The sequence below is a fragment of the Prinia subflava genome, chromosome 19 (genome assembly GCF_021018805.1).
Source record: "Prinia subflava isolate CZ2003 ecotype Zambia chromosome 19, Cam_Psub_1.2, whole genome shotgun sequence".
Classification (NCBI taxonomy): domain Eukaryota; kingdom Metazoa; phylum Chordata; class Aves; order Passeriformes; family Cisticolidae; genus Prinia; species Prinia subflava.
In genome coordinates this window covers 10,367,764-10,863,102 of record NC_086265.1, presented here as the reverse complement: position 1 = coordinate 10,863,102, position 495,339 = coordinate 10,367,764, and the positions used below count along the sequence as shown (strand labels likewise).

Below are 495,339 nucleotides of genomic sequence, written 5' to 3'. Positions count from 1 at the left end.
ATTATGCAAAGGAGCTGCATAATCAGCATCCCAACTCTCACAAGTGTTTTGAACACTCATGTTCCAGAAATGCTTTAGGGAAAACAATATCTCAGCTGCACAGAGTACAGGAGAGAAATGAGCAGGAGCTGAGCTGCTGATGCCCCTTCCACTGAAATAATTCTCCACTTTTCCAGGAGACCCCATGAAAGCCTGGTTGCCCTACTTGATTTTCTCAAAGCCAATGTAATTCCTCTTGAACCATAGACAGCCTCGGCCTCTGTGGGTATGTTTTGATTGCCCTACAGCAATAAACAGCAACAAATATATTACTATTTATTGTATCTGGCAGTTTCATTTGATTAAAGAAATCTAAGTGAAGAGAGGAAAAGACCATAATCTACTAATGTCATAGCCTAATATAAATGTTCAATTTGCTCCACAGGTCCCAGGGGCTCTTCAGTTAAAAGTTTGTAAAGTGTTTGGTTGAAAAATTAAATAGGGACAAAATCTTAACAATAGTGTACAAAATATAGATGAAGCTTCTTGAAAATGAGAGAAAACAGAAAATGTTGGAGAGAATCTGGGGAAATATTCTTTAAGGAATCTCTGGTTAGGATAAAAGTAAAAAATTTGCCTGCAAACAAATCCCTACTAGGGGGAAGGAAAAGCTAACAAATCAACAAAACACCCCCAACCAACAACAAAACAGATTATAACAGATTACTGTTGGAAAAAGAAGGGAGAGAAATGGCAATAATGAAGAGTGTGAAAAATATACTGACATCTGAAAACAAAAAATATCAATAAATTACCTGGTACATGTCTGCACATGTACCTCCCCCAAAATAAGTGTGATGCAATCTTCAATAAACTTTAAATGTTATTTTGCAGAAAGAAGAACATTTCTGAGAGGATTTATAGTTCATGGACCTCAGATATTGATCGTTTTCTCCATTGGATCTGTGTTATTTCTATTGAGGTGAGGATTTCCCCAGGTGTACCAGAGCATCAGGGCACGGTGAGAGATGATGACCCATTGGCGGGTGTGGATGTTCCCGGGATTTTGGCTGAGGCACAAGGTGGTTGCTTACAATTTTAGATGGATGTTTACTGACAGCAGAACATCAAAAACTCCTGAATGAACTCCATCAAAACACTTTACAGGTGCAGTGAGATCTATTTCCTCATGTTGTGATGTAAGGAGCTACACCGAGACAGACAAACTGATAATTAATATAATAATCTCTTTATGGGAAGGAAAGGCTTCAAAGTGTCCCCAGCTCTTGCAGAGGCAGCTCAGCTGTGGCACAGGAGCCCTGCAGCAGGCAGCTCGCTGATGTTCCAAAGCTCACGTTTAAACCGAGCCCTGCAGGTGCTCACAGCAGCGCAGCAGCCCAGGCCCATCAGCATTCCCAGAGCTGCAGGCACCTGTCCCTTTGTTGCCGGAGCACAGGGGCTGATTACGCCTAAGAATGCACCACTGAGGCACAAAGAGGGGAAGATTTAGGATCAGTGGCTTCAAAAGCCTTATCTCTGCTGTTATCTGAGAGCCCGCCTGACCGGCTGGGCCGGTATCCCCCAGACCGCTACAGAGCAGGGCAGGGAGGGACAGTGGGCCCAGTTGTGGATGTTCTCCACCAGAAGAAATGTTCTCCAGGGAGAAAACCTCCTGGAGCAGCTCTGTGCATTCCTGCCATCCCAGGATTACCATCAAGCAATGAAAAATTCAGCACTGTATCCTTTTTATTTTCTCTTCAGTGGTGCCGGGCTCTTGCTCCAAGATTTGCTACAAAATTATAATTTCTACCCAAACCAGTCATTACAGCAATATTTTAACCCATCCAATCCATGGCACAATCTACAGCTACAGCCTAGAATCACATTAACTATCATACACCAAACTACTCAGCTCAACAGTGTTAAATGGAAACAATGACACAGCCACGTATTGGATAATTATACCAATACCAAAGGAACAGAGAGAAATCCCTGCAATGCTTTTCCCTTTTCCCTTGCTCCCCATCCCCTCCAAAAAAACCCTCGTAAAAGTCATCCTGGTTTTATGGAGACTCCACAACTCCAGTTTACTTCTTTAAAGGCAGAGAAGGTTGCTATTAGCAATTAGGAGTGGGAAATCACTAAGAGCCTAATAAAGAACAGTTCTAGCAGCAAAACATAACAACTTCACCTATTTTTCAAGTAATCCTGCTGAAAGGAAAAGCTCCTTGGGCTTGGATAGCTCTGTTTAGCTGCCAGGGAGCCCAGGGCCCAGCAGGACCTGTGCTGGATGCACAGGACAGGTCAGAACTCCACCCAGTCTGTGCAGCAGCTGCGTTTGCTCTGTTCCCCGGACCCACAGGAATAATCCCTGCTTTTCCCCCATACACTGGCACAGCCCACTAAATCCACGTGTGGATCTATCAGAAACAAGGGCCGTGGAACAAAGCTTGTGGCAGCCTTGCTCCCAGCCCAGGGTGGGAGGTGAGCAGGGAGGGAGCTGGGCAGGACGATCAGCGCTGATGACAGGTTCTCTGTGCTGAGAGCACACAGAGCTGTGAAAAGCTGTGTACTTTCACAACCCCGAGGTGTGGGACTGGGGTGATTCAGATGCAGTTTCCTTGTGTAGTACACTATGTTTAAGAAGGGTGTGTAAAATTTGGAACAGATTTTTCAGCATCAATTAAGAAGTTTCATCTCATCAGGACATTGCTTATTGGAAACTGCGCTGAGGGCTGTAAGACTGACCTGAGCAGATCAGGGAGGACTGAAGCCACCCCAGGCAAGAATGGAGCTTCCAACACCATCCAGAGGGATCACGTGCACAGGGAATCCATCCCTCTGGGGTACAGGCTCACCCTCTGCTCTGAGAGAGCTGTCCCCGAAGTGCAAAAATCTCTTTAACTCCTCAAATGTCGGTGGTTCTCCCTTAAGCTCATGCAAAAGAAGAGTAAATGTTTAGGGAACATCATGCAAAGATCACAGATCGAATGGGAGATGCACATTCCAGAACACCCTGGGTGTAGCCCAGAGGGACAGTTAAGAGTTTGAGCTTCCATTTGTGCTCATAGATAAAATTTGATTTCAATACTTTAGAGAACAAGCAAATCTCACATTAATTTAAAAAAATAATTTGATGACAACACCAGTGAGGCCCTTTCAGTTGTCAGAGGAATAGCATGAGTGTTTGCTGAAAAATAGTAACTTATATCTGTAACTTGTTGGAATTTTTTCTACATCCTGAAACATTTATTTTTACAATATATTGCCACGTTGACAAATTTGAGGAAATTTCCCATGTATGAGTACTAGGAGTTTCTATAAGAAAGCTGAGTATCCAAATAGGAAACACATAAAAAGCTACTTTTACATGTTCACAGATTAGAAATTACCTCACTTAACTGAAATAGTACTTCAATTGTACTTTCTCCAAGGAGATCACAAGGGGTAGAAAATAATAATCATTGTTGTACAATCACAGGACACCCAAGTGATTTAGAGTGGCTATTATTTTACTACTTGTTAATGATTCCTTAAGAGTCCAGAACAACTGGCAGCAAGAGAAAGGAGACTCATTTTACCATGTGAGACTTTTCATCACCATCAGATGCTTCAGTGAATCCAAAAGGCCCCAGACCATGTCAGAGCCAAGGTGACCTCTGTGAGCAGATCACTGTTAAATAACATCCACCAAGACAAACTGCTTCAACACTTTGGGGACAGGAGGGGACACCTTCCCTGCCAGAGGTACGAGCAGTAAAGGTAATTCCTACAGCTGCACAAAGGAAGCCTGCTACCAATATCTGTGCATCCATGACAATGGGCCAAGAAATTCCCACGTGGCTGGGGTCACCTCCCAGATTGTGGGGCAGATTTTAGGTCCCAAAGTGCCTGATTGCAGTGCAGGCCCAGGTTTCAAGGCTTCCCTCTCACTGCTTAGTCCCTGCTCCATGCTGGCTGCTGCTCTGCCAAATAAGCACTGGAGTCCCCACCAATAACAGAAATAAGCACTGGAGTCCCCACCAATAACAGAAATAAGCACTGGAGTCCCCACCAATAACTCTCCCAGTCTCAGGATGGTTTTTGCCACAGCTACTGCGGCACTTTTTTTGCCACTGTGGGAGGTCAAAAATGGTACAGTGTCCAGGCACTCATGAAGATCAAGTGTCCTTGCAGGAGCTCAGTGCATTTCCTGACACTGAACTTGGAAAAAAGCTCCTATCAAAGAACAAACTTCTCCACAAACTCCTGCGTTATACAATTGTCCCGATTTCCTGCTTTGCAGAGGAAAACACACGGATATCAGGACACAGAGCATCTGAGGACATCCTTCTGCACACTGTGCTAACAGCAAGCACACACTGCAGTGCAATGTCTGTGCAGAGCACAGCGAGCAGCCAGGACAGGGAGCCCTGCTGTGCTCCTGTGTCCCACCCCAGGCTTTTTGTCACCAGGGTGATCCTGCTAACCTGGGCACAGCTCAGGGAAGGGTCACTGAGAGGGAAGTGCCTGCAGCACGTGGGATATGAGGAGAGGCTGAGGGTCTGAGTGTGTCTAGCCTCAAGATGAGAAGGTTTGGGAGGGGATTTCTGTCATAATCAAACTTTTAAAGGCTAATTACACGTAAGATAAAGACACTTCTTAGAGGTAACAGTGCAAGGGCGAGAAGCAATGGTCACAGACTGGGGCAGGAGAAATCACGAGTGGATACAGAAGAGAAAAAATTCAGTCTAAGTGCTCAAGTCCTGAAACAGGTGGTCTAGAAAGACAGAAATGTCTGTAATAGAGGTTTTCAAAACCTCCTCAAACAAGGAAGGCCCTGAGCAATTGATGCAGGTTTGAAGGTAGCCTTGCCCTTCATGTTCTCTGGAGGCCCACTTCAGACTAAATTATGTTATCTGGAGATCCCTGACACATTTCCTTTCCTTTAAGTCTACCCTACTGTACAAGGCTGTTTGACAAGCTCATCTCTGCTCTCAGGTCTGCAATCACAGGCTCACAAATCAGAGATTGGACACACACTCACAGTTGACATAGTCAGTAGTGTCATATACTCATTTTTTTACTAATCACTCACTGCCAAATCCTTGGGGCTGCTATCAGGCAAAGTCCCATCAGACCCTGGAGAACGCAGAGTGCCCCAGAGCCACACTCCATTGTGACTAATCTGGGCAGAAACTGCGTGTGAGCTGAACTGAAACCACAGCGGGGCTGTGGGGGCAAAGTCTGGCAGCTCCTAATCTCCATTTGTTCAGCCCATGCACAGATCTCTCCAGAGCTGCAGGACAGGTGCCCAAATAACTTCTGGGCAAAGCTGGCAATGGACTTCATCAAGTGACTGTAACTGATTTATTACACTAAATTGTTGATGGGTGACTTGCAGACACATCCCAGTGATTCATGAGCCTTACCCCATTACAGTAAATTCAGCACTTTTTTCAGACAGCAATGTTAGTTCTGCTCTCAAATACAGAAATGATGGCTCAAAGTTGGTGGAATGGCTGAGAATAAAGTGCAGGAATGACTCTGAGTTCACTCTGGCTTCTTGATCCCAAAGCTGAACACACATGAGTGCAAGGTGGCAGCCTTGGTGGATCCTTTGGGATCCTGACTGTGCTCCTGGACAGCACTTGGGAGTGGCAAGTAACAGCTTAGACCAGGTAAAAATTGAGCTACATGCACTTTACTCCTCTTTTTTTGCTAGAAATATTTCCTGGAACACAAGTACAGTGGAATTTTGGCACAGAACACCTGTGTAGCTGCAGCAGAGTCTTTACACAAGAGATTTCTAAGTGCTTTGCAGTATTAGGATGAAAAAAAATGAATGAATCCAATTTAATTCCTAAAAAGAGAAGGATGAAAAGGAAAAATACAGCTTCTAGATTTTAAGAACAAATTGAGAAGGACCAAAACAAGCAAAATATTTAAAAATGCTATCTATAAGCACAATTCAGGTTAAACCCATTCTGAGATAGTTCATTATAGCAGAATACACATCCTAAATCCAGAGAAGTAAAAATTAAAATTACTACAATATTAAATCTGAAACCAATACAAAACACTTCACTTTTCCTTTCCCACTCCTAATTTTTATTTTCATATTCTGAATAGACCTGTTGGAAAATGCAGGCCTGATCTTTCCCTGCTTAGCAAAGACTCGTCCTTGATGTGATGGATAAAGGGATACACAGGTGCTCAGTGAACACAAGGGAGGGAAACATACCCAGTCCTGCACTCTCCTCCCTCTGGCTGTACTTGGAGCTCAGTGAATTGCAATTCCTCATTTCCCTCCTCATTCCCAGTTATGTCACATCCATTAGCTGGAGACTGCAAGGCTGTTCCATGGAGGTTTCATGGCACTAATGGGGAAAGTAGATGTTAATAGCTAAAATTTTGTTTTTATGAATTATGTTCCTAGGGCTTAATGGCTTATGTTTCCTTGGCAACAAACACATTATGTGCTTTTTAATAAGGTTTGTACATGAGCTTTGTACAGGACCATGCCAGAGATCTCTGCTGATAAGGTTTCTAAAACATTATGAATTCGGAAGAGTGGATCTACCCTTTGACAAAGCAAGGACCACACTGGCACAAGAGCAAGAGCCTTCCCTAATCTTTATAAAGGTGCTCCAATTGCAGGTTCCTGCTTTCATTACTCAAGTCCTTATTCATGCAAAGACCATCTTCACTTTTTTACATCAGCAAATTTCATCAACTCCTTGGTTATCCACTTAAATATTCTACAATAAAAAAATGAAGGAAAAAAAAAAGGGGGAAAAAAAAAGCAGAATGATATACCAGGAATTAAATTTGTCCAGTAAAGCTGCACTGGGGTTTATCCTGAAGAAACCTGGGAGAAAAAACAAGCTATTTATTTTATTTCATGTTTTTCTACAGAACAACTTGTTACAGGAGATAGGCTGCAGTCTGTTACAGAACTTTAACGTGCTCTGTGATCCACAAGAGCGTATCCCACACCCACAGAAAGGAAATCCTAAACTGCACAAACTGTGCTGGTGAAAAACCAGACTTGTGGTGAATTTGCCCAGGCACAGCCAACTCCTGTGGCTGAAGTCAGCAGAGATCCTCACTGTGCCCCTCTAGAGCATTTAACATTTAACTCCTAACACTTCATTGCACTACAAATATAAAAGCTCCATGTACAGTCTGGAAAGGTTTAGTGACAGGAGATGAGACCTTTTTTGGTAACATAAAGTAACACACTCAACACCATGTAAATCTTGGCTGGCTCCAACCTTCCCAACCCTTTGAAAACAAAGGTAAAAGGGATGGAACATTGAACCTCTAACACAAAGTAGCAGGTAATTAGCTCATCTGTATTCCTAGATTGTCATTCACATAGTAGCTAAAGCAAGTAGTAAAGAGTACAGACATGTGATCCATAAGCACCTGAAAACATTTACTAACCAGTAATCCATGCAGTGCTCAGAGTTAAGGGAGGCTGACATCCACTGGCATCAGGACCAGAAACAAGAGGAAAGTTACAATCAGTGCTCATCTGTTTGGCTTATTTATTAAAGCAATCAGAAACTAAGGAAGAAACAATTCCAAACATGGAAAAAGAGTGTTCTATTGTTGCATCTGAACCAAGAAACACAACAAAAGGATTATTAAACACGTGGAAACAAGATCGAATAGATAGGGAGGAAAAAAGAAGGTGGAAGGAACACCAAAATTCACAATGTAACAATTAGTATGAGAGACATCCTGCAAATCAGACTAACAGAATTGATATTAATAGATAAGGTGTGCACTGAACCAGTACAGGTGGCACAGGGAGGGAAAGAAGACAGCAGAACTGTTACACCAGGCAAGCTGCTGTAGGCAGAGAGCCCTGGCTTGTTTCTCTCCCACTGGGCTTGGTCAGTGTGATCAGGACTCCTCAACTGCTTCTGCACCAGGCTGAGCATCACTGACCATTCAGAATGTTAAAACAAAACTGCTCCCCCAGATGGAATAGAATGAGATTGAAAACCAGCCTTGACACCACAGAGCAGAGCATCCCCAGCCTGTGCCAGCCCTGCCAGAGCTCCAGAGGCACTTGGAGAACACGCTCAGGCACGGGGTGGAATTCTTGGGGTGTCCTGTGCAGGGCCAGGACTTTGAATCAATGATCCTTATGGGTCCATTCCAGCTCAGGATGTTCTAGAATCACAAAAGTGTAGAGAAGACAACACCTAGGAATCTTGCAGACAGGTCCAGCAGCCACAGTTTCACCTGTGAGTGTTGCTGACATCATTTAACCACTGGGAACAAATCACTGTTCCCAGCTGAACAAAGCATCCAAGGCACAGCAGCTTTGTGCTTCAGGACAGAATTGCTCCCTGCCCCATCAATGACACAAAGGATGAGGCAGTCACGAACCACCAGCTGCAATGCCATTCTCCAGGAACTGAAAAGAAAATTGATTTCCATGACTCAACTGCTCAAATCAATACTCACCCTCCCCTGCCTCCTGTGCACACAGACACTTTTCTGCCTTTAAAATAAACAAGATTATCTCCAAAGTTAAGGAGCATTTCTGTGCTTAATGTGGTATAAATACCTTTTTCAGGGGAAAACATTTTCTGCCTATTACTTTATCCAATGAAAAATTTGTCACCAGTTCTTGTGAATCTGTTCACTGACAACCAGGCTGTGACAATTTTGCTTTCATGCTCTTCACCTGCTGGAACTGGTTCTGAAACTTTGTGGCAATTTATGATTTGAATCATGTTCATCAACACAACATCCCAACATCTCTGTGTTTGCAGTCCTACATGAAGCACACAGAAAACACCATTTCCCTGAGGTACGGCACTGTCCAAATTTATGACATCAGGAAAGAGGCAATTAAGGCCACTCTAAATAGAGTCTTAATGAAAAATAAGAATTGACAATTGGCTAAGTACTAAATTATTAATAACTTCTTGAGTTTGAAGCAGCAAGAGCAAATGCATCTATTAACAAGGAGAGTAAGAAGCTTCATCTCAGTTCACAGGTAGTAAAAAGAAATCCAAGCCCCCTGAGCAGAGGTGCAGGTGTGAGTTAGAGCCTGCTGAGGTATGTGAGCAATAAAGATACTGACAGCCAAAATGCTCCGAGGATGAAAGCACAGACATCAGCACTGGAATGTGCTCCTGCATGGGCACCAAGGGAAGAGCTCTGCTTCTGCCTTTATTGGCATGTATGACATGCTGGGTGGACAGCCTGCCTTTGTTTGGGGGGTCTTTTTGTGGGTTTTTATTGCGTGTTTTTTGTTTTTGGGTTTTTTTTTGTTTTGTTTTGGTTTTTGTTTTGGTTTTGATTTTGTTTTTTGGGGTTTTTAGTGTTTGTTTGTTTGGTTGGTTTTTTTGTGGTTTTTTGTGTTTTGTTTTTTTTTTTTTTTTATCCAATGAAATCCTCTTTATTAAATCACTACCAGTGGTAGCTTCAGATATTGTTGCTCCTCCACATGAAGCAGCAACACAAGGAAAACAGTAACTGCCTAAAGTTTTTCTTCTGGGTTCCATGTGATTTTTCAAACTGCACATCCAGTTCAATTAATCCTACTCAAAGACAGCTTCTGCTGGCTGCTAAAGTAAACAGTAGCTATTTGTCCACACAAATGATGGATTTGGGACCTAGACTGTAGTGTTCCCACCTTCACAAATTCATCTCCCACATTCTCAGCACTCAGAGCAGAATATTTGCTGCCTAGAAGCACTGAGCTGTTTATTTTCAAAAAAGCACAAACCCATATATATGGGATCAGCTTACTTACAAAACATCAAGTGTCATCAGTGAAAGACATCTTGAATTATTTTTCCTTAGCAGCAGAAGAACAACAAAACCAAATCGAAAGTCTGTATTTCCTACCACTCTCATCATTTTAAATACTTTAAGTCCCTAAAATCCATCCCTTTTTTGGTGTTTGACCCTGGTTCCAAGTCCTTCCCTTAAAGCAAAGTGCACCTGGTGGTCCTTGCACAGGCAAGTCCAACATCCAAATGTCACCTGCCCTGTGGAGCCCAAAGATCCCGAGGGATGGAGCTGAAGTGTTCCAGGGCTTGGCCATGCCAAACTTTCACGTGCAAAACAGATGATTTTTATCAAGTGAAATGATGATCCCAAAGGGCACAGAATTGCAGAGATTGCAGGGAGGCAGGGGCAAGGTGCTCTGACTTTATTGTTTATTGTCCTTTTTATTGTTTATTGAATAATATTTAAATAAATATATTGAAATAAATATTAATAGATATAAATATTTAAATAAATATAAATAAACATGCTGCAGTATGTAATCTTCATATAGGATTATACTATAGACAAGAACCTACATCTTTTTTATTAATTCCTCTAAAATTATCCTGAACTAGCGCATCTAATCTAATATATAAGCTTATAAATTTTATATATACTTTATAATTTACTTTATATCTAATTTTATCTTTATAAAATTACAGTTCTTATCTAATGTAAGACTGTTGTATTTCTTTGTAATGCTACTGAATCAAGTCCAAAGGTGTTCTGACATCATTACTTTTAACAACACTGTCATAAACAACAAGTAACACAGAACAGATTTGTTCTCCACAAATTTTATGGTTTGGGGTGGGGTTTTCTTATTTGCACACAACCTAATAAGAATAAAAAGATAATGCAAAGATAGAGTAACCATCTCATGCTGTTCTTTCAATAAATCAATGGATTTGCAGGAAAAAAAGGAGAAAATAACTCATTAAGGAGAGAAAGGTGGGCTGGGAAGTGTCTGTTAGCTGGGCCGCAGGGTCTCCAGACACAAGTTTTGTTCAAAGTTCTCAAAGTTTGCTTGAGAAAAGCAAAACCAGTTAACTCCACAATTCAAAGATACACTTTGGGAGCACAGATCCTGATGTTGTGTGGCAGGGTAAATAACCCTGAGTGAACTTTCCAGCCCCAGCACTAAAATCCATCAATGGGTATCTGCCCCCGCCCTGCTTGGCCATGAGGGACAGCCCCCAGCCCCTGCAGTCTCACTGAAAGCACCAGCGTGGGGCACAAGTCACAAAATCACCCACTGGGAAGATGTTTGCAGAATCTTTAACTTAGATTACTACAGTGTAAGTTATGATCTTTTAGAATGAAACATAAGAGCACTGATTCCAGGCAGGCAGAGTTACATCTTTTAGATGCAAAGCTATAGAGCACCTAAGTGGTTTGTGTCAGCTGCTTAAAATCCCAGAGGGACTGGTTTTGTTATGGTAACTACTGATCACTAAATCCTTGGGGTTTATGAGCAAGGTTTTATTTCTCTGAGCACAGTACAGAGTGAACACTGTGCAAACAAACTTCTCCAGCAGATGGAAGCATTAGTCAGCAAAAGCTGAGCTCTCTCAGGACTGTGTGTCCTGCAGCACCACAAACCAGCCCCACTGCTGCTCACAGAACTTCACCACGTACAAACCCCAGGGGCTTCACACTAGTGGAAAATAAATCCATAATTCTGTACCACTGGAGATCTCCAGTATTGCTACAGCACAGCATACAATTATTATTTAAATATTTACAGAAACCTGTCATTGGTGAAAGTCCAGAGACAGGAAAAGCTGGAATATGAATCATAAACATGTGGATTTCAGGTAAAATTTACCAAAACCCCATAAGCTCTACCAACCTTTTCCCACACCTCCCTGACAGTTAAACAAACACAGTCTAGTTTCTTGTTTGCTTTCTCATATTTTACCAGTAAATGTCATCCAAACATAAATGTTTAAAATGTACTTAAATACAATAACCTCAAATTGCCAGGTAGAGTGTTGAAATAAAACAAAGCCAAGTTCAGGGGTCATTCTGAAGCTCGGTTAACAGAAAAAGTAACACAAGTGGTCATTAACAGTAGGATCAAATATCCCTTCAATCACAGATTCAGCAGCACGCCAGAGTAGTGAGTGCAAGGCTGTTCCAGTCCATTACAGCCCAGGAAAGGCCATGATTACTGACACACATTTTACAGTGATGCAATTCCCTTGGCTCACCATGAACAGAACAGCCTGATTTGCAAACCCCACCACTGCATGTTGATTAACTAAACTGCTTTCAAACTAGAATTTAAGGATTTACACACAGATCTGAAGCATAAGTGACTATTGATGTCTCACCTGATTGTTGGGAACACCTGAGCTCTGACTGGCTGCTGCTGTGCCCCTCTGAGCTGTTTTGTTCCTTGCCACCAGATCAAAATGACATTAAATGATTTCAGGTATGAAGCACAATTTTCTTTTGCAGTTGCTCTGGCACAAAGGCTGAGATTGCTTTGTTCAGTATGCTGAACAAATAAACAGTCAATCAAACAGTATTTGTAAAGCATAAGGAGGGGAATACAGAATAAACAAACATCAAAACCCCCCAACCTCTATCCCCTTGCTTCTCCCCATACCCAAGTGGAAATTCTGTTTCCTGCTCAATGATGTTATGTTCCCTCTCCTGGATTTTCCTCCTGGTTCTGCCAGAGCTGGGCTGTTACCCCCATCCCAGCCTCCTCCCAACCTTTCAGGGGCTCTGGATTTCAGTCAATAGTTCAGGTGCCCCTCAATTCCTCAGTTACCTGCCCTGACACCAGCACTCTCCACAGGTTCTTTGCCTGCATCCCTGTTTGCAGCTCCACAGTAATTGTAAGGTTTCAGGGTTTCAGCCTGAAGATGACTGCACACAGTGGGGCCAAAGAATGCTCATTCCATGACTTCAGTGGGAAGTTTGTCACCAGTTTCTAGTGAACTGCAGAGCATCTGCAGGGGGACTGAGAGCAGAGACTTTATCTGAGATGTGGAGGCAGTCACACTCACACATGCATGACCTGACCAATATGCCCTAGACATGTCATTCACTCAAATTGCAGAAAGCCTGGAAAAGCTATTTTCATTAAAAGTTATTTATTAATCCATAGAGCAATTGCATGTAAGTTTATGTATATACACAAATGATGCCAGAGGTACAGATCTGCACATCACAAACAGTGCTAACCACTGTTTACATCCCCTCACATGAATCACACACACTCACTAAACGTGTTCTTGCATACCTTTCTCATCTCTAATAGCTGCCTCCCACCTTTTATTTAACCTCTGCTTCATCTTTCACATAGGTCATTTCTGGGAACTGCTGGAATTATTAAAACAAGACAGGTACACATCAGCAGTGATGAAATAGGAATTGGGAAAGGTAGGAACAAGTGGAAAACAAGTTACAGGCACGCACAGAGCCTGGTGCAGATGCAGCAAGCTCAGGCTGTGACATTTACTGTTACTGCTCCTCTGATGTCTGCTGGGATAAACACTGGGCTGGGCTATTTCTCCCAGAAACCAAGGGAACCAGAGAGGAAAAATCAAAGAGCAATGGAAACTGCAGCCCTATCTTATGCAGAACCACAGGACAAGACAGCTTTTCTCCATTTTATTGTGGTTTGATGTTCACAGTAACAGTCAAGAGTAGAAACAGGTGGGCAAGATCCCAGAGACCAATGGAGACAGCCCAGGACACAAAGCAACGGGGCCTTTGAGTCACAGGCAGCCCTCCCTGGAACATAAAAATATAAATAAAAGTCTCTTCTCTGTTGCAGTTTATGGGAACATTTCCTGGCACCCGTCAGATGACAAACCCTTTTTCCCAGTCCCCTCAGCCAACTCAGCAGCCATGGCAACTGCCTCCAGTGCAGTGACATCACAGGGTTCCCAGGCAACTGGTCCCAGTGCAGTGATGTCATGTGGTCACCATGGCAATGCTCCGTGGGGCCAGGAAGGAAGGATTTCCAGTGGGAAGATAGGTCAGAAAGGACAAAAGAGGGCTCAGGGAAGAGCAGGATAAAAGATAATTGAGGTAAAAAATATGAACTTTGTGACAAGGACATATGCAAGGAAAAGGAATGGATGGACAGATTGAAGGACAGACAGAAGGCAAAAAAGGAGAAACTTTAAGTCCTTTGAACTAAGATTTGTTTTTAAAAAATTTTAATTCTACAATCTCTAATACGTTATTTAGGTCAGAGATTCTGAAGCAAGTCATGCATGGTCACAGGAAGTTTAGGCATGGTTCAAACACTGATTTACTGGAGGGACTTCTGACAATGCAGAAGAAACTGTCAGAAATCTCCAGAGAGACACTGAGGGAAATCACACTACATGGAATATTCAGGTACATTTTCTATTTCCATTCTCTGACTGATTAGCCAGGGCTCTGTCACAGCAGTGCCAATAACCAGGTGTTGCTGCCACACCTGTACAGGGCTTGAGGAGAAGATTCCTCTGCCCTCTTCCTTCTATTCTTTGTACTCAAAGTCATAATAATAAGAACCTGGCCAGCTGATATATGAAAATGTGTTTTCCTTTTACTGGAAGCTCCTTCAGACCCTCACCAAGATGGAAGAGTGTCCCTTCCTTTAAATTTTCTAGATTTTCTTCCAATTCTGTTATACTCCCAAATGTTTGAATTTACTGAGTACAAATACCCTTTCTGCATTCAGTGCTGTTTTAGTTCTGGCCAGTCTCAGCCAGCAGACAATGTTACTGCCAGCTTTATGTTAAATGGCTATAAAACCCCTGGGAAAAAGCTTCTTGGCAATAAAGAGCCAGCATTATTGATACACAGTGTTTTATCGGTGTACACAGCCTTGAGTGCAAGACAAAGTAACAAAAGCTCTGCCTTCTGAGGAGGGCCTGCAGGCTAACAGCTCAGGGCAATGCTCCTGAGGAAGCTTTCAGCTCTATCCCACAGGATTTTTCTATGCAGCATCCAGTAAAGCATCCTCACACAGTCTCTCTACAGTAAAACCTCAGTATCATTTATTCAGCACAATAATTGCCCTCCACCACTCTTTTCAGATGGAGTTAATGCAGAGTCAGATGTAGGGACTGTGATGGTAACGCTGCAGCTCAGCAATGCAGGGTTGCAACTGTGACATCTACCAAAAGTGATTTGTTCCTTACAGTTGAAGATGAGCCCCAGCTGGTCTGTTCAGACCCAAACTTCAAATGAGGTGAAGCTCAGACACCCAATTTGAGCATGGCTGTAGGGGAGGTGTTTGCCTCAGACTAACCCACAGGACCTGGCAGCAGTGCCCACCAGCCCAGCTCAGCACAGCTCAGCACAAAGGAAAGAGCACATTCCTGTAGGAAGGGCTTTGTACAGTTTCTCACAAGGAAACATTTTTGTATCTCAAGACCTCCTGCAGATTGTTGCTGTTACTCAGACGGCAACAATGCATTTAAAATGCCAAGCACTGTGCAAGTCTCTGCAAAGGCAGGCATTAGGGCTCCTCAAGTCTGACTCCTTCAGAGCAGCCCACTCTAAATCTCCAAGGGGTCTCATTGCAAAAGCCTGCAGTCATCAGGCTGGAAATGTTCCAGGTGCTTCATCACACACAGCAGTGAGAACTGAGAGAGGGAAGAAAAATTCTCAGAGATAAGCAGCACGAGGAAGGATGTGGTGGCCGAGGGAGAGAAACAGGAAAAGGGGAGGAGGAGGAGAGGAAAGGGAGAATAAATATCTCACCCTGCTGATGAGCAGAAACACAAACACCAGAGACAGACACAAAGAAGGGCAGCAGCATTTCCCCCAAGTTATTCTTCTGTCCCTACACACTTCCTCCCTAAATGAAAAGATATTCACGGAGCTCCAGCTGCACATCTCACACAAAAATCAGGCTCAGCTGGGCATTCCCATACAATCAACAGGCCTCACAAACCACTTACATCTTCATGAAGTTATTGGAATTATTTCTGCAGGGGAGTGGAAGGAAAGCTCAGCAGGGTCAGCACAAAATGAAGGAAAATAACTGCTAGAGAAGAAAACAAGTGGGAAATAGTGGTGAGGACTGTTTTGGTTGTGTGTTGGGGTTTTTTCAGGCTGAGCTGTGAGACTGAAATATCTGCATTAAGCTATGCAGACATTTAAAAACTAGGAATTTTTAAGAAATTGGCAAAATACAAGATAATGTCCTTTTGTTTAACTTCTGATAAATCCCTTTGATGAACAATGATATATGCCAACATTAAGTAAAACAAAATGCTGAGAATTTACTTAAAAGGGAGAAAAAGGAAAATATAGAGTAATACTAATGGCCAAGCAAAACAAAATCTGTTATAAACTGTGTTGCCTTGAGTAATAAAGATTAATATGCACAAATATCTAATTCACTCCTAGAGCAAGTGCCATGTTTTACAAGTGCACATACAAGTTCTGGGTTATTTAAAAATAAGACAAATTCTGCTCTGATTGATACAAGACAACAAAGATCACACATAATAGAAGAAATGGTTACAGGCAGCTCATCAATACAGACAAAGTATTATAGTGAGGAATAACAGTAAAACTTTGCAGCAGCTGTCCCAGAAGCTGCTAAAAGCTTCAGCTCTCAGCCTAGTTGGTCCTAAAAAAGTAATTGATTTAAAAAAACAAAAGCTGAAATAACAGAGAGAAAAATAAGACTTGTTTCTAATGAGTATGAGATAAACTATAAGGTCAGAAAATACAATTATCATGAGGAATCAGAACATAGGTTGAAAAAAATATCTCCTAGGCATTCCTGACTTTGTGTCAGCCCATCCACTTGCTAATTAGCACCAAGACATTATTGTGATTGCACTAGGATAGCAGCATGAATAATTCATTACACCTTACCCAGAGATCTGGCACTTTACTGGTTCTTAATCAGCTCCTAATCCAAGGATTCCACATAATCTTTATGGCAGAATTAACAACGCACATACACACATAATGTGTTTAGTAAAAAATTAAAGCAGTTGTTTTAAACACAACTAACATTGGGCTAATGAGCTCAGCTAAATCTGGGCTTCACTAACCTAAAATCAGTTAATTCTGTCCCCTGTAACCCAGGCTGGTGGCAAATCTTAGAGTGGGGAAGTGTCAGCTGTGGAAATCCAGAAATGACTCAGCAGTGGCACCAAAGCCTGCTCATCTCTGAGCAACCACCACCGATAGCAGCGACAGGAAAAGCCTGAGCTTCCCCATCCTTCCCTCCCATCTTACAGCCCAGAGGGCCTGAACAGGACTTGTTTCAGAAGAGGCAAAAAGCAGTCCCTAAGAGGACTGAGGTGGCACAAGAGAACAGAGATGTTCCTGCCCTTTCAGGACCTGCTGGAATCTCGCTCACCCCTGGGATGCAGAGCCAGCAAACGCCTGGGGACCGGGGCCACTCCCTGCCCAGGGCAGCCCGGCCTCTGCTCCCTGCCGGGGCTCCGGGCTGCAGCTCCAGGGTGGCTCTGCCTGCCAGGGGACAGGACAGTGCCACCACAGACGGTGCCACCACAGACCGTGCCCACACCTGCACCCCTCTGGGACGTGCTCTGAGGCCCCACACCCCGGGCAGCTGAGTCACCGGAGTAACCGGGCTGTACCTCAGAAACAAATATCACCCACGATTTGGCTCTTTGCTGAGTCAAAACAAGGAAAAAAGCACAAGTTTCTCTTTGCAGAGAGAACACAATCCATTTTACTCGGCAGGGAAACCAGTTAATCACTGCCATCCATCTGCTTCTCTGCCCTCTGCAGAGTCAGATGTTCTCTGGGGCTGTGAGGGCACAACAAGGGACACAAACAGGAAAATGCTGCTCCTGCCATCCCCTACGGCTCCTGCCTCCTTCCAGTTGTGCCTTACGTGCTTGGGACAGGAATCAATGCTTTCCTGCATCCCTGCTCCTTCAGGGGCCTCTGCTGGAGAAATCCCTGAATAAAGGACACTCCTCAGGTGTTCAAACAAGGAGGCAGCTCCCTAAACGCCACAAACTTTATATACAATTACCGCAAATATAATTGGCTTAGTTTTCTAATAATATATATATTTATTATAATTTATCAATAAATATTATATTTAATATTTAGAACTGGCAAAACATCGCTGAAAGTCATATGGACAGTATTTTGATGTTTCTTCTCTTAGACATGTTGTTAAACCCCTTAATTCTTCAGAGATGGAAGAGTTCCACTACCATTAGATTGAATCCTAAAGTGGAATCGATCACATTATCGAATTATGTGAAAATAGCTCATACTAATTTAAGTCTATTACTGTATATAAGTGATTTAACGATTACCTCCATTAAAAAAAAAAAACAACACATATTCACTCCTGAAGTGCTCACAGTGCTTTGCCTTGGTGCATTTTGGGGTTTACAAAAACCCAATTGAATTAAAATAATTCATCTGGCTGAAATGTTTGAGTTGGGGCAGACAAAGCTGGTTCACAATCATTTGTTAAAATCATTTAGACTAAAATATATGACAAGTAACACTGAAGATTCAGAAAAAAGAAATGTGTATACTTGAACTGTATATATATAAAATAAAAATAAAAAACCTATATTACTGCATTTATAGTTATTCATATTAGATCACAATTGGCATATAGGAAAGTCATAATAAACACTGTTATTTCGAACAGATGGCTCAATTTCTATTGCCAATTAAAAATTTACCTGGCCTGACCTCAGTGTTCAGAAAACATCTTCATTTATCTCAAAAATCATTAAGGCTCAGACACTAAACCATCTGCATCTATGGAACTTCAAGTACTGCAGGCTTGTTCAGAACAAGATCTAAACATCCTCTGTCAATTATTTGTATAATCAACTTCAGAGTCTTCAAAATCTGCCTTTGATTTCAAGGAGCTGCTTCAATGAACTTAAGATCTATCTAAATAGGTTTCTCGTGTTGTTGAAGTGATTTAGCCAATTTTTCCTCATCAATTATGTCAAATTAATTCAAATATGTGGTGTGGACAGAATTTTAAAAAACCAAGGATCTAAAGAACTGGAATATTTTTCCTTTTTTCTCTCTGCCCTTAAACTCAGACTGGTTTATTGAAAGATTTCCAGTTGGTCCCATGCTGAAGACAAAACAGATGATGTTTTATAATGTATAACAACATCAGTTTTCACCTTTCTAACTTCCATTATCATGAAGTCATTCTCTTACATGACTTAAAATTCAGCCAGTCTTTTCATTTACCTCAGCCTGAGGTGTACTCACATGATTTTTTTCTAGATCATTCTAAGGCAGCCTATTGCAGCTGCTGGAAGAGGCCCTGGGAGCAGATTAGGGAATACCCTCGTGCTCCTTTGGAAACAGCTTGGGCTCTGGAATTCAGTCCATCCAGCCTCCAGGTGCAGAGCACAGGGGTGAGTGTTAAGGATGGAAAACCACAGCCTGAAGCTCCAGGCAGGGGAAGGGAAAGGCAATGTGGAAAATCTGTTTTCAAACCCATGTGAGACCCGAGCAGTAACAGAGTGAGTGAATGGTTACCGACCAGAGGAGCTGTGTCCTTTGGTGTGTGTCATCCATGGACAGGCAGAGCCAGCCCTGTTTGTGCTTCCCCAGAACCTGCACACTCTCAGTGCCACTGCTGGGGTTAAAGAGCAGCCCCAGCACACACCTCAGTGTCCCACAGCACCGGCACACTCTGCTCCAGGGGGTTCAGGAGGGGTGGCTGTGCCTGTACTCTGAGATGAACACAACCACTTCCATGAAACTTGAGTGTATTTGAGCAGAACTGGACACAGACTGAAAGAATCTCTGTCCCTACAAAGAACACACAGTTAATTTAAGGGCTGACTACACCACAACTTTCCAGTTCCTTTAAGATCACAGCAAATGCTGCTTTACTGTTAGCAGCTGTCAGGTTGTTAACAATTCGAGGATGTGCACAGGCCTTGGTAATACTTTATCAACACCCTCAGAGTGACTGAACCTTTCAACAAAGATTGCTGGTGAGAGACATGAAAAGTGTGGTTCTGGGTAAGGGTAATGCTCAGATGGACCCTAACAAAACCCTCACTGTGTCAAGAGCAGCAAAGAACTTTTTATATCTTCAAGTACACAGAAAGAAGCACCCCTGGGGGCAGGGGAGAAAGTCACTCAGCTTTGAGTCTTTCCATTGGAATTACCCCTGCTTCAAAAAATGTTGTGAACCTCAACTAAGCACCTTTGGTGAATATATCTGGTGTTTTCAAAAAATAAATTTGGTATAGCCTAAGATTTTATTTATTTTACAGAGTGATAGGCAGAAAACATGACTTGGGAAATCATGACTTATGAGAAATATCAGTTCCAAAATACCTGAATCCTATGGTCTACTGAAAAATATTGGAATAAACATGTGCTATTCATCAGCTTTGATTTCCTCCAGATCACAGTAAGGAATACAAAAAAGCATTTAGCAATCCCAGGGCCCAGGAAATGAAAAAGCTGCTGAAGTGGAAACAAGAATATGGATTGCACTGGAGCATTTTTTTTTTGTTTGCTCCATAGAAAACTCTCTACTAACTCCTACCAAAACACAACCACAAAAACAGGCTCTGCATGTCACTGGTTCATCCACAGACAGCTGGAAAACATGGGAGAAGTACCTGCTCTCCTCCTGGGAATTAATTCACTGCTACACAGCACCATTCTGCAGAATCTCTTTGGTCTCCAGGTGCACCAGGGCAGTGCCAGCCCTCAGCTGCCAGTCCAGAGGTGCCACACTTGCTGACTCACCTGCAAACTGCACAATGCTCGTGGGTTTGTGACAAAGGCTCTGCACAGGACAGTCAGTAAAAGGAGAAAGGCCTCCCTGGCTTCTTAATTAGGAATAATTGAAAGGCAACAAAGACAGGTGCTTCTATCAATAGGGAAATAAACATACCAACTGCCAATATCATTATTAACAATCCAGTGTGTTTCAATGTAAAAAGGCAATCTTATGGCCAAGTTTTACCTTGGTTCCACAGGGGCACTAGGAAGATGTGTATTTTCACCTGTATTTTCACCTTTTTCAGATGTTGCATTACTCTTTCAATTGTTGTCAATTGTACTGATATAATAAAGCTAGAATGATCTCTAAGATGACAAAATACGTAAATGCACGCAAATCTGGCATTAAAACTTCCAGAATTCTGGAGACTTTCAAACAACCAGTGCACTGCTTTAAAAAATATGAGCAGTTGCTGTGGGCAATTCTGACCAGTAATAATTATTTCTGTCATTAAAGACTATCAGTTCTGATAAATGAGAACTTACATGACCTTTGAGCTAGCTCAGGTGCCACTGGCAGTCTGGATACAGCTAACTTTTCCTGCTTCTGGGACACACCATGACAGAACTGTGTACAGCACCAAGAAACGTACACTAACTGTTGGAAGAAAACAAAAATAAGTGTTAAGTTTGTGGACTGGACTTAAGTGAGCTAAACAGAGAAAGGCAGTCTTTAGCAACAAATACTGCTTCTGTCTGAAGCAGGTAAATATGAAATAGCTACTGGGATATTGACAGGTAAAGCTGATTTGGTGCTCAGCACTTCAGAGAAAGAGCTCAGAAGTTGCAGTGGGCAAACACAGGTCTGTGCATTGATATGGTGAGTTATGTGCTTTGCTGTTCAGCAACTGTTGTACTGAGCAAACAACTAAATAAACCACCCTTAACAGAGATGACCCCACTGTGGGTGCTTTTGGGGTTTGTGGGTTTGGGTTTTTCTTCTCTCAGCACACTGTTGTGCTTTTGTGTTGTTTAGCACGTGTCAACTTCTCATTAAACGTTTGGTTAAATATGTTCTAACCCATTAGTGATGTGTTAGATAACTGTATCTCTGCTCCAAACAAAAGACAGGACAGCTCAGGTAGAGATAACATCCCTGAAGCAGCATTTTATTTTATTCACTTAATTCCAAAACATTTAATTTAGAAGTCTGGCTTCCCAGTCATCCATCTTAGCATGGGCAAATATTGACATAGAGTTGTCAGAATACACAGACAACTAAACAGCCAAAGAGTTTACAAAAAATAAAATTCATGATTCTTCAAAACAACTGCAAAAGGTTACAAGTATCAAAACTCTTAGGTAGATGCACTGCATTTAAAGAAACTGTGCACATAAGTTAGAGGCAAAAAACCCAAATTTCTACTGAAACCTCACATTTCAAACAGTTTATTGTAAACTGATGAACAGAGTTGTCATTTCACATCAGCTTAACTGTTTTCATTGACTGAAAAAAATTTGGGGTGGCTAATTTACTTTGCATGCACAAAATGTACTGCTTAACAGAACTGTCAGCTCATTTCAAACGGAAAAATTTAACTGGAATCTAGTTATCCTCAATCACTTTCCGTTACTCTTTCCCATATTTTCCAATCATCAGGCAAACTAAAAATGCCTCCTTCTGCACTGCTCAAGTGCAACTAAGATAAATAGGGCCAATCAACCAATCAATCCATCAAAGCCCACCAAGACTCATCTGAAACTGCTTCTTGATAAGTGGACAGCAGATCTGAACAGCTGTACAATACAGATATGCTTAGCACTAGATATTTAGTGTGACTGTGGCAAGGAAATATTGGTGATGATGGGGATGGACAAGTGGATGAAAGAGGGGTCAGAGGAAAGCTCATTAATTATTGCCCTCTCCTGCTTCTTCATCCTGCTGATCGCTCGTCCACAGAGTGAGGTTATCTCGGAGTAACTGCATGATGAGAGTGGAGTCCTTGTAGGAATCCTCATTTAGTGTGTCCAGCTCTGCTATGGCATCATCAAAGGCTTGTTTGGCTAAAAGGCAGGCCTGCTCAGGGGCATTCTGGATTTCGTAGTAGAACACGGAGAAATTGAGTGCCAGCCCAAGCCTAATGGGGTGAGTGGGCTGCATGTGCTCTTTGCTGATCTCAAAAGCCTCTTTATAGGCAGCTTCTGAGGCTTCCACGACACTGTTCTTCTTCTCTCCAGCAGCAACTTCTGCCAGATAGCGGTAGTAATCCCCCTTCATTTTCAGGTAAAAGACCTTGCTCTCATACTGGAAGTCATTGCAGTTCTTGATCAAGTATTTATCTAGGAGAGCCAAAACATCATTGCAGACTGTCTCGAGCTCCTTTTCTATCTTCTCCCTATAGGCTTTAACCTTCTCCAGCTTCTTCTCGTTCCCATCTGCCATGGTCTTCTGCTCTATGCTGCTGATGACGCGCCAGGAGGATCGTCTGGCTCCGACCACATTCTTGTAGGCTACAGACAGCAGGTTCCTGTCCTCATTTGAGAGGGGCTCATTCAGCTCAGTCACCTGCAAAGACAGACAGAGAGCAAATTTAAAGGGTCTGCCTTAAGAAGAGTGTGCAAACCTCCTTCAGTACTTTGATCAGGAAGTCCAAGATTCAAAATTTCTTCCAGAACCCAAAATTCCTTCTAGACAGGATTAACTCTGTAACATTGAAAGTTTAAAACTGTTCTGCAGCCAGGACTTAAAAAGAGAGAAATCCCCACAGCTCTGATGTAATAGAAGGGGTATTTAGAAGCCACTGCTTTTAAAGAATATTCACTGAATAAAAGTGAGTCAGGCTTGTGTAATGGAGAAGCAATCACAGAGGAAGGCTCAGGTTTTTTAGGAAGTCTGCTATAATTAGACAGACTACACATTTAGTGATGAATTTAAATGTATCTAGAACACCAGATTTTGAATGTGGAACACAGCACCGACACTGGGAGCTGGTGCAATTCTCACATTTCTTCCTCTGCTGCTTGCTTCCATTCGACAGCAGAGATGCAGCCATTAAGCTCTGCACAGCACCAATGGAATTCCAGTGGAATACAAAAGTTACCCTGATTTCTGCTAACTGGCTGCAAACAAATCCCAGGGCTAGCATGTGAAAGAAACTGCACACAAATAGGACAGATCAGGAATAAAGCCATGATCAACTTTAAACTGCTACTTCAAAAAGCTGAGATAGAAGGATAATACTTCTAGTACTGTATATTTAGGCCTATTTCACTTGATGTTTTAATTTAGGCTGTCAGACTCATGGTCACTTGAAAATGTTCTATTTTTTTAAATTTATATGCAGGAAATCATACGCAAAGAAATTAGGATGAAAAATGTAACTCCTCCATCTTAAGCATATTGCTTTAAAAGTAGTCACTAGAATTCTAAGGATACGTACTTTGGTGTGAAAATAAACTCATCTTTGCTCAGACGCTGTTAAAATCATTAACTATTTCTGTTAAAAAATGTGCACATTTACACAGCCTGACAGACATCAGTGTTCACAACCTAATACTTACATACTACAAACAATCAAGTCACAAATATTTACACTATTCTGAGACTGCTGGTGTAGGCAGTGAACCTTCTAAGAAATGTGCTTGTGTCCAGATCAAAAAATAATATTTATGTGAATTATAACTCTTACAGTAAGAGAGAGCTTAGTTTCAAATTTAGGTTTTGTTCTTAAAATATACTAGATCAATAATTTTATCTCCAAAATTACTTTCCCACAGTTCAGGAACCTGAACTCCCCAAAGACACTGCTCTGCTTGTCCTAACAGAATTAGAAGCAACCTGCAGAGGATGAAATGCACAGGAGTCAACTTTAATGACATCTTCAGAATCTTCATCACAGCTCCCAATTAATATTTTCCTCAACAATCTCCACCACAGCCCACCTAAGTCTTCTCTAGAATAAAGATATTAATGATTCTTTCACTGTCTAGTGACCAAACTGGGAGCAGATAGAAGAAATCCTGACTTTAACCCTGGAATTCCTAATCCACATGCTGATGAGCAGTACTCCATCAGCTCAGAAACTGCTCCTGTGTGTGACCCCACACAGGCCATACCCCAAGCTGAGCTCCTTCCAAAGGCAATGTCCCACCAGGGAGAGCAGATCCATGGCCTGCCCCAGGTCAGTGGCCTGTGACTATGCAGGTTATGTCAGCTGGAGCACATCGCTCAGCCAGAGCCAGCTCTGAGCCAGCTGCTGCAAAAATGACTGTACCCGAGCCAGTATAAAGTCAGGCTAAATTATCAAAACTTGCCTGATACGAAGTTGTGCAGTCCATAATTTTGGAACAACTAGAAACCAGACTGATGAATTTAAACCAGATCAATTTCTTGTATCGTGTGATTTCGGAGCTCTATACCAAGAACTGGAAGTTCTAAGCTACATTTACCCCAGAGAACTGCATGAAGAAGTCATCTCCCAGCAGGGGAGGGCACTGCTTCCATTGAAGAACTCATTCCCCTCTCCTACACCAACACACTTCATTAACCCCAAACCAGACACTCAGGGATAGGCACTAAAAATATAGGACATCACAAATTTTTTAAAGTCTATTTATATATACAGATAAAGCCTACACAAACAAACTAGAACCTCAAGCTACTTTGTTTCAAAAACTTTATTTCAAGACTTAAATTTATTTCACTGTGTAGTATTTCTCCCATGACTAATTTTAAAATTCTGTATCTCACATCACCTACGTTACCAACTTTAAAAAGTAAATTATTTTTTACCACCATGTAGCTATATTGGAAAAGCATCATAAATCAAGAGGTCCTAAGCACTGCCTATTAGGATTAATATTGCCCCAAAAATGAAGGGCTTATATAGCTACAACTTTTCATTTCTGGAATTCTCTAAACCAAAAGGTACTCATTGCTGTAATCTCAGGAGGCTGAGGTGTTTGTTACATCAGCTGAGAACCTTTCACACTTACACCCAAGGCATCTTCCTCCAGTGTGTTGAGAAACAATTCTGTACCTACCGTGTAAACTCTGTTTGAAATAGCTGAAATCCTGGAGCAGCATTGAATGCAATGGGAATGCCATGCCCCGAGGAATAATGCCATTTACATATGATAGTATTTTCTAGTAAAATAACTTTAATAGTTACAAATTAATGGGTTTAGTTTACTAACCCCATTGATTTGTAACAGCAACTATTTCATTTTCCTCTCCTGTTTACACATTACAAGCAAAAATACTGGAATTCTTCCATGAAAAATAAGTTTACATCAACAAAAATTTGCATTGAGCAGTAAATTCCTTGTTTAAGCTACAATTGCTACTCGGTCTGGCTTTTTTCTTTCTAGAAGGAATTGATGGGGATAAAAAATAAACGCTTCCCCAGCTTTACGCTGACAGATGAAATGGTAGCCTTGTCACACTTCTTCTCCAGTGGCAGAGTCAAAAATCAGGCAAATACACTTTCACTAAAACAAGTATTTGTTACTTTATGTTTCTGAAGTAACTACCACGCTGTTGGCTATATTCTATAATAAAGGGTAGTAATATATAAAACTGAAATTGTTCAGATTTCAGTTTACACAGAAAGCACGCTACTTTCATATAGCACCTTTAAAAAGTATCAGATGTGTTACATTCAGAGATTAAAAAAATTAAAATAAACTTTTCAAATTAAGATATCCTGGAGAATAGATTTCTGAGTTAGAATACTGATTTCCTTCCTTTGGAGGAAATCTAAATTCTCTGGATTGCAAGATTACTTCAGTATTAACCCATATGGATAAAAAGCTCTCTTAATTATCTCTCAGTTATTTGCAATCACTGAAACAGAAGTATGAGAGCTGTGAGGACAGACAGCCCTCAGAGCATTCCACAGATTATGCTCAGACCTACAGAACCAACCTCAACACTAAAGAGCATTCTGGAAATTGCCCTGTTGGAGTGAACACCGGTGAAAGACAAGGAATCAACAGATGCTACATTACAGATATGCAACAGTGTACAAACAGCTCAATAGAAGGGAACTGTTGCTTTTAAATTCAGATTGCTTTTTGTGTAAGTCTAAGACTCCACTCACTCACGGAGTGTTCTGGAGCTCCCAATTACAAACACTCATGATCACACAACTTACTTGTGAGCAGAAGTGGCATTACAGATGAGAATACCACGGCTCCAGGTGAATGAAAATTTGCACAGTAATTTGTACAGTTTGAAGACAACTGGACATACACTTTAGTTGTAAGTACTTTATTTACACACTTCCTAAAGCACAGCAACTGTGTCCTCATGGTTTCACATGTGCCCAGAGACCAGACATACACTGCAGTTCTTGGAGAAATATAAAGCTTTCTACTAGCAACAGCTAGAAATTGTCTTCTCGAGCAGTACATTTTAGTGGGTTCTCTATTTCATCTTTTAAAATGACCAAGTGAAAGAAGAGCTGTTACTACTACATCATATGTATCAAGAACTCTGGAGATAGAATTATAAATACACCTTATTTTAAAGTCTTGTGGCTCTGGTATTGAGATACTCAGAAGCATCACTGGTTTAGAACTGGTCGTAATTATTTATTACAACATAATAGCAAAACTGAACAAGAGCAGCAGAATTAGTACCTTTTTACTGCTCTCATTTAAGGGAGGTGACATTCTTCCAACAAAAATGTGGACTCTATTTGAAGCTGCTCTTTTTGAAACTAAAATCATCTTGTGCCTTCAAACAGCAGCACTCTCAAGAGAAACAGTTCCTCTTGGGGCCTTTGATGTTCACAGAGGACAGATCAGCAAGAACAAACCAATTGTAATCTGATATGGAAAGACACTGCTAAGCATGCAATGGCATTAACATTACCCATAACATTCGGATCGTGTGAATGCTTTGTTTTCAAAAAACGGACTAGACATAATTGGTTTGATCATTCTACAATTTTATTATGTATCAGTACAGGTAGATCAGTACAAATAATTTTCATTGCTTGGTTCTGAAAGGAGCAGAATTGCAAATGTAACATTGTTTAAACACATTTCAGTATTCAACAGGGTACAGAATGCACTGAGAAACTGTTACCCTACAAAGAGGAGGCAAAAAGGCGATGTTAAAGCTCGGGAAATGCTCCTGGCACAGGGGGCAGCTTTCACACCTGGACGCATTTACTGTCTTTGAGTCAGCGATGTTAGCGAGTGAGGCCTCGGTTCGTGTCTTTTACGGCGAGGCAAAGGAAACGTCTGGAAGAGGAAGGGGCTCCCCTCGCTGTGCCCCAGCCCCCGCCGCAGCGCCCATCCCAAGGACCAGCGCCCCCAGCCGCCGGCGGATGCCCAGAGGGGAGATGCACCCCAAGGTGAATCCCGCCACCCCATGGGGCTGGAGGGGAGCTGGGCGAGGACGGGCAGCAGAGAGGGAAGGCACAGCGTTCCCGCCGCCAGGAGAGGCGGGCGGCGTTCAAATGGCCGCACTGCGAGCCCGATTGGCGCGGTGGGGAGACGGAGAGGAGGGCACCGGGACAGCCACACCCCCGGGGCAGGGACAGCCGGGGAGCGGGAGGGCTGCGAGACAAGACAGCCCTCACGGGGGAACGGAGGGGGACGGAAACAGATCCTGAAAGGGGGTGCTAGGTCCGGTTTGGACCGGCTACTCTTTGTCTCATGTCTGCCACAGGCAGGTAGTACTGGGCACCGCCCCGCACGGCGGCGAGTGTCCCGGCGGGACGGTCTGGCTCCTGCTCCCGCCCTCCTTTCTTCGCCGCGACGGGTGGGAGCCGGCGGCTCGCATCCTCCCCGGACCCAACCCCGCCTCGGACCAGCCCGCACTTCCTTTCCCTCCCTCCCCCGCCACTACTCCCCTACACACTCCTCCCCGAGCACCCCTCACGGCCGCCACGCTACCGGCCCCACTCACCGACTTCATGGCCGAGGCCATGTCATCGTATCTCTCCGCCTGCTCGGCCAGGCGGGCTCTCTGCAGCAGCTGCTCTCGGTCCCCCATGGCCGCTTCCGTGGTGCCTGCCGGGCTGGGCTCTGCGCGCCCCTGAGGGAGAGCGGAAGGCGGGCGGGGACGTGCGGCTGGCCGCGCACGGGTGGCGGGAGCAGGAACCGTAAGCGGAGCCGCCCGCTGGGCTGTGCCGGGTTGTGCCGGGCTGGGCTGTGCCGGGCTGTGCCGGGTTGTGCCGGGCTGGGCTGTGCCGCGCTGCGCTGGCCGCCGCTCCCTCGCCCGCCGGCCGCGCTCCCGGACCGACCGCGGCGTGTGCGGCTCGGAGCCTCGCGCTGCTGCCGCCGCCCGCGCCTGCGCGCCGGGAAGGCAACGAGGGGGCGGAGCCGCGGTGCTGCAGGGGAGGGGAGGGGGCGCCGCTCCCCCGCGCTCTATTTCTAGGTGACGTCACTTGCTATAAATAGCCCTCGCGGGGCGCCGGCCGCGGGCCGCGCATGCGCGCTGGGAGTGCTGCATTTTCCTGCTGCAAAGGTGGAGGTGGGCGGGGGGCGCGGGCACTGCGGGACGGGACGGGACGGGACGGGACGGGACGGGACGGGACGGGACGGGACGGGACGGGACGGGACGGGACGGGACGGGACGGGACGGGACGGGACGGGACGGGACGGAGCCTTGGACACCGCCCCCGCCCGGCCCCGGCGGGGCACTGGCGGCCCACGGCTGTCTGCCCGCGCTCCGCGTTCACGTGTGCGGCCCTGCCCGGCCCCACGGGTGCTTTGTGCGGCCGCAGCCTGCCGGCGTTGTCCTGCACTGGTGGCACGGTTGTGCCTCTTTCGGGGAAATAAGTGTATCTCGTATCCCGGCTGCCTTGAAACAGCCCGAGTTGTGGAGGTGGTACCACGGACCAATTTTACTACCTTGCCTAAGAGATGCAGATAAATTCAATTTTACTACATACTTTAGTGTGTAATAGTCAAGCTCCTCGTTCACAAATTCACAGACCACCATTCCTATATTAAAATCATCTCAAGGTAAGAACCTTGCACAAACAACAAACTGTGGGTGTCCACAGAAACGCTGGGAGCCACATTATTCATCTCTTACAATAAATAATAGATTAACTTTTTTTTATTCAGCCCCGGCCAGCATTTAAACGTCCCTGCAGCACCGCTGAAGGTATGGGGAGCTGCTGGAGCTGAGTGAAAGGTTTGCTCACCAGCAGACAGTTCAGCACCAGAGCACCTGTGGCAAGTGAAGCTGCCCTCACCCCCACAGACAAGGAAAGTCCACTGGCACACCCTGGAAGCAGGGACAAGGCTGCTCTCACCCCTCCCCATGAGCTCCCACTACTCTCGGTACTCCTGCACTACTTCAAATGAGTCAATCCAGTCCCTTGTGTCAGACAAAAGTTTTTAGCTTTAACTCTGATGCTGCTGGCTTTTGTACATTAAAACCTAATGCCATTTAAAATAAATGCTGTGGTTTTAAAAGGGATTAGATGAATATTGCGGTCTTATTAAAGGACATAAATAAATATGACAAATAAGAATAAGCTATAGTTACATGTAATAAGGCATGAAAAATAAAAATTACACCCAGCAAGTTATAAAGTGATTGCCAGAACATTCTGGAAACAGCCCTTTGCAGTAGTGTGAAGCACATACACCACTGTGAACACATCCCAGCAGAGCAGTTTTTCCTACTCAGATTTTGTTTTCATTGTTTCTAAGAGAAGGCAGTGACATCTAAAACCTTAACAGAATGGATCCCAAGTATCAGTTTAATTTATTATCATAATTCTTTTGAAACTTGTATTGATTTTACCTTAGAATAAATGTTTAGGTGCAGACAGCAAGGATGTGATTTTGAAAACATATGATTCCATGTAAAAATACAGATTTTAATGTATCTGACCCTTAGGCAAGGTGAGAGATGTGCCAATTCTCCTTGCCCAGTGCACTTCACTTGGGAACCTTTGCAGTTGTAATAATTTCTCAGCAGAGATTAGTCAGTTTGCAAAGCATTCCAACAGCTCTGAAAATATGTAGGGTTTACCAGAAGCTTTCTAGTCTTGTACAGCAGCTTCAGACTCCCCAGGGAAACGGATTACAAAGTATTTTTAAAACAAGTTATTCACCCACTGAACCAATCTGCATTAATCTGCCAAATATATGTGGATATATCTACACATGCACAAAACATTCTCATTAAATGCTTTGGTTTCCTTAATTGAGGCTTCTGTAAAACAGCCATTTCTCATTCTAAAGCATCTCAGAAATTCGTAACCTTGAATCCACGAGGTCATGTGTAACCTCACTGCTCTAAAACCAGATATACATCTAAATTCAACGGTTGTGAGAAAAAGTGCTAAAATAAGGCAACCTTGTGTGCAGCACTTCCCCAGTCTGACTGTAATCTAAAGAAAGGGAAGAGATTGCATTTCACATCCAAGGTCTGGGGGAGAGTACCTATATTCTCTGTGCATACACTGCCTTGTGCTCGGGATCTTCACCCGCAATAGCGGCTCCACAGAGGTACAAATAAATAGAAATTAGAGCTCACACATTGAGTTTTATAATCTACTACAATATTTACGAGTCACAATGTCTTAAAAATGGAAAGGGAATGGAAAAATCAGCAGGCCTTTGATTGGAGTGCTGAATGGGGTGCAAACAGTTCTGGCTGTGGTTCCCCTGCTGAGCTCGGATGCGAGGCATCACTCCGTGATTCCCACCAAAGCTCAGGAACACTGCTTTCGTGAGGCAGGACCGAGAATTGTTCACAAAGTGACCACACCCAGCAAGAATTTGTAGATGGAGAAATTTATGGCAGTGAAAATTGCACTATGACCTAAGGCAGTGGCTGTGCTCCACAGGCATATCTGATTATTGGACAGCACCCACGTTCCATAAATAGCTTCCTGCTGAAATGTCATCCCAGTTCAGTGCTCGCTCACACAGGAGCACTGGGGACACCACAGCAGCCTCAGAGGGTGTCTCCCCAGTGCTGCAGGGCCACTGCTGAAGAGGCAACATCACAAGGAAACCACCGTGTGCCATTCCCAGGCTTTCCCCAGGGTGGAAAACCTCCTCTTTTGTTCTCCTGGAAGCACTGAGCGAGCACACACATTTTGTGACGCTTTCCGAGACCCATGGAACTACAGCAGTGCTGCCACAAAGTCCCTGCCACTAACATCCTCCTGATCCCTGGAGAAAATGATCTTCCCTCTCCTTCCTGCAGCAAGGAGATGTTTTATTTAGGGAACTGCTAAATGATGAAAGTCTTGGGGACAAGATACTGAAAAACAGAGAGAGAGAAAAAACACCCACTGGTGGGGGAGGTTAACCAGCTTCCACATCACAGCAAATGAAGTAGAGACAACTGTGGAAGGGAAAGAGAGATGGAGTTTGTTAACATCTGATCTTGGAATATACTTGTGACTGGCCCCTACCTGGGGCATGATGCTCAGATAGTGCTGTAAGTCCTAAGCCTCTGGAAGAATCTGTCCTATCTGTAATTTTTATTGTTAGAATTGTAGCAGCACATTCCCCCAGTTAAGTGAGATAAGTGTGCATCAGGAGGATGGGTGGTGTAACCAACGACAAGATCAGAGCACGAGATAGCAGTGGGTGTAGCTGTGGTGTGATGATTCTCTCCCAAACCACAAGGGACTGTAATTTCAGTGACATATTTCTAGCCAAACCATACACCACAGTTTAACAAGCCTCTAGGCTGTCACAGTGTGTGAAAATAGTCTACTCTTTGTCATATTTCAATTTCATATTAATCTTGAATCACTCTCACAGAACCTCCCTCATAACTCAAGGGTAAATCCTAGAATGAAGAAAGATGAGAGTGCCTGAGTGCTGCTCAGCAGCAGCAACAGGGTTCATGCCATGCATTGTGCTGAAGTACACTCTGTAACTATTAACCTACATGGGAAGGACTTTAAAACAGAAGGGAATGATTTGTACAAAATCTGTGGAGCTCTTTCTCCCTCATGGGAAAAGGTAGGTCTGTACCCCACAGCCTATTTGGGATCACTGCAGTTTATTTAATAGCATTCAGCATTCACACACAGCAGCCTTCTGCATGCTCAAAATCCTGTGCACACACACAAGCTGATAAACCCTCAGAACTCTCTGGCAAAATGTGCTATCTTCCAGCACCTGCTCATTTCAGAGTCCAGTGAGGAAGCAGCACTGTGTCTGAATAAAAGATGATGGCAGTTTTTCCGTGCCAGAATGATTCAGGGATATGCACGGGGGGCTGCCAAGCATGCTCAGTCGTGGGGGTTCCTCTAAGTGCCGAGAACACAGCAGCTAATTGGAAGCAGCTTTAACTCCTCAGGAGCTACTTCAGACTACGGTGTTTGCTAGTCCTGCCCAGATAGAAAAATGCAGTTTTGCTCTTTATGTAATGAGGGGCGAGTAACCAGGATTGACAGGCTTCAACAGGAAAACATGAACAAGCCTGCTTAGCAGCAGCTGCCACCAGAGCACCATTTTGAAAAGAGGCTCTACAGGTAAGAGGAAAAAGAAACAACTTGTGTTAAGAAAATACTGGGGAAAACCCCAAAATGAATACAACATAACTCAATCCTACCATTTCTGGAACCTCTCCGAAAGACACCTCATGCTGAGCATACACAATTAAGGACTCAGCATCAACAGGCACATTTAAAACATAAGACCAGATCTGTCTTAACAAATGAATTTTTACTGCCCTTCAACCTTTACCAAAGTGGATTAGTTTGACTTAGAACTGGATTAAATCCCACTGAAAATGATTGATCTGAAACAATGACCTTTCACTGTAGAACATAACATGAAAGACTTTGGGGATAAGACTAACGAAGTGCAGAGATAAAACAAAATGCCTTTGCCAACATTTTCAAAAGTGGCCTCTTATTCTGGGTGCCCTACTTGACTCACTGCGTAAAGTGCTCGTTTCCTCTAAAAATTAGGCCCCAAGAAAGGTGAGCCAAGCATCCAGAATGAGAAACTGCCTGAAAATACTGCCTCGAAGCTGTGTCTCCAGCATTTGTCCTGAGTGGGTGTTGGATGCACCGGTGACAGCAAGCAGGACAAGCTGCTGCTCACACGCTCCATCCCCTGTAGCAATGGCACGGATTAGTTCAGGGAGGTTCTCATGGCAGCTGCTGTGCAGGATCTCTGCACAGCCATTTCCACAGCACAATTCCAGGGCAGAACCATGCTCAGCCTCTGCCTTGCCAGGCTCAGGGCTGTCTGCTGAACTGCCAAGAGAAAAGCCACCTCTAGCAGCACTGCTGGAATACGTGGATGCTGCCTATTGGGAAAGTGTCCTCTCACCTCAGGGAGAGCCAAATAACAGAACTTCTGACAGTGCTCCTAGATTTCATCCCCTTTCTGTGACCAATCAACACATACAGGCACTGTACTCTGGGCCCTTCTATGCATTTTAGGATAAAAATAACTTTGGGTTTTTTTCTATCTAGGACAAGCTCCTTCCTTTGCTAGGCCATGCCATGTGGAGGAGGAGAATGACAACAGCAGGTACAGCACATTCAGCTCAGGGCAGGTCAGCCACGTGCTCAGCGTGCTTCCAAGTACAGCTCCAAGGAAGAACAACATAAACACATCCAGAGCTTGCTCCAGATGGTAGGACAGGGAAAGCAGAACACGATGGGGACGTGAATCACATCTAGGAAACCAGGACGAGATAAGACACAAAGTGAACAAATTGCTACCCCAAAGTGAATACAATGGAAAGAACCCCACTAGGTTCTCCTGGAAAGGCTAACTCCAGCCAGCAGCACAGGCAGAGAAGGTCAAAAGCACTGCTAGCATTCAGCAGAGATTCACCTGTTCTGTTCCTCTACTGCATAGCACCCCATTTGTTCTGGCTCATGGGTAGGGAAGCAGCAGCCCAGCCCCAAATCCTGCTCAGCCCCTGTAACCCAGCATGGCCAAGCCCTGGGAGATCAACTGTAGGCACCACTTGCAAATTCCTGTCCAAATGCAATTAGCTCCTCAAAAGTGCTTTGTGCAGGTTCAACATCCAGGTGACAAGGGGCAATAGTGGGCCAAAATACACTGTACTTCAACCACTTCACTTTACATCTCTTAAAGGGAAATACTTTTAATTTGCTTGATTTTACATATCAAACTTTGAATTGTCTAACGTAAGTTTACAGAAAAGTAGCAAGTTATTTCACCTGGGAAATGACCTAGAAAATTCAATTGTCCTCCAGAGAACAACTGTACCAAATTCAGAAATGAAATTCATTAAATATAAGTGAAAAGGCTTTAATTCTGCATTAGCTGAAAATCCTTTTTCAGATTTAAGTCTGAAAAAGATACTTGTTGTTCTAACACTCCTGAGGAATTCTGCTGAATTGAGGCTCTTCTTTTTAACTAAAAACTCAAAACAACTGTGTTCTTGAACTATTTAAAAAACTTACAAGGTCTTAGGACACTGGTGCTGTTAAAGTTGTAGAACAAAGGTCACTTAGAAGCCAAGCCAAAATACCTGCATTCCATAGCATGGGCTGCTTTCTTAGAAAAGAACCTATATAGGATGACAGCTATCTAAAATTTCTATACAGCAATGTTGATCTAATCTTATCTCCCCTGACAGGAAACAGAACTAAGTATTTGAAAGGAACTGAAAATACATCTTATTGTAAGAGAGGCGTCATTCCTCTTTACTCCAATACATCTTCAACAGCAGGGAAGTGTAACCTCCCTGGCTTTCATCCACATGTATCATGTACTACTGGCTGCCTAAATCACAGTCACTGTAGTGACATGTCATATCAGCAGGGATGAAAACTAAAGTACCTTATTTGGGATCTCAGACAGCAGCCCAGCAAGATCCACTGGGAATTTTGCTATGGGGCTGCTGCCTGTGCATGGAGCCGCGTCGCTGGCTGGCTCCTGCCCGTGTCCCGTAGAAACGACGGTGACAGCGCCCAGAGAACGGGTTTCAGCAGGCGCGGCCGTGGCGGCGGCCCCTGCGCATCCCCCGCCCCTCAGGGCTCCCGCCGCTCCCTCAGCCTCAGCCCCTCACGCTCCGCTGTTGCTATGGCTCGGCGGGAGGCGGCAGCCAATCAGCGCGCGGCAGGATATATCTGTCGCGGTTGCTAGCGGCCGCGGGCCAATGGGGAGGCGGCGCGGGCGGCAGCGGACCAATGGGGAGGCGGCGCGGGCGGCAGCGGACCAATGGGGAGGCGGCGCGGGCGGCAGCGGACCAATGGGGAGGCGGCGCGGGCGGCGGGAACAGCCCCGCGCGGAGGAGAGCGGGCGGGCGGGCGGTGGCCGGGGCTGCGAGGGCAGGGCGGGCTGCGAGGGCAGGGCGGGCTGCGAGGGCAGGGCGGGCTGCGAGGGCAGGGCGGGCTGCGAGGGCAGGGCGGGCTGCGAGGGCAGGGCGGGCTGCGAGGGCAGGGCGGGCTGCGAGGGCAGGGCGGGCTGCGAGGGCAGGGCGGGCTGCGAGGGCAGGGCGGGCTGCGAGGGCAGGGCGGGCTGCGCCCTCACGGTGTTCGTGTGTCTTTGCTCCCTGTACAAATGCCCGGATTCACTCACGGCCCCGCTGGTGACGGCAATAAACGATAACGTGTGTGACCCTTCCAAGCACGGCTGTTCCAAACACGCACAAGAAAGGGGCATTCCGAGCGAGATCCACCAAAACAACGGAGGCTTCAGGCTCTCAGCACCCACAAGTGTTCCCAGGGCAGCTGGTCCTGTGTTTTAATACATAATTGCCATGTGAAAATTACAACTTCACACTCTTACCTTGAAAAAAAAAAGGAACCCTGGAGAAACAGTAAGCGAAAATCTTTATTTGAAAACTTTGTAACAAAAGGTAAGGGCGGCATCTTCTCCCTGTATCTCGGGGCTGCGGGTTTGCAAAGGTGACACATTTTGCAAAACAGATTTCATAAAAAACAGTAGCACTTCAGGAAAATACCCAAATTCCCACCCTATAACTTGCAGGGTTAGTTTTAAACCTGCATGAAGGGCTTGCCTTGCTACTTCTTGTATTAAACACCACAAAAAGAGGCATGCCCTAGCACCAGAAGTCTGCTGTGCTCCAGTTGGTGTCACCTGTGGCACTACAGAGTATGGAACGCTCCAGAAGTTACATCCTGCAGTGCAACAGGAAAGCAGGGATAAGGAGTAGCAGTATTTTACCAGCACTCAGCTGAGATGTATTTTCCAAGCCTGAGAAAAGGTTATCCGATATCCACTGCAAGGCAATGTAACCACATTTTACTCCTTTGAGCACAGGAGCTTCATTTTACCTTCATGATGCAACCAAGGACTCAGAGTTGGCCAGTGCTGATTAGATCTATGCTACTGCCACAGAACCAGTGCCTTGATAATTTTAACATTTCCAGTGCAGCTTCAGACCACTCCAGGAAAAACCTACAGTCCACAGTACATCTTTGCTTTCTTCTATCCTTTGCAAAATTCTTAATAAACTGTAACTAAACCAAACTTTGTAACCATTGGAAACACCTGCATCCTCCTCCCTCACTCTAATCATCTCCCTGTCAGATTCCTCTTCCATTATATATATATATATATATATATATATATAGGAAGCAATGGGGTATTTCCTGGAGAAGTGCAGAGGCATGGGGTGTATCTGCAGGCAGGTCACATGTGTCCACTGGCATAAAATTCATAGAGCAGGTACGCTGCCTTGTACAGGTCGTTGGTTAGTGAGTCAACATCTGGATCCTCCGGGACCTGAAAGACACGGAAAAGAACCAAAGCCTCACTGGATAAGATTTTAACACAGTTGCTTGTGGTGGAAGAGCTCCTTTTGGCAGCCAGCAGCGCGAGGTGTGCCATGGGAAGGAATGTCACTAGTCAGGGCTGTGTGCATGAAGTGACAATGGCCTTCTTCCCCTCCAAGCTCAGGCAGAGTAATCCATCAGGGGGTGTAGGAGTGATGAGCACAATCCATGCACAATCCAGCTCCCAGGAATTCAGAGCAGAGTGATTCCCTTCGCTTTGCCCTAGGTTTTGGCTCCTATAAAAGCCAGTAACTGGCAGAGGGTAAAGCAGGAAGCAAATAATTAATAATTAAGGAATTGTCCTGAACAAGGGAGGTTTGCTCAGGGAGAGAAGGAAATATCTCCAAAATGAATTAACTTTTTGTTTGTTTGCTTGCTTTCATTTTACTCTCATTTTGGTTCTGATGGGATGCATGACCTACAAAAAACAATTTGAGTCATGTGGACAAAAGAAAGTTTTCATCTCCACCTCTGTGGTTCAGACATAGGAACCAAATATCTGCATATTCTTGCCACAAGCCCAGAGTAAGTTGATTCAGCAAGACATAAAGTGCCCAGGAAGTCTGTAGAATGCTGTAAAATCATTTACCCATTCAAGCTCTTCCTTTTCCTAGAGCATACACTAAAATATGCAAAAATTTGTTTTCTGAATTCCTGAACTGAGTAATTATTACAAAGATTTCAAGACTGACATCTACAAGCATCACTCAGTATCTTGCTCCCCAGCCCACAGTGTCATGTTCCTTCACCACTGCAAAATCAGTGCAAGGATGCAGAGCAGCAAGATGAAAACTAGCTAGAAATGGCCTGCTCTGGCAATCTTAGAACAGGCTCATTCATTATTAATGCCCAACGCTTTCCTTCTCGTCTGCCTTACATTATGGCTGGTAAAAAGGCCACTTGCCAAGATACAGATCTTTATATTGATGCTTTCAGAGGCTCAGAAGAGGTTCTGTTACTGCCCTCTGAGCTGCAGCCACTTCTCATAATGAGGGCAGCAGATATGGGTCCTGCTTTTTTAAATCTCCTTTGAAAAGGCTTTCCCCAGCAGCTCACACTGCAAGGGAAACAGCAATGGATGCTGACTGACCGTTAGACCAACACATGCAAAGCCAAAAAATACATCTATGTACAGCTTACACAGGGCTTTCTTGGGTCCTATTTTTGGGTAACAATTTAGAGATGTGCTCCCATCCCCTTGAAAGCACAAGATTTCTAACTTGTGTTCTCTACTGCCTCGAAGTCCCCATCAGAAGGCAGCACACAGAGTGCACCCACAGCATGGAACTACCTTCTTTATCCTGGCCAATAATCACACTGCTCTGTACACTGCCATCTCAGAAGGGTGCAAAATCCCTTTTCCTCAACAATAACACAGACTTGCAAATAAAAATTGCAATTCATTGAAATTAAACATTTTAAGAGGTCTGAGAGAACAGAGTCAAACTGTGCAAAATACCTTAGAGGGGAGGACCTCAAGCAGCTATCTTCATGTGATTGTTCTATAGGTGAGCCTCCATTGCTGACAATTTAAATGACTTTGGATCTGCACAGGATCTTTTGGCCATTTCAATGACACTTTTAGTAAAATTAGGGTCTGATTAGCAATTCAAGCAGGAAAAAGATCAACAAAACCACCTTTCCTTCTACTGTCTGCTGGATGTTACCCAGGGAATTAGATCAAACACGTTTCATACTAAATCTGATATGAGATTTCACATCTCCTCTGAGAGAGCTGCAGGTGATTGTGCATACAGAGCTCCTTTCTCTGAACTTTAGGTGTGTTCTTACCTGGCTTGGTCCCAAGGCTTGGCTTTCTTCCACACAGGGTACAGAAACAGGTGGGCACTGAGGCTTGCCAAACACAGTCTCAGAGGAACTGGAAAAAATATTATATACGAGTGCATTTGTATTTATGCTCTATCTGCCACGTACTGTAATGTTTTGCAGCAGGACAAGAAGGGTGGTTGGCAAGACTATTTATTTGATGGAGTTCTGTTAAATTGTCTACACACCTGTCCCATTTCTCAAAATTCTCATGGCCTGAAAATACAGGTTCTGCAGTGGGAAGAGTGCCCTGACCAGGAGCAGTATACAGGGAATCACATCTCAATTTGCAACTTCTCTTCTGCCCCAAAACATTCTCCATAAACAAGGAGGTGTCTACCAAAATGTCTGGCTCCTGGAATGTGTTTTAAAAGCAGAGAGTCAAAGTATGTGGCCTTAGACAAAGACACAACATTGGCTACGCTTCTGCTACAGCTTTCCAAGGCCAGCACTGGAGTCTGGGGACACCGCTCAAAACAGACCAGTCTGTGGGCACTGGGTCAAGTAGCAGACACCAGGTACTCAAGAATGGGATGTTCTCTCCCATCATCACCAACTCAAAAGTCTCTCCAATGCAACAACACTGCCCGTACCACCACCAGGAGGGGCCCAGACAAGAGGTAGAGCATAGGAAAAAAGTGTCCATGCAGGCCCACTAGTAGAGTACAGGAAAAAAGTAGAACCAACAGGGTGTCAAGTTGCCCTTCCTCGGAATGCTCCCCAGGTTCCAGCAGCCAGCCTGGGGACTCCTCTGCTGGAGGCTGCACTCAGAGAGTCACATTTGCTAATGACAAACGGGCTCAACTCCCTCTCCCACCCTCTCAAGAATTTGTCTCATGCTTTTTCACAGCCCACTTACACCGACATGCACAGTGCCCTTAGCAACGAGTTCTGCAATTCAGTTATGCAACATGCCAAAAAGTGGCCTCTGTTGGTGGGCTTGGGACCTGCTGCCTGCTGGTGTCAGGATGCTGGGGTGTCCAGAGGGGAGAGCCTAACAGCAGGGGGATTCCCAGCACTCTGAACTGGAATCCCAGAAATGCAGGCAGAAGCTCTAAGCTGCCATGAACCTCTCAGCACTGACATTTTCTAAATCAATATACTGGCTCTTAAATGCAGAATGCCTTGCTCCATGGAGCTCAGTGTGCTTTTCTTTCTGAAATGGATGGCACGAGATTTCCACTCTGCAAGAGCCATTAGCTGGGCTACATTCCACCTGTCCTGACTTGCAGAGTGAAGAGGATACACCACCACTGTCTGTACAAGGGAGCATCTGGTTGGTGTCCCACAGGGACCCGCAGTCCGCTCGCCGGATCAAACCCTCCTCCCAGGCAGCAGAAGCAGATGGAGACAGTCAGCTTCCAGCCTGGTTCCTTCTCACACTCCCACCTCACAGCCCTGTGGATCAGAAGAGGTTTGGACACAGCCCAAGTGTGTAGGAGTGGCTGTAAAAAGCCCATGAAAGAAATCAACAGGAATTGCTCTGATAAGCTTTGAGGCCATGTCCTTTCCAGGTGAGCATCTTTAAAAATGAGACAAGCAGGTTAAGGGTCCTTTGGCTGAGTTGCAGCTCTCAGGAAGAGAGTCTGTCCCAGAGCTCAGGAAGCAAGGACAGCACAGCACTAAGTCCACTCCAGATAGGTGATCTTGGCTAAATAATTTCCTTCTCTTTGTGTTCCCTCTAAAACCAGGATAAGGTCATTGCCCTGTCCTCCCAGGACAGCAACACACATTTGTTTTACAGTTTGATCTGTTGCCCCCACGAGTGCCCAGAGGAGTGATGCTCATTGCACCATGACTGCTCAAGAGGACTCTGGGAACAATATTCCTCCCTAATTCCTGACTCTGTTAGAGGGCTCTGCCTTAGAACACAGGAGGTCTTCACTGACTGAGCAGTGATCTTACCCAAGACTACCCACACGAGCTCTCCTGGCTCCCTAGAGAGAAACTGCAAAATGAAATTGCTGAAATTGCAGCCTAAGCCTCCCTCACTTGTGAAAAAAGATTGATGTTCCATAGCATTCATGGAATTTTGAGGAGGTCAGGGTTTTGGGGGGAGCTGGGCCAGGCCAATACACAGGGTTTACAAATCAAGTTCACATAACTATGTCCTCACCAAAAGGTGCCAACAAAGCAGCAAGTCCTGCCCCTCATAGGAATATGATAAAGGGTGTGTGGATGCCTGGCACACTGACATACCCAACAAGGAGACATTCACCATAGATTTCTTCTGCTGGCAGAACATATTTTAAAAATAAACATGAGCTCACTCCAGAGTCAGAACATGCAATTTTAAATCCAGCCAAAATATTGCCAGCAAGCCTTGCTGATCTTTCATGATCTTTAGCCACTGTTTAAAACCATGAATCCTGAAACACAGCCTGAGGTTTACAATGCCTGATCTGGGCTCTCCACAGCAATTCAGAGCAAGGAGTCTGACATGAATGTGAACGAGGCACCAGGCCAAGTGGGAAACAGGGGTAAAAGGCAGAAATGTTTTCAGCAGGGAACTGGGGCCAAAGCCTCACCAATCTTTATCTCTAGTGAATCACTGCATTTACTTGTTGTTTAACAACCCACAAAGCCTTCTGTGCCTGTGCCTCCTCATTTTTGAAGTGAAAATAAAACTTTTTCTACCTGCTTTTTTGACATACTGACAGTGTCATGCTGGTCAGTGTCAAAGCAGAAGGGTTATAAAATAGGGCTGCTCCTGCTCTGTCTTGCAGATCAGTAAATTAAAGGAAGCCCATAATGTCTGGCAGTGTTTACTTTTATGTAACATTATCAAAGTTGTATAACATATGGAAAACGGCATGAATTTTTTGTTGTTTTGCATTCTCTGAATTCATCTCAATTCCCAGAGAAAATCTGAAACCTTTGTTATAGGTGGAAAACATAGAGAACAGTGCCTGTCTCTGCCTTCCAATTTGGAAAGCTTGCACTATGGAATAATCTTGTCGTGAGGTTGTGAAGCTACAAAAACTATTTTAGGAGTAAGTACAGGCCCTACCAACCCAGCCCACAGAACCAGCAGAACCAGCCCTCACTGGATCAGTACAGGTCATGCTTTTCTGACAAAATCAAGCAAATAGTTCAGAAACTGAACCTGCCTAAAAACCAGGGGGTCATTATCTTTTCTGATTAGGCTGGTTCCAAATTTCCTTTGTGCCACACACAAATGTACATTTAGAGAACATTACCCATGCACAGATATAAATACTGGCAAAGAAAATGGACACAAGGAGAAGCAGTCTCTGGGAATGAGGTGTGTCACTATTTCTGCAACTCTCTTCAAAAGTATATCAAGACATGGCTGGACTCACCATAATTTTTATTCCTGCCTTTAGGCAGCCTGTGCTTTCCCTCCCTTTACCTGTGGGGAATAGATTCCAGAGTCCCTAGCTGTTGTCCTCTAAGGATTGAGCTTTCATCCTGTATATCTGACTGCTGAATGATTCTTTCTGAACTGGCTTCAACACAGCTACCTTGAGGGACTGTGCTCAAGGGAGCTCTGATACCTGCTGAGATAAATGCTCATGTTAAACAGAAATACAGATACAGAGAGCATGGCCCCAACCCCTGACCCAGCTATTCCTTCTCTCCCTGCTCCACATTCACCCTGGGTGAAGCTCTGGGTGAATGGCTCTTCCTGCTCTACAGTCCCATGGCAAAAGCAAGTGGACATCACTTCTGCATCCTATCGAGCCCATTCTGAAGAACAGGGAGAAGAAAAGAGATAGTGGGAATGCTGAACAAGACTGGACAGGAAGAAGACAAAAAGGAAGTGAGAAAAAATAGCAAGAAGGAGAAAGGAAAGTGAGAACACATGCTTGAAGACAAGCACCAAGTCACAGTTAAAAAGTTCCCAGACTTTTCTCAGGCAATATCTTAAATATGACAGGCATTAAAAACTCAGAAGCTCACAAAAGGACAAGGTAAGCAGACAACACCTGGAGGGACTCTCTCAATGGAAAAACTAAAAGGAATCCACCACTCTCTTATGGAAGTGGTTACAGTTTAAGGAAAAGAGTAGGTAAGAATGTCTGTTTCGACACCTTAAACCAACAGATTTTCTCACTGAAATACCAGGGAAGTAGAACTCCAAAGCTCAAAATAAGCCCTGCTCTCCTTAATCAGGACACTTATGTGAGCATGAGTGTTTACAACAATGGGAAGGGAAGCTTGGAAAATCCCAAGGTCAACAATCTGGGTGCAGTTTTACTAATCTTCTATACCTGGGGTCCACATGGAGCCAGGGTCTCCTCTGGTGCTGTAAGGGGCCTGCCTCAAGGGCAGACAATAAATCACAGAGGGAAGGGACTCGTAAGAGCACGGGGCAAAGCTCCCCTGCCCGGGGCTGGCAGCAGCCCTGCTCACTGCTTCTCCAGGCAGCAGCACAGGAGGGCCAAAGCAGGTTCCTGGTTCCATCACAGCCTCAGTGCCAGCAGGTACAGGTTGTTCAGCGCTGTGAGTGGTGAACAAAGCCGTGCTTGTTCCAGCTTCACACTGCTCAGGGCTCTGCATACAGCTGCAATGATGGAGAAAATGAATCAGCCAGACATTGCTTTGCCAAAAGGGCAGCCCCAGCTAAACCCCTGAATCCTGCCCTCCACGGGAGATGAGGTGCTCTGCCTCGCATGGAACACTTCCATCAGTGGTGGCAAGGCTCCTCAGTGATGTCCCACGGAACCAACAGGCAGTCAGTTAAACAACATTTAAATGTTGCTTCATTTCTGAACTGTCACTGTGAGGATGGCATACATCACCTGCATTCCAGCATCTTCAAACACGTTCCTCCAGGAGGCTTATGCAGAGCTGCAGCTGACTGCTCCCCTCCTGCCTCACAGGGCATGAGGGTTGTCTCCATCTGCTCAGGGCTGATGCCCACACGAGATCCATCTGAAAGGTGCAGGCCAGGCAGTTGAAACAACCCTAATGACTACTCCAAAAGGCAACAAAACAAGTCCAATCTGCCAAATACAGCAAGACCCCTCTGTTCTTTGTGACTGAAGTGTGGTTAAGTGTCTGTGGAAGGACAAGGAAATAGTGGATTTTCCTGGAGTACAGTGCCCTGATTCCAGAATCTGAGAGCTAAAACCTGCTGCTTCCCCTGTATTTGCTTTTATTTGGTGCCTCCTTAAAGCCAGGCATCTCTTTTCACCTGTCATTGCCCAGGCCTTAGCAGTGTGTGCTCCTCTGGAGTGACAGCCTGGAGCCAAACAATGAGGCACTCCACTGAAGCAGAGTCCTCCAGCATCCACTTGATCCATCAGCACATAATGCTGTTCTGAAGAAGCAATATCCTTCCCTTCCTGAGGGAATTTAAAATTGATTTTCACCTCTCTGGACCACATCCTGAACCCATTAGGAAGAGACAAACCTGCAGTTTGTGGAGTGTGGGATCCTTTATCCTGTGGCTCATTTGTGTGGGAAGCCAAAGCCCTCTCAGGACATGGATTGTTGAGCTCTTTCACACGAGGACGGGATTTTCGACGTCGCCGATAATTTGCAAACCAGTTATAGACCTGAGTTGGCTGCAGGTTCATGTCCCGAGCCAATCCCTCCTGCAAACCCAGGCGCAGGGAGAAGTCAAAAGAAAAAAAATCACATGCAAATAAACAGGAATTTCCCTTCAGTCCCAAAAACAGGCGAGCAAAAGGCCTTCCAAAGCCAGAGATATTTATTCATTGGATCTGCGACAGGCCTAGTGGATCCGATCGAGGAGATCATTTTATAAACTCAGAGTTGAGAGAAAACACAAATTCCACCCTGCACTCCCAGACAATCTGTTTGCTAAGGAAGCCACTGCTATTCTGTACTGCTCACCAGATAATGCCCTTACCAAAGCATGCTCTTCCCACACAATGACACCCTCACAGAGGCAGACATTGAAGCCTAAAGCCCTCACCTGGCACGGTAGTGATCAACAGTGCTTATTCATTTAATTCACACCTCTCTTCCATTACAAATCTGTCCCTGTCCAAAGAAGGTAGATCCATGCATACACCAACACAGCCTATTGTATTATCACATCAAATTATCAGCATTTGAAAAGTCAGCACAAAATATGTTCTGGTGAACAAAGTGTAATTTTATATAGGCTGCTACTCAGTTAAGTCAGAACTATTTATCATTGTAACAGAGTTCTGCTGAGTGATGGCTGCTTGGCTGCCTGTGCTCAATCACTACAAAACTGGTGTAGTGTTAAAAACCCAGTAAGGAATTTATTGTCCCTCCACTTTTTGTCCTCAGCAAGAGAAATTAATATGAACCTGATGATTTTTTAAAGAAATCTTTAGGGAAAGATCAAATATGAGGAATCCCAGCCCCAATGAGCCTTCTGAAAACAAGGATTTAGAAATTAAACCAGTTATAGACTCCTGATTGCAGTGTCCTGCTTTCCTGTGACAGACTTGACTGGAAGTACCCCTAGCAAATCCCTACCCGCTGTTTCTTGTTTGGATTTGCTGTCACCTCTGCAGCAAACCTGTGCAGGCACTGGCGTACTTGTTCCGAATAGTTTCGAGTCTTCAAACCTTCAGGACAAAGGGAAATAGGTGGAGGATTCCTGTACAAAGGAGAAAATGGGATTAAAAAGGACCCAAAAGGAATAATTCACATTCATGGGAATTTTCTCACATTGCCACAAGTGGTCAAAATACCAAGAAAAACCAAGCTCCAAGAAGTAGCATCTTGAAGTGTAAAACCAGTCTCTGCATCTGAAAACTAAACACACACACAAAAAAAATCTCGGTTTCCCCAGGGTGCAGTACCTCTTCCTGCAACGGAATTTCTGCAGTGGTGTCAGACAATCTTTCTGCTGCTTCTCCATAACCCTCCGGTAGTGAATCTCATGCCAAAGTTGCACCAGCTCTTCCTTCTCTTCTGCCTCGCAATACTAAAACAAAACTGTGCGTAAGCAAACCTTTCCAGAGAGTCACTCAGACCGTGTACAAAGGAGAAAACCCTCAACAGAAATTTACTCAGAGATTCCTACTGGTTTGACAGAGCTAGCAGCATTGTCTGAGCATATGGCTCGCTGTACCTTCTCTCATGGACACAGGGAGTTGCCTAATTCCTTCTTTTCCCCTAGTGAAAAGGTCTACATTACCAGATCTAGAGGCCAAAAATCCTCACCTTGAGTGGCATCATCCAGCCTTCCTCATGTATCCCCACCCTGCCCAGCCCTCTAATCTTGGGCTTCCCAACACTATCATGTCCTGAGCCCTAAGATTGTGAAAAACTCCAAGAACCACCACAGTAGAACAAAAATCCTGCTACAACCAACCTCAATCTCCCAGTTACCTTCTCCCCCTTGGCTGATCAACTCTCAGTGCCTGTGGCAAAGGCTTTGTGCTGTGTTTCAGGTCAGCAATGCACACCTACCACCTTCCACTGCCTTAGACAAGCTGGAAGTGCTCCATCTGCTGCAGTTCAGGCACTTCTGCCCTAACAGCTCTAACTACTGTTTTTCTAATGTGGCTTTTTGTTTCCATGAAGAACTGAAGAACACATCCCTACCTCCAGGAGTCTGCAGGCTGCATCATGCTGCCTTTTATGGATATGAACAGACACACAGGCCCGGACAACGTGGATGTTAGTGAGAAAATATTTCTTGTTCTTGCATCCCATCATGGCTTCAACCAGCTTCTCCAGGCTAGGAGACGAGCTCTGGAGCTGCTGGCAAAGCTGTCCTGCTAGATTCAACAGCTTGGTGGGTGGGCAATGCTCATTTTCATTCTTCTTTAACATGGCCATGAACTGCTTCATCATCATGTCCTGTTGGAAGCCTTTTCTATGCAATACACAAAGTTGTGGTTAGATAAAAACTCTTTATCTCCTATTTTTAGCTTCTATGGTATGCCTTTTTTTTTTTTTTTTTTTTTTTTTTTTTTTTTTTTTAAGGAAAGAAATTCACTGTGCTGTTAAAAGCATCCTAAGGACCTCAAAATGCTTAAAATAAAACTAGGCCTAAAACAGCCCTGAAAAGCTAAAGACATACCAGGTTTGCAGCTGAGAAAACTGAGCTCAGAAAAACACATTAAACTTTCCCCAAAACTCGGAGCCTAACTCTCGGGTTTACATCCACTGCTTACAGGTTAAAACTACCAAAACATTAAGTCCAGACACATTCAGGTGAAATTTGGTGAAAATTCTCCAAAGGGCACATGACAGGCCCGGTGTAAGGCCCGGGTCCGGGCTGTTTCTCACCCGTTTTCCTGGGAAAGGGGCGGCGGCGCGACTCCCCGCGAGTTCACCCCGCTACCCTGGGACAGCTCCAGCGCCGGGGAAAAGCTGAGAAAGAGCTGCGAGGGCAGGAGCAGGGACACGGGCCCGGTGCTCACCGTGGGCCCGCTCGGTGTCCGAGCGCCTGCCGGCCCCGAGGGCGCTGCGGTGTCGGGCCGGGGCCAAGGCGGGCTGCAGGCACCGCCCCAGCCCCACCCCGCAGCTTCGAGCGAGCGCTGCCGCATGCTCGGCTGCGGCCGCAGCGCGGCAGGGACGCGGAACGGCACAGGCAGAGGCAGCGAGGCCTTCCGCAGGAGCCAGCGGGGTTAACTCGCTCACGGGGACCGGGGAAGCACCGGTAATTCTCACACTCTTACAGCGTCTGAAGGAAGAGGCACGCAGCTCAAACCCACCTTCTATAGGTGGGTGCCGTCTAAAAACGGATGAATCATCCTGACTCAGTTTAGGGGATAAGAAATTGAAGCAGCTACGATTTGCCTCGAATCAGATCTGACCACCACCGTGAAGGTGTCAGTCCTCGCCGACTGCAGTTTGTGGAGCACACAATGTAACAATGAGAAAAACCCCCGGCTGGGTGCCGGCTGTGACCCACCCTGAATGTGCCCTTCAATAACCAGCGCAGCCAAGGCCCTGCAGAGGCAAAGGTTGCGCACTTGCGTGCAGGCAGCTTCCTCCTGCAGCATGCAGACACTTTGTAAAAACCTGCCCACAACCCTGAGCACAATTTGTGTTTGGTGGCCCTTGATTTCCCCTTAGGCTTTGGTGCTGGCCTTGCAAGACAGTAATTGGCTTCCTGCTCTTGCTGTGATCCAGACATGAAGACAGAAAATCCTGCATGATTAAAGATAAAGCCCCAGCACTGAACTCTGAGCTGAACATAGCAGCAGTATTTTCTTTTGGTTGTGGTTTTCTTTTACTCACCAATTCTGTATTGCTGTCTGTGGAGTTACAACAAAACATGAGATCACTTCATTTTCTGCATTTTACTTATTTACATGTATGAAAATTTAACAAGCATCTCTCACATCTTATCTTACATATTCACACCATCAGGTACACGTTGGAAGGGGAAGGGGCAGGCTGCTGCCAGGCACAGCAGATGCCAACCGATCATTAGCAGTGACGGGGAGCTGATACCACCACACTGTGCTGAATCCAACTGCCCCTGAAAACCATTTGCACTGCCCCTCCTTCACCTCTGCTCTAACTGAAGTTTTGGCAACCAAGCACTGTGACTACTTGAAACCAAGCTGAGGTCAGGTGATAGATACCGGCAAGCCAAGAGCTCAAACTCTGTTTTTTCCAAGCACTTAATCAAATTCTGTTGAATATCAACAGCAACATTGCTCAGGTCCTCTTGGAGCCTCAACATGAATCCAACAGAGAGACTCTTCACTTCTACTTCCCTGCCACAAGGTAAAGCTTCCAGCTGTCTCCCTAAGAGATAAAACCCTCTTCAGGGAGCACTGGCGTGCATCTTGTCCAGACAGTCAGTCCAGAACATGACAAGCCGGCTGTCCTTGTTCCAGCAGAAGTCTGTGAAGTCTTTCAGCAACCTGTCAGCGAACTTCTCGTCGCCGGTGGCGCTGGAGCGCCAGGTTTTGGTCAGCATGGTGTTGTAGGCCCAGTTGTAGCCGATGCGCTCCTCACAGAACATGTTCTGCGTGCTGGAGCTGGTGGAGTTGCGGCGGCGCCGCTGCTGCCCGCTGGAAAACTTGCGCTTGGAATAGGGCAGCTGCAAAAACACCGTCCCTGCAGGAAACAGGCAGCACGTCAGTCTGAGGCAGACACGAGGCCCTGCTGCGGGCAGCTGACTCGTTAAATCCTGAAACGAAACTGGCCTCAAATGGAAAACTTCATTTAACTGCCTTTTAGCAAGAGAAAATGGGATTTTACCCACTTTTGCCTCTTGGCTCTTAGGTGCTACTTCTTCCTGTATGTTACAACACCAGGAGGGACTGCACTTTGTCTGCCTTTCTCTTACAAGCACAGAACAAAGCAAAGATGTAGGCTCTGATCCATCTTGCTAACTTCCCATCAATTTCCATTCTCTCCTGTAATTTTCCAAACACTGCCTTCCTGTCATTGTTCTCACATCTCAGCAAGTGGACCCGAAATGCTTGATCCATCTCCCACACAGTGTGTATGGGCAGAGATGCATCTACAACAGACCTTGCACAGAAGAGAACAGAGCACTGACTTGTCCCAACACCTTTCCCTCCTTCCCGCTTCTGGGTACACATTTATTTACACTGACCTTGGAATAAGCCTTGCCTTATTTTTTAAAATTTCCTCATCTTCTGGAAAGAAAAGTTTCACAGCCACTGTAAAGCAGCATTTCAAATCAACACCATTTATTAGCAGCAACACTTTGTGCTTTTCATACTGCCTCCTCCGGTTTTCTGGTTTGTGTTGTCTGACACACCTACTTGTCTGGTTTGGGACAGAACTGACACAAAACATCACTGACACAGAACACAAACCACACCTAAAATGGTTCTTGTATTAGTAATAACCTCCTCCTTGCCACAGAGCCTCCCCAATATCGCTCACCTGTGACATGGATATACTGGGGCTTGTTTTCTGCTGGGAAGTTGAATGCAGAGGCTGAATATTTATCTTGTACAAATCCAAATCTGAAGAAATAGAAACAAGGGGAATTAAAAAACCAAAAAAATAAAAAGAACCACTCCAGGTAGGATTCCTCAGCCAAAGCCAAAGCCAAATCCTTCCACTATCCCTTTCTCTCAGCCTGAAGGCAAAAGGAAAAGGGATGAAGAGAGCTGAGCCTCTCCAAATATTCTCTGCCTCTACCAGTCACTGTGAAAGCCTCTCACCCCACACTGCTCCCTGTCCTGACTGGAGCTGGAAACAAGAGCTGCAGCTCCAAGCAGTCTCTGACAAAATGGGGCAGCTGCACACGAGGGAGGGAAGAGCCATAGTCAAGACAGATGTTCCCTGGGCATGTTTCAAGCTGCAACATTATTCTTTTTGTGATGTGCAATGTTCCATGCAGAACTTCAAGCAGCTTACCTGGCAGTTCTCTGCTGCTTGTGGGATACTTGTTTTTCTGCTTTCTAAACTAATGAAAGCTGATTTCCAAGCTAAAGTCCATTACAAAAGGCAGCCCTCTCTGTCATGAAAAAAGCCCTGGCAGCAACACCATGAAAGAAACTGGCAGCTCAGTCACACAAAGGGACAAGGCTAGATAGCATCCAAAGCTTCCAATTCCTTCTTAAATTGGGCCCAACCTCCTCTGTACAGCTCCCACCCCAGTCTCCTGCCTATTGTCAATCACCAGGTGTCATCCAGTTCAACACTGTGCTAAATACACAAGAAGGAAATAACTGTCCCTTCTCAGGAAGAATCTATTTACATTTTTTCTGCTTCTAACTTAGAACAGGCACTTTCCAAAGGCAAGGCCCTCCCTGGGGGAGAGGCTGGCTCCTAAGGAGGGGCAGGGTGAGACAGCACACAGCTGCCCTTGCACCCACAGCACCCCTCGGGCACGGAGGCTGTGTTTAACATCTGCAGGCAGACTGCAGAGAGGCACAGCACAGCACCCAAGGGACTCAGGAGTGCTCAGCACTGGCCTCCATCCCACACTATCCAGGGAGACAGGAACTGTTTGGGCATCCCAGGGCACTGCAGACAAACCTGTGTGCTATTGCTTCCTGCAGCAGATGCATTCGGTCCCAGTACGTTTCTGGTTCAAAGCCTGAAACAAACAAAAAGGTAACAATTATCTAGTAAAGCTACTTTATTCCCTTCTTTTCAAGACATCAGTTTTCCTCAGGAGGCCTCTGTACACTCTTTTTTTTCCCCCTAGCCATTTCTTTCAGTCATATTTTTTGTCAGTTGTCTCATAGAGATGTGTCTTGTACACTCCAGTAGCAGACTCATCCCTGAATTTATTATTTGTGTCTCCTGAGATGAAGGAGAGGAACATAAAGGGAGGGTGTGGGAGGGGGCAAGGATGAAGAGTGGGCAGCTGTGTATCACAAGAGTGCTCTGAAAATATTTAATTCAGTCAGTTTGGCTATGGTGACCTCACAGCATATGGATTTGTCACACTCATTGTACACAGAGTCACATACATTGCACGCTGAGTCAGAGGTTAATGAAAATATCATATTTACTATTTTAAAACAGAGCCTTTTGCTAATTGTCCCTTCTCATTATGCAATTTTGCCTTTCTCTGCACGGGGACAGTTCTCTGATGGTGGAGTTCCACCTGAGGTTTACCACAAGAGTCTCACTGGAAAGGGCGAGGTCACACTGCAGAAAAGGAGAGCGCAGTTGCTGGTGCTTAATCTCATGTGCAAACACTGTAACCATTAAAGTAACCATAGCAACAACAAAAGAAGGCTGGCAGCGGTGAGAGCCACTTAGGGAGGGGGAGAATAAACAAACGCAGGATACAAATGCAGAGCGGCTGTGGGTCTGCCTGCAAAACAGGCACAAGAGCTGTCACACAGACAGCAGCCAGGAACGGGCTCTGTAAGGGTGTGCACGCCTGGGGAGAGAACCCCTCCTGTGTGTTCCTGCTGCTCAGAACGGGCTCTGTAAGGGTGTGCACGCCTGGGGAGAGCACAGCACCCCTCCTGTGTGTTCCTGCTGCTCAGAACGGGCTCTGTAAGGGTGTGCACGCCTGGGGAGAGCACAGCACCCCTCCTGTGTGTTCCTGGAGCCAGGAACGGGCTCTGTAAGGGTGTGCACGCCTGGGGAGAGCACAGCACCCCTCCTGTGTGTTCCTGCTGCTCAGAACGGGCTCTGTAAGGGTGTGCACGCCTGGGGAGAGCACAGCACCCCTCCTGTGTGTTCCTGCTGCCACACTCAGCCTGCCAGCACAGCTTCCTCCAGCACAGCTTCCCGAGGGGCTGCTGACCTGTGAAACAGCTCCTTCAGCCACACAAGGCTGCCTGGTAAAGGAGCTTCTCTACATCAGCTATGTGCCCACAGTGACCTGTTTGCACAAAGCACCCTGAGGCGTCAAACGAAGTGCATTTCTTACCATCAAACAAATGCTCACTGCCCTCCTTCAGCAAGCAGCTCACGTTGAGGGGGATGAAGAGCTGAGCTCGCAGCGGGTCCCCGTACAGGTAACTGGGCAGAGCAAAGGGGCCCTCCAGGACTGGCACCAGCAGGAACCCACAGGACGTGGCCTTCCGGTGCCAGCCCTGAACCTGAGGAGAAATTCAAACACTGAATCAGGGCACACACGCCAGCTGACAAAGGGCACTTATGTGCAAAAGAGCAACTCATTTCCCAGGAATAGATCAGACACGCTCAGTTCTCCCCAGGCCCGGCTCGCCCTGCGTGGCAGGCACACCGACGTCCTTGCAAGCAAAGCAGGACAAGCACAAGACATCATCAGGCTTTCCTTTTTCAGAAGTGCCCCATCAATCAGAAAGCACTTTAAATTGGACATTTTTCAGGAACTGATTCAGCCTACTTATCACCAGTGGCTAAATACTTCTGCTTTACTGGAACAGTGCAATTGATTTTAAATAAAAGCAAAACCAACTACCTAGTGCTGTCTGGCTGGGGTAAAACCTGATGTTAAATAATTCAAGTTTTACAGAAGCTACGTTAGGGAAACCAAAAAAATCTAAAAATGAAATCTAAAAATTTAATCCAAAAATTAAAAAGTGACATGTTTCCAATTCAAAATGTTTTCAGTAAGTTAAAAAACCCCTACAACATTCCAGAACACATTGCCTGGAAAAGCCCTGTTATGAAAGCAATTCCACTGAGATTTAAAGTTTTAAGGTTTGGGGATAGAAGGAATGTAATGTGAAACAGATTTTTTTCCAAAGACCTGGCTCAGGGCTTAAAATTTGCCTAAGGGGGACTTAAATTTATCACCTTGACCTGTGCTGATCTCTGCATACTGTGCATAAAACCCACTAAAAGCAGAACACACTCCTGCAGACAGAATGACTATAGATGGTGTGATAAATGCTGACCAGATGCAGCAACACTAACAATCACCAGGAATATTACTTATGGAAATAAAGGCAGATGCAAGCCACTGTCCCTCTGCCTAAGAGAGACATTCCTCATACAATGTCCCCTGTTGTCCAAGGGATGCAGAGGCCACACAGGCATTTCAGGATCTCACCATCTCGAAGAGAACAGCTGCAGTCACTGCCATCCAGTGTAACTTGATTTCAAAGGCGGCGCTGAGGGAGAAGTTGCCATGGTAGTAACAACTGCACCACTCCAGGCGGTCGGTGCGGTTGTTCACGTCCACGTCCAGCGTCACCGTGCGCTGCTCGGGCACCGTGGCGGCTGCGCAGCCGCGGCACACGGGCGTGCAGAGACAAGGGGGCACACAGGATGAAGGGAACACAAGAACCAAGATAAGTAGTTTGAAATTAATTTGTGTTCCCATTCCTCCCCAGGTGTTTTTGGGCAAGCAGAATAGTCCCAGAATGCCGCTCATCCAGATCATAAAAGACAAAAATCCTGAAGTATTTCTCATGTCAGGGGTATGTGCCACAGAATCACCACCCCAAGCAGTCAAAAGACATTTCAGCTGCAATAAGGAGAGAGAACCAAGAATCCAGCAGTCAATCAACAGGCAACTGGTGTCATAACTAAGCATGGCTAGACAACACCAGCTCCTTCATGCCCAAAACATTCCAAATATTTCTATATGCCTCCACCAGAAATCACAACAGGATGCTGTTCCATGGGGCAGGAGCATTCCAGGACTTTCCCCAGCTACAGGAGATTAGAAGTTAAACTTGTTTCTTTAATCCCCTATCAATATCCCACATTACCGCATTGTTGAAAGTGCACATCCATCACTTTCTGTAAAAGCACAAACAGTCAGCCAAGACATGCAGCAGCATTCTGACCACTGCAATAGCTCCTGGAGCTTTGCAGCAAGGGCTGGGATCGTGCCCCAGGTGCAGCTCCCTTTGTGCCCCACGCCCCAGCATCCTAGAGAAGAACCCCTCAGGTATCAGGCAGGAGAGGGGGAGAAGCACAGCAGTGGAAGTGACCTGGCCAGTGTCACACAGAGGGCAAGGCTGGGACAGAACCCAGATCTCCTGACCTGGAGACCAGAGTCCTGCCATGAAACACTGCATCACTCTCAACTTTTCTTTACACAAATACGTAATTTAACATTTCTGTAACATTAAAAATTGACAGAAAACAATGGGCTGCAAGGCTTCTATGGGGAAACTTCAGCCCTTCTCATTGCTGCATGCATGAGGGATGGGTTTTGTTATCTCTTGCTGAATTAGATGTGCACCCCTTTATAGGGTCAGCTTTTAAATTATCTTATAATTTGATGGCTTGATGGTATTTTAAAAAAAATTTTGAAATCCTTCCTGAAGGTAGATGGAAAGTTCCCACCTTCACTTCTAGTGCAAGTTACCTGGGAGGCACTTTCAAGGTTGTAAGGAAATCCTTTACATTGCTATTACTGCAGCGTAGAACATGAAGAATAAAAACACAACAAAAATGAAAGAACATCACCCAGTTTTGTTTCACAAATAAGACCCATTTTTGGTTTTGGGAAACGTGTCGTTTGCAATTTCTGAGTTAATCTGGTACTGTCAGACCAACACTGTGAGAGTTTCTTTTTCTGGCTCCTTTGGATATTGTGAATACAAAACTTATGGTCAGGAGGTTATGGTGCCCAATTTGTAACAAAGTGTGTTGGAAAACAACATCCTGGAAGCTGTGAAGCCAAAGCAGCTCAGTCAGGCAGGTGTTGGTCAGTGATAACACCACAGCCAGTGTGCCCAAACCAGCACACTGTGAAGAATGAGCTCCCTGCTCCCTTAGACTGCTGCTTTTCCCAGAGAGTTCAGACTTCCTGCCAGGGCTGGACTGTCTCTCTCTGCCCTGTCTGCAGCTACAGCTCACAGGCAAAGCCAGAGGAACCCAGTCCAACGAGGTGAGCTAATCAAAAATACATTCAACACTGATGAGAAATGTCCACGTGTCTGAATTCAGAAGCTTCTGATTAAAACCAGCTCATTTTAATAGAATATACTCTGGCTTCCATAGGTCAGACTTTAAGAGGACTCACCTGCTTCCCAATTGTCTTCTACTATTGAGTATTTAAGTAATGATTTACTAAGCAAATCGGAGAGGAGCAGGCAGGTTATTCTCCAGTCACAGACTCCACTACATACATGACTACAGGTGCTAGTGCATGCATTGCTATAAATCAAAGGGACAAGATTAGCTGTACCACAGGTCAGACTTCCACTGGGGAGGGAAAGGGGACAGCCACTGGGCAAGTGACTGGGAAATTGGGAGGGATAAAGATTTGAGAGATACATGGAGCTTGTTCCAGAGCTCCCAATGCTTGCATGCAATTTTATGTCACAGCCTGACATTTAGGGAAGGTGGGGAGGGGAAGAAATAAAAACCACAACCTAATCAAGACCAAGAGAGGAACAAATGAAGTCACGTGGACCAGGGGTCATCTGGGTTTAGTAAAGCTCTTTACCTCAGATGAACTGCTGAAGTTTTTTTTGAATACTGTTTAGAAGAGAAACAGCACAGAAGCACCATTTAAACCAGTTCTTTTATAAGAAAAAACTTCCACACTCAATTTTTCTACAAGCAACTATAATTCCTGGAAAATCTAGACTGCATGAGAGCAATCTAAAGGCATTTATCACTCATTTCAAGGGCTACAAACTAGTTAAATAGTAAAATGGACATAATGCCAATGAAAGGAAAAGGAGAGCTACACAGGTGTGTGATAGCACATGCTGCAGGAACACCCTCCTTTCCTGGCTGGTGTCAAATGAAAGGGGAGGGGGACACTGAGGCACACTTTACTCATCCCCATGGCTGCAGGCCTGCTGAGTCTCAGTCTCAGCTCACAGCAGAGCACAGACAGCAATGTGAACTGGTTTTCTCAGGCTAAACAGTGAGTAAGGGATCAAACCATGAACAGGAGCTGGCCCCAGTGCCTGCAGCCTCCACAATACTTTGATGCCAGCCTGCATTCAGGCTTCAGCTCTGGCCAGGCGCTGAGCTAATGAGGTTGGATACCAGCCAAGGCAACAGATTTATCGTGTGACAGGGAAAATAACCTGCATATGTTGACTTCAGGGAATTAACCATTAGTTCAGACTTCCTATCCTTAATGCTTTCCCATTTCTGGTGCTGCTCCTCTTCAAACAAGGCTCTCAGAAATACTCAAGGATTACTGTGACTTCAGGTTTAAGAGATACTACACCAGCAGTAAGGTATTTCTCTTCAGAAGGTAAAATTTACACAACAGGAGAACAGCTATTTTTTTCTTTTTATCCTTAATTGCTAGCCCTTTAACAGATGCATCTAAATAAACCTGAAGTTGCAGTTCCACAGCAATGATTTTTCTCTTAAATAAGGAAAGAAGAACAAAAGCAAGTGACTCAGGCTGGCCTGGATATGCAACACGAAGCTGACAAAGCAGCAGGGTCAGTCAGCAGCCAGGGTGTTTCATGGGCTGCTAGAGGCAGGCACTGTTACTCTCCACACATCAGAGAACTTTAGACACTAACGGGGTCCTGCCCAGCAGCAAGATCTTCCTACTGCTTCCACAGCACAGGGATCATCTGCAGCTGGGCTTCACAGACTCAGTAATGCCACGAGTCTGGTTCAGATTAGCTGAAAAGCCTCCAGCACATCACAGACAACTGCTAACACATCTGGACCTCACTGTGGCTTTTGCCCCCAGGAAGCAATTAGACACATAATTTAAAGAACATTTTGGCTGCTTTGCTGTTCTCACAGCTTATCCCTCCATACTCCTTACAGGTTGTGAAGAATCTCTCTGGATTTGCAAGGAGACAAAATATCTTCCTCCCTGAATTCCAGTGGTTCAGGAAGAAGGGATATTTTAAGAAACACTTTTTCTTGTTTTCCAATACAAGTTTCCTGCCCAGCCAATGAAACACACCTCCAGCAATGAGAACGACATGCACGACACTGCAAGGCCAGCATGAAATTTGCAGCTTTGCTGCTGGTCCACGTGAGATCATCCCCTTGGCCGGCTGCTCTTCCCCTTTCAAAGGATCCCCTGAGCTTCCCCAGCTGTCACCTGTGCTGTGCATCTACCTAAGAGTGCAGCTGCCTGGCTCCGTCCTCCGAAACTGCGGCTAAAGGAACTGTGCCTACTTGCATAGGAGGCGGGGCGGCTGGGCAGCCAGGGCAGCAGGAAGGCCGGGATCTCCGAGTGCAGCAGCTCTTCTGCCACAAAGGCCACCTCGAACCACTTCCTCTGGAAGGCCGAGAAGTCGTCCATGGCAGCCGTGTGCCACATGGCAGGCTGCTGCAGCCCCACTGCACAGGGGAGGGCAACGGGTTAGAAACAGGGGGACAGCACTCACAAAAGCAGCTCTTGATGAAAAACAGCATAAAAATTACTTGATGTTTTCTGCTATTCTTGTTTTTTTTCATTAACTAAAAAGTCTGAATTTCTCAGACTCGCTTGAGATCTGTGGTTTTGGTTGCTCCCAAAATGATTCCTGCGGCAGCACCCCTAAGAATCAGGAACAGCCTAGTGGTTATGCAAAGGGATAGTGGGGAAAGTCTTGTAATAACAGTGCTGACCTCGGTCTGGTTCTTTGTCCACAACAATCTTGTAAAAATAAAAGCCATAAATGAAGGTTCGTAAAGCTTCTCCAGATGCATGGACAATAAGCTGCTCTTCTAGCATTTTCTGAACAAGAAAAAGAAAGAACAGAGCAAACATGATAAAAAAGAAATCACACTTCCAGTTACATAAAAAGGTTGCTAGAGAACATTAGGAAGTAATTTTCTTTTCCTTGACATCTTTTTGTCCAGATATGTGCCTAACAAGAATACCAGCAAAGTTATCTCTTGATATTCAGTAAATGTAGCAATTTCTTATCTCCCTGAGAAATTACATTTGACCTTTCCACTGATGTCTGTCTTCCTCCCATACCCTGCTCTGGTTTTATAGATGGATTTATAGAAGGTTAGAGTTTGGAAACATTCTAAGTTCTCTGTTAATTGATATGGGATCTCAGCAGAGGAATGAACTCCAGAACATTTCCAACCTTCTGCCCCTGACACAGTTCAATACAGAAAAATCCCTTGATGAATACAAGCAGTGTTCCTGCATAAAGCGTGTCTGCTTCAGCATCTGTAACAGAAAGGTCATATGCTGGTTTTATCACAACTTTATTAACTAATTATCAGAAAGGAAAACCAAATCACAGCCTAGAGCCTCAATTCCAACACAACGCAGAGCACTTGGCAAGAACCACTGGAGGTTATAAACAGAACCATCATCATGTAAGTAGAAAAGAAATTTATTACTACTGAAGAATGTTGCTGTTTTGTGATGGGGAATCCAAAAAATGTCATCATTACCTCATATTCTGTTGAGCACTGCTTTCAATACTCATCCATAAGAAGATTTTAACAAGGAACAGAAATTCTTGTTATGCTTTGCTCTAAAACTTTACTTTCTTCCCAGAGTGAAGCATTTCTGCCCCTCCACACAATCCTGGGAGTTTCCTTACCTGCATGATGTCGATGGCCATGGCCTGGGTGTGCACCCCCTCCACGTTGTTCACCAGCCAGTGCACAACCTCTGCACTGATGAAGCAGTAGGGGGAGAGGCCCTTCTGCTCAGACAGCAGCTGGATCCCTGTGCTGAAGCACAGCAAGGCACAGTTAACACAGCCTGGCTGAGAGCTCTTATAAGCAACAAAGACAAAAATCACTGTGGGGGAAAGAGAAAAAGGGGGAGGAAGGCTGGAATACAGGACAAGAAATGTACAGGGCCCCTGGAGTGATGTCTCATTGGCTCTTGGTAACAAGATGAACAGCTGACATTGACAGCACTTCAGTGACTTACTGGGAATTCTTCATTTGACAAGGTTCTGGGACTCTAATAATTGAGGTCTTTGCTCGTATCTCAATTTCTATAAAATTCCTTATTAGAGTCTGGAACTGAATAACAAAAGGAAGTTTAAAACTCTCCAACAGCTGACATGGGGCTCTCCTTTGAGTGACTCCACTTCTCATGTCCTCTTGTTAAACATCTCATCAGATGTTAAGCACATTTATATTAAAAACTTACGTGGGGTGTTTCATGGCTTCAAGAATCTCTACCAAAGTGGAGGAGGAAGTCAGAGCACTTGCTGAACACTGCTGAGAGCTGGGCAGTAAACAGAAGCACATTCAGAAATCAAGAAGGCTGCCAGATTTGTTTAAATATGTACATTTAAGAAAACTGCCCTCTCTTCTCAACAATGACTTTGTCACATTTATTTCCTTTTTCATCTCAAGAAGGACAACTAAAAGCACCAGATGAGTATTTCCCCCCTGAGGTCACCAGGACATTGCTATATGGATAAAATGCACAGTATGTCACATCCAGCTGTACTCAGCAGCAATTGAGAGCAAACATTTTGAAGCTGGCTAATTTTCTTTTTACTATAATATACAACCACAGGAAACAGGTGCTAATGAAGTTTATTTTCAACATTGCTTCCTCCCCAGTGTCTTGCCTCCAGGTTAGAACCTCTTGGATTTCATCAACCTACTCGATCCAAGGCCCCCCCCCTCCTTGCCAAAACAGACAGAAGATGTTAATTCAAAGCCTGGTTTCCTACTAGCAGATTTCAGAAATGGAATGTCTTCATTTCTTGAAGAATGAAGCCCTTCTTGTGGGTGGAGAAATCAGGCCCTGTGTTCATTTAATTCTGGAAAACTGGGTTGCAGGGCTTATTTTACTACCACTCTGTGTGCACGTGGCAATGCTGCAGTAAGGTCTTGTGACAAGTGCCTGCCCGTGCTGCCAGGCACAGCACAGCCTGTTCCCAGGCTCCCGTGGCAGGGCCCATTCCCTGACAGCAGGAAGGGGCTGGAACGGAGCAGCCCTGCAGCACAGCCCTGCTGTGTGTCCTACCTGCCCTCTGCAGCAGCAGCTGTGCTGTATCCCGGCTCTGCGGCGCTCTGGGCGCTCCCCAGGGCCTGGGCGCTGCCCCTGTCAGGGCCCTGCCCCGTGGGCAGCAGGGTGCTGCTGTCTGAGGCTGCAGGAACCGACTGATCAATGGACACCTGGAGGAGCAAACACAGCAACACCCCCTGAAATCCATCACGGCATCCATTCCCCATCGTCTCCCCTCCCCACAGCATCCCTGCCCCAGCCCAGGTTAGTCAACAGCAAGCAAGACTCTAAGGAGGCACAAGCATATGCAGAGGGGATAAATACAGTCTTATTTTGTCATCACTACAGAGCTCCTGACAAACAACAAATTCAGACCCAAATAAAAGGTGAGGATCACCAACCCAGTAACGACTGCACTGAGAGAACTACTGGTGAACCAGTCCAAACCTGACATTTTCAACCTGAGGGAATAACTAAGATTATAAGCACACAATAGACAGAACAGGACACTTTATCACTATGGAAAGGTAGTCAGTATTTAGCAAATACAGTTTCCAGTCTAACTCTCAAAAATAAGCAAATGTATCACACAAATTCAAGTTTCATAATGCCCCAAAAAAATCAGCTCCTCTACTTCCCTCCCTTCTCAGGGCAGTGTGAGAAGGCTGGTTGACACCCACCCACACCTATGTCGCCAAGACAACAGGAACACATTCCTCCTGCAGGAACACTCACACTATTCCAATGGTAGACTGAATAGTTCACGAAATTAACATAAAATCATTTCAGAAAGAGCATGCATGCTGAAGGATTTGGCTAAGTACAGGCTGTAATTGCCATCTGTCAGTAACACGTATGGTTTAGTAAAGGCACATTACATAAAGCTGGAGAGGTGGGGGAGAGAACACGAACAGCAGAGTAACTCTAACTCAGGCTGGTGTAAACATGGGGGCTGCTCTGCCGTGATGAATCCACAGCACACACACAGAGCTAAAAATCCCAAAGCTGCTAGCTTGACTTCGGTCTGACAGCCAAGAGTCCTTTATTTATGCCATTTCTCACATCCCAAAAATCTCTAATGGCAGCTGTCCCTTTTTGGGCAGCCAGAACCAGCAGATGCTCCAGGGTCAACTTTACAGTGCCCACAGGCAGCAAAAGCCTTTCTCCCTCCTCAGGGCTCCCTTCCAGCAGCAGCATTTCCTGTGGCCACACTGTTACTGCTAATTCCTAACTGGGGTTAAGTGCACAAATGACTTCTGTCACAAGGACTCTTTTAAAGCAAGATGACACTGTATATTTTCAGCCTCAGTTGTTCCAGAATCCAAGGACACAATTTGACTTGGCTATCTCCAGAGTAACCTGTCACTCAAACACCACAGAGGAAATTTAGCCAAGAACCAGACAAGTGAGCTGTTGCCATTTTGTTCAGCGAGGGAAGATGGAAAACAAGCACTTACTGAAAAACAAAAAGAGCAGCTTTAATGGTTGACAAGACACTACTGCAAAGGACAGCGAGACAGGGCACATGAACAGCCAAAACACAGCACAAACATTCAGTGGTGGAAAAAAATGGTTGCATCTGCCACTTTGTCCTGCCCATGCTGTACATCTCACTCTCAATGAGTATCTGGAAACTAGCAGGGGTTCCCAGTGTGGCAAGATCAGGACACCAGTGCTGTCCATCAGCTCAGTATAAAAGCCAGAGATGACAACGAGCCATTCCAAACTAACCTGGGAGTAGAAGGCTGAAGCTGTGCGTGGGCTGCGAACAAAGTCCATAAAGAAGGCCCCATCCTGAAGGTATCAGAGCAGGGAGGCCCATTAATGGCAACAGCAACAGGAACAAGGAGTTGAAGAAAAGCAAATACAAGGTTGTGCAAGTATGAAGTGACCACAGAGAGAAAGTATGAGGAGAATGCAAACCCCAGACCCAGAAGGTCAGATGCAGCAGAATGCACAGCATCAGGAATTACACACACATCCTTACTTTCTCTCTCTGTAACAAGACATTGCTCTTCCTGGGCACAGATGCTTTCCCAAAATTTTTAAACCCACACTGATCAGAATGCAATTGAACCTGCAGCCTTCCCTCCATACTTCAAAGGAGAAAGTCTTGGGCTCTGAAGTATGGGGGCTTCCATCCCAAATACAAAACTGAAATACAGAGACCACAGGTATAGTGACAAATATCCAGAGAAGAACAGATTTTTTTTCTAATCTGTTGGACATTCAAACAATAAAGAGGGAGAGGCAAAGGAGCTCTTTTCAGGAAGCGTCCTCTTCCTCTTAAATGCGGGTCTGGTATGGTGCAAAGGAAAGGGAAGAAAATCTCATCACAAAGATCCTTCCAGCACTGTGTTTAATACTTCATGCAAAATTAAACAGACACTGCCTGTGCTATGTTCCTGCCTACTTACAAACCCCGGTGAATTTATCCCCAGCTGCTATTCAAAGACATGTCAAGATTCTCTTATCACAAAAGACAATGCAGTGGAACTCATCTAGATTTTCATTGCCTATTTGCAATTCTTTATTCTGTTCCCTCGGCAAAATATTTTTGTCTAGCCTGCAGTTAAGATGATGCTTACCTTGGTACATGCATATAAAACATTTTCTGGAAAGAATCAATGCCAGGGTTACATGACTGGCAGTTTACATAGTGCAGAAGCAGAGCCAAGAGCCCTGGATCCATAAGGGCAAAGACTTCCCAAACAGATCATGGGTCAGGTGAACTCACTGGGTTAAAACCACACTTCAGCCCAGGAACTGGCTGAAGTGCCTTGTCAATTCTACTCTGAAACAAAGCAAAGTGAAGCCAGTGGCTCAGTTTTGGTCTGGAATAGCTTGAGCACTGAGGAGCATCCTAGAAAAGCCCTTGCTCCCTTGGCTGCTGGCAGAGCTGTGACAATTTGTCAGTTCTGTGGCAAGCCAGCCCTCCCTGTGCTGAGGAGCCCTGCAGGGGCTGTGACACCAGGCACACGCTGCTGAATGCTGCCTGCCCACTGGCATCCTTCCAACAGGCATGAGCCATCAATTAGGAGATTCCAACTGCTTATCTCCCAGTGCCTGTGTGTAAATATTTACAGGAGTGCTTACTGCTGCAGCATGAAAGGCCTTCAGTTGATAACACACTCTTCTAGAGTCTCCAGTCTGCCTTCCAGAGAGGCTTTTGAACATTACTTCTAACATTACTCACGATGGCATTTTCTGGTAGCACAGGGTCTGCTCATTTGGCCCCAGCACACTCCTGTGCCACTGCTAGGGAAGCCCACTCTGCCTTTCCCCCCTCTGCCATGCAGAACAATTGGACACAACATTCTTACATGGAATTTTCACCAGCTCTACTGGTAGAAAGGGACATTTCAGATTTCTGTACTTAAAGAGAGAAGCTGACATTTCAAAATGGTAGAGGAGAGGCATGCAAAGCCTGAATTACCATGTGGAAGGTTGCACACATGCCTCAAGTCAGTCTGAGCAGCTGCTGTTTCCAGGCCTGGCACATCCTGCTCCAGACTCATCTGTGCTCTCCAAACACTGATACTATGATTGAGTGTCTAGTACTGAGATGATCACAGTTACTCTTCCACTTCAGCTTTCAATATCTAGGTCTCCAGGACAACACAATACCTGTTCCTGCTGGTGGCACTAAACAGTGGATGTAGAAACATTAGATGCTTAGAGAAAAATGCTGAGAGAAGTGGTGGGTAGTGGTGAACCCGAGAGCTTTTTCTCTGCAATACTTGAACTGTTGAAAGCAAAGACAGGTCATATTTAAGTCCTCTACCTTTATTCAGTTCCTTGTTACTTCTGTTGAAAGACCTCCATGTCAGAACACAGAACAATAATCAAATATTTCTGGTTGGACTTGGAGGCAGAGTTCCTGCTCTCCTGGGTCTCAGAACAGTTGACAGAAAGGCTGAGGGACAGCACATCTTTTCTTTAAGTGTCTCAAGAGAGCTCCAGGAAGATCACTTTCTCCAGCCTGGAGTCCAGCCAGTGAAGGAATGACATCTAAATCACTTCTCAGGAACACACCTCCTCCTCTAAACAGAGGCAAGAGCCTCAAGCTCCTGCTGTTCAAATCCCACTCAGTGTTCACACAGTCACAATCTAGAGCAGGATTTTGCTCTCCAAGACAGCCTGCACACAGATGCACACAGCACTGTGCTGCTACACCCAACAGGCAAGGCACAACTGAGATGAAATGTGCTACCAGCACAGGAAATGCTCTAATCAGCAAACAGCACTTAGAGCAGCAAAATGCTGAGATGGCATCCCAGGGATTCCATATCACTGTCACACTTACAGAACTGAATTCCTCTGCCCTTGCACACAAAGGCAGTACAGCAGCAGCCCGTACTGGATTAGAGAGTAAGATGTGGTATGATGCAGCCAAGTGCTCAGAGAAATAATCTTTGATTATTGGAGGAACTCTTGTGTAGAAACAGCAGCTCAAGGAGTGCTCACCTTGCGAGGGCTGTCCATGTAGGTGGGTGTGATGGCAATGCTCCCACTCTCCGGAGGCTGGCCAGAGCTCTTCCCAGAAAGCATGGCTGACTGCTGCTCCCCCAGCGTCCTGAGAAAAGGAAGGGATACAGAGTTTATTCAAACATACTTTGTGTCAGCTTCCCCCAAAGGCAATTGTTGCAGAGGGGTACTGCTGTATTTTCAGAGATTTGCTTTCCCACACACCGAGGCACAGATCCAACATTCTGTAAGTACCTTTTACCCCCACAAACAACATGGACCCTTGAACTCAGTTTTATTATGCATGTGTAACACTAATTTAGCATTAAAAATATGAATCTCTTATGTATTTAACACAGCATGAGGCAAAGTTCCCCAAATGCAACACGCAGGAAGGATGTTCTAGGCCCTTCACACAGCCTGCAGAGACTCACTTCTGACTGGCTTCCATCTGCAGCAGAGCTGAGAGTGCTGAGGTTCCTTTCTTCCCAATGGGAGGCCCAGACTGCTCCAGAGAGTGAGTGGGAATTGGGCCAGCAATCTGCAAGCCTTTCATGGCAGACCCTTTCTAACAAAGGAAAAATGGAAGCACAGACTTAGTCAAGCTAGGCTTAACGAGTAAGCAAGAACACACTACCTCATGTCAGCAGGGCTTTATTAAGCACACTTCAAAAAGGGAGTCAAAGCACTGGTACACAATAAATGGAATAGCCTAGTGTCTTGTGTGGACATTATTCTGAAAATAAAATGTTTGCTATTCTGGAAAAGGTGGATTTGCTTCAAAATAAACTACTCCATTTACTGTGAGAATGGGAACAGGATTTAATACACATTAGCCAGTTTCTCTTCAGCCTCTTGAAACTACTGTTCACCAAAAAATTCACTCACATGTTTCTTTTTTCCCAATCTGCAGCACAGAACCACCCGGGTTAACCCAGAAGTGACCAGCTAACTACCTCAGCCCCCTCTGATGAAGTGTCTGCATCACCAGGCAGGGTGGTGAGCCCAGGCCAAGCCCACCTGCAGCACAGAGCAGAGCACACCTGCAAAGAGGAGGCACCAGGCTCGTGGCCACGGTACAGAACAGAGCAGTGCCAGGCCAAGAGAGTGCACAAGAGCCTGTGGCATGTACCTGAGCAAGGACTGTCCTGAGCCTGGCTCCAGGCACAGCAGCACGGGATGCTCACCCCAGGGAAACTTCCCTCACGCTGCTCCCAAGCCCCACAGTGTGGGAGCTGACACAGCACAGGGTCAGCCCCACGGTGTGTGAGCAAACACAGCACAGGGTCAGCCCCACGGTGTGTGAGCAAACACAGCACATGGGTCAGCCCCACGGTGTGTGAGCTAACACAGCACAGGGTCAGCCCCACGGTGTGTCAGCCCCACGGTGTGTGAGCAAACACAGCACACGGGTCAGCCCCACGGTGTGCAAACACAGCACATGGGTCAGCCCCACGGTGTGTGAGCTAACACAGCACAGGGTCAGCCCCACGGTGTGTGAGCAAACACAGCACAGGGTCAGCCCCACGGTGTGTGAGCAAACACAGCACAGGGTCAGCCCCACGGTGTGTGAGCAAACACAGCACAGGGTCAGCCCCACGGTGTGTGAGCAAACACAGCACAGGGTCAGCCCCACGGTGTGTGAGCAAACACAGCACACGGGTCAGCCCCACGGTGTGTGAGCTAACACAGCACAGGGTCAGCCCCACGGTGTGTGTGCAAACACAGCACAGGGTCAGCCCCACGGTGTGTGAGCTAACACAGCACAGGGTCAGCCCCACGGTGTGTGTGCAAACACAGCACAGGGTCAGCCCCACGGTGTGCAGACACAGCACAGGGTCAGCCCCACGGTGTGTGAGCAAACACAGCACAGGGTCAGCCCCACGGTGTGTGAGCAAACACAGCACACGGGTCAGCCCCACGGTGTGCAAACACAGCACAGGGTCAGCCCCACGGTGTGTGAGCAAACACAGCACACGGGTCAGCCCCACGGTGTGCAAACACAGCACAGGGTCAGCCCCACGGTGTGTGAGCAAACACAGCACAGGGTCAGCCCCACGGTGTGCAAACACAGCACAGGGTCAGCCCCACGGTGTGTGAGCAAACACAGCACAGGGTCAGCCCCACGGTGTGTGAGCAAACACAGCACACGGGTCAGCCCCACGGTGTGCAAACACAGCACAGGGTCAGCCCCACGGTGTGTGAGCAAACACAGCACAGGGTCAGCCCCACGGTGTGTGAGCAAACACAGCACAGGGTCAGCCCCACGGTGTGTGAGCAAACACAGCACAGGGTCAGCCCCACGGTGTGTGAGCTAACACAGCACAGGGTCAGCCCCACGGTGTGCAAACACAGCACAGGGTCAGCCCCACGGTGTGCAAACACAGCACAGGGTCAGCCCCACGGTGTGCAGACACAGCACAGGGTCAGCCCCACGGTGTGTGAGCTAACACAGCACAGGGTCAGCCCCACGGTGTGTGAGCAAACACAGCACAGGGTCAGCCCCACGGTGTGTGAGCTAACACAGCACAGGGTCAGCCCCACGGTGTGCAAACACAGCACAGGGTCAGCCCCACGGTGTGTGAGCAAACACAGCACAGGGTCAGCCCCACGGTGTGCAGGCTGGCACAGCACACGGGTCAGCCCCACGGCGTGCAGACACAGCACACGGGTCAGCAGCGTCCCCCGGGATGGATTCAGGGACACCACGCCCGCCCTGCCGGGATGGGCTCATTGCGGCCCAGGCCCCACCCAGCTCGGCGGGCCGGGCACTCACGCGGATCATTCGGTCGGAGCGGTGGCGGCGGCGGATGCGGTTCAAGCCCTCCACGAAGCGGATGAAGCCGTCGAGGAGCTGCCACTCCTCCTCGTCCGAGCGCGGCCGGTCGCCGTACACGTCGCAGTGCGCCTCCCCCTCCATGATGCGCTTGGTGGCGCTGATGCAGGCGGGCAGCAGCAGGAACCGCGTCCTCCAGAACTTCAGCGACTCGATGAGGCTGCAGCGATGGGGAAGGCACGACAGAGGTCAGCAGCTCCCTGGGAAGGGGTTTGCAAAATCTGAAGTATAAATCTACCTGCTGCTCATTTCATTGAGTGCAGCGACCACCTCGCTGCTGTCCCTGGGACAGAACGAGCACACGTGCAAAGCAATGCTCAGCCATTTGAGTATCACCGACAACAAGGTAATTGTCACCCAGAGATATGCTTGTTTTTCTGTAAAGATAGGCCCCAAAAGCTTCTTCTCTAAAAATATGCAAGCAAAAGGAATTTTCAAGGTGCACATTAGCGTAGGAGGTATTTTGACTGAGACCTGAAAAGAAAAGATGATAAAGACTGGTTGTGTGGAGAGAAGATATCAAAAAAGCTACTGATACCAGTGGAGATATTCCACATTTCTGGTAAGCATTTACTCCACAGCTTAGGAGTAGGACTGCAGTCAAGCCCAGCACTCAAGCAAACCAGCAACAGCTTCAAATAAAAGGAAGTTTTGAGTCAGATCCAGAAATCAGTAAGAAGCCAAGAAAAGCATCTGTGTGGCACAAAATGCCATCTTATTTCTTTGCATTTGTAGCAAAGGAAAAAAGAAGTCCATGCTGAATTTTGAGATCAAGGGTCTGTATCAAAGGTCAGATAATGCAGCAGCAACACAGAGCAAGGTTCCCACAGGGCAGCAGCTGCTGGGAGCTAACAGTGAAAGCAGGACAGATACTGTCCCTGGAGTACTGAGCACTCCTGGGTTGAACTTGATGACGAAATTTTAGGTCAGAAAGGAAAAGAGGCAATTAGGACACAGAACAGTCTGGATGGAAAACGAGCTCTCACCTGAAATCCTCTGAGCCAGCAGAGCAGATATACTGATCCAAGTAATTCCACTTGTACTCTTCTAGTCTCTCATGGGAAAATTCTACCCAGCAAGAGACAAATTCAGAGTCAGAGTGCGAGGGGCACAGGCTGTAGGTGTAGTTTATCTGAGCAGATTCATATGGATACCTACAAGATCAAATACAAGCATTAATCTCAGTATTATTGATACAGGTACTTCTCTTTCTTCTAAAAAGAAAGAGGGTGTCTTTCCAGCAAGCACAGAGCTGGAGAAGAATGTTCATCTGAACACTGACAGCAAACTGCTCAAGCAGAGAGATACTCACTTGGGCAGGTAGCGAGTCACAGTAATTATTTTGTCTTTTAGGGTGACTTTGTGGAAAGTACGGCCCATGCTCAGCCAGTACTGGTCCTCTTCCTCAGGCCTGTTTCTTGACACAAGACCTATTTGTGAAAAGCAAAGCCCTTTCAGCTTACTGCAGTACTCAGAACTTTATCAACAAACTGTGCCTATGGAAAGAGACTCCAGAACTGGAGTCCAGAAGTGACCTTCTGAACTCAGCACAAGCTAAAATCCATCTTTCAGGCCACATTTTTAGAGAGCAGTTGCACAAGGAGTCTTTTGCTCTTACAGTAGAGATTTGCTGATAACACAAGCAAAGAAGAGCACTTGGGATTCACACCCCACCCATTCAGAACTTCCCTGGGCAGAACCACCAAAGAACAGCCAACATAAAGTGCTGAGCAACTGGTGGATGTGCCTAACTGGAGGTTCCTGGGACTGACAGAAGGGAAGAGCAAGGCCTGGCTTGCCAAGGCAGCTCACTCACCTCTGCTGTAGAGGGGACTGCTGCTGAGCGGGGGCGGCACGGCCGGGGCCGGCTTCTGCGGCTTGGGCTGCACAATGATCTGATAGCCCTGCATGAGGCGCTGGCAAATGAACTCCTCAAACACCTGCTGGGCCGTCATCTGCACGCCCTCCTCATCCCTCCTGCACACAAGGGTTAAGCAGGCCACAGTAAGGGAGCTGACCACACACCTCTTAGCTGTGCTCTGGGCCCTGCAGCCCCGTGCCTGGGAACACCTGCCTGTGGGAGCAGGGGGAACAGGGCACCTTCTGACACAGAGCAGTCAGAACCGTCTGGCAATATTTACTGCTGTCTTTGAAAGTAACAAATCTGCCTACAGCAGCTGTGAAACAATAAACTCCCCAAAGATGACTTTTGAGCACTTTGCAGGCAGCCTCAGTGCAGTTTGTACATGTTCAGGAGAGCTCAGAATGCAAGGGCAGCAATGCTCCAGCCTCTCCCACAGTGGGAAGAGGAGCGCAGGGAGGGATCAGAGGACACATTCATCTCAGTGCAACTCCTGCTCTGAACTTTGCCTTCCTACTGACATTTCTTCCAGGTGTTTCTTCATTAATCCTATTACTTCCTATGTATTTCAATCACCCTGACTGATACTTCTGGTTTGTTCCCATAAAGCAGCAACACAAGCAGGTCTTTTGCTGTCTTACAAGTTATGGAAAGACTGAAAAAAGTTTAAGATAATGAGACTGCTTCAGTAAAAAAAAAAAAAAACAACCAAAACCAACTAACTCTATTAAAGAATAGTTACCAGAGACCTCCAAGACAAGCAGAGAGGTTCTATTTGTCCAACGAACACTATTTTCCAATAAGATTCTTTAAACTAAACATCCTTTAGAGTGAGGATAAGCATCTTAAATATTGTGTTGATATGTATTTGCTCATTTAGTGTTTCCAAAACACTTGCTAGAAAGTAGATTAACAGAGATGGTATCTTGAGGTTGAATATTTTGATCAAAACAACAGAAAAGAGATATAAAAATTGTATCCAATTTCTAACATAAAATCTACAGAGCACACCATACTATCAGGTGGGAACATCAGAAAAGGCCCAAAGCTATCACTGGAAAGAAAAAGATAAATGTAAGTGTTCTGCTGCTGTTAGCAATCCCTCATTGACTGTAGAGAGTGCAGTGCTCCTCCTCCATCCCCTGCTCCTCAAGCACAGGGCTGTGGGGAGGAGGAGCTGGCCAAACCTGTCGATGTCAGCCTCGGGCAGCAGGTCGTAGCAGCCCTCGGTGTAGTCGTTCTGCAGGCTCTGGCGGTCGGGGAAGTAATCGGTGGTGAGGGGGAGGCAGGCCGGGGTGGTGAGGGATTTCCAGTCCACTCCCACCGTGCAACAGAAGCCTGGCACTATGGGGGGAGCAGACAGCGTCAGAACTGCCGCGGCGTCACGGGGCACACGGGGCACCCATGAGAAACAGGGCAGGACGAGGGAGGGCGTGAGGAGGAGGGTTAACAAGAATGAGAGACCAGGAACAGTCGGCGTGAAGTCAACAGGGACACAAAGGGGAGTGGAATGGGAAGGGAAAAAGAAAATAGGATGGGAAGAAGGGAGGGAGAGAAAGAGACAGAGTTTGTTAAACAATGCAGTGCACATGCTGATTCAATCCCATCATGCAAAAGGCATTCAAAGTTAATGCATTTAATTTCCTCTTGATTGAAAGCTAGAGCTGACATAGCCACTGCTCTTCCAAAATTACAGCAAGTCAGGTGCAGTTACTGATTATTAATAAACAGATCAACATTCCAAGTCTGAATAAGAAAATCAGACCAGTTTTGCATCCTAGATAACTGCAGAAGGAGCTGGAGAGGAGGAGAGAAAGAATGACAGACCAGCCTCTTTCTGGAATAGTACAACAGCAGAAAAGGAAGTATTTCCACAGTTATAAAAACAGAAGATCTATCCAGAGGGGTGGGAAGACCAGAAAAATAGTAACTTGGAAAGCAATTTTTTCCCACACCCTTTCCTAGAGTTATGCTGCAGTTTTGAGATTACAGGGATGTAAAACTAGACATTACAAAGATAAAGCTAACTAGATTATACCAAACCATCAGCTCACCACTGCATTACATTCTGACTCAATTCCAACAATCTGTATGATCTACTGATACTTAACTTCCTGTCACAGAGATTCTACGGACAAATTTATTTTACTATAAAAGCATTATCACCAATGGAAGGAACACTGCTCAAGAAAGTAATACAGGACAGACTGCTACAAAGAAAATGCTTTCTTAAGCAGTGACACTCTTGTTTCTCTAGGAAGTCAAGTCAGGTATTTCCCAGTAAATGGCACCAAATCAGAAAATGACTGCACTAATTCCACTTCAACAAGCTGGTACCAAATAAGCTTTTCATACTGAGAGGCAGATATGAGTTCAGCAGCTTTAGCTTTCTGCATAATAGTGCCTGGTAAGGAAATAATTTCAGCTGTAATACAGCAGATTCACATGTTCTTAAGAACTGCAATCACAGTGAGACACTACAGGCAGAGTCTGCAAATTACTGCAGGCCAAAATAAACCACTGCCAAAAGCCAAGGAGGCTCCTCAGTTTCTTGCCTACCACCTCCTGATGCCTCTAAATATGTACATGCCCTTTCCCTCCCCATCTTCCCACCTATGCAAACTCTCCTCCAAACCTTTCTCCTGCTTACTTGGATCTGGAGAATTAGAGACAGCATCTTCCAAGGAATCCTTGTTCTGAGTTTTGAGGTTCACCCCTACAAGAAAGAGATGTGTTTTATTTTAAGCAATGATGCACTTCTCTCAAATTTCAAATAAAAATAAATCAGAAGTGTGATGTTTTAAGATACAGACTTTCTCTGCATGGAAAATCTCAGGGTTCTGCACAGCAGAAAAAAACACTAAGACAATTAATGAGGAAAAAATACATCTTGGATCAAACTTGAACATCTCACTAGAAGTGCTCAGTAGCTGAAACCCAAACAAAACTGTTCTCCCCAAAATGGTGAAACATCTTGAAAAGTAGATGCTATAAGCTCCTATAAACAGCTGGTGTGGCACATGAGAGAAAAAGAGTTGCTAAGGAGACAAGAAAACCTCTTGCCTTCAAACCATTTATCAAAATAAAAATTTCAGTAAGCCTCCAAGCACTTAAAAGGAACTGTTGTCTAAAATCAGCTTAGGTAGATTTACCCAGGAAATTGGTATCAACACCCCTGTGAGAGACAGGGCGGGCGTCTGCTGCCCCTGTGAGAGACAGGGCGGGCGTCTGCTCCGTGGTGATGGCAGTAACCCGCAGGGGAGCTGGCTGTGGCTGGCATTCACCTTCCACCAGCTCCTCCTGCCATCTGCCATCCACGCCGGGAACTGCAGCAGGATTTACTGTCTGAGCTAGCACCTCCATCTGCGGGGCAACAGCGACCACGTCCCCAGCCCCGAGGGAAACACACGGGATTGTTTTTCACCCTGAGGCCCGTGATGCACCAAACCACGCTGCAGGCAGCAGAGGAGAGCCAGACTCACTAAGAAAAAGCATTTTTGGAAATTCAAAACCACCACAAAACAGCTTCATTTCATAGGTGACTCAAACTCTCAGTCCAATCACTGAGTACCCAGTGTGGCCCCTATAGAGAGGGGAGGGTCTCCAGACACAAAGAAATTGTGTAAAACACAAGCATGTTCATTGCCAGGACACGCTCTGCATTTCCACTGTGCAAACTGCATCCAGCTGAAAGGCAGTTCAGCAACTGCAGAAACAAACACAGCCTATCTGGAAGCCAGAAAATACTAAAAATGTAAAGCAAGAAAATTAAATGTAATCACATGAAATTCACAGAAGGAAACAACAGAAGATAATTTTTAATGGGACTATGTGAATACAAGATGAGGCACAAGAAAATTAAGTCTGCTAACTTCTTTATGGCTCTGCAAAGCATAAGGGAAAACAAAATTGTCTCAATCCAATGTAATTCCAAAGGGCAAATGTATTCTTAAAAAAAATCTTTAAATTGGTTTTCAGAAAAGAACATAAGTCTTGAATGCTGTAGCCCAAAAGTTCAACTTTTTTCCATGTGCCTAGCTAAAATGCACATCCACAAAAACAGAGGGTAGGTCACAAAAAAAACAGACAACACAGCAGAATGGTTAACATGGCATGTTGTCCCATTTACAGGGCTGAAAAGAAATGCTGAGAATTTCCACTGATTCAGGTGTCTGGGTAAGTTAAGGAAGATGGAGGTAATCTTCAAGTGAAAGTACAGACACGTCTCCTCTCTAAAGGATAACAGCTTAAGGTAAACCCACCAAGAAAAACAAGAAGGCTTCTGAACAGCAGTGCATATTTAGTTCTTTTTTGTGTCTGAACATCACTGCTTTGTTATTATGGAACTCAGTTACTGCCTGAGAGCTTATTATCAGTAAACAATGGGCACCTTTCTACAATAAACTTTATGAGACACATTAAACAAAGCCCAAACTAAAACCAGCAAAGGCACCCGGAGAGCTGCCATGCACCGGGCAGTCCCGGTGCGTGTTGACAGCTCTGTTTGCCCACTCCCGGTGCCCCGCAGTGCCCGCCCCCAGCCCCGCCCGTGCCCCTACCTGCGCCGGGGCCGGCCCCCAGCCCGTTCCCGAACTCCTCCGCCCCGCCGAAGCTCAGGAAGGAGCCGCTGTCCCCCGGCTGCCGAGAGCTGCCGTGTCTGCAGAGAAACACAGCAGCCTGTTGTGTACAGCCCTCCTCACTCCTGCCGTGCCCTGCTTTCAGCAAAGGTAACAACAACAACCCCTCAGCCCCTGTGCCGCGGCCGAGCCCAGGCTGGAGCCAGGCTCTTCCCTCCCTGCTGGAAGGGCACAAGGGCAGCACAGAGGCGGCTGTGACAGCATTCCATGTGTCCATGCTGTTTGTTCTTTGCCTCCAGCAATAACCAAAGCACTGCCTTTGCAGGACAGCAAAGAACCAGCTGCTCTCGTCCCCTCAGGAGACAAATAAAGCTCAGCTGGTTATCTCCAGATCTCATTTCATGGTCTACAAACCCCACATCCAAGCCTGAGCAAATGGCTCACCTGCCTGTTGCCTCGTGGTAAGCCAGCTCCAGCAGCTCTGCAGAGGAATGTGTCAAATCCTGCTGCCCACTGCCCTGCATTTCTGCCATGTTCTGGCGGGTCTGATGATGGATCTGGATAGCTTCTCCCGAGGGACCTACACAGATACAGTTGGATCATTGTCTGCACTGATTCCTCTGTTGCTTGTACCCTTCTTTTGTCAACAGCACAGGCAATGAGAGCTAATGGACATCAAGAAAGCATGTTCACAAAATCTTCAAAGCCCTGAACCTCTGCCATCTCCCCTGAAGCAAGTGAAGCAAAATATTTTTAAAAACATTTTGGAGAGCCCACTTACAAGGTATTACACAATTATGCAAACAATTCAGCATCGGAAAATCAACCCAAATGGTAGTTACAATTCCCTTCAACAGGGAATCTTGTACCCGTTGCTGCTCATTTGCAAACAGAGGTGTTTCAAAAAGAGGATTGCTCAGGCCTGCACACTCCTTTGTGTACAAGTAGAGGTGTTCCAAAAAGAGGATTGCTCAGGCCTGCACACTCCTTTGTGTACAAGTAGAGGCGTTTCAAAAAGAGGATTGTTCAGGCCTGCACACTGCTCTCTGTACAAGTAGAGGTGTTTCAAAAAGAGGATTGCTCAGGCCTGCACACTCCTTTGTGTACAAGTAGAGGTGTTTCAAAAAGAGGATTGCTCAGGCCTGCACACTGCTCTCTGTACAAGTAGAGGTGTTTCCCAAATGAGGATTGCTCAGGCCTGCACACTGCTTTGTGTACAAGTAGAGGTGTTTCAAAAAGAGGATTTCTCACCTCTGTGTAGAAACGAGCGCAGTGTGCAGACCCTTTAACCCCCAGAGCTGTCAGTGCCCTCCTGCCGTGCTGATCCTGTCCAAGGGCACTCACCCACGGGGAAGGTGTGCATCCAGCGGCGCCGGTTCGACGTCAGCTTCATGGGCATGCGGCTGGGCGCGAAGGGGTTGATGAGGGCGCGCTGCGGCGCGAACCCGCCCGGCCGCACGTGCAGCAGAGACTCCGCGCTGCCCACGTGGAACCGGCCCGGCGCGCTCGAGTCGCGCTGCTGCGACTCCAGAGGGTGCTCCAGGAAATCTGCAGGACACAGGCAAGGCAGCGTCAGGGCCTGCAGGGGCCCAGCGCGAGAGAATGAACTGCTCGGGGATACAGAGGCTGCCCAGGGTAAGGGGAAGAAGGAGAGCTAAGAAATAAGCAGGCAGGGGAGCTGAGAGCAATTCCTATCCAGCCCGAAAGTTACAATAACCCAGTAAACAGAGAACAGTAAACAAGTACCAGTTACTTGTTAGAGTAAACAAGAACCCAGACAAGGAAAAGCATTACTCCATCTGCCACTACAGCACTGCTGTAAACTGTAAACTTCTACACTAAATGAATCCATAAAGAAACCACTTGCTAGGCTAATTATGAAGAATTACTCAGACCTTTGAGAATTCTTGAGAAATCAAAAGACTGATATAACAGAAACTTCAGGATGAGTACCAAAGACACAGCAGAAGCCACAGCTGAGCCCTGTACACGTGCCTTTTCTGTGGCACTCAGATATGAGCACTGAAATCTGGGATTTCAGATGACATGGGACATGATCTCCACAAGATACCAGTTAGCTGTCACTATTCAGTACAGAACAGAAGTGCAGTTAATCAGAAATAGAAGAGAAAAATATACTTAGGTAGGTAGGTAGCAATTACGTTGCCCAACAAGTGGAAATCCCAAAGAGAAGGAAGGGTCTCATTTATCATTCTATATTGTCAAATACAACATCTGAAAAACTTCAATTTCTTTGATTCTTCCCTCCCTGCCAGTCCTAATCCACACACATCCTCATCCTGCTGAACACCTTCAGCTGGGTCACACAGCTATCCTTCAAACTAAAGGAACAACAGAAATACCAAGGAAAGAAAAGAGTTGTATGAACTGACAGAAGAGGAAAACATGAATGGCAGATGTGCTGTTAAGTACATTGTGTGAGAGCAGCCCCAAACCATAACTGCAATTCCTGTGACAGGATAAATATGGTACAGTGTCATACAGCACAGCATGAAAAAACCATGAAGAGCCTTCAGGGACAGGATTTTACAGAAGATGAAGCAGTTGCAGGAGGAATACAATTTGACTAGAAATAAGCTGGGTTTGTGGAAGATGGTGTATACTGCCTGAGAACAAAATTAAACTGGAAAGGAAGAAAAGCACTGCTAACACACCGAGACAGTTCAGCAGTACATTGTCAAAAGGAAGGATCTAGAAAGTGAGTCTTAATGACAACAAATCCCCACAGAGAGATGTTATAAGCAGGATCCCCCAGGGCCCACTGCTAAGGCCAATTCTCATTTGACAGATTATAGGTGACCTGGATAATACAAGTTCCTTGTGTATGTCCACACTTGCAGGCAGGCACAGGAGAATAGGCAAGTACTAAAGAAGGCAATAGGCAAGGGAAAAGAACAAATCAGTGTCAGGACACTCCTATTTAGGACAAGCCATTAAAAAAAAGCAATGGAATTGGACAAGGATGACAAAGGGAGAATGCACACCCAGCTGCAGCTATGGAAAAGCTGTACCACGAGTGCCAATACAAGCACCATCTCCACTGTGCTGGCCTGGCAGTGCCTAAAACAAACTTCCCCCTGTGGAGTCCCTGCAACCCTTGACTCAACACCCAGGGTTTGGCCTCGGCAGGACAGACTTTAAATCTCCGCCCAGCCCTAGAGAAAGAACTCCCCAGTGGTGCTCTGTCCATGACAGTTTGCCCTGGTCCACCCCTCCCAATGCCCCTGTCCCTCATTTCTCCTTTCCCCTGTGTCTCCATTGGTGGTGGATCCCAGGGACCAGCCCTGGTTTCCCTATGGGTCACTGCCCTTACCTGCCCTTTGTACCACCCCTGTCTCAAGGTCACCGCCTGCTGAAGCTCATACTTAAACCCAAGCCTGGCACACGTTCAGCCCTTTTTGGCTCTGGATTTCCCTTTGGCAGGTGGAAATAAACCTGGCTGGAACTGATCTAGTGCAAGGGCCTTCTTGCCTTTCCTGCTGAGCTGCCACGTGTCATGTGTGGATGTGTGAGCTTGACTAATCCTCCTCAACTTCACCAAGTGACCTTTCCACGGGAGATGCTTATTGGGGTTTAGGCTTCAGCTCCACTCCTCTCTTTAGGAGTGGATGCACGATGCACCATCCCCTTCTGTCCCCACGTGGCCCAGGCTGACCTCTGGTGCTGGTGTAGCCCAAGGAGCTGCTGACTTCGCACTGGTGCAGGTGAGGCCGGGGGATCATGAGGATGTTGGAGATCTTGCCCAGGGAGCTGTCGTCGGAGGCCTGGCTCCGCACCTCCTCGGGCGGCAGCGCGCGGCTCTGCAGGGACGGGCTGCACGACACGTCGTACGAGCTGGAGCTCTTCCTCGTGCGGCTCTCCCGCTCCCTCACCGACCTGCGCACAGCAGAGAGACATTCACCCCCTGTACCAGGGGCTGACACAGGCCCAGTCATGCCAAACACTCAGTGCTCAGCAGGTGAACTCAACAAGAGCATTCCAGGGAAGCCATCACTGTCTTTTTTGACTGCTTGGGTAATTTAGACTTCTGTGCATCACACAGTGCTGCAGCCATGAGGCCTGAGAAGCCTCTCTGGCAGTCAGTTGCCTAAAGACAAAGAAATGCCCAGTCATGGTGACTGGACCACATAACCCCTCTCCTGCCCTCAGACGCTCTCTTATCTCCCTGTAAGACAATAGGTCACATTTACCCCGACTCACACCATTGGACCATTTCTCAAAACCTTGGTACCCTATAAAAACCCCACTTTTCCCCAGCTCAGTGGAAGAGCTGTCCCTGAAACCCTTCGCAGAGGATGCCAATAAAGACTCATCTGTGGAGCCTCATCCAGCGCTTCTCCTCTCTCTCCCTGCGTCTGATGAGGCACTTAGCAAGCTATAAGCTGAAATCACTGAGAGCTGAACCTGCAAAGAGCTGAAATCACTTAGAGCTGAGCTTGCTAAGTATTGCCTGTGCCTGGGAGCTTTGCCTGAAGTACTTGGACAGGAGGTACTTAGCAGTACTCTCTATCCAGGGATACTGGACTGATATTGAGGCCCCAGGAAGGATAAAACACAGCACAATAAGAACACTGCAGTGCCTCCAGCACAAGGGCTGGGAAAGGGCCTGCTCACCCTCTACAGTCCTACAGACACCACACCAGCCTGGGTAGGGATGTGGCCTAGGAGATACCAGACCCCAGCCTACAGTGCCAGGAACATGCAGCTATAGGGAAACTACTTGGAATTATGAACTATTTAAATTGTGCTGGCATCTTTCAGCATTGGTGCCTACAGGCTGCTCAAATTAACAAGTGAGTCCACATTGTCTGAGTTAGGCAAACTGAAAGAAGCAAAGTAAAAAGTGTACTTCAAAACAAGCTTGTCCCCATATTCCTGCAAAAGCAGTGGAATTTATATTTGTTCAATGAATTTGGCCAGGACCTGAGAATAACCAGCCTTTCTCCTCAGACAAAAGGACATGGAATAGCTGAGAGAACCTGCACCCAGCTCTTCTGCTTGTTCTCTCAGACAGGCATAATTTTAGAGAGGGTTCCTCACCAATCTGTTCACCAGTTACTAAGCAGTGCATCAAACAATCAACTCTGTGCAAGTCTAATACGCAAATACTTTCTTAGTCCCCTTGCAAAATCTGCTAGGAAGACTATTCCATTCTAGCAGACTATTCTGCTAGGAAGCTTTATTCCACTTCAAACAAAATTAAAGATTTAAGGAAAAAATATATTTATGCCTTTTCCTAGACCCCACCTACTATCTTAGAAGTAAAACACCAGACAACCAGTCACAAAGATCAGGTACAGGTGAAGCTTTTTGTTCAGCTGTGAGCACGTGGAGATCAATTCTCCTTGTCTTTCTCCAAGTGTTTCATGTCCAAGCACACACAGCGTGGCTGCTCCAGAGGCAGGCACTCCCAGGCTCTCACCTGAAGGTGCTGCAGCGCTGGGCTCTGGACGGGCCCGGCAGCCGGAACACCTGGGCATCGTAGCCATCATAATCCACCTGGATGGGCAAGGCATTCTCAGCATCCTTTGGAGCTCCTAATGCTGAAACAGAAATCAGACAGCACTGGAACCTCTTCCAAGAACCTTCAACATCTGCAAGTCACAGTATCCACCTCTCACCCCTAAGGAAAGCATCTACTCCAAAAGAAATCGCAAAGTGTTATGACAACAGCAGCTACAGCAGCTCAATTATCAAAGCTGGTGCCTCTGAATCAGGCTGGCTGATTTTGTCTTTCCCCCATACATACTAAACACTAAATGAATAATTGCCAGGAAGCCAACTGCACGTTAGCATCCCTAGTATCAAACAGGGGTTTGATGGTTTTCTGTAACAATTGTCCCCTCCTTGTGCTGAAGTGTCATTGTCTGACTGCAGCTGTTTGTTAGTCTGGGAGTCAGTGGGACAGATCATTCCAGAACAGAATTACTCACAGGCATCACGACTATTTTTTGCTTTCTCCGTCAGTGGCTGGAGGGTCCAACAAAGGAAGTGTGAAGTGACCAAAAAACAAGAAAGAAAAAAAAAAAAAAGAGAGCAACAGAAAAGACAGAGGGAAGGGAATCAGTCATCTGTTCTATCAAACATCCCCAGTGTGACCAAGCAGACAAAGTTCAGCTTGCTGACTCAGTGAGGCAGCCAGACAACTTCAGAAATATTAAATACTGATACTTGGTCACAAACCTGTGTGAAAAGCACAATGCTCAACACCTTTCTTCCTCTCCATAGAGTTCTTTGTTACAGAATGAAACTAATTTTTGTGGTGGTTAAAACATTTCTCACCCAATTTTATGTAGAAAGGAAAGACCTACAAAACTAGTCCCTCATTCACAATCCCTACAACAAACCTTGCAGCTTTTCTTTCACAGTCTTTTAACATAGAAACTTAGTTCCAGCTGCTGGAATACTTGTGATGCTTGACTGAGAAGAGGGATCTGACAAATTATTAGGAAAATAAAAATCAGAAAGATTCCCACCTTCCTTCCTGCCAGCTTGATGCGTGGAGTGAAGCTGTTACACAGGAGTTGACTTTTGGATGTGTAGAAACTGAAAGAAAAAGAAGTGTGGCTTTAAGAACTCCACACAGTTGGTTTGCTACAAAGTAAACAGACCAGGAACCTGAGTCACCTATTGGATACAGAAAAGGGATACCTTTCTGTGCATAAAAAAAAGGATGGAAAACACTGAGGGGATGGTTGAGACAAGCTACTCTTTGCCCAAATACAGGGCTTTGACATTTGTACAGCCTCAGCCTAGACACTTCTTAATACGCTTAACATCTGCATTGTCCAGTTCATTTTCTCTTTCTACAGAAAGACATCCACTTTCACTGTGCCATTTACTCAACTCATTCTGATTTACACAACTGCAGTGATTCACACCAGCTGTTTGAAAACCCTGTCATTTCTGTTAGGTTGCATTAATGCCCAGAGTTCTGCAAGAGTAATGTAGTATTTCTTTTGCTTCACATGGAAAGCAGAGGAGATAAACAGTGAAAGAAGAAAGAATTCAAGAGATTACGAAGAGTGTAGCAAAGCAGAAGTTTTTAGCAAAAGCGGATAGAATTCACCTACCTATGATTTATCCAGTGTGGGATATTGTAGTCATCACCCATTCGTGAGTCACCGGGGCCACAGCGATTATGGAGCTGTAAGAGTAATTCAGAAGCAGCTGACAGCCAGTCCCAAACCCCACAGCCAGTCCCAAACCCCACGGCCAGTCCCAAACCCCACGGCCAGTCCCAAACCCCACGGCCAGTCCCAAACCCCACGGCCCGGCCCCCCAAACCCCACGGCCCGGCCCCCCAAACCCCACGGCCCGGCTGTCCCAAACCCCACGGCCCGGCCCCCCAAACCCCACGGCCCGGCTGTCCCAAACCCCACGGCCCGGCTGTCCCAAACCCCACGGCCCGGCTGTCCCAAACCCCACGGCCCGGCTGTCCCAAACCCCACGGCCCGGCTGTCCCAAACCCCACGGCCCGGCTGTCCCAAACCCCACGGCCCAGTCCCAAATGAGCAATGTTTGTAGCAGGAGCAGAGAGAAGGGAAAGCAGCCTTACCTTAAAGAGTGGTACAGCATGCAAGGGCTGCTCTCCCATGCACACCAAATCCACACCTATCCCTGTGAGCAGACAACAGTAGAGTTCAGCTGCCAACCAAGCAGGACTGATATGCTAAGACAAAATAGACCATCAGTTTGAAAACCCAGTATGTATTTACATCATATTATAAAAGGCAATAATACTGAAAATGGTAGTTAATGGTCCCATGGTATGGTTACAAACCAACAATACCTGTGGGGATATAACTATTTTTCTACACTAATGCAACTCGTGCAAGGTTATTCCTTAAGAGAAAGGTCTGCACAGGCAGGTGAAGCTCTCTATCACAAACAAAAGAAACTAATTGCCTGTAAGTACTCTACAAATCTGCTCATGTCAGTATGAAGTGCAGACAGAGTCTTGCAGCTGTGAGCCCTCCTCCCAGAGCACAGGCTCACAGTAGACACTTTTTCCCGGCCAGAGCAGTGGGGTGTTTCCCGCAGCCGTGCGTGCCCCCGGGGCAGCGCCTTTACCGTTGTCGATCATGCGCTGCTTGGTGAGGATCATGAGCAGCCGATCCACCTCGAACACGCCCACGCCGGGGGTGATCACCACCGACATCTGCCCCGTGCGGTCAAAGTTGCGGTTGATGTAATGCTTGTCAAACACTGCCACAGAGAATGCATGGATGCATGGAGATGGAGAATGCAGCCCAGGGTCCTGCAAAACACCCTGGAGCTTCTCCTCAGAGCAAGGCAGGTGACTGCTGGAACCCTGGGCACTGAGAATTTTAGACCTTCTGTGCTGCCAGGCACTGACCCTCAAGCAAACACTGCATTGACCTGAGGCTGTGGAGGAGGCTTCCAAAATTGAATAATAGAACTGGGATTGTGGGTGTGTAGTTTGAATAGAAGTGTGTGATATCACAGGGTGGAAAATTAAGATTTAAGATTTTAGAATATAGTAATATATATATATAAAGCAAGATGGAGGTTTTAGGACAGAGGACAGTCCTTTTTCACCTTCTTCATGGGTCTGGGTGGTATTTTGTAATTGGACAGAAAAGTCCGCATTGCGGGCCACGGGTGGTTGGTTATTGGGTTAAAAGTAAAAATAATTTAGGTGTCATTTCTCAACTGGACAGTTTATCCTTAAGAGGCCTTACAGAGACAGAGATGGGGCTCCATTTTTAGTTTAGTTTGAAGTGCTGTAGAACTCACAGTCTGTGAGACTGTAATATAGATAAGAATTAATAAAGAGTCTAAACAAGAAATACTGTCTCACGCACTTAATCCCAACCCTGGCAAAAAGAAGCTAAAATGCAACCTAATATTCCCCTTCTCTTCAGAGCATTAAGGAAAAAGTAACAGAAGTCCATAGTCATTTACTGGCAGCTGCTTTAATGGTTCTTCCCCTGTATATTTTTACCCATTGCTTGTAACTTACCATTGAATGAAAGATTTATTGCCTCCAGGTAGTTCCCTTGTGCTGAGGTAGAATTGTAACCTGGAGGAAAGCCCTCTGGAAAAGTATTCAGAAGGGAAGAAAAAATCATCATTCCCATATACTAGCTTTATATAGTAAAAAACCCACAGAAAAATACATCTGTACTAAATACTATTAGTTCAAAAATTACAGGCAAAATTGATGTTATTAAGTTCCACAGAAAGGCCAAGGCATTGCCCAGCCAGGAGAGCACTAAGCAGCAAAACACCAGACTCCAACTGAAAGTGGGTAGTTTACTGACAAACCACAAAATAACAAAAAAAGAGAGCAAAGGCTAAAAGCAGGGAAAGGAGGATTCTTGTACCTGCTTGCTCGAGCCGTACCAGCACAGGATACTGGATGAAAAGCTTTTTAATGGTCACAAGCAGGGAGGTCCACTCTTCCCGCCTCTCATTCTGAACTACAACCCTAGAAAAAACACAGCCTGAGGAGGCGCAGGAAAGGAAGCCATGAGGGGAAGTGAGGAGGGATGAGCAGACTACAAAGAAATGCAGAAAAGGGAGCATCAGGTTGCATATAGACTGTGGGACAAGAGGTGAAAGAACTGGGAGGAAAACATACTTGTAAAAATCTTCATAAAATCTTCCCTCATGGTCCTGCCGAATTGATGCACGATGTGTCTCAGGAAACTCATCTGAAATGGAAGAAGCACAAATTACCTCATGCTCTTGGATAGAAATAACTCATCTTTTCCAGCAAGAAGCTGTTATTTCCATTAAAAATAAACAAACAAAAAACCCCCCAAAAGCCCCCAGCATGCAAACAAAAACCCAAAATACTTTGAGAAACAGCAGACCTCCTATACAATATAAAACCTGCTTTTAAACCAATATGACAGCTTGAGTATGATGAGGAAAATTTGAAACATTCTTCTATGTAAGGTTTTCACTGCAGTACTTTCATAACAATGTACTATTGTACATTATTATGTACATAACATAACATATCTACCGTGCTTGATAGAGAATACTTTGAACACGGCAACTAAGAAAAGAGAAAAAGTCCCTGTCAGCCTGTGACCAACTTTTAAGGGACAAGACAGGTTTAAAAATGGAAACATGAAAATAGAGAATTTGCATACCTATAGATTTTGCTTCATAAAATGTTCTTGAAAATAGAACCACTGTCACTTCATGGCTGCAATTCTTCTCCTGTCCAGGAAGATCAAACGCAAAAAGAAAACCTTACAAGTCACATTTGGTAGAAAGTTGTGTATATACACATAGAGTAACAGCCTCTCTTCCCTCACACCTAGAAACAAAGGTAACTAACAAAACCTAGACTGTTTCATTAATGGGTCTGCATTAGTGCTCCATCTGCCCCTCTGAAACAACAAAATGGAAATGGTCTGTGCTGCAGATTCTGTGCTGCTTGGATAGATCACATTTACCAGGAGCACTCTGCATTAGTCTCTAGAAAATCTCCTCTCTGTAGTTGCCAAGATTTTTGTTAACAAAACACACTTGAACAGTTTGTTTATACCCACAGAAATTTGATATTCTGACGTGTTACTGTTCAGAGAGATGCCTCTAACAATTCCAGAAAAATAAAAAGTTAAAACTGAACTCAACCAACTATTTACCTTCCATTTTGTGAAGAGGTCAGCAAGGAAACCATTCACAGCTTTCTCAAAGTATAGATCCCCTGCAAAATAAAAATCTCCCAAGCATCAGATGACAATAGATACTTCAACTATGGGGCATATCTAACCCTAAAATTCTAGGACAATTATATTTATTAAGATTTGAGCAGCTGTGTGCATCCTAAAGGGCAATATCATTTAGATAAGATGATAAAAAGATTAAAAAGCAAGACTGCTTTATGATAAAAAGATTAAAAGCATCATTTCCTCAGAGGATGTAAACATGACTGTGACTACCAGAAGGATCTGAACTTTAATTCATTTTCCAACACATTTGCAGCATGCTGGGAAAGCATCTGTACTGTCTTTTAGGCATAGAATGCACAACTGATCCTCTGCTCTGATCTGAATAGCTGCCCAGCTCCATATGCCTAAACACATGGTCCAAGGAAGTGGCAAGAGGTTTGCTAAAGAATTAAGCCAGAAAAAAAAACAAACCAGGATGACACAGAGAAATGACTCATTCTTAATGCCTAAAGTTGTAATATTTCCAGCTGAAGTTACCAGCTTCAACCTGGACTACGGCAGGCTTCACTTCCTCAGTGAGCCACTCAAGAGAAATGTAAAACATCAAGGTTCTCTTTGCACGGGATTTCCACCCATTTGTGGCTTCAGGATTCACAGACTTGCACCTGCCCTCAGCACCCAACACATTCATACCCACAGAAAACCTTCCCAGTGCTCCCAGGGATTCTGTGACTGAGGTAACAGAACCCAGGCCCTACAGGGACAGCAAAAGGATGGCACAGCCAGGGACAGAAACGGGTGGCACTGCAAGGAAGGGTCCAAGGAAACACCACAGCACAGCCTGGAGCACTGCTCAGGCCAAAGGAAGGGTATTTAATTTGCTGGTAGTGGCAGTGCTGTAGTAGGGGCAGAAAGGACAGCACCACTCACAGGCAGGTCAGCTACGTACGTACCATAAATATCAAAATCCCACATTTCACAGCTCATCTGGATAAAAATGTAAACCATGGCAGAAGTGGAGCGGAACACCACCTGCAAAGGAATGCAAGACCTTATTTCAAACCAAGTACATCCATTAGAAGGTACAAATGAAGAGGTTAACTCCACAGCAACTTATACAACTGTGGTCCTTGCATCACAGGGAATGTCCCCTCTAACCAGCTGGCACTTCCCCTCTAAAAAGTCATTCCTAGTGCTGCCAGCACAGCAGAGCTGAAGTTTAGTTATGATTCATTGTCCTGAACTTATTGCCACTCTTCACCTTACAACACAACCACTTCCAATGATCCATACTAATCTGCAGGCATAATAGAATTGTAAAAATCCTGGCAAGGACAGGAAGGAAAAAACTGCTTTCCCCTGCTTCCTGAACTCTTACCCGGGTGTCCTCACTGATGTATCCACAAGTGACCTTCTCACTCTTTACCCACAGTTCACCTGCCTGGGCCCTGGAAGAAAAGAAATGCAGAATATTTAAATATGAAGATTAGAGAATCAGTATTTGAGCAAGCAAGAGATGTACCAAAATCTGCACTCAAGGATGACTTATTTGGTAAAAACGTGATGTTTAACCCAAAAGATGTCAAACAGCCATTTCCCTCTGCATCTACATACTTCCTTGTCCCTGTGTCACCCCAAAAGCAACTGAAGTAATCCCCTCTGAATTATTAACACATCTTGGGCAGGGGGGTAAATATTCTAAGAGATAAAAAGAAAACTATTTGGCCTTCATCAGAGGCCATGAGTGTAGCTGGCTACCCTACTATTAGTTTCTTTTACCCCAAATCAGACAGAAGCCTTCCCCTACCCCACGGTGCACACAGATGAGAACAATGAAACATGAAGGATTTTTCAGAGAAAAGTCTCCAGTTGGCTACTTGAAACTCATGAAGCTAAAACAATAAATAACAGTAAGCCCTCACAGGAGGCACTGACCTGATACCTGCAAATTCGACTTTTTGGGTGATATATGCACATGTGCTGACCTAGGAAAGAAGAGTTACACATGTCAGAAGAAGAGCAGGCTCAGAGTGAGAAGAGCAATGTACATAAAAGCCACTCGCACTCAAATGTGATTTTTCCAACAACAGAAAAGCACTTTCAACACAGATAACTCTAACTGGGATCATTTGCCTAATTCACTGCACTTAGAGGAGCCAAAGACTGCACTTCAGAGATGCAGGCAGAAGATATTCTAATAGCTGCTTATTAAGTGATACTCTCAGAGAGGGACACTTCAGCATACTTCTACTTGAAAAACACTTGGATTCAATTCCTTCCAAATGCAGTAAGTCATTAAAATTCAGAATATAAGCAAAAAACCTCTCAACAGCATTTTCAGTGCTCAAGGCAGTAATCAACATTATAGCAGTGGAGAAGGAAGTTGTGGGATTTGTTTTTCTACAGCACATTTACATCCATTTCTCCAACTCTGATGTGCCACTCACAGCACAAGATCCTCAGGAGCTGCTGGCACTGTCTTTGTTTCTCTGCATTTTGTAAAGCTCCTCTTTTCTTTCACAGTAAGCAAGATCTGTTCATCACCTGCACCCAGGGCAGCAGGGCCTTACCAGGCTCTTCTTCAGCCGCCACATGTCCCCACGGCCGATGTACTGATCTTTAAATGTCAGCTCCACCAAGTCCAGGGTCACCTCCTGGCAAATGGACCAAAAACACTGCTCAGTTTACTGCTTGTTTTTGGGCAGGGCCCACCAATCTGTTCATTTAATAATCAAATGTCACAAGAGCATTCAAAAGCAACTCAATATCCCTAAAACTCCAAGATAAAGGGGAAGCCCATACAAATAAGTTGTGCATGTACCTCAGCTACTGTGAGCTACAAAACAATGTGACCAGAAAAAACCCAGGGACTAAATCTGTACTACAAGTCTCAATGCAGATTGGAAGCTGAAATAAAATAAATTACTGCCACTGTTCATGACATTGAGGAAGCTTAATTTCCTACAGGTTTTTGTCTTGTGCAGAATGTAAGCTCTGACAGCAGCTCTTTGAATAGTTGGGACATTTACAGGAAATGCCTCTCTGTAAGAGGCTCTGTGGTATCAAGTAATGCAAATCCAGGCCATGACTCTTCTTTTGACTAGAGCACTCTCTGCTTTTCTTTACTGTGCCTGGTTCTCATGAATTTCTGAAATTTAAAAATACATGAAATGTCTACATTTCTACCAAGCACTGTTGAAGCAGGATCATGGAGTTCAAAAGGAGAGCAGAGATGGTAGGGAGAGAAGAGACACATAACAAACCAACAAATAATTCAAAAGTCTAAGGCTCATTCTCCTAGGGAAGAAAACTAAACATCTTTCAATAAAAAACAAATGCCTTTTCCCCCAGAAGGAAAGTCAGAGGGCTCTGACAGGAGTCAAGGGATGGAATGGATGGACACAAGAGGCAGCACACACACCTTTGGGTCAACAACGTTGACGTGGACATCCTGGTAGGGCCGCAGGCGGAACACTTGGGCCACGGTCTGATCCACACTTATCGTTTCTGCCGCAGGAACCAGAAAGGACAGCAGAGAACTGAGCACCCCAGCAGGTTCTGAGTGCTTTACAGGCACAGAACCAACAGGGAGACTGGCACGAAACACAAACTTCAGGCTAAAAAGCCAAGTTTGGTTAAACCACACTCACATTACTCAAACAAAAGCAGATTTAGAACTAACTGCCCATTTTCTGTTAAATTCTTATCCTTCCCTTGCCAAACAGACAAAGCATTGATTTTCTTAAGAATTTATTTTCGTATGAAATTAAAATACACACATTAGCTAACCACATGTAAAGCCCAGTCATGTCACCCTTCCTGTGATTTTACTGTGCATACATCTAGAGTTTTACCTTTCTGCAAATCTTCCTTAAGTGACTTCACTTGTAGAAGCAGGGGACTAGCATGGAGAAGAAAAAAAAGGTAGAAAAGGTGAGATACCAACAGTGTCTCTGGTAAATCACACATATTCAAAACAATCTTGTAACATGGACAGGCTAAGCTAAAGAGAAACATTGATATTTTCCAGAAAGCTTCATACACCATCGTCTCCACCTGTCTCTCTTTCTCATGCCTTGCACTCTTCGTAATTATAAGGTACTCTTGAGGTAAAGATGATGCTAAAAATGGGAAATGAGGTCACACAAGAACAACTCAGATCCTCACACAAGTGTACTGCTGCTTTTCAGATCCTGAAAAGGATGCAGGATGAACAGGTTCATACAACAAGGCCACAGAACTTTAATTGTGCCTAGGATACAGTGCAGGATAGGAGAATGATCCTTAGGTAAGAGCAGATCTAGGAAGAGGATAAAGATATTGTCTATTCTATATGCAGGTGCTACTTGGCCGATGGAAGATCAGCAAACTAACACCATACACAAAGAATTCCATAAATTTTAAGGAAGCACTCTCACTAAAGTTAACCTCTTTCCCTTAGGCAGAAAAAACATCATGGCAGCATCCTGAAGCAAAGCTATGTCAGCCCTAAGAGCCTCCCACTCTAGAAACCACTGCCCATGGACAGATCCTTCCAGTGCTCCAAGCTCACTGATCTCTGCAGAGAGAACTCACCTGTATTCATCATTGGGATGTGCGATTTCCACAACATCTCCCAGCTTGATCTGAAGAAACACTTTGGGATTCACCACCAGTTCATCATCTGCAAGACAGCAATGAATGAGGGCAGTGAACAGACACATACTAAACACAGACACCTGCATGTTTGCTCAGCATGTATAAATACACAAACCAAGGCAAACACAGCAGCAAAAGGCTTTCTGCTCACCACATGCCAGGCTCCTACCCAGCCACTTCAGATCAGCCACTCTGCAGGCACAAACAACTCAAAGAACAAAACTTTCACAAAAGAAGTGTTCAGCAAAAGACTGTGTCTCATTTAGGCACATCTAAACCAGAATCATCTTCTGTAGTTTTCATACAACAAACACCAGCAGGGAAGTAGATATCTACAGAATCTCAACAAAATTTATCAACATGCTGTAAGTCTAGAATCCAATCAGTGGCACTGTTATTAGTGCTCAGAAACACATCTGTGTGCAGTCATAAGTCACTGACATATATATCACTCATTAGGGTGATTAAAACACCAGATTAAGAAAAAAGTATTGCAACAAAAGGGAAAGAAATAAAAATAAAGCTATTTTATTTTTAAATACAATCTTGGTCTCTTCCAAATGAACAAATGTTCATTTATTTTGCTGTATCCTGTTATTAGAAAGAGCTTTCCAAACTCTGGCTGGCAATACTGCTTTTTACATCAAAGTTCCATCTTCAATCTTTTGTTAAAACAATCAATAAAACAATTGCTTTCAATTGTGTGAGTGCTGGTCTCACTGTTACCAGCTAGGAGATACTGACCACTGCCTCCAAACCCCTTCTTATGTATGACGAGCTTGTACACCTTGTTGGTTCTCATCTTGACCTCCAGCTCCTCTCAGATGCTTCGAGTCAAGACGTTTAAAGGCATCTTTCACATCTACCACAGAAATGAAAGCAAACACAGATCTCTTGTCAATGCAAAACGATTGTCCCGGCCGATCGCAGCGCGGCAGAGCTGCGCCCAGCAGAGCAGAGTGCGGGGCAGCTACAGGTGCAGGCACAAAGAGACGGGGACCTAGGGGTTGCTTTTTAAATAGATTAAAGGGGTGGGCTTGCAGATGTGCTTGGCACAAAGTCAATTACCGAGCTACAGAGTCGTGGTGGGAATAAAAAAACCGCATACCCAGAATTTGTTAAAACAAACTCTGTAATTTGGAACTGGTGCGGGTCCGGAAAGAAGCGCCGCGTGGTGCTGCGAGCCGGCAGAGCCGCACCGGGACTCCACAGAGAGCAGGGCCGGAGCGGAGAGCAAACAAACCCAAGCATTACGGTCCGCTGCCGAACACAGTCATTGAGCAGCTACGGAACCGCCGCGTCCATTGGGCCGCCCGCTTACAGGGGAAGAGAAGCCCACGGAGACACCCGAGTTCCTGCACGGAGCAGCGGCCAGGGGCGGTCTGGCACACGGGCCCGCCAGGGTCCTTACCCGCACGGGGGCAGCAGCGCAGAGCGAGCAGCACGGCGGCTCAGGCCAGAGCCCGGGGGGAAGGACACCGGGGCGAACGGCGCAGTCCGGGCGCGAAGGGAGCTCGGACGCTGCGTGCCGCTCCCTGCCGCCGCGGGCCGGGCCAGCCCCAGGGCAGCGCGGCCGGGGCCGGCCGTGCCGCAGCCGAGCCGAGCACAGCGCAGCCCCGCTGGCGGAGCGTCCGAGCGCGGCGCCAGGACCCGCCGGTGCGTGTCCCGCGGGAACCGGCGGCACTTCCGCGTCCGGGGCCGCGCGCCACGTGACACCCGCGCCGCCACCGTGGGAAGGACACGCCCACCGCGGGGGCGGGGCCGGGGAAGCGCTGCCCGGTGAGGGGGCGTGGCCGGGCGGGGCGGGGCGGGCGCTGCCGGAGGCGGAGCCACAGCCACGGCTGGCGGGTCGGCGCGCGCCGCCCCCGGATGCGGAAGTGATGCGCGCGGGGCGGGGCGCGGCGCGGCGGGCGCGCGCAGCGGGGCCGGCGGCCGCCGCCGCTCAGGTAACGGCACCGGGCGGGGCGGGGCGGGGCGCGGGGGGTCCCGGCGCGGATCCGCCTCTTGTGCCCGCCGCCGGCGGCTGGGGGTCGCAGCGGGGCCGAGCGGCCGGCGGGGCCCTGCCCAGCCCGGGCGCGGGGTAGACTCCGGCGGTTGTGTAATTACCGAGAGCGGCGATCTCCGGGGCGCTGCCGTGCGGGGCCGGCCGGTGCGGGGGCTGCTGCCGCGGAGAAGGAGCGGGGCTCGGGACCGAGTCTGTCGGCGCTGCTGCGGCACTTGGAACAAAGGGTGGCCCTGGTCCCGCCGCGATGCTCGGGACGGTGATGCTCTCCCGGGCACCGGTGGCTCGCGTGTTTCACCTGTCTCTGTACGGGCTGCTCTCGCTCAGCGGCAGCGATCAGCGCCCGCCTGGTCAGCCCGTGCTCTGGTAAACCCAGTAAGCGGTGCTCCGGTAAGGCCTGGCTCAGCCCGGTCTGTCCGTGAGCCCGCAGGAGCGGTTTGACGGCGGCGCTTTCCCGGTGCCGGCAGAACGGAGCCGGGCCAGCCGGAGCTCCCGTCCCGGGCTCCCGGAGCAGCTCCGGAGAGGAGCGGCCGGGGCTGTGTCCTGGCACCCTCTGTACCGTGTCAGGGGCTCGCAGGAGAGCGGCTGAGAGGCGCGGTGCGCTGGCACATGGCTGAGAAAGTGTTCGTGTGGGGCCGAGAGTGAGAAGAAAAGTTGGAGCTCTTTTCCAAAGACTGGAAACACATGAAAATCCCAGGAAATCAAACGATGCTTTAGTTTTAGTGAAGGAGGAGGATGTCTGATACAAGCCCCAGTGATTTCCTTATAACCTCTTCTCAGATGTGGTTCAATCTGCACGGAGATGTTTGAATGTGAAAATGAAGCTCGGGAATATCTATTTGGCTTTACTCTTATTTGTTCATGAAGCATTTCCTTAGATACTCAAACGTTTCTCAGCACCTTTCTTAAAGACGTATTTGGAAGTCTCTTTCTTAAACATATATGCTTGAATCTTGAGGAATTAAGCTTTTCCTTTTAATCTAATCCAGGAGTTGGACTTCAGTGATCATTGAGGGTCCCTTTCAGCTCAGGGTTTTCTGTGGTTAATCCAACGTACGTTGATTTAACACTGCTTTTATTTTTAGGATAAACTGAAAAGCTCAGGCATCTGATCTTCAGCAGGCCTGATGCTCTCCTCTGGAGTGGAGGCTGTCCCTGATTGCTCTGTGTGTGCTGCAGTGGAGGAGCCGTGCCCCGGGCTGGCAGGGAGCGTCCCCGCAGGACTCATGGCAGTGCCGGGGCCCAGCCCTGGCCTGGGTGCTCAGTCCGATGGGCCCGTGCTGGCACACAGGGATGCGCCGTGGGCTGCTGCCAGGGGAAACTTCTGCCAGGAGCCAGGGGGTTTGGGTGATACCCTCCAGGTGATACCTCACGGGCCAGCAGAATCCCTTCCTGAAGAATTACTGCAGGCTGGAGACCTTGCAGAAGAGGAAAAAAGCAGAAAAAGACACTTTAGGAAACTAGACTGTTCTAGTGATGGATATCAGAAAGAAGATGAAGAGGCACAAGGTGCTGAGGACCGTCGTGCTGAGCGTTATCCTTCAGCTCTGGAGGAAAGTTGGTTGGAACAAGTAAGTGAATGCAGAAACGCATCCCTGCGTGATAATTTGAATTTAGGGTTAGAGCCACTAGGCAGTGGTTTGGCAATGGGTTCCTGGTTCTTTCTTGTCTCCTCTGGTATAGAATCATAAAGTGGTTTTGGTGGGAAGAGGACCTTGAAGGTCATGCTGTTCCAACCCCTGCCGTGGGCAGGGACACCTTCCACTAGAGCAGGGTGCTCAGAGCCCTGCCCAGCCTGGCCGTGGACACATCCAGGGGCTGTGTGTGTGTCAGTGTCTGGATTATTGTGGGTCCAGTGAAGAATCAGACTATAGTTCAGTAGACCAGCAGTATTTTAAAATACCAATGTTTTCACTTGCTTAAATACTGTTGGAATGGTGTAAGGCAGATACGTAACAGAACAAGATGCCTAACTAAGTGTTTTACCTTAATTTTTGGGTGTTGCATAATACAAAAATAATTTGTGTGTTTAATTCTAATTTTTGATATCTGTTTATCTGAAATTTTAAAAAAATGATTTATCACTTTTGTGAAATTAAAATTATTAAATTCTTTATAGTCATTCAGTTTTCCAAGATGAGGTTTCACATATTTCTAAATGCAGGTAGTTGAGCTGTGGGATCATGGTTTGGTGGTTTTGCTGACAGACTTAGATGATCTGTTCCTGGGTTTGTGGTTTTGAGCCAAGGAATAGCAGAAGGGAAGTTGTAATAGAGACAGAAAATGCACACATCTTCCCAGAAGTCTAGTGGTAGTGGTTTGGGGGTGTGAACTAGACTTGGAAACTGGATGACTCTTCTCATTCCAGTCTCTAACAATTTGCATTTTAAGCTGTATACTTACATTTTGACTGCCACAAGTCTTCATTGCTGCTGAATCCAGGTGTTTTAGGGATTCATCTTTAGTGCTTGTGTGAAGCAAAGCCTCTGACCAAGGCTGATACGTCTGGGGGCTTCTTAGGGAATTTCTTGTTCTGAACTAACCCAGCTGAGCAGATGCAGTCCCTGAGACATGGCACACTTCAGAAAATCTAACCATTTCCACTGCTATTTCTGTCTTGTTTCAGGAGGACCCTCACTTCAACAAGCAAGGGGCAAACTCTTTGAGAACCTGTTGCACTGAAATTGCAGGATCTCTGAGGAACACAGGTAGTTATTTCAGCTGTACCTCTCTATCCAGCCCCTGCTTCTCTCCCAGTTATTTACTCTTGATTTAAAATGGATGAGTGATTGTGGGATGGCTCATTTATTTTGTTTTATGGTAGAAAGTATTACCCTGTGTAACAACAAGAATCTCAAAACTTAATGCTTTACTTTCTCCTGGCAGGGTATGTACTTGCCTGAAGACCTTTTCTGTAGAGGATGTATTTTAGTTATTTGTTTCCAAAGCAGAAGAGGTTAATAGCAGATGTTTTGCAGTTCCTTTTGTTTCAAAGATGGAGCGTATGACAGCAGTTATAGCATATATATATAGAAAGGAATTATTCATTCATTTTTGAGTGTTCTAAAAAATAAAATTAAAAGTGCAGAATCCAAAGAAAAAGGACAGCTAATGTAATTATTAATTTCATTATGATCCTCCATAATCTTCTAGCTCCAAGTACTTTGGTCACTTTTCCTGCATATAGTAGTCATTTTCTATTTCCCTGCCTGCTGTCTTTACCTAAACCTGTGTTTACCTGATGAATCTAGTCAGTCATCTAGTCTTGGTGCTTACTAGAAAATAGGGAAAAGATCTGCAGAAGTCTGAGTACATATGTTCCCTGTGAAGTTTTGGATATGAAGATATTACACAGCAACCGTATTTTTTTTTAATTAGCACCTTCTTTGTGATTTTACAGAAAAAGTTTATGAATAATTCAAATTGCTTGGTCAGATTTGATATGTGTTTTTTTCCTGTGGATGAGTTACTGACAGACATGTCTTCAAGGAAGAAGAAATGGAAATGGCCACACAATGCACAGCCATAATTCTAGGCTGGAGCAGATCAAGTCCCAGCCTGTGTTGAATTTTGATGTTACAAATAAGCATTATTTTAATGTTGGCTGTGGCTTCCTATGTTTTGAGTTACAGGACCTACATTCACCTAGCTTGATATTAGAGAAATCTGAAATACACAGGACTGGGAATGTCTGTGCTGAAAAGGATTGTCTTTGTTGGCTTTGTGGTGGAGTAGCTTTTTCCTCTGAAGACTTGTATTAAAATTGTTAGCATCAATTCTCACCTTCAAGAATATTTTGGTAACCAACACTGCATGGAGTTGTGTTGTGTACAACAACAAAAGGTACTTAATAAGCTGAATGCCTTCTAAATTTAGCATATGGTTCTGATTTGCTTAATTTTTTTTCTTATGCAGAAGAAAACCAAGCAAATGTTCAGGTGACAGCTGAAACTCTGCCAAAGCTCACTGAAGAACTACAAGGTATGAAGGCTGATGGGACTAGGATATTTAGTAAAGCAGGATACAGGAATGACAGAGTGAGTAAAGGTCTTCCAGCCGAGAGCAGTCAATGCCCAGATGTAGACACAGTTATGGGCAGAGCTGGGGTTTCAGAAACCAGCATCTTAGGGTTCCTAGAGCCTCTAAAAGTCATGGACACTGAAGCAGCTACAGATCATCCACAAGGAACAAGTGACTATAGTGGGTCAAAAGCCCATGCTGCCATGCCATTGAGAACAGGGGGGAATGGTGTATCTGTTTTGGAGATCAGAGAAGAAACGTTACCCAGACAAAATCCTCTTAATGAATTCAGTACGTCATTTGCTAATTGCCAGAGTTGTCAGCAGGATGAAGAAAATGATGCTTTTGACTTCTTTAAGGGTTCTGTACCTGAACAAAATGGACCTCATGATTTGTTCTCAGCAGAAAGCTGTAGAACATTCTCCTCACAAAGTTCTGAAGTTTTATGTCCAGTTCTGAAAAGTGTCTGTTATCTGGACTTTGGAAATATGCCACTAGAAAGCAGTTCTGCAGTTCATGGAATTGTCAATAAAACCCCCCAGAAGTACCTTCCCCAAAACATCAAACATCACACTCCTTATGATCATGGAACTGGGTTTTTAGAAAACCAGACCTCCACATCTGTACCTGTAGAGCAGATCTCAGTGGTAAGGAACAAAGGATTATCTAGTGCAAAAACTGATCCTAGGGAATCAAGTGCTACTGTAGGAAAACCATACAGCTCTGAATCTGAAGAGGCTGCTGAAGTCTGGAGGAAAATTGCTGTGGGAGATAACACTGACATTTGTAGCTGGCCTGAACCTCAAGATGCTGCTAATTCTGAGCATTGTCATTCTCCAGTTTTTAGTTCTGTTGCTTCATCCGCTGAGGAGTTCTCAAAAGAAAAATTTAAAATGTTCCCATCAGAAGGTGATAAGTTGAAAAAGGACCAGTGGCAATTCTCTGTCAGTGACCCATGCAAGAATGATACAAAAGCAAATCGTTTGTGGGTGGAAACGAGTGAAACTGGGCAGACAGGGATATGCTTTCATGGGACTGCCAGTGAAATTCCTCCTCTCAGTAACCACAGCTGTCTTGATCTTAGTACCAAGCTGGAAAAAGACTCACCCAAGGCACAACTGCTTGAAAAGGAATCTGAGAGCAATACAACATCAAAAGAGCTAGCTGGTGGTTTAGTTGGAGCTGCAGAATCTGACAGTGACAGCTTATCCACTGGGAACAAAGCAAATTTGTTTTATACACTAAATGTAACTCTACCTCCTGTTTCACAAAAGTCAAGAGAATCTCATTATAATGAGTGTCTTTCTTGTACTGCTAATAAAGTTTCATGCAGGGACGAGGCTTGGGGTAATCTGTCTAGAAAAGCATTAGTTGGTGCTTCTGGAACAACAGTGAAACAAGTTGCTGAAGTTTTGCTTCATAAAGACAAATTCAAGTCTTCTGTAAATTCCATGACTCTTGATAAACCTAACACAACAAGCAGAACATCCCAAATGAACATAAAATCTTCTGCAGGAAATATGGAGAGAGTGGTCACTGGTTTGGAAAATGAACATTGTCACACATGGATTTGTAATAATCAGAGTATAAAAAGCCAGTGTACAGCTGCCAGTGCTTCCTGTATTTTATCAGGGAGAACACGTGTGGATGAAGCTTTCCTGAACAGTCATTCTTTTGGTGTTGAAGTGGATAAGATTGAAGAAAATGATAATTTGGAAGGAGAGTCTTCATCAGGATACAACAGTAAAGAGGCAATCGTCTCTCCAGAACCACACTCCCCTTTGGCACGTGGATCTCTTCTTTGTGAAAATGACTGGAGCAACAGAGCTATAGCTCTGCATGGGATAAATGACATTCCCACAGGAAAAAACACGTTTTGCTCAGCATATACTGCAGAGGAGTCTATTGCTACCTTGGCAAGAGATGAGATTTCAAATAAGAATATGGAAGTTGTGGAACAATTTGATCTTTGTAAAGTAAGAGGCAGTGAAATTGTTTGTGACAGAGATGAGGCAAAAGAACAGATTGGCATGTGTGCTTCCCAGGCAGATGAATGTGATAAAACAAGAGCTGTGGATTTCCCAAATGCTCCTGAAGGCAATCAGAGAAATAAGACCAGTGAACAGCTATCAGTCGGATATTTTAACCAAAACACCTGTGCTCATAATTTTGGATTTTACAACTCTCTGTTAGGCCCATGGAAGAGAGAACTGGACACATGTGAGCAGGAGGAAATGCCATTGCTCCCAGCTGCTCGCTGTGAGTGTAGCACTTCGGCCTGTGATCCACACCCAGCACCTGACAACGTGAATGCTCCAACACAACGTGCTGGCCCAGCAGAAGAGACCCTTTGTGCAGGGGGAAATCAGTGTCATCCATGTCAGAGTGAGTCTGATGTCCCAGTGCTGGGCAGTGAGCAGCATTTAGAAAGTTTAACCAACCAAGCAAACGCTGGCTTACAAACCATGGGCGGTTCTGTGGGAAGTGACAAAACTGGTCCTGATCACAGGGAAGAGGTTGTGCTAAAAACAGGTGGGGACCTGCCTCTGTTAGACCATAAATACGCCAGAGAAGCCAGGTCTGAAGGAGCTCTGCAGGAGAAAGTCATGGATTTGGACTCTTTAATTGGAGTGAAAAATGAAGAGCCTTCAGGATACATGGACTCCATCAGTGATCTAATTGAAGAGAAGACAATCAGACTACAAGAACATGAGAAGAGATGTGAAAGAAACAATAAAGGAACTCTTGAAGAAAACTTTTCTGATGGCAGACCACATTGCTCACAGCAGGCTCGTTTTGTCAAATGTGCAAAAGAGAAAGCAGAGCTGGTGTTTGCAGGAAACAAAATGCAGCAGTCTTTGCCTAAGATGAAGTGGTTGGTGGAGAACCAGGAAAATACAATTAGTGCTCAATTTCTGCCCATTTCATCAATTCATGGGAGTCTTTCATACAAGCCAGAAAATAGGAATGTGCTTTCAGATACAGACAACAGAGAAAGTCTGAGTATAAATCCTATCTTAAATAACTCTTGCCTACAGTTAACTTTTGAGCCTGGTAAAGAAACTGATGCTCACAGGGGCATTGGTCCATCTCATTTTGGAAAGTTTGACATCCCAGAACCTTGTGTTGAGACTCAGGCAGATTCAGAAACTGTGTCAGCTCTGAACTCTCACATCTCGCTGCCTGACAAAGAAAGGCTGTGCATGTCACCTGTGCGTACACAAAGAGATAATTGTGATTCATCTTCAGCTGAAGTTTTTAGCAAAGATACTTCAATGACAAAAATTCTTTCTGTAACAATTTCTGTTAAGAAAAAATGCAGCAATGTTGAGGTTCCATCTTCAGGGAGTGAAGCAGCAGCTGGCTCTCTGTATGGTGCCAAAAGCTCAAGAGTTTGTGCCCACAGCAAAGAAAGTGTGAAAGGTGAGGGGCTTTGCACACCAGCTATGAAAAACGTGGACATGAGCTCACCAAAAAGTCCTCCTGGTGAAGAGATGTTAAAGGATGCAGATAAGCCAGAAAATATAAATGTGCTTTCAGATACAGAAAACAGAAAAAGTCTAATTCCTATCTTAAATGACTCTTGCCCGCTATTAACTTTTGAGCCTGGTAAAGAAATTGATAATCAAAGGGGTATTTGTGCATCCCATTCTGAAAAGTTTGATGTCCAAGAAACTTCTAATAAGATTCAAATGGATTCAAAAGCAATGTCAGCTCTAAACTCTCACATCTCTCTGCCTGAGAAAGAAAAGCTATGTATGTCACCTGAGAATACACAAAGAGATATTTCATCTTCAGACAAAAAGTTTAACAATGATACTTCAATGACAAAAATTCTTTCTGTAACAATTTCCGTTAAGAAAAAATGCAGCAATGTTGAGGTTCCATCTTCAGGGAGTGAAGCAGCAGCTGGCTCTCTGTATGGTGCCAAGAGCTCAAGAGTTTGTGCCCACAGCAAAGAAAGTGTGAAAGGTGAGGGGCTTTGCACACCAGCTGTGAGAGACTTGGACATGGGCTCACCAAAAAGTCCTCCTGGTGGAGAGAAATTTAAGAATATCTGTGTAGAAGAGAAGATAGGCAAAGTGGTAGCCCCTAGAGGAAGGTTGCCCAAAGATGGCCCATGGGCCTTGTTGGAAGATTCTAAAGAGTCTGGTAGCAAAATAGTCCCCCTCAGGACTGAGAATTACGGAAACATTTTGGAAGAAATCCCAAGATCCAAACGAAATAATCTTTCAAAAGAAAGACAAAATGATACAAAGCTCCCAAACTTGGCAGGTGTCAGTGCCGAAACTGTGCATGATTGTGAGGCTGGAGCTGTATCTGCCACAGAGGCTGCCCCAGGAGGGCAGGATGATACAACGCCCACATTTTCTCCACCTCTGAGCACACTATCAGGCAGCTGCAAAGAGCCATCCCCAAACTGTGCGGTTTGCAGTGAAGCGTGTGTGCCTCACAAATTAAATGCACAGAGCAAAGATAATGTACAGGAGGTAACAGAAGACCAGGACAAAGTACCAACTCATGCAGTTTGCCAGGAAAATGGGGCTTTAGGGTCAGAGAGACTTGATCAAATACAGGAACTTCAAATACTTAAACAAAAGAAGTATGGAAAGATGGAGGTACATCAGTTGGGCAAGGCACAACAAGAGCAGAAGTTGGAACATCAGGAGAAAGCAAAAATCATCCTGCAACCAAATACGTTGCACAGTTCTGGACTCCAGTGCAGCTTTTCAGCCGACTCGATGACATCTGGAAATACGAAGTTTGGAGCTGCTTCAGAGGAGATTTTTGCTGTAAGAGGCAGTGAAAGTAAACTATGTAGCACTTTACAAGAAGTTAAAAGGCCAAAGATTACCACAGATTTTATTAGTTCACAGTTTTTGAAGACTCAGGATTCAGAAATGGAAAACCTGAACCTTAATTTAGGGTATGATGGGATCCCTGGTGCCTTTGGAACTACAAATAAACGAAGAGGAACTACAAATAAACTGAGAGGACCTCTTCCAGTAAAAATACAACCTGGAAGGACATGCAAAAAGATTCCCACATTGTGTCAGCTAAAAACGGTAAGAAAAATAAAAAAAATTAAAACTTCACTTTTCTCTGAGATTCCCCTGGAAATATTCCCTAAACAGGAAAACACGCTTCCGGAATCGTTGTACTTTCCATGTAAACCACTGACAGTGGAAACGGAAACAGCCATGAGATTCGTGCATATGCCAAGGCAGAGGGCCAAGAGGTGCAGTTTGTTGAACAGCTTGAAATTTAGAAAATGTACCAAAGAACCAGCATTGTTGAGCAAGTTGTCTGCAATGGCCAGCAAGCTCCTGGCCCCTGCCAAAAGCAGCCGTAACTTGGAACCTCTGCCATATTCTTCTGAAATTCTTCCAGTGGGTGACAGGCACAGCCAATGTAGATCTAAAAATCTCTTGGAAGCCTTTTCTTGCATTAACAGGAACGTACACTCACGCTGGGCTGACAGCTGGTGCACCAAGATGTTCAGCTTTCAGCCTTTGGCACTTTATCCTGTACAAACTACCAAAATACTTTCTTCGGACTTAAGCCACACGCCTCCAACCTCCTGCTTGGACACCTCGGTTTTCCCAATTTCTTTTCACATAAAATTGGACTCCAGTCCTGTGACAGACCTCAGAGGGATTACATCCCAGCAATCTGTACACCACAGCCCAGTTTTCAGAGAAACTCCAGCACCAGCTTCAAAGTGGACTTTGTCTTTCCTCCTGTCTCAGAGCTGTTCAGATACAACAGCTTTCAAGGAAGATTCCAGTGTAAATAATGAGCTTCATTCCTCTCACTCCACAACAACCCCCAGGACTGCTGCTGTTCACCCTGGCCCTGGAAGAAACGCTGTAGCTGGAAGAAGAGGAGGTTGTTCCACGCTTGGCCTTCACACAGTGTTAGCACTTTCTTCCCCTGGATGTTACAGGATTTGGACAAGAAGAAGAAGCTTAACCAGTCACATTCCTACCATCCAGAGACTGTTCATCTCGCAGCTGGCACAGGGTCTGAAAGGGGACAGGTACCCGAGGTGTGTGTCCGGCGAGCTCGTCTCCTCACTGCCATACTCGCTGGGCAGGGTGTTGTCCATATGGAGCCAGCACGGTCCTTCTGCCCGTCCTTCCGAAATCACTCCTCTCCATTCCACCCACTGCAGGTGGCAGCCAAGTGTGGGCATCGAGAACAGGTAAAACCCATCAACTTATTTCTGAGGTTCAATGTGTGCAGGGTATGTACTTGCTCCTTTTTGGGAGGGAGAGGGTAATGGCAGCGTGCACTGGAGGGTCAGTTGCTCCTGTTCCAGATCTACACATTCTGCCCCAGGAATGGCTCAACGTGGAAGATCCTTTATTACAGAACAGTCTGTTAGCTGCATTTAAATATATTTGCCTTCACTTCTTTAATACTATCCTGTTTTGGCAGAATGGCTAACTCTATTTTCTTCTCCCTTGCAAAATATACACACCATGCACCAGAGTATATAATGCAAAAGGTGAGCTACTTCATTAGGTCTATTCAGAGTGACTGCAGAGGAACTGGATTTCTGAGGTAGGAAAGTTTTTTTCAGAGGTCTGAGCCACAAATACCCCTTGGAACCACTGTGAAATGCTCAATATCAGGTTAGGAAGAACTGTAAAGGGCGGGGGGTGTCATTCAGTAACATTTTTAATTGTCCTCCATGACCATTCTATGCTAATTGAAACCTCTTTATGCATGCTATGGCTTTTCATATGTGACATTGGCACAAGCAAATGTAGCTCTAGTGAACATTGGTAACGAATTTTTCTCTGTGTGTCAATCTTGTTGTGAGTGGGAAGAGGACTGAAATCTGCTTTGTATATTTAATTTTACTTTGCTATGAGCATTTAAGAGCATTTTGCTAATAAAAAGAATGAAAGAAATTCCTAGCTCTGTTACAGGATTTTTGCATGCCCCTGAGCAAAGATTTTGCCCTTTATCCCTCAGTAACACAGACCAGTTCAGTCCCTGATTTCATCACCTTGCAAGTCCTGGACAGAGAGCTCATGAGCACTGTAGCAAAGTCTATTTAATTAATTGTTATGATTAGTGTGGCAGTCTGCAGAGAACTGTTGAATTTAGCCTGTGTCACAGACTGACACAAGTGTAACCAAAAATGTTGCCAGATAACCAGTGCTGCACTTTGCTTTGTAAAAATGGGTAACATATCTAAAAGTTTATCACTTGTTAGTATAAATTCTAATGTCTGCCAAAGGTGTGAGTGAGCTTATGGAAGCACTGCTCCATTCTGGAGCTGTCTGCACTAAAAGAATTAAGTTGAATAATGGCACAGAGACAATTGCAGCACATTCTATGGGACTTGCTTCCATTTTCATTCCATGCTCTGAAAGTGATCATACCAGTAAAGTACGGTTTGAGCACTAAACTTAAAAATAATACATTGTCAAAAACAAAACATCTTTTTAAAACTTAGTTGTGTGTATGAGGTGAATTCAGTGTTTTGTGTTGCTGAGGCTATCCTTGGACTGGGAGATCAGGACTTGGGGGTTTTCCCACGTTCTTAAGTCTGCAGGCTCCCCAGCAGCTTGGGACAGAATATCCAGATAGCTGATGTGTAAGAGGATTTCATTCCTGATGGAAAGAGTAATTAGAAAACTAAAGCATAGTGTGCTTTGCTATGAGTGATCTTTTTCCCAAAGGGAGAGTATTTAAATCAAGCCTTTTCACTTGAAGTGAAAAATAATCCAGAGTTAAAATATCCTAAAATTCAATTTGGTTTTTTTTCTCTAAAATACCTTACAACTGTGTATATGAAGCAGACGTAAATCTGTCCCACTCAGGTGTTTGGTATATAAATATAAGAGGTATGTTTGGTGCAGTATAAAAGCATTTTCAGCTCCCACTATGACAGAAATCTTTGCCTGTTTTAAAATAATTAAAAATCAGAAAAATCAAAAAGCTCCCTGCAGGCCATTTTCATCTAGAAAAGATTTGTTCTCTTTTAAATATTCACTCACAATTAGTGTTCTTAATAACCAGGAGAACAAGGAACTAAAGTAGTTGCCCTGCCTAACTCCTACTGTCCCTTCCATTGTCAATAATAGAAGCATTCTTTTAGTGAAGTTTTTTTCTAATTAATGCTTATGTGAATTCAAAATTCCTACAGATATTTCCTTCTGTTCTTGTAATTTTGTATTATGATTGCATAAACAATAAGCTCTGTCTCTAACAGAGAGGGCTGTGCTGCACTATTGATACAGGTTCCAGTAACACTGGAATAGTGAGTGGAATGGGTAAACAAAATGTCACAGTTCTGACATAAGTGATAGACACAAAAAGTGGGTCTTTCTGACCTCTTTATGTGCAGTTGGTGCTTCCAGCATGGCTGGAAGGTTTTCATTTCCTTTGGAGAATTCCAGTCTGGCTGGACTTTAGAACACTGCTTCAGAACAGTGAAGTGCATTTCACTGCTGGTTTGAGAGAGCAGCAAATACAAGATTTGCTCTCAAATGTAATAAAAGCTGTCCCAAGTGATTTCTTGCTATTAACAGTATGGGCACAAAAGTAAAGCTTGATATCAAAGGACATGGAGCTGCTGTGCTGCCTTTTATGCCACAGAATTCTGGTAATTACCAACCCTTATGGAAAGGCCTTTGGTTGTTCCAATCCAGTAAGGGTATTGGAGGCTGTGGGAGTTTGAGGCAACAGAGAGTTAATTTAATGGACGTACTTCCTCTCACCTGTTACTGTTGCCATTATGCACTATTTTCTTTAGTAACCAAATCCTTCAAGGTTTTTGGTTACTTTGATTATAAAAACTTGGGGTTTTGAATAAGGAATATAGACTTTCATAGAAAGAATTACAATTTTCAGACTTTAATAATTATGTAGAAATAGTTACGACTTTCAGTATTACTGTCTCACTTTCTGTGCCTTTCCTTTTCTCATTACTACCATTTTTAAATGAAAGTAGGACAGTTTCCCTAACAATGAAATATAGTGGCCTAAACAGCACACGTGGCTTTCTTTTGAATCATTTTAGTCTTTCATTCTCATTCCTGATATGAGCATCTTGTCTTACAGTCCAGTTTATACTGATAATTTTCCCTCATCTTTTTATAGCGTAGAGCTAATTTCTGCCTGTTTTGTTTTGTTTTTCATTGCTCTTTTGCCCAGCTGTGCCATGTTACCACACTTACCTGTGCAGAGCATGGGAGCGCTGCAGAGCGCAGGCCACGCGATGCGGTGAGTCTCGGGGTGTTGATGTTTGTTGTATTTCTCTGGGGAATGGTTTCTCCCTCCCCAGAGACCTCTGGAGTCTGTAACAATGTAGTTTAACCCTTCCTCCCCTTTCTGACCTTGTTGGCTGAGTTCCAACTATCTCTCCTTAGCAGGAGACTAGATAAGGCTCTGTTCTTCCTCATTCATCCTCTTTCCCCCCTGGAAACCATCTAGAATAAATGTCTTGGACTACATCTGGGGGTTAGAGCCTCTTTTGGAATCCTTTGCCCTCTCCCTGAAATATTCCTCCAAAGCCCTCTAGGATCTGAGCTAGCCTAGGAACTCTGGGGGGCTGCAGGGGGGAGTATTTCAGTTGGCACCCATTGCAGGTTTTTTTGAAACATTAGAAACCCACCCAGAAGCTGGGGACTTTATTTTGGGGTCTCAAAAGCTCTTTGGGATGTTCAACTACCCTGTCACTTATCAGCTGCTTTCTGTGGCTATAAGTATTTGGGGAAGGGTCCGTAGCTTATTCTGAGCAGTGGGACCATAACCTTCCTCAGAAAGTCATTGCTTGTGTCATTTTGGCTTTCAGCTTTTGGCAGTTCACTCCCAGAACAGCTTTCTGATTAAGAAGGGGGTGAGGTAAGCTGACAGGTGATGTAAAGTAGAAGAGTGGAGGGGCAGTTACGCAAACACCACATAAATCATTGCACAGAACATTTGTGTTACTTTAAACCACGTTGTGCCTCACTTCCTATGAAATCAGTATGTGAAACTACAGAAGTTTGATTCCTTACTTGGATAGAAATTTCTCTCCTTACTTGGATATAAGTCCTTTCTGCCTGAGCAACTGGACAACAGGTGCTTTAACTTCTTTCTGTTCCTTCTAAGTGTAGGGATGGCAGGTATCAAAGCTGTATTTTAAGTTTATCTGTAAACAAAAAGTATGATTAATAGTTGTGTCAAAGAAATTTGCTGGCAGAAAAGGAGGATTGACCCCTTTCTATCAGTAGTTAAATAAAGCTGTATACTGTTTAGCTGTATGGAAAGGAAAAGAGTGTGTTTAAAATGACCTGTTCAAATACTCTGGCAGTTTAGTTGGTGTCGGTATCAATGCAGGCTGCAGCAGGTTTGGGCTGTATGTGTGTACCAGAGTTCATTCACCACGGCAATTTCTGTGAACTGTATTGGCTTTTTGTGCCCATAATTGCAATTTAGGACTGTCTCCTGAGAGCATGGGATGCTGTTGCATTATCAGTTGGGTATCAATCTACATGTGTTCCCTTCTTCCTCTGTTACAGTCTGGAAACTTCATTCCCTTTCCCGTTACCAAAGCCTCATGCACTTCCAGAGCCATTGCCATCTCCCCCCAGGCTTTCAGCGTCTGAGCTCCAGATCCCTGCCCTTGATGAAGCAGATGCTTCTGTTCCAGCCTGTCTGAGATCCCAAGATGACACAGAACTGAAAAAAGTGAGTTCATTTTGTATTTTAGATTTCTCAGACTTTGGATTCTCCAGAAGCTGAAGCTGCTGCTGCTGGATATTATCAAATAACTGTTAAACACAAGGAGAGAAAACGGGCTGCAGGTCCTACTCTGTGCTGCTGCTTGCTTTGATTCAAGCAGAAAGAAGGTGGCAAACCAGAGAGGAATGTTTAGAATGTATAGATGCAGAATAAAAGCAAATTCTGTTGACTACTGTGGCTTTAATTTCCTTGATTTTAAATTTCTTTTCCTTCTTTCTTTCTTAAGACTGAGCCAGAAGAGAGGCCAAAGAAAGTCTCACAGATCCGAATCAGGAAAACTGTTCCTAAGCCAGACCCTAACCTTACTCCAATGGGACTACCCAAACCAAAAAGGTGAGCAGAACCTCTGAAATGGACTCAAAGCATATGAGTGTAATCATTTCAATAAATGTTTCTCTTACCACCACTGTTGAGTAGCCCCAGTTGAGTGACATCTGATGTTTATTTCCTTTACAAGAAATGATTGACACAGCTCTGGATCAAAACTACTGACTGGAGTATAGGCAAAATGTGAAAAAGCAAGCTGCAATGCAATCATTTTGCTTAAGAAGAAAGAAGTTTTTATTGATCATTATAAAGTGAAAATCAGTCCACCTGCAGTGCACAGTGAGATGAAGTGATCTGTTAGGAAGTTCTGGTGATGCAAATTGTGTTGGAGTTTTTCACAGGTCATTGTTTGGGTATGATCTTAAGAAAGCATTAGTTCAGTGGAAGTGTGGGGAATCACTGCCAGATGTTGATGAAGTTTTCCAGTCACTCATCTAGAGTGACTCTAGTCATGCTGCTCAGATTAGTTGTGCTTCATCTGGTATGAATTCTGTCCTAAACACAGTTACCACCTTTGACAAAGGAATGTGTTCCTTCAGAGATCAGCTTGGTAATTGTCAATAACTAAAATCAGTCTCGAGATGAAATATTAATCTGTTAAACTGTAAGACATTTTCTCAGCTGTCACAAAAAAGTGAAGGGGATTTCCCCTTTTGAGCATCATTCTTTCAAAGCATCACAGAATGCTGGAAGGAGTGTTGACCTCTGCAGAAAGGGCAAGTCTTGACACTGACCTTATAAAAACACTGTATGAAATTATGTACTTAATGAGCTCATTTTTCATTCCTCCTTGTTCCCAATTAGTTAAAGCATAAGTAGTAGCATTTAGGCACAGAATGCAAACAGTACTTGTTTCTTGTAAATCTGCTTGCTGTGAAGAGAGGTTGTTTTGAGATTCTTCCTTCTAGATTGATTTCTCATTACTTTTTCAGGCTTAAGAAGAAAGAATTTAGTTTAGAAGAAATTTACACAAACAAGAACTACAAGTCTCCTCCTCCTGCCAGGTTGGTTCTGCTTCCTAATAAGAAAACTTAAGATAAATGTAAATTCACTGGGGGGGGAGAGAGAGGAGATGAAAGGTGTATGAAAGCTAAGAAGGAGATATATTCCTAAGAATGGTCTAGTTTAAACTGCTAGAGGAAGTTAATTTGAAAATAATGTCTTTTACTGTTTGGATGAGAAAAAGTGAAATAGAATATGAACTAAGAATTTGCAGCTGGTGAAGTATAGACTTGTGTATTTTTTCATCCATCCATTCATTCCAGGCTCCATCAAAGAACAGTACTTGGCAAAATTCAAAGGGAATTACATGTTCTTTTAAATGCTAACAATAACGGGTTGTCATCAAATGTTCAAACCTATTTATTCTGTAAAATCAAGAGTCTATAATTGTGCTTTTGAAGAGAAATACAAAGAGACTTTACTCAAATGCCTGTTCAGCAATAACTCAGCTGGCAGTGATGTGCATGGTAGGAGGTGTGAGGTGTGGATAACATCACAAGAGGTGTGGAGGGGCTGGAAAAGTGTCAGAGTTGGAAGTGTGTTTACCTGGGTTCTGAAATCCCCCAGGCTCCCTGTCAGTGCAAGGTGGCTGCTGCTAAAGTATTTCATGAGTTCTGTTCTTGCTTTTACCAGGAGCTTGGAAACAATCTTTGAGGAACCCAAGGAGAAAAACGGACACTTGATCTCTGTCAGCCAGCAAAAGAGAAAGCGGATTCTGGAGTTCCAGGACTTCACTCTTCCCCGTAAAAGGAAGACACGAGGCAAAATCAAAGCAGTGGGGAGTTTCACCCGAGCAAAAAGAGCTGCACTGCAGAGTGCAGAGTTAGATGTTCTTCTGAGTCAGAAGCTCATGGATCTCGAAGCCTTTTTTGCAGAGGAGGTTGAGCAGGAGCAGGCCTCCAGCATCTGAGGGAGCCACTTAGCTGGAAATGGTCCAGTCAGCTTCTTTGGAATTTTCTTCTTGGGGGAATTCTACTGACTTCTTCATCCCTTACTCTGCCACTCTGTTCTAACATCTGATAATCAGTTTTTGGCTGTGAACCTCTTTAAGGTGCTATTTTTTTTTGTTTTTAAATGCTGTTGGAGGGATTCTTTTAAGTCCCTGTTTGAGCGTAACACAGCCACATGAAATTTACCCTTCCTTTCTCAACCTCTGGAAATTACTGCTTATATTTAATTAATTATGTTTAAATATCTTTTGGGGGTAAAGTAGGAGTGTCAAGGAGGGAGTAGTGCACCTTCAGTGATGCTAGAACTCTGCACTCCAGATCATTTGCACATTTTAGTCTGCTGTTGTTACTGTAATGGCTATTTTTAACAAGCTGACAAAAGAGATAAGATGTTTGATAAAGAAAAATTCTAGCAAACACATTCTTGATATACCACTAACCTTTTGATAATTACATGTAGCTGTCTAGGTTTGCATTCAATTGTTTCTTCCTTCTGTTAACTTAGAAGGTTCCTTCTAAGTTTCTTTGCCCTTTCTGGCTCCAGGCAGCAGAAGCCCCACATAATTAGACTTTAAATAACTTGCACTTTGTATATATTTCTTTTAACATGATTCAACTCAAAAAAAGTAATGTTTTAAGGAAAAATGGTGCCCAGTAGTATTTTTTCCAAAAAAATAGTAGCAGATATTTGTACTTACTTGGCTGATGCCAACCTCTTCCCCATAGGAAAAGGTAATTGGTCCATGAGGGTGTTAAGCTGCAGGATACATGGGCAGAGATTTTTATTTAACTGAGCTGAGCTGCTGCATGCAGGGAACACCAGCAAAATCTCAATACTAGTTTTAAAGTTATTTTAATTCCATTAATACTAACTTGATTTTAATGTCAACAAGAAGGGGTTTTTTACCATTTTAGCTTTACAATTCCTGTAGCTCCTCATTAGATATTCTCTGTGCAGCACAGTTGTATCATAGGCAGTGATGTACAAAGAGCCTCTGAGTATGTGATTGTTTTCCTCATGTAAGGCCATATGGAATCATCTGATGCAGCACTGGGCAATTTCTCAGCTCTACCTTTGGAAGGGAGTTCCCTTCTGCCATAACTTCTGTTAAACTTAACTTGAAGCATAATTCCAATGCTAGCTGCAGTTCAGGTAATTTCTGTCCCTTAGTGCCTAGAGAAGTCATTCAGGCAAAGCTGTCGTTGCTGGAATGCTCAAATTTAATTAGTCTGTTCTTTCCTTCACTTGTCACTTGAACTTGCACTTTCTTATTTATCTACCCATATAATAGAGTTTCTATTTACCTTCAAATTGAGCAAATATCTAGTGGGTGGGTATTTTTTATAAAGTCCCAATAAATGCAGGACTGCAAATACCATCATTTTCTTCTGTTGCTCTACCACTTCTGTTACTGACCAAACAGAAAACTCAATGTTAACAAGCAATCTGTTGAATTTCAGAGCTTTGAGAGTAGAGAAATGGAAGAGGATTATTACACTGTGTGTGCCTGAGTCTTGAAAGAAATCTGATTTGGGTTTGTTTTGCTTCCAGCTTATGTGCTGGGATTTCTAAAAGTTTGTATTCTTGTTTTGAAGGCTAATTATCTTTAATCAGGAAGACTGAAGAAAAGAGAGGAGTGCACATTTAGAGTAGTAGTGTTTGGAGTTTGAGGGTAAAATAACAAAGCAAACTTTAAACATATTGACATAGTATTTTTCTGGTTAACCTATTGGGCTGTTGTAGAACATTCTAATTGATCTTCTTTATTTTTGTAAAAAGAAATCCCTAAAAAACAAATGTCAACTGCCTCCTAAAAAATGTTTGAAAGTTTCCCTATGCTGGCTTGCTAGCCCAATTACTGACTAGTTGGAAGCAGTAGCAAGAGTGAGAGATATATTTTTATGAATTTATGCTATAGAATGTGATTGTTACAGAGCATTCATTCACCTTCTATTAATATGGGAGGCTTCCAGTGCTGTGACACAATTAAGCTGTAACCTTACTGGGGCTTTCAAGGAAATAAAGATTGGGGTTGGGGGGAAGAGACTTGGGTCCAGGAAAAGTTCAGACCTCTAATGTGATTCAAAACATGAAATGTGTTGAGACTTTTCCTTTGGGTTATATTGGGTTTTGTTTTGTTTAGGGTGGGTTTTTTTTTATTTTCTTCCCTGCTTTCTCTTGTTTCTGATTGCATTGAAATAAGATTTCTGAACTTTTTTTCTACAAGCTACAGCGGAGAGAGCAAAGAAAACACTCAAATTCTCTTTGGTTTACAGTAATTGGAGGAGTTACAAAATGATGTTGCAGTTGTCTAGCTTCTCCCAGACCTTAGTTTGTGGAAACCCAAACACAGCATTATTCTCTTGGTTTAGTGTTTGTATGATGATATAAGCTAGTGGAGACCAAGCATCTTTTCCCCCCTCCAGCATACAGGTGTCAGTCCTGTTTGTGCACTTTTTTGTTTTTTCCTTTCCCACCTCTGTTGCTGTTTACAGCACTCATGGAACAGCCATTGTTCCTTGTGGCTGCTGCTTGTACACTGGGAGTGATGGCTGGGCAAAGCTGGGCATTTGCCATTCTGAGCTGCTTCTGTCACAGATAATTGAAAGGAAAAACTGTAGAGAATTCATCTTTTGGGGTCCTGAATACATCCCTAGCAGGAGGATATGTATACTTGCCCCTTTTCATTCAGCAAACCCACTCCACTGAGGATGTTTTTGTATCACCATAAAAAAATACATCACAGACTGATGACTAGAACAGCTTGAGAAGGATTGCAAAGCTTTGGCCATGTCCTGTCTCTTAGTAGTAAGTTATGCAGAGCCAGGCAGCTCTTTGCTAAATTTGCTGATTGTTAGAGATAGAAAGATCACTTTAAAAAGAAAAAAAAAAAAGAAGAAGAAAATTGTTTTCATCATGCTATGACTGGAGCAGCTCAGGCTCTTTAATGTATGGTACAGCATTTGCGTGGCTGGCTTTGAGTTCTGGTACTTGCTGGACATGATTTCCTGCAAGCAGTTCTCATTCTTGTACTTTATTTCAGGTGGGCCTTTGGTATATTATGTTCCAGGTGCTTTTCTAGAATATGGATTGTAACTGTGGATTAAAAGTCTGTATGATGCTATCAAGTTAACAAATAGCTCAATGAGATTTGTACACTTGTGCCATTAGCCTCCATCATGCTCTTGGCATTTTGTTTCTGTTCGATATTGTGTGAATCTAAAATTTTACTGTTTCTTTTGTGTGTGTTTTTAATTTATGGAAATAAATTTTTCTGAGAACCTTTCAGGTTTTTAAGGCCTTTAGGCTTGTATGGGTAAATATGCATGATAAAATGTCTTACATGACGGGGGGAAAGGTCAAGTCTCCAAAGAGATCAGCACTGTTTAGTAACAGGGTGTACTGTTAGTGAGGCACTGAGCAGCAGTTCTGCTGTTCCTTCATCCCAGCCTGGGAGATTTTAGGCGTGATCTCAGCTCAGAGCACTGAGGCAGCGTCCCTCTCTTCAGATAGCAGCATAACAGGAGCACAGAAAGCACAGACAGTCCCTGCTCAGCTCAGAGCTCAAGGTTCATGTACCACAGGCTGTGCAAGGCAGCCCCCTGAGGTATGAATCAAAGCTGGAGCACGGGATCAACAAGGCCTAGTAAACATTTGTAATGTCTGTGTCAGAAAACAACATCCCTGCCCTTCCAACCCATAAAAGCTTGTGTATAACCCAGATTTTTAATTTATCCCTGATCAGCTGCACGCTGCTCTTGGCAAAGCTGGGCTGCCAGATGCATTTCTTCACCGTGTTCTCAGAACTCCTCCCAGGTGCAGTGTCACACAGGCCCACAGATGGCAGGGAGGCTTCAGGAATGAAAGGCAGGAACACCTGAGAGGCCTAAAAAGGAGGCCTAAACAAGCATCCTGCTCTTTCCCTGCTCCTTCGGGGCTGCAGCTGGCTGGCTGCAACAGCAGATTGAGGATTGGGCTCTGTCATTATACTGGGACAATACATGATACAGGTTATTTCTGTTCAAAAGGCTTCATATCATGTTCAGCCAGCTTCTGCTTGTAAAACTTGTGGTGTTTAATTGATAGATAATATTTTGACATTTCAATGAATCTTAAATTTAAAGTGTCAATATAAAGTAATGGTTGGAGGTCTTGACAAAGAGGAATATCCATTGCTGCAAGCATCCAGTTCTGCTGGCCATTAAATGTCTTAATACATGTATTTGTGAGAAAAAATGTTGATTTACTAGTAAAAATCATTGGTTAAAGAGGAAATATGTATGTGCATTCAGCAGGGACTATCTAGCTACAACCAAAATCACAGATATAGGAAGACAATGGTGCAACTACCCAAATGTCAGTTGATTGGGGGTTTTGCATGGAAACTTTATAAGACAAACAAGGCAAAAATGCTTCCAACTAACCTGTGCCACTCATACCAGGCTGTGTTTTAGTCCATGGTTCTGGCCCTGCCCTTTCCACGATGCTGATCCTAGTTCTGTGCTGTTGGTTGTGCTGTTCCCCTGCTGCCATGCTCCAAAAAAGAAAGGGGTGACGTATGAGTAGTATTACATCCTCAGACACATAAAGTCTGCTGGAAAAAAGCAAGACAAGAAGGTGTTCAGCATACATTCCTAGAGATGACTGTTTCCTTGCTGATTGCTTTGGATTGGTTGGACTTGCACGTTTTCCTTGTTCTCAGCAATGCTGCTGATGTGATGTGCCCTGCAAAGCCTCTGTAGGAGCTGTCAGTTGGATGAGGATGCACAGATATCCTGTTTGCAGAAGTCCAAGATGCCTACAAACCAGTAAAAGATATATATTTAAAGATGCTATAATCTTCAAAAGTAGTAAGTTCTTCAGATACTATTCATTAAAACAGCAGAATAGAGGTCAAATTCCCCTTTTGAATTGCAGTTACCAGTTTAGTCTCACACAGGACTCCTTAGGGATTTGTTACTAACAGGATTAAGTAGAACATACTTCTCCATGCAGTCTAAATAAAAGGACCAGAGCTGTGCACAGAAGGCTGCCTGCTGCATTTCTAACTCAGAATTAAGAACCTGACTTTACCTGCAGGTGTGCAATTAAACACCGATTCTGCTAGCTGAACAAAAGACTCTCCAAGGATCTCCTCATAGCTCAGGTGACTTGCATGAACAAGGTACTGAGTAGTGTCTTTGAAAAGCAGATCACTTTCACCATACTTCCACGACTGAAAGAGCTGGAATTCAGAATCCAATTTGCTTCCCAGAGATTCCTGAACAGAAAAGGAATAAAAGTTTCACAGCTTGGGTCATTAATAGTAATTTTATCAAGCACTGTTCTTATCAGTACAAGAAGATGCACTTTTGCAGTGCCTTATTCCTCAGCAAAAGTACAGCCTCTGTGGAATGGGAACTGGTGCCAAAATACCCCTTAAGAGTACCCAAATAATTATTTTCTCAATCTCCTAGGCACATTTTTAATTCTTTTGTATTGGATCTGAAGGCACTAGTATATAAAGCTTTCATCTTGAAAAGGTTTTCAGCAGCTCTACATAACAAATGCCAAGCTTTTCCCTGTTCCCTGTCATACCTGAGACTGCAGCAGGAAGTCAGAGATTTTAGTGACAGTGACTGGTCGGGTCATGACTGTGCTGGGGGGAATGGGCCCCAGGTGGCAGCCGGGCCACTCTGTGACTGCGGCGCGTGTTCCGTCCGGGCACAGCAGTTCAAAGTCAAGGGGGCTGTAACCTTTTGCCCAACCAGAGCTGCCCAGATCTGGAAAGAAAAATAAAAGTGAAGGGCAATCCTTTTGAGAAGCAGAAGAGAGGGTGAATCTCAAATATAATGTTAAAGTTGAGAGGGAGAAGTTAGTCAATGTGTTCAAAACAAACAGAGCGTGCTGTGTGGTCATTTGTTAGGAATGCATAAGGACCAGGGCAGTGTTTTCACTGAGGTCAGTGAACTTAGGCTGCACCTATCAACTAAACCAGAATAATATCACGGCATATGAACAGCACATCATGTCTCATCTGCATCTGTAACCAGATCCCTTTCTGGAAACAAAGCAATTCAGCCTGCACTCCCTTTGCTTCCCCAAACAAACTCCTAATTGCTGCAGGAATTCCTGTGGGTTTCCAGCCCCTTATACCTTCATTTGATTTTAGAGAGATTCCTCTCTTAGAAAAGTCACTTCTCTTACTGAAATTGCCTAAAATATAATTTTATTTTGCTTAATGAGGATTCCTTTTCTCCTTGACTCTTATTTTGGTTTGTCTTTTAAAGCTTTGAGCTTTCCAGAAATTTAGTGCAGTTTCCAAGGATGGTTATCCCAACACACATCTTTGCACTGGGTGATGCTTTTTCTTTCCTCTCTTACAGCATCTGAATGTTGGGCTTTACTGGAACACCTACATGCAGAATGCTTCTGGCAACCTCCCATTTACAAACACTACTTCATGGACCTAGATGAAACCTGTAAAGGCTGATCCTCACCAGTGATGGTTGCCCTGTGGGAAGTAACGGACATTAATGAAAATTCTCAAAGGAAAAGAGAATATCTGCATCTCACCCTCTATGTTCTGGAGCAGGTTAGAGTGTTCCAGGAAAGCTACATCTCCAAAGCTTCTCCCACTGGGATTGCCAACCAGGCACCTAGTGCAAGAAAAGGACAAGTGATCCAAGACAGCACTATGCAGTGACTGACATTTGGACAGTCATCTGAAGCTCAGATAGGAGTAGCTGGAAGTATCCCTCCCATCTCTAATCCCTTGGAATATGTTGGTGATGTCAGCATAGAGATTTGCTGAGACAATCCTTTTCACCCCTTACAGCAGCTCCCAAGTCAAAGCTGCTGCTCAATGTGCACCTTCACCCATGCCTAGGCAGGAAAGGGAATGGAATTCAACTCAATGCATTATGTATATTTCATAGAAGTGTTTTCACCTTTCATAGTCTTCTCTGTCTGTGTCTTCAACTATTTTTTTTATATCTCCACTCTATTTAATTATCTCCTGTATGCTACACTGCTTCTTACCACATCACCTCTGCTCTCTGATCTTTCATCCCTTCCCTTTAATTAGTCAGTACCAGTGCTCTAAGCCTTACATGTTTGGTAGCATTGCCTTAGTCTGGAAATGGTTTCGTGACCATTTTAAATCATCAGTCAGCTGAACATCCCATAGCAACTGCAACCAAAACAAAATACACACTAGCAAAAGTTTATACAGCCAGATGCTTACCAAATTGGAAAAAAACCCTTAAAAAATCAGCAAAACAATAAGGCAGTTCTGGCTGTTGCTGTGCATTTCTGACTCTCACAGAAAGCTCACCTGAGAGCTCCCATATTGCCATAGTAACGTTCATTGTGGCTTGCAGCACATCTGCTGGACACACGAGCTCCCTCCACCTCACCATCTCCAATGCACACCTTGCACAGGTTCCCATCTGCTCCTGGCATGCAGCCCTTCCAGAAGTAATTCTGATAAGCTGAGTGAAGAAAACTGAGATGAGATTAAGGCAAGGTGTTCCCAAGCCTCTTCACATATGGGAAAAGACAGGAAAGGAATTGCATCCTAACAACCAGCAGGAAGAGGGCTAAATAGTGTGACACATAGTCAAATATGAGGAAAAGCTGCTTTGACACCCTCTGAAACTGTAGTCATCAGTTGCTGGTTGGATCCTCATGGCCCCATCTCTATTTTACTCCCAAATTTAGAGCTTCAGACTTTGATGCTCTAGTTCAGAGAACCCAGAGCAGCCCTTACCAGAGGCAATATCACAGCTCTCAGTGTCATTCTGCCGAGCTCCCACCGTGTGCCTGGACAGCAGCAACCATCCTGCAGGGCTGTACAGGTGACTGTGGCAGGATCGCCTTCCCCTAAGGTTATGGATGTGAATCTGTTTGGCACTTTTCTTAGCTAGGGCAACAGCATAAACTGGTGGTAGTGCTGTGAAACAATGACAACAACCAGTTATACCAAGGCAATTAAATATTCCAGAAGGGTCCAGCCCCCCTTCCTTCCCTCAGCTTGTCACAGTACCTTCAGTTACAGTACAGGACCTACACTCTTTGCTCAGCCACAAATCTCTAGTCCTTGCACAAAAAATTCTATTCTAAACCAACATGCAAACATTCCTACATAAACCCTAGAGCAGTCCCAGGAAAATCTAGACCTTATGCCCTCTCAAAGTTTCTGTTACCTTTGTGCTTAGGATGAATTAGTTTCCCTGTTTCCTCCATGGTCTCAGCTGGTGGGGCACAATCTCCCCCTGGAAGGAGAGATAAACATTAAGGATCTTGCAACTGCTGTCTCTCCTTTTACATGGCAGCATTCCTTCAAAACCCTTGTAATTCTCTTCATCCTTTATCTCTTTAACAGAAGGGATAAAATAGACCAAGTGCTAGAGCCAGTTAGTGGAAGAGCTGGGAAGAGTATTTGAACATTTATACTGACTCCTGCTTCCATCATAAAACATCATAAATTGTGGAAATTTAACTATATTCTTAACAGTACTTTTTTTATTCCCTGTCTTCTTGATAAGGTCACATGAGAACTCACCATAGCATTCTGCAGCCACAGGCACCAGTCCACATCTCCCTGCAATGTACACGTGTGTTGCGTCCAGGGTGACTGCATCAGCCTCACTGCTCTGCCAGCAGCATTAGAGAAAATAACAAAACCAGGATTTGCATGGATTGTGTATCCAAGCAGCAGGACTTCTCCACTGGCTGCAAATTCCCCTGCATAAATTCCCTCTCACTCCCAGCTATTCCTCAAGCTAGATTCCCTCTCTTTAGTTCAGACAAGACATACACACCCTGAGCAGAAGGAGTGTCCTACCTTGATCATTTCGATGCATTTGGTCATGGAAGTTGCTTGGACACAGACTAGCGGGTCAGATTTGATGTTCAGCGCCCACTCCTCACATTTGCGAAGCTCAGCATCGCTGATGCAGCACCAGCGCACAACGCTGTTGTCCAGGGAGCTCCCTGAAATGCAGGCAGATCTGTCACCAGGGCACCAATCTGTTACATGGTAAGGGGGTGTTCAGGTAAATGCATTTATGCCTGGAGGCAGGAATAATGTGGAAGGAGAACTTTCTCTTCCCTTTCCTTAGCTACAGTCCTCTGGAATGGTTCTCACCTTCGTGGCCGAGTCCCTTAAGGAGAGCTACATAATCCAGACCAAGGACATAGGCAATCTCCAGCTGCTCCTCCAGAAGCTGCAGGTGCTGAGTGGCATCTCGGAACAGCAGGTTCCTTCCCCCAAAGGGTGCTGAACTGAAGAGTTCAAATCTGGCTCTTTCCTTTCCTTTACGCCCAAAGAGGCGCTAGGACAAGAACAACACCTTTAAATTGTAACAAATCTGCTCATTCTTCCAGCAACAGGCAGCCTTAGCCTTCCTTCCCTTTGTATCAGTGGTCAAGATATCAAATACTATTTATAGGTTGAGAAAAAGAGATGAAGAAAAGTGAGCCCTGCCTGAAGTTATGAGTCTCCCCCAGCTACATAAAAATGATTCAAGTTCTACAGCAGGATGAACATCATTAGTCATTTTCCAGTTTGTGTGATATGGCATCTTGCCCTTCTTTACTGATTTATTCCCAGCCTCCTACAGAAGAATACTTCAGAAAAAAGCAAAACCTTACACAAGCCAATGCAAGATCCTTCCCCAGAACAAACAATTTTTAGCACTTTATTCACCGCAGCTATAAATTTCTCAAGAAAAAAAAAGGCAACCTGAGTCCAAATCGACAAACAAAGATGGAAGAAAAAATTGTGTCTGGACAGAGACAGCTTATAATATTCACTCACTTGGATCATGCTAAGAAATTTGTTGGTGACCCTCTGGAAGTTGTTGCGGGTGACGACGCCGCGGCCGGGCCCCTTGCCCAGGTGACAGGCGCTGTACTCAGCCAGTTCTGCTGTGGAGCCATCGGCACACAAGAGCTCAAACTCCTGCTGCTCTGACTCTGAAACAAGGAGACACCCATGGACCTGGGCCCACAACGTGGAGCAGGCACAGAGATGGAATAGAAAACGCTTCTCAGTGGAGGCTGATAAAGGTTGTGCAGGCAGCACAGTGTACCAAGCACACTTGGGAAAATTGTCTTTGGAAAGTACTTGTAACAAAGAGAGGGACCTCAGCCAGAGCTGCTCCAAAATACACTTTAAGCTGTACCCCTGCAAATATGTTTATTTGAAAATACTCACCTGCAAACACTACTGCTAACCACCTCTGGTACAGAGCTCAACTGAGTTTAAAAGTACAGGCAGTTGTACAGGAACTTCACAGTTATGCAGTTCAATATGCTGAATTTTAAAAGGAATCTTGTAACTCAGGCAAAGCAAACACTGACAGCTGTGTCAGAGACACATCTAATGAAATCACCTGCCTGCTCCCATTCTAGCAATCTCCTGTGAGCAAGCACTGCTCACTCACACTTTCCTGTTCTGTTTCTTTCTGAGTTATGTGGAGAGCCAAGAAGTACCCCTGAACTGCTTGCAGGGATTGAATTTTCCCTGGAAATGACAAAAATACAAGCATATCCCTCAAACACCTGTGCAGGAAAGAGCACAGCCAGACATCATGTTTAAGATTACCTGTGGCACTCATAATTCCTAGATGATCTAAAAAGGCAACATCTGCCACTCCTTCCTTCAAGCACCTGCAGGAAGACAAAAGCCATCCTATGAACATTTCACCTGGCTTTCCAACCTTGTAAGTTCTTTTTCCCCCAAAAGTGAGTTCACCCCAGTGTGGCAGAGCTCACCTGAAGGCTCCCTCAGAGTCGTAGAAGGGTTCATTACTGCTCGTCTCACAGAAGTGGTTCCTGTCTCTGACGTAGGATTTTTGTCCCTGGCACAGAGCACACAATCGGGGAGCAGCAACACCAACCCCAGGGATGCAGCTTGCATTGAAATACTCACTAATTGCTGCAGATGTAGGGGAAAAAAACAAAACAAAAAGAAAGAAAAAAGTCAAATGGGAGAAAAATCAGAAGAGGAAAAGGGGCCAAACCTATCACAGCCATACTAGTTCATCCTATGTGCTGGCATTTACCTTTGCTGTGGCCAGAGGCAGCCCTACGGCTCCTATCACCCACCTTGGCTCAGAGGCTGTGTCTCATCCCAGGAAAGATAATTTCTTGCAAGGAGAAAGCCAAGTGGAATATTCCAGCCTGACGTCCACCTGGCTCCATTGTGACAGCTGCGCACACCTCGCAGGCTCTGGATATCCAGAGTTCCTCGTCTGGCAATGGCCACAGCAAACACACAATTTCCTGCAGGAGCACAAAGTGTGTAACAGAAAAAAGAAATCTCAATTCTCAGCTTCCATCTCTGAAGAGGAGCTGAACTACTTCACTACTTCAGTACTGAACTACTACTACAGCTAAAGAAGAGTTTATCTTAGGCCTATTCAATGCAGGCACTCGTGCCAGGAACTTTACCATATACTGGCTACATGGCACCTTGTCAAACAAACAATGCAAGTTTGTCAGTACTACAGGCAGAAAGGCTACTGGAAACAAAGCACCACTGGTATTTTATTCATCATCATTAAGGATTTTAGGAACAATTGTTAGCCACCTCCATATATAAAGTTAATAAAAACATATTGACTTTTTTTTTCAAGAAATCTCGAGCCATTCCTTAGCCAAATCAGAAGTACAGTTTATTCCTCAGCTTTATCAGCCTACCTTGATCATAGATCTCCTTGGCCACCACTGCCAAACCATACAGCTTCACAGCAGAGTAAACATCTCCAGCATCCAGGGAGGCAGCATCTGCTTTATTTGCCTTTAAAACAACAGCAAAACCCTCAAAACAAGTGTGTTTACAAGGAAACAAACAGAAGCTTCAAGACCACAGTTTATGCCTGAACAAATTTTAATTTATTAGTTTGCTTTTGTCTACTTATTTCCAAGCAGCTTTCTCTATTTCTTGGAGATTGCAAAGACTTTAGCTGGGGTAAAACAGTACATCTGGTAGAATGCTCAGAGGATTTAATTCTTGCCTCTCAAGTGACTGTGTACTTTTTCACATAAGCAGCTCAATTATTTCAGTATCATTTTATTTTCCCATAGTTTCTGTTTACCAGTTACTTTTCCAAGAGGACCTGGACACAAAATCAGTTTTTAAAGTCTCTGTGAACTCACCCTGATTTTATCAATGCAGTCATATGTATTGTGGGCTCTGATGCAAGAGACCCTGCTAAAGGAACTGGCAGCAGTGAGGGGCAGCACAGCCGTAAGCGCTTTGGAGAGCTCAGCACACTTCCTTTGTTCCAGGTCAGAAAGGGTGCACCATCGGAATTTCTTCCCTGCAGGGTCAGAAAAGAAGTCAAGATTTGGAGGATTTAATGAAAAAGCCCCTCAGTTTAACACCTTATGGAAGAGAGAGGTTATTCTATTTTATTTATCTTCCCAATAGCTTGATTGTGCTCACACAGCCCCACATACCCACACACTGAGAGGCACCCAAGAGATGTGCCCACGTGTGGCCAAGGTCACTTTTGGGCACGAGGACAACATTTGATGCTGAATCTTTAATTTGTGTCTTTGCTTCCTTTCGACTGAAAGCAACCAAATCATTTTGGGCAGATTTTTCAAGAATCAGCAATTATTATGGCAAGATCTTTTGCCACAGAATCTTCAATGCTTCAACCTTAGTGAATTTTAGGTAATGCTGGCACCCAAAATTAGGAGGAAACAAAGACAAGGATGTGTTTATGGCTGTGGCCTGTTTTCCTGTTGGGATAGCAGGAGAAGGAATGGCACTTACAGTGTAGGATAACCATCTTCCTGTTTCCAGAGTGCAGTTTTTCTCCTAACAGGTCAGCTGGGATGTGACTTTATCAGAGCAGAGACCTTCTAATCTTGATGTCGACATGCATTCCCCGGTATTTATCAGTTTTACTGCTGTCCTTGGTTATCAATACAGGGCCATTCTTTTAACCTTTGCTCTGCTGCTTCCTCTGGTGCTTTGACACACCAAAAGGATGCAATTAAGGGTGGAGGTGAAGGTGAAACTTCCTTTTTCAGAAGGACTTGGAGGTTTGGTGAGTTTAAACCAACTACAAAGTTATATCTTAAAGGAATCTAGGCATGCCAACAAAATTTCCTCTTTTGTTGGAATTATTCCATCTTGTATTATTCCTCTGATATCCATTCTACTCTGAAATATATCATCATATGCACCTCCAGGAAGATACTAGACATTTAAGGAGGAAAAAAGTGATTGCTGTACACAAAAATAGCATGCAGTTATGTAACTTGAAAGACTCTTAAGCCATGTAATGAAAACCAGGACTGAAAGCACAGAAAATGCCACAATATCTCCAACACTGTCATTTCCAGATGTTTAAACATTTGACTCTCTGGAGAACTATTAATACTAGCAACGTGCACAATGAAATCATTGCAGTTTTTATTTCTTTGAGCATAGCATCAGCCATTAGTCCTCCCCTCGTTTCGACGTTAATTCAGCACAATTCCAAGCAGAAGCTGTGGTGGTTTTAGAGGGCAGCAGCTCGAGGTCCACTGCTTCATTCTGACATGGCTAACGATCCCCAGAGCTCAACATTCAAAGGAAACAAACCCTCACTGAATTGCTGAGGAAGTTGTGCATCAAGCTGCTTCAAAACTAACAGGGTCACCATCTGCCAATGATCAAACAGAAAAAATACAGGCGCAGCTCTGACTGCAACTTCTTTCTTTGCACAGAGGAAAACAAAACCAAAGCAAAGTTTGAGTGGCACCCACCCAGAAGCAACCCTTCTCTCTCCCTCTCTGCATCAGCCTTACCTGAAGCCAGCAAACAGAAGATGATTAGCACAATTAAAATCACTGTCTTCATCATTACAGCAGCTCAGCAAGGACCTTCTCTCTATCCTGACGCTCTGCCTTCTCATACCAGGCATTCCACAGTGATGAACAAAGCTTCTGCAAGATAACAAGGGGGGTTTAGACATCAACAAGGATAAACCAAATTAAAGAAAATAAACAGTCAGAGGATGGTATATCCTTGTATGCAAAGGAGATGGAAAATATCCATGCATTTTCTGCTCCACTTTGATCAGACACAGAAAGAAATGTATGCCTCTGCTTCAAAAATAAATAGTACTTCTGCTGTTTCAAAAGGCACCCAAATGCTTTTGGGAGATGGGCAAGACTTGCAAAACTAACATACAAAAAATATCTAAAGCTAAGGGAATTATCCAAACTATTGACCATATCTCTCCACAGAATACCAAAGGGTCCTTCTTACCTTATTTTTTTTCTCCTGATAATGACTTATCCACTGAGTAATTTTAAACAAAAAGTAACCCTATGCCTCTCTCAGAATTCAGAACAGAGCTGGGACACTGTTGACTGTATCGATCCTCTTCATTCCATTCCAACCCAGCAATCTCATCCAAACTGCCTTATTCCCCTATTTTCTAATGCTTAACCTGAAGTGTTATTATCTCTTAATTACTCCACAGCAGCTATTATCATTCATTCTATGGCAGGGAAAAAAATATTTATTTATATATTATATATAAGCAGAAGTGCCTGTTGATGTATAAAATTTTGTTAATATGGTTTCACCTTTCCTGTTCAGGGAAAGAATTAGCTGTTCCAAGAGTTCTGGAGGAATAGAGTCTTTATCCTACTTGTGTTTTCCTTCTTCATCTTACTGATTTCCCTGGTGTTTTGTCTATTTCATGTATTTTGCAGATACTTTTCCCAGATTTCTTTTGTTGCCTTAGGTACCATCATTCCCCACTTGCTTCTTTCACATTCATGTATTGCTCATCTCTTGAGTTTCACAAGTTCCCTCTCTAGGTCTGCAACATTTGCTGAGGTGTTGTTTCCCCCTGATCTGATCACAGGAGTTACACAGGATGGTTTGGGCTGGAAGGGACCTTAAAGCTCACCCTGTTCCACCCCCTGCCAAGGGCAGGGATGCCTTCCACTAAATTGGGTTGCTCCAAGGCCCATCCAGCCTGAGGCATTTCTCATTTCTTCCTGCACTCCCTGAACAGATGTTCCAAGCCCCAAGAGCTCCATTCTCCTATTTGTTGGAGAAGCTGTGGCATTAATCCCCTCTGACCTGGCTCAGCTGCACAGGCCTAGCACAGCTCAGGACCCTTAGGGAAGCAAGTTTTATCCATCAGAGAGGGCAGTCTATATAATCTTACCAGATGATAAAAAACCCCCAAAATATAAGAACAAGACACATGATAAGAGTAATTTTGAAATAGTTATGTGTCCACATATCTACTTTTAATTACAAGAAGAAAGATTAGATTGGGACAGATTATTAACCAGTTTAGCCTTGTGACAATTATTTTACACTATAAACAAGTGTGTTACATTTACATCTTAACCTCTGAATCACTTCTCAGTCACTTCTGAGGAAACTTGTCTGTCAAGCCCACATTGAAGCTAATGGTTCTTGCAAGGCTTGTACCAAAGCACCTAACAGCATCAAATCCCACCTTCCTGCCAATCCTACCATTGTGTACAGGATACGTAAATCCCAACAATTGAGTCAGCTAATAATATTACTGTTTCATGAGGGCTGTATCTGGATTTCCCCTCAAGTTTTACATATTTAACAATGAAAGGCTTTCCTGTACAAGTCTAAGATACTTGTACAGATATTACTGCCTATAGTGATATGTAAAAAAGGCAGAATGACATGAAGGTGTTGTAGACTTCATTAAGGCCTGGTCAGGAAAATAAACAAACATAAATCAGGAATTTAAATTAATCAGCTTGCCTGAGGACCACATCCTAAAGCATTGAGGATGTGGAAACACAGTACCAGGACTCTTGAATTCTTTTCCTACTGATTCACTGTATGAAACTACCCCTCTGTCAGAAAAAGATAATTAGCAACTTCCCAGCACTTGTTCATCTAAGGATGAATCTAAGAGAGTGGAAAACCAAATAACCTCTATAAAATTCACTCTGGGCAGCAGGCAGCCAGGCAACATCCAGGCAAGGGACATCAGAGGAGGAATAGATGTTACCTGCCAGACATTTCACTTGAAGGAACAACACTGTGTCTGTTCCATGTCGTGTGTCCTCTCCCCAAAATCCCTGCCCTGATATTCCTGGTGCTCCCATACCTGGGGCAAATAGCTTACCTGTCTGTCAATGGCAGCGCTGAAAAGCAGCTGAACTGCACCTGCCTCACCCTGAAGTCCCCAGCAGCAGCCCCCTCCTCCCGCTGGGCACAGCCCACAGCCCCCTCGTGGAGCAGCTTCCTCCCCATAACACAAAGCCCAGGAACCACCACCCTGTCCTCACTCTACATCCCCCGGGAAATGTCCCCTCATCCCGTCCCCTCAGGGCCGGCCCTATCCCCACTCCACATCGTCTCAGCGAGGGCCCCTTTCAAACCCCCCGCGCCGAGAGAACAGTCCTCCCCACAGACGAACCCCGCTTTTGAAGAACAGCCTCGCACCCGTATCCCCATCCCGGGTCCCCAATTAGAAATGAACCCCTCCCTACGCCGCGTTCCGTCAGGGAGCTCAGGGAACCTCGCCCCTCACACGCGCCGTGCCCGGGCCCGCCCGCTCCCCTCACGGCCCCGCCCCGCCCCCCGCGCTGCTCCCGCCCCGCGCGCGGGACGCGCCACAGGACGCGGCGGCGGCGGGGGAAGATGGCGGCGGCCGCGGCGCGGAGCAGGTACGGGCACGGTGGGACCGGGGCTATCACTGTCACTGCCATTGTCACTGTCACTGTCACTGTCCGGCCTCTGCAGCCCTGTCTGACAGCCGGCACCACGCGGAGGAGGAGGAGCCGGGCCGGGGGCCGCAGCCGCCCCCTTCTCCCTTCTCTCCCCCCTGGTTCGCTGACGTTTCCCTGCCGGGGTAGGGTGAGTGCGGTTGTCTCTGCAGCCTTGGCCCTGCCCTTGGCATGCGTGAGGAGCCTTGCCCTCCTTCTCCAAGCTAGAAAGGAAGATAAGGGGCTTACGTATTTTAAGAACGAGAAGCGTGTGGCCTTGTATGGTTGTGACTCGGTTTTGCAGTGTGTAGCTGTCAGCGTGTAAATACCGAATAGAAATCGGCAGATGGGGGCAGCTGCAGCCCCTCGGGTTGTGCAGTCCTGGGGAGATGGCTGTGAGGAGAAGCACCTGGCCGGGCACTGATACTCCTCTGCAGGAGATATCCTCTTACAGGTTGTGCTTTTCATAGCAACCAAACAGCTTAAGGAGTGCTGTTTCTCGGCCACAGTTCTCTGTTCTTGGATAGAACACACAGTCCTCTTATTCCCCCCTCCCTCTCAAAACCTGGAGAAAACACCTTGTGCACAGAGCGTTCTGTTACCTCTGGCCTCAGTGCTGGCAGCAGAGTGGTGTTCTCGTCCAGAAGGCACAGAGGGGCTGAAGGTAACATGGAATTCCTTGGCAGGTCCTTCTCCATCAGCCTCCAGTCGGGTGGGAGAGGCAGAAGGTCAATGCTCCCGCACGCATTTGTACCCATCAAGGTCAGGCTGGCAGGAGCAGGGAAGGTGACACTGTTTAGTTTTGTCATCTTTGCCTGTTTTTAGGCAGATTTCAGAGTAAGGTGCAGACTGATTTTTCCAGTGTGGAACACCAAAAACAGTTTTGGTAAGATCCTAGGGTTAGGTGTCCTTCCACTGTCTGAGGAAGTACCGAGTCTCAGGTGCCCTGCCCTGCCTCAGTAGCATGAGCAGCTCTTGTGAAGCCAACACAACTCGTTGTGTTCTGACTGTCTACGTTTGTGTAGACTATTATGTAGGAAGGCCAATAAATGTCTCAAATACTAATGCTTTAGGCTGCAGTTAAGTTTTAATAATTTTTCCATTACTTTTTACGATTTGAAAACTCTTCTGGTAAATATAAGTCTAATGCTAATATGATTAGCTCTTTATTTTTTGAATTCCTTAGAAGTAGCCAGGCTCCTAGCTTACTGATGAGCAAGTGCTCCTTTTATCCCAAGTGTTTTAATATGTTGTAAAACAGGCCTTGTAAGTCCACAAATTGGTGTAGATCTGGTTTATGACCCAAGAGCATCAGGTGACCTCGTTGTTCATGACAAATTACAACGTGTTGCCCTGTAGAACATACAGGTTCTGCAGCAGTGGGGACACTTTTTCTGTCTTGCTGAGGAAATGACATCCTGGGAGATGATGCAGCAGTGGGGCACGTTCAGCACGTGGTTACAGGAATCTGGGGCTTGGGGAGGGTCTGTCCTGTCATATTTGGGTTAATACAGGGATTTTAATAGAGACCATGAAGCTGAAGGGCAGACTGAGATATTCTGACTCTGTTGCTGTGGGGATAAGATAAAACTTGAGCTGTTGGTCCTTGGCTAATGTTAAAGCATAGTTACCAAGTGTATGTTGGCATGATGCGACTTCTACACAAGGAATCTGCTGTTTGTGGGTTCTTCTTTGAAATATAGGCATCATGTCTATATGTAACTGAGTAGACACCTGAAATTAAGTCTTTAAATTCTTAATAATCACTTCCTGAGATTGAATGGCCCCAAATGATGCAATAGCTTGTAAGCTGCTGAAGTAATTGTGTGTGTCCTTGGCATATCTGATGAAGAGCAGATGAGAGGCCAGAGGGCAGATGAAGACATCCCAGCTGTGGCATTGCCTCCTGGGAGGGGCAGGTTGCACAAAGATCTGGTTCTTCCTTAGGGCCTGAGCCTGTTGGGGTGAGAACACTGTCCCTCTCCTCCCTGTGATCCTCTCTGACAGCAGCACGTTGCCAGGCCACTTGTTCAAACCTGCTTATTTACAGACTTTGAACAGTTCTTGTACAACTGGATACCTTCTTGTCAGATTTATTATGAACATGAAATTAAATATTAAATACACAAAAAGCCCTATTTGAACCTGTTCTCTGCATTGGCCAGTTCCAAATCTATTTTATGTATTTTCAGAGGGGCAGAACCACTCTCACTGCAGTTCACCAGTGAGCTCAGTGGTAAGGTAAATTCTAAAGAGGAGCTGCTGTGCCTGGCAGCCTTTTTACTTTTTCAGCTGCACTTTGTGGTGTAATAAATGCCATCACTTCTTCACAGAATCCAAAAGTTCTCAATGTACTCCTCCTCCTTTCCACCAGGATGGTGAGGTAAAAGTGCCATGAACCACATCCTAAGTGTCTCTCTAGACAGTTGTTCTGGTAGGAGGTTCTTAAATGACACAGTTGTAGCAGCCCAGTGGAGATGGAATAATCCCAAATACTAAACAATAATTATAAAATTTACCACTCCATTTCCATTTTAGAGCTCCAAACAGGCCAAGATACAGTACATGCTGACAACATAAATAGTTGCCTGTAAAGTGCTATTGGCAAGACCAACATCTACAATACCCAGGAAAGTGTCACTGCAACAACAGCCCAAGAGGAACATGCCAAGATTTGTTAAGAAAAAGAAAATATAAAGATGCATCATTAAATAAATACCTGCAGGAGCAGTTGGATTGTCAGGTTTTTGATGATTTTTTTTTAAGAAAGGAGTAGACCACAAGGGACTAGGCTCAGTGGAAATTTTATGATGATTTGAGTAGGCTTCTCCCTCCACTAGTTAAATCTTAGATTGTCACTGCACTGAACTGCTGACATTCTCATTACTGGACACTTGTACTTAAGCAGCCACTTCTTGTTGTATTTGCAGCTTGCTGTGCAGTTGTAAGTTGCTGGTGCATAAGAACCTGTGTGTTAGAGCTGGAGTCCTGTGGAAGCAGCCTCCTTCAAGGACATTTTTCAGTGGTAAGTAAAGGGTTTTATCTACAGGTGGGTTTAAATTCAGGGTCCCTCAAAGGCAAATTGTGGTCTCATATTGGGGAAGAGGAATTTCTTGAAATGAAAAGAGTGGGAGTCCGGCATCAAAGACCAATTCATGGCATTTCTTTAGACACAAGCTTGCAAATTATATTTTCCACATAGTAAAAAAAGTGTATTTACCTTTTTCATAAGATTCATTATGAGCTGTTGTTTGTTGCTTTCAAGCTTTACAAAGCATCTGAAACCTTTTCTAGTGAAGATGATTCCTGTATAGCAAATTAAAACCCATCAGCCATAGGTTTATTTTTCTTAATTTCTGCACTATAGTTTTCTCAGCAGTCTAGGGTTCAAATATTATTTTTTTAAAAACACAGTATAATTTACCAGAAAGATTCATGTTCGGACAGTGTTTTTACATTTTAAAAAACTCAAATTAACTTGATGAGCAATAATTTGTGTACTTTCACACCTACTGAAGTGACTGACTGGGAAGGGCAATATCAAACTTATGCATATTAAGAATATTCAAATGTATTACCTGCTTTGTAGTGCTGCTCTCATCAGGTGTTCACCTTGAAAAGTCTGAGAGATTCAGATTTCAGCAGTTTAACAGCCCTATGAAAAAGAAGAGGTATAAATATCTTCCTATATTTCAGTCTGTACTTACAATTTGAATAGATCAGGAAATCAGAGTAGGTTTACATGAAATGTTTAGGACTTGGTTAAAATGGTACTTGCACTTGATATTTCTGTAGCTGGGTAATGCTGTGAAGATCAAATCTTACTGTTTGTTTTTAAGGAATATTTGTGAACTTGTAGCATGTGCATTGTCACGTATTAGTATCACAAATAACAGTATTCAATTTTTGTTTCCTTGCCAGCTGAGCTGTTGGTCCTATTTTTTAAAACCATTTCTTTGGGTTAAGTGGCCTGTCTAAATGCTTTGTCTGGCATATCATTTATGGATATTTCATTATTGAAAAATATACTTACACAGATGAATAGAAACAGCAGCTCTTTGTTGTCTGTAAATCAAAGTCATTATAGAAAAAAATCTTGGAATCCGAGACATAATGCAAAGTTGTTGATCACAAGGAAGAAAAGGTCATTTTAGTCAAAATTAGCTTTGAGTTTTGACTGAATTCGGCTTTTTAGCCTGACATTTTCTAATTCATTGATATTTCAGATTCTGATTTGGATTTAAATCTAGATGATTTGCACATGATGTCATTAGAAAGGAAAGCTAACTCTTCTCTAATTTTATCTCTAGCCCTTTAAGTGTTTGTATCATGTCCTAGAAAAAATTCTTGATTTGGTCAGAGTGATGAAGCAGCATTTATGTTACTGCATCAACTGGAGCACTGCTGCCATTATTCAGTTTCCTTTCTCCTCCTGAGTTTTCCAGCATTTCTGAGGGAGTGTGTCTTTTTCACAAAGAGGTCTTTTCCTTCTCTAGTGCCAGAGAAGGAAACTGTTACTAATTTCTTATTCTCTTTTGCTGAATATACTCAGTGTTTAAGAGAATTCTGGAAGAGATTGGCTTTATTTGTGAGGGCTTCAGATTTAGGGTGGTATCTAAAAATGTTATTAGTATATTGACAGTCGTGCATCTTTCTCCTCTTGCCCTGGACTTGTTTCTGGTGGCTCTTGAGCCAAGGTCTGAGCTCTCCACACAGTCTCATGCTGCTTTCCAGGGAGCAGCAGTGGCATCATTAGAGAACACCATGTTCAGCTGAATTCTAAGCAGTGCCAGCTGCCTAAACCTGGATCTGTTGCCAGAATCTTGTCTTAGATTCTTGTCTTAGAATTTGTAAAATTGTGTGAATTGCACTTGTGTCTGAAAGGTGTGGAATTTTATTTTGTCAGGGCAAAAAAGCTTAACAGTGGCATGTTGGATGCTTTTGCAGTGATAAAGTTTTGGAGACCAGTTATGAAACAGAAGTGCTGGTTCATTAACGCTGGAGAGGGGAAAAGTCAACTCTTCATTTATCAACAAATAAAGTTGTGTTTGTGGCTTGTGGAACACCACATGGTGTGGTCAGTTCTACAGGAAATGTTCACACAGTTGTAATCAATGCTCCTGAAGCAGAAAGTGCTTCCCTCTGGATCCAAACCAGGAAGAGCTGTTCCTGCTGAGGGGTTTTGGTTTGGGTATTTGTGAAACTCAGCTGAAATAGCTGAGCAGCTTTGCTAACTTGTGACCAAAGATGTGGTGGAAGTGAGTTAAAGGCTTTAGGGCTGAAGAGTATCATTGGTCTGTGTACAGACATTTCTGTTGAAACAGTGATGCAAAGTTGAAGGGTTGTAGAGTCTTTGTAAATTTAAATAAGTATTTTTAAACATTCAGCTGTTCTAAATATCCCTCTCCTTCACTGAGCATTGTTCTCTAGGAAAGAATCATTTTTAGAATCTAGCTGTAACTGTAGTTGCTGCCTTGTTTGTTTATTGAGTTTGGTTTTCTCCCTCAGAAAAGAAAAACTTTTTTTTTAAGGAGGAACAAAGCTCCTTGGTTTTGTTTTATGATGCATTTAGGATATATTGTTTAAGCAATGTTTTAAATTACAAGTGTAGGAGAGAAATTATACAGAAATATTATTTTGATAAAACAAAATATGGACAAGCATTACTTTTATTTGGCATCTTTTTGCAGCATAGTGGCTGAATGCTTCTAATCAGAAGCATTAGAAGTAATTTAGAACTAAAGCTCTCCTGATTTCAAAGCAATTGTGCTTTGTCTCTGTGTGTGCCTAGAAAGAGTTGGTGTTGACTGAATTCTTTTGGTTGCTAATGCATCCTTTCATAGTCAAACCCTAAGAAGCCTGACTTTGGTGGAGCAAAGTAAAGCTCATCGGGTTTGATTCTGTCACATCCAATTAATGATTGCTGTGGCAATGACAGCAGCCAGTATCAAGAATTGGTTCTGGGCATTTTCTGTCAGTGACTCCCTGCTCATTGCTCAGAACCTCTGCCTGACTGGCAGCAGACAGGAGCAGCACGCTCTGGTGCTGACCTAGCCCTGGAAGATGTGTTTTCTCTGAAGATTTTGGGAGGGAAATACTCTGTGCCTGCCCCATGCGTGGGCTGTTGCCTGGTGACCTGTCCTTGTGTCTCACAGTGACTGCAAGGCTGCACTTCAGCAGGAGGAGTTTGGTAGTTCCTCAGTAAAGGACAGGTGTAATACTGCACATCTCTGTGTTTCACATGGTGACTTGTATTACAGCAGAAATGGGCCTCTTTTCCTCTTACCAAGCCTACTCTAAAACAGGTCAACATTTCCTTCCCTCTTCTAGTTAGCTGTGCAATCTGGGGATTCCCTAACTGTGCTGAAAGCTTTAATGACTGAGAAGCACAAAGCTTCACACTAGTACAGATTGTTCCCCAGCAAATTCCACATAGTACCAAGGTTCTCACAGCTGGAAGGTATGATAGTGCTGTCAGACACTAATTTTATGTATTTCTCCACGGGGCTTTAGGGAGCACAGTTTATACATCTACTGGGGAGAAGAATGTTGGAAGCATGTGGGGTGGCAAGGACAGGGATGAGGTTAAAATCACAGATGACCAGTTAGTGTTGCTCAGCTGAATTACAGAAACTTGGTAAACTGCAATAACTGGAGTACTCAGCAGCATCCGTACATACCTTCTGTGTCAGATTTATTTTCTAGTCACATTTTCATCACCCAAGCTCATATCCCTGACTGCCCAGAATTGCTGTCTCTTTCCTGTGTCGCTGTTCTGTTTCCTGAAGTCTGGGATGTTTCTGTTGCAGACAGGAGGAAGCTTCACACTGCTCCGGTGAGGCAAATCTTCCGCCTGCGGCCCTTCCATGTCCTGGTGGCTACAGGTGGAGGATATGCAGGATACAGAAAATATGAGGATTACAAGTTGGAACAGCTGGAGAAGAGGGGCATAGAGGTGCCTGTGAGACTTGCAAGTGAATGGGAGGTAAGAAACTTGGGGCAGTTTTACTTCTGCCACAACTGATGCAAAGCTCCTTGGCTTCCATTTCAACAGAGGAATCTTTAATTTGCCTCGACTGACAACATGTTCCTGACAGCTGATGGAACTAAAGTTTGTGTCACTTCAGTAACTCACTTTGGCTGAAGCCATGATCCACTAGGAACTGCCAGCATCTCCTCCATCTTTTAGTGTGGCTGACACCACATGTGCTTTACGAGAAAGCTGAGATGGAATTAATGCCTGCTTAATAAAAATCTACCTGTTTCTGGTATGAATATACAGCAACACCTTTTTTTCATAGGTGACACTTAGGTCTGTAATTCTTCTTGAACCTGAGGGATTTTTGCCTTTTCCTTTTGGATTCCAAGGAGTTGAGAAATTACTGTGGAATTGCAGGGTGTGTGTATCGGAGTCACAGGTCAAATACCCCTTGCAGCATTGAAGTAAGAAACACTTCATGACTTCCTATAACTGCTGTATTGTCTTTGAAGTGTTAAATATATTGTACAACTCCATGTTGGACAGTTTAAATACGTGTGGTATTCTTCCAAACAGCCCGCTGAGTGCCTGCTTCAGTGCCACTTCTGAAGGCAAGGAGTTAAGGATTGGAGGATTTGAGGTTGTGTGGGAGATGCTGCAGTGTGACCTTTGGCACTGCTGGTTTCTTTACATTCCTCAGCACACTGCCAGTGTGAGTGCTTTGGCCACATGCCTGTGGGGTCTGGGCTGGAATCCCTAAATTCATTTTCAGTACTGACCCAAACCAGATATGATCCAGACAGTCCAGATGCTAACAGCTTAGCCTATGATAGCTCCTGAGGAATCTATCTGTATATCTGTCTCCTGTATATTCTTTTCCTGCTGAAGTTTGTTTCAAATGGGTTCTCATTAAAAAAGAACTGGTAAGTGTCCTCAGAGTATTTATTTAACAAGACAATGTCAATTCAATTTTGATGCTTGAAAACAAATACTCTTTTGTTATTGTTCATACTTCTTGGTATGAAATTGGATAATTCTCTTATTGCATTTGCCTTCTTTCATTACACTGATACGTGGGTTTGTTATTATTTGGTGAAGCTAGGAGTATTGCTTTTGATGGAACAGCTTTAAAGGATTTGGTTTTTGCAGTGGGGAAACACAAAAAGAATTTCAAACTGATAAGCAGGGCCCCAAATGCAGCACACCCTAGTAGGAGATACTCAACAAGATGTCCCAGTCCTTCCTGATGTGTTTTAAGTTCTGTTGAATGCTTCTGTGGGAGGGAAAGGAAGCTCAATAGTTATGAGGAAAAAGAGAAACTGCGGTCAGACATTGCAAGAAATATTTCAAACAATGAAGGATTCAAGAAATATAAGAGCTGCATTGTTCCTTTTTATTGCAAAGTGAAATGGGGTTTTTGCTGACCTATCATTTTCCATTGTTCTGGTTTTTTTGCATCACTGGACTCTTGCTTGGGAGTGTGGAAAGGGGAGTGTTGTCTTGTTTTTAGGGCAGAATAAGCCTTTGCATAGGCAAAGAGAGACCAAGTATGATTGAATGAGCTTTGAATACTTGGAAAGAGTAACACAGAACAAGAAACTGGTGCACACACCCTCCCTGCCGAGCCTGCTGCTCTGAAGTGCTGATTCCACAGTGGCAGCCTCATGTTCCTGTGGGAATGTGGACAATCTTCCTCCTGCCAGCTCTGGGTGTAAGGCAGATTCCCCTTCTTCTGAGCAGAAAATAGACATTAACTGGGTAATCCTCACCCTGTTGAGCTGGCAGGGAGGCTCTCCCTGTAGCAGAGCTGGGATCCTCATTGAGGTGTGCATCATTTCTCACTGAATTACAGAGTCAATATGCTTCTGTGTTGTTTTGTTTTGCTTGAGCTTCATAAAAGAATGGGGGGGAAATGAATCTGGTGTAAGTCAAGTGTCCCTTGAATTTCTCCACAGGGAAAGACAGAACTATTGTTTCTGTAGCACAGGCCTTTTCTTTGTGTGGTTTTCTTGGATGCATTCTGTTGCTAATAGCTTGAGCTGATCAAGGCCTCAGTGTCTCCTGCTGGGAATACCAGTGGGGATCAGCTTTCATTTAATTAGATGAGGTAAAGCAGAGGGCTTGGATGGAGACAGGTAGATGTTTATCAGAGGGATGGAGGCTGATTGTTCCAAATCTTTGCTGTCACAGAACATTTCCTGGCTGGGATCTGCATGCAAGGCATGCCATTCATATGCTAACTAAGGCATTTTGCTTCTTCCTACCTGGGCGCCAGGGCGCTGTTGATACAGGATCACAGAATTCCTGTGAGAAACCTTGGCCAGAGGGCGGTTCGGAGGAACGGAGTGGCCGGATGAACCAGAGTTTAGAGAGCGGAGCTTCTAGGTGTCCTTTGCTCCTGTAGTTTGTTCTGTTCTGTGTGAGGAAAAAGCAGTGTTTGTTGGAGTGACGTGTGCCAGGAAAGCACAGTAAACGTCTCTGGAAGTGAGCTGCAGCTTGTTGTCACGGGCCAGTTTTTAAAAACAATTTAATTCACCGGGAAAGTGCTTGAGCATAGGTTTAGGATCTGGATTCTCAGAGGTAAGAACAACACAGCCTTTCCTACTGGTGTCAGGAAGTGCTTTTATTTATGTAACAGAGGATACTGGAGCTCCTATGGCAGCACAATACAGAAGGTGCTTTTCTTGGCCCAGAGGAGACATTTAGTATTATGGTAAGAGGTGTGTTTCAAGTTCAGGAAAGAGCTAATAATGGAAGAATATCTGATTTTTTTTAAAATCCAACTTTGGAAGAAATATAATCTCCAGTTGGTCTCTTGTTCCTCATACTTGCTCCCAGATTCTGATGCTTGGAGTTTTATTGGAGCATATGTGCAATTATTTTTAAAAAATCCTCATAAAGCAGTCCAGAGTTCACAAGAAAGACGGCCAGAAAATGTTAAAACCAGTGACTTTTCAACAGCATCAAATTGTGTAAAGGGTGCGATGGTGTAAATGTTTTTCTCAGTTGTCCTGGAAAATTGAACCGAGTAAAATCAGTTTCAGGTTGTGGGGGTTTTTAAAATCTAAACAGTGGGAAGGCTTTTTGACTAGATGAGTCTGTTCTGTCTTGTGCAACTTCCTGAGCATCTCGCTGGGCTTATGGAGCACTTTATCTGAGCGTTTGGGGAGCAGTTTGTGAGACTGGAGCACACTTCGCTGCTTTGGCTGCCAGTGCCTGTGTGGGGTCGTGTTCTGCACCAGGACCCGCGATGGGGAGCGGTCTCAGGGATCTGTGCAATGCACAGAACCCGCACCGCTGCCTTGCTCCCCACAATCTCTTCCCCGTTGTCGGGACCAGCGGCCCTTTGGGAAGCTGAGCGCTGATCCCCAGGCGTGCCCCTTACCCCGCGGGGCCGTGGCCGCGTTCCGAGCCCTCGGGTCTGTGTTCTCTGCGTTAGTGCTGCCCTGGCCCCTCCTCCGAGGGGCCGGGGCCGTGCGGGAAGGAGCCGCCGAGCAGCGCCAGTGGCTGGAGGCGAGGCGGGGCCCGCGCCGCTTCCTTAAGGCCGGGCCGGGCGGCAGCGGCGGGGCAGCGAGGGGAGCGCGGGCCGGGCCCGCCGGGACTGCGGGCAGGGACGGGAGGTGGGTGCGGAGCGGCCGGGCCGGGGGTGGGGGGTGCCGCCATCCGCTCCCCGGCCGGCCCCAGAAGGGGCCCGGGGCGGGGTGGCCGCGGGGCGGGGCGGGGGGTTCGCAGTGCGCTGAACTTTGTTCACGTGTCTGAAAATGCTTTGGAAGGAAGGGTCGGTGTCGTAGTGCGGCGATTGAAGGCCGAAAGCCGGGACGAAGGAAACTTCTCTGGGCATCAGGTAAGGGCTGCTGGACCGCAGGGCAGATGTGCGAGGGCTGGCGGCCAAGGGGTGATTCACTGTGCCTTGCTGGAAATTTCAGGTGATGTTCCAAAGTCGACTCATGAGTAATCTCTGAGTAGCTTTAAGCGGAATGAGGCTGCTGGACCAGCCTTATCGGAGTCCAGAGTCCTGCGGGAGGGCAGGGGGCCGAGGAGCCGCCGGAGCCTTTGCACAGCTTCCGCTGCGTGGGAAGGATGTAACGGGGCTGGTGCTTCCTTTAGAGAGCCTTTGTGGAGCTGAGAGTTTGCTTTACCGAGATCTAAAGCTAAAATAATGGGGCGACAGTAGAAGATAGTAGAAACACACTGAAGAGTGTTGTTTTAAATCATTTGTTGGAAATGGCTACTACAAAGTATTATTAAAAGGGTGGCATCAGATTTCGTGTTACTTTGTGTAATAAATAAAGCTTTATCTCCTTGCTTCACAGAATATCTTTGAGGCAGAATATCTTTTTGCACAGAATTCAGAACCCAGTCCTCCAGTTAGGCTATCCTAAAATATTACTTTTGTAACTGAAACAGCACTGTAAAGTTAGGGGAAAACAATAAACAGTTTTTTTTCTTAATACACGAAGAGAAAATGTATCGAAATGTTTTTTCAGATGGGAAGTAAAGAATTTCAGACAGTAAGGGTGGATGCGGCCGAGCACGGTACGTTTCGTTCGGCAGCGCCGGTCAGTGCGGAGAGCGGTCCCGCTGGGAAAGTCCCGGTGCAGCCGGGCCGAAGGCGGTCCCGGCAGTCCCGTGGCCTGGCACAGCTCAGCAGGCTCTCAGCTTTTCTGTTGTCCTCTCGGAGTTCCGGAGCTCCCGCCCGGGTGTGGAGGATCCCGAGCTTGTCCTGCCGGGCCGCCCGCGGAGAAGGCTGGGTGGGAGCAGGGGTGGCGTGTCTGGGACCAAACAGTCACTGCCGGGGAAGGGACGGAGCTTTAACAGCGCTCACTGAGTGCCTCCCCCTGAGCCCAAGACCGCAGCTTTTGCTGGCACTTGAGCACAGCACTGGGATGCGTTCGGTGCATTTTTCAAACAGGAGTTCTGTAACCAAATAGAGAAATTTGACCAGAGGGCTTTGAGCACTGACCAGCACATTCCGAGCCTAACGATTCATGTTTATGGTTTAAAACCGAGGCTGCAGCTTTGATTCAGCTGCATATTGGTCTTTCTTGCCACTGCCTTGCTGGGTCGTTTTTTAAAACTCGAGAGAAGGACTTGAGGAGTTCACTATTGGACAAGTAATTAAAAGAGGTCACTGGATTTGATGCTTATTTGAGCTGACAGAGTAGAAGGGTGTTGCATGACTGGCAGATTAGCAGTCCTCTATGAGATAATAATTCTCTGTGGGTTCATACCTGCTGCTAACTGCTGCCTTATTTGCCCAGCGTGGATTCTGAGCGAGTTCAGACAGGTGAGGGGGTTTGGTAATGGTGTGCAACCTACAAAACAAAAATTTTAAAGATCTTTGTCTAAGCTGATGATGAGAGGCTGTGGGCACTGCCTGCATCCCAAGAGGTCCAGCAGTTGAGATGCCATTATATGAGTTCCTCTGTCATGAGCTGTTTGATGAGCAGTTCTTGTTCCTTTCCCCATGAAAAGCAGGTAAATTCAGGGTGGATTTTTCATTTCAGCCTTCTTACACTGTAAGAACATTACTTCTGGGGCAGCCACAGCAGGGAGGGCAGCTGGCCAGGCATGTCAGCATCTCAGCAGGACTCAGGTATTGGCATCCTGGTGAATGTAATGAGGGGAATAGAACAGACCTCTAGAGAAAGTTCTTATTGCCTGCATGCAGGTTTTTTAAGAAGTGAAGAAAAAGAGCTTGTAGCAACCATAATTTTCCCTTCCTGGAGAGGAACCTCTCTTGCCGCACATTTTTTGTTTTGGACTGAAGGGTGGTACTACCCAGGGCATCAGGCTGTAGAACATTTCAGTGTCTGGGATTTTTTAGGGAGCAGCTCAGCTGTTCAGCTGGGTACATGCTTCCATAGAATCATGGTTGCTCAGTCAGAGAACATCGTTATTCCTTTCAAGTGTTTTGAGGGATAAAATTAAATTTTACTGGAAGAGCTAGTGGGTTACCTCCCTTATCCTGAGGGAAGAGCACTGAAGCAGATGTGGTAAGTCTGTGTTTGCTCTGTCTCTCTGCAGGGGTGAAGGTTACACAGGAGGAGGTGGGAAGGGGAGCAGAGTTCCACCCTGGCTGCAGGAGCTGCCGGGCTGGGAGCTGTGCTGCTCCTGCCCAGCTCCACCAGTGCCAAACCAACTCTCCCCACAGTTCTGTGAACACACGTGTTGAGTGTGAAAAACAATTTTGTCTTGGTCTGATGGAGTTTCTTTTGAAACCATGTTGTCAATTCAGCTTGTTGCTGTTTAAAATTAAGTATTTACTGGTGGTAATTTCTAATGCTCCTGGTGAATTGAGAAGTAGCTCCCCTGTGCTCCTTGTTGCATTTCTTTGAATTTTGATAGGATTTTGACTAACTGCTTTCAGCATCTTCCTATACAGATGGCATCATTTTTGTTGTGTAGGAGTTTCCTGTGCCAGCCAGAGAAAGACTAAATGATATTTTAAATAGGGAAACAAAAAGAGTTGGCACAAGGCTCACGGAGGAAGGAGTATGTTTTGAGTGTTTTCACTGATCTTAAATTTGCCTTTTTCCAATTAGCTGGGGTTTTTTTAAATATGCAGTTGTTAAAATTCAGCTTAAACAACATGCATGCAGGTCTTAGAACTTCCTGACACACAGAATACCATATAGAAGCTTTCTTCTTGAGAAAAATACTCTAATGCAGGCTCTCCAGAGATGTTTCTAGGGAGTATCTGTAATATTTGGAGTTGAAGGCCCATCAAAATACACAATTACTGCGTGAATATTCTCCTTTTGTGGCCTGACTGTGCTGCCATTAGCTAGTTAATTCTGGCTTTCCCTGCTGGTCCTCCCACTCCTCCTGCCTTATCCCCATTACAGTACAAGCCTTTCCCACAATCAGAACAACAGTTCTCTTTTTGATCTACTCTGTTAGCCACACAGTTTTCATGGTGCTTAGGCAGCTTTGGAAACAAGGAGGGGGTTTTTGTTTGTTTTCAAGCCAGATTTAGCAGAAAGCAGAAGTGAAATGGAGCCACTAGAGAGTCAGCCCTGAAGACAGTCAGTATTTGGTTTAATCTTGAGGTGAGATGTAGCTGTCTGACTTCCACTTTTTGAACCAGGACTCCCTTGACACTCCAAACCCAGTCACAGGAGATTGAGAAAATCTATGTTTGAGGTGTGTTCTATAGGGTTAGACGGAATTTTCTCTGTATATTTAGAATGATTAGATAGAAACACTGCAGCCTTTGGTCCTTAAAAATCAAACCAGCTTCCTTTAGTCCTGTTTTGTATTTTAGTTCCACTGGACATAAAAACTGTGATAGTACTGAAGGTCACATAATAGACACATAACACTTCTTTTATACCCAGTTCTCAAGCTGGCCCTAAAACTGGCTTATTTTGTATGTATCCTGTTATTTGTAGAAGAATGTCCATTACCTGTTCCTTTCAGTGAGTGTTTTGAGATGGAAGGAGACCTCTGCAGAGGTATGTTTATGTCTGGGAAGGGTTGTAAAATAGGACATTCCTTTCCGTTCTGTTTTGTTCTGTACAAGCTGGACACTAAGAGCAGGAAAGGATTTTTGGTGCCCAACAGTCCAGGACTCCAGCAGCAGCTGCTGCAGTGCAGAATTGAAGCTGGGAGTTATCTCCTCCTCCTCCTCCTCCTCTCCGCCCCGCTCCTCCTCCCAGCCTGGCAGTCAGGCTGGGATGAGCTGTGCAAGGCCAGCTGGCTGCTCCTCTCACTAGAGCATCGCTGCCCCGCAGCCTGGGACACACTGCAGGGTGTTTTTGGGGCGTTGGGTTTCAATGGCCACCCGGACTAGCAAGAAGCAAGGACTGCTCATATGGACAGCTCATTTTTATCGTGTGCAGAGTCGGCTTTGTAGTGGGATGTTGAAATATGACACAATGCCTGTTTGTTTGCAATAGCTGCAACCCTCGTAGCAGAGATTCAAGTGGGAAACAGAGAGGGAATCCAGAGACAAACCAGCGAGGGATTTAGGAACTGTGACGCCGTGTCCTCTCTCCTATGCCGGAGCAAGCAAAGGAAAGAGAGGTAGAGGAGAAAAGACTGAGCCTTGCAACAGCCGTCACCCTGACGATGTGTCAGTCAAACACCCTGCAGGGACCAGAGCTGCACACAGGGAAATGGTGAGATGCTACAAAGCTTTATCTAACCCTCCACCCTCTTGCTACAACCTCCGCAAAGTTAAAATTCATGTCCGGAGGCTGCGTTCAGGGAACGGCGGCAGCAGCAGCTGTGCCGGGGACCAGCACCCACAGCTGGAGAGCCCAGGCCCGGCTGGCTCTGCCCGTGGGACACCAAGTAGGAGAACTCGTTTCAGGTACTGTTGAGAATTTTGTGCTTTGCAGGAATGGTGACTGAAGCGGGAGGGAGGCTGGGAGGGTTTCTGGGCAGAAGGAGCGGGAGCCATCTGCGAAGCTTTTGTTTGGCTTAATTACTGTAAAGCTCCTTATACGCTGCATTGGCAGAGAAGGGCATGCTGTCCATGGCAAGGGGAATGGGAAAGCTTTCATTCCTTTCCCTTCCACTCTATCACTAGGAGAATGGAGAAAGGAGTTGAGGGGCCGCTCTGAAACCAGGCCAAGGCAGTGAGAAGCCCGAGGGCTCCGAAGCGATGCAGCTCTGCAGGGATTGGTCCAGGAGCGACTGCAGTGAAGGGGGGGAGAGCAGCAGGAGGGGGAGAACGGGACCCAACCCGCTCCTGGCCTGCCAGCCCTCGCAGGCTGCTGGGTGGCAGGGATAGGAGGGAGAATGTGAAGTGTCCCTTCCTATTCCCATGTCGGTCCCACCTCCTGCTGAGAAGCCTGCATTAACTCTGCTATGACAGCACTTTTGCTCAGGGTTCTTCTTCCCTGTTGCATTAGGATGCACAGATCACTCTCTGTTTATTTACTAGTTCTTCAGGGGAAAGGAGTTGTGTTCACTGCAGGAAAAACATCACTGAGCCAAAGGCACCATCTTGCATCCCGAAGTGGCGACAGTTATACCCGTCTGCCTGGTATTTTAATTCTGATCCAAGTTTTGAAAAGAATGAATTGGCAAGAAAATTCCTTTTAAATTCTCAGCTTCTTTCCATCTTGGAAAGACACACACAATATTTTGTAGTTCCTCTTTCGTGTCACAGAATCCCTTGAGTGAATGAGTTGTTGGGAGCAGCCAGATCGTGCCACTTGAGTTTGTGTGCGCACGTCGCCGTGTCCTGGTTACAGAACAGTCTCCTAGCCAGGAGTTGGGTCAGTCATTTGAATAGTTTGCCCTCAGGTAGACAGATTTCCATTTGATAATGTGACTTTGGAAATGCCAGTGGTTTTTTCTGAGTTTTGCATCAGGGTTTTGCATCCAGACCTCCTGCAAGGGTCTGAACTGAGGTCCTTGATGTCTGTCCTCAGCTAAGAAGCTGAGTAGCTTTTCCCTGTGAGAGTTAGAAGATCAGCTTCTCCCCATGGCCATTTGTGCAAAATGAGATCCCTCTCAGTCAGGACATCCATGTACCAAAAAAACTCAGAGATGCAGCTGGTTATGAGGCAGGGGAGTTGATTATTGGGCTATGGAGACTAGATTGTTGCGCACCAGGGGAAATATTGGCTTTGTCCACATGTTCCCTATACAGAACCAGGATCCTCAGTGAAGGTTTTAAGACCTGGAAACTGGTCTCACCTTTAATTTTTGAGGGTGTCCTTCATAAAACATGACCTGTGAGGGTGAACACCATTATTTGGACAGAGAACTGTTGTTTTTTAGATAAACTGTTCTTCTATTTTGGGAAGGGGAAGAACTGATCAAAATAAAGGAGTAAAGACTTGTAGTATCAACGATTAAGAAATGTTTAGCAGTAACAGCTCTCCCAGCTGCCGGAAGCTGGTGGCTCTGCAGCTGAGATGCGTGACCCTCTGATGTTGTGTGTGTAATCTTTCAGGTTGCAATTCCCCCAGCTGGCCCTGCGGCGAAGGTTGGGCCAGCTGAGCTGTATGTCTAGGCCTGCTCTGAAACTCCGTTCTTGGCCTCTGACTATTCTCTATTACCTTCTGCCTTTCGGTGCTCTTAAGCCCCTGACCAGAGTGGGATGGAGGCCCATGAGCAGGGTAAGTGTGAGCAGTGTCGCGCGCCGCGGCGGGAGCTGTGTCCTGCAGCTGTGTCCTGCAGCTGTGTCCTGCAGCTGTGTCCTGCAGCTGTGTCCTGCAGCAGCGGGGGGACAGGACATGCAGGACAGCCTGGTGCTCACTGCTGTGAGAGCAGAGGTGCAATCCGTGCTTCTGTTTAGTTTAGTTTGTGGTGTGTTGATTCATTGCCTCACAGACAGGTGGCTTTTTCAGAAGCAGAGAATTTGTTTGTTCTCTAAGAGTCAGGGGAAGTCTACAGAAGCTTCTAAAGGAATTCAGTCACCTCACAGTGTCAGGGCTGGGACAAGGAAGGCCAGACCTCTTGGCAGGTTCCTTTTCCTGGTCCCATTGAAATGGTCTCTTGTTTTTCGTTATTTTTGCACCAAGAGGGTTTGTTCCTCGAGTTCATTGAGCATTTGTAGTCCAGCATGTCCAAATGATATGCAAATCTCTGCTCTGACACTCTTGACAGCAGGGTGTGGGATGCCTTGCACATAGTCATTCTCCCCACAAATCATGCAATTTCAGAATCCAACAACCAAGTAAGTATTTTGATTGCAAACAGGAACAAAATTGCCATTCTTAAGCCTATTTCATTGAACATCTGTTCTGTTTGATCCCATCGACTTGAAAATCAGGCTCCTTTGAAGAGAAGGAGCTGCTAGGAAATACCACGTTGGACAATTTGTGTGATTTTATAGTTGCACGTACATTTTATGTGTTGGTGGAAAACAGCAAAGTTAATTTTTATAAATTAATACAATATAGGGCATGTCAAATAAAATGGCAAGATTTTTTTCTTCAGTACTTCAGCTTAAATAATGTAAAGAATAGGTTTGTTCATTTAGAAAGTTTTTATCTGAAGTAAGATTAGCTTGGTACTTCCTTTCTGAAATATCCCTGTATGTGCACAGGATGGTGATTTGTAAGTGAAATCTTAATCTGCTGTATTTGATATGATGGGGCCAGTGCGTACTTCTATTTGTGTTTATGGCTGTGTGTTGCAAGACTTAATCATGAAGGGTATGACTGAGAACAAATGATGGCTCTCACTAAGAAAAAACCCAAGTTTTAGCTGCAAGTTGAATGTAGCTGTTCAAAAACATGGCCCAGTCAGCAGATCAGCACTTCCTCTGCAGAACTGGTGTCAGAGTGTTCAGTTCCCTTGGTCCATATTCCCCAGCTCCCCACAGTTACATCACAGCCATGTGAGCTTCCTGGCTGACAGCGAGAACCACAAGCCCCAGAGGAGCTGTCTGCTGGAATTATCAACAGAAGGATGTGGTCATCTGTGCACTTCCATCAACAGCAGATACCTCTTGCCAGCTTTGTTTCATTTGTTCTCCTCGCTAAAACTTGGGCTTTAATGCAAGTCCAAAGGTGTATTTCTACAGAAATAAAGGCACTTTATATTCTTGCAATTAGCAAATCCCACTGTTGTGAGAGAAGGAGTAAGGCTGGTTTAGTTTATGTCTGTGTAGCTGCATCCAGTGGGTACATTGCTTGGATGGATCTTGTGTCATTAGAGTGTACAACACACAGTTCTGGCTGTGGAAACACCCTCAGTAGTAGCTGCATCTGAGGAGCATGTCATCCAACACTGAGAGATTATTTTCTAGTCAATTTTGCATTTGGTTATTCACAAAAATTTATACATTGGTAATGTTAAACTTTTCTGATTAGTGTTCTACTAGAATGTGTCCCATGTCTCTTTTTCTGCAAGCCTCACATTGGGCAGTTTCCAGTAACTTCAGTGTGGAGCTTCAGCCTGCAAGGGAGTGGAAATTCTGGCTTCACCTTAAAGTTGTATTAAATTTCATCCTCTCTCTTGTCTACTCTCACCATAATGGAGGGAATGAGGATGAAGTGCAATGTAAATCTTTTGCTGCCTTAAAGGCTACTTGTAACCCATGAATTCAAGGGAGGGGTTTGCAGGAACAGTTTGATCCTTCCTGTGTTACGGGAGGGAGAAGTAAGAAAGCCACCAGTGGGGAGAGCACTGACCTGCTGCAATTCTCCCTTCAGGTTGCCCTGTACAAGTCGGTCCCGACGCGGCTGCTGTCGCGCGCCTGGGGCCGCCTGAACCAGGTGGAGCTGCCCACGTGGCTGCGGAAGCCCGTGTACAGCCTGTACATCTGGACCTTCGGGGTGAACATGAAGGAGGCGGCTGTGGAGGATCTGCACCACTACAGGAACCTCAGCGAGTTCTTCCGCAGGAAGCTGAAGCCGCAGGCGCGGCCGGTCTGCTGCGTGCACAGCGTGGTGAGTGAGCTTCACCCAGCACCGCCGGCTCCCCTCAGCCCCCAGGGGAATGGCACTGCTTCAGGAGGAATTCAGGAACTGATAACTGCTTCCATTTCTTCTCTTGGCTGTAGATTAGTCCCTCTGATGGAAAGATCCTTAATTTTGGTCAAGTAAAAAATTGTGAAGTGGAGCAAGTAAAAGGGGTTACTTATTCCCTGGAATCTTTCTTGGGACCTCGCATCTCCACAGAGGAAATGCACTTCAGTCAGGGTGAGTTCTGTGTCAGTTCTGTGTTTATTCTGCTGTGTCCTTTCAGTGTTCTCAGAGATCATGAGACTAAGAGAGATGGAAAAAAGTAAAATTTTCTGGCATTGTCAGGAACAGAAGCAGGTCTGATTTTTGGTTCACTCTTTGTTGGTAACCATGTCAGTGTTCCAGTTCTTTCTCACCAGTGGCTTTATACGTGCCTGCCTCATTGTGATTACCTGAACTGAGTTGTTTGGCTCCTACACTTGATTCCAAGATCTGTTGCTATACCACGGCTGCAGCACTCCTGCTGTCACACTGAAACGGGCCCAAGCACTGGCTAGCAAAAACTGGATAAGCTACTCCTCAACAAGATCCATGCTCAAGCACTGCCCCTCTATCAACTTAGAGGACTCTTCACAAATTCTGTTCTTAAAGGGTAGCTTTAATAAAAATCCTGTTGTACTGGATTTCAGTTTCTGCTCTTTTGCTTAGTGAATGGCAAACTCCAAAAGGAAAATTTTCACTATGATTTGAACAATCCAGGATCTAATTTTCTTGTAAAGGGAAAGGAACACTTGGAAATAATGGATTCCTGGGTGAAATGTGTGTAACGTGTGTTTTGTAGTCTCACCAATCCACGTGGGCTGCATTCAATCCTTCTCTATTGCACTGGCTCTAACAGAGGCTGACTGGCTGTGGAGGAATATCTTTAACCCCTTCCTTTCCCTGCTTTCTCTGCAGCCCCACCTGGTAACTCTTTTCAGCAACAACTTGTCACAAAAGAGGGGAACGAGCTGTACCACTGTGTAATTTACCTTGCACCAGGGGATTACCACTGCTTCCACTCACCCACGGACTGGACGGTGTCACACCGGCGGCATTTCCCAGGTGGGCTCCTGTTCCTAGGAAACAACTGCAGAGCAGCCGTGGAGGGAAGCACTGCTGTGGCCACTGCAGAATGAGACACAGCAGTGCACAAGTTGTACAGATAATGGTAGAAAAGTGTTTTGTCTTAAATAGTAATGAGTTTTGCAGCTGTGTAGTTTACTAGAGCAAATCACATATAAATAGTGAAAACATTAATATTGTATTCAAACTGTTTGAGCTCTTTGAAGTATCCCTTGATGCATGCTGACATGTTCCCAAACACTGTTTATGCAGTTTGCACCTGAAATACAGATAGTTCTGCAGATCACACGAACAGTAGCCTAAAGTATGGTGTCTGCTAGTGCTTGGCAAAGAAAATGCAACTGAACAGGTACACTGCTGGAGCTAGGATCGGATGTTTTTGTAGATAAAAATATTTTCCTTCTTGGTAGCTAGCAAAAACCAAAGTATTTTGATTTGGTTTCAAACACCATGAGAGAGAGAATTGGCCCACCACACATCCTTGTGTGACCCCTTTGTTCTCAGCACAGACTCCTCTTTCATTTGCTCTGCCTGGCACTTGCCTCTCTTCCTACAAATAACTGACAGAGTTGTTTACTGGGTCAGCTCCAGTTACACTGAAAACACCATCTGAATGGCCTTACAATATTTCTACAAACCAGACAACCTAACCTGAGTATTTGCTGACTCCTTCAGGCTCTCTGATGTCTGTCAATCCCGGAGTTGCTCGCTGGATCAAGGAGCTGTTCTGCCACAATGAACGGGTTGTCCTTACAGGTGACTGGAAACATGGCTTTTTCTCATTAACAGCTGTAGGAGCAACAAACGTGGGCTCCATCCGCATCTACTTTGACCAGGTGAGCAGGATCACAGCAAGCACCTTTCTGGTGTTAATGGTTGAGGTTGGTGCAGCATAACAAAATAATAATAAAAAAATTATTACCCTGAAATTAGGATGTTTCACTGTACTGATATTCTAAGACTTATTTAAATAGTATTGTCTCCAATATAGACAATTTTTTAAATATTCCTGTTGCACCTTTGAGCTCTGAGTTCCTGCATGGAAAATGCCCGAGTATGTACAGACCACAGCTGTGGTGATGAATGAATACAGAGCACTGAAATCCTCCAGTAAATCCTTCTCTTCTTCCTCCTCTGTACAGGACTTGCACACGAACAGTCCGAGTTACTCGAAAGGTTCCTACAATGACTTCAGCTTCATATCCAACAACAACAAGGAAGGAATCCCCATGAGGAAAGGGGAACATTTAGGGGAATTTAACTTAGGCTCTACGATCGTATTAATCTTTGAGGCACCCAAGGACTTCAAATTCAACCTCAAAGCTGGACAGAAAATCCGCTTTGGAGAAGCACTGGGCTCTCTATAGAACTGTCTCAGTGTGAAGATTTTCTATAAAAAGGGACTCTTTTCCCACCACTGAGTGTTTCACTTATCAAGTTTGTATCACTCAGCAGGACCTGGGTGAGGAGAAAAAAAGATGTTACTGCTGTGTTAAACTTGAAAGTATTTGTTCTACATTTACCTGCTGCTGAATGTAGAAACTGAATTGAATGATCATGGATGTATCAGGTACAGCTGCCTTTAAAGATGTTGCCCATGGTGGTTTCTGTGCCTGTAGTCTTACATGTTCTCCCCTGAATGTGCCACAGGATAATTATGTTCTTAGAGCCTTTAAGTCCCTTTTAAGCCTTCCTAGGCAGGTGCAGTGGGAAAGGGTGGAGGTAGGGATTATCTGTATTTAAAGGGACACTGAGAGGCTGAGTCAGACCTTGTACCTTGTATCTACAGTATCTGTTTTTCAGACCTTGAGTAAAGAATTTATTCTCATATTTATTTTATTCTAAGAAACTCTGCCTAAATTCTTAGATAAAAGCAGTCTCTGAATGCACAGAGGGCCAAACAGTGAAATTTGCTGGGGTGGTTTCATGGCCCAAACAAAGCAAAATCTACAAGTCAGTCAATATAATGAGTGACACTCCAGTTTTGTACTGTTGGACAACTTTAGTTCTTTTGTCTGCCATTGTCCCTTTAAAAATGGGGTTTGTGCTGTATTTTACACCAGTGACACTGGTTTAAAACAGTGAAAACAATGTCTACATTCCAGACAACAGAACTTGTCATCTTGCAATTCTCTTTTTCTTTTTTAAGGCAGACAAAGCTCTGTGTCCTCTTCCTAGTCCATGGTTTTATTTTGCTATTCCAGGCCTTAAAAGTTTTTATCTTTATGAGAGACAGTTAACTTCACCTCTTGGATTAAGGAGTTGGAAGACACAGGGCATATTTTTTTGGATGATGTGATGGCACCTAAAGTATGTTTTTACTTTCTGCTATGTATCTTGTTACTTTGTCATAAATTCTTGAATAATTAGTTCCTCTGTTACAGGACAGCTTCAGCTCTTCAGGACCAATTTTTATTGCACAGAGTGAAATGCCCTATGCACTGACTGTGTTTAAAATATTTATGGCTTTTAAGGAAATCCTCTGTTGCTTCCCAGATGCCAATCTGGCCCTCTCTTGCCTGGCAACAACTTCATCTTATTCAAAATACAAAACAAAAAACACACACAGGCTCTGACTTCTGCCCTCATACTTAATGCTAGGAAGGTGCTGGGGGCTGAAATCTTTGTGCTGATGCTTAATCCACTGTAAAATTTTAGACACTCTTTGTGACTTCACATCAAGAAGAGTTAAAATCTTAACACCTTGGATCTACTGCATGTGGCACCGACAAAAAGCACTGCCAAAGTGAAGAGGAATTGAGTTTTAAAGCAATGTATCAATTGTTTTTTGAGAATAAACTTCAAGTTTCAAGTCCCAGCACTCAAACACGTAGAACTATTTTGCTGTCCAGAGCTTGTTGGAGTGGACACGCTTCTGAAACCTGCCTTTGTGCTTTCTGAAAGATTTCTCATACTCCTTCCTTGCTTGAGCTACACTTTCTGCTGCTTCAAGGAGATGACAGGCTTTGACCAGCTCTGATCTCCTAAAGAAACCCTTCTTTGTATGCACTGCAGAAAATAGAATATAATTTTGTTGTACAAATGTCCAGTTTGCCAAGTCCTGTATGCTTAGCTTGTCATCAGGAAGGAAGGGACGAGAAATTGCCTCTAAGTGCTGTAGCCCAGGCATGAGTCAGATGAGGGTGGCTGTTTGGGTGACAAGCAGGAGAAAATTCATTTGGCTCCAGGAGTCAGTCTTTCCTCACTTTACACAGGGAGGAATTTGAAAGCTTGAAGTGGCTCTCAGCCACCTATCCTGTTAAACTTCTTGGCATTAGCAAGTTTACTCCTGCAGCAGCATAGTACCAGATACAAGTCTTTTGAAACCTTTGAGAGTGAGAAAAGGGTAAGGCAAATATCAGCCCCAAGAGGATAAAGTTAGGGTGAGCTTTTTGATTAAACATCAATATCATGTTAACAAGAGAAAGCAAATTTGTTCCAGTGGATGAGAGAAAAAGACAACTGAATCTTTTTCCTCTTTCCCACTGGAGCCTATGACATCTAGACAGAGCCAAAGGAAGTTAAAGCTTTAATTTCTTCCTACTCAGCAGCATCATCCACAGTATCTGAAGGTAACTATTCGTCTGGTGATGGAGCATGGGTTGCTTGATGTTTGCTTTATTAGAAATCTCAGAAGGAAGAGAGGATTCAGCATGCAAGTGGCTGTTCTTATGAGGGTTCCAATACTGTGCAGAGCGAGCTAATAAACCAACACTGCTTGTGATGCAGGGGCCAGCAATGCACCCCAGGATGAAAACAAAGTTCCTCGAGGGTACTGATAATGCTGTGAATTTCTCCTGCATGGAGAATCCATTTAATTCAACTGTATCAGTAGCACGGTATTTTTGTATGTCAAAGTGTATGACTTACTGACATGAACTCATTTAATTGCAAACATTTTGAAATAAAGAGTCTTATCTGTGTTGCTTATCTTTGTGGCATGACAGGTAACCGAAACTGGGTATTGCAAAGTGCAGCATGAGGTAGATGTAGCTCCAGTTTGGTTTTGATCAGCTAGAGCAACAATAAAAAAAAACAGAATTCTTTTAACTTAGTTTATCAAATATAAATGCCATACATAGAACTAAGTGAAAGGATACATCTCTTCCATCATCCCCTGCTGTGAAAGGGGCAGACAGTCCTACCCCAAGCTCAGCAGTTGGTGGAGGCACTAGAGATCCAGGGCAAGCTGGATATCTCGCAGGCGGGCCAGCAGCGCCTGCACGTGGTGTCTCTCAGCCAGCTGTGCTCTGGTGAGAGTGCTGATCCTCACCTGCAGCTGGAAGGGAACACAAGGGCATCAGCATAAACAGAACTTCATACAGTGAGACAGTATTTACTCTTTACAGCAAGAGCTGCTCCAGCAGCTTTTGTATTCTCTCACGTGGGGGCCAGATTGTGTCACTGAGGAACAGCCCAGAACTGGCTGCAGTACCAGTACCCACACCTGGCTGGGGGAGCCTGGGGCCTGAAGGCAGTGCAGGCCCAGTCTGCACACAGGGAACTGGCTTGAGAAATTGCAGAAAAAACTTAGAGATTGAGTCTATGAAAGCTTGATCCATAGCTTAGAAATAGCCTCAGAAAGGTCTCCTGCAGCAGGAATTACATTTCTGAACAAACAGGGAGATGCATCTACACAGCCTGTTCTGCTCCTCAGCCTGCTTCTGACTACTAATATCCCTTCTCTTGGCATTTTACTAACAGCTTACTACACAATTCCTCACAGCTATCATCAACCTTTAGGCAAGTGCATGGCACAGTGGCTTCAATTTAAATGCTGTGTACACACCTGACCCAGTTCCTGCTGAACTCCTTGCACACCATCTTGGGCTCCTGGCTGTGTGCTCATTTCCAGCCACTGCTGCAGAATCTGAGCCTGCTGCTGACAGCACCTGATAAAATGGATTAGGAGGATTCTTATCCCAGTGAAGAGCTCAACAGTCTAAGCCAACTTAGACTTGCAATTGATACTTGCAATAAGACCATTTTTTTGTCTCAAACCAGTCAATGGTTAAAATCTTTTTTAAAAGGTAAAAGAAAAAAAACAACCCAAAAGATGCTGGAAAACAGAGGAATCTGAAAACTGTTGTCTCTCCCTCCTGCGTGTAGTCCCTGACTTCTTCCTTTCCTGACAGTTAAATCACCCCCAACCCCCATTTCTTTTGAACATTTCTGTTTTCTTGTCCTAGTAGAGCAGTTATCAAATACCAGCCATATTTATTTTTTAACTGAAAACTGGAAAAGCTCAGTCCTCACTTCTCTTGATAAAATAACTAAAAGCTAAATTTCAACTGCTCTGCCCAATTAATTTGTACTGTCTTCAGATTACAGCCAGTGATACCTCTGACATGCTTCTGCAAGAGCTGCCAGAGGTATAATTAAATCACTTGGCTGACTACAGAAGTAGTTCTGCACATACACTCCTTCACCTTGAGTGAACTCAAAAGGGGAAAATAAAAACCTCTGGAACTTTTCTGTCTCATTCACAGTTCTACTGTGAACAGACTGATTATTTCCAGGGTAGATACCAGAAAAAGTACAACAGAGTGGACAACACAAAGAAAAGCTGGCTAAAAGGGCATTACTTGAGTTCCTGCTTCCTGCTGTAGTAGTACTGCATCTGCTGCTGGATATGTTGGAGTTCAACTTCCACCTTTCTCTCCAACATCATTTCTTCTCTGGAACTGTGCTCCCTCTTTTTCCCTTCAGCTGAATGGAAGATACAAGGCACAAGCAATGGAGGTAGAACAGAACTCTTTCTTCTTATCAAAGAAACAGGAAATATTTTTAATGTCAGGAAAAAATGGAACCCCCATGAGTCCTTTTCATGTTTTGTTACCCTGTGACATGTATCAGTGCACCCCAAAGGGTCAGGTACAGTGACAGGGCAGGGGTTCTGACAGCAGTATGAGCTCCTGAAGACTCAGTCTGAACACACAAAAGATATGAAATGTTCTGGTGGATGGTTTAGGACTACAGATTCTGTTTTGGCCTGTTCAGGATTTAGTCTTTCACGTTTAGTGTAGAAGTAATGAAGTACAGTAGTCCTGTAGAGCACATTCCATGCTCTGATGTCATAAAAAACCCCACAATGAGAGGTGCTTAGACACCATCTGTCCCATTTACAGCCATAGTGCAAGTACAGGGAAACCCCAGAGAGCTCTACTGGGTGAACTTCCCTCCTGAAGCAAGTTCTGCAGTACACATGAACAGCCCAGCACACTCTTGCTAAAAGAAGCTGGCCTCAAGCAGTCCCCATCCTTCAGTGCCTAGGGCAGGGCTTCAGCCCCCAGACTCAGCAGAATCCATACAACAACTGCATTTACATCCCAGAAAGGAATACTGACCCCCTTCACCTCCTGATGCTGCCACACAGGACTGCCCTGTCTCCCACACATTTTGTGGCAGTGACCTGCAGTCTCATACAGGTTAGAGGAGGATGAGCAACTGCTACAGTTTAGATCTGAGGATGTACCTGCAGTCTGGTGACTCCCTCTTCCCACCAGGTCTTCAGGTGACAGCAAATGTGGCTGCAAATTTGTTTGCAACTTCTCCTGCACAGAATTCTGCTGAGACTCTTGGGAATGGGCTCCTCTGTGACCATTCACAGGCTGACTTCCTCTCTAGAAGGTCAGAATGATATTTGTGTTTTCCTCAAAGGGTTTTCTTAAGTAAGCCCTACAAGCAGGATGTGCCTGACCTACTTAGCCCTACTCCCACTCAGACAAGTCCTGTAGGTGCTGAGCCCCTCTCATAAAATCCCACAGAAGAAGCAGAGCTTAGAAGATGGGCTCTTTGATTTCTCACATGGAGATATTTCACCAAGATTAAAACTTCCTGTTCTGTGTGGAACAAGTTCAAAATACAAGCACCTATTAAGAGGTTAAGTGAATTTCATTTTTTGAAGCTCTCAGACACACCCACTGCTCCTAAGCTGAGTCTCTCTTAAATCCCTACAACCTGGACAGCAAACTGTAGCTGCTCTGAGCTCTGAAGAGGCAGCACCCTCACATCACTTGCTAGGAAAAGATCTGCCCAGGAAGACCAGGAAAAATGCATGAAATACAGAATAACACGTGGAGTAAACAGTTCTTGGGCATTCAGAGGCAGTTCACTTGGTCAGCTTTAAAGATGACAGCTAGAACAAGTGAAAAACAGCTCAAGATCCAGGTGGGCAGTTCAGAAGCACATGAAAACACAGCAGTAAGCAATGGGCCTGCTGACAGCAGCCCAGTACACACACTGATTGTTCCTTCAGCAATACACTCACCTCCTCTGAGCCAGCTTTCATTTGGGACATGAAAGACACAGGAGGCCACAGCTCTGGCCCCTGCCCAGCATGGTGCATGTCCTGTGTCCACAGGGGGAGAGAAGCACAGGGGAGAGAGGGATGGGCATGAGCAGCATTGCCCATCTGGGACAGACATTTACAGGTACTTTCTTCCCCGTGAGGTGTCAGCATTAAGTTCCCAGTCTGTGCAGGACATTTATTCACAGATGTTTGCTGAAAGGGCACCTCTGACCTGTCCAGGAAGAAGGATAAGGTCACTGTACACTGCAACCTGTTGGTCTTTTCCTTTGCAGTCAGTGCAAAAAAGGGGAGACTCTTGTCATTCCCTTGCATACAGCTCTCCAAGTAGCTGCTCTACTATGCCCACTGTAAGTCACACACCATCTTTTCTTTACTTTTAAAATTAGATTTTCTACCTAGTAAAAGGAGGTCCCAGCAGTTCCTTGCTTTCTAGAGATTCCAGAGGGAAGTCAGGCTTCTGTGATGGTAACCTGGCTTGATGAATGGCATTTCTGAAAAGAAAAACAGAACAAAGAACGCCCCAGATTTACAATTATCATCAACTGGCATCAGCTGGCATTGCAGCTATAGAAAATAGTTTCATCATTCATTCCTGCTCTGCAACATCCTCGTTGCATGCAATAATGATTCTTAAAAATTAAATTTCAACCTGTATTAATGTGAGAATCTAGTTCACCATGTGAATGGTTGTGTCAACACAAAAAGTGGTGGAAGTGACACAACTGAACAGGGCAGAAACTCTTCTTTTGGCAGCACACACTTGCTTAAAGCAATGTGAAGTTACAATCCCATTTCCCTGTAGAATTCCTGTCCTGCACTGAGACCTTCATAGACAATTCCTCCTTGCAACTGCTCCATGATCAATAGAAAAATTTTAAGGAATAGCTTCCCCAAGGAAAAGAAAGGGGCGAGAAATCCCATCAAAGGTCTCTCTTGTAAATATTTCTCTGTTCCTATGACAAATGGTCAATGCTCCACAAACTCAGTTGTATCTTGAGAAAGACAAAGTGCAAGGTCTATGGCTGAGCTGGTTCTACCTATCACTGGCAAGTACAGTCACAAAAACCCTCTCTGTGTGTGGGCTGATGTTTGCATTACACAGCAGCTCTTGTACAACTCTGTACCAGCAGCCACATAATGCAAGTCAGAGCTAGGTCAGGAACCAAGTCATCAGTGAGAAAACACAAAAATGAGACACGCATGGACAGATTACATATATGCAAAGTTACTTATGTGCCAGAGAAAGGGGGAGGGACTCAAATTTACACTCACAGGCCACGGAGAACTGAGCCCCCCTCAGCAGGGTGAAGTGGTAGATGTCTGCATTTTAAAGGCCATGGCTCTTCCTCTGATGAGACTCCTCTTGTCTCAGGACTAACATCAGGCCTTTTAAATGTCACTTGCTTCTTCAGAGGTGGCAAAAAAGAAAAAGGCTTATTTAATTTCAGGGAGAGAGCCTTCTGTTTCCACAGCATGGCACAACAATACACTGACTGGTGAAGACTGCAGGCTGCCTGCCAGCACAAAGAATAGCAGAGCTTCTGATGGCTGAGAACAGAAACACCACATCACCTATAGAGAAGGAACCAAGATTTGTGGTGCCCTCAAAGCCACATCAGCTCTCTAAACTAAATCAAGAGGTCCACTATGGTAACATTTGGGCGAGGAGAATTAACCGGGTAGTTCTGCACCAAGGCAAGCTGCACATTAGCAAATGAACAACCGGTATCCTGAAACCCTGGAAAAAAGCTGGGAATGCTGCCCAGAAGCAGGAAGAGAGCAGTCAGTACAGGCATCCTTTTCACACACAGGGCTGGGCTGATACTCAAAGGCAGAAGTGACACAAGCCCAGATATGAAGGTACAAGCAGGGCTAAAGCTAAGACAGGATCAGATGCAGCCTCTAATGCTTCATTCTAGCACAGAATTTAGAGACCTGACCCACATGCAAAAGTTTCAATCACGAGTATTGTCTGTGGCAGGAATTGGCCAATTTTAAAGTAATTTCATTAAGAAAAGCTCCCAGTGAGTCTGAAGTCCTCTAGTCCCAGTTGAATGAAATGCTTTGAACCAGAGACAGAAGCGTACGTAGGATCTAAATAGTTGGGATGTGGAGCTCCAAAATACACACATGCACATACACACAAGCACACATCTCACACACAGGGCAGAGACCAGAGCAGCCCAGTTCTGGATATGTATCTGAGCAATCACTCTTTCACCTCTAGCTGGTGCTGGGTATGGAGCTGTCCCTGCAGCTCTTTGATGCCAGCAGTGTTTCTCAAGGCATGGGTTACACCTTCTCTCAAAGGAGCTGTGTGGTGAATTCCTGTCCCTTCTTCAATGCCCTCTTTCTTCTCCTGCTGCCCCTTGGCAAACCCGAGCCAAGCATCAAATACCTACAACAGGAACAATGACAGCTGTGAGTATCATACAGGCAGGTCCCAGGCCAGGGACTCCCCCTGCAGACAGCAACACTCTCCCTTCCACTGCATAGGAACAGGCAGAGCTACAGCAACAGCAAGACACTGCCACAATGACAAAGGGACAGAGTCAGCTGAGGCCAGATGGGGAAAAATGTGCATATTTTTTCATCAGCTAAGAAATTTTAGGGGTTTTTCCAGCATTCCAAAATAACAACATTTCCCCAAGGAGGAAAGGAAACAGACATTCAGTGTGCACTCTGCTGACTGCAGTCAAATCTGCACAGGATGTGCACATCTGCACACTCACTTGCCTGCCCCTGCCCTGCACAGCCCTTACCTTTCTCTGCAGTGACAGTGACCAGTGCCACAGTGCTTGCACTGTCTTCCGCTTTTCCCATTGCTGCTGCAACAGCTGTTAGGGGAAAAATGCACAGCAGCCAGGTTAGGAGCTCCATACACAACACCAGCAACACCAGCCAATGCACCAAGCTAGGAGCAGAAAAAACCACTCAGTTTGCCCAGTCTATGGCAAAGGGTCTCTTGTGCTAGCTGAACCACAAAATCCTGAAAATGTTTTAACAGTTGTCTTGGTCCTTGTATAAACGGAACATGAAGGAGAAGGGAGAATGACTAGCAAGGAGCTAGGTGTCTACCCAGGAGAAAATTCCTTACCCGAGTTTTCCAGCAAGAGAAGGATGCAGAGCAAAGTCTATGAGTCATTAGTTCATCTCCCCTTCTCTGCAGCAGCTGCAAGGCAACCAAAACTGTGAGTCACTTGCAGACAAACCCCATTTATCTGAGCCAAATGCTATTAGAACAGCTAGCAAACAGCCTTTATCACCTCCCTTTGCTCTGTTGAGGCCACCCTCAATACCCCAGTGCCCTACAGTGTAACCCCATGTGCAGACATCTATGGGCCCAGCAAGGATTTCATTCACAGTAAGCTCAGGTTGGCTTGTTAAGCCTGTTATTTCTATCAGTTTCTTCAGGCAGGCACAGCACGCTCCTTCCTCCTCAGTACACAAAGCTGTCATGCTCCTCCTTAGCCCAGGCTGCCGTTCCCCTCACCAGGGAACAGAGATTATTCCTCCAAACCTGTCACTTCCCACAGACTGGCAAGGTTACTGATCCTTCTCACCTTTTTCCCAAGGCACTGCTGATGATAACTTTTCCATTTCTCCAGGTATTTCTGGAGCAGGTGCTGCTGGTGGTGCTGTGCTGCCCTGTGGTGCTGAGCCCTCAGCATCACAGACTCCCTCATTAATTCCTTCCAGTGAAGAAACAGGCTCTGCAACTGCACTGTTAGGGGGAGATAAATTAACTCATGTACAAAAAGGAGATTATTCATCTCAGAGTATGAAGTGATCAGCTATTCCTCCCAACTGTTTCAGCAATACCTGAACAACACTCAGCACTGACAGTAATCAGTATAGGAAGAAGAACTGTGAACACTTCATGTAACAGACAGGGAACTGTGACTTGTAAAATCTTCCCTGCTGCCACTGACATTCTTTATAACCTTTAGGAAAGCCCTCTGTGCCTCAGAGTTCTCATGTCAAGAGCACATCACCATGAAACGCTTGCAGAGTCTGAGGGTCTTTCAGTATGAATGACTAGAGAAAGACTGAAGCAGTAATTGATGAGACTGCTTTCACTGCCCTCAAAACAGATGTCTGAGGTTCTCAAAACTAGTAATGGAAAATTCCTTTGAGGAAGGAAGTGTTACCATCCGTTATACAGTACAAAGAACAAACAGAGAAACAAAAGTGACACAAGCAGCATTCAGCAGATCACTGAATTCACTCTCCATTCTGTGGGGACACCCCTTGTAAGCCAACAGACCATCCAGTCACTTCACACAACACACTGCCCTTGGCTCATTCACAGGCAACGAGGACTTTAGGGAGTTCAACATCTACACCAGCTCACCTAAATCCAAATGTTTTCTGGCCTCTGCCACAGCTGTCACCTTCAGATGGCGGTGACACGCTCGTAGCCAGGCAGTGTCTCTCCACTGCAGCAGCACCTGAGGATACAAGGCAAACAGGAGATGGGACACAGACTGGCACTGCCATGGAAGGGGACACAATGTACCCCCCATTGCTGGTAACATAACCATTTCCAACTCATTTCTCACAAAAGGCTCAGCAGACAGTAAGAATTTCCTACAAATTAAATACAGAAGTATTTCAGAGGGCCCCCTTGGCATTTTTCAAGGCATTCTTCTCTTTCATCCATCTCCCCCCACCCCACCTCACCAATACTACTATGCTATATCATGCTCCTAGAGCTCCCTCCTTTCTAAGGAATGAGAAGAAGAGAAAAAGCCATGAGCCCACAGAGACAAGTTTCAGAGACACCTGTAAAAACAAGATGAGACTTTGCAAATCTCTCTTAGTAGTAGCTCTTAGATTTAAGTTTTTGGTCCTTCTACTTGTATTACCTGACCCCTGTCTGAAATACACCTGTTCTGAGACCTTGGCACCTGCTGTACAGACCCTACCTTTGACAGGACTGCTCTCCTGTAGTGCTCATCTGCCTGAGTAGCTGCCCTAGATTCATGTATAAGAGCAAGGGCATTTTGTCTCCACGTACACAGCACCTGTCTGAAGGCAAAAATACACACAAAAGTTAAAAACAAACCCATTACAAATGATGCTCACTAGTTCATTTGGCACTTTCCTACTCACAAGGGAACCAAAACCAGCTGCACCTATAAACTCAGCCACGCAAATCAACTTCTGCCCCTTCAGGTCTCTGTTGAAGAGAAGGCAGTGCAAAACAGACCCCTCTCTGAAATCCAGCACCTTCAGCAGAGCCAGTCAGGCTCTGCAAGCGACTCAAGCATTAAAACAAATAAGATAATTAAAACTAAAGTAACTACAGCCAATGCAATGTGGTGATATCTATAATCACTCTCCCCACTGCAATGCAAGAAAGGCTCTGCATCTTCCAGGCCGCTTTGATACCACAATAGACAGGGACTGATGCACTTTGCTGTCTGATGACTCTTGCAGGACTAAACAGAGATTTAAAAAATATTCAAGCAAAACAGACAGCAAACAGGAAAAGGCTGATTTCTTTTAACTAGATGACCTGCATGCAAAGCAACAGCAATGCATAGCAGAGTCAACTCCCAGCACAGAACATTCAAAAAGTTACCAAGGTGGTAGTGAAAGAAAGTAATGACTGCAGTGCAGTCCCTTCTCTCGTGCTGCCTTGGAAGAGGCTCACCGCAGCAGCAGCAGAGTGTGCTGTTTCTCCTTCTCAGCCACTTGGTACAGAATGCATTGTATGTTCTGTTGGTAAACCTGAAAAAAAATAGTATTGAGAGGTAAATTTACCTCAACTCTTAATACCTGTGGGGAGAGGAAACATCTAGGAACTCTTACTAAATCATAAGTAGCACAGGCAGTAAAGTATAGGGAAAAAACACAGCCACTGAAATCAAATTTTGTCACAGCTGCTTTGCTGTGACAAGCAGTCACTACACAATAGTTAATGCTAGTTGTGATAGACCATTCACCAGTGCTACAAGATTACCCTGGGTCTTCTGCTCCAAAAAGCAATGCTAGAGCTCATACAGCCCTAAACACAAGAGCCTCCATTCTACCTTGCACACGTGGTGCCTCCAGTGGATCAGTGGGGGAGCCCTACAGCTCTCACTGAACACTACAGCACATTCAGACAGCTGCCTCAAAAGGGCTGCTCCATCCTACCTTCCAAGCTGCCAAGGTCTTGCCCAGCAACACACGTTGATAGTGCAGGTCTGCCTGCACCAGCTTCCTCCACTTCTCACGCTGATGTCCCACGTACTACAAGGAGGAAATGGAAAAACCCAATAGAGACGTACACATGAAAGTGGGGAAAACAAGTAATGGCAGAGAGAGGAGGGAAAAGGATCAGTTCCAGTCTATGGACAAACATCAGTCCTTCACCTTGCTGCAACAGCTTTTCACTCAAATTGGTGCTGCACTCTGCTATGTCCCCAAAAGGCCTAGTTAAGGTGCTTTTTTTCCTGCCCTTTGTAGGAATCCTCTTGAAGACTGATGTAAACCACTCAAGTTAACAGGTCTGCAGCAAGATAGCAAGTCCAACTATAAAATTCCTCATAAATTCCCAAGACATGCTGCAAGGCACATCTGGTACCTCATACCATGGTAAGGACAAGGTCCACCATGAAAGTACTCTGTGACAGTGTTTGCTACAATCTGCAACACAAACATAGGCCATACACAAAGGCCTGGCTGCAAACCTCTAACTCAGGTTTTGAGAAGGACACACCCAGCACTGGGAAGGGACAATTTCATCACTCTAACTCTGATTACATTCCCAGGTACATCTAAACCATATTCCTATTCTCATCGTACCTAGATACATGAACAAAAAATTCCCTCTCCTCCCTACACAGTTCTTGTTCCACCCACACTAAACTGGTTTTATCCACATGAAAAGGGAGGAGAGCTTAGGAATGACTGGTGTTTAACACAAAAAATTTAACTTCCAGCCATATGGGTACAAGCAATTCAAACATAACAGAAAGACTTCAAGCTCTTCCCCATCTGTTAACTCTCTCACCTCTCTCCACTTGTTCCAAGTCTGCTGCAGACACTTTGAACAGTGAAATCTTAAAGCTTCTGTCTCCTTGAGCCTCCTATAAGAAAAATAATTATTTGTCCTACAATGCAATCCATGTTACTGGACAATTCTAGCACAGACTTGAATCCACATTTGTTATTTTCATTAATTCATTTACTGAAAGACAACTTAGTAGACTCCAAAGCACAAAAAAGGAGTGAGCACCATTGTGAATTAAACGCTGTTAGTCCAAAGTAGGCTGCCACAGGGCCAAGCCAAATCATTCTCTGAAAAAAATCCTTACTGTGTTTCTCTCTCCTGAGTCTTGTGTTTCCACAGACAGAAGGCCTTCAGCAGCAGCTGGCTCCTGTAGTGATGCCCTGCGCTGGCCAAGCCCTGCTGCTCCTCCACGCGTGCAGCTGCTCTGCGGTGCCAGCAGCGCCAGGAGCGGCGCAGGAGCCGCCTCTCGAAATGAAGGACGGCCTGGAACGGACAGAGGGCACATTGAGTGAACAGCACAGGCAGTGCAAACAGCAAACTACCCCTAAAGATGGCATGCACAGAGCTGTGCAGTGTTTTTCCTCTGAGGTTGGACAGCAATGGACACACCACCAAAGCCCCTCTGAGCTGAGGGTATGTAACTCTGAAAGTACCTGTGTGCATTACCAAAAACCAGCAGGCCAAGGAGAAGAAAAACACAAGTGATAAAAAGCATGGGAAGGACTCCTAGGAACTGATAAGTTCCAGAAGCCAGTCCTGTTGAATGTACAAGAAGTGATAATCTCCCACCACTGAGGGTGAGCCATATCTGCACAAAGACACCCACACGTGCTACTGTCAACTTGGGATTGTGTAAGAGACCCCATAGAGGCCACAGTGGCAGCTACAAGTAAATACTCCAGGGCTATATACATAAATATACATACATACACCCCCTTAGAAAGTGAAGGGCCCTGTAAAGAACTTTATGGACACCTACCTAGGGCAGCTAACTTCTCAGTACAACCCTGCTTTTCTTAAATAGGCTGGGGTTGGCCATTTAGTATTAGTGTGAGAAAGAGCACACACACATTTACAGGGTGAGGGAACAAGTGAATGAACTATGTGAATGGCAATCCTCTAATAATAACTTGATTATATTATTATCAAACTGCTTTACTTAAAACAAGTGATCAGTAATATTGGTTGTAATCTGTTTCCCCTGACTTGATCCCTCACCAGGGAAAAGGGAATTTACAACAACCAAGTCCATCTCATGCTAGCTCATATTCACAGACAGTGACTATGCAATCATCCCCTCTATTTCCTAAGCAAGGTGCAAGAGTTACACTCACCCTCTTCTCTCCCATTCGATATTCTTGCAGCTTGCAGGCCTTCAGCAGCCATGTGTCAAACACCCGCCTCATCAACACCCTCCTGGCAAGCAAAAAGGGAAATGTCAGCAGAGAATTCCTTCAGAAAACATATTGATCTTATAAATGTCAGCTGACTAAATGAACCTCAGAGCTAGGCTTAACCAATCTCCCTCCCACATTCCACAGAGAAGCACGAGATGTAAATTGTTCATTACTCACAGAAAATGTCAAGAGCAATTGCCATCAAGTCATGCCCCCAAAGGTATTACCACACGTGAGAAGAGAACCAAAGGCCCACAGATTCCACATTTGTACAAGCTTGTATTAATATTTCTCTGCATACCTATAACGAGCATGAGCCACTGATGTTAAGGCCTGCTGCTGTTCTTCCTCCTTCTCTTCCAAACGGGACTTCCAATGGTTCCAGTACCTCTGCAGCACCTGAAATAAAACAAGAAAGACACAAACCCCCCCCAAAGATATCAAGGGAGGAGAAAAATGCAAAGAAAGAAATTATTAAAGTCCTAATGAAACTGCATACTGTAATGGTTGTCTCCTGCACTTCTTCATCTATGAAAACTTTATAGCCTCCTACAAGTTTTTCTGGTAGAAGGAAAAATCCACCATAAACATGGAAATGAAAAACTAAAAATATCTAAGAGTGGCAGTTGACTCACACAGATCTTCTGTGGCTATCAGTATTTAAGAACAAAGCCACTGCTGTAATAAAAAAGTACTTTGTAGTGACAGAGGAAGTCAATAGGGCAGCTCAGGACAAACTGATACAAGAACCAAAGTCACACTCACTGTGACTCGATGCTGGCGGGATGACAGATTTGCTCTCATGCGCTGAAGACGCGTGTCCAGGACATTCTGCTGAAGCCCCTTAAGGCCAAGTTCCTGTGACAACAAGAAATAAACACAACTTTGATTTGTAATCCAAATCAGGTAATTTAGAACTGATCTACAGGCCTAGAATCCCTTGAATGGGGGCACAACATGGTAAACAGCATGATGAGAGCATCCTACTTCAAATCACTAATCATCCTGCTCTTTTAATTACTAATGTTTTCACTTCATGATCCAAACCAGTTTATTGGTATTCTTTTAATGACCAGTACTGAGCCAACCTTGAAAATAGTTCAGTTCCAAAAAGCTGGAGGCTTGCTTGTGCCCACCTTTCAGACAGCCTTCAGGGATTTATTTTTTCTTTTAAAAACCCCTAAAACTTAAACAAAACCCCAAAACAACTACTCAACTACTTGCACATGCAGCAAGCTGTCTTTGGTCTCATGTGAAAAGCAGCATGTACACTTTACTGCAGAGAAGAAAAAACAATTTTTGTAGCAAGCAGCATAAGAAAAAAAAAATCAAGGGGAAAAGGCAACTTCATGGTGGAATAGCCAGGGAGCAGGTAACCCAACATCCTCAAGATGAACCTACTTCACCATTTCCCTATTGGAAGAAGATCAGCACAGTTCCCCCATTTGGATTCAACTGACAGATTCCAGAATAATTTAAATTTAGAAACCTGGTGTATCTCCCCCGTAACACCCACACAGCAGTGTCAGAGTTACAGGAACACTGCACAGCCCTCCCACCCGGCACACAGCAGTGCTCTTACCAACAGCTGACACTTGTAGTGCTTTTCAGCCAGCTCACACTGCTGAGCCTCTTCCACACACAGCACATCTGTCACTGAGTTAAAGCAGCTTTTACACAGAAACAACCTTCTCCCACAGAGGGGCGCTACATCTTCACCTAAATTTCCTTTGAATGTCCAGCACTGTTATCTGCAGAAGTTTTGACTACAGTCAAACTTTTAGATTTTGCTGGCTTATCACAATATGTTTCTGATTCCCTCTTAAGTAACAACCATAAATTATCTTCTGCAGGCTCTAATAGACTCTTATACAGCTGCTAATATACTGTAATTACAACAGTTTAATTAATGTATGGCATTACACACACCTATCCAATGACAACACGTTTGCATTGTCACACCACTGCACAACATTCCTGCGTATTAACTGGAACCTCCCCCTGCAGGAATGCCTCTAACTTGTCTCTGCTAGGGACTAAGCACAGATTGGATACAATGCTTCCAGTGGGCAAAGACTCTCCACAAGGCAATCCTTGCAGCTTGTTTCTCCAGGTCCCTCTGGTGATCCTGCATCCTCCTCCTGCACTCCCATGACTGCTGCCAGTCGGAGAAGCGCCTCCGGAGCGTCCTGCTGCGGTGAAACTCCTGGGCCAGCTCTGCAACAAACACAAATCACTCAGGGCTTGTTCTGTCCTAGGCCCGTTTGTATCAGATGAGATCCTGGCACCTGAGCTCGCAAGTGACATGAGCTCCAACACTGGAAAATGGTTACAGGAATTCACATTAACGCTCAACTACAGACCATATTCCTCCTACTGATCACAAAGGCAGTTTTAAAGCAGTAACCCACTGTACTGACTTAAGAGAGGGAAGTTAGGACACTGTATTTATTACTTGTTCAACATACTCAAGCTTGCTTACATCTCAGCATGCTCCTGTTAATAGTTCCTACACCTCCAAGCTAGATTCTTTTCCACTGCCAGCAATCAAAAAGCAATTCATACAAATATCTGAACTCATTCCAATTCAAGGGAAGAAACAAAAGAACTGGTGTAATAACCTTTACCATGCTATAGGAGTTGGGATTTGACTGATCATCAAGAAAATCCACAGACTAATTGATCGAAGTCTTGAATGCATCCTTCTCACAGATATCTCAGTTAAAACAGAATAGACAATCTGCAAGTTTTCATCAAGGGAATTGTAAAGCATTTTCTTTTAAACCCCATGGAAAGCAGGATCTTCCTGACAGTTCAGCATATGAGCTGAGCTAGCCAGGCCTGTCACAGTGAACAGCCTGAGCTGCATCTCATCACTTGGTGGGCAGAGACATTGCAGTGTCTCCTAAAACAGAAAAAACCATCACCGTGCCCTCAGCAAAGGGGCTGAGCCCTGTCCTGTCCTAACTCACCCTTTTCACTCACCATTCTGGCGTTTCTTCACTCTGTGGAGGTTCAGGTATCCCAGCCATGCTCCCACACATCTCCTCAATTCCCAGTGCTGGTGGTGAGTTACTGCCCTGGTGTCCTTCTGCTTCTCATTCTGGGTGTACAAATACAGCTCTCGCCACTGCAACCAGGCCTGAAGGAACAATTCAGGGGTAGGGACAGTAAGGGGAAAAAACAGACAGGATTAGGGAAGTAGAACAAAGAGGAGGAGAGGAAGAACACACATGCAGTAAGAAATTCCATGTTAGTTCTAGAGGTGGAAGCCATGAGCAATGAGGTTCCCCCCAAAAATGGGGAAAAAAGCCCAATAAAACCCAAACAAACACCAAAGGAATGTCAGCACAGAAAGAGTCAAAGATTTTTTCACTTTTTAAAGTATTTTCACACTTTTTCCCATTAAAAAGACCAATATAATACTTTTCTTTTGCCAATAGGCTTTCTTTCATATCAAAGGGAATCCCTTTCTTTCATATTAAAGGGTATTTTCATATTAAAGGGAATCACATCATGAGATGCTATAAGACTTCCCAAGTCACAAGTTTCTTTCCTTAGCAGAATACTGCCCTACAAGAGGCCATGTTGCATCTTACAATGCAGGTCAAATTAAATACCATCCCTTCTCTGATAAACCATCTGGACAACACTCTCAGTCATCTGATTTAATTTTAGATAGTCCTGCAAGAAGAAGGAAGTTGGGCTTGAGGCACCTTAAAATCTGACAGGTTTGGTGCTGTGACCACTTCCCTGGGGAGCCTGTTTCAGGAACTGACCACCCTCTCAGGAAGATCCTTTCTCTAGTGTCCAATCTGAACTTGCCCTGACATAGGTTTGTTCCATTTCCCATGTCCTGATATTCCACCATAAGTACTGCAATTTGCAAAGTAAATGAGTACAAGGTCTAATTTTTATTCACCTGTAACATTTTCACATGTGAGCAACTTGAACATTAGAAATGGCAGTAGCTGAAGCTCCTGAGACTTACTCGAAATTGCAGGCTCTGGGCCCAATGCTGCAGAGCCAAAATATTCATTTTATGTTCAGAGCATTTCTGGTACTGTTGTCTTCTCCACACTGCCCATGAAATGCTGCCAAAATAATGTTACAGACAAATTCAAACACAGTGCCTCAATTTGGTGCAAGAAATCACTTTCATCTCCCTGGAAAAGGGTACAAACAACAATCTTTTCAAAGAACCCCTGAATGGCTTGGGTTGGAAGGGACCATAAAGATCCCTTCTTGTTCCAACCCCCTGCCATGGGCAGAGACACTTTCCACTATCCCACATTGCTCCAAGTCCCATCCCACCTGACCTTGAACACTTCCAGGGATGGGGCATCAACATCATCTCTGAGTAATCTCCAGTTTTCAGGGCCTCACCACCCTCAGAGTAAAGAATTTCTTCAATTAAATAATACTCAATACTAATACTCAATTTAAATCTACCCTCTTTCAACTTAAAGCCATTCCCCCTTGTCCTCTCACTTGCATGCCTTTGCAAAAGTCACTCTCCAGCCTTCCTGTAGGCTCCCATTAGGTATAGGCTGCCATGTCTCTTAAATTCAGTCTATGGGTGTGCCAGAAGAACTCAGCCATCCCAGAAAGCAAAAGAACTCTTAAAAAAAAATCAAACACTGGACAAAGTCACTGCAGGAAAAGATAACATTACACAGATCAAAGACATGGCCTTATGGTGAGTGCCTCTCTGTCTGGTTGTGCTCCATCCTTACCGCAAACAGCTTCTTTCCCTGAATGCCAGTGCCACAGACTGCAGCCCGTGTTTTGTCCTTTGAACACCAACATAAACCAGCCAGCGCTGCCAGGTCCTGAGCAGAGTCTGCTTCTTTGCTGTGCACAACAGAAAAACAGAAGCATCTTAAGCTCACACAGGAATCTGGCACACCTCAGCCGCTCCAGCACAGATCGCCCCCGACTCCTGCGCCCTCAGCCCGCAGGGACACCTTGTGGAAAAGCCTGGAACGGCAGCGACCCTGCCTCTGCTCGAGGGTGACACGGGAGAAGCGTCAGAACCGCTGACAGCGCCGGCCGTGCCACCTGCTCACGGCAGCGGGAACTGTCAGTGGCCGAGAATCCCTTTGTCTTCAGCGCTTACAGGGGACACAGCTGTAGGACAATAGCCAGCGTAACGACTGCACTGGGGAGAACTAGAGCATTTTCTTTGGTTTGTTTAAAAAAAAAAATTTAAAAAGTTCATCAGGTTCATCAGTTGTGTTTCGAGAGTTAACCTCTACTACAAGCAGAGAAATCAACCAGAAACAAGTCAACATTATTTAGCACACTGGTCATGCAGCTAAAAACAGAAGTGGTGTCACAAATTCCAGTTTGCCACTCAGTGCAGCACACTGCACACCCTCCTCACAGCAGGCTGGCTTGTCAGAACAGACACTGTTAAAGCAGAGTTATCAGAAAAAAGCTGGCATTGATTCTAGGCCACTTCACACTTACACATAAAAAAATCCTAGACTTTTCTTTTTTAGGATTTCCTTGTGAATCAAGCATTAAACTGCCTTGAATCAGGTCACCTTTTTCTATTTTCAACCAAGTAACACACAGCTTCTGCTGTAAATACTCTGGCCTCACTCAGTAAGAAAGGAAGTCTGGATAGCCTGTCAGTTTGTGTCCAAAGGTGCCAATCTCTAGGACATTCTGAGGCCACACTCATGTGCAAAGCGAGCAGTGAACTTATTTTGCAAATCAGCACAGAACAAAACCTCAGCATCATCTTTAAACAAGGGTCAACCTCCCTTCAGTAAAATATATCCCCTAAACCCAAGAAAGTTGCTACCAGTACGGACAGCTCCAGGTCAAATCCCTTGCAGAGCACAGAACTTACACAATAAGATAAAGGGCACTGCAAAAGTTTGGGCTGCTTTCTATTGCAAGACACAAGCTGGAAGGAACAGTCAATAGACAGAAAATAAGTGCAGTTAAAAGCACAGGGAATTACTATCTAATGTCTACAGCAACAGCTGATAGAGAATCCCAGCAAAACATTTGATCAAAAAACATCTACTTGAAAACATACTGTGATCAAGTAAAACAAGAAACGAACAAGAAACCAACCAAAAATCAAGCCACCCCCACTGAAACAAAACCAGTGCAGCCCAGAGCAGATGGAGAGGCCCTTAAGCTTCTTCACTGGCATCCCTAAATAACTCTATAGCTACACCCCTCTAACAGAAGCCCCCTGCCATCTGCTGCTGCAAGCACTGCACTGCCATGGGCTGGGGAGCTCAGGGTGCACACAGGCACAGGGACAGACTCTGGTACAGAATTCCCCTGGAAACTCCCATCCCAGTATGTCCCCAAACACTGTGATCCCCATCACTTCCCTTACCATGAGACTCTGCAACATGGTACTTGTTCCTCTTTCCTCGCTCTTGGCATACGTAGGCTCTCCAAGCCTTGAATATCAAATTAAGGAGTAAATGCCTGAAAAATGAAAGAAATGGCATTCAGTGAAATATAAAAATAAGCAATGAAAACATTGCTTTTAGCCTAGATGTCCCATGGATGGAACTGGCTCACTGGTATTAAAAACTCCTTCAGAAAATTGCTCATACACACCCCAATGGGAAGTCATTTCACTGACCTGTAATGGTTGTCTGCTCTGAGGCTGAGCTTCTCTTCTCTGCAAACTGTCCACTGCTCCTTCCACTCTCCAAAAGCTTTTTGAAGAACCTTCTGATCATAAAAACATCTAAACAGTTGAAAGATTTGGACAGGAGAAAAGTCATACACATTTCCAGAGCGACCACAAATCAGTTTTAACAAAGATTACAACACCTCTTCTCCAGGCTTGCCTGATTAGCCTAACAATATTTAATTGCATTTAAAACACTACTCTACTGTGACACTCTATTCCAAGAATCCATGAAGTACTGCAAGAAGGAATTACTGACTGTAGATACTTCACATAAAGAGAAGGAATAAAAGAGATGTTGTTAATTTGTCAAATATCAGAGTACCAGCTGACTTGAGACCTATTCACATCTTTTATCCCCAGTTCTGTTTTGCTCTAACAACCAGAACAGTAGATAACAATACATGTATTTTCCTTTCTAATTTTGTTCTTTGCTATTTTAACACAAACTATTTTATATATAGAAATAAATACAAAAGTTACATCACATTTTATAATGCTTTGATGTTTTTATCATGTAATAACAGCAGAATTAGGCCCAGAATACCTAGAGATCTCTCAGTGAAACATATCAATCCTCTCACAAGTTGCAATTTACAGCAACCTACCCCAAGCCAAGCTGCTAAATCATTCCAAGCACTCATGCATAAAAGGAAAAAAAGAAAAAAGAAATAAGAAATGAGCGATATATTTTTTTACTAGGTGCATTAACAGTATTGCACATGCATTAACAGGTATTAGAAATTAAAGCCATTGAGAACTGGGGACTTTTAAATCTAGAAAGGCAATTCATTATTGCTTGTGCTCCCTGCTGGTCTTTATAAAATCTATTTCCCCTAGAAAATAAATTCCTCATTGTGCTGAATTGATAGACAGCCAAAGTAGTGCCAAATCAGCAGATCAAGAGGAACAGTGAGGTTCACAGGACAACTTCCATTTACCCACACAGGCAGAAACAGAACATATTTGATACAGAAAAATGGAGGACCTGATCTTATTCCAAATACAATCTTCCCACTGGGAACTGCTTCTGGTCCCAAGGGTGTGCTCAAGCAAGAATGAACATGCAAATTAATGCAAAACTAGAAATTACTGTCAAAGCGTGGGGGTTCAGTAGCTCACAGAACACTGAGAGCAGAAAGGAATTATCTGCCACAGGTACTTCCAGGTCAGACAGATGCCAAACATAAACAGATAGACATTAAGAACAACACTGCAAACAGTAATGTTAACTGAATTTCACATTAAAGCTGGACTCAATGATCCATGTGGGTCCTTTCCAACTCAGAATAGTCTGTGAAATCTCTATCATCACAACTTTGGGAAATAGTTAAATTTAAAGCAGGTATCCCAATCATATCTCATCATTTATATGCACATACTGTCCAACTTTATCAAAACACAATTTCTATAAATTTGTTCAATAGAAGTTTAACCACAATTATTAAAAACAAACAAAAAAGCAAGAGCAAGAAAGGTACCCAAAGAAAATCTTCAAGTGATCTTAAAATACATCCAAGGCTGCCAGTACACTCTTAGCCCAATGGTTTACTACTGAGCCATAAAAAGAAAAACAAAACACCAAACAAAAAAACCCCAACAACAACAACAAAAAAACCCATCTCTGAGTTCTGTCATTTTATTTACCTGGCTTTGGAAGGGAGGACTTGTCCAAATGTCATTTTTGCCCACAGATAGAAAAATTTCTTTGCTAGATATCTGGAATACAAGGAAAGGTAGGAAAGGTTTGTTGTCTTTGTCCTCCTTCTCTGCAAATTCCCAGACAGTAGTGAAAACAGGAATTTTTATTGTAGTTTCAGTAATAAAAGTAAGAGTCTAGTTTTCAGAGATCAATGCATATATGAACTATTTAGACCCTGAAATTAGTACCTATAACAGAGCAATCCATAAAGCACAAAGAGGCCAAAGCATCATTACAAAGCTTGAATTGGGATGTTTTGGGTATTCTTAATTCTACCCAGCATTCCTAATTCTTTAGGAATTCTGGATAGCCCAAATGCCATGCAAGCAGCCCTTGTCCACCAGTGCCACTGCCGAGCAGGGGGGGCTGCCTGGGGCCCTTTCTGAGGCTTCAGGAACACCCAGGTCCCCCCAGGTCAACCACTGAGTCCAGAACACTGGAACCAATCTAACCTCTGGCCCTTCCTGAAGCCAGATCTTCCCTCTTCCACCTCCCCTCAGCAGTTCCACATCTCCACAAGTTTCTCCCAGCACCAGCTCAGCTCACTGATGCCTCAGTGTGGCACTGCCACCCTTCCCCTCTCCTTTCCCAAGGGATCTCAGAGTTAATTGGCACACGGAGGGCTCCAATGAGCACCAAAGGTTCACAAGGTAATTAGTTAAAGCACACAGCCAGGAAGGGGGGCCTGCCTCTTTCAGCAGGTCTGAGCTGCTCCAGCAGCTCCAGCAGCTCAGCAAATGATGGGCTCCTAATCTCCACACAATTACATCCCACCTTTGTCTTTGTTTGTTCTTTCAACAAACAAAAGACGCAAAAAAAACCCCACTAAAGGACGGCAAAATAGCCATTTTTAAATTTGCCTTTGAAAATAAAAAATAGTGAACTCTGACTGTCGATCCTCATCCTCAGGTTACCACAAGGCATCTTCAGAACTCTCTGAACTAAAACTTCTGTAACCTGCACTGGTCCTACTAAACCCAGACATTTTTAGGTCTGATCCCCTGCTCCATTTAGTGAAAAATATGTTTTGTACTGATCACCTGCTCTGGAAACTTTTTAATGTTCTTCTTTGACTCTGGGTATTCCCGTCTTGGCCTGGCTTGTCATGACCTGTGTCCTGAAATTCATCTCTTGCAGGTTGTCCAGCTGCATGATCTTGATGCTCAGCTGGTTGCTGGATTTCATGCATCATCAGGGATTTTGAACTTTAAAGGAAAGGAGAAATATGTTGTGGAAAACTGTATTACCTGCAAAGAAGTGGCATTATTTCAATGGCTTGGTCTGTAACAAAGGGATCTAATCAAATACAGAATACGACACTACAAAATGCTAAAACGTTTATTGTTTCCTTATCAGGTGTGTTTCAGTGTCTGGAATATTAAACTTTCTCCAACACAGCCAGGAAGACACACTTCAGTGCAATCATGTCACAGACAACTCTTTTCTCCTTAAAGATGAAATGAAAAATCACTCAAATGCATTTGTGTGCACACAGGGTGCCTTAACAGAGAGCTCTGACTGTGGTGTTCTGCCTTTTACACTCAAACATATCAAGGTATTCTGTCTACTGCTGATAAATTCTCTTGAGCACTACTGGACTGAAGTGAGAACTTTCCATTTTAACATAAAATGCTCCTTACAAGCTCTTTCTTAGTTTTGTTCATATTTTAATGCATTTCTCCTTAAAAAAAGACCCTGAAAATCTCTTCCTGTTTTTACATATTTATCATTAAAAAACAAAATTAGACATATTTTTCCATCACACAGTTTACTTTCTAGTGTAGTTCTAATCTGAAAAATAACAAGTGTGTTTTTATGAATTCTAAATTTTTTTTCTTGGTAATTTTCTGAAAACAAGGATTAAAAAAAAAGGCTGTGCAGATAAAACTTGCTGCACCAGTTCCATTGAAGCCTCTTTCCCAAAACAAATGCTGCCACCACCCTGAAAATTTGCACATTAGAACCACAAACACATTCTTGAGCTTCAGAAGAGGCAACAGAAGAGGATAATCTGAAATCTCACCCGAATAATTTCCTGAACTGAGCTAGGGAAAACACGGCTGCAGCCAGGAAAAAAAAAGTTGTTTTCACAAAGTCACTGGAACAATGCAAGTTTTGAAAATTCAGCTGAATAATCACTATTAACAACAAATCACTGGGAGGAAATACAGTATTTTTGGCTTGTTCCAGCAAGCTGCAAAGAGTTTAAAAAACAACTTAATGGAAGAAAACAAGACCTGTATTTTGTGTGAGAAATTCTTTTTCTATAAAATATTGTCTCAATGTTTTCTGAAAGAGGTAGGCCCTGTCCAGCAGACAAAAGGATTCTGTTCACATCAGGATGTAAGTTAGGAAACCCTATGCACTTTTGAAGAGGAATTTCAGGCAGTTTAAAATTGATGAAAAACAGTTTTCAGCATAAGTTCTTGTACACACCATTTAGACCCAACTCCCCTTGAAACAATTTCATCTGCCCCAACGGTAAACCTGGTCTGACCAGATGCAATGACAACCTTACACAAAGGAGATGAAAAAATCAAACTTGAGAAAAACATGCAGAAGTTTTGTATTAAACTCTAAGGTGTGTGAATATCTAATAATTTTCCACCATACCTACTTTTAAACCAATTATTTCTATATTTGAAACATTGTTATGTGCTGCACATATTTAATGATGACAGCCTACTTTCCCCAAAATTTATGGCAAGTGACCATGATAAATAAGAGTCAAAAAAGAATCACTTCTCCCTGGTAAAGCTAGAAAACAAAAGCATGGGAAGAATAACAGAACTAACATGGAGTAAATCTGTGGTTGGGCCAACAACTGTGTCCAAGTACCTTATTTCCTGTCTAATATCTCAAGCTCAAATACATCAGTTTTATATGTAAATGTTATGATAATGTAAGCCCACATAAAGTTGTTTTTCATGATTAGTTTGGAGGTGGGGTGTTCCTTGTTTTTGACTTTGCTTTTAAGAGGAACATTTAACAAAGTCCCATAGAGACTAATAAACCCTTCTCTGAGAATAACTCAACTTTCTTCTGTCACATGGAAATCCTAAGCTGTCATAAATATAAAATAAATTACAGCTGAGGTCTTTAACATAGTAGCTTCTTATTACTGCTTTCCTGCTCCTACATTTCTCCCCTTCACTGTGGTTCCAAGCCTGAAGCAGAAATGCACTCTCTGCTGTGCAATTTGTTTATTAACTTTGGATAAATAATAAGTTGGTGCCTGTTACTTGTGATGAATCCATCACATGGATTGATGCTAAATGCAATCTGTATAATAAAAATGACATGACTTCCACTCAGATGACTGCGCTCAAACTGCATAATGCAGTTCCAGATGTTTAGCATGAAAAGCATCTGTGTGTCTCACTTAGCAACACTGTGCTGGCTTAATCTAAGGTTAATAAAGTTATAACCATTTCAATCCTAAGGCAGCAATTCTGCTCACCTAAAAATGTGCGAGAAAAGTGCTGTAAAAAGTAAACTATTCCAAGTTATATACCCCTACTTAAATTAAATAACCAAGGGCAACAGGATCAGCAGCCGACTCCTTTTAACCCCTTTGGGTTTTTTTAATAGTGTTCCTCTCCTCCACAAGCACTTAGAAATGAAGAAAACAATGAGCTCCACCTAGCTCCAGAGAGAACTTCTCTATGCATGGAACCCGCGACTTGCAAAGGTCCCGGGAAGAGTGACCCTGTGAAAACACCTGGGATTACAGCCAGCCACCTCCTTCTAAGTGTGAGATCCAAAGCGGATTTTTCTATAAACACTGGCTAGGGTGTGATGGGGAGGGAAAAAAAAAAAATCAAAACAAATAAACAAACAAACAAAAAACGCCAACACCGAAAAACCAAACAACGAAACCACACAAGCTTAAAAAACACACACACACACACACACAAAAAAAAAACCCCAAAAACAAAAAAACCACCAAACACACCAAGCCAAACCAAACGAAACAGGAACACCCAAAACCCTACAAGATTTTTCTGGAGTTTTACTGCACGAGATTCCTTTCAGCAGGCAACTATACCCTGAATGCTTGTTGTGCTTATGGACGAACACTGGAGACCCACACGGCGCTGCTCCACAACCCCGCCGTGAGGGACCGCGGCAGCCGCCCCCGCCCCGCTGAGGGCGCCACAGATCCCGGCACCGACGGGCACACAAGACGGACGGGCAGCAGCGGGGAAATCCACCGCAAAGGGGAGAGAAGTGGAGAGCGAAAGCAGCAGCGCCTGAGGCTGCCCCGGCATGAGGGGCCGGCGCTTCCCGCCCCCGCCCGGCCCCTGCGCAGGCCCCGGGGCGCCCCCGTGCGGCGGGGCGGGCGGACAGCGCCCCCGTGCGGCGGGGCGGGCGGACAGCGCCCCCGTGCGGCGGGGCGGGCGGACAGCGCCCCCGTGCGGCGGGGCGGGCGGACGGCGCCCCCGTGCGGCGGGGCGGGCGGACGGCGCCCCCGTGCGGCGGGGCGGGCGGACGGCGCCCCCGTGCGGCGGGGCGGGCCCCAGCGCTGTCCCGGCCCCCGGTGTGACCGGGACTTACCGGCCACAGGCACGGACACACCCGCGCAGGGAAAGGCGCTGAACGGCCGTGGCAGGGAGCTGTTGCTGCATTTGGGAAAAAAAACTGTGTTCTGCCACTTCTGTGCCACTGGACATTTCTGCTCGGAGCATCTCGTAACAGGCACCTGTGGCAGATGTGGCTTTGGGAGACAAAACACCTGTTCTAGCTCCCAACAGCGATGTGCACAAAGGTGACAGCGAAACACAACAGTTCGGGGCTTCTCAAAGCCTACAGCATCAGTAATAACCACTCCGCTCCAGGCTGGCAGCCCGCTGGTTGCTATGGAGTCTCCCTGTGTATTTGTTTGCTTCAAGCACTTTTGGCTTCAAGAGACCTGGCAATAGTGACAGTGCTGTCTTTTTAATAATGCAGCACTTCGTCACTAAAAAAAAGTCAGAAATGTTTATTTCTCGTATATTTCCCTCATTCTACAGGTATCCAGATTTTAATACTGGTATTCAACTTCATTAGAGATCAGGGAAGAGAACACTTTATTCACTTTATTCTGACCCTACACGGAATTCGTTGTTCCTACACAGACCTCTCTGCCCAAGGTGTCTGTGGCCCCGCTGGGTGTCTGTGGCAGAGTGGATGGAAGTCCTGGGGACAGAGCCGTGGGATCTCGCTCAGTAAATTCCTCACACTGATGAAAACGATGTCTGCTCCTTATTAGCAAAAACTGAAACTTTCCCGGTGCCTCCGAATAAGCTGCTGCGCTCCCTGCACCAACCTAGCCCTGCTGTCCCACGGGAATGCGGGACTCGGGACTGACGGGAGCCCGCGGTGGGCTGAGAACACGGGGCCCTGCGCTGGCACTGCCGGGCCGCGCACGGCGGGCCGCCAAGGCGCGCTCCGGCCGCCCCGAGCCCGCCAGCGACCACGGCCAACGCGCGGCGCGGGGGCAGCGCCCGCCGGGCGCGCTCTCAGCCGCGATCGCCCTGCCGCTTCCCGCCCTTCTCTCACCCCGCGCTCCCCCTGAGGCGAGACGGGGACGGGGACACGGGGACCGTCCCGGGAGAGCGGCGGGCCGATCCCGCTGCCGCCCCGCACATGGCGCGCACCGCATCCCGCCGGCGGCCGCCTCCCCCGCAGGGCTGCCCTCCCAGACTGCCTGCAGGCCCTCGCCGAGCCCCGCGCCTCTCCTCACCCACCGCGCCGCTCGCAAGGTGAGACGCCGGGTCCGCGGGCGGGGGACGGCGGGGACACCGGGCGGGAGCGCGGCCCCGCCGCCGCGGGCGCCTCCCGCCGCCGGTTCGCGGTCAGGCAAGGGCGGGGGAGCCCCCGGCGCGCGCGCCCGACGCGCCTGCGCGCGGGGCGTTAAATGGGTGCGGAGCGGGCGGCGCGAGGCCCCGGCTACGGCGGCTGAGCGGAGGCGGCGCCGGGCGGAGCGGGAGCGGCGGCGGCGCGCGGGGCGGCCGGGGCTGGGGGGGCGGCGGTGGCGGCGGCGCCGGCCCGGGGCGCGTGCGGCCCCTCGGCGGGGGCGGGCGGGGGAGAAGTGGAGGCCGGTGGCCGGAGCAGGAAACGCCGCGGGCGGCGGTGAGGCCTGGAGCGGAGCGGAGCGGCGCGGGACACCCGCCGGTGAGTGCGGCCGGGCGGGGATCCGCTGAGTCACCTGCCCCGCTGCCGCCGTTCCCCCCGCGGCTCCGGCGCCTCGGGACGGCGCCCGGGCCGCGCTGCCCCCGCGCCGCGGGCGAGCGGCGCCCGGCCCCTCAGGGCCCGCGGGTGTGGGGTCCCGGCGGCCGCGCGCCCCGGCCGTGCCGCAGAGCCGCCCCCGGGGCCGGGGCCGCCGGGCGCGGGGCCGGCCGGCCGCGCTGCCCCAGCGCTGCCCCAGCGGCTCCGAGCCCTGTGCCAGAGCCGCCCGGCTGGGCCGGGGGAAGCGGCAGGGCTGGGGGGGACGGGCGCTGCTGGGGAACGCGGCTCTACTTTGCTATGCCTGAGTGCTAAAGTGACTCAGGCACTAGGAAAGAAAATGCACCCTCTAGAAAGGTACGTCCTGAAATCTGACGGGTTGGTTTTGTTTTAATTAGCTCCGCGGTCAAAGGCTTTGAAGTAACCATGGATAAAAGAGGAGGTGCAACAGAAACTGAAAATGGCGATGCATTTCTGGAGCTGAACAGAATCACAACTAAATACCCACATCGTTACACAAAGGTCAGCTCGCTCTCCTTTGGTCTCTGAGTTGTGCGTGGAACTCTGTCACGGGAGTACAGTGGGAGGTGGAGGCTCCTGTGAGGGAATGACTGAGGTGAAAGCTGAAAAGCCTTTGCTTGGATTAGGATTTGCTAGGTGGTATCAAATGAGCGGCTTGTTGAATATGATGCAGTTGTGCAATCTGGTTCTCGATATATACTTTTCTTTCCCACCACCTTATTTTAATATCTGAGCACCCCACAGCGTGTGCTGGGAGATTATTGTAGAGATTGAAGTATGTTGTTCTACCAGCTTTCTCAAGCACTTTGTAGTTCTGCTTTCAGCAGTGTTCTTTTAAGAAGTTGACCAGAATGTTTCTTTGCAGTAGATGCCCTTTCCTAGGAAGGTGTAGCACACTAGATCTTATCAGGACCTCTCACATGTTTACACTGGATCCTTTTGTAGCCTTAGAGTTGCTCATATTTGATTGCTGGAAGCTCAAAAAGTTGTGACTCCAATCAATGCTTAGTGTTAAAACGTTAATACAGGTGCTTCTGTGTAACTGTGATGCCTAAATATCTGTATGAGTGGAAGAAGAAGAGCCAAATAACTTGCAAATAAAAAAGGAAGATTGTTCCTAAGTGAGTTTGATATGCTGTGGGATTTAGGATTCAAATTTTGTTTGGGGTTTTGGTATCACTGTGAAAAATGCCTCTGGAAATAGTCTGTAATGGTGGTTGATTTTCCCATGGCTGCAAGCTGTGGGAACAGGTGGTCATTGCTTTGTGGAAAGCTGTTAAGATACTTTGCAGCAAATGGCCTGAAGTGTGGAACAGGGTGAGATAGTTTACTGTTGCTGATTGTGTTATCTTTCTTGAGGAATTCGGAGCTGTTGGCTTTTTAGTAGGTTGTTTTTTAAAGAAAAAAAATTATCATTGTGGCTCTGTTCTGTTGAGATAGTAAAGCTCTGGCTTATTTTAAGTACACATCAACAATAAACCACGTACTTCAGAATTGGCAAAACTTCCTGGGAATAGTACAGCTTTCTAAATCTCTCTAACTTTTTAGAGAAGTTGTGCCCTTAACTTTTAAGGATGCAAAGTATGCTGTTATTCAGACCTAGTTAGTCAGTTAACTACTAAGTCAAAGAGAGGAGCTGTTTTTAAAGCTCCCCTGCTGAAAAAGTCGCCTCTATTCTCTTTCAGTCTTGCTTAACTCTTCTTGTGTAATAACTGAATGCAGCTTCAATATCTGCTCTGCTTTTTAGGGCAATGCTCAGCCCATGCTGGTGGTGGCTGTTTATTGAAACCAAAGCATTTGTAGCTTCAGTTTTGCTAATTCAGTGCCTATAGTTTCTGACCAGGATAAAGTTGCAGAACTCGTGCCAGAAGGTGCCTAGTCTTGTTTATCAGTTGGTTTCCAAGGAGCCTAAATCAAGAAATACCAGAAGTCAGTCTGTGTTAAAATACTTTGCATCATATGGTTTCTCTACATGTTACAGCTCAAGTATTTTGAGATGGTGAGGTAATCAACATTGTAGGGCATTTTCATGTGTTCCAGTTTCCTGCCAATTAGGGATTGAGGGAACACTGTTTTGGGGTATGTGGTGCTGATTTGGAAAGGGGAGTAATTTCCTTTCATGGCTTATATTCATTTATTACCAGTAGGAAAACATCTGGCTCATACTATGGGTAGCTCTAAGCTTTTTGCTTAAAACTGTTTGAGAACAGCTATGCACACTTTTCCCCCCAACCTGCTTAGAATGTGTGTGAATTAAACATAAAACCCCTCCCATGGAAGTGCCAGCATTTATCTCCTCTGTTACAGGAGAGCTGTACAGTTTAAGCTGTGTCTTTTCTAGTTCTTGGGAATCTGCTCCTCCAAGGGTGCACAGCTAATGAATGAAAGGCAAGAAACAATTCAAATTTTCCTCACTTGAGTGGAAGAATTGTGATAGGATGTGAATGAGAGCCTGTAGACTCCCTCTCGTGGCCAGCAAAACAACCCATTCCCCATCTAGTGATGGACAGAGCTGTTAATACTTGCAGTATCTGCATCAGGCTCTGACAGTATTACAGCACTGATGTTCCTCACAGATTGAGGTTTATTTTGGGGAGCTGTGGGCAGGGAGGCCAGGCTCCCTTTAATGGAGCTCTTTTTGCTGAGGTCTAATCCAGGGTGATGCTTGGGGTGGGGAGGATGTTAGGGTTTTGTCTGGCTACCAAATTGCTGTCTAGAACAAATGTCAAACTCAGTTAATGAACTGATTTTAATCACGTGGGAAAAGTGATGTAAAAGTTCTGTAGGATATTGTGTTTTCAGGGGTGGGGAAAGGGTGAAGAGATTCCTCTCAGTTTGGCTGATGTGTGGTGTCTGCTGTGAGGATTTCTTTGTCCTTCCAGCTGCCCACTGCTCTGTGCACAGTTGTGAATCAGTTTGGTGCAGTTGGGAGTGAGTCAGGTTGGAGAAAGGAGCTCTTGGGAGAATGAGTGAATGTAACTAGAAATGTGCATCTTCACTGCAGCAGAGTTAATGCTGATTTAAAGCACTGATGGTGACCACACACTAATAATGCCTTCTGAACGTGGCAAACTTCAGTGAGACTGCACTGGTTGCCAGTCAAGGGACTGCTGAGGGTGTGCAGTGGGCTGTTCAAAGCTGGTAGAAAGTGGGAAGACCAGTTAGCATTCAGCATTGATATGGTGTTGAGTGGAATGGTAATTGCATAATACATATTATGATATCTTGGAGCTAGTGGTGGTCAGAAATGGCAAGCTTGTCTAGAATTTCCAGATCTACACCAGTAACTGGAGTTGTGCTAATGCTTTTTTTTACCTGCTGAATCTTATATAGCATTGCCCACAGCAGTTTTGATTCCTTCTTGAGAACACCAGCTCTGGTGTCTGTGATAGCTGTGTTGTTTATAAGCTGAACTGTCCAGGAAAGTGAACACGTAAACATTTGTGGTGTGAACAGCCTGGGAGTGCTCACGAGGACTGAACCTGGCCTAGTGAGGCTCAGTGCTTGGAATAAGTGTTTGGTCAGTGGCTACCAGTAGAACAACTGAAATATAAACACTCAGTGCTGTATTTCACAGGATATGAAACAACATATTGGGAAACCTGGGCTGTCAAATTAAAACACTCAATTGAACAGGCAGTCTGGAATAGATGGTTTGAGTCACTTAAATCTTGTCTGGGTGTGAATCTCATGTCTTGATTTTTAAATTTCTTTTTCTAGGAGGAACTGCTGGATATTAAAGAGCGTCCCTACTCTAAGAAAAGACCTTCTTGTCTTTCTGAAAAATATGACAGGTATTTTCCTGATTATGCAAAGGCTACATACATTTCTTTCAAAATAAAAGTTTGAATTGCAAAAAACACTTAGCTAAGAAGTGCTCTTATGTTGATGGGAGGTATAGGTGCTACAAAGTTCAGACTGCTACAGAGTCCAGTTTTCAGAAGTACTGATCTACTAGGAAAGGCTCAATGCTCTGGCCAGGGATTTTGTTCTTTGAACAGAGATTTTTCTACTAGATCTCATAACTTCACACAACATAGGTCTTACAGACTTGCAGGAAAAAGAACCAAGAACACAGACGGGTGTGTAGTGCAGACTGGGTCAGGCTGTAAGGAGCTGCCTTGCTCAGTGGGTTACTCTCCCATGTTGTCACTGTACCTCAATAAAAAATGGAAGTGAGTGTTCTCAGCTGGTGTTTGTAAGTTTATTAAGCAGCAGGTTCTTTACTAGTCAGATGAATTGATGGTACAAGTGTGAGATTGAGGTAAAATTACCCAAATGCTTAAGAGCAGCACCATATGATCTACTTGAACTTTTTTCAATGTACCAGGCTAGATTCACTAATAACTAATCTTTTAAAATCTGATACTGGGTATTATACTTCCTTGCCGTTACAGAAGAGATCCAAATACTGTGTGTGAAATACGAAAGATAATTCACTTGTACAGGTTGCTACCCAGTGAATTCTAGGTTTCCAGCAGCAGCATTATGGGGTATTTATTAGACTACAAGGTAACAAACAATCCTGCAATTTTATTTTCCTAGTGATGGTGTTTGGGATCCAGAGAAGTGGCATGCATCTTTATATCCAACTTCAGGAAGAACTTCACCAGTGGAAAGCTTTAAGAAAGATTTGGATTCAGATCGGACTTCTCTTATGCGTAGGATAGTAGGTGAGTGTGTTCTACAGCACACTGCTCAAAACTGAACCTGGGCTGTTGGGAAACACAGAAGAGACTGAACAAAGTCTCTGAAAATTGTTGGACTGCATAGGATAAGCATCAAAGAAATCTTGATTGCTCCAACTAGACTACAGTGGGTTGTCTGGTGACTGTTATCTAAGAACAAACGTGGGCAAGAGTCAGTTATATCCTCCTATTCTTGCCATGTAACAGTAAATACATATGTAAAATGCAAGTGCTGGGACAATTTCCCTGCAACTCAAGGCTGGGTACTCAGGAGGTCTATAGTGGGAAAGCAGGTACTTCCTGGGAGACCACTGTAGTTCCTCAATACCCAGCTGTAAATTCTTTCTTTGCACTTGCTGTGGTCTCAGCTAGATGAGCTTCACAGAAATTAATCACAGGCATTTTCCTTTGAAAGCCCTGGGACAGCAACAAGGCTGTGCAGCAGAAGGCTGCTGTACAGACAGCTCACTTGTCTTTACTAATACGTGAAATTCAGTGTTTTTGGTGTGGCCCTTGACTTGCAGACCCAAGAGAGCGGGTGAAGGAGGACGACCTGGACGTGGTGCTGAGCCCGCAGCGGCGCAGCTTTGGGGGCGGCTGCCACGTGACGGCGTCGGTGAGCTCGCGGCGCGCCGGCAGCCCCCTGGAGAAGGACGGCGACGGCGTGCGCGTCATCGGCGGCCGCAGGATCGGCAGCGGCAGGATCATCTCCGCCAGGAACTTCGACAAGGACCACCGCGGCGGGGACTCCCGGGACACCCGCGACCGCGACAGGGACTACAAGGACAAGCGCTTCAGGGTTTGTGCCTGCTCTTCCTGGTGGCACTTTAGACTGGGGGGTTTGCACAGCTGGCACTGAGGGCACCGGGGCAGGGGAGCTGCAAGCGGCAGTGAAGTGTTCTGTGCAAGCAGGCCCTTCACTCTTAGGGTGTGAAGGATGAGCGCTTGGTGCTTCAGAACTTTGTTACATTCCTTCAGAGAGCTCCACAGGCACGCACGTAATACAGTTTATCAGACAAATGCTGCCTGTGGCTGACTTTAACTCACAAGAGATTCAAAACTCTAATAGTTCCTTTGTAGTTCTTGACCTAGCAGTTGTCAGCAAGCATTGTCTTTAACCTCAGCAAATGGGAGCTTTCCACGCTTTCAGCTTTTTTTAATACCTTTTTTTTTAAAAAAAAAAAAAAAGAGGAACCGCTAACAGTTAGGCTGCAAGACTGAGTTTATAGAAGCACTTGCAGATCAATAGCTTTTGGTGTAATGAAGCAGAAATTCAGCTGTGAAGTTTAAAGTTTAAAAGCTTACAGAGCATACAGGGAGGTTGTATACACATTTAAAAATACCCAGAGCTGGTGTGGAAGGTGGAGGTCAAGTAAGAATCTTTAGCATTTCATTAATGCTAATGTTTTTAATGTCTCCCTTCAGAGGGAATTTGGTGACAGCAAACGTGTCTTTGGGGAGCGAAGAAGGAATGATTCCTACACTGAAGAGGAACCTGAGTGGTTCTCTGCTGGGCCTACGAGTCAGTCTGAAACCATTGAGCTCACAGGATTTGATGATAAAATTTTGGAGGAAGATCACAAAGGGAGAAAACGCACGAGGCGACGCACAGCCTCTCTGAAAGAAGGTAAGGGCAAGGCTCACAAAAGCTCTGCTTCTCTGCTGGTGGAGTGGATTGCTGGGTGTAGAGGTGACTGTTACAGAGCCAGACAAGTGTAAATGAAAACCTTTATCTTCAACTTGCATAGCTTTTGGTCATCCTGAAGCACAAGATGTAAAGCCTATCATGATATTTGTAATCTGAAAGATCAATTAGGTGATAAATTACTTCCTCCCCCCTCCCCAAAGAGATGCAGGATTGAGAGGCTGGGTAAAAACCTTTTATGGATGTTCAATGACACCAGAAGTTGATAGGTTATTCTAAAGGTCTTGTCCATGTCTGTATCCTGTGGGTGCTGGAGCCTCTGTTTAAATTAAGCTAATGCTCTGAAGTACTTGAAATATTTTTTTCCTTATGATAATACTAACATTGGGAACACTGATCTGGCATACAGCTGCCAGTAACATAGCTTTAAACTGAATTAGGAGACTTGAATTTGTGTGTAGTCATTGGATTGTTACAAAAAAGTTGCAGTGTGGCAAGAGAGAAGATGACACTTTAATGCTAGAGATTGTGCAGGTGGACAACATAAGAGGATTGTGGTGCAGTTCCAAGCACAGGAGTTTGCAGCCATGTCACAACTTGTCTGCAGTGCCCTGTGCAAGCTTGCTCAGAAGTTGTTAAAGTGAGAAGTGCCTTGCTCCTGATGAGGGAGAAGCAGTATTTGTCATATACTGACTGTTCAGAGCCCATGTCAAGAAGGCAGGAGCTGCCAAAGGATTCTTGATGGGAAAACAGCAGCAGCTGTTGACTTCCTGCAGCAGCTGTCTGTGCTTGGTGTGGCACAACAGCCCAGGCTGACCAGGAACTGAACATTGAAACATTGAACTGTTTGCGCACAGTTCAGTGGCAATTCTTATTGTTTTGAGCTGGACAGTCTTAGCAGACGAGAAGCTCTGTGCTAGGAGTTGTGGTGGGTGCTGTTTTCTCTTGCAGGAGCCAGCACAGTGTCACTGATGAGGTGTCAGCTGGGGGCTGGGTGCCTTTGGGCCTGTGCTTCTAATCCCTGGGCAAGTGCATTGGCTGTCAGGCACTGTTCCACAGGAAATGGTCAAATTCAGTGATTCAGCAGTCACTTGGTTTTCTTTTTAAGGCATAGAATGCAATGGTGGAGTGGCAGAAGAGGATGAAGTGCAAACTGTCCTTGCCAACGAAACTCCAGCAGATCAAGAAGTTCCTAGAGAAGCTGTTTTACAAGAACCAGCTCCAGGAGAATTTGACTTCAATGAGTTCTTTAACTTGGATAAAAGTGTTCCTGGCCTGGCTTCAGTGAGTTCTCTGGGTTTTGAGACTGGGTGTATTCATGAGAAGCGTTTTTGCTGCAGCTGCATTCTGTGAAAGCTACGAGTTTTTGCTTTGTGGAAGTTCCTTTATGAAGTGTGTGAGTTTCAGATGAATTTGTAGAGATTTTGCTTTGGAGTGTTAGGATGTTTCTGCCTAAGTTTTATCCCTGAGTCTGGCTCCATCTCCAAAGTAAGTGTTTTAGGCAAACTAGCTGACTATTTTTGTCTTTTTTTTTTTTTTTTTTGGTTACTACTTGAAGGCTCAAAATTGACATTCTGAATGGATCTTCTTTGGAATTAGTAAAGATGTGTTCAGAGAAGATTCACTGTACAAATTTAGTCTAGCTGAAGACAACCTTTTCCAAGTCTAGGAATTGCAGCAAACATTTTTTTTTTTTTTTGAGCCTGGAGACACTGGTGGTAATGTGCTTGAAAGGATGTATGTCTGAAAGGATTTGAATCTTTATTACTTTAACCTTTAAGAGGTTAATTTATTTTTTAGAACAATTACTCCTATGTTGGATAAACACAGCCTACCAGTTCAGTCAAAATTTAAAAATTATGTTCTAACTGCAAACAACATGGTTTAGAAACATTAAGGTTTGAACAACAATGGACTTCTGATCTAATCTTTAGTGTGGACAAGCTGCTTGCATTAGAAAAGAGTCATCATATGGTGCCAGAAATTTGACAGATACATAGAGGAGAGTTCCTTCTCCCTATAAAAGTTGTAAATGGTTTCTTTAGACTTGATAATCTGATTTTCAGCATATGTGCAAGATGATGACTCCTTTCAAAAGCAGGGAGTTCCCAAGTGAAAATAACTGCTGGTGAAAAAGATGGGCAGATGTTATGACTTATTCTAAAAGTGAGTTGCTTTGTGCTGGTGATGTGTCTGTGACAAGTGTTATCATAGGTTTGTACATTTCTTGTCTTAATTTTCTTCTAATATGTTAGTCAAACAATCAAAACCAAATGGAGCATTACAATTTTTTTGCTCTGTTGTAAATAGTGTTGAGTGCTCTGTGTTCCAGAAAAAAACAATTTCTCTGGGAAGAAGCTGTTCTTCCTTTTGTCTAAAGGAAAAGATGCTGCCTGGAACTGCACCTGTGCTTGTTGAGCCAGGCTTTAACTGGTACTGTCTTGCAGGATAGAAGCTTTAGTTCAAGTTGTATTTTTATAATGCACTGGTTTTTAAATACTTGGGGTCCTTTTGACACTTCCACTTTAAAATGGTGTCGTTAATGGTCTTTGGGTGTTCTGATTGTGCTTTTCCAGTTACAGTTTTACTGTGAGTAAATATTTGGTGTCAGTTAGAGGTGTACACTGGGTTATGTTAACTGACTGCAGGAGAAAAGCAGATCAAAGCAGAGAAACTCTGGGAGCAGCACCTTGTCTGTAGCAGAAGAATCTTGCTTGCACAGTAAAGCTTCTCAGATGTTGCTGATCTTGCTTATGTTAAGGTTTTCTCTTTTTTTCCCTCCCTTAGATGATAGAGGACGTGCTGGGGGAAGGTTCAGTGTCTGCCAGCAGGTTCAGCAGGTGGTTTTCCAACCCCAGTCGCTCTGGAAGTCGGTCAAGCAGCTTGAGGTCTACCCCTCACGAGGAGCTGGAGAGGCTAGCAGGTAAGGCTGCAGGACACTGCAGGGCCAGGCAGCCTCCCTCCACATCCTTTCTTACTCACTCAATAAGAAGATGGCAGATGAGGCTTTAGGACAGTGAATTCTCCCACAGTTTAAGCACTTGGCATTCTTTTGGAAGCTCTTAGAGTAAGAGCTCTAAGTTCTTTTTAAATAAATGTTCTTGTCAGTGCTTCCTGATGACTTTCCAGCTGATCCTGGGCAAGGGGTGTGAGGCATAACTTTGCAGTGGCATGTTGAAGTGAAGTTGAAGTTGGTTGCCAGTGTGTGTTCACCTTGAGCCTTTGGGTTGTAAACTGATGTCGCAGTGCTCCTGGTTTTGCTGTTTCAGGTCTAGAGCAAGCCATTTTGTCCCCTGGCCAGAACTCTGGAAACTACTTTGCTCCCATTCCATTGGAAGACCACTCTGAAAACAAAGTGGACATCCTAGAAATGCTCCAGAAAGCCAAAGTGGACTTAAAACCTCTTCTCTCAAGTCTTTCAGCCAACAAGGAAAAGCTTAGAGAGAGCAGTAAGTGCCTCTTCAGCTATTGTCAAGTTCTTGTGATGCAGTATCTCCCAGCAAGAGGCTTGGTGTTCTGGAAACCTCAACTGCCAAATCCAGGAGTAGGCAGTGTTATTTACTTACAGTACTGAAAACTCAGGATTCAGCAGCGCTCAGTTGTGTCAATATCATCACTGACTCTTTTCATCCTAATCACAGGATGACATCAGGACTTTAGCAGACTGCTTTAGTGGCCAGAAACAATTATGAGATGATTCAAGTCTTGGTCTGAGTTTCCAGCTTTGTGTGTGTGACATTTGCATAAGTTTTGTCGTACTGGTGACTGGTAATGTCAGCTCTGAAACTGTCATTTAAACTCTGGCTTTACCAAAAACTCACAGTGTGAGTCATCCTGGACAGTGTCTGTAATGGATCACATTGATCCATTAAATGTCAGTGTCTAAGAAGTTGAACAGTGGCTTAGCAATGTCATTTTTTAATTTTTCTTTAAAGGGTGCCTCCAGCGTAGGGATTTGCATGTCTGGGCCCTTAGCATGCATGGAGTGTACAAAATGCATGTGTTCTGTGAAATCTTGAGGGCTGATTCCAAACTGGTTTCTCTTTGGCAAGCAGCATGTATTGCCATGTAAACTGGACTGAAGAAAAAGTGATGCCCCTCTGATTAGTGTGAAGCAGCTAGGAAGGAAAGCATCTAAGCACTGCAAATATTCTTAAACATCCAGTCTGGGAATAGGGAGTGTTGGCTAAAATGTGGAGAACTTCTTTAATTTCACTTTAAAAAGACTTGTAGTTCTATTTCTGTTCTGCTTAGTCTGACTTTCCTACTAAAAACTTTTTCAACTTTGATCCTGACAAACCAAGGATGAAGGAACAAAACCCTGTGGGAAAGCTTCCATTCCATCAAAAGTAGCTGATGTGGGGCTCTGCATTCCCAAAAAATGCTGTACAGTTCTTCAAATGTTGTGGAGTTTTCGGGTATTCCTCTCCACCAACATCATTTACTCATGTTCATGCTGCATGTCTGCATCATTGTTTCTTTTCTCCACCTTCTTGCCCAAATGTCCAGTAAATCTTATTTCTGTGGGCCAACATCTGCAACCCATGGCATGCTTCTGTCTCTTCTTCCTTTTCTTTTAAGGTGTCAAGCCTTGTGATGTGTGTTAGCTGGTCCATACAACGTGTTTAGCCTTGATGTCAGGCACCAGTAGGTGCTTATATATTTGTGTGTGTATATATATGCATATACAGGAAAAAAGTACTGCTCAGAGCACTGTACCTCATGCTGCTCATGTCAGTGAAATCTTTCTGTAAGAGGCTTTAATTTCCAAGCAAAAAAACCTACTTCAAACTTTATACACGCTGAGCTTAAGTGTGTAACTGAGTCTCTAAAGTATCTAGATTTCCAGGTATGTATTCTTTCTACTTATGGTAGCTTCAGAAATTTGACATGGCTTGCACTGTGACTGTAAAACCATCTGGTCTCCTGGAGTATAAAATAAATGAAACTTTCTTAATTGAAAAAGAAACAACTCAATTGTCACATGAATGTTCTCTGTTAAATGCAGGCAGAGTTATAAATTGTGGTAACAACACTTCGTGCAGGATAAATAAGAGACAGTGAGAATTAAACAGGTTCTTGTGGAGTCTAAATGGCAGTAGCTGTGCGTGTCAGTTCTCTGAATTTAGATATATTGGAATGTCAGCCTAAACACAGGCCAGGCATGGTTTGGCAGCTAGTATCAATATCAAAAAATAAGTTTTTGGCTGTTTCTAGTTTTCAAACACCTTCTATTCAACACCTGTACAAGAATTGTTAGCTCACTTGAGATCAGAACTGTGGTTTACCAGTATTTCTCCTGTGTTTCTCAGCACATTCAGGAGTTGTACTTTCAGTGGAGGAAGTTGAAGCTGGGCTAAAAGGTCTGAAAGTGGATCAGGAGGGGAAAATTGCCACTCCCTTTATGGCTGAGCAGATGGAAGAAGCCCTGAATGTCAGTGGCTCCAGGCAGATGAAGAAGGACGGGGATATGACTGCGTTTAACAAACTGGTCAGCAGCATGAAGGCGAGTGGGACTCTGCCCTCACAGCCCAAAGTCAATGTAAGTAGCAGCTGGGGGCTCTGGGGTTAGCAGGGGGTAGCAGCCAGCCCTTACCTGAAGCCCAGATGTTTTTAGTGACCTTTGTTTAGAAGAGGTCTATAAAATCTATTATTTTACACCTAACTTTGGACATCACTTGTACTAAGATGAAACCCAAGTGAATGCTTGTTAGCTGGAAGATTAATATTAAACAGCAGGCAATAGTAAGGTTTGGACTGCAAGGGATTGTAGGATGAAATTTCATCCTGCCACTAACTGCCTAAACATTGCACTTGACCCAAAAGTGTCAGTAAATATTTCTGGCACCAGAAGATACTTCTAACAACTGAGTAGGTCTGAAGCATGTGTTTTCCTGCCAAACTATGCCCAAGGACTTTTAGGCTCATCCCACTTCACTAAAAGATAGTGAAGAATGCAAATTTGCCCTGTGAAGAATTTGCAGATTGATCTGAGACTTAAATCAAGACTTTTGCTTCTGGGTGTCTCTCTACATTCATGTGCAGTTTTGATGCACAGAAGAATATCTTAAATCATTTCTTTAACATAGAAACACTTTTCAGTTTGTGCATATTTTAAGTTAACCACTGGCTAAGTGTTCCATCTCCACTTTACACAATTACATAAATTCATATATTTGACCCAAACTTGAATGAGGCCCAGTGAATTCCCCTGTATGCAATCTAGCACAGGGCATTTTTCTTAGGGGAGATTTGTGAGCCAGCTCAGCCCTTAACTTTGCTGAAATCTTATTTGGCTGATGCATAAACTACTGTTCTAACAGAAAAGATGAAATTATTTCTGTCACTGAGACAAATGTAGATAGTCTTTTAATGAGCCTGTTTGTATCTGTCTAATTTACAGTGTTTTCATTTTCTTAGCAGAGCCTTGAAAGCCATTTAATGTCACCTCCAGAGATGTCAGGCCAGCCTCTATCAAAGAATATTCTGCAGGTATTCTTACTGGGGGGAGGAATGTACTGAAAGCATATCCCCAATGGGAAAACAAAGATTATTTGAAAAAAAGGCATTTATGTCAATTATGGGTTCAGTAATCAGACAAGATACTATAGAGAAGAAAGAGCTAGGGACTAGATCAGTTTACCTAAAAATTTCTTATGTTATTTCCTGCAATTACAGCTTGAAAATGGAAAGTTTGCTGAGTGCCTGATCCTGGGCAAACCAGGAGTGGTGTATCTGTGGCACAAATCCTCTTTGTCTCTAAATTGCTATAAACAGGGCAGCCTGGAGTGTAGGAAAATGAGCTGGTTTGTGTAAATTGATCATATTTTGAATGTTTTCTTATTTCTAGGAGCTTCTTGGCCCCCCCATCACCAGACCTGCCTCGTCCAATGTCCTGAGTGGCCTGATGGGCGGTTTGGAGCCCGCAGCCTCCCTGCTGACACAGCGAGCCCCATCTCCCCCCATCCCGCCCGTGTTCCCAGCGCGAGCTGCCTCTGCCGATTACCTGCGCCACAGGATATCCTCCCCCCTCGGTGAGACCCCTTCCAGAGTGGGCTTTTATTACTTGAGGTGTTCTGAAGACTCTTTTACAGAGCTATAAAAACTTCCTGGCACTTGGTGGGCAACTAGGACAGTGTCTGCCTTTTGAGTGCAAAGTGCCCTTTTGCTTACCAGTGTCTGATGATAAATTCATCACCCAGACCTCACAGTGAGCTCTGGTGTGGAATAATGTGCTCAGCTGCCGTGTTAAAATAACTTTCAAGGACTTCTTGGCCATTTATATTACAAAACACTGCCAGAAGCCTCCTTTGTAGCTCTCCAGCTCTGTGACAAGGAAGAGATGTTAGCTCTATGTGGATGTAGGGATGAGCTGAGGGTCTTCACAAGGAATCCTTAATTCATGTAGCATTATTTTACTTTGAGATATTTATTCTATGTATTGAAAGAAACTGTTAGTACTTTTAATGACAACTGTTCAATATTCTTTAGGTTTTGGACAAGGTTCTCAGCAATTGCTTGGTGATCCGTTTCCAGGTGTAAGGAAGCCCATGAGCCCAGTTGCTGCACAGGTTAGATGATGCACTTTTTGCTTAATGTATTTGCATCTCTTGGTGTTCTGTGGTCTAGAACTAACTTGTGGGAACACTCAGCTGCTGCATCCAGATGCTTGTGGTTCGTTAAGTTGACTCTGAGTCTGATACAAAGTCTAATTTAGTACATCCTCAAAAACCTCATTGCAATTTGGTCCATCTTGGAGTACCTCAAGTACAATGTGTTTTGAAGCTTCTATTGCCTGTTAATGAAACAGGCTGCTGGTGGGCAGATGTTGAAGACATTAGTAGCTGTAGCAGTTAATTTTCAGTATCTTAAAAAACCCCAACCAAATACAGGCTTTGACTTGTGTATTTTATGTGCAACTCTGCCTCAGATGAGTCCCCTGGAGCTCCAGCAAGCCGCATTAGAGGGACTGGCACTCCCACATGACTTGGCCATACACGCAGCAAATTTCTATCAGCATGGCTTTGGCAAACCACAAATGGACAAAAGCAGAGATGGCTACAGAAACAGGTGAGCACCTGAGTGGAAAACTGAAGGGGTGTGCTGTTAACTGATGATTAATGTGAATATTGTCTTTCAGTAGACACTGGCACTGGTCAGGATTGCACTGGTTCTTGGCAAAGCTGCCTTTGGTTCTGTGCCAAGGGCAGAGCCTCTCCTGACTCCTGTCCCTTCACAGGCAGCAGCGAGTGACAAAATCCCCTGCCCCAGGACACAGAGGGAGCGCATCTTCTCCAGCCCCTGCAGCGTCCATCACCAGCATGGTCAGTACCTGCTGTTGTAGGGAGAGCCGTGGGGGTGTGTGCAGGAACCAGATTAGAGCAGTGGGAGGGATGGCAGAAAGGGAGCCCATCAGTTCATGTTCCTGTTGTAGCTGTGGCCACGAGCTACAGGAGTGAGTTTGAGTTTCCTTCATGCTCAACTGAATGTCTTCACCTTGGAAAAGAGCCTTTTCTGACCACTGTCTTATCTAAAACTGAAGAAATACCTTGTTAAATAATTAATGTTACCTTGACCTCATCTTCTGAAACCAAATGGAGTGATTATAAAAACTCAAGCCATCATATTTTGGTGCTTAAATTTTCAGAAGACAGGTGCTGAAAGCCATGAGATGCTTCAGAGAACAGTGGTGTTTGGGTATGAAATGTTTGACCTAAGTGAAATAATACCTAGGAGCTTCAGGGTCACTTTGAAAATGAGTAAAATCTCAAAGCCCAGCTGTTGGCTCTCTGCCTTCAGTGCTGTGTAGAATGCAGTTTGGATCTAAATTTTCCAGTTAATCAGTCAGGTACTTGCAGCTCAGGCCTGACACAAACTATCACCTGCCAAATGAAACAAGTAAGACAGGTTTGTATTCCAAGGGAGTGACTTCCTCGGGTGCTGTGGAACTCTGAATGGGGAAAACCCAAGTGAGGCAAAAGTTCTCCTGCAGAACAGCAGCCCTGAGTTAATGCAGATGGAGCAGCTCTATAGGAATATCTGTGGAGCTGCTCTTCACAACCAGTAACAAATAACAGAGGCTATAACTTGCACTACAGCTCAGCTATTTTGTTTCAAGCATGTTAAGGTACATTTAACTGAGAACAGCTGTAGATTTTGATGCTGGACCTTCAAAAAAGCTAGAGAAAAATGCTTAAACTATAGAATAAAGCTATGAAATGAGGTGAAATAAAATCATGGGCACACAGCAGCTCACTCAAAAGAGCTTTAAATTGAAAGGAAGTGCTGGAATTGGTGTCCACCCACAACTGAGATATTGTGGTGTGGATGATGAGCACTGGGTGAGGCATTGTTCTTACTGTGTTCTCTGCAGCTGTCTCCTTCCTTCACACCTACCTCGGTCATTCGCAAGATGTATGAGAGCAAGGAGAAAAGCAAAGAGGATCCAGTTTCTGGGAAGATGAAAATCAGTGATGTTAAAGATGAAAATCAGAGACCAAATGAAGGTATTGTAATGGCTTTTAATATACCACAAATGAAAGAGATTTGGAATAGACTCAGATTGTCTTAGCACATAATACACCCAGGCTACCTTTAGGCATTCCTGATCTGTGGAGTTGAGGAGGGTGTAGAAGTGAGGGAGCCTGTGGGAGGAGGGGATACACTTCCAAATGCACTCTTCTAGTAGTGCTGGGCTTAATCTCTATTTCATATCAATTTCTGAACAACACTAGGAGGCCTGGACCATAACTGCTTGCAACTGTTCTTGATGAACAAGCACAGTGACCATAATGCTTCCATAGCTCTCTACACCAGTAACTGAAAACCTGGAGTTGTTTTGAGACAACTGAACAGTCAAAGCTGACACCAGTTAAGCTCTTAAGTGTAGCAGACCAGGGAAGCATTTTGTCACCCAAAGTGATGTAAGAGGCTATTAAAAGGAAATGCTGAGCACCAGTTGCCTCCCCAGGCAGACTGCCATGGCCATGGCACTGTGCTTCAGCGCTGGGAGCTGCAGAGGCAGCTTGCAGTTCATGGTAGCAGTCCAGCTGAAATACCCCCACTGCAGCAGCTGATGCCAAGGTGTTTGAGGCCTTGTCTAACTCTTCTGGATGGTCTGTGGACGTAGCTTCTGGAGGTGCTTTAGTGGTCCAAATCTTGCTAAGCAGATGTCAGACATAGAAGGCTGCTGTTAATCCCCAAACACAGCTAAACTGGAAAACCACCTTCAGCCAGACTTCTGGCACAACTCCAACCTAAAATCTTGTCTAGGGAGGATCTCTCGTGCCTCCTGTGACCTTTGGCACTGACTCATCCATGCTGCTAGTTCAAAATTCCTAAGAAAAAGGAACAGTAAGAATTAAAAGTGGAGTTACTGCTGATTCTGATCTAATTTAAGTTTCCTGTAAAAATATTTCTGTGGAACATATTCCTTCTTATTACTCTTTTGAAATAATTTGACCAGAAGCATCCAGAAAAAAGATGCTTACTGTTAAATATATATGACTACAGTTCAGCTAGTTCTGGAATCTAACTATCAAATCCAATCATTAAGCTTTAATTTTCATTAGGTGCAATCTCTAGCTGTGGACTGTAATAGCTGTATTCAATTCTAGCTACAGATAACCTACTGTCTAGTTCTGTGGAGAATGCAGATCAAGGAACTTTGCCCACCTTAGGTACCAAACTACCTGCACTGCAACGCTCTGCATGTTCCACACCTCTTACCCAAGCAAATCGTTGCACCAAAGAGCAAGACTACAGGCCCAAATCAGCTGGTAGGAAGACTCCTACAATGGCCTCCCCAGTAGCAGGAGGCCCTTTTCTTCGTCCTGTTCATCAAGTACCCCTTGTTCCCCATGTCCCACTCGTACGACCTGCTCATCAACTGCACCCAGGACTGGTCCAGAGAATGATGGCACAGGGGGTCCATCCGCAGCACCTTCCTCTGCTGCAAGCAGGTGAGCCAGGCTTCCCTTCCTGTTCATGCATGTTCTTTTTGAGACTGACTTTGTGTTGGGAACAGTGCAAACTGGTACTACTGGTAGTCTTTATTATATCACAACTGACCTTTAAAATCAGACAATAAATTCCAACCCGTCTAAATACCAATGTTTTGTTTTGCATTAAGTTCCTTATGCTTATCAGGTAAGAAGTTTTCTTGCTCCTGTTCAACAGGTATGCTTCCTCCTGGAGTGGACCTGTCTCACTTGCAGGGAATATCTGCTCCCATCCTTGGCCAGCCTTTTTATCCACTACCAACAGCAAGCCATCACATCCTCAATCCACGCTCGGGGACGCCTCTGCAGCTCGCCATGATGCAGCAGCAGCTACAGCGATCAGGTAGGCTAAAACAGGCAGCAGGAGGGTGAGCCCTGAAGGCTTCTTCCTGGGGCACTGAGTACACTGTGCTAGCAGGAAATGACTGCTTTAATTTAGTCATCATCACTAACCTTGTGTGGGTCTCCAGTGGCTTGGGCCACTGCAGGCTGTGACACCAGAGCCAAGTCCAAGTGGAGCGTTTGGTTGCAGAACATGTGTTGCTACTGACAGATGTGACTCTTGCAGCATGTGTGCAAGCTCTCAGCCTTCCTGGGCCACAGGCCACCCTCCTTCTCCAGGGAAATGCCATTTGATCCTGGTCTTCCCTTCAAACCTGTGGGATCCTGTGTCTGGAACTGGCAGTGCCAGGCCATTTATGGGAGTGCTAATGAAAATAAACACGTGGTGCCTGGACTTCCTGGGGCTCATAGAATGAATAAAAGCCACCTTCAGCTCACATGCCTTATCAGGTGATAGCTCGAGGGCAAATCTGTGCTGGGTATTACTCCACCTCTAACAGCTTTACATTTCACAGGCTCTGGAGCACAGGGATCCCCTGCTGGTGCACAAACAACCCCTCAGAATGTGCTGCCTCGGACTGGATTATCTCACGGGCACGCACAGCTTGACCATCGCCCCAGCCAGAGGAGTGGCTCTCCCATTGGCCTTGCAAAGTGGTTTGGGTCAGATGTGTTGCAGCAGCCTCTTCCATCCATGCCATCCAAAGTCATCAGTGTAGATGAACTGGAATACCGGCAGTGAACAGCGACCACTGGGTGGAACATTTGTGATTCTTTAGACTGGATGAAAATGTCCATAGTCAGGACTTCACCTCTGTTTGGTTTTTTGGGGCTTTTATTTTTAGCACTCTGTGCAAAATTTCCTTTTGAGAGACTAAAGCACATGGCACCTGTCCTGGTCTCATGTCTGCATCAAGACTAAAGGATCCATTATGGCTTGGATAGTGAAGCCTGAAGAAATTTAGATGCACGACAAAGCCAGTTTAATCCTGGAAGTGTCTATTTTTTTTTTGTTTGTTTTTGTAAGATATGTGAATGAAGTGCTGATATTCTCTAGTGTAGAGGTAGCAGCTGTGGATTCCTTCTGCAGAGAACTACATGTATAGACCCTTCTGTACAGACTTGTGTATAAACAATCTTTTGTACATACACACCTAGAATAGCCTTTTTGAATCTATACAGCTGTACATAAGAGTAGCTGATAACAGTTGAGCTTTAGTTGTGCCTATGGTTTGGACCTTTCTCCATTGTACGTGTGGGACTTTCTTTAAGATTAAAGTTGCATATCCTAAGTGTGAGTGAACAGGATGAAGTTGCTTTGCCTTTTCTTGCTGCTCATCTCCTCTAGGTCTCCCTCTCACGTTTTTCTGTCACGTACTGTGCACTCAGTGTAGCTAAAGTGTCAAAGTACAAGCCCACATCTTGCTGTCTATGTAACAAAGGTCTGATTCCCTGTGACTCTTGCCACCAAATGAGAGAAGTGTTTAGTCTTCAAAAGCCTTGAGGATGGGACCTGGTGCAGTCATGATAAAGCCAGATCTTCAGTCTGTAGGTACCCTACTGGTTGTTGCTCTTTCAAGAAGGGCTGGTGCTGGTCCTTGTTTAGCTGCAGTATTTTCCTATTTTAATCTTTCAAGCCAGTTACTAAAGGTCATCAAAATGGAGCCTTGGAATCCTCACCCTTCAACTCCTCAGTCAGAGCTGTGGATATTCTGTGCTGCCTTCAGTGCTGTTCATAGAAGGGAGTCCTGAGAACTGTCCTCAATCTAGGTGCATCTGGTGATGCCATTACTGTGAAATTTGCCTTTGGAGTCTTGTTCTGTGGCTTGAAAGGGGGAGGATGGGGTAGTTTTGTGATCTTACTGTGTATATTTGGTTTTAAAATGCTATGTTCCTTTTAAGCCTGTTTCACTTCCCTGAACAGTTAAGTGTTCTCCTCCATCCTTCTGCATGGTTCCTCACTTCACTCCCTCACTTGTGTTGAGTCTAGTACTGCTGTCATGTCCTCTACCTAGCTTAGGCCATTGTGCTCTTTTAAGAGGTGAAAGGAAAACCAGAACTCTCACAGACTTGCTCTTTCTGAGGTCTCACTGAAAGCAAAACCAGCAGCAGGAAAAAAAAAATCACTTGTATTTGTAACCCTTGCCAGCGTGCTGTGGTGGGTTTGTTTCAGTGCAGCAGAGACAGTGTTGGATGGAAATTGCAAGCTGAAATCTCCAGCGTGGAAGCTGTTGGAGGTCACCCATATTCTAGTGGTTGTTCCCAAAACAATCCCTGTAAAACATGCAATCACCAGCTTGTCCTTGTAAGATTGTTTTCATACTTTTTTAACTTGACACTTTCCCAGTAACATTCTGTAAATAAAGTTGATTCTACCAGCTCTCTGTATCCATTGCTCTTGTACTAAATTGTGTCAGAATGTGGATGAATTTTAGCACTGTTTGTGTGGGTAAGATGGAACCAGGATCTGAGTTGGGATGCAGAAAACTTCAATTAGTCCCAAGGTGGGGAGGATCAGTCTGCTTTGAAAAGAGCAACAGCCCTCACTAGCGACCCAGAATGGAATTGCTGCATTTAAATGCCACGGTGAAATGTGGAGTTGAGGTTCAGTGCATTAGAAGCTGTAAAACTAACCAGCTCTAAACTAAGTGTGAATGTGAGGAACAGCAGTGAAACCAATCTGAGTAAGAGCCTCCTCTTCTGCCCTTCCCCTGCAGCTCATAAAGCACACGGGCAGCAGTTCACTCACTAATGCAGGGATCTAGAACAAGTACAGGTGGAAATGCCTGGAGTAGAATCAAGGCTTGGATGTTTCCCTACCAGGCTGAATAGCAGCCACTGCTGCAAGGATTTAGTGCCTGAGTGGGTGTCTCTGATCACTTTGTCTTCTTGCATGTGTAATAATAAAGGAGGGAGAGTGGTTTTCGTGCATCTAAACACCCCTGTAATTAAACATCCCTACTTCCTTTTTGTAGGAGAGCAAATGCCAGAGGCTGATGCACTTGATAAGTGCTCTTGACATGAGCTAAAAGCTTCTTTATTCATCTCTGTTAAGCAACTGAACCACTCTAAGAGCAGTGTGCTTCTCTTGGGCACCTGACTTCCCTACCTAGGCAGGAAATGCCTTTAAAAAAACTTAAAAGCCTTCAGTCACACAGACAGAAGCAGCTAACTCTCTTCCACTAGTCTAAACAACTGAAATAGCAACTGCTCCCGAGCAGAACTGCCCAGCTTTTCCACAACTGCAGCACTACTAATAGCCTGGAGGTATTCCAAGAGAACACTTTCAGATAAAGGCAGCTGGAACTCTGTCCTCCAGCATTGTTTCATAAGATAGGGCTCTCCAGCCTCTGCTTTTCATGTTTTGTTCTTAGAACAAAATAATTCCTGATGTGTGCACTTTTTGCTAATTTGGAAAGACCTGTCCATGCAGCAGAACCTTATCCCTGCAATCAAAGCTCCTTGTAAGATTTTGCCCTTGTGGAAGTACAGAACCAGAGTTTTTCATCCTGAAGTTCTGCTGGAACGAGCCCCTGCAGTGTAAGCTGGCCAGAAACATCACCTTTACCATGCAGCAAGGTACTAGAATAAAATATTTCTAAATCAGAACTGGAGGGAGGGGGTGTCACTTACAATTAATGACAAATTTCAGGCACAGCAACAAACCGTGTAAGAATAACTTTATTTCTTCACAATCTGAATAACATCTTCATCTTCAAGAGTATGGTCTTTACCAACTTTTTGAGGGTTGTGTTTAACAGATGAACCCCAGACCAGTGCACTGAAAGAAGAAAAATCACATTTAAAAGGCTTAGAAGTATGATATGCAAGCAGAACAGCAGCTATTTCTGTCACAAAGCTAATAGAGAAAGCAATGCTTCAGAGCTATTTTTATCCCCCTACAAGTACCTGGCTGAGTGGTTGGTGTGCAGCAGGGTTAGAAGCAGAACAAAGCCCAAAGTTGTCCTGAGCACCCAAGTGCATGGGACAGTGGCTTACAGGGCTCTAACTAGAGCTACTTTTAAATAGCAAAATAAATTTTTCTCCACAGAGGACATTTATGTAGGAAAGAGCATGAGAATATCAAATACAGCAACTGCAGTACTAAGTTTGATTATCATAGGAAGATTTATTCAATTTAAAATAAAAAAGGTCCTGGTATTCCCTTCTAATTTAGAAGAGGATGAAAAATATACCTGAAGGCAAGTTATTTTTTACTCTATATATTTTTTACAATAATACTTACTATTTAAAGTCTTTTATGAGATTTTTGTGGATCTTCATGCAAAAATCCTCCACTGTGGTCTTGCAGTAAGGCAGTACCACAGGAGAGGTGTAGTCTGGGAGCTGCCCTTTGGGCTTGGTGTAGCTGTAACACAGATGGAACCATCAGTCAATACCAAAACTTTATTTTTCAAGCCCATCAGGGTATTTCATCAGTGATTTGTCCCCCCCAGTGGGCCAAGTCCCACTGCTCCAGTGTGACAATGGATACAAATGTTTGGTGGACCTAAGCTGAAAATGCCTCTGGGCAGCCAGTGGCTGCAGTGGGACCTCACTGTAACTGCAAAGGTTTCTCACTTGTGAGCTTTCTGAAGGGGCTTTAAAAAAAAGCCAGATGACAACAGTTGTTGGAAAAGAACATCTTCAGTATTATGGTTCCAACTTGCCTTTTTTTTCTGTGAAAACCTCAACCCATATTAGAAAAAGCACCCGATGTCTACAGCATATTTAGACCACAGATACAAGTGATTGTGAAATGCCTTTTCACAATATATTCTATATTATTACAAGAAGATATAAATTTAAAATAGAACAAGTACTATACTGTGAGTATTAGTGAATTCATTTATGAATTCATCCAAAAATGCCTGAGAATTATGAGGTAAACCTGGAGTAACTTGTAGTAAAAATATCTGAAATTCTAGATGAGGAACTAAGTTCTGTCAAGAGAGCTGCATCCATGACAGACTGAAAAGATGATTACACTGGAATCACAGAGTTTCCACAACGTTTGACAAGAGTTCCATGTTTTCAGGAATTTTTTAAGATGTGCTTTGGTCTTGGTTTCACAAGGTTCTCATTTAATTCCCCTACAAATTCCAAACAGCATTTTTGGCTATCACACAACAGCTAAATTAATAGAAACACCAGTTAATGGAAAAGCATTATGAAATATTCCTCATCCATTCCTGTGATCTTTTTCAGTCTCAGCCACACACTTAACTCCACAGAAAGCACCAATTTCGACTCACATTCGGACTAGTTTCAAGTAGTCCCAGATTTTCTCCAGCAGATCATCAAAGTTCCAGCGATGATGAGCAGATATGGGTACACAGTGGGGTACTTTGTAAATGATATCTAGTTCTTCAATGGAAATTTGGTCAATTTTATTTAGGACATAAATGCACGGGATGTAAACCCTGCAAAGAGAAAGAAATTGTCAGAGCACGCTGACAGCAGCATGCTGCGAAGAAAAAAATGTTTTAAAAAGCTGATCCCTGTGTTGATGGCACACTGCTGGCTCAGCTCTGTGGGAAGCAAAGCCAAGACAACTGTTCTGTGTGGCACAGGCAGCAGTACCTGTTCCCCTCCACCACGTCGATGAGGTCGTCGGCGGTGGCGTCGCTGCGCAGGGTGACGTCGGCGTTGTGGATTTTGTACTCTGCCAGGATGCTCTTCACTGTCTCGGTATCCAGCTCGCTCTGGGGACACTGAACACACACACACAGCTCAGGAGTGGCAGAGCCAGCAGGCAAAGCAGGCATTGCAATTAACAGTGCTGTCACCTAGCAACCACCGCATGCACATTACGAGAAAGAAGAGCTGCCTTTAAGTTACTGGATGTGACTGATTTCACCAGAGCTGGTCTGAGGAGAGGGAAAAACAGACCTAAATCCTAACAGCTTTGTTTATATTAATGCCACTGAGAGCTGCAATCAGACATTGCAGAAGCAGCGTTTCCCTTCAGTTTGGGACCAGATGTAACACAAACCCAGGTATCCTCTAGTTCAGAGCCCAGACAAGCACACTTTGGGTACTTAGAGCACAGAGTTCTAACTTTTGGTATCTCTGTATTTCTTTGCTTTTAAAGATTCAGGTCAAAGGGTTGCAAGGCCTAAAACTCTGAGCAATCCTCTCCAGAAGAAGACTGTAGCCACCAAGTAGGAGGCAGTTTTTGCACACTCCCCTTTGAATCTCAAACTTGTTATGTGTGGAAAGCAACCGAGGCTCTGTTCTGAGGGCAAAGCAGTGGTCAGGCTCTAGGAGAGGTGTGGATGGCCCCTGAGGAAAGTAACTGACTGCAGCACAGTGCAGCAGTCCAGCTCCTACAGAAGTCATGGTCCCACACATGCCATCAACTACAAATGCCTCTTTCTTCAAGCAATTTGTTAATTTTGGTTAAAGAAAACTTCCAACTTACTGTAGCTGTAAGGTTAATGCCGCCTTTATCCTTTTTTTTAAAGCCTATATTGGGGGGCTTACTATTCAGACGAATTCCAAATCCCTCCAGTTCATTCTCAATGATTTTCTTGTGGCCAAGGGGTTTCAGCACATCCAGAACAATCAGAATAAGATTACAGGTTCGAGCAACTGAGAATCAGAAAAACAAAGTCACCTCTCAAAAAGCATGCTCACACAACCTGAGACAAAACAACCACAGTAAGGCTGGGTGGACTGACAACACTATGGAACCCCTGAGGGGGAGCATAGTGGTTATTTTTAAATGCCAGTGTAGGACTGACGTTTATGGTGCTGGCCAAGCATCACTGATAAGACCTTCACATGCTGTAAGAGTGAGAGAGGCTGGAATAAACCTTCCTGTCTCCATTGAGACACCTAACTGAGGACAATTAACTGGCTGAGGAAATGAAAACAGCAGCCTTGTTTAGGATGGGATCACATCTGCCTGCAAAATTGGCAATGTGCTTTCACTGAAGTGTCAGTGCAGGGCAGAAACCCAGCAAGTGCACAAAGCCAGAACTGAAAACAACAATAAGAAAGCAGCTACTGCTTCTCAGCAGGCAGCTCAAGTCCAGCACACAATGCAGCTTTTTAGAGACATCAGAAACAGTGATTCCACCCTTCATTCTCTGTCCTGTGTTCAATGAACCAGTGACAGGCTGCTCTCTGCAGCTCTAACATACTCACCTGCAATGACCTGCCGGCCTCTGCCTTTACCATCTTTGGCACCTTCAATAATTCCTGGCAGATCAAGCAGCTATTTGTTCACAGGAAGGAAAGTATCACATGAGAAAAGTATTCTTCATTAAATCAATCCTACTTTTACCCTTCTAAACCACCTGACTCCACTGCAAATCTGAAGAGAGTGTGACAAGACTGTTTCCCATTTGGTTGTTGTATATTGCATTATCCCATGAGCCCTGTTGTACAGTGGAACAGGTCACAGGGAATGATCAGAATTACCACAGGAACTTCTTCCCAGAGCAAAGCGAAAAGCAGGGAAAAATCCACACCTCGTGGAAATATTTCCAAGGTATTCTCAAGCACTTCCACACATCCCTTCTAACCTAATGTCATGCCAGACTGCTCAGCCCTAAGAGCACCTGCACAGCCCATCCCAGCCCCACAGACACAGGATCTCACCTGGATCTTGGCTCCTTTGTACCTAATGACCCCAGGCACAGTGGTCAGTGTGGTGAATTCATAGGCTGCCACCTCAGAGTACACCCCAGCAAGATTACTCAGAAGAGTAGATTTTCCCACTGATGGAAAACCCACAAACCCGATGCGGGCATCACCTGTCTTTGCAACATCAAAACCTGCAAATAAGGAGTAGAAATATTGGTCTAATGATTGACATTTTCTATCTTCTAATGTTCTGGACAGCAGACACACTATTATTTTTAATACTGCCTGAACAAAAGCCAAGTAAGCTTTCCTAGAGGAGGAATGAGAGTGGGAAATTGCTTGTTCACGATCTTTATTGTCTTGGATCACTTTGTAACATTTCAGGACATGTACCTGTCTAACAAAGTCTTGGCTGCAAAGCTTCACAGTGGACTGTATTGGACTTGAGTGTAAGTGGAACATTTCCTTTAAGCACTGCAGCTTAGGCAATTCACCTTTTATATACAAAAACAGATGGCTGCTGTAAAGGTGCTTCTTCGTGTAGAAACCTTAAGATTTCTGCAAAGATTGTATCAGCCAAAATACAAAAGCATTTGCATCTACACTTCAAGAAGGGCTCCACCCCACAGCCCTAGGAAAGGCCACAGATCATGATTAGAGGTCCTGTACCGGGTAGCACGAGAGACAGCGAGGACGGAACAGGCTGCTCAGAGGAGCTGTGGCTGCCCCATCCCCGCAAGTGTTCAAGGCCAGGTTAAACAGAGCTCCGAGCAACCTGATCTAGTGGAAGGTGTCCTCGCCATGACAGCGGTATAGAACGAAACTATCTTAAAGGTCCTTTCCAACCCACACCCTTCTGTGATTCTATGACTGTTTAGCAGATAATATGACAGATTTGTGCGGTCAAGAGCCTCCCAGTCAGATCGACTTCCGTCACGCCTCCCGCACCTCGCCAGCTCCTGCACAGACCACGCACCTTCCCCGGGGCCGCCGCCGCCGCCTCCCTTGGGGGTGATGAGCTCCCGGCGCAGCTTGGCCAGACGGGCCTTCAGCAGCCCCAGGTGGTGGGCGGTGGCCTTGTTCTTCTGCGTCCGGGCCATCTGCAAGGGCACAGGACCGAGGGCTCACACCGGGCCGGCTCTGCCGCCCTCGGCCCCGGCGCGACGTGTGGGGACAGGGCCCCGCCACCCCTCCACGGCGCGGCCCAGCGGCCGTGCCCCTCCCCGGCCCGAGCCCCGCGTCCGCCCCGTTCAGTGCTCCGCGCCCGGCCCGTCCCGCGGGAGGCGGAGGGCGGCGGTGCGGTACCTCCGCCTCAATCTCGGCGATCTTGGCCAGGGTGCCGCTCATGGTGGCGCCGGCCCCGGCCCGCCCGGCCGCCCCTCAGCGCCGCCGCTCCTCCCGCACCGCTCGGGGCCGCGCACGCGCGTGCCCAGCTCTCGCGAGAGGCGCCGGGCGGGAAGGGCGCGCGGCGCGCGCCGCCGGCTTCGCGCGCTGCCCTGAGGGGGAGGCGGCGCAGCGCCCCCTGGGCCGTGCGCAGAGCGCGCGCCGCCTCACAGAAAGAGCGGGCAGCGCCGTGAGGGGCGAGTGAGAGGGAGAGATGCCCGAGTGTGAGATCCGTGTGTATGGGTGATCTGTGTGTATGTGAGAGACCTGTGTGCCTGTGAGATACGTGTGTGTGTGAGGTCCGTGTGTATGTGAGAGACCCGTGTGCCTGTGAGAGACCCGTGTGTGTATGAGGTCCGTGTGTATGTGAGAGACCCGTGTGCCTGTGAGATCCGTGTGTGTGGGTGATCCGTGTGCCTGTGAGAGACCCGTGTGTGTGTGAGGTCCGTGTTTGTGAGGGATCCGTGTATGTGAGAGATCGTGTGCCTGTGAGATCCATGTGTATGTAGGAGATAGCAGTGTATGTGAGATCCGTGTGTATGTGTGAGATCCGTGTACATGTGATGCGTGTGGCAGATCCATGTGTGTGATGTCTGTGTGAGATCCGTGTGTATGTGTGAGATCCGTGTACATGTGATGCGTGTGGCAGATCCATGTGTGTGATGTCTGTGTGAGATCCGTGTGTCCGCGCCCCGTGTCCGTGTGATGTGTGCGAGGCAGAGCGCGGCTGCGGCGGCTGCGGGGCTGTGGGAGCCAGCATGAGCCGGCTGTGCGAGAGCCCTGACGGGGGCCGGGGCCGGTGCTGGCGGGGCTGCGGCGCCGAGAGAGCGCGGCGTGAGGCGGCTCGGCCGTGCGAGAGGACGCTGCGAGCGGAGCTGTGCGCTGAGGCGGCGGCCCCGCAGGTGTGAGGAGCCGGGGGTCTCGCTGCCCGCGAGGGGAGATGGCGTGTGCCCTTCCCGGGGGTTAAACCGGACCAGCCTGTCCGCGGTCCCTCCCGCAGCCCGCTCTGCTCCTCGCCAGGTGTGTATTTGTGGCGCTCGGTGTTCGCGGCGCTGCCGCACTGCCCGCGGCGGAGCCTGCCCGAGCTGCTGCTTTGTCAAACCGGGACTTCATGCTGGAGCTTTCTCACGGCGCCCTTCAGCTGAGCCCTGCCCGTACCACTGTGCCCCAGGGACATCTGTAACTCTGCACTGAATGCAGGCTAATTAAATAGAGAAAGGATTTTTTTTAAGGGCCCTTCTTAACTTTAAATTTTAAAACTCCTGTTTCAAAAGAAGCCAAACAATCGGATTTCAAATTAAAAGCGTTTTTATTATAAGGAAGTACAATTTAATCATTGTTCAGGATTTTGGTTTCCAAGTTTGTTTCCACGTCATATTTTGTCTGAATTCGAATATTTATAGAAACCTTTTTGTCCATGTTCAGTATCCTTTCCAGGAGGGCTCTTCTACCTCAGTTTATTGCAAAGCCTGTTTTTATAGGGTGTATCTAAATGTAAAACTTAAAAAAAAAAAAAAAAAAAAAAAAAAAAAAGGCCAAAAATACACTCTCCTGGGCCCGTAGTGTGAGCACATACAGGCACACCTACCACATCTTCAGACAGAATTCTGAGTGTATTACAGCTGACAAAATTCACTAACCTTTCAACAGTTTGGGTGATAGAATAGTTATGGGATCATTACATCTTTAACTTACAGAGTAAAGGAGAAAAGAGTGCTAATGCAATGGAAACCACACTGCTATTTGTGGTCTCTGCCTCTGCATTTCCCTTTTTGTCTCATTTTAATCAAAAAAGCAGCCTTTATTGTCATAAACTGTTTATGGTAGGAACTAGCACTAATATAAGCTTATACACAGCTTGCTAAAATAGAATCTCAAATAAAATGGAATTACTATTCCTGGTAATGTTATTTCAGCTAAGCTAGGGTAAATATAAATGCACCTATCCACTGTATATTTGTTCATGGTTTTCTAATTATTCCTTGTGAACAATATCCTTTTCCAACATGGGACAGCGATTTGACCGTGGTATAAATTTTTTCCTACTTACTTCAGGTGGAGTTGGACTTGTTTATGCCTCAACTGAATTCAGCCATACAATCAGTCCACATTTGTGGTTCTTTTTAGTAAAAGGAAAAACACTGAGAAAAATAACAGATTCTGAATGCTCAGTTAGGGTTTAAGACCTCCCCTCTTTTGTGCAGTAGATCATGGCTAACTTCAGAACTTGCTAGTTGTTCTTACAAACTCACTCCAGATCTCATAAATAAACTGAGTCTTACTTAAAATTATTTTTCAGACTGAGGGCTGAATAAGCAAAGATGTCAATAAAATACATGGTGTGAAAATTTAGTCACTGGCTGGTTTTTGTGTTCCTGGTTTATGTTTCCACACTGTTAACACACAGCTGCTCAGTAAGCTCTGAAATTCTTTTTTGCTCAGAAAGTTACTCAAACAAAGGCTATAAGGAATTTAGGCACCTTAAAACTTCTTTCATTGTCGAGTATTGTCCTTAATTACCTGAAGGGAGAAAGAATTTAATTAATAGAGATAATTAGTCTGATTTTTGGTAGCCAAATTAACACTTTCTAATTGGTCAGGATTACGTTAGGATTAGTTAAGGTTTTAAGCAGTTTATATTAGTTTATAACAGCACCATCTTTTAAGCTTCAGAAAGGCTTGTTCAACAGAGCTTGTTTCCAGGTTGTGAACAGAGTAACGTTACTTTTATTTATTGTGAGTACTGCTGTGAATTTTTTAATATAAGGGTGTTTTATGTGATATGGTGCTTAGAGAACAGGGTGGTTCTGACCATGGGAAATAAGGTGCAACAGCTGGAAAAATGCCTGAAGGCTGGGTGAGTGGGAATGGATAAATTATGTCCCCTGAGGACTGCAGTAAAAACTAGAAAATAGAGTGCAAATGATAAAAATTTATTGAAGAAAAAAAGAAGTCAGTCAGAGAAGGGTAAAATCAAGGCAAATATTAATAGAAAATTGGATATAATGTCAGGAGAGAAAAAAAACCCCAGTAGAATCAGAGAGAAAATGAAAGGAGATGCAAGAGACTGAGATCTGCTCAAAAGGTTAATTGAGCTTTATAGTGGGCACTGAGGGAAGATGGAGTATGTGAATTGCCATCTTTTTTATTAACATGTATATGTGTGTTTTTTTAAATTGCAATCATTCCATTTAGGAAATGTAGAGGAAGTGTGACAGGGAATACTTCCAAAGGCTGTGACTTACACAATAGTCAGTCTCTCCTGGGACCAATTGCCTGTGAAGGCAGATGACACAGAAGGAAGGTTCAGCTCTGAAGTAAAACCCACAAATGATTAAGTAGTGGTGTGAATGACTAACTGATAAACTGGAAGTCCATCACTTCAGCACTTCCCTAATAATATTCTTAATGAGATAAGGAAAGCAATATGCTAAAGGGTATTCAGCAAATGGATAAAGACTGCATGTGATGTAAAGACTGTCTCATTAAACACTTAGGGGACAGGACACTGTGGAATCAGTGACTGGGGAAAACCAGGTGTTTGTTTCACCAATCTGCAATGGCAGGAATGTGACTGAAATGGTGCATACCTTATCAGCAAGATCTGAACAATGGAGGGCTGTAGGAAAATGTGCTTCAGAAATTCATCTTCTACACCCTCCAGTCCTGCTGACCCTGGTTTTGAGCAAGTCTTTTCCTTTACTTGTGCCTCAGTTTTATTTTTGCACAGCAGGAATGTGCAGTTGCCGCAGAATGATTGAAACTTTAATGTTTCCGTAGCGTTACCCTGCAAGTATAACTGTAGCTCAGTTCCACAGGAGAGCTTAGGAGTGAATGCATTTAGGTTTTATGTCAAACTACCAATTTTAAATAAGCTTCTTCATTATGGGTCAAATTCTGAAATTCTTTCTAAAACAACTAGTGTTTTAGCTTGAGTAAGAGTTTTACTTACATGAGATGGTGAGATGCAAACAGGATATTGAGGAGAGCAAGTCCTTTGGATAACCATGTAAAATTTATGTACAATACATGGTAAATACTGTGATGAAATTATTGTGATAACTTGTGTATCCTTCATTAAAATCACATTAAGTACCTTGTTAAAAATAAGCAGTGTGTGCTCACCTAGTCAGGTTTGAGGGGTTTCCCCCCTCTTTTATATTCTAATAAATAACTCAAATACTTGTGCATATCAAGTTTATTCACAGTGCACTGAGAAGGTCATTTTAGCTTAAGAGCCACTCTGGTAGTTGTGGTTTTGGTAATTCACCTCATGCCAGAAGCTGCAGACAGCACTGGCAACCAGCTGATGCTGTGTGTCTGTGGGCTTGCTGCAGACTGCATTTGTACATTAGTGGTGGGATTTCTGCAGGATTTCAGAAAGTGGGCAGAAGGTGACAAGGAGGAAATGAAATCACGATTTCAGGTGAAGCAAGGATCTTGAAATTTCATATCCTCTCAGAAACCATCACCAGCCCAGTGAAAAATAATCTGTATCAAATGGTAACAGTGATCTGAGAACTTATGATTTTAAGAATTACGGGTATGGGACTGTAACCAAGCTGCCAAAGTTCCTCATGAAAAAAGGGTAACTGCAACTTAAGGCATAAGGAGAATTGGTTCATTTTAAGGTGGTTTTCCCCTGTTTTTTTGGTTTGGTTTGGGGTTTTTTTTTAGTTTGGTTTGGGTTTTTTTTTAATTATTTTTACAGTTTTGCAAATATACCCTATGAATTGTACTTTCATTTGAGAATTGGCTAATAATTAACCCTATTATTGTCTTTCAGGGAAGAACTGCTCATGCTGAAGAGGAGACAAAACTATAATGAGCTATAAAGAGTTGACTGAGGGCCAGCTTCATGCCTGTTTGGAGGAAAGAGATTTTGAAAACCCTTTATCAAAAGGTAAGATTTTTTAAATCCATAGTTCTGAATCTTCAGTGGAAGCATAATACTGATTGCCTGAGGTGAAGTGACTCTGAGAGTTGATGCAATTCATATCTTAATTAACTCCTGAGCCAATAGACAGACAGTTGTGTCTCTTTTGAATGTTGTAAAATGTACAGATGTAGCCGTTTCTAGTTGTCTTCTAGGATTAACTTTTTTTTATGCCAGTTTATTTGTTATCTAGGGAAGAGTTTTCCTGGGGACAGTACAGTAATTTAACTGTTAATCTCTAAATACCAAACCTTTGTTGCTTGCATTGGATATTTAGAATTGTATTGTAATGTATGTTTTAGGAGAAAAAGTTGTCTGTCAGGTTTGCTTAGGTAGGCATGAATGCCTAATTCCCTGGGAGTCAAAGAGATGGAATCCTGGGCTGTATTTCCAGGTTGCACAGACCCCTAATGTGGCAATCTTGTTTTGAATGGGTCAGGTTGCTTTGGTTCCAGGCAGTCTAGAATAAGTTAAACTGGGCAGACTGAAGAAATGAGGGAAAAAAAGGGAGATTAAGTATCAAAGTTGGCTTCCAAGATTGTGTAAAGTTAATATAACAACTAAAAGTTGTACAGTTAACATCAGCTCCCCACACTTTGTCATGGACTGCCATGCAACACGCAGAGTACACAGCACATAAGTACTATGAGGAGAGTGATCAAAAAGAGGAAAAACAAACAGTGCTGTTTTCTCTTTTTAAAGTAAGTCTGTACTTTCCACAGCATCATATACCATCCTGTTGCTGTCAGTTTTGTGAGGGTGCTGGGTATTTTTAAGAGTTTTCATCTGCTTCTAGAGGAGAAAGCTGACAAATCACTAAACCCACGTCTGGGTTAGAGAGGAAACTGCTGTCTCCAAGTCTGAGAATCCTTGCTGCTAGGGTTGGCATTCTCATGGGACGATTCCCAATAATAAACTGAGCAAGCTTTAAAAACTAAATTTAAGTAATAATCAACCTAATAAGTAATGAATGCTGAATTAATTGCTTGTTATATCAGTAGCAGTTAATTAAAATGCCAGTAAAAGCTCAGAAAAAGTGACAGCTACTCACTGAAATTGCAAGTGTGCCATGAACAGCGAAATGCTGTGTATTTCTGTGGAACACACATACAAAGGAAATGGTTCATATGACTGATTAGCTGGCACAAGTGCTATGCACAAATGTCTCTGCTAATATTATAATCCATGTGAAATTGTGACTAACCTTCTTAAAGAGTATAATAATGGGACTATTCTGAAAAGTTTCAGTAGCCTCAAGACCTACACAGATTCGGGAGTTGAAAGTGTTGAACAAATAGGTATGACTCAACTCTAATTAACATATACCCAAATATGTTTGAACAGATTCGACTGTAACAGTCTTTTGTTACCTCCTATATTTGCACACCAATTTAAGGTCTGCACTTCTGAGTAAGGCCAGTAGCAATTGATCTGCAGTGAAGCGAGCAATGTACAATGTGGAGTCCCAAATGGTACACACATGTTTGGAGAAAAGGAGGATTATTAATACTATTGAAATACCAATCAAAGTGCTTCAGCAGGCACCAGGCAGCTGCAAAACATTTAGGGACACCTCAGGAATTCCCTTGAGCAGAAATGAGACAGGAAATAGTGAGAAGCTGAATAAAGTAGCTGAGGAAAATGCCTTTATTTAAAAGAGGGATGGATTCAAAAGAAGTTCAGCACATTCCAGTGCAGAAGATGTCAAAGAAAATAGATTAGGAATAATCTGAAAAGGAGAGGAAATACTGGATACAGAAAACGTAAATTTTAAAATTGAAATTTAAAACTTTCTTTCACATTAGCTGGAACTTAGTCTTCAAAAAGTAACTTGCTAGTTGTGATGGTAATTGAGTTCAAAGGTAATAATTCCTGTCTGCTTACACAGTTATGTATGGAGAAATGCTATTTAGTCATCACATTAAATTTAGGGAACTTCACCTTACAAGTGTGTTCACAGTGATGAACCAAATTTTTGCTCCTCAGTGCATTTAGTACCTGTTCATTTTCAGAAGAAATCTGGGAATGTTATAACAAATGCTGTTGAGAGGCTACTTCGATAGTCTCATATTCTGAGACGGTAAGTTTGGAACCAGAAAACGTTCTAAGCAGCAGCCCTTTAAATGTGTTGGTGGAGCTATAGGGTGAGGTGCGCCAGTGTAGAAAGGCTGTAAGCACCAAGAGAAGAGCTGCAGCCACCGCCAAGGCAGAGCGCTGAGGAGCCAAGGCAAAGGGCTGTGCCTGTGCCCGTGTAATAATCCGGGACCGCAAGGTGCTGGCAGTCACCTTGAACAAGCATCCAGCAACTGCTCGGAGTGGGAGCTCCCGGTGAGCTGACCTGGCATCCTCGTGGCAAGTGTGAGCGGGTCACTTGCCAAGAAACAGCCATGCTTTGGAGTTGTTTTAGCTTTTACCCGGAGAAGCAGGCACGGTGTGTTGGATGGTGCCTTTTAAACAGGAGGGCTGGAAGCTGAAACCAGAACATTCCGTGGCAACTGGAGAAAGTTCTGAGGAAAGTGCTGTGAGAGAGGCAGGACCCCCCTCCCCCTGCCTAGAGGAGAGACAAAGAACAGGCGAGGAGGGAACTGAAATAGGAAGCAGGAACCATGTCAGGAGGCTGGGGGCTAAAAGAAAGCAAATTAATAAACCAATGGGGGAAAGGCACACAACTGTCCAAAGCCACTAGCAAAGATAAGCAAATTCCAGATTCTTTAACTGCTCCGTGTGTGTGTGCTTGCAGCCTGGCTATTGAGTTAAACGTAATCATTTTCCTCACTGTAGCAAGTACAACTTGTGTGTCTGTGGCACACAGACTTAAGAGAATACGAGCACTGTGTTATCTATATAATAGGGTGTATTTAAGCTGTGTTTGTCAGCATTGCTACCACTCCACGTCGAATTTCTCAAGTATATGTTCATATCAGGGTGTGTGCACACATAATGCAGTAATAAAAAGTTACTGGTAATATTCTGACTGCAATAGGGACGAACAATTCCTATCAAAAGCAGGAGAAATCTGGTGTACAGGCTGAGGGTACTGTGTGGCCCTAAGTGTTAATGTAGTATTTTGGAAGTTAGAAGCTTGGTGCGCTCATTTGCACATCAGTACCCAGAATGCTTTTTCAGTTCCACCACTATTTAATTCAAGTGCTGGGTTTGAGCTTTTGGAAGGCTCTGTAGTTTGTGATGCCCTCACATGTGCCAAGTTCAGTATTTTCCACAGAATAGTTTAAGTGACGATATTAGATCGTGAATAGGTGGTCCAAGCATTCTTAATTAGGCTTGACATTACAAATGCAAAAAAGTGTCCTTGAACACTTTTTTCCAAGCGTTGTCTTTAACAAAACAAAGAACTCTGTTTGGGGAATGTGTGTGTGTGTGTGTGATGTGTGTGGGGGAGATGTTTCTTCAAAAGTAGAGAAAAATTCTTGTCTGAGACAGAAAGCAGATTTCAGCTGCAAATGAGTAACGATAATGATGATGTTGAAATAGCAGCTCTTCATAGAGAGACCTCGAGCACAGAGGGAAGATTCAGCACTAGGACAGTCCAGGCAACCCCGCGCAGCGAATTCGGCAGTTCATTCCGGAGCGTTTAACCTGGGCCCGGGGAAGGGCAACTCGCGGGAGCGGGAGCCTCGCCGCGCCGGGGCGTGGGGCGCTCCGGGGGCCGTGGGAACCCCGGTGCGCGGGAGGGGCTCCGCGGGCAGCGGCTTCCCCAACATGGACGCGCTCGGGGCTGCGAGGTGCCCGTGCCTCCCGCAGCCCCCGGCCCGCGGGTACCGTTCCACCCGACCGCTCCCGAGGGAAGGGCATTTTCGCACTGCAAGAATTCTCGCTGTACCCCTTCCCTCCCCCACAATGCCGGCGCCTCGCTCTCCTAGCGCGGCTGAGAGTTGATCGCGTACGGGGGGTGGGGGTGAGAAATGCAATGAAAGACCGGGGGGAGGCCGGTCCGCGCTGCAGCCCCTGGCCCCTCTGGGATCGGCTCTCCTCAGGCGAGCCGAGGAGGTGGGGGCCGCTCTGCGCCTCTGCAGCTCCGGGAGGGTTTGCATTGGACGATTCGCGCCTGGGGAGGGGGGAAGGTTGCCTGCAGCCCCCCCCGCCGGCCCCTCCTCCTCTCTCCATCGGGAGGGGGGCCTGGGGGGCGAGCTGCAGCCCGGATATTTGGGGGAGGGGGCGAGCGCAGCCCCACCACCCCCGTGAGCCGCGGGCGGGGGCCTCACTGCCGGCTCGGCATTGGAGGATCGGTGCTGGGGAAGGGGGAGACTGCAGCCCCCAGCCCCCGCGGGCGGGCGGGGTGGGGGCCGGCCTGCTGGCTCTGGCTGCTCTTGCATTGGCGGATGCGGGGAGGGAGGGGGGCAGGAAGCGGGGGGGCAGGGGGGGAGCCCGAGTGGCTGGAGGGGGGGGTCTCTGCGAATAGGGTGGGGGTCTTCTCGTCTAAAGAAGAGAGGAAAGTTTGCGGCGCCGGTGGTGAGGGTGCGTCGAAGCGGGCGGGGCCCGGACCGGGGCCGGCGGCGGCGGCGCTCGGTCGGGGAGCAGCAGCCGGGGGGCCCCCGCTGGATTTTTGTAGGGGGGGTGGTATCGCCCCCTCCTTCTCCTCCCCCCAGGGGTGAAAGTGCAAGAGGAAGTGCAGCCGCTGCCATCTTTCCTCCGCTCCAAACACACAGGGACGGACGGAGCCGGCAGCCCGGAGCCGCCGCCGGACCCCCGTCCCTCCGGCTGCCGCCGCCGCCGCGCCGCGCGCGCCCCTTCCCGCGGCGGCCCCGCGGCCGCAGCGCCTCGTGGCGGCCGGGCCCGGGCGGGGCTCGCGCGGCCGCGCGCGCGCCTCGGCCGCCCGAGCCTTTTGTCTCGCCCCCCCCGCGCCGCGCGAGCCCCTCGCGCCGTGCAGGGAGCGCCGCGCGCGCGCCGCCGCCGGCCCGGGCAGGGGCGGGGAACGAGCAGGAGGAGGCGGCGCGCGCCGCCGGGCGGCCCGAGAGCGCGCGCGCCCCCTGCGGGCGCCGGCGGGGCGGCGCAGCCCCCATGGAGCGGGTGAGCGAGGCCGCCGCCTGCGGCCCCTCGTCGGGCTGCTACACCTACCAGGTGAGCCGGCACAGCGCCGACGTGCTGCACAGCCTCAACCAGCAGCGCAAGAACGGCGGCCGCTTCTGCGACGTGCTCCTACGCGTGGGCGACGAGAGCTTCCCGGCGCACCGCGCCGTGCTGGCCGCTTGCAGCGAGTACTTCGAGTCGGTGTTCAGCGCGCAGCTCGGCGACGGGGCAGGTGGCGGCGGCGGCGGCGCGGAGGGGAGCGCGGCGGAGGCGGCGGCCGGCGGGGCTGCGGCGGCGGCCGGCGGCGCCCCCGGGGGCGGGCGGGAGCTGGAGATGCACACCATCAGCTCCAAGGTGTTCGGAGACATCCTGGACTTCGCCTATACGTCGCGCATCGTGGTCCGGCTGGAGAGCTTCCCGGAGCTCATGACGGCCGCCAAGTTCCTGCTGATGCGCTCCGTGATCGACATCTGCCAGGAGGTCATCAAGCAGTCCAACGTGCAGCTCCTCGTTCCCCCCGCACGCCCTGACATTATGCTGTTCCGTCCGGGGGCTGCTGACCTCGGCTTCCCTCTTGACATGACCAACGGTGCCAGTTTGGCACCCAATGGCAATGGCATTGCTGGCATGCCTGAAGACGAGGCCACGCGGGCTGCGCTCACCGCTGCGCAGTCCTCCCTGCCTGTCCTGCAGGGTGTGGACCGCCTGCCCATGGTGGCAGGACCTCTGTCCCCACCACTGCTGGCCTCACCCTTCCAGAATGTTGCTGCTAGTGCCCCCACTTTAAGCACCAAGAGGGGCAGAGGGCGTCCCCGTAAAGCCAATCTCTTGGACTCCATGATGTTTGGTAGCCCGGGGGGCCTGCGAGAGGCTGGTATCCTGCCTTGTGGTCTCTGTGGGAAAGTGTTCACGGATGCTAATCGTCTTCGGCAGCACGAGGCTCAGCATGGGGTGACGAGCTTGCAGCTGGGCTACATAGACATCCCACCCCCACGACTGGGTGAAAATGGTGTTCCTGGTCAGGACGACCCCGATGCACCTCGAAAAAGAAGCAGGACGAGAAAACAGGTGGCCTGTGAGATCTGTGGCAAGATTTTTCGGGATGTGTACCACCTGAATCGGCACAAGCTGTCACACTCTGGCGAAAAGCCTTACTCTTGTCCGGTGTGTGGCTTGCGGTTCAAGCGAAAAGACAGGATGTCCTATCATGTTCGATCGCATGATGGCTCTGTGGGAAAGCCCTACATCTGCCAGAGCTGTGGAAAAGGCTTTTCCAGGTAAGAGAGTGCTTGAATGGACCTTTGACACAAACAGAGACCTAGGAAGTTGATTTTCCTAGCCCTTGGAAATGTCCTTAGGATAGTTTGACTGTTCCACTTTAGAATGCTTCAAGGAATGAAACTTCCATCATTTCCTCTGGGATGCTATTCTGCAGTCTCTTGGAAGGGTTTAAAAGTAATTAAGACATTGAGCTGGGAGTCAGCTGGCTTCTGGCTAACGTTCCCAGCTTTGTCCCAGAGCTGGCTGTATGCGTGTCCTTGGGCAAATCAGTTAGTGTCTCCCTCAAATGACTCTTCTGTGAAATGGGTATTGAAGTAATTACCTGCCTCACACAAGTGTCTTGAGATCGCTGATGTGTAGGTAGTTTGAAGGTGCTGTTGAAGTGCAAAATAATACATCTCAAGATTATTCTTTTTCTCGTATCCATTTTAAATTTTCTTTTTCTTAACTTCCCTTCATTTCTCTTAGTTCGTAATGTTTTTTATCACCCAAATGTGAAGGAAGAGGTGAGATTTCAAAGGCTGCAGCATCAAGTATCTTTTAATACATGATCTTTGTGTCCTTTGGGTTTACATCCTTCTGAAGGGGATCCTGTTTCTGCCCTGCAACATACGTAAGATCTGTGCATTTAATGTTGCTGATTTTTTGTTGTCGCTGTTTGTGGGAGCTAATTTAATAAGTAGTTTGGTACACGTAGTTGTGTTAGTGGTATCTTATAGTCTGAGTTAATGAATTTGAAACTTTTTTGGAAGTTTGCCGCTCGCTTTGAGTGTAGAAGTAGTGGGGGGAGGGGGATGCAAACACTCTGCTATTTCTGTACCAGCAGTCGGTTTTCTACAGCAGTTGATTTGCTCTAACATGAGGGCAGGAATCGAGATCTGAAAACAAATCAAAAGGCCACCAGGCTGTGTAAATTGTGGAATTGTGCCCCTGCTCTTTTTGATATAGGGACTTTCTGTCATTGAAATAAATTATGAAAATGTGGCCCCACCTCCCGTTTTTCTTTTAAATCGGCAGTAATTAGAGATGCATCTTCATAAAGACTGCAGGTTCAGTGATGGAAGGTCACAACATGAAAATTTCATCTGTGGCTAGAAGTGAAAGTCCTTTTTTTATTATAGCGCTACCTGGGATCGTGTGCCAAGTTTTACTGGTTTTACTGACAGTTGAAGTATGTATGAAAGGTTTTTGTCGTTAAGGAGAAGTGAGAAATACATGTTGAGTTCCTATTTTCCCCAGTAAGTTAATGTGAACAGGCGGGAATGCTGTTAGAAAAGTTCTCAACAAAACCGTTTGCGTATCTGCAAAACCGAAGTATGAATGAAAACTCTCAGAATGAGACTTTGAAGTTTCAGTATTCGCTCTTAGGAGCAGCCAGAGGAAGCTGGAAGCGTGCTGTCTGATTTTGGTGTCCTTTCCCGCATTCAGTAGCGCAGCACGGGAGGTTTCTGGGCTTGAGGTACCCAGAAGGACCCCAACCAGTCTGTCCGGTTACACCGCTCCAGCCCCGCGCTGCAGCAGCGGGTTTGAGAGCCTCACTGCAAAGCCCAGCCTATTTTCTGTCTGCAGTGTGTGAATTCCATCCCGTGCCCTCTCATTGGTGCGGCTGGGAAGTTGGGGGAGGAGAGGGTGGAGAACTTGTTTCCAAGCAGTTTTGGTCTCATACAATGAAAAGCTTTCTTCCCACTAGGAGAAACTCCCACCAGGACAATCTGCAGCTCTTCAGCCCTTTCTTCTTCCAAGCAGGCTTTGCTGGTTGTGAAGAATGGTTTAACTTTATACAGTAATAATTTGCTCTTCCATTGCACCTTCTAGATGGAATGTTCAGAGCATTTTATTTGTATTAATGCAGTCTCCCTACCAAGTTGTAAATTAGGAGTATTTTTTCATCTTGCAGGTGTAAAATGTGTCACAGGAACAGAGTTTAGATAGTCTTTTTTGCAAGAGGTGCTTAAAGTTTGCTTTTTACATCTGTGTTTAGGACATAAACCAAAAGGGTCTGATTTTCAAATATTCAGCAACTAAATCAAAGTGTCCTGATTGTTAAGGTCTAAATAAGATTTTGGATGGGGACATGCAGGCTTGAAAATCAGAACTGTATTTCCTGTTTCCTCTGATCATTCAGTCATTATTTCTTCCTGAGGAATTGCTTTTTAGCAAGTTGGAGAGGGTACAAAACAAGGTAGAGTCCCAGTTGTTGGCCATCTGGTTCTTGGAAAGCTAAAAATCACTACATTTGTCATAGATACAGCACTGAGATATTTTTTCTTTTTTCTTTTTTTTTTTTCTTGTTAAAATTGTAACTCTGTTTTTAGTATTTGGTTTAAGTGTGCTTATGTGTATTTTCCTTTAAGGCCAGACCACTTGAATGGACACATCAAACAGGTGCATACCTCAGAGAGACCTCACAAGTGTCAGGTAGGAGCCAGACTCATGTGGGCAATCTATGGCATTGCATTTATGTGTGCAGACGATTTTGAAGTACCAGTAGAAATACCATGTGTGTGATTTGGGATAAATGTTTGTACAGAACAGCGTTCTGCAGTGACATCTGCTTTCCATCCCTCCCATCCCCCCTCACCTCATTTACAGCTTTGGTCCTCCTGCCTCCCCACCCTCTACCAGGCGTTCTTCCCTGCTGTGCTGTGCCAGCCTCACCCCGGATCTCTCACCCTGGGCTTGCAGTCAGTGTCACTGATGATTCCCTCCCTTGTTTTTAATTGCAGTTGTTGCCATCAGGAGGCTCCAATGCTGACTTCAATTTTTTAAATAACTTCAATAAAAAATCAGTAAATTGTAATTATCATAACTTGTCAAGAAACTATTTTTTTAAATTACATAGCCTTCAGAACATTGCACTGAGCAAAATTGGAAGCTTTTTTTATCTCAGGGAGAATATAAATAATGGCATCACAATATCCTTTGTTGTACAATGTCATAATGCTGTATGTAATTTTTGACAGTTAATAAGGTTTGAAAGGTCAAATGAAGGAAGATATTTTGTAATCTATTTATAGAGAGTTTTAAAAGGTGCCTGGAAGTATCAATTAAAACAAAGTCCTGAATCAGCTTCCACCATCACATACTGCCATTAGAGGGGTGTTAGGCAAACCTTTAAAACAGTTGTTGGGCTAACAATCTCCATGCTTGGCTTCTGAAGAAATAGTTAATATTTATTTAAAGAAGCTGGAGCAAGATTCTTTTTTTTTCTTTTGAAGACAATGAAAGTTAGAGGGTTTTTTTCTTCTAAAATATTTACCACATTTTATGAACCTAGACAATCCTACATGATTGCTGCCTCCTGATCTGCATTGTTGCACATTTTGACACACCTATATTTCCTTCAAATTGTGAGAGTTTTGAAACATTTTGAAATTTTGAGAATCCTGAGAAGTTTTCGAGACAGCTGGAGCCATCTAAAGGTTTCTGTTGCCATCCATATGATCTGTGAAAGCCCAGCACATTTGAAAATCAGGCCATAGAGCTGTCACACTGATTTCACTCTGTCCTATATAAAGCCTTAGACTGGCTTGAGCTTCTTGAGATGATTTATGGGTTATAGATTTATACAAACTGGAAAATTCCACTCATGAGAAGAATTCACAATGTGGGGACAGCCAGAGGCCTGTGGATGAACTGATGATGGATGTTTATGTCCCAGCATGAACAGACACTCATCAGTCTTTTGCTGGTTGATACCAAGATTGCTGGATAAACACTGCTACAAATAACATGGACAGCTATCAATTGTCCTTTGCCTGCTGATGACTGATAATTCTTGTATAGTTTAACATTGATTTAAGAATATTAAATATCAACTCTGTGTGATTCAGAGGATACACTGAGAGCTCAGAGGCAGAGAAACATGGAAGCTAAGATGGCACAGCCAAGCTCAGCTCCTTTTCCATGCACACATGTATTTTGTCATAGCAGTTTCCAAGAACAGTCTTTCTTCCTGTGTGTTGTCTAAAGTGCTGTAATACTGTATGCACTGTTCATTTCAGTTAAAAGGTACAGCCTATAGGTTATAATCACAGGACAGGGTTGAGATTGTCCTTCAGGCTTGGGTAGTTCTTGATTTTTGATTGCTTAGCCCTGCAAAGTTAACTTTTCATGAATCTTAAGGCACAGAAAATTTGTTAATGACTTGTTGTGTGTCTTTGCAGAAAATACTTTGTAATATCAGATTTAGAAAGTCTTCTTCAATATGCACAGATCTGCTATACAATGTAGGAACCACAGAAGGGATGCAGTCACTGAAAACTTGTTTCAAATATGAAAATTGATGTATAAATTGATAAAGTTCTCCCTGTGATTATCTCATAACCAATTATGGGTCTGTTCCATTATATGTATCTAACACAGGATCTGGCCACCAAGAAGGAAAATATTAATGTTGTTTTCCCATTTTCCATTCTCTTTTTCTATTGATTTTGTTTGGCAAATTAGGTCCCCCTGAGAGAAGGCTGAACAGCATTGAGCATCCTTTTTGAATCTTCAGTTCCTGTTGAAAATTCCTGTTATTGTCATGCTTTGTTTATATTTACTGGAAAAGAGAATTACTCTGTCAGTAAACAGAAGAGCACTCCAAAATCCTCTATTGTAATGGTATTTTTGGAATTTGTGCTCTGTTAGGATTTAAGCAAAGTGGCCATTTACCTGAGCTCTTAGGTATCTTTGCAAACTGGTGATATGTAATGTTTTGTTGGTGTGGCATCACAGTACACTTTGAAGTACGAAAACAGAAGTGGGAAGGTGTCAACCCAACTTCAGAATAAATGAAAGAAATGAGAAACAGGACATTTTTAAGCTGAACCCCCCTGCAAGAGCTGTAGTTTTCAGTGCTCAGTTTGTAATCCTGCACTCATCCCCCTGAAATAATGGCTGTGCTCCACAGATTATTTCCCAAATATCCTAACTTCCAGCCCCTCTAGCACCTGATGCCAAAGTCTTGACTGCAGCTTTTGCATTCCTGTTAAGATAGACTCACATTAGGGAAGGTCTCCACAGAGACAAAGCCGCTGAGAAGTCAGATCAAGACTGCCTTGGTGTCCAGGCAAATGGCACTCTGGATCTTTGTCCTTGGATTGTTGCACTGGTGAATTTAACTTTTCCCCAGTCTGACAGTTGAGTTTTGGCTGTAGGAGAAGGAGTGAGTCCATTTTATGGCCAGAATGGGGCAGCTCAGTCACTGACCCCACGGGATGGGGTGAAGCTGTTGGCTGTGTGAAAGTCAGGCTGCAGTTTGGGAGCAAACAGTGATCTGAGAATCTGTGGATGTGAAAGAACAAGGGGAGGAAACAGAAGAACCAACAAGATAGGTTGTTCTTCTGGCAAATTAAATAAAAAAGAAAAATGCAGTTTAAATTAAAGCACAGCTTAATTGGCACCCCAAGTCCAGTGCGTATCCCATTGATTTCAATGCAGAATGAGTTTCTTCCTGTCCTAATTTCTCTTACTTCCTGCCTATTAGCAGGAAAATGGCAGCCACCATGGAATAAGCTCAGAGACATCCACATCCATAGAAAAGTTGAAACTTCAAGAGGTATTTCTTCAACAATGTTTTTTAAACTTTATATATTCCTTTTGATCTATTTATATACCTGTGCAATGTTTGATAGGAAAGCACTGAAGAGTTTTCTTCTATGATTAACAATTAATGATAAATACTTAGCACTCATTTAGCACTTCACATCTTTCATAAGATAAAACTTTTTTCTCTATACCTTTTATAAATATTAACTATTTGAATATTAACTTTGGGGTTTTCTTTAACCCTAGTCCTGTCTCCCGTTGTTATGATTCAGCTAAACTGGTTCTTGCTTTCTCCATTGGACCTAATCATTGTTTTTAAGCTTCATTGCAGATATATTTACTATATAGCTTATCCAAAGGTGAACTTTACACAACTCAGAAGCCACAGCGAGAAATCAAACACATAAATTATTATATTGCTTTTCCCTAAGCTTTCAACTTGCTAAATTCACTGTGGGATAGATTTGGATTTATTCTGGCATCGCTGTATTTATGTGATTTGTCTCTGGTCTGCTTCTCATCGCTAATGCACTCCCAGTGCTCGGGCATGGACCTTCCTGCGGCTCCACAGCTTTAGAGTTATTGATGATGGATCTCTTGGCTGTCATTGTTGATAGTCTGGTCATAGATCTTTAGTTGATACCCAACAGATTGATTAGTATCAGTGCTGCAATCCTGCCTTAAGAGAGTGCTTACCTCTAAGAACGCTTTAGTCAGTGAAAGCTGCACCCGTTTTGCTCAGCGCTGTGTACTGAGATTACAAATGAAGAGAAATCATTCATGTTCAAGAATTTGCCTCTTAAACCTCAATACTTGTAATTTATAAATCTTTGTCTGGTGGGCCTAGTTAAACTGTGTATGTCGCAGAAATCCAGATAATTTTACATTTGCCTTTTTAATTTCATTAAGTCCTGATCCTCTGAGGTGTTAAGTCTTGTACTTGCTGTGGAGCAGCCTGAGCTCCATGGGAGTTTTCCACACTTAAACATCTCACAGGATCAAATGAGTGTAAAGCCTGTTGAAATGGATAGGTGCTTTTCCGCTGCCTTCAATGATTTTTGGATTAAGCTCTTGATTAACTGAATTTTGTGTAATTACGTTATCCTCTTCTGTATTATCAATTTCACTTACTTGAATTATAATTTTGAAATTTGACTAAGATTGTTACTTTAGAAAGTCATATGTGTTGAAACAGTGGTTTAATTACACACTGATATTTAAAAATACAGATTATACCCAATTCCCAAGACATTGAACAGCCTCATAGTATTTCTCTGGGGATGCTGGTTATAGCTTATAAAACTGTTATTTTATATGAAGTTGGTGCAAACAAAACACTGTAAACTCCTGAATGTCACTGCTCTGGCTTGGTCTGATCATTCTGATGTGTGTTTGCTTTTGTTTCTGCTCTTGCTCTAGTGAAATGGTTTAGACTGTAATACCTTGTGCAGAATATAGCTGGTGATTTATTTCCCTTCACACATTAGAGACAGAGCAAGCCTTTAAGAACTGACAGGCTGTGGGTTATAAAAGTGGGAGGGAACCTTCACTTATACAGATTTCAGTTGGAAAGTGGCCAATAGAATCAGTATTATCTTATGCCAAATCAAGCTGGTTTTGTGGTAGTAAGTGGAATATGCACCTTGACCAGGGGTAAGTTAAAACAGATTACAATGTCATGCAGTTATTTTGATACCTGCTCAGTTTTGAGGCTTTGCTTTTGTGGTTTGTCTGCACTGCTGCTGTGGATGCCAGGATGACTCTTCTGCTGTCTCTGGTCAGATTGTCATCCCAGATAATTCTCTGATCCTTTGTTGGTATGTCTTCACACTCCAAAGAATTCTGTGTACTGAAGTTAGATTTATCTCATCAAAGGGTAGAATTTAGGAGAATGATGGAGAGGATATTTGAGTGCGTTAAAGTGATTGTAATGGCTCAGTGAAATGGCAGAACTTACTGTAAATGGAGCAAAGTGGTTTCTGCTGTTTCTTCTGTTAAATATTATTTAAAATTTCAGTATCTTCATCCTCAGAAAGGAGCTAAAGCCATACAAGTCTGTCTTGGTGTAAGTTTTACTGCCTGTAGTGTGTCAGAGCTGTTTTCTTGCTGCTTTAATTCTTTTGAGTAGTAACACTACATCTTGTGCAATGTGTTGGTGTTCTGAATTTTTTATCTGGGGGAAAATGGCTTGTGCCTCATGTCATTTTTTATGTGTGCACAGTATCTAAGGTATTTACTCTAAAGAATACTAAAGGCATTCAGCAATATGCGTGCTGCTGGCAGAGTTGCTGACTGACGTGGTTCTCGTTGTGCCTGCAGACCTGTAACGCGTCCTTTGCCACTCGCGACCGGCTGCGCTCACACCTGGCCTGCCACGAGGACAAGGTTCCGTGCCAGGTGTGTGGGAAGTACCTGCGAGCAGCCTACATGGCAGATCACCTCAAGAAACACAGCGAGGGACCAAGCAACTTCTGCACTATCTGCAACCGAGGTAAGGAGGAAACTTTATTTATTCCAGTGGGATGGGGCAGCACTGGAGGGGAGCTGTAAGGCTGCGTGACTCTCTGCAACAGGAGGAGGTTGTGCCCTATTTGTGTGCATACTCTGCTTTTCCTACTGGATACTTAACCCTGAAACCAATGGAGTATAGGTGTGGCCTTTTCACATGGCAGATACTCAGTTTAAATGTGAAGCAGATTTTGTTTTTTGAATAGTCAGATCCCTATACAATAACCATGATAAGTTGCCTTGCTGCTGTTCAACATACATCTATTTTTTTTTCTATACCTGATTAGACTTGAGCCCTTGCAGTCAGTTTGGAAAAAGAATGTTTTTGCATCTGTGAAAAACACATCAAGTTGAAAATCATACACTGAACATAAAATCTACATTATATTACTAAATCTTACTTAACCTCCTGGTGCAATAGAGTCAAGCTGCTTCTCCCTCCTAACACAAGAAATTGCTTTGTGCTAATGTACATTTCTAAAACATACTTTGTAAAGAGCACTAGAAATGTGTTTTACCTTTATTTGTACAAATATGGCTTTTTACAGTTGGAAGGGACCCATAAAGATCACCGACTCCAACTCCCTGCTTCATGCAGCACCATGTAAAACTAAACCATGACAGCTTGTAAAGCTTTTCCATCTCTTTGTGGTACTCTTCAATTGGAGAGAATCGGTAATTTAGGCTTTGTGGGATGTAAGGCAAGCTGGAAAAATTATTTTGACTTACTGGTGTATTTTTTTTGAGGGAATGCCTTTTGGCTCACACAGGTGTACATAGCTGGTAGGTGTCAGAAGAGGTTGCTGCTCTGTTTGGGGATCTTGTTTTGTCTGATGAGTCTTTTTTCCTGTTCTGTTTGCTAGTTTAAGAGAGGTGAAATCTTGAGAAGATAAAGCTCTGCTGTGTTTAATGTTCAGACTCTACAGGGAGCTTTTGGAGTTGATGAATAATGAGACATTAAATTGCAAGGGAGGTGTTTCCACTAGTTGAACAATCTGTAAATTCTGAAAGTGATGTTATCAGTGTGAGTGGAAAAGGATCTGGGTTGAAAGTCTTCAGCTTTTGAAGCTCCAGGTAGATGGTGTGAAATGAAGCTTGCCCCCCTTTTCATCTGAAGGCCTGGCTTCTGAAAAACTGCTGAAGTTTATCTCGTTTCTTTTTGTGACATCCAATACTGTTTGAGATCCAGGTGCTATCCTGCTCTCCTTCCGTTGAACGTGGTGCTGAACAGAAGCTCAGATGGGTTGGGAGGAATTGTCTTATTTCCATGATCTGTAAGCTTGAATTTCAGCTTAACTGCCACTGGATGTCACTGCAGCTCTTTGGAAATGAGGCCAGTGTGACAAAGAGCCAGCATTCAAACAATAAAATGACTAAGTGGTTTATTCACATTTCACAAGTCTAAATGTACAGTGGCAATTTAAATAAAATACATCTCTGTAGAAGGATAGGCAACCTGTTGTACAGCAAACTTTAAGCAACTACTTTCTTCTTACTGCTTGTGTATTTCATGGGAGTTGTCAGAATTATCTGCTGTGAATTTCAGTTTACATCAGGATTTTAAAAATGTAATAATGGATAATGCCAAATTTCATAGGAAGTGTTAAAATTCATAGGAAGGGGAAGCTACAGACTGGATTTGCCAAACAGTTGCGTTGTAAACTCATTGTTTTATGCAGTAAATTTTAATTATAGATTTATGATCAATAACAGCAGAATTTTTAATCCCAGGTGTTCTAGAATCAAAGTTTAATGTTCATTGTTTTAAGTAGTTATTTTTCAAATTGTAGAGCCTGGCAAGATGAGGTCTAATGGAAAATTTCTGGATTAGAAGTATCTGTTTGATGGGCATTGGTGCAGTCAGAAGCCACACAGTAACCTGATCACTGCTGTGCTATGGCTGAGGTGCTTGTGCAGTGGGATTTTGTTTATTCCTCCTTTGGCTAATGTGCTGATGTATTTTTTAATTGAAACTTAGCTGGTTCTGGATATAGTAATTGTCAGCCTCTGGTTATAGTAACTGTCAACCAAGAATGCTCTACAAGCTCAAGCTGCTTGTGGAAAGAATTTTGGATGTTGGCCACTTAAAAAAAATGGACGAGAAGGTGACTCTTTACACAGGTCAACATTGCCAGAGTTAATGACAGAGCTTAGACTCCCTCAGTTTATCCACTGGACTGAAAGCATCTCTGTGGAACTTCATGAAGTGTCTCATGTTGTCTTAAAGGTTTAATGGGTTTAGGAGATGAGAATGGAGCTCAGTACCTGGCAGAAAGTAGCACCCTGTGGTTTGCCTTTTTCTGTGGCTTCATTTGTTGATCATACTTGGTTCTTTCATAATATGGCAGTGTAATTTTAAAAAACTACCAGCTGTGATTTGATGTTTTTTCCAGGTTGTTTTCTTACTCAAGGGCTTCATGCTTAGCGTAATCATGGAAGCAATTAAATCTTGTTAAATCAGGCAAACAGGGAAATGGTTTGGGGGGGTTTCAAGTTGGTTCTTTTTTTCCCCCTGGCATTTTGAGGTTTGTTTTTCTTCTTTCTTGGTTTGGTGTTTTGTTGGGTTTTGGTTTTTTCTTAAATAATGTGTCTAAAATGTGCTTTAAAAAACTAATCCTCAAGCCTCACTTTTAAGACAAATTCTCTTTACTCAGTTTAAATAAAGAAGATATGCTCCTGTTGCATTGTTACACAATCTTCTATTACCATCCTTAGGAATTTATTTGCTTGTGTGGGCCTTTCCAAAGAATTCAAGAGATTAATGGCTTTGGCAGGTCTAGAGCTGGTACTTAGTAATAACACCTGCAACTCAAAAGTTTGGGTTTCTGTTTGGTTTTGTGTATGTACACATTGTTTGTTTCACATAATCAAATTAGTTAGGAGAAGAGTAAATATTCCAATCACAAATGAGAATTTATTTTTGTAATTCTGAGTTTTTAAAAATTTTAAAAATTCCAAGCTCTCATACATTTCACAGTGAACAGAGTCCATTAAAGCAAGACACATTCTCCTCATGTTCCAGCTAAATCAAATTACAGTTTTTGAACAAGGAGCATCCTGCAATTATTTCTATAGTTTATCTCCTTATAGATCTTACCTAAGAGATCAAGGGATAGGTCCCATTTGTGTAAAGGAGATAATTTCCTCTCTATACAAGGTTTTAATATTGGTTCTTCTGGTATGAAGAAATAACCTCCCCTGCAAAGTAGAGAAATGTGTATGAGTAAAGCAATAAATACATTCCTTCTCTGGAAAATACTGCCACTTTATCCTCTGGATTAGTCTGACTTTGCTCTGAAAGAGACTTTTAAGAGTGAAGATTTATGGTCTATGAACCCCCATCTTCCTAGGACAGGCATTCGTAATTAAAGTCTGGTGGAGATAAAAAGGACAATGCTAAGTGCTTCAGGAAGAAATTAGGATGAAAACAACCCCAAAAAAGTCTCCCTTTAAAAAGTTTCCCATGGAGCAGTTGGCATTCTTCTGGTTTTGCTGGAAGTTGATGACTCACATGTTCATCTGCCAAGTGCATAAAGGGGAGCTAACACACTTTGCAGCAGTTTTCATTCTATAAAACAATGTACTCTACAAATAGAACTGCAGAGTTCAGAAAAAATATTGTGTGCAGAGATTACAAGTTCAGATTTTCCTGTGTCCATTGTGGTGTAGAAAAACACTGAATACCTGCATGTAGTCCTTTTTAATGGTTGGCAGTGAGATTTTAATGCATTGCTGCATCAGAGGTTGATCTCAGCATGCATGTGGTTATTAGCCACATGTGTGAAATAAGGAAAGTACCTCATAGGTGGAAGTGTCACCATTATATCTGTGCACTGTGCCCTTTCTCTACCAGTCAAAGACAGGTTCTTTCAGGTCTACAGTGAATTTTTGGTATTTGTAAGAATTTTCAGTGCAGCATTTTGTGTCCGAGGGTAGGTCTTGCATTATTTCGGAGGATAATACCCTTACTTTAATTCCCCTGATGACTTGGCCTTGGTGATTCCACTCCATTGTATTTTGAGAGCTGTATGTTCTTGGTTTCTTCAGCTGTGATGTATCTACTTTTCTGTGCTTTTATCTTCAGCTCAGGGGTCCACAGTAACTACCTCTTGTTCATTCTCAGCAGCCTGCCCCTTTTCCCTTCAGCAGCTTGCTGTGGAGTTCTTGCTTTGCAGGTCCTGTGTATATAATTCTTAATAACCCCTGGACAAAAGTCAGGGTAGAGGGATATTCTGTGTGCTAGGCACATTCATTATTAAATTTACTGAAACTAACAGCTGCAGTCAGAAAATCCACCCCAGAGAGGTGTGTAGTGTTTGGTTTGCAGCCTTCCTAATATTATAGATCATCAAATGTAAAAGCAGTTATAGCACTACAAAAATGGCTTTATGGTAGAATATCTACTCATACTATAAGCAAAGTATTGTTATGAAAGTTCTCTTGCAACCACTTGTGCAGTAAATGGTTTAAAAAAATCTAGGGCTTGGGTTTTCTCTCTCCAGACAGGGAAGCTGCAACTCTGGGTCTGTGATGGTGAACCTTGTGTTGTGTTCTTAGTTGTTAGTGAAAATGTTTCTAACATGAAAGTGCCATAATACTCTGTTCAAAAGATAACAGAAAATTTATCTGGTTGGTAATGGTAGCTTTACCTCTCTAGGAAGTCTTTAAAACTCTGTCCTCCTTGTGCCTCGTATGTGGTCCAAAATGTCCTAGTAGTAATTGCAAATCTTACTGAGGTTGAATTTAAAAACATTCCAAAGGATATGTGAGATAATTTATTGCATTAAAGAGAAACAACATATTTGTGAGACTTAAAAAAAAATTAAAAAGCAAATGCACAAATGTAAAAATCTGGTTTGTTCAGAAGTCAATTGTTTGATATATATGTTTCTATTTTCAATGTTTGGCACTTACAGATCAGAGCTAATAAAAATACTGAAGTTTATTTTTAGTACTTTTTGTTAACTGTAGACAAAATATGAGTTCTAGTATATATTTTTAAACTCAGGATGAGCTGATTGCAGGAAATATTTTTCAAAAATTACCATAGAGCAAAACTATGCCTTAAAAAGTCAATAGTTTCAGCTTTCTGCCTTGTAGAAGTCACTGTAAGTGCTAGAAACCCAAGGGGAAAACGCATAAAAACCAACAAGGGTTGTGACTAGATAGCATTCCTTCAGATCTTAGCAACATAAAATCAACCAATTGGAACTATCTTCCAAAGTATTATCAGATGGCAAAAGCTTTTTTCATTAAAATAAATAGCACAAAAATGGTGAAGAGACACAGGTGCCTTTTTGTAGGATGTCTCTTCTGCCTTTTTTTCCAGAAAGTTTCATGTCACCTGCTAGGTTTGCTTACACAGAATTTGTTTTTTAAGGAGGCTGTTCTCTCTTTGTGACTAACAAAAAGCAAGCTCAGTCTGATGAAAAGTGTGCATTGCATTTCTGCCTGATGATGACAGGACTCCTACGTGAGCGTGTCAGAGGGAACTGGAGGAACAGCAACTTTGCAATAGGGAGCAGGAGCAAGAGAAATATTAAAGGAACAGGGAAGGCAGATGTGTGTCTTTGCTGGTGGCAGGATCTCATCTCCTTTTATCTTGTTTAGGTTTCTCCTCTGCCTCCTACTTAAAGGTCCATGTTAAAACCCACCACGGTGTTCCCCTTCCCCAGGTCTCCAGGCACCAGGAGTCCATCCCGAATGGGGGAGCAGCGTTCCACTGCGTCAGGACCTATGGCATCAAAGGCAAGAGACTCGCTGCTCTGCACCTTGCTGCTCTGTGCAGAGCTCTGTGTTGTGGGGTGTTGGGCTGGGCACCAGAAAGGGGAGGGAGGAAGGACAGGGAAAATCCTGGAGAGAGGCTTAGGGAGATCAGAGAAATTCCAGAGCATTACGTAGGATGTGACCCCTGTCAATTCCTGCTATGGCATTGGATAGCTGCTTCACCAAGGCTAGGGCAAGGAAACGGACACAGAAGAGTATGGGAGGTTTTCGCAGGATCTTCGATTTGGAGAATTGCAAAAGCCATGTCAGTTCATCTTGACCCTCTTCCTTGGAGCAGTCAGCATCTGAATTTTGCCTGAGGGAAAGTTTGTTAGTCCCACTCCACTTGAATCTCGCGTCAGTCAAACCCCATTTCTGGTTTTGATAGGAGCCATACTGTACATGCAGCCAGCTGTCTGTAGCTATACCTACACTTCCAAATGCAGTTGTTGGGGAGGAGAGGTGAAGGGTGATAGTACTGGTGCTTTCTAGTTGGTTTTGACATTCATTTAACTTGGGCAGGGGGAGAAAAAGATGTTGCTGTAAGCATAGCTGAGGAGTATTTAACTTCTGAGTAAGTAAAGCAGTGTGTTTACCTGCATAGAATAGGTTTCTGCTTCTTGGTTTGAGCTGTCAGTATTCCTGGTGAAAGTGAAACATCAGAAAACTCTTCAAAGCCACGGGTTTTCTTTTTCTTTTTTTTTTTTTTTTTCCTTGCCCAGGAGAACACAGAAGGCTGGGTTAAACAAAGTCTGTGCCAGCAGAAAGCTCGAGTTGTGTAATTTTTCTGTTGAAGTCTTGATAGAGTTACTACAGAAGCCCTTTAGTTTTGGGTGGTGTGCTGACTTAACAAGAGGTTTATTCCAGCTCAGTGGTGTATTGATTTCATGCATATCCTGTTAGGTTTGTAATGCTGAGTCCAGAGCAAATCTGTCTTTTGGGTTGTGCCAAGTGGTGCTTTGGTCTCTTAGGGTTCATAGTAGGTACAGCCTATTTGTATTCAGAGACTCCTTTCTCATGCTCATTCACATGCACTGAGCAAAAAAGTGTGGACAAACTTCCTTGGCATAATGCCAGAGGAGAATGGGGAAGACTCCAAACATACCAAGGGCTTTGCCAGGACATATATCCAAAGAACTTAAATAACAGCCCTAACCTCTCTGCTGTTCCACACTGCAGTATTTAAAGATAGAACTATTTTAGGTTGTGAAGTTACCTTCTAATAGTGTTGCAATTGTGAAAAAGAGTTCCTTGGGACTAAATGGAATTGCACTTCTTAAATTGCAGTAGCTCACTGCTGTTTTGCTGAGTGTTTCCAGGTTTCATCACATCTTGCTGCAGCCTGTTGTACTTCATGGAGTTTCTAGGCTCTCCCCAAAGTATCAACAGCATTTCAGAAGTGTCAAGTGAATTGCACAGTTGAAAACTCATCATTAGGTTCATCCTTTTGCAGTGTCTGAGATGTAAACATTGTGAGACATCCTTGGGATTCAAGAAGTGTTATATAAACCAGAGACCCATTATGGTTGCATTCACTATCATGACAAAACCCTAATGAAACCCCAGCTGTTGCTGTGATGGCAGCCTGGTGGTTTGGAAAGGGGACCTATGCTCAAGGGATTTAGAATATGAGGGATTGGATGTTAAGTGTGTATCATCCTGTTGTGACAGGCATTAATGTGATCAGGTGTTAACCAGTCTAATTTATTTTTATGCGTGTTAAATACCTTCCTTTGGGAGCTAAGATTCTGAACATTTCTCTCTTTTCTTTTTCCCGTAGAAGGCCAGAAATGTTCACATTCGGACCCGATTGAGAGTTCTGATTCATATGGAGACCTCTCTGACACCAGTGACCTCAAGACTCCTGAGAAACAGAGCACCAACGGGTCCTTCTCGTGTGACCTGGCAGGCAGCAAAACCAAAATGGAGACGGAAGGAGAGAAGAAGTACCCGTGCCCTGAGTGTGGCAGCTTTTTCAGATCGAAGTCTTATCTGAACAAACACATACAGAAAGTTCACGTCAGGGCCCTTGGTGGCCCGCTGGGGGACCTGGGTCCTGCTCTGGGATCCCCCTTCTCACCCCAACAGAACATGTCTCTTCTGGAGTCATTTGGGTTTCAGATCGTCCAGTCAGCGTTTGCATCGTCCTTAGTGGATCCAGAGGTCGACCAGCAACCAATGGGGCCAGAGGGGAAATGAGATCAGTTGGATCTTAACAAAGCAAAGCAGCAGTCTGGCTATAATGATAAGATGCTGTGAATGAAAGAGGAAATAATGAAATTTGGTTCTATAGCTGAGAATTTTTTATTCATTTTAGCTTCCCTCTTTGTCCCATGCCCTACCCCACCTTTAAACCTTCACTGGGGAGAGGGAGAAAATGCTTCTTTAGCTGATGAAATTACAGAAGATGGTGGCCTTGAATAGGAGACATGACCCAAAACAAATGGAGCTTTAGAGGCTGCTGCTGGTGTTTTCTTTGTGTTCTTCGAGAGTAATCAAGTTACCAGCACTGGTCTGAGAATGAGACAGTCCTAGTGACCGAGGCACCTGGGGAGCTGCAGCTACAGGGAGCTGTGATTTTGTCTCTCTCTATTCCCCTGCCCTCCTTAAACTCCCCCAGAAAAACAGTAAGTTTAAAAACCAGACCCATCATTGAATATAATGTTAAGTACAATGCCCCATGGTTCCTAGCAGGTTACAATGCAGTTGTCCTTTTAAAACCAGAAACATTTAAAGAAGGTGAGAGAATTTGAACCCCTTCTGCCTTTGTGAGGCTGTGAGTGCTGCAGCAGGACTGAACTGCTGAGAAAAATCACCTTTCAGAACAGGTTGTTTTTATTACTTTTGACCATTAAACTTGCTGTCAGGTTTTTAATTCTTTATTATTATTATTATTTTAGGACCTGTTGTAGTGAATTGCTACTGAAAAGCCAGTCTAAGGCGATACAGAGAGCACTCGTAAAGCAGCAGTCACATTAGGGTTAGTATTAATTTTTTTTTAGATGTACCATAATTAATAACTTGGCTAGTTGGTTGTTTTAAGTCTATGAAAGAAATAGTTTTTATGAAAAAAGAAAAAGAAAAAAAAAAAAAAAAGGAAGGAAAAATACCATTACAGTCTGGTTGACTGGTGCTCATTTTTCATGTGGGGACCTAGGGGATGAACACAATCAGCTATCGGGTTACCATTATGTACCACGGACTTGTTTAGTGTGAATAAACCCAGGGGTTCACAGAGTGATTTTGGTTTAATTGGATTGGACTCTATTAAAGAAGTTAGTATGTTACTTTGCATCCCCTCGTTTTGTCTGATTTTTGAGCAATTGAGCCACCTGTCCAAAAGGTGTGCAAATGAGAGCCAGTAACTAATATGTGAGTCCCACTCTGCACTGTGCTGTATTCTCAGTGAGCTGGGCTTTCTGGCCACAGCCGTGCTCTCCTGATCTGTCTCTAGTCAGGTTTGCAAAAGCCACTGTTACTCCTTTCTTTTCCAAATGAAAAGGGTTTCTAGTATAAGAGGTAGGAATTGCAAACATATCTTTGAAAAAGAATTGGTTACAAAATGCAAAGAAGCTGCATTCCAGGCTGTTGGACATTCCATTTAATCTGAAAATACCACTTGTGCAGAAACAATGTCCTTTCTTGACCTTCCCTTTCCTTCCATGTAACTAGTCACAGTTTTATGTACCAAACCCAGGTATAAATGTTGTTTAACACAGGGTTAGGAGTTAGGAATACTCTGAGTTTTAATTATGGTTCTGCTGTTGATGCTCAAGGTCACATAGAACAGTTTCCTGAATTTATTCCTTAATTTCATACCTGTGGAGAATCTTCTCTACATCACAATTGCTGAGAGGGTTATTGAGCAAAGGTTTAGCAGTGATTTGGTCAAGTGCTTTGTGTACTGAACGTTTCTAAAGGCCACTGTGAAGAGCCCATGTCCTGCACCAAACTGGCATCCCATGAAACAATGTCTGTCTCCATCATTAATAGAGTGCTGGAGCAGGACAGCCCCCCTTGGAGCAAGTTCTCAATTGCTGCAGATCTGTGTAAACATGCACAGAGACACAAACTGTTGTACCACAGCCTGCATTGCCCACGTGCTTCTAATCCAAACCCTAGCTGATGCCTAGCTGATATTCCCATCTGGTTTTATGTTAGAGAGTCCTTTGTAAGTATGGATTTTGGAATTACATTCTAAATTCTACAGAGTTAGAAGACCCAGATTCCCTCTTGTAAGAAGCTACTTTTTGTACTTGCTCTCGACTATTATAAATCAAGGATGAATAATCAATGGCTTTCTCTTTATAGCACCAGCACTTTCTAAATTGAGAGCATGTTGCAGTGGACTTGATGTTTTGCTATTAATCTGTGTTGGGAGACTGAAGGACATGTTCTTCTCCAGTCATCTCCTCCCAGAATCCTGGAATAGGTATGAGTCTCATTCAAAGGAAAAACCAGTGAAACAAACAGACCCCACCACTAAAGCTTCATGGAATTGCTCTTGTACTGGTAAGATTAGCAGACAGGTAAAACCAGAACATCTTAGAAAAGTGACAAAACATTTTAAAATACCTTACAAGTCTAGTGCTGAGACAACCTTGTAAGCTGCCAAGCAAAACAGGAGAGAGGAGGCTTTCCAGTCAGCATAACAATTTGTTTGGATTAGGAAATGCAGCTGCAGTCACTAATTTACTAATAGCTCATAATTAATGCATAAGGGAAATTTCTGTTGAACTGAGGCTGTATGCTGAAAGACAGATTTTTTTGTCCCCAGTGTTCCTATATGCACTCAAAGAAGGTGCAATAGTCATAAAATTCAACTCCAAAAGCTAAGTCCAGAGTATAGAATACTTTCACGCTACATTTATCTCCCCTGACTTTAGTGTTACAAGTGGGTTGAATTTTGGCTGTATCTATCAGAATTTAATTTTGAATTCTACAGAATTTGACCTAGTGAAACAAAAGAAAAGCCTTTATCTGAAAACGAAGCCTTCTAAAACACTGTATTCTGCTTGTCAAAGAAAATGCTTACTAAGTTGTTGTGAATACATTGAATAAAAACTACTTACTTCTCAGTCTAGTGGGCAGGGAAACAATTAGGCAGGAGGTTAACAATCCTGAAATGACAGTTCTAGATGATCCTAGTGTAAATGGGAGAGATTAGTACCGACAGAGGAGGCTGCTGCAGGCTAGTACCAGTAGGAAGTGGGGCAGATCTCTAGCTGTGGTGTGTTTTCAGTGCTTTTTGCTTCTTTGGGGGCATACTGTTCCATTCTGGACAGTAATTTAATCTACACTCAAATTCTTTCTATTCTGTACTTTGGGAAATGCCTGTTTCTCATAGAACATGAGACAGATCCAAACAGAAAACTCAGCCTCACAAGTTCAGAGTTCAAAGGGAAGTATGCCCTGAGCTACAGCTTGTTGCCATTAATTTTGTTTTTAATTGGCGTATAAGTGAATAGATGATAGTTCTGATTTTGGGCCACCCTCCCTTCCTTGCCTTCCCTTTTGCAGGGACTGCAAGCCAATGTCTGAGTTGGTGCATGTATCAAGAAGGAAACTTCAGTTCATGCAAATTTATATAATCAGACTTGTATTTGTTTGTATTATAGGAGTCCCATAACCTCTCATCAGAGGCTCAGAGCCTTGTGTATTAGGTATGATGAAAATATCCTCAGTAATTCATAATCTAAATATTAAACACAGACAGGAAAGAATAGATGCTTATAAGACAGTGAGTGAAAGATAAAGGACTAAAACCCACTTGCATGCATTCTTAAGTGTTGTGTTAAATGTGGGGGTACAAACTTCTCAGGCTTCTTTTGTTGCCTGAATTTATGAATGCTAATCCAGAACAAATGCAAGGTAAAGCAATTTGATGTGAATTTATTCCATAGTGAGTCAAATTAAGTGACGTGACCTTGCATTTGTCATGTCTTAAATGTGTGCAAACAATGTGGCTCACCTGACACATGGCAATGTGCATGTGAGTTCTCAGTCCTGAGTGATTTGCCCATGATGATATGGGAAATTGATAGCAGAACCAGAAATTGAACACAGATTTTTCCTTCTCTCAATCCAGTGCCTTAATTATGGTAGGGCAAAGTATTATATGTTGGGGGGGATGATTTTTTTGTTTTTAAAGCCTAGAAATATTAAGATGGTGTGGAGTTGGTCTTCCTACCAATCTTTCGAATAATTGTAAATGCCCAGTCACAATTTTAGACCTGTTTGAGTGCCAGTGACTTAGGGAATATTTGTTATTTCCCATGTATTCCCTGAAATTATTGTTCCTCCCTCAACTGCTGTCAGCAGTAAGGAATGACTTGAATAGAAGAGCTGTGTAACTGAATGTCTATAACTCAACTAATTGAATTGCTAGTATGAAAGCTAACCTAGATTTTGTAGGCTCTGTTGTAACTTTAGTGTCTTGTTTTCTCACTAAATCTTTGTTCCTAGAATTCAGTATCTAAACTTACGTCTTGAGTCGGGAGTGGGGTACCACTTTCAGCTTTAATTTTTTTTAAGGTGCTTGCTTGAGGAAGTAGATGCCAAAGTAAACTTCAAAGGAACTCCAGACTTCAGTGTTGGAAGAATGAATGGAGAGCAAGAGCTCTCCTTGGGTTTCATGAGAGATAAATGGACAAAGTAAAAAACAGCCACCAAAATTCTAAGTAATGAAGCAGGAAAGGCTTTTCTTTACCACCCACAAAAATAATAAAATATTTTCACTTGTCACCATGGCAGAAAGTCTGAGAGCAAGTGCCAAACAACACAATGGAATGTGCTGGCTTTTTCAACATTATGATTAATACCTTAACAGCATTGTCAATACCTGAATGTCAATTAAGCCAGCTTAGTACTGCTCACCTTTTTCTTGGGCACAATACCTGAGTTTTATTTGAACAGAGCAGAAGCTCACAGTGAATCTGTGAGCTTAGGCTCTCAGTTTCACCCTGAGAGACAAAACAAATGAGCAAAGAGGGGGGGAAAAACCCACTAGGAAAACTTAAAAAGGAAAACAGATTCTGGAAGGCTCCAGTGTCCAGAGCCACGTTTTTTATCCTGAACATCCTTTTCAAAACAAGATCCTTCAGCAGTTGTGAATGAGCCCTTGGGAACAGATTTGGCCTCCAGCCTGATGTGCTGCAGCTCGCTGTGCCTGTGAGAAGGCAGCATGTTCCAGAGCACAGAGCCTGGGACCCAGAGGGAGGGACAGGCAGTGCCCTGGGCTGAGCCACAGCACCAGCACTGGCACAGTGTCTGCTGCCTTGACCCTACCCTCCACACATCCTGTGCCCTGTGGTGCCTGCTGGGATGTGTGCAGCTCAGCAATGTTGGCTGCAAAACAAAGCAGGGAGCTCTTTGGCTGAAAAGAAAAAAAAGAAAGCAGCACTTAAAGGAGTGCTATGACATAACTGAGTGATGCAGCCCAGGAGCAGGAGCCGTGGCTGTGAGGGGCTGTGGTGATGGCTGGAATGGTTATGGCAAGTCAGTGAGAAACCACAGCTGTGCACTCTGTGGTGGCGAGTAGTGGTGGCCTGTTTGCCAAGAATTAACCCCCTGTGTCATCTCTAGCCTCTTCCTGTGTTGTGTTCCTGTCTGTAAGATGAGGTGATGATAACCTTTGGGTAAAAATGTGCCTATATTTAATGGACATGCCAAATTGTGCTGCACAGTGAACTCTGGCACAACAGTTTGGCCTCACTGACTTCAGGTGTAATGCAAAGTTAAACATTTGGCCACATTTTTCCTGAAAGGTGTAATATTTAAATTTATTTAAAGACTGCCTGGCACGATTGATCTGCTCTCAGGGTTTATGTGAATTAAGCTTTTCCTGGGTGGCCTCCATACTTGTACTGCGATTTTGGAGACCTGGAAGTGCTCTGAGCCGAGATCTGCTGAAGGAAGGAGGTAACTGGAGTCTCACTGATGCTCCAGTGACTCCCTCTCAGCTCCTGTGTTCCATGTGGACCATGGAGTCACTTCATGCAGCCACTGGCAGCCATAAATGCTCTTGAGCATCCTGCAGTCACATAGTGACCTCGGGTAAGTGATTCTAGAATAAATCAGTCTCATGCTTGCTAACACTTTTTTGGCTGCTGTGTCTACAAACTGGTGCCTTCTCCAGGCAAATTTTACATGCCCTCTGCAAAGTTGTCAGACTGACTGCTGGCTCTTAAGGAATCAACCAAGCCTTGCTCTTGGGCTCAGAATTTTTCTTCGGTACTGTTGTAATCTGAAATTTTGCTGCAATTAGTGCAAATACCAGAGTAAGAGAGAAAATAAAAGGCTGTTCTTAGATGTCTTGTAGAGTGAACAACTGAAACATGAGTGTGGGATGAGCCAGGAAAACTGGTATTTTTCCCTGGCTGCACGCCATACGGAAGAGACAGTGCCTTGGAAGGGAAGGAGCAGAAAAGTTTGCCATTGGCTCTGATGAATCCCAATCCTGCTTCTACTGAAGTTGCTGGGAATCCTCCCATTGTCTTCAGTGGAGCAAGAAAGGATCTTAGGTGAGGATGGATGACTCTTTCCCTACTTGAATGAAGTCTCTTGCCTATTTATGGGCCTGCTTCTATTGAAACCGAGCCTGTTTTAGCCTTTTTGGGTTCTTAGGGACCTGTTTGTATAAAGCAACTTACCTACCTATCTTTTTTTTTTCTATTGTGTGTATTTTTTGTATGTTCTGTTGGAAGGTGAAGCCTCTGTAGAAGGGGATACAAAACCTGATTTTTAAATAGTAATAAACCAAAAGAGAATTAAACTCTGCAGGCTGCATGCATTCATTTCCTGGAGATGGAGAGTAGAGACCATGAGTGCACAGAGAGATGGCCTGGACTTCTCATATCTCAAAATCTTCCCCTTTTCAGGGACAGTTCTGCCTTTGCACATTTCCACAGCTCCATGTGAGAGTTGGTAGTGTGGTGGGCAGGTTGTAACACTGTATCAGGACAGCCTTATTTCAACTAGGAAATCCTTTCTCTGGCACTGTGTGGTGAGATCTCTTGGTTTAGCATAAGTGGGTGGAGTAACAACTATCTGTGAAATTTGGTATTGTCCTCACTGAATGGCAGTGAAATAAAACTGAGGTCATATAAATAGTTTTGCTTCTGGCCTGCCTACCTCAGGTGCTGGGATGTTGGTCAAATGCACAGTGTTTTAACTCCAAACCCTTATATACTAAAGAAATAAGTAGAAGTATTAAGTGAAACTTTATTAAGCCTTTGTTTCTTCTTGGCTTTTTACCTCCTCATGGTGTTACCAGTTGGAGCCATAACTTTCTAAAAGAATAGCAAACTCGACCAAAATAACAACAAAGGTTTGTCCTCTTCTGTAAACATAAATAAAGGAGTGTTGTCTCTACTTTTGTAAATAGGTGTAAAAAAGTCCACGTGCCTATGTCAGTCGTGAAAAAGGCTATCTCTGCACGTTTATGGCATGTGTGTGACCCAGAGAAAATACAGATTTGCCTTTCTACACAGGAAAGAAAGGGCAGCTTCCCAAAATTAACAACTCCTCCACAGCCTTCAGACAAACACCTGTGGAGAGAAGTCTTTTGCAGTACCTGTGTGCCAGGAGTTTTATCTGCCTTCAGGTCAGCTGAGAAATAAAACCCAGAGGTGTGAGCTCTGCATTGTAAATGTCCCTGAATCCTGCACTTTATGAGAAAACAGCAGTAGCTCCACTGCAAGGTTTGGTCTCTGCTTCTCTGCTCACATGTTGAATTACAGAGACCCATTACAGAATGAGTCTCTGCTTCTGCTCTTACACTGTTGATTCCAGTCCTAGTCCTAAAGCCCCAAAGAGAGAAGAAAGTACGTTTGGCTTTTTTATATGTTCAAGTTTATAACCTTACAGCCTTTTTGATGGCGTGAGATAGAGGTCACATGAGTGGTTGTGCTATTTAGAGTAGGAGTTTTGCATATTTAAGTGCAACTTTAACCTCATGTTTTTCACAATGAAATCTAGCTATTACTGTGGTAATATTCCATTATTATTGAAGTTTAAACAGCAGAGTTTGGGGCTTCCACTTCTGTTTGGCTGCAAAACTGGCTTCCATGGTGAGTGGAAGAGTGGTAGAAGGATATTTAATCCCATCCAATTCACTGGAGGTTAATTTGAACAGATATCAGAACAGAAATCTTTATTCCTTTTGATGGAAATCTCCAGATTTTTTGATGCTGCCTTTTCACATTCCTCATGTGCAAATAATAAACAATTATTTTTAGATAGGCATTTTCTAACAAGAACAAATTGGGTTATCAGACTGCTTAGCTTGCCAGGTACTGCTGGGCTCAACTGTGGTTTGAGAAACAAAAAAGTTACAAAAGTACTTTTATACCTTAAAAAACAACCAAACAACACATTCTCCTGTTTTAATGAATTCCTGCATTAATGCTTATTTGTACTTTTATCTAAGTCAGCACTAGACATGTAGAACTTGAGAACATATGCATACCCGGCTCCAGGATTCCTTCCCCTACACAACCATTTCATAAGGTAGGTATTGGATGTCTGAAGCTTTCAAAGCTCTTTGCAGACATATAATCATTTCTGCCTCTGTGACATAAGTAATATTTACATGGGAAACCAAGGCAGAAGCTTCCCTAAGGTCAGGCAAAGATCAGTTAAAGAATGGAGAGTAAGGCTCCTGTTCTTGGCTCAGACTTATGTGTTCCCTGGGTTAGATCACAGTATGTTTCAAAATAGCTTCCCTTCCCCCACCGTTAGAAATATGTGCTCTGGTTTTTGTCAGTAGCAGCCTGCATCTGTAGCAAAAAAACAAACAAACAACCCAACAACAACCAATGCAACTGGAGACCAAAACATCTTCAGACAGCTGTACCCAATTCCTGACAATATTGCTGTGGTTTTATGGATCCTGCTACGAGACACACCCACCCGCTGGATAGCAGGTAAAGCAATCTGTGATCCAGATCCGAGATTGGAATGCTGCAGCCAGGGGAAGAGCTGGGGGATGATCCGTGGGGACCTTCACCACTGCTGCGGTGGCACAGTGTGAACTGTCAGCACTTGGGCTCTTCAAAACTGCTGAGAAAACTGGAAAGGCATTGAGCAGTTCTTGACAAAAAGACAAAAAACCCAATGCTGTTAGAGAGGACTCCGTGAAATTTCTTAAATCACTGACTGCCGAGAGTAGTTAGTGGTAATCTCTTAATGTTGGAGAAGTGTAGCTGCAGTGCTTCTCCCTCAGTAAACAATAGGACCCAGATTGCCCTCCGGAGGCCTCTGGCTTTTTATTACAGCCCACACACAAAACTCATCTGAGAAAGCACTCTGAGCTAGTGGAGCAAACTCTGAACCAGTCTGAACCAGTTCAAATATCGCATATGGTTGTTTTGCTTCTGCAGACTTCCTTGTTAGTCCGTGGAGGCTGTGGCTGGCATTTACTTAGCAATAGCTCATGCTGTCAGACTGAAGGGGGAGGAGAAAGCCTCTCCTTGAGCATGTCAGCAGCGCGATGCAACAGTGCCAGCAGCTACTCCTGTCGCTCCACACTGACTCCTTTGTAGTCACTGCCTCTGTCCTGATTTTTGGTTACGCTCGGCTCAGTTTCATAAAGTCAATATCTGATCCTTTTGTTGCAGCCCTGATGTTCTTTTACTACGTTCAAATTGTGCCTAGGTTAGAAATGAGACACGTTTGTTTCCAGCTCCCACATCACTGCTCACAGAACGATTTTTACAGGTGGGACCCACAGTTGTTTTCATGATAAAGAGAGAGGCAAGAAATAAAACCCCTGCTTTTGTTGGAGTTGCAAGTACTGAAGTACTTCGTAGTGTTTAGTAACATTTGATGCTTGCAGCTTCTTAAGCTTAAACACAAACTGCTCTAATACTCTGTTCATGGTGAGGTCTCAGAATTGTACTGTTGTTATTCTCAAGCATTGCCATTTATAAAAGAAGCAGAAAATTGAGAAAAACGAGTTTTGGGGAAAACTGGAACAATTATTTTGCTTACCTAAGAAGAAGAAAGGGGAGGTTATGGGAACATGACTTATGTCCTGTTACAAGGAGGGCAATGGTCAACTTTTTCCATTTTAAGCAATCCATGTTAATTTGGCTAGGAAGGATTACTCAGATTAGAAAACTCATTTTGTTTACTCCCCTCAGTGTCTTATTTAGTAAGATTAAATAATAAAGCATGTTAGTTCTTGCATAGAAGGTTAGATGAACTTCTGCCTGGCAAGATCTGAACACGTTTGGCTGTGGCCAGAGAAGGGTGGGTTTGATGGCTTCTTGCAGAGTCATTCCAGAGCTGTAGATTTGGGGCTGCCTCCCTTGGCACAGAGTGCTGTGCTGTATGTTAGATTCTTTCTTTTTTCTCTTTTCTTTTTTTTTTTTTAATAAATGTCTCAAAACACTTTGAATTTTTCTACAGGTGAAAAAGTAGAACAAACAAACAAGAAAGAGCAGCTGACAGACAGGAGAGAGAGAGAGAAAGCAGACATTGTTTATTCTGGAACCTGTATAAAGAAAGGTACCAGCTCACAGCTGAAACTGGTTCACACTGAGTTTAGGAGGATGCTTGATGTCCCTCATTCCTAAAAATAGAGTATATATTCTCCTGTAAAACATGGGGATGTGTTGTGATACATGTATGTGTATATACCTACAGACACCTATGTGTAAACTACGTGAGGAAGTAGCTGCAAAGCTATCAACTTACTTAGAGTTTGGGTAGTTTAAAATCAAGTCCTAGGAAATAATGTCATGTTTAATATCTCTAAAAATGTAACAAGAAGAGCAAACCCATTCCCAAGCAGTGGAAAGAGCAATTGAATCTGCCTCTGACAGCTGCCACCTGGCATCCTATTAAACTTAACTCTGTGAAACTGCCAGGCATAAATCTTCCCTCATCCTGAAGAAAGCTAGAGATGAAAGAAAAAATTATGCTTAGAAGTCAGTTGTGGAAAAGACTTTGATCTTTACCATTAATGTGAAGGTTTTTGCATTTCTCCCAAATTCCCCATTGTCCTTCTGTGGACTAGAAACTCAAATTGTTTGCTGGAACTTGGCTGAGTGTAATGAGAAGTGCAAATTTATCTTGTTACATGGTAGGAAAGAGAGCTAGGAAAGTCTGAGATTTGTTTCCACAGAGATTACTGCAATTCTTAGATCAGTATGTACAGAAGGAGGTGCTTTCTGTGCTAGGTGGCATGGAAGCATTAGTTAGTCTAATGAAATGAGCAAAAAGAAGTTAATAGTGCAGGTTGGCAGCCCATCTGCAAAGTTTTGGACAGGCAGTGCCTCTGGATGCATGTGTGGCCCTGCAGTTTCTGCTGAATGGAATTTGTCCCATAAAATCTGTGATGAAGAGCTATTACAAACAGGCAGCTTGATTGAATAGCCCTTATTAAAAATTCTTGCTGACTCCAGTTCGCCTTGCCTTTACAGAGAGTAACTGGAGAGCATCAGGAATGCAGTAACAGGGTGTCTGTGCAGACAATGAGCATGATGGCACAAAGGCTGCATCTTAGCTGGTGATGTCAGTCAGGACTGGCACATACAGCTGGTTTTTGGTTTCCTGTTTTGATTTTTTGCAGCCATTTTTTAAAAATCTGACATTACTAAACTAAATTTTCTGTAGTGGTAAATCATGTTGTTAAAGCGTGAGTCACACAGATAATGTGCTAAGACCTGTGGTTTCATACTGGGTGGTAGTGCTGCTTAATTGACCTGTTTCCTCATTACCCATCTATCACGCTGGGACATCTATGTTTTTGTGGCTCCATTGTGGACTGGATGCAGCAGGTAAAGGGCTTAAAGTGTTCATGACCTGGTGAAAAAGGGGTAAAAGTTGGGTTGGATCCGAACCTTGAGCGGGTTTGTTACACAATTACCTGTAGCCCGACAGAGAGCACTGCCAGGGTGGAAACATCTGGGAGTGGAAGGGAAAGACCACTGCTCCAGCCAGCACTGCCTTGAAAAGTGATTTATCAAACACTGAAGCAGCTTCCTGGCATAGAAATACTTCTGATGTGTTTAATGGTTTCCACGTGATTTCAAAGAACTCGAAAAGTAGGGAACCTCCCTGTCCTATTCTAAGAAGGAAGGTTTGATTGTACCTCATAGAACAGAAAGGAAGGGAAGGTGCAAAGAAGTGAGGCTGGCAGGTTGGCCAAGGTCAGGAAGAACTCTGTGGGAAAGCCAGAAATAGCACCTTGTGCTGCAGGCCTGTGCTTTGGCTACAGACCCATCAGCTGGCCCAGGCTGCCTTTGCAAGCTCATTGTCCAACAGGACCAGCTATTCAGTGGCTTGTTTTTCACTGGTGTAAAACAGAAACAGAGCAGAGGACTCCAGATGCTTGTGCACAGGCACTGGCACTGCACTGTCTGAATCCCTTGGCATGTTCAGAAACAGAAGTGTCTAGTATAAGCTGTGTGAAATACCTGCAGAGAGGCTTTATCACAGTGGCTGGATGCCTGCAGTAGAACTACTCTAAACCACCTTCATGCTGTTTACCATGATTTTTCTATAAGCAGGCACAGCTCGTAGAGTAAGTACATGGAGTAAATGAAAAGTAATGGATTAGCAGAGGCGAGAATGTAAACCCCTTTAAGGTGGAGGTGCACAGCCTCTGTGGCAGTGTGTATCCCCCATAACGTCTATTTAGGGCTAAGGGAATCCAAAGTGAGAATAAGGACAGCAGCGTTTAGTCCTTCATGATAATTCTCTAGGGGAGGGAGCAGTTTTAGGTCTCTGAAGAAAAACACTTTTCCTGCCACAGGCAGTGGTTCAAGCATAGTTCCGTGTGGAAAGTCTCCTGTTCTGGTCTAAGACTTTTGCTGCGACTGTAGTAGGCAAGCGCAGGGACGCGGAGTTCCTCTCGAGCCAAACAGCCCCGCGGCACCGAGCACCCATCGCCGTGCTGGGTCCCGGGGCAGGGACCCTCTGCGGCAGCAGGTTCCCGGCTGCCCGAGCCCTGCCCCGCGGCAGCCGCCCCTTCCCCTCCCGGGGGCGGGCGGCAGCAGCAGCAGCGGCAGCGTTAGGACCCGGCGGCGGCCGCGGGGCGGGGGGGGAAGCGCAGCCCGGCGGTTGTTTACCGGGGAGGGGAGTGCCGGGGCAGGTCTCGCCGCGGCGCCGAGCGGAGCCGAGCTGCGCGGCCGGGCTGGCGGCGGCTCCTCGCCCTCCGCTCCGAGGATGCTGCGCGCCGTGCTGCTGCTGGGCTCGCTGCTGCTGGGGGCCGCCCGCGGCGCCGAGGGTGAGTGCCGGCCCGGCTTTGTGGGGGACAAAGGCCGGTCTCGGGAGGGGGAGCACCCCCGCGGGGAAGGCGGGGGCCGTGCCGGAGAGCGGCCCGGAGCGGCGGGGGTGCCCGGGCCGCTGGCAAGGCTCGTCTCGTCTCCCCGCAGAGTGCCTCCGCGGCAACGGCGCGTCCTACCGCGGCAGCCGGCAAGTGGCCTCCGGCGGCGCCCCGTGCCTCAACTGGCTGACGGTGCCAGCGCTCCCGGCAGGTGGGTCCGGGCCCGGGGGCGCGGCGGGGTCTCTCGGGGGAGCGGAGGGTGCCGCGGCCGCGCTGACGGCCCCCTGCTCTCTAGCAGTCGATGAGGACCACAACAGCTGCAGGAACCCGGACGGCGACGCCGCGCCCTGGTGCTACATCCAAGGCGCTACCGGGATCCCCGAGCGGCGATCCTGCGACATCGCCCAGTGCTCAGGTAAGGGTGGCCGCCGCTGGCTCCCCTCTTTTCCTGCCCTCCCTGGCCTGCCCCCTGCCGCGGGGAGCTGGGTTTTTCACCAGGGTGGGGGCCCCCTGCGCACAAACAACCCCGGGCTACGCCAGCACCTCCCTCGGAAACACCGCGTACCCAGGGCTCCCCTCCAGCCCCCGCCCGTGTGTGCACATCTGCCTCACAGCTACGCTGTGCTCCGCCCCTGGAAAATGGCTTTTCCATTAGTGCCAGAAAAGGCCCGTGAAAAGCCCCCACTCCCCCATAATTCACTTACCACTATAAGCGCTCTCTAGCTGCGTTGCAAAAGGCTGAGGTCTGGACATCTAGGAACTGCTGAGGTGTGGGTAGACTGTTGCTGTGGGACATACTGCAGCTGACTAAAGAAGCTTCCTGCTAAAGGATTGCCAGTGGGAATTTGAGCACGAGGTGCAGGGGAAGGATGTGGAAAAAATGAGAACTAGAAGGGAGGACAGTAAGAAATGGAAACAAACACTGGATTCCTCCTGTATATTCACAGTGAGAAACAGTTTGCCAAAAGAACTGTAGCTGAAGCCTGTTTTAGGGAGAGGAGGTGTCAGTATTGACTGACACCAAGTAACCACTTGGGGTTTTTTGAACTGTTTACTACTTTCTGAGCCCTGCAAGATTTACTCACACCACTGTCCCTTGAGACTGCTATCCTTGTATGTAAATACTTTTCCCACGCGCATACACCCTCCCCTGTTTTTCACTTTGCTCTTTTTTTGCCTGCTTTTCCCTCAAGATTAAGCAACAAAAAAAATGTTCTGCTGCCAAGATCCTTACCCAAAGCAGTCTTGCATCTTTAGGATCAGAAGAGTTGCCTGACCTTTCAGCCATTTGCATGTTTAATAGGTTTCATATTTTTGTGTGTCAGAGTGGGCACCTTTTCATGGCCCAACAGTTCCATTTCGTTCAGTTGCCTGGGCTGACCCTACATGAAGTTACTGTGCAGGACCCCTGATTTCCTGTCTCTGACTCCCATCTGTACTTCCATTTCACGTTGCACTGAGGACTCAAAATGGCTGCAGGTAGAAAATCCACATGGAGTTATTGCCTGCTGTGGGGGGAGATGCAGGTGGATTGAGTTTTCCACTGTGGATGCAAACTGTGAATAGTGTTTCCAAAAAGGAGGGGGGTTTGTGTAGAACAGGTAATAGATACCTACTTTACACTGTCACAGCTTTTACAGTGCTACAGCTTCCACTTAAACGATGCCATGGAAGATGGAGCTACCTTGAAAATCTTTCAATGCTGTTGATGAAAAAGAGCATTGAAAAAACCATGGCTGGGAAGGAACCTGTATCCTTGGGTGCCTTTTCTGGGTCTTGGCTGAGGAGGAACTTGTCCTTAGTCAGTGGCTGTGCTGCCTGAGGGCTGCTCTGACTTACCCTCTCCAGTGGTGTCCCAGCTTGTCAGAGTTTGGTACACCACTACAAAGAGGGGCTAGGGAAGAATATTCCCAGGTTGTTTTCACACTAGGTGGAGTCTCCTGTCAAACTTTCCTGTGTCAGGAAGATTGAGGCAGAAGAGAGATAAATAGGCTCCTGGGAGATTCGGGATGGAGATTCTCATAATCTTGTTCACGTCTGTTCAGCATGATTGAAGCTGCAGCCTGTATATCGATCTATACACTAAATGAAGTCATTGTGCATCCTCTGGACTCATGCCCTGAACCTGGGCTTCATTCTGCTCTCTGACTCCTCTCATCTGTGGTGGTGCCTTGGACTCTTAGTTAAATACATTCATGTCAGAGGAAAGTGAGGGGAGGAGCACATTTCTTGTCTACTTTGGTAGGACTTCTGGCAATGACTTAAGGGGGAACGTGTGTTTTTCAGTGTGCTTTGAAGGCAGTTCAGTGATACCAGCCTAGAGTGGTCCCATTCTCAAGGCACTTGTTGTTTTGAAGTACTCAGAAGTGCTTGGTATGTTGTATATATATATTTTTTTTTTCTCCTCTCAACAGATGCTACAGCTACCACAGCCCCAGTCCCCACAGCAGAAGCTGGTACTGCCCAGGAGGATGAGCAGGTGTTTGAACCAGCCGATACCCTGCCCTCGCGGAGCGAGGCAGCCGCAGTGCAGCCCGTCATTGGCATCAGCCAGAGAGTGCAGATGAACTCCAAAGAGAAGAAGGACTTGGGGACACTAGGTACAACCCCAGGATCATTGATGGGTCCATTCCTGGAATTCTGACAGGACAGACCTGTTTTGATACTCTGAAAGCAACACTATAGCTGGGTCTGCTGCCTCTAATTTTGGCTCTTTTCTTCCTCTTTTCACAGGTTATGTGCTGGGGCTGATCATGATGGTGATAATCATTGCCATCGGGGCTGGCATTGTCCTGGGATACATCTATAAGAGGTGAGTGGCTGTTCTTTGTTCAAAAACTGGTGTATATAGAGCAGGAATGTGGTCTGAGCACCTGCAGACCCAACCAGATCCCAAGGAAATGGGACACAAGCATATGTTTGGTTATGGCACATGGAGCAAGTTTGCTTGTCACACTGAGGAAAGTACTACTGAAGAGTTCATTCTGTTCTTCTCCATTTCCCCCTATATTATAATGTTCTATCTCACTTAAAGTTTCAAATTGCCCTCTTTAATATTTGGGTGTTTTGTGTGTGCATGTGCACCTTGATGTGGCTTTTTCAGATGTATCCAGGGGGGCTGGATTTTGTCAGAACTGGAAAGAGCAGATTCCAGGTGCCCTCACAGGAAGTTTCTTTTGATCAGAAAAAGAACAATCATTGTGTATTCTTTAGCAGGCCACCTGTTCCCCTGATTTCTCTACTCTATCTTTAGAGGAAAAACAATTGGCAATTTTTTTCCTATTCATGCATTGTATCCTATGAAGCGGTTAGGTGGCACTTCTTCTTTGGTCAAAGTTCATTTTAGCAAAGCTCCTGTATACTTTAAGGTTTTGATTTCAGTTACTATTTTTTCAGCCACTTCACTGTGTTGGACAGAGACGTTTCTGTAGCTCGGCAGTGTTTGAGGGTAGTGGCAGTGGCAAGCTGCTTAGTTGTAAGAGAGAGGGCAGGATTAGCAAATAGCAGTGATTGTCCCTGCAGCAAGCAAGGCCCAGGCTCCCTCCTCTGGGAGGGTTTGTTCTACGTTTTGGCTGTTTGACAACAGTCTGACACAACCAAGCAGAAGGAGCCCTTTCCCAAGCTGGGACATGTCCTTATGTAAGTGTTTAGAATCAACGCTGACAGAAAAAAAGCAGAGGGAGGAGTGTTACATAAGGGGCAAAACACAGAGCGCTGCTTGTCGAGGAATCTGATTTGAGGTGTCACTTCAGAGAATGCTGTCTTGTGTGCTGGCAGGAACGGCAGCCACTGCTGCACGCTTGTAGGCAGCTTTGAAAAGCAGCCAAAATGCTGACAGGAAACCCCAGCAGCTCTGCCTGCCTGAGATCACGAGCCTGAGGAGGAGCGAGTGGTGCCTGTCCCACCTCTCTCCTGTCCTCAGTGGGAAGAAGCAATAGACCAGTGCTGGGCTTTGTGTCCAAATGCAGCTTTGCTTCTCCAGTCACAGAGGGCTGACAGCAGGGCTGTAGTGCAGCTTTACTGTCTCCCTCATTGCCTTGATCTCGAAATTGCATGTGCAAGCTGGCAGGTTTGGGTAGTAGGTGTGGTGAGAAACCTCTCATGGGTTTAGTAGTTTTTGGTATACATAGCTCTTCTGGAGACAACATGCTATTAATGCCAAATCCATTTTTAAAGCAAGGCAGTTCTTCCCCAGCACAAATTACAGAGGTATTCCTTCCCTTAGCAACAGGCTGGAGACTGAGGTAGGTTTGAGGAGCTGGTTGTGGCATTAAGCTGTCAGAGCTGCAGTGGCAGAAAGCAGGGCCAGCTCTGAAGCCAGCTTAAATACTTTCTGGACAGCTTAATTTGCTGCAACACAAGGCAGAAGCTGTCACCACCTCCAGTATTTGTTTCAGATGAAGCAGGTTACAGAAGCTCTTTTCCAGAGCACTGGCCTCTGCACTGTCTCACTTCTCCCCTGGGCCTGCACAAGGCAGTGTTGTGGGGCTGTAAAGGATAAGGAAACATATGGCAGCTCTGTGGTTTGAGGGAGGGGCCTGGCCTTACAGTCATTTAGCAGCAGCAATGTCAGGGAATAAGCCAGTTTGAGGGAGGGACAGACTTCACTTGGCTGCTTGTTTTTTCAGAGATGCTCAGCTGTGGTCCTCTGCTTACAGTGGGGAATATTTCTGGCCCTTTGTATGCAGCAGAAACCTCTGTTTATCTTAAAGAGCAGAGTCCCTTCTTCTCTGCTCTGTCAGCTTTACTGAGACTCTCCCTGCAAGCAGCAGCACTCACCCCGTGTATATGTTTCGGTTTTTGTTTTAATGCAGGGGGAAAGACCTGAAGGAGAAGCACGAACAGAAGGTTTACGAGCGTGAAATGCAGCGCATCACGCTGCCGCTGTCCGCGTTCACCAACCCCACGTGCGAGCTGGTGGATGAGAACACCATTGTGGTGCACACCAACCAGACACCCGTGGAGGACACGCAGGACGGCAGCGGCCCCCTCATGGGGCAGGCGGGCACTCCTGGTGCCTGAGCAGCTCAGGCAGGAGCGCTCCAGGCTCAGCAAAGCCTCCAGCTTCCCACTGTGAGTGCAGGGGTCGCGTGTGTTCATTTCTATTTTGTTTTCTGTTTGATGAACGCCGGATGAAGGTGATGCAGAGGAACAGAACAATGGGCTATTCATCATCTGTTTGGGGGGCACCACTCAGCGCATGACCAGATGGAGACTGGTGTGGTGGACCCTGCTGCCTCCTCCCACCTATCTCCATGGTGTGCCAAGGAGCTGGGGGGGACGATGGGCCAGGCTTACAACTGGTCACAGATTCCATAGCCTGGAATGTGGTCGTGGCTTCCTCTTTTTCTGTTCTTTTCCTATTTAACGGTGTGCACTGTTACTTAAGTTTCAGCCTGGAACCTCAGGAGAGAACAGTACTGCAGGGACTGAGGGGAGCTTCATGTCAGATTTAGCTAGCTAATTACACTCTGATTGTAGTTCCTGCCTTTTTGCTTTAGTGGCTGAGAGCTGGAAGCACTGCTTCCAGAATCCTGCTACTGGATCAGGTTCTTTTCCAAGAAAGAGCTTATTTGAGGGATGTCTTTGGCCAGAAGCAGTATGTTTTGTCCCAGTGCTCTCCTCAAGCTCTTGACAAATCCAGGTCTTCCAGGGCTGAGGCCACTTCTCCATTCTCCTGTGGTGCTACATGCACAGCCACAGTTGTAGGTGTCCAGGGGGTCTGTCTGTGCCTCTTGCTCACTTACACAGATCAGGAAAGCAAGTACGAGTGGTAGATAGTTGTGAAGAAAACAAACTGCCCTTCAGTTACTTACAGCAGGTTAAACACTTGAGGAGAGATAAGATCCTCTTTTGAACTCCCTTGGCTTCCTACAGAGCCAGTGCTGTGGGACTGTGGGCCAGAGTGGCCAAGGCTGTGGAGGTCACCCTGATCACACCGCAGCAGTCCTGGCTCTAAGGGCAGAACAGGGCAGCTGTTTTGTAAGATACTGAAGTTCTGGCATGGCTCCTGGCCCAGCCTCTGTCACACTCAGCTTGTGCAGCAGACTACTTACTTACAGAGCCTGGTCCTATTAGAGAGATTTTGTAACAACTTTTATTAGCTTTTGGGGGTTTGGAAGGGATGGTTGCTGCAGTGTCTCCCTAATGGCATCAAGGCAAGGCCAGTTCAGGGAAACATCTGTCCCCGCTTCAGGGGATTCAAGCCATTCAAGTAAGTTTTCTAGCCATCTGCTTTATAGCTGTGGGCCTAACAGGGAGCAGCACTTGGCAGCAGGGGTTTTAGTGTTAATGTTTGATTCAGAAAAGGGAAATATTTTATTTTTAAATGCCTTTTGAATACCATTTCTTTGTAAAATGTTTTAAATACCTCATTATGAGAAGGCAGAGACTGTGCTACCTTGTATTAAAGCTTAAAAGAAAAACGCTCTGTAGACCTGTGTGGACTGTGGCTCATCTGTGCATTCCTCCTGCCAGAGCAGCATCCTTTGCCTTGTTTCAGACTGAACTGAGGAGAAGGGAAGATGCCACTTGAGTTTGCCAGGCCCAAAGGTAAATCCCTACAAGCAGTGCCTGCATTCCCAGCACTGCCAAGGGGTGTGGAGCTTGTCTCCCTGCTGCCAGCAGCAGCTCTTGGGCTGGGACTGTTCCTGGAAAGCAGCGGTGGGTGACTCAGCAGGCTGGCCCATGGGAACTCCACACTCTTGGGTACAGCCCCTTCCTGCACTGACCTGGGTCAGTCCTGCCTTGGTGCTGCTCAGAGCAGCTCCAGCCCTTGGGAAGTGCAATGGAGACAGAGCACAGCAGGTTACAGGAGGTACAAACAGAGCCAGCTTTTTTGTTCAGTTGTTGTCTTAACAAATGTCCCCTGAATTACATATTTCAGAATGTTTCCAAGAGCAGGCTGTATTTTTATCCCTGGATTAGAAAAGGAAAATGGAGAGAGGCTCCTAACCACCCTCAAAAACCAACCAAGGAATGAACAGAACTTAACTTGTTCCCTTTCCCTCACTCCAGGTAAATAGCCCTACAGAGCACTGCACTGAGATTCTGCAGTTCTGTGAATGTGGCAGAGTCCACTGACTCAAAAAAGAGTGTTCTAAATGGCACCTCATCTGGGCAGTTCTGATGTTGCCATTTTGTGACTACAACAGAAACCTGAGAAAGTTACAGCTTCCGGCTTTATTTAACACAGAGACCACAAAATCTTGTTCTCAATAGCATTGTAGTTACTGCTTTTTAATTTAGCTAGAACGTGGAGCTGTGCAAATCACAGTTCATAAACCCCACCCACACATCACCCAGGACTCTCCCTTCAGGGGTCCCCTCACAAACCAGCCTGGGAGGGGGAATGAAAGGGCAAATCCTGTTACCAATCCTGGATCCACTGGACCGAGTTTAGAGAGGCTCCTGCCTAACTCACAGCACAGGGAGGCCCCAGTGTTTCTAAAACACCACTACACAGACTAAAAACACCCCCCTTGCACACCTGATGTCAGGTGATGGCTGGTCCCATGTTATTTTATGTAATACTTTGAACTCATGGGTAGGGGAAGGAAATAAAGTAACAGCAAAGACTAACACCCATTCCCCTCCATTCAATGTTGAAAGGAGGAGGAGGGAAAAAGGAAAAATCCAGTTAAACCATGATGTTTGTGAGACTTACAAGCAGAACTTGATCCAGTTTTTGTTCAGTTCTGCCAAGCACGTGAGCTACTGCAGCAGTAGCTTTCTTCTTTCCTTCTCCCACCAAGGGAGGAAGAAGAGAAGTACTGGAAGAAAATACACCCCTACCCACCTCCCAATGATTCCAAGCCCTTTTTTTCCCTCCTCAGAGCAGGGAATGATCCTGAGGAAAATTTCTGTTTGGAGAATCAGCTCAGGTGCTGCACCAGCAGCTGCAAGAAGGACCTTCAAAGGGAGCAACTTGCACAATCCGCAGGAAAGGATGAGGTAGTGACAACTGAATTATTAGTTCTTCAGCTGCCACTGCAAGGAGGATGGGACATTCTCCAGCAGTTTTCTATTTATGTCAAGTCCCTCCTTTAATTAACCTTGGGCAAGTCCCCTTTTGCCGTTGTCCATGCCCAAGGTCTGGGCCCCTTCAAACCTTTGGCTTTTTGACAAGCACCTTCTGCCACCATTTCTGTCACCTCACATCCACAGGCCAGGAGCTCAAGCACTCAGGAATGTCCACACCCAGTGCCTAGTGCAGAACTACACATTCAGGTTCAAATACTTTCACCTAGGTTAAGGTTTTGGGCAGGCAAACTGACTGCAGGCGCAGGGTCTGAAAATGCTCCAGTGGCTCATTTGCAGCCTGCCTCATTTGCCATCAGGAGGGGCAAGCAGAGCTCAGTCTTAGTGTTACTAGGCAGGCTTTTGGAGGTATTCAGAGACAGAGAAGGAATAAAAGCCCACAAAACCAAAACAACAATTCATATGTGTTTCCCCAGAGACAAGGTATTTCAGGAGAGCTGCCCAGTTCCTGGGGCTTTTTACTCCTTTCTCTGATGCGTGTCAGAGGCCAAAATCTCAGTGGGTTGTTCTGGGAAACACATGCAAATACATACATGTGCTGTCCTGGTGGGACATGTTGCTGGATGTCCAATTTCCCCACCATTCTGGGCAGGGCAGTCAGTGGGAGAAGCTGTTCCAGAAGTGTTGGTCCTTACCGAGGAGAGTCTCCTACAGCAATTCCCTCCCTGGCAGACAGGCCAGGTTGGCTTCACAGCTTGCAGCCAAGTTCTAAGGCACCACAGTAAAGAAGCCTGAAAAGGCCAGAGAAATATTTCTCAAGCCAGAAAAATAGTGTTCAGCGGCTCTCCTAGGTGCAGCTGGCAGGAAACAATCCTTTTTGCTTCTGAAACACGCCAGAAATCCACAGTGAATCAGGATACCCAAGAGCAGGGAGGCTGGGTGGGGAGAGAGAGGCAGCGCAGCAGCTGCACAGCGTGGTGCCCCTTAATGCCCTGGAGGTGGCTGAAGTGCATCTCCCTCCCTGACGCTCATCCCAGCTCCAATGGAAGTGATGCAGGCAGCAGGACGAGCAGACTAGGTTGTGTTTTCAGGTAGCTTGTCACGGTTCAGTCCATACTGCACACTCACATTGTGGTCCAGCTCCTCCAGCTCAGATGGAAGGGGGATGGCAAGTTCTCCCAGGTACAGAGAGAGAGCTTCAAAGGAATCTTCCAGCTTGGAAAATGGAGGCCTAGAAGCAGCAGTGAGGAAATGTCAGTAGGAAAGAGCAAGTAGAACAGCATCTGGAAAGGCTGAGCTAGTTGTCCATCCAGGTCCCTGTACCATGTACAGAATGGTGAACAAGGCCATGATTTCCTCCCCATTCAGCTTCCAAGACTGCAAAGCCCTCATCTGTCTGGGCTACCCATTTTTATAGCCACTGAGTGACCGGGGAGGGCTGGCTCTTTGGAACCTACTTGGCAGCAACACTGTTCTGAAGCTACACGTTTCGTAAGTGAAATCAAATGAGGTATTTACCTTACTGTCAAAGTCTGCCCCTACTCTTTGTACCTGAGAAATCCTGAACAATCATTTCTCCTTTACTCTCCCTGTCTTGGAATTGTTTCAGAAATCTCCACCATACAGCAATCTCTCTCCAACTGAGAGTTTGAAGTCTCCCACTCATGGAGGCCTTTGAGCACTCCCATAGAAGACTGGAGCTGCCTCCTGTGCAGAGCAGTGCTTCCACTATGGGAACATAGACATATCCAGACCCCAAACCTACCTGCTCTCTGGTTCCAGTCTGCAGCAAATAGCAGCCAGAGGGAAAAAGGCTGGAGGGCAATCAGCAGGAACAAACTTCTCCCAGAACAGCTTGACATTAAGGCCAAAATCCAGTGTGCGTGGGAGACAGTCCGGGTCAGCATAAACCTGGCCTATGATCTAGGGAAAAATGAGAGAAGCACCTGAGTACTGCAACAGTTCCAGAGTGTTAACAAACAGGAAACTTCTGCATCAGGTGGGGGCTCCTTCAAACTCTTATGGTGGAAAGGAAACAACAGAAACCCTGCTCTTCCTTTCCAGTGAAGCCACTACCTCTGGCACTAGGTACAGACAAATTTCAATGGAAATTTTTCAAGACCTGGCAATGTGTCCATGGCTGTGGAGGAAGTCCCAGATGCCTTCTCCTTCTGCCCAGGGTCTCTCTGCCAGAAGACACAGCATGATGTGCCCCTCTCAGGGAGTTCCACAGTGTCGTGCAGCTGGGGATGATGCAGCCCCTCCTGATTGCAGGTAACCAAGGCCACCTGCATCACCATCCCATCCCCTCTCTAACCATCTTACCACGCCAGCAGCAAAGCCCCCGGTACAGAGCCTGTCCTAAACAATGCTGGGAAGCCAACAGCAACTCTAACTCTGAGGTGTTGTGTCAGGGACAGATTCAACCCTCACCACAGCCAGAGGGCTGGGACAGACAGGAACAGCCATAACTGACACCCAGGAGGCTGCGAGTAAAGGAGAGCCAGGAAAGAGCTGGGTGCACAGGGGAGCCCTGCCCCAGAACTGCCCCAGAACTGCCCCAGTGCTCACCACCTCCAGCACAAGCGTAGGAGGGAAGGAGCCCACAGCACAGAGCTGTGGGGTGATCTGGACTCACAAGGTCAACACAAACTTTCACATGGACACAGCATTAGGTTTAAAGCCTCATCGGGTATCACAGAAGGGGTGTTATTTATAACCACCCAGGCTTTTCTATGCCAATAGCTCAGCATGACAGCCACATCCTGTAACTACACAGAAACGCCCATTATGTGTTTTGGCAGGTTTATTTCCTTATCTGTTTGAGTGTTTAATTTTAATTTTTTTTAGCATCATTGTTTTGGTGACAAGGAGAATGTTCATATGCTACTACCCTTTTATTTGTCTTTTTTTCTAGATGAAACAATTGTTTTAATCCCACATACAGATTTTTCAAGTTTCTAAATCTATCACTCACAACCACAACATTGTCTCAGAGGAGGGCCCAATGTAAACAGAGCTCCAGATGAGGCCACAAAGATTTATGCACAGACATTTTCTTTGTCCCCTTCATCCAAACACTGGAAACGAAACTGTGCTGGCATCCCCTGGTGTTCTTGCAACTGCTGTGTTACACATAACACCCTGCCTTTCATCTGTATTTCTACTGTTATACACACCTTTTAAACTGAAAATACCTTGCAGATTTCAAGAGCTGCTTTTTGTTCTGCAGATAGAAAAGCCTGATATAACAGTCAGACTCTGCATTGGCTCAGAAATAAACTGAGCCAACAGACTTCAGGGTGCAAGCTTCATTAATCGACCTGCAAAGAGGTTTGTGTTTCCACTTCTTTGAAGTGAAGTGCCATCCCCAGTGGAGGACCTGAATTTGCTAAGACTATGCAGCTGATTGTTCTTTTAATGAGGCAGAAAACGAAAAAAGCATCATAGTTCTAGGGAATACATCTACTTTCAAATGGATACCAGGCTCAGTCAGAACCTGATGACTTTTTTACAGTTTCTCTCAGTTCAGGAAGGAACCAGGACTGGAAAACTACAAGACAGTTACCCTCCATGAGGAAACAGAGGCAGGGTAAGCTTGTTCTCCCAGTCTGATTCACTAATAATGTGCTGCTAGTCACAGGCTGCACACTCAGATGCAGAGATCTGGGTGATACCACGTGTGCACAGAGATGGGGACAAAGTCCATTACAGATGCCATGCAATGTCCTTGTCTTACCTCGCAGAGAACAATCCCAAATGAGAAAATGTCCACCATCTCGTCGTAGCTCTGTCCTGTAGGAAACATGAGACATTCAGCTCTGTAAAGAGAGAGTTACCCATCCAGCTATTTCAGGAGCTGCCAGTACAAAGCTTAACTGAGGCTATTCCCTGGAGGGCCCTAAAACAGGAGGCAAAGCAAGGCTTAAACCTGAGCAGGATCAGCCACCCCAAGATCTGTATATACCAACTGCATTACACTGCTTCTCTCTTCTACTGGGGAATTACAGGGCAGCTCTGTATCAGGTCTGAGCAAATGCTAAGGATGACTATGGAAAGCTTCTGCCCATCTCCATTGATTGCTGTTCTCGTGCATCTCTACAGTGCACGGAGCCAGTGCTCAGCTTCCCCAGCAGCCAGCGAGTCCCTGCTGCAGTGACTGCAGAGATAATAAATTACACACCGGCAGCACTTTGATCCTGGGAAAGCTGGCGGGCTCCAGCATGCCATGCTCTGCTTACAGACACGCCCCTCCCAAGCCAGGAGCTGGTAAACAGCCTTGCTTTCAGAGCTGATGTGAGACTGTGCTTTTGCTGTTCTCTTGACAAATGCCAGGACTGAGACAAACTCTGAGAAGCAGCCTCAGACTCCTTTAGGGCTAGAAGCCTTGAGGAGAGGCAAACAGAACAGTACATGAGAAAGCAACATGGAGAACTGAGCTAGGGGAGAGGAGCCCAGTCCTCCCTTCCCCAGCAGACTGTGCTGGTCAGTGCTGATATCCCAGCCAGCCAAACTGCCCAAGCTGGTCAGAGAGATCTGCTCGTTAGGAGGGAATTGTATTCACTCTGTCACCTTCACCTCAACTCCTGCAGGGGCAGCTTTTTTTCTAAGGGTCACAGCTCAACCTTAATGCAACTGAGGGCTGCATGTCAAAACCCAGATTTTCCTGCACTTGGATAACTCCCACTTGAATCCTGAGGCTTCAGCAAACCTGGCAGCAGATGCCCTCTCCCGAGATCTATGCAACAGCACATACAAACCTCATCCCAGTGTGTAAAGATTCCCTGTTTCGAGGGACAATTCCAAAGCATAAGGCTAAACAGAAATTGATCTTGGGTTCTATTTTATCTCAGGGCTCTTTTGTCTTCCCTTTTATTTGGATTGTAGCAAGTTTACTTCTGTTGCCCTCCTGAAGAACCCTGTTGTCAAGCCAGAAACATTACCTGGGCTGGTCCAAGGCTTACCAGGTCAGGTACTGCGGGACTGCAGCTATGGCCTCTGTGTGTGTAAAAAAGCTTCCACATCAGCAGTCTAAAACCACAGGCTCTAAGAAGTTTGGTTGCTACTGGGGTGCAGAAACTTTCAGTAATCCTGTAATTTCTGTACCTTGTCACAGGCTGTCTCCTTGCCTGCCCCCTGCTGCTGGTCTCTTACCATTCAGCATCTCTGGGGCCATCCAGTACGGGTTCCCCACCACGGTGTAGCGCTTCTTCCTGTCGCTCTTGCGCAGTGTTCGCTTCTTGGCAGACGGCTTCTCCAGAGTGGGCTTCTTCCTTTCCTCCACAATCAGCCGGGACAGACCAAAGTCAGCCACCACCACTGTCTTATCCTGCACAGGGCAATTAGTACAAGCCACTGATTACTCTCAGCCCCTTTTAGGAGCAAAGAGGCTGCAATTCCTGTTCACTACCGACTACAGTCCAAGGGCAACTATCCAGGTTTGCTGCAGCCACATGAGCATAGCAAGATGTCCAGAGAGGTGTAAGATACCCAATTCATGATACCAACTCATCCCTTCCTCCCTTCTTTGGTGGTCGCTAGCAATTATCCCATCAATTTGACTACACTTGCCAGGAGAAACCTGGACCTTTCCTTTGAGATATTCCTCTTTCACCTGGTCAGGAATTAACTTGAACCTTCATCCTGGGTTGTCTGAAGCCAAGTGAAAAAGGGCAGGCTTGAGGGAATGAAACTGCACAAAAATCTTGTAACTCAGCATTTAAAAAAAGAGAGAACACACATGTGCACACACCTACACACTTGTCTGAATTCTGAGTGCCATTAAAAAGTCATCAAGTGGTTAAAAGAACAGCAACAACTGCAGAGAACATCTCATAGCTGAGATAAAGAACAGAGCTGTACTAACTCTCAGAAAGTGACTCTTACAGGAGCTGCTACCAGAGGAAGGGTGGTGAGAGAACAGAACACAGAAACAGTGAAAGCTACATCAGTCTGGAAAATCCCGTGTCAGAATAAAGCTCCTTTGCCTGGGGCACAAAGACTCTCTGAAATCAGTTCCATCCTGACAAAAGAGGGAACATCATGTGGAGAAAACTAAGGGAGAAAGATGCCAAAGAGAGGAGCACCATGCTGTGGGAACTGAGGTGTAACTCACCAGCTTGATCAGGCAATTGTGTGAATTCAGGTCTCTGTGAATGATGCACATGGAGTGCAAGTAAGCCTGGAACAGAAGGAGAAAAGCTGGTGTTAGGGGTTCCCAGCTGAGCATTTACACACTCAACAACCCAATTCCAGTAGTCAGGCAACGTCCACAGCCACTCATAACCACCCTCCTGAAGCCACCAAGCCTGACCCCAGAGTTTCTCTGTTATGAAGCGACAGTCCAACTCACCATTCCAGAGGCAATCCCTTTGGCAAAGCTGACCTTCTGCTGCCAGGGGAATGGGTCCTGAAACACAAATCCACAATGGTCAGGGACCATCTGTCAGGGACTGGTGACAGCAGTTCCTTCACAACAGGGACTTTTACAGCCGTCAGGGACACACGATACAGAAAAAAGAGGCTTCTTGCCTCAAGCTCACCCACAGCTACAAAGCAGCTTTACTACACAGCTCCAAAGAAGAAGACGACTAAAAACGAGCACATAAGGCTGGTATAACCATCAGCACAGTCAGGCTCACTGAGTACAGGTGCCCCAGGTGCCCACACTCACTGCATTGCGGAGGAAGTCCTTCAGCGTGCCCCCCTCAATGTACTCGGTGAGGAGATTCAGCTTCTTGTCCTTGTACAGCACACCAATGAACTTCAGCACATTGGGGTGGTCCAGGCTGCGCATCACCTTCACCTGCAAACACCCCAAAAAGTGAATGGAACAAGTCCTGACAGATCCATTCTGCGGTCAAAAGCATTCCAGTGCTCAAAGTCCTGTTCAGGGATCCCAGAGAATACTCAAACCCCAGCCTTAAGGCAGTCAATTAACTGTTGTCTCTTCATTCTCATGCTGTGCAATTAATCTGATCTTAGTCTTTAAGGAGAGCACATCTGAGTTTGGCTAACTTTTCAGGGTGAGAAACACTCCAGGACAGCTATTGGGTCTGTGCTGTGTGTGTCAGGACCACAACAGCAGTGTCAGGTGTTTAAGGAGCTGCCTTTAAGCTAAATCTGACTTTGAAAAACATGGTAGGCAGCCTCCAAGAAAATAGTTTTGCTTAAATACCGCATGAGTCTTAAATATCTTACAGATATTGGCCCTCATCCTTTGTACTTATGCAAAAGGCTCAAGGGATAAATCCTTTATGTACTGCATAGCTCAATTTGCCTCTGACTGAAGCTGCTCTTATCACTGAAAAATTAATGAGCTGGAGCTGAAGCAATGCCTATTGCCCAGTGTGAGTCACACTTCACTGCAGCAAACATTCAGCTCATGTCAGCTTTTCCCCGTGCAATGTCTCCCTCCTCAGCACCTTCATTCCTGCCAGGCTGCTGGCAGGATCTCTGTCTCTGGAGAAGATGGGGAGTTCCACCACACTACTGGCTTGGAAGCTTTTGGAAATCCCATTCCTACCTCTGTCAGGAAAGTCTTCTGTGTTTCCTCATCACAACGAATCAGCTCCTTCATCACCATCACCTTTCCTGTTGCTTTGTGAGTCACCTGGTGGAAACAAAACCCACAACTACAGGCAAGGTTCAAGAATACACAGCTCCAATGCTCCTGTGACTTCTGAGAAAGAGTAACATTCCCCCCTCCCTCCAGAGAACAGAGATTGAAGGAAATTCAGAGCCCAGGGATCTGCCAAAAACCACGTGAAACTTCTGCTTTTGGAATTCACTGAAGATGCTGTATGTGAAACACAAACTACCTAAAGCTGACAGAGGATCATGCCAAGACTCAGAGCTGAAGGCTCCAGTTTGGGTAGCACAGGGCTGAGTGTGCACACAGGCTGCCAAAGCCTCCACACTGGTGCACGCCTCAAAATTCCCTTATGGAACACGTTTGTCCAGCGGAATGCTCACATTTTGTACACAGGCTTTACTAACTACACTCTGCATTAGCAAAGGGATTGATGTTCACCTGCATCAGAAACCAAACCACCTAAAACTGCATTATAAATACTTTGGTTTTATGGGTGATCTGAATCTCATCCACATACAAGTGAAACTGGAGTGCACAGGCAGTTCAGTTAAGGCAGGAACTAGTTAATTTTACCTTGCTCCTTTGGAGCAGTGTGTCTCAACCTGCAAGGAATGTCCTAGAACAGTGGAAAACACAAAGCAAACCATCGTAATAAAAAGGTAATAAATTTCCTGGCTCGTGACATGGAAAGCATTTCCAGTTCCTCAAGAACTGTTTGCCTGTCTCCAAGCAGTTCCTGGCATTTTGCTGTATTTTGGAGGTTTTTTGTAACCAGCTCAGGCTTGCTTGCATGGGGTGCAGGAGTGAGCAGAAAGGGTCCAAATTCCTATGATCACATTTTCCTGGAAATCCTCTTGTCTTTGTTTGCTTAACTTGGACAGTTCTGGCTCCCTAAGAACTCCAGGGAACTAAGCAACCACCTTGCCTCTCTGATCAGAAGAGAATTACATGACCAGATACAGTACTTGCTGCATCCTACCCAGTCAATCTGAAGCCTAAGAAAAATTTTTTTTTTTAAAGGTAGGAGGCAAAAAAGTCCCTTAGAAAACCTCTAGAACCAAAATCCAGAACACATAACCCAGCTATAGTATTTAGGAAGCTTATGAGTTCTTGCAAACACTGTGACACACTAGTTCTGTTGGGAGCCATGGACATAACAAAGCTGACATAGGTGGAATGTGAGTGCATGGAATAACACAACAGAAGCAAGAGTACAATATTTTTCTGCTCCCATCTGAAATCAAGCATCCATACACAAGTAATGAGCCAGGGAACACTGCATGTTTCAGCCAGGGATATGAAAGCCAGGAACATCTAATATCCAATGATGGAGGGAAGAGAAGAGACAAAGGCAAGGCTAAGTGGAATTCTTAAGCTGACATACCAGCAAAACTGAAACAAATGTCACAGGAAACTCCATGGGGGCAAATTTAACTCCCAGAGCATGCACCAGAACAGGACAGCCATGGGGTAATTTGAGCAGAAAAGAGATGCCTTTGTGCCAGTAACTGCTGGGACACAGATGACAAAAGCATGCGACAGAGCAAAGGTTCCACTTACCTGCACCTGTTATTTCTCTATGAGCAAGGAGAAGAGAAATATGCTCATTAGTACGGATCAAGCATTGGGTTTGTAGTGCTGGCTCGTCACCTCCAGTGGAAGCATGAGATGAACATGATGGCTGGACACCTCAAGTTTACACCAGTGTAAGGGGAGAAGTCCCATCCTATGGTGAGTGCAGTCTAGTATTGAGGAGCTCACAGAACCTTAACAAGGCAGAGGAAGTTGTCCCTGATGCTGGCAGGAATGTTGGCATAGGAACTGCTGGAGTACCTTCAGTCAAGATCAGAGAGCTTAAATGCACGAGAGCTGCTCCTGATTGAGATCAGAACTGTGAGAGTCATGCAAGACCTGACCACTGCCCCCACACTGACAAGCCATTCAGGCTGTGCCAGGGCTTCAGACACGGTCACTACATCAGCCTAGCAAACCCCTGAACATGCCCCACTAAGGATGGGTAAGAAATTCTGGCGAGCTGAATGCACCTCATCATAAGAAAGATGCTTGTAAGAGGAAGTGTAGCCTGTTCCCTGTTCTCCCCACCTCACCCAGGAGGCTGCTGGGACAGGCACCCTGGAGTGCTAAATCTGACTCAGGAGATGAACAGGTATGGCCAAGGCTGATCAAAGGGGACAAAGTCAAAACCATCTGCAATCAGAGACACTCATGGTCAAGGAATGAAACAGAAATGGATCTCAGAGCAAACCAGGGAAGATCCAAGACTGACCACTATGGCCAAGGCAAAACCACAGAGATTGTGGTGAAGGATGCCAAGACAGACAGACATTGCTGTACTCAGAGTAATCCATGAATGTCTGAGGACCTCGCTCACCTTGATCGCTTGTCCAAAAAATCCTTTTCCCAGCACCTCGCCATGAATCAGGTCACAGGGCCGGAAGATCTGCTGGGAGCAGCTGGAGGAGGAGCGCAGGGATTCAGAACGACTGATGTCACGGCTCAGAAGGAGCGGCTCCTTCGGAGAGCTGGGGCCAGGAGACTTAGAAATGCTGTTACTTCGCCTGGAAAACAAGGATGACAGCAAGATCAGGGAAGATGCTGGGTAACCTTTGGTCCAGCATATTCCCATCATTCACTGCTAAGGGACCAGTTTCTAATGTGCTCCAGTGCTTTTACTGCCTCCAAAGCCAGATGCTCGGGAGAGAATCTAGATACAATCTTGCGATCTACAATAAAAAGCAGTGAAATTAAGATAACTCCAATTTAAACTCTCCTCAAAATAAAGGCATTTTCACAGAAAGAACACAAGACAATTTAAGCTATCTGGAAGTACCTAACTAGAATTAAGTGTAGGACAGCTATATTATTAATAAACATGTTAAGAGGCAATTATCCCCTGTTATGCTATAGCATATTAACTACTAAAACATCTTACCACTGCATTACAAAGGAGAATCATGGCAATCCATTTTAATTGCCTCATTTGAACATATCATTTCACTGTTTTCAATTTCACAATAAGCCAGAATATTATTTACAAGCAAACTCAGAAAGAATAAAAAGTATGTAACAAAATTCCACAGGAAGAGATCATACTTAAATTCAAGTCCACTTTTTAGTACAAAACCTTAACACTAAGTGAAAGTTAAAAAATAATCTTTGTTAATTACATGGACATGCACTGTGAAAACTCCTAATGAATCCAGAGCAGCTTCCAAACCAGAACTGCATAACAACAACAACAACAACCTCTCCTGCACTGGCAGTCTGAGGTGGAGCTCTGAGAACAGGGGGAGAAAGCTGTGAAGACACATCACTTGCTATCTCTAAACAAAGTACTGGTAAAAGACTAAATGAGCAACTGAGTGCTCCACTCTTAGAAACACTTTTTCCCAAGTCCCAGGTCTCAGCCAGATTCTCTTTAAGGACATGTTCTTCCCCAGTCATCTAAGGCTGGTAAAAACCTGACCTTTACATTTTCTGGCTCTGAAACTTAGTAGCTTTTCTCTGTTAACAGCAGAGCCCCTTATTTTTATTAAGGACTGTTTGTCATCCTGAAAGGGAATGGAGAGAGAGTATACATCAACAGCAGAATCCAAAGCTCTGCATGACTTCTCCAGTGGTTTACACCATGGCTTACATCAGAGATAAGCCCTGTCCCCACAGTCACTGCGATCACAAGGCCTAAGCTGCCCAGGCAGGGAGCACAGGGCAAAGGCAGGACAGGTCAGAGGCAGTGCTCCCACGGCGTTACCTGAGCGAGCGCCGTCGGAGCGTTCCCTCCAGGTTCTCCTTGATGTCCAGGGGAGACAGGGAGCGTGGGGACATGGGTGACTTCATGTGGGAGGGAAGACGGGAGTCCAGGCGGAGCCTGTCCAAGCGCTGCGACACAGGGTCGTGCTCTATCAGCAGCTGCAGGGTCTGGCTGGTCTTGCGAATCAATTCCTCCACCTGAAATCAAAGCAAAGGGCAGGATGGCAGCAGGCAGGAGCAATGCAAACGACAGGAGACAGAGGAGATGCAGGCAATGCCCCTCAGGAACCAGAGGAGAGTTCAGTGAGATCACTCCATAGTTGTGGTTTAGTTGTGTGCACCACAACTGTCTACCAGGCTGGTAACACAGGAGTTCCTTGTGCTATCCAGTACTTCCTTCTGGTCAGCTACAAGTGATCTATATAAAAAAGATGTGGACAGGCTGGTGAGGGTCCAGAGAGGGCCCACAAAGATGACTGAAGTGCTGTGAAGCTGTCATGTGAGGAAAGGCTGAGATAACTGTCTGTGTTCAGCCTTGAGAAGAGAAGGTTTAGGGGAGACCTTATCACCATGTTCCAGTATTTAAAGAGTGGCTACAAAGAGGGAGACTCCCTTTTTACAAGGAGTTACATGGAAAATACAAGGGGTAACAGGTACAAATTCATCCTGGAAAGATTCCAGCTAGACACAAAGACAGTTTTTTACAAAAAACAATCAGCCCTTGGAATAATTTCCCCAGCAAAGTGGTGGATTCCTCAACACTGGACACATTTATATTTCAGCTGGACATAGTGCTCTAGATAGTGCTTTTGCCAAGAAAGATTGGACCAGATGATCCTTGAGGTGCTTTCCAGTCTGGTATTTTATGACTCTATTAAATACTTTTTCTGAGAAGTGTTCAGAAACTACACAAGTTTCCACCTTGAACAGTGCTGTAAAAAACAGCTTTGCAAAAGCTACATGGAGATTTATCAGAGAGATGCCTTGTGCTCCTCGTGCTCTGTTCAGCACCAACAGTAAATAAAACCTTTGGGAAGAGAGGGTAATGGTGCTCCCCATTCACTCTTGCAGCATCACCAGATATCTGTAGAAAGCATCTACTTGGAATTACAGACAGTAAACAGGCTTTTTGCAATGGGAAATGTCCCCAGGATCAGCTGGGCCCTTGTGTATTAGCAGTGCCTCTAAAAGGGTCAGAACTGTGCACTTCACCAGCAGTACAAGGGAAAGTCCTCACAGCCTCTCTGTCCTCTGTCACAGCCCTAGACTTTCCTTATTACCTCCCTGCACATTTGAATGCCAAAAAATCAGGACTGAATCCTGATTGCATTTCCATCTGTTACATTTTCCTCTCCAGCTGGAAGGCAAAGCTTGCCTTCATGTTTATTCCTCCTGTCAGCACGAATACTAGTGGTATACACACACTGTATGTAGGGTGGGAGAACAGTGTCAGGAAAGAGAAAAGATGTAGGAAGGAGAGGAGAAGGAAGCTTCAGAATAGAACTCTACCCACCTCCTCCACCTGTAGTGTACGAATGGGAGCTCCATTGATCTCCAGGATACGATCTGCAGGGTGGATGGCGTTTCGGACATCTGGGCTGATGTGCATCCTGTTAACTCTAAATATGGGAATTACAGTCTGTATGTGAAGTCAAGTTAGCCAAAATTATCAAAAATATGCTCAAAATATTGGTATTTTGAAATAAAACAATGCTAATCTACCAACACGGGGAGCTACCGTTAGACCAAGTGCTTGGGTCTGAGCTGGTTTGGAGAGAGCTCTTCATATCATCAGTAGTAAAATTTTAGTCCAAATGTTTTGTGCTCACTGAGGGAAACAGCACTGAGAGATATAATTATCAGTTAAGGTTGTCACAAGACTGAAATGAAGACCAAACACAAATGACTATTAGCCAACCTACATCCCTGTAATGCCAAGATTCCCCGAGGACAACAGTGCTGAAGGATTTTTACCAGCTCCCTCCGCACCGACATGTACATTGCACAAAATGTGGTCATACTCACTCTTTCACCTGGACACCAGTGGCATAGCTGGAGCAGCCACCTTCAACAGACACAGAGAACCCCCTCTTGCCATCCGTGGCTGCTGGCATGGAGATGAGGGTCAGCGTGTAAGGCAGCTGCTCACGCAGAGACTCAGTGGAGTGTTTTTCTATCATCGGTGTCAGCACAATCTGGTTATGGCATTTTCCACTGGAAGAAGCGAAGAGAGCCATTATAGCAATGTCCCATCCCTCCCTGCCAAACTCACACATCTGAGTTCTCTCACTGACCACAGGCAATAGTCGTGGTGTTTACACCACTCCTTCCTCCCTCCCTCAGAGCAGCTTCCTGGCATTCCTCAGAGCAGCGTTGGGCTGAGCCGCTCTGAGCCAGCTGCACAGGCTCACACTCAGCAGGAAGCTGCTCTGTGCCAAGTGCAGCTCCTCTTACCAGTAGAGAGTGGAATGCTGCACCAGCGCATAGGTGTCCCCATCTTCGATGATCACTTTGCAGCTCATACAAGCAAAGCACTCGGGGTGATACTTGTATTCGCCAGCCACCTACAGACAGAAAAGGGAGTAGCTTAGGAGGGCCAAAACCCATCAGCAGATGCAGCTCCTGCTTTCCTCTCCAATTAACGCGTTCATTCACATCTCCAAGGCAAGCGGGCAGTTTTTTACTGGAGAGTTATATCAGTCCAGTCTGTCTTTCCTGAACCCCATCCACGGCACCTTGTTTGCAGAACTCCAAAACAAACACATCAACACTCTAAGCAAAGCTCATGTCCCAGGAACCACTGCTATAGTTGGCAGCTGCTCAACTATCAAAAATAGTTGATAGTCTGCTGCAGACTAGTAAACAAGGTATTAAACCTTCCTGTTCAGTTGCTCTTGGCAAGATAACTAATGTTACGCCTGAATTAATAAAGCTGAAAGGGCTCTTTTTTTTGGCAGACAGGCAGTGTACAAATTCAGATATTTAACCAGCCAGCTGACAAAAAGAAAGTGTGAACTGAGACAAAAAATACCTTTAAAGAATATTTTTATTAATTGGTCTATTTTTCTATTTTCCTTATGAGAACTTCCTTTAGTGACATTATTATGCAAAGACTTTTGCAGGCAATGAGAAATTGTCTGCACATTTCTCAGTGTTTCCTTTTGAGTTAGCAATCATGTTACTAGGAGTGCCATCCTGCTTTTTATTTAGGTTCTAGAAAAATAATGGGTGTGTTTCAGTCTTGGCAGTTTTCAAGTTTAAATATTTGCAAGGTTGTGGCAGGAGGGGAACGTTTGGATGAGCCCATATTGTGCAGGAAGAGTTCAATGCATCAAAGCAGAGTTGGGGCTAACACTGCTTCAAGACACCATCAGCCTGAAAAAGCACTCTGGCCACAACCCAGGTGGGACTTGGAAGGCAACCTTCCCACAGGCAGAACCTGCTGCTATCCTGAGCCCAGAGCTTTGACTGCACAGCGCAGTGGAAAATCACCCCTGCAGACACTGAGGCACTGTGCTACAGGAACGGAACAGTGAATCACCCTTCTGCTTCCCAGGTCTGTACTTTTCAGCACCTGATTTGTTCATACACTTCAGATCCTCACATCTCCCTCCTTTAGCAGCTACCAGCATTCAAAATTATTTTTTATCTGGAATCTGCACACACAAGCTTCATTTCTAATTTCTGATCAGAGATTAGAGTAACAAGGAGATTATAACCCTCAGTTTATTCCGTTATCTGAATAACCAAGATATCTCCCAACTAAGTTTGAGGAGATGGAGGCAGGCACATCCTGCCTCCAGGCAGGAGTCCTTCAAAGTCCTTACCATCACAGGCCCAGTCATCAGCAGAGAGCAGCCATGGCAAGATTCCCCAAACTTCCCCCAGTAGTCTTTGTGACAGTACAGCTTCCCATCTTTCTCATAGTACCAGTTAGTGAGGGGATCCTGGCATTCAGAGCACCTTGAAGGAAACAAAGGAACAAAGTTCCAGTTGGCAACAAGTCACAAACCAATGGTCCTTTCCTGCATGGAGAACACAGACATTCAGCAGCAGCTCCCCACCAGGCAGGTCTGCCAGTTATGGATGTACTAAACTCTTCCACTTCCCAGTGCTCTCTGATCTGAAAATTAGCCCCAAACCCAAGGTTTGTAAGGAGAGATGGATTCAACCAGGAGAAAGAAAAAGAAGCTTCCAAAGTTTAAAATAATCCCGCACATTGAAACACGTGAGTAGATTTATAAATTTTACTCTGTAAATTTTGCTCCTCTGCTTTTTCCTTCTTTCTGGATGCAAATTTGCAGCTGCAGAGCTGCCCACACAGCGAGAGCTCTGCTCTGTTTCTCTAGCACCACCCTTGTGCCAGGGCACCTGCCGCCTCAGCCACTTTAGGAAGTGGGACAGAGAGGCAGGATCCACTTCCCTTTGAAATGCAAAGCCAATTTTGCACCAACCTTTTTGGAGAGCTTTTCTTTTGTTCTGTACAAGGCCTCTCCCAAAAGGTAAACTGCAGCACTGTGCATTTGAGGGAGTTTTCACAGCCGTTCATCCCCTGAGCTCTATATACTTGCTGCATCCACCAATTAACTGTGATGAAAGTCCACCTCTCCCAGCCAGATTGTTCTCCCTTCTGCTGATCACAGTGCATGAGAAAATAAACACAAGCAACCCACCAAAAAACCCCTAAATAAAACTAATTCTCTGATTTCATTAAGAGAATCCCCAAATCCTTCACCTATCTGTCAGCCTCTATTTCAAGAAGAAACCATTATTAATCGTCTAGCTACATCCTTTCGAGAAACAAACCTCCTCCTTAAAAAAAAAATCAAGAGAAAAAACGCAGCAATTCTACTGCAGATACCTTCTCAGCAAATCACAGGCAGAACCCAGGCTTGCTGAACACAAAATAATCCTGCCTCTGCAAGATGCACTGGGCAAGGGAGTTTAACTTCAGCAGCACAGAGGTGTGACTTACTGGAAAGATAAGGCACAGACAGGAGTTGCATCACTAAGGATTATTCCATTAGCCCTGGGCAGCATGTTCTCACACTTTAAAAGGAAAATACGTCTGGCACTGGCCATTTCTGAGTGCAGAATCCAAAGCAGGTTAGTCACCAATAACTGGGTCAAAGAAACGCCTTGAGGATCAATGCTGTCATTGGTACAATGTTTTCTCAAATCTGAAAAGACTTTCTTCTGTCCCCTACCCCAATGCCTGTCCCAGCTGCTGCACTGGGGGAACCACTGCAGTGGGGTGGGGTTTAGGTGGGTGTCCCTCCAGGCAGCTGGTCTCCCCCAGCACCCACTGTGCTGGAGTCTGCTGGTGGCACTGGAGGAGCACTTTTTGCATGCTCCCAGGGCTAAGATAAGAGCCACAGCTGACTTCACCTCTCACGAGCTTCCTGAAAGCTTATTTGTGCCAAAGACATTCCTTGTAAACTCCAGCAGCTTGTAATGAGTGTGATGATATATGAGGCTGGTCGTGCTCCAAGAGCATGGAGAGAGTTATTTGCTCCATCTCAAGAGACTGCAAAGCAACAAGGTAAAGCTGCTTGTAAGCAGCCTTTGGCTTTAGGGGAAAACACACCTCGTGGAGTATTCAGTGCTGTACCCTCCCCTCAGGAGTGCTCCTTAAAATGTATTTGGCTTCTACAGTGTTTGTTCTCCCAGCTGAGGAGCATCAAGTCCTGTCCCCCCTCCAAGTGATGGGAAAGAACTCCAGCACATGCAACAGGCCCTGCCAATTTTGTGTGAAGCAGCAGGAACAGTAATTTAAGATTGCTGTACATGGTACATACATCACTAGAGCCCCAGCCTGGGGGCACTGTCATGGCTACACCCTGCTCCTGGTATGCAAGAGCCCCAGAGGGCACCCCAGTGCATTCTGCCTTCAACCACTGGCCTTTGGCTCCCATTTGCAGTAAATACCCCGTGCTGAATGAGCAAATAGGTGAGTGGGAGGGGAAAAAAGAGCAAGTGGAGACTAACAGCAAAGATTTCTATCACTTTGTGGCAGGAACATCTGGCTCAGCACGGGCAAATTGGATCTCTGAGACTTATCCAACTCCTCCATGCATGCCTGTACCAGTGTGTGTGCTCCAGGAGTGATTACATCTTCAAACAGGGAGCTGTGACCAGACCTGCACTTGGGATGCAGACAGCAATGCTGCAGACTGCTTCATCAGGATTTCAGGAGCTGACTTTCTATGTTCTCTCCACACAGGTAGGTCACTTACTTGTTTTTAAGCACATCACCTTCCCCTCCTCACTCCTCTTCAATTTCACCTTCAACTCCTTCCTTTTTCTTCCTAAGCAATTGTAAAATTTCTGCAAAAGCAATACAAACTGCAATTCTGTTTAGGTGGGCTCCACAGGATCATGTGCATTTGTCTTCCCTTTAGCCTTCCTCTAGTACCAAATGGTTTGATTCAACCTTATAGCACTTAACTAAGTTTGCTTCCATCCGGAAATATGCACTGGTATCTAATTTGGAACACACCCGTAGCAAAATGAAGGTGAGGAGGTGGAGCCAGCAAGCAGTCAGTTCTCTGCTATGTAATTAAACAAATCTGGGCAGGACAAGTTTGCAGCTTAAGGCTCAGAACCCCACCCTGGGCAATGAGGCAACAGGAGCAGAGCAAGGAGCCCTGCTGGATGCTGGAATGGGTCTAACTGGCTGCTCTGTTAATCCCTGCCAGGAACAGGACACTGCAGCCCAAGCAGCACCTTTGTCACTTACCATGAATTCTGTAACCTTGAAAAGGCTTAGATTTGGCAGGCAGGTGTGGGAACTGGCTGACAGCACACAGGTATGGCTTCGATGCCTTCACCAATTGATAAAAGCATCACATGATTGTTCCACAAGGCTCTCATTGAAGAGCTATGTCAGAATTTTATCCCAGAAGATACAAGAGTTGCCATTTCTTCCTCTCCCGCCTCATTGGAGCTGTGCCCTTGCACAAAGGTTCACATCAGCTGAGACAGGGATACAATTACTGCTACAAGTATTAAGGAAGCTAACTTTTGCCAGTCACCACAACCAAAAGAAAGGAGTATGCCAAGCTCCTCTATCTTACATAGATTAGAAACCACTAATCTTCTCTGAGATTATTTGCTCCTTATTACAGAGTAGCAAACCATGGTAATCAAGTTTCATGGAGGACTGGTAATGGCCACACCTGACGTGTTTCCTCTTGCTGCCCAGCCACCATTTTCAGAGCTGCAGAACCCTGCTCTGACTATACAGACCAGATATTATAATTCTTCACTTCTCAGCTTTGGCTATAAATTAATCTGCCTCCCACAGCATCCTCCAGCAACTGCAGGCAGCATCTGGGTGCAGAGTTCAGCCCTGATGCTCTCCAGCACAGCAAGTGCAGATAGAGATCACAAATCACTGCTCCCTGGACTCTTGGTTTTGTGGGGGGTGGAAGAGGATCAGGTCACAACAGGTAACCAGCTGATTTCAGTTGAAAAGCTGCACTGGTGCCTGGTGGCATCTCTTTTATACCTAAATGAAAGCCAATACCTTCATGGAAGCAAAGACTTTCCTGGCACAGAAGAGACAGATCCCTTCAAGAAGGGCTCATTAACAAAATGCCCCCCTCACACACAGTCAGGCCAGATCAGTTAACGCTGGACAGGCTGGGGAGAGCCGTGGTTCAATTCTGCAGGCAGGGCAGGGGGAGGACAATCACACAGACACAGAGCTGCAGAACAAAGCATTACTCCAGCCTGGGGCTCACCCAAAGGCTTACTCACCCGGGCTGAGCAGCAGCGTGTGCACCGGCTACGTAAGAGACACCAGACAAGGAAGAACAGACGCTGGAAAACAGACCACTAGAAAGACAGAATGCCTAAGCTCTTACTATGCAAAACCAATTCCACACACACAGGAGAAGGTGTATCTATGGCTTAGCATAATAACCTACACATATTACAAATAATGAGTGTCTGATCACTTTCCTTCTTCTGAAAGCAGCTGCTGTTTCAGAAAGCTGCCTAAAGAAGCTTAGCAAGCATGCAGCAGTATCTACTCCTATCCTACACTGCTCTACCAACAGGCTCCTTCCGCCCAAAGCAGTAAAAAGTGTTTGCAGAACAGGATCAATAACAAGCAAACCCGAGCAGAGGGGACAGGAGGGAGACAATGAAAGTGCAAGCTGTGCCTTTCCCCATCCATCCACCTCATCAGCACACTGGTGTCAATCACCAGCCTGGCAGTGCTCAGCCCCACTGGCTGTTCTCACTGTGGAGATGCAAAGCCATCAAAGCATTGTTCTGGAACTATCGCCCTTCTCGATTCTCATGTGTTCAATTGGACCAAAACCAAGTAAAAGTTGAATTAACCAAAATATCACAGAAGAATTCTTTCCATGTAAGGGAAGTGTGCTGCTCATGCCTAGTTACCTGCAAAGTGCCTGATTTCCTAAACAGGATTATGTGCTGCCTCGCTGCAGATTACATCACCTTCCTGAACTCCCACAGCAGCACCTCACCTCACCCAGTCACAAGGAGCTTTGGAAGAGAAGCAGCAGCAGCCACATTAATCTCATTCCTCTGCTGGTGAGCAAAGCACAGGGGCACAGGGTACAGTGGCACATCGAGTGCTCTCTGGAAGGGAGCCTGCCTGGCTGTGCACACACTGGAGCTGTTCCCCTCAAACCAGGGAGCTGGGAAGGGACTGGCAATAGGGATCTTCGCTGTCACCTCCTCAAAGCAATATGGGAGCCCATTCTGAGGCCAGCTGTTTCTGGTACACGAGCACAGGACCTCATTCTTCCAGCCTCACACACTGACTGCCTGGGATGGCATCACAGGGGGGAACCACACTCTGCAGGCCCACTGCTAATCTGTGCAAGACTTACCGAAAGGGATCCTTGGGAGCAAAGTAAGCTGGAGCAGACAGGTAACTTCCCATCTTCAACACTGGATAAACCGGATCAGCCACAAACTTGTCCGACTGCCTCTGAACAGCTCTGTTCTGCCAACATGGCAGCAGCTAGTGCTCATTTACTCTTGCGCTGATTCAGATACTTCACCTCCCTTTGAAGCTGCCCAGGGAATGCCAGGTCTCTCGGTTGCTCATTCCTTTTCAGATTTTTCCTGGCTCCCATTGCTACAACCTTCTCCTGCGCGCAGCAGCAGCACCTCGGGAAGGACAGGATCGCTGCTAGCCGGGCTAGTGGGACATGCTGCTGCAGTAGTTCTGCGAGCTCTGCTGCCGGCTAAGCACTGGCGAGTTTTCCCTCCTCTGGTTCCACCCAAGGGTGGGAGGGGAGGAGGAGCCATGGCAGGCGGACAGCGGCGGCTCCAGAGCCTCAACAGGCTCTGCTCCTTCCCAGGGGTGGAGCTCTGACCAAAGAGGGGCTCGTATTTAGTGCTGAAAGAGAGTAGCTTTGGCCAAAGGATACAAGCACAAACACGTGAAACTTGTCTTTGCAGCAGCCGCACGTTCTAATGGAGGAATCAAAGAGAGCAACGAGCCACATCTCCAAGTATACAAAATTAACTATATACATTCCTAAACCCTTCACAGTGAGTGGGGTTATCCTGCCTTCACAGCATCTACAATCTGTTCACCCTGCTGCAGGAGGTAACTCACGGTGTGCTTCATCCAAGGAAAAACTGCTTTCTTTCCAATACTGTTTTAAGAGATCATTACAATCCTTTAACTGAATCATCATCTCCTGAATGGAAGCTGAGAGGTATAAACCAGCACAGAGCACTCTCTCCAGCTTACAGCACGTGCAGTTGTATCACTGTGCTTGTCTGAAGCCAAGCATGATCTCTAGTGACCTAATCAGCTAAAGCTGCTCGCAAAACACTCAAAAATGCAACAAACATATGCTGCTGCACCAAGCCCGCCCATTTTTGTACAGTCAGCAAAGCCTGGCATGCCTGAACACAGCCTGAAAACCATGCTCTGTTCCAGAGGCAAGAGCACTCCAATGTGCATTTCCTGGAGATGCTCGTCCCAGCTGGCACACGGCTCCAGGGACGCTTGGGGCTGGAACAAGGCAGTCTTGGCTGCAGATTTGACAGCTGCTGCTCGCTCTTGAAGTATGCAGAAACCCGGCAGCTTTTTGTGCTCTTGTTTTCTCCTCTCTCAAACTTTTTTTTTAAATTTAACTTTTAATAAGAAGCCACCTTTCTGAAGGGAAAAAAATATCTCAATTTTCCCCACTCAGTGTAGTCGGTACGCTTGGCTGTAAAAGTGCAGTGAAGCCTAGTGCTGCAGAGCCCGCTGTGCTTGTCAGCTCCAGCACGGGTCTAATTCCTTCTGACATTTCACACAGCCCTACTGGAAGCAGCAACACGGTGAGTCTGTGTCTAGGAATGCGCCCTGGTCTCCCACACTCTCTGTATGCTGCGTGCTGAAAGGGGCAGCGCTCGCCATCCCGCGCCTCCCTGGCTCTCAGCACCTCCCCAGCGCACACACCCCAGCCCCGCCCGCCCCTAGCACCTCACACAAAAGCCTCTCCCCACAACTCTGCTGCCATGGGCTCAGCGCCCTCCGAGGGGCATTCCACGGGACCTCAGAAATCCCAGCTCTTCAGACAAAACCTTTGAAGATCTGATCCACAGATGTGATAAGCAGCCAGCACTCTGTGAATGAAGCCAGCAGATAAAGCAGAACTTCAAAGTAATAAAAACCCCCCAGACAGCTAAGCAACTAGGAAAGGATTTTCAGACTTCCTTAAAACCAAAGGACACATAGTCAAATGTCTATTTAAAGAGGAAACTTCTTATCAAAATGATTTTACTTCTGCAGCAAGACCCAGCAGCAGCAGCCAATAAGTTACTTTGGCTACACAGAAATGTCTTGTTACTTCTTGCTTTTTCTGTTGTCTCTATGACCTATTTGAGAACACAATGTCTCTGATAAAAGGGCTCTGGAAAAGGTGTTAATGTGTTCATACATTCTAGATCTGAATTCCTGCCAGAATGACTGTACTTCAAAAATGCTGATAACAGGTATGGGGGGGGGGAGGGAGGGGACCTTTTGTAATTTTATTGATACCATCTCTGGGGGCCAAAATGCACGGGAGTAAATTTCTTCTTCACCAAGTCAGACATCAGCAACTTCTCTCTTGCAACTGCTGTCAGCATTTCCACTACAAACAGGTAGTCATCCCGGGGGGAGCTTTCTTCCTCATAATGGTTTAGAACTGCGCAGTAACTTTTGCCAGAAAGGAAAGGAACACATGGAAACCTTGACAACGGTTTACATTATATTTATCCCTGACTCTCAGCTATTAGAGATTTATCCCCACAGCAATGAATCACACAGCTGCTGTGATATTCCAGCGATGAATATCATATATTCATTGGGCAGCCTCTCCACACTCTCTGCCACACATCCCGTGCTGCTCAGGAGCACATCTGCAGACAGATGTATTGCTCAGCACATCCGCCAGCCTAAGATACACAAACCTCTCCTGGCACAGACAGACACCTCGATATGTGTGGGACTGAGGGAAGAAGATTCTGCTTGATGCCTGGAGAGTTTGCAGCAAGCCTTTCTTCAGCATGGGCGCAGCTTGGAGGCATTCCAAATACTTCAGTGCAATTGCAACACCTCATTGTATTTCCAAGGCACTTAACGCGTAACACGTGCTTTGCTGCTGTTGAAAGAGGAGAGTCAGCTCCTGAAACCAATACAGCCAGCTCCTGAAACCAGCACCGCCTGGACCTGCACGTAGCTCCCAGAGCTCCTGAACGAGGATCCTGAGCAAACTAAAGCGAACAGTGACGTGAAGCTCAGCTCCACCACCGCATCTCACCTCTAAGCAGCAGCACAGCTTCAGAACATCCCCGCGATGCTCTCAGTACCTCACATCCCCAAGCACATTAGGAAGGAGAGTTTTTATCCCCCCCACGCTCGCCTGATGGCTGCAGCCCTCCTGAATTGTGCGGGCTGAGAGGCAAAGCAAGGAAATTCAACCCACTGACACTTCATAGGCTATTCAGGGTTTGGGAAGCAGCGGCCTCTGCTCTGTAAATGCAGCAGAAGTGGCAGCGAGACTGGCACCTCACCACGGCATCCTCACTCCTCCTTAACGTGCTGCTTCGGTTTGTGAAATCCGGGAACTCCTCTTGGAAAGATCCCGCCTCACTCCGGTGAAAGCCTACCACATCCTGGGCTGTGTGAGTAATTCTAATTACCGTGATATAACAGTGCTCGATAGCAGTGCCCTAAAGGACAAGCTGCCAGTTTAACCAAAAGAAAGTTTGGACTGGAATGCCCCATTCCTCCTTAAATATAAAGGCTGGTCATCGATGCCCTGTAGCTGATAGATCCCCCTGAGGAATGCGGCCACCTGCAAAGTGCTTCATTGTTCCTTTGAATGTGTAAACTCCTGGGTCAGAGTGATCTGTGTGTCAACAGGCAACTATTTCTCCCTGAATCTGATAGTGAGCTCCTGAATTTCAATGTGAAGAAGACACCACCAAAGGAACGTTCCCAGGAGTCTGCAGGATTAGTGAGGAGTTCTCACCTCTGAGGCCCCTATCATTAAATTCTGTAACTGCCAGAAACTGGAGAAGAGAGGGAAGAGGAGATTTTAATCTTCCTGCTTCTACCTTAATTCAGCTGCCTTTTATTACTACTGCTCTCTCTCCCGCTCTCAAACTCAGCTGCTGTGTGTATAAACCTGCCCTGTGCTCACAGGTGAAAAGCTAAAGGAAAATTCAAAGCACCAAACATCCCACAATTTAAATTCCTCCTAACACATATCTTCATTTGTCCACATTTGTGCTTCAAATCGTGTTCAAGCATTTGTCTTTTGGGGAGGGAGCTGCTTTTGAAAAATGAAGGCCTGTGCCAAAGAGATTGAACCAACAGCAGTGATCTAAAGTCTAGAAAATACAGTCTGGAGAAAAAGCTGAGTCCATTAAGTGCAGGGCTTCTGCCTTGTTCGAGGGACTGATGGGAGACACAATCTGCCTTCTGACAGGGGAAGGTTATGTGGGTAACACAAGCAGGGAAAAAGCTTGTATTTCATAAAAATAGCTAGAAGAAATGGATTTAAATTGCAACATGGGATTTCTGAAGATAGTGGACAGAAGGTTCTAACCCTGAGCATAATGAAGTGCAAGTAGACAGTCTGGGAGACCAAAATCCTACATCACTGGAGATTGTTTGATGACCAACTTCTTGATCATCCCTAAGCCACAAAAATTACTTGCTTCAAATGTAAGGTGATAGTAGATTCACTAAAAATAGAAAACAGATTTACAAAAATACCCTCAGAAATCATGTCATTTATCCTGCACCCCCAGACCAGGTTTAATTATATATAGTCTTCATACAAGTTTGCCTGGCTTGCTTTCCCCTGTCCCTAAATGTAAAAAGAATCAAAGTGATTTACTAAGTTTTGCTGAGAAAAAAAAAATTCTGTAACACACAAAATATGGCATTCAGTACAGAAAAATCACACCTTTGTAAGACAATCAAGTCACTAGAGCTGGGAAATCAATAGTGTTCCTCTTTCTGTTCAGTAGGCTGGAGCTTAGGGCACCCCCTTGATCCATGGATACCAGTGCTCTTCAAACTCCTGATGATTTTTAAGCTTTTAATTAACTGGTTTGGGTATAAACTAAATGGTATATTTTAAATCTTTCACTGTAAAATCACCAGTAATCCATCACCTTCTGCTACTTTTGAAGATACACTGTGCACATTTTTTATGGCTTTGGCTTTTGGCTGAGATTTCTGCAGCAGCCAGTGTTGCTTGGCTACTTAAATTAGGTTTATTTTATAGACCGCAGTACTAGACATGCTCTGTTATTTCATGGTTAGGAAGGAACTGAGCCTCAGCTGTCTTCCTTCCTAAAAAATGCCCAAGTACCCAACTACAGGAAGGATTCCTGCCACCATTCCCAATGATTTTCTTCCTATTTTATCCATTTTCCACCTGGATGTAGTCTACAGGCTTGATCTGAAGTCGTGTTTTTAAAATAATCAGAACTGCATTTTTAACAAATATTATGTCCTTAAGATAAAGCCATACAGCTGTGTCTGGGTCTTCTCATTCCACCCTACTCCAAATACACAACAACCCTACAGAAAGTGGAGACGGTCTTTAATTTCATTTGTCATTAAGTGCAGAAAAACAAAAACAACACAAAACACCAAAAATAAACACTGCTAATAATACTTTATTCAAAAGTATAATTCAAGGCATTACCTTCTACTTTGCAATATGGAAAATGTTGGACTGAAAACAATAAAACCAGCAAGCTCTTGGTCAAAAAAAGCTTTTCCAATAATCACCTGGGGTAAAAGTGATGCAGACCTAGGAAAAAGGCACCTTTTCACTTCTGCCTTTCCCTTTCTTGATGTAATGTCTGAAGTTCTGTGCAATGCAATTTCCAAATCCAGTCAGACTGTGAAAAGCAATGACCTTTGACAGCGAGTGCTGTCCCAACAGAACTCAGAGGCACAAAAGCACATTCAGAGCTAATTCTCAACAGAGACTGTGACAGAAGCATCTCAAACTTCCTCAGCCAGACCCAACCCATCAGATTCAAGCCTAAGGAACAGGCTGGCCAAAGAACAGCTCAAAACATCCAAGATCTGCAAACAGGGATTTGATTTTCCCTCAAGCCACAGCAGAGAAAATGCAGGTTTCAGACAAAAGCTCCTGTACATGCACTCTGAGGGAGGAGGGAAGCGACAAAAACTTAAATCCTCAGAGACGCTCATGTACGTCAGCTCCTGCCAGCGCCAAGCCTGACCAAGAATAAACAGAGCTAACGAGCCTGGAGCAGTGCCAACAGCATTAGAGAAATGATGTGCCAGGCCAGGGAGTCAGCTAATCCGCAGGAAGACTGTAAAAAACACTCCACAAGAGCTGCCGGAACTCACAGCTACCAGCTGCCAAAGCCTCCTACCCTTAGAGGCTTTCTCAAGTTTGTCTTTGGGATATCGGGCACAAGACTGCTGCTCAGCATGGTTTAGGGACAGCAGAAGAAAAGGAGGAACACAGGGGGAACTGGAAACTTGTTTTCATCTACAGTCCTACCCTGGAACTAGGAAAAAGGGGAGGGCAGCTTCCTCTCCTGCAGGTTCCAGCTGCTCACTGAGCACAGCAGCCTCGGTGGGTGCTTGAGCTCGCCAAAAGCACAGAGCACAAGAAGTGCATCAGCAGATGCAAGCAGGGACTACACAGCTCAGAGAAAGGCTGGTGTCATCACCTGTATAAAACAAACCAGCCCAGAACCAACAACCAAACTTCCATTATACAATATAACCTACGAAAACAAATCCTCTGTAAAGTATCCTAAAGGCAGGATCTGCCTCCAGCTCAGCTGTTCCTCACATCAATATCCCCAACAGCAAGAAGCTCCAAGACATCTGGAATTCAAGACCCACAAGAGAAATACATTCAATGGGAAGAGGGACGGATTTCCCAGCACACAGGGCTTGGAGTTTGGCTACTGGCACAATCTAGGGAAGCCCAACAACAGGATACTAGTCCTTCGGGGAGAAGAGAAAATCAGATTTAAGAGAAGCTACTTCATTATAGCTAAACATGAACACTAAAACCAACAGAAAGACAAAATACTGGGATTTGTCACAATATCAATGTGTAATTGTGGTTATTAATGTGTCACTGTAACAGCATTTTCCGAGTCAACTGAGCTTGCATTGCTTTGGCAGCATGAGATGCTTTATTTTTTTTAAATACACCAATAACCACAATCGTCACTTCAACAAAATTGGGGTATTTTGCTGGGGTTTTCTGTTCTTTAAACGAGGACAATAGATGCTTATTTTGGCACAGAAAACATTCCTCCAAAACCACACTTTGGCTTCCTTTTCTCCTATGATCTTTAACATTATCCAAAACATTAGCCTCCCCATATTCAAGGTAACATAGAAGCCAGCAGAAGCTACAGGTACTCGACCCCTCTCAAAGATACAGACCCCTTCAGAAATGTGATTCTGGAGCATGAAAACTGGACAGAGTATTCATGGAACACCAAAAAGAGGCATTACTCCTACCACCAGGAAAAAGCATGGCAGACATCCCTTTCTGTCCTTGCTGACAGCAACGTTATCTAACAGATTTCATAAGTTTGTCTGTCTTAAGAGTCTGAGAAGGAGAGAAAGCAAAAGGCAAGATCTCTCTCTTCCCTCCTCTCTATCAGCACCCTGATAACACCCTTGCACCTACCACACATGGAAAAAGCAAGAGGCTGTGCAAATTGCCTGGGCACCACTATGGAATGCTGCAGAAGACAAACACACAGCCCATGGCTTCTGCCCCCAGCAGTAAATCAGAGCTTTTATTTGCACGTTATCTGTATCCCGCTTGCGTCAGCGCAGCCTCGCTCTGCCAGGCAGCCTCAGCTGCTGCTGGGCTGGATGAGTCCCTCAGGTACGGCCACACACAGCAGCTCGCAGCAGGGCAGGCACACAGAGCACTGCAGGAACTCCCAGCTCGTGCTGGTGCTTCCACCAGGTCCCAGCAGAGCAAGAACAGCAGGAGGGTGTGAAGGCTGCAGCGTTACCTACCGGAAGCAGGAGATGTGCCAGGCCTCATTGACAGTCTTGTGCAGGCGCTGCCCCGCAGCGATGCTGTCCCCGCAGCCCAGACACCGCCAGACCTCTTCACCTGCCCGCAGCAAGGGGACAAACAGCAACGGGTTACACCAGAGGAAACACACACTGGAACACCCCTCATAAAGAACAACCTTCAGTCGAGCAACTGACAGGAAAGCCTTCCCACATGGATCACTGCAGGCAGTCTATAACCCCCCAGTGGGAGCTCCCAAATCAAACTCTCATATCTTGTGTATTTTTTTTTCTCCAGACGTGACATCTGCTCCTTCACATTCTGCAGAAGAAAATAATGTGACTTTTCACATAAAACAGCTCAGCTGCAGCTCCGTCAGAACAGATATTTCAGGAAGGCAGCGCTGGTCTAGTACAACAATTCCAACAGTGCTAGGCCAGGAAGCCACGCTGCTGCTTCCCCCACACCACTGACTCAGCACATAACGTTTGCTCTCATTTGTATAATTAACTGGATTTCCCAGAACTGAAAGAAAGGAAAGGCAAACTTTATTCAGTAGAGAACAACTAGACTACCAGGAAGGAATTACACTCTTGAATGAATATTCCCATAGAGACTGTACAGCCAACATCAGACTACTGTAAGACACTGGAAGGGGGAGTGATGCTACTGGCCTATTGCCCTTTCAGAAAATACTTATAATAGCTAAAATAGAGCTATAATAGCTTTTGCTAGAACTGCCAGAAAGCCCCAGAGAGAGCTGGTTACTTAGATGCAAGCAAGCTAGGAAAACAGAATGAATGCCTGTGCACAAAGAACATTTGGCACACAAATAAATGCTATCCAAAATCCCAAGGGCAGTGCAGGCATATTAAAGAGTCGAGAATCTTAGTTCAGCACAGGACGGCACAAGAAATGTGTCACAGAGCTGAACAGATCTCAAACCTGTTTCTTCCCACTACCAAGAGTTTGCTTGTAGCAAGGCTGCATTAAAGAAAAAGGTGCTTTTAGACGAGGAAAACCACAAACCACAGACTTCCCTTTTCCAAAGAACGGTACAGCTTGGTAGTTTGGTTAGGCAAGTAGATACCACTGTTAAGTTCCTTGAAGCTACACAAAACAGAAGCCATCAGCCTTCCATGCACCTTTACCCCACTGTGTAGGTCAACAACAACGTTTAAAATTAACCAAGGTGAAGATCTTGCACTTTTGACATGAACAGCTATTTCAGGAAAAAACACATTTGCTGCTCAGCTACAAGCACCACTATCACCAGCACTATCCAGAGGGGTCTCCATTCAGACTGTAAGGCTCAAAGGGTTCCTTCAAGCGTGATAATTGGTGTAGGCTGCTACTTCTGTTCCCAAGTGTGCACCAGCTCCCCACCTGGAGCACCCTGTGCCCTCCTGCTAATCCAGAACGCCAAGAACTCCACCTGAGCTCAGACCTGCACTGCAGAGTAAAGGTTGGGAGAACCTTGGAAAAACCTGACCCTACCCGTGTTGTCCTATAAAGCAAATGGCTTTTCAGCACACCACACGGGCTTGGGAATAAAGAGCAAAGCTGCGTGTGCCTGTGCCCCCATTCACAGGCAGCCAGAGCTCTCCTCTCCAAGCAGGGCCAGCCCTGGCAGTCAGCTGAACTTCTGAAACAGCTGCAGGCCAAAACCACCTGCAAAGCAAACGTTCTGCAGCTCCATCCCCTCCCATTCGGTGTCACCAGCACAACACACACGTGTCAGAATGGTCTGTGGATCCGATTAAAGACATTTGAAGAGCAGTGACTACACCACAGCTGACTAAAAGCAACAAATTACTCCCTGACCATCTTACAGAATCTGTCCCATCCGCTTCAGAACCCCACAAAGCAGTCACCTACTCTCAGCTGTGGTGCTACATCTGTTTAAGTGTGCCCAGGAAGGCTGATTAGCTCCCGAACGGAAAAGAGCAGTCCCCAATCCAACAGAAATCGCTTCAGTATGCAGGAGAAACGACGGAAATGAACAAAACAGAGCAGGAAACAGTGCGAAGGAAACGCAAAGGGACATAATCCATGTAACAGGTCTGCCGAGTGCCCCGGGACAGGAGGAACGTGTCAGAGGCGGCCGGCGAGGAGCCCCGGCCGAGCCTCGGGGGCACCGCGGGACCTCGGGCGGAACAGCAGGGCCGGGGGGCGGCACGGGCAGGCCCCGCGGGCACCTGCGCCGCAGCACCGCGCCTCGGGCCGGGCCGCGCTCCCACGGGCCTCCCGCGGATCTCCCTGCACCGCGGCTGCGGACACCGCCGGGACCCCCGCGCCGCGCGTGCGGGACCCAACCGGCGGTGCCGCCCGCCCCAGGCCAGCCCCAGAACGCTCCCCAGCCACGGGCTGACGGCCGGCCGGGACGCGGGCTCAGGAGGCAGCGGCCCCGTCGAGCCCCGCAGGGGCCGCCCCGCGACACCGGCGATGCACCGGCGGCTGCATAACGGGAGCCGCGGCCTCGCGAACGCGCGCTCGTCCCGCATCAGCGGCGGGCGGCTCCTCCCGCGGGGCGCGGCCGGCCCGGCCCGGCCCGAGCTCACCTGGCAGCGCCTCCATCCCGCACCGCGCCTGACGCCAGCGGCCGCCGCCGCACCTGGGCCCGCCTCCCCGCGGCGCCGCGCCCCGCCCCCCGCCCCGGGCCAATCAGCGCGGCCCGCTCCGCGCCCCGGCCAATCGCCGCGCTGCCCCGCCCCGACCACCCCGCCCTTTCCGCGCCGGCGGCCAATGGCAGCGCCCCCCGCCCGCAGCCCCGCCCCGCCCGCGCTGAGGAGGGCGCGGCCTCGCCGCTCCCGGCCCCGAGGCAGCGCAAAGGAACGGCGGCGCACTCCGCTCAATGTAAAACCATTTTTTAATTCTAAATCACTTTCACAACAGTGAAAATTAGTGAGGAGGAACGGTAACGCACTCACCGAGCCGTCCGGGCCGTGTGCGCTCGGGTTACGGGGCAGGGGTACATACAAAAGCACACCAGGGAAAGGGGGAACCAAGCGTTAACACTTTTAGACTATTTCATCCTTGAATTGCCGGAAAATAAGAGCTCTCAGTCATGTTTCTGCAGCCTTCTCTAAATCCATTATCTCTCACACTCCTAGATGGAAATCCCCCCGAGCCACTGAAATTCTCGTTTTTAAAATGTATTACTTAAATATATTTCAGTACCTCTTTGATCTTTTGCAGTCACTTCTCTATCCTCTTCAAGGGATAAAGGCTTCAAAGGGCTACGCTTCTCCTCCCTGCATCCCTCCCTCCTCTCAGCATCGAGTTCCTCCGCACAAAAGGAGAAGGATCCATCCCCTTCCCATCAGCAGGTGGTGCTGGGTGCGCAGGAGGGGAATTCAAAGCTCCGACACTGCAGGACAACCAAACCAAACCCACCCAGCCTCTCCTGAGAAGGGCCGCAGTCACCAATTGTGCACTTGAGAAGAACCCTGTGCCAAAGTTCAGCTTCTCACAAGTGTCGAACAACAAAAGCTGAAGCACCACCTCAACTACACACAGCTGAGCAATATATTCTGTCAGATTATCATCGAGTCAGGTACGAATCTGACGTGACAAACACTGCAGAAGCTTTGCAACATTCTACTTGCCAGACGGGATTCTGGAGGTAGGCAAGTTAAACTTCAGTCATCCTCTGCCTTGACACGAAAAGGGAAGAGTTTATAATTACATAAATAAACTTCTATAACAATTAATCAAAGGTGTCCTGCCCAGGAAACTCTTCCATATGCTAAAAAAACCCAAGTATTGAAACAAAGTTTCTATTAATTGATTTGTCAGTTTTCTGTCTACTGCCAGGGAAGTCACAACATTCATCTTGCAGGAAATCATTACGACTATGAGTGACCTGAATCAAAAAAATCTAAAAACATTTAAGAGAAAAAAAAATGGAATTGCCTAGTCAGAGAAATATGAACTGTTCATCTTGCTAGGGACTCTCTCATACCTGTTTTGAAGGAATCTACACAAATACATCAGGAGTACTCTTTAAAGCTGAATACCCAACGGGATTCCAAAGCGGCTGCAGAGCGCTCACCTTCTGAAATATCCCCTCAGCACATTAATGGTTGTGGTCTCCTCCAGCACTTCGAATTAAAATCTTTGGTAGATACTGCAGAGACTCTCGCGCTGTGGCTGTTCTGCTGTGGCACAGGAGAAAGTCTGTGTGCACCTGCAGGGAGAAGATCTTCCAAATGTTCCCTACTCAGGATGTGCTGGCAAAGGCAGGATCTCACATCTCCTCCTGTGTCATTTTACAGTATGACAACTTCTACCTCAAAACTCAAGTAAAGATGCCTTTTGTTCCTCTCCCCCAACAAGCTGATCTCAGACCTGTAATAGGATTTTCTCTGGAGTACATGACCTTGTGTAGAAAGTCTCAGAGCCTTAGGGAAGATAAATGTCGCTGCAGGGACGAGGCTGTGAGGGGATTATCCGTGAGCCGGGGAAGACAACACTGTTTGTCAGTGAGCAACTGGGCTGGGTCCGGCAGCCCCACCTGCCTCCACAGCCAGAGAACCTTCCAGTGTCTGCCTCCAGCACGCTCAGGCTTTAAAAAATTGCAGCATAGATTTGTATCCCTTCTTCTAACAGCCACCAGAACCATCAGGAAGGGTTTTCCACCACGTCGGGAAATAACAGACGGAAAAGGACCCAGTCCCCAGAGCTGGTTCTGTTTGCATCACAGCTGTGCCCCAGTCTCAGCAGGGCTGCAGATGATTCCCTGGAGAAGGTCGGATGTTGATGGAGACATTAAATGACATCTGCAGCTCTGGCAGATCCATCGTGGTTGCAAAGCAGGAGATACTGGTCACACTGGAGAAGTTTCCTTACCTGCCCAGTCTACCTTGGGATAACTGTCCCACAGACCTGGTGTCACTGATTGGCACAGGATTTCAAAGCAGCACTCCCTGTCAGAGTGCAGCTCAATGCTAGGCCCATGGTTTGTGGCAGGAACCTGTTGTACAAGATATCTGAGCTGAAATACACTTTTAAACCAATGTTTTAATTCCCAACTCTGGTGCAAAATGTGAGATTCCTCATTGTGCTGTAGTACCACCAATTCCTGAAGCCCATAGTTAGCTATGGAACCAGACACCAAGAGGTTTAAAATGGGATGGGGATGCAGTTTGTAACTGTTTCAGTGGCCTTGTTGGTCATGAATATATAGAATAATGGAAAAGACTTATGCAATCAACAGCCAGAACATTATCACCAGTGCCACAAACAGGAAGAGGCGGGAAAGGAACTGCTCATCCACATATTGAGGAGTCCCTGGAACAGCTGGAAAACAGGAAGTAAAAAAAAAAAAAAAAAAAACAGTTCAGCTCCTTCCTCTTCTCTGGGATTGTGTATATTCTGAATATAGCATGTTCATACATTTCAAAATATGCAAAGAATCTGCTTGGTGAGAAAGTTGCTATTTTCTACTCCCAGCCTGGCTGGCTGCATGGGAGGATCAGAAGGAAGACAAGCATCACATCCCTGAAGCAGAACTTCATAGTTCAGTCCCACCCCCAACAGATTTCCAGGGGACACTGAACTACAGTTAACAGGGAAGATAATTTGACCCAAGGACAGCACAGGACCATGGCAACGCTGGCTGTGTATCATGTGAAGAATGAGTTTGTTCCTCATAATTCCTGTGCCATACAATACGATGGAAGATTTGTCAAGCATAACCTGTCACAAAATAAGTTCATAATTCCCTGGGCAGTAGGTGTTCTTGTTCAAAACAGATTCAGTTTGTCTACAGTGAAGATGGGGAGGAGGTTTTCTAGGGATTACTTAATTGTTAGAGAGCAAGGTCACCCCTTGGAGTAACCCAACAGTTTTTTGTTAATCAAAAATGTGAAGTAGCTTCACTGGAAAGTTATTTCTTTCCAGATGACCATTCCAGAAATAAATTTCTGAAAAATGAACCATCTTTTCATTCATTTTTTTGTGGTACGGAGCACCAGTTTTATTTTTTCCTTTTTGCCTTTCAGGAAATGGTCCTTTCCTGCTGTTTTTAAAATCTGGGTCTCCTTCATACACCTCTAGTGACTCCTTTTTATTATTATTAGAAAGTCTATTCCAATTTGTCTCATTTTTCAGGAGGAGTCTGCTGAGATCTGAATTAAAGGAGAGTAGTCTCCAGTGCCACTGTTTCTCTGCAGTCACAGGTCTCCTGGAAGGGCCTTCAGCAAATTATATGGAAGTGACAAACTTGCTTCTTTTATAAGTCTGTGTACAAAACATATCAGCCACAGACCACATTCTCTACTGCGTGTTTTTGCCCTCATTTCATGTTTCTATTGACAACACTGGTTACTGTTCAGAATATTTTGTCATGCAGCAGGTTATTTAAGAGTTTGTAAAGTGTCTGTTTGTGACAGGACAGGAGCAGGATCGTGGTACCTGGAGGAGGTCGCCCATCGTTTATGTTGAAGGCTGTTGCAAATATCCCAAAGGGAAACGCCCCAATTCCAAAGGACATCTGGAAGCCACCGTCGCCAAACCCAAAGCCCTGGAACCCCTGCAGAGAACAAAGAACAGGAGACAAAAAAGGTACCAGTCATTTAGAGCCTATTTCAGAGTATTTTGTGGAAGTGCAGACATTCCCTCTCCCTGGCTTTCCTGTGGCTTAAGGAGGGCCACACTGTCAATCTCTTCAGTCTGACACACTTTTGTAGATATCCCTTAACTCTCCCGGGTTTAAAATGTTTCAGACAGCAGCAAATTTGCCAAGCAACCCAAAGGTTTGAGAAAATGAAAACTAGCAACTGCAGCTCTTGCTTGAGGGCCACAAATCAGGACAGTGTTTCTCAATTGTAACCTTTCTCAACTTAAAGCAGTAAGGATCTGGCAATGTATCAAAATCAAAAGAACAAATTCTATTTAGAATGTCTTAACAATCTATCATGTGTTAACAGCTGTTAGCCATATAAGAAAGGTACTTAAGAAAACAATCTAAATTGATTTTTGTGATACATGTGCATCATTGAAACACTCAGTGAAATGATTCATTGCCAGTGGGATGCATAGAGCACTTGCAGGAAAAGTACAAAAAAATTTACCAAGGGACTCAAATTAAGGTGGTAAAATCATCTGGGGCAGGAATGCAAGACAAGGAAAGGAGGAAAAAAGGAAGTTACAATGCACTAAACTGACCCCGTGGGATCCAGACTAAAATACCACATCAAGTGAAAAGAGAAGTGTTCTGAACTGAGATGAATCCTGCTCTGCAGAAGCACTGTGCTGTTTGAGAACCATGTGTGAATCCAGGGGCTTGTGTCACGCCTAACAACTGTGGAGAGCCCACAGCTCTATAATGCAGAGATCTGTCCTCTCACCTCAGGACTGAAACGGGGACACCAGTTCTGAAAGACCCTCAACAATCGCCACCAACAATGGGAGGACAAAGATGATTCTACTCATATAATAAAAGCCAAGCATTTGTTGACTGAACCTTGATTTGAGGAGTTGATCTTTTGACCGTACCCTTCTCAAGCATTTTGCCACTAACTCTGAGGACAGTAAAGTTCTCTGTGGCAGGTACAGGATCTGAAGAGAACAGGGAAGCAGCACCTCTACTGCCCTGCTTTCATGCCATCCCTCTGATTTACAGCAGCACCAGCTGAAGGGTTCAGCTAAGGCACAGGAGCTGATTTAATAAGGCAGCAATGCCCTAGTGAAAGAGAACCCAGCTCCCAATACATTCAATACAGAAATGCACCTTAATCACACCCTGCAGAGTTATTTGCTTGGAGCATGAGGGAGACAATGCTCTCCAAGGACCCTGGGCTGAGTTACATGGAAATGTGCCATTGTGTCATCAGGTCATGCTCACTGCCACCGTGCTGAAGAACACTGTGGTCTGTCCAACCACCCACTCCCAGGTCTGCCCCATCTGCTGTTTATATTCACCCTTTGTAATCTCCTCAACAAATCCACAGATCCCTCTTCAAATTAACAGGTATCCAATAGATATTGACTCTCTCTTGTGTGCAGTAACATCCCATCGAAACCAGAGAAGCAGGTGTCAGTGTCAAAAATCTAAATTCATACGTGGATTACACGTTTTGATACAAATACACTTGCACAAAGAATTTTCAAAGCAAAGTGTTCCTTGTATTTAAACATGGAGAACAATAAAGCATGAAAAGCTTTTCCAGTGATACCACACTGGGCTGGATGCATGAAGCATGATCCAAGTTGAGCTGTTCTTTGGGAAGCTAAAGGGTGCCATGGGAATGGAGCTCTCTGCCACATCACAGCTATCAAAGGTTCATGAACAACCAACTGGGGAAGAGCAGGATGTGTAAGCTGCAGGATCCTCATGCATTTATGTCCTCCAGGATGAATAAATACCACTATCAATAAGAACAACTAAACCACTCAAGCTTGTTTGTTTGATCACTTACCCCTCTGTTCTCTGGTTCGGGTCTCTGTCCTTGGGGTCGAGGTGGAGTTTTCTCTCTGCAAGAAGTTGTGAAATTAGCTCAAGTGCAGGGACGTGTGACAACAGTATCTGCAGTAGCCTGGCTAACAATGCAGAACCACCACAAAACTCAGTCTCCTGGGGCCATCCAGCAGAGCTGGAGCAGTGTGTGAGAGAGCCAACCACGCAGCTTTGGACCTCCAGCAGCACATCACTGAATTGATGCTGCACTTCTGAATAACAAACACCCATTGCAAAGGCTGAAAACTGAGGACATGAACATTTAATAGAAGCTTCTCTGGTCAGATAACAATCATTGCAACCTGTCACTTGTAACTGATAATTAACACTTGACTCAAGTTAAAATGAATTGCCAGTTGAACAAGAAATGTGTGCAAACCCAGGCCCTGAAAAAGCCACAAATATTTGGCAGAAATATCAGATATCTTTTGACAAAGCATTTAAAATTGTAAATCCAGTACTTTAACAGTTTAATCTTAAGACCCTAAACTGAAGTTTCATCTTTAATTTTCAAATGAAAATAGTTCCCTTTAGGTTTCTTACCTGGGGTCCTGTTGCCCAGTGCTACCTCTTCCATACAGAGGAATAACTTTATCTCGGCTGATTCCTGCTTTGCACACGGGACACACTTGTCTGTTTGGCCTGGTCTCTAGCCACTGAAAGAAAGGAAATTATAAGAAAACTACTAAAATACCACAAAAACAACTATGCAAACCTCCTTTGCAGCCAGGCAGAAAGACTTCAGCAATTTCTCACAAAGGTCTGGAGCTGTAAGTGCCAAGTACTCCCCAAAGTGGAGCTGGCACTTTGGCTGCTGTTCTGGTGGGAACAACTTGCTGCTGTGTGCATATTCAGATCTGTGCTGGAGTAACACAAGAAATATAAAGAGTACCAGCAGTCCTGCACAGGCCAAGGGCTAGTGCAGATAGCCTTCCTGCCATCCATATCTTCTATAATGGTACTGTAATGTAAAACACTCTGCATGCAAAGAGAAGTACACTCAGCCCTTAAACCTGCAAACTAAACCCTGCAAGCTCCATACAGTAATTGTACCAAAACTGGAATTATGCAGGCTTTAAGAAACTCAAAGTGGAGGCAAGCAGAACAGAATCTAAGCTTTCTTGTTGCTCAAAGAGCAGATTGCAAGGTGTTGCACATGAAACTGCAAGAGCAGGTTGTGATTGCCCTGGAGAGAAATGCACATTTGAAAAGAGGGGGATACTCCAGAGAACCGAGGGCTTTATTGAGCAACTGGAGCTGATGAAAGACAAAGTAAAAGAAAACCTGTCTTACCTGGTGTAAACAAGGCCAACTGTGAGCATTCCCAGGACAATTTGTTCACAGAGCAGAAAAAGAGAGGAAAATGGAATTAGTTACTGAACTCAATATGACAAATGTGCAGCGTGCAGGGATAGTGCAGCTTGGTGACAACAGAACCCTGGAATCCAGCTGGGCCAGTTCTGCAGCCTCCCATTAAAATCATTTTTGCAAGCACAGCCCAAGACTGATCTCCACTGGTTTTTTTCAGGTTACACAATCTAAATTCCTAATGTGGTTCTGTGCATCTCCCATTCCCAGGTCCTCATCCATACCAAAGGCCCAGACAGAGGCTGCATTAATCTTAGGGTTTATTGTACAAATTTTCTCTTCTGATACCATGAAAAGATATCCTAGAGCCACGATGCAAATGAGCAAGATGTCACTAATGAGACTTTAGGGTCTTAGAAGTCTGAGCTGAAACATCAGCCACGTTCACAGAATCATGGAGTAACTCAGGCTGGGTGATACCTCAGATAGCCTCTAGTCCAACCTGATGCTCAGAGCAGGGTCAGCTATTGAGATCACACTCAGTTGCTCAGGGCAAAGAAATTCCCATTATACAGATTAAATTGCTATGGCAAATTGAAAAAAGGTCAAAGACAAGCAAGCCAGAAGATAAAACTGCTAAACAGCCATCTGCTTTCACAATGGTCTCAATAACACCATTCAGACAAGATACCTGGTATTTTTAAGGTTCTGTTCTTCCAAATCCTTTTGTGCAATAAATTAATCTTATTTTATCTTAACACACCCTAAGCCAGTCATTTTCCATCTCCCCAAATAAATATTTGGATTTTCAGATGTTATGTATATTTACACAGGAGAAAAGCATTTTCAGGCCTCTTTTTATTAAAGATTTAGCCCACTGTGTAAAATAAACTCCAACCCCCTCACATTTGGCCATGTCAATCCTTCACTTCTTACCATTCAAGAAAGGGTACACTCAAACCAGGTTACCCACATAAGAAATGCTGCACATGTATTATATCTGTGCTATACATTATTTCCAAGTCAAATTAAAGAACTGAAAAGTTCCTAACACAAATGTAATATCATGGGAAAAGAGAAATAGCCCATATGTAAAAAGCTTATTGCCTGTTTTTTTCTTTTTTTTATGGTTTAAAAAGAAAAAAAGAGCAAGCTTGTAGGAGAAACTACAATTTGGCCTCCAGAACCTAGATTCACATCCAGGTTTAGGTATGCAGAGGTTAGAAAGGAATTTAGGTCTAAAGAACATACCTGTGGTAGGCCAGACAGCACAAATAAAATAACACATATAAGCAAACAGTGTCAATGAGCACTGAACTGTGTGGGGCTGCCTGTTTGTTTGCTTTTACACAATAATCCAGTACAGGGAGTTTAAGACAAATCCACGCCTTGGAACACAAGCAAAGAAAATCAGCTGTGGAGCAAACCCAAGCTTCTAAACCAAACCCACAGTTCCTCTGGAATTACAATCAGGTTTTTATGGGATCAGAGAGGGTGTTCTGGCTGATGTGGGGCTGCACTTACCAGAAGAGGTGCCCACACAAGCTGATAACTGCATCCTTGGCAGTGTCTAAGCAGATGTTGCACTCAAAAGTGTTGTCCTGATTAACGCTGTCCCCAGAACCATTGCTGCTGCTGCTGCCACTGGTCCCTCCAGTACTGGAGTTCTTTGTTGATGCAGAAGCTGTGGGTCCTTTGCTTGCCATCCTCAAGATCTACCCAGACAAAGTCAAGAAAATTTTCCTCTTGGAATCCTGGCTCAGAGAAAGGAAAACAAACAAACAAACCTAAACAACTTATTGGCATTATAAACATTGCATTCTGGCCTCATTCCAAACTGGTAGTGATTTATCTAAGAAGCTCTCGAATCCTGTTGTTGATGGTTTTAGTTTAGTGTAGCCAAGAGGGATCTTTTTTTAGAAACTAAGCTCCTTTCCAGTCCCACAGTATGACCTGGCTGATGTGTGACCTGTATTTTACTGTTACTGAGAAGCATCCACAGCCAAAACAACCCCCCTGTACTTTCTTATAAAGCCTTTTCCTGCAAGAATGAGCTCACCCACATGCTCTTCCAAAACTCAGCACAACTTACAACTGAGAATGCAGCCTGAAGCAGAATTTAATCATGAAGTAATTACCAGTTTGAACAGACTGACAATGCAGAGTTTTAACTTCAATGTTCATTAGTTTGGAATATTAATGACAATAATGGCAAAGGTGGCTTAGGACTTAAATTGTCTCCTGAGCAGTGTACTGCTGCTATCACAGCAGCGTTGATATGACTATCAAACATTCCTGCTACTTTCAAACTATCAAACATTTCTAATCTAGTAATAAGGTAGTAATGCAGAATTATTAGAAATTTTACTTTAATGTGCTTGGATTTTACTTCAATGCTTCTGCCTCTCATTACCATAATCGTATTTACCAAAGAATAGCATTTATTTTATTTCAGTAGCAACAACGTCTACAGTGTAATTCCTTGATATGTAAATTCCTAAAGTACCTAAAACTTTGATACTCAGCACAAGGCATTTACATTTCTAGAAACACTTTTACCAGAACAAGACTTTTAATCCAAGAACTAAGAGACTTTCAGTAGCTATAGAAATAACGAAAATGTTTAAAATATCCCACTGTGCTTTTCATGAAACTCTCTGTTGATGCTGCAGGAACAGGAATACTTAGATAGAGCTGTGAGAAACAAACAGGTGGTTATCTGAATTTTTGCAAGTGTACAAACAGTGAAGCGTTTTCAAAGGGCAACCTGAATTTTTCAGAAGGTAATTTCTTTGCAAACTTACCCCCCAGGCACTAAAGGCTTTCCTTAGCGTTGCCTCTTTGTAGCAGAGCTGCAGCAGAGGTGCAGGGCACCAAACTAAAGCCTCAGGATCTCCAGCTGTTATTGGCAACAGCTTTTTTCCTACAACACAATCCCACTGCAGTCAGGAAAGTATCACACTGAGCCTTGTGAAGTATTGCAGCAGAGACTCAGTTACAGCAGGTGAAATCTATTCCTGCAGAGCTTTTTCTCTCTATTACATCATTTTGCACAGTGTCCCAGAAGGGCAGATTTGTATTCACAGATGCTGCACTTCAACATACGCTGCCTTCAGCAGTGCTGGCTCTCAGCATTTCACACCACAACTCCATTTACACTCTGTTCATTGCACAAAATTAAAATCCGTGTTAGATCAAGGCAGATGGAAGTGCTGCCAACCCACAAACTGTACGCCAAAGACACTTGGATTTTTCACACATCCTTACAACCAGAATCTTCAGCCTGTCTTGCTCAGTAGTTTAAGTGAAAACTTATCAACTTGGACCTGTATATATTAATATAAAAACTGAGAAAACCTCCTTAAAACTAAGGAGTTCAACACACTGTACAAAATACAGCATCCCTTTCTGGAACGGTCACAAGAAACATCTCAACATATAACACGAGGAAAGGATGTGTACAAGGGGCAAATAAAAAATCCTGAGTCCCTAATACCAATGTGGGAAAAAAGTTCCTTTTTCTGAATTTAATTGTCTATTAACACAATGAATCTGGAGACTTGTCAAAAAGATAAAATCTGTATCTCCACAAAAACTTACTGAAAAAAAAACCCTCAGTTTTTGGTAGCTACAACAAATACATAAAATGTTATGAAGAAGGATGACAAAGAAATCCAGAGAAATATCAGTTATTAAATAGAATAAAGATGGCTGAGACAGGAGACAGATTAAAATGACATCATGTAACAGGCACTGAATCTTCTTTCCTAGAAGAGGGTCATTCCCTAATCTCTACTGGGGATCCTCTCCTAAGTATTTGTTCATTGGCTGATGGAGCCCAGTGACCTCTTAGGATATAACCAATTTAAAATACCAAAACACAACACTAAAATAATAAAAGCCTTCTCAAACATTTGCTCTTGACCCTGAACTATTGTATAACATAACTGGCTCTGTAACAAGTGCTGCTGGGCTCTGTACATCTGCACATATACAAAGAAGCAAACATGGAACAGCTTCCAGTGGCTAAATTTACATTTGATAATCATATATTGTGTAGCTTGTGAGGGTACTCTGAATCCTAAAGTAAGAATTCAGCTGCAAATGGAACTTGTTCTGAGTGCAGAATGAGCTCCAAATTGAACAGTCACTCAAACTACTTAAACTTTGAGACAAAACTCTCCAGGGGAAAAAACCCAACAAACCATAAGCAAATCACAAACTAAAAAAATCAACAACTAACACAACAGGCCAAACCAACTCCATTTTCATTTTGCCTTAGGCTTTGGGAGGAAGACTACGAGGACACTGGGGTTAAGTAAACATAATTGAGAGATGCCAGTTAAGGTTTGCTGTATCCTTGTCCTTCAGATCAGATCTCCAAATCAACCCTAGAGGCATGATGAACAGCAAACAAAACAAGGGAAAGGATGTGAAAATCAGCTGATACCTAACTGCAAGCATTCAGAGATCTTGTCTTTTTCTTACTTCTTTGCTCTATACACATTTACAGGACAGCAGTATCTTTGTTTCATAAAAGCCATCTAGATTAGCAGTTTCTTTCCTTCAAACCACGATCCCTATGTTATATCCCAACAGGTTGTTCTGAAAGTGACTCCAGGAATCCAGACTGGCAGCAGATGAAGGGTTAAGGAACAAGGAGCAGGCTTCCTAAACAAATACAGAAGTGTGGTGGAGCGTGAAGACACGGAATGTACATGAGAGGGTGAAACTGCAACTGGCCTGGGACCTGAGCATGTCCTGACAGCCAGGAGCACACGACATCCACGACAGGAGGAAATGCAGGGTTCTGGGAATGTCCATGCATCTGCTGTGAGTACTGGCTATAGATCTCACTAACAGACAGTAAGAAAGAAATTTTCCTCTAATATTTTAAAAACTTTAAATCTACTGTGAGCAACTGCACACCAGGAAAGCACGGGCTGAGTGGCTGTCAAAGATCACGATTCTGAACTCAGCAAATGACAATGACTGCATTGCCAAAGTACACTGGCCCAACCCTCAAAACACTTTTAGGAAAAACACTCAAAGACAGGCTAGAGGAGTCTAGCCTGTACTTTTCAACATAAGTTAAAGTACACCAAAAAAAATCTGCTGCAAACAGCAGGTGAACATTAATTCAGCCTGGGAAAGGCAGAGAGGGAATATAAGTTAGAAGGTAATTTCACCTATACAGAACAGTCCTGGACTACATGCTCACAGCATGATATTAGGATGTCTCAAGTATTTAATTTTTTTCATGAACAATGAGAAAAAGTTCTGGTGAGGGTATAGAAGTCTGGCTAGTTTATTAACAAAACCCAAAGTTTGTTCCTCTTTGCCACAACAATGGAAAAAAATGAGCAGTACTGTTGGATGCCAATTCCACTGGAAAGACCCTTTTCCATATTTCTTTCCTAATGAATCTTATTTTAGCTAAGAGTAGTGAAATTTAAATAATCCAGATCTAGTTTGTTTATGAAACAAGTTCTGATTTAGTTCCTTAATCTTTTGCAGTTTAAATCAAAAAGAAGACCTGTCAGTGTATTTTGTTATCACTAAGATGTCATTTTCTGACATCTAAAAATTTTTATAAAAGGAATATTAACATTAGAAAATCAATTTCAATTTAAAACTACAACTAAGAGTTTATAGAAATATGCCCACTCATAAATTTAAGAACAATTTGATAGTTAACATATTACAATTGCCTGGGCTTCAAGTACAACAACCAGGTAACCTCAGCTGAAAACTGCTGACAGGGCCTAGAAGAAAGTGCACTGACTTCTTGACAGTCATTTCAGATATTCTTAACAAACACATGACTGTCCTGCTGTTAATCATTAAATACATATTTATCACTCACTACCTTTTTACTCTTTTCTGTCCCCCAAACACGTTACATTTTAACTCCTTGGAACCATTTCTCGAGTTCATCTTTCCACCTCCTGTAACCTGTACACACTGAGCACCTCTTTTTAGTATCACCACAAAGTGGTCCCAAAACACGAATCCATGTGATCGTTTGCTCTTGCAAAACCAGCTTTTTGCCTTCCAGGCCAGCGTGCCCTTGCCTGGCCTCATTTCATTAATTGGGATTCTGCAATGCACATCTGTGTTACAGCCAGCGCTGCCAGGGCTGCTTCGGGAACACGGAGGGATCCGTGTACCCTGTAAATGCAAACAGGAAAAACCCCTGGGTGATTAAAGGAGTTGCTTTTTTATCCGCTCCGTAAAGGTTTGATTAGACTCCAAGAAAAATCTTTCAACAAAGATTTTATCCTCTTACCTCACAAAGTCCAAAGGAAAAAAAAAAAGAAAGAAATATAAGCAGTTGGGTAATGCTGCCCCAGCGTTTTCCTGGTCTGCAGTGCCGTGTGAGACAGACGCACCCGGCTAACCCAGGTTAGCAGCAAAACGTAAAAATATCAAATACAACACTTACTATATACAACAGACGTGATGTAAGAAGTACCAAGCGAATGTTAATATACGAGCAATTCTCAAAATATAAGTAATGCCTTGTACCAGCAGCCGGCGCCTCGCGACATACCCAGAGCCCTCTATCGCGACAGAGATAGGCGGGTCCGGCCCCGCACAGCGCAACACCGGGCACCGGCGGCCCCGGGACGGCGCTTTCGGAGAAAAACCCCGGGCGGCAGCGCCGGGCCGCGGGCCGGGGCTCGGGGGACAGCGCCGGGCCTGCCGGGGCACCGCGGCCGCGGCTCCGGAGGCACCGGGCGAGGCCGGGGGTCCCGCAGCGTCCCCGCCCCGCTCGCCTGGAGCAGGCGCAGGCGGCTCCGGCCTCCCAGCGCCCGGCCCGGCTCCCCCCACGACCCCCGCCCGGCCCGGCCCGGCCCGGCCCGGCCCTGCTCACCGGCGGGTGCGGGCTCCTCGCAGCGCCCGAGCCGCTCCGTCACCTGACCCCCGGAAGCGCGGCCCGCGGAAAGGCCGGGCCCGCCCCGCCGGGCGCCGCGGCTCCGCCAACCGGGCCGGCGCCTGAGGGGGCCGCGGGCAGCGACACCCGCCCGCCGCGGCCCCTCCCCGGCCCGGGCCCCCGCACACCCCGCTCGTTACCTCGGCTCCTCGGGGAGAACGGCCCGGGCTGCTCCGCCCGCGCCCGGCCCCGCCGCCACCCCCGGTGCTGCGGCCGTGGGCGGCTGAGCCGCGGGGCCGCGATCAAACGGCGGCCGCCGGGGACGGCGAGAAACTCGTACCGAGCGCTGGGCCCGAGCAGGAAGGGAGGAAAGGGAAGGACGGAAAAGGAAGGAAGGACGGAAGGGGAAGGAAGGAAGTTCGAGGAAACAAATTGTTGACTTACGAGTGTAGAGTGCTAGAGTCTGAGCTGAGAAACACCGCCAGGATGGAAACAGAGAGCTTGATAAAGGGATTTAGAGCTTTAAGGTGTTCATACAGTTGTGAGAAACCAAAGAAGCAGAGGGACCAAAGAAAGGGAGAGGACGTGACCTGCCCGAGAAGGCACTTCTGGAGGGTTTGTCCCAGCTCTGAGGGCACCCCACCAGTCCTGAGGACTCCAAGGTACAAAACAGCCCAAAATTTCTTGTTCTTTTCTCAGTGGGGAATGGGTCAATCCTAAACCAAGGTCTTCCACTAAAAAGGAGAGTTTTATGAGGAAATAGTGAAGAAATGAAGGGAAGCTGGTGCCAAGGGAGCCCATTGGAAGGAGCCCAAGGATATTGTGAGCAGCCTGTCTGCTGCCGGGTGGCCTGAGACTGCACAGCTCTACGGTGAAGGCTGGAAGGTGCAAGCCAGGAAGTGTCCAGCAGGATAAAAACAGACACACGGAGTATTCCTGCTGCTTTCAGCAGCACGTAGGCTTGGCAAAACCCACAGCAAAATGGTTATCCAGAAGCCCATCTGGAATCACCAAACAGGTTGTTGTACCACACCAGAAAATTTCAGCTTGGGATGAAAATGTAGTACGTAACGGGATAGTGCTGATGGCGTGAAGAACACACCAAGCATTACTACCTGCACAAGCAGTGAAAATCTAACAAAGCAGCTCTCTTGTTCTCAACCAGCCAGCAAAGCAGCAGGGATGGGCACAGCTTCTACAGTCAAGCAAAAATTTGTCCTGTCAGTGTAGTAAGTGATTAGGAAGTTACCAGGGCCCCGAAGACACGAACCGTGTCCTCCAGAAGCCGATTAAGACAAGGCTGGGTTAATGAAATTCAGCTATGTGGAGGCCATGTCGGACTACAGCTCCCGGCATGCACCGCGGCCGGACTACAGCTCCCGGCGTGCGCCGCGGCCGGACTACAGCTCCCGGCATGCGCCGCGGCCGCACCACAGCGCCCAGCGTGTCCCGCGCGTGCAAGATGGCGGCGCCCAGGGGCGGCTCGGACTCGGACAGCGGCGGCGAAGCGGCCGCGCGGTTCCGGGAGGCCGCCTGGGACTGCACCGCGCAGGCCGCGGCGGCGGCGCGGGCGGAGCCGCGCGGCGGTGAGGGCGGCAGACAGGCTGGGCTCTCTTTCCCCGCTGCGGCGTGCCCTCCCCTCTCTTCCCCGCCCGGCGCTCCGGTCCGGCCCCTCGGCAGCTCCTCCTGACCCGCGGGCATTCCGCTCTGCCGCGGTGCCGGTGTCAGAACTGAAGGGGGCTCTGCCTGGCCACGTCCGGCCTCCAGCAGGGCCCACAGCCCCTTCCCGACAGTCCTGGCCCGAGGGAAGTTTCCCTTTCCCCTCATAACGCTTCTGCCCCGAAGGTGGGCCAGGGCTGTCTCTCAGGCATTATTCTTTGTGCTCTGACATGTGCCTGGCAGGGGTTAAAGAGGTCCTGGCCGCAGGTCTCTAAATGTGCCTTTGCTACTTTCTTTTCAGGGGGCTTTAGAAAGGATCGGTTGCCGCCTAAAGATCAGCCAAGCCTGAGGTATTTTTGCTGCTGGTATCAAACTTAATGTTTCCCTGATGAAAAAATTAATTTGTAATAATTATGCTGCTTTTGCTTTGTACCTTGTGGTACTTCACACTGAAAGGGCCAGTTCTGTTTGGGGAATTAGCCCAACCATAATCTGAAATGATGCTTGAATCTGAACAGACTAGTAGGTGTTTAAGGGTTTGGATGAGCCATGTGTTATTGGCCTCGAAAGAGATAATCCTTGTTCTTCTTTCAAATGGGCGTGAGACAATCGGCCGCGAGGAGGGCGACAATGAGCTCCAGACCACGCCAGAGTTCAGAGCACACGTTGCAAAGAAGCTGGGAGCCATGCTGGACAGGTACTGCTGTGCAGGGCTGCAAACCTTTGTTCTGTGGGTCAGTTACATAGATGTGTTTGTGTGCTAAACCCAGGAAATCTGACATCTGCTCTCCTTCATCCCCGTATTAAGCACAAGCTTCCAGTGTTCTGTGACCTAACCTTGCTGATGTGCTGTGCCCATCTGGTCCAAACTCTCTGGCAGCACTGCTTGTCTCCATTTGCCTCTGTGGTGAACATCTTGTGGGGAGAAAAGAGAATTTGGGGGCCTTAGCACTTCCATCACGTAAAGGCTGGCAGGAGAATCTTTGATTTGTTCTTACAACCTAAACCAGTACCTGATTCTGGGTTGTGCTGGCAGAATGCCTGGTACTGGGCTGCCACTCTGTCTGTTCTGCAAGCATGGCCCTGGAGAAATGCAATTCCTGCTGCTCAGAGCTGGCTTTACAAATGCTGCTTTTAAACCATTCTTGTGGCTTTCATTGTTGAGTGGACAAGGCCTGATCTGCTCTGGAAACGGAGCTGAGGCAGCCTCACTAACAAAAGAAGGATCCATGCAACATCTCCCTCTAGTCTTGTTTCCCAGAAATACCCAAGTTTAGCTCAGTTTGCATGAACCTGTCTGAGATCTGACTGGGGTTTTGTGTTTAGTTTCATCACTGTCCTGAAGGACTCATCAGGACCATCGCAGACCTTGGGGGCACAGCCTGACTCTGAAGATGATGAAGATGATGGTGAGTTCCAGTCTCAGCCTCTGTGGCAGTTTTGTGACTGTTCACTGCTGCCTGGTGGGGTGGATCCTGTCCATCACCAGCTCTACATCCAACTGTCTAATAAACATTTGCACTGAAAGAATTTCTGTTGGTGTCTGTGAGGGCTGCTCCTTTTCAGCTCCGACCTCTGTGCCCCAAGTGCTCCCACACAGTCCCAAATGATTGCTGTCAGGTACTGTGGAAATACAGAAACAGCACTGAGGCATCCAGGGGAATGGCAGCTGATTGCTTCTGATTGCTCTGTTTTATATCCTGCCTAACCCCCCCTTTCCATACTCCAGGTTTTCGCCTCTTTTCCTCCTCTGTCCCTGGAGACTGTGGGAAGCCAGAGCCTTGCCCTGCAGCGAGGAGGAGGCCGGTTAGCTCCAGGTGAGGCTGGCACTGCTCTGCTCCTCAGGTACTGTTGTATCCCACACTTCAGAGGCAGCTGGGACTCCCACAAGGGAACAGGAAGCTGAAGAGCTTGAGGAATGGGTATTATGACTCTTATATTTGACTAGACCAGAATATTGTTTCTTTTTTAGTGCTGGGGGACTAGAAATGTTTGTGGGAGATTTTCTTTCCCCTCCTAGGGTGTGTAAAGAACATGTTGACCTTCAGACTGGTTAAATGCAAACTGTAGGTGTAGGAGTCCCAGAGCCACTGGGATCGTGTGTTCTCATCTCAGATTTCTCTGCTGTCCAAGTTTTGGGTGAATTCAAGGCAAAAGTACAACACAATGTCCTTCCCTCTTTCCAGTGACACAGACAGTGACCAAGAGTGGCAAAGGTGCCAGGAGGCTGCCATGTCAGCTGCGGATATTCTGAAGCAAAGTGCTTTTCCTGCATTGTCCCAGGGTTCCAGCCAGGATCAGACTCAGGGTTATGGAGAGCCCAAGCAGAAAAAAAAGAAGAAGAAGAAGAAAATTAGGAGTGAGAACAATATTCAGGAGAAAATAATAGACTCAGCAGAGTGTGACCAGATCTGCAAAGATTTGCCTCGGCTGGTGTCTGCAAATGGCCAGCAGGAGAGACAGAACAGCAATCACAGAGAGAACTCTGTGCTGCCAGGAGCTGTGAAGAAGAAAAAGAAGAAGAAAAAAGAATGATGATTTTGCTCTGCAAACGGCAGGTGGTTGTGATGGATGAAGGAAACTGAAAGAAAACCTAACAACAAGATTTGCTGCAGATGAGGGAAAATTAATTGGCAAAGCCTCTGTTCAAAAAGCTCAGTGGCCTGAGAGACTAATTAAGTGACTTCCTGTGCTGCTGGCGTCCCTGAGGAAGGGAACATTGTTCTCCTCACACAGCAGTTGTCTGTGCTGCTGCTTGTGCAGGCCAGTCTGAAAGGATTAAATACCGTGCCAGCCTTGCATGGCAGAGGGATGTGATTATAGCTGCATTCCTCCTGGTCTGTTCCTTCACATCGTGAAACCTTTCTGGAGAAAGTACATGATGAATTGAATTTGGTTTACATGGCAACAGGTGATCAGCTGCTTTTTCTCTTTGTCTTTTTGTAGACTACTGAGAACAGCTCCAACCTGTGGGAGACTCATTTATCAAAAGCATCCTGTCAGAAATCAGGGCCCCTTGTTTTCTCCCTGCGATCATCATCACAATCTGTTGTTGAAACCTGCTGTGTTCCTAATCCCTCTGCAATCTGCACCTCTCCAGGGCCTCTGCACATAAACAGTGTGTGGTGGGCTGATTTCAGGGTTGGTGTAAATGCATCCTGCTCTTCCAGTTGTGTCCACTGAATTTTTTTTCATGTATAGGGGTTTTTTTTAATGGCGTCTGTTGTTATTAAATTTTACTACACTCTTGGACCTACTTAATTTGATAGGTTTTGTACAACTGTGGCTTTCTTGGTGTATTCAGATTCTCCCCAGCAGAGACAGAGGTGGTTCAGGATGGCTCTTTGGTTGCAGGGTGATCAATGCTACAAAATTGCTGCAGGAAGGACTTAACCCTAATTTAAAAACCACCTTTCAGTCCTTGTTTGGGGAGGTTAATGACTTTTGTCTCTCTGAAATACTGTGAGGTTTGATAGTTTTCAGTATGACTCTGTCTGCTTATTCTTCACTTTCAGTCTTTCAGGAAATTAACTGTTACTCATAAATACTTCTGTTTTTAAGATTCCTGGGTCTCAGTAAATCCAATTTATTGGCCCAATTCAGAAGATCAGAAAGCCAGATTAGAGAAACCAGAAGAGTGAAGTGTAGTTCTTTGAGCATGGGAAATTACTGTAAGATTCTTACTGGTTTTTAGTCAAGAAAACAACAGCTGACATCCAAAAATAGAAAAGCTAAGTAGAAACTTGGCTTGTAATCTAACAGAATGTGCCAGCAGAAGTTACTTGTCTTATGTGCAGTTAAAACTTCAGTGTACTGGATTTTAAACCTGGGCTTTCAAATGCATGGTGGCCTAGATGTTTCCTTTTGCTTTGTTTTGGGTTTATTTTTATGCTAACTGGAAAATAGATATATTTGCAACTGATGCACATGGAAAATTAGGAAACAATTCTAGGATAAAATTCCTCAGACAATCTAGTTACTGAAATTGTTGGTGGTAGCTAAAGGAAGCTCTTATCAATGAAACTTTTCACGGACATCTGCAATTTTGACATTCCCAGATACGATAACTGAGGAGTTCACTGCTGGGCTTTTCAATCCTCCCTTCCAGTCCCAAGGTTTTTCATGGATTTCACAGTTGAAAGAGCAGCTCAGTTTCAGTCACAGACAAATCCCTGTTTGTTGGGGCTGTTTTCACGTCTGGCTAATGACGCATCAGTGATGTGGATGTTGAGAGTAAACAGAGAGGAATAATTAGAAGAGGAAGGACATAAGTGGATCTTTGGGACTCAAACCCCTCACTTGGTGCAAGCAAGACTCTCAGAGCCCAGGGTAGTTATTTGCATACCAAGAACTACAAATCAAACCTACATGGAAGCTGAGAATGAGCCATGTTCTGTAAAATGAATCCAGGCTGAGTGTTTCTAGAGAAAACTGAAGGAACCTTTACTCTCTATGGAGCATGGGAACCTCCCAGGTGCTGGGCAGTGTCAGGGGCCACTGGGGAGTGCCCTCCTGCAAATCATTCAGCAAGTCAGACAAGATGAGAATCCACAGGCTTAATGCAGAGAACTGGAATCTCCGTGCAGCTGTTAAACTTTAATTTCTGCATTTAAAACAAAGCAGAGCTATATCAAAAACAACCAAGCCATTTCCATTAGGATAGCATGATTTTGGAGCAGGTCATTTTTAACTGAGAATGTTTGGTATTTTTTTAGTTAATGATGGATTTGTAGCTTGTCAGTGATCCCATACTGACAGGTTTGTGCCGAGCCATTCCCAAATCTGTTTCTTGGTTATTCTCCTTGCAAAGTCAGGAACTTCCAAGGTGCTGTTATTTCTCATAGTTCCTGTTGGTGCTTCCTTGCAGCAAAGGAGAGTGTTTAAAGGTGGTGTCCCTTCTTTGGCAGCTCAGCTTTGCTCTTTCCCACATGATTTAGTCTGGTGTTGGCAGGTTTGTACAGTCCCAGCCTGATGAGAGCTGAGCTGAATGAAGGTCCCATCCACGTCCTGGCACTGTTGGGATTCCTTCTTGGGCAGCCACAAAAGGATATCTGGTCATTCTGCTCCTAGGGCTCAGCTTTGCTGGTTTTTTTGGGGGACAGTGGATTTTAGCAGTGCCAGCATCATCTTTCCATGTTTTCTGTCTCGAGCCTGAGACGTTTTCTCTCCTGGAGGCAGCTGAGTAGGGTTTGTGTGAGGCTGTGGTGGCTCCTGGCTGGAGCTGCACCTGGCAGTCCCTCAGGAGCTGCCTGTGGTGGTTACTGGGTGGAAGATGCCATCTGTGTGGAGATGAAGGTCTCGATGACGTTGTGAGAGGATGGCAGCAGCTGGCTGTGGCTGCTGGTGGAGTCGGAGCTTTGGTACAGCACCAGGCTGCTGGAGGACACTGCCAAAGGCACAGGCACAAGTCAGCTCAGACCCTCATCAGTCCTCTGTGCATGTGCACCCCCCATTCCCTGCATGGCTGTGCTCTCCTGCCTTAGGGGCATAACTGCTTTTGTCTTTTTGCTCTCTGTGTTTTGTGTGCTGCTGAATACCTGGCTTGGGTCCACAGCCCATGAAAACATTGAGGGCAGCAATCTCCAGAGTGTTCAGTTCTAAGAATTCTGGTTGATGTCCTAGTTCTCCTCTTAGAACTGGGAAGACCCAATTGGAGTCTTCATGAGGGAGTCTTGGGCTTCTCAGCCCTGTAAACTGCCCACAGGACTGGGTACTCATTGACACTGATTTTGTTGATATTTTTCAAGGTATTTTCCTTTCTAGATTTTGAAGGGGCCATTTCCACAATCTGGCATTACACAGACTCTGCTCGGAATCTTTTCCTTGTATTGACTTTTCAAATCCCCCAGGACACTGGCAGAGCCAATTTAGGGAATTGTGAGCCCCAATTACCAGTTTCTAACTGGATTTTGCAATGTTGACAAGAAAAACTAGGCAATACATGGCTTAAGAGCCACAGTAGTGGCTGCTGATCTTACCAGCAGGGCTGGAGGTGAGGCGTGGGGCTGGCTGAAGGTGCTGGATGGTCGTGTCTTGGTTCTGTAGATGGATTGTTGGTGCCTGTGACACTGGTGTGTGCATCCCAGACTCGGTGTGAGTCTCTGAGTCAGGTGTGAATGCCTGGAGAAAAGAGAGTTAATAGTGCCTGGCTTCTATGTCCCTTCTAACAGCTGGGAGAGAAGCACTGAGCAGGGGCAGTTTCTGGGGAGGTGAAATCCTCCTGGATGATGCAGTGAAGAACTTGCTCTAGTGCCTCCAGTACTGCAGCTGCTACCAGCAGGGCCAGGAAACAAGAAAGACACACCCCAAAACTCTTTGGCATGCAAGGAGCTGCCTGCAGAGTGGAGCAGCTCTCAGGAGGGGGAACAAAGGCTAAATAAAGGCTGTTACCTGTTTAGTTGGTGTCAGGTTGGTCAGGGCGCTGAGGTTGGCTGTGTCTGTTATCACCATGGTTTGTGGTAAGAGGCCTGTGTGTGTGTATTGAGTCACTTCAGATTTGGGGCCATAGAGAGCTGTACATGAAAGAAAACAACGTCATGTGGGTGCTGGAGCTTTGGCTGAGTTCTCCTCGTGCACTGGGACCTGCTGTCTGTCTCCAAAATGCTGGGAGTGGAGGGACAGGGAGAGAAATTCAGTAGAAAGCTAATTTCATAATTAGAGCGACAATAACAGAGGAGGAAAACAGAGTGCTGTAAGCCCAATGACCCAGCAAATGCTCCAGAAGAGTATCTTTATTTTTGTTTATTTTAACAATTGAGTTCACGTTCTTACCGTGAGGGTTCTGTATCTGAGCCATGGTAGCCATGAAGGGGCTCTGGTTGATGTGGCTCTGGACTTGCTGCATGAGGGGCTGCTGGTAGGATGGGTGCAGCTGCTGGGAGAACTGGACAGGCTGCAGGGTGGTGAGGCTGCTCCCCATGCTGTTTATTACAGGAACACTCTGGGGCTGGGTTGAGGCCAGGCCTGGAAAACAAGAACTGATGCCAGTGGTGTCCCACAGTGCAGGAGGAGTGGCTGCTCTGCAATGGGGGCATCTCAAACAGCCCTGTGGCAGCCTGTCACTGCAGGCTGATCTCAGAGCCTGCTTTTCAGGTGTTCCCTTGGTTGTTTGTGATTAAGATTAGATTTCATGCCTGTGAGAGAGAAGTGGAAATGTCCAAAAACTGCATAAGCCCACCTCTGGTTTCCAGTGTTTGTTCCTGTCTGCATCCTTGTGTACCACTATAGCCCCTTTTCCAGTTTAGTAATCACCAGGGAAGCCTTGCTCAAAAATAAACTCAGAGCATCACCTCAGTGCCCAGTTAATTTACTCTCTTTATTTTATGAAGCTGTTGGCAATGGAGACAACTAGGCTGTAGCTGTCCAGCCATGTGGAATGAAGTTTCAACTCTTTTTGCTAGGGCTGCCAAATTAAGAAATTTGGATCGGTGAGGGAGGTAGAGGGTTTCACACATTACTGCCCATTTCCCACAACTGTCCAGACCCTGTTTCTGTAAATCAGCAGGTCTCTTCAGCACTCCAGTTTGGTTTTTTTTTTTTGTTTGCACAGAATTCAGATCTATATCATAATCTTGGGAAGAAATGGAAATTAGTTCACAGCTGTCACCATGAAACGAAACAAGGCCTCTTTCTTCTTGGGAAGAAAGTGTAAGAGAAGAGGATACATTTTATTTTCCTTTCTCTAATGAGATGCACTTTGGCAGTAGACTAGTCTTGGAATGAAAAGAAATCTCATAAAAGTCCAGAAAAGCTGTCAAAGTGAAAAATATAAAAAAATAGTAATTACTGCTGTGGATTCCAAAGGCATATGCTGCTCTTTGCAGGAAGTGGAACATGATGTTTTGTCTTTCAAGCATTATGAACATGCTTCAATTTTCATCATTTTAAGGAAGCATTATATTTATATTTGGAAAGATGAAGAGCAGCAAACCAAAACATTGGCATAGGAATAGACTGTAAAAGTCCCTTACTCTTAAAACGTGGGGTTTGTGTGTAACTTAATTCTAACGTGAATGGGGAACATCTGTCCTTAGTCCCAGTGGTACTTGCCAGCAGTGCTGCTGACCTTTGGTGACAATTTCCCCAGGTTTGTATCGCTGCCAGCTCAGTGATAAGGCTTTGAAAGTGGGGCAGGTGACTGTGACAGCGAGAGGCAGCTGCTGGCCCCACTCACCGATCACCAGCGTGGAGGCTCCGGGGTTGGGGAAGGCGGGCGCCAGGGACGGGCTCTCGCCGGCGCCGATGGCCATCACCCCCGGCAGCGAGGCCATGATCAGGTTCTGGGTCTGCTGGCTCAGCGTGTGTGGGCTCTGCTCCAGGCTGTGCAGGGCAGTCAGGGTGCTGACAGGAGGGAGGGTTCCTCCGGAGGCTGATACCTGTGGAAAGGAGAACCCTGAATGTGCCGCCTGCAGCACAGAGTCCCAAAGCTGTCGTAAACTCCTTTCCTCCTGCTCTTCCCCCTTGCTCACTGGAAAGGCTCCACATACCCTTGTCTGCAGTTCCTGTGTGCTCATCGATTAACTAGCACAGCTCAGCTGTTGGCACACTAAGAGTAAATCCCTGCTGGTTTAGTTCCTTTAGTTTAGATCCTCTCTGGAAGGGACATTTAAGAAATCATAAGAATGAGATTAGGCCCACTGCATTCTCTATAGGGAAAGATCATCTTCTGTCTCATAGCTGAGGGCAGGAGGTGAAGCCCAGAGAAATTAAGAGGCTCAGGTAACTTTACACAGTAATTCTAGTAGCAGAGATCAACATGGAATCCAGGAGTTCTCTGTCCTTTAGAGACCTGTAGTCATAGTGCTGTGGAAGAGCAAAAAGCATTCTAATGATTTGGCTGATAGAGAAAATTAAATGCCTTATATTATATTTCTTATCTCTCCCCTCAGACAAAAAGTTGTAAGGAATCTTTAGTAGGAATAAGTACCAAGAAGTTAAACAGTGGAACAAACCACCTTGATATCAGTTTTAGAAGACAGACATAGAAGATTTTCGGGACCTCGTGAAAAAAATATTTTCTTCAGCAAGAGACCAGAAAGCCAGCAAAGTGAGTGACTGATGAGATTTAAATCATATGTTTATTTTTAGCAACCTTAACTTTGCCTCTGGCCAGCCTGTGCTAATGCAGGCTTCTGCTGACTGTTGGAACATGTGCAGACTGAAAATGATCAGTCATGTAGTTCTGATGCTTCTTTGTTAATGATGTGGGAAAAGGTCTGGTCAGATCTCAGCAGGATATTGTCTTTGAGGAGGCAGTCTGGTTATCCAGTACATGTCTGCATCCAGGCTGTTGGGCTTCACTTTTACAGGGAAGATAGATGGAAGTGTGGGTCTGTGTTCTGATAATCCCACTGGTCTGATCAACTCTCTTGAGTTGGTAGAGTCCAAATAAAAGTTAGACATGAGATAAGACTCTCTCTGTGGAAAGGAGGGGAGAATAGGGTTCCCAGGGAAGAAGGAAATCTGGTCATAGTTTGAGTGCTGTGTTTCCAGAACAGACTGTTTTAATTGCTGATAAGGAAATGTCTTCTTGTTTCGTGCTCTATACCTGCCCTCACCACAGTCTAGAGGGCACATGTATCTCAGGACTATTGATCTTACATGGCCAGTGCAAAGTGACTCTAATATAACATATATTGTTACATAACATGTTATGTAACAATGTTACATATGACTATGTGACATAAAGTGGATTTAAGAACACTCTAGGAAAAATACCTGTGAATAGTTCATATTATGGCCACAGGCAGATGGCTTGACATCTTCCAGTCCGCAGAACTGGAGTATCCATCACTTACCAGCTTGGTGTCTGTGCTCAGCAGGTTCTGGCTGGGCTCCAGCCCAGGGGGAGAAACCTGGTGCAGGATGGTTTGGGTGGTCACCATGGAGCTGTTCCCGTGGTGGTTGCTGCTGGAGGACTCTGCCTCGCTGGCTGGCTGCTGGTTGTACCTCACCCCTGTGTCACAACAGGAGGGAAACTGGTTGTCACACGTGAGAAACAGAAACTTAGGCAGGCACTAAATTCAGTTTCCTTTGCAGGCACTTGCCACCAGGTATTTGGGCAGATACCTAATGGTCAGTAGGGAACCAGAGGAACAGGCTCTCACACCCTGCCCTGACTTTCCCCTGAATTTGGTGTAACTGCCCCTCAAACACCGGCTGTGAGTGCTGCAGGGAGCAGGGGACACCCCTCTGGATGGGGCTGCAGAGAGGAGTCTGGGTGAGATCATCTCCTCCCAGAGCAAGAGCAACCCCAGCTCTGCCCTGTGAAGCTGAAAAAGCTGTGCCCTTCCTGGATGGAGAATACCCTTTTCCTCATGCCTAAAAACTCTGTCAGGGTTTGATGGGGCTGGCATTGAAAGGAGTAAGGGGCACACATGACTGAAAGGGCATGGAGCTGACTTCTGGCAGGCAGTGATGGCTTCTGGAACAGGAAATTTGGTGTTGATGCCTGCAGCTGGGAGGCCTCACAGTGAGTGAGTTACTGAATTTTACCTCCTCTGACATTCTAGCCACTCTCCTCACCCAGAAACATGTTCTCTTTGTCACCTTTGCTCTTCCCTTGTAGCAAATCTGCTTTCTCTGTCTGTAGATTCATTTCCTGAAGGGCTGGACTTGGGAGACAGTTTGGGTGGCTGAGTTTGGGGAGGTTCACCCCTTTTTCAGATCTCCCCTTGGTTGTTTCTTACCGTGAACTTTGCTGGGTGAGAGAGCAGGTGGTGGCTGGAGGGAGGAGGAGCTGTGGGGAGTTAGAGGAGGGGCAGAGGTGGGCTGGGGCCCGCTGAAGGTGTCCATGGCCAGCTTGTGCCGGAAAGCCTCCTCCTTCCTGCGGTTGGCAAACCAGTTGTAAACTCTGACCTCTGTCACCAGGTTTGAGCCCAGTCCCTGGGCCTGGGATGGGGAAACACCTCTCTGAATACACTCTGCCCTGTTGGGAAAAGCACAAGAAGAGCCTTGCTGAGCTGGGCTCAGTCAGAGACACAAAGTGCGTGCACAGCCCCAAGGTGGCTGCGGTCTGGCACACTGTGTGGAAGGTCCTGCAAGAGCTGAGGCATTCCTTGTGCTCTGTGGACAAGGATTGAGCAGTTGTGGCATTTCATTCAAGCGTGGCTGGTGTCAGTGGTGCCACTCAGTGCTGTACCTCTGGCCTGCCTCCCAGTGGCACAGCAAACACCCAGAATGCAGAGGACCCTGCTGTGCCCCTCTTCCTCAAAGACACACACCCACCCTTACCTGTTGCACTCTTCCACCAGTGCCTCCCTCTCTTCTTTGCTGGGGTTTTTCTGCCTCTCGTAGGCTTGGAAGAGGATCTGTTGTGAGGCCGGACCCCACTTGAAGCGGTTTCTTCTTCCCTTCTTGGTGGGCAGGTCATCTCCCATGGGCTCATCTGTCAGTATACCCTGGCCAGCATGTGTGAATTCTGCAAGCACATGGGCAAGGGAACATTTCCTTGAGAGCCATAAGGAGTAAGGAGGAGCCAGGGGGAGCAGAAGCCTTTGTGAAAGTGGGACAGGAGAGCAGTTGTTGCTGTACTTACGCTGGGCCACCTCTCGCTGCTTCCGGACGTACCAGGTGTACAGGGCTGCCCGTTTTTGGGTCTTCATGGGAGTGCCCTTGTTGAGGTGTTGGGAGAGGTGGGATTGGTTCAGACCAGTGGTGTCCACCACCTCACGCTGAGGGATGTTGTGCTGCTGGAGGTAGGACTTCACCATCTTTGCTACTCGCCAGGGATCCTCTCTGGAAGGAACAGAAAACATTTCTCAGGGGAGAGAGATCAAACTCCTGCTCTCAGCAGAGCTGGGTTTAAGGGAGTGCAGTAGTAGCTCCTGAGGGGCACTTGTCAGTCATCACCATCACATTTGGTGAGGCCAGAGGGCTCACTGTCTGCAGGGGACAAAGCTGTTCCCAGTGTGCTACCTGGCTCAGTTTTGAATCTGCGTGCAGGGTAAAACTGCCTGACATTGGAAATAAAGTGTGAAATATGTAACACTGGCTTCCTTTGAACTGCTGTCTGTACACACTTAGGTCTGTCCTTAGGAGGAGACTTTGCTTACCAGGGGAGCTTCCCAATACACAGGGATAACCTCTCTCTTCCCTTCCCCTACATAACTTTTCTTCCCTATCCCCTTGTCATTAAAGCAGATGGGGCAGATGTACTGTACTGAGTTTTCCAAGACAGATTGATTGTGATACTAGACTGAACTTGACTCATGCCCTGGTTCTGGTCCAGGCTGGGTTGCCTTGCAATGATTCAGTAAATGGAAACAGGCTGTCATTATACTGTGACATGACAGCTCTGTATGCATATGTATATGACAAATCATCCAGAATTATGTTCTCACACATCTGCTATGTGTTGCTTAAACACATAGGTTCACACCTAGATCTACTCAGAGCTTCTAAATGCAATACAGAACCACAGGCAAACCTCTAATTCCTCCAACTGCTGCCCTCCTTTGGGTAACAGCTGAGGGAATAGAACTATTTCGGACCTGCTCACAAAATTTGAGGAGCAGTTTGGGATTTTATAATTAATGTTATCCTCTGGGTTTTATGATCTCCAGTTAGAATATCCATTAAGGTTCTTGAGGAAAATAGAGAAAACATGACTGTGACTTTATGTGTGTTGATTTCACCACAGCTGAAAATCACAGTAGAAATAAAGATGTGAAACCCATCAGTCTAAATCCAAACAGTGCCAGAGCACCTCTGCAGAAGCTCCTGGCTCACTTTGAACAAGAGCATCCTTCTGTGGGAAATGTCTGGAGGAAATGGCTTGCAGTGCTATAGGAAGACACTGGTGTGATATTCAACACCAGCATCAAAGGAGCAGTGGGGAGAAAAAAAGGTACCTGGGATGGTGCAGAAACTGTCACAAGAGCACACATGTCTGAGCAGCAGTCAGCAACTGTGTGGTTCATGGCTCTGTTGACTCAGGAGATTGCTGGAGGCTGCACAGTGATAAGGAGGACAAAGTCCACACCTGTTCCCTCAGTACAAACACCCTTATCTCTGTTCCCTGCAGCCCCTCTCCCCAGGGCTGTGCAGTCCAAGGAACAAGCTCACAGCAGTTAAAGTGTGACACAAACGGTGTCAGTTACAGCTTTTTGAAGAACCTGCTCAAAATAGAACATTTGTTTCTCTTTTACATTGGAGCGCTTGCCGTAGAGGCTTCTTTATTTTTAGCATCTTCCCTTAACTATCTTTGTCTTCCAAAACCCTCAAATTGAGCTGAATTTAAGAAAGCTTTTATTTCCTCATGTTTGGGGGGTTTTGGGTTGGTTTTTGTTTTCCTCCTGCTGCCTAAACCAGTCTCCTGCCTTTGTACTTGTGATAGTCTGGCCAGCACCTGCACCCTGCCTTCATTGTCCAAGTCCCTGTAGAGAGGAGAAAAGACTCTGACTGGGAAGCTGGCCTCTTTGATTTGAGTTCTGGCTCACAAAGGAAGAGGAAAGACTGTGTTGCCACTGATGGAAGCCTCTGTTATGTGTTAGTTCCTTTCTGCACCCCAGTCGAGTCAGTTTTGTCTCTCCTGTTGAGATCCTCACTTTGTGGCAGGAACAAACCAGTAAGTTCTGTGAGTCTCTTCTCACAGTGGTTAAAGACTTGTGGCTTTTGTCTTTTGACACAGCAGGGAGCTTTGTGATGCAAAATAGTGCAGAGAATCTTAGTACAGTGTGACTTCCTAGGCCAGCTGTATGAAATCCTGGCTACTCTACATTGTCAAAGGCCAGTCTGCAAAACCAATGGAGCAGGTCCTTTGGGCCCAAGGCTACACCACAGTCCAAGGATGAGAGCCTGGCCAGCTGAACCCTTGCTCAAATACACAGTTCCACCTGCAGAGCCTCCATCACAGGCTAAGACATCAGAAGTTGAAACCTTTTCTCTTTGACGGGCTTCAAGACTATCACTGGCTGTCAGAGGGGAGGATTTAGCTCTAAACTGAGTTCTCCTGCCTGTTGTTACAGTCAAATCTCAATCGTTTCAGTGAGTCAGAACTGCACAAATGGGTCTGCCTTGCTCAAGCTCTCCTTCCCTTTCTCCAAGATTGTTTCCTGCCTTTTAGTTTTCCTTTCTCCTCAGATGCAAACTGTCTCCCCAAGGTCTTGTTCTCCATGGTCTAATCTAGTTGCTCTCACACAGGTACCTTTCACTTCCTTTTTCTGAAGTCTTGCTCTCCTGCTCTTAGTTGCTTATTGTCATGTGAGCATAGCCCTTCTCCATTGCTCATCCCCACCACAGGGGCCAGGGTCCTCTCCCCATGTCAGCTTCCCATTTTCTTAGTTCTGAGGTCGCTTTTTAAGGGCGTTTTCACCTCCCTTTTGTTACCTGAACAATAAGTAACCCAGGTAGTTAGTTATAAACTCAAAGGGAACAAGAGGCTGGTTGATAATTTATAGCAACATCTCAAATTTAAATGGAAAGTAAATATCAAGTTGTTAGCATTAAAGAAAACCCATTCCAGAGAGCTGGAGATGTAACATTCAGGGGACCTTCTCCCTCCTTCACTCTTCCTGACTTTTTATTTTTTCTTTGCTCTTTTCGTTCTTCTATTGCTCGTTCTCTCTCTCTCTCTCCTTTTTTCCTGTTCTGATTCTCAGGTGGGAGAAGCCTTCATTTCCCTGAGGTAGGTTCTGAATTGCTGCTTGGGACCAGACCCTGCTCCAGCAGAGGTTCAGAGCTGTGGAGTGCTCAGGACCATCCCCAGCCCTTTCCTCTGGAGCTGCTCCTCAAGCCCAGCCTGGGCCGGGCTGGGCAGAGGGAAGGTAAGACCATCCACCCTGGCCATGCTCCTTTCTGTTGAACTTGGCCTGGTTTGCCTCATCTTGGTTTATATGTGGAAATGAAAGGGGTGTGGCAGCTTCATCTCCAGATTCCCCAGCTAGAGCTGTTCTAAGCAGGGGGGAAGACTGGACCTTTGTCATTATATAGCTTTGTTTTCTTTTTTCCTTCTGGAAAACATGCTTTTATCCCTGCCTCCAGGGGAAATCTGTTGCTTATCTCAATTTCTCTCTTTCCTAATGGAATTTCACCCCTTGCCCTACAGGTGGATTGCTGCTATACCTCTCTCCATTTGCTTTACCTGCAGTAGGATCCCTTCCCCCAAGGATATCTTCCTTCTTGCTTTATATTCTGGGAATATCTGGGAGTTTCTCCACACAGCTCTACCTCCCTACTGAGTCACTTATTTCTTATCACAGATGCAATTTGTTTGCTGTGTGGATTGATATGGAAAGAATGTTTTTATTCGAACTGTAAATCTATGGGAGATCAGTGAGACATATGAAAGGACAAAATGAAATTATGTTAATCCCCCACTAGAGAAACCTTTATCTGAAGTGCTTTTAGCATGTTTTCTCTGTAGGGACAAAATCTAATCAACACCCATGGATGCACCCAGTCCTGTGGATGAATCTCCTCTGTTCTACTCAGCTTTGACCTGAAACCTTTGAGTTTTTCAAACTGGTTTCAACTTCAGTGGTCCTGTGAAGACATAGTTGGTCTCTTGGTGCTGTCATTTTTTTCTCTTTCCTGATCCTGCTTTACAAAGCAATGGCTTTATAAGCAATGGCTGCAGTTGCCACAAAGACTTTTCTGTATCAGCTGCCCAGAAGTCAATCTCTCTGTTAAAGTTTGGCCTGCAGACCAGGAATTGTTAATAATGCCTGAAGAAGCTTCTGTCTAAAGAGAGAATTGCCTCCATCTGGTTTCTGCATTTGAAACCCTTTTGCAGATGCTGAAATAGTTTTGCAAGCATCAATATTTTGCTGGGAATCCCTGGGCATGGGGATTCTTGCCCACCTTTATTTTATCTATTGCTGGAAGTAATTTCTACCATAGACTGTTCTGCCCTGCTTTACAATACTTATAATACTATTTTAATGACATTACTTTTAGGCATCTATTAATGGAAAGGTTTGATCTTAAAACCAAAAAAGGTTTATTAGTAAATAACTTCTTAGGGTATTATCAACCCCTGATACTGGTTCAGATGCTTTGAATAGATTTTTAGACACACTGTTGATTTGATGAGAAATTTGAAACATTCAATGTCAATGCAGGCTTCCTATCATTTTCATTTTAACTTGATTCATTTAAATCTGTTATAGATCTCCATAAGTGTTCTTGTAATTTTTTTCTGAAACTGAGGCTTCTGGTGTCTTTATACTTCCTCAACAGCAGAATTGAATTGCTCTGTCCTGTAGTGGGGGAGACTGATGACAGAGATCTCTGATGTTTCAGAGTAAAGCCTTTGTAATTAAGAGCTAGTGTGAGGCTTAGGAGATCCCTGTCCTTGCCCAGTCTCCCCTGTGCTGTCTCAGGGGTTTAGGTAGGTCCTAGAATTTGTCTGTGCCTCAGTTTCCATTTGTGAAATGGAACTGCTGCTCAGTGGACTCCCTGTTCATCAGAAAGCGTTAATGTCACAGCTTTGGAGGAGAGGTGAGACTTGTGGTGAGGCTGGTGAGCACAGGGAAGGCTGGCAGCAAGATCCTAGAAGGGCAGGGAGGAGCAGAAAGCAGAAATGGTGCTGAAGTGAGGGTGACAGGAAGGAATTCCCTCCACCCGTGTGTCTGTTCTTAGATCACAGCGGGTGTCACTGCAGTCCTGCTTCACCCACTCCTTAGGGAAAAAGGGACAAAGCCAGGGAGATCTTCCTCAACTTCCATGGCTTCCTTTCTGGAGAGATACTTGATAAACCATCAAAAGTTAATGATCAAAAAGCTTATCAGGGTCTTTTCATCTATAAATTTATAAGACAAAAGAGAAATAATAAAGCCATTGGATAATTAGTAACTAGCCAGGGCCCGCCCGGTGCCACTGGGCTCAAACTGCCCCAAGACCTGCACGCAGACTCAGGAGGATGAGAAGGAGACAAGGATGGGGGGAAGAAAAAGAGTGGGAGGCAGAGAATCAGCCAAGGAGACAACAAAATGGGAGGAATAGCACAGAAACAATAGTGAGGAGAGAAGGGAAACAGGTAAAAAGAATCTGAAAGATGTAAAGGAAGTAGAGAAAACGTAGAGATGTGGAAGAGCTGGAAGTTGGGAAGAAATGAGACATACTGGGCCAGGAGGAGACTGAATTACTGGGGATGTTTTCCCCACCCAGGTAAGAGATGATCCAGTGAATTTTCCTCTCTTGGGTTCTGCAGAATCATCAACTCCCAGTGTGCCAGGGAGCTTTCTTTTAAGTATTTACAGTGAATGCTAACTGTTGTCATGCTCTTTGCTTAGCTCTGGCCTTTTGTGGAGGGATTTGATGTTTGCTTCTGCTGCTGTATTTTCTGTTGATTTCCTTTGCATGTGAAAGAGAGTGATCAGAAAGCCTAAGAAATTCTCTAGCTGGATTTTTAGTGAAGATTTTAGGTGCAGGATGTTGCTGCCCCTCTGTCTTCTATCAGCTTGTCATTTCAAAATAACCCCAAAATAAGCAAGAGTCTGTTGTGATAGATGGTAGGATGGGCCTGATCCTTGCTTGGACAAACCTCTTGGGTCTCCCTTGGGGATTGTATCCCAGTAAGAATCCCAAATGGGAGACTGAGTGAATGTTTCTCTGAGTCTATTGTGAGGCTTATTGGTTCAGGGAACTTTCCCTGTCTTTTGATCTCAAAAATCCTTGTATGCAAAGGCAAAGGCAGCAAACCCTGTAATCGTTGCTGCATATGTACTTTGTAACTGTGACAGGCAGTGGATGGTAGGAGCACAGTGTTTTGTCCAGTTTTTAACTTCTGCATGTATTTGGTGTGTGATTTTTACAAGAAGAATCCCCACTGAAGTCAGGGAACTTCACACTCAGAAGAAAGACAAGGACAAGGTTTCTTGATTTGGCTTTGGCCAGTAATCTATAGCAAACCCCAGTCAAATTAACAATATAATTCTCCTTAAATACAGCAGGGAAATGTTACAACTTCACTGTATCATTCATATAAATATAGCACCAGCTCAGTGATCAGTTTGGGTTTTTTCTTTCCTGATGACTGAAATTGTGAATTGTATTAAAAATTTTAATCCTAAACCTTAACATTCAGTCAGAGAGATGAGAGTTGTACAGGCCTTGGACTATCCTGAAGCCTGATGCTATAAGCATGTCAAATATGTAATCAGGCTCCATAGCTTCCTTAATGCATTTTAGGCAAGATAAAAGGAAAATCTGAGCATTTATAAAGCGTTTGGGGGCTGCTAGTCCTGGCATGGATGAAGATTGTCTCTGTGCAGCTAGATCAATTGTGAATACTAGAGACACTGAGGAGAAGGGGAAAGGAAAAGAGTTAGAGTGCAAGAAAGCAAAGAGGAGCAGTAAATCTGTCCTTACTGTAAGAGTCTTTCCACCACAGCCTTCTGGTGAGCAGCCTCCTCAGGGCTCAAGTTTTCCAGCTCCTTCATTATTGGAGGGGTAAATTCCTCTCCGTCATCGGAGGTTTCATCTTCTGATGCCCTGGCCTCCCCGATGCCGTTGGGGAGGTTGGGGATGTCGGGACAGGGCTCCCCTTTCTCAGTCTGGAGGGCATTGATGGCGCGCTGGCTCTCGCTCTGGAGCCCGTAGGGTTCCGCTTCGCTCAGTGCCTTGATCAAGGTCTCCTTGCTCAGCCCCGACTCCAGCAGCGCTTCCAGCAGCTCCACTTGCAGATGAGTCAGCTTCGAGACCATGGTCTTCAGCCTGGTGTCTCTTGGGTTTGAATTCCAGGTTATCCTGCTTCCAGCCTCCCTACACCATGTTCCTGAGGTAACGCGCCCGACTGTCAGGAGAGTGGGCACAGCACGGCCTCCCGCCTTTACACCCCCCAAAAAAAACAAAATACAAAATTGAGCCACTTCAGACCCCCCACGACTGTCCTGAGCCAGTGCTGATAAAGGGACCCTTGGCTATCTGTTTACATTGGAGCAAATGTAAATTCTCCAAGGTTCATATTTATCTGTGTGCTTTAGCAAGTTACTGAACTTTGGACTTCAGCACTGCCGCAGCAGTTCACAAAGTGCAGAGGGAGAGAAAGCAGGGGGAGGGGGAAAGGGAGGGAAGCAGGAGACAGAAGGAGAAGAAAATGAAGGGATAAAAAATCTGCAGCATGGAAAAGTGAGTATGGGAAAAAACTAGGAAGATGGGGATGGAGAAGCATGGCTTAGTTCTGGCCCCATTATTTTTGGAGAAGGAAGGAGGTGGAGTACCCAAAAGGAAGAGCTGTGCTTGGTTGCCCATGGCTCAGGACAAGGTGCTGCTGTTGGAATATCACAGAACCTGCTGGGAGCTCTGGCAGTGGTGAGGTACAGCCAGTGTCCTGCCCTGCCAAGGGCTTTGGGCTGAGAGAGAGCCACACTGGCAGCTGCACTGGCCTTTGTGCCACCCCCAGCAGAAAGAGGTGACCACTGGCTTCTTGTGAACATTCCCAAGCCTCGCAGGGTGTTCTGAAGCTTCAGCTGGTTCTGTGGCAGAGCATCAAGACTTAAGTACATTTTCAGTTCTGGCTTTGGCTTGCTGGGTATCTTGATGTGCAAATACTGGTAGTACCTCCATTTTACCTTGCCATGTTTATTGCTCAACTATGAGCAGGAGCAGTGTTCCCACGTAATCTGGGGGATCTCAGGGCTTGCCCCTCTGAGCTTGTGATTCACATATTTGATAAAGAATAGCCCCGGGTGCTGTGTCATGTTCAAAATCCCTGCTCTATCATCAACTGCCCTGCTGCTTCTGATGAGTGCTCTGGGCAAGGTTGTGGTTCCCCTTTTTCACCTGCCTCCATCCCGTGATACCAGCCCTGCTCTGAGGTTCTGCTCCCACCTCTTGGGTGATTTCCTAAAACACAGTCCCTGGCTTGGCTGGAATCGCTTAAAACGGTTCTCCAGGACCCTTAATGACTAAATTGTCTTTTCTGGTCTGAAATAATGTGAATGAATCTACTTTGAGTGGCTAAATCAGGGAGTAGCCTGATGTGCACATGTGGACTCGATGCAGGAGTGTCTCGTGCGAGTGATGCCTTGGAGGATGTAACGTTGTTGTCTCAGTGGAAGCTTGCCAGGGGCAGCTGCCTGTGCCCATAGACTCCCATCAAGCCTGAGCTAAACAGAGCCTGGTGGGGCTGTCCCCAGACTGGGCAGTGTCCCAAGACAATGCTGCACAGGACCTTGTCCCCTGTTTTCCCTCGTGGGCACTGCTGGCCAAGCTCTCCAGGCTCCTGACCAGCTGCAGGACAGAGTTCCTGCAGAGGGACCCTCCTCCCTGCAAGCACCTCTGTTAACTCTTGCCTTTTATTTCAGATCTGACCTGCGCCCAGAGCTCCACGGCCCCTCCCTGCAGGGCATTAACAAAGCTCTGATGGATCCGGACCACTTTGTGTGGCTAAAAAGGAGTAAGAATTCCGAGTCCATGTAAAAACATTTACTGTAAGACAATTTCATGTGAACATTAATGTAAAAAGACAACTTCAGCTTCTAAAGATTTTTGGGGGTTATACTCTTAATAAAGAGTTGTGCTGGTTTTGCACCCATCACAGGAGTATTTAAAGAATGGTGAGCATTTTTTGGCATTGTACTGACAGTGTGTTGATACAATTTCCATGCATTTCATTTGTTATTACAGTTTTCCTTTATTCCCACCCCTCAGGTAGACATGACAACATTACTGGCTGATAACAGTAATTTTCAATTGTAATTACAGTATCCAACCATGACATACAGTTTCTGCATGATATATCCTTATAATTCAAGGATTTTGCAAACACACAACAGATTGTGGAGCTCTTGCAATATGTGACAGAGGAGATGCTGTCATTCTGTGTTACTTATTTCTGCCTGTCCTTGGCATGGTGATCTCTTTTACATAAACCAAGGTGGAAAATGTTACCACTGTTCTTGTTAAAAAGATTGTCCATATTCTGTTGGTATATAAACCTATTGAATGTTTCAGGGGCAATTGGGACACAGATCATTGAGTTTAAACAAAGAACAGGATATTTGTCAATGGAAGCTGTAAAGAGAAGAAAGAGTAGCAACAAATTATGCCTATATTATGTGGTTTTGAGGATTCCTTATGCACCCAGAAGTCCTGATGCTGCTGCTTCTGCTTGCCTTGAAGACCTTCAGCTGTAGAAGCTTTTTTTTAAACCAATGAACTTTGAAGTCTATAAAACCAGAAATGCACATCTGTTTGTATGATGGGACCTCCCGGAATGCTACAACTGGATGCCATGTGGAGAACACTTAGCTGAACAAGAAAACATTTCAGATACTGAGGAGGAGGTAAATATTCTTTATCACTTTATTCTGAAGGGCTTTTTCCCTTGGTCTATTAGAATTGTCCATTTTAAACTATAGGAGCCTGGACAATTTGCAAAAAACCAAATAAACTTACCCACTTTCATCTTTCCATTCACTGGAACCTGCCAGGCTGTGCCAGTGAATGGCTCAGCCCCACTGAGTATTTCAGATTGCTCAGTGCAGGAAAACCAGTGAGCTTTTCAGTGTTTCTTAAGTGTTAAAAATAGCTAATGGTCAGGCTGAAAGGGATTCCTGTTGTGAATTAGCCAGCATCCCTATTTTGTAGCCTGGCACTAAGGACTGCAATATCATATTTCTCAGATTATTACAAGTGCAGTTGTGAGGTGATGAGAGAATAGCAGAGGTCGAGGGTGGAAGCTAGATTATAGTTCTATTGGAGGAAGAGCTCAGAGTGCCATTATCAAACAGTGTTCTCCTGTAGCTGAATTATACTCAGGGATTGTGCCTTGAGGAGGAATATTTAAAATAAGGGGACTTGAGTTTCCTATACCTATTTTTATCTATTACCAGTGCTTACTATATGTTGATTTGCTTAATTGTAACCATTTCCCAGGCCATGACTTGATCCTCAAGTCACTCTGATTAATATAATCTTGGTCATTGTAACAGGGGAAACTTTAAGTTTGAACACACCAAGAGATACCTGCTTGTTTTTCTCATGTTTGTGGTGCTTGGTTTTGTATTAACTGTTCTGAAGTTAATCTCTTCTCCCCTGTATCTAATAAAGTGAGTGAATTAATTAACACTGAAAACACTGCATGAAAGTATGAATGGGTACACAATAGGAGCATTAATCTTATTTTACATGTACTGGTCTCTATTCTGCTTATTGCACTAGGGCAGACCCACAGTAAGAGCCCTGTGAACAGCAGGACTGTGGAAGGCAGAATGGACTCCCAAAGCCTGACTCCTGTATCAACACCATTTTTACCTCTGATGTTTTCATTTACTGAATTATATCTATTCTGAAGTGTACATGACGGAAAATGCAGTAATTTGCTGGTACAAAGCCAATGTAATGTGGCTTCAAGCAGCATACAGAGAAGGAAAAAAGCCTAAGTATATTTATGATAGAAGTGCTATTAGAGGGAGCCCATAGAGTCCCCTGAATGGGGTGGTAAAATTGCCATTGGCAAATGAAACACAGAGAAATGGTTCTTTTAATAATTCTTTACCATTTTACTGTTCCTCCTGCTGCGACTGCTAAATGCTTTACTGGCCTGAATGACATTAACATAATCTCCTCCTTGAAATGTGAGAGCTATTATGGTAATGTTCACCCTTATTTCTATTATTGAGGGGGAAAAAGCTATATGAGTACCAAAACTGATTATTATTTGTGCATTGGGAGCTTAGTCCCAAGAGGCACACAGGAGTGTGAAAAATCTGAGATAATTGTCATTTACACATTGTTTTCATAGGGTTGGATTTCAGCTATTTGTGCAAACCCCGAGTATCTCAGTGGGGGAGGATTTGCTAGAATACATGGTTTTAATGTTTCCCATACATACCCATTTAGGTTTTAATGTAGTAGTCTTTGGTGTAAATATGAGATTATAATTGAAAAATGTGATTTTACTGAGAAGGAAACTGGGTTTTTTCATCAGTGGGCTGGGCTGGATGCAGAGCTTGGAGCTGTGGTGTGGTAAATCCATGGGGCTGAGTGGGTTTGAATTTCAGACTTTCTCTACACATTCCTCTACCTGTATGTGGAGACAGGAACGTGTCCTCCTTCGCAGTCACCTGTCATTTTCTCCCTCCACTTATTCCTTGTTTCTGCCATCAGGCTGAGGTGAGGGTGGAGATCAGGAGCAGCTCTGGAGCAGGGTTATGAAGGAGTTTCCCACTAGGTGGTAGTGAAGAGAATCGTGTCACACATGGTCAGTGCACATTTTAATTAGGTTTATAAAGGGGAAGCCCACAAGGATCTTACAAGCAAATAGCCTAGTGTAGCTCCCAGCTGTACAGTCAGCTGTACAAATCTCTTGATTTTTGGGGTTTTTTCCTTCCTTTTCTGCTCATCTCCATGCTATTTGTTCCTTCCTAAACAAAGCAGGGTTGACAACAATACCTGTCATGTCCTTTCCTGAAGGGTGAAGTGTCTACATGGAGCTCCTCTGGTTCTTTCCACCTCCATTACAGCAGAATCAAGACATGGTTAGCTAAATGTCATCTGCTGACATTTAAACAACTTGGAGGTGAGGACTCTTTGTAGCCAGTACTTTAATCTGATTTTTCTCTACCACACTTGCCTCTGGGAGCTGCCCTTCCAAATATAAAAATAATTTTTAAAATGGTTTTGTTTGCTGCTAGTGCTGAAATACCTTGACAGGTCTGAGTAAAGCATCAGTCTACATCAAAGGTTCCAGGCAGAACAGGTATTTTGGGAGGACTTTGTAATGTCAGAGTAAACTGTCACTGAAATTCAGACTAAAGCTCTCTTGTAGGTCCAAAGAAAGCCTGAAGACAAAAGATATGCTGAGAAAATTGTCTGAGGAATGCAAGCAGTGCTCCAGTTTGCACTGAGAGCAGATGCTGGGTCTGCAAGGAGGAATAAATTTCTCCTGTGAATTCATCCCACTGCTATCCTGTAATGATAGAGCAAGCTTGCAAAATCATTTAATAGTCTAGTCACAAAGCCTGAGATGCTGGAAAGAAATTATACTTTAATTGCTCATCAGCTATAAATCATTTGTGCCAAATTAATGTGCTGGAAATTTTGCAAGACTGAGAAACTGGAAGCTATTTCAATATGAACACAAAGCGGGGATATTGTTTCACAGATACCAATATCAGTTTTACATCCTTATTCTCAGAAAAAAAAATAGGAAGGGTTCTTTAGTATCTAGACAAGGCTGAAGCCTGATTTATCTTTCCCTGCATTGACTTGAAAGGACTGAGAGGTTATTTTTTTCTTCTTACATTTACTCTGTTATAGTCAATGGAACGGGTAGCACAAACAGGCATTCCAGGCACTCAGGTTTGCACCACAGTACAGAGAGGATTCCAAATTATTTGTTCATTATCTAAGCATTTCTGCAGGCCTTTCTGCTGTGCTGAGGAGAACAAAAGCAGAGAACTTACCCATGGTGCAAATCCTACCCAGAGCCTGGTGTTTTTTAGACAGGGGACATGTGTTTGTGGGAACACCAGAGTTTCCCCCCAAGTGACTGACAGGGCTGTGGACCCCACAGCTCCAGCTCTGAGCGTGACTCCTCCCTGCTCACATCCACCAAAGCTCTGATCTGCTGAGATGGGCACAGGGACTGGGCACGGGGGCAGAGATCAAACAGGGGAGGAAGCTTTTCCAGGTAGCCCAGCCTGAACTGGATGAAAGTTGAGTGTTCCTCACCCTCTCATCCTGCCAGCACACCCAGCTGCCACGAGTGACCGCAGCAGGATGCCATGACCCAGTCAGGCACGGTACTTGGAGCATTTCCACCTCCTGCCTGATAAATCCGATTCCCAAACAGATGTCAGTGAGTGGGTAAAGTGCTGATTATGTGGGGAGCTCTAAGGTCATTCCTGCCCACAAGGCCAAAGGGCTGGGAAGATCAGAGAGGATTTGAACGCTGAAGTGACACAACCCAAATCACTCGTTTTGAAAGCATAAAGATACAGGGGGAAAACCTTCAGAGTCCAGCACCATCTCAATAAAAGCCTCGTTTAACTGGAGCACAGGAATCCCAGGTTTCCCTCCACCAAGACCAGGTAAACCTGGGTTGCATATGCAGCATCTTCCTGCTGCACCTCCCCAAAACTTCGGTGCAACACTTCAGTTTCCTCTGTATTGACTGAGGAGCCAAGCTAGCAGGGGAGAAGTGATCTGCCAGGATCACACAGCAACTGGGGACACAACAAAGACAAACACACACGTTCCTTACTTGTTATCCTCTGTCATGACCGCACACCAGCCTAAGGTTTTTCCATTTAAGAGAATAAATGACATGGACAACATGAGAATAATTTATTCAATCCTCTAATAGAAACAAGCTAAAGTGGGCTCCAAATTTCAGAGGCATCTGGCATCTCTGTAGGTACAATGAGAATGTCCCAATGACCCATTATTTTTTGGAAGATTTTAAGAAAATTTTGTTGAGGCATAGAATTTCTTCATACTTGTTTTTCACAAGCCCCAGGCATTTGTTCTTCTATTTAATGCAGTTACATCACCTCTAACTGTGTGTTCAAACGGGCTGTTCTCCCCCCACGCTGAAAGGGACAATGGGTGGGAATGCACAGCTGGACTGGAACAATTGATCCGAGCTCTGCAATGCCCCTCTTGCACAAAATTGCTGCGAGTGAACTCCCAGGAGGGAAGGGTCACTCACGTGGGCAAACCCAGCCAAAAGCACCGGCTCTGCATCTGGCACAAACGCAGTGAAGGGCTGAGGGTTTGGCAGCAGAAACCAGGAGGAGAGAGAGACGAGACCAATATCCATGCAAGTTTCTCTGTTTGAGACTCGCACAGGTTTAATACCAGGCTAGCGATAAAATAAAGCACATAATTTTTATTTAGTCAAAGTATCCAGAATGTTATTTTCCTTACTTAAAAAAAAAAAATTGAGCATTCGATCCTATTGATTTTACTTGGTTTCAAAGATCACAAATTCAAAAACATAGCAATCTCCAGAAACACCTGTGCCTTTGCTGAATGAACACCGCAGTTAGGAATTATTTTACCGGAACGGTGCATTTTCAACCCAGCCCTCGTTCAGAGGAACGCGCCCACGGCGGCAGCGCGAACTCCTGGGCAGTCACGGACTGCGCGGGCAACCAGCGCCGGGGTACCCCGAGCACCGGGGCAGCACCGAGCCGGGGCAGCCGCGCCCGCCCCGCCCGGCACCGCGCCCGACCGGGGGAGCTGCCCCGCTCCCGGCAGGCTGCGGGGAAGGAAACACCGCCTCGGGATTCCCCTCGGGATTCACCTCGGGAGTGGCGGCTCCTCGCAGGAAGCCCCCAAATCCACCCGCAGCTCGCGCTGCTTTTCTGCCGGAGGAACCTCCGTCCGTCCGCCTCTCTCCGGCCCCGGGAGCGGCGCGGCTGCAGCGCGGTGTCCGCAGCGAACCCGCCCGCCCGCGCGGCTGCTCCCGCGCAGCGGCGCGGCCGGGCCCGACAAACAGCTCCGCCCGCCCGCCGCCTCCCCGCGCCCCACAGCGCCTGCGCGCGCCCGGCGGCGGCGGCACGTGAAGCTGTTGTGGGCACGTGACCCCGCGCGCCGCTCTGGCCCCGCCCCTTGGCGCGGCTCCGCCCCCGCCGTGCGCGAGCGCGGGCACGCGGCGCGGCCTGGCCCGGCCGCCCGGTGCCACCGCCTCCCGCCCCCGCCCCGCCCCGCGCCGCCGTCGCCGCCGCCGCCGCCGCCCCGCCGGCCATGAGGCCCCGCCGGCGCCCTAGCGCGGCCCCGCGTCGCGGCTGCTGAGCCTCCGCCCGCCCCGCCGGCACCATCGCCCTTCCCGCCCGCGCGGGGACCCCCCCTCGGCTCCCCTCCTTCCTCACAGCCGCCGCCATGTTGGGCCGGGAGCCGCAGCGGGGCCGCCACTGAGCCCCGGAGCCTGCGAGGAGGAGGCGGAGGAGGAGGCGGAGGAGGAGCCCGGGCCCGGCCGCCCCGCAGAGCCCAGCGCCGGCCGCCCAGCCGCAGCCATGGCGGAGCAGACCTACTCCTGGTGAGCCGCGGGGCCGAGGCCGCGGCGGGGTCGGACCCGGCCGGGCCGAGCCGAGCGCGGCCCCACGCGGGGACGATGTCCCGGGCGGGGGGGACCGGCGGTGGGGGCTGCGGCGGGGCCGGGGCACCGAGGAGCTGCTGGCGGAGGGGCTGCGGGCTGAGGGTTCAGCGCGCAGAGGAGGAGGGATTAGGGGGAAGGGAGGAGGGACGGGGCGGCCGGGCTGTGCGGATCCCCCCGCCGGCAGCCGGGCAGCAGGAGAGGATCGCCGGCAGCCTTGGCGTGGCTGTCAGCCCCTGTCCCGGCGGGCTCCGTGTGAGCCGATCTCCGCACGGCCGGCGCTGCCATCCGCCGGGCCTGGAGAGGCACGGGAGCTCGTTCACGGCTGTGAGGCTGCAGGTCACCTCTGCTTAAAGGGAGATTTATGCCAGCGCAGGCTGGTAAGTCGGTGGCATGTGTGTGTGTTTTCACCTAGCGACAATAGGCTTGGTCTGTGTACAGGAAATAGAACGACGAGGAAGAGACCAGTTCCCGTGGAAAGACATGAAGTATAGCAAATGAGAGGGCATTTTTTTTTCTGTGTCCTGACACTGTCTCGGGCCTAGTTGGCAGTGAATCAAAGAGAGAAGGTGCAGTTTCTTCCTATAAATCTGGGGGGTTTGTACTATTGTGGATCACAGCCAAAATAGCTCAAATAATTTAGCTGCACATCATCTCTATTGACCTGACCACTGCAACAATTTATTGTGGTAATCTCACTGCATTTTACATCCAATGATGTCATCCAGAGTTGTTTCTTAGATTTTTTTGAAAAAAGTTACTTGTTTTGAAATAAGTCCCTTATTTAAAAAGGAGTTAAATCTTAGTTTTTGACCTTGTATGTGCTGAATGTGGAGAAGGGATTGAATATGCAACAAACATCCCTATTCTGAATGGTCCCATTACTTTCCAGAACTTGGAACCCAGTGGGGATTTCTGTTCTGCCACATGTTGAGACTTTGGCCAGCCCCTTCTTCCCTCTCCTGTCTCTTCTCTTTCAAGAACCAGTATTTGTATCAGTCTTCTTCTTTTTAGATTTTCTTATTTTGTTTCACCAGCTCATTTCAGGCAGTGGTTTGGTCTGCTTTAAAACAGCAGAGAAAAGACAACTCTGTTGACTTAAAAGATTGTTTATTTATTGACACAGTAAATGAATATTGGTACAGATTTAGGCAGTTTAATGTAGTTCAGTTAAATGTGTCTTAGTGTGTTTTAATTGCAGAATGAAATTATAAATTCATAAACTCTGGGATTTGTCACCTACTGGAAAGAAGTAAATGAAACAAAATGTCAGTTATATGTTATTTTGATCTTAACTCATTTGCTTTTTTGAATGAGTGTTTTTGCCATGGTAATAGTCTAAAGGGAGGCTTTTTTACCGAGGCTAGGAGAAGGATTAGCTCTTCTGTAGGCTGCATATTTGAGGGGAATGAAATTGTGATTTAAGGTGTTCACTGTGTGCTGGATGGATCTGAAGAGTGGAAGTTCTTTCTTACAGTACTGAGGTTGTAGCAGAATGAGGACACGATGCTTATGTCTTAAAACGCTATAATTTTATGTCTGTATTCTCTGTGGTGTCCTCATGGATCTGAGGTTGCTGTCACTTTGCATTTTCACCTGTAATCGGCCATGCCTGGGAGCTGTGGGAGCAGTGGACAGAGCAAAAATCCAATTTCAGTCATGCTCTCTTCTTCTCTGTGGATATTTCATTACCCGTCTAACAACAGTCTTGCCCCGGTTTATTTACACTTATGGTAATGCAGCTCAGCATAAAATGGGCCGGTGGTTTAGCACTTTTAGGGAAGATGTGCGTTTTGCCACCTGAGGAGAGTGGTGCTCATGTGCAGCAGAGCCGTGCCCCGGAGCTGCTGCCGGAGCTCGGTTTGGGAGCTGGCCGATCCCGTCCTGTCCATTTGGTCCTTTCTCTGTGTCCCAAAGGCAGCTTTGCAAGGAGAGCTGTGTGCTGTGCTGCAGTGTCCAGCTTATTTCAGATCTGAAAACACAGAATGTGGCATTAACAAAAGTCCTCTCACACCCCTGTCTGCACGGCTGTAAATTGGTTCCTGGTGCAGCAGCACTTCCCTTTTGTCCAGGTGCGTAAGGCTCGGTTACATCTTTTTGTCCCTAACTGTGAGCACGTGCTGTTGAACCACTGTAGCTTCATAAGGTATGATCAAGGCTTACTGTGGGTTTGATCTTTTGAAAAAAAACACCAAAAAACCAACGCCTCAGTTGTGTTAAAAATACTTTGAAAAAAGGTACTTGGCAGCTGTGATTGGTGGACATGAGCACTGGCAAACATGAAAAATAGGGCTTATTTCAGCAACTCATAGTCTTGTTAACGAGGTTGTTTTCAAGAGATGAGAACTAATTCTCATATTGCTGTATTAATTGTTTTGTAAGTATGAATCTGAGATTTTGTGGTAGGTTTATGTATTTCTGTTAATTTCCAAGTGAACTGAATGCAATTATCTTCTTTTATTAAGATACTATAAGAAGGAGAGACTTCTGCTTTTTCCCCATCTCTGTCATAGTTTTAAATACATGAGTTATCTTTGGACGCTGTTTTTGTAAGGTATTTCTTCTGACAACTTCTTTTTTTTCTTCAGTAATGCCCACACCTGTAACCATATGTTTTATTTAACTCTTCTTTAGTGTCTTAAGTCATCTTGCCAAGCCAGTATTTCAGATAGAGGTGTCTTATCCTGAAAGGAGGCTCTGCTGAGAATTTTGCTGGTGGAAAAGTATACTGTCTTCATGGAAAAACTAATTTTAATATGAAATGTGGGATAAGTCCCAGATGGAAGTACTCTTTCAAAGAATATGGACCTTTTAAAAAGAAAGGGTGTTTGAATCAAATGCTTGTCAGTAGTGAGGAGAGAAACTCTTTGTCAAGTTCCTGCAATAATAGAAGGAAAGGAGAGTGGTGTATGATACTGCTGCATGGCAAGGTTGTTCATGATTTTGTAGATTAAATAAGAGCTAAAATTAGTTTTCTGCAAGTGGAATTGAATGGGAGAGGAAAGAGGTTGTTGAATACCCATTTTCCCCTTGCTTCCTGTCCGTGCTCCAGCGAGGAAATGGAACTGGGTAGTGACAAAAGTTTCTGCTACATCAGAGGAGGGAATAAGTATGGGCCGAGCAGTATATATGTGTGTGTGTGTAAGAGATTAGTAAATACCAAAAAAATTATCTTCAGGCACCCAGCTCTTGGAACTGTGACAGCAGATGGGTATGGAAGCAGCAGGACCTAGATCATTACTTTGTGAGATACTTGGTCTGTCCTTAGTTTCTAGCATTTTGTGGTGAATTTTTTGTGCTGCAGCCTATTGAGAAGGCCCAGCACCATTCCTATCTTGTTTATCTTCAGTTAGTAGGTGTTCAGTGTTTTTCAAGGCCTGATGTAACACCCCCTCCCTTTTTACTGCTGGCCAGTCTGGCAATAGAGATTGCTTTGTTCTTTTTTTGCCCTTTGAATGCACAAAAGATTTTCACAGCTTCCTTCATTTGTGAAGAGTGAAGAAGGGAATTCTACACCAAAATCCAATGTATTTTTAATATTTCCTTTCCAAGACTGTTGTATAAGTAATGTGGATTGCCATGCGTGCGTTCCCTCTCAGGGTGGTGGTTGGGAGACAGACTGGGAGAGCAAGCTAAGAACAAAAAAGAAGGCACCGTGTTGAGTCACTAATCTTGAAAACAACTGAACTCCCTCTTAAATGTTATAATCAGTGGGATGATTCTTGTATTAGCCATCAAATGTTTCATGAGTGAAATGGTGATATATTTAGAAGCTTCTCTTCGTAATGCAAAGGGTGTGGAAATTAAATCTAATGATGTGTCAGAGTAATCAAACTACTGGGTTTTGGAATAAGTGTAAGTGCACAGTGCTGTCTTTGCTCCTGGGAGAATTCAAATTGGTTGGTGTTAGAAGTCTTTCTAGATTCAGAGGTCTGAGAATTTGCTTTGATTGCAATTTAGCATTTAACATGCTGCTGCCATGAATTAAAATGCACTTTCTTCCAGAAGACTCAGGTGGTGCTTTCAAGTCTTAGCTGGCTGGATTAAATGTGTATGTGGGAGGGCAGGGAGTAAGAGGAGCTGCAGCTTGTTGACAGAATGTGTCAAGTGCTAGTAAAATAATTTTTTGCATTCAAGATTTTTTACTTGTTTGCTCAGTTTAGGTTGGGAGACCTTAACTGACTAATTAAGGTGTTCTGAGGATGGGAGGCAGTTTAGAACGTAAAACAAGTAATTCACCTGAATTTTTAAAGCGTTGCACTTGATAGGCAATAGATTGCAAAGCACATAGATGAAATTCTGCTCTGCTGCTGTCAAAAATCTGTCATGAAACCCTGGCATGCAAACCAGGAGTTTGGCCCTTAATCCTACATTTTTCAGGAACTGAAATTACCGGCCACATTCCATTTTAAGGATTGTTGGGAGCCTCCTGAGAACAAGGATATCATTGTATGAATGTGCGTGAGTATCTGGCATGAGAAAAGTGAGTTCAACCTCAGTAAATTTGAGAATATCAGGTTTAGAGTTCATATGTTTGTCTTTCAGGACCAGTCTCACTTCACTTGTTTGTTACTCTCTCTGGAGCTTTGCTATCTCAGGCTGTGTATCATGTAGACAGGGCACTGTCTACAGACAGCTCTGGGCTGAAAGACAAATAAAGCACAGAGCACAGCATTAGTAGAAGTTCACAGTTACTCAAATGTGTGTGTGTGTAGTGACTGATTAGCACAAGGAAAAAAATCCTCCCGTCAGTGATTGCTAATTGTTAGGCTGTATTTACTAATATAGTAATGATTCTTTAAGAAAAAAATTTAAAGTGAAGAACATAAATCAATATTCTCTTGGTGCTGGTGTGCAGTGCCTCTTTTAGTTAAGATTTCTGTCACCTATTTTAATTAAGATTTCTGTCCGTGCTGTATTTAACCTTTTCAGGCTACCATGGTAATAAATGTTAATGGTTCCTTTAGTTTTACCCAATGAGTGGAGATCTTGGCTAGGATGCAGGAGATCAGTTCCATCCCCCAGGGTTTCTGGCCTTGCATCTCTCACCTTCTAGGGGAGTGTTCTCATCACCAAACTATGTGTTATTCAGAGGCTGAGCTTTGTGTGTCCACTTCAATCTGTTTCACTCCTATAGGATACTGTAAATATTTGCTGGGCTGGAGGCAGGCATGCCTGGGATTGGCAGGGACCTGGATTCTACTTCCTGCCTGGATAAAAACCTGCTTTGGAAGACTGAAGGGTCTGTAGTCTGTGGGGGTAGTTCAGGCTGCTTTTCTAGGGAGGAAAGGTTGAATTTCCATGAACAGAGGATGACCTGAATGTGATTTCCTGTGTCACAGGTGAATGCTTAGGTGTGTGGATCCACCAACATCAATACTTGTTCTCATGGTTTGTGTGAGGTTTGATGGACCTGAGAGCATCTCCTTCTGCTGAAGCATAGGATCCAATAAATTGCTTATTTTGTGCACTTTGGGATTTTGGTATGAGTTAAACAGACTGATGCTCTTGGAATTTGAGGAATTTTTTGGGAAACACCAGACAAATTAATTGAGGATATTGAGTTCTTTTGAGATAAGTTGTGTTTTGGTGAATACCACAGTTTTTAATACTAGATTCAGTTGCTGAAAACTCAGTCATTTGTCACTGAAACACAATGCCAAAAATAGGTGCTTAGGAAAACTTCCTACAAAAAGTACTTTGAAGAATGTGTCATGCTTTTTAAAATGCAGTGATTTTTATTTCCTGAAATTTGGAAGAAGTGCAAAGCAGACTCTGGTCTTTTCCAGTATCTCAGCTATTTTATTTCATTATTTTGATAATGTGATGTGTCAACGTCTGTGGCATAGGTGCCATTGTCTTTATTGCCTTTGACATTTATGATGACTGTAAGCATTGTAATACACTCTAAAAGCAAATAATTGGCACAAGTTGTTGAGTCAAAACAATCGAATTTGATTCTGGAGACATAGGAGGAAAGCTGCCACAAAGAACCAAGGTTGAAATTTGTAGAAGGAAGCTGTGCACGTTTCCTTTCTGGTGCTGCCTTGCTTTAGTGTCTGCACGGCTGGACAGGGTCCAGGCAGACCGACTCGAGAGGTGATGATTTAATAAGATTAATGGAGCATATGTGTCGCTGCAACACTTGCAGATCCCCTTTCTCTTTAATTCTTCCAAGGATGCTTATGTTGATGATCTCTTCTTGTAAATCTTCCGCTGTCTGTGCCTGAAATGCTCTGATCTGCCAGCCCAGCGTTCTCCCCTCGTGCTTCCCGAGAGCAGCTCAGCTCTCACGATACATTAAGTGTCTCTCTGTCCACTAGAACCACCATGATGACATTATCCCAGAGCTCATTAATTGTGTAGCTGTGTTGCTGTCATCTTCATTATTAGCTTCTGTTGAGTATTTCTTTTTAGGGCCAGACCTGTGCCTGAGGTCTCAGATTCCCTTGGATAGCCTCCGTGTCTGTGTGTCACTTTAAGTGGTATGGTATAGACAGGGCTGTCAGAAAGTCACAATGTTCTGCTGGCTTTTTGGAGGGATACTTTGTAACTGATAACTAACCAAGTAAACACTGTTAATATAGCAACAGGGATTCAAAAGAATAAATGTATGAAATAAGGCTGAAGGGACTTTTTTTTCCAGGATATCAGAAAGCAGGTTCTTTCAAACCATCACAGCCAGTGTCATAAAGTAGGGGAGAAAGCACTGAAGATAATTCTGTACTGTACGGTGTTATGTTTAAGATTCCTCCTTTATTACTGAGGTTGGCAATGTAGAAGTTGGAGGGATAAAATCATATCTCAGAGTTTGTATATTGGTAGTGTTTTCCCTGACCAGTGGAATCTGAAGGGAAAATTACACCGTTTGACTCTCATTTTTTTCCTACTGTGACTCCAGGTTTGGATGTTCTTCCTATGCTTCCTGTAGCTAGTTCATGGACTTTTGACCCAAAAAGTTATTTTCCCATGCAGGTGGGTATGTAGCTAAAGACTGTGAAAGGATTCTCTTCCATTTCTGTGCCATAACCTTGTTCCTGCAGGCGCCTCCACAGCGAAGGTTGTGTGGGGAAGCAGGAGCAGACCCAGAGGCTTCCAGCCTCTGTTCATACACAGTCTTTAACTTTAGCCATGAGTTTGCAAGCTTACCTTACCTATTCAAGAAATAGGTTCAAATCTAGATTATTCTTCAGTTTATCTGAAAGGAAGAAATAGCTCTGTGCAGCGTTAACTCCTGACTGTTAAAGCTAAGCATCCTTCAGTCCTCTTAGTTGTGCTCAGTGCTTCTCTGCCTCCTGATTTTGGAAGTCCAAATTTCCTTCTTCCTTGCTATGGACTCTGCTGTTTTTTGGACAGAAGTATCTTTAAAAGGTCCTTTTGTTCATCTGATAAGTAGTGAGCATGTAACTTCCAGTAAATTTGCAATGATACATAATTATAAGTATATTTCAAAGTATATCAGAAGTTTAGAGATCAGCAGAAATGTTAAGCATTGATAGTGTTTCACTGAATCACAGAAGTCTGGGAGCTCTGCTTACACCATTTTCTCATGACACTGGTACTGCAAATAGGAGCTTTGTGTTAGAATAGCACAAACTTGCACATGTGGATTCATGGTGCAGTGTGCTTTGAGGTGGTACAAAAAAAACCAAGTGGTCTCCGCAGGTCAATTTGGTGCACGTTTCTCTGCAGCACAGACAGTTTTGCAGAAGGGTTCTTTACATGGGATAAGATAGTAGCAAGTGTATATCCTCAGGATTTATTTTGATTTCAGTCATCACTGGAATAATAAGCCCAGCTTATTATTCCAGTAATCAGCCAGTCTCAACTGACTCCAGTTGAGATAGCACATCTTGGACAAGGACCAGCATTACAGAGTGTTTGAGCTCTGCGGTAGCGCAATTAGGAGGACAGACGTGAGCACAGCAGCTGAATTATGGCTCCACTCAGTCTTAGTTCTGGTGTCTGTGGCTCCTGGCCATCTGACATCCCTTCTCTGGTCATATAGATAGCACAGGCTTAAAACTTGATTTGAATTTATCTGGAAACTTTAGTAGTGGGTAGAAATTCAGCAGTGAATTCTGAGTAATTATTGTAGGTAGTATCAGCCAGCTGTTGGTACAGATCCATTGGATGTGTAAGACCAAACCTCAAGGGTGAGTTATTATACAAAGAAATGTTTTTACTTGTGTCACTTTCAGGTTACAGCTGTGATTTATCTCACCATCATCTCTGTCAGACCCATTTGGCGAGATAAAATAGGTGTAGTGTGACTTAGACTTATTTAGTCAAAGGGAAGTCCCTTCTCCAGGTCACTGTTAGCTAAAGGTGAGGTAGGTGAAATAGCAGGAGGCGAAGGAGCAAACAGAGCTGGCTTATTTGGATTTCTGTAGCCTGTGTTGCAGACTGCTGAGGTGAGGTGTGTCTGTCTTGCTTTCTAGGTTTGGTGGCGTAAGGTCATTGTGGTCATTTTTAGAAGTTCAGATTGATGGGCTGTGTGCTGGAGGAAAGATTATCTGCTCCCTGAACTCTCCTTGAAGTGGCTGATCCTGTACCTTCCCTTGGATAGCTGCTCTGAGAAGTTACCACAAAGGGCTAAAAGCTCTCATGGGGAATATTATGATCTCTGCAGGGTTTTGAAGATGACGAGTAGAATCTAATTAAGCTTTATGTTGAAAATAGTTTCAAGAGTGCTTTTTTTCCTCAAGAAAAAAAAAACTTTAAAGCGAAATAGTGAAGAGCTGAACTTTTTTTCCTTTAATTTTCTGCTAAGATGACTACTTCTAAAGCAGATGCAGCTGTAAGCAGTTACAGATGGTGCAGAACAGAAAGAACCTCTTTATCATATTTAAGTGCCTGAGAAGAACCCCAATGTTAGTATTCCAGCTAGTTATCTTTCTCTTTAGTTTTTATATTTTTGCAGATAAAAAAAGCACACTACCTTAAAGCTGAATCAAAAGATGTGAAGAGTCTGCCACAAACCAAAAATATTTCTCTGCAGGGGGCTTTACTGGAAAAAGTTTCATAAGATTTCCAAAGCACTCTCTTTAAAGAATGTTCCTACTTTTTTTTTTTTGGTCCCAAGAAAAGCTTCTTTGCTGTTTGGGGAAGAGTGTGTTGAAAACAGTCTCTGTCTGTTCTGCTACCTGTTTTTCACACCTGGAACTGGCTCAGCTGCCCTAACCCTGGCACTGGGGTGTGTGAATGTTCTGTGCTTCTGTGTGCAGGTTGTGAGGCAGCAGTCGAGCTCAGGACAGCTCAAGATCCTTTTATTTTTGAGTTTACTTCTCAGTAGGAGATGGCAAAAGCAGGGTGCCCATTTTGATGGTCAGTATTTTGTATTTTCATGCCAGCTGAATCCCCTGGTGACTCGGTGCCGTTGTGAATAGCCATGTTCATTTCAGAGTCTCACCAGCCATCATCTGACAACATGAATTTGTCTTAATACAGGGCCAGCATGATGAAAGCTGCTTAAATCTGGCTAGACAGACTGGCTACTCTATAGCTTTGACTGACACAGGAGTGTACTTTCACCACTGTCGCTGAAGAGTCCTAGTTGGGTGCTGATGGTATTAACTCATTCTTTTATGGAATGTTGATAAAATAATATTTCATTCTACCCAGGCACATGGTGATAAAGTGTGTAATCCTGTGCTGTGTGGGTAAAGCAACTCATCAGTGGCACTCAGCTGCTCTTTCTGACAAGGTCATATTGGTCAATTTGACTTTGGTTCTGGCTTGTTCATTGTAAGGCGTGATTGCTAAATGCTTTGATTAAACTGTTAGTTGTTAGTTTTACTTTTTTATCTGACTTCTGAACACATTGCTAAAAAGAGTTTGGATTTCTAAGCACGTAATCGATAAATACCAGTTTAAATGTCAGAGGTGTGGTTTTGGTTTGGCTTTTTAAGTCAACAGTAGAGTCAATATAGGTGAGAAAACATCCTGTTTTCTGATTTCTGTGATAAAAACAACCAACCTCTTTCATACTAGAGAGCCCCCTATGTCTTGATAACTTAAAAAAGATTATTAGTATCATGGTATTCTGCATGTTTGTAACTTAAGTACAAGAATTGGTGTGGAAATGAAGCCTCCAAATAAGACTCTTCTTTTTAGTATTGAGATGGGAGGATGTGTTTTGTCTAGGAAGCAATGTAGTGTTCAGATCAATATCCTCCATACCTAAGGTGACTCTGTAGTGTCTTTGTACACCAAGTCTTGGGTGAGTGTTCTTCCATCAGTCAGGCCAGCTGCATTTTTGAGCCTGTGTAATCTACAAAGTGATGATTCCCCATTTACAGAAGATGCAGACCCTGGGGTCTTTGCTGTGGAATCTTCCTGGGACCTGTTCTAGCCCAGTAGTGCCAGCACATATGTATATGTTAACCTTTTGTCACATTCATTGCCAAAACCACCTCTGTGTCACAGATAAACCAGCTGTATGCTTCTAGTACAAGTATTCTTGCTCTTTCTTGCTCTGAACCACTGTTTTTCTTCAGTTGTTGCATTTGCTTTATGAGGAAGCAGTGACTTAGGAAGGAGATGGGATTTGCAGCACATTCTGTTGTCAGGGTTCTGCTCTACATGACCAACTCTGTCACTTGCAAAAGAAACGTTATGAATGTGAGTAAATCTTCTATTAGTCCTTCACTACAGTGAGTATCATACTCCTGATAGTTAGAACAAGGTTAGATGGGAAGAATTTCTCTGCTGCTGGTATGTCAAGAGTGACCAAGTCCAGCTCTCGGCACAGACTCTGTACTGCTCTGGGGCAGGTTGGTCTCCTGGAGAGCAGCTTTTATTAGAGCCCTGGGATGCCTGTGCAAGATGAGGAGCAGAGCTAGAGTGAGAGCCTGGGGATCAAGGATGGAGCTGGTAAAGAAGTTAAGCAGGAATTTGCACAGACTGTCTTTAGGTAGTATTGTGAGAGCAAGTTAGGCCACTCAAGTATCATCTGTGTGTCTTGAGTGAAACTGTACACAACAGAGAGGATCAACTTAATATCTGGTTTTGGTTTCTGGGTGAGCAGAAGTAATCAAGTATGGCATCAAGTAGTGGTGTTCCTCTGTGTGCTTGTTAGGAAACCTGCTGTACTTTCTGTGTGTGTTCTTTGTGTTGCTTCAAATGGAGATACATACTTTGATCTGAATTTTTTTGGTTTAGTCTGTTACCCGCCTCTCTGCACCCATAAGAAGTCAGATTACCGATTTTGTAAGATTTGTTGTGATAAATATTGAAGTAGTCCTTTTGCACAGTGTGTTGTTCCCTGTCCAGGCGAAGCTGCCGTAACTATGACATGTTTGTCTTGCACAGCGTTACAGCAAGATTTCCAAGGTGAAGAGGTTCACGAGGTGCTCAGAGGTGTCACAGCCTGTCCTGTCTCTGTGCTGGGTTGCTGGTGCTGCTCAGCGGGGCGGTGGCAGCTCGTGGTGCAGGGACGGAGCAGCGGGCTCAGTTCACACCTTGGCAGGTGTCAGACGGGCTGAGCTGGGCTGTGCAAGCCTGTGCTGGTCTGGCCGGGCTGAGGGGCCCTCTGAGCACAGCACTGCTGCCAGGCTCTTGGAGAGCAGTGCAGGCCAGCAAGACTTGCCCTGTGTATCCTGAGAGTCCTCCCTTTCTGCCACATAATAATCTGTTTTCTTTTGTCCTTTTTTGACTGCTTGCTGGCACCATGACAACCATAATATTCTGTGTATGATGGAACCTTGGCAGTAAATATGCCCGGGATGATGTGCCTGCCTCAGCTGCACTTCAGATGAACTTAGCCCTGGATCTGCAGCACATTCTGACTCTTGGGTAATGTGGCTGCTAGAGGACCAAGAGAAGGGTGGAGTTGGGCAATTAGTTGTGTAGAGTTTTTATCTTGAACAACCTTATTCAGAAAAATGCCACTTCTGGGCTTGGATGGCTGTCAGTGGCTGGGATGAGGCTGAATTGCATTAATAGAAGACAGGCTGTATTTTCTTATGTTAAAGACTCAATTATCTGGAACCTGGTTCAAATATCTTACTGCTTACTGTCTTCTGGAAGACACTAATACAGTTCCCTTTCATTAGGGTGAAGTGTGAAAATTTGTTATCCCTTGTTGCTAATAGTAGCCTTTATTTTGCTGTTTGTAGTTCATCTATTGGAAGTTTTTTGTAATGGAGTTTTTCAGTGCTGTTAGGAAGCTGGCTGCTGAATGTCCCATGTCTTGGTACTGCATAGGAAATGGATAGCTTTGGAGGAGCAGGATTCTAGAACTCCAGGACAATCTATTTATAGTGTCTATATGACTGATTTGGAAAGGCTGCAGTGCTATAGTCTTTCCAAATTTGTTGAAGTGAGATCACAGAATCTCCTGACCCCTCTGGACACTGAATAATGCCCTGAATCCGCCAAAGAGATCCAACTTATCCTTAATTTCTGTGACTGTTAATTCTTTTGCTGACAGTTTGTACGGAGAGAGGAAGAAAGGAAATAATTTAAAAATAGTTGTAGGAATGATGTGAATTCATGGATCTTGGCTAGTGTGGCACTTTTATCAGGGGAGTGATGTCCTGTAGTTGTTCTGTGCAAGTACTGCAAAATGAAACAAGAATTTGGACTTTCTTATAGTTGTAGACACCTGAGGACAGTAACTCTGCAAAATGGCCAGCTAATAGAAATTCATAGTGCTCTTGTTTTGGAAACAAGAGTTGCTTTGAGTAGTAGATGTTTTGTAACTAAAAGTGTCTTGGGTATGTATGTTGAGATATTTTTAGTAATCAATGCTGAGTGGCTGTTTTCTTGATGATGGGGAATTTTTAGCATGTTGTAACTAGGCCTTTTTTTTGCTTTTTAAAAACATCTTACTAAAGGATATGCCACCCACCCATTTCTGATGCAAGGCAAGTGGGCTAAGACCAAATGGTGATAAAAATCCCTCACAAATCTAATGCCATTTGCAATTTTCTTCACAGAAGTAATCTTCTTTCAAGTTGCTTTGTAAGATTTAAATGTATCAAAAGTTGCTTTTGATTTTGCAATTAGGGAATTGACCAAACTTTTTTGGGTTCCATTCTTTCCAAGGGGAAAGGTCCCATGCATGTGAAGGTGTGCGGGGTAAGGCTGAGGGAAGGTGGTGTGTTTTGGGTGCTGTGTGGTAGTGGTGTGGTTCTGCATTCCTCTTGAGGTGCTGCTCTGGTTTAGATCAGTGACAGACCCTCCTTGCCCCAAGCCAAACTTTCCCTGCTGAAAGGTAGGAAAGCTCTCTTAAAGCGGGAAATGTGAAGAGAACGGCTACAAACCTCTTCTCTCAACTGCCTTGTTGGATTTAAGATGTGTGTTGTTGTTTTCGTGACACTAAGAGAGAATTGAAGTCCGTGATACCAGCAGAGTTTAGTGACAGGGTAATGAGTTACCTGCTTTGCTTATTAACAGTTGGATTCTGTACCAGGTGTCATTTCCACACTGAGGCACACTCCATACGGTCAGAATGGAAATCAGGAGCTGGTGTGTGTTTCTGTTTGGTGGAATGGCTTCTATACTTCGGGACATTTGCTTGGGCTGGGGACATTTTGTTGTGTTTCTTTCTTTAGCAATTAATATTGTTTAATCACTTGAAAGAAAATAATTGCTACTGAATGGCTTATGCTATGGCATCACAAGTCTGTAATCAACTGCTGTTTCACCACAATTTGCCTGTGACAATTGTCTGAACTTTGTTAGGAACTAACACGGGTGTGCTTGGACTTTTCCAGGCTTAGTTACATTTCTCATAACTCGGCATGAGAAGCATCACAGCATTCATGTACCTGTATTGTGTTTTGTAAAGAAATTTTTCACTTGTGCAATAGTCTGGCTTTGGATGCGGTAGAGATGCTTATATTTTTATTTCTTTTCCTAATAATGTCTCAGGAGGTGCATCTCCAGCCAGTGTCTTGTTTGAACTTTCAGGGAAATTATCATTCTGTGCTTTGAATATCTCCCTATTACCATGGCAAATAATTCATGCTGCTAATTAAGACAGTTAGAATTGCACAGAAAAATGGGCAGGGAAGGAATACAGCTTACTTATACTCACAATTTATCTGTCTTATAAATTTATAGAGCAGTCACTGCCAAGATGGCTCACGGTTTACCAGATACATGACCCTCTGATTCATGGTGTCTGTCCCCTGAAGGGAGGAAGGAAGAGCCAGACCTGTTCTGTCTGGGGCACACGGAGGCACAGGACTGGGGGCAGCACCGTGCCCCAGCCAGGTTTGTGTTCCACAGGAGAGAAACGCATGGAGAGAAACCCTTGTGCTCAGTACTGGGCGTGAAACTGGGAAGGAACTGAGCTCCCTGAAGAGCTGATGACTGGCAGTTTCATGCTGAGCACAGTTTCTTGCACAGGTCTTGCAAACCCAAAGGAGACTCTTTTGTAACTGTGGAATGAAAGGGAAGCCACTGCACAATCTGGCGAGTGAGCAATAAATCCAGCAGACTATTTTGGTGTTGGTTGGAGTTCAGAGAGAAATTAGGAGACCTAATTAAGGTATGTGTTGAAACTAGGGAAGTATCAATGCTGAAGAAAGCTGCTGGCAGTGTCTTTGTTGTCCACATGTAATAGTGGAGACTAAAACAAATAATTCTGTGCTATGTTGTGACTGTGTATTGTAAGCTAGATACTATTTCTGCTTTTTTTTTCTTTTCCTGTTGTTATAGGTAAGATGAATTAAATTCCATCTTGCCTGAAGTTTGGTGGGTAATTTGTATACTTTCTTCTCTCTTCAAAAACAGTTATTACTAAATCTTATTTGATAGAAGAAGATTAAAATCATCAGCCTTACCAATAGCATTGTGGTAGTTCATACCGCACCTTGTCTGGAACTGGGCTGTACTGCCATTGCACACTTACTGCAGAAAATCAAATGCCTAATATTGAAAAATAATGTTTTTCTATTCTTAGTAAAAAATAATGCTTTCCTTTGTAAAGACCTGTGTGATTAGATGTTTATCCTCTGTTCCCAGGAGAGCAGACATTGTGGTTCATCTTTTCTGTTTTGTGAAACAAGATTTCATATAGCTGACTACATCTCTGGAATCTATGTCATTCTCCCCCTAAAATGAACTGAAAGCAAATTGGCTTTCTAAAACATGAAAGAAGCCTAGAGCAAACTCTTCGTCATCACATTCCTGGTCAAATCCAGCATTTGCCTTCCACAGAGTTTCTAATATTTAGTAATGTCTGTGGTTTCCCATGGGGTTGCTTAGGTGAACATAATAAGTGAGAGCTGTTGAAAGAGAAAAGAATGAAGACTTCATCATGAGCTGAATTGAGCAAAAACTCTAGGGGATTGCATGCATGTTTTGCATGTAGTTTTTTAAAAACATACTACTTTTAATCCCAGTGGTTCTTTCCTTTGCAATTAGTTATTAATCAGGGACAGAAAATACCGACTATTATACAAAACTTACATAGATTAATTGAATTCTTACTGAATTATATACCAGAAATACATCAGAAGGTATGGGGTGATTATTCACATCAACCAAATTTCAAACTTCAGCTCTAGGATTGCATAAATACCTGAAGGAGAGAGCATAGGACACTGGTCAGCCCTGGGTGGACGCGTGTCCTTCCTCCTCCACCGGCTGCGCAGGGCGCTGCTCTGGGGAGTGAAGGGCTCCAGGAGCCCCAGGAAGAGGGACTTGAATAACCTGTGTCCATTTGACTGAGCAGCACCAATTTATAGATGGGAACTCCAAAAAAGGGAAACTGTTCCCGTCTCCCTGCTGAGGTGCCAGCAAGTCCTGCTTGCTGACTGAGAACTTAGCTCTGACTTGCAGGAGAGCAACCTCAACGTTTCCTGCAGCATTACTGATAAATGCCAGCCCTTGCCTTAAGAGGTGTGTGGTTCTGTGTGTGTTTAGTATTTTTAGAACTGGTTTGGGGTTGAAAATGTCTTTTCCAAGAGATATATTGTTATATGTAAAAGTAATTTTGGGAGAGATAGAGAAAAATATTTGGACAAACCAGTGTTTAGTCTTGAGTAAAAGTTGACTTTGAAGTAAAGTTTTTTTCATTTTTTCATCTACAAATCATATTTGTCACCTCTTGGTCACATTTTTCTCTCTTTCTCTTATTAAAATGTTGCCCAATTTTTTTCATTTTACATAATTATTTGCCTTTCCTTGCATTTCAAATGCTTTGATTTAGAACTGTCTTAAAATACAGACAAAAAAACAGGCAGGGAAAATGTCTGAAAATTTGGGCTGTTGTGATTGTTGCTGTGCTTAATCCTCTGCAACACAAGTTACAGTTATTCATGCGTAAAATCTTAACTCAAAAAGTCTCCCCAGTGCCAAACAGTGATGAGATAGTGTTTTAAAAACAGCTTAAAATGAATGTTACCTACATCCTCGTAGTACTTAACTTCTTATGCAAAAGTAGTTTTCAAATAAAACGCTAAGGATGATTAAGGGATATTTTTAAATTTTTCATTTTACTTTATTCACTCTGCACAATCAAATCTGAATAATGTTATGAAAGTGAAATAGCATTTTAATACTATTTTGGTCTCAAAATAGCATATTGTTTTTAGGTATGGGAATCAATACATGTGACAAACTCACTGTGAATTGTGTCTAAATTTAGTAGGTGTCTTCAACAATCAACCAAAAATTCTAATGTTCAGATCAGCTTTGTCATCTTGCTACTACATTTTCCTGAGTTTAACTTTTGCTGGAGTGAATTTGTGTTCTAGTTCTGATGTGAGTGCTTTTGCCTGAAGGGTGCTCTGGAATGACGACTGTTCCAAGGGTGAACTTGGTTATTTTTAGGAAGGTTAAACATCTGGATGTTCACTACAGAACCTTTTCCAAGAAAGCATTTTGTTTCTGAGCAAGAAATATCAGCAGAAATGTAGATGCAGCACATCAGAGCGTGATCTCTGTCTTCCCAGGGCACTTGGGTATTTTCAGACTGGCCTGTTGCTTAAAGTACCTCTGGGATTACGGAAGGATATCGGGGGGATTTAGCTCTGCAGTATTTTTGTAGGTGGCTTTGAGACTTTGGAGTTCAGAGCAGGGATGAAACCAAGCAGAGGTGCCAAATTAGGAGTGGTTATGGGGGACATAAGTGTTATATGAGAAATGTTTCTAATACTCAAGGTGTTTGCATTCTGGCTGAAAAAAAATTGATTGAGATCAGTTGCTTGGACAAAATCGTTCTCTGTCAGCGTTAAATCCAGTTTTCTGGATTCAGAAATTTTAAAAATGGTGCAATATAGGATTTGGAGTAGAAAATGTAATTGTATGTAATGATTTTAAGTCTTTCCCATATATGTTGTAAGTGTATGGGAAAAAACCTTTAAGCTAAGTTGTGAAAGTTAAATGAATTAAAACTGAAGTAACTTCAAAAAGAGGCTGACTTCTCTTTTAGATGAGCTGTCTTACACCCTGGATTGTACAGAATACTGCTTTTAAAATGTATCCTGGCTGCCTAGTTAGGACCTTGACTAGCTAGATCAAAAGTCTTATGAAAATATGCTAATATGCTAATGTGTTATTAAAGTGTTGATTACTGAAACATTGCATTTCCAGCTCAGGGCTGTTTTTCTCCCATAGCAGTTTCCAGGTACTGCTTAGAGAACTGTGATATCCCCTTTTCATTTTCTCAGTACATTTTGAGCGTCTTTAGCTCTGTATTCTCTTTTTTTCCTTAAGCAGGAAAACTTCAGATTTTCAAAGGTTAGTTACTATTCCAGTTTTCTAATACTGTTGATAAAATGATAAATCTACTTCTGGTAGGAGGCAATTTTTAAAACTAATTGATATATAGGTGTTTTATGTACCCCTTGAGGATATCAAAGCTCTTGTGTGTACGTGTTCTCTCCAGCCGTGTATTTGCTGGTGTGAGGAGGGATTGCTCCTCCCCACAAATACAGTTTGATTTCACATGTTTGCATGTTGAGAGTGGGACACTGTTGCTAGTTAAAAAGACTGTTTTGTTTATTTGAAGTGCTTAAATCTGGTCACTCGATTTGTGTTTTGTTGCTCACTACATACATTACATGAAAATGTAAACTGAAACAGATGGTGAAGGATCAGCATTCATGCTTCCAGCATGTAAAATTTCCTGGAAAGCTGAGTCTTCTGCTACGGCCTCAGCAGTGTTCAAAACCACATCGTGTTTGTTTTATAGTAGCTCCTGGATGCCAGGCATATATTAAGTTGTTCTGAGCCTGCTGCTGCATGGACATCCCTATTGAGCCCAGCAGTTCTGTGTTTTTCCTAAAAGAATTGAGCTGTTAATTCCCTAATCCTTGGGGAAGTTATTTTGAGTTAATGTCTAAATTGGACACCATTGTTTCTGTGAGTTCAGGATTCATACTAAAGTGTCTGTTCACACTTTCCAAGGCAATTCTGTTAAAGATGGGAAGAGCAGAAATTAACCTGGCTTGCATTTATGTGTTTTCTTTTCTATCCATGTGGTTGGAAGTGTCATGATTTTTACTAACTCCTGAAAAATCTGATGCAGCTACTCCTGTCAGGGCTGGACTGATGTTTTGTCTGGGTTCAGTTTATGCTGGGAAAGATGTAATCGGACTCTGCTGTGACATTTAATGAATATTGAAGGAAAAACTTCTTTTTAGAAGTGGATCTCTGCTCTGCTGTGTTGCAATTTCTCTTGCCTCAAGCACACATTAAAGGAGTACAGCTTGAATTAATGAAATGCATATTTAGAATCACTGGTGCAAATTAGTGGATGACCTGAAACGAACAGAACTTACTTTCCTGTGTAATGTTATCTCGATGCCTTTACCTAGGAATTTGCTTTTTAAAAGGCAAACATTTTATCCAGTAATAGTAGTCTCTTGGTTTTGTTTGGGATTTCCAGTAGCTTTCAAACCTGGTTATCCCTGAGCTTGCAGAATATTACAGACTCACTGTGTGTTGTCTGATCTGGGGTGTACATTTCAGTTCTGTGTTTGCAGAAGGAGAATGATACATAATAAAATGACAATATCTCTCTGATAAAACTAGTTCAGTTTTCAAGTGGGAGTAATTTGTTGCTGGTCAAACTGAGATTTCATTTGGTCCCATACATGAAGACTCCTGGACTTCAGTTTGTCCAAAAGCTTTATGTGGTGCAATATTGAAGACATGACAGCTGCTGTTAAGAAAATTTGCTGTTAATAAGCATTTCAGAGTTTGGAGGCTCAGCTCAGCATGTGAGATGCCTCTAATAATCTCTGAACATTACCATTTAATTAAACCTCTACTGTTTAGAATAAGTGAGTACAAAAGAGCAGTAGGACATGTTCTCCTTCTTTTTCTAGTTTCTCAAGGCTGAAAAGAGCATACTGGGTAAGACATTTGGAACTGGTCCACTTGGTTTTTGTGTTCTTTGGGTTTTGGTGTTCCCTCCTCCAAAAAAACACAGTGGGTGAAACTTTGAAGAACTGCCACTTTTTGTGTTGTCACTAGTGTTCCTGTGACTATGGAGATGTTAATTGGAAAAAGAAATTGGATTTGAGGGGGAAATTGGATCAGGTTACAGTTTGGTGTTGGGAAAGAGTGTAAGTTCCACTATTGTGAGTAACACAATTTTAGGTCGTTTTAATCTCATAGTTCTCCCACTTGGTGTTTCCTTTTGCCTGTCAGCCAGCTTCTCCCCTTACTGTGTATTTTTCTAGACTAAATAAACTCAGGTTCTATCTCTCCCAGTCATCTTAGAAACTCTTCTCTGCCCTCATCCCAGGCTAATAACTCTGCTCACACTGAAATTAAATTCATACCTGAGCCTGCCTTCCCTCTGAGCAACCCTCTCTCCCTCCTGTGCTGGATAGATTGTGTGCTCTTATACCACATGACTCAAAAAATGAAAATTAAGAGAACACCTCAGGAAAAAAAAGCATCTATCCAAATACTGGCATTAGTAGGCTCAATAGTATGGAGAAATCATAATGCTCATAATAAAACCTTAATTGACTTCTGTAGTAAATCATATGCAGTTTTAACAAGTTAATTGCATTAGAGTCTGTTTATGTGCACTTAGTGCCATGCTAACAATTGAAGCTGAAGTTCTGTTTCCTGCTTCATGATGCCCTGAGTCACCCAGCCCTTGGCACAGATACCTTGCATTGGTTGGCTGTGTTTGTGTCTAGTGTCTCATCTTGGTGCTTTGTGCTCAGAAATTTTCTTCCTCTAATAAACACACATTTTCTTGTTTGGGTTGTGCTGAGTAAAATAGTGATTTCTTCCCACTGATGAAGAGAGTTTGTGGAGTGTGTCCTGTGCTTGTAGGTGTGAGTTGCATCAGAACAGGAGGAAATTCCCAGTTTTTAACTTAATTTCCCCTTTGTACCACCTCGGTTGTAACTGAACTAAGCATGGGAATCGTGGTGTGTGCAAATACTCCTTTGTGCATTCTCTCTGGGTGGGATCCATTCAGTAGTGAAAAGCTGCTCTTTGACATACTGGTAATGTAGATCTTAATTTATTTCCTGTTTAACGGAGTTTAGTATTTATAAAGAAGTTGCCTTGCATTTGCTTTTCGAAAAGGGGATTATGTTGCTTTTTTATTTTAGAATTATATTTCTGGTTTTGTGAATAGCAGTGCATTATTCTTAAAAAATGAAGTACTGAACCTATGAAATATCATGAAATATTCAAGCTTTTTGTGCTGCTCCAAGGAAGGTTTGGTTTTTTGCTTTTGTTGTTGTTTTGTTGTTTTTTCTTATTTTAACTCCTTGCTTTTCACTTGCATAGCAAAGTCATAGAGGTGTTTCAGTCAGTGCTTCTGCTTCAAGGAAGAATGAAATCGTACCTTACATTATCTGGATTCATTGCTGGTAGTTCCTTGACCTACTTGAAGCTCATTTTTGCCCCACCAGCACTTTTTTCTTGTATTATCAGGAATAATGATAATACTTTCTGCTTATATCAGTGTACCTTTTGATCATGTTTGTATGTTTGGAAAATAGACTGGTTCGGCTTAGTTTGACTTCTGTGCCCGTGTCTGCCAGAGCAACCTGACCCTCTTACAGAGCTTTGGGGCTATCACAGACGCAAGTAACTTCTTGTAGTTCTTGACATGTGCAAGTATAGAGCTGAAGTCTTCCTGTCCTTCCTATCCCACTTGTCTAAATTTAGGAAAATTAAACTCTGAGTGTCAAAGTTTGAAAATACTCAATAGTAAGGCTATGTCCAATTTTATGAGCTTATTTTCATGTCCTCTGACTGTTTGAGAGAGAAGGTTGGATTTGGTTCTGTTTGTTTATTTTCCTTTAGTGAAAACATAATTTACTGTGTGTGTAGACAGTGTTACAGAACACACTGTCAGAGTCGTACATGAATTGTTTGGCAATAACTTGCAAAGTAAATATGAATCTCATAATTGTGAGGCAGAGATGAGATATTTGCTCACCACTGATCTTCCAGATCCAGATGGAGCAGCAGTGAGGACTGGGACAAATATTTAACTCCAAATTACAGAAACTCCCACGTTTTATCAGCTCACAGCTTTGGGTCCTCTGAGATCTGTTGGCTGATTGTGGAACTTGTGGTGTGGCAGCTGCACTAACAGTGTTGAGTCACGAGAGAAGTTGCTCGTCAGCTCTGGCACTGTGGTGCTGCTAACCCGCCCCAGCAGGTGCTGTGTGAGAGCAGCAGCCCCTGTGAGCCCTGAGCTGTGCCCGGGCTGGGCTGGCACTGCTGGGTCACACACACCTCCTGTGCCCCTTGATGGGCTTGGACAGGGGCTGGGGATTCCTCTGTGGAGAGGCTGGGACTCGTCCTTCGGGGCAAATGGCTTTTACTGGAGACTGGGAGTAGGGAGCATCCTCCTGGTTTATATGATTATAGTCATTCTAATGAACTTTTCTGTTATGTATAAAAAGACTTACAGAGATCAAAACATACATGGGAGCCTAGGGTGAAGATTCCGGGGAAGTTTTTAGTTTTTTAGTAATTAGAGTAAGTGCCATAAAATGAAACCCAGCACTGAGCAGCCTTCTGTGCAATGCAGTGATTGGAAACTCCAAGTTGCCTATATAACTGGGATATAAATTGATACCTTTATAACCCAAAGAGGTCTTAGCCATCAGAATTGCAGAAAACCTTCCAGTGCCAAGGATAACCACTGACATTTCCACATGGCCCTTTCGAAACACGATGTTACTCGGATCATGATGAGGCTGTCTAGCACAAAACTGTAGGCAGCTTGCACAGTGGTACTTTGTAGACTTCAATTACAGTAACCACACCCTTGATTTGCTTTTTGCTGATGTAAAAAGGGCTATTTTTTGAAAATTCATAGTTGAAAGTGGTAATTTAGATAGAAGAGCTGTTTCAGCAAGTTTTTGGGGTAGGCTAAATATTGGACTGACCTTTGCAGAGTTCACTGGTCTGTTGGAATCTGAAAATTTACATAAAGAAATATACTTGTGGCTCTGGCAAGAGGGGATTGTGTGTAACAGATCTTGATTTGACCTCCTCTCTTCTCCCTCCCTCCAGTCCTCCTCCTGATTATTTGTGGAAGGTGGAAGCAGTTTTCTAGATGAGGAGAGTCTCCCTGTGTGGTCAGTTCTTTCTTAAGGCTAATCTGCAACTCTTGCTTTGTCAGATGTCTCATACGTATGTTTATGTCTACTGTCATAGTGACATATTTACACCTTGTTCTAATATTTGCTGATTTTAATTCTTCCTCAAAAACATTGCATTCATACTTTGTTTGGCAATTTTTGTGGTACTACTGCAAAATTTGAATCTACCCTTTGCAGTAAACTGAAGTCTTCTGTAAAGCAATAAACTATGAAGACAGTTAAAGACAATACAGTTTCTTTAGTTAGTTCAGCAAATGTTTTTGGTTTTTTTTCCTCAATTTTTTTCTCCTCAAACATCTTCTAAACGAACTGATAGTTTGGCCCTTGCAAATGCAGCGTGGCTGCTTCTTGCACCTCACTCAATACCCCATTTGTTGTTGATGCTGGGGTTTATTGTTAGTGAATGGCCAGTGCCTCGAGGTGTTGTGCTGTGGTGGGGCTGTGCTGCTGGAGCAAGGTTGTCTGCAGTTTACTAGTGAAACACAAATCTAGAGCGACTAAAATAGCACAAAATATTATAAAATGTTATCATATATTGCAGCAACTACAGTGCTTGTCATCTGCTTTGAAAATTAATGCTTACGTCTGCATGGAAGGTTTGTTACAGGAAGATAGGAAGGTTAGTTTTATTTAATTTACATTAGCTCCAGCAAAGCTTGGATTACAGGTGTGTGTATTACAATGTGCTTAGTGAGATCTAACTGTAGGATGTTTCCAAAAGGATTTTTTACCCACCTTGCCCATGGCCACATCTTGACTCCTTTCCTCTTTACATCACACCTGCTGATGGTGCAGCTGCTGGCCTGAATGAAAACTTCACAAAAACAGGGCTGCAATGATTTTTCCACTTCCTTCTTCTCCTATTCAAGAATAAGTTTTAGTATCCAAACCCAAGCTAATTGTATTTGGGCACGTATTTGAGAAGGCAGGTTTTGTTGGCAAAGCTCTTACTGCCACTGAAGTCAGAGGTGAGCAAACTGAAGTGGATACAATTTGCAGTGGAGCCTGTTAGACTTTTCTTGCTTCAAGCTTTCAATTTTCAAACCAACATAGGCAAATCCTATCATAGGCTGGAGTCCTTCAGATTTAATTGTCAAGAAGGGATAAAAGTAACAATAGTTTTAGGAAATAGACCCAGGGCTGTGCCTTGGCTCAGCAGTTTGCTGGGGCTGGTCTGCAGCAGGATGCCAGTGTTGTAGAAGTTATCTGATCTGATACAACTCAATTATAAAACAAACATGACACAATTAAAATAAGAAATCAAGTAAAACATTTGCTACTAACAAGCTCTGTATCTTGATATCAAATGTGTTTTTCCACATATTCTTCAGTTGAACTCATTGAAATGATACTTGTTCTTCAGGGGAGGTCCCCTATTGCAGGTATCATTGTATAGATGTTCTTTTCACATTTTCAAAAACCTGGTGATACAATTTCAAAATCTTGCACCTGGAAAGGATTCCTTGGCTGGTGATCACATATATTTGGCAGCAAAAGCATGCCCTGCTTTTCATGGCTGCTTGTTTTTTCTTTCTTGGAGAAAGAAAGAGAAAGTAAGGAGGGAAGGTTCCCAGATCTTTTTTCATTTGTCGTGTTTAGAGCAAAGCTCTCGACCCAATCTAAATCAATCAACCAACCCTCCTCAATAACAAAAGGAACATCAAAAAAGTATTGTGTGTTTGTATAGGTGAGAAATAAAAATTATGTATCCAGGCTCCCATTCCAGTATGAAATACAAAAGGCAGTGTTTTCTGTGACAGCAATGTCAAAGACAATCAGTATGATTTTTGGATATTTATTTTGGTTCAGACTACTTCATTCTCAGATGTGTGTGTCCAGTACAACTTATTTGAAGCTGTACTGGTTAGTTTTTCTCAATTAACCACTGATTGCAAAGTTTGCTCCCAAATATCCTGTTTACTGCAGTTCCACTGGAGCTCTGGGGACATCAGGAGCTGAAAATACTTTGGAGGTGTGTGGGCACTGTCCCGTGTTGATTTGCAGTGAGGCTCCTTTGAACGAGGGCAGCACTCTTGTGCTTCCATGCAGGGACTGCAAGTTGTGCTCCCATTCCTGCGAGGAAACGAGTGCTCCAAGCTGAATGTGAAATCTGGAAGTCTTCCAGTGGCTGTAATTCCTAAGCACTGTGAAACATGTAATTCTTTGTTCTGTTGGCAAACAGTTGGCAAACCAAAGGAGTAGCTCGGAGAATGTTTTTAACAGAAAATGGTTTTTTTCAAGGCTGTGTCTCCCAGTGCCTTACTGGATACTTCAGTTTCCTCTCAAAGTGAGCTCAGAGGAGCGTTTGCTCTTAGCAATTTAGTTGGGAGCTTAGAATTTGGTTTTGCAGAGATAATTTAGGAAAACATCTTTCTGGAAAGGATAGAAGAGGTAATTGGGATTTAAAATTGTATGGGTAGAAATATATATATATATGTATGGTATTTAATAGTGTGAAAATGTTCTGAGACCTCTGCCTGGTAAACAGCAGAATTGTTCTCTGGTTACAAGTTGAAATGCCTGCCTGAGCCCTAACAGAGTCTGTGTAGGAAAGTCTGGTTTTAGTGGGACGTTTTTTATTGCTGATTTCTCTTTTTTGTTTTGTTTTGTTTCGCTTTAAACTTGTTTTAGGTTTATTTTCTGACATAACCCGTGTTTCCATGAATTAATCATACTTAGCATACCTTATCCGCACGTGACAATGAGATGAAATTGTAAACTTTAGAAAACAAGCTATTCCTTTAATGTAAGTGCAGCCATAGCAATTTGCTTGCCTTTCCCATGAATCACACTGAAGAATGGAATAGTGTTGAGATATGTTTACAGCTGTGGGTGCCATGACTTTGCGCTTAAAATTATACCTTTAACTGTTACACTCAGATTTAACTTTGGTTTGGCAGCAAGCCTAATGGAGGCTCTTAAATATGTATATATCTTAGACACGTAAGGCAGCTGAAAGAGGCTTTTTAGTCATACCCTTGACCTGGAATCCAGTAAAGGAAAAAAGTAGTATTGGTTTTACCTATGGAGTGAGTCCACCCCCAGCCAAAATGAGTATTTGTGCAATTAACTCTAATTGATCTTCAGGTCCATGGCAGTGCTCTTCTTTCATGTGCCCTAGGACTGTGCTCTGGAGTCCTTGAGTTTGATTTGTGCTCTTAATAAATAATTTTACAGTGGCAGCTCACAAATGCCAGGTACTGGAGCATCAGAAGTGAATTGCTCTTAGCAATAAATTGTCCTAATCACTGAGTTACCGCACATTCTTTTTAAGGAATAAAATAGTAGAATATTTTGAAAGCTTACAAAACAGATAAATTCAGGAAAATATTTTCCTCATGAGTGGCACATTCTTGCATGATCCAAAAAAGCCACAGGCATTGGGTCAGTGCAGAAGTGTAAAGGTGAATGTTTTCTGTGTGAAGTTAATAGCTCTAAAAACCTGGAGGAGCAGAGGAAGTGCAGAAATAGTCTTCAACTTGCCTTGAGTTTACCAACTGCTATTTCTTGACTTTCTGTTTTTCTGTTGCTAAGACAATCACTGATGGAATAAACAGACTAAAAAAGCTTTGAAATATATGAAACCCTTGGAGGGAGGGGAGTGGAAACTTTCTCCATCCTTGATTTTGACATTGAACACCAGATATGCAGCAGAAGTTGATTGTTTGAATTTGCTTTGGTGGGTTTTTTTGTGATTTGGTGGGGTTTTTTTCTATTTCCCTTTGAAAGAGTTGCCCATCAGCTGAGATGGGACCCTCACACTGAATGTGTGCCCTCAGCAAGTTCTGGAAACGAATGATGAGTACAGAGCAGGGAGGGAGAGGGAGATGCTCTGTCGTCATTCCTCCGATGCTGGTACCTGCCTGTGAGGAATTTTCTTTCAGAGAGAATTGGGATGCCTGTTTTGTTGGGCATGGATTGTTGTCTCTTACCTTGTGAGGAGATGGTGGACATTTGATTATAAGGGTGGTATTTGAAATGCAGGTGAAGAGTACCATATTGATTGGGTAAATAGTCATGGATTTAATGTGGGCTGAAGAATATTTGAAGTTTTATGTGGTCACTTCTCAAACTGCCACATCTTTCAGAAACTGAAATATGTGAGTGGATTCATGTATGGATTCATTTTACCTCAGACTGGCCAGTATGAAAAGCTCTCCATAAATTTTGAAAAGGACTTTTGTGTTGGAGAAAAATTGTGGACTAGAATTGTAATCACAAAGGTTTATATTTCATGTCAGGCAAGTCCCTTAATTTCACCAGTTAGTATTTTAAACAACAGGTGAGGTAAACATCTGTCATGACTGATTGTCTCTCCCCAGAATAAGATCAGTGAATTAAATTATCTCCTTACATTCCCAGTGTGAATTTGTGATTCTGTGATGTCTGCAAATTGTAGATTTGGTCCCATTAGACAAAGCAAAAACTCTTCTATTTTAATCCATCCATGCACAAGCCTATCTAGTATGCTCACCATCCTTTTATAGTCTTGTTTTCCTTAATCTTGTGAACTCTTGGATGTTTTGATCACTGATAAAGAAAAATACATGATGAAATGCAATCTCTCTTCATGTGAACTTTAGTGAACTTAGTTCATCTGCTGCACTTTCCAAGTCATTGTGATTTATTTGTTGCTCTGTTGTTTGCATTCTTGTATAGGTGCAGTAAATATGCAGGGAAGGTTTGTCTTGCTGCTGTTACAGCAGCTTTTGTATGAGAATGATGCATGTCCAAGGCCTTTGGCGTGCATTGCTATGGAAACTTCAGGGCACGGGCTTCTCATTCCCCCTTGGCAGAATTCTCCACAATAATTTCTCTTGTACCTGGAAGCTGGGAGTGATATTCGCTACTGAAACATCAATGGGCTGAATTTTTATGATCGTACATTTAGTAGGCATCCTGTGCAAACAGAAAGGTGTTTTATTCCAAATACATAAAACTTCCCTGATAGCTTGAGAAATAATTTTGGCATACTTGAGCTAATGCTGCCACTGAGAAGTCTTTTCTTTTTGATTGTTATGTCCAGAGATGGGCCAGATCAGGAGTCTGAATCACTTGAGAAGCTTTCCTGTTTGTTCTTTATTATTGTTCAGGCGGGCAGGTTCCTCAGGCTGGCTTTGTGTGTGATTTTGCAGATGGTTATGCAGATGAAGAACAGGTGATTGGAAAAGGTGAGAACTTGCTTTTGTAAAGGCTGCCTTGGCTTGTGGTCGTTTCAGATTGCCCGTGCCAGGTCGGTTGTGTAGAGGGCAGTGCTCTGCACTGTATCTGCAGACACCTTTGGCTCCTGGTTTGGGTCTTCACTGAACAAAGCGAGTTGCAGATTCTTGCTGCCCACCACAGAGGCACAGAGAATCACCTGGCTTTGCCCATGGGCTCTCCTTCTGCAGGTCTGGAAGGACTGTTATCCCAAAACTGTGATCTTCTGGTGATAAGGAAGAGCTGAAACATGAAAACCAGTGCTTATACTGACTGGGTGATTTTCTTGAGTGGAAATGCAAAAGAAAGAAAACCAAAAAGTCCATAATAGGAAAACAGTAGGCAGATGGCATTCACCTTGTAGGGTGAATATTTACAAAGACAGGTGAGCTTGGACCTGGAGGGACAGGGGGAAGAGCTTGACCTGCAGCTGCTGATCCATAGAAAAGAGCTTGCAAGTGTCTCCAGTGTGGCACCATCACTGTTGTTGTGGCAGCTTTCATTATCTGGTTGCCCTCTTCCCTAGCTGGGCATGAAGTGGGTCTCTGTTCCCTTGGGAATACAGAAGTTATTCATTTATTCCCAGAAGAGGGGAGAGTGCTGCTTGGAGCCCCAGCTCTGGGTGGTGTGGTGTCCTTTGCCTGTTGCTGTTGGGAGTGGTGTGTGTCACAGGGCATCCCTGGAATTGTTCTGTAGGTAAAGGTCCGTGGGGCAGGCGGTGCCAGGCTGGAGGGCTCAGGCTCGCTGCTGGGATTGTTGTGTGGACAATGCCCTCAGTGTGCGCCTGCGGGGCGGACACACAGAGCATGTCATGGAACAGTGCTCGCTGTGTCTCTGCCTTGGCGTGCCTCAGCAGGCTCTGTGTTGTGAGCCCATGAAGCTGCCAGAAATAGATGCCTAATGGCAGAGAATTTATCAAAATTGATCTCAGCCATGTGACGATGCAGGTTCAGAGTGAGATCTCAGGTTGTAGAGGAAGCGATTGGGAAGTCACCTCTCAGTAGCTGGCTGAGAAAATGGTCCTAAGGCACCAGTGTGCTTGGTTTTATTAAGTACTAGGCTGTAATAATTAGTTACTTGTTACTTAGCTAAGTAAGAATCTGGTAGCTTTATTAAAAACAAATCTTAAACCAGCTTCCTTACACGGATGCTGAATTTCAGGTGTGGCAGTGCAAGAATCCTGAAAATGTACTTCCTTGGGAAAACCAATGTTGTCTTTGTATTTTGAGCAGTGTTCTGCACATGTGCTAGAGTTTGGAAATGAGTTGGGAGTTGTTCTGGTAACATGGCACAGGTGAACTGCACTGAAGTCAGTCTTCAGTGGAGCCTTTAGCATGGCTAAAGTATTAATTTTCATCCAGTATTGATTTTCAGATTGAGGATGGAGAATAATATTTTCTTTGTAGATTGTGATGTTGTAAGTACTGAGAATTGCATCTAAAATTAGTATTTAAGTCAAAGGACAGCTGTGCACAAGCTTGTTACAGGCATTTTCCGTGCATAAGTTTCCATTACCTATTCCAAGATTGAACAGTTCTACAGAAATACCTTGTTAGAAGGAAGGTGGTTTCATTTTTATGTGTGCAGTGGAAGGCTGGTTAAATGTGACTGCAACTTCTGAAAACTCTCATTGGTGTGGGTTTTGGTCTTGGCTGATGCCATTTGAGAAGAACATGGCAGTGATGCTTTTTGGCTGTGAGAATATATGAAGTTGCATACTTGAAATATGCCAATAGGAGAATCCCATTGTGTGCTTGTGGAATCTGCTGGACTTGTAGAAGGTTATTTAAATTTCAGTTAGTTACACATTGGTTTGCAAGACACTGTCATTTAGAATAATATTAAAAACTTGGAAGTAATCTTACTTTTTGATTCTTTCATGTGACAGTCATTTGCTTATTACCTCTAACCTAGATTAATGTGTTAGGAAGGATTTGTTTTGGATGAAGGATTTTTAGTCTCTTAAGCAACTGTCCATCCAGTCAGTGGTTAGGATTTTAGGAAACAGTTCTGGTTTCAGGTCTTGTGCAATACCTTAAATAATGTAGAGAAATTCAATGTTTAAAAGATGCGAAGTTTTATTACAGTGAGATTCCCCTTGGCATTGTAAAATTGTTTTTCAAGTTTGCTTGTGGGTTACTCGTGTTGGAAACTTTGGATGGAATCTGGACATGCCCGAGCTGCTCTCTTGGTTCAGGGTGTCACACTCTGGGTGTTTTGCCTTGTTCTTTTTCCAGCTGCCTCAGGAAGAAGGAAAGTGTGACTGTATCTCCCTGGCGGTGTTTGCTGGAATATCAGTGAATATGAATTTCCCCAGACCGTTATCCTGGTAGCAACATGGAGCTTTTAGGTTGTCCTGTTACAGAATCTCTATGGGGAGCAGTCAGGAAACATCACTGGTCTGTGATGAATTTCTGATTATTCTGTTGCACCTCTCTTGTGCAGGGTGGAAGGAGTTCAGTTCTCATGTCTGCCTTGCACAGGATCAGCAGGTGCTGTCCTGAGCACCAGTGCAGCCTCTCAGCAGGGCTGCCATGTGCTGGGGCATTGTTTAACGTGGCTTTGCATTTCTTCACTTTCTTTCATCCAACCACAGGGCTCTCAGTTTTAATACAAAACTTATGGATTGTGCATAGGGCTGATCCATGGTCCATGCATCATCTCTATTTTATCTGTTTTATGAATCTTTTTAACATTTACAGCATTGTTTTGACTAATGCTTAAAATTATGACAAAATGGCATTTTAATTATCATAGCCTCCAGTGTTGTCACTGAATGAAGAATTATGTAGAAAACATTGTTCATCTCAAACGTATTTGCCAACTTGTGAAGATAAAATTTTATGAACATAAGTTAATAAAATTCAGTGCATAATCCTGGCCATGTTTAATCCATTCTGAAATTCCATTCCTTTTGTTTTTCTCATAGATGTGGAGTTGCTGAGTGTTCTTCTAACAGCCGAGTTCCACTATTTATTCTCAAATTCAAACAATGCAAAGCTTTCCCTTCCCTTTGTGCAAGGGAATGTTTCCCCCTGAGATCAGAGTTAGGAGCAGGACATAAACCCAGTGTGATTGTCCTCAGGCTGTTCCCTTTGGTGCCAGTTTAGCTGTAACCATGGCGTGAAAATAACGTGCTGTGAACTATATTGTGTAAAACCTGAACACTGAGGTTGTAAGTGCTGAGATATTATGTTTTATGTATTTGTAATTCACTATATTGATCTTCATGGATCCCTTTTAGGCCTCTATTCTACAGCCTGGTGACTAAAAGAACACATACAAAAAGAAATTTATACTTAAAGTTTAAAATTGTCTTTATGTGTTGGCCAACATTATGAGCAAGTAAGATACCTGTTTTTCACTTTTAGTGTGGAGATATGTGCAAGTTATTCATGGTAATTAACCAAAGTAGTTTCTAATTTCTTGAAAGCTTATTGCACAAGTATATAATTTCATCTAAAAGAGGCAGTCTGTCAGTGATGTTTAATATTGAATTTCTGTAGTAGAAGATTCGCATTTGTGTTTATATATTAAAAGAAAATATTTTAAATTGTGTGTCTAGTGGTTTGGTAATTATCTCTAAATTGCTTTTGAATTGGGAATGGGATGAGTGTTTCTTTAACTGTCTCATATCTTCAGTTTTTATTTGCTCAGTGATACTTAATTTGGAACAATCATGTAATTCAATTAACTTTGTTCCATATCCATAGTCTTGCTGAAATTAGGCTTTTTGGTTGGTTTCAGAAATATTCGGTTATGTCTTTTGTAGGATAGAACTAATGCAGTTAACATTGAGTATTATTCCTGTTATTTTCAGCACAGGTTATGGAAAACCTGTTGGGAGTTGCAGAGTGACCCCCAGAGCCTCTCTGTGCCCCCACCAGCCCAGTGCCTCTGGTGCATTAATGTTGATATTTCCATGCTTTAAACACAGTGTGCTACGTTAGGAAATCAGTCAGATAAAGCTGAAATGTCCATCAGTAATCCTGCACTGAGTGATCTGCAAGGTGGAATAGGGAGGTGATCTGGTGTGGTTTAATAAATGCACGTTGCTGCTCGTTGTGGGGTTTGGGCTTTGGTTTTGGGGGGTTTCTTTTGTTTGTTTGGGGTTTTTCCCCCCAGCTAAGTGAGCCTTAGCTGCCTTATTGCCACTTTGAAGTGTTACGGAGAACAGGTTGCTGTTACTGATGTGCAGGTTTTGCAGTACCTGCAATTGAAGACATTTTAATGAGTTTGAGGAAAAAAACCTTGAATCTGGTGAGTTCAGAATAAATTACCACAAGGCTTTTGAATTGTCCTTTGGTGGTTGTACAGATTTTACATGGTGCAGCCTTGAATATAGTAAGTTAATTCACAAGCTACAGGTTATGTGTTCTAGATGAGACAAGAGCTTCAGAGGGAGCTGCTGTGATTTGTCATCCAGTTCTCTATTTGTATTAAAATAAGAAAAAGAATTAGCAAATGACACTGGAGAAATGGACACTCAAAATGACAAACCTGCCTTCTTTTTCCTAATTCCAGGGCATATTCCCTTGTGGATTCCAGTCAAGTGTCTACCTTCCTGATTTCTATTCTTCTCATAGTCTATGGCAGTTTCAGGTAAGATTTTTTTTTTAAGGTTCTGCAGAGTTTTTATTTTTCAAGTAAAAGTATTGCAAGTGACTGAATACAGTTTATGCCTTTTTGTTTCATTGTATCTTTGTCAGACATAGGCAACCTAAAAAATTGTTTGCTTCTGAGAAGAAAATGGAAAAGTAAGAAATAATAATAATCTTCTGAAATATGTAATTGTTTGTCATGGTACAAGCACTTAGAAGATAACTTAAAATTCAGTCCTTGAGGACAGCTCTGTAAAATCATGTTTTAGAGAGTAGAAAAGGATTGTTGAGACAGATAGAAGGTGATGTTCTCACTGGCAGGATTTCCTGTACATTAGCCAGTGGCTGAGAATGCTCAGCTGTGATTTCAGACCTGTCCTGTTGATCCCCCGGCCCCACTGCTGCCTGCTCCAGTGTCAGGAGCAGCTTCACAGGGAGGTGGGAAACACTGGCAGTGTGCAATTCCAGCAAAGCACCTGAGAGCTGCTGCAGGAGGAGTTTGAGTCTTCAGAACCCAAATTTGCCTCATTTTAGGAGGCTTGGGTATAGTTCAGAGAAAACACAGTTATCATTTTAAACTTGCATGCTGTATTATAGTTTGTTTTACTGTAGTGGCACCTAAGGAATGAGGCTCACACTGACATATTAAAACAATATAACCACAATATGAAAGTGTTATTTTTTTAAAACTTAAATACAGCATTTTTTTCCTTCTGCTTCATGAAGAACATTGCTTCATTTCACAGCTCTGTGATAAAAGGCCTTATAGTCCTACAGAGTCTCTGAACTGCTGTGAGTATTCCTGAAATAGATGATAGCTGTGCTCATCCACATGATGTAAGCTGCAGCTGTTTTAGCATAAGAGGTTTAATATCACTACTGTAAGTTAATAAAGTCATGTAATGAAAGAGCCAATTTTTTTGCAAGAGCTGTGTATTGCTGTTAGCAAGCTTTAGGTAACAGCACTGCTGGTGAAATTAAAATAGAAAGCTTTGGGAAAACAAAATCTACAGATGATCAGAATAAAAAAGTAATCAGAGGTTGTATTTGTTTAGTTTTTTCTTCAAGTTTTGAGTCAGATTAGCATACAGTTGAGGGACTAATTAAAATTTTAACTATTTGAATTTATGCAATTGTGTAAAAAGGAACTATGCATCTAGCTGCAAGAAGCCATAGCATTTATTAAAATTCAATTATGAAAATGTAGTGCAGTATAAAACAGCAGGAGTGTGTGAACTTAAATTGCTTGGAGTCTTTCTTGGAACTCCTTGCCCTTCAAAACATTCCCCTGCTGTTTGCCATCCTATTCCTATTGGTACCTACACATACTCTTAGCATTTTGTCCTATAGTTTAAATTTAAAACTACTCTCCTAGCAAGGACTGCCAGCTCCAGAGCAGTCTGACTCTGGATGGAGCAGTGGGATGGTGATGGATATAAATCCATTGAGGAAATGTCCTGGTTTAAGTCTTTTGCCTTTGCGTGTATCCTGAAGACCCCACAAGGTGAGTTACAGACAAAAATAGGGTCCCAGAGTTTTAAAATTAATTTCCTAGTGATTCTCCTATGTGTAGTTACTTTAGCAAGTGTGTGAGCTGAAGCCCACAGTTATGCTGGGGACTTGGACAAACTCTGATTGTCTTTGATCGTGAGCAAGGTCAGAAGCAGATTTTTACAGAAAATTGTGCAGTGATGTTAACAAAGTGGTCTGAAATACAATTAAGTTATTTAAGAAATTGAAGTGTGGTAGTAAGGTACAAAATTATATTCATCTGGGAATTCTTAAAGTAGTAAAATGAAAACTGGCAAAGTGGATGAATTTTCTTAGAAAACTGATGTTCTGGAAAGACCAAAGTTACGGCTTAGGGTGCTCATTCTCCCCTGTCAGCAGTGGTGTGTTCATCTGGATTTGAGTGCTCTCACATCCAGTCTCCTGCAGAGCTGTTGTAAGACAAAAAGATAATAGCGCTCCATAGTTAACCTGTGTGTTGCACAAGGTGGGTTTGGTTTCTGGTTTTCAGGTGAGAAGATGCAGGTAGAGTTATTGTAGTGTTCCTGGCCAGTGGCTGAAGCAGAAGTGCAGTAATAGCATCAGAAAGAATTGGGTGGGTGAGTTATTAGGATAAAATCCACGTGTGTGGTGGATCTAATCTAAGACAGGCGGCGTCAGGGGAACAAAGGAAAGCCTTGGTCCACTGTCCTTATTAATAGAAGTAGCATTTGTCCAAAACAAATAAAAAAATCCCCAACCCCCAACATGCTCAGAAGAATGTCTAATAAATCGTGGGTAAAGTCCAGAACCAGAGCAAAGTGCAGCAGTGGAGCTGAGTTCCCCTTCTCTGACTGGGCAGGAACCAGAATTTCCTGCCCACGTTTGGGCCGGGTCAGGAGTTCCAGCTTCCAGCCCTTCTCAAGCTTCTCGTGTACATTCTGAGTGCTCTCAGTCCTTGAACTTGACATACTTTTGTTATTAGCTGCCAAAGAGGCAAGTCTAATCCTTTAAACCATTATGAGCTGTAAACTGGAGCATGCAAGTAGATGTGTTAGTAGTGGATTTTTAAAGAGGTGAGCTCAGCTTGGAACAGGTTGTCTCTGAGAGCAAGACAGCCACTTGTTCTTGTCCAAATGCTTCTGTGCGACTTAAATGTTGGGGTTACTTTGCAGGTAACAGCTAAATCTTTTTCTATCCTATCACATCCCCACACATGGGCTCTCAGCTTATGTAAAGCCAGATTTAACCCAGAATCTATGTGTTCAAATACCTGCTTTTGAGCCAAACCAAGAAGTGTGGGTTGACCCTGGGGCTTCTTTCTCTAGGCTTTGGGTATCCAAAGTGTGGCTGTGAGTAGGAAATAGCTCACATGGTGAACCCAGAGTGCCACAGTGAACCCAGAGTGATCGTGGTGTGCTGAGGGTTGGCTTTCCAGCCTGGCATTCCCATGCTCCCAGAGCTCTCAGATGGGTGACTGTCCTCAGAGCAGGAAGGAACTTCTCAGTAAATTGCATCTATCTGTAGATAGATCCTTGTGTTCCTGTTCTCTGCCTTGTTTGATAAGAGCATCTCCTGCAGGGTGTCCCTGAGGCATTTCTGCAGTGGAGTGATGCATTGCTGAATCTGAGCTTTGCAGGCAGGGCCCTGCCAGCAGCTCACTCCCTCCTTTGGCCTCAGCGTGACCCTCCCGAGGGGCTCCCTGCAGGAGGGCGACTCCTGGAAATGCAACCAGCAGGAGCTCTGAGGACCCACACAGGAAACAATGGAGAGTTCAGTGCCCCAGGGGAGATGCTGACTCAACAGTCCCTTTGGGAGCCCAGGAGAAACTTGAACAAAACAGCAAATGTTTCCCAGCTTGCTGTTTCTCTGCAGCCCAGTAGTTTTGAGTTTATCTTGTTTTACAGTATGATTTTTAACTTTCTTGAGAGGTGTTTTAGTGATCCCTTCTCAATTTTTTTATTATGTTAGTGATGATTTGTAGCAGAGGGAAGAGCCAAATCATAAAACAGTTGGAGATTATTCAGAGGTTGGCTTGGAAGAGCAGCTGTGTTGTTAAGTGAAAGTAATTTCCTAATTCATGCTTACTTTGAAGGCAGGGATATTTATAGGTAATAATAATTGCTGACACTATGGCAATGAAAAGAGAGGGGCTGAGGTTGTTTATGAGCTGTACATCTAATAGGTTTTATTTCCAGTTTTCTCTGCTGATAGCAATTCCTTAAGTTATGAGTTGCCCAGTGCCACTGGGAGAATGATGGTGTGAGGTTCTTGCTAAACTCTGCTAATTCAGAGGGGAACAAAACACTGCACTGCAAAAAGAATTATCTTGTTTGCCTGAATCTTGGACCAAGTCCTGGAGGGCTGTCAGCCTCCTCCTAGATTTTTATTGCTTGAGAGGAAAATTATACAGCTACAACGCATAATGGGGAAAAAGGGAGTGTGAGTGAAGGATGGAGGCACTCCAAACAAAGGGCAGAGCAAAGAGATCTTTAGAAGAACAAGCTAAGAACAACAGATTAATTTGTTAGAATTTTAGTGTTCTCCATTGCCTCTTTGTATTTTCCATAACTCTTTAGCTGATGGTCCATGATCTGTGTGAAGGCACTGTGGGTCTGAGGTGGAAGTTTCCTCGTGTTTTGCCTGGGACCAAAGGCTGTTTTAATCTCCTAACACTGTTGGGGAGCACTTGCTTAATAGAAACAAAGGAAACAAACCAGTTCTGTGCTGGAAGAGCCTTTTTATTGGTTTTGTTTTATGGAGTTGCTCAACCCCTCTGTGTTTAATACACCGTGTGTGTTTTGATCCTGTAGACCTGAGTGTGCCCAGCTCCAGGTCCTGGGGCTGCAGCACGGCCTTGCTCACCTGTGCACTGCAGTAGATGCTCAATGCACTGCAACAAAATACCTGTGACACCCTAGAGTAGTTTAGAAGATGGTGGTGTATTTATTACTGGTCTGATAAATGAATAGAATTTGTTTACTTTGTGTAACTCAGTTAAACTAAACTTGAAAAGAAGTTTAATGCCTATTGACCTGGAAGTTTTACTGGAATACTTGGATGCTGCTGTAAGCTTAAGGCAGGAGTGTACAGTGGGAGATGCACAGTGCTTCTGGTGGTTCTCTGTAGCTCGTTTGAATAAATCAATATGCAGCTAGATCATGGGTGCCATACATGGATCAGAGTGAGAAAGTGTCATGGTAAACTTGGTTGGTGGTATTTTTGTTAAAGAGCATGTCAAATTTAACAACAGAAATTATTGCTGGTCAAAACAGACCTTAAGTGAAATTCCCCCTTTTCAGAAAGTTGTGCCAAATGTGTTAGAATAGAATTTGGATGTTGTATCGAAATGAAGGACTGTGGCAAAAGGGGTAGAATACTAAATTGGAACTTTTAAAAGTGTTTATATCAACATGAAAAGATGAATCAATAACAGCTGAGATGGGTACTCAGGGGAGTGTTGTCAGCTCCTATGGATTAATAAAAGTGTATCAATTTTTACTATTTATTTAGAGCTTCCTCTAGTCATCTGTTCTGTGTGCATGTCTGGTTATTTTCTAGGCTTTGCTGAATTTTTTTCAGTGAAGTAAAAGACCTTACATTAAGCAGACACTTAAAAGCTAGTTCGGGTCATTCATAACAACATTTTGAGGAAGGAAATATTATTGTCTTAAAAATGAAACCTGATAGTCAAATTTGAAGGAACAGGAACAAAAATGAGAACTTGGAAAGAGTTCAAATTCACAAGAGAATTGAAATGTTTATTGTGCTTCCATCATGTTCTACGCTTCCCAGAAATCAGGTAACAACAAACAGCAGCACAGACATTTAACACTCCCCAGTGTAGACACTGTGGTGACTGATCTCCCTGTCACAGTCTGGGATGTGGGGCCTCATTTGGAACTAAGCTCTTCACTTATTTTAATTTCCCACTGTTTGGTGTTGTTTCTAATAACCAGCATTACAGGGCTTTTCCAGGGGAAGGGTGCTGTGGCAGTGGGAGTGAGACTGCAGCTGAGGAGCCAGAACAGGAGCTTGGAACTCACCTGTCACATTTGCCTTGTTCCCTGCAGGTCTCTGAACATGGACTTTGAGAATCAAGACAAAGAGAAAGACAACAGCAGCACCGCTGGGTCTTTCAATGGCAACAGCACCAATAACAGTAAGGGTCAGCTTTCCTCCTTGCCCTTTTGCTTCACCTCATGCTGCACCCCTGCCTCCCCTGTGTGTGTGAGAGCTGCTGCACTGCAGTCGCTGATCCAGGCTGTGCCTGGCCCTCCCCACCTCGCTGGGCTCTGACACTGCTGCCCACGTCTGGGTACGGCCACGCAAGCTGAACTTAACACATCAGCATAACCTTGCCATCGTGCATAAAAATTGCATGTGGCACAATTTGTCAGGTTTGACTGGAAATGGAAACAGCTTCACTTCTAAAAAAGCCACCCCACAGCTAGGAGAAGGGAGTGTAATTCCTTTTTGTCTGGAGCTCATTGCTATGGTGTGTTGGCCAGTCTGTAAGCAGGGAGAGATTGGGGGTGTGCTGACAAGGAGGATTCACCTTATCAGGAGGGAACCTGCAGCAGAGAGTTCACATGGCTCTGGGCAGCTCATTTATAATGCAGGACCAAATCTGTGTCTGCACACTGTCTATTCAGAGTGGGATTAACGTGTCAGCTCCGGTGTGGTGATTGTCCCTTCTGGAATCTATAAATAGATTCCAGGCAGCCTGGCCATCTGACATGCACGGTTCTGCAGGTAAAAATAAGGAACTGATCAGTTAGAGGGGAACACAGTGTGCTCAGTGTGTTGTAACTTCATACTTGAGTTTAAATTAAGGCAATTTATATTGCCATATTTTGAGAAAAGGTTCTAGAATAAACCTAGAAATAATTTCCCAGAGTATAGAAGGCAGGAGTGAGAAGCTCTGTGCATGAAAGCCTGAATGCTCAGCTTGTTGTGTTTAAAGTGAGAAGTATAGCTTTAAAATGATAAATGAAATAACATATGTTGTATGTGTCTGTTGCTGGTTTTGTCTTTTTTAATGTCGACTCTTTGAATTTAAGCAGTTGTCAGAGCGCTGCTTCTGTTGGCAGCACAGAGCAAGGAGGTTGCTGTGCTTGGTGATACAGCAATGAGCACTGGGGCTTTTGGCATCTGGGAAGGAAGAGAAGACAGTCTGGGGCTGGGGAATAAGCACATTAAGGGGATTAGCTGTCAAAATGATCAGAAATGAAATGAACAACTCTGACATTTAATGCTGCAGGCACTAATTCCCAGATTCCAAGGTGGTGTGGAGAGTGTCATTTCTGGGTTTCTGTTTTGTTGGGTTTTTCCCTTGGGAAGCTGAAGGGTATGTGAATAAATGTGAATAAATCTCAGAGCAGGAGGAATCAGATCTAAGTCACAGATCAGAACTTCTGTGTCTTCACACTGTCATCACAGGACTATCTGCATTGCACTTTACCTGAATGTACCAGACCTCAGCAATGTAGAAATCCCAAGTGACTGAGTTCTTCTGCTTTTTGTTTTTAAAATTTATTGTGCTAGTTATGTTTAAGAGAAATAGATCACAACATGAACTAGTAAATAACATGAGCATGTGCAAGTATCATGACTTCCATGCTTTTTCTTCAGCTTTTTGCTTATGAAAATGGTTATGAATATTTATAACAGGTATTAAGTTCTAGTGAGTGTATTTTGTGTGTGTTTGAGGTTTCTAAACATAATCAGATACATTGGTAACTTGAGTTGTACAGGTACCCTGTTATTTATATGACTTGCCACTCTTGACAGGAAAAAATAAAATAAGACACATTCCCACCCAGAAACACAGACACACAATCTGTGTGTGTATTCACTTACCTGGGTTGTGAGACCCAGGTAAAGCTTCATCCTTCAAATCCTGGGATTGGTAAAACCCTCTTCATACAGCAGTGTTTAATTGTTTTGGGATAGCACAGTTGATGTCAAGCTGGTTTTACATCTCTTCTAGGTCTTAGTCTTGTGTTATTTTCCATTGGTCACTTACCAAGTGACTGCTTCAGATATTCCCTATTGTTACTTCAGTGCGCCACAAGTAGAAATGTGTCTTGTATTTTTAATTGGGTTGTTCCTTACGGCTTCTTCCCCCCCAGGGATCAAATGTAAATATAGCTACAGAGACTGGTTGAGTCTTGGAATTTGTGGGGTTAGGTGGGGCTTCTCAGTTTTGCTGGTATTTCTGAAAATTCAGAAATACAGTGAAAGTCATCCTATCCCATGATTAAATCCCTGGTAGTCACACTGCATGGGTGAGGTGAGGGAAATACTAAGAATAAAATAATTCAGTATCTCTGCCCTGTTTTAAATTACAGCTATCTATGAAATGCGAGCCTGAATTCATGTTGGTTTTTAGCAAAAAGGCAATTACAGTGCATTTCACTGACCTGGTGGTTTCATAAACAGGTAAATGACTTTGGGTATTTTTTGAAAACTGCCCTTTATTGTTAGGCTTGATATTATCTCATTATTGCAGCCTGTGATGAAATTTAAGAGCTTGGTGGCCTTCACCCAAGTGGAATTTGAAGCTGTGGCACTCTTTGCATGAGCTGGGTCAGCCTAACACTGGTCAGGCTTTTCACCTTGTGTTCAGAGATTGAGCAAACCTTACATATGCTCTGTTCAACACATTTCTGTGTCTCGGTGTAAAGTGATTCCAATCCCTAAATAATGTTAATTTTCATACCTTGTCATTCGTTCTGTCTGTGGCAGAGATCAAGCTGAGGGTTCAGTTCAGAGCGGGGCTGCTGCAGGGCACGCGCAGCCGGAGCTGTGCCGGGCTGGCAGGGCACCGAGAGGGAACAGAGCCCTGCCTGTGCCAGGCCCGTGTCCCTGGGTGCCACCAGGCACGAGCTCAGTGTCCCCTCTCTCCTGCAGGTATTCAAACCATCGATTCCACCCAGGCGTTGTTCCTGCCCATCGGAGCGTCCGTGTCTCTCCTCGTTATGTTCTTCTTCTTCGACTCAGTTCAAGTTGTCTTTACAATATGCACAGCAGGTGACTAAGTTTTCTTCTCTTTATAAGGCTTGGAATAGAACAGAAAGTGTTGATACAATTAAATATTGTTGGTAAGAATTATAATACACATCACAGGACATTAAGAAAAGAATCATCAGTTGTATTTCACAGTTGTATTTTCATGTCTGTGTAGCTATAAATAAAGTGACAAGTATTATTTGAGAAGTATTTTCCACTTAGAGATGTGCTCAACCTACTGAACTATAAATTGCCAGAGGTCTAAACATGCCCAGATGTGTTGTTTTGCATGAAGTTCACTTGTTTATAAACCAGTGCTCAGAACTGTACATGATATTTCATAATTCAAGTACTTCATGGGAAATGACTTTGGGGATCCTGTCCAGAGACTTCCTTCCTACTTTAATTTTTTGGTTTTGCTTTCATGCAGTTTTTCTGTTTCTGATCTCAACATTTGAATATTAGGCTTTTGCACTGCTTGAATTTAGAACAAAATTGAAGCTTAACTGCAAATAAATTGCAGATCCTCCAGTTCTGTTTAGCATTTACATTTTGTCTTCTAAATAAATGCCAGGGCATTGCTTTCTGGAAAATTTTGGCCTATTGGTCTTTTTGCAATTCTTCAAGAGACCAGCTGCTGTTGAGAGTAGTGAGATTCTTCCTACTGCTCCAGATACACAGCAGCTTCTAAAAATTGTACTCAGTCCACATACCGAGTCTGTGAAGATTTTTAACCTCCTAAATACTTCTTATCCTCTCCTACTTCACCACAGGCTTTGCCCTTATGGTTTAACTCCTGAGCTGTCCCAGCCTCCTTAAAGAGGGCTGATGTTGATGAGTGAAATCTAAATCTGTAGTCTTGAGACTCCTGTCTAATTCTACTTCCTGTAGAGGCCTGTTGAATTCTGCTTTTGTAACTTTGACCTATGACATAAACATTCTTTCCTATTTAAAAATACTTCAGATAGATTCTAGTGCATGCTAGGTATCAGGGAAATATATACACACAAATATATAATATATTACAAGGAAAGATTTATGATGAAAGTGTAATTTTAAATTGTTGGGGTTATTGGTCCATTTATTTTTAAAATAACCTTGGGATGTGTAACTTTATTTGTAACACTTCTGTGTGTAACTAGAGGATCCTGTGTCCCTTGGGGCTTGTTGCAGTTCTCAGGGGATGGGGGTCAGTGCTCTTGGGTATCTTTGTTCTTGAGCCTGGTTTTATGGCATATTTGTGCTTTTCCTTGGGCATCCGAGGCTGTCACCAAGCCCAGAACTCTGAAGTGCAAAGGTTCCTCAGAGGCTGTAGGGCAGGACGGGGACCCTGCTGGAGATGCCAGCCCGGGGCTGTGGAACGTGGTGCCTCTGTCCCTTGAGGGGACAGACCAAGCCCAGGTCGTGCTGCTGTAGCTAGAAGGGGCTGATGTGGGGGACTGCCAAATTCCAGCTGATGTCTGGTTTCTTAAACCGCTCTCAAATCTTCCTCCCGCAGAGCTTTGCCTGTCAGGGAAGAGTCAGGAGCAGGCGTAGGTGCAGCAAGCAGCCAAGGCCAGGAGCCCGTGCTCGGCGGAGGGCACAGCCCCAGAGCTGGCATTGCCTGCAGGCAGGAGTTCAGCCGGGGATTCCCGGCTGAGCATCGGGATTGGGCTTGGGGCTGGAAGCTGGAACAGTCAGAGAGGGAGCAGCTCCTGGTGGGCTCTGGGGTCACTGCAGTTGGGACAGGGGCAGGAGGGGAGGGGAGGAAGGGAGGAGAGATTGCAAGGGCAAAGAGGGCTGAGCCTGTGCTGGTGGAGGCAGGGCAGGGAGCAGGGGCAGGCAGGACTCAGGGCTGCAGGGGCACAGGCTCTCTGGGCAGTGTTCTTTGCCAAGCACCTCCTAAGAGGTTCTCAGTTCAGTGTGTGCAGAGTTGCCACACTGTTCCTTCTTTTCCTACCGCTTCTGGTTTTCTTCCCCCTGTGAAATACTGATAGAACTGTGAGTTTCCGTGATGCTGTTTGTGTGCAGACACTTCTTAAATTTTCTTTTTAGCTCATTTGAGTTCTCCTTTTGTTTTGTTATGTTTCAAACCTTCCTCCCACCAGAAGGAAAGACGGAGTTTGACCAAACAAATTTTCCTCCAGTTGGCTTAAAGTGTGTTAAACTATTAAAGAATGTTCAATTCTTTCCCGTCATCTTCATTTGAGAAGAGAAGAAAAATCTCCTTCAAAAACCAGCAACAAAAATTTTAAAAGGAATAGAGGACAGCACAAAGATCTGAACTGCAGCATGCAGAAAGTTCCAAGTGACTTCCATTTTCACTGCAGTCTGTTCTTGCTGCAGTTTTGGCTGTGTGCTGCTGACATGTCTGTGTCCCCACGCCCTCACGCTCCAGCCTTTTAAACAGTCCTTTAAAAAAACTGGGAGGAAAAATGATTATAACTACCAGCAGTTACCAAACATTTTCACAAATATGTGGGTGGGATAAGTATGCTGCTTGAAAAAGAAAATGTTTATGGAAATAGTCTGGTGGGATATTTATGTATTTTTATCATTCTGTTTTTAAAAACTTTAGGTACTTTATATTTTTAAAAAGTGAGGTTGCCAGCTACTGGCTATAAGTTATTTGAAGTTATACTGTGTTTTTGTAATGAATAAAGAGTTTTCAGTGAGATGAGGGAAAAATTACTATCCAAGTTAAAAAGTGGAAAGAAACATTTATTATGCTGAGTTAGTCTGTGTTGTGTCTTGAAAAATTGTAAGAAAATCTCACAACCAGTTTGTAGTAGATTTTTTTTACTCAGAATATGTGAAAACTGTTTTTCTTGCTGACATGATCATGAATAGATTTAAGACTTTTTTTTAAGGTTTGGGGATGGGGCGTTGCATTCCTTTGAGAGCTTTCATTTTATTTCAATCTGAAGGCTCACTGTTGTGCAGAAAACCTCAGAGCTTTGAGCTGCTCATGCTGGAATAATGCTGAGCATATGATAATAAGACATTGTTGCAAAAGCTTTTTCAAATTGGAGAAGCCTATTTGTGTACTGTAGAAATTAGGTCTGAATGTCCTAATATTACCTTTTCTTCTTTCCATAGTCCTTGCTACAATAGCTTTTGCTTTCCTTCTGCTCCCGATGTGCCAGTACTTAACACGGCCTTGCTCACCTCAAAACAAGTAAGGACTTGAGCAATCCTTTGCTCTCTTCTTGTGTTTTGTATTTCTTTCTTTTAATGAGAGTTCTTTAATAAGCATTAACCTCGGGGCCGATGTTTGTGCACATTTTCTGTGCCAACATTATGTTTCCACTTTGAAAGTAGGAAGCACAATTTCTGCAAGTCACTCACACTTGCCAGCCTGGGAAATGCAATAATACCATTACAGGGACTAGATTTCCCAACAGTGATTTTTAATAAGTTTGGCTTGTTTTGGCTGAGATTGTAGAGTTTGGGATTTGGCACTGGATTTTAATGTTTGTTAACATTGGACTCTGGATTTTAATGCTGGCTCTTTTGAAGACTGTAGTTAAACCAGTGGAAATTACAGTTGTTAATGTCATGTTTTGAAACTAATTTTATTTTTAACCTTGTGATTGGAGTTCACATTGCTAAAAGCACTATCTTAGGTGGTGCTAGGAATGGTGGCGATTTCAAAAGAGGTGCCAAGATTTAGAGGGTTTTTTCCATCTCTGCAGTTCATGCTTTACACACAGCATTTGAATGTGAGGAAAGCATTTATTTTGTTGCTGTTTTGGTACCTATTTGTGGCAAAGGAACTTCAGTTGTTCTTGGCATCTTTCATCAGCAGTTGAGCCTCGTTCCAGCAGTGTCCATTTTCTGTTCTTTAAATGGAAACATAAAGTCTTCCAGCTGATGTTTGTGTGTTGTTCTAGGATTTCCTTTGGCTGCTGCGGGCGGTTCACTGCTGCTGAGTTGCTCTCATTTTCTCTGTCTGTGATGCTTGTCCTTATCTGGGTCCTCACTGGCCACTGGCTCCTAATGGATGGTGAGTATGTGAATTAAGGGGTTTTGCTGCTGGTTTGTGCCTGTTCTGACACATCATTGCCTGGTGACGATGGGTGAAATTTGCTAATATTAATGGCTTGGCTGCTGAGCTGTGTGGCAGACTCCCTGAAGAGCCCCTGCCAGGAACATGCCAGGGGAGTGCTTGGAACACCTGTTTTTCTGGTTTGTAAAAGCTTCCAGGGAAGTGCCAGAACACTCATGAAAGATACTCTGCAACTGTGTGGTGTAGGGTAGAAGGCCAGATTGAGTTAAAGATGTGTGGAGACAGTGGTTGGTTGTGATTCATAGCTTGAGCCTAAAAATCTGGTTAATTTTTGCCGTGCATCTTGTTGTTCACTGGTTCTGATGCTGACATAATTTGTTGTGAGGCAGCTCCAGTAGCTGGTTGTTTTTGGTCTCTGCCCTGCTTACCTTGTGTGGTGAGATGGGCAAAACTGGCAGTCAGCCAGCTGGCTTGAGGATGTGATTTATTGGGCTTTTTCGTGGTGGCTGACCTGAATTCGCAGCTTACTGTTCCAAAAAAGAGCCGTCGTCCTTCCCTCCTGCCTTGCAGATCTCTTGTGCTAGCTCTGGCATTCATTTAATCACGTGGTAAACTGATCCAGCTCACTAGAATGGCAGCATACTTGGGTTTTGCCAGCATATTTTCCTGCTGCTGCAGTGAGATGAATTGGATAATTGTGTAGTCAGGTATGTGCTAAATTTGGCAGAAGGAAAGTGCAGCGTGATGGGATCTGAGGGGATGGAGAGGGCAAAGGCATGGAAGGGTAGCCAGGAGCAGGACCTCTGCCTCTCAGCAGTGACAGGCAGCTAAGTTGGCTTAGGACGTGGTGTAATGGCACCCTGAGGTTGTGATTGCTGGAGGTGAAATTGCTGCAACATCACCTACCCTTGAATTGTTTGTTACAACAGAAAACATTCATCCCATCAGCTCCCAGCTCCTCCTAAACGAGGCTTTAGCAGGAGCACATCCTTAGCACTGAAACCTCTCATGGCACCATCATTCTTTATTCTGTATATTGGCACTGCGCTTCATTCATGGTTTGAACTGCTTTAAAAGTCCCACCTGTTGTATGGAAGGGAAATACCTTTTAAAATACCAGATGGTAAATGAAAAAATGCAGACGTGGTCTGTTTTGTGATAAGCAGAGTAGCTCACCATGAAATCAAGGGTGACACTTGATCTGCAGTTGCTGCAAAGCTAAAAGGAATGTCAAGTGTGGATTTTGGCAGAATCTGAGGAGTTGTCTACACTTAAGTATCAGTAGAAGCATTTAGTTAAAAATAGGGTTTTTTGTGAGTGCTTCAGTCTGATACGGTGGACTTTGCAGTAATTCATCTACAGAGCTCTGAGCTGCTGGTGCAGAGTGGTGTCTGGCTTTTGTTTCTCCTGGAGGCTTTTCATGATTTACTGAATTGTGTTGCTGCTGTCTCACTTTGATTTATTTTATGTAGTTTATTAAGGGAGCTTGAACTGTATAGGTGATCCTCCTGTCATTTGCTCAGATCCAATTAAATCAGTGTTTGCCAGTGACACTAAACAGGGAGCAGCTTTTATCGGCCTTTGTCAGGGAAACAGAGCGGAGCTTTAGTCCTGGTCCTGTTCTGCTGCGTGTGGGATCCCCTCACCGCCTCCTCTGAGCCCGGCGGGCAGCGCGGGCAGCGCCGCTCGCTCGGGCATCCCAGCGGAGCGCGGAGCGCTCCTGTCCTTGGGCCCGGCCCGGACCATCCCGTGTTCGGCGTCGGCAGAGAACGAACCAGAGGCTGTGAACGTGCCCGGGCGGGGCGGGGCTGGAGGAGGAGTGGGGTGGCTGCTCCTGCCGAGCGCGGCGTGTTCCGTCGGGGCTGTGCAGCTGATTCTGGCAGTGCCGAAGAGCTTTGCTGCTCGAGAGCTGAGGAGAACACGGGAAACGCTTCTCGGGAATTGCCAGTCCTTACGAAATCGAGGTGTGGCGGCTCCTGCTGGAGCAGCTCTCAGTGCCCAAATCCTACCCTGCCCTTGGCTGAAGTGCTTCTAAAGCAGGGACGTGTTACAGGGCACACTGAGCCCGTGTAGGCTCCAGGGGGTTGTTCTGGCATGTCATGATGCACCTTTATTGAAATGTTTATTTCTCAGAGGAGATTGTTGGATGACAGAATCACCGAGGATGGTCACTGTACCCTGGTAGAGCCTGGTTAAAATGAAAGCTTTCCTAAATGGTGGACAGAGCTGGAATGCTGTAGATGTGTGGAATATCGATAGCTACAGAGTGAACTGCATGGTCACGGATATGCCAGGAGCTGCTGCAGCAACTGGGCCTGTGTTCATATTCCCTTCTTTTAAAACACACTTTGATCAGATCAGAGCTTCACCTGGTGGCCTGTAGGGGAAGTTAAAGCCTCCCCAGCTTACACAGCACTTTGTAAACCAGAGCCTGCACCAGCAGCATCTCGGAGCTTTCACCTGCTCTGGGTGCAGGAGAGCTGGAAAGCTGCCACAGAGTCTAAGCACATATGCAAGAATATTCTTAATCTTCAGAATATCCCCGTTCCATACGGAGTGCGTTTGCAGGGACTCTGGAGTTAATTTGTTCTGTTAATTGATGGCTAACTCCTCCAGTGCTTTCTTATTCAGCCTTGTTAACTTCCAAACCAGAGCTGCAGGTTGTGTGGCTGCTCTGCCTCTCTTCCTGTCTTTGTCTCATCTTTGGCTACTTTCTCTAAATGATTTGAAGTATATTTCAGTGAAGGTCTGCCATATATAGTTTGTCAACACTATGCATGAGCTTGGATAGGAAAGCTGGCCTCCATTTAGGGAAGTCCATGGCCTGCACTTTGGCTCATATTACTTGTACTTGCTCTCAGGCATTCCTGCTTGTTTTATAAATTTACCAGTGTTTCTTAAAGCATTTGCACAACTGGGTAATTATTAGCATGTGTATTTCACTGTCAGCTGAAGGATTTTTTCCATCTTCTTTCTACCCAGTATTTGATTAGTTTGATGTCTTGTGCATGTGCCTGTGTTCATTTCAGTCAGAGAGAAATGGAGTGTGTGAACAATAGATAAAACTCATTCTGGTTACAGTATTTCCATTTCTCACTAATTATAACCTGGAAATCCTCTCCTAAATATAGACTTACTTATTATTAACACAGGCTTTAGAGAAACCTCTTTGATTTAAAACAGTCTGTTCCCTTGTATTTGCTCTTCTGCCAAGGAAGTCTGTAACTCAGGGCTATACTGAATTACTGAATGCAGTTCTTTATCCTGCTGCTTTGCTGTGTCAAATTCTTTAAACCTCAATAATTTGCTCACATTTGTAGCTAGTTACAGTTTGGCAGCATGACTTAGGGTACATTTTTATGTCAGTGCTTTGTTAGAAGTGGCTGCTGTGGCGCTTGGGGTTGTGCTGAAGCTGCCAGTCCTCAGGAGACAGGGTGGGCTTGGCAGAGCTGATTGTGCCCCTGGGCACTGCAGGAGCCCCGCTGGCAGCAGCCCTGGTACCTTTACCCCTTGAATGTGTCTGGATGTGTTCCCTGGGGAGTGGAAGGATCTCCCCAGCTTTCAGGTGAGGTGTGGGTGGAAGGTGCCTCACAGCCCTGTGATCACAGCCTGAGGATGCAGAGCCTGGTTTGCCCACTTGGGCTGAGCCCAGCTGTCACACTGGTGGCATGTGCGTAATGAATTGGCTTCCCCTGCACTTCCAGTTGGCAAAAATGGGATTGTAACTTCTTACAAATTCTGTGTCATGTTAGACAAAGACATTTTGTTGACAAATGTCTGCATGACTGACTGTACTCTGATCCCAGCAGGGCTCCATTATTCCTTGCTAATAGACTAATATCATAGATGAAAGCTGATTTGCTTTTTAAGTATTTTTAAAATTTGGTTTATTGTAAGCATTTCTTTGGGAATTTACTTGTAACCAGTAGAAATACATTCAGTTGTCAATTGAGTATCCTTGGTAGATGAGGCTGGGCTCAAAGAAGCAGGCAATGACACAGATGTGAAGGCTGGATTTTTGTTTTAAATCTTACCTTTCTACCCTGACAAAATTCCCCTTGGTACAGAGTGAAAATCTGAGCTGTGTCATGTTGTTCATCTCATTGATCTGGCTGAAAACTCACCATTAGGAGGGATTAGGAAAAAACTTACCCATATTTTTTTCCCCTAAACTTTAACATACATTTTGGTTATTGGGAAATCCCTGGATATCTAAATGATGATGTTTCATAGTATTCAGGCAGTCTTGCACAGTCTTGCCCAAGCAGAAGTTTGGTTTGAGTGGGTTTTTGTCAGACCAAGTTCTAACAAGTCATGTAACCCTGCCCTTTCTGAACTAAGAGTCAAGGATCTTATTTATTTTATGCACTTCTTAAATAAAACAACAGAGGAAAAGCAGAGGTTTGTGTTTGGGGCACAGAGAGTTCAGGGTTGTTTTGTTGCTTCTGTTTTAAACTGGGTGGTCAGGGTTGTACAGGGAGATGCTCTAGGACAGAGGACATGGAACCGTTCTGTTGTGGTGGGTGGTGGAAGGTGAGTGGAACAGGCGGTTGTGCCTGTTCCAGAGGGATCTCTGCTCCCATGGGGATGTGTTTGCAGTTGCCTACTGAATGCATTTTGACTGCTTAACCCTGGTAAGAAGAATGTCACTGTCTGGAAGTGATAGACTGTCATCCAGTGCATGCAGAGCTGCACAGGTGCAAACAGAAGCTTCTCTGGGGTCCTGGAGGGGGGAGATGCTGGCTCGGGATTGGTGTTTCTCTGTTTGTTTTGCTGTTTTTAATGAACTAATGATGTCTTGCATTTTGTAGCTCTGGCTATGGGCCTGTGTGTTGCAATGATAGCCTTTGTTCGGCTGCCGAGCCTGAAGGTTTCCTGCTTGCTGCTCTCGGGGTTACTAATTTATGATGTCTTTTGGGTAAGTGTTTGGTTTGGTTTTGCTAAAACGTTTTTATGCTTTGGATTTGTAATCGGCCTTGGGCCAGTTTTATATGAATTCTGCTGGTATGCAGTTGAGGAAATCTGGCAAAGCCAGAAGATGGGCTCCACCACTCCATTCTGAGGTGCTGAATTCTACAACAGGATACAGAATTATTTCCTTACTAATTACTTGAAATAAAGCAGAAATAAGATTAGAATATTTTGACTTTTGCATATTATTAAAGGAAAGGAATTTGGACCTCAGATTTTGAAAGCTGGCTGAAGATGAGAAGAAGCATTTCCCACACACGTACAGCTGTGTCCACACTGGCACAGAGCACACAGGCTGGCTTCTGATTAGCAGTGAAATCTGCACAACAGGAATGCAAATGGACTCACAGCCAGACAGTCCATAAAATCTGAGGGCACTTCTACCAGAAAGCTGACAGAATGTGTTCTGAAATAGCAAGAGGGGTTTGGTTTACCTTTGCATAACACCGAGCACTGATCCAGGGCAGCACCCACTGACATCTCTGGCAGCCAGAGATTCCAGTGGGATGGGCTGTAGCATAAAAGTCTGTTGGAGACAAGGGCTGCCTCATTCCATTTGTGAGTGAGCACCATGCTCGCCTCTGCTCTGCTCTGCAGCTTTCTTCTATTTTCAGGGTGCTGTTACCTGCATTTGTCATCCCACACTATCTGCTTGTTGTCCAGACAGATCCTTTGCCAAAGGATCTCAAGATATTAATCAATATCTTGATATGAGAAAGTATATTCCAGTTATTCTTGAGGATTAATATATGAAAAGCTCTATTTGAATTTTTGAAATACATTTTGCCTTTTATCATCATATATGCAGAGTATGTATAAGGAAAATATCCTTGCTTTTCTTGAATAGCAAAGCAGAAATACATTTGGCTGGAGTTGCTGTGTAATTGCAGTTTGTAACTTGTGATTACCTTGTTCTGTAGGTCTTTTTTTCTGCCTACATCTTTAACAGCAATGTTATGGTGAAAGTGGCCACACAGCCAGCTGATAATCCCCTGGATGTGTTATCCCGGAAACTTCACCTGGGACCAAATGTAGGCAGAGACGTTCCCCGTCTGTCACTGCCTGGCAAACTTGTATTCCCAAGGTAAAAGCTTCTTTTACTGCAGTGCATGAGTGCATTTTCCTTCCCTGTACTTAGCAGTACTAATTCTGTTGGAAAACCCCTGTTGAGTCATTCCCTCTTCATGCTGAAGGGGAATATAATGGGCAGTGAGGACTGGACACTTTGCTCATTCACAGTGGAAAGACCCTGACTCAAGTAAAGGTGCCCTGTTCAGAGCAGAATCCATTTCTCAGCATTTGTGAGAGTTCTGCAGCCTGATGATTGCTCACATGTAAAAGCAAAGGATCTGAGGTTTGTTATAACATCAGAATAGTCTGGAGTAGTGCGTAATTGCAGATGATTGGGAAGGGGTTGGAACCTGACCTGAGCAAAGATGGTTTAGCAGTGCTGAAGGGAGATTATTCCACATGTCCCTGCTCCAGGGGTTCCTTGGTGGCTCAGATCTGTCAGCAGGCACGCCCTGGGCCTGGTGGGGCAGTGAGCTCAGCAGCAGCCATCAGGCAGTGAGGTTTGTTGGGGTGTTACTCTGTTCTTGTTTCTTTAAATGTTGGGATGCTGAAATTACAGACATTAGAAGTTGATTGTCTGCAGCAATAAAACCAAAATTGTTTGCTTTGTCAACTTCGTGATAACTTAATTTGCCTTCATTTTCATGAAAAATATCTTGGATTAAATATAATGGATGATGTTAGTTTTCAATCTTTTACGCAGTTGGCTCTTTTCTGGGAATCTGGCAAGACTGTAGTTTTCTGTTTTGTCTGAATGTCCAAACTGGGTGTACTGCCGTGTTTTAGATCTGCATGCACGGGGATGAAGATGCATTTCAGTGGTGATCAACAGTCAGACCAAAGGGCCAGTTGGTCCCTCCCATCAGTGCTGAGGAGGGACAGCACTGAAATACTGCGTAAAGGGATCTGTTTCATTGAGTGATCTAGGGGCTGAAGCAGCTTCAACACTACTGAGAGAAGGAAACTGGTTTGGAGCAATGTCATCCCTGCCCAAATGGGTTTGTGTAAAGCTGGGGTGGTGAAGAAATCACTGAGGAAAACCTCATTAGCCAGCACTGGGTTCTGCTATGTGCAGGTTTGCTGGTAGAAAGAGGGGCTGTGCTAAAAGAAGCTCAAACCCACAGTGGTGGAGTCTAGAACTCATCACCTTTTGTTTTGGCCATGAACCCAATTCCAGTTGCTCTTCAGTTCCACAGGCAGCCACTTCTCCATGCTGGGGATTGGAGACATTGTGATGCCAGGGCTTCTGCTCTGCTTTGTGCTGCGTTACGATAACTACAAGAAACAAGCCAACAGTGATTCCTGCAGTGCCCCAGGACCAGGGAACATCTCTGGGCGGATGCAGAAGGTCTCTTACTTTCACTGCACACTTATTGGCTATTTTGTAGGTGAGTAATTAGTTCAACATTAAGAGCTGCCTGAGTGAGCAGATGTGGGATTATTGTAGTAGGTTTAAAAGATGATGAAAGCAAGTGTAAAGAGGCTTTGAGAGGATGCTTGGTTGTGTTCTTTTTAATCCTCCTCTCTTTATGCTCATTGGCATGGTCTAGGGAGAAAAGCCTTTCTTTAGTCTTCAAGGTTTTTTTTGTAGTTGTTGTATTTTATTTAGAGGATGAAAGAGAATATCAGTGTGTTTTTGTTAGCACTTGCACTTTGCTTCACTGGCTTAAAAAGTGTTGGAGCTCATACCTGAGTGATGGGAAAAATACGGAAGTTTCCAGATGAATTATGCTGTGGCACAGTACGTAGCAAATTTAAGCAATTCACCCAGGCAATTCCTGCACTTTTGTATTCTGATCCTGACATAGTAGTACATACAGAAAATCATCAACAGTTACAACTGGAATGCTGTTTGTAATTTGCTGTAGCCAGCCCTTTACTGCCTAATATAAAATAGGCTTTTCCCTCCAGTCAGGGCACACGTGTGCCTGTCCTGACCTCCTGGGCCCTTGTGAGGCTGAAGAGGAAAGATCATTTCCTACCAACAGCCTTCCTTCTCCCACACCTCCATTCTCCCCCTGCATTCCCCTCTGGCAAGTGTCCAGGGCACAGCCCTGCTCCGAGCCCTGGCTGCTCCGGCCAGGGCCACAGACCAGCAGTCTCAAAGCAGCATTTCAGTGCACTGCAGCCAGCCTCCTCCTCCACCTTTTGTTGCATTTTGTCTGAATCATTCTTGGCTTAGTCTGAGATTCAAAACTGAACCAAGTGGCTCACCATGGCCTAACACTAAAATAGAATCATTTTTCACTGTTTTGTTTCAACTGCAATCAGGGAAAGCAAAGCACAGAGAAGTAACTTGACCTCACCTGTCTCTCAGAATGGGGGTGAAGGATGCCTCAGTGGATGAAATGCTGAGAACATCCAGCTGCAACCTGAAGATATTTATAGTGACTTTTTTCTCTTACAGGTTTATTAACTGCAACAGTAGCTTCTCGTATTCACCGGGCAGCCCAGCCTGCCCTGCTCTATTTGGTACCGTTCACTTTATTGCCACTCCTCACCATGGCCTATTTAAAGGTAAGAGGGGAGGACCCGTGGGCAGGGCAGGAGCTGTGGCCAGCTGGCAGCAGGGCCGGTGTCCTTGCACTGGGCAGCAGCTCCAGGGGGGGATGTGAGTCCCTGGCAGCCTGAACAGAGCAGCCACTGCTGGCGGGTCAGAATTCATTTCAGAGGACTGAGCAAAGGAGAGATGAGTTCCTGAAATAGAAGATCATTAATGCTCAGAAAGTAACAGTAATTCTAAACTAAACAAATTCTGAAATATTAAATTCTGTTTTAACTGAATAAGTGACTTTGTCCTTGTCCAGTTGGTCATGAAATACCATGGGCACAAAGTTTGAGCGGTGATTGCAGGCAGAACCTTGCTTGCCTCTTCCCAGTCACCTGTTCTGAACAAAGTTGTCAAATTTACCTTTCCTGTTCCAGGGCTGTTGTTGAGGCACACATCTAGCACTCTGCGGAGCAGAACGTAAGAAAGGGCACGATTTTCAACCTGAATAATTATTCCCTTCCTATCAGAAACCTATTTTGGGTATATCTGCTCTAAAAGTAAGACATGCTGGCCTGACAGGGAAAGGATTTATTTTTACTGTCTTTATAGTAATTTGCAAAGCAGGTGAAGACTAGATTTGCTCTAAGACGCGTTTGCAATTCTGTGTGCATTTTACAATGTGAATTCTAAGCAGAGCTGAGTTTCTGAGGGCTCGGTCCTTGTGCTGTCTCCTGCCTAGGGCGATCTACGTCGCATGTGGTCTGAGCCTTTCCACTCCAAGTCCAGCAGCTCCCGTTTCCTGGAGGTATGATGGAGCGGACAGGACGTGACCTGAACTTCTGCCTTGGTCCTTTTCACTTTAACTTGTGGCTTTGTTGTCACCTAAAGCTGGAGTGGCTGGTACTTGGGAAGGTACCAGTGATGGGACGTGTATGAAAGGACTTTGTATTAACAGAGGGGAAGAATCAAAAGCTAAAATCACAGAGCTCCGTGTGACTCCGTATCTCCCTGCAGATGTGGAATTGGGGACCCTTTGTGCAACTGCAGCCACTTTCCTCTTTTCCTCACTCGGATGGATTAGTACCAGACTATTACCTTTGTGAGAGAGGAAGAGACAGACTTGAAACTAAAAACGGCTTGAAGTCGTTCAAAAACTTGTGAACACTAAACGCAAAAACAGTTCAGCAAACTGAGGCTTCTTCAGAGAACACCTCGTGGACACTGGGACCAGTTTCCTGCGGGACTTCGGTTTTGACAAGAACTGAGACAGAAGGTCTTCTGTCACAATATTGGGGTTTTTTGATTTATTAAATATTTCCTGTGGTGTGAGGTTACTTATTAAATCCACAGACATTGAGTGACTTCTTGCAGTATACATACAAAAATTTGTTGTAACAAGTTACATTTCCACCCAGATGTCATATTGCAGTGAAAAAGGGCACGATTTTTATACATATATATATACACACATATAGATATATATATGAATAAATAAAAAGGAAAACCTGCTAAGATCATGCTGTGTAGCAGACAGGGGCTTGCTGTAATTTTTAGCATGTAGCGCAGTTACTCTGGCTTTATGTATATGGATCTACAATGAGCTGCTGTTTTCCCCCCCTCCTACAACTGAACCTGCAGTTTAAAACCAAGTGTAGTATTTGTACTGGTTGTACCATGGACTTCGGGGGATACTTGATTTGATCAATGTAGCAAACTAGGGAAGAAAAAAGTTCAAACCCAGCCCTGTGTGTGTGAGGGGGGAGGAGGTCGGGGGTGTCTTTTTTCTTTTTTTTCTCCTTTTTTGATTTTTTTTTTACAAACAGCTCCCTTGCAGGTTTTTAGTAGTTCCTTCTTGACCAGTGCATGTATTATAGCAGCAAATGTCTTTGTGCTTTCTGATCATAGTAATGTATCACTTGTAAATACATTTTTTCTATTTTCTATTTTTTTGTATTTTTTGCATTTTGTTTCATTAGTGTGCTGTATTTTTCCATGCCCCTGCCCCTCAAAGAAAAAAAAAGAAAAAAGAAACTGTCCTTTACTGTTGTGACTGGTTGGAGTTTGTGTGTTGACTGCTTTGTACCTGTAGCCTGTTAAAATGTGGATTTTATTCTTTCTTTTTTAAAACCAGCTGTTCCAGTTGTTATTTTATTGACCGAAAGGCTTCCCTGAGGTAACTAAACTCTTTTCCTTCCAAGCACTGTGCCAAGCAGGGTCTGGGGAGCTCTCCTGGGGGCTCACAGCTCTTTGCTGGGTGACAGCTGCTGGGAAGTGTTAGTGCCAGGGGAGGAGTATTGGAGACTGGCTGAGCACTGAGGTGACTTTGGGACTGGTTTCATTCCAGGTAAGGGAGGGCTTGGTCAAACACCTGAAGCTCTCAGCACTGCTGGGTGCTACAAGAGCATATTGGACATGGTAGGAAATTTTGTCCAGCCACATGTGTGCACTGTCATTAATGTCATTAATTAACGCCTTCCTCTGTTCTCAGGCAGGTCTGGCATGGGTGGCAGAGGGGCTGATGACCTCTGAGCTGGCTGGGATGCACTTCCAAGACAGCTGGAACGTCCCAGGAAAAACAGTAAGACACAGCTCAGCCCTTGTGGTGGGGCAAGGGCACTGAGATTTAGCAAATGTGGGTGGGAGTGGCGGGGGGGGGGCGTTGGGACTTTCTCTCACGCACATCCTCAGTTCTTTTCTTTCCTTAGCTAAAAGCATTCCCTCTACCACGTGCCTGCAGTGCTCATCCTCAGATAACTGTCACTTTATAATGAAATCAATAGGTTTTCATTGAGAATCTGCTTTTTCTGTTTGTGCTAGGTCCCAGACTTACTTGGGACAGTAAAAAGGCATCAGTTTTGAGTTATACCTCAAATACAAAGTGAATAAAATATTGAGGTGGGTATCAATAAAAAAGACTTTTCTGGTGGCTTTTGTTTTGCTGAGAGGCTCCAAGCAGTGGAGCAACAACTTCAGCTCCACCTTGCTCCAGCCTTTGCACCTACCTGACAATTGTGCACAGCTCAGATTCCATCAGCTTCACAGCAGTTCTCTACTTTGGAACGATTCCTTTGGAATTCCTCTGGAATTAAAATTTTTAATTTTAACAGGTCTTTCTCTGTTTTGCAGTGGCATTTTTAGGCCATACCTGCTAAGTGTCCTTGTGAACTATTTCTACACTTAGAGAAGCATTCTGGAGAAAGTTCTGGAAGTGCAAATTGATAAATACTTAATGAAAATCAACCTAGCTTTCCCAAAAAAGCCTGGCCTTCCTTGCTAAGCTGTCTTGCCCGCCTGCACTCTGTGCCCTTCTCTAGCACCAGGAGATGTGAGTGAGGCAGTCCTGAGCCCTCTGTCTGCCCCTCAGGCTGTGCTGGGGCACAGGTGAGCACCCACTGCACTGGAAGGGGTTTGCTGCCCCTTCAGCTGGCAGGAAAAGGATTCTGGTGCTTGGCAGAGGCTCACTCAGGTTTAACTGTCCTGAGAGAAAGTGCTTTCCCAGCACCTGAAGCTGCACAGCTTTGTCCCACAGCTCTCCCTCCACAAACCATTCAGGGGAATTAGAACTGGGTCCTACCTGGCTACTCAGCTGTGGGCCCTCCCTGCACAGAGACACCTTGGGTCCTTTTCTTTCCACTCTCATGTGTCTCCTCTGCTTGAGGATCAGGCTGTGCAGGTGCTCCGAGTCCTCTGTGTGGGACCTGGAGTCCTGTCCCAGTTGGGTCTGGTACTGTTGCTGATGCCTTCCTGATTTTAAAACTCCTTCATAAACTAGACACGAAGTCCTGCAGTGAGATTGCCCAACCACATGCCCCTTCCTCTGGACAGTTGTCAAAAATAAATATTTTAATAATTGACTAACGTAAACCCTCTTGCAAAAGGTAAAATGCTGGCAAAGAAGTGCCAGATTAGGATGTGCTGATAGCTCAGTTGTCAGAACATGGACCAGAACTGTAATGTACGAATGTGCTGACAGGTCTGGTTCTCTGCTGCATCTTTGAGAACAGTCCTCTTAGAAATGGTACTGTTTGTATGCTGACATTTCCCTGAGGTCACACTTCATCTTGCAAACATGATGAGCTCCAAAATTTGAATTTGAAATTATTTTTTCATTCAACTTACAGCACTTTCACTTTCTCTAATCATTATTCCATGTTTTCATTCCATTACTCTTCCAGGCACTTTGGTTTTTTTTACTTCGGATCTCTTTCAAATATAGTATTTCCCATCTTTTCCAAATTCCCAACAAAACCTGAATGTGTGGCTGTTGCCAGGTCTATGTTCATAGTGAAGGCTCTCAGGCAAAACAAAGATCTAATTTAAAATCAGAATAAATTTGTCCTTTTTTCAGAACAGCTCCTCCTCACCCTTTAGTCTGTTGGGAACTCACAAGGAAGAGCCTGAGCTACATGATATAAAAGCTATCAGGTCTAAGGTGGGGCAGGAAGTAACTCCTAGTTACTGTAACTAAGTTTCTAAGAAAGGATTCTAGTTCAGGCTCCACCTGTCCATGCCTCAAACCAGTTTCATGTACTCTTACAGCACTGTGGGGCAAAAACCACATCGTGAGAAGTGTTGCTTTTGTTCTTGAAAAGTGACTTACCTCCTTCCCCATTTGTTTCTAATTTATGTATAACCTCATTTTTCCATCTCCGCCCCAACCTTGCAGTGTTGGCTGAGTTTGTCAATTGACAGAGCATTGTGGCTTCACGTGTGAACAGACCCTTTTCTCCAGGGAGAGCCTGGCCCTGCCCACACCTGCGTTTGTGCTGAGGGCGGCTTGGTAAGAGCTTCACATTTAATGCTGCAGAACTCGTTTGTGTTTTGCCCTTTCAGCAGTTCCCTGCAACAGCCCTGAGGAGCAGACACAGAACACACAAAGTTCTCTCATCCAGCAGCAGCGAGGAGTAAGCTTGAAGTGTCTTGCTGTGGGAAGAGCCATTGCTTTGCTCTGGGAGCTCTGGGCCTTTGTGTGTAACCACGCTGTGTAACCCCAGAGCAGTGCAGTGTCACAGGGACTGAGCTCTCTCTGAACCTATTGCAGCAGGGGAAATCATGCAGAAAGCTTTTGTTTGAAAGCTTTTGCCTCCTTTGTTTTATTTTCCTACCTCAAGGTTGTAGATTCTCTCTCCTCTGTCAGCTGAGGTGGTCACAGCCACCACGGGCGGTAACAGGGCTGGTTGGATTTGGCACTGGAGAGGAGCTGCAGCAATTAGAGCTGGTAATGAGGAGAGGGGCAGTGAGCAAGCACTGACAGCACAGCAGATCTAAGAGAAGCACCTGGATGAGAGGGGAAATGGGCTGGGCAGAATTGTGACTGACTGTGCTGGCTCCCTGGGGATTCAGCTGGAGCACAGCAGAACAGAACTCTGCACTGCTGAAGTCCTCAGTCCCTGCAGCTCCCGTTGTACCTCAGTGGCTGCAAGGAGAATTTAGTGTAAAATAGAATCGCACATCTTCAGGTGCCACCATAGAAGTCAGCCTGCAGCAAAGTGGTGACACAGGCTGAAATCAAGCTTCATCCACAGAACCCCTCCATGATTTACAACACATTCAGAATCACTGGAATGGTTTCCCAGTAGGAATGCTCCTGTTGAATGCACTGCCTGCCAAGGTCTGTCAATCCTTATGCACAGGACAACAACAAGGAGAAACTCTGGGGCACTTGGGGCCCTTGCCCCAACACGCTGTTGCTCTCCAGCACCCCAGAGGGATGACTGACATCACTGAACTGGTCTCACTGGTGCATGCAGGCCCTGCTGGTTTCTGCTTCTGTGTCTCATGACTGGAAGAAATTACTCTAAATTATTTCACATCTGCATTAAAAAAAAAAGGTGAGGGAGTGGTGGTCCTTTAAAATCAGGTTTTATTTGTCTTCTCTGCTCTCTTGTGTAACAGAGTCCTGCTCTTCTTCTCTGCACACAAGTCTAAATAAAAGGCACCACAGGAAAATAACCACTTCCCTCTAGTGTACTTGTTTGGACAAGGAGGCGGACCAGACCATACAGGCTGAAGTCTTAATCCTCTCCCTCTTCTCCTGAGTTTAGAGCTTTTCCTTTGGCTGTTGACACTTCTACAGTTAACGTCTTACCAATGATCACAGATTGGGGATGTGCTGCTGCTGAGGTTTGCGTGTCATCTCTTCATTTCCTCGTTGCCCAAAACATGTAGAGATTAAAAGCTTATTACTGCCCTATCAGGCACTTCTTTTCCCGCTGATATATGTTGCAGAAGTAGATTTGGGAGCAGAGGGGTTTTTTGGTGTTGGTTTTGATTTCTTTGTTGTTTTTTTTTTTAGTCCTAAACATTGCAGCTTTGCTGTTCTCTGCTTCTATCCCTACATCCCAGGACAACCGAGTGAGCAGGTGCTGGCCTCTGCTGGCCCACATTGAGGGATTCTTTCTGATCTGTTTTCACATTACGCAGACAGCAACCACAGTTTGTGCTCAGAGCCCTCTCTGTGTGGGCTGTCCCTGCATGTCCTCCTGCTGGAAGTGAGAAGGGCCCTGCTGCAGGGGTTACCTCAGCCCTGGCTGTCCCTTTAGGAGCTCACACACCTGAACTGCACTTAAGTCTGATCTGCAGAGCACAGGGGCCGTGGCTCTCAGCACCCCTAGCTCTGGCGCTGCTTATCCAGTGCCATGTAGTGACAAATTTAGCAAAACTGGCAGTGGCTGGCAAGTGCTGTCATTGTGCCACTACCAAAATACTGTTTCCAACAGGCCAGTTCAGGAAAAGCCCCAGGCTGTCCTATGAGCACAGGCTGCCTCTTCCCTCTGCACTCACAGCCATCATTTACAAACCTCAGTCCAGCCTCTGTGCGCCAAACTTTGTCCAAAGGAGAATCAGCACATTTTAACTAGAGGGTCAGTTACTCATTGGTGATGAAACCTCCATCAATAGGCTCATTCAAGAGGGTCAAACTCCATCACTGTGCACCATTCCAAGGCACTTGGGGCAGGGTGCTGCTCCAGCAGCTCCCTCAGCCTCGGTAGGCCTTCAGCAGCTGCCCTGCGATCACCAGCCTCTGGATCTCACTGGTCCCCTCGTAGATCTCGGTGATCCGCGCGTCGCGGTAGTGCCGCTCCGCCGGCATCTCTGTCACGTAGCCCATCCCACCCAGGATCTGGATAGCCTGAAACAAAGGCAGCAGCTTGGAGAGGAACTGGGGTCAAGAAATCTGTTTTCTTAGCTCACGTGTGCACACAGCCATTTAAGAGGAATTGAGCCCACTGCAAGCATAACAGAGGGTGGCACACCTGGGGATGACTGCAGCTCATTTGTGATCATAGGAATACACAGGACTGATCTGCCTAAGAGCGATATGGATATTCCAGATGGGCACCTAATTGCTTCAGAGGTATCTGCTAGTGATCCATATTCTGAGATGCTTTTATTAAAGATGGGACACTAAACAGAGGAACAGAGGATCTCATCCACGTGCAGTGGTGATGACTCTTGGCCCCATGCTCTCTCCCACATTGCTGCTCCTTCTGAAAGCTGCCACTGCTCTAGACAGCAGCAGATAAGGCCATTTTAATGATACAGCTTCCACAGGCCAGTATAAACCTCTGCCATCTTTCTACTTCCCCACAACCTGTGAAGATGGTTGTGCTAATGAGCTTCAGCCATAGGGTTGGTTGATTGCTTGGTTGGTGTGTTTCAAATATAAATTAGTGAATTCCATCCCCCCTTCCCAAAGCATTTGCGAGACATCTGAAGTCCCTTCCCACATGCTGTATGTCAGAGTTGTCAATTGACAGTTACCTGATGAGCGATGGATGTCGCAGCTTCTGATGCAGCCAGCTTGGCCATTGCCGCTTCCTTTGGGGAAGGAAAACATCACTGAGGGTGCAGCTGCCACAAAAAGGAGTCCCTCACCTGCACCAGGAGCTGGAACGCTCACAGAGCAGCTGTGCAGAGAGACAGGCCTGACGAGGACGGCAGCTGAGAGCAGCCACCCCTCTCCCCTCAGCTACAGCTGGTGCCGCCCAGGACCTGCTGGGGAATACCCAGCAGTGCTGGCTGGGCAGGCACTGAGCACAGTGGTGCTCTGTCGAGTGGGGTTCCCTGGCCTCGAGCCTGTGTCCTGTGCTGTGGCTGCTGGACAAAAGCAGGGCTGGAAATACCTTTGTGAAGGGCTTTCCATTGTCCTTCAGCATAGCAGCTCTCCAGGTCAGCAGGCGCGCACCCTCCAAGGCCACAGCCATGTCTGCCAGCTTGAACTGCAACAACAAACACTGCCTGTGGTCCAGGGCCTCTGCCTGCACAAGGGGACAGCTGAACTCTCCCACCCCTGGGGCCATTCAAGGAAAAGGAGCCTCTGTCTCAACCATTAGTTTTAAGAGCATTTGAAAACAGAATTATCACACTGTTTATCCCCGACAGTACAAAGTGCACTGTGTGCCTGACACTGTGCCCAAGAGCACACACGGGGCTTTCCACCAGCCCCAGCCCCCTGTGGAGCTGCCCTGTGTGCCCAGCTCGTACCTGCACTGCCTGGAGCTTTGTGATGGGTGACCCAAAGGCCATTCTCTTCTCAGCATAATCCACAGCACAGTCCAGGGCTGCCTGTGCTATTCCAAGTGCCTGTGAGGCAATACCAATCCTTCCTCCATCCAGAGTTTGCTGGAAAAGACACCAAATATGTGTAAGTCATACTTGATCAAGAATAGCACATGCACATTTCTGGTGTTGCTGGAAAGCTGCTGAAGGCTTAGAATCCTCTAGCCAGAGACCTCCTTGATCCAGAATGTTCCCAGTTATGCAGGAGTGGAGAGCTGTAACAGGAACTGCCACTGCAGAGAGAAGGCCAGAGTTCAACAATAGAAGGAGAAAGGAGAGGGACTGCTTGTTAGCAGGGAGAAAAGGAGAGGGTGCAAAACAAGGGAAACAGCACATCAAGGATCTGCTCTGGAAGGGGCTGGGAAGAACTCTTCAGGCAGACCCAACTCACTCTGCAGCTGATTTTACTTTCAAAATCTGGTCAGTTTTCCTTTTTTACCCTCATTGTTAGGACACACATGTGAAAGCATTTTTCAAACTGATTAGTGACCCCAGTCAATTAGCTGACTTCACTCTAACACCTACTCTGCCCCTCTGTGCACAGGAAGAAACTGCAGCACAGGGACAAAAGGCTTCATCTTCTGAACCCTAGGCTGAAGGTCTTTAAAAAATCATGTCAGTCTGGACCTAATGGAATGGGCTCTGCTCCCGGGAGCTCAGCCTAAATGTTAGGCCAACAAAGGGTGTTTTGCGCCTCCAGAGAGAGCCACGAGTACTCTCAAAGGACTTCACTGCAGAAAACAAAGCTGTTCCCAGCTGCCTTGCTCCTCCTCAGAAATCACATGCACACCACAACTCAGCTGTCATTCACCTCCAGAAGTTGTCATGCGCCTCCAGGACAACTTTTCTCTGCCACTGTATTCACATGGGGAAATACCATGTTTTCCCTTTATCTATGGGTACAACTGGAGGAACAGAGGATTGGGAAAGAAGAAAAATTAAAATACACTGCCCCTGTTGACACAGCAGCTCAGTGCCATCAGCATTGCTCCAGCTGAGAACTGCCACAATGAAAGTGCTGTCAAAGATCTGTGTAAATTAAACATTCATCAAGCTCTGGGAATGATTCCTCCCATGTTGGCAAGAAGGGTCAACAGCTTAACATGACACAGAACAGCTTATGCAAGCAGTCCTCACTGAAGTGACTGCCTCTGGAAATGGTTTATCAAACTAAGCTTGGGACTATGGCTGAACACCCACAGCTGCTCCCCATCCCTCTCTCACCATGGCGATTTTGAAGCCCATTCCTGGCTGCCCCAGGAGGTTGGCCTTGGGTATCCGGCAGTCCTCAAATATCAGGTTGGCAGTGGAAGAGGCTCGGATTCCCAGTTTGTCTTCTTTCTTCCCCAGTGACAGCCCAGGTGTTGGCATGGGAACCAGGAATGCACTAATGCCCTGCAACAAGACCCAAACTCTTAGGAATGGTGTTTTCTTACCTTCCCACTTCCTTGGCTGTCAACAGGCTCCCTCCATTTTACATAAAAGCCACATGTATAGATAAGCAAGAGGAGGGAGGGGAGAGCTGAGACAGAACAAAACCAGCACACATCAGCCCCTCTTCTCAATGCCTGCACAGCTCTAAAAACAGAGTCCCAGCTGTGCTTCTCCCCAACTCCTTCACTCCCACCCCTTTTCCCTGACTGATACAAACTATCGAACCTTGTGCTTCAGGGATTTATCGGTAGTAGCAAACACCACTGTGGCCGAGGCATCCCAGGCATTGGTGATCCAGGCCTTGGTGCCGTTCAGAACCCACTCGTCCCCATCCAGGCGTGCCACGGTGGAGGCTGCCCCTGCATCGCTGCCGTTTCCTGAGCAAAGCAGCAGCAATCAAACCTCAGGTGATTCGGGACACACTGGGGGCAAACCCACCTCCCACCTGCACCCCATCAGCTCATGGTACCTCTTGGACTGTGGCCACTGTCACCACTGTCCCTCCCACAGGACAGGGAAAGGCCCACGTGTGCTCTACTCACACAGGGAAGGAGTATTTTCAGCAGGGACCACAGGATGGCAGTTCATCCTTTGGGTACAGAGACTTCACCCACACAGAACTGCTATAAACCACCCTTCCACAAACTGTTCCAGTTTCAAAGACCAAAAGTCCATCCCAAACCTGACCAAGGAAAGAAGCTACATCACAAGGAAAGAAGCTTTGCAACAGGGACGGTAACAGTCACATCACCTGGTTCACTGAGGGCAAAACATCCAATTTTCTCTCCACTGGTGAAAGGAGCGATCCACTGGTGCTTCTGCTCTTCAGAGCCAAACTTGAGTATTGGCCCTAAATACAGGGACTTTAAGAATTTAGTGTTGTTAGTGCCTCTTGAAGGTACAACCAATCGAGTACTCCCTACTGTGCTCTCCAACACACCAGAACCCTCCAGAGGAACAGCTCCACTTCTCCCAAACAGCCCCTGCCACGCCCACCCGCACCTCAGGCCCGCCCTCGCTCACGTTGTTGACGCTGACGATGACGCCGGTGGAAGCGCAGCCCCTGCTGATCTCCTCCACAGCGATGGAATAGGCCAGGTAGTCGAGGCCTGCTCCTTTGTACTTCTCTGGCACGTCCATCGCCAGGAGCCCCAGGCCACCCATCTTCTTCACCTGCAGGCGGGGAGTGGACAGGTCACGGCCCCTGCACCACCGTGTGCCAGCAAACACAGACACGTGGAGACAAGAGGCGTCAGGAGAGGGCTGCACCCAGAGGAAAAGATCCACCCAACTCCTGGTGAAATGGGAATCTGAACTGGTAAGTGTCCCCAGATCCCAGTGACTTCAGCAGGAGCTGCACACAGTCACTGTTGTTCAGGCTCTTGCTTGTTTAAGGAGCTCTCTCCAGTACCGGGAAGGGAGGAGCCTTCTGAAGGTGCCACAGGGAGACAGAACTCCACAGCATTTCCTTAGCCTCCCACCAAAGCTCTACCCTTGCATGTCCCCTGTCAATGGAAACAGGAAATCTAGCTGATAAAAATCATCAGAACTTTACCTTTGAGTCTGCTGAGGCTTCAGCCTAGGACTGCACAAGGGAAGAATTTTACAGAATGAATGACTACAGAAAACAGTGGTGCAAGGTGATTTTTTCATTCCCAGTATAGCCAGATCTTACTTCTCAGAGAATTTTTTTGTTAGTTACATTGCAATCTACCCCAAGTTCCCCAGATAAACCCCTTGCTTTGCAACCATAAGCCTCTGCTTGCTTTTAGAGGAACCGGGGAGAATTTTAAATACATAATTTCCCTCCTATGTGGGCAGCCAAAACACCAATCCTCCACATTAAATCCAGAAGATGAACAAGACAGCCACTGATTCTAGGTATGTTGCTTCATCTTATTAAACACTTGTTTGCATTTCGAATTTTCCCATATACATTCAAGTCAAAAGACTCAGAACCAAATGTAAAATTCTCAGATGAGAACAGTAAAGTTATTTTCTTCCTTAGGGTAAGTGCAACTTTCCTGGCTACCATCTTTATACCTTACTAGAAAGAGGAATGTGCCTCTTTCTTACTAGAAAGAAGAACTCTTATGCCTCTGACAGTGTTGCCTGGCTATTGTAACGGGATCTATTTTGCTGGAACTTTGTATTTCACTGCTTAACATACACACTGGTGTGTCTTTCCACAAGAGAAATCACTGATTTGGCTGGAATTTCAATTTATTCACAGCCCCAGATGATGAGCAGCATGTACCTCCTCATCATTTTTCCCACCATCTGAAATGCATTCACATCATCTATGCTTCCTCACCATAAACCATTATGTGCAGTCTTTAGAAGTATTTAATTTTATAAATCAATTTTATAATTTGTATTTCGGGTTCACACGTAAGTCAGTAAGAGAACTAAAAACTCAGTGGTACTAAAGCCAGATACGGAGAAACACAAGTAAAGGTGAGGAGCTCGAAATGTCCTGTGGGAATTACAATATCCATATTCAGAGCAAGGAGTTGGGCCAAAGTTCAATTTTCTGTTAGACCGGAGCTGGATGTACATTTTTGTCTCGGCCCGAGTGGTCCTGCCCCAGAGCAGCAGGACGGGGGTCCGTGCCTGTGCCATCCCAACCCTCGCACCCACCTGCTCGGCCGGGAAGCGGTGCTCCCTGTCCAGCTGCGCTGCCAGCGGCATCAGCTCCTTCTCCGCGAAGTCCCGGACCGTCTGCCGCAGCATCTGGTGTGTCTCGGGCAGCTCCGCGCTCTGGTACACGGTGTGCAGCCGGCGGCACCGCAGGGCCAGCGCTGGAAGCGGGGAGGGGCTCAGCGCCGCCGCTGCCCTTCACAGCGGCCCAGGGGTGGGAGCCGGCCCGTGAGGGGCTCGGAGCGCCCCCGCCCCGGGACACCTTCCCCGGCCCCGCGGCCCGGCTGAAGGGCGGCGCCACTCCCGCGCCTCAGGGCGCTCGCCTCAGGCCGGCCCCGAAGGGCACTGGGACGCCGCCTCCCGCGCAGGCCACGACCCCTTCCCGCCCCTCCCGCGTGCCCCGCAGCCCCCCCGAGCAGCCGCCGCGGAGCGAAGCCGGTCCCGCCGCCCTCACCCCTGGGGGCTCCGCCGCAGCGGGACGCGGCCGCCGCCATCGCCGCCGCCGCCATCGCTCCTCCTGAGGGAGCGCGGCGCGCACGCGCCGCCCCCTGGCGGCCCCGCCCCGCCCCTGCAGGGCCCGTGCTGCGAGAGAGGAACGGAGAGGTTCGGAGAGGGTCGGAGAGAGGTTCGGAGAGGTTCGGAGAGAGGTTCGGAGAGGGTCGGAGAGGTTCGGAGAGGGTCGGAGAGAGGTTCGGAGAGGTTCGGAGAGAGGTTCGGAGAGGGTCGGAGAGAGGTTCGGAGAGGGTCGGAGAGAGGTTCGGAGAGGGTCGGAGAGGGTCGGAGAGAGGTTCGGAGAGGTTCGGAGAGGAACGGAGAAGGGCGGAGGAGAGGAACGGAGAGGAAGGTCCTTTATTCCTACTGCTGGTGACAAAACCACGGGGGTACAAACACAGCGGCACCGCGGCGACACCCCGGCCACCGGGACAGCCCCGCGGCACTGCCACGGCCACGGGAGCAGGGTCCGAAGGGGACGGCACAGAGGAGTCCGTGTGCCAGCAACCCCAAGGCCACACTGTGAGAGATATAAATACATGTCCTGTAACAGCACTGGGATCCAGGCAGGCAGAGAGGGCGTTTGCTGGTGTTCATTTTCCTGCTGCTGCAGAGGAAGAGGTGCTCACTCCGCCAGGCTGCCACCACTCAGCCTCGTCCCCGGCAAGGACACGAGATTGGCAGTGTTTATGTCCGAGGGTCACACCCAACAGCGAGCCAGGCTCGGGGGTAGCACAAAGCAGCTCCATGTCACAGGACAGCAGGGCAGAAGACTGGGAAACAGCTGAAGACGATGTGATGAAACACAGAGCTGAGAAGAGTTGCTACATTTGGACCTTACTGCTTCACCACCACCTTCCTCCTTCATTTCTGATTACTAAACACTTGTTTTATTCTTCCCGAACCCTCAGATAATGGAACAAGCATCCCCAAGCACCAGAGAAGAGGCTGCTGCTTCTCTGCAACAAGAGACATTGAAAATCCTCAAGTACACACACAAAGGAAGACATTTCCTACCAAAAACAGGACAAGGACAGAAGTACCCAGTCCATACAACGAGAGATGACCTTCCTTCACAAGGTGCAGTATGAATTCCACACTCAAGGTATGAAAATAGAACTCCAGGAAGTTTGCTGGCATGGATCCAAAGCCTTTGCCTCAAAAATGGGGAAAAGAGGCCCTGGTACTAAGAGAACAAATACTGGAAAAAACATACTATGAGATTGTGGGTTTGGTCCCTTTCTTTTTGAAGTTTTGAGCAGAAACTCAAATATGGTCCCAACTTTTTTCTTTATCCAACTCAGCACACAACCTGAGAGAAGCAGTCTTTGATACCTTTTCCCTTGCTCAAACTCCAGCTGACACTGAAAGCATCTCCTGTGCCTGCAGCACCAAGCTAGGACTGACCATCCACCTGCCAAGGATGTGATCCCGGTGGAATTTCTGCCAAGCTCACTGGCATGAGTAGCTTTGACCCATCATTAAAACACCGGAGCACACGCTCCAGAAGGAAACTGCTCTGCTAAACCATGTTTACCAAAGACATCATCCCTGCCACAAAGAAAAGAGGCTTTATAGAAAGTACCTAAGAGAAAATGAATCCTAGGGAAGCTACTAAAGTAGGGACAGGAGTTTGGAAATCCCTGTTTCCAATTTTCTGGATTACAATAAAGTTTTTCAGTGCCGGGTTGCCCTCTTGTAGGGACTTTCTTTTTCCTGCAGCATGCTTTTAGGGCAAAGACCTTCTGATTTGGCAAAGCAAACCAACTCAGCAAAAACCGCAGGGTGCTCCTGCTGCCCGCGAGTCTCCCGGTTTTCCTCCAGTTCTCCCTTTTATTGCTGAATAAAACACATTCACCAGTGTGACAGCAACCGCCTCAGTGCCGTTTCCTCGTCTCCTGATGGCCAAGGACAGGAATTCCCGTTTCCTACCGGGACCCAGCACGGGCAGCGCGCTCCCGCCGCCAGCAGCCGCTAGATGGCGCGCGCCCCGTGCGCGCCCCCACGGCCCGTGCGCGCCCCCGCCGGGGCCCGCCCGCCTCTGAGGAGCCTTACAGGGACAAGAGTGACAGATGGGACTCGTCACACCCGTAAGGAAAGCGAGAGGTTGCTTCATGTAGAAAGTGTGATAAAAGTAACGTTTAAAGGCACCTGGGTTTACACCATATACAAAATTCAGCTCAATCTGCTAAAATTTGCCAAGGGAATAACTAGTAGGCTCTTCAGACGCTATTTCAGAACACTTCAGGATGAAAAGCACACTTGCAGGCAGCTCTGCCTTGTGGTGAGTAACTGAGAGCAAAGCAAATGCTTCCCACCTCAGAGGCACAGCATGAGGGCTGCTGAAGGTGTTCACTGCAAGAGGCATCTCGAGCTCCACCTCAACAGCAGCTTTAACTAATCCTGGAGATCCTAAACGAGATTGCATTAGTGCCTGTGGAGATGCTGGAGGGGATCGATGGTGGCAGAACTGTTCATCTTTCCATCAGGCAGACCTCGCCCCTCCACATTCCCAAGACATTTGTTGTGGTTGTTCATGATTAATGCTCCACCCAGAGCAGGTCATTTGTTGTGGTTAATCATAATTAAATATCTTCCTAAGAGCTGGAGATTCTTTCATGGCTGCTACCCCACACACTTTCACTGCTTACTCTGATGCCAGCTGGTGTTCCACGCCAAAGTTGCTTTCACTAATCTGGAAGCAAAGGCAGTGGTTTCCTACTGCTGTCTATGCATTAACAGGCTCTAGGCTCTGATGTCCACCCCACTCAATCCTGCTAAAGCACAAACTACGCTGAATCCCTCTTCACACAACAGGTAAACATCCAAGAGTTAGGTTTAAGTGTCTCAAGAACAAATGGAACTCCTATTAGGGAAGGTCTCCAGTCTAGACACAACCTAACTCCCCTAACCAGAGACAGAAAAAGTACCAGTCTCGAGAGCCAGCAAATCTGGCAAAAAAGGGTTTTGATAGCTGAGATTTTGCACAGTTGGGAGCTGGGCCCCAGCACAGCTACTGGCAAGACACAGGTCCTCCTCTCCCCACTGCTGATGCTATCTCCCACTGCCAGATCGCAAACACAGCTGTGGAACCAACCTTGGCAGCTGACTTCCTAAACCATAAATAAGCAGCTGAGCCAGCAGAGCAGTGATGGGAACAATGAAAGAGAGAACCACGCACATTCTCACTTTCCAAGGATCCCACTCCGTAACACTGAGTGATCTGACCTGGGAGGCTTTTAGCTACTAATATCTCCACTGTAACAAAGAAAATGAGCTGGTGCTGCTCACAGCAACTCTGACAGACCAGTCAGGTTTACAAGTATAGACTGAAGCCTCGGAAGCTCTGCTTCCTACTCATTTTTCAAGTGATTTTCCACATTCTCCTTTTTTCCCTAAGCCCCACTAGAGTGACACCTCCACCCCAGTCAGGCTGACAATGTGCTGTCCACCTAAAAAGCAATACATTCTGTAGCAAGGCTCAAAATTCCTACAAAGTAAAGAAGGGGAAATGGTAAATATAGTGAGATTAACTTCAGCTCTAAGGTTGATCTCTGCGCTCCAAAATTCAACAGTTAGCTCACAAAAGCTCAAACACAAATGCTATCAGAGCGATAGCCCCCTTTTTCCCCTATATCCTATCTCTAGTGAAATCTCTGCAAAACAGAGATTAAATGTTCTTAGGGGCAGCTTAGGCCCCCAGAGGCAGATGGAATATTCCTGCACTGCTTAGAAGCTGAATTAGTCTCTTTCCCACTGAAGAATATTGGGATGCACCCTAAAAAACAAACAATGTCAGCCATGCCACAAACAAAACCACTGCCACTGAAGAGATGACCTAACCAACTGAACAAAAGATCTGCTCTTCAAGCATAACTGGCTACTTGAAGGGGTTAAGATTTTCCTGCTAAGAAATAGTTTAACACAAACAATCTGACCTGTTGAAAAAGGATATTGACCCAAGAGGTGAAACATCAGAAACACTAAAGGTGCAACCTAACTAGAAAGACCAAGAGCAAGAATCATCTAAGAGTGCCTCTGATCACTGACCTAACCAAGGTTATCAGAAGATAGCCAGGAACAGAGAAGGAGAGGCAGGATACACTGAGTGTCAGATAGAGAGGTGTTGCAGGGAGATTTCCTTTCAGGAGCCGTCCTTTGCTTCATGTTCTCAGCCTCATGCGCAGAGGAAAAGTTTGGCAAGGAGCCTTGGTGCACGAGACAGCAACTCCAGTCCACTCCTGCACATCTGGAATGGTTAAGGGCATCACAGCATCCAGCAGACACAATGACTACTGTCCTCCATTGTAGGCATAGTCGGCCTTGTTGTGCATAATCAACTTGTTGTCCACAAAGTAAAAGCTGTCCGAGCGTGTCTCATACGGGTTCTCAACCATCAGGCGGACTGTGAAAGAGAAAGCTCCATTACATTCAACAGCCAGCCACAGTCAGCTTTAAAAGGACTCTGCCACTCCACTGGATTTACCAGGCTGATGCTCTGCCCTTCCCAAGGAAGAGAAGCAAACTGCTCTGCTGAACACACTTCAATGGCTGCAGCCTGCCCTTTCCTTTCTTCCTATTCACAGGACAAAGGCTGTCAAAAGCAAACAGAGGGGGGAATCGAGTAACCTCACTCAAAATAACCTTAGAAACTGCCACAGCCATGAATGGAGCCAAGCAGCCATCCCGTCGATAAGCAGGAGCTCATTTGTGGCACTCCCCACACGAACACAGGCGGGATGAAAACCCCAAACCTACCCCACAGGCAGGCAGCCCCAGAAGGGCCCTGTGCCTCTGCTCTATCCACCCCCTGAGGTAAAATATACCCTGTGCAATCTTGTATTTACAGAGATCTTAGCAGGCTTAAAAACAGACCTCAGGGAGAGCCAGTTCTGTTCCAAAGCAGGAGGCTCTAGCCCTAACAAGCAAGTGCAGAAAACAGATGGGTAGCTATAAAAAACCCCCTTTATTCGGTGTTTTGTTTTCTTCTCAGCTACACTACGAGGCATCAGGCACGTCAGCCCTGTGACTCTGATCAGTTCTTGCAGCCTGTGACTTAGCAAAGGTTGTTTTAGGCTTTCACTTTCAAAGGAAAGTGACTCTGCAGCACAAATCTCTAATTCAGACAAGATTACACACTGCTAAACTGGGAACCTGTATTTGTTTGTTTCTGTCCCCTCAATCCCAGTCACAACTTCTTCAACAAGTAGAGGGAGAGAATGAGCAGATGCACACACAAACAAAACACCATTCAGTGTGGAAAAGGAGGTACTTACTAAGGTCTTCTGAAAGCTGAGGGAATTCATAAATGTGTTCACATGTGTTCCTGCTGCTGGGGATGCAGAAGCCAAAATCAAAATCAAAGTTCTTCAGCAAGCGATCTCGGAAGTAATGTCTCTCAATCATTCGGAAGTTTGACACTGGCTTTTCTCCCACTGTGAATTCCACTCTGTATGGAAGAATCAGGAAAGAAACTGCTGTTGGGAAGAACAGAGCCTTGGGCATGAGGCTACAGAGGCATTCTATACAGAGAGTTTGACATTTGTAGTCTAAGACAGGCTCTCCTGAGTCTCCAACCCGGTTTTGTTATAAACTGTCAAGTAACACTTTGTAAACATCCAATTCTCCCTTCTTTCCACAAACTCATACTCACGTTGCACCAACAGTCCGAAGGCGCAGGAATGCTGGGGTGAACTGGTACCGAACAAAGCGACCTGCACTCGCGTCCAGCTCACTGCTGTCATCCTCATCCTCCTCACTGTGCTCTGCAAAACGCACCAGCCGGGAGTTACTCTGCTCGTAGTGTACACCTGAGATGATACTGGCTACTGGGTGTATCAGGACAAGCTGCCTACTGCTTAGGTACTGAATGTAAACTCATTTAATAATTGGTCTGAGACTTATAGCGGCACCAAGTAAAAGAGAAAGGACTTGCCATGACAGCTGGCCCAGCCTTGGTGGCTCCAGAACTAGAGCCACCCCTCCCTCAATCTCACAGGATATCCCCCCTCACAATTGCCAGTGCAAATGAATTACTCTCTATTACAACCAGCCCAAAAAAAGGAAGATTGCCAGTCAGTAGTTCTCTCCCATCCAACAACAATCACATTTTTATCACAAGTTTCTCAGCAGAGATAAACTCAGCCCTATGTTTAAAGGAGAGGAATTTAGTCCTCAGGACATCTACCAAAGGACCCTTCTGCTCAGTTTGCATGGGTCGTGCGTGGCAACCTCTCAGCTCTTTGAGTCTCTCTATCCTTGCAAAGTCTGCATGCTGTACCTGAAGCAGATGGCTTAGCAATTTCAAATAGTACTGTTCCAGTTTCAAGGTCCCGGATCTTAAACCTGGTGAAGTCAATGTTGTAAATGTTGTCCTCAGGTTTGCATAAATAATCTAAAAGAGAGAGAAAAAAGATATATAGTAACATTTCAAAGCACCAGTGACCACTTACCAAATCAATTTCCTTTTTGTTAGCCCCAGCCCGATAAGATATGTACTGCTCGTTGTTTTGCAGAAGCTTCATGAAAGCGGGACAAAATTAAGGATGTGAGAAACAAAGGCATGGTAGGTGCCAGGTAGCAGAGCACGAAAGGGATGCGATAGGGACAGAAAAGCAGAGATCAGCAGCCCAGAGGAAAAACAAAAAAAGAAAAAGCCTCAAACAAATCAAAACCCACAAACAACACAAAAGCCCTCAAACTTTCTGGAAGTTGTCCGGGAGCTGCGGGCGGGCGCACCCCGAGCCGCCGCGTTCTCCGCCGGCAGCGCCGGGCCGGGCCCCGCCGCTCCCCACGCCAAAGGCCCGGCCCGGCCGGCAGAGCCCCCGCCACCCCCGGGACCGGCCCGCACTCACTCTCCGTCACCCGGCACAGCCCCAGGACGTGCTCGGGCCGGACGGTCTCCAGCGCCAGCAACTCAGACTCGGTCCAGGGCTGCCGTGGCGGCGCTTCGGCCGATCCGCGGCGGCCCCGCAGGCGGCTGAGCGGCCCCGCGGAGCCCGGCGGCAGCTTCTTGTCCGGCCCCGGCGCCGCCGCCGCCGCCCGCGCCCTGGAGCCGCTCATGGCCGATGCCAAGATGGCCGCCGCCCGCCTCGGTAGCTATGGGAGCGCGGGGCGGGGCGGGGGGCCGTTGCCTGGCAACGCCGCGCCCGAAGCTCAGCAGAGCCCGCCCCGGTCGCGCCCGGATGGGTGACCCGAGACCCCTCACGGGCACCGCCGGCGCGGCAGCCGCTGCCTCCAGCCGGGGACGCAGCGGGACAGGCCGCTGGGAAAGCTGAGTTACCGCAGGGAAAACAACACCGGGATCCAACAGAACCGGCCGCACTCCCGCTGCCCCCGGCCGGCTGCCAGCCCGCGCCCCGCTCCCGCCGCACCGCCCGGGGAGCCGGGGGTCCCCCCTCGCTGGCCACCCGGGCTCCCGGTTCCGAAGGCACGGGCTGAACCGCAGCGCAGGCGGTGACACGGAGAGCAGGTATTCCCCGACAGCCCGGCTCTGTTCAGGGGACGGTGGCAAGCGCTTTTCGGAGAGCGTCAGCAAGAGGATGCCATGGAGGGCTGACCCCGCTCCTGCCCGGGGCACACCCCGGGGAGCGGGACAGCGCCAGCGCCGTGTGGCCCCGGTCACTCAGTTCCGTGACCGCACACCGGGGGTGGCAGTGGCAGACATCGCACGAGTGTCCCCAGCCTGATGGGAGGAACTGGGGAGGTCCCACTCGGAGGGACCCACAGGAGCAACACACGGAGGAAAGAATGTGTTTCTTCCCAAAGAGGGGCAGCCCTCCAGCCCGCAGCGGGCACGCAAGAGCTGCCAAGAGTCACCTCCAGCCCTCTGGGGAACTCGGGCAAGAACAACAAACATCTGCACCCTCTTTTCCGACTCTAGCCAGCACTGAACAAGCTCATCATGACCGGAAGCAGATTTTGAGCAGTGGTTTGTGACGCTTGCTGTGGCTTGTGAGCTGCACGCTCCTGCTACTGCCAGCCAGATGTTACTCCAAAAAAACCTGCCCGCACCAGAGCTCCTAAATCCTCCTCGCTGCGTGGGCTTGGCGCCTCCATCCTGTGCCCGAAGGAAGGACAGACCCAGGCCTTCTGGAAAAGCACCTTCTCTGCATGGGACCAGGGTCCCTTGTCCCCAGGAGCAGGCACCCAGAGGACAAGGCTGCTGCTTTCTCTCTGCTCCAGCTCCAGCCCCATCCGCCTCTGACACGGTCTCAAGCTGAAAGCGGGGCGCTTACAAAGCCCCAGAAGGCAGATTACATCTCCCTGGTGCTCCGGCTCTGAGCAGGAAGCAACAAGCACATCAGCACTTTCAAGAGGATGTTGTACCGTTCGATTTGCACTTAATCGCTCAAAACAATGGGCAAGAGATCAGCAGGGCCGTACTGGAGGCAGCAGTACGGTGTTACCTGGCAGGTAGCCAGGGTCAGCCTCCCTGGCGTGGGTGGAAATCAGAGGGGGCTCTTCTGCCCCCACCACCAGAAAACAGGGACCATATCATCCAAGTGACAATATAATTCTGTTTATTTTCCTTTAGCACACTGCTGGTTAAACTGCCAGACAGTAGATTTCAGAACATTCTCTTTAACCAAACATCCTGGGAAAATTAAAAAATAAAACTGCTACCGTGTACCAAAAATAAAATAACCCACCCCCACGCCCATCTCCCCCAAACTAGTCCCTGCAAAGCCGATGCAATCAGAAATAGGTATCTGTGCTTCTCACCTAGGGCCCAAGCTTGCTGCAAAACAAACTAAAATTGTCACTGCAAGTTGTTATAACACAAAGCAATGGACAGTAAAATTAAAAATCCTCCTCAAAACCCTTTGTACTGGTGACACGTACAGATGGAGATTTCTCCCCACACTGCTTCAGCCTTTACAGACAACTTAGATTTGGAGCTTTACATAGTTTGTGATGTGTCCTTAATGCCAGTGGCACCGGTCACTTCCACATCCACAGCCAGGCACTGTGGAGCAGTGGGACCGTGTGCCAACAGTGACTGCTCCCCCAACAGGAACCAACCACCAGCACCTCTCACAGTCCTGGCTGCTGCCTCCTGCATGGAGCACAGATCCTGCCTCTGCTCCCACAGGCTCCAGGGCTGCTTTACCAACCCAGCTGCTTCTCAAGTGGGAAAGCCCTGAACGCACAAAGCCCCCGAGGAAACCACAAAAAATTGAAGCTCCCACTTGCCAGCCAGTTTCCAGCCACTGCTTTGCTCCAGAACACCAGCTCAGGAACTGCCACAGTGTGACAGAACAGCCATGGTAGCACAGGAGAGCAAATCCCCATTACGTGTGACTGGGAACAACTCCAGGGCAGAGATCTTGCATTGCCTGGATTCACACTCTTCCCAGCTAGACTGGTTCAAGCTGTACTTTGCCCCTTGCCTTCAAATCTCCATCACACAAACTCTTTAGCAGAAACCTTTGATGTTTGCAGAAGATTATTCACATTTTCTAATCCGCCAGCACAGTTTCAAGGAGGGTGGAAAGCACTTGTTCTGTTGATTTTTTTTTTTTTTAAATAAAGCACTTTTTGAGAAAAAAAATCAAAACCTATCAATAACCTGCAGTACCATCCCACCAATCAGACTGGGGATAGCATCGTCACATCCCTCCCCACCCTCATCTTCCCCTCAGTCTCCAAAAATAGTATTTAATATACAGCAATAAACTCTGAGCAAGCCAGAGTCCCGGAAGACATGGACCTGCTTTCACCTCTCCCATCCTCCCCAGCACCTTTCAATGCTACAATACTCCTGGGTCAAATCCATTTGGATCCAAGGTGAATGCATGTGCCCCAGACCCGCTGGGCAGCACGAAGCAGGGTGCAGCACAGGAGGCCCGTCCGTGTGATCACGTTTGAGCCTGCACAGCCCCAGCCTGTGTTTGTGCCGTTGAGAACACTTGTGTGAGCCTATCTGGGACCAGCCGGTGGAGACAGACTGGTGGAACCAGGCCGACGTTAAAATAGCATCCTTGAATTGTATTAGGCTTTGGCGTTTGTTGTGGAGATGCAGAAGTGCCAGTAGGTAAATTAGCTCAGTGCTGGCCCAGTTCCCATTTCCCTTGGATTCTCAGCAAGGATATTTCCCTCCCCACCATACGTGCAAGAAGCAGACGGATCTCTGCCACATTTGAGCACTAAACAGAGCCTGAAACACTTGGTACTTCACAGCTGCTCAGAGTCTGTCTCACATCAAGGGCTGAAGCTGCTCTCATGGCCCTCTCTCCTGCTGTTTTCTATCAGCAACAGGCTTGTTCAGCCCAGAGTTCCTGTAGCAAGACACTTCCCTGGCTGCTGCAATCCTGTTCCAACTTAAAGGCCAAGGGACAAGGCACAGGTCCCTGCTCTGTTGAGACCTAAGCAGCACAGGGCAAGCCCTCAGTGAGTAAACGGGGGGTGCAGGACCCCCCAAGCCCCACTCTTCAGCCAGGAGCTGTAAGTGCCACACAACTACCAGGACCCAGCGTGACTCACTCAGCTCCCAATGGCACAGACGCCCAGGCACCAGACTGTCTGGAATTTCTCCATCCTGCCTTCAGGAGATTGCTGGGGGAGACCAGACCTGAAGGAGTTCTTCCAGTTCTTCTATCCCCTGCTAGACTTTTCTTCCATTGACTATAAGGGCTGAAAATAAAGATACTTGCTCACAGTTTTCTACTTCAGCTGTGACCTCTTCTGTGACCTCCAGAGCTGGCATCCAGGGACAGGGAGGCAGTCCCCATCTGATCTCAAGGGCAGGGAATGCCTGTCCTTTGAAGAAAAAGGAAAAACTCAGAAGCTCCTTAAAAAAAAAAAGAAGCTCCTTCAAATAGACTTTTATTCAAAGCCTGAGGCAAAGGCACCAAAAAGAGAAGGGAATTCATTTGGCTTTCTGTTCACTGCCACCTAGGACACTCAAAAGGGTCAAAGATGTTTAGTCACACACAGAGAAGTCTTCAATAGCCTGGCTTAAAGGAGGGGCTGATGAGACAATTAAAATAAGCTTTGAAACCACTATGCTGAGGCTGGATCCAGGCCTGAAACATCACAGACAGTGACTTTCCCTTTATTAAGTGGAAGCTTTATTAAAATTGCCGTATCTGCCCCTCTCTGAACAACATGAATCAAGCCAGGGTGTGTTCTGACCCAGCTCCCCACACTGCTGCCCTCCATCTGCCTGCTGCTGGCAGAGGAATCAGCACAAACAGGCTCGTCTCTGACCTGTCTCAGCTAAACAATGTCTTGGATATTCCCTCAAACACCCATTCTTGGAGAGCTACAGCCAGCTCAAACTTCCACTTTCCCTGGTCAGGACCAGGTACCACATTACAGCCCTGAGTCTGGCTTGTAGATACTACACAGAGATGGCCAGGGGAGCTGAGTACTCCATTCCCAGCAAGGTGCTGACTGCCATCCCTCACCATCCTCAGTGCTCCACATGCTTTGTTTGAAGGCTCCTTCCACAGCAAACCAGTCAGGAGGGGATGGACCAGGAAGGAAACTGCTCATAGGACTGTAACAGGTTCAGGAACTCACCAGAAATCAGTTTTGTAGTGAGAAAGATGCATAAAACCAGAGTCAAAATAACTAAATTGAAGTCATGAAGGATGAACTATTTATCCTCCCTATTTTTGTTCACATAAGACAAATTCACTTGAACGGAGCAACTGGAACAAACTAGATCACACCCTGTACAGCTCTGCCTTGGGGCAGCTGATGGCACTAAATGGGTGCCCTGGCTACCAGGAAAGGCCAGGATAAACTATCCTAGAAGAGTTGTCTCCAGCTCCTGCACATCTAAACACACACCCGTTCTCCCACAGGAGGCAAGGTGCTGAGATTACTGGGTGAGATACAAGAAGCCAAATGATTCGTTGCTTCAAGGATGCTCAAATAAAATGCACCCTAAAAGGCCTGGAGGAGAGCAGCTCCTTAGAGAGACGCCTGCTTTCAACTCCAGGTTCTTTGCTTAACAAACCAGCACAGTTCATGGTTCTCAAAACTGATAAAGATCTAAATGTCGCCTTGATCCAGTTAGAGCAATCCCAAAAATGCTGGAGAATCCCTGCAGGCACTGTCACTGAACATATCAGAGCTCAAATTTTATAATAGTTTTATAAGTATTAGGATTTTAACAGTAGCTAGAAGTTGAAGCAGACAACTTCAAGCTTACCACCTTTCGTCCTAAGGCTTGTTCTTCAGGATCTGCTCTCTCTAAAGCCTGTATTCTCCTTTAACTGGGGCAGGGACTCTTCCTTCTCTCTCAAACTACTCCTTGTGCAGTTGGAGAGGAAATAATTACAGTCCTGCTTGTTTGTCAGCTCACAGGTACAGAATTGGGGTCAGGCCTGTAGCAGTGATGCGATCAGAAAAGCAAGGTTCAGTGGCACTGCTGCAGAGAGCAGCGTTTTGTCACCTTCCCCAGCTTCCACTCTGGAGCCCCTGAGCTGACAGCTCCTATCACAGCTTGAGGGTTAAGAGGAAGCGAAGGCTTCAGCTGTCTGGGCCCAGCAGAACAGAAAAGGCTCCTCCAGTTCCCTTGCCAGAAACTCGGTAATCCTGCAGACCCTGCTCAGCTCAGAGAAAGGCTGAGCCACTGCAGGGAATCAAACCCAGGAACAACTACTGGGGAAATGCAGGCCCAGAGAGGCAGAGCAGCACAGAGGTCACCACTCAGCACCACTGCTCTGGGGAAAGACAGAACACTTCTGAGGACAGCAGAGAGAGCATGAGGTAAAGCGCTCTGTGAGCCCAGAGCTCAGCAGCAACAAAGCTGATTGGCAAAAACCCAACCCTGCCTGGGACAGGCCCTGCTCCAGCACAGAACATCTCCCTCCTGGTACACCTGAAATGCTCAACAGGTTGGAGGCCAAGACTGTGGGAAAGCGGTTCCTCAAGGCCTGCAACTCTGGACCAGAAGGTGCAGCAGTGGCTTCTGCTCTGTTCAGCCTCTGCCAGGCAGGCACAGGCTCTGCATGTGGAAACAGAAGCCTCTAGCAGAAATACCCCTGGGGGAAGCAGGTGACCTTGTCTCCAGTGCATGGCTCACTTCCAGATCTCTGGATGGCAACGAACCACCTTGCTCTGCAGGACTGAAATGTTTGACATCTGCCCCTTCACTACAGGGCCTGGATATGCAAAAGGTCAAACTTACTGCAAACACTGACCACCTCCACTTCTCACAGCCAGGGCTGGTCCCTATCGAGGGAATGAGAGTCCACAGGGAGCATCCAGCAGGTTGCTCTGCTCTGTCCTACAGCACATGTTGTTTAGTCATGGAGAAGGGAGCTCACCATAAGGAAGGTTAAGGAACAAGTCCTGAACCTCCTCTCTAGTTCACCTGATTCTCAGCTTCTTCCAAAGAAGAGGTCACTTGCTAGGAAAGGCAAAACAAGGAGCTGGGCTTAAAACAAAACCTTTGAAAATAAAAGGATATTAAAGGAAACAAAAGCCATAATCAATACAGAAAACATTGCATCTGATCAGACGCTAACAACATCAGCCTCTTGCAGGCTACAGCAGAATCCCTCTGCGATGGAACAAACACTGCAATTGTCAGACTAGGAAAGTCTCTCCCAACTGGTGCAGCAAATCAGGCCAGATAAATCCCTCTGCTCCTGGCACAGCTTGCAGTCTGAGGAGGGGACTGTCTCCACGGAGGCTGGTCTGGAGCCTTGCTATCTTCACACAGGCGAGTACCATACATCATGGTGCACACGTTCAGGGAGATGCTGAGCCAGGCTCTGTCCTCTGCAGTTGCTTGACAGCCAACAGCACCACAACACTTCCACGCTCCTGGACAAAGTGTGTACCCCAGCCTTGTTTAAAGAACTGCTTTCCTGCTTAAGGAACTGTATTCCACCCAGAAAAGGCAGAGGTCCTACAGCACATGGCTTTCTCTCAGTGTGGGACATGGCCCAGGACTCGTAGCATCAGCTTTCAGTGGCTCAATACACACCCAGCCAGGACTCAGTTCACTCTTGGATGCCCCAGGGAGAATCACAGGCTGCACATGGTGCGAAGGGAAAGGCGAGGGCCTTGCTGCTGGTAGGGGGAAGGTAAGCTCCCTCTTACCTGGACCTGCTATTCATTGCTATTCATTCCAAATGAATCACCTCTTTTTTTTTTTTCCTTTAAATTATGAACAATATGGAGAAATTGAAAGCAACCATATTTGGTCCAACTCCTCCCCTCTCAGCCCCTGGGCTGATGCACTGTGGGGCTTGCTCTCACAATCGGCAGAGGCAGAAGAGGGTAGGAATGAAGACACCAAAGGCCACCAATATGGGAAACATGAGGCTGCTGTTGTCCGAGGCATAGGGGTTTGGTGTGCGTGGGCCTGACTGAACCCGGTTCTTATTTGCCTGTTTTTTGACACTGGAGCCATCATCGTAGTCATCTTCATCATCATCTTCCTCTTTTTTCTCCAGACCTGGGTGTGGCTGCAGCTTTGGAACATCTGTTGAACAAGACAAAAGGTTGCAAGCAGGCAGGATGTAAACTGGGAGATCACTCGAGACACTTCCTTCCTCTCTCCCTGATCCAACATGAACATCAGCAAGAGGGCACCTGAGACCCCATCAAAACCACAACCAGAACACCCCAGAAGAGAGGAATATCTTCTACCTCCTCTAGAGGATCACACCAGTATTTCTTTTTTTTTGCAAGGTAAGAGCATCCAAGGATCCAGCCTGCAGAAAAACTACATCCTTCCACACCATCAGCCTGTCACATGGAGAAGTTAATGCACAAAAGCACACTTAGAGCACACATTCAGATACTGCAGCTGCTCAGTAAGATCTAGTCAAGAACAAGCACCTGCTGCCTGCAGGACCAGCAGATACAGGTGCAAACAGGAACGGGAACAACCCTTTCCATAATCCATAATCAACCCTTTCCTACCCCCCATCACTGCCCCCCTCAAAGCAAGAGCTGTGAGAGCAGCACGGCCAAGCCTCATTCAATTCCACCCCTCTGAGCCTGGGGCCTGAGCTGCAGGTGCCACCTACCCACAAGGTCCTTACCAATCTTCAGCAGCACCAAACCATCCCATAGTAAAGCAAATTTGTGTTTTGGTCAGAGAGGGATCCTAAACTCTCCTAGTTCAGGAGCTAGAGGGGCTTCAATTCCAGCTCACTTATAAAGAGGGTGATGAAAGAATGAGGACCTTTCCAGCACTCCCCAGAGCTATCCAGAGGAACTGGTATCTGGGAAAAAGCACTGCCTTGTCCTCAAGCTGACAAGGCAAAACAAAGCTCCAGGTAAGAAATACTTCAGCACTAGCTAAAATAACTGTAAATTATTTGTCTGCAGGGTTGCTGCTGACATCCAAGGCCAGAGGGTATTTATCTGTAGCTATAAGCTGAGAGTGACCAGACATGTTCCTTTCTCCTCTACCCCATATACAGGAAATTCCAAAACAAATTGATTTTTCTTGTTCCAAAATGACATAAGCTTTGTGACTTAGAGGAGAATGAGGACAGTACACACCTACTTCACTCAGCAACTGCACTCTGTGGGAACTCAGCGAAAAAAGAAACAATTTTGGCAGATGTGGTTCAGCAAGAGCTATGATCTCATAGTCTGAGAAGCAACAGGCTGCTCTCCAAGGGGGAAGAGCCTTCTGGCTCAGAAACTGTGCTTACCTTCCACTGTTCCTTGCAGGATGTACAGGGCACAGATTTTCGGATTGTCATAGTAGCCCTAGAAAAAGCAAAGGCAGCAGTCAGTGCTGCAGCTCCGAGACAAGGAGTGGTGTCCCCACCCACAACACCTCACTCCTCCAGCACACAGCTGCACCACATGACTGGGAAGAAGGGAAAAGGGAAGATCAAGGCTCTGCCCTGAGAAGCTTATTACCTTTACAAACTCAATGTGGAGCTTTCCTGTGAATGTTGAAACCTCTCCCTGGACGCTCAGTTTTCCCTTTTTGATACTCATGGGGATGATCTCATCGTGAGCTGTGCTGTGTCCAACTCTGTCAAAAATGTCCAAGTCTTTCACCACCACGTGGCCATTCAAGCGAACATCAAACACCTTCAGGGTGGAAGAAATGACAGAGAGTCAGAACAGATTCAGGCACGTGACAGTTGAAATGGGAACACAACAGGAAAGGTCTCTGCTTTCCATGCACGCAGGACCAGAAAGCATTTTAACATGTCCTGGCTCACTCCTTTGGGGAGGATTCAGAGCCCAAAAGCAGCTAGGTAAAGACACCAAAGCATTAACAATGCTTTCAAATACCCCAAAATCTGCTTTCTCTTTTTAAAACAGCCCCTACAGCTGCTGTTCAGACTCGAGGACAGCACAATTTTATTCTGGTTTATTCATGCTTCTCTTTCCCAACTTTTTTCCTACCTGAAGACCTGCTCTTACCACCCTGGGGTGGCTGACACACCACACCCTAGGGAATGAAGCCATTTCTAACTAACAGCTTGCAGCAGAGGACAGAAGAGGAAACAAGCTGGTGAAGAACACGGTTTGAAGGAGGTAAAATGGTTCAGCTGCTAACCACATCTGTGAATTCAGAGTGAAAGTCCTCCTCAGGGCTGTAATGACTCAAGCTTCATGCAGCACCTGGGGAATCCCAGCAGAACCACATGAAGGAAGAGGAACCAAAGATGCCTCAGCCCTTCAGTTTAATCTGAGGCTGCTTTTTGCATCCGTTCTGTAAGCCAGCCCCACCAGTTCTGCTCCCTGAAATACTTCTCTGGCAGGAAGGCAGCACAGTGCTTAAAGAGATCAGTCCTAAAGAAGCTGATGGAATCAGAGGAAAGCCATACTAAAACACAGACCACTCCCACCCCAATTTATTACAGGACTTTGAGTTCTGCTTGCTTCTGTTTCCACTTCTGTAAAGGAGGGATTTCAAAAGTGGTCAAGGATTAGTCTTCTCTAAAAAGCAAAAAGCAGTTGAATTTAACTGCTTTTGAATTCCAGTTAAATTCCACTCCGCTTTCAGCCTGAGCCAGTATCAAGCCTTATTACATTTGTAAAAATTGTTTTGAGTAGGCTATTTAACCCAGACCACCTCCCTGCTTCAATCTATGCAATACTTGCTCCAGCATAACTATGCTGTCAAGTCAGAAGCAAGTGCTCAAGAAAACAAAAAACTTCTCAAAGCCAGCACAGACTGAACCGGTCATAAAACTGTAGTTATGTTAGTTGCTAGTTATGTTTAGTTGCACATGTTTGTTTGAATACTTTGAAATTCAGTGTTCCAGTACAATTGTATAGCTGGAATGTGGAAGAGAGATCTAAAGGTTCAGAGCCTGGGAGAGGCTGGGACATAAGTTAACAATTAGTGCCTGACTCCTTCCTCCAGCATGCGGAGCAGCAGAGGCAGCCCCAGCACACACAGTCTTAACCAGGAACTCACATCAGAGACACACAGGGAGCTATCGCTTACCTTCTGCTGAGACTGTGCAAAATAGACCTCTGCAAACTTCAACACCAGCACATAGTCACCCTCCTCTTTGATGGGGACCTCATAGCCAAAGGTTTCCTCATTGTAACGCTCAGTCTGGTACAGAATCTGGTCCTCCGCGTTGGACCGCAGGATTGGCAGTTTCATACCATAGTCAGAAGCTGGGTTTGAGCACAGAAGAGTGAGAGGGTTACATTGTGAGGAGGAAACACTTTACATATTCTTGAAGCACTTAACTCAGTAAGTGGTGTTAGCACTTAAACCCATCACACTCATCCCCTGCTTGTTCTGACCAGGTGGCGGCACTACCAGAGCAGAAGCACTAGAGCTAAAGCCCCAAAATCCAAGAAATGTACAAAAACACATCTGGAGAGCTGCTGCAGTCTAAGACACAGTAAGCTCACTTGCACCATTTCAGAAAAAAGCGCCTGTTCCAAAAACATTATACAAAGGCAAAGGACTTGGCCATTGGCTCTTGCTTTAAAGAGTGAAAACACCTAGAATATTTTTACAATATTTTCAAATTTCAAACTCCAAGTACAAAACTAAAACAGTTAGCACAGGACTGACTTGACTCATTGACACAACAGATTTGACGTTAGCAGTGGACAGCATTGGGTTTTAGAGACTCATCCCCTCAACTAAGAACCTGGAGAATGGCAGAAGGGTGAAAAACATTAGGCATTTCACAAAGCCCTTTCTTCTCACCACAGCCCCACAATACCTGTCAGCATGAAGATGGGCTGAAGGAAGCAAAAAAGATAGACAAGCATTTCAAGAGCACCAGCAGCTCCATCAGGTGGTATTCTCAGTGCCACCCAGCTGTAATGAGTGCTGTCTGCAGGCATCTGAAGAGCCCCCAAGTAGAGCCCAAACAGAACAACTGACAAAATAAGAGAAATCACAAAATTTGCCTCTTTTCAGTGTTTCACCACCTCTACAGCAGCTCCCAAAAACTTTAACCCCACTTGATATGCCACTGCATCAGGGTTGCTGTATAAATGCAGACTGATGCAACACCTCCAGAGCTGCACATCAAACAATTCCCCAGCGAAGCAGGGCCAGGAGGGAAGACTGTGGACACCATCTGTCCACTGGCACTTCAGACAGAAGTTGATCCAGACGAAGTTCTCCGCTGATACTTACCTCTCCCACCCCCATTTCCATGGGAACAGACACTGCATTGGCCAAGACAAAGTGAGAACGACTAACCCAGCACACATTGCCAAAGACAGAGCCAATGCAAACGAGCGAGAGGAAATTAATGCCAGGTCTTAGTCTCCTGTTTCACACAGAGCTGCTCAGGCAGTCGTCCATTTCTCTTTACCACTTGAACTTGGGCATAAAGACTGAAGACTCTAACCACCAGAAATACAGAGGGTGAAAAGTTGAACCTGTCTGCCCGCACAGGTATTTCTGGGCAGCTACAGGTTACAGTGACAGCAAACCATGGACTGCACAGAAGTCGGCTCCTGTTAAAGGAAAGCCTGCACTGGAAGAACGTCCTTTAATATCCAAGAAGGTAACTGGAGAGGAAGACCTGTCACCTGCAGGTCAGAGCTCTGTTGACAGAGCTGTGGAAGCAAGATGGATTTTAGAGCACGCTGGAAGCACTGGAGCACTTTTAGGTGCTCCCTGGAAGCAAGCAGTACACACCAAACTGTAACTCAACCACGTTTGGCACCTGCCTATTCTGTAATTGGCATCAGCACAATCAGTCCTCTAGGACACAGAAGCTGAACAGAGGCTTGGAAGAAAAAAAAAAAAAGTTTTAAATTGCCCAGAGGCAGTACAGCCCAGAATTACTATCCCTAGGTCATCTCCTCCCAGTCAGCCATACATTTCTGCTATAGCCCTTGCATGTCTATCAACGCAGAGAGGAGCCCAGAGTAAACGAACAAGAACAATGGTGCAATAAAAAGCCATTGAGGGAAAGGCAGCTGAGAGCTCAAAGGGGTAAAGTCTCCACTGTGCCTGGCACCACTGGCTGAGGCAGGATTACTTTAACAGCCTGCTGCTCAGAGGAAACACCACGGGCTTTCCACAAAGGAAGTGCATGTCACAGTGTGCTTGAAAAAGACCCTTTTTTCTCCTCAACTCAAAAATAAAGAGTTCAAGTCCACAAGGACATTCACGTCACACATGTGAGAGGTCTATGAAGGGAAGCTGACCTACAGCGATCAGGGCACCCTGTGCAACTGTAGCAGCAGCTTCCATGGGTATGAAAAACTGTATTAGAATTTAAATGTGACCTCATCCAGTGTGCCCAATAGGCTCTCCATGTGGGATGGCACTCATGCAGGGTAAGCAATAGCAGTTCCAGCTGTATAGCACAGGAAAATCCTCACCATCCTACATGGAAACAGCAAAGGTTAGACTCAAAAGGCAACAGAGAGCTCATCTTCTCCACAGTCCACCACTCACCTGTAACTGACAGCAGAGCAGCTCAGCACAGCTAGCTTTTCAATATATTAGTGAATCGACTAAGTTTTGGTACATCAATTATCAGAAACATGCACAATTCAACTGTGGTGGTCTTGGAGGAAGTGGGAAAAGGTAACCCAAGTACAATTAGTTCTCCATCCTGTCCTAAATAGCAGGCTGAAGATTTTACTGACTTGGTAGTTAGAGCAGCCGATGATTTCCCATCTGCCTCTACTTCTGCTCGCGTCCCTGCCCTTGAACACCCAGCCATGACTGGGGCATGGGGCAGACCAGGCGGCTGCACCCTCCCCCTGCCGGGCCCAGCGCCGGGGCTCCAGCGAGCAGCCTGTGCTCCTCGCTGTCGGAACCAGAATGCTGCAAGCATCAGCCCACATCGTGCGCGACCCAGATCTGGCTGCAGAGGGCTGGAAAAGCTTGTTCCCACTGCATCGAGCACGCTGCGCACTGGGCTGCGAACTGGCGGATCGTGCCGTGGAACACGGGCTCTTCAGTGGAAAACGGGAGAGAAAAAGCGACCGGCGGGCGCACGCGGCAGGACTGGCAGCCTGACCGCTCCCGCCGCCTTTCCAGCCCAAATCCCACTGCAACCCTCGCGGAGCCACTTCCCCTCCGGCATTACACAACCCCGCAGGCCGAAGACAGGAACACCATCCCGCAGGGGTCATCCCGCCGCCTCTGGGGCCCCGGGCCCGCACCGCCACGGGGACGGGTGATGCGGCCCCGGCTGGGCCCGGCGGGAGGAGCGCGGGAGGACCCCGGCCACGGTTCCGCTGGCGCTGCCTTCGGGCCACGACCGTCCCCGGGCGGCTGGGGGAGAGGAGCCCCGCCGTCCTGCGGGGACAGCCACGGACCCGCCGGGGCTACAGCGGGCAGGACGGCGGCGGGGACGCGCGGGTCCCGGACCCCGCCGGCACAGCGGGGTCTCGCAGCCCCAGCGGAGCGGAGCCGAGCGGGACTCCGCGGGCTGTCCCGCCGAAACCCCCGGCCGCGGCGCGTCCCCCGCCCTCACCTCGGCCCACGCGGCCCTCGAGCGGGTCCTTGCGGAAGTGGATGCCGTTCACGTCCACATGGGCATCGCCGCCCGCGTTGACGGCCCAGACGACGCTGTCGGCGATGCCGCCCGCCGCGCCCCGCAGCAGCAGCGGCAGCAGCAGCACGGGCGGCAGCAGCGGCGCCCCGCGCGCACCAGCGCCCACCATGTCGCGCTCCCGGCGCCGCGCCCGCCCCTTCCTGCCGCCGACAGGGGGCGGCTTACCCCGCTGCCGGGGCGGGACGAGCGCCGGCCAATCAGCGCACCGGAACGGGAATATTAATTACCTGCCCATCTGCCATTAGACGGCCGCGGGGCTTTATTTGCATATTCATAAGGCGGCGGGCCAATGAGCGGCGGCGGTGGGCGGGCTGGGCTGAGCGGCGCGGGGACAGCGCGGGAGCGGCGCGGGGAGCCGGGTCCCCGCGGGCTGGGATGCTCGGGGCCGGTACCGCCCGCGCAGGGAGAGGAGCGGCTGTGCAACCGGCTCCCCCAGGAAGGAGCGGCGGGGACGGACGAGGCTCCCCCGCGTCGTGCCGGGAGCAGGGACAGCCTGGCGAACTGGCCTGAGCGCCGGCTGCTGGTGGGCAGAGCCCGCCCCTCGGCGCCGCCAATCGCGGGGCTCCAGCGCGGCGGAACGCGGAGCGCGGCGTGGCGGCGGCGGGAAGCTCAGGCAGAGGGTTGCCGGGGCAACGGGCGGCGCTGCGGCAGCGCGGACCGGAGCGGACCCAGTGCGCTCGGGGAAGGGGCTGGAAGCGGAGCTGGGGCAGGGGGAGCTCCGTCGCCGTCAGGGGCGGCTCCTCGCCACGTCCCGGTAGCTCCGTGCCCGCTGTGCTCTGAACAGCAGCTCCCAAGCCTGGCTCGCCGCCTTGGCAGAGCACACTGGTTCTCCCCTGCCATGGAGTAAGGGAATAGGCAGCTGCCGCCCGCCCGTAAGGAGAGAAGCGGCCGGTGGCGTGCAAGCACCTTGCACCACGATAATCTGCCTAAGAAGCAAAGCGGCCAATGAAGGGGAAGGCGAGGAGGTGACCGTGACACTGCCAGCAGGCTGATCCCTGGCTTGCACTTTATAGGAGAATGTAAAATCGTGGGTTTGTTTTCTGGAGGACTTTGGCAAGGTCTTGGGTGGCTGGAGTGAGATATGCCAGGTGGAGGTCGAATGAAACTCACTCCCTACACAAAGGAGGAACAAATAACTTAATGTTTGCCCTTCTGTCTGATCAGGGTATTCCATGAGGCATCAGATACCGGCCAGGCCTCTGGGCTGTGCTCCTGGCACCGGCTGCATTAGAGTGGCTGCTTCTAAGTGCCAGTGATGTTTTATTAATTCGAGTCTTTTGCAAAGCATTTGCTTTTATAAATAAAGACTTGGTGCTGCAGACTGAGAATTAAATGCATTTGTTGCTTTTGCAATGCACCTGTGGGCCTCTTAAGCAGACACAGTCTTGGAGGAATGAACTGTTTGGCAGAATGTGCACCCATCCCCTGCTCCCCAGTCTGCTCTGCCCAGGCTGGAGTGGACCCCAAAGCATGTTCCTGCTGCTGTGGTATCAGTTCTTGGGCTCATGGTATAACTGGGCCAGGACAGATGTGGCACTGCTGCCAGGAAGGGGTTCCTAAACTACAGGATGCCTCAGGAAACCACATTCAGATTAGTAGCATGAAATGTGTATGGCTTAGCACCTCTCCAGATTCAGCCACCTCACGCTGATTCCTGGCAAATCATCTCAGCGTTACAGACCCCAGTCCTGGCAGCATCTGATCAAATCCAGGCTAATCTCCTGTATCCCTGCTGTGTTTGTGACCTCTTGGGTGTCCCCCAAGTTCTGTTACCAAAGGAGTGCAAGCAGCCGTGGCCAGAACAATGCTGTCCAGTTAGTAAGGCCAAGGGAGGCCTCATTAGAGCTCATTTGTGCTGATTACAAATGACCCTCCCTAATCCTACACTTTAAACTGTGATGTGCGGGTCAGGAACACAATTCGAAGCACATATAAACACTTCAACTGTTACCAGCTGTCCCCAGGTTGAGTATTTTCTAAAAACTAGCTTGAGTGATCATTTCCCAAGAATCATCACAAAGCAAGAGGGATTAACTGAGCAGCAGTGAGCAGGGACAGTGGCTGTGCTCATCTGGGGGCAAGAGGAGTCCTTGCCCTGGCTCACAGGCTGGTCACAGCTCCTGGCAGAGGATGGCCGATGCTGTTTGGCCTGTATCTCTGGTGTCCTACACTGCTGCCCCAAATCAATACTTGCCGTCACAGCAGCTACTTGATGCCAGTTTGTGCCCCAGATGTCAAAGGCTCCATCCTGTTACTAATCCACTGAGCCATCAGTCAGTCCCTTGAGGCAGGCTGGATTTACACCAGTAACCTACAATGAAAGCTCAGGGTCACTTTCTCAATCCCGTGATCTCTCCCTGTCCCCTGGCAGCTGTGCCAAAATGAAGGTCTTGAATCAGTCCTGCCTGGTCTACCTACCACCCTGATTGTTCACGAGCAATGAGGGGCACATGTTCTGGGTATTAGCCATTTCCTGCTGGAAAATGGGATCAGGATTTGGGATGTCCAAAAAGAGCAGCAAAGATGTGTGGGTCAGAAGGAGGCCTCATGGCTAACGAGATATCTAAGAAATCAGTGTGAGCCAGCCCCACTGCCCCACAGCCCTCCCAAATGGCACTGGGCTACAAGGCTCAAGTGCCCACAAGGGACCAGCTGTGCCCTGCCACGTAGAGCACTTTGGAAGCCTCACTGGTACCAAATTGGAGATGAGAGCAAAAGGATTATCTCTGGAATTAGATTATTTAGATTGGATCTTTAATCTCTGCCCCTGTCTACACAAGAAAATAGTAAAACTGCCTGGGATTATTTGGGGTTTGTTGTGAAAGTAAAATCAGGCTAGCAGCAGGAGCTCAAGAGCTTCTGCTGGAAGGAAAAAAAAAAAGAAGGCTTTCGAGACCTGCCCTGTCTGACCTGTTCACTGTATCATGGTGAGACCGGGCAGAAAAGAGCTACAGATGATTTGGCAGACTCAGCTTTCTTCAGAAGTAGCTTTAGTTCCAGGACTGCCTCTGTAATGACACAAAGGTGTCCTGCAGCCAGCCTTTGCCCAGCACTCCTGGGATGCCAGGCACAGCTCTGGCACACTACAAACACAGGGACCTGCTTAAGCGAAAACGGCCGTAGTTTGCAGGGAAGACACCCAGCCACCGTGATGCTGCACTGTGGATCAGTCCAGCTTCTAGACATGTGGTAACCATTTTAAATACAGACTGCCCTGCCATCTGATGCTGGAGGCACAAGATGCGACGGCTCAGGGCAGGGTCTGGGAAGGGGCAGGCAGAGGCAGCCACCATGCTTGTGGCCTCTGACTGTGCACTGGGCTCCTGCAGGCTGGCTGTGGCACAGGGCATATGCCCCAAGCCATCCCCAGTGCCCACAGGCAGGCACAGCCCTCTGCAGCACACAGGCAGCAGCACAGAGGTCCTGCTCCACATGCACAGGCAGCTCCTTCCTCAACAGGCTCCACTGTAAGTGAAGCACAGTTGTGTACCAGCACTCCCTTTGGCAGAGCCTGCACACGGCTCCCCCTCCCCAGTATTACCCTAAACACATTTATAACGTACCAGGACTCTGGACTCTGTTCAGTTTATCACCCTCATCTCCAATATCACCTTCAACAATACAGCTGCTCAGCCAGTGAATGTGGAGATCTGTAAATACCCATTTTCCAATTTCTTGGCTCACACCCTCATTTCCAAGGTGGGACCAGCTCCATAGATAAACACATGCAGTTTGCATACACCCACTTGCATACAAACTCTTCTACTGCTGCACTCCCAGGTACCTATTTGCACTTCTGGCTTTTATGTGCACACACACAAACCCTTCCTAGTGCACACATCTGTGCAAACACAAGTAAACATGCACACACACAAATATAAGGAGAAACATGGTTTTTCCGTCACTGGAACATCAGCCATCACTACAGCTATGCTGGTTGGCACAGCAACAGGAAAGCAGAAGAGAAATTCCTCCTTTGGACATGGATTTGTGGACCCCAAGAATCTGAAAGAGAACTTCAGAAGTGAAAGATTTGAGATGCAGGAAGCAGAAGGATATTGGTCCTCGACCTCCCAGTTTGAGTAAAGAGGTGACCAAGAGGAAAATAGCTCCCAGTCACACCAAGAAACACACAGTGATGATGGTGCCCTTTGAAGCCAAGCAGAAATTAATCCTGGCAACTTGTGACTGAACCTTTGCATAGAGAAAGGAGACAACTGTAGGTCTGATAGAGTAAGGGAAGGGCGTTGTAGGTTGGGAGCATCTTGGGGAAAGGAGGATAAGATGTGATGTGTCTGGAAGCAGCTGGTAGGGCCTGGAGGCTGCTGTCGTCACTGCTGCAGATATGTGCAGCATTTCTGAGTGTGCAGAGGTTGGAGAGCAGGACACTGCCACACAAAGAGGCTCCTAGCCAATCCCCAGCACCAGTGGAGTTACACTCAGCTCCCACCATACACGTGCTCACAGTTGTGTTTAAAATTATCTGAAAAGGGTGAGGTTGGCTATTGCTGCCTATCCCCTTCCCACCCAGCTCTGCTCTGGGCCCTTTCTCCCATTTCTCCTTCCCACGATACTGCAGGGGCTCTCACCTGTGCCCGTGCCAGTGCAGGGGATGCAGAGAGGGGGACCCTTCACACTGCCCTCACTGTGAGGCACCTGCAGGCCTTGGCCATGGGCACAGTGGGAGGGAGGGCAGAGTCCTGACACAGACTCAATGGCCAGCAGTGATTCCCTTTCCATGGCAAGGGCTTGTCTCTGGATCCCGGTGCAGACACTGGGTGTGCATCTGCCCAAGCCCTTCTCCCCCAGCCCGGCCACCACCTCTCACAGGGACATCCAGGCTCCACATCATTTCAACGTGCATATTTATCACTTTCCCCCCGCAAGACATATATTTGAATTTACTCTTGGTAAACATAACCACAGGAGATGCAAATAAATGTTGGGGAAGCATAAATAACTTCACACAGATAGACACACACTGAGACGGCAAACACAGACACAGTTCACCAAGGGAAATCAAGAAGTGCAGAGCACGCCCTGAGGCTGCCACCAGTCCCAATGGCTTTGCTCTCATCCACCAAGCCAAGAGAATTTCTCCTGCTTTTGCCTTGCAGCAGCTGGTGGGAGAATAAAGCTGGGGAGGAGGAGTCTAAAGTTGCAAATATCCCATGAAAGCATCATGGCAAGTCCTGGCTCTGCAGTTTCCTGCAATCATCTTCAAGGAATGGTTCCAGTTGTAGGAAGTTGCAAGTCTTTCACAGTGTGAAAGGGTGGAGGGGCATGGGGACCACCATGAGGGAGGAGCAGCAGGTCATCTTGCAATGTCCTAATTGCAGCCAGCCGATAAACCTTCATGTAGGAACATCGGGGCTAGATGCTCCATCTAGGTCCTCTTCTGCCCTCTCTAAGGTGCTGATTCTTCTTTAGCTGAGAATAATCTTCAACGGGACATCATGCGAACAAACTCTGCAACCAACAACACAAGACAGCCCTGAAACAGAAGCCACCCATGGTCCTCAACTCAGCTCTCATTCACTGCAGACAGCAAGCAGCCAGGGTGAGAGTGGGAGTCCCCAGGCTGCCAGCAAAGCCTGTGCACTCCGAGACTGGCCCTGAGAGCTCACACAACACAGGCTTTAATCCTTGCATTAGATATGGTGATAAGATCTCTCTAGCAGATCAATTCATTGCCTTGGACTCCTTCCCAGCCTCCCTAGTCTTCTTTGCACAAGCAACTCTTTGTGCAACACTACAGCAAGCATTGTCTCCCTTCACTGCAACTTCAGGGAACTTTGATTTACAGTTTTGGGAACACGGTATGATTTCTTGGTAAACTTGCCACTTCACAGAGATACCAGTGTGGGAAAGCACGAGTTTTGCTAGATACTGGCATTCTTGTCGAGAAAAGTTTACTTTAAGAGACTTCTTGTTTTTAAAGATACATGGTAACTGTAAGGATACCCTGTATCTATTTCTTGAGTACCCCACAGTTTGTGAAGTCAATTGCAATTGTTCAAATTGAGTGTAAATGCCATCAAATATAAATGCATTTTCATTCTGTTGAATTCACTTGAATTGCTGAGGAACTAATGACTCTGCAAAGAGAAGGGCAGTGGAAATTACCCCCTTGACTTCTCCTTTTCCATTGATGGAGGTGTCCTTTGACAACTAAAGTGGTAACGCACAGAGAAATTGATACTGGGATAGCATTTCATGTATTTTAGCTGTCTAACATAATTTAGCTGTGGGAAACAAGGAGAGCTACTGTCATGTAATCAGCCAGCACATTAGAACAACTGCAGCTACCAGATATTTTCTAGGAAGATACTGGTGGTATTCTAATATTTTCAAAGCCCTCAGAGGCTTCAGTAATCCTGAGGACTGAGATGCCTTGTCATGCAGGAGACCCAGGAATGCTGCTGAGCCAAAAAAAATTATATCAATTTTACTTTAATTTTATAGTTCCTGTACTTCATCCTTACTGCAAAGGGACATCTGGATTTCCACCAGCAAAAAAAAGCAGCTAGCCACACTCTCACACCTTCCAGCTCTTATATCTTCTTAGCTGTCTGGTATCAACTGCCTCCTTGACAGGAACCCTGGGCTCTTATTAATATTGCTCCTGCCACAGCTAATGGCTAGGATAGTAGCCTAACCACTCTTATTTTTCAAAGTCCTTCTGGCATGAAAAGTGTGAGAAGAAATTAATTATCTCTAGGATTTAAAATGACACCTATAGATCAGATATCTGCAATCTTAGTGAGCACAGCTGGCACATGACCATCTTCTAGCACAAAGGAACAGAAATAAATTCTCTATAAACCAATATAACAAAGGTGAGACAGAGGAAATGGAAGGTGCAATGTATTCTCCAAAGCAATCCAGACACCTCACAGTTCTTGCAGTAGATTTAAAGAAAAGAAAATGCCCCCTAAAACAATGGCAGGCACAGCATGTGTGCACCAGGATCTGCTTCTGTATGACAGGTTCTATCGCTTACCATGCTAGAATTATGGAGATCTAATCAAAACTGAGATGCAGCAAGAGATGATATACAAATGAACAATTCATCCCACTGAAAAAATGAAATTATTTTTTCTCCATACTGCAGAACCCTGGGCCCTGAGGATTCAAATCTTCCACTTCAGCTACTGATGTGAAACCCTGACTCACAGCAGATGGACAGTGAGTGTTGAGCCCTTCTCACCTTCAAAATCAACACGCCCATCTCCGTTCAGATCCACGTCCCGGATGATCTCTTCAATATCCCGGTGACCCACCTGCTGCCCTAGAAGCTTCTTCATGGCTTCTCGCAGCTCACTGGTGCTGATCTCCCCATCGCCATTGGTGTCAAACTGCAAGCACATGAAAAATACCAGCAGGGGAAATGCAGTTATGGAAACAGATCTTGCTCTGGGTTGGTTTTTGTATTGTCCTGATCCTGAGTGCTCTATATTTTCTCCATTTTCTCCATGTCCCTCCTTTGAGTGTCTTTTGGATCCAGTCTGCCTTTTCTCCTCAGAAAACCCTTGCAAATGCTGTGTCTACACCATCTTTTCTCTTCCTTGCCTCAAGAGTTCCCTTATCTTAGCAATGTTCTCTGCTCCTCTCTTATTCCATGCCTGACTGGGCTCTTTCTAGGTCTTCCACTATGCTGCTCTCTCCTCCTCCTCTTCTCTTCTCCAGTGGGTCTTCTCTCTATCCTGTCTTGTGTTGCTCATCTCTCTGGGGGCACGCGGAAGGAATCACTCACCTCTCTGAAGGCATCACGAAGTTCTTTTACGCCAATCATGTCTGCAGTCTCTGCTAGAAGTTTTGGTCCCATCAGCTCAACAAAATCTTCAAAATCCACATGGCCACCCACTTGGGACAAGATGAAAGATTGTGTGTAAGAACACCGTAAGTTAGCCAAGACCAGCACTCACTTTGCATTTGTGTGTGCCCCAGAGAGCGCTTGGCCCTTCAGGAAGCACAAGCACAGAAGGTGTGGGACAGTGCAAGGAAAAGGAGAAGTAGTTTCACCCTGTATTTTCTGGATTATGGGCTGGGCAGAATGAGCCAAAGCTATTCCATCCTAGGCTGCCATGGACTGTCACACCCTTATTGCATCACACAGTATGTATCAAAGGCTTGATCGTTCCAGTGCTTATAGCAACTCTCTGCTGTGCCTGTGCCAAAGGGCACGGCAAGGGCACAGCATGATGTTCCTGCAAAGCCTGGGCAGTGCCCTGCAGCAGTGGCGCAGTCCTGCTCCATTACAGCAGCTAATGTATGTCCAACTGTTTATTCACTGTATTAGCTCTTTTACTTGTTAGGGCCCTGAGAGCTGTCAGCAACACTCTCAAATTCCCAAGCACTTGTGTGCCGGGGTTATCAGCTGCCTTTGTGTGTGACTGGTTGCATATGTCACAGCTGTTTTCTTTCCCTTGACCAAGTAATTTGTCCTTTCAACATAATCCTGTGTCAGAAATAACATGCACTAAACATGCTTCTCCCCACCTAGCTGAGGGTGAGACCCTGCACTGCCACAGAGGAGAGGTGACAAAAACTATGGTGAAAGACAAGGGCCACGAACACAGTTACAATGAATCAGATGCATTTGTCACATCTTTCCATGACTGCAGCAGATGCTGCCATCCGATGCTGCCAGCACAGCTCACTCACAGCCCATCCCCAGGCACACAGCAGATACACAAAAAAACACCACAGAGCAACAGCCCATCCATCACCCATCTGATCAAAGCATTCTCATCTTCCAGGCTCGCTCTTCAGTCTGACACCATCTGACAACAGTTTCAATGTGACAACACACAGAACCTGTGCACCAGTGCCTGACTGCCCACAGTAAGAGCAGTTTTATACCTGACAACATAAGCATGAAGGACAACCCTTCCACTCACTGTTCCCATATACACTACAGTCCACACAGTCCCTTTGATAAGCAAAAGCAAAGGCATTGACTTCTAGGAACCACAAACAAACAGGTGAGATGATAAGGAGTGAAAATCAGAACCAAAGAAGAGAGGGGAAAAATCCAAAGGAAAAGAGGCAGCCAGAGACCAAGAGAGCCTGAGGCAATGATGCAGGGTGCAGCAGCAACAGGCAGGTACAGCTGGGTGTGTGTTACTCACGGTTCATGTTGATCTGCTGGGAGAGCTCTATTAGCTCCATCTCTGTAGGCATGTAGCCCATGGTCCGCATGCAGTTCCCCAGGTCCCTGCAGTTAATAAACCCATCCTTGTCTTTATCAAACTCCTTAAAGGCTTCTCTTAATTCTGTGGGAATGGAAGAACAATTGTCAGTGACAGCTTGAAATACCTTCTCCAAGTAAACTCCCCAGAATCAACAGCACTTTATGAAGCCAGACTCTCTAAGATACTCAGGATTTTCCCACCAGATCTCCCTACATGAGGTAATGACTGCAGCAAAGTTAAGCTCTTCTGCAGCAGTGCTGCTGACCCATTCCTTACAGGAAAGATTGCTTGGACTACGAGTGTCACAAATGCTTCATGGCTAAACTGTGCTCCCTAAAGAAACTGCAACTAGTAAGTTTTTCCAACTTTTACCTCAGCACTCTATGATATACCCCTCACTGTATGGATTAGCAGGTAAAACAGCTTCCTTGGAGCCATATTATAGTATCATGCTCCACAACACTATCTGTGGGAGTTGGAGGGACAGCAGCTCCCTAACAGCCAATATCCCATCACTTACTTATCCTCTCACCCTGAAGAATATGGAATGGATGCAAATTCCTTCACAGTCAGAACTCTTTCAGTTTTATACATTATTTCTTTTTAATGGGGTTTCCAGAAATTACTCCAGCAATCACCTCCCTTGATTTACCCCAAACTATTTTAACCCAACTTGAAAGGACCAGCCAATAGGGCAAGGAGAAAGAGGACAAAGAAGGAGCAACAAATTTTACCTTCAATTTCTTCCGGACGCAGTTCTCTATCCTGCAAAAAGAGAACATATTATGTTAAAGACATTTGTTGGCCACAAACATAGTTTCAAAATAGCACTTGTTGGTACAAAGGGTTCTGGAACAAGCCAGAAAGTGAGAGAAGAAACAAGAAGGTGATGACATGTTTAATACCATCTACCTAGGAAGGCTTCCCAGCTTTCCTTCCCAAAGAGAGGGGTGTTAACCTGCACACATTTCTCTGGAAGCCCCTCCCCTTCTCATCTGGTGGACAGCGGGGGGGATAACAGGTGGTCCCTGAACAGAATAGACCTGGACCAACACAGCATTTGTGGCCTCCCCACTGATGGTACTGTTGGAACCTTCATGGAGCTGCTTCATCATCCCCCAGCACGAAGTTCTGGAGCAGAGACTGTCCCTGCAGCAGTTATGATCTCCTGTGGAGCTCTGATTGTATTTCTATTGCCACTCCTGCTGACACACACAGATCAAAGCAGCTGGAAGCAGTCCTTGTAACCAGCAGGTCTAGACCATCATCTGCTCAGATCACTGCTTGATCTCTGTCCTTCTGGCAGGACAGCAACAGCCGTGAGGTCTCTCACAGTCAATGTCTCAGTGACATCTCCTACAATCTGTCCCCACAAAAAGGTTCCCACCAACACTTCCCCCTTCCCCTCAGCCTCAACTCCATATACAAGCATTTTGAAACCAGTCAGGAAGGCAGACACACAACATATACATCATCAAAGTCATTCTACAAATGAAACAGGACAAGAATTCACCATATTCAGGAAACACTGCAGCTTCAAACATCCAATTTGAATTTCTTGGAAGAAGGGGAAGGATATAAGCGCATAGGAAAGTCCCAACACTGCACCAGGAAGAAGAGATGAGCATGGAAATGCACTGCTTTCTGGTTTAAATGCCTTTTCTAATTCGTCCCATGGCTCCCAGGCAAATCCAAAACATCTGAGAATTTGGAAACACAGAAATGCGATCTCTCTTGTCGTCTCACTCTTGGCTTTTCCCCTTAATTGTGGGGAGTTTCTCCTTGCCTTCCAGGTGTCCTCCAGCCTCTCCACATGTGCCTGGAGATGGTGCCTTTGATCAGTTTGAGAAGGATGATCCTTTGCTATTTAACTACAGGCTCCTCTGGAAATTCTAATGGCAGCTGCTCAGAGTGCATAGCAAACTAGGACACACACTGGTTTACGTCTGTGCAGAAGTGGGCTGTGCCAGAGAAATGACCAGCTTGCCACTTGTAACCTTCCCAGAGGCATCTCTGTGCTGGATGGAACTGTCGGAGCGTGCTGGCTCTGCTGTTTCATCCTTCACAGACCTGGTATTTTCAAACATGTCATCCCATTTGTTCTGTTTTCATCAACACCAAGTAATAAAACAATTCAAAATCCTTAGACCGGATGCAGGAAGCATAATTGCCCTCCTGCCTTAGATAAAATAACAGAGGAACACCAGCCTTGATCAGTTCCAACACCTTGTGCCCTTTATTCCAGCGCCTGCAAGCCCTGATCCCTGGAGATAGCGGCTGTGTGCACAGCATGTGCAGGGCTGTGAGCGCCGGCAGCGCAGTGCAGAGGGTGCCGTGACTCACCCACGGCAGCGCTGTCACAGTGACCAGGGCAGGACCGGGCCCTCCTCCAGCACAGTCCTCACAAGACCATCCTCCTCCTCCTCCCTCACTGAAGACCACACTGCAGCTGACACTGGTGACACTTGTCACAAGTGGGGGCTTCAGTACTGGCTCTAATTTTGCACACCAAAGAATTTGTGTTTCCCACAGACTGCAAATGCAAAAGGAGGGGGAGGGTTTATGTCCCTCCAAAAATCTGACTTATGTGATAACTAACATCATGAAGAGGTTTTCTGTTTAAATTTGATCTCGTAAAATGATTAAGGAGTAAAATTGGGATAAAATTAGCTGAATCACTCTAAAGCTTTCAGATAATATATAGGAAAAGGAATAAAACTATTCCAAGAGTTTAGATCCTAAATATGAGCAGACATGACCCCCAAAGAGTCCATTATACTTAATGGTCTTACCCTCATTTATTTCTGTTCTATGTACAATAAATCCTGTCGGTCTAGAGAGTCAGTAAAAGTAAAGCTGTGTATTAGATGCACTTACTCTACATCAGGGTACTTAGAGACATCACTAATCCTATTTTGGAGACCTCTTAGGGTACAGTGATCTTCCATGGCCTAAGCAGGACGGACACTTGTCCAGCTGTCCACTAGGGAGGTGGACCTGTCTCCTGTGACAGGTGGCTCTGTGCAGGTCAGCAAGTGTGTTTCATGTTTTAGTGACCTGGGACAGGGACTATATCTTAGTAGCTGAAGGTTAGGAAGAACAAAAGCCCTTTGATCAAAACAACACAATTACTATTTTTTGAGTTGTTGGTTGAAGCAGAGGTTTCAGAAATAATGACCTACATGTGCCCTACAGCTGTAGATGATCATATCAATACACAAGTAAAACAGAAGTTTCTTACAGAGGCAATTAATATCTGGTTCTGAGGGAATTGGGGTGAGCTTTATTTCACCACAAGAACAAGGAAGGCACTGGGTGAATACTGGACAATGCACATATTCACTCATACATATATCCATAAAAGGTATGTTAATCATACATTTCTGTTTATCTTTGAATTCATGTTATTGCAGGAGTAGAATATTTGGGGGCAAAAATATGTTTTAGTTCTTGTAAAGACACAATATTGGGGTGCATACATACAAGCACCTATTTTTATTGTTTCTATATAAATGCATACATTGGATGCAAATGAACACCTAGTTACAATAGGTGCGACTGAATGAATAGATGTGGTTCTGCTATTTCTCTTCTCTCCGTGTGGGAGGGTAGCCTGGCACTATTTGCCTGGCATTTGGTAGCATGGCACTATTTGCAAATATAAGGACAGCCTGATGTTCCTCAGTTTAACTGGTTGGGATTGCTGCAGTGTCAGGCTGGGTATGCCAGCGCACAAGAGGTTGTGTTTGGGTATCTGTGAGGAGACAGCTGTCTGTTTATTTCTGCTGGTCCTAGTGTGCTCACTGTGAACTGATAGGAACAGTGTCAAATACGGACAGCTTGTTCCCAATACAGATGCCCTGATTTGCATTTAACTGGCTATTTAGGCTTTAAATGCTGATCTGAGCTGGGGAATGAGAGGTAGGTGTCATGTTGGAATAACAGCTTTGAGCACTGGACACTTCCTGAGTTCATATTATTATGCAAGTCCTGAAGTCCTAAAACCTTTTCCTGAATTCATGATTATGTCTACTTGAGTGTAGGCTTGGATCTATCTTCCATAGCTACAAGTTCAGAATCCTCCTTTCCTGGTGTTTAGGCACAAGGGTATCTGCACATCCTTCAGGTCAGACATTTGCCCGTGACTGTATTTGCACTTGGAGCTGGAGCCAGGATGCTCGAGATCCAGGGCTGGGAGTTACAGAGCTCCCCGCAGACCGAGCCCGGGGGCGGCTCCGCATCCCCGACTCGCGTCCACGTGGCTTTGTGCGTGTCTCGCCCCGCTGGGTGTAACTTACGTACAGGCTGCCTGTTTTCTGCGAAGCCCTTCCTCAGGAAGATGCATGCTGGCCCCAGCAGGTTGTGCATGACGGCGCAGTTCTGGGCCAGCACCATGAGCGGACCCTGGTACTCGCCAGCCGACGACCCCTCTTCGCTCGTCTGGACAGCTTTATAGCTCGTCTTCTCGTCATGGCGGATCTTCCCAGCCAACCAGCAGCAAGCAAACAACACAACAGAGGATGTTACCTCCCCATCTCGTTCCTCTGAAGTTTTACTGAACCGCCTCGCAGAGACATAATTGCTAAATTTCTTTCATCTGGTGCACACTGTGTCCCCCCCACCAGCCTATTAGGATTTGTACAGAAGCTGCAAGTCCAGGAGTTCACTTTCAAAAGCTGAAAGAGGAACAACCAACCACGAGAATTTCACTTTGAAATTACATCAAACTCTCAGCACTGCTCACATCTACCCAGACACAGCCCAAAGTGCCACACTCCCACGATCAGCCCCAGAGTTAACACTGCCTTGAATGAGCTGCAAAGGACAAGCACATCCCAACTTAACAGTGCGTGTGCCAGCCCGTGCCCCGGGCAAACCCGCCTTGGCCAGGGCATCCCCAGGAGACCAGGCAGAGCCTGCACAATGCCACGGCACAGGCCCCACGTTACTTTTCAGCAACACAGCATCACACGCGTTCTCACGTTATCAGAAGACCATTTACAGCATCAGGTGGCCCTGCCAACTGCAAGCTCATGCTGCCTTGTGCAGCTACTAATTAGTTACATCCTCAGGGTTTGAGGCACTTACTGCCCTGGCCTCTTTTAATCACTGACAGTCCCAGAGTGGAGATCAGGCACGAGCACAAGATTTTTGAGTGTTTGCATTTGCACATTTTCCTAAGTGCACACGTCCTGCTAAGCTAAGGCTCCAGAACAGAATCCAGCACTGGATTTTATAAGGAGGCACTGCTTTCCTTTTATAGAAATGCATTTCCCTGGCTCTGCAAAAAAACTCTTATCCTGATATTCCCATGCAGCTATAAAAAGCCAACACAACCCACAGGACCCTTGGTTTTACAGAATAAACATTAATCATACATCAGATTCCTCTTCAGGAACGATTCTACTTTTACAGCCAGTGTTCCCAGGGGTGATCAGAGAAGCTCTGTCACTTGTCATTGTCTCTATTAACCCTTTCCGTAAAGCCTGAGGTACATTTTCAGGCTAAAAGACCAGATAAAAACACCCCCCATTTACACTTGTCTGAGACTATTGTATCTACTAGCTGTGTCTGCCATGTGCTGTTACATTGCATGCATGGTTTGTAATTTGCCTTTTTGTACACAGTCTTACACCAATCTGCTCATGTATAATGTCATGTGAATATCAAGTATCAAAACAAAAATAACTCAAAAAGCAAGCCATGGAGAAAGAAAATGATGAAGCAGAAAAGCATTTTCGTTGCAGTCATGGATGAGAATGGAATCTGTCTCTGATTAATTCTGACACATAGGACACTTGTCCTTAAAAAACTGAACGATGAGCATCCATCCACGAATGGCATATTACTAGCTCAGCTAAATGTCAAGACATCTGTGTTGAGCTACACAGTTTTGTGACATCAGTGGAATGTATTTTCAAAATTATCAGCCTGATTTCCTGGCACATTTCTCAGTTTAACACACCAAAAAATACAAATCACTTAAATACCCCACATCAGTTCTGTGTTTAATTCCAGTGGAGCCATGTGAAAGATGCAAAGCCCCACAGCCCCAAATGTTTGTTTGCTGACACTTCCACTCAATAGTTTATTACCAAGCTATACAGCAGTACCTCATAATAGTCATCCCATTATTTTTCTGTCTCGATAGAGGTTGCCAATTTAACAAAAAACAGTTGCCAAGAGCCACTGAGGACTGTGACCAGACAAACTGCTGCAGTGCCAGCAGACCAAGGTGAACAGCTCAGCGAGGCTCCCTGCCATGCCACTGCAGGCAGGATTTATGGCAGTGTTCCTTCTGCCAGCAGTCTCACAGATTCTCCTGCAAATATCCACTCAAGTTTCCTTCACCATGTTCCTTCCACATCCCAGAAGAGAGGGCAAGGGAGCTGTGATATTGGTATGGGGCAAAAAAACATCGGCCACCCATTACAGGGGAAGCAGGAGTGTGCATGAAAAAGAAAATGCAAGGAGAGGACTGGAGAGGTCAGGCTTTCCCAGTCCCTTCCCTGAGCAAAGGCCCACTAACCTTCCTGGCCAAGTCCAGCCCTTAGCTGTGTCAGACCAGCAGATTATGGAGCGGGAAGAGACCTGGTTGATCTAGAGATGGTCAAAATGGTGGAGATGGGTGGTAAAGTGAGGGACCTGGATGCCAAAGCTTTTAATTTCTGCATAGCAGAAGCACACCAGGATTCACTTCATTTTCCTGCCTGAGTGTCAGAGGGACTTTGCAGAACAAAAAGCCCAGAGGGGCCTCGATCCCAAATGCAGTGTCTCTTGGAGAGAAAAGCAGCCAGGATGGCTTCCACAATCATGGGGGAGGACACCGTGACAATAGGAAACTGAAGCTTCCAACAACAGACGTGGAGTCAAAGCCTGAACAAGCAAGGTACCTTGGTGTCATCCAGACCCAGACCAAGCCAGCTGGTGCCTAGGAGTGAATCCCAAATTTTGTGCTGAAATCATGTATTCAAGAGCTGAGACTGTCACCCAAGAGCAGCTTCCACACATGTTGTCTGCAGTCTCTCCTCTTTAACATTTCAGCAAAATGAGTTTGCTCAAAGTAAAATCTGAGGAAAATGACTGGGATCATATAACAGCCAAGTGAAGTTGTGCAATGTTAAGACTGATCTGCAGTCTCCTCTATAATCATGTGTGTTGCAATCAAAAGAGTGGCAGAGTACCAGGACCTGTCAGGATGAGTGCCTCACTGGATGATAGCTCACTAGAGTGACGTCTGAGAAATTCTCTAATTCAGCTTTGCAACTTCTTCTCTTCAGTCCTGACATCCCAGGTCTTGTAACTAGACACAAAGTGAGTTATTCAAAGCAGCTTTTAGGAAAGAAAGCATCAATTACCTCAAAGACTGACAACACAGAATTTACAGGTTCTTGAATCTATTTTGATTCAAGCAGCCTGGCTACATGTCAGACTTTAATTGCAGTCGCCTTGCACAGCTGCAGCCAACTCCTTTTATTCCAAGTTGGAGGCAATCTACAAGCAACCAAGTGTATTTTTCCTATGTGCAACATTTGGATGAACCTCAGCTACTTCTACATCTCCCTGCAAGTCACCCTGACATAAGGACTGGTCTTAGCACTGCCTAACTGCTTGGTGATTAATTCCCTCATCAAGTATCCCAGCTCCCCCACAGAAGTACCATGCCATGACTGGCTTTGTTTACAGCAGCCAAGATAACAAGCAAATTGTGTTTCTATACAGAAGAGGCCAATATGCAGCCAAATGAAACACTCTATGATGGAGGTCCTCTCCCAGACAGCTCCCTCCCAGAGAAGCTCTCCCAGGTGGCAAGGTCTCCTGGATGGAGCATCTTGATGGCAGTGGCATTTCACTGTCATCAAGGTTTCCACAGAGGCAGCATCTCATTGCAATACTTTGGATGATCAGCATAACTTTATCATTCAGGGAGAATGAATTGTATAGCTTTTTGCTGAGCTATTAGATTTGCAGCAATGCCAAGTGAGAACAGTGTGGCTGACAGGTACACAGTGCTGTAAGATCTTCCTCAGTCAAACCAGAAATGTTTCTGGGGCATGTCATTCCCATTTCAACCCAGTCCATAACAGCAGAATTATTCCTGAATCTAATTTGTCCGAGGACCACTGCAAAACCTCAGCACAGAGTAGACTGTGGGCTGAAGCCAAACAGATACATGTGGCAGCTCACAGGTGAATTCTGTGCTGGGCCCAAGCATGGAGACACATGGGCCACACTGACATGCAACAGGATGCACAAACACACAGCCAGGGCCCAGAGTATCCACTCACAAACAAATGCATGGGCAAGCAGAACAGAGAGAAAAACATGCTTCTGTGCCCACATACCAACAAAACTAATAGTGTACATAGGCAAGGATGGCTAGACATAAAAACATGTGCATGTCTACACACAGACTTCTGTGAGGACATGCACCAGCAGGTGAGCACACACAGCACCATACAAGCAAGGGCGTGTGTGTGATGCACAGAAATTCCCTCCTTCTGCACGCACAGCAAACCTGCTCAGGCACTCAGGATGCCTGTGCAGAGACATAAAGAGCCAAGGACACACACGTACCTCAAAGGGGCCCATAGGTGTGCATACTCTTACACAGCAATGGCAACACGTGCAGACACGTGACCCTTCACACACCCATGCATATATGTCCCTACACCCATGACACACGTGAATACTCAAGCAGGTAACTCAACTGAAGCATGTGCACACGCACAAGCTCACACATACACCCGCACATCCAGATGCCCTGGCAGGAGTGTGCCAGCACACTGTGCACACTGACAAGCACATGCTTGAATGTACCCAGAGGAGAGCTGTACACACACAGCGAGCAGGACACGAGCCTACACACACATTTATTTACACATATCATGGCTCTCAGCATCCTGGGCTCTACTGGCTGCACTTGCACGAGCAGCTCTTACAGAAAAAGTCTGGTGAAGAAGCTGAACCCTTCAGACTCATCTCTGTGTTTCTCCCACCTCCCATTCTCATCTGCCCACAATGTCACCCATCCCAAGAAGCAGGGCTGGAAATGCACGGCGCACTTTGATTCAGGGAACATACCTTTTTAGAGAGGTTTCTCAGAGGAGACTTCACACAGTTGCCCATAATATGTTGAGGCTGCCTTTCCGGTGGACTTGGTTATAAAGGAACTGAAGCAATTGATCCCATTAAAGGTATTCCTTGGGAGCAAAGCAAGAAAGGCAGCACCAGGCAATCCAAACAGCTACTGGCTGCTGGGGCTTTCCCTCTTCAGGGAGCTTTTTCTCTCTCTGCCTCTCTCTCTCCGTATTTTACTTTATGTTCACTTTCTTGAAGAGATGAAGCAGGAAGGAGAGGGAGGGGAGAGAAACAGACAGAAAGAGAGGGAGAGAGAGGGAGAGAGAGAGAGTGAGTGAGAAGGGGGGAGAGAGGGAGGCGGATGTATAATCTACATCAGATTAATGTTCAAATCCCTCCCACCCCCCTCAATCTGCAGGCAAGATAGTTTCACTCATAGGAGAGGGCTGTTTCAGGGAGAATTAAAACAGAGAGGCAATGCAAGAAGTGATTTCAGTGATGAGTTCTGTGAATCTAGCTAGTTTGGGTCCACACAGCCTCTGAACAGTGCATCCCTACCCACCCCCCTTCTAACTCCTCTCGGCTTTTCAATCACCACAGTGCTAGGCTGGCCAGAAGGCAATCCACTTAGGGGCTTGGAGCAGACCACAGCTTGTTTCAGAGCAGAAATGGACCATTTATCTGGGTGGGACCTGTTTCAGCTTATAAATACCAGCAGACCTAGAAGTGTCTGATTTTTTTCCTGATGTGGTGGAAGCAAGCCTGAAGACAGCAGTCCTGGGACCCTACAAGATTCTCAGCCCCAGGACAGTAATATTCAACCACAAGGGAGAGACCTTGAGCCAGTCTTGCATTGAAGTTTTTCCAGCTTTCTGCAAGTATAAATCAATTGGCAGTTTAACCCACATAAGTCTGCCAAAGATGGACTCACACCTGATTCTTAAATCTAAACAGCCCTAGGTTAGATAATGTGAGTCAAAGAATTTAGATGTCAGATCCAGCCATTCCATTTGCAAGAGCCCAAGTCCTGGAATAAATAAGGGGTACCTGAACCTAGAGCTGGCTCTAAACTTTGGACTTTATGCCTGTAGCGTAGAATAATCTCTGCAAGAAAAGGGATGAGTCCCCAATACACTTTCTCCTTAGGCTAAGCATAAGAGTATTCAGTTGAAAAGAGATTTAAATTGCATAAAAAACACATCATCACACTCAGGCAACAGGATCTGAGAAGGAAAGTGACTGCACCTTTAGCTATGCAGCTCCACAGTGATAAGAAGTATGAAGAGCTACCTCCTTCAAATACCTTGGAGACTGGGATGACACCGATCTTACACCCTGTTATGCAGAGGCTGGTTGGACACTCAGGTGTTGAGCTGAAAGACTTCACATCTTTGTTTGCAAGTGTGATTCCAAACAAAAGCTTCTACATAGGCTGAGTACTTGCACCACATGCTTTTTGTGAAGGAGCCAAGGACTCACTCTCCTGGCAGCTCTAGGGCTGTAGGACAGAGAAGGATGAACTGCCAGTGTCACAACAAAGCAGGGATTTCTCCTTCCACCCTGATGGTGCTGTGGTAAATCAAGTATGATTCTAAGGTGACTCAACAGTTGCTTTAGAGCTTAGAGGCTTCTTCCACCTAAGAAGTTGAGTTTAGGAGTCCAAGTAAGACAAAGGTCCACAGCTTCTCCAGTTACAGTCACAGACAGAAGTGCATGGCCATAGGGAATGGTGTTTCTTGCTCTTCCTTGTACTAACGGCTTCCCAAGAGTGAAGACAGTGGGACACCCTCCTCTCACATTCCCTCAATGCCTTCTCCCCTGAATGAATAGGGGAATAGGAACTGCACAAAGGTCCACTGGCTCTCCAAAACAAGAAGCTGCAACAAGCGATGCTGGAAGACACTCCTTGTCTGCCCCTTGTACCCAGGGCTGACTCAGAGGGGGACAGATGGGAAGATCTCCATAGCAGAGCCCACCCATGCCAGGCTGGGAAGCAAAACTCTTCCTGAACTGAGCCTGTCTCCCATTGTCACAGGAGATGCTGAGGAAAAATACAGTCACTCCTTAGGGGCTGTGCCAGCCCTGGGCCTCGCAGTGGGGGACTTTGCAGGAGGATGCTGAAACTCCCAGCTGCTCCCAGGCTTCCATCTTTAGCCCTATTTCTCTTTCTCCTCTTAAAGCAGCTAATGGGAGGCTGATCTACCCTCTGACAAAGTGCCAGTCATTAATAATGTCCTCTGTCAGCTGCAGCCGTTCCCCAGGCTCCTTGTTTATTGACGAAGTGCTTGTCTCCCTTGAGCAGAAGCTGCCACACAGCGAGTGAGGCGCCAGGGCTCCTTCCCGAGACAAACGACTTCAATTCCAGGGCAGAGAGGAGAGAGAATTGCCTTTCTGCTGCTAATGAATCTCTCCCTGACAGGAAGCATGGAGGCCAGGAAAACCCTGAAACTGAGCAGTGCCCATCTCTCACACTGTCCCAGACAGAGGGAGGGAAAGAAAGGGAGTCAGACATCTCCTGCCAGAAAATTCCATCTCAGTTCCCAGACCATTGCGGGACAGCTTTGGAATACAGCTGTGGAGGGTGTCTTACTGAGCTTGAAAAGTCTCTCAATGAGATGGTCACCCTTTAAATACTGGCTTGTACCAGAGCATTCAGAGCCAGCAACCGTGGTACATCACTGTGTTTGCCTACTCTCCAGCTTTTCTTCCCTGCAGTTACAAGCAGTAGTAGGAAATGTGCAGGGCAGAGTGAGAGGGCTGAGACCTGCTGCCAGGCTTGGCAGGGAGTTCACAATCCAGGAGGAGAAGAGGGAATGGAAGCCCACATGCACCAGGTTTGCAGCACAGCCACAATCCTTTGACTCTGTAAGAATTCTAGTGGAGCTGCAAGAGGCCCAAGAGATGTGATCGTAAACAATTTTTTTATCTCCTTATTTACCCTGACTCTCTTAAGAGCAACTGGGCAGGACACCACAATCTAGCAGGCAGCTAGAGCTCTGAGGAGGAAAATCTCTCTACAGTGGGATCTTGTCCCCATCACCACCACAGGTAGCTTAGAGATAGGCAGGAAAGTGGAGTTGGCAGAAAGGTCATTAGAAGATTAGGTTAGAAGAAACATATTTTCTCCCTTCCTCCAGCTGAGGCTGCTGTAAGAGAACAGAATGCTGAGAATAAGTGTGTCAGAAACATTTCTGTGTAGGTGCTGATCTGTGGGTATGCCTATATCTGGGGTAGTCAGTATGCATGTGGGAGGGCTGCACATGCATGTATACTGGTTTTCCCACACTGTTCTTTATGGCAATCACACTGTTCTTTTAAGGCCTGCATCTCTGTTGTAAACTTTCTAAAAATCTGTAAGAACTTTGTGAAATGCAAGTCTTGCTGCTGTTCATGCATCCCTCCCTTTCTCCCCAGGTCCAAAGTGGGGAGCAGAGACTTCAGGGGATGCAGCTTGGAACAGAGCGAGGTCTCAGCTCACGGGAAAGAAGCATTTGGCATACTGACTGACCTGAGCACAGGGGAGGGAGAAGGCTGGCTGAGTTGGCATTGAACAAGGAATGATTTAGGTGGATTAATATGTCTGGATACTTTAAAAGGCAGCAGTGCTGTGCTTTGGGCTGGCACCTTTGGCAGAAATTCTCATTTCATAGAAAAATATCAGAACTCCTCATAGCTAATCACTTGGCTGCTGCCAGAAACTTTATCCTGTGGCAGCAAATATCCAACAGACACAACAGAAAGAACAAAATCAATCCAAAACGTGTGGTTGCTTATCAAACTGTAGCTTTGCTCGGCAAAAGTTTTCAGTGGAAGTATGGATTTGTATGGGGACTAGGCCTGTTTCAGTGCACAGTCCTTCACGTGCTGGAACATTACATCATTGTTCTCAACACAACATAAATACTGCTACAGGGCAATGTCAGTAGGTAGTGGGTATTGTATAGTAAAGCACGGAAAACTCTTTCCTAGTATCTTTTCACTGAAGTCCATAGTTCTGCCAATAGCCCCATTAAATGCTTCAAACATTTAATATATTAAAGTACATCCCCTTACTTAGTTTATCCTATCAGGGAAGGAATTTTCGTTGTACTTTTTCCTATCCCAGAGTGGTGAGTGCACATATGGATGAGTAGCTTTCAAATTTGCTTCCAATAACCCTTTATCTGGTGGCTATTCTTTCTATATTTTACAGGTATACAGATCTATATTCTACAAGAAACATATAGTTTTACACAAACTGTCCTGTTCACTGAAAGACCTCAGATGAGCCTAAGCATTTGGATTAGGTAACATCTTCCTGTTGCCAGTTCTATCAAGAACCTCATTTTGAAGTTCCCACTCACTGGAACATGCACTGGCACACTGAACTTCTGCTACTGATTTCCCTTTCTTCTTCTGCATCAGCTCCCAAGTGCTTTTGCTGCACATTGAGTTGTGTCTTCTAACCTCAAATGAACCTTGGATGGTTCCATATGCCAGTCAGACAAGTACAGGTCCATCTCAAGGGAGGCACCAGTAGGTTTTGGTGGATGCAGTCCAGATTCTCATCAAGGGAGAGGAATTCTGCAGAGAGTTTGGGAACTTTCTTTGCTGTCAGCTGTTCCAGGGGGAAAGTGTTGCTGACTCATGCTGTGCATAATATTCTTCTCCATTAGAGCAATTGGATCATAATCAATCACAAACAACAGAATGTTTATTAAAAAGACCAAGGATATTTTCTATCCCTCTCAAGGTAGCAAAGCCTGGACTGCCTGTCAACTTCTGTTTAGAACAGCTCTGTCTGTAAATAGCTGGCTTCCTTTCACATTAGATGAAAATAGATGGGAGCGTGCCTTCTCCTGACACCTTCCCTGTAGATCTGATCCAAGTATTTTGCATTAGCCCAGCTTCCAAGTTCCTGCGCAGGAGACACGTTGGCCAGAGCACAGTGTACTGTGGATATTTGCTGATGATGATCCTAAAGACATCAATGGGCTACAAAAAGACAAGTACAAACTTGACACCTCAGCAACTGCTGTGAGGATTTGTCATGTATATAGAGCACAGAGGCTGTTTATAATAAACCTTACGTGGTTCCAACCAATATCAACCAAATACTCTGAACAAACCCTGCAGCGTTATGTGAGATTTACCACACTGAAACAGAGATCTGCCTCACTTCTAATTTGAGTAAGGATCTGACAGCATCTGTAAAGTGGCCAAACTATGTATCTCAGGTCTCTGGCTGTATCTCAGAACAGCTGGTCCCAAAGTATCTAAACCCTTTGTGTGTTATTTCAGCAGAACACATTGGGGTTGCTGGTGGTTTTCTACTTCCTGCCTTCAGCTGTTGTGACACGATGCTGCACAATGTTACACGGTTGCCTGTTTCCTTCCAAGAGCAGAGAATGCATTTTGTCTGAGTGGGATGAAACAATCCTGTGTATTCCTTCCAAAGAGGGTTGCAAGATTCAAAGTACTCTAGGGGAGGAATAGGTGGAAGAAATATTAGAATATTGCTAATGTCTCCATTCATGGATAGCATTGAGTTCATGGTCTTATGCTGCTGCAGAAAGCTACTAAAAATCTAAATATGACCATAGCTAGGACAGTCCTATTCCTTTATTTTTAAGTGGGGCATTGGATTGAAATTTGAGGATTACCCAGGTTCATGAGCACTGCTGCTGCTCTCTAAGGTCACAGGAATGTCAGAGGATTATTGAAAGGGAGCCCAAAGTTAGCTAGGCGTCTTTTACTGAATGCACACCATATAGCTGCTTGTTATTGGAAATCAATACCACTCATGGACTCATCAGGGAAAAACAGTTACTGAAGCTGGAATGTTACAAAGAATCGCAGCTAATTCAGCTGACAACCTGCAGTCCAGCCACTACATCTAAAGCTAAACTTCCCTGACATTGTGTTGAAACGCAAGATTGCATGAAACAAAAATCAAGGTGGTAAAGCTCAACAAAATGGACAATGGACTTATAAAAATTATGATTAATTTATCACTGCTGGTTTTTTCTCTCCAAAGATAAGCTGAGCCTAACCAGAAGGTTTGTGTATTTCAGTGCATTAGATCATACTGCTGTATATTTCATGAACAGAATATTTAATGAATGTTCTTTTAGCTTGGTTTTATTTTGATGTCTTTCTATAGCCTTTTAAAACAGATTTGTTTAGAAAGTAAATCACTGACGAAGATTAATGTTTGCTGGCAGACCCACTGCAGGCAGGAGGTTTATCCATTGCCCCTCAGTGATTCTGTACGTCTGGCTCACATCCCTCAAGCTCTTTACAAGCAATAAATGTGATGAACTTTTCTCTAAGCTGAGCAAAGGGGGAACTGAGTGGATATGCTCAAGTGGAAAAATGTTTCTCTGTGTCTGAGTTCATTATGTATAAAAACATGAGACGTACCTTGGAAGGTGCGGCAGGTGTCAGCAGGCAGGTGTGCGCACAAACGCCGAGCGATGTTTTAAGCACAGGAATGCATAAGCATGTACAGAGGTGGTTGTGTAGCCACACAGAAGATTTAGCAGAGGCTGCACGAGCAGGCTGTGTGTACACAGACAAGACATGTACATGAAGGCTTTTTATGTCAATCTGCATGCATGGGCATGGGCTGTGGCAACTCATGCAGGGATGGAAGCATGGAAGGTGTAGTACCCCACGCAGGTATCCGGACCCCTGTGAATACGCAGCTGGGAGCGGCTCTCGCCTTCTTCACGGCAACAGCGGGGCTGTCCCCGGGTCTGACACACTCACCGGGCAGCCCAGGGCAGGGCATGCCCCGGGAGCCCAGAGCGCGGCGGGTCCGTGTCAAGGCGGCTCCGCCGGACGGGGAAGGGCCCCGGGCCGAGGCGGCCGTGCCGCGCGGGGGCGCGCCGGGGCCGCGGAGCCCCGGGCCGGCACCGCCGCTGCCCCGGGGTCCCGGTGTCCCGCGGCGGAGCGCGTAGGGACCGGCTGCCCGTAGCGCCGATCCCAGGGAGCCCCGACGGGACGGGCAGCAGCAGAGGGAATACTGCTGTCCACGGGAGTGTCCCCTGCGGCCACGGGAGTGTCCCCTCTCCGCCCGCGCCCTTAGGGACCCTTTCAGGGCCGGTATAAGGCTTCAGAGGTGTCATAAAACACGGAGGAAAAGTCGGTGCATTCGGAAATTCTCCAGTTTTTTCCTGCCTTCTAATCTGTGCACCCACGCTCCATACTCCAAGCAAGCCAAGATCATGCCATGGGACCAGCATCTCTTCGGCAGTCAGTCATGCCAAGCCAGAAGTCCGTTCACCCCAAATTACTGTGCCGATTTAACAGTGTTAATGAGCAGTTGAATTAGAGACTGTCTCAGTTTGTCACGAGCCCTGACATGCCACTGCTTCACCTGCCTTCCAGGCACAACACAGCATGTGAGCACCTGGGAACCCAGACCTTTCACCTTCACCCTGCCACCCCACAGCGTGACACACAAAAGTTTCCATTGCTGGCGCCACTGCTCCACAGCAGCCCAACACGGTGCAGCCTCCCTTACTAATACACAGGGCCAGCTGAAAAATTCCATTACTAAGCCAGGAGCCACTCTACCCTGGCAGACTCGCCAGGACTTCCTAGTTCTCCACGGGTGGATCTCCAAGAACGGTCCTGATGCAGTGACTGCTCTTGGGCAAAACGCCCGTTAGAATCAACTGAAGCCAAAGACAGGGAGGGAACAAAGTCATCTGGCAGATGGGAAGAGCAGAAAGGTGAGAGGCTAGACAAGGCACCTTTTCCCTACACACTCTGGGCTGGTCAGAGGAGAATGTTCTTTACACATGCTTTCCACACAGGCAGTCTGGGGTCACCTCCTGCCCCAAAATGGGGCCACTTCTGTCATCCCAGTTTGCTGTAAGGTCTATTAAAACCTATTAAGAACTAAAGCTCAAGAATAAAGGGGCATGGAGCAGGACAAGAAAAGGAAAATTTCACAGGAAATACGGAAAGATTCCCTCCTCATTTTAATGGTAATGTGGACACTGACATTAAAGCAGGAATGAGAGATGGTCAGGAGAGGCTTTAAACTCCCTGTACAAATAGAAATACAAAAGCTCTTTGGCCACAGTGCTAACAGCAGAACCTTGTAAATTTTTCATGATTCTCTACGGCAATTGTTTGACCCCTTTGATCCCCATGCTACCAGAGGCAATTGACAGAAAACTGTTGGGGAATCACTTCACTGAAAAATTTAACAGTCAGGTAGGGTGTGAAAGCTAAACGGCTCTGAAAACGTTCAAGTCTCACATGGCAGGATCGCTTACAAATTAATATTGCATAGCAAACGTCCGGAAAAGCTCTTCTTGAAGGTGCCAGCTAGGCCAGCGCTGAGGCACAGGAGGAATGAAGCGATGAGAACCGGTGGCTGTCTGTGCCGCAGTCCCCGCACGGAGCTGCGGTGAGCCAGGTGCCAAGCGGCTGCTGCACCGCAGGCACTGCAGCCACACCACCGCTGCCCCCGGAGTGCCACAGAACTTGCACTGCGGTCCTGCTGCCACCGCACTGCTGCCCCGCTCTCTGTGCTGCTGTTGCTACATTAATAAAGTGTATCTTGCTGCTAGGCTGCCACCTCACTGCCACACAGCTGCTGACGGGTCACCACTCCTGTCCTGTTGCTGAACTGTGATCTGTAGCCACGCCAGAGACACTACAGGACCCTCATGCTCTTCTGCTCTGCAGGGTAATAAGCATGCTCCCTTATGCTTCACAACACACTTTTGCCACTTGGCCACTCCAACACTATCCTATTGGGTCAAAATCATAAGAAACATCCTCCTCGTGCTCCCTTTTCTTGCTGCTTTCCCACTTTGTTGCATTATCATACACACACCCCTTGCCAACTACACCCGTGAGTCACAGCACTGCTCCCGCACTGCACCGAGCTCCTGCCACTGCAGGGCCACTTTAAAACACTGCTGTCCCACTGTCCCGCATACAACCAGCCCATACTTACACTGCACTGTCACCAGGTAAGTCTGTGGCGTTGTCCTCTTGCTAGCTCACAGCCGTGCTTCCAAAGCTGTGGCATGGGGGTAATACTTCACTTGCTGCCTCCTGCTACAGCGGGATGGTGCTGTCAGATCAGCACAGCCTTTGCAAATATCACACCAGAAGTGATCACTGCTGCACAGAATGGCTCTTGTCTGCGATATTGTATTAGTACATCAGTAGACTGCTAAACTCTTCTGTCAGGCTACAACACTCCACAATTATCATACCCGTGCACCACCAAACTCTGACCACACAGCACCAGTATCACATCTCTGCTCTGCCCCAGGACTGCATTACCACAGCACTGCACTGTCAGTGCCGTGTTCTCCAGGCACCCGCAGCTGCACGCACTGCATCCCAAGCCACTATGAAGTCCACAGAGTGCTCTCTGCAACTGCCACGCTGAGCCAGTGTGCAAACATGTCATTAGGCTAAGATGACATCCTGGCTTAATGCATCATTACACTACCCTACTTTTGTTAATTCATGTACCACTCAATTACAAAATGGTAAAATATCCTAAAAGAGTATTACTGCTTAATGGTATTAGAACATCACTGCACCAATATAGCACAAGCCTAATTAATAAAATATCACTGCATCCTGTATCCTGGCAGTATCTTAGCATTCTCCTGGAGTACACACCCACAGTGCACTATATTGCTGTGCTGGTTATATAAACACGGCGCTTCTTCCTTCACTCTGTCTTTTTTTCTGCACAGCTACAAATCTGTCTCCCTCAGACAGAACCCTCTAGTCCTGAACTGCTCCTTTTTGCTGTTGCTGCAATAATGACATTCTCCATGGAGTCATCCCTGCAACCTTTTCTGTGTATCTGATTGTACCACTGTAGAGTCTGCATTTGCAACCACATCACTGCACCAGCATGGAACAGGGGGATGATGTTCCACATCTGTAGAGCTGGAACAAGATATACTGTGGTGCTGCTGGACCACAGTGCTCTGCTGCTGCGATATGCATCACTGTGCTCCTCTCCTATGTACTGCAAAATTACTGTTTTAACTGTTTCACAGTGGTCTGTGGGGGCTAGAAAGAAGTTCTCATATTAAATGAATTATCTGCTGAGCTGTTGCTGTCTTGTAATCACAATGTGGAGCAGACTGGTGTTACAGCACCTGCAGCCTCAGACTGCAACCCAGGACATGTCTGTACCTATGGCTGCAGTCTGGGCTCTTGCAGGTACAAGTCCTTGCCTGTCTCAGACCTTCACACACATTTTTACACAATGCTGGGCACTTATTTCTTCATTCACAGAAACAAAAATTGAATCATTCTGTGTCATGACAGAATTTCCATACATCTTACCCCTGGGCCTTTATACATCCCAGGATTTTGATATCACAAAAATAAAAAAAGCTTCATGTATGTCTTTCAGTAATCAGCTCTTTGTGTATCCTAAATCACAAAAAAATTATAGTTCCTCATCTTGCCCCTGTACAGGGGGATCTACTACAGCCCAGTCCTAAAAGTCAGTAGTAAAATCTCCAGTTAATTTTCATTCTGTCATAGTTACTTCAAAGAAAGCAGTGAGAGATGAATACAGAGAGAAACTGGAATAAATAACACTACATTCCAAAAGAAAGATGCTGGGGTGTGTGTGTAAGCACTGGTGCAAGGTACCGAATGAAAAAGTGAAAATTAGAATTGGATCTCTCTCATTTCAGTAAACGGCATTGTTCAACACCACAGATAAATTTTGCTACATTTAAAGCCTTCAGAAGTGTCTTTTGACACTGGAATGCAAGCAGCAGAGCAGATAAAATAAAGATGCTGTTCAGGTAAGGACTGAGTTCAAAACCAGAGGGGTTTCTGTGAGTGGGAGACCTGGCATGGATTTGTTTGTATTTCTGATGCTTTGGGGACATACAGTCCCATAGATTTAAAACCTTTTCTTGGATACATCTTCACTTTGCTCAGAACTACTGCGTAAGTCAGAGCCAAGACGATGCATTTCAAAGCCTGGTGCTGGAATATTGCTTTTTGTAACCTGGTTGAGCATCAATCCGCTGACCAGGCTCTTTCTTATTGTTACGACAAAATTTTAATCTAGACTTCAGGTGCACCATTGGCACAGGGAAAGTAATACTCGTTTTGAGTTAAACACAATCATAACATTCCTAAACAGCAGACTGTCAGTGACAACAGAAAAGTGTTGTGCTTTGGAGAGAACAGATGTTCTTTGATTTTTATCTGGGGAAGTCAAGATGAACAGAAGTAGACAACACACCCTTATTAAACATACGGGTGTATCACCTCCTTCCACCCAGTTACAAACATTTTTCTAATTCTCTCCATAATCTCAGTCTGAACAGGTTCCCTGCAAAGCCTCCCAAACACGCATTAAAAAAAAGGATTAAAAAAATAAGACAAGAAAGAAAAGACTCGATAACAAACTCTAGAAATCATAACTCTGATTTAATTGATCATTTCCAGGGCTGGATGGAACTTAGCCACCCAGGCTACCGGCTTATACCTACAATTGTGCTTCTGGAAGATTGCAGTTACATTAATCTTCCCAGAGATTACATTTTCCAGTAACATCCCTAGATGTCTCTAAAAGAAAATTTCAAGCTAGTCTCCCTCTGCCTTTTCATTTTTGGAGGGTAACCCTGTTGGGTAATTTCACTAGCAAAAGCAGCTAAAAGCGACAGCTTTGTACCAAAAGAGCTTGCAAACACCAAAAGCATCTGTTCCATTCTAACATAGTGACTGGGAAGGCTTCGGAATTGGGTCAGGATTTTTTTTTTTTTTTTTTTTTTGTCATCCTCCCCACTACCTTCTCCTGACAGCTTCTGCCATCAGAAATGATTCATATGCTGATTGTACAGAAATGTACCATAAGGAGATGTAAACAAATACAGCAAAGCAAGGCGGGGAGCCAGAGAGATGGAATCTAATAAGTAAATAGCTTTTAAAAATCCGCTTCTCTGACTCTCACCCTCAGCAGGCAGAGGCACAACTTCCCCCGGCGACTGGGAAAGCACCGGCACTTCCCCCGTCAGCACCACCGAGAGCGCCCTCCGCAGCGCCCGGCGGGGCCAGCGGGCGCCGCCGATTCTGACCCGCGCCCCGTCCCCGGCGCGGAGCCCTCCTCGGGCCCGACCCCGCAGCGCCCCGGCCGTGCCGCAGCACCGGCAGAAGTTGGGCAGGGGCGGCCAGGAAGCAGTGCATTTACAGCTGCGGGCTGCGCCCGGGGGCTCCGGAGCGAGGAGCCGAAGGTCCGTGAGCCGCAGGAGGAGGGGGCGCGAAGGGAAAGCGGGTGGGAAGAGAAGGGGGGGAGGGGTGGGTGGCGAGGGGCGCTTTGCCCCTTACCTGGCCAAAGACCGAGCTGAGCATGGGGTGCAGCTGCTGGATGAGGGGATCCGCTTCCACTGACCGATCGCTGCCGCTGGACTTGGTGGAGCACTTGCTGCTGGATTTGGACAGAGGTGAAGCGCCTTCCGAGAGCTTCAGGGACTCTCTGCTGGACCTCTGCCTGTGACTGAAGAAAAAGTCCTCCTCTGCCTCCTCCCCATCCCTGTCTGAGAGCTGATGCTGGTCCTGGGGGTGACCGTGGCTGGCGTGCGGCGGGAGGTGGTGATGCTGCCTAGATGTCCGCACCGGTTCCTTGCCGCTGCCTCTCCTTGGACCTCCTTCCGCCGGCTCGGGCTGGCTCTCCCCCCGTCCATGTGACAGCTTCCCCGCGCCCCTCGCTCCGTCCTCCCGGGCGCCCGGGTGGCAGAGCGGCCTGCGGGCACTGGGCTCCCCGGGGAGCTGCTCCTGGCTCAGCTCCCTCCCCATCTGCCCGCCTTGTCCTTTGCCGTCCCGGACGCGGCTGCCGCGGGGCTGGGGTTGGCCGCCCGCCGCCCGCCGGCTCCCCGCCGCCTTCAGCAGCGAAGTGCGGGACTCGCTCTTCGCCATGGAGGAGCCGCTCATCGCGGGGCCGCTAGAGCCGCATCCCCGGCCGGGCGGAGCGCTGCCGCTGCGGGCAGGGCTGCGGCGCGCCGCTCACGGCATGTCCTGCGGAGACCCGCTTAAATCCCGCACCGCGGCCCATGTGACAGCGCACACAAAGGCCGCGGCAGGGGCGCTCCGGCGGGGGCTGGCGGGCACCGTCTCCCCCTCCGGGGCTCTCCCGCCCCCCCTCCCCCCCCAGTGCCGCCGCCGCCTCTCCAGGTGAGCCGGGGCCTCCCCCCGCCGGGGGCCGGCTCGGGCCGGGGCGCGCCGCAGGCGAAGCGGCGCCGCCGAGGGGTGCGGGAGGCGGCGGGCGGCGCTCCCGCAGCGCGGCGGGCGGGCAGGGCCCGGCAGCCCGGGCTCGGCAGTGGGAGCCGCCGGGCCGCAGCCCCCCGGCGCGGCGGCGGGAGGGAGCTGCTGGATCATCGCCCCCGGCGGCGCGGAAAGCGAGGCTGGCGACGTCCCGGGGGCGACGGTGGGGGAGGCCTGACTCCCGAGTCTCCTTCAGCTCCCAGGAAAAGAGCGGAGTGCCTCCGAGGGTAGAGCCGGGACGGCGAGCATCCCTGCCCCGCGGGGTGACCCCCGCTGCCCACACGCGTGCCCTTCGTTCAGCTCCTCCGCGCCGCAGCCAGGACCCAGCACGGTTTGGGTGTCGTGGCCCACCTGAGTGCTCCGTCTGTGTGCTCAGCCTACCGACACGGACCCGCGGCGGACACTGCCCCATAGGCCAGCACCTATAAGTCTGATCACTATAACAGGATTTAAAGTCTTGATCGAGATTTCACAAAGTTCAGGAGAGGAGGCTGGGCTGCTGTGTCCCTGACACAGCTCCCGGGAGTTTAGATGCAGCCTTTGAAATAGACATAAAAGCTTTGCTAGGGGACATCATGCAAGGATACAAAAATGAAGGAGTTTGTACCTAAAAAGCCAATTACTTAACATCTTTGTAATCAAACACAGGTAATAATTAAGTGGCAACAGGTGGTTCAATAATGATGTTCTGTTTAAAAACAGAAAGAGATAATGGCATCAAATCAGACATATGTTTCCAGTGGGGAAAGGTCCCAGTTGTTTCTTGCTCATCCTCAGACAGTGATTGTGCCTCACTGCCAGACTTGGATACCTCAGCAGTTTATCTACCCAGAAAGATGAAGGTGTGATTATCGCATAATAAGCTTACTCATGCTCACTCTGCTCTTGCTGGCACATGCACAGCAGTTACTATGTGATGACAGTCTTCTCTGCAACAATGCAAGTGCATCTTCTCTGCAGCCTGGGGTCCCCTTGCAGCCTGTGCTGCTGTGGCCCCACCACTGCAGATACATGTGCTGGTCAGGGCAAAGCTGCCATGGAAAGAGGAAGATGCTGCAGCCCTGGCTCAGCGTTGCTTCATCTCCTCAGCTGTGCTATCAGCACCAGATGTGCAGCAGCCATGTGCAATTCCTGCCCAAGGTGCCTTCCATCCATCCTATGGATGGCAGAGAGCAGGAGAGGCTGGCCCCTCTGCCCCTTTCCTGCTTAGGATGCTTGGCAGCAGCTGTTGTGGTGGCTAAATGGGCTGTTGAAGGGGTTCATGGCAGGGGTGTTTGTCAAGCACCAACTTTCCACTCAAACCTGCAGCATCATTTCAGTTCCTAATTACAGTCAAGGTACCTTTTGGAGTTTTGTTGTGGGCTGGTTTTTATTTCAGAACAGGCTGCTCCTGTTTGCTGTCAGTGCAGAATCACTACTCATGGTTGGATGAACATGACTCCTGGCCTTCCCAACTGCACCTACATTGCTGGAGCCATGGCTGCTACAGGGGTCCTTCTGCCAGGAATCTCAGAGGTAACAGGAGGCTAAAATTAATATTTCTCAGTAGCTCCATGTCTTGGGAAGTTAATTCCTTCAGAATGTAACATTGCTTCTAGAGAAGCTGCCATTTTTGGAGTTACGGCTGGTGCTGATGAGGCATTATTGTGAGGAAGTCCCACAGGTAAGATTCCTTGCTAGTCTGACTAACACTGCCCTCACCCTCCTTGGGATCTTTTGAGCTATTCCTGAGGACTGTAGTGCCATTTCTGTCTACAGGTGGGTTGTAGCTCCCTGCCTCAATCAACAGAGCACTGCAGAATTTGGAGCATATGCCTCATTAGTGAGAAGGGACTCACTAGTGCAGGTGTGATTCATCACTTTGGAGAGCACGTCAGGGATCAGGGCATGAAACGGCCTGACTAACAGAGGCAATAACAATGCAGGCAGGGGCTGTGTTACAGAACTGAGTAACAAAACAGCAGCAACAGCTGGAAAAACTGTGTAATGGGACAGAGTGAGAGCACCAAGCAGAAACCTGGCTGTCCACAACACCTGTATCTGGGTTTCAGCTGGGAACAAACCCCGGCTGTTGAGAGAATCTGGAGTACACCCTCCCACAAATTCCTTTTGGAGGTTCTTTGTGTATCTCTTTTTCTAGACAAATTAATCTTGGGATCCCAGTGGCTGCATAGCATCTACTGCATACTAAAGAGCTAGTTATTCTGGAGCCAAATGCCAGGGAACAACAGTGCCCCGCTGCAGAGAGAAGCACATTAATTCCAGCACAGCTGAGCAGCGAGATGTGCAGGGACATCTCTCCAGAGAGAGCGTGGCTCCTCTTCCATCTGGCAGCACAAAAGAGGACAGGCCTGAATCCTCAAGACATGAAGATTATATTATGTAACATGCACGCTCGCTGCTTCCTGAGACAGAGCTAAGTTAAACTATCCGTGTGATTCAGTCCAAGGCCAAGCAGAGAGGAGCTGTGCTTCCCTCCCGAACCCGGGGGGTTCTGGAGCAAGTGAGCAGCCTGAGGCTGCCAGGGGGAGGGAGATCCAATTCCAGCGTGCAGTGACAAACAGCACTGCCTGCAAGTGTAAAATCGTGGCTTTCTGTAAGACTGCTTCTCAAAAAGCATGCCCGTGAGCAAATGCATGAGTGTTTTTGGGGGAAGGGTTTGGTCAATTCCTTTTGGCTTCACTTGTGCATAGAGCAAATTTTTGACAAAAATGTGAATATTGTTAAAACAAACAAGGGCTGCATTGCCTGCCCTGAATTCCATTTCAGTTAAAGGCCAAGGAAAGGAGTTTAAGAGTAACATGTGTGAACACTGCCCATTAAAAAAAAAAGTCTCCAGCAAGCTGTTGATGGGAAGGCACAAAATGTCTGTGATGTTTTGCAGCAGTTCTTTTGGTTCTAGTTTTTTAGTCTTTATTGTTTCTCACACCTGCATTTTCAAGAACATAATCATCTAGGGTAAGTATGATATCATACAAATAATTTGCTAAAGCAAACTAAATTCTAAGCTGGTCTGGGCTGAAAATCAGGATACTAATCAGGAATCTGTCCTGTAACAGAAGATGAACTGCCTAGCCTTCATTTATGGCCTTTCCCTTTCCCCTCCATTGTTTTTAGAGGATTTAAGAAACACATAATGTTTCAGTAGTCATACAGAGTGTTGGTCCTCAGGCATACTGTATTTGGACAGGCTTGTGTCTCTTCCTCCAGAGGAAGCAAAAGCACTGACAGCTGGAGATTCTGTTTGCTTGAAGACTCAGTATTGGTCTTCAAGTTTTTCTCCACAGGAGAGGAATAATCCTGACAGTATTACAAAGGCATTATTGTTCCAGCTGTAATCCCTGTGCTCAAATCCATCCTTCAGGTTACTTGCATCCTGATTGCAAAGAGAGAACTTCCCTTTGTATTTGTCAGGACAGTGGAGATAGATTGGATATCACTGTTTTCTATGGCCAAATAGCATTGAAGGTGGAAAGGCTGCAGTGTGATCCTGTAATAAGCCCAGAGGAATGGGAAAGGAGGATGAAGGACAATGGAACAAAAATAACAGTCCACAAGAGAAATGGATGAATGACAGGAAAAACACAGTTGTAGAAAAGCCAGATGATGGAGAGATAAGGCAAAGAAGAAGTGTGTAGGGACAAAGGTGAAACTCCCTATACATTATAATGTAAATACACAGGACTGGCCAGAGGGCCAGGCTGTGCCCACAAAGCTTGCAGTGGGAAAAACAGGTAAGTGCAATCATCAGTGTGGAAGAGGGGAATTGTGTCCACAGAGAAGCAACAACCTTTTCACTGTGACGCTTTGTGAGGGCACAGATCTGGACTTGCCTCTACAGCTCCATGCAGTTGGCATATGAGAGGCCAGTCAGAGAAGTCATTTCACACAGAGATGATGGCCCGACCCTTTCTTAGCTTGTAAAAACAAATAACCTGAAAGAAGATGTAACAGAAATTCAGCTTTTCAATGGGACAGATACAACTGGGCTCCCTGAGCTATCATGTGTGGCCTAACTTCAGCCAGATTCCTATGAAGGGATCCAACCTTCCCTACTCCAGGAATGTAACAAAAGTAAATAATTTTCTTGGAATTACTCCTCACTCTGCCTCCTTCCTACACACCCTTTTTGAGTCTCAGTTCACACAGCTAGGAATGCAATTAATTAAGCTGATATAGCTGCCTCAGCTTTGCAGTTGTAGAGCCCATGGCTAGCAAATGTCACCTCTTTCATATCAGACATCTCTGTTGCCAAACTACAGTCAACTTCACAGTCACATCTCTGCAGAAAGCACTGCTGTGCAAGTGCAGGTGAACCACAAGGCAGGCAGGAAGCACATTAAAGGAGAGGTCTGAGTACAGTCTCCAGGAAAAAAAAACAAACCTCTGAAAATCACTGAAGCAAAACTGATGTGGTTTTAACAGTGGCAGTGGTCTTCCTCTCCATTTGACACAGTCTCGAGGCATAAAATGATAATGTGACAAAAAGTAAACAAGAAAGCGATGCTCAGTTGGTCAACTTGTCTTTGGTTTACACTGAGAGCAACAATTAACTTAGGAGGGAGAAAATTAAATCACTTCATAATTTTCCACTTTTCAGAAAACCTGAGCAAAGCTCTTCGGTAAGAGCAAAGCTTTTCACAAGCTCATGCAGATGTTTTACACATCTACACAATAAACTACATATGTGATGGAGTCATCTCTTTCTGAAATGTGACCTGGACTACAGGATTATGGCTGCTTTTCAAAGTGACAGGTGGACTCTTCAGCTGCATTTTTTCCAACTAGGAACATTTAATCTTTGCCAGTTAAAAAAAAAATAATTATTTATCAAGTGCCTAAAGAATTAGTTCAGGGAATGGAAAGAGAGCAGTACTGAAGGCCAGATACTTGCAATTCAGGTTGGAAGTGGTTTAGGGACAAACCTGAATAAATTGCTATTGCTTCCTCATGGCCCAGCAGCCTGATCTCAGACCAGACTCCTGGCAAAGAAGACCTCTTGTATTTATTTGCGGAGAGGGATATTTTCCAGTGGGAAGAGTATTAAGGTATATCAAGATTATCATACATCAGTACTCACATTTTATTCTGTCACTTTGGATGCATCTGGGAAATCAGAATAAAAATAGGCACTGCTTTCATCCTTTGACTCTTTCAACACCAACAACTAAAATATGAGCGTAACAACTCAATATGTCACGGAACAACTTTGTTATACAACATAAACTCAGTTATACAACAAACAGGCAAGAGTATGAAATAACTATAGTGAGTTGAAATTCATTTGGGATCAACTGGAGTGAATCACTCATTATCTCCTGGGGCAGAGAGAGGGCAGCTGCTCTCTCTCCATAGAGCTGCTCTCTCTCAAATTTTTTATTTAATGAACGTTGATACTGGTACATAATCAGCACAGTTATAAGTAGAATACAGCTCCAGGGAGAGACAGGGTTTGGCACATCTGGTTTATAAACAGAAAGAAAAGCTTTTACAAAGGAAGCTGAGTTACAAAATGTGGTCAGGTCTGTTAGCAGCCAGTAGTCCCTTTCAGATGACAAACAGTCCCAGGACGTGGGGGAGGAAGGACACCTTGTTTGAGCAGCAGCTGAAACAGCCCCTGTGCACGCATGCCCTCCTCCCTGCTGAGCCAGCAGGCTCCTGGAGGGACAGAGGCAAGATGCTGCTACCAGAGTCACTGGCACAGGACACTGGACAAAGGCACTGAGAATTCCTTATCTTTAAGGATCTATATTTTTTTTTCAAGAATTAAGTAGAAGACCTGATGCACTGAACAAAATTACAGCTTAGGCAGTATCACCCTGCCTAAAATACTTTCAATTTCAGATGAAGTATTTTGTCAACTGTACAAATAACTTTGTTGCAAAATGCTTTGTATTCCTCATTTCAGAGGGGTGCTATGTTTTGGTAGTGGATCTAACAACATCTCATTAGTACAATTATCAAGTTATATTGAATAATGTAAGTTTTTTGTAATTTCCAACATTTCCTTTAAACATCTAGAGAAGCATTTCTATTTCATAATTTTTTAAGGATCAAAATAACTCATGCAGAATAAGTAGCTTTATCTGTGCAGTGGCAAAAATCAGCTTTGCAGTTTTCAGGAAGTCAATGTACACCAGTGTGTAAGCAGAGATCTGCTGTCAAAAGATGAGCTGATGACCACCCTGACTGCCCATGATCTTGCTTGAATCACAAATCATAAATACTGGTATTTCCACCCCAGTGAAGAGCTCCTACAGGGATTTCAGTTTTACTGCACTATGGCTTAGTTCCTTTCCATGTGAAGCAGAGGCAGTAACATCTGCTTTCCAAAGGGGTTCTCAGGCTTTTGGATTTAAGATTCTCTGTTCAGATGCAAAGGAGCAAGTGTTGCAGGCTTCTAAAAATCTTTCAACATAGTATGTACAGAAGCTGGAGGAAACAGAAATCTGCCTCTAGATATGACTTCTAAACGCAAACCGTGCTGCTATGTCCTTTGTCTTTTGAGGAGGGTTTTAAGATGATGTTAATATTTGTTGTCTGAAGCCCAAGTTTACATCTCTCTTTTATCTGCTTATTAATAACATTAAACTGTTTAAAAACTGTGTTTCCTGCATTATTTTACTGGAAAGGCTCTCACTTTGGGCTATCTTTACACTTCGGGCTTTGTTCAGTCTGAACAATACATGTCTGAGCTGAATCAATCCTCTGAAAAACATCTCCTTAAGTAAACATGAAGGGTTCATATTCTAAATGTGCCAGTTTTAGTATGAAAGCTCACTCCTAGTCTTTACTAAAATATATAAACATTGGGAAGAGCTGGCAATTGCCTAAAATGGTTGAATCAGTGTAAGGGAAATGTGAATTATCATTTACAATGAATTAAAATCTTAAAAACCATAATTCAAAAATTTATTACTGATTAGCAAAAATGTCTCTCTTTTATTACTTTTCAGTGACTTTCTGGGATATCCATTGTCAGGAAACAAGGAGTTCCCAGTCTCCAGGTGCTCTTATCTGTTTACCCAGCTGAGGAAAACCTAAGGCATAGCAGGATCTTATCAACACTGGCACTTTATGAAATGTCTTAATTACCTCAATTTCCTATAGCTTCTTTCACTTTTCAGATGATTTAGAGCTGCAAACAAGGCTCCCAGAAGACTTTATAGAGACTGCTCATGACACCACTTAAATATGTACATGACAGCAAGTCATACTCTTTCTAATAATATCAAATATTTAAAAATATACATTGTCTGAGCTTTGACAGTTGAAACGTATTGTTAATGGGTTTGTGCATTAAAGGCGTGAGGACTAATGACAGACGAGGCAGATCAAACAGAGGTTTTTCCTGACACTCCAGCTCTGAAGAACTCAAATGTGGATAAGACTGTTATGTAAGACAGGCTTCTGGATATCACTGAAGTGCTTTACAATTAAGATTGAATATTAATAAAAGACTTAAACCGAAAACCTCCAGCTATTAGAAGGATTAGGACTTTGCAGTGGGCTAGGGGAATACATACAATGTCAAAGCCATTTTCTTGGTTGTGATCAAAGGCAGAAAAGGCTGTGGCAGAAACAACATCTTAGAAGAAGGGGAATAGAGCTGCAGCATCGCATAACAATACTGATGATTAATAATTACAATAATAACAGCAGCAGCAACTACTTGTGCAGAAGAAAAAAGACAAAACTTAGGAGTGGAGCCTTGAGACTCTTGCTCTGTGCCCTCTGACAGAAGGTATCTGCACAAGAAGGGAAAAGCATCTGCTCATTTACACCCCTGGGGCTGTACTGGCTGTCCTGGGAAGAGCATGTGAGAACAGAATTCCCACTCGGTACTTTTGTCACTCAGTGGTGATGTCAGCTCCTCACACCAGAGCAGCAGCCAAGAGGAATGAGCATGGATGTTTACAGGGCTCAATGCTACATAAACAAACTGAGTTTTATTAGATTTATTTTCTGGAGATTGATAATATTTTCCAAAAACAGTATCTCCAGGAAGTCCCTTAAAGGGTGTTTATTTTGAGAGCCTGGGCCATTTCTCCGTGAATCTCATGGGAACAACTGCTCTGATAGTTCCATTGTGTTCTACTGAAATATCAGGTTGTAATGCACTGTAATCAGGCAAATAGTATTGGCTGCATTTTGAATATATTTCTCACTTACAAGGTATCCTCCTCTTGGAAGAACCTGGAGACTGACCCCCTCTGCCAGGGTGTCATTCCCACAGCATGACTCCTGCAGGGACTGCCTGTAGCACGTTCCCTCCCAAGGCACAGCCTTGGCCACTGTAACTGTAAATGGTTCCCTCGCCAGGCTCAGGAGCAGGGACATGGCAAAAGCCTGCACTGGGTTAAGCAGAGACAGCTGCAAATGCGTCACTAATAAGGAATAACTTTGAAAGCAGTTTGGGTGCAGAGGGATTAAGGAATGCCATATGGTATAGAGAATAAAAAGATGCCAAACAGTGTAACTTCAACGGAAAAGAAGAAGCTACCGAGACATCCAGAAGAGCTGAAAGTCTGGAAATACAGAAGGCAACTGGGAAAACATAAATTGCATGTGTATGTGCTGTGGATCCATGTTTATTTAAAAGCCATGTATGCCAGTAAAAAGGAAGACAATCAGAAGCTTTATTTTTCTTAATACTCAATTTTGATGCATTTGAAATGTTTAAGAGGTTCCAGTCAATTCTGGCAGTGAAAACTCCTTAGAAATCCATATACACGATGAGATAGTGCACTTCACAAAAAATGAAATGTTAAGATTTATATTCTTTAGGCAAATATTAAAAAAAAAAGAAAGTGAAGCTGAAGAAATGCATGTCTGGCTGATTCTTACATTTTCAAAGATTACTAAGGAGTGTCTCTCCCAAGAATTTTTCAGAAAATTCAAATTAAGGTCTGTCCTCTTAATAGGGAATTGATTCACCCTCAAAATCTTCAAAGCTGATAGAAGGTCAAAGAACCAGCCTCTGGCAGTCATCCAGTCCAGAATTAAGTTCAAGTCAGATCTAAACTCCATGAAAACACAAAATATGCCAAACAAGAGATCTGAGAGATGTAAGCTCAAAGATCAAATCATGGAGAACCACACATGGTCTATGATAACTGGGATGAACTGAGAAAATAATTGGGATGTAGAAGAAGAAGAAGCCAGAAATGTCATGGATCAGCTTTGCACATTTTGCCAGCAGCAGCAGCAGAGCTTGCACAACACAGACAAGATCTCTGCAGTGCCACCTCCAGTGAACTGCTCATAGAGGAAAACTCAGTGTTGCAGCAGGAAATTAATATGCTATCAGCCTTAAAGGAAATAAAACATTTATTACATTGGACAATGGCACATGAGTACCATGCCAGATGTAGTCTTACATGCAATTAAAAAATAAAACAACAAATAGAGCAAGGGATATCCAGGTAAAATTCACAGATGACTCTGATATGCCTGTCACTATTAATGGGTTATAGAGACTAGATATATGAGTAAATAGGAAACTGAAAAAAATTTGAAGGTAGTGGCAAGAGTATTGTTTAGTGTGCCAGAGGCAGAGCAAGCCCTAGACATGAGCCAATGGCAGCACAGGAAAGGTTGGTACAACATGGAATGCAAAGAAAAGCTTAATACTGATTTTCCAGCTGAAAGACACCAGTTGTGTATCTCAGACTTTCCAGTGATAGAAAGGTTTACTGGTCTCAGTCACTAAGTAAAAGGGACAAGTGACAGAGAAAATCCAACATGCTGCTTTCTCAGTGGTACTGACACTGTATTCTGTCACTGTGGGTAACTTGCAGTCTCCTTTATCCTCACTTCAATGACGTGGTGGAAATCAGGATTAAAATAAGTTATCATTTATTGACAAATCCTGTTGATAAAACTGTTGCAGTCAGATGCTAATACGTATTTAATATCAGATAATTTGATGTGAGGGAAGTAAATCCAAATTACTCGCAATGATTCAAATTCTAATTGATCCTTAGGCTGCCAGTTAGATTTATTTATTTTTTGCAATCTAAAGATATGCAAAATGAGACTTGCCTGTACCATTGCTGTAACAATTAGCTGAAGCTTTCAGGCCAGAAGTATCTATTGGTCATAAATTAATGTCCTCTTCTACCCAACAGACTTTGCGTTATTTTATTAATGAAGTTCCAAAGCTCATAACCACTTCAATTTATTATCCTTGGCTTGAAATCTTGAAGATTATCGACAAAGTTGAAATAAAAATACAATTACAGGCAAGACTATATTAACTAGATAAATAATTCTTGAAGTACTATTGTTGTATTTACAACTAAAAATTCAATGCATACTTTATGTATAATTCTGAGTATTTATAATGCTAAGTGATAGTCTCTGATGCAACATATTAGAAAACTACACTAATAAAATAGGGATTCTTACTTGTAGATGATGTATTTAACAAAATAAAAAATGAGAATTAGAACACTTATACTGAAAAGAACTGAAGTTAGAGGAACTGAAGGTTTGAAATAATATAAAGAGATAGATAAAAAGGAACAAACCCACAAGTTACACCCTTTAGTCCCCAGATCCACCAGCTTTACAAACATGACACAACATGTGATGGGATGATCGCATCACATTCATGATGATCAGTAACTAAACAAATACTCACAGGATGCTGTGAACAGAGGAGGCTGTCCTAGAAGATAGGCATATGCTGTAGAAAAACACAGAATAGATTTCCAACTCCACAAATAAGATTTTTGCCTTGACTGACAAAGTGACAGCTTGGGAGCAGTTATAATAACTTGAAACAACTTAATCTAGATGTGGTATCACCAAGTGGGCTTAGCACACCCTAACAACAGTAGTTTTATACGTTGGCAGACATCATCAACTTCATGCCACACTCTAAATTCTTCAGAGAACAATGAGGATATTTAGCTTTTATTAGTTATAAATCCTTATTAGAGCTGTGTATCACAGAGTGATTGGTGTGTACATTTTGATGATGATGATGATCTGGTTTGAAAAGAAGGGTGAGATACTAAGCATTTAAATAGTTTAGTCTCCCAGACACAGGAACTCTGTGGAAGAAACCCAGCAGAAACACATGGTGGTTGAGCAGCTGAAATTCTGACTGATTACTGAACGTTATGCAAGCAGAGCCCCTGCACAGCTCCCTGCAGTGAGTTCTGCTGGCAAGAGAGCCTGGAAATTGTAATAAAAAGCAACACTTGTCCATTACAATGGCAGTAGGGTGAATGGTACACATGTTCAAACAAGACGTCAATGCTAAACACTACTGATTGCCCAGATAGCTCTTCAGTCACTAACCCCATCCCTCAGCCTGTGGTGCTGTCTCACTCCCAGTGAGAGCTGGGGAGTATGAAAGTTTTCCCACAGTTATTCCCCCCAGTCCAGTGCTATTCCTGGAAGTACAGTATGGTCATATTATCTGAATCCCCACTTGCTGCAGAAACCCTGATCTGGAACATTGCATCCTGTACCCCTTGGAACAGCAAATGTTTTACAGGTCCTCCTGTGACCCAAGAGTGAGGAGGACAGCATGGGAGGAACCGTCAGCAAGAAACCCTTAATGAAGAAATGAAATAGGTCTCCCTTGGAGAGGAGGCTTACTGGAGTGTAACGAAAACAAGCCCCATCCCTCCTCCCCTGTGCGCACATACACACACCCTAGAGGCTTTTGCAAAGCCACAGGAACGGAAATAATTTTGTTTGAATCCATCAAGCATTAAAATCCGTTCGCTGAGGGATTGAAGTGAAAAATGAGCCGGAGACAGGAATTAGAAGCTCACCGCCTGGGCTGTCAAAAGGGATTTTCCCCAGATAGAAAACAAGCAATTGGAAATGCAGGGAAGTAAATCCTTTCAGGCTCTGACATGTATGCACACTCTTGGCTTCCCCTCCAAGTCCTCTTGGTTCTGGGTTCACAAAGTCAAACCTGGACACATCTCCTTGTGCACTCTCTGGTCAAATTGACCCACCTTGGGATCCCCTTCCAGGGGTCTGCTCAAGAATGTTGCAAGCCTCAGGCCAAGTGGAGTGATGAGACACCCAGGGGAGCCAGCTGCACTTCCATACTCGTGTACTCATGGCTACCTAAAGCGCCAAAGGGAAGGCTGCGCAGCTGCTGAAAAGATAAACCAACAGCCTTAAGAACCCTTTCATCTACTGTGTAAAATTTGCTGAAGACATGGAGCAAAGTTGACATTCTAGGTATAATCACTTATGAGTTATAAGCACCTTTGTTTATCCCTCAAAATAAAAAAACCCAAAAAACCACACCTCATGTCACTGAAATATGGTCTCTTTTTCTCCAGACTGGTACAAATATCTCTCCATCAGCTACATTTTGTTGATGTTTCAGAGGTTTATTTGCAATTGTAAAAGCCAAATATCTACTTTTCCCAAAATGAAACAGACATTACAGAAAATAATGTGGCAGCTAGGAAGAGTTTGGAGCACTGTGCAGAGGCAACCTGCAGTCCAGGTCATGCAGTGCATCTCACATTCACATATCTCTGCAGTCTTACAGCTGAACTTTGAGAAATAAATTATCATTGCAGCACTGTTTGGTTTATGCAAGGTAGACTTCTCCTTTCGCTGGCTGCCAAAGCTGAAGGCAAGAACTATTTATAGCAAAGCTTCTGTATGAAGATAATCAACAGAACACACTGTAAAAAGGCTACTACAGCACTGGGTGCATAGCACAGGGATGTAGGGCAGCCAAGAGAGACCACCAAGGAACCCGTATGGATCTACCAATGGCCTTAACACAGAGTGTTTACACTGATCAAACTGTGCAACAGCTGCATACTGCTCAGCCTTGTCTACTGAATGAAGAACAGAGAGGAAAAAAGAAGTAAAGAGGAAAAAAAGAGAAGATGAAGGGCCAGATATGCAGCATTTAAACTATGGGGAGAAGCAACAGACTGGAGACAAGGAGCCATCTAACCCCAGCCCAGTTCCAGACACACATGCAAATTGGTTTAAGAATAGGACAGAGGTAGAAGAAGAACAAGGTAGGCATTTATACAACAGGATTCCTGGTGCTTTGTGGCTTTGAATTCAAAAGCCAGTTAAGAGAACAGACAATTCAAAGAAGTTTAATTTGACATAATTTTTTTATGTGTACTAATATGCTTCAAGATAAACTCCAGTTACCTAGATACAAAGACATGGGTGTTTGTAGTAAATATATTCTTTAACACATGCTGTCCTCTGCTGTTGTGTAAAATGCTTTCCTATTGTACGTGACTCTGATAACAACACTACCACTTAGGTGGTGTTTCATCGCTGTAGATCCCACTGTGCCTCACCCAGGAGGTATCATTATCTCTGCTTCACATGTGGAGTCATGGAAGCACCTAAAGATGAAATGAGTCCGCGGCAAAATCACGAAACCAACGGCAGTTTTATAGTGTTAGCTTGCATAGAAGAGAAACCCATTTAAACCCTCAGGAGGTTTAAATGGGATTTGCTGGCAGCATAAATTCTGCTTGAAAACACCCATGACAAGAGTTCATCTTAATGGTGAGCCAGAGATAAACATGGACAAAGAAAAGTTAGAGGTGATAATGCTAAGGCCATGAGTCAGAAAGAATTAACAATGTCAGCTTTGAATCTACAGGACAAAGAGTTTGTGTTTTGTCCATAGTGACGATATTCACAGTTGTCTTCCAGTTCTTTGAGAAGCTGATGAGTTATCACCAGAATCTTGCACTAGGACCACAGCCCCCAGACAGCTGAGTAAAAGACTTGGAAAAGATGCTGGCTGAGGTCAGCTAGAGGCTGTGTGGCTCTAGGGACAATATTGGGTTGAGGGCTGATCTATATCTGAGAAGTCTCATGTGCCACCCCCATTCTTGTCCCCTTGCTGCTGAAGATGCTGCTGCACTGAACCTGAAAGGTCTGGTTATAAATAGCTTCTCCCTGCAGCTCCTCAATGAGCCACTGAGGCGGAATGAGTCATCTCTGCCAGCTCCGTGCCCCCCCAGAACGGCTGCGTCAGGTTGGGAGCGTGGCTGCCAAGCACAGCGGTACACACTGTTCCCTCTCAAAGGGCAGTGGCCTTGGGGGACAGCGACACTAAACAACCCAGACCTACCCATTACTCATAAGCACCCAAAAGCCACATTGCTCTGTGAATAATGTTACAGCTGTCAAGAGGGCTTACAAACACACACTGGCACTTCAACCCTCTTTGTCCACACCATTATCCGTACCACTCTGATTGTCAACTGGAGCTTCTAACCTAGTAATTGGTTTCTTATGGAAATGATGGAGCAGATCTCTGAGAGTGAAGCTCTCGTTCTGCTTACAAAGAACTTTCTCCTGACCAAGATTTGGTGACATAGTTCAGCAATTTGGCTCAGCAAGAAGCAAGTGAGCTGACAAACCCTCCCCTCTAAGTGAGGTGTGCTACCAGGTGCATCTCAGTATTTCCTATGATAAAATAACATGAGAATTTTAACAGGAAAAGTCAGATTTGCTCATTCCATTATGAGAGAAATTAACCCATCTGACAGACAGCTGTATCTCTTAGTTCTGTTGCAGGAAAATGAAGTGTGATTGGTGTGATTTATGGACCTTGCATAGGACACCCGGTACTCAGAGTAAAGAAATTCTAATGATTATTTGTTTGCTCATATTGATTTTATTCAGAGATGGAACTCTCCTGAAACATGTACTTTCTCAAACCTAAGACAATATAGATGTTCCATGAATTTTAGGACAAATACTTGTGTAAGTAAGTAACGCACAAGTCCAAGAAAATCACACTAATTTGCTGTGCTTAGCAGAGACTGAAGGGGTTGGGCACTAATACTTAACAGTGGGGGAAATAATTTAAAGCAATACTGGGTTAAAAGGAAGGAAAAGAATATCAGGAAGGGAGGAAAATACAAAGTCAATGCTAAAGAAGAACACAAGCAGGGTCCTGAAGCCAGTACTAGTGTTCTTAAAAAAAACCCCAACAAACCAACCCCCACCCCCAACCAACAAAAAACTAAACAAAAACCAAAACCAAACAAACCAACCCCACAAACACCCCAAAACCCAAGCCCCTACCCCCCAAACAAATAAACATACAACGAAACCTGAAAGGCAGATTTGGAGACAGAACATAAGGAAATCTCCTACATTTCTTTCACATGGAGAGTTTAAGACAATGTGATCAAAATGATTCTGGTATGCTTTCCATAAACTAAGTTTAATGGCTGTATCCTATTACTCACTCAAGCATTCTGTGAGAAAGCAAGCTCTGGACAACAGCACACGCAATCAACATAATTGAACAGTTCAGTTAAAGTCAAACCTTCGCACGCAAAATCTTGAAAAATAAAATTCACAAATAGCTGTTATTTGAACTGAAAATAAGTAAGGGTGATGAAAATCCACACAAACAGAATAAACAGAGCACTGTATTTTGTCTCTCTCCATTTGCCAGCATTCAGTAGTGCTGACAAGAGCAATACTCCCCAGCCCTGTGGCCCCTGCCCGTGGTCCCCAGCACTGCCCTGTGTGGTGGCAGAAGGGAAGTCTGCTGTCAGGTCATGCTGTGATGCAAACAATCACAGAGTTTGGCAGAATTTTTGCTACCAGCTGAGGCGACAGTGTTGTCTCAACAGAGGCAAAGGATGATGCAGCTTTACAGGAGCAGCCTCTTCATTTTCCCTCCAGTTTGTAATTCATCATCAAACCAACAAGGTACATTCTGTTAAAAGTTAATGACTGTGTTCTGATAGAGCTTAAAAACAGACCTATTCCAGAATTTTACAGGTTCATCATGTGCAGCTTCATCATTTTTATATTCATGTCAGGGAATATTTTATCTTTGGTGATTATTTTTCCTAAACAGAAGTGATTTACTCCATGGAAGAATCTAAACCTTGAAAAGATCCCAGTCCTGCCTTCTAACACCTTCTTAGCACTTAAAAGTTACTTACTGGTACCTGCCTCTCATACAAGGACAATTTTTATTTCTGGTACTACCTCTAGCCTGTCTTCCCTTTCCTCATTATTACCTTTTCCCTGTCTCCTAACAAGGATGCAGAGAATGATACCTGCTTTCTTTTGCAATGTTCCCATACCAGGGAGAAATAACACAAGAGCCTCACCTCCCTGCTTTTCAGAAACTTAATGCCTTGGTCCTTTGCTGCATTTGAATCTGAGAGTAAGACATTTTACCCATAGCTGTAGCCCTGTTACTTGCCACTTGCATGCAGAGATAGCAGCCAGCACAAGATGTATCTCAATACATGAGAGCAAATTCTTTGCTCATTTGCAAAGTACAGCTCCAATTATTTCCAGAGATATGACCAGCATACCCAGAGGGAGCATCTGTCCTAACAATACCTGGGAATGCCAATGGCAAAGGCTAGAGTGACAGTTTTATGGCTAAGAGAATGGTAATTCTGATACTTAAGAAGCACAATATATAGTTGTATTAATGAGCAAAAAAACAGTTAATAAAAAGAAAATTAGGAATATGGGAGGCAAGAGCCTTAGTAAGGGCCAATTTCCTGGCTAATGAGATATAGTTTCTTGCTTTAAATATTTGCAAAGGCCAACACATCCCAAAATACCCTGTAGGACATGAAAAAAAATCCCAACAAAACAATTCCACCCACACATGTCCTAATTGCCCCAGGACTGCGAGCCATCCTCTTGTCACACACAGCAAGCTTGGAAATTAAAGGTACTGAAACCAATGGGAATGAAAAGTGCTGCTAGAGAAGGATGAGAATTTTGACAGAGCAGCTGAGTGATGCAGCTGTTACTGCCTGCAAGGGGCTGCCACTTGCAACCATCAAACAAGAAACAGTTCCTTTGGTTGAACTGGTGCTTGCAGGATCCTGTCTATATTCTTTCCTACCTGAGACCAGGTACCTCTCTAACCTCCAGGTCTGTTTCATCCTCATCGATGTCATTCTTTGGCTACTCTGAACAAGGGGGATTCCAGCTCCTAAAGACAAAAAGTGAACAAGCAATTAGCTCAAATATATCGGTGGGTTCTCTGTCTTTTAGACTAGGATTATTCAAATATTACACATATTTCCTAGAAAAGCAAGCCTTTTTAAGTCCTAGAGGCTGTCTGCCAAAATCTCCAGAAATTTATACAGACTTTCCTTAAACATCCCATGGGGGGATGTTTTCTGTTATGTCTCAGCTTGCGCAGTTTCCACAAAGAGCACAGTATACAAGGTGAACAGAGATAACCAGGAGTTTTTCATAAGCAACACTCCCTTGCAATAGACAAAAAAAATTCACGCTCATCAAGTTCCAAATTAAACACTACACTTGAAAACTGACCAAGGAAATATTTAAACTGAAAAATTCAAGGAACAAGGGAACCAGTTAAAAAATTCCAAATCAACTCACATCAGGTTCAGGTAAGAGTAATGCAGGACCCATAATTCAACGCTAATTTCATTCCTGCATTCTTTCACCATCATATTTTTTCTCCTTTCTGATCCACTGAATCCACTTTGCTTTCCCCTCTGCCTATCCTACTGCATTGAGCAGAGATGAAGTAATTATGCAACAAGATTTTTCTTGCCAGGGGGAATAATGATTAAATTGTGTGTATGAACAGAAGAAAAATGCTCCTGATGGAATTAAAAAGTTAAGCACAGGTAGAAGGGTGCTAATGCCCAACGCACATCCAGTTTCTTGGCCATACTGTACAGGAAACACCACAGTTGAAGTGCACTGTCATCGAACTCATCTACAGCAGGGCTTCAGATAATGACAGCATTTATATCTGCTCTCATTGTTGTTTAACAGAAAAATACATTCCTTTTAGCCTGTCTGGACATTTTGGTTTCTCTTAGGATGCAGTTTAAGAAAAATAAAAAGCAAAAGAAACTGATTATTCTACTGTGGATAGCAATAAGGAGGAGGTCACTGTATGTGTAGGATAAATATCCTCCTATTGCAAACCTGTATCAGTCAGGCACCTGATCAGCATCACCTGCTCTGTGGGATAAAAATGCCCTCACTGTGCACTCAAACATCAGAATTGCCCATTTAATTTCCAGTGCTTACTGCTGTTCAGCAGGATTGGCCATGAAGATTAAGGTGCTTTCTTGCTCTTTTGCCAATTGCCCTTTCCTTTCTTTTCTTTTCTTTTCTTTCTCTTTTTTTTTTTTTTTTTTTTTTTTTTTTTTAATTGAACATTCACCTCCCCCCTATCCCCCATGTTAAAACTCTGAAGAGACATCAACAGAGTCATGAGATTCACAAAGGAACTGATTATGCTAGGGTTGGGAAATTAGATAGCTCTGCAGAATTTTCAGCAGATGCTCTCCAATACTGCTTTTATGCCCATCTTGCATTGATTTTGCTATGCAGTATCAAAAGGGCACTGTAGGCCCCCATCTGAATCCAGCGCCAATGCAGTGAACAAAAAGTCACTCTGTCCCAAGGGAGAAGGAATGGGTAAAGAGGAACAATGTGAGAAAGAAAAAGCAGCACAGAGAAGAAAAGAAGGACCATGAAATAGTTGGGGGGAAAAAATCTTTCTTTCTGCTCCGTATACCTTCTCTTGTTTCTTTCCCACATGCGAGTTCCATGTCTCCTCTCCTGGGTAGTGGGTTAATCTGGTCTGCAGTATGATGGCTTTAAACTGAAACCCAGTCCAAACCCGACTTTACAATTTTTAAAGCTCTGGAAGGGAAAAGGCAGGAGGTAAGAGCATCCCAGAGGAAGCAAGGCTTCTCCGGCAGAGCTGCTGCAGCAGCAAAGCTATTAATAAATGTTTGCAATCTTTTAATCGCTCTTCTAAATTGCCATCGTGTTCTTGCAAACCCCATAGTGTGTCAGTGCAGCTGCCTCCTCCCGCCTGCCTCCCCGTGTTCGTGCATGTGAGTGAGGGGGAACATCAGGAACATGCTCAGATCCAAGGGCTGCTGCAGCATTAGAGGGAAATGATTTTGACAAGTGCCTATTTAAATCTTCCCTGTTCCAAAGGAAGCAGCCCTATTAGTTACATCTATGAACCATATTTGCACCTGGTTTTCCTCCTCCAGCAAGTCCCACCTCCTCGATTAAGACACTAAACTTTCTTTTATTAAAATATCACATCTGATCAGTCAGGCTTGGGACCTGCCACCCAAGATGCCACATCTTGTGATGTGAGAGCACTGCAGTCCCAGTCACCAGGTAATCACTCTGGCTTAAGCAAAGATATTCTTGGCCACAGAATATTTTTGCACACTTCATGAGATCCACCATGGAGCCAATAGTCACCAGGGTATAACACAAACACATACTGCTCTTGAGGCTTTTCTACGGAGTCAATTAGTCAGAATATAAGTGGACTGGAGAGCTGTGATCCTATTTATGATAAGAGATAACATTTCAGGATGAAAAGGATTAATACTTTTAAATAAATTGTCTATTTGCCTCTTCATGTTTCTAAAATGTATCCATTACTGTCCAAACTAGGATACAGCAGACAAAGCCACCTTCTAACGTCATGGTGGAGATCAGTTTAATCCTTCCTCTGTTCCCACCCCCAGCTCAAACTCTCATCTTCATCCTAATTATAATAGCATTTGAAATTACCATGGTTTAAAAAAAGATGCCAGCTTATATAATATTCTTATTGCTTATTAATGATTTCAGAAGGGAGAGCAAGTTGCCTTGCATTCTGGGAATTATGCAAACCAAGGCTGAGCCATACCTTGTTGGACTCCACCAGTTTCTTATTTGGAAGCCTGATGCATGAGGATTACCATGTAATAACAGATGTTAAGGCTTTTAGTGAATGACGGGCCTGCTGCACATACTTGAACAAGAAGACATGACAGGCGTCACATTTCACAGTGATTAGCCTTGGGCACTTTTCAAAGGCAGAAGACTCGAGGCAAAGTGACTTTAACCGCCCTGCGAGTGTGATAATCCCCAAGTCGGCACAGCCTGAGGAGTTTGATTGCTGTTCGGCATGGGAGCTCATGAATAATGACACGGAGAAGAGCAGGCTGCATCAGCGACACGGTTACTCAGCACTGACAGCCTCAAAGACGCTCTGCTTGCATATGAAGTTCTTAAGTCCATTACTTAATCTAAAGGTACTTATACCCTGTCCTCAAAACATCACCTCCTCTATAAAGCTGTAACTGTGAAAGGCACTAAAGAACCGAACTCGAGATTTGGTACCTGTCCTTCCATTTCCTGCCTTTGTCACTGTGGTAGCTTTCTGTTGGAGAACATGGGGTGGAGTAGGAGGGAACATTTAACGGGAGCAGGAGCTCTGTATCCATGTTATAAATTGCTGCAATTTTATTTAAAAACGAGCTTCAATACAAGATGACACCATCCGTCTCTGATACTAAGAGACTATTAAAAGACTAATGAAGTTGCTTGCCCCCACACTTACAGAGAAAGACCTGCACCCTGCAAGTCCCAAAAATAAAAGAGCTTAGTATGTATAATTTAAGTAAATTAATTAAATAAAATCATTCTAAAATGATTTTGTTACTGTCTGTGATCTGACTCACAGGTGCTGATCTTACAATTCTGGGTAACATTATAATAATAGAGAAACAACAGAGAGTACATATGCTTTTTCAAACAAGAGGTTCATCAGTGTAGGTTCATCAATATACATTAAAATGTTGAGAGCTGAAGTTGAACATATATTTCAGAAGAATCTAATAAATATTCAAAATCATAATTTTATGCTTTTTAAAAATCCTACATCTTATAAAACAATAACTTATTATTTATTGATTAAATAGCTGTCCCTCTGTGTGCCACAAACAAAGCTAAGAAAATTTATGGTTTGGCCAAGTGGTTGGGGTGAGGACAGGGAATTAGAAGAGACAGAAGGAGTTAAAACAATCAGTCCATTTTCTGGAGACAAACTGTCATATCTAGAAAATTTACCATGCCAGCATCTTCGGAAATAAACGGAGATGTCCTGCAGACAGTGCTGGACATTGAACTGCAGTGCAGCGAGTGTGGTGCTATTGCATCAGCAGGGTCCCTCCTTGGCACCTACCCTGAAAATGGTGCCCCTTCAGTGCCTGTTTTGGTGTTGACAAAGAGAAGCCACACTGCAAAACCACTGCCTTCTACAGATCAGACTCTTGCTACCTCTACACAACCTACACAGAGGAAAACACCCCACACGTAACTGATTCCAGCTTAGTTTCTTGACCTGTAAGCAGGTTCTGGTTTTAAGCTACACACAGTTCACAACAATTCCCGATGTGTCTCACATTCTACCTCTGCACCATCTTGTGCCTTGCTGGCTGGAAGAGTGGCACTTGGCTTGGCACAGACATGTGGGCAGCCCAGGGCACTGACACACAACAAGCATATGCTGAAATGTGGGGAAAAGTGAGCTCCCTTAGGAAAGATGGAAAATGAAACCAGATGCCACCAATACTGAGAGAGAGCAGAAACCAGATCTGATCCTTTAGATGACTTGATGGAAGCTGCTCATGTTCAGAGACAGTAGGACCAAATTCAGCTCTAATTAAGTCACTAATGTTACAGAGGGATAAACATGATCTTTTAAGCATCACAGATATGAAACAGGAACACAGAAGGTCACATAGAAACAACTCCTTGAGTTCCAGCATGAGCACTGTGGAATTTTACTGAGGAGGCCTGAGGGATGTGCCCTGGGTGAGTTCCCCCCAACCATCTCACTGTGGCAGACGCTATCAAGCACTGCAAAAAGGTTCTTATGTGCATCACCAGGAGCTTTAGCTTGGAACCAACCAGCAGCAGGCAGAAAGCATCTCAAGTGTAGCTCAAACCCCTGTGCCCTCAAGGCAACTGGTGGCAACAGGTTTGAAAATTCACCAAGATTTTTTTGTTGTTTGCTTTGGCCTACACGATGCATATAGCTAAAAAAGTGGCAAATATTGACACTCTGACTCAGGTGCAAGCATATATTTTTTTTAAAAATTGAATAAAATAAATATAAAAAGCCCTAGCAAGCTTCCCAAAATAGGCCAGATGCTCCCAGTGCTTTTTGTCTTTTCTGATCTGTAACAACCATTGCCTCTGGAAATGTGTTTGCATTTACTGGTCCTTGTGAGCACCCCCAGGCAGCACAGCAGCAACAAAGTCACTCTTGATTCTCCCCACCCAAATCACACCACACACTACACCCTACCCTGCTTTTGAGGGGCTTTCACTTGCTGTGCTGGGCTGTGAGATGCTGCAGCTAAAATTGGACCTAGGCAAGAACAGACGGGTGGGGAGGTCTCTGTCAGAGTGGGTCAGGCAAAGAGCTGAGACCCCGCGTGGCCCAGCCAGGCAGTGACTGACACACTCCTTGCACCGATCTGACACCAGTACAGCCCTGCGGCTGCCAAGGGTGCTCTGGCTGTTCCCGACCGAGCAGCTCCAGCACCGCCCCCTTCTCCCGGCCGGAGCCAGGCACGCTTATATAAGGTGGCTCCAGGATGCCTGTCCTCTCCTCTCAGCACTGAGTGATGGATGGAAAACGTTTCTCATTGCCTGCCTCATCAGGGAGAGCAGCGCTCTGCGGAACACTGATCCTACAGTGCTCCTAGGCTGCTGGAGTTAAACATAAAGCCACGGAAAGAAAGGATTATTCAATATGCAGCAACATAAGCAGATACATCTTACTGTAAAATAAGGCCTTGGATTAATCTGCTCATGGGAATTCAGGGGAGAGGAGAGGCAGAGAGCAAAGATCTGCAAAGATCGACACACCATTTTTGCTTGGCCTCTACACCAACTCATATGTGAAAGAGGTTACTCAGGGTAGGCTATGTTTATGCCATACGAGTTTCTGTTATCTCATTTATTATATTACCTAAGTGCATAATAACTCAATTTATTTGTACCACTCCTTGAAGCAGATAAATGTCATTATCCTCATTTTGCCAATGTGAAACTCAGGCCTGGAGATCTTAAAGGCCAGATTTTTATGCATAGGAACGTGCCCAGCTCCTACTGTAATTAAAGGAATTTATGTACCTACATATTTTGACAACAGAAATAGTGGGACTGTTAAGAATTTCAGGTTGCAGGCAAACCTGTCCACTAATTTTATATAATTGAAAGTGTTCTGCTGTTGTAAAAATTCTAATTTTTCTTTTCTTTTTCTGCTAAATTAAAATATACACAGTCTCCACTCTGTCAGACACCTCTGCTGTCTGTGCGTACCCACAAAAGATGTACTGGTGACTAAAGAGTCATGGGTGGGTTTTTTTCTTTTTTATAAGCTTCCTCCCCGGATAGGCAATCTCTCACTTTGTTGTGATTGTTTGTTGTTTTCTAATATTTTCCCTTTGGTGGTTTTTCCACAGATTTCTGGGAAAAGTCACAGATTACTGAGGAAAAGTCTTACAGCATCCTCAATAACAACCACCCTTTCAGATTGCACCTCCTGTTTCAGAGCATTCAGCACAGAACCAAACACGAGTCCTGTCTCGCAGGCTGCTCTGAGATCTGCTCTCTGAAAATTCTGGTCTCAGGTGTGGGCTGGAAAGTGAGCAAGACTCACTGAGACCGTTCTTAAGTTTATGGCAATCTTTGCCATAACATTATGGAATGTTGTAAGACTCCCTACAGGCAGCAGTAAGTTAAAATCCTGCTAACGCTACTGGATTCTTTGTGAAGGAGCAATTTTTCAATTGCACGTAATTAATAGTAATTACCCTCAGAGACCAGAAAAAAGAATAATTAATCCATCCTAACATCCCTGTTAAGGAGGTATTAAATATGGGGGTTTTACACAGCAGATTATATAGTAAGTTATGTGGTTTATAGTTGAGTCTGTGTTCCCTAATACAGAAAGGAAAAAGAATCCTGAACTATCTGAACTAATATTCTAGCTCTTGCCTTAATTTAAGTAACTAGTTTGGAAGCAGCTGTTAGATTCTTGCAGCAGCTTGCTGCAAATGAAGTGTGCTGCCTACACATCTCTCCAATAGAGCAGCAGTTTTACCACAGGTGATAAACAGCAGCATTCAAGTGGACAGTTTACTAATTTTTAACATATATCTATGAATAAGGTATTTGCAATTAACCCCGTTGCAGAGCTGGAGAAAATTAAATCCAGAATTAAAGGTCCAGCTTCTCACCTGGCACATCACCTTTTTATACTGCTCTTCCCTCACACTGGTTTTTGCTGCACACAGAGACTCCTGATTCTGTGTTCATGCTAGACAGCACATGCTGAACTCACAGACACTTAATGCCCTTTATCAGATCTTAATATTTGGCTTCAATCTTCCAATGTAGCTTCCAATTTCTGATATCTTAATGGAAGCTCACCTTATAAACACATGGGATGTCTCTCAGAGCACATCCTGTTCTTGACTATTAAAAAAAAAATTCCAAGAAATGTGAATTTACTATTTTGAACTTAAGCAAGTAGTGCAAGATCGTACTGCCAGCACTTAAGGAGGCTGCAATAGAATTCACTTCAAACACGTGGTTTTGCAAGATAATTACCCCACGTGGCAGGATGACAGCAAAGATGAGGGCAGTGCTGCAGGCAGCACACAGGGCAGCTCAAGTGGCAGCTCTGACAGATCAGCAGGCTCTGACCCATGACAGCTTGGGTGTACAGAAAGCTTATGATTAATGATTACATGTTAGGGTGATAAAAAAGGGACAGCTTTTAGTCTTATGTGTATTGATCTGAGGGAACCTGAACTCAAAAGAGAAACACAAACTGAGGGAGAGTACAAAGGAAGAGACCAAAGGGAGAATGTCCCAAATGTTAAATGAAAGCATCTGCATTAAAAGCTCCAGGCCAGCATGCTCAGAGAATGCACTCTTCTGTCTCAGTGACCTTGTGAAGATAAACTGAACAAAAAGCTTCAGGCAACATCAGACAGGATTTAAGAAGCAGTTTTAATTTTAGCCAGATTGTTTTGTATTTTCAGCTCTGAGGTTATCTGGGGATGCAATGTGCATACAGTGGAACGAAATGTAGTTGTCTCCCCCAACTCTGTTACCACACCTGACGGCAAATTCATTTCTGTGCTTCCAGGGAGAAGCAAAAATCATTATTTTGGCTACACAGGGAAGATATAATTGTGGTATCACAAGGATGGAGTACCAATGCATCCTAATTTTACTCCAGAATGTAATTACTCAACTACTTCATGCACGAGCAACATACCAGACCTGTACTCCAACACAGTATGTGCTGATATCCCAGTTCTTTCTACTCACTCTATGTCCTTGCTCTCTATCTCCAGACTGACAGCTATTTACCATGAAAAACCTGTTTACTCCCCCTGTACCTTAGTTTCCTCATCTATAAAATGGAAGCATTCTACCTAAAAAGAGTGCAAGGATTCACTAAAATGTGTGTGTGTTATTGAATACATTTACTAGTAATTTTAATTTTAGTAATTAAAATTACTAGTAAATGTATTCAATACATTGAAGTATTTTTAATTACTAGCAATTACAAATTAGCAAATACATACAAATTCTAGGAGCTGGCTGCACACGAGGAAACATGCATTAATCACAGTCTATTGCAGATTATTAGCACAATTAATTCCATACAAAACAAATGCAATCTGACCTGCAACCTGGAGATACAGATGGCATGTAAATCTAAAGTGAGGCTGTAGACCTTCAAGCCTGTAGTAAAATGTCAAACAATGAACTAAAGTGTTAATAAAAGCAACCCAAACTAATTGGTACTAGCCCCTCTGCAGGCACACTGCCACAAATAACAAACAGCAGCTGGGAAAATGAGACCTCAGTGCTTCTCCTGCACCTCCCCAGCACCACCACTTTATTGGACAATCACTGATGAACATTTACACTGATGGAGAATCTCCTATCGAAGGTTCTCAAACTGCTTTACAAATTGTCTCTAATGTGTATAGACAGTGCATTATTTACCCCTGTCCTTGCAAGCTGTGTCCTGCATAACCTCTATTTGATAAGATATCCCAAGGCCACATTGTCTCTCCCAGTCTGCAGGAGAGATATCCATCCTCTCTTGGCAGGTCTCTTGACCCATTCTACGATTTAAAGAGCATTTTCTTATTTTTTTCTCTCTCGGATGCTTTCTTAGGAGACAGTTCTTTCCCACCTTGAGTGTATATAACTCACCATCACTTGCAATAGTTTCTTGAATCCCTGACACTGAAATCAATGCAGCAGAGTTGGCAGAGAATGAGGGTGAGGAGATGGGAAAACAAATGTGAAGATGTTGTAACCTTTTAGTGCTGTGCTGTCAGCTCAGCACACCGGGATGCCTGACTGGAGTCACACACCTTGTAGGAACACAGACAGTGACTGTGCAGGGAGCTGTGGTGACTCAGGTCTGCTCTGTGCATCCTCCAAACCAACAACAGGGAACTGAGGCAATGCCCTACATGAAATGAAGCACACGGGGCTCCCTCCCAACGCTGCTCTCTGCACCGTGTCTCTCCCAATCAGCCTCCTGGACCGAAAACAGAGGCCTGTGCTGTGCACAGGGCCCAGCCTGTAGCATGCACAGTGCACATGTCCTATTGGATTACAGGGCAGAGTGCACTCACATGCTCTGCTTGTCAGAGCCCAGCGTGCCTCGGCAAGAAGGAAATAAAGGAGGGCATGGATAAAAGCAACCTGAGCAGCACAGGGCAACCCGAGCCCTGTCAGAAGGCGGGATGGGGGATGCCACCACAAACACAGGGGCAGCAGGGAAACACACCTGGCAGGCACACAGTAAAGTGTGGAATCTCACTCCACAAAGAAAATCAATGGGAATCTTCATGGACTTTAATATTGTCCAAAAATGTGCGACTAGTTTATCACCTAGGAGCTCATTGTACTGACAAGTGGAACAGATGACAGATGGATCCCCATTTGGATACTAAAACACAGAGCAATACGGCAAAGATCAATGCAATGCAGTCCTCTCATTGAGAAAATGCCTCTATCTGCATTAGCTTCAAAACTGCCCTCAGTCCCTTTGATCATGGCCCAAGAGAAAAGGTCTCTTAGAAGTCCATACTGGGCTTCGTGCTTTTTTCTCCCCAGGCGACTCATATTTTGCAGTTCTTAGAAAAAAACACTACTCAAAAACGTGATCACAGGTGAAGGAGAGGTGTTAATAGCCAAAGGGAGAGAACAGGCATCTGTTTCAGAGGGCAAAAGTTTATCACCCAGGACAGGATTTCCACCGGGTTTATCATTGTTTTCTGTGTATAGAATGAAGGTCATTAAAGAAGTTTCCACTCTGAATTAGCAATGAGTTCCCACTTAATCTACAGTGTCTCAGCACTCCTGTGTGACTTGGCTCCAAGAACCTCTTCCTCCCATCTCACATTCAGATATCTACCTCACATCTTTTCCCTTATTCCCCTCATTCCCTTCTCCTCAGTTTATACTCTTACCAGATCTTTTGAAAGAGCCCTTCCTGCTTCCTCGACCTTGTCACACATCACAGTTTGGGACACCACTACAGAAATTATTACAGGAAGTAGCTCTGTTGCACAATTTCTTTAGCTGTTGTCATTAATTAGCACATATCCCAAAACCCCAATACCTGGAGCCTGAGGAGCCACAAATACTGGAGCAATTTTCTGAGCAAAGACAGAGTCCTTCCAGGAGCACCGGGAAGGCTCTGGACGCTCTGCTGAAGCCTTCGAGGGGCAGGTACTCGCCCGCCTCCTCCGGCTCTCCCGCGGCTCCCATCACACGGAGACGTCCTGTCTCCCTCATTTAGACTTTTTAGGCACAAGACAAGGCGGGCTTGGCCAGGCTGGGTCGGTGCCCCGCAGCGAAAAGAACTAAAATCGAAGCGTCTGACCTCCGGCAGAGCCCGCGCTCCGCCGCCCCCTCACGGCGGCCCGCGCGCCGCGCGCGCCCCCTGGCGGAGGGCGGGGGCGGCCCGCGGGACCCGGGGAGGAGCGGGCGGCGGGAGCGACCGCGGGGACCGGGGAGCCGGGAATGGCGCGGGCAGCGGGACCAGGAGACATCGTCCCCCTGGACTCGGCATGGCTGAGGCCGTGCCTCAAGTGCTGTGAGCAGTTCTGGGCTCCCCAGTTCAGGAAGGATATTGAGGTGCAATATACCCCAGCCAGAACGTGCCAGGATATCCTCCGCTAACAGTGCAGTGGGTCCAGAGGAGGGCAGCGGCTCTGGGAATGGGACTGAGCCCTTCATGTCCTGGTGAAGAGCGGCTGAGGGGGCTTGGGGTGTTTAGCCTGGAGGCGGCTCAGGAGGGACCTTATCGCTCTCTACAAGTACCTGAAAGGGAGCTGGAGTCAGGTGAGAATCGGGCTTTTCTCCCAGGCATTGAGCAACAGAACAAGAGGATAAGCTGCTCCAAGGGACGTTTAGGTTGGTCATGAGGAGAAATTTCTTCACAGAAAGGGTGATCACACATTGGAATGGGCTACCCAGGGTGATGGAGTCACGGTCCCTGGAGGTGTTTAAGGAACGGCCGGTCGTGGTCTGGCTACTACGGTGGTGACGGGTGGCGGGATGGGCACGATGACCTCAGACCTTTTCCAACCCCAGCGATGCCGACTCCGTGACCCGCCGGCGGCTCGCGGCAGCACCGCGCACGCGCAGCCCGTGGAGGGAGGCGGGGCCGCGCTGTTCTCCCTTGTCCCGCCCCTGCGCGCCGGCCATTGGCTACAAGGCGGAGGCGCCTCGCCCATTGGCCGGGCGCGCCGTCCGTCCGTGCCGCGCGCCGCCGCCGCCATGGTGCGGTTCAAGAACAGGTGAGGGGGGCGGGCGGCGCCGCTGCCGTGTGGGGCCGGTCCCGGGCCGCTCACGCCGCTCCCGCCGCGCTGTCCCGCAGGTACGTGCTCTGCGAGGTGGTCTCGGAGGACCCGCGGTGCCGGCAGTGCATCGAGGACCGAGCGCTGGGCCTCGCCGTCAGAGACGCCATCACACGGGTGCACGGGGACTACGGCCTGGCGTGCTGCTCCATCTCCTTCACAGGTGCGGGCGAGACGGGCGCGCCCGGGGGTGCGGGGTTCCTCCGGGGCCGCTCACCCGTGCGTGTCCCCCGCAGTGAAGTACCTGAACGCCTACACCGGGACGGTGCTGCTGCGGTGCCGCAAGGACTCGTACCGGCTGCTGTGCTCCGCGCTGCCCTTCGTGCGGTGCCTGGAGAGCCGCGCCCAGCGCTACCCCTGCTTCCTCAACACCCTGCACGTCGGAGGTCAGGAGCCCCCGCGCCGGGGGGGAGGATGGAGCTTTAATCAGACCTGCCACGACCCCGTGGTGCTGCTCTGGGTGCGACGCACATTCCTCGTGTGTTATTAACAGCAACTGCTTTCAGATCTAAATAAGAAACAGGCACCAGCAGTTCTTTTTTGAAACCCTCGTTAATTTTGCTTGAAGCTTCATTACATTTATCACAAAACCAGAGCAGCAAATACAATGTTACAGTATTTAAAAATATATTTTCAAAGTAGAGTATCTTCTGCATTGTGAAAATTAACCTCCAGGGGAATTAACAGGCACTGCATGTTAAAAATTAATACTCCACCACTTAACCTCAGCAGTGCAGAAATGAAGTCTACAGCCCCTTCGTAGCATTTGCATTAACAACCTTGTTTCCTGGGGCATTTGTCACTTGATACAATACTCTTTGGGAAATACACAGCAGCTCTGAAACATCTGGTTGTGTAGACTGTTACATGCTGTTCTTGTGACTTCCACAGGTACCATAAGAACATGTCAGAAATTTCTGATTCAGTATAACAGAACACAGCTGCTGAGGTTGTTGCAAAACTGTACAAATGAAGGTGAGTTTCTCCAGCCACTTTCCTAAAATGTAGCCTCAGTTCCTGGGGTTTTTGTAGGATATGCTGGGCTACTTCTGAATTCTTGGCCTGAGAAATGTTTCTGTCTTTAGAAGTGCAGGATAGTCCAGTGTAAGTGAAGAGATAAGTAATAACCCTGTGTTGCTTTCTTTATTGCAGAGGAAAGACAATGCATACAGAAGTCCTTGTTGAGCTGTTCCCTTACAGAAGAGCAGTCTCACAGTGGAGATGAGGAGGAGGATGATGGCACAGAGACAGACTGAATGTCATTTGTTACTGTTCCCTCCATTCTGTACTTGTTTAATCAAGATGTGACTGGTTATCTTCAGTGTTAAGAAGTGCAGGGGACAGGAAAAGCATTTGTTCATATTTAGACTTCATTCCCCATTCCAAATGTTCTTTTAAAAAAAATAAAACATGATTTCACTTAAGTAGGCTGCTTGCCTATTTCACTCAAGGAGTGAAAACCACTTGCACTCCTGAGGAGTGTGGCAGCTCAACGTGTTCTTCATGCTGAGGTAGAAGGGAGCTTCAGGCAGTTGGCACATACAAGGAATGTAGTTATTCTCCTTCAGCACACAAAAAGCATTAACATCTGCTCTTAACCTTATCTTTAAGTGCATTGTTAGCTACAGGACTGTCCTGTGAGTGAGGAAAGCACCAGTTGTGTTCACAGGAGCTGAGAGTCCACGGAATGCAGGGCAGAGCTGCAAGGCTCAATTCCATCCCCCCATTATAAAACTCATAGGTACAAGTACTGCTTAGATATTTATTAAGTTTACACCAATCAGTTACAGGAAAGTAGCGTTGCTGGTATTATCTCGAATCCATAGGAAAACAAGATACAACTGAAGATGCTGTCCCTGTGGGCACTGCCCCTGCAGCAGGGACAGCCTGCCTTGCCTGCATCACTTCCCTTATCCTAGTGCCTGTGACATGTGGAGGTGAGTTACACCAGCTCCAGCTATTCTCTCTTCTCGATGCAAAGAAAAATTGACTATAAATGTGCAGAGATAACAGAACACAACAGATACTTGTTAGACACTTAAGTAGTTACTCCTGTTCCATAGCTTAAAATGACTTGCTGTAAACACAGTTCACTGCATGTTTGAATCTCTCTCAGTAGCTTTCTCTGCCCTCACCAATTGTTTTCCCATATGCATTTAAAGTATTGATAACAAGAGTTACCACTGTCAGGCATCTTGTCTTAGTTTCTTTGCAGTCCCCTACAAGCTGTACTGTCTTTCCACTGAGTGGGGTTAGTTGTGACCAAGCGTGAAATCAAGCTGCTTTCAAAGAATGTTTTGCAGGTGTTTCCTCTATCCTCCTGTAGCAGTTGCAAGTATTCTTTACCTCCCCCCTCTCCTTTCTGGTTTACAGCCACATGTGAGGGACTCTTTGGTACCAGCTTCCCATGAGGCACACACGTGGAGCCTGCTGCTCTGAAATCAAGCACCCATTTACTGAATCAGCTTTTTAAACAGAGGCACAACCACTGCCTACCGGTGGTGGTGGAATAACTAACTCCAGGTGCCTCAGACACACCTCCTTGCTCAGATCAGGGTCACAGGCACAGAGCACACTGATGCCTGTGCCACTGGGGCTGAAGAGAACACAAGTAGACATTGTCACTCTCCCTCCCTAAGTTCAGTGGTGCTTTGTACCAGCACCCTGCAATTAATTCTGCCAGCAGGAGGGTAAAATCTGAATCTGTGCAGTGTTCTAGGGCTCCACACTGCTGTGACAGTTCAGCTGCAGCTGAGGAAGGGTGCAGTACTGTAAGTCCATGTGCGTATGATTTATTGCAACTGTTGGCTTTGACTGGTACGTGACACCTAAAATCCATTTTATTCAACAAAATCCACATCACTTAACTCATTAGCTCAAATCAAACCACAAGCAGTGCAGAATGTGACCACCCAAAGAAAGAGCGGGAGGGGTCCAGAAGAGACATGTTTGTAGCACAGATCAACTTAAATCCCAGACCCAAGCAGATACAGGCTCTTACCCCAGTACAAGAGAACCCAATTCCTTGCTGGGATATAAAAGTTATCTACAGACTTCAGCTATCAATTGTTCTTCCAACTCAAGAGCAGCCAGCGTCAAACCATCATTCAGATGGTCACCAGGAGCCCCTAGAGGGGAGTGTTTATTCTAGATGATCAGGTTAAAAAGAATGTGTAGCCCATGGTTGGCAAAAAACAAAAAGTAGCAGCCTCACTCACCCACATTAAAACAGACCTGAACAACTGAGAGAAGTCAGGAGGTTCCTTCTACCACTAGTGCCATTTTGAAATACACAAATCATCAAGCCACTTTAAAACCAAGTAGCCAAGTTCTGCTTTACACTCACCTCACAGCTTTGTATCTTTCCAAGCCAGGAGAACAGGAGGAATTCTTGCTCTTTAGAAAAAGAACAGATATAGCAGCTAACAATCTAAAGCCAGTAAGCTCTTTTGCCTGTTTCCAGTGCAGCCAAAACCAGTTCCAAGAGAGCAGTTTGACAGCTTTACTGCAACACAGCACTACTGTCAGTCAGATGGACTTCTGCCCATGAATAATTACAGGAAAATGAAGGCTCTCTGCCTTTTCTCTTGGGTAATATTGCAGTACTTTGGCAGTGCCACACAGCTGTAAGGACTTTCACACTGCTTATCAAGCCCAAAGGACTGACTCAGCAACTAGAAGCTTTGGCAGATTTGTCACTGGGTTGTTACTTCCAAAATTTTGTTTAAGTACAAATTCATTAAGCAGTTGGAAACAAAACATGTTACTTCAACATATACTGTCATGGTTTCCTCCTGAAGCCCCTAGAAGTCCTGGAAACACAAGTTTAGGCTGTTCAAATTTAAATACTTAAACTATAGCAGCAAAACAAAGCAAAATTAAAAGAAAACCAGGAGAGGAAACTTCTCTTGAATAGCAGAATCACTTTGTGTGAACAACAGAGGTGCTGAACAATAGCTTCTGCTTCTGTTTCTTTCTTTTCTTGCCTCCCTTTTCCTCTGTGAAGAATTAAAATGATACTGTCATTCTTGTCATGGAACAGGAACATCACACACAAATAATAAATGGTCTTCCCTGGCTTAAGTGGGTTCTACAGATTCACAACACTTCTTATCAATTCAATGAACACCATGTAGTTTAACAAAAAAAAATACTGCAGATGAACTAAGGGAGACTCCAGCACTCCTGAAACACAATTATAAAGATGCCTAAATGACTGTAAAGTTGCTGTTCTTACAGCAGATCCTGGAACTGCAGCATTCAGCAGTTTGCCTTAACAAGTATCACTTTCATACATGTCCAAAAAAAACCCCACAACTGGAGCAGACACTCCATTGAAATGCCCAGGCCCTCCCATCCAACTCTCTCTATCACCCAGTGCAGTCTTCAAACAGAAACCAAAGACAAACATCAGAACTGAGCACTAAAAATGAATTTCACTAGCCAGCACCAGGTTTAAGTTCAGCTCAATTCATTTCACATTCCCTAAATTGAAATATCAGCTAGCAGTTACCTCAACATTTTGGTCAAACTGAAGTGGCAGTTCAGCAGCTCAGGTATTTTTAGTTTAGAAATGTATAACCTGAAGTTCCTTAAGATAAAGCTTAATTTAGGTTCCAGCAGTGACATGGTCAACATGATTGTCCAAAGCCATCTTTGTCCTAACAGGATTCTTTGGCTGGTTGGAGATCTCAGCTCCCACTAAGAGGCTGCTTTAAGCTGACAGAAGCCCTAGTCAAGCTGTGCAGAAACCACAACCTGGCAATTTTCAGAACTGTTTTCTGGCCAATTTTTGGTCCCCAAAATTGCTGCTTTCACTTCTCCCAGAGGAAGAAGGGGAAATATTCAATTTTTTCACTTCAGAAAGTTTTCCTGCCTTTCCCCCTGCTTTTTACCTGATAAATGATCAGCTGTGGACGGTTTGTCCAGTTTCAGGAGGGCTGCCTCAATAGCTTGGCTGAAGGAATTCTGGAAGCTGGGCACAGGTATCCGGTCAGAGCTGTCACTCTCTCCATCACTATCTCCAGGCACTGGGAGTGCCAGAGTGTTCTCATCTGAAACAGGGAAGGATGTGCAGGAGGCTGCATAAAACCTTCACCACACAAATGCCCCTCCACACTCCAGATCTTTCTTTTGACGTTAAAAGATTTCTCACATTTAGAGGCATGGTAAAGAATCTGAAGTATTAATACCAGATTTTCTTACCTCTTGTCTTTGGAGCAGGTTTAGGCCACGTTTCTGGTTTTGCCTTTCCAACTCTCAACATCTATCAAAAAAGTTGTAGCATATGATTAAATTCCACATACTTGAACAATCCTGCAGACTCCCTAAGTGGCAAGAAAATCTAGAAACCCCTTCAAGCACCCAAACCTTAGGTCTCCCGAAGATTTATCCCACATTGTTTTGGTAGGGGAAACAATTGCAGTCTTGGCCTAATCCCCAACTAAGACACAGGTAATTCTGACAAGATTCACTCTGCTACATGGTTTACCTGGGCAAAGGAAGGGAAGGGAGACTCTTCTTCCAAGCTTCCACAGAGCAGTGGGCTGACCTGGCTGGCAGCAGGTGACAGCGGAGTTGGAATTGACTCTGCAGAGAAAGGAACTGAGAATTAAAGCCAATTGCATCTGGACAAGGCAGTCATTATGCTGCTTATCAGGATGTAACAGAAATAAAGTTTTATTATCCTATGGAATTAATAATTTTGATCTCATTTTCTTCCCTTTCTGAGGCAATTGTTTCCTTTCTTCTGCCTCATGTAAAAGATGGGGTAAGTACAGTGCAGATCTCATATTGTCAAGGTAGAGGCAGTAAAAAGCAGACAAAGGAACACAATGTTTCTTAATCATGTCTGCCTTTGTGTGTTATCTCATAGGAAGTCTAGGAAAGAACCAAAGAATCACAGAATGGTTTGGGTTGTAAAAAACTTGAAGACCACCTCAATCCACCCCCCACCTTTCACTACACCAGGTTGCTGCAAGCCCCACCCAACTTTGCCTTGAACACTTCCAGGGACAGGGCAGGCAGAGCTTCTCTGAAAAGAAGCTGTCTTTGATCAGTATTGAGAAAGTTTAGCATGATGACCTGAGCACTAGATCCCAAAGGAATGACCAAGAGCCAAATGTGATGTGTTTTTCTAGGTGCTCACCTGTCTGAAACACAGGGCTTCTGCCAAGAGGAGACTGACAGAAGCCCTGATGATCAGTGCTGGCAGTTTCTCCAGGGCAAGAAGTAAAAGCAGGGAACTGCTGCAGATTCTCTAGAGCAATATGGACCTCTGGATCTAGAAAGAGATTTTAAATTAAAGCACTACACAATGTGGGGGAGGACTGTCAATATGCAAGTCATTTCAGGAGTCTAGGAGGTGCCAACTCATTTCTTTCCACCCTCTATTTGGAGACCAGTACAAGCCCTGCTGCTGGATGGAAGCAGTTTCTAGGCCTTTTTTTTGCCTTCACTTTTCACTTCACATCGTGATTACTATAAAAACAGAGCTCTGTACACCATGGAGATAGCTGTGCCCTTGAATGCCCTCCATCTCTCCCAAAATGCACAAGCATGCAGCAATTGCATAACATCCCTTAACATCCTGACTAAAACAGCTTATGTTTTTCATTACACAGACATTGTTCTTAATACTTTGTAATCTTGTTCTAAGTACACACTACAAACTCCAGGCCTCAGAGTTCATCCTATAGCTCAAGAAATCAGCTCAGCAACCAAGTAGGACTGAAAACCCACCAGTTGTGTGCCATCATAACTTACATTTGCCCTGTTTCTTGTTCTCTTCTATCTCAATCCTGCGTTCGCGCCGCCGCTCGTCGCGAGCTTTCTTCTGCCGCAGACGTTTCCTCTTTTCAAGGTCATCTAGGAGCAATGCACAACACTGGATATCAAAAAACCCACACCAACACTCTGGCAAGGTCTCCTCCAGCTCTGAGAGCAACCTTATAACACATTAGTAACAAAATATGCTTACAAACAACATATGCTCTTCCAAGCAGTTGTGATTTTTTTATTCTTTTTGTAATTGTTGTCTATGAAAAGTGAGTTGGGGCTGGTCTGTCTAGCAGTCATCAGACAGTTGGTGCAAGACGAGTAAAGCTCTAATGTATGTTCTTTTTTCTATCATTAAAGAGATAAGAACAACTTCCCCTTCATGGCAGAACCCACTAGAAAGGTGGTACAAACCTGAGAACAACTCCAAAGTCTCCTTAGAGATGACAGGGGGCTTCAGAGCCAGCTCACAAATGCTGAACTCACAGGTGAGGGGCAAGTGACACAGGTAGCGATGACGCTGTCTTATATCCTGATAAAGAGAGAGTGATAAGTCACCACAAGGACTACAGGCAGCCATGGTGATGAATGGAAATAGAATGCACAACTTTCATCAGATCAAATGGAAAAAAATAGTACCAGTGACACACAATAGTTACTTTAAAAACTACAAACACATGACAGATGCCCTGACTCAGAACCAAATGTTCCAAGATCTCCACCAGCTATATCATAATCAGGCTTGGATGCAGCTACTCCAGCTCTCTTACTGATTTTCATGTTCTTCCTCCCTTCTCACTCACATTAATGGAATAAAATTCTGCAATACCAGACTTGCAACACAATTATTTTTGTACAGGACCTTCTAGGGAAAAAAACAAACTATACTGCAGCCTACTTATCAAAAGCAACATAAGACCCAGCACCTTCCACAGATGCCCTTCACAGATCAGCACTCTACCCATTCACACTTATTGTTTCTTACTACTGAAGAGAATCAGTTCTCCTTTACAATGACCAACCTGCTAAAACAAGGCCCTTAATTAATAAGAAGGTAAAACAACTACCTCTGTCATGGAGTAGCCAGTTATCTCCACTACAGCTGCAGTTATCTTCTCTGGGCTCTTCTCCAAGCTGCCGTATTCACGCACGAGGCAGCGAACGTTCACGGGGTGGAGGTACATGCACTGCCCATCCTCCGCTGAAAGGCAACACAGCATCACTCCTTCCCTGCCTCTTCATTTTCAGCACCCTGCTCCCCACCTCAGGACATCCTCCACTAATAAAATTAAAGGCTCTTTCTGAGCTCCTGTGGGACTTTTATTTCACAGGGGTTAGCTGCATCTAATGAACTGACAAACACATTCCTCAAGGAGGGTCTCAAGGGAGGGATCTCTGCCCCTGTGATTCTGGGATTTCATTGCACTGACCTTGATAGAAATAGTAAAAAGGAGAGTTGCCAAGATGTCCACTGCTAACTGTATCTTTAGGTTCTTGGCAGCTTGTTTCAGCTGGATTTGGTTCCTCTGCAGTGCTCATAACAGGTTCTCCTACAGTGTCCACCTCAGGTACTTTCTCCTCATCCAGCACTGCCTCTTCTACTTCCACAGGAGGTGAAAAGGAACTTGCCAGGTCAGAGGAAGGCTCCACAAGCTCTTCATCGAATGCAGAGAGATATTCCACATCACACTACCACAGCAGAGAGGACAGAGTTAGTACCACGCCACCTACTTCAAACATTATCATCTCTGCAAAAATCTTTGGCACGAGTTCACCGCACACTGCAGTGTGAAGTGGCAGAATTAAGTGTTAACAGGATCTGCCAGAGCACATTCGTCACCCACCTTTTTCTCTTGGGAAACAACAGGGTCTACAGCTTTGGAGCTTTCTAGGACCAATTCTTCCACAGCTGCACTGATCCCAGCAATGCCATTGTTTTTATCCTGGTCAGCAGAGAGTGCTGTTTCTCGCTCCTGCAGGTCATCCAAAGGGATCAAGTTTCAATTTGCCATTTAAACCAAGAGACCACGTCCATAGTTATTTTTAGCCTTGCCCTGGCATTCCTTTACTGGAATACCATCCCATAAAAACCATTCTGCTGTGTTATCCTGAACACCACATCAGATACCTGGGGCCCCAAGGCTACAGTCTCCTCCAAGGTGTATAATGCTACTCCAGCAGCAAACACCAGCAACTTGCTAGAGACCAGAATAGTCACACACAACCATCCATGCAGCAGAACAAGGATGCTCAGCACTCAGCATACTTGTAAAAATAAAGCTACTAAAAACCTCCCAAGAGGTTGTTACCTTCAGCTCCTGGATAGCTGCCTCAATGAAACAGGCTTCTGGGGTGTGTTTTTCTTCCTCATACTGTTTCAGTAATGCTGCTTTCTCCTCCAGGATCACCAGCTGCAAGACCTGCTCCCTGGACGCCAGAAGCAGCTTTGAATACTGACTGTGCTGCTCATCTGCAGAGAAGGAGCACCACATCATTAATATCTGCACAGAGCCATCAGTTTGGACTGCTGCTTCTTCTGAAGTTTTGTTACTGCTCATTTTTATGAGTTAATCTCCCAGGGCAGACAACACTCAGCCAGAGTTTGATACAGACTCCACAAATTACCACTGTATCACAAGCTGGTGTCACACAGCTGCTCTGACACCCATCTCCCCCACACAGCACTTCATCTGCCACTGCACCACTGAGTTGCTACACATCAGTAAAAATCAAGCCTAAACCTCCACACTGTAGGAGCATCACCTTTGAGCAGCCTAGAGGGTGTCAAAGCTTTCTGAAACAATGCTGCAGCTTCTTGCTCTTTCCTCAACAATACTGCTGTTGGACATTTCTCAAAGCCACCCACCCTGGTTTGGCTCAGGCTAGTTCATAAGCTTATAAGTGTTAAAAATCCAAACAAAACATTATTATAAGGTTTTCACAAGAAGCACAGCAGAAGTAGCAAGATAAAGAATTGAAGTTTAGCAAAAGGTGACTGCTGCTGTTACTCTACAGCAACCACAGCATCCCACATGAACACAAGTCCCTGTATTCACTGCTCCCCAAGGGTCCAACCTTGTCCACAGACACCACATTAATGACCAACTTCCTGGCTTTAGAGTGTTCTCAAATCATGTATTTGTTCTTTTATTTTTTTTATGAAAGGACTTGAAGTCCCCTACTTCCAAATACTGAGAAACATGAAAGACCACAGCCTGCATGCTGGATATCCATCACATGTTAGAAGACTTGACTTTTTCCAGAGAGTTTAAATGCATGCAGCCTTTCCTAAATGTGACTGCAAAATGAAGTGAGCCAAGACAGCCCACAAAGCAGCAATGTTCAGTAAAATTATTTCTTTAGTCACAAAATTTTTGCGATACTAACAGATAAGATGATGATGAGTTAGTCACACTCTTGACTGGAGAAAACTGAAGATGTCAGGCAACAGATGTTTGGAATAGGTTTGCAATAATTTTGATTATTTCCCCATAGCATTCACTGACTTCAGTTGATAAGTGAAGATGATGAAAACCTTGTTGAAGATTACAGCCTTGAAATAGTTTAGACACAGAGACAGTTATTTTTGTGAAGCTGTATAATGAGTCAGGAGGAAAAACGTTAAGGACACTGAAGTGCCAATAAAAGAAGTAAGAGTCACACCAATGACTGCAGGATACAAAGGGCACATCAAACTATAATCAGTGACTGCAAAGGCAGGAGTCTGCAGCTCAGTCACTTGAAAGGACAGCACACAAACTAAGCCTTTACAGAAAAACAGTGTGAGTACAAAGTTAGTGCGTGGTCATTAAGCTTTTCTGCTACTAAGCCCCATGTTTTACAGTGTGGTGTTTTAAGATGACAGCATGGCACTGCCAGGGTCAATTATCTCTACACAAATCCTGGTTACAGTCAGGAACAGGATTCAGACACACTCACCTCTGATGTAAACAGGCTGCACCACATTCATCCACTGGGATTTGGGCAGTGCCACCAGCACACCTTTCTCTCTTCTCATAAGTTGCATGGTAATGGTATCACCAATTGCATATTGACGTGTTTCCATAGCAACAACACTGCAATGTAGGGAGGGGGTTAGCAGTGTAAAAATAACATTTCAAAAAGATGCGTGATTTAATTAATATTGTCTCACCTCTTGAGATCCTTCTTGTGAACAGAGCCGTAGCAAATAGGACACTTACTCCAGGTCTTCTCACTCAGGGAGAGATAGTGAAGGATGCATGCCCAGCAGAAGATGTGCCCGCAGCGGGTGATCTTGGCGGCGGTGGGTGGGTACAGACAGATGGGGCACGAGGGCACCTCGTGGCTACAGATCCGCTGCAATGGCACAGCAGAAGAACAGGACAAGCTTTAGACTCAGAAATCAGCTCCTGGGACTCAGAATAAGCCATCTGTAAGACCTACTCTAACATATCTTCCAGCTCTTTAGGCTCTGTTTATTTACCAAGAAATCAGTGCACTGTGAACTAACACCTTCAGACTGCACATGGAATAACCTTCTAAGCAACCCATCTTATTTCTTGTCTCTTATTTCTATTCTAATGACATTAAAAAGTGAGTCTTCTCATGTTTCCCCTCACATATTCGTGATCTCTAAGAGTCAGCAGCATCTTCATCCTGAGAATTCAGACAGTGAGAAGATGGCAAGCGAGCTCTGTGGCCTCTCCCCCAAGCAGACTTGTGCAGCCCTGTGTAACTGTGAGACTGAACTTACCCACTTCCATGAGCACGCTAGGTCTAGCCAGACACTTTGGTAGCATCTCTGTGAGGCAGAGACATAACTGCCAAGCAAGCACCTAGATCTTTTCAGCTCTCTTGTAGTGACAGGTAACAGTAAGCCTACCTCCTCTCCACCTACGCCATGCACCAGACTGTCTTGGCAGATATAAATTTCTGCTTGAAGCAACCCAAAACTTCTGACCACAGTTCTCAAGAGATTTTCCATTTTGTTGCTAGGCAAGATAGGCCACCTATGCACAGAATAATTCTTCAAAATTCTACACTCTAGTCCTCTTCCATGGACTCATGCCCAAGTTTTCTGTTAATATCTCGATCACAAGCACTCTGTCTACAGAATGTCAGATACTATTTTTGATGAGCTCCCATCTGCGAAAGCAAGAAGAAGCTGCTAATTTTCCTAATAGATTTTAGCACTTCTCTTTTCCTGTCATGAAAGTATTTCATAATATATTCCATGACAGATCTTTCCCAGTATTGTGGGAGTGACAGAAAAGGCCTCAACTCAAAAACAGCTGAGTTTTATGTAACATCACAGAGGGAAAGAGGTAGTTAAAGACAGGTTGAGGTTCTTAAGAAGGAAAAAAAAATCTAGCCCATCACAACTGACCACTTGCTCCACAAAGTCCCAGTTGACCAAGGTATCTGGATCAGCAAAGTGGACTGTGTAGTCCTGTTCTTCAGAGACAACAAACTGGCAGCTGGGGAAAGGCAAAGAGACAGATGATCCACTCAGTTGTTTCTAAAAACTTTTTGAGAACTACCCTATAGGATTCTCTGAGCTTCTTCTTTGTCCAGCAGAAAACTGCTGGATGCAGTCAGTAACTTCTATCAACAAGAAATCAGAAGTTCAGTTCACAACGAGATTTTCAGGATACAGATGTGTCCAATTTCAGTTAGACACAACATCACCAAGTACAGAATGTGCCAGGCAGACTGGTTTTCCAGAAACGTGTAAGAAACAGTCAACTGCAATGGGGATCTATTAAAAAACAGGGAATCCACAAGGGGAAAAATATTGTCACAAAAACTACAACTACTGGTGTTCCTGCAAATAGACTTCACTACAATAAGCCACAAAACATTATGGAGAAATCAGAAGCATCAATGCTGAAAATACTTTTTATCTTTAATACTATCAGAGATAGGATGTCCTGAACACACTTCAAGTTCTGGGGAAATTTCCAGTCAGAAAGGAATTCTGCTGCTAGGTTACTGTATTGATCATCATTTGGGTTATACTGCATCCTTTGGGGCCTACAAAATAATCAGCATTTTAAGAACTAAGACCCATAAAAGTAATCACCTTTGGGACTTAAAAATTCAGATTAGCTTTCATCTAGCAACTGCTATCCCTTCCATCTCAACAAACCAACTTTCACAAAAACAACCATCTTCTATAAGGAACTATACAGATTTTCCCAAATAGGAGTGTCATGTCCCAAAGCTGTGCTTGAAGATTTGAGCAGAAGATTTTAGTTTGTATCTAAAAACTCACTCCAGCAGATAGTGTGAAAATAGGTGAAGACAACACCCCTTTAAAATACAGTCATTACCACTGAGAACACTACAGAAAGGTAATTTCACCCTGGAAAAGACTAATAGAGTTAGTCAAGCCCAAATACAATTCCCTGGCTGGTCACCCTTACAGCTCCATGTCTCTGCAGAAGTCTGAGTACCCCATGGATCTCCACTCACTTGGCCTGCAGGAAGAGCTCCTTGTTGAATGGTTTATGTCCCCACTTGTTCCTTTTCCCCCAGTTGCCATGTCCATTCCCATCAAAATGTCCTGCCTGGCCACGGGGTTCAAAGGTGAAGTTCAGTAAGTGGTTCAGGTTAATCTTCTTGGGACCAGAGAACTGGGCAGGGCTGAACTCTGCCCGTTGAGCCTCTGCTACCTAAGAGAGAACAGCATTTGTTAGAAATGTGGAGTTTACAGCAAAGGCATCAGTACAGGTGGACATCCAGGCTCCATCAGTGACAGCACACAGAACAAGCATCATCTACTCACTCACCTTCTCCCATCCCTGTTCTGCAAATCAAGCAGTGCAGCACTAGAAATGCACGAGAACCTGAAAGCCAGAACTCCGTGGTCTTACCCCACACTGAGCAAAAGGAGGAGACAGTTAAAACAACCACAAAGACAAGTAAAAGCTGGCAAAACATAGCCAAGAAAAAGTTGTTCAAATCCTGATAATACTCTTTTAAACAGTCACACAGGCCTGATTACTATTTGCACAGGCTACACTTGTTTAGGTCAGTTTTCATATAATGAAGCAACAAATCCGAATTTAATAGAGGCAGCAGGTGAATTTTCAGCCAGTGATCTAGGTGAGAAGTGCTGCTCATCCATCAACACTGAAAAACCAGAGTACCAGTTAAAGCCCACAAACACTCTACAGCATTTAGATCCACATCAGCATAAAGCCTCAGTGTGGTTTTACCCCGGTATCAGCAAGGCCAATACAATTACTTCCACAATACCACTACCATCAGTAAATTTGTGCCCCTGGAGGGGCTGGACACAATCAATCTTCAGAGGGCAAACTTTGGCCTGTTTAGAAGATTGGCTGGCAGAGTCCCTTGGGAGGCAGTGCTGAAGGGCAAAGCAGTCCAAAAGACTGGACATTCTTCAAGAAATCTTAAAGGCACAGGAATGTGCTGTCCCCTTGTGCCAAAATATGAGCCAAAAATGAAGGAAGACCAGTGTGGCTCAACAGGGAGTTTAAATGGAACCCAAGAAAAAAAGGAATTTATGACCTGAGGAAGAAGGGATGGGAACTCTGCAGGACTACAAGGATGCCATGAGGTTATGCAGGGAAAGAAGTGAAGGGCCAAAGCCTGACTAGAACTTAATCTGGCCACTGCTGTAAAAGACAAAAAGATGTTTCCACAAATACATCAGCTACAAAAAGAGAGCTATGGAAAAGCCCCATGCTTTATTGGACGCAGAAAGAAACACAGTGGCAAAGGATGAGGAAAAGGCTGAGGTACTTAATGCCTTCTTTCCCTCAGCCTTTAATAGTAAGAGCACTTGTCCTAGGGCTACCCAGCCCCCTGAGCTGGAAGGTTGGGACAAGGAGCAGAATGAAGCCCCATCCTCCAGAGAAACAGGGACCTGCTGTGCCACCCAGACAGCCCCAGCCCATGGGCTGGATGGGATCCACCCACAGTGATTGAGGGAGTTGCCAGCAGTGATCATCATTTACCAGCAGTCCTGGCTAACTGGGAGGTGCCAGCTGACTGGAAGTCAGCAAATGTGACACACACCTACAACAAAGGCTGGAAGGAGGATGTGGGGAATTACAGGCCTGTCAGTCTGACCTCCATTATGGGCAAGGTTATGGAGATCTTCCTTCAAGCCATCACAGAGTGTACAGGACAACCAGGGATCAGGCCCAGCCAACGTGGGTTTATGAGGGGCAGGTTCTGCCTGACTAACCTGATCTCCTCCTATGACAAGGTGACCAGTGCATGAGACAAAAGCTGTGATGTTTCTACCTGGACCTTAGAAAAGCCTGTGGCACAGTTTCTCATGGCATTCTCCTGAAGAAACTGGCTGCCCATGGCTTGGATAAGAGCACCACTCCGAGTAAAAACCCCATCTGGATGGCCCAGGGAGTGCAGGGACATGGGGTGACATCCAGCTGGGGCCCCACCAGTGGGGCTCCCCAGAGCTCAGTATTTGGGCCAGTCCTGTTTAGGGTCTTAATCAATGACCTGGACCAGGGGACTGAGGGCCTCCTGTGAAAGCTCACAGATGACACCAAGTTAGATGGGAATGTAGATCTGCTGGAGGACAGGAGGGCTCTGCAGAGGGATCTGTACAGGCTGCACTGATGGGCCACGGCCAGTGGTGTGAGCTTCAACACCACCAAGTGCCAGGCCCACACCTGGGTCACAACAGTCCCTTGGAATGCTCCAGGCCTGGGAAAGAGCAGCTGGAAAGTTGACCATCAGGAAAAGACCTGGGGGTGTGGGTAAACAGCAGCTGAACATGAACCAGGTGTGCCCAGATGGGCAAGGCAGCCAGTGGCACCTGGGCTGTACTAAAAACAGTGTAGCCAGCAGGAACAGGGCAGTGAAATGGTGTCACTCTGTATTTTCACAAAGGACCTGTGTCATGGGATGTGTACATGGCCTGTCATGGCACCCATTCCTCACATGGCATTTTCTCTTAGAGCAGAGCAACGAGTGCTCCTCTTCTGTAGCTGCCAACTTGCTCTGCTCACACTCCCTCTGATATCTCAACAACATTAGCACCTCTTATAACTCTGTCCCATCCCAACCCAGGAACTGAACACAGCAGGCCTGTCCGGGCAGGTCAGGGTGATCCTCTCATCCCAGTAAGGAGCCCTTGGAGTCACAGCATTACACCCTCACCTCATCTCGTCTCCCACCATTAGAAGAGCTAAAAGGTTTGCCGCCTCCGCCGCCGCCTCCCCTTTGAGGGGGCATCTTGTTAAAAGCTTTGCTTTTCTGTGGATTGGAGCGACGGGACTGACTGGAAAAGTTCTCATTTTTTGAATATGAAGTTTCTCTTTTACGATTATAACGCTGTTTGGATCCACTCGCATTCTTTCCATCTGAAAGGAAAATAAAAGAAGAATCCGATTAGCAGTCTCACAGTTGGCCCCATGTACTGCACCTGAGCTAAATTCACCTCAGAGACAAGCTCACCTCACTGTCTTAAAGGTAGTGTTTATCAGGACATTAAATCCCCCCAGCAACCCAAACCACTTCATTCCTATCATTGCCCAAAGAGCTGGTCAAAGAGTTTAAAAGAATGTATTTGCTGTGCTCTGTCTTTTATAAAAGCAGCAGAATCTCGTTTTTCCAGGATTGGAATTGCCACCAGCAGGTATTGTGTGTTGCCTGGTACAGTAAGTTATAAATACTAACATCACATACCACATCTTCATGCCCCATTACAATAACTGACAACAACTAGTTCTTTTTTTCACCTAATTTGCCTAAAACACACAATTTATCATATTTATCACACATAAAATACACTTGATAAATACACTGCTGCCTGCATTTTTCTTGAAGGCTTCCATTGCCTGTTTTCACTCACTTCTGCACTCTATGCTTAAAAGATCCCAGCAGATCTAATTCTGCTTAAAAAATACTTTTATGTCACCAGGCCAGCAAATGCTAATTGATCTTGAAGCACAAACCAAACACTTTGTGGCCTTGCAGGGGACATACCTAAGATCTAAGTACTAAGTCCACCAACCTATGCAATAAGAACTGTTTGCCAAAAACTACTTAGCACACCACTGACCCTAAACACAGGACACAGTGGTGGAGCACAAAGCAAAATACTGCAGGAATAAAGGGCAGAAAAATCAGTCCAGCTCTTGAGAGGGGTTTTCTGTGCCTCAACAACTGCTAAATCAAACTTCTAGAACAGAGTTAATACTATGAAGGTATTCTAGTAGTCTTAACACAAGATCAGAGTTGCCCAAGGACACAACAAGCTGCAGGCTGGGTGCTCAACCTGGCACTTCCACCACCTGCCCCAAGTTTTATTTGTAGCAGAGGTCTGGTGATAAGCTCAGAAACAAAACTCCTCAGGCCCCACAAGACATCTACCCACACCAGCCAGCCCCAAAGTCACTCTGGATACTCAGTAAACATTACACAAACAGCAGGGCCTCACACAATATCTAGTTGCATTTTATAAATGCGTATTAGTTTCCCTTTTTCCACTTTGTAGTCTTCCTGCCCACCCCTTAATATAAATCTTACGTGCCAGGCAAACACATCACTGTGATTCAGGATCACGTTTCTCATAGGGGCAGTTTCACTGCCAGTGCTTCCAGTTTTTCCCTTTCCCAGCAACACCTCCCATCTACCCAAGCATTTGAAACAGCTGGTATGGCATCATCCACATGAAGTATCTTTTGTTATTGTTATTTCAATTTTTTTCTCACACCCACATCCCCCAGAAAAGGTGAGCTGAGAACAGGATGGTCTGTGTGTTATTGTATATTACTGAGGATCCAATTTCTTAATAATAAATCAAGTAATAAAAGTGGCTGGACCAGGTTCTGTGCTGGGCTGCTGTTTCTTGCACTTGTCAGACTTCTTTGGCTGCAACTACAGCTAGAACAGGACACTATCATTACTTTCACACGATGTGACAGGCCCATATTGCAGAGAAACTTCATCATCAAGAACTCATCATTTACTCTGCTATTCAAAAGGCTGATCCTTTAATTCAGAATTAAACCAACTCTGTCAGAACCACAGCTGTGTAACTCAAACACATGCCTGCATAGCTGGCAGTGCTTTAATGCACATCAGGCTAAAAAGACATGGCTTGAGCGTTATCAGGAAAAAACACACCAGAGGCTGCCAAGTGCTGAGGGTGTGACCAGGTCTGGCTGAATGATTAGACAGACCCTTTTTGAGAATGTTTGTAGGGAACAAGGATTAACCAACACCTTAGAGTCTCTGGTAAAAAATTAAGTCATTCTGAAGAGGCTTGGACTATTCCTTAAGTTACTCAGGAGCTGAACTGTCAGTTTAGAGCTCAATCACCCTCTCTTCAATCTGTAATTCAAGCAAATGCACTAGAGGGACACACACCTCTGGTGTCTGTACCACTCTGCAGTTTCTCTGCCATCTTCAAATGGGCAAAAGAAACAACTCAAAGTCAGTCCAAAGTGGGTGTTTGCAAGGCCCCAGAACAAGGAACAGCTCACCCCTGCAGCTCACAGAAGAATTTCCTACCACTTAAAGTTTTAATCGAGTTACTCAGCACCAACTTAGTCAGATGGTTTACACATTCCTGTCATACTACCGGTCCTTTTAAGGCACCTCCTAGAGCCTCTGGGAGTCACTTTAGTGACTCTCACATTTTATAGGAAAGAACTCTCCACTTATGCCTTTTTAAAAGGACCCTACAACAGTCTAACAATGCTTCAAACCTGATTTTATATATCAGCCCCCAACCACGAGAATAAGTGACCTCAGTAGAAGCCTGGTCCATCAGAGCAGTAATAAAATTGGTCAGCAGACAACAGGAGCTTGGAGAATGCAGCTGTAAACTGGAACAGCATTCCCCCAGCCTGAATCTAAGCAATGCTGTTCCTTCCAATCTTTTCAGCATGCCACACGTCAGGGAGCTCTCTGCTTTCTGTCATTCATGCCAGCACAAAGAACAGGGCAGGACAGGCTGCACTCAGGCACAGAGAAAAGTGGAAGATTCTCAGTGCCATCCTCTGTTGTGAGGTCCCAGTTTTAAGAAGGGTAAGTTTGGATTTGGTAGTTTCTTTTTTGCTTCTTTTCTTGGCAAATTAGGAGTTAGCAACAGCCAGAGTGCTGGTGAGGTATTGTTTGCTCAGGTCCTCAGATAGTCCTTTTGCTATTTTCATGGCATCTAACCTATATATATACAGATTATGGGGATTTATCTAGCCATTCACACTCCAAGAAACTTATAAAAGTTTCCTGTGTAATTTAAAAACACTAGCAATAAAACTGTTTTGGCATTTTGGAGCAAACCCTAAGATTTGTGGTTTCTCCTGCTGCTAGAGGACCTTTATCTCCAGAGATGCAGAGAGAGGAGATGAAGTTCACAGCATTAGAAGCAGCTGTAGGTGACCACCTGGGCACTGGAGCTGCAACACTGGTTTGCTGTTGGGGTGAGAGCTGCAGTTTCCTTCCACCTTTCTTCCCCTCTTTCCTGCTGAGCTGTGCTGAAGCCAGCAGCATTGCATAAGGGGTCTGGATCACACTAAAGTCACGGGCTGGTTTCATGAAAACACACTGAGGCCACTGCTGCTGCTGCCAAGGCAAACAGCCCAGTGAGCAGGAGGTGACCGAGCTCTCCCAGCCCAGCCAGGCAGGCTCACACCAGCTGTGATAAGGCCCTGGAACATTTGTGACAACTAAAACTAAAACTAAAACCAGCTCCTGAGGACTGCAGAGAATCCCAACAAGCCTGTGTTGCCTTAGCTACTTTATTCCACTCTATTTGGATGTGATTCCTGTGGGCACACCAATACAACATAAAGAAACTTTTCTGTTGGGAACTTTCAATTTAATTTAGTCTCTGAGGCCAAATTTCAACGATGGGAGGAATCAAACTCCCACAAATACAAGGAAATACAGTACTCTATTTAGCCAATTTCCAGTGGAAGAGAAGCTATCATAAGGACTCAGGAATATCCATTTCTTCATCTCCTCAACTTGACAGTTACAGCAGGTAACTTTGGAAAGCATCAAATGGCAAGTGCTTGCCTGGATCTAACCCAGTGACCATCTGAGCAAGGTCTGTGGTCCACCTTTCACTTCAGAAGAGATGTAAGATTTCCAGAATACATCCTCTACCTCAGAGGGGTGCACCACATCAGAAACATGGACAGTGATGAGGAACTCAAGAAAAAGATTCCATATAGTGACATGACAGTGTCCTACACACAACAGCTACGAAAACACAGCCACAGTTTTACCCAGCTGTATATGTGTAGTTGTCTGCCCTAATTTCACCAAGGGAATATTTTCACCTTAGTTTTCTGTACCCTCCAGTTAAGATGTTCCTAAATAAACTTCTACTCTTATGAAAAGAGAACCTAATTTGTCTGGGTTTCTTTGATGCCCTGTAAAGGAAGTAACTCATCCCTCTGCCCTCTACTGTGGCTCAGAAACAAGTATCACTGAAGTGGAATTATGCCATAACAAAATCTTCCTGTTTTATCAAAAAAAAAAAAAAAAAAAAAAAAAAAAAAAAAGATCTTAAAAAGTTTTGGCATTTATTTAATTAAAAGTTTTGGAGTAGAAGAGAATAGGAATCAGGACTTCTCTCCCCACTGCTCCTATGTTACCAGTGCCATTATTTCAAGCCTGTGAAAGGTGACATTCCACAAAAATCACTTAACATTTTTATCCTGGGCTGGAGCAACAAGACTTTCACATCCTTCCTCAGTCCAGATACTGCATCTTCTACACTAAGGGGTACAGCCACAGCACAAATCATCTTAACTCCTCCTGAAGGATGTTTGTATTCTGTGAATAATCCTCCACAGAGCATCACACCACTACAAAAGAAGCTGGAGTGAGGAGGTGTCTCTTAGCAAGACAGGGACAGAAAAAGTTCTTCTTAAAAAGGCCTCCAAGTGTTTGAATTCTAAGTTAAAATTTCACTGTAATTGCAGTTACACCACAACCTGTGGAGCTGTGGGTGATTCACCTCCCGTGTCCCACTTCTGTCAATCCTGTGGAAGGTCAATTAATACAGATGAAGAGCAGGTAATACTTGGTTACTCAGGACATGACCATGCTTAGAAGGTCTAAAAAGGAGTCAACAAACACCTCCAAGACACTAATTTTGTTAACCCTCTGGAATGCACTGCTGCTTTCTCAGAGGCCTCAAGTAATACAGCTGAAACAAACCACTGAGGAGGAAGGAAATTACTACAGCAGTGGTGGTGTAGCAACCTGCTGACACTCTCGTATACTTCCTGGACTAAAATCACCCATTTTTATCACTACTGCCCCATTTCTAGGTTTTAGAAAGAAAAAAGAAAAAAAAAAAAAGGGTTGCCAGGGTCACTCTCTTCCTAAACAAGTTTAGCGAGCTAAGTGGGCTTGGGTCTTACCTTGAAATGACAGGAACCACACCAGCTCCTGACAAACTGCCCTGTCAGCAGAACCAGCTGTTTGCAATTCCAGGTGTGACACTTTGGGGTGAATGCCAGGTGAGCAAACAGCAGCCAGCTAACCCTGAGCTATCCCCAAAGCAGGTCACTCCCACCCCCGGGCAAGGGGAACGCTGTGCTCGGACACGGGACCCCTCGGTGAGGTGCAACAACACAGCTACAACACAGAGCTAAGGGCTCTATTCACAAGCACCCGTGAATGGATGTCCTTACTATAGCACCAGGGCTTTAGCTCTCGAGCTGATTACTCCATTACTAATGAAGATAAAGCATTAATCCTTAAAGGAAGAGGAGAGTAGGAATCCCAGCCCACCAAACAGCGAGCAAAGCCGGAAGAGGACGAAAAAAACAAACCAAAAACAGGCAGTGACCTGAAACGCCGCCTATTAAACCCAGCCGAGACACAAACAACGCGCCATGGCGAAGTTCAGCTTCACCACAAACACGCGGGCGGCACGAGGCCGCCGGTCCCCGCAGCCCCCGCTCCCTCCCCGCGGAGCCCCCTCCAGCTCTTACCGCCTTTGGGCTTAGACTCCCCCGCGGCGGGCCCGGCCGAGGCGGACCGCGGCTGCTGCCCTTTGCTGCCGGCCGAGGATCCGGGCGCACCGGAGCCGCAGGGGCTGCTCTTGTCCATGGCGGGGGCTGCGGGGGTCGCGCCGGGCGGGCTCTGCAGCATCAACGGGCGCCCCGGGCGAGCGGCGGCCCTGGGCGGGGGGGCACGACGGGCGCTGGCGGAGCCGGCGGGGGCCCAGGCTCATGGCCCGCGGGGGCGACCGGCGGGGGCGGCGCAGCGCGGACTCGGCCTCCTTCATGGCGACATCTTCTCGCTGCTCCGCTCGAACCGGGGAAGGCCGCGGGAGGCCGGGCCGGGCCTGCGGGGCTCCGGGCGCGGGGGAAAGAAGAGCTGCTCACGGAGCCCCGCGGGGCCCGGCGCTGCTGCCGCCCGAGGGGTCGGCACCACCCCGGCACCCACCGGCTGCTCGGCGCCGCACCGGCCCCGGCTCGGCCGCCGCTGCCCCGTAATGGCGACGAGTCGCCCGCAGCAGTGGCCGGACCCGGATGCAGCCGGGCCGGGCGGGCCCGCGGGGCATGACGGGAGTTGTAGTCCTGGGCCGCGCGGGGCGCGCCGGGAGCTGCGGCCGGGCCCGGGCCCGCCCCTCGCTCCCCACACGGCACCGGAGCGATCCCCCCACCTCAGCAGTGTGGATAATCATTTGGTAGATAATCATTTGGTATAAAATCATCGCCACAGATTTGTAGAAAATAAGCGCAAAAGCTAATAAAAAAAGTACCTCATCAGGCCCACTTAAAGTGGTATTTTTTAACTTTTCCCTCAAAGCAAAAGGGGAAATTAACCCACAAGACAACTCCAATCCTAAAGCCATTTCTTTTAACCTTTAAAATGCATTCTTGAATGTATCTCCTGATGCTTTTTCCATTATTTTAGGGATGAGAGCTTCAAGTTCTATGGGAGAGCAATTCCCAGCTTTTTAAAGAAACATATGGGTGGAGCATGTAAGGGCATCTTTACACCTGTAATTCATACCGTGATCTGAATCTACAGCCCCTCAAGGAAAAGCTTCACTTCTACTTCTGTATGCATGGGTCACATGCTCTGTAACACCAGTATGATCAACAAAACTAGGAATTTGTTTTACACATTTCAAACAAATCCTCTACAAATATTAAGAAAAGCCCCACAATGGCCTTATTTTAATACCTGATTGTTTCCTGTTCAGGTCTATTATTCTTAGAATTACTGACCAAACTATGAGTGTAGTTACCACACTGTTTGGATCTTCTGGATTTGAGGGGAAAAAGACCCCTCGATTTTGTAACAAAGTTGCTCCTCCACATTTGAAAAGACATAAGAAATAGCACATGCAGTACCAGGGAGAGAGACACAAAACTTTTGAAAGCAAGACACAACATTTTTATTAGCAAATTAGCCGGCTGTGGAAAGAAAATAAATACAAGGAAGTCCTCCCTCAAATAAAAACAACCATACAGTTCAGTGTTCAGATATTAGTAGCAAACACTTGCCCTCCTTACATGAGCTGCAGTGCCACACTCAACACTGCATTCCTCCAGAGACCGCCTGGCACCCGGCAGAGCATCGCTCCAGACAGCTCCGGATCCTTTATCACAACCGTCAGATCACACACGGTCACCAATAATGAAAATTATTCAAAGTTGCAGGAGCAGCTCCCTGTCAGAACCGCCCGCCAAGCAGCCCCCAAGTACCGTCATTTCCAGCGCGCTCTCGGGCGCCGCTCGGTGCCACCGCGGTGGCCGGGCAGCGTTGGCCGGGTGTGCCGGGCACGGGAAGGGCGGGGGCTGCGGAGGGACCGCAGCTGCCCTCGGCCCGGCCGCGCTCCGCCACCCCCGCCCGGCCCCTCCGGCCCGCTCCGCCATCCCCGCCCGGCCCCTCCGGCCCGGCCCGCTCCGCCACCCCCGCCCGGCCCCTCCGGCCCGCTCCGCCA

At 45.4% G+C, this 495,339-nt stretch overlaps 22 protein-coding genes and 3 long non-coding RNA genes across 54 annotated transcripts; 10 read left to right on the top strand and 15 right to left on the bottom strand.

Moving 5' to 3' along the window:
• Window positions 1-21,602: 21,602 nt before the first annotated feature.
• Window positions 21,603-28,763, bottom strand: YWHAH (tyrosine 3-monooxygenase/tryptophan 5-monooxygenase activation protein eta). The gene is made up of 2 exons (XM_063415891.1): window positions 28,382-28,763; window positions 21,603-23,026 (listed from the first exon to the last, which is right to left on the bottom strand). Exons 1-2 carry the CDS (start codon window positions 28,466-28,468, stop codon window positions 22,370-22,372), a joined length of 744 nt encoding a protein of 247 aa, XP_063271961.1. The 5' UTR covers window positions 28,469-28,763; the 3' UTR covers window positions 21,603-22,369.
• Window positions 28,764-35,919: 7,156 nt separating this feature from the next.
• Window positions 35,920-48,112, bottom strand: ANHX (anomalous homeobox). Its single transcript, XM_063416454.1, has 8 exons — window positions 46,545-48,112; window positions 45,797-45,921; window positions 45,468-45,591; window positions 44,404-44,587; window positions 43,790-43,922; window positions 43,259-43,551; window positions 38,988-39,075; window positions 35,920-37,146 (listed from the first exon to the last, which is right to left on the bottom strand). The coding sequence occupies exons 1-8, from the start codon at window positions 46,797-46,799 to the stop codon at window positions 37,116-37,118; spliced, it is 1,233 nt and encodes a 410-aa protein (XP_063272524.1). The 5' UTR covers window positions 46,800-48,112; the 3' UTR covers window positions 35,920-37,115.
• Window positions 48,113-48,238: 126 nt separating this feature from the next.
• Window positions 48,239-90,950, bottom strand: DEPDC5 (DEP domain containing 5, GATOR1 subcomplex subunit). Of its 5 annotated transcripts, none has more exons than XM_063416451.1 (43): window positions 90,629-90,950; window positions 89,962-90,079; window positions 89,155-89,242; window positions 88,434-88,480; window positions 88,001-88,086; window positions 87,150-87,233; window positions 86,515-86,564; window positions 85,958-86,027; window positions 85,533-85,611; window positions 84,553-84,614; window positions 84,052-84,121; window positions 83,532-83,604; window positions 83,275-83,378; window positions 82,911-82,985; window positions 81,998-82,132; window positions 81,483-81,544; window positions 80,998-81,071; window positions 80,401-80,470; window positions 79,858-79,894; window positions 79,347-79,467; window positions 77,580-77,800; window positions 75,248-75,451; window positions 74,348-74,483; window positions 73,886-73,983; window positions 71,977-72,042; window positions 70,514-70,697; window positions 69,282-69,442; window positions 68,778-68,895; window positions 68,452-68,619; window positions 67,406-67,625; window positions 65,064-65,197; window positions 64,630-64,738; window positions 61,894-61,956; window positions 60,181-60,332; window positions 59,350-59,427; window positions 58,787-58,919; window positions 57,849-57,957; window positions 57,414-57,578; window positions 53,395-53,564; window positions 52,285-52,456; window positions 50,928-50,988; window positions 49,824-49,906; window positions 48,239-49,022 (listed from the first exon to the last, which is right to left on the bottom strand). In XM_063416451.1, exons 2-43 carry the CDS (start codon window positions 90,017-90,019, stop codon window positions 48,727-48,729), a joined length of 4,746 nt encoding a protein of 1,581 aa, XP_063272521.1. In that variant the 5' UTR covers window positions 90,020-90,079; window positions 90,629-90,950; the 3' UTR covers window positions 48,239-48,726. The 5 variants fall into 5 exon arrangements, with proteins under 5 accessions (XP_063272521.1, XP_063272518.1, XP_063272519.1 ...); XM_063416448.1 differs by having other exon boundaries at window positions 57,354-57,578; window positions 90,629-90,949; XM_063416449.1 differs by having other exon boundaries at window positions 57,354-57,578; window positions 70,514-70,670; window positions 90,629-90,948.
• A 4,270-nt stretch (window positions 90,951-95,220) lies between these two features.
• On the top strand, window positions 95,221-111,551 carry PRR14L (proline rich 14 like). Its single transcript, XM_063415996.1, has 6 exons — window positions 95,221-101,444; window positions 104,414-104,482; window positions 105,763-105,931; window positions 106,212-106,318; window positions 107,245-107,316; window positions 107,948-111,551. Exons 1-6 carry the CDS (start codon window positions 95,311-95,313, stop codon window positions 108,222-108,224), a joined length of 6,828 nt encoding a protein of 2,275 aa, XP_063272066.1. The 5' UTR covers window positions 95,221-95,310; the 3' UTR covers window positions 108,225-111,551.
• On the bottom strand, window positions 109,102-124,836 carry LOC134560232 (melanotransferrin-like). Of its 2 annotated transcripts, none has more exons than XM_063416005.1 (18): window positions 124,760-124,836; window positions 122,060-122,197; window positions 120,413-120,576; window positions 119,954-120,053; window positions 119,360-119,536; window positions 119,027-119,189; window positions 118,857-118,921; window positions 118,068-118,225; window positions 117,396-117,582; window positions 117,093-117,241; window positions 116,811-116,901; window positions 116,452-116,520; window positions 116,016-116,198; window positions 115,581-115,737; window positions 114,821-114,903; window positions 113,843-114,027; window positions 113,339-113,525; window positions 109,102-113,063 (listed from the first exon to the last, which is right to left on the bottom strand). In XM_063416005.1, the coding sequence occupies exons 2-18, from the start codon at window positions 122,112-122,114 to the stop codon at window positions 113,014-113,016; spliced, it is 2,223 nt and encodes a 740-aa protein (XP_063272075.1). In that variant the 5' UTR covers window positions 122,115-122,197; window positions 124,760-124,836; the 3' UTR covers window positions 109,102-113,013. The 2 variants fall into 2 exon arrangements, with proteins under 2 accessions (XP_063272075.1, XP_063272074.1); XM_063416004.1 differs by lacking the exon at window positions 124,760-124,836 and adding an exon at window positions 124,393-124,506.
• On the top strand, window positions 124,558-149,383 carry PISD (phosphatidylserine decarboxylase). The gene is given in 9 exon segments (XM_063416006.1): window positions 124,558-124,717; window positions 124,720-124,936; window positions 127,906-128,000; window positions 131,785-131,960; window positions 144,077-144,313; window positions 144,427-144,565; window positions 145,286-145,432; window positions 146,129-146,289; window positions 146,596-149,383. Coding segments are annotated over 9 exon segments (1,542 nt in total). The 5' UTR covers window positions 124,558-124,572; the 3' UTR covers window positions 146,821-149,383.
• On the top strand, window positions 135,508-139,847 carry LOC134560234 (uncharacterized). Its single transcript, XR_010082694.1, has 3 exons — window positions 135,508-135,574; window positions 135,728-135,798; window positions 135,881-139,847. It is a non-coding gene; the product is annotated as an uncharacterized LOC134560234 (long non-coding RNA).
• A 134-nt stretch (window positions 149,384-149,517) lies between the features above and the next one.
• On the bottom strand, window positions 149,518-175,420 carry SFI1 (SFI1 centrin binding protein). 6 transcript variants are annotated; one of them, XM_063416000.1, is made up of 30 exons: window positions 175,263-175,420; window positions 170,578-170,742; window positions 169,483-169,554; window positions 167,785-167,892; window positions 167,530-167,624; window positions 165,902-166,019; window positions 165,157-165,259; window positions 164,151-164,307; window positions 163,221-163,382; window positions 162,748-162,815; window positions 161,931-162,023; window positions 161,467-161,564; window positions 161,103-161,184; window positions 160,073-160,251; window positions 159,769-159,844; window positions 158,910-159,005; window positions 158,425-158,501; window positions 157,694-157,796; window positions 157,120-157,216; window positions 156,329-156,489; window positions 155,863-155,937; window positions 155,528-155,602; window positions 154,987-155,163; window positions 154,038-154,171; window positions 153,161-153,256; window positions 152,724-152,976; window positions 151,929-152,076; window positions 151,039-151,162; window positions 150,243-150,345; window positions 149,518-149,732 (listed from the first exon to the last, which is right to left on the bottom strand). In XM_063416000.1, exons 2-30 carry the CDS (start codon window positions 170,727-170,729, stop codon window positions 149,625-149,627), a joined length of 3,390 nt encoding a protein of 1,129 aa, XP_063272070.1. In that variant the 5' UTR covers window positions 170,730-170,742; window positions 175,263-175,420; the 3' UTR covers window positions 149,518-149,624. The 6 variants fall into 6 exon arrangements, with proteins under 6 accessions (XP_063272070.1, XP_063272071.1, XP_063272067.1 ...); XM_063416001.1 differs by having other exon boundaries at window positions 175,267-175,419; XM_063415997.1 differs by lacking the exon at window positions 175,263-175,420 and adding an exon at window positions 175,079-175,256.
• A 122-nt stretch (window positions 175,421-175,542) lies between these two features.
• EIF4ENIF1 (eukaryotic translation initiation factor 4E nuclear import factor 1) lies at window positions 175,543-195,820 on the top strand. Of its 4 annotated transcripts, none has more exons than XM_063415887.1 (19): window positions 175,543-175,693; window positions 176,143-176,266; window positions 179,486-179,559; window positions 180,311-180,438; window positions 180,978-181,252; window positions 181,879-182,080; window positions 183,207-183,382; window positions 184,886-185,021; window positions 185,368-185,547; window positions 187,411-187,640; window positions 188,522-188,590; window positions 188,949-189,132; window positions 189,590-189,669; window positions 190,029-190,168; window positions 190,338-190,422; window positions 191,472-191,604; window positions 192,715-193,059; window positions 193,277-193,441; window positions 193,956-195,820. In XM_063415887.1, the coding sequence occupies exons 2-19, from the start codon at window positions 176,171-176,173 to the stop codon at window positions 194,180-194,182; spliced, it is 2,925 nt and encodes a 974-aa protein (XP_063271957.1). In that variant the 5' UTR covers window positions 175,543-175,693; window positions 176,143-176,170; the 3' UTR covers window positions 194,183-195,820. The 4 variants fall into 4 exon arrangements, with proteins under 4 accessions (XP_063271957.1, XP_063271960.1, XP_063271959.1 ...); XM_063415890.1 differs by having other exon boundaries at window positions 188,519-188,590; window positions 192,997-193,059; XM_063415889.1 differs by having other exon boundaries at window positions 188,519-188,590; window positions 192,778-193,059.
• A 1,283-nt stretch (window positions 195,821-197,103) lies between these two features.
• On the bottom strand, window positions 197,104-202,495 carry DRG1 (developmentally regulated GTP binding protein 1). Its single transcript, XM_063416025.1, has 9 exons — window positions 202,339-202,495; window positions 202,010-202,133; window positions 201,049-201,224; window positions 200,593-200,662; window positions 199,865-200,034; window positions 199,024-199,154; window positions 198,696-198,863; window positions 197,687-197,809; window positions 197,104-197,221 (listed from the first exon to the last, which is right to left on the bottom strand). The coding sequence occupies exons 1-9, from the start codon at window positions 202,378-202,380 to the stop codon at window positions 197,122-197,124; spliced, it is 1,104 nt and encodes a 367-aa protein (XP_063272095.1). The 5' UTR covers window positions 202,381-202,495; the 3' UTR covers window positions 197,104-197,121.
• A 9,790-nt stretch (window positions 202,496-212,285) lies between these two features.
• On the top strand, window positions 212,286-236,567 carry PATZ1 (POZ/BTB and AT hook containing zinc finger 1). 6 transcript variants are annotated; one of them, XM_063416198.1, is made up of 6 exons: window positions 212,286-213,657; window positions 216,016-216,079; window positions 219,135-219,206; window positions 221,516-221,687; window positions 227,315-227,452; window positions 229,251-229,669. In XM_063416198.1, the coding sequence occupies exons 1-6, from the start codon at window positions 212,372-212,374 to the stop codon at window positions 229,667-229,669; spliced, it is 2,151 nt and encodes a 716-aa protein (XP_063272268.1). In that variant the 5' UTR covers window positions 212,286-212,371. The 6 variants fall into 6 exon arrangements, with proteins under 6 accessions (XP_063272268.1, XP_063272269.1, XP_063272270.1 ...); XM_063416199.1 differs by lacking the exon at window positions 219,135-219,206 and having other exon boundaries at window positions 229,251-236,567; XM_063416200.1 differs by lacking the exon at window positions 227,315-227,452.
• On the bottom strand, window positions 229,585-245,147 carry LOC134560327 (uncharacterized). Its single transcript, XR_010082716.1, has 3 exons — window positions 243,449-245,147; window positions 241,155-241,279; window positions 229,585-229,723 (listed from the first exon to the last, which is right to left on the bottom strand). It is a non-coding gene; the product is annotated as an uncharacterized LOC134560327 (long non-coding RNA).
• Window positions 242,382-249,178, top strand: PIK3IP1 (phosphoinositide-3-kinase interacting protein 1). Of its 2 annotated transcripts, none has more exons than XM_063416208.1 (6): window positions 242,382-242,705; window positions 242,854-242,955; window positions 243,043-243,159; window positions 245,159-245,344; window positions 245,478-245,556; window positions 247,559-249,178. In XM_063416208.1, exons 1-6 carry the CDS (start codon window positions 242,645-242,647, stop codon window positions 247,764-247,766), a joined length of 753 nt encoding a protein of 250 aa, XP_063272278.1. In that variant the 5' UTR covers window positions 242,382-242,644; the 3' UTR covers window positions 247,767-249,178. The 2 variants fall into 2 exon arrangements, with proteins under 2 accessions (XP_063272278.1, XP_063272276.1); XM_063416206.1 differs by having other exon boundaries at window positions 242,383-242,705; window positions 243,040-243,159.
• A 729-nt stretch (window positions 249,179-249,907) lies between these two features.
• Window positions 249,908-281,253, bottom strand: LIMK2 (LIM domain kinase 2). Of its 2 annotated transcripts, XM_063416204.1 has the most exons (16): window positions 281,177-281,253; window positions 278,615-278,714; window positions 265,917-266,052; window positions 264,544-264,653; window positions 264,115-264,303; window positions 263,603-263,708; window positions 262,091-262,287; window positions 260,711-260,897; window positions 258,250-258,336; window positions 257,398-257,529; window positions 257,077-257,133; window positions 256,840-256,905; window positions 255,879-256,053; window positions 254,464-254,519; window positions 252,490-252,647; window positions 249,908-251,955 (listed from the first exon to the last, which is right to left on the bottom strand). In XM_063416204.1, exons 1-16 carry the CDS (start codon window positions 281,190-281,192, stop codon window positions 251,799-251,801), a joined length of 1,929 nt encoding a protein of 642 aa, XP_063272274.1. In that variant the 5' UTR covers window positions 281,193-281,253; the 3' UTR covers window positions 249,908-251,798. The 2 variants fall into 2 exon arrangements, with proteins under 2 accessions (XP_063272274.1, XP_063272275.1); XM_063416205.1 differs by lacking the exons at window positions 278,615-278,714; window positions 281,177-281,253 and adding an exon at window positions 270,957-271,321.
• A 213-nt stretch (window positions 281,254-281,466) lies between these two features.
• On the bottom strand, window positions 281,467-295,843 carry RNF185 (ring finger protein 185). 6 transcript variants are annotated; one of them, XM_063416350.1, is made up of 7 exons: window positions 295,462-295,843; window positions 289,909-290,099; window positions 288,370-288,388; window positions 287,620-287,732; window positions 287,039-287,093; window positions 285,033-285,150; window positions 281,467-283,916 (listed from the first exon to the last, which is right to left on the bottom strand). In XM_063416350.1, the coding sequence occupies exons 2-7, from the start codon at window positions 290,088-290,090 to the stop codon at window positions 283,819-283,821; spliced, it is 585 nt and encodes a 194-aa protein (XP_063272420.1). In that variant the 5' UTR covers window positions 290,091-290,099; window positions 295,462-295,843; the 3' UTR covers window positions 281,467-283,818. The 6 variants fall into 6 exon arrangements, with proteins under 6 accessions (XP_063272420.1, XP_063272419.1, XP_063272417.1 ...); XM_063416349.1 differs by having other exon boundaries at window positions 289,909-290,138; window positions 295,462-295,841; XM_063416347.1 differs by having other exon boundaries at window positions 289,909-290,145; window positions 295,463-295,838.
• Window positions 295,844-295,959: 116 nt separating this feature from the next.
• Window positions 295,960-300,176, top strand: C19H12orf43 (chromosome 19 C12orf43 homolog). The gene is made up of 6 exons (XM_063416354.1): window positions 295,960-296,847; window positions 297,222-297,269; window positions 297,518-297,617; window positions 298,247-298,329; window positions 298,650-298,737; window positions 299,107-300,176. The coding sequence occupies exons 1-6, from the start codon at window positions 296,583-296,585 to the stop codon at window positions 299,453-299,455; spliced, it is 933 nt and encodes a 310-aa protein (XP_063272424.1). The 5' UTR covers window positions 295,960-296,582; the 3' UTR covers window positions 299,456-300,176.
• A 155-nt stretch (window positions 300,177-300,331) lies between these two features.
• Window positions 300,332-319,001, bottom strand: HNF1A (HNF1 homeobox A). The gene is made up of 9 exons (XM_063416353.1): window positions 315,233-319,001; window positions 308,153-308,656; window positions 307,609-307,847; window positions 306,718-306,875; window positions 305,094-305,295; window positions 303,692-303,883; window positions 303,311-303,432; window positions 302,899-303,040; window positions 300,332-302,306 (listed from the first exon to the last, which is right to left on the bottom strand). The coding sequence occupies exons 1-9, from the start codon at window positions 315,565-315,567 to the stop codon at window positions 302,179-302,181; spliced, it is 2,022 nt and encodes a 673-aa protein (XP_063272423.1). The 5' UTR covers window positions 315,568-319,001; the 3' UTR covers window positions 300,332-302,178.
• Window positions 319,002-323,511: 4,510 nt separating this feature from the next.
• SPPL3 (signal peptide peptidase like 3) lies at window positions 323,512-379,338 on the top strand. 3 transcript variants are annotated; one of them, XM_063415770.1, is made up of 11 exons: window positions 323,512-323,852; window positions 356,189-356,266; window positions 361,827-361,915; window positions 364,669-364,788; window positions 367,846-367,924; window positions 368,640-368,752; window positions 373,567-373,673; window positions 374,647-374,810; window positions 375,986-376,185; window positions 377,205-377,314; window positions 378,028-379,338. In XM_063415770.1, exons 1-11 carry the CDS (start codon window positions 323,830-323,832, stop codon window positions 378,097-378,099), a joined length of 1,155 nt encoding a protein of 384 aa, XP_063271840.1. In that variant the 5' UTR covers window positions 323,512-323,829; the 3' UTR covers window positions 378,100-379,338. The 3 variants fall into 3 exon arrangements, with proteins under 3 accessions (XP_063271840.1, XP_063271839.1, XP_063271841.1); XM_063415769.1 differs by having other exon boundaries at window positions 361,827-361,921; XM_063415771.1 differs by lacking the exon at window positions 323,512-323,852 and adding an exon at window positions 324,067-324,289 and having other exon boundaries at window positions 361,827-361,921.
• Window positions 379,339-383,133: 3,795 nt separating this feature from the next.
• Window positions 383,134-390,508, bottom strand: ACADS (acyl-CoA dehydrogenase short chain). Its single transcript, XM_063415768.1, has 10 exons — window positions 390,379-390,508; window positions 389,925-390,085; window positions 388,308-388,457; window positions 388,036-388,147; window positions 387,510-387,661; window positions 387,075-387,245; window positions 385,776-385,913; window positions 385,415-385,510; window positions 385,053-385,109; window positions 383,134-384,420 (listed from the first exon to the last, which is right to left on the bottom strand). Exons 1-10 carry the CDS (start codon window positions 390,431-390,433, stop codon window positions 384,268-384,270), a joined length of 1,245 nt encoding a protein of 414 aa, XP_063271838.1. The 5' UTR covers window positions 390,434-390,508; the 3' UTR covers window positions 383,134-384,267.
• Window positions 390,509-390,593: 85 nt separating this feature from the next.
• LOC134560128 (uncharacterized) lies at window positions 390,594-391,056 on the top strand. The gene is made up of 2 exons (XR_010082680.1): window positions 390,594-390,623; window positions 390,710-391,056. It is a non-coding gene; the product is annotated as an uncharacterized LOC134560128 (long non-coding RNA).
• Window positions 390,756-397,530, bottom strand: UNC119B (unc-119 lipid binding chaperone B). The gene is made up of 5 exons (XM_063415767.1): window positions 397,271-397,530; window positions 396,697-396,810; window positions 396,070-396,181; window positions 395,693-395,865; window positions 390,756-394,821 (listed from the first exon to the last, which is right to left on the bottom strand). The coding sequence occupies exons 1-5, from the start codon at window positions 397,476-397,478 to the stop codon at window positions 394,709-394,711; spliced, it is 720 nt and encodes a 239-aa protein (XP_063271837.1). The 5' UTR covers window positions 397,479-397,530; the 3' UTR covers window positions 390,756-394,708.
• A 1,391-nt stretch (window positions 397,531-398,921) lies between these two features.
• On the bottom strand, window positions 398,922-411,530 carry MLEC (malectin). The gene is made up of 5 exons (XM_063415766.1): window positions 411,287-411,530; window positions 407,815-407,993; window positions 406,266-406,442; window positions 406,052-406,109; window positions 398,922-404,865 (listed from the first exon to the last, which is right to left on the bottom strand). Exons 1-5 carry the CDS (start codon window positions 411,474-411,476, stop codon window positions 404,636-404,638), a joined length of 834 nt encoding a protein of 277 aa, XP_063271836.1. The 5' UTR covers window positions 411,477-411,530; the 3' UTR covers window positions 398,922-404,635.
• Window positions 411,531-416,018: 4,488 nt separating this feature from the next.
• On the bottom strand, window positions 416,019-442,744 carry CABP1 (calcium binding protein 1). 3 transcript variants are annotated; one of them, XM_063415863.1, is made up of 7 exons: window positions 429,649-429,874; window positions 424,867-425,043; window positions 421,299-421,329; window positions 420,502-420,645; window positions 419,124-419,233; window positions 418,578-418,725; window positions 416,019-416,836 (listed from the first exon to the last, which is right to left on the bottom strand). In XM_063415863.1, exons 1-7 carry the CDS (start codon window positions 429,691-429,693, stop codon window positions 416,811-416,813), a joined length of 681 nt encoding a protein of 226 aa, XP_063271933.1. In that variant the 5' UTR covers window positions 429,694-429,874; the 3' UTR covers window positions 416,019-416,810. The 3 variants fall into 3 exon arrangements, with proteins under 3 accessions (XP_063271933.1, XP_063271932.1, XP_063271934.1); XM_063415862.1 differs by lacking the exons at window positions 424,867-425,043; window positions 429,649-429,874 and adding an exon at window positions 441,976-442,744; XM_063415864.1 differs by lacking the exon at window positions 429,649-429,874 and having other exon boundaries at window positions 424,867-425,060.
• Window positions 442,745-471,512: 28,768 nt separating this feature from the next.
• Window positions 471,513-473,074, top strand: POP5 (POP5 homolog, ribonuclease P/MRP subunit). Its single transcript, XM_063416486.1, has 5 exons — window positions 471,513-471,590; window positions 471,671-471,813; window positions 471,887-472,036; window positions 472,542-472,625; window positions 472,803-473,074. The coding sequence occupies exons 1-5, from the start codon at window positions 471,571-471,573 to the stop codon at window positions 472,904-472,906; spliced, it is 501 nt and encodes a 166-aa protein (XP_063272556.1). The 5' UTR covers window positions 471,513-471,570; the 3' UTR covers window positions 472,907-473,074.
• Window positions 473,075-473,398: 324 nt separating this feature from the next.
• RNF10 (ring finger protein 10) lies at window positions 473,399-494,017 on the bottom strand. The gene is made up of 17 exons (XM_063416485.1): window positions 493,373-494,017; window positions 487,569-487,771; window positions 484,884-485,083; window positions 483,796-483,886; window positions 482,581-482,765; window positions 482,367-482,503; window positions 480,737-480,897; window positions 480,272-480,400; window positions 479,858-480,116; window positions 479,495-479,628; window positions 478,842-478,959; window positions 478,416-478,517; window positions 477,799-477,933; window positions 477,142-477,239; window positions 476,856-476,916; window positions 476,546-476,704; window positions 473,399-475,648 (listed from the first exon to the last, which is right to left on the bottom strand). The coding sequence occupies exons 1-17, from the start codon at window positions 493,530-493,532 to the stop codon at window positions 475,572-475,574; spliced, it is 2,409 nt and encodes an 802-aa protein (XP_063272555.1). The 5' UTR covers window positions 493,533-494,017; the 3' UTR covers window positions 473,399-475,571.
• Window positions 494,018-495,339: the final 1,322 nt, after the last annotated feature.

Coding starts and splice junctions, on each gene's coding strand:
- YWHAH (XM_063415891.1), bottom strand. CDS start 28,468: ATGGGGGACCGAGAGCAGCTGCTGCAGAGAGCCCGCCTGGCCGAGCAG. Junction 23,027..28,381: donor TGGCCTCGGCCATGAAGTCG/GTGAGTGGGGCC, acceptor CTGTCTTTGCAG/GTGACTGAGCTGAATGAGCC.
- ANHX (XM_063416454.1), bottom strand. CDS start 46,799: ATGATGATGAAGCAGTTCATGGCCATGTTAAAGAAGAATGAAAATGAG. Junction 45,922..46,544: donor CAGCCTGCAGACTCCTGGAG/GTAGGGATGTGT, acceptor GTTTTGTTTTAG/TATTGCGAGGCAGAAGAGAA. Junction 44,588..45,467: donor ATCCAAACAAGAAACAGCGG/GTAGGGATTTGC, acceptor CTGGGTTTGCAG/GAGGGATTGGCTCGGGACAT.
- DEPDC5 (XM_063416448.1), bottom strand. CDS start 90,019: ATGAGAACCAACAAGGTGTACAAGCTCGTCATACATAAGAAGGGGTTT. Junction 88,481..89,154: donor CATCCCAATGATGAATACAG/GTGAGTTCTCTC, acceptor TCTCCATGCTAG/TCCCCTGCTTCTACAAGTGA. Junction 87,234..88,000: donor TCAACGTTGTTGACCCAAAG/GTGTGTGTGCTG, acceptor TCCATTTGCCAG/GAGGTGACCCTGGACTTGGT.
- PRR14L (XM_063415996.1), top strand. CDS start 95,311: ATGGGCAGAGCTGGGGTTTCAGAAACCAGCATCTTAGGGTTCCTAGAG. Junction 105,932..106,211: donor ATGACACAGAACTGAAAAAA/GTGAGTTCATTT, acceptor TTCTTTCTTAAG/ACTGAGCCAGAAGAGAGGCC. Junction 107,317..107,947: donor AAGTCTCCTCCTCCTGCCAG/GTTGGTTCTGCT, acceptor TGCTTTTACCAG/GAGCTTGGAAACAATCTTTG.
- LOC134560232 (XM_063416005.1), bottom strand. CDS start 122,114: ATGATGAAGACAGTGATTTTAATTGTGCTAATCATCTTCTGTTTGCTG. Junction 118,226..118,856: donor AGGAATTATGAGTGCCACAG/GTAATCTTAAAC, acceptor TCCTTGTTTCAG/AGTCAGAGCAGCAGGAGTTT. Junction 117,242..117,395: donor TAAGGGACTCGGCCACGAAG/GTGAGAACCATT, acceptor CCTGCATTTCAG/GGAGCTCCCTGGACAACAGC.
- SFI1 (XM_063415997.1), bottom strand. CDS start 175,167: ATGTGCGGGGCGGCAGCGGGATCGGCCCGCCGCTCTCCCGGGACGGTC. Junction 166,020..167,529: donor CCATGTTGCAGAGTCTCATG/GTAAGGGAAGTG, acceptor TGTTGTGCACAG/CAAAGAAGCAGACTCTGCTC. Junction 157,797..158,424: donor CACACTCTGCTGCTGCTGCG/GTGAGCCTCTTC, acceptor TTTTGCCTTCAG/ACAGGTGCTGTGTACGTGGA.
- EIF4ENIF1 (XM_063415886.1), top strand. CDS start 176,171: ATGGATAAAAGAGGAGGTGCAACAGAAACTGAAAATGGCGATGCATTT. Junction 181,253..181,878: donor ACAAGGACAAGCGCTTCAGG/GTTTGTGCCTGC, acceptor GTCTCCCTTCAG/AGGGAATTTGGTGACAGCAA. Junction 183,383..184,885: donor GTGTTCCTGGCCTGGCTTCA/GTGAGTTCTCTG, acceptor TCCCTCCCTTAG/ATGATAGAGGACGTGCTGGG.
- DRG1 (XM_063416025.1), bottom strand. CDS start 202,380: ATGAGCGGCACCCTGGCCAAGATCGCCGAGATTGAGGCGGAG. Junction 199,155..199,864: donor GCATTAACCTTACAGCTACA/GTAAGTTGGAAG, acceptor GTGTGTGTTCAG/TGTCCCCAGAGCGAGCTGGA. Junction 197,222..197,686: donor CTCATAAAAGACTTTAAATA/GTAAGTATTATT, acceptor TTCTTCTTTCAG/TGCACTGGTCTGGGGTTCAT.
- PATZ1 (XM_063416198.1), top strand. CDS start 212,372: ATGGAGCGGGTGAGCGAGGCCGCCGCCTGCGGCCCCTCGTCGGGCTGC. Junction 216,080..219,134: donor AGAGACCTCACAAGTGTCAG/GTAGGAGCCAGA, acceptor CCTGCCTATTAG/CAGGAAAATGGCAGCCACCA. Junction 221,688..227,314: donor CTGCACTATCTGCAACCGAG/GTAAGGAGGAAA, acceptor TATCTTGTTTAG/GTTTCTCCTCTGCCTCCTAC.
- PIK3IP1 (XM_063416206.1), top strand. CDS start 242,645: ATGCTGCGCGCCGTGCTGCTGCTGGGCTCGCTGCTGCTGGGGGCCGCC. Junction 242,956..243,039: donor GGTGCCAGCGCTCCCGGCAG/GTGGGTCCGGGC, acceptor CCTGCTCTCTAG/CAGTCGATGAGGACCACAAC. Junction 245,345..245,477: donor GAAGGACTTGGGGACACTAG/GTACAACCCCAG, acceptor CTCTTTTCACAG/GTTATGTGCTGGGGCTGATC.
- LIMK2 (XM_063416204.1), bottom strand. Junction 257,530..258,249: donor AGAAGACTTTCCTGACAGAG/GTAGGAATGGGA, acceptor GGGTGTTTGCAG/GTGAAGGTGATGCGCAGCCT. Junction 251,956..252,489: donor AGACTGGAACCAGAGAGCAG/GTAGGTTTGGGG, acceptor TGCTGCTTCTAG/GCCTCCATTTTCCAAGCTGG.
- RNF185 (XM_063416350.1), bottom strand. CDS start 290,090: ATGGCAAGCAAAGGACCCACAGCTTCTGCATCAACAAAGAACTCCAGT. Junction 287,094..287,619: donor ACTGGGCAACAGGACCCCAG/GTAAGAAACCTA, acceptor AACTTCTTGCAG/AGAGAAAACTCCACCTCGAC. Junction 283,917..285,032: donor CGATGGGCGACCTCCTCCAG/GTACCACGATCC, acceptor CCTGTTTTCCAG/CTGTTCCAGGGACTCCTCAA.
- C19H12orf43 (XM_063416354.1), top strand. CDS start 296,583: ATGTGGAGGCCATGTCGGACTACAGCTCCCGGCATGCACCGCGGCCGG. Junction 296,848..297,221: donor GCGGGCGGAGCCGCGCGGCG/GTGAGGGCGGCA, acceptor CTTTCTTTTCAG/GGGGCTTTAGAAAGGATCGG. Junction 297,270..297,517: donor TAAAGATCAGCCAAGCCTGA/GGTATTTTTGCT, acceptor TTCTTTCAAATG/GGCGTGAGACAATCGGCCGC.
- HNF1A (XM_063416353.1), bottom strand. CDS start 315,567: ATGGTCTCGAAGCTGACTCATCTGCAAGTGGAGCTGCTGGAAGCGCTG. Junction 306,876..307,608: donor CTCACCCAGCAAAGTTCACG/GTAAGAAACAAC, acceptor GTTGTGACACAG/GGGTGAGGTACAACCAGCAG. Junction 303,041..303,310: donor ACCTGACACCAACTAAACAG/GTAACAGCCTTT, acceptor TCTTTTCTCCAG/GCATTCACACCTGACTCAGA.
- SPPL3 (XM_063415769.1), top strand. CDS start 323,830: ATGGCGGAGCAGACCTACTCCTG. Junction 356,267..361,826: donor ATAGTCTATGGCAGTTTCAG/GTAAGATTTTTT, acceptor TGTTCCCTGCAG/GTCTCTGAACATGGACTTTG. Junction 373,674..374,646: donor TAATTTATGATGTCTTTTGG/GTAAGTGTTTGG, acceptor CTTGTTCTGTAG/GTCTTTTTTTCTGCCTACAT.
- ACADS (XM_063415768.1), bottom strand. CDS start 390,433: ATGGCGGCGGCGGCGATGGCGGCGGCCGCGTCCCGCTGCGGCGGAGCC. Junction 385,914..387,074: donor TGGGCTTCAAAATCGCCATG/GTGAGAGAGGGA, acceptor TGTCTTTTCCAG/CAAACTCTGGATGGAGGAAG. Junction 385,511..385,775: donor CAAAGCTCCAGGCAGTGCAG/GTACGAGCTGGG, acceptor TTGTTGTTGCAG/TTCAAGCTGGCAGACATGGC.
- UNC119B (XM_063415767.1), bottom strand. CDS start 397,478: ATGAGCGGCTCCAGGGCGCGGGCGGCGGCGGCGGCGCCGGGGCCGGAC. Junction 396,182..396,696: donor TGCTAAGCCATCTGCTTCAG/GTACAGCATGCA, acceptor TGCGTTTTGCAG/AGCACAGTGAGGAGGATGAG. Junction 394,822..395,692: donor TCAGCTTTCAGAAGACCTTA/GTAAGTACCTCC, acceptor TCTCTTTCACAG/TCCGCCTGATGGTTGAGAAC.
- MLEC (XM_063415766.1), bottom strand. CDS start 411,476: ATGGTGGGCGCTGGTGCGCGCGGGGCGCCGCTGCTGCCGCCCGTGCTG. Junction 407,994..411,286: donor CGAGGGCCGCGTGGGCCGAG/GTGAGGGCGGGG, acceptor GCTCAAACCCAG/CTTCTGACTATGGTATGAAA. Junction 404,866..406,051: donor CCTGCAAGGAACAGTGGAAG/GTAAGCACAGTT, acceptor CTTGTTCAACAG/ATGTTCCAAAGCTGCAGCCA.
- CABP1 (XM_063415862.1), bottom strand. CDS start 442,578: ATGAGCGGCTCCTCCATGGCGAAGAGCGAGTCCCGCACTTCGCTGCTG. Junction 421,330..441,975: donor TCAGCTCGGTCTTTGGCCAG/GTAAGGGGCAAA, acceptor CTCTTTTTGCAG/GATAGAGAACTGCGTCCGGA. Junction 418,726..419,123: donor TTCGTGATGCCTTCAGAGAG/GTGAGTGATTCC, acceptor ATGTGCTTGCAG/TTTGACACCAATGGCGATGG.
- POP5 (XM_063416486.1), top strand. CDS start 471,571: ATGGTGCGGTTCAAGAACAG. Junction 471,591..471,670: donor ATGGTGCGGTTCAAGAACAG/GTGAGGGGGGCG, acceptor GCTGTCCCGCAG/GTACGTGCTCTGCGAGGTGG. Junction 471,814..471,886: donor CTGCTCCATCTCCTTCACAG/GTGCGGGCGAGA, acceptor TGTCCCCCGCAG/TGAAGTACCTGAACGCCTAC.
- RNF10 (XM_063416485.1), bottom strand. CDS start 493,532: ATGCTGCAGAGCCCGCCCGGCGCGACCCCCGCAGCCCCCGCCATGGAC. Junction 483,887..484,883: donor GAGCTCTTCCTGCAGGCCAA/GTGAGTGGAGAT, acceptor GCCTTTCCCCAG/CTGCCAGTTTGTTGTCTCTG. Junction 479,629..479,857: donor TTTTTACTATTTCTATCAAG/GTCAGTGCAATG, acceptor GTTGCCTTTCAG/CGGAGGATGGGCAGTGCATG.